We start from the raw sequence: 509,621 nt of genomic DNA on the forward strand, positions 1-509,621 counted from the left end.
GTGCCAGTATGCCCACTCACCAATGGCAGCTGTCAAAATGTAGCCTCCTTAAAGAAACGGAAGCCCTAGAATCATGTGTGGTGATTGCCGTTTATCCTCTTGTTGACAGCCTAGTTCATTTCCCAGAAGCACCTGCCGGTCTATCTCTGCTGTACCCTCCTGAGACAAAAACACAGGAAGCCGAGCCATAGATGACCCCTGGCATCCACTGCCTTCATGATTTCCTCTTGGGTTTCTTCTGTTTCGTTCACTTCCTTCATTCTGTGGCTTGCCTGGACAGTCGCCCTTTGACCCTTATAGCTAGTCCCTCCCCTTCTTCCTTATTGCCCCGAGTTATCTCCCTATTCTCATAACTGTAATCACTTCTTTCACATTCTCCTTCAGTGAAGGATGAGGAAATTGCAAGACAGTATGCACCTTTTATTAGGAGATTCAAGCTGCATCTTGCTGGATTACCCTCAAAAGTCCTAACCTATAAAGTCTGACAGATCACTGATGGGAGGACTTCTTTTTCTGTTTAGAATACTTTCTGATTCAACTTATTAGCTCAAGAAGAAAAGAAGCTAGCTATTTCTCACCCAGGAGTGGATGTGTGGTTGGCCTTGCCATGGTTTCCTGCCGTGTCTGGAACCTCAGGGTGCTGGTGGCTGTCGTGTGTGGGCTACTGACTGGCATCGTTTTGGGACTGGGCATCTGGAGGATTGTGGTCAGGATCCGTAGAGGTAATGTTGTCCTGCTATGTTTAACTCAGAGCAAGAGAAGGCATGGGGTCTCTGTCCCTGCCACCTGATGCACCAGTACTGGGACGTACCTTGTCCAGTCTGAGGCATCCCACCAAGGTGCTATTTATGGGATGTAAAAGACCAAGTCAGTTGAGCCTAGCAGATGGTTGAGTAGAAATGAATGCATGTGAGTGTGAATGGGCAGGGGGAAGAGTGACGTAATTGAGTTGGCCTCTTTCTCTTTTAACTCCCGACTGAATTGGAGCAGAGTAATAATTAAAACAATTGGTAACACACATTTAGGTCTGTTTGGCTAAATTCGGGAAAAGGGTAAATCGTTATGAAGGGGGACACACACATGCATCAAACACATACACACATGTGCATAGCACACACACAAACATGCACAGAATGGAATTTCATTTTAAGAGAGAAGTTTAAGAAGTTCAACACTAAGGTTTAAGTGAAATGATCTCAGGGTTTGCACACAAATACTTTCCAGATGTAGGAAACTAGTCAACAATTTAAAAACGATTTTTAAAATGACTTTCCTGATGATTCAACAAATATTTGCATATTTGTGTGCCACAGCTGGCCTGGGAGAGGAGGTGGTGTGTAAAACAGCGTTATAGAAAAGCCCGCTGGAACTCAGAACAGAACATTTCAGTGATCCTAATGCTGGATCCCTTGGGCTGTAGAGCGTCTCCATAAAGGAATTCGAAGTTGGATGTGCTACATACTCTTTTTCGTAAAAATCAGAGAAAGCTTCTAATGAAACAATAAATATAATGCCAATCAGGAAAGGCAGCAGGAGAGGCAGTATGCCCTCTGGGCAGGTAATTGGGGAGGACAGAAGGTTGGGGAGCTAGCAGGAGGTGGAGCATGGCTGCAAAGATTCGCTGTTGAAGACCGCCAGAGGGGTCTGACATATTTGCTGCTGAGGGAGGGGTAGCTGAGGATGGGTCTGTCCTCCCTCTACCCCACTGCCCTAACCAGTATTTACAGAATACTGTTTCAATAGTATTTAGAGAACTAGAGTGAGAAAATTTACCAGAACAAAAATAGTAAAATTTAAACTTGGAGCAAATGTGTTTTTGTTTGTTTAAGGTTGTAAAATGGTTTAATTCAGGTTAAAAAATTCTGAACTATGGATTTTACCCCATTAAGGCTGCCAGATTTGTAAGACCTCATTTAGAGGGCATACTTCACAAAGTTTTCCCTTCCTGCCTTCCTGCCTTCCTTCCTTCCCTCCCTCCCTCCCTTTTTTCCTTTATGTAAACGACATCTACTTTTAAAAGGAAATTTACGGTGACTTATAAAGGACACGTTTATAACAAAACCATTAAAAACAAGGACCAAAGTGCAAAAACAACATAAGAAAGAGCGCAGGGTGGGGTCACAAAACATGCACGTTCAAGGCTTAGGGGAGTTGCTTAAAATAAATAGAAAATATATTCCTGAACTCTCTGAGAGCTAAGATCCAAACGAAAGCATAGTAAGTAATAAAGATCCCATGTCTAACAGTAGAGGCATACAAGCTCCTCAAAAAGACAAACTTTTCTCTTTTTCTGAGTAGCATTTTTCAATTGGCTGTTTATGTAAGGGCTATCTCTTAGCTTTGGGGTAAGCCCAGTGGAAAAGGAGAGGATTATCACTATCATTTAAAGAAAAAGAGTGAAAGAATGGCACTGTTTGCTGTTACTATTTTGCCTTGTACATTCTGTTGACAGTGCGTTTGAGTTGGTAAATTGTTTCATTTCACTCCACTTCACTCTAATTCTTTTTATCCTATCCCATCCCATCCTATGTAATTGTTGAATGTTCTTGCTTTGGTCCCTTTACTCAGGTATAGATATAAATAGTTTTTATATTTATGTCATTTATTTATTTATTTTTGAGACGAAGTCTCACTCTGTCGCCCAGGCTGGAGTGCAGTGGCATGATCTTGGCTCACTGCAACCTTCGCCTCCCAGGTTCAGGCAATTCTCCTGCCTCAGCCTCCTGAGTAGCTGGGATTACAGGTGTGTATCACCACGCCCAGCTAATTTTTGTATTTTTAGTAGAGACGAGGTTTCACCATGTTGGTCAGGCTGGTCTTGAACTCCTGACCTTGTGATCCACCTGCCTCAGCCTCCCAAAGTGCTGGGATTACAGGCGTGAGCCACCGTGCCCGGCCACGTTTATTTTTTTTAAGGGCAAGAAAGGTCACACATATCTCTGAGAAACTGATGAAAGGTATAAATATCTTTGGAAAATAGACATAAACACACAAAATGTTGCATAAATTAATTTTATTGCATTCAAATTTTTTTTTGTCTATATTATAAATAGAACACATACATTAAATCTCTCACATTTATTTTTCTTGAAAAAATAATGGCCTCCTTGTGAAAAATAGAAACAAATTTCAAATTCTGCTGAGTAAATTTCAATAAGAAGTTTCTCTGATCTGGGAGTAACCACTGATGTACAACAATATTTATGCTATTTATACATTTAATTATTATAATACCTATAGTTTCAAAAATTCTTACCATGATCTAGGTACTGTGCTAAAAACGTAGAGCGAATCCCAGTTTTGTCAGAAGCCCAGCCTTTTCGCATTGGGCATTCTTCATAGGAAAACACAAGAAGGAGTATAACCTCTGGGCCCCTTCACTCTTGATGATCAAAGTAAAATGAGCACGCAATTAAGCTTTATTATATTTCTTTCCATCGACATTTTCCAACTGGTGCTAAGCCTGATATAATCATAGACAGATGTCCATGATCATAATGGTAGAAAATGTTTTCTTTAACTCCTCAAAATGGGAGTATCTTAATCTCAAAACACATGAACAGTGCCTTACTTGACCACATTCTACACCTCTCCCGGCTCGTAGGATTTCCTGCTGTTTGCCACCAGGACTGTTTTTTTATTTAACCCCACTTCTCTCCAGATATTCTAACCTTCATTCTCTGCCATGGGATACACCTGTTCCTCAGCCCTACAAGAGACTTACGAATGTTGAAATATTCCCAATCCCCAAGGTCTGACTTTATAGCATTGATAATTGTAGTTATTTTATTTTATTTTTTGAGTTGGAGTCTAGCTCTGTCCGCAGGCTGGAATGCGGTGGCCTGATCTCGACTCACTGCAACATCCGCCGCTTGGGTTCAAGCGATTCTACTACCTCAGCCTCCCGAGTAGTTGGGACTACAGGCGCTCGCCACCGCGCCCGACTGATTTTTGTATTTTTAGTAGAGACGGGGTTTCACTATGTTGGCCAGGCTAGTCTCGAACTATTGACGTCAAGTAGCCTCAGCCTCCCAAAGTGCTGGGATTATAGGCGTGAGCCACTGTGCCTGGCCTGATAATTCTTACACTGTGGAAAATATGGGTTGTTGTGAAAGGTCAATGAGAGTTTATTGTTTGTCAAAAGATGATCTGACCATAGATACCTGGCTTTAATTTCACTCAATTACAGTACTTCTTCCAGGGCCAAACTCAATAAATCTAATTCACGTGACTGTTCCTGGAGAATACTTGCATTTGGGTTAAAAAAAAAAAAAAAAAAAAAGAGTCCAGAGCAGTTTTCTGGAGGGAGAAGGTTGGGTTTTAGGCAGCTGTCGTGTTCTTTTGTGTTAATCCTGGTATTGTAAATGTCTCTTCTGCTCCTTACCCTGTTTCCCTTCTTGCTTCCTCACATAATCACCCCCTAAATTTAAAAAACAAGTCTATGAAAGGGAAGGGTTTTTGAAATAAATTTATTCCAATTTGGCTATGTAATTGATTGAGGGGCATGGATTATTTTAACATCAGAATCGGTGATGTTTAAACTGTTGATTCCATTTTAAAAGTCATTTTCTTAAACTAAGGGGCTAGAATCTTGGCTTAGTGGATTATTCCTGGATTTCCAGGTATTAAATATTTTTACCTGAAGTTTGGATATGTCCCCACCTGTGGTTCTTCGATGACACGCATATTGAAGATCTAACATGGAATATAGTGTTTAAAGTGAGTACTTGAGAATATAGGGGAAAATGTAACTGAGTAGAGGAAAGAAGACTCTGGAGCCGGACTGCTTGAATTTAGATCCAGTGACGCCACTCACTAGCTCTGCGCAAATTATTCATTTCTGAGTCTCAGTTTTCTAACCTATTATAGGCGTAATTGTAAACCCTATCTTATAGGGCTGATATGAGGCTTAAATGAGTCAATATATTAAAAAGTTTAAGATGATGTCTAGTACCTTGTAAGTACTCAATAACTGTTGGCTACTATCCTTTAGGTATTTTTAGATAATTCAGTGCAGAGCATAGTTTTCTCCACTCCCTGATTTATATCTTGAATAGACACCATTGACCTAGATTGGACCTTTGGATTGAGACTCAAATTAGCAATCCAAAAATTTACAATAGGTTTAATCATTAAGTTCAATTGACTAGCTCAAAACAGAAACAGAAACAGTTCTAAGAACTGCCACATCTTCCTGCATTCGCCTTTCAATACGTACGCTACACCACACCATCAGGGGAAATGTTTATGAAAATGTTTAGCCATGCGTATATTTTAAAGTATAATAAGAATTCAAAGTAGTATACTTCTTATCTCAAAGCATAATAAGAATTAACGAAGGAAAAAATATTTAACCAGTTTATTGAAATATTAACCAGGTAGTTAATACTGGACAAACTTTACCTTAAATAAAGATTATACTTTATGTATTTTATTGGTATAAATCTTTCAGGTTTTTTTCTTTACAGCCAGAATAAACTTTCCTAAACATTGTCCTCTCATTTAAGAGTTACCATTATCATCACCAAACTATTTCAGATTAGGACAAATGAAAGATGCCTGGATTTTGAAGCCCAAAAGGCAAAGCCAGGTACTACAAAGGATCTGCAGATGAAATTTCTTAGACGAAGGAAATATATTTTTATTTTCTTACTTATTAAAACCTAACTTTTCAAAACAGACTCTAATTTTGTCTAGTTTGGGAGAAAAATTAATATTTTCTATTTGGAATCTTTAGTCTTATTTTATGCTACTTTCCCAAGCAGCCTGTGTGTATGTTGTATATGTTTTATATTTAAACTTGCAAGATGTGTAGTAAAAGCATTGAAAAGCATTGAAAATATGGCTAATAGGCTAACAATTCTAGAAATGTTACTTTGTACAATTTAAAAGAATGTAGAAAAAGTTGTTATTATGCTGGTGTTACAAAAGAAAAATATTGCTGTTAGATATGTTCCAAAATACGGGGCCTCAAATAAAAGGAAGCTGATGCTGCCTGTCCCCATCAATGGGAAAGGCAGACACCGTGAGGAGGGAGCAGAGGCACTCAGTCAGTTACAAGGAGATCTGAGTCTGTTACCTGCTCTGCTACCAATTAATTAGTGATCTGGAACAAATCACTCAGCCTTTATGTAGAATGAGGGGGTTGGGTTGATGAATAACTAATGTCACTTTTTTCCAAGGCCATAATTCTAAAATGGTTATAGGATATGAACAAGCCACTTAATCTTTCTGAGTCTGACTTTCTTTATGTAAAAATACAGTCTTAAAGATAACAGTACTATTTTCGCTGTATTTCATGGGTAATTTAGGTATTTCAGAGGCTAGAGTCTTGAAGTGCATAGCACAAGGTGTTAACCATGTAATTTTGACAGAGGAGTTGCTAGTTCAGCTTAGACTAGATATCCTCAACCAAGATGCCAACGGCAAAGAAGCCAGTCAGCAAATGTTAGTTGGGTACCTGCTATTCAACGGCATTGTGCGAGGATTTGGAAATACAGATCAAGACCCTTGTTCTAAAAACTGGCAAATTATTTCTTAACTTTAAGAAGTGACTCTTGACTTACAGCAAAAGGGCAGAATGAGTAGACATGGACTAGATCTCCTTCTCGTTTACAAACACACAAGTTATAAATAAAATATGACAAAATTCATGTATGCAAGTAGGCTTTCGTTCTTGAAGAAAAGTCACAGGTGGCAGAAATAAAGAGTAAAGTCGATACTTATGAGGGTGAGCAGGCACCGCTGCAATTTCAATGCATTCATGGGGACAGGAGGCATGGTTTCTGTGCTGTGTGATGCAAGGGAGCTGGGCCTGAGCCACCAGCATAATCCCTAAACCTGAAGGAGTCGGATCAACCGAGAAAAGGAGATTGGAACAATTCTACTCACCAGTCCACATAAGCATTCACTAACACTATCATCTGTTCAGGGCCATGAGTAAGGAAGAAGAAGTCACTACCAGTAATGGAAACCCCAGGCTTTACACTCTAAATCAGTCCTACTGTACAGTACAGAAATCTCCAGTTAAAAATAATCCTAAAAAGCTGGGCATGGTGGCTCACACCTGTAATCCCAGCACTTTTTGGGAGGCTGAGGCGGGCAGATCACCTGAGGCTGGGAGTTAGAGACCAGTCTGACCAACATGAGGAAACCCCGTCTCTACTAAAAATACAGAATTATCCAGGTGTGGTGGCGCATGCCTGTAATTCCAGCTACTCGGGAAGCTGAGGCAGGAGAATTGCTTGAACCCAGGAGGTGGAGGTTGTGGTGAGCTGAGATTGCATCATTGCACTCCAGCCTTAGCAACAAGAGTGAAACTGTCTCAAAAAAAGAAAAGAAAAAAAAAACAATAATCCTAAAACTAGTTTAAGATTACTACTGATCGTACCCCAGGATCATAAAATAAGTAATCATGAAATTTTCCTGTAGAAATATTTTCACAAACAAGACCCATAAAAGTCTCACAGAAGAATAATAAATAAGATAAAGATGAGTTTACAGTCCAAAATTACATGTGAACCATGATGCTGGAGAGACGTCAGATGTGATCAAAAGGATGAACCCTCCCAGAATTGGATATAACAAAACAATCTGAAAGAGAATATAAAATACGTTTAACAAGATTAAACATTTAAAATATAGGAGAAAAACCAAAGAAAAATATAGTATTTTTAAAAAGAATAGGAGAATTTGAAAAAGAACCAAATAGTACCTTTAAAATGGAAAACACTACAATAATAAAAAAAAGTAATGAGTGATTTAAAAGCAGATTAGAAATCAGTAAGGTGTTGAGCATGGTGAATCGTGCCTGTAATCTCAGCATTTGGGGGCTGAGGCTGGAGTGTCACTTGAAGCCAAGAGTTTGAGACCAGCCTCGTCATCTCTGCAAAACACAAAATATTATGTAAAAAATAGCCAGGCATGGTGGCACCTGCCTGTAATCTCAGCTACTTGGGAGACTGAGGCAGAAGGATCTCTTGAGCACAGGAGATGGAGGCTACAGTGAGCTGGGATCACACCTCTGCACTCCAGCCTGGGTGACAGAGGGAGACTTTGTCTCTACAAAACAAACATACCAAAAAAGCACCCTCCTCAACCCTAATAATTACAGAGAAAACTAGGGAATGGAGAAGAAAACTAGGAAACTGTAATTCAGCATAGCAATACAAAGAGATGTTAACAGTAATGAGATTAAGAAACTTGATGTATAGAAGGCTGAAGCCCAGCTGGGTCTACCAGACATTTCAGAAGAGAGCAGAATATATGGGAGAGGTAACTCTTAAAGAAGTAATAGCTACAAAGTTTTCTCAGTTGAAGAATGACTTTTCAAGTAGGAAAAGCGAAAACAAACCACGTCATGGTAAAATTGCAGAACATCAGATAAAGAAAATTTAAAAGACGTTTATAGAAAAAAGACTCCCCCAAAATAAATAAAAATTGGAAAGTAGTATTTTCAAAGTGTTGTCAACCCAGAATTTCATACCTTATCAAAAAGCTAAAACTAAAATGCTTCTCAAAGAAATCAACAGTGAGGGAAAAATGAAAGCGTTTTCAGATAAACACTGGAGAATCTGTCACTCATAGACCCTGACTGAAAGAATTATTAAATCATATACATCAAAAAGCAAGAAACTGAATCCAGAAGGAAGAAATGCGACACAGACACACCTTGTTTTGTTGCACATCATAGATACCGTGTTTCTTTACAACTTGAAGCTTTGTGGCAACTCCGTGGCAGGCAGGTCTGTTGGTTCCATTTTTCCAACAGCATGGGCTCACGTCCCGTCTCTGTATCAGTCACATTTTGGTAATTCTTACAATACGTAAAACCTTTTCATTATTGGCATTTCTGTTATGGTGATCTGCGGTCCCGATCTTTGATGTTACTATTGCAATTATTTTTGGGTGCTGTGAACCATGCCCGTGTAAGATGGCAAACATAATCAAATGCTGTAAGTGTTCTGACTGCTCTATGGACCAGCAAATCCCTCAACTCTCATACTCCTCCCAGGCCTTCCTGTTCCCCAAGACACAACATCGTTGAAATTAGGCCAATTAATAATCCTGCAATGGCTTCTAAGTGTTCAAGTGAAAGGAAGAGTTGGGTGTCTCTCACTTGGAATCCAAAGCTAGAAATGATTAAGCTTAGTGAAGAAGGCATATGAAAGTTGAGAAAAGCAGAAAGCTAAGGTCTTGTGCCAGACAGTTAGCCAAATTGTGATTGCAAAGGAAAAGTTATTCAAGGAAATTAAAAATGCTACGCCAGTGAGCACACAAATGGTTAGAAATGGAAATCTTTTTGCTGATATGAAGAAAATTTGAGGGGTCTAGATGGAAGATCAAACCAGCCACAACATTCCCTTAAGCTAAAACCTAATCCAGAACAAGGCTCTAACTTGTTTCAATTCTATGGAGGCTGAGAGAGTTGAGAAAGCTACAGAAGGAAAGTTGGAATCTGGCAGAGATTGGTTTATGAAGTTTAGCGAAAGAAGCCGTCTCCATAACATAAAAGGGCAAAGGAAAGCAGCATGTGCTGATGTAGAAGTTGCAGCAAGTTATTCGGAAGATGTAGATATGATAAATGATGAAGATGGCTAAACTAAACAACACATTTTCAGGGTATAAAACAGCTGCCACTGGAAGAAGATGCCACCTAGGACTTTCACAACTAGAGAGGAGAAGTCAACATCTGGCTTCAAACTTCAAAGGACAAGCTCTCTTGTTAGCAGCTGATACTGCTGGTGACCTAAAGTTGAAGCCAGTGTTCATTCACCGGTGGTTTAGGGATAAAACTGTTCCACTTCATTGGGTATTAGATTCTCATAAGGAGAGTGCAACTTAGACACTTTGCGTGCACAGTTCATGTTAGGGTTTGTGCTCCTATGATAATGCTGCTGATCTGACAGGAGGCGAAGCTCAGAAGATAACACTCGCCCATAGCTCACCTCCTCCTGTGTGGCCTGGTTCCTAACAAACCATGGGCTGGTACCCGGGGTTGGGGACCCCTGTTCTAGAGTTTTATAGTTTTGCATTTTACATTAAATCTATGATTCATTTGAGATAATTTTTGTGAAAGATGTAAGTCTGTCTCTAGATTATTATTATTTTTTGCATATGGTTGTCCAGTCATTCCAGCAACATTTGTTGAGAAGACTATCCTTTCTCCATTGAATTTCCCTTCTTTGTTGAGCAGCAGTTGACTGTATTTGTGTGGGTTTATTTATGGAGTCTCTATCCTATTCTATTAATCTATTTGTCTATTCTAGTGGGGTGTGAAATGATATTTCTGTGGCTTTAATTTGCATTTCTCTGATGATTAAGATGCTGAGTTATTTTCATGTGTTTCCTGCCTAGTCACATACCTTCTTTTATTAAGTGTCTGTTCAAGTCTTTCGCCCACTTTAAAAAAAGTGTTCTGCTTGGATTCTTATTATTAATGTGTATTCTTTACAATTCACAAATTACAATTCTAATCTACAATTAGATTTACAACTCTAATTTACACTTTTGGATACAATTCTTTTGTCAGATATATGTAACACAAACATTTTCTGTGTCTTTCATTTTAATTGTCTTCTTCTTTTTATTTTTGAGATGGAGTCTTACTCTGTCACCCAGGCTGGAGTGCAGTGGCATGATCTCGGCTCACTGCAACCTCTGCCTCCCAGATTCAAGTGATCCTCTTCCCTCAGCCTCCTGAGTAGCTGGAAATACAGGCATGCACCACCGCACCCAGCTAATTTGTGTGTGTGTGTGTATATATAGATATTTGGTAGAGACAGGGTTTCACCATGATCGCCAGGCTGTTCTCGAACTCCTGATCTCAGGTAATCCACACTCTTGGTCTCCCAAAATGCTGGGATTACTGACAGGAGCCACCGTATCTGGCCTATTTTTATCTTCCAGCAGTGCCTTTGATGACAGCAGTTTTTAACTTGACTAACGCTAATTATCAAATTTTTTCTTTTACGCTTAGTGCTTTTGGGTCCTTTTTTACATATAAAAATATTTTTTGGCCCAAAGTTGCAAATTATTCTCCTATGTTTTCTTTGAGAAGCATTTTAGTTTTAGCTTTCTGATTTTAGGAATACAGTCCACCTCAGATTGAGTTTTGAGGGTGATTTGTTTATTCAGATTATCTAGCACCATTTGTTGAAAAAACTTTCCTTTCTCTATTGAATTGCCTTGGTACGTCTTTAAAAAGATAACAAACCATATGTTTTAATTATTTCTAACTTTTTGTTCTACTTCATTGATTCGTTTGTCTGTTTATGGTGATTCCATCCTGTCTTGATTGCTATGGCTTTATTGTAAGTCATATGCTCAGTAATGTGAGCCATCCAAATCTGTTCTTTTTTCCTATCTTTAAAAAAAACTTTTATTTTACTTTAAGTTGCAGGACACAAGTGCAGAAAGTGAGGTTTGTTACATAGGTATATGTGTGCCGTGGTGGTTTGCTGCACCTGTCAACCTGTCATCTAGGTTTTAAGACCCGCATGCATTAGCCATTTGTCCTAATGCTCTCCTTCCACTTTCCCCTACTCCCCAACAGGCCCCAGTGAGTGATGTTCCCCTTCCTGTGTCCATGCGTTCTCGTTCAACTGCCACTTATAAATGAGAACATGTGGTGTTTGGTTTTCTATTCCTGTGTTTGGTTGCTGAGTATGATGGCTTCCAACTTCACCTATGTCCCTGCAATGAACGTTATCTCATTCCTTTTTATGGCTGCATAGTATTCCTTGGTGTATATGCTCACATTTTCTTTATCCAGTCGATCATTTGTGGGCATTTGGGTTGGTTCCATGTCTTTGCTCTTGTAAATAGTGCTGCAATAAACATACATGTGCATGTGTCTTTATAGTAGAATGATTTATATTCCTTTGGATATATACCCAGTAATGGGATTGTTGGACCACATGGTATTTCCGGTTCTAGATCCTTGAGGAATTACCACACTGTCTTCTCGAATAGTTGAACTGATTTTCTTTCCCACAAACCAGTGTAAAAGTGTTCTTAATTCTCCACAGCTTTGCCAGCATCTGTTGTTTCTTGACTTTTTCATAATCACCATTCTGACTGACGTGAGATATCTCTTTGTAGTTTTGATTTGCATTTGCATCTCTCTAACGATAAGTGTGATGTTGAGCTTTTTTTCATCTGTTGGCTGCATAAACGTCTTTTCAGAATTGTCTGTTCATATCCTTTTCTCACTCTTTGATAGGGTCTTTTTTTTCTAATAAATTTGTTTAAGTTCCTTGTAGATTCTGTATATTAAACCTTTGCAATGAAGAGATTGCAAAAAATTTCTCCCATTCTGTAGGTTGCCTGTTCACGCTGATGATCGTTTCTTTTGCTGAGCACAAGCTCTTTAGTTTAATTCAATCTCATTTGTCAATCTTGGCTTCTGTTGCAATTGCTTTTGGCATTTTTGTCATGAAGTCTTTTCAATGGTATTGCCTACGTTTTCTTCTAGGGTTTTTATCATTTTGGGTTTTACATTTAAGTCTTTAATCTATCTTGAGTTAATTTTTGTATAAGGTGTAAGGAAGGGGTCTAGTTTCAGTTTTCTGCATATGGCTAGCCCCTTTTCACAGCACAATTTATTAAACAGGGAATCCTTTTCCTAATTCTTGATTTTGTCAGGGTTGTTGAAGATCAGATGGGTGTAGATGTGTGGTGTTATTTCTGAGGTTTCCATCTGTTACATTGGCTTATGTATCTGTTTTGGTACCAGTACCATGCTATTTTGATTATTATAGCCTTGTAGTATAGTTTGAAGTCAGGTAGCATGATGCCTTCAGCTTTGTTCTTTTTGCTTAGGATTGTCTTGGCTGTACAGGCTCTTTTTTGGTTCCATATGAAATTTTAAGTAGTTTCTTCTAAATCTGTGGAGAAAATCAATGGTAGTTGGATGGAAATAGCATTGAATCTATGAATTACTCTTGGCAGTATGACTATTTTCACGATATCGATTCTTCCTAACCATGAGGATGGAATATTTATACATTTGTTGGTGTCCTCTCTTATTTCCTTTAGCAGTGGTTTGGTTCTCCTTAATGAGCTCCTTCACATCCCTTGTTAGCTGTATTCCTAGGTATTTTATTCTCTTTGTAGAAATTGTGAATGGCAGTTCGTTCTTGATTTGGCTCTCTGCTTGTCTATTATTGGTGCATAGGAATGCTTATAATTTTTGTGTATTGATTTTGTATCCTGAGACTTTGCTGAAGTTGCTTATCAGTTTAAGGAGTTTTTGGGCTGAGACGATGGGTTTCTCTAAATATAGAATCATGTCATCTGCAAACAGAGGCAATTTGATTTCCTCTCTTCCTATTTGAATACCTTGTTTTCTTTCTCTTGCCTGATTGCCTTGGCCAGAACTTCCAATACTGTGTTTGAAGAGGGGTGGTGAGAGACGTCATCCTTGTCTTTTGCCAGTTTTCAAAGGAAATGTTTTCAGTTTTGCCCATTCATTGTGATATTAGCTGTGGGTTTGTCATAAATAGCTCTTACTATTTTGAGATATATTTCATCAATACCTAGTTTATTGACAGTTTTTAACATGAAGTGCTGTTGAATTTTGTCAAAGGCCTTTTCTGCATCTATTGAGATAATTGTGTGGTTTTTGTCATTGATTCTGTTTATGTGATGGATTATATCTATTGATTCGCTATGTTGAACCAGCCTTGCATCCTAGGGATGAAGCCAACTTGATTATGCTGGATAAGCTTTTTGATGTGCTATTGGATTAGATTTACCAGTATTTTATTGGGGATTTTCACATCGATGTTCATCAGGGATATTGGCCTGAAGTTTTATTTTGTGTGTGTGTGTCTCTGCTGGGTTTTGTTATCAGGATGATGCTGGCCTTATAAAATGAGTTAGGGAGGAATCCCCCTTTTTCAGTTGTTTAGAATTTTTTTTTTAAATTGCATTTTAGGTTTTGGGGTACATGTGAAAAACATGCAAGATTGTTGGATAGGTGCATAAGTGGTAGTGTGATTTGCTGCCTTCCTCCCCTTCACCTATATGTGGCATTTCTCCCCATGCTATCTCTCCCCAACTCCCCACCCCCTGCTGTCCCCCCGCACTCCCCCCCAACAGACCCCAGCGTATAGTGCTACCCTCCCTGTATCCATGTGTTCCCATTGCTCAACACCCATCTATGAGTGAGAACATGTGATGTTTGATTTTGTGTTCTTGTGTCAGTTTGCTGAGAATGATGGTTTCCAGGTTCATCCATGTGCCTACAAAGGATGCGAACTCATCGTTTTTGATGGCTGCATAATATTCCATGGTGTATATGTGCCACATTTTTCCTGTTCAGACTATCATCGATGGGCATTTGGGTTGGTTCCAAGTCTTTGCTATTGTAAACTGTGCTGCAATGAATATTTGTGTGCATGTGTCCTTATAGTAGAATGATTTATAATCCTTTGGGTATATACCCAGTAATGGGATTGCTGGGTCAAATGGAATTTCTATTTCTAGGTCCTTGAGGAATTGCCACACTGTCTTCCACAATGGTTGAACTAATTTACACTCCCACCAACGGTGTAAAAGTGTTCCTATTTCTCCAAATCCTCTCCAGCATCTGTTGTCTCCAGATTTTTTAATGATCGCCATTCTAACTGGCGTGAGATGGTATCTCAATGTAGTTTTGATTTGCATTTCTCTAATGACCAGTGATGATGAGCATTTTTTCATATGTTTGTTGGCCTCATGTATGTCTTCTTTTGTAAAGTATCTGTTCATATCCTTTGCCCATTTTTGAATGGGCTTGTTTGTTTTTTTCTTGTAAATCTGTTTTAGTTCATTGTAAATTCTGGATATCAGCCCTTTGTCAGATGGGTAGGCTGCAAAAATTTTTTCCCATTCTGTTGGTTGCCAATTCACTCTAATGACTGTTTCTTTCACTGTGCAGAAGCTGTGGAGTTTGATTAGGTCCCATTTGTCTATTTTGGCTTTTGTTGCCAATGCTTTTGGTGTTTTGGTCATGAAGTCCTTGCCTACGCCTATGTACTGAATGGTTTTGCCTAGGTTTTCTTCTAGGGTTTTTATGGTGTTAGGTCTTATGTTTAAGTCTTTAATCCATCTGGAGTTAATTTTAGTGTAAGGTATCAGGAAGGGGTCGAGTTTCTGCTTTCTGCACATGGCTAGCCAGTTTTCCCAACACCATTTATTAAACAGGGAATCCTTTCCCCATTGCTTGTTTTTATCAGGTTTGTCAAAGATCAGATGGTTGTAGATATGTTTTGTTGCCTTCGAGGCGTCCATTCTGTTCCATTGGTCTATATCTCTGTTTTGGTACTGGTACCATGCTGTTTTGATTACCATAGCCTTGTAGTATAGTTTCATGTCTGGTAGTGTGATGCCTCCCGCTTTGTTCTTTTTGCTTAGAATTGACTTGGCTATGCAGGCTCTCTTTTGGTTCCATATGGAGTTTAAGGTGGTTTTTTCCAGTTCTGTGAAAAAGGTCATTGGTAGCTTGATGGGAATAGCATTGAATCTGTAAATTACTTTGGGCAATATGGCCATTTTCATGACATTGATTCTTCCTAACCATGAACATGGAATGTTTCTCCATCTGTTTGTGTCCTCTCTTATTTCGTTGAGCTGTTGTTTGTAGTTCTCCTTGAAGAGGTCCTTTACGTTCCTTGTTAGTTGTATTCCTAGGTATTTTATTCTCTTTGTAGCAATTGTGAATGGCAGTTCGTTCTTGATTTGGCTCTCTTTAAGTCTGTTATTGGTGTATAGGAATGCTTGTGATTTTTGCACATTGATTTTGTATCCTGAGACTTTGCTGAAGTTGCTTAACAGTTTCAGGAGATTTTGGGCTGAGACGATGGGGTCTTTTGGATATACAATCATGTCGTCTGCAAATAGAGACAATTTTACTTCCTCCTTTCCTATTTGAATACACTTTATTTCTTTTTCTTGTCTGATTGCTCTGGCTAGAACTTCCAGTACTATATTGAATAGGAGTGATGAGAGAGGGCATCCTTGTCTAGTGCCAGATTTCAAAGGGAATGCTTCCAGTTTTTGCCCATTCAGTATGATATTGACTGTTGGTTTGTCATAAATAGCTTATATTATTTTGAGATACGTTCCGTCGATACCTAGTTTATTGAGTGTTTTTATCATAAAGGGCCGTTGAATTTTGTCAAAGGCCTTCTCTGTATCAATTGAGATAATCATGTGGTTTTTGTCTTTGGTTCTGTTTATGTGGTGAATTATGTTTGTAGACTTGTGTATGTTGAACCAGCCTTGCATCCCCGGGATGAATCCTACTTGATCATGGTGGATAAGCTTTTTGATGTGCTGTCGCAATCAGCTTGCCAGTATTTTATTGAAGATTTTTGCATCTATGTTCATCATGGATATTGGCCTGAAGTTTTCTTTTCTTACTGAATGTCTGCCTGGTTTTGGTATCAGGATGATGTTGGTCTCATAAAATGATTTGGGAAGGATTCCCTCTTTTTGGATTATTTGGAATAGTTTCAGAAGGAATGGTACCAGTTCCTCTTTGTATGTCTGGTAGAATTCGACTGTGAACCCATCTGGACCTGGGGTTTTTTTTGGGTGGTAGACTCTTAATTGCTGCCTCGACTTCAGACCTTGTTATTGGTCTATTCAGGGTTTCGACTTCTTCCTGGTTTAGGCTTGGGAGGAGGCAACTGTCCAGGAATTTATCCATTTCTTCCAGGTTTTCTAGTTTATGTTCATAGAGTTGTTTGTAATAATCTCTGATGATGGTTTGAATTTCTGTGGAATCTGTGGTGATATCCCCTTTATCGTTTTTTATTGCATCTATTTGGTTATTCTCTCTTTTCTTTTTTATTAATCTGGCTAGCGGTCTATTTTGTTGATCTTTTCAAAAAACCAGCTCCTGGATTTATTGATTTTTTGAAGGGTTTTTTGTGTCTCTATGTCCTTCAGTTCTGCTCTGATCTTAGTTATTTCTTGTCTTCTGCTAGGTTTTGAGTTTTTTTGATCTTGCTCCTCTAGCTCTTTCAAATTTGATGATAGGGTGTCAATTTTAGATCTCTTCTTACTTCTCATGTGGGCACCTATTGCTATATATTTTCCTCTAGAGACTGCTTTAAATGTGTCCCAGAGATTCTGATATGTTGTGTCTTCGTTCTCATTGGTTTCGAAGAACATCTTTATTTCTGTCTTCATTTCATTGTTTAGCCAGTCAACATTCAAGAGCCAGTTGTTCAGTTTCCATGAAGCTGTGCGGTTCTGGGTTGGTTTCTGAATTCTGAGTTCTAACCTGATTGCACTGTGGTCTGAGAGACTGTTTGTTATGGTTTCCGTTCTTTTGCATTTGCTGAGGAGTGATTTACTTCCAATTATGTGGTCAATTTTAGAGTAGGTGTGATGTGGTGCTGAGAAGAATGTATATTCTGTGGATTTGGGCTGGAGAGTTCTGCAAATGTCTATTAGGTTTGCTTGGTCCAGGTCTGAGTTCAAGTCCTGGATATCCTTGTTAATTTTCTGTCTCGTTGATCTGTCTAATTTTGACAATGGTGTGTTAAGGTCTCCCACTATTATTGTGTGGGAGTCTAAGTCTCTTTGTAAGTCCTTAAGAACTTACCTTATGTATCTTGGTGCTCTTGTATTGGGTGCATATATATTTAGGATCGTTAGCTCTTCTTGTTGCATTGATCATTTTACTATTATGTGATGTCCTTCTTTGTGTCTTTTGATCTTTGTTGCTTTAAAGTCTATTTTATCAGAGATGAGAATTGCAACTCCTGCTTTGTTTTGCTCTCCATTTGCTTGGTAAATCTTCCTCCATCCCTTTATTTTGAGCCTTTGTGTATCCTTGCATGTGAGATGGGTTTCCTGGATACAGCACACTGATGGGCTTTGACTTTTTATCCAATTTGCCAGTCTGTGTCTTTTGATTGGGGCATTTAGTCCATTTACATTTAGGGTTAATATTGTTATGTGTGAATTTGATCCTGTCATTTTGATGCTAGGTGGCTGTTTTGTCAATTAGTTGATGCAGATTCTTCATCGTGTTGATGCTCTTTACCTTTGGTATATTTTTGGAGTGGCTGGTACTGGTTGTTTCTTTCTATGTTGTTCCTTTCCAAGTGCCTCTTTCAGGAGCTCTTGTAAAGCAAGCCTGGTGGTGATGAAATCTCTGAGTACTTGCTTGTTCACAAAGGATTTTATTCTTCCTTCACTTATGAAGCTTAGTTTGGCTGGATATGAAATTCTGGGTTGAAAGTTCTTTTCTTGAAGGACGTTGAATATCGGCCCCCACTCTCTTCTGGCTTGTAGGCTTTCTGCTGAGAGATCTGCTGAGAGATCTGCTGTGAGTCTGATGTGCTTCCCTTTGTGGGTAACCCGACCTTTCTCTCTGGCTGCCCTTAGCATTTTCTCCTTCATTTCAACCCTGGTGAATCTGACGATTATGTGCCTTGGGGTTGCTCTTCTTGAGGAATATCTTTGTGGTGTTCTCTGTATTTCCTGGACTTGAATCTTGGCCTGCCTTGCTAGGTTGGGGAAGTTTTCCTGGATAATATCCTGAAGAGTATTTTCCAGCTTGGATGCATTCTCTTTGTCACATTCGGGTACACCTATGAAACGTAGATTAGGTCTTTTCACATAGTCCCATATTTCTTGTTGACTTTATTCATTCCTTTTTACCCTTTTTTCTCTAATCTTGCCTTCTTGTTTTTTTTCATTGAGTTGATCTTCGACCTCTGATATCCTTTCTTCTGCTTGGTCAATTCAGCTGTTGAAACTTGTGCATGCTTTGTAAAGTTCTCGTGTTGTGTTTTTCAGCTCCATCAATTCACTTATATTCTTCTCTAGGTTGTTCATTCTTGTTAGCATTTTGTCAAATCTTTTTTCAAGGTTCTTAGTTTCTTTGCATTGGGTTAGAACATGTTCTTTTAGTTCACAGAAGTTTCTTATTACCCACCTCCTGAAGCCTGATTCTGTCACTTCATCACACTCATTCTCCATCCAGCCTTGTTTCCTAGCTGGTGAGGGGTGTGATCCCTTGTAGGAGGAGAGGTGTTCTGGTGTTGGGTGTTTTCATCTTTTTTGCACTGGTTTCTTCCCATCTTTGTAGATTTATCCACCTGTCATCTTTGTAGCTGCTGACTTTCAGATTGGGGTTCTGAGTGGATGTCCAGTTTGTTGATGATGAAGTTATTTCTGTTTCTTAGTTTTCCTTCTAACAGTCTGGCCCCTCTGCTTTAGGACCACTGAGGTCCACTCCAGGCCCTGCTTGCCTGGGGATCACCTGCAGCAGCTGCAGAACAGTAAGGGTTACTACCAGTTTTTTCTGCTATCTTTGTCCCAGAAGGATACCCACCAAATGTCAGTCTGAGCTCTGCTTTATGAGGTGAGTCTTTGGATATATGGGGGTCAGGGAGCTGCTTAAGGAGACAGTCTGTCCTTTTTAGGAGCTCAAGTGCTGAGCTGTGATCTCTGTTGTTCATTCAGAGCTGCTGGGCAGGTACGTTTAAGTCTGCTGCAGCAGAACTCATAAACCCCTTTTTTTCCCAGGTGTTCTGTCCCGGGGAGTTAGGGCTTTATTTATGAGTTTTTGTTGTGCTGCTTCCTTTTTTTTCAGGGCTTCCCTGTCCAGCAAGGAGGCAGCCTAGTCACTATCTGCCTGCAGAGGCTTTGCTGAGCTGCTGTGGGCTCCGCCCAGCTGCCATGTGAACTTCCCTGCAGTCCTGTTTATATGGGTGTAGTTAGAACTGCCTCAGCAATGGCGGCCCATGTCTGTAATGGCGGACTCTCTCTGTAATGGTGGGTTGCCTCGGCAATGGCAGGCTGCCTCAGCAATGGCAGATTGCCTCCGTGGTGGTGGAGTGCCTCGGTAATGGCAGACACCTCTCCTCCACAGAGCTGGACCATCCCAGGTTCAGCTGTGCTTGCTGTGAATCTCTCTACCCAGAGCGTTTCCAATTGCATTTTTTTGTATTTTTTTTGTGTGTGGGGGTGGGACAAGCCGAGCCTGATCACCTGGCTCCCTGCCTCAGAACCTTTTTTTTTTAGTTGAACAGTTGACTCTCTCCTAGATGTTCCAGTCACCTGTTGAAAAGGCATCGGGATCTGTGTGATTTCCCATGCAGTGATCCACTGCACTGGCTAAAAAAGCGGTACTGAGATTCGTGGTGCTTTTTTGCCCAAGAATCTCCTGGCCTGGCTCCCTGTTTCAGTCCCCTTTTTTTAAATCAGATGAATGGGCAACTCTGCCTTCCTGGAGCTCCACTCGCCAGCTAAAAGGGCACCCAGAACAGTGTATTTTGTATGGAGAACCGCTGCACCGGGGTGCTGGCAAAACAGCCGTGCTGGCGAAAACAGCTGTGCTGGCGACCCGTGGGGCTCCTCCACCTGGGAATCTCCTGGTCTGTGGGCAATAAAAATCTGTCTGGAAATGTAGCGTCCACTCACCCTCTGCGCTTTCACTGGGAGCTGCAATCCTGAGCTGCTCTTAATCGGCCATCTTGGATCTTCTCCCGCTTGTTAATTTCTATAAAAAAGTCTTTCATTTATGGATTTTGACTGTATCAGTTTGGGGTGAATAGACACCTTAGCAACTTTGAGTCTTCCATACAAGGTATGTATCTCTATTTATTTAGATTTTTAAAAATTTATCTGAACAATGAGGTCTCGTTAAGTAAATTTTCTTATATTTATTTCCAAGAATTTTATAATTTTTTAAGTGAAAATGATTTTATACTTTTGTATTTCAATTGTTTGTTGCTACTGTCTTTATATCATACAGTCTTGCTAAATTCACTTATTAATTATAGTAAGTTTTTGGAGGTATCTTAGCATTTTTAATATATTTGATGTTATCATCTGCAACAAAGGATAGTTGTATTTTCTTCCTTCTTAACTTTGCACTTTCTTTTTTTTTTTTCCTGCATATTGCACTGGCTAGCATCTTCAGTACAACGTTGAATAGAAGTGGTTATAGCAATTATTTTGAACTCTGTTTTTGTCAGTCTTGGGGGAGAAAGCATTCAAATTACACTGTTAAGTATGATATTTGTGATAGGTTCTTCACAGGTGATTTTATCAGTTTGAAGAAGTTCTCTTTTATTTCTTGTTTGCTGAGAGTTTAAAAAAAGTCAGATGCTTTCGTCTCCTGATTGATTGAGATGATCATAAAGTTTTTCTTCTTTATGCTATCATATGATTAATTAAATTAATTGATTTTCTATTTATTACAAAGCTAACCTGGCATTCCTGAGATAAATTTCACTTGGTCATGGTGTAGTATTAGTTTGATTTATTGTGAGATTTGAGTTCCTGCTATTTTTAAAGGATTTCTTTTGGCATCTGTGTAAATGCGATTTATTGGCTCATAATTTTATTTTCTTGTAATGTCTTTGTCAGATTTTGGTATCAGGGTTACCCTGGCATTCTGAAATGATTTGGAAAGTTCCTTCCTTTCTCTATTTTCTAAAAGAGTTTGTATGAGATTTTTCCCTCCACCTAATGTACGAGTAAAACTATCTGGGCTGGTAGCTGGATGCTTTCAGGATTTTCTCCTTATGTGTGAGTTTCAGCAGTTTGACTATGATGTGTCTATGTGTGGTTTTTCTTGTATTTATTTTTCTTTTGATTTGCTGAGCCTCTTGAATCTATAAGCTGAAGTTCTTAATAAAATTTGGGAAATTTTGCCCATGATTTTTTCTGATACTTTATCTTCCCTATTCCTCCTCTTTTCCCCTTCTAGGACTCCAATTGCCTATATGTTAGACAATATGCTGATATTGTCTCATAGATCCTTGAAGCTCTGTTTTTTAAAATATCTTTTTTTTTTTTTTGCCCCAGATTTGACAGTAATTTCTACACAGACTTAGAACTTCTTTTCTATATGGCTTCTTATATTCTGGGATATCTACTTTCAATTTCTAGTTGTTCTTGTAGCCCCAAACAGTTTCCTGTCATATTTTAACACATTAAGACTGTGGCTTTCTGATCAAGTTTCAGCCACTTCTGTCATAGAGACTGGGTAGTGCCCTTAATGGAAAAACTATAGAAACTTAGAATACCTTTCAGTTTCTGCCTGTTTTTCATTGCTGTCCAATGCCTTCAAGTAGTTATCTTTTTTTTAACTTTTGTGCATGTATTAAAATTATTACCTAGAGGAGGGTTAATATGGTACAATCGATTTCATCATTATTAGAACTAGAACTCTGTCTCCTGTACTTATTTATCTATTATTTATTTGTTTTTTGAGATAGAGTCTTGTTGTGTCACCCAGGCTGGAGTGCAGTGGCATGATCTCAACTCACTGCAACCTCCACCTCCCAGGTTCAAGCAATTCTCTTGCCTCAGCCTCCCAAGTAACTGGGACTATGGGCAGGTGCCACCACACCAGGTGAATTTTTGTGTTTTTAGTAAAGATGGGGTTTCACCATATTGCTCAGGCTGGTCTCGAACTCTTGGCCTCAAGTGATCCACCTGCCTCAGCCTCCCAAAGTGTTGGGATTACAGCTGTGAGCTATTATGCCCAACCCTGTATTCTTAAACTTAGTTAATTTCACCATTCACTCTATTTTCCAATTTAGAGACCCCACTATCCCCAACTCAAAATAACTAGACATTAGATCCTAACAATTCTTTCTGAGGTAAGCTTCCTGAATCTAGTGCCACCCAACTTCCTTAGAGTCACCGTTTGAGTTCTGGTTCTCATTTAAATGGTCTTCCTTGCCCCTTAGCCTCAGTCATTTCCTATACTGTCTCAGATATCATCCAAAAAAATTCCTTATTATATTACTCCTTTGTTTTATGACCCCTCTAAGGTTCCTTCGAGATTAAATCTTCTTGGTTTAGTTTATACAGTCCCTCCCAATCCAATGTATATCCTGATGTTGTTCCATATAGAACTAATGCTAGATGTTAAACTCTCTGTGTTCCTTAGACACATCAGAACTTTCCGTGTTTTCGTAATTTTTGTACTTTGTATCCTGCCTATTTGGATCACCCATTTTCATCTGGCTTTTCAAGATGTAATTTTAAAGTCCATTCCACATACTATCTCTTCCCTGGTCTTCTTAGCTAGGTTACCTCTGTCCTCAATACTGTACTTATAAGTTTCCATGTTGACTCATCTATCTATTAATCTATCTATCTATCTTTCTATCTATCTATCTATCTATCATCTATTTATCTCTGTCTACTTACCATCTCTATAATTTCTGATTTCTCAGGGGATTCTAATCTCCTTGGTCAAAGCATTATGTCTTTCAACTGTATCTTTTTGGTATCCATAGCATCTAGTAAGCATTGTATATCTGGTGTAGATTCTCAGTGTATATTTTATTGATGACAATATTACAAAGAATATTTCTCAGCAATGATACTCAAAGCAGTGGTTTTACATATAGAAATTAAATGGCCACAGGCATGAAAGGAGAAATAAATCAGCCAGTTCATGACTATTCTTTTATTTATTGTTTCTTTAGGAACATCTATTCCCTCATCAGGCACCCCTACAGAGTTCTGCAGGAATGGTGGAACCTGGGAAAATGGCAGATGTATTTGCACAGAAGAGTGGAAAGGACTGAGATGTACAATGGGTAAATTACTTGGGATAATGCTAAGGTGTAAGGTTGACATCATGCTTGTGTTAATAAGAATAGCAATAAAGCTTCTAGAAGCTTCAGTGAATGATTATGGAAACAATGGACTTAATGATGATGGCTTTAAGATGTGTTTATCAGCTCAATAATAAAAGTTGAGTTTTCTTCTTGGTCAATTTATCAGTATATTCAATGCACCTTATCTGTTTCCTATTACATTTTTCTGCAAACTCACAGTTGTGTTTCGTTCTGGCTGCAGTGACTAATCCAGGGCAATGAATGATATGATTCTCTCAGATCCTTTCAATTGGTAATATGCCATATTACCCTATTTCAAATATCACTACTCTAATATATTTAACTTTTCTGAAATCAAGATGCATCTTCCTAAGTATATACTTTTATTAAATTTTTATCTTTTCTTCCTTTACCTTGAAGAGTTATTATTAAGTTAGTGGTTTGGTTTCAATCAATTGTGCCTCAGAATCAAAGTTCAAGGTCATTTTTAAATCTGAGGTGTGCTTTCCAACACTGTACACTTCATGCTGTCTGCGTAGAGTCCAGAGCCCTAGGTACCCACTGCTATCATTTACTGTACTCCTACCACTCACTGTGTCCCACAGACACCATGAATTTGGCCTTTTTGTTTTGCCCACATCCTCATGATGCCTTTGGCTGCTGTAGACTCTATATTTTTAGTTCTCAAGATTTCATCTAATCTGTTACAGTATCCTACCTCACATCCCATCTCTACCAGGTTTATATTGTGCACATTTTAACTGGAACCTGTGATCTAACATACTAGTCATTCTAATGTCAGTAACTTGACCAGATAGGAAAGTATAGAAGTTTCTCACAGGCCAGGGGGTTCTATTAGCCTTCTATTACCTTTCAAATTTCACTGCATAGATTCTGACCTTTGACTTTTATCTGGTTTCAATTTTTTAAAGTATGATTTATAATAAGATTTTTTTTCCTCTTGATTACAGCTAACTTTTGTGAAAATAGTACCTATATGGATTTTACTTTTGCCAGAATCCCAGTGGGCAGATATGGACCGTCTTTGGAAACATGCGACCAGAGTACTCCAAATGGTATGTGTTTTCCCAAACGTCTACTCTGTTTAGGCATAAGAATTACTATGCTGAGTCACACCTCTCATACCTCCAACTAGTGTTAGGTCCTTGAAGGGCAACAGGAAAGTTTTGTGGAAGGACTTGACTCCCTTTCATGATGCTAATGTTCAAAACTTAAGGTAGTATCTCATAAAACCTTACATTTCTCAGAAGTTTAATATGAATCAGTTGTTTGTGAATTTCTCCAAATCTTTCCTTAATTGGTTTATTTTTCTAGCTTTTGCTGTCTCCTAGAGTTCAATCAAACTGACATTTGCTCTTTTAGTTATAAATATATATATATATTTAAATTTGTCTAATCAGTAAAAGTTATAGACTTATGTCATATCTACTTTCAGATTTCATCTTTCCAGGTAGAGATGCATGGTTAAGTCTGTTTACAGTTGGTAATCCTTCACTTCCAGGTCACTTTAGTTATCCCTCTTGGAACATTCTCTAGCTTCATTCTGCTTTTCTTGAACATGACTACCTTACTTGTGTGGAGTCATTCTGAGAGTGAAGGAGTAAATAGCATTTTCTATTTCTAATATGGTCCCTGATAATATCAAAGATTTTGATGACTTATTTCAGTGTCACGTTGAGTAATATCTTCTGAGTGCAGGCTTTAGAAATTCATAAATTCTATCCTGATAACCAGAGCCTATTATGCCATATAATTTCCCCTAATGTTTTACCTGCTCCTTGTTTGTGTTGACTTGCATCTGAGCAATCTTCCAGCAGGTAATTCCCTGCTTCCTATGGAACTAGATATCTTAAGAATATAGCTAATTCTAGATCATCGACAACAATGTTAGATAAAACTACTGCCTGCAATGGCCCTGAAGAAAATGTGACATTTTATTTAGATATTTATTTTTGTGTATGTCAAGGGAACTCTGAAGCACTAAAAAAATTACATGAATTGCTCTTTTTGATATGCTTTTTATCTTATTATTATGAGAAATTATCCAGATCTGTATTTGATTTGTGGAGTTCAAATTGCTTCTGCCCATATATATTATTGTGTTAGTTGATTCTTGCATTGCTATAAAGAAATATCTGAAATACCGTATCAGTCATGCTTACTCAAGTATTCATGATCCTACTCTCTACATAAGTCCTCCTGAATTTTTTACTCAGAGCATAAAAGGGGCTTCAACCATGTTGATATTTACTATACTTACCATACTATACTATACTATACTGTACTATACTATACTGTATGCTATTGGTATCTATTGTTTTAATTTTACATGTTTTATATGTCCTAAATATTTCATAATGGTTTATAAAACAGATACAACTTACAAAACATAACTGTGCTACTGAATTAGGAAGAGTAAGAGTGTCAGTAACATACCCATGAAAAGGCATCACTCTTGTTTAATATATATGAATTCTGTGGGACAAGAGACTCAATGTCTTTTATTTGATAGTTAATTTTTCTTTTCTGAGCACCCATTATGAAAACATGTTTATTAATTTTTCTTTTCTGAGCACCTCAAATTTCAGATTAAGCCTATAATTGTACAGATTTAGTTTCTAACTGTTGGCAATTTTGCTTTTAGTTTTATATTAATAATTACTTCTAACTACTTATATACCAAATGAGCAAAATACTTCTCAAGATTTGGGGGATATTTACATTTTAGGTAACATTGAGGAAAAGATGGATTTGACGTGTGTCCACTTAAAAGTTATTTATAGCCTATAAATACGTTAGAGATTTTCATTATGTTATGCTGTAGAGGTGAAGTCGTATAAATTAAGAGTGACTCCAACTTTGCGGTTTACATGTTATTGAAGCAATCTCTAATTTCCGTGTTTCTAGTTGTTGTCCTGAGAAGGAGCTGCCCAAAGCTGGTCCTGAGGAAAAATCTATCTTTTGGTCAGCTGTCCCTCTAATTATGATTTTTTTCTATGGAAACTACTTAAGTATTAACTATAGGAAGGCAATGAGGTAGGGAGACTTGAATGGTAATCCTAAGAAATAAAGCAAATGACCCAGCAAATATTTATTGAGAGGCAACCTAACATCTAATACATACAAGAGAATATAATAGAACTCTTTGCCTTTCAGCTGTTATCCACATTTGCATAAAGCAGTCAAGATCAACATATAATTCAACATATACAGGAATTATTCATATTGTTTCTAGTCTCTCGGCCTAGTATTCTCTCATCATATCCGCTTCAAAGCTGTTATGTCCTTAATTGTTGAAAGGCAAATCTTACTTGAAGACATCGAAGGAAGGAAATAGTCAACTTGTCCTTTGAACTCTGGATTTAAAAATCAAGACAATAAGTGGTATCTGCCTAAAAATAATAGGCAATACGTTTTTAATAAATAACTTTTAATAAAAATTAATTATTGCCTTAAAATAATAGGCAATAATTTTAATAAATAGTATTTTTAATAAAAAATTTTCTTTTTATTAAAGCGGGCAATCCAAGGGCAGTCCGGCTGTGCAGTCTCTCTCTATACGGAGACATAGAATTACAAAATGCGACAATAGGAAATTGCAGCGCAACTCTGAAAGCCCTGGAAAAGGAGGTATGCCATATGACTCGCTGATGGGTAACTGCAAGAAGTTCTGATTCCATGCAAGTTTCTGTTCTTCGGATACTTGATGGTCAAATCAATGCTTTTAAAACTCTCAAATTAGAAATAACAAAAACTAGTAAATAAAGCCACTCTTATTTATTTATTTTTTTGAGACGGAGTTTCGCTTGTGTCACCCAGGCTGGAGTGCAATGGCACTATCTCGGCTCACTGCAACCTCAGCCTCCCAGGTTGAAGTGATCCTCCTTCCTCAGCCTCCTGAGTAGCTGGGATCACAGGCACACGCCACCATGCCAATTTTTGTATTTTTAGTAGAGACGGTTTCACCATGTTGGCCAGGCTGGTCTCGAACTCCTGACCACAAGTGATCCGCCCACCTTGGCCTCCCAAAGTGGTGGGATTACAGGTGTGAGCCACTGCACCCAGCCGCCACTCTCATTTTTAAAAGTTGACATATGTTTGTGAAAAATGACAGTTTGTTCAGCAAATTTCAGCAAACGATAATCAACAGTACATTTTAAATGGCTTCATCTTTGTAGACCAGTGAAGTCTTGACTGGGTATAGATCCCTGACATTGGAGACCAAAGGAAAGCCTTTAGATGTCGTAACTGGATCAGCATGAAGAGAAAGCAACTACAACCAGATCCTTTGAAACAGGAAACTCCAAACCTGATGCAGGTCTCAGGGTTGTATCTATGAGCAGGTGAAATGGAAGTACATCTAACTAGATATTTTTTCATGAAGATTAAATTATTTTGACAAAAGTTGTACCCAAATGCACATGCATGGAAGAGCTAACACTTGGGGACAAGCAAGGGGAGGAAAAGGAAAGCAAGCTTTACGTACAGCCTTTCACGTGCTGGGTATGTTGCTTATGTTACCACATTTAATCTTTATGAAACCTCTGTGAGTTGAATGTTAATCCCATATTACAAATAATTATAGCTAATAACATTTACTGATTGTTGAGCACCTACTGCATGCCAAATATTGTGGCAATTATTTAATATATTTATTAGTTTATCATGTTTAATTCTTATAACACCATAGACAGGTATTAATGTACCCATTTCATAGATAAGGAAAACGTGGTTCTGAGAGGTGAACCATTTTGCCTAGTAACTACAGCCAAAAAGTGATGGAGCTGTTCTTTATTTTAAAGTCCACATACTTTGGGAGGCCGAGGTGGGTGGATTACAAGGTCAAGAGATCGAGACCATCCTGGTCAACATGGTGAATCCCCGTCTCTACTAAAAATACAAAAATTAGCTGGGCATGGTGGTGCACGCCTGTAGTCCCAGCTACTTGGGAGGCTGAGGCAGGAGAATTGCTTGAACCCAGGAGGCGGAGGTTGTGTGAGCTGAGATTGCGCCATTGCACTGCAGCCTGGGTATTAAGAGTGAAACTCCATCTCAAAAACAATAAAAAAATAAAAATAAATAAAATAAAGTCCACATACCTTGGCTCCCTAATCACAGATGGGCAGGGTAGGGGTGGGGTGAGGATGGGAGTTGGAGAGTAGAGGTGGCTGCCAGCCACACAAGTTGTGCCAAACCATAGACTGAGGAAAGATGCTAAATTTGGAATCTGACAAACCAGTGTTTGGTTCTTAGCTCTGCCATTTCTAAGCTGTGTGAAACTTGATCGAGCTCCCTAATTTTTCTTGAAGGTGCATAACTCACAAAGTTGTTTTGCTTATTAAATGTAATAACACCTGTAAACATCTTAGCAGAGTGCCTAGCACATAGTGAGGGTCTGGCTATTGAATTGGAGTTATTTGTTTCTGTCTACTGATTGGATATTGTTTCTGATGCTTACCCAAGAGTGAATAGCCTGTAGCATTGGTATAATTTGTGAAATGATGCTGCCATCTAGTGAAAACCAAGCCCACCCCCTACACATACATGCACACATGTATGGACACCCAGCTTCACCAATGACAACATGGATTGGCACATTTTAGCCTCACAACATAAAGCCCTGGGGCTAACTGGTACCTAGAGAGGGTGTCACAATTAGTGCTTCCCAAACCACCTGTGCTGAAAAGCCAGTTAAAAAAATTTTGAACCCATTGCCCACCAATAATTTTGTGAAATACAATAAAAATGAATTACTAGAAAAATGAAATGAAAAAGATGTGTAAAATGCAAACCAAAATTTTAGAACTATTATACTGAACAGCATAAAATTGCTTTATATGTTTCTGACCAATTATTTTCGGTTTCTATACTTATCTCTCTGCGGCCTTTGTAGCACACAGCGGACAGCACTGGTCCGTGGATACACTCTAGTAGCTCCCATCTAGCTAAGGCAGCCCCTTATAGTTCATCGATCCTGTCAAATGGGAAAGAGTGGGGAAACCACTGGTCTGCATGTACTTTGTCCTTTAAGCAAGGAAATATGCAAATGTGGAAAACTGAGCGGACGTGATGCTCAGGAGATTGAGGCTCAGCTAAATTCCGGCTCATTTACCTGCAGTTGCTTACAAAGTGTTTGGACATAGTCGTGTAAAGCTAGGGGTTTTTTTTTCTGATTTTTTAAACAGGTAGGGAATGCGGAAGCACCACTTAATCGCATTTCTTCTGAAGTCCAGATATTAACATCGAATGCCAATAAATTAACTGCCGAGAACATCATTAGTGCTACACAAGTGGTTGGACAGATCTTCAACATATCCAGAAATGCTTCATCTGAGGTAAAACTCATAGAACTTTTTTTTTTTTTAAGAGGGGGTGTTGGGAAAGAAAGATGTCCTGAACTCCACTCCTTATTCCATGATATGGATTTGGGCATGGCTTAGGTTGCTTAAAGGCATTTTGCACAGCACTCCGTCTGAGAAATGCTCAAAGAAATAAAAAAGGGCCTCTTGTCCAAATATTTTCCTTTAGTATATTCAAAATGATCATTATTGTAGGTTTTTTTTTTTTTTTTTGAGACAGAGTCTTGTTCTGTCACCCGGGCTGGAGGGCAGTGGCACGAATGTCAGGTCACTACAACCTCTGCTTCTCGGGTTAAAGGGTTCAAGTGATTCTCAGGTGTCAGCCTCCCAAGCATCTGGGACTACAGGCACACACCACCACACCTGGCTATCATGTTAAGTCTTTTAGGAAGTCCTGGAATGCATAAGTCTACTGTACTTTACGAATATGTTTACCAACTACATTTGACCTCACCATCCCTAGTGTGTTTCAAGTAAATAGTGTTTCAAGAAGTTACTTTGCAACATGTGATTTTTAAACTGTGATCCATTTCTATTAAGCATATTTAAATTTTAGTCTTGGTTTTCTGAAAACGTTAAGCCTAGTTTACATTCCTGATATTTTAACCTGTTAAACCCTGGTACTTGAAAACAAGTATACTCAACATTTACTAATTGGTATAGCTGGACAGTGGTCAATCAGGGCTATAAACCACCAATATGGACTGACCCTGTGTACAAGTTGAGTATCAGCATGCCCTGAAAATAGCTACTCCTTCTCCCATTCCCTTTAAATGTCTTATTTCAGAAAAAAAAATTGAAAAGTATTTTTCCTACTGAAAAGTAGGTGGGATTCACGTCACAAGTTAATAAAAATGGAATTGAAAGAGGCAACATTGACCTCCAAATGTAGAATTAATGGAGGGATTAACTAATAGGCAGAAGGGCTCAACACTCCCAAAGAGGACAGTGAAATAGTAATCAAACGCCAAAAGATCATCACTCTGACACACTCCTGAGTTACTGATTGTGAGAAAACTAGAATTAATTTTACTAAGTTTAATAGTTACACTGTCTAACAGTTATACTAAGTATAACTTAGTTATAGTGTTGGGAGCTGTAATTTGTAACCACCAGAATACCACACCCTTCTTATTTTGTTTCTGCTTTTGTATCCAACCATTTGATTTTGCGTTCTTGGATTCTGTGAAAGATCTTGCTATGAGGTTGAATTCAGAGACTTAAACCTCCTAATTAACTACCTTAATGTATATTTTCACTTTGACTTATCTTGATTCTCTCTGTCATATTACGTGGATCAAAAAATAAACCTTTAATTTTGTAAAATGCCTGCCTCTATGTTATCATATCAGTGATGCCACTTGCTACTATAATGATTCATGATGATAATGGTGGTGACGATACTGTGTGATGTATGCTTCTCTGATGATCAGTATCTTCTTGGCAGGCAAAGAAAGTTGCTGTAGTAACAGTGAGTCAACTCCTAGATGCCAGTGAAGACGCTTTTCAAAGTGCTGTTGCTACTGCTAATGATGATCCCCTTACAACGTAAGCACAAATTCGATTTGGAAAGAAAACTTGACTAAAAGTGCTGTTTCCTTTTCTAGGATAAAGTATTAACAGAGACGTCTTTATTTCTCTCATGGAGGCAGTAACTGGCTGATTCCCCTGGAATGCAGACAACAGCCATGACTTTCCACTTGATCTTCAGTTACTAGATGGAGTGGTACATGTTACCTCCTGCATCCAGGGATGCTGGCTATGGCCTGGGAGATAGACAGTAACTGGGCTCGTTTAGACTAGAACTTGTTTTTCTCACCTTAGTTTGACATGGCCAAGGGGCAACTTACATGCATGGCAAGACCTCTTCTAACTTCTTCTCCAACACATAGAGCTGCAGAGAACAGCTCACTTTGCAGGACACACTGCCATCCCCCAAGCTGTACCTCACGTCTCTCTTTCCAAAACCCTGGTGTGTTTTGCTTATTTTCCTTAGCTTTTCCAATAATGTCTTCTTGACCTCTTCGTGGAGCTCCTGGTAGGGGTGCCCCATTTACTCAGCCCGCCCCGCTCAACCCCTCATGGGAGGGAATATGTAGATGAGCAAGTGTAGGAACCAGTCAGTTCCTTCCCCACTGGCCCCGCCCAGCCCCCCTCATGGGAGGGAATATGTAGATGAGCAAGCATGGGAACCAGTCAGTTGCTTCCCCACTGGCCCCGCCCAGCCCCTCATGGGAGGGAATATGTAGATGAACAAGCATGGGAACCAGTCAGTTCCTTCCCCACTGGCAGGAGCAAACTCTGTGCAGGTCCCGCAGCAGCGTCCAGGTGGGGTGCCTGCAGCCCCGAGGCCCCAGAGGGCGTGTTACGATGCTCTCTTATCTCCACCATCCACGGACAGCAGTGTGTTATCAGCCCAGAGGACTCTCTGCCTCATCACATGGGGTGGCTGCCCTCTGCCAGTGAGGCCAAAGGGCCAGTGTGACAGCCTTTTTGGGTCCCTGCACTTGCTGGGTCCTGAATTCTTGTCCAGTGCCCAAGAAGAATGAGGTCACGTGGACAAATTGAAGGATGCTGAATGCAGAGAATTTCATTAAACTCAAGTAAGCATACATGCTCATTGTAGGAACATAAGAAAATAGGTAGCTTCGCAAAATTTAAAAAATTATCTTACCTTTATTAGCCTGTTTGTATATATTCCAGGTTTTTTCCCTTTGTTTCTCTCTCTGTGTTTGTGTGTCTGTCTGTATGTATATGTATATTACATACTATATTGATTCATAACTTGCTTTTGTCAATACCTTACAAACATCTTCTTCATAAACGTCTTTTATATAAATATGTATGCATCTACATCATACTTTTAGATTACTACATTATATGAGTAAACTTTTATTGAAACAGTTCTTTGTTCTTCAGCTGGACATTCACATTCCTGGAAGTCTTTTAATGCTCTACGTAATCAGCATTCTGGTACATAATCTTTATTTACATGACTCATTATTTCCTCAGGAGAAATTCTCAGAAGTAGTTGTTAGTTTTCTAATGGTTACAACCAGTACCTACTTAGTATTGAAATTTGAAAGTAGAAAAAGCACAAAGGCACAAAACAGAGCATTCAAAAGAGTGTAATTCTGAGAGGTGGTGGTAGAGGCTGAATGAACAGTACTTTGTGACTTCGGATTTCAATAGGAGTCTGGGCCCTTCTCATATAGAATATAAATGTCTCTCATTTTTCTTTACATATGAGAAGGAAGTGCCCACGGGGTCCAGAGTTTAAGTTCAGTGAAGAGGAAGGCCAAGAGCCAGAGTGGGCTCCCTTCAGAGCTGAAAGGTTTGTGTTTGCAGAGTCTTGCTAGAGAGGAGGAACGGATGTTTTTGATGAGAAAGCTGAGAAAAGAGAAGTTGTGAGATTTGAACATCACAGGTCACAAAGCAGATAGGAACATTTTCCTAAAAGTCAATAATTGTGAATTTTACTGGCTTAATATATAAAGGAAAAAACAATTTTGTCTGATTTATATGCAATATCCAAATCGTTTTAAAGGAGGTAGTTAGAGGATACATAAAAATTTAAAGTGTAGGATACATTGAACTATAAAATGGTATGAGCACGCTCAATTCCTCCTTTTACCACTCTGAATTTCTAGTCCACCTATTTTCTAATGATGGTCTATCAGTTTATCCTCTACCATGTGATCTTTCTCATAAGCTATCGTTGACTCAGATCCTTTCTTCATTCACTTAGATAAGGCTCCGTCCTCTGCCTCTATCCCCAAAGTCAGGTCACCAACCCTTTAGGTTTCTTTTTTTTTTTTTTTTTTGAGACTGAGTTTCACTCTTGTTACCCAGGCTGGTTTCTCTTTTTTTTTTTTTTTGAGACTGAGTTTCGCTCTTGTTACCCAGGCTGGAGTGCAATGGCGCGATCTCAGCTCACCGCAACCTCCGCCTCCTGGGTTCAGGCAATTCTCCTGCCTCAGCCTCCCGAGTAGCTGGGATTACAGGCATGCGCCACCGTGCCCAGCTAATTTTTGTATTTTTAGTAGAGACGGGGTTTCACCATGTTGACCAGGATGGTCTCGATCTCTTGACCTCGTGATCCACCCGCCTCGGCCTCCCAAAGTGCTGGGATTACAGACGTGAGCCACCGCGCCCGGTTTAGGTTTCTTTAGGAGAATACTCCTGATGAACTGCCAACAGAGATCATCTCTCCACAACAAGGAAATTAATTGTTGCTCAGGACAATCCTTGGTTTCCAAACTCCATCTTCTGAACCTAGGCTGGGTGCAGGGTTCCCTGACAGGCGCCAGGCCTTAGTCATCCATTTCACTTCACTTCTTCCTTCTTTCTTTCCAGTTTTCTCTTGGTGTCTCTCAGTCTCTCAGCTACTGAATTCCCTTTCTATAGTATAGGGAGAAGTGGAGAGGGTGAGAATAAACAGGAGGAGAGTGACAGGAAAGAAGGACTCCGCCCCAGCTCCAGCCATCTCAAGTTGTCATAGGTCTCTAGTGTCCATTCTCTTTCTCTAAGTTGGGTAGAGGCAGAATGTCAAAGTGGGCAGAGCTCTGGAGGTGTAGCCAGGGTTTCTGCTGGTGAGGGCATCATAGTACAATCAATGAGGACTTCACCATTTTTTCTTCTTTTTTTTTTTTTTTTGGAGATGGAGTCTTACTCCGTCATTTAGGGTGGAGTACAGTGGCATGATCTCGGCTCACCACAACCTCCGCCAATCAGGTTCAAGAGATTCTCCTGTCTCAGACTCCCTGTAGCTGGGGTTACAGGCATGTGCCACCATGCCCAGCTAATTTTTGTATTTTTAGTAGAAACGGTTTTGCCATATTGACCAGGCCAGTCTCAAACTCCTGACCTCAGGTAATCCACCCTCCTTGGTCTCCCAGAGTGCTGGGATTACAGGCATGAGCCACTGCGACTGGCTGACCTCACCATTTTGGACACTGGTTCCAAAGTCTGATCTATAACCTTAGAACTTTGCTTTCATAGTGAAGGTCATAATTGCCCTGGTTTACCTGACTTTGAGAACCAAAATGCCTCCCTAGCACTGACCACCCTGTACGTTTACATTTCACTTTTCTTTTTGTATTTCTGTGTCCAGCTATCCTGGCACCCACTCAAATTATCTTGACCAAATAGAGATTTATTGTAAATAGGCATTAGGGGTCTCATGGGGGTCCCAAGAATTGGATCATAATATAGTGGGCCTTGTCCATCCAACATAATCAAAAAGGTCAGACTCTAGTTTAAAGAGAGTTCATTCCAGTGCAAAGTTTAAGGACAGCTGCCTAGGTAGCACAGATTCCAAAAAATGGAAGTCAGTGTTTTGAAGCATGTAAGTTTGGGATCATTTATATAAACAAAGTTCAGGGAAGTTTAACAGAATTTCAGCATCTTTCTATATAAGGCTTAATGCATGGTTATAATGATCTGATTAGCCGAGATGGTCTTTTTCTTTCGGGAAAGGTGTATTTAACATTCCACACTGAAGATGTCACAGTTACACTGAATACGTAACAATCATGAGCCATCTGGTCTGAGTTAGGTACAGGACAAAGGAGGCAGTTAATCTATAACATAGATCCGTCATTAGAAAGGGGAAAGGTCTGGTCTCCGGTCTCTCCTAGTCATTTATGAACAAGAACAATGAAGAAGAGAGTTAATCTATAATCTAAGAAGTAGAAGCTGCAAACATGCTTGAAGTGATTCAGTCTCCAGGGCTTAACTTCCTCCTGGACACAATAAATTTAGAGGGTCCTGAAATTTTACTTTCTTTTATTGCCATATGGACCGAGGAAGAACGACTGAGGATCCAAAGCAGCTTTGTAAGTCTTAGTAGAGGAGTTTATGGGCCTTTTCAACAGGAAGAATTAGCCTCTTAGTTTTAAATTGTATTTTTTCTTACAATGATATAATGACCTCTCTGCCTCCCTCTAAATGATGACTTTCCTGATATAACTACAGCACTAATTTAAAAAATCCTGTGTCCAAGAATCTGATGACTTATTTTAGTCCATCGTACCAGGTTGATGGCCACTTTCTATATTGGCTCCTCTGGGGCAGGTGCCCATCTGTAATCTCATCAGTTATGACAAGTGGAAGGAAAAATTATACAGAAGAAAAAATGAACTTAGAAGTAGCTGTGCTTGGAGCAACCTGGTAGTGGCAACGTGAAAACCACCTCTGGTCTATCCACCACGTCTTTCCTTTTAGCCTGCAGATGCCTGAGGAAGCAGCTCCTGGAATTCCCGCTTTTTCTCAGAGTGCTGACCTCTAAGTAGGTACTCAACAGTTACTGTTAGGTAGAATGATACTCTTTGCAGATTGGAGTTTCGTTAGGTATTCCTCCTGTTGAAAGCAGTTCTGGGATATGTATGAATTTCTAAAAATGGTTTTATAAAAGGAAAACTTTGAAACAGAGGATCTAATCTGAATGTTTCCATACGAATGATGATTACATTCTTTTTATAAAGCAATCCTCAATTCTTGTAAACTTTCTATTTATCTCATTTGGAGGTAGAAAAAAGATATTTTAGTGTCAGAAATAAAGATTTGGGATTTAGAACAACTACATTCTGATGAAATCCTTTCATTTCTGGAAAAACCAGACTGATTATTTTACATACAGAGGTTTTGTTTGGTCAAGTACAGAAATAATAGTTCAAATATTTCTATGAGAAACAAGAAAAGGCAAAGGTCTTATGACTTTTCTTTGGAGAGCATCAACTCGACAGGTCGCCCCCACTCCCTCCCACCTTCCACCTAATCTATCTTTCACCTTAGCCAAAGTAGAAAAGAACATTGTGTAAACCTTCAGGGTTTAGTTCATAGCTGAGGCAACGAGCTCAGAGCTCTGCTCTTCGGTGGCTCCATCTGAACAGTCACCTCAGGAATGAACAACTTTCAAAACATGCTTTGGATCCTAAGAGGTTTGAGTGAGATGAAGAAGATCAATAAGTGGAAATGGATTCTCACTACTGGAGAAACAATTAGAAGTGCATGCCTTGCCAATGGTGGGTGGCAAGACCATCCTTCTGTGTGAAAAGCATCATAATAAAGACTATTTCTTCTGGGAAATCTATCATTCTTGAATTCTACGTTTTTGCCATCTATGTTCAAGGTGGCCTTCAGTGAGGACTATCCCCCAGAATTTTTTTAAGTACATATAACACACCATGACTCTAGAGAAGTATATCCATTATCCATTGTCAATTGCCAGGCAATTGTCAATGTTGTCATGACCACACAATTCTATGCTCATGTTTTTCTGCTGTAGTGTAAGAGAGAACACATACCTTTGATTTTATGGCAATATCTTGAGTATTAAGTTGTGTTTTTTTATATGCAGGCTTATCGAGCAAATTGAGAATTATTCCTTGTCTTTGGGTGATCAGTCAGTGGTGGAACCCAACATCGCAATACAGTCAGCAAATTTCTCTGCAGAAAATATGCCTTCAAATGTTCAATTCTCTGTGCAGAAAGGTGAGCTGTTAATCTTGTGTGCTTGTAGCAGCAAAGAGCATTCTGCTACCGATGATGAATAACGCTCTGTGCACAATAATGTAGATTTTTACAATTCTATTCTTTCTCTTCTCATAGGAGCTAGTGGTTCCCTAGTTTCTGGTTCAACATTTATACAGACAAACGTGGATGGCCTTAATCCAGATGAAAACACTGAACTGCAGATTTTGCTTAACATGAAAGAAGGTAGGTTTCAAACTTTGTTACATTAAAAAAGAATGGACTGGAATTCATGGTACTAAGAACTTCTAATTTACTGAGGAAGGAATAATGTCTACTTAGTTTGATACTGAGTAATTTGCATTTGAGTATGCTTGAGCTCTGACATATTATGGTAATCTCAACTCTACTATTCTAAGTCATAATTTCTTTTTCTTTTCTCAAAAACCTTTTGGAAAGTAGCAGAATTGAAATGCCCAGGCCACGTACACAAATATGTTTTCCTGAAAAATCTTGCTAAGGTGGTTCTGTTGTACACTTGCACATTTAAAACACATTTAATCACAAGCTCTGACCATGTTTACTAGTGGCATGACACTCTCAGGCTCAGATTCATCCTGCAGACTTGACCCTGGAAAAGTCTATGTAATTGGCACAGTCATTATTTAGTAGTATCAGTTTTAGGTTACCACCTCTCTGTGGTGCTCACCGTGTGCCCACCATCATCCTGCATATAACCTTTCAGAAATTCTTACATGTAACTTGAAGTGGTTGTATTTTTCAAAGTCTAAAAAAAAAAAAATAAGTAAATACATACACTTACTTTTCATTTCTTCTCAAACAAAAAAACCCAATGCCAGAAAGTGTATGTGTTAGACAGAATAAATTTATAATAGCAACTAAAAAAGAAGAGAGTATTATTCGTGAATCTGGCGCTCTGGAGTTTTGCTGTCATTTGCTTTGGCCACATGCTTTGTGATGGTAGAAACTAAATCTAAGTCTTCTGTGTTCTTGTGCATTTTTTAAATTTAAAATACTTCATGCATACAGAAAAGTACAGTAAGTAATGTAAGCAGTACCTATGTACTTACCAGCAAAGAAAACTAATGTCAATTTTTGCTGTATTTGCTTCAGATCTCTAAAAAAGAGGGTGACGATGTTACAGTTGCACCTGAAGCCCTCTACCTTATCCGTTCCCATCCTCCCCCCCTTAGAAATCACATCTTTCTGAAGTTGTGTATCATTTTCATAGCTGTGTTTAAACTTTTGTTGCATACTTATGTATCCATAAACAAAATATGCTATTTGCGGAGATGTTTTTAAATATTTACATACATTTTATCGTGCTGTATAGAACTTATAAACAAAAACTTACCCTTTTTTGAAGGTGTATCTGTGGGTTATCAGACTTACTAACTTTTGTCTAACTGATAATATGAAACATATATTGTTACTTTCCTTTTGCAACTTGAAAGTTCAACGGTATGATATGGTTGCTTAGTTTTTCTATCCTTTGATTTGAGCGTCTTTCCGTGTGTTTATTAGACATTCAGATTTCCCACTCTGGGACTCACCATTTCAAACACTGATCATTTTTCCATGAGATAGTTTATCTTTTTCTTATTGGCCATTAGAAATTCTTTTTAAATTCTGAATATTAATTCTTTGTTGATTATGTAAATATCTTCACTCCAGACTCCAGTTATCTTTCTGATGTTTTTAGTCACACCAAAACTTTAATTTGTAGTGTAGCAATGTACCCAATGTGTCAGTCTTTTCTTGTATAATTGGTACGTTGTGTCTTTTTTATGATGATACTTCCCTATTCTGAAGTCATCATAATGGTCTCTTACTTAGTATTTGTATTTATATGTGTGTTTACAGTGCACTTAGAATTTATTTTTGTGTTTGGTAAAATGTAAAAATCTAATTTTTCATTTCATATAAATAATCAATATAGTCTAATGAATTAAAAACACTATTATAGAGACAGAGAACCAGTTGGATAGAAAGGGACACATTTTTTATATTAATTAAAAAAACTAGTCTCCAGGCCAGGCGCGGTGGCTCACACCTGTAATTCCAGCACTTTGGGAGGCCAAGGCGGGCAGATCACGAGGTCAGGAGATCAAGACCATTCTGGCCAACATGGTGAAATGCCGTCTCTACTAAAAATACAGAAATTCGCTGGGTGTGGTGGTGCGTGCCTATAGTCCCAGCTACTCAGGAGCCTGAGGCAGGAGAATCGATTAACATTGGGGGTGGATATGGCAGTGAGCCAAGATCGTGCCACTGCACACCAGCCTGGTGACAGAGCAAGACTCCATCTCAGAAAAAAACTAGTCTCCAAAAATATCTATTGTTTAATTACTTATTCTCTTAAAAGGCATCTCCAAATACATGGGGAGTTCAGAAAAATGCTATTATAGGGACAGATTTTAGTGTAACTATCCCAGGAATTGAAAATCAAGTAGGCAAAAATAATAAACTTGACCTTTATATATGCTGATGTGTATGTAATTTTGTTGTAGAAATAGAACAGATAATAAAATTTCTTTAAAAATATCCATGGAGTATGTTAAAAACTGACCATTTACTAGTCCACAGAGAAAAACTTATATATTTTGTGAAATAGAAGTCATATAGGACATAGTTCCTGACCACAATGCAATAAAACTAGAAGTGTACTTTAAAAGAAGAGCTAAAATTCTATCCAATTAGAAAAATTTTAAACATCATTATTTTACTTATTTATTTATTTTTTGAGACAGAGTTTTGCTCTTGTTGCCCAGGCTGGAGTGCAATGGCGCATTCTCGGCTCACTGCAACCTCTGCCTCCTGGGTTCAAGCAATTCTCCCATCTCAACCTCCCAACTAGCTGGGATTACAGGCATGTGCCACCACGTCCAGCTAATTTTTTGTATTTTTAGTAGAGACAGGGTTTCATCATGTTGGCCACGATGGTCTTGATCTCTTCACCTCATGATCCACCTGTCTCGGCCTCCCAAAGTGCTGGGATTACAGGCGTGAGCCACCGCGCCCGGCCTCTTAAACATCATTATTAGAGAGAAAGTTAAACTGCAGATTACAAATTATTTGAAAATTAATGGGAATGAAAACATCACATCCACCTATGGGACGTGGACAAAGAGGGATTTAAAAGAAAATGTATATCCTTTAAAAATTTATTATAAAATAAAATAAGTTGTTAAAAGTATGTAAGCATTGGCTAAGGAAGCATGAGAAATGAAAAATCAATTCCATGAAAAGATGAAACAAGCTTCCGACAAATTTGATCGAGGAAAAAATGAGTGAGAGAATATAAATAAAGAAACATCAAGGAGGTATATCTAAAAATATGGAGATTTTAAAAAAACATTTCAAGATAGTAGTAGATGTAATTTCTTCTAATGATCTGAGTATCTATAAAAATAATAATTTTCTAATAAATGATCAAGTTACTGTAGAAATGAAGAGGGGGTGAGCAACACTCTAATTAAAAAAAAATCTTCTGGCTGGGCGCTGTGGCTCATGCCTGTAATCCCAGAACTTTGGGAGACTGAGGTGGGTGGATCACCTGAGGTCAGAAGTTCAAAACCAGCTTGGCCAACATGATGAAACCCCTTCCATACAAAAAATTAGCTGGACATGCTGGTGGGCACCTATAATCCCAGCTACTAGGGAGGCTGAAGCAGGAGAATCACTTGAACCCAGGACGTGGAGGTTGCAGTGAGCTGAGATCGCGGCATTGAACTTCAGCCTGGGCAACAAGAGTGAAACTCCATCTCAAAAAAAAAAAAAATCTTCTATGGATTTGAATTTTACATCAAGCATGTAATTTTTTGATTTTGATTTTATTATTTTATTTTATTTTAGAGACTGGGTCTCACTCTGTCACCCAGGCTGGAGTGCAGTGGTACGATCACAGGTCACTGCAGCCTTGACCTCCCAGCCTCAAGCAATCCTCTCTTCTCATCCTCCTGAGTAGCTAGGATTACAGACACGTGCCACCATTACTGGCCATTTTTTTTTTTCAGTTTTTTTGTAGAGATGGGGTCTCCTACCTTGGGCTGGTCTCGAACTCCTGGGCTCAAGCAATCCTCCCGCTACAGCCTCCCAAAGTACTGGGATCATGGACATGAGCCATGCACCCAGCCTATTTTTTATTTTGAGACAAGGTCTCACTCTGTTGCCCAGGATGACATGCAGCAGCATGATCACAAATCACTGCAGCCTTAACCTCCCAAGATGAAGCAATCCTCCAGCCTCAGCCTCCTAAGTAGGTGGGACTATAGGTGTGACCTGCTAGTTTGTTTTTTTTTTTTAATTTAAAAAAGTTTTGGTAGAGACAGAATCTTGCTATGTTGCTCAGGCTGGTCTCAAACTCCTGGGCTCAAGTAATCCTCCTGCTTCAACCTCTTAAAGTGTTGGGATTATAGCCATGAGCCACTATGCCTCATCTCATTCTTTTATTTTTAAAGAAAGAATAAAAAGAAACCTCGCTGCATTTTTAGGGTTAACTTTTCATTTAGTGTACAGGAGAAACAATTTGGTGTGATGTCCATGTGGCGTGAACAGAAGTCAGCAACCCATCCCTTTCTCTCCAGGTGGAGGCTCCAGCACCAGCTGCAGAGGAGGACAATTTGGGGGCTGTGGGGTCTTGCATGTCTCCCTCTCAAATCACATGACCAAGTACTTTGGTTTCACACCACAGCGTTTTCCTTTTATCACTTGTGAAAGACAACAGAGTTTAGGAAATTAATTCAGTTAAAATGTAAACTGTTGATGCTTCAGCTGTTTTAAATATGCCAAGAGTTGTATAAAGCGTTAGGGGCAGTCCTGGTTCTCTTTTACTGCTGCCACCAATGGGCAGGGACAAAACCCTCTGCAGCAGCAAAGGTCTTTCAGGATCTTTGATGAACAGCTGATTACTTTTTCCATCGTCTAGAAGATGTTTCACGGTAGCCTGTTAGCCTTGGGAAAAGCCCATGATTGTCATGACAGCAGGGAACAATAGTTCAAGAGATGGTGAAGAGTGCCTACATCAAAAACTCCACAGAAAAAGTGACTTGAACTCCTTGCTCCGTGACTTAACATCACTGGTCCCCTTTGAACAGGAGACTGACCTCAAGGGCTGCTTCTCTGGGTTCAGCCATCCTGGGGTCCCAGCTTTGCTGTTTCCTGTCTCATATCTTATCAATGGGAGAGGCAACATGGGCTGGGGCTACCACACGTGGTGTTCACTTTCTCCGTCGCTCATGTATAAAGCAAGATGTTTACTTTATACGTGAGATCCTTGCAATACCTTTTTGAGGTGGATTAGGCAGAAATTCTGGTTCCTATGTAGAAGGTAAGGAAACTGAAGCTCCGAAACAAAAATTAATACGGGTGGAATGGCCCACCATAGGTTATATGTGTTAATTACATATTGCAATTAAGTAAAGTTTCAACCAGTAAACCATTTTTACTGTACTTTACTCAGATATTAAGCAGCCATGCACTTCTACAATAACATGAGATCTTGTGTTTTGTTTACCCTACAGTTCACGTATTGATTTTAACATCTTTTTCTCCCTATAGGGGGAAACTCCAAGGCATGTGGCTTTGTAGTGTATCAAAATGACAAGCTTTTCCAATCAAAAACTTTTATAGCTAAATCAAGTTTTAGTCAAAAAATTATCTCAAGCAAAACTGATGGAAATGAGCAAGATCAGAGTGCTTCTGTTGAAATGGCCTTTAGTCCAAAGGTGAGTTTTTCATTTCAGATGCAAGAAAAAATTGTCCTCATGCTTTCTGTCTTTCTGATGGTGGCAGCTAGACTGAATAGAGTAATACAGGGGAAGAAGAGATTAGGAGGAATGGGGGGTTTTCCATGAACAGAAATAATAAAAATTCAGACCACTCTTTTTTTTTTTTTTTGAGACGGAGTTTTGCTCTTGTTACCCAGGCTGGAGTGCAATGGCGCGATCTCGGCTCACCGCAACCTCCGCCTCCTGGGTTCAGGCAATCCTCCTGCCTCAGCCTCCTGAGTAGCTGGGATTACAGGCACGCACCACCACGCCCAGCTAATATTTTGTATTTTTTTTTAGTAGAGATGGGGTTTCACCATGTTGACCGGGATGGTCTCGATCTCTTGACCTCGTGATCCACCCGCCTCGGCCTCCCAAAGTGCTGGGATTACAGGCTTGAGCCACCGCGCCCAGCCCAGACCACTCTTGAATACCAAAAGCAGGGATATTTCCAGTAAAAGAAATCTACAGCAAAACTCTTTAAAAGATTCTTTGATGTATCCATTTTCTCCCAACCATATCTTTTGTCAAACTAACTAAACGCAAAGTTAACTAATTTACATTTTATGTCTTTTTTTCCCCTCTTTAATCTATAATGGATGTGCTAATGCTTAGTATATATTTAATTCATTTCTTAGACGACTGTCTTATACTACTTGATTTTAGCCCAATTAAGCATTTAGAAATAGTGATTGTAATTGTCTTATCAATTCACAGTACAACCGAGATGAATTTCAACTCAATTCCTATGCCTGTGTCTATTGGAATTTTGCAACAAAGGACTGGGACACATACGGCTGTCACAAAGAAATGGGCACTGATAGATTTCTGCACTGCCACTGCAACCATACTACTAATTTTGCTGTATTAATGGTAAGAATGTACTTAGTAATCTCTTTCCAGGCGAGAATCTTCCTCATACACAATTCTAGTATGTGCTCCTTGGAAATAACTTTGGGATTTAATTTACATAGATTCTCAGCTCAGATTAAATAGAAAAACAGGAAATAAAATAGTAGGACTAAAAAGTGAAGTGCTGGTAAAGGCAAGCAGAATAGAACTTTTTGTTACGTGTCTTAGGGTGGAGAGGTCAACATTATGTATTTGTTCCTGGGAAGGGAGCCCATGTGCAAAGGAAAAGCTGATGAACTCCATTCAACTAACTCACATGTTCTGAAGCATACAGTTATAGCCAGGGGTAAAGCTGTATAGCTGTGTGTCAGAGACAGGTTCAATACATACTTACCTATATGTGAATAGTTTAAATCAGTTACCCAAAGCTTTTCCCATTGAAATTGCTCAAGTTACTAAGTGTTTGCTAGAAGACATAAAAGAAAAAGCTCTTTAATTCCTTCAATTGGTCCCCTAGTTTCTCCATGTATTCCTTAATTCTTACCTCTAAAGCTATGCTGTGCAAGTAACTGATAATACTTAGCTCTGGTGTGCAGCTGCGCAAAGATCTTATGCTGACCTCTTGCAAGAAGAAGGGCTTCTGTATGATTTCTATTATTCCAGTGAAACAAAAATGTTAGTTTATATGCTTGATGGAATGTTTTTTATACGCAATGGAATGGGCAGTTATGGGATAGTGTTCTCCTTAGTAAGGGACTATTAATGCTATGAATCGCCCAAGGAGAAGCAGATGTTTTCATTCCCCAGTAGCTATAACGTAGCCATATTTAGGAAGCCAGTGGAGATTGGTAGAACATACTGGTATAGCTTGCATTATCAAAGCACAGAACCTTGCTTTTTAAAACTTTTTGAGATAACTGTAGTTTTCTCATTTTAATGTTAAAAGCTCTATTATTTTAATTGAGTTGGATTCTTTTCTAACTTGTATTACAGAGAGATCTGCTTTATCAATCAGGAGATATAGAAGAAAAGTTTAATTTTTTAATATCTTAAAGTCATAGAATCATTGAATAACTATGTAAAGCTCAGGCTGTTATACATGTCAAATGCCACGGATTACTTTATTATAGTTATATTTTCCCTTTTTTGAGGACAGGCTTTAGCTATTTCTTCTCACTAGTATCTGACTGCCTCAATCCCTACATACTACATTTGTAATTAGTTTTGGTTTGCAATATGTATTTTTGTAAGTGGCTGATGAAAATGGCATGTAAAGTAAGAACAAATTGGCTCTGAGTGAAGGGATTATTTTTAAAATCTGAAGACCTATGAATCTTATTTTTTTTGCATCTATTAGTACACTACACCCAAGAAATAATGTAAAATTTTTGTTTTATTATTTTTAAATGTGTATTTTGTTTTTATTTCTATTAAAGCAATACACAGTCATAGCATAAAGCATAAAAGTATATAATAAACAAAAATACACTGATATGGAAAAATGTTTGTGGAAAAGTAAACTGGCAATTTGAGCGTAATGCTATTATATTAACGAACCCCTGCATGTTCGTGTAAGAGACATAGATAGTATTTTTAAATTTTTAAACATATTTATTGATTTATAAGTCATATACTGTAAGATTCACCCATTTACACTGTATAATTCAGTAATTTAGTATATTCACAGAATTTTGCAGTGTTCCCCACAAGCTATGTTTAAAACATAATTGCCACCCCAAAAGGAAACCCCCATCAACCTTAGCAGTCATTCCTCACTGCTTCTGACCCTAGCTCTAGCAACCAAAATTTATTTTCTGTCTCTATAGATATGCCTATTTTGGACATTTCATATTAACAGAATTATGCAATAAGTGGTCCTTTGTGATTAGCTGCTTTCACTTAGCGTAATTGCTTTAAAGGTTCATCAGTGGTGTTGCATGTTTCACTGTATGAATATGCCATGTTTTGTTTATCCATTCATCTATTGATGAACGTTTGAGTTGTTTTCAATTTTGGGGTATTGTGAACAATTCTAATGTGAACATTCATGTACAGTGTGTGTGCATATGTTTTTAATTTTCTTTGGTATATAGCTAGGGGTGGAATTGCTGTGTAGCATGGTAACTCTAACTCCGTGTTTAACCTTTTGGGAAACTGCCTTCATGTTTTCCATAGTGACTGAACTATTTGACAGTCCCCCCAGTAATATATGAGGGCTTCAACTTCTCTACGTCTGAAAGTTTTATAGTTTTAGCACTTCCACTTAGATCTACTTAGGTCTATGGTCCATTTTAAGTAAATTTTCAGGTATGGTGGGAAGTAGGGGTCTAACTTCATTCTTTTGCATGTGACTCTCCAATTGTCCCAGTTCCATTTGTTGAGAAGACTATTCTTTCCTCATATTGAATGACCTTTGCACCTTAGAGAGACATAGATAGTATTTTTAAGCATGTAAGAAAAGATCACCTCTGGAAAAATGATAGGCTCTCAAGAGGTAGATATGGTGTGGGGTAGCTGGCAGTATATTATGCTTCTATATTCCTTTCGGATTTTACAAATAATTATACATTGCTTTTCTAATTTTAACAGTTTAAAAAATCAGAAAGTACAGATAAGCAAAATGAATTATACATATCCAACCCACCCTGCGACCACTATTACTACCTCACCAGATTTCTAAGAGTACATACTCACATGGTATATATTTTCGTATACATATGTACCCAAACACGTTGAGAACTATATAGATCTATTACACAAAAATAAGGCTTCCTTTAAAAAATTAACAGGGTATGAGCATCTTTCCATATCTATGAAAATATTTCTGCAACTTTATTTTTAGTGCATCAACTTAGAGTCCCGTTACACATAAAAGTAATGTCATGAATAAGTGAGGCAACTTTTGACAGTTTAGATCTCATTCAAACAACTTTGATTTCAGACATCAAGGAAAAGTGTAAATAGTTGACATGTAAACAACATGGGTTGGAACTCTATGGGTCCACTTAATATGTGGATTTTTTTTCAGTAAAAAATGTCTGCCCTCCATCTGGGCAGCTTCTGCATCCACAAGGAAATGTAGATGGAAAATAACACAGTATTTTCAGAGTGTAAAACTGGTATATGGAGGCCAGCTTTTCCCATCTGCAGGTTCCACAGGACCAGCTGCAGCACTTGAATATGCGTGGCTTTTGGCATCTGCAAGTTGTCCTGAAACCAATCCCCCTGCAAATACCAAGGCATGACTGTATATTTTTCCCTAACTGCATTAGATAGATAATTATTCTCAAGCCTGTACTTCAGGTAAACTGCTCAGTGATAAGGGGTTGATGTATTTCACTTTTAAATATATCAACAGCTTTACAAAAGAAAATACATCTGGTGACTATCTGGTTATTTTGACCCATGTAACTCTGTGATGTTGACTTTTGTTGATATTTCAGGGATGGTTATTTAAAAATGTGGGTCTTAACTTGTTTTTCAGACTTTCAAAAAGGATTATCAATATCCCAAATCACTTGACGTATTATCCAATGTTGGATGTGCACTGTCTATTACTGGTCTGGCTCTCACAATTATATTTCAGGTTGTTACCAGGTAAGACCAGAAGCAGGCTCTTTTCAGAAGGGAAGTTGCTATTCTGGTATAATTTACTCTGAGAATACTCATCAGAGTTACAGTGTCTTTGAGCTAGAGGGGAACTGATATTCAGTTCAATGTATTTATCTTACAGTGGAGGACACTCAGGCCTGGAAAGGCTAAGAAATACACACAAATAAATATGTAATTACAAATTGCCCAAGTGCCTTGAAAGAGAATTGTATACCACTTATTTACAAGTTTGTCATGGAAAATTAATGTGGTCCTGCAGCTCATTAATGCTATAATTCCTTAGTGTTGAATAGAACCGTGCCTATCAGTTTGTATTCATAAAGGGAAGAGACATTGCTAGACAGCAGTTTTTATAAAAATAATTTTAAAAATATATCAAGCTTTCAAATGGTGAACCATTTTTCAAAAACATTTAAAGTTTTCAAATGGTGAAAGGTTTTGAATCCCATAGTTAAAATAAAGTCTAATCTTAAATAATGATCTATAAACAAATACCTCTCTCCACCTCGACCCCTTCATTCAAGGTCCAATTTTATGTCCCATTCGTTATTTTTTGTCCCATGCTACATTTTTTTTAACCGCCTGCGTCTTTTAGAAGCTCGTTCATTTATTAATTTACTTATTTACCGTGTGTTTCCTCTGTCAACTTCACATTTCATGTTTATTTGGTCTTTCATGACACTGAATTTTTTTCAAGAATCCGGGCCAGATATTTTGAAAAATGTTCCACAATGAAGATTTGTCTGAAATTTTCCTCATGATGAGATGCAGGTTAATTATTTTTGGTGGGAATACTGCAATCGCGGAATTTTTTTTAGAGTGACACAAGAAGGCACATCAGTTTATCCCATTATTGTTGACTGTAAGTTTAATTCTTTGTTTAAAGTGATATCTGCCAGATTTCCACATTTTAAAGGTTCATTTTTTCCCTACGTAAATAATAGGTGACTTGTGGGGTGCCGCTTTGAGACTGCATGATATCCTGCTTCCCAAAAATCTTTTACTCAATTATCTTGTTATCCATTACTGATCCTTATTGGAACAAATTATTACATTAGTAGTTGAAAAATGGTGATTTTCTAGTATATCATTCTTTCTATATTTCTTTGCTATAATTTTTTGTAAAAAGCGTACTTCCCAATGTCGCCAGAGGGCGCCCCTTCACGTTGTTTTATCGTGTCTCAGTCTTTAATCACTTCCTTGTTTCAATCACAGCAAGATGATCACCTTTCACTTTCTCTGCCTCATTTCTCCAAAGAACCAGAATTGTTTTTGATTCTCATTTCTCCAAAGACTCAGAATTATTTTTGATTCCTTTTCTTCCCCTTTTCACATTAAATGAGTCTCTTGCCATTCATTTAAAAATTTTATAGTGAATGCTTATGATGTAAGGAGCTGAATACAAAACTATGAACAATCTCCTATCTCTCATGAAATATACATTGTCGATCGATGATGAGTCCCCAGTAAAAACATTCCTTGGACCTGGATGCCCAAATGCCCAATGATGATAGACTGGACAGGGAAAGTGTGGCACATATACCTCATGTAATATTATGCAGCCATCAAAAACGATGAGTTCGTGTCCTTTGTAGGGACATGGATGAACCTGGAAACCATCATTCTCAGCAAACTGACACAAGAACACAAAATCAAACACTGCATGTTCTCACTCATAGGCGGGTGTTGAACAATGAGAACACATGGACACAGGGAGGGGAGCATCACACACTGGGGTCTGTCAGAGGGAAATAGGGGAGGGACAGCGGAGGGTGGGGAGTTGGGGAGAGATAGCATGGGGAGAAATGCCAGATATAGGTGAAGGGGAGGAAGGCAGCAAATCACACTGCCACGTGTGTACCTATGCAACAATCTTGCATGTTCTTCACATGTACCCCAAAACCTAAAATGCAATTTTAAAAAAAGAAATATACATTGTTGGGGGGAGAAGGCAGACATTATAAAAATATATACACAGATGAATATATAGTTACATATTGTGGTAAGTGCCTTGAAGGAAAATTACATGCCATGTAACAACATGTTTGTCATGTAAAATTAAATGCCTCTTATATTATCTCATTCTTTCTATTTCTACCATCATCACAGTTGTACTGACAATTATTTGGTCCCATAGGGATGAGTCATAGCTGCTGCATAACCAGTTTCTTTGTTCAAACCTCACTCCTTTCATTTGTCATCAGATTTTTTTCCTCCTTTATCAGTTTGCTTTCTAGCACAATTATGCAACCATAGATGCCACTAAAATTCATCAGGAAACAAAAAGAAAAATAAAAGCCAGACCTGCAGGCTCACACCTGTAATTCCAGCACTTGGGGAGGCCAAGGCAGGAGGATTGTTTGAGCTCAGGAGTTTGAGAACAGCCTGGGCAATGCAGCAAGATCACATCTCAAAAAAACTTTTTAAAAAGAGAAAAAACAAAACAAAAATGAAGACAAAATTTTATTGATTTTAAAATCCTGATCTATAAAATTTTCTTTGTTCGTGGGCAGGTTCCCATGTAATAATAATGCATAGAATACAGACAGTCTCCTATTGACCATAGTTCAACTTATAATTTTTCAGCTTTAAGATGGTGTGAAAGTGACAGCATTCAGGAAGTTTCTTGATTTGTGATAGGATTATGTTCCAATAAACTGATTGTAAATTGAAAATATGGTAAGTTGAAATGGTATTCTGAGTTTTAAAGGTAAATTACATTGAAAAACTCAAGAGACTTTTTCTCTACATTTAAACATAAGTTCGTCTACTAATGTGCAGAATTTTCTATTACAAAATTTTTAAAAATCCATATAGGGCGTCTTCTACAGATGGCCTTCATATAAGCTTGCAAATCTAGAGTAGAACTTATTACCTAGTGCTCTATAAAAAACTGCCCCAAAACTCAGTGGATAGGAACAGTTATTATTTCTAATGATTTTGTGGCTTGTCTGGGCTCAGCTGGGAGATTTTTCCACTGGTCTTGCTGGAGTCTTGCAGTCAGATGGCGGCTGGGCCAGAGTCATCTGGAGGTTCACCTCAGATGCTGGGGCAGCTGGATCTTTCTGCCTCTCCATACAGTCTCAGAGAACTTGCATGCAGTTTTTTCAGCAAGGTGGCTGGGCTTTTTACATGGTGACTCAGAACTCCCAGGAGCACAAAAGGAAAAGCTGCCAGTGTTGTAGGACTTTCTCCTATATCACTGTTGTAGTTCAGCTAAAAGCTGGGTTCTTGTCATATGACCATGAAATATTAGGCTCGCAGACACTTTGAAGGGTGAGAAGGACAGGGTTTATTGGATGAAAAGGAAAAAAAAAGGGAAACAGGAACTCTCAGCAAAGTGCGAGTTCTGCTAGTAGGCTCCCCGCCCCTCACCCCAACACAGATGAATCCTGGGTTCTCACCCTGGAAGAGGAGAGGCCAGGCTCTTCCCCGCTGCAAAGGGCATGAACTTCCCACAGCTCCACCCGGTTCTCCCAGTGTGCAGGTCAGCTGGAGGTTCTCCCGGGACCCCTTTATACTTGAGTGTCTCACCAGGAGGGCCACGTTGTGACTTTTATGGTCCCCAGGCACTTATGCCTCTGTGGAACCTTTCATTTTATTAATGAAAGATTAAAAATAATATTTTATGATTCAATTGGTACAAAGATGCATATATTAATATTCTTTGAGAAGAATCCTCTTTTTTATTCTACGTCTAAAAGAAGTCAAAACATTACTATGGGTTGCAAACACTAAGGACTATTGTGTCTAAAGGATAAGTTGGCCTTGGCTGCCAGGCCTTTTGTTGCATCCTATCAGTTAAATCAAGGTACAGGCCAGGCCTCTGCGAAGGAACTACACAGGGCGTACCTACCAGGAAGTAGGTTCACTGGGAGCCGTCTTTGGAGGTTAGCTGTCACTTTTGATTAGAACACAGTTTCAAGAAAAGATACATCGACCTGTTTCCTTTAACTCATGACTTTGTGGAAATTATAAGAGGAGAGTATAATTTTCTGATGTAATTGAGAAGATGGATTTACCAGCTGTCCCCACTGGGCCATGAACTGAACCTACATTGGGCAGTAATAGTCTTTGTTCCCTAGAAATTTCACTAACGTTTGTTTTGTGCAGCTGTTTTGTTTCATTTAATTTTTTATATTTATTTGTTTTCAGGAAAGTCAGAAAAACCTCAGTAACCTGGGTGTTGGTCAGTCTGTGCATATCAATGTTGATTTTCAACCTCCTCTTTGTGTTTGGAATTGAAAACTCCAATAAGAACTTGAAGACAAGCGGTGACATCGAAAATATGGACTTTAACAATAATGTCATACCCAAGACAGACACCATTAACACCCCGAATCCCACGTGCACTGCGATTGCCGCCTTACTGCACTATTTCCTGTTAGTGACATTTACCTGGAATGCACTCAGCGCTGCACAGCTCTATTTCCTTCTAATAAGGACCATGAAGCCTCTTCCTCGGCATTTCATTCTTTTCATCTCATTAATTGGATGGGGTAGGTGTTTGTATCTCCCCTTTCTCAGGAATTTAATTTTGTGGAAATCATTTAATTTAAGCAAACACTTATTGAAGGTCTAATAGTCCAAGGCCTTGACGTAATTAAGAGGAGACAGAAAATATAGTGATTGCTAAGAATACTTTCTATCTAGTAGCTTATACTCCGGTGAAGGAGGCAGATGTGACCAAGGCAAGAATACGAGATACATCATAAACCAACGTAACTAACTTGAAATTGTTAATTTCCTTAAATATCTCTTTTTATTAATTTGATTTAAGATTTAGGCCACAAATAATTAACTTCCAGCTACTTTAAAGGAAATATTTCAAGAAAGACAATCAGAGTGACTCCTTAAGCATAAATATTTGAAAAATGTATTGGGTTCTAGCAATGGAAGACTTGTTTTAGGGATATCTAAATTTAAATTTCTTCAAGTGACAGAGAAACTATGCCACTAAAAGTGAAAATAGCGGTAAGAGTTACAAAGAAACTGGAAATAGGATTGATCTGTAGAGCCATCACTCAAAGGGAAAGGAGAACACTTGGAGAAAAATCATGTCCACTGTCGACCTGCATATGTAGGATCACTTTGTATTATGTCCATAGTGAAAACAACATATGTCCTGAAGAGGGTCAGATGTATAATTCATGTATGGCCTTTTATAATTAATCCAAGTCTGGATAAATTATTAATTCCATGCCTCTCTTTATCACATAGGAGCCCCAGCTATAGTAGTGGCTATAACAGTGGGAGTTGTTTATTCTCAGAATGCAAAGAATCCACAATGGGAATTAGAATACCGGCAAGAGGAAATGTGAGTTTATATTTTTTTAAATGTCCAATTGTTTGAACTAAGAGTGTAACTGTTCAGTGATATTGACTCCAAGTGTCACTATAATTTGCATTTCACTGTATAATTGTCATGTTTAGTGGTAGACATTTCAAATTCTCAAAGAACACATTATATTTTAAAAATGATGACTTGAAAATCTCTCATGATAAGTCCTTTTGTAAAGCAAGTAATCAATTTCTAAATTTATAAATGTGGACTTATGTCAAATTTGTCTTCTTTCATTAAATCTGAAAATCATGACATAATAGGTATGATCCTTAGGAACACTCTTTGAAAATGGGAATCACAATAATGTAATTCCTATTCTGGGGTTACTGCAAGGGATCAATCAGTGTAAAACATTCAGTGACGTGAAGAGGATGCTCTATACATCTCACTCATATAAACCAATTCTTTGTTGATATGATTATGATGAATATTTCATGATGATTCATCATATATAACAAATTCTTACTGTGACTCCAGTGTGAATAATTAACTGTTGTAACAGAAGCGTCTGACTGTTTGGCATTTGCTTTTTATGGGTGGGGGCAAAAAGAAAGTGGAACTGAACCGAGACTCAACTGTTTATACACATTTCTGCTACCAAACGGTAACTGCTCTTCAATTTATCTTCCCTTCTCATTTTACAAATCGAACTATTCTTATTTCCAAATTCCACCTGAAGTTCCAGACCAACACAAATGAAAGCAAAACTTCTGGAAATGGGCAAGGAGTCCAAGGGGAGGCTGTGGTGTCGGGGAACTCACCTCTTTCCCAGGACTGATGGTGCCCAGCTGTAGGCTGCGGAGCTGACTGCCTGGCCTTGTTTCGTGGTCCCAGACACTACTTTCTCTCTGTTTAATTATGATTAAATATCTTTTTAGGTTTTAAAATTTGAACCCCACAATTAGAAATATCTAATTAGAGATACCCAAGATGCAAATATCTCATGGGGGAGGTAATTCACTTCAAGTGCAATATTAATTGGTGTTAACCCAGGCACAGGGCTAGACTCACTCCTTTAAAAGTCTTCAGGAAAAAGAAGCCAACCGACTTACATTCATTCACACTGAGCTATAAATAATTAAGGGCAGCTCGTTTCCTGATTACAGCATTAGTTGTTGGGGAAGATACGAGGCAACTGATAATAAGAGAAGCTGGGGAGAGAGGAAAGGATGGGCGACATCAGCATCTGCCTCCTTCTGGACTTTCTCTCTCTGCTTCCACCCTACACACATGCCATCAAGGGCCACATTTCTTCAGGATGTATTGAGAACCAGGAGGGATTATTTGGTTTTCCTGTGTTATCCTCCTAGCAATTGCTTCTGAAGAGCCTGTGCACTCCCCCGTTGCTCCCAGTTCTGCCAATCATCCTGAAACCCCTGACCCACTTACTTGAGGTACTGCTGTCTCTGCATAGACCCAATTACAGGGTGAATGTAGGGCAGGTCACATTTCTCTTTAATTCTCTACCCCCAGTTCTTTGTACCACTACCACATAGGCCATTTGAGACATTCCCGAAGGGTTGAAGTTACCATGGGAAATTATAATTGGGAGGAAATTTTTCAGGTATTGCTTTTATGGTGAAGCTGTCTTTCTCCGTGTTCCATGGCAAACTTACCAAAGAGTTAAACACTTCATCTACATCCAATTATGATGCGCTCCAGACGTCAAGTCCATAGCATTTATCAGATCAACCTCCATCATCCTGAAGATAAACTTGGCACTGTTTTATTGATGGATGGACTTATTATTCTTCTGTTAGAGGCAAGAATGCCTTTTCATTTTTAAATTCATTATAGAGATTTGAACATCATTTCAGTATCCTCCTAGGTCATTCAGATTAGAAGTATGATTTCTAACAATTTAAATTAACACTATTCCCATGCAAAAAAATTTAGAAATTCTTTGGAATGTATAATAATGGTGTTTTACCTCCAAGGGAAAAAAAATAAAATTAATTGAATGCCAAATATGTGCCATAGCTTCTCACATCATTGTAATACCCAACAGCCTACCTGACACCTCCACTTCACTGTTTAATAGACATCTCCTCAGCTTCCCTCCCAAACCTGTTCATCTCATCTTCTTCCCAGTTAACAGTAATTCCACCTCTCTAGGCGCTCAGATTTTGGAGTCATCCTTAATTTCGCTGCATACCACATCCAACCCATCAATAAATTCCTTTGCTTTACTTTTAAATATATCAGGAATCAGACTATTTCTTAACATGCCCTCTGCTGGTCCCATATTATTGCAATAGACTCCTAGCTATTTGGTTGCTGCAAAAGTGATTGTAGTTTCTGCCATTATTTTTGCACCAACCTAATATTTGCTTCTTTTGCTTATACTGTTTTCTCATTACTGTACCTGGACTAATGCTTTTAAACTCAAGACAGATCATGTCATGTCTCTCCATCTTGCTTAGGATACAAGCAATCACCCACAAAGCTCCTACACAATTTGTATCTTTCCACTAACCTTATCCACTTACTGTGGTTGAGCCACACTAGACTCTTTGTTATTTCTTAAGCTGTCACCTCAGGGCCTTTGCACTTGCTGTGATTTTTGCATGGAACAACTTTCCCCATCTTCGACTTCAGGTCTTTGCTCAAATACAGCTCTTTTTCCATGAGGCTTTCCCTGAGCACTCTATTTAAAATGAAACACCCCTCCCCTCCACACGTACACACAGTAATTTCTACTCTCATGACCTGATTTACTTTTTCTCCGTGGCATTTGTCACCATCTGACGTATTATGTATTTTATTTACTTTATCTATTTCTCTGTACTAGACTGTAGCCTCACTAAAGAAGGGATTTTTGTTTTGTTCACTGCTGATACATTGGTGACTAAAACGGTATCTAGCACATAGTATGTACTGTGTGAATATTTATTAAATGAATTAATTAATCTTTGAAAAATGCCAGTCAGTAGGTGGTTACTATTATTCTCACCTGAGGAGAGAAAAAAACACCACGACACCACCACCAAAGAAAAAAACACTACGACACCACCACCAAAGAAAAAAAACACCACGACACCACCACCAAAGAAAAAAACACCACGACACCACCACCAAAGAAAACAAACACGACACCACCACCAAAGAAAACAAACACGACACCACCACCAAAGAAAAAAACACCACGACACCACCACCAAAGAAAAAAACACCACGACACCACCACCAAAGAAAAAAAAACGACACCACCACCAAAGAAAAAAACACCACGACACCACCACCAAAGAAAAAAACACCACGACACCACCACCAAAGAAAACAAACACGACACCACCACCAAAGAAAACAAACACGACACCACCACCAAAGAAAAAAACACCACGACACCACCACCAAAGAAAAAAACACCACGACACCACCACCAAAGAAAAAAAAACGACACCACCACCAAAGAAAAAAACACCACGACACCACCACCAAAGAAAAAAAACACCACGACACCACCACCAAAGAAAAACACCATGACACCACCACCAAAGGAAAAAAACACCACGACACCACCACCAAAGAAAAAAAAACCACGACACCACCACCAAAGAAAAAAACACCATGACACCACCACCAAAGAAAAAAAACACACCACCACCAAAGAAAAAAACACCACGACACCACCACCAAAGAAAAAAACACTACAACACCACCACCAAAGAAAAAAAAACACCACGACACCACCACCAAAGGAAAAAAACACCACGACACCACCACCAAAGAAAAAAAACACGACACCACCACCAAAGAAAAAAAAAACACGACACCACCACCAAAGAAAAAAACACCACGACACCACCACCAAAGGAAAAAACACCACGACACCACCACCAAAGAAAAAAACACCACGACACCACCACCAAAGAAAAAAAACACCACGACACCACCACCAAAGAAAAAAACACCACGACACCACCACCAAAGAAAAAAAACACCACGACACCACCACCAAAGAAGAAAAACACGACACCACCACCAAAGAAAAAAAAAACACGACACCACCACCAAAGAAAAAAACACCACGACACCACCACCAAAGGAAAAAACACCACGACACCACCACCAAAGAAAAAAACACCACGACACCACCACCAAAGAAAAAAACACCACGACACAACCACCAAAGAAAAAAAACACCACGACACCACCACCAAAGAAAAAAATCACGACACCACCACCAAAGAAAAAAAAAACACGACACCACCACCAAAGAAAAAAACACCACGACACCACCACCAAAGGAAAAAACACCACGACACCACCACCAAAGAAAAAAACACCACGACACCACCACCAAAGAAAAAAACACCATGACACCACCACCAAAGAAAAAAAACACCACGACACCACCACCAAAGGAAAAAAACACGACACCACCACCAAAGAAAAAAAAAACACGACACCACCACCAAAGAAAAAAACACCACGACACCACCACCAAAGGAAAAAAACACCACGACACCACCACCAAAGAAAAAAAACACCACGACACCACCACCAAAGAAAAAAACACCACAACACCACCACCAAAGAAAAAAACACCACGACACCACCACCAAAGAAAAAAACACCACGACACCACCACCAAAGAAAAAAAACACGACACCACCACCAAAGAAAAAAACACCACGACACCACCACCAAAGGAAAAAAACACGACACCACCACCAAAGAAAAAAACACCACGACACCACCACCAAAGAAAAAAAACACCACGCACCACCACCAAGGAAAAAAAACACCACGACACCACCACCAAAGAAAAAAAACACCACGACACCACCACCAAAGAAAAAAAACACCACGACACCACCACCAAAGAAAAAAAACACCACGACACCACCACCAAAGAAAAAAACACCACGACACCACCACCAAAGAAAAAGAACACGACACCACCACCAAAGAAAAAAACACCACGACACCACCACCAAAGAAAAAAAACACTACGACACCACCACCAAAGAAAAAAAACACGACACCACCACCAAAGAAAAAAACACCACGACACCACCACCAAAGGAAAAAACACCACGACACCACCACCAAAGAAAAAAAACACCACGACACCACCACCAAAGGAAAAAAACACCACGACACCACCACCAAAGAAAAAAAACACGACACCACCACCAAGGAAAAAAACCCCACAAAACAAAAGCAAAACAGGTGCAATGAAGTTAAATAACTTTTTCAAACTCTTTTTAAACGTTGATATTTTTAAAATGCCCATCAATAGGAGACAGTTTAAAGTTATGATATATTATTTCACTTTTCTAGTGGGTAGAATTCTTGAAAGTCATCTCAAGTGTATAAAGTGCCGAGGGATGCTAACTTTTAACAGATCTTTTAGTTGAGTTAATGTCAATAATGTTAATAGCACAACGAACCAGTATGTATACCTTTCTTAGTCTGCTGAAATAATTTTTTTTTCTCCACAGCTGCTGGCTGGCAATTCCAGAAAGCACAGATGTTATAAAAAGTCCATTGTTATGGTCATTCATCGTACCTGTAGCCATTATCCTCATCAGTAATGTTGTTATATTTATTATAATCTCAATCAAAGTGTTGTGGAAGAATAACCAGAACCTCACAAGGTAAGATTCCCAATGAATGGGAAGCTGCCAGGCAAGGCTCATCCAGCACTTAACATAGCTCCATAACGCATCTACAGTTCCAGGAGCTTTCAAACTCAGACAACGGCAGGGCTATGTGGCTTGCAGGAGAGATTTGCTCTTACACGTTGACTGAGAAAGTAGATCTTTTCGTGTTCTCACATCAGTATAGTCCACTCTCACTATCCCGGGTTTCCACATCCGTGGGTTCAACAAAGAGAGGATCAACTAAAAACAAAACCCAGACTGCAAGAAAAAAAATTTTTCTTAGCTTATCCTAAATATTCAAGAAATCATATTTGAATAATTAAAGAAATGAGAGGGTTATGAGGAAATGCTGGTACTTGCATTTTCATTTTATTAATATAATCCAGTACCTATTGGCTATATTTTACATGTATTGCTTGAATTACACAATAGCACGAAAATTTCTTATTTATTTTATTTTATTATTATTTTTTGAGACAGGGTCTTTGCCCTGTCACCTAGGCTGGAGTGCAGTGGCACAATCACAGCTCACTGCAGCCTCAATTTCCTGGACTCAAGCGATCCTCTCCCCTCAGCCTCCAGAGTAGCTTGAACTACAGACACACACCACCATGCCCAGATAATCTTTTTCTGTTTTTTGTAGACATGTAGTCTCTATCACAAAGAGGCTGGTCTCACACTCCTGGGCTCAAGTTACCCTCCCCAGTTGGCCTCCCAAAGTGCTAAGATTACAGGCATGAGCCACTATGCCTAGCCTTAAATGTTTTCAAATTAGAGTGCCAAACATACAGAAATTTGGGGAGTTCACTTAAAAATTGGAATTTCTCTGGAAAAAATTGGAATATCTGGCTACTCTAAGCTGACATTCCCTGCAGGGGGCATGTGCTTTCTGATTTACCAATTTGTATCTGTACTGCTGCTCTCCTTTCTAAAACCTTTCTGGCTCCCAAAAGCATTTTCATTGTCATCCCTGATATACGACAAGAGCATTCGGCTGGAGAGACAAAAAGCAGAAACTATTAAACACATATACTCTACCCCTCCCGACACCATCTCCACAGCATCAATTGATTGGAATACAGTGCTAATGAGACAAGAGCTCAGATTCAATTCTGTAAGAATTTACTCATATAGTAAGTAGACTTAATATAAGCAAGCCCATCTGTGAGCTTATAGTGAGCTTACAGACAGATCCACTTAGTATGACCAGATGAGTAAAAGCCACCATCTCTAGTGGGACTATATCTTTTTTTTTCTTTTAATGTTAACATTTTATTTAAACCAGTACAAGCACCATGCTTAACAAAAGACTGTCCAAAATAACCATGCAATATGAACTAGCAGAGACCGAAACTACAGCTTACCAAGCTGTGCCAGTTCTTGGTTTTGTTGAACGATGGCAAAGAACAATGTTTCAAGCCTCCTGAACGAGATTTTATTTGACCATCTAAATCAGTGGGAACTGCCCTGGCATGTTAATGATCTCAAATAATATTCAAGTAATTAATTTATATGAATTATACTCCAAAAAGCAAGAAATACATTACTGTATATGAGCACTGATTTGAAATGTCAAATGACATAATAAAAACCAAATTTCTCAAGAACGTTCAGCTTGCGACCACTGGTTTTAGGTAACCTAGAAGATTATTACATTCTCCAGAAATATAAAATAAGATTTGTCCAGAAATGTTTGAAACACATCCTCACAAAAGTTGTAATGGCTCAAACTTCATAGATTCCAGTATTGTCAGTCTGTTGAACAAATAGGGAAAGCAACCGTGGTAAGAATACTTGAATTGGCAGAATACAAGTTACTCTCTACTTCCGCCAAATATCAGCATTTAAGCTCTTATGAAAATATCTATTCATCACTAGTCCACATATGGATTAATGACATTGCTCAGGTTTTAAAAGTAGTCCAAACATCTTCTAAGTACGCCTTCCTTAATATCTGTATGGTTTGAGGGAAACAGCCAAATTTAATTTGGCAATAAACTCCTCTAACTGGAAATTTTTCGCTAAACTGTCAGACAAGGATACAGTTTATGGCTACAGTTGACTCCCAAAAATGGGAGATAAAAATGGAGGGAAAAGTGCTGACATGTATTTTGCCACACAGATTATTTAGGAATGACAGTAAAAAGTTTAGCAACATGCTCTTAAACAAGAGTGTGTTTAACTGCACTAGGCATTCAGTAAACTTTTAGAACTAGACAATTTGAACATTTATTTTAGATGTCAATTAAACAGCCAGTCAACTTTTTTCCTAATATAATTGCGTCAATACCAGAACAAAGTGATCACAATCCAAACTCAGACATTTTGGAATAGTAATCTGAGGAGTTTTCTTCATATGTATTTTTGTTGTCATGGAAACCACACTAAATAATACTGTGATTAGGCCGGGCGCGGTGGCTCACGCCTGTAATCCCAGCACTTTGGGAGGCTGAGGCGGGTGGATCACGAGGTCAAGAGATCGAGACCATCCTGGTCAACATGGTGAAACCCCGTCTCTACTAAAAATACAAAAATTAGCTGGGCACGGTGGCGCACGCCTGTAATCCCAGCTACTCAGGAGGCTGAGGCAGGAGAATTGCCTGAACCCAGGAGGCGGAGGTTGCGGTGAGCCGAGATCGCGCCATTGCACTCCAGCCTGGGTAACAAGAGCGAAACTCCGTCTCAAAATAAATAAATAAATAAGTAAATAAATAAATAAATAATAAAACTAAAACATTCAAGACAAAGTAAGAAACTTCATTAAAAAATACATTCTTGGCCGGTCGCGGTGGCTCACGCCTGTAATCCCAGCACTTTGGGAGGCCGAGGCGGGTGGATCACGAGGTCAAGAGATCGAGACCATCCTGGTCAACATGGTGAAACCCCGTCTCTACTAAAGATACAAAAAATTAGCTGGGCACGGTGGCGCGTGCCTGTAATCCCAGCTACTCAGGAGGCTGAGGCAGGAGAATTGCCTGAACCCAGGAGGCGGAGGTTGCGGTGAGCCGAGATCGCGCCATTGCACTCCAGCCTGGGTAACAAGAGCGAAACTCCGTCACAAAAAAAAAAAAAAAAAAAAAAAAAAATACATTCTTTTTTTTTTGCTTAGAACAGTGCCTGGCATATAGTAAATATGGTTGAAACATTTCCTATTATCATGACATTGCTTTGCTTTTCCTTTTTATTATTTTTTTTTCTTTTTTTTTTTTATTGCATTTTAGGTTTTGGGGTACATGTGAAAAACATGCAAGGTTGTTGCATAGGTGCATTCATGGCAGTGTGATTTGCTGCCTCCCTCCCCCTCACCCATATCTGACATTTCTCCCCATGCTATCCCTCCCCAACTCCCCACCCCTCGCTGTCCCTCCCACTCCCCCGCAACAGACCCCCGTACATTCTTTTTAAATGTGTTTTTTAAATACATTAAAAAAGGAATACCTCACACTCTTCTAAACCTTTACAGAAAAAAAAAATACATTCTTCCAGTACTAGTTTCTCTTATTGCTGCAAACCAGGTGAAACATTTCCTTCATTCAAAACATTAAAAACATTCTCCACTCACTTGGATTATATTTGCATTTCTACAGAATTATATGCATGTTACTGTCCAATATCAAAATACCTGTTCAAAGAATTCTTAACCTTCCTGGGTGAGTTTTCTCTCTCTCTCTGGAAATTGGAATAAAGAGTCTTTTCCCTCCAAGAATCATAACAAACACCGACTCTAGCACTTCCTCATCTCCAGCTAACTTTCTATTGCTTCCTGACTTCTAAATTAGTGAAGCCAAACAGTGTTGGGAACAGAAGATGTTCTATTCAATATCGTGAAAATTTCAACTATCTTTATTTCTCACAGAAACCTCAAAAACAAAATGCAAAGAACATATGAATGGAAAACATGCCAAAATTTAAATTTTTCTAGTTTTGAGATGATTACTTTTTTTATTATTATTATTATTTTTTTTAGACTGAGTCTTGCTCGAATTTGGCTTACTGCAACCTCCACCTCCTGGGTTCAAGTGATTCTCCTGCCTCAGTCTCCCGAGTAGCTGGGATTACAGGCGTGTGCCACCACGTCCGGCTAATTTTTGTATTTTTAGTAGAGACAGGGTTTCACCCTGCTGGTCAGGCTGTTCTCGAACTCCGGACCTCGTGATCCACCTGCCTCTGCCTCCCAAAGTGCTGGGATTACAGGCATGAGCCACTGCATGTGGCCCAGATATTCTTCATATAAGACACGCACCGAATTTCGTTAGTCTTTAGGGTTTTTAGACCTATTATCAAATTAAGGTTCAATGGTTACTTATATATTTGTTTTTACAAGTATGCCAAATACCAGAATCCTTGCTTTATGCCAAGAATACCATCATCTAACAAGAGTGGTTTAGTTAACTATTTAGGCGTCCAGTTCAGAATATGTTCTGACATTTAGGTTGTAAGATATGATTTCTACTGATGTGTTGACGTTATTAATATGGCCAAAGTTTTAAGATAAGTTTTTTCCTATGGCACAAAACTAATCACAAGTATACCCAACATTTTAATTCTCAGCTGCCATATATTCACCAATGCAAGTAGATAGTTTAAATTTTTAAAATATGAAGTTGATTTTATTACAATTTTCATCCACTTAAGAAATAAAAATTCCAATTCAAAGAAAAAGTTGGTTCTTGAAATTTGCCTGCTATAGTATTAAGGAGTTGTGTTTGCCTGAACTTTTAAACAAGTATCAGTGTATTCTTAAATAAAGCTTGCTAAATCAGATTTTCTCCAGAGTGACGTAAGTCTTAGCATCATTTTTATACCCGAGGCATAATATTCTTAAATGCACAGTGTGCATGGGCAGCTGAATATGCATTCTAAATAGGAGCGTAATAGTGACATTGATAAGTAAAAACCTAATGAGCTACATTATTTTTCTTCTTTTCTTTCGCTTAGCACAAAAAAAGTTTCATCCACAAAGAAGACTGTTAGCACGTTATCTGTTGCAGTTGTTTTTGGAATTACCTGGATTCTGGCATATCTGATGTTAGTTAATGACGATAACATCAGGATCGTCTTCAGCTACGTATTTTGCCTTTTCAACACTACCCAGGTATGGTGTGGATTAGTCTGAAAGTAGCTGTATGTGTAGTGGTGGAGATGTTATTACCTTGATCCATTGCTTAGTTACCTTTAAGAGAGTATTTTTTAACAAATCTAGTGTGTACATAGTAGGTGGGTGTATTTATGGAGTAAAAGAGGTATTTCAATCTTGGCAAAAATGTTTAATAATCACATCAGGGTAAATGGGGTACCATCACCTCAAGCATTTACCCTTTTTTGTGTGTTACAAACAATCCAGTTATACTCTTATTTAAAAATGGACAATTAAATTATTATTGACTATAATCACCCTTCTGTGCTGTCAAATACTAGATCCTATTCATTCTAACTATATTTTTGTACAGATACCCATTAACCATTCCCGCTTTCCCCTCCGCCCGCCCACCACCATTTCTAGCTTCTGGTAACAATCGTTCTACTCTCTATCTCCATGATTTCAATTTTTTAAGTTCTTTAGCTTCCACAAATAAGTGAGAATATGCGAAGATTGTCTTTCTGTGCCTGGTTTATTTCACTTAACATGATAACCTCCAGTTCCATCCATGTTATTACAAATGACAGCATCTCATTCTTTCTTGTGGCTGAATAGTACTCCATGGTGTATATGTACTGCATTATCTTTATCCATTTGTCTGTTGGTGGATACTTCATTTGCTTCCAAATCTTGAATATTATGAGTAGTGCTGTGAAAAACATGGGAGTGCAGATATCTCTTCGATATACTGATTTCATTTCTTTTGGATATATATCTAGCAGGGGGATTGCTGGATCATATGGTAGTTCAATTTTTAGTTTTTTGAGGAACTTTCACAACTGTTCTCTATAGTGGTTGTACTAATTTACACTCCCACTAAGTGTGCATGAGGGTTCTCTTTTCTTCACATCCTCACCAGCATTTGCTATTGCCTGCCTTTGGATAAAAGCCATTTTAATCTGGGCAAGATGATATCTCATAGTTTTGTTTGCATTTCATGACCAATGACATTGAGTACCTTTTCATTTACCTGTTTGCCATTTGTATGTCTTCTTTTGAGAACTGTCTATTCAGATCTTTTGCCCATTTTTAACTGGACTGTTGGATTTTTTTTCGTATAGAATTGTTTCAGCTTCCTGCATATTCTGGTAATTAATCAGATGGATAGTTTGCAAATATTTTCTCCCATTCTATGTGTTGTCTCTTCACTTTGTTGACTATTTCCTTTGCTATGCAGACGCTTTTTAACTTGATGTGATCCTTTTTGCCCATTTTTTCTTTGGCTGTCTGCACTGTGGGGTATTACTCCAGATATCTTAGCCCAGTCCAATGTCCTGGAGTTTTCTCCTGATGCTTGCTTTTAGTAGTTTCATAGCTTGAAATCTTAGATTTAAGTCTTAATCCATTTTGATTTGATTTTTGTATATGGTGAGAGATAAGGGTCTCATTTTCATTCTTGTGTATATGGGTATGCAGTTTTCCCAGCACCATTTATTGAAGAGACTGTCCTTTCCACAGTGTATGTTCTTGGCGTCTTTGTCAAAAATGAGTTCACTGTAGCTGTATGGTTTTGTTTCTGGGTTCTCTATTCTGTTTCATTGGTTGCCAGTACCATGCTATTTCCATTACTATAGCTCTGTAGTATAATTTGAAGTCAAGTAATGTGATTCCTCCCATTTTGTTCTTTTTGCTCAGGATTGTTTTGGCTATTCTAGGTCTTTAGTGGTTCCAATAAATTTTAGGATCACTTTTTCTTTTTCTGTGAAGAATGTCACTGGTATTTTGATAGGGATTGCATAGAATCTGTAGACTGATTAGAGTAGTGTGGACATTTTTGAAATACTGATTTTTCAATCCATGAACATGGATTTCCATTTTTTGTGTCCTCTTCAGTTTCTTGCATGCAGGTTTTATAGTTTTCATCGTAGAGATCTTTCACTTTTTTGGTTAAGCTAATTCTAAGGTATTGCATTTTATTCGTAGCTATTATAAATAGGATCACTTTCTTAATTTCTTTTTCAGATTGTTTGCTGTTGGCATATAGAAATGCTACTGACTTATATGTTAATTTTGTGTCCTGCAACTTTACTAAATTTATGAGTTCTAATAATTTTTTTTGTGGAGTCTTTAGTTTTTTCCAAATATAAGATCATACCATTGGCAAACAAGGATAATTTTATTTCTTCCTTTCCAATTTAGATGTCTTTTATTGCTTTCTCTTACCTAATTGCTCTGGCTAGGACTTTAGTACTGTGTTGAATAACAGTAGTGAAAGTGGGCATCCTTGTTGTGTTCCAGACCTTAGAGGAAAAGCTTTCAGTTTTTCCCCATTCAGCATGATACTAGCTGTGAGTCTGTCATGTCATACACAGCTTTTATTGTGTTGAAGTATGTTCCTTCTATCCTCAGTTTTTGAGTTTTTACCCTGAAGGGATGTTGATTTTTTTTAGCATCAATTGAAATGATCATGTGGGTTTTGTGTTTCATTTTGTTGATATAGTGTATCACATTGATTGATTTGCATATGTAGGACCATCGTTGCATTCCTGGGATAAATCCCACTTTGTCATGATGAATGACCTTTTTAATGTATTGCTGAATTTGGTTTTCTAGCATTTTGTTGAGGATTTTTGCATCAATGTTCATCAGTTATATTGTCCTGTGACTTCTTTCTTTCTTCCTTTTTGTCTTTCTTTGTTTATTCCTTTTTGTCTTTCTTTCGTCTTTCTTTCTCTCTGTTTCTTTCTTTCTTTCTTGTGTCTTATTCTGGTTTTGGCATCAGGGTAATACTGGCCTCAGAGAATGAGTTTTGAAGTATTCCCTCTGCCTCTATTTTTTGGAATAGTTTAAGTAGGATTGCTATTAGTTCTTCTTTAAATGTTTGGTAAAATTCAGCAGTAAAGCTGCAGGTCTTGGGCTTTTCTTAGCTAGGAAATTTTTATTACAGCTTCAATCTCATTATTTGTTACTGGTCTGTTCAGGTTTTGTATTTCTGCATGGCTCAATCTTGGTAGGTTGTTTGTGTTTGGAAATCTGTCCATTTCATTTAGGTCTTCCGATTTATTGGCGTAGAGTTGCTCATAGTAGCCACTAATGATCCTTTGAATTTCTGTAGTATCAGTTCCTATGTCTCCTTTTTCATATCTGATCTTATTTATTTGGGTCTTCTCTCCTTTTTTCTTAGTTAGTCTAACTAAAGTTTTGTCAATTTCGTTGATCTTTTAAAATATCAACTTTTTGTTTCATCGATCTTTTTTTTTCATTTCAGTTTCACTTACTTCTGTTCTGATCTTTATTATTTATATTCGTCTACTAATTTTGGTTTTGATTTGCTCTTGCTTTTCTAGTTCCTTAAGATGCAACATTAGGTTATTTGAAGGTTTTCTATTTTTTTGACGTGGGCAATTATTACTATAAATTTCCCTACTGCTTTCACTGTATCCCATGAGTTTTGGTATGTTGTGTTTCCATTTTCATTTGTTTCAAGACATTTTTTAACTTCTCCTTTAATTTCTTTCTCGACCCACTGGTAATTGAGGAGCATATTGTTTAATTTCTATGTGTTTGTATAGTTTCTAAAATACAGCTTGTTATTGATTGCTAGTTTTATTCCATTGTGGTCAGGGAAGATACCTGATATAATTTCAATTTTTTTTTGAATTTTTAAAGATTTGTTTTATGTTTTAACATATGGTCTGTCTTTGAGAATGATCTACATGCTGAGGAGAAGAATGTGTATTCTGCGGCCATTGGATGAAATGTTCTGTAATTATCTATGAGGTTCATTTAGTGTATAGTGCAGAGTAATTCCGATGTTTCTTTGTTGAATGTCTGTCTGGAAGATCTGTCCAGTGCTGAAAATAGGGTGTTGAAATCTCTAGCTATTGTCATATTAGTGTATATAATCTCTCATTAGCTCTAATAATATTTTATTTATATATCTGGGTGCTCCAGTATTGGGCATGTATATGTTTACAATTGTTATATCCTCTTGCTGAATTGACCCCTTTATATAAAAAATTAAAAAGTATAGTGACCTTTTTTCTTTTTTTTTTATAGTTGTCTTGAAACCTTTTTTTTTTTTTTTTAAGTATAGCTACTTCTGCTCTTTTTTGGTTTCTGTGGAATAATCTTTTTCCATCCATTTATTTTCAGTCTATGCGTGTCTTTGTAGATGATTTGTTTCTCTTGGCAACATATCACTGGGCCTTGTTTTTTTTTTCTTCATTCAGCCATTCTGTGTCTTTGATTGCAGAGTTTAGTCCATTTGTGTTATTGTGTTCTTACTGTGTTAGTGATCCATGAGGACTTACTTCTGCTATGTCGTTACTTGTCTTCTGGTCTCCTCTTCCTTCTTTTCTGTCTTCCTTTTAGTGAAGGTGGTTTTCTCTGGTGACATGTTTTAACTCCTTGTTTTTTATTTTTTGTGTATCTATTGTATGTTTTTTGATTTGAGGTTAACACAAGGCTCGCAAATAATATTTTATAATTTTATAAATTACAAATTATATTTTAAAATTATATAAAATATAATTGTATAATGTAACCCATTATTTTAAGCTGATGATAACACCGATTACATAAACAAACTAATGAACAAGGAAAGAGAAAACTAATAAAAACTCTACAACTTTTTGTTTTTCATATTTATATCTTATACTGTCCTGAAAAGTTGTTATAATTATTTTGATTGGTTCATCTTTTAATCTTTCTGTTCAAGATATAAGTAGTTTGCACACCACAATTATAGTATTACAATATTCTATTTTTTTCTGTGTACTTACTAATAACAGTACACTTTGTACGTTAAGATAATCTCTTATTGCTCATTAATACCCTTTTCTTTCAGATTAAAGAACTCCTTTTAGCATTTCTTGTAGGACAGGTCTAGTGTTGATGAAATCCCTCAGCTTTTGTTTGTCTGGGAAAATTTGTATTTCTCCTTCATGTTTGAAGGATATTTTCACCAGGTATGCTATTTTAGGCTAAAAGTTTTTCCTTCATCATTTTAATATGTCATGTCACTCTTGTGCTATAAGGTTTCCACGGAGAAGGCTGCTGCCAGACGAATCGAAGCTCCTTTGTATATGATTTATTTTCTCTGGCTGTTTTTAGGATACTTTCTTCATCCTTGACCTTTGGGAATTCTATTATTATATGTCTTGAAGTTGTATTACTGAGATTTGATCTTCTTGGTGTGCTATAACCTTCTTGTACTTGAGTACAACCTTTCTCTAGGTTTGGGAAGTTCTCTGTTATTATTTATTTGAATAAACTTTCTACACCGATCTCTCTACCTCCTTTTTCAGGCTAATAATTCTCAGATTTTTTCCTTTGGGGCTATTTTCTGGATCTCGTGGGCATGCATCATTAATTTTTATTCTTTTTTCTTCACTATCTGCCTTCTCTGCCAATTAAAATTCCACTTTACATCCAACCACCACTTTGGCTTTGAAGCTGCCACTTGATATTGACACTTTGTAGTGTAGCATGACTATTCTTTTTTATTTTGACAGAGTCTCGCTTTGTTGCTCAGGCTGGAGTGCAGTAGCGTGATCTCAGCTCACTGCAACCTCTGCCTCCCTGATTCAAGCAATTCTCCTGCCTCAGACTCTCTAGTAGCTGGGGCTACAGGCACGTGCCACCACACCTGGCTAATTTTTTAATTTTAGTAGAGACAAGGTTACACCTTGTTGGTCAGTCTGGTCTTGAACTCCTGACCTCAGATAATCCTCTCGCCTTGGCCTCCCAAAGTGCTGGGATTACAGGTGTGAGCCACTGCACCCGACCATAGTATGACTATTCTTATATGTCTCTATCTACTGATGAGGATCCTACTCTCTTAGTATAAACAGTACCATTGACTTCCAACCAGTTAGTTTTGATAACATCCAAAGGAGAGTAATCAGTCTGATACTAGCCCTAGTAACCAACACCTTACTGGCCCTATTACTAATAATAATCATATTTTGGCTCCTACAGCTTAATACTTCTATAGAAAAATCCAGCCCCTAAGAATGCAGTTTTGATCCATAGCCTCCACCCACCTCCCCTTTTGCATCAAATTCTTCCTAGTAGCCATCATATTCCTCCTCTTCAACTTAGAGATCGCTCTACTACTACCTCTACCATGAGCCCTTCAAACAAACAACCTGACACTAATAATTAGCACAGCCCTTATGCTAGTTACCATTTTAATTCTAGGCTCGACTTATGAATGAGGCCAAAAAGGATTAGACTGAGTCGAATGGGTAAATAGTTTAAGTCAAAATAAATGATTTCGACTCATTAGATTGTGATAGACCCTATTTACCAAATGTCCTCTATATCAATATTATATTATCATATATAACTGCTAGGGGTTTTAGTCTATTGATCCCACCTAATATCATCTCTACTATGATATTATGCCTCGAAGGCATAATACTGTCAATATGTATCATAAATACTCTTATAACGTTAAATATACATTTCATTCTAGCATCCCTCATACCCATCATCCTCCTAGTATTTGCTGCCTGTGAAGCCACAGTGGGCCTTGCCTCACTAGTTTCAATTTCCAGTACATATGGCCTACATTATGTACAAAATCTAAATTTACTTCAATGCTAAAAGTTATTATTCCAACAATTATACTGTTACCAATGACATGATTCTCTAAAAATTCTATAATCTTTATCAACATGGCTATCCACAGCCTACTCATCAGCTTCATCAGCCCACTGTTTTAAATAATTCAATGATAACCATCCAATTTCTCATTAATTTTCTCTTCTGACCCACTGATATCACCCTTTCTAATCTTAACAGCCTGACTACTGCAAGCCAATACCACCTGTCCAATGAATCACCCCCATGCAAAAAGCCCTGTGTATTTTCAGATAGGCTGTCTTTAAGCTAACTCATTCATTCTTCTGCTTGATTAATCCTGTTGTTAAGAGACTCTGATGCATTCTTCAGTATATGTCAGTTGCATTTTTCAGCTCCAGAATTTCTGCTTAATTCTTTTTAATTATTTCAATCTCTTTGTTATATTTATTTGATAGGATTCTGAATTTCTTCTCTGTGTTACCTTGAATTTTTGTTGTGCTTCCTCAAAATAGCTATTTTGAATTCCCAGTCTGAAAGGTCACATATCTCTGTCTCTCTGGGATTGGCCACTGGTGCCTTAATTTAATTTAATTAATTTTTTCGTAAGACCATGTTTTTCTGGATGGTCTTGATGCTTGGGTATGTTCATCAGTCTCTGGGCATTGAAGAGTTGGGTATTTACTGTAGTCTTTACAGTCTAGGCTGGTTTGTGCCTGTTCTTCTTCAGAAGGCTTTCTAGATATCTTAAGGGACTTGAGTGTTGTAATCTAAGTCTTTGGTCACTGCAGCCACGTCTGCTTTAGGGGATACCCCAAGTCCAGTAACCTTGTGGCTCTTTCAGACTCATAGAGGAATTGCCTTGGAGGTCTTGGGTAAGATCTGGGAGAATTCCATGTATTATGAGGCAGAGACTGATCTCTTTACCTATTTTCCTCCAAGCAAACAGAGTCTCTCTCTCTCTCTCTCTCTGTCTATGCTGAGCTGCCTGGAGCTAGCCAAGGGAAGGGGTGACACAAATACCCCTGTGGCCACCACCACTGGGACTGGACTGGGTTAGAACTATAGCCAGAACAGTGCTGGTTCTCCCCCAAGGCCTGTGGGGACCACTGTCTGGCTACCGCTTATGTTGCTCAAGGCTCAAGCGCTCTACAATCAGCCTGTGGCAAATCTAGCCAGGCTTGTGTCCTTCCCTTCAGGGCAATGAGATCCCCCTGGCCCCAGGTGGGTCCAGAGGTACCATCTGGGACCCAGGGCCAGTAGTTAGGAATCTTAGGAAACTACCTAAGGTTCTATTCTACTGCGGCTGAGCTGGCACTCAAACCACAAGACAAAGTCCTTCCCGCTCTCCCCATCCCCCAGCCTTTTCTCAAGCACAGGAGTCTCTTTCCATGGCCACCACTCAGGCCTGTGACAAACACTGCCTGGATACCACTGATGTTCACTTAAAGCCCAAGGACTCTTCAGTAAGTTTGTGGTGAATGCTGCCAGTTTCGAGTCTCTCTCTTTAAGGCAGTAGACTCCCCTCTGGCTCAGGGCAGGTCCAGAAATCCTGTCCAGGAGCCAAGGCCTGGATACAGGGACCCCAAGATCCTGCTTGGCGTTCTACGCCACTGAGGCCAAGCTAGCACCCAAGCTGATTTTTTGGTTATTATGAAGGTGTTTTTTCTTGGTGAGTAGCTGTTAAATTTGGAGTTCCCATGGGAGAATGATTGCTGGAGGCTTCTACTTGGTTATCTTGCTCCACCTCTCTCCTCCTTATAATTTTTAATTCAGTTTCGAGGCCGGGCGCGGTGGCTCACGCCTATATTCCCAGCACTTTGGGAGGCCGAGGCGGGTGGATCACGAGGTCAAGAGATCGAGACCATCCTGGTCAACGTGGTGAAACCCGTCTCTACTAAAAATACAAAAATTAGCTGGGCATGGTGGCTCGCTCCTGTAGTCCCAGCTACTCGGGAGGCTGAGGCAGGAGAATTGCCTGAACCCAGGAGGCAGAGGTTGCGGTGAGCCGAGATCGCGCCATTGCACTCCAGCCTGGGTAACAAGAGCAAAACTCCATCTAAAAAAAAAAAATACAGTTTCTGGGAGGTGAAAGAAAAGCTCTTTATGATTTACCTACTATGTACTTCCCTGAGCTGGGTATCAGATAATATAGTAACAATAGTGTTGGGCCACTTTAGTCCCTCTTCTCTGAGTAGGAGGGATTTTTGTCAAGTAGCTGGATTGGGACACATCTTTCCTTTTCTCCTATGGAAGGGTTTTTGGCAGCTCTTCACCGTGATTGATATAGACAGTGTTACAGTTATTGCTGAAGCTTAGACTTCTGTGGGATTGGCTGAAGATTTTCTTTCAGTTCTTTTAAATTTATTGAGTCTTGTTTTATGGCCCAACCTTTGGTCTATTTTGATGAATAAAACATTTACTCTGGAAAAAAATGTGTATTCTGTAGTTGTTAAATAAAATGTTCTAAAAAAGATTATGTCAAAGTGATTGCTAATGGCACACCCATTTTCTGTCTTTACCAATATTTTTGTCTGATTCTCTCAATTGCCAAAAAAGGGGTATTAAAATCTCCACCTATGATTGTAAATTTGTGTGTTTCCTTAATTCTGTCAATTTTTGCATCACATGTTTTGAGGTTCTACTATTAGATGCATATACATTTATGATTGTATATGCATCTAATAGATGAATTGATAATTTTATCATTTAGATAAAAAGGTTTCTTTTCCTCCAATAATACTTTATCTTATATCCAGCTTTATGCATATTGATTACCTGATATGTACGTTTTCATCCCTTTGCTCTCAATCTATTTGTGCCTTTATATTTTAAGTGTGTATCAGGTAAACAGAAAATACAAGTCTTACCTTTTCATCCATTCTGGCAATCTCTTTTAATTGAATGTTTATTCCATTTAGATCTAATGTATTTTTTGATATGGGTTAATTTGTATCTACCATTTTCCTATTTGTTTTCTGTGGCCATTCTATTTTTTATTCCTGTTTCTCCTTTTTTGCCTACTTTTTGATACATTTAATATTATGAGGATTCTAATTTTAATTTATATTTCAGTTTATTAAGCAATACTTCTTTGCATTTTGGGGTCAATTTAGGGATACACTATACATCCTTAACTTTTCATTGTCAACTCAGAGCTAATATTTTACTACTGTCTAGTAAAGTCTAAGAATCTTATAACAATGTAAGTCCTCTTACCATGCTCTCTTCTCTCATATTTTGCCTTTATGTATTACATATGCATACGTTACAAACCCTACTATGCAATGTTCTTATTTTTGCTTTAAACACACATATATTTTAAGGAAATTAAGAGAAAAGAATTTTTACATTCAGTCATACGACTATGATTTCTAGTTTCTTCATTCCTTACTGAAGATCTGAATTTCTGTTTGGTGCTGTTTCCCTTCATACTGGAGATAATCCTTTAGAAAGTTTTGTGATATACGTCTTCTGGTAACAAATGTTCTGATTTATTATTGTCTAAAATTGACTTTATTTTGCTTTCATTCTTGAAGTATGTTTTTACTGGTATAGAATTCTGAGTTGACAGTTTTTTTCCCCCTTTTAATATGAAGAAATAATTTTACAAACTGGCTTCATTTTGTAATGAGATAACCTCAGTTCTTCATATTATTGTTCTCCTGAATGTACTGTGTTATTTTCCTCTGGTTGCTTTAAGATTTTCTCTTTATCTTTGATGTTCAGTATTTTGACCATGATGTAACTAGGTTTTATTTTCTTTGCATTTATTCTGCCCGGGATTGTTGAGTTTCTAGAATCTGTTAATTTATGCCTTTTACCAAATTTGAGAAATTTTTCATGATAATGTTTTCAAGTAGTTTTTCTATTTGAAAAAAGGGATTCTGAGAATCTAATTACATACATGTTAGACCACTGACATTGTTCCACAGGTGCCTGAGCTCTGTTCATTTTCATCATTCTTTCTTTTTGCTGTTAATTAGACTGGATTACTCTAGTAATATATCTTAAAGGTCATTGACTTTTTCTTCAATTATCTTCAGTCTACTGTTGAGCTTATCCAGTAATTTCTATTTTAGATGCTATACTTTTTAATTAAAGAGTTATTATTTTTATAGTTTTTAATTCTTCTATTTCCTAACTTTTCACTTATTAAAAGTGTTGGGGCCCAGCCCTGACACAGACTGTGGGGGTTGCAAGGGATGGTGAAGACAAAGAAATGAGAAAAGACAAGTTAAGAGTGCATAAGGTGGGGACCAGGGGGCCAACGTGAGTATGGAGGCTGTGAAGGCCCCGAGCTCTGGAGACCCACACCATTTATTGGTGTACAACACAAAGCGAGAATGTGGTAGGGGTGTGGGGAGAGACAGCTAGAGTGGTTTGGCATTTCCTTCGAGGCATAAAGAATAAATTCTATTCTAGATTTAATCATTAAATAAGCTAGAGGGGTCATAGATAGGAGCCAGCAAATCTGGTTGCATTCTTGTGCTTCCAAGAGGTGTTCCTCCCTTGAGCATGGAGTCATGGTGTTCCATGATCTCTTTCTTTCTGTGCCAGATAAGCAGGTCATGCCACAACCTTCCTTCCAGCAAAAAGTGCCTTTTTCCTTACATACTTAAACATGTTATAATGGCACTTTAAAGTCTTTATCTGCTAAATCTAATATTTGGATCATTTCAGTAAATTTTCTTTGATTTTTCAATATGGGTCATGTTTTCCTTATTCTTCATATGTCTAGCAATTTTGATTGTTTCCTGGACGGTAAAAATAATACACTGTTATCAACTCTGCATGTTTTTATATTCGTACTCAGAAGGGCTTAGCAGACAATTAAGTTGGGTAGACTACTGTCTACTAAAAACTACTGGCTACTGAAAACTCTGTCTCCCCTTTGGCGAACAGCTTCAATCTCTGTTTAGTCTTTTTAACCTTAGTTGAGCTTAGAGTCTTCCCTATGTATATACAGTTCAAGAGTCAATAATTGATTTAAGCAGAGATTATAAACAGACTCTGAAGCTCCCCCTCTCTGCCTCCTCCAAGAATATCTTGGATATTCTTCCTTACTCTCTAGTGCTGTCATCTCCCTAAACCCTGTCCTCTAGTTTCTCAACTTCATAAGACCCCATATTTCAACTCCGGGTTTAGTCACCCTGACTGGGGCTGAACAGGGGCTGCTTTCAGGCTAAAATATATTAAAAACAAAATGAAACAAAACAGGAAGCCTACCTAGTATTGGTTCCTTTTTCCAAACATAAACTCCTCTTCCCATTTTAGACTGTTTTTATTGTCCTCCAGTGTCTTCTGGTCGACTTTTAAAAATATTGTATCCAGAATTTATAGTTGTTATTGTCAAGAGAGTTGATTTAATGGCCGGGCGCGGTGGCTCAAGCCTGTAATCCCAGCACTTTGGGAGGCCGAGGCGGGTGGATCACGAGGTCAAGAGATCGAGACCATCCTGGTCGACATGGTGAAACCCCGTCTCTACTAATACAAAAAATTAGCTGGGCACGGTGGCGCGTGCCTGTAATCCCAGCTACTCAGGAGGCTGAGGCAGGAGAATTGCCTGAACCCAGGAGGCGGAGGTTGCGGTGAGCCGAGATCGCGCCATTGCACTCCAGCCTGGGTATCAAGAGCGAAACTCCGTCTCAAAAAAAAAAAAAAAAAAAGAGAGAGTTGATTTAATAGCAGCAGAATTTTATGAAGTGTTTTGTGGCATAATTTTACATCAGACTGAAGATGCTTTTGTTCCTTGAGTCTTATCTCAAGGACATATTTAACCATAAACCTTTGAAAAATTCAGTTCACACTTTGTTTTAAAAATCTGAAAGTAAGTTATATATTTTTGCTTTTGAAAATAATTCTACAAAGGTAAACACTTGGATTCTGGTCACCTCCTGATTTTATCATCATAAAAATAGTGATGAAGATAAACCAAAATGGTGGATAAAAATAAATTTGTTTGACTTTGGAGAGGTTTTTTTTTTAACCTTTGTAGTTATGTATTATGTGTGATGAATGTCAAGACTTTAAAAACAAAGATGCATTATTGAAAGACTTTTTTTTTGAGATGGTCTCACTCTGTCACCCAGGCTGGAGTGCAATGGCATGATCTCAGTTCACAGCAACTTCCACCTCCTGGGTTCAAGCAATTCTCGTGCCTCAGCCTCCTGAGTACCTGGGATTACAGGCGTATGCAAGCATGCCTGGCTAATTTATGTATTTTCAGTAGAGACAGGGGTTTTTTTGTTTTTTGGTTTTTTTTTGAGATGGAGTCTTACTCTGACACCCAGGCTGGAGTGCAGTGGCACGATCTTGGCTCACTGCAACCTCTGCCTCCCGGGTTCAAGTGATTCTCCTGCCTCAGCCTCCTGAGTAGCTGGAATTATAGGTACCCACCACTATGCCCAGCTAATTTTTTGTATTTTTACTAGAGACAGGGTTTTACCGTGTTGGCCAGGCTGGTCTTCCTGACCTCGTGATCCACTTGCCTCAGCCTCCCAAAGTGCTGGGATTGCAGGTGTGAGTCACCACGCCCAGTGAGACAGGGTTTTACCATGTTGGCCAGGCTGGTCTCGAACTCCTGACCTCAGGATCCACTGGCCTCAGCCTCCCAAAGTGCTGGGATTACAGGCGTGAGCCACAGCACCGGACCTTGAAAGACATTTTGAAATCAGAATTTCTCTTTACATTCCTTACTCTGTGGCTCCTCCCATAGTGAACATTGCTCTTTACTCTGATGAAAGAGCAATGAAACTACTAAATGGACTTTACTCTCTTTAGTATGGAAGCATGTCTTCTCTAAGCTGGCAGAATTAATTATACTTCAGTAGAATGAAAATACTTCTCCCTTAAAGTACTCACACCCCACCAGGGTCATCTGTATGAACAAACGTAACCACTGAACAGACATTACCATTTCCCTGCCCAGGACAAGGAAAGGAGCCCCTTTCTGAAAGCTCACTGCTGAAACTCCAGACCATGAACCCTAAAGGCAAGAAAATAACTCAGAGAATCCACATGACTGTTAGAAGTTTTTGATAATTTTCAGTTTTGATATTTATTGAGATTATTTCCTAATGATGGCAGCGGCAGCCTATCTGAAGCGGCTGCTGCCGTGACTCCGGCTGCAAGCGGGTACAGGCACAATGTCCTCAGGTGCAGATGCTAAAGCAGGCAGTCCCCATAACCTGCCCAGAGAGCCCCCTGGGAGTCCACTGCCCTGGGAACACATCCCTGGTTGCTGCTGTGATGGGGCCGGGCCCAGCCACCCATCAGTGGGAGAACAGTGTAGTTGAACACGGGAGAGCAAGCAGAGAGGGGTCCCAAGGTGGAACTGGGCCCGGAGCGGTGCCACACCTGCACATGGAATGTGGGGCAAGGCCCAACATATAGAACTGGGGTCATGCTTCAGGGGTCTGGGGTGGGAAGTGGAAGCAGTGCCCATTTCAAGGACCCAGCCAGCTATGTGGCCACTATAGCCAGCCCACTGACAGCACCAAGTTCCTGTGCCTTGGGAACAGTCTCTGCTCTGGGTCACCCGAGGCTGTGTCCTCAGGATCTGTTCCACATCAAGGTGACCGCCGAGCCTGACATTCCCAATGGCTGGGCCCAGGGCCCATGATCTGCTCCTGGAGGTGGCCCCCTGGCAGGGCCATGAGCCAAGCAAAGGGAGCCCCAGGCTGCCCCTGAGTGCTGAGGCCACAGGAAGAACTCACAGTGATGTCACCCCGCCTTGGATGCTGGCCCAGGACCAGCGAGGACCTGGAGCTCCCACCCCAGGCTGTGAGGACGCCTGGCCAGGGCTGCACACTCCACTGAGCCAACAGGAACTTGGGACACGTGGGAGCCCCACCTCTTCTCAGCTGGCAGGGTGGGAACTCCCTGGGTGCAGCTGCAGCTGCCCTGTCGCAGCTGCTGACCAAGAAAGATCCCCTCTGCCTGGGTGCAATGAATAGATGCAGGAGGCAGGCGGGCTCTTGGGTGGAAGGCAGCGGGTCTCTGGTGAAGCTTACTTTAAAACCAGGAAGGGCCTGAAGCCTGGGGCCGAGCTGCCAGTCCCATGGACTGAAAGGGGAGCGTATGTTTTTCCCTGGGCCTGCCAATGGCCACCCATGGACCAATCAGTACGCACTTCCTCCCCTCTGAGGGCCATAAAAACCCCTGGACTCAGCCAGCCTCAAGGAGAGGACAGAGAGAGGATGGGATGACCTGCTGAGGTGAGGAGCTACCCTCTCTGCTGAGAGCTGAACGCTCATCGGAACACTCTGGCTAGGAGAGGAGCTACCCGCTGCAGGTGTCCTTTGAGCTATTCTATCACTTAGTAAAGCTTCTTTTCATCCTGCTCACCCTCCACTTGTCTGTGTACCTCATTCTTCCTGGATGCAGGACAAGAACTAGGGACCCACCAGAATGGCGGGGCTAAAAGAGGTGTAACACAAACAGGGCAGGGCTGAAGCATGCCCATGCTCTCCACATTGTGGTCAACAAGGAGAGAAGAGAGAAGAGCTGTGCCCTTCAGGGACCCCAGACCTAGGAGCTCCCTGAGCCAGGGTGGTGACACCCTCTTTAGGGCTCTGAGGTTCCTGGTGTCTCCAAGCTTCTGGTGTCACCGGGTTCCCTGGTGTTAGCCATAGAAGCTGCTTATGGTACACCTGGTCCAGCTACACTCTTGCAGGGAGATGGTGCTTGTGCCAGTGCCTGGAGCTGCCTGCCCCACTGCAGCTGGCACGCCTGGCTGTGCACAGTGGCCGGACCCCATGCTTGCTTACGCATACCTTGTCACTCCACACCTGGCTCGTCCTTGGCAGGTGTGGATTCAGGCCGGTAGTGTAAGCCAAGCACAGCCTGCCAGGCTGAGTGGGTGGAAAGAGCCCAGTGGGCCAGAGCTAAACTTGGGCAAAGGTGCCACTGGCCACAGAGATTTCTGGCTGGCAAAACAACACCCCAAGGATCTCATAACACTAACAATACTTTTAAGGTGCTTGTTATCTTTAGTTCTCAAATTAGTTTTTTAAAAAACCTCATTTACCTTTAATTTGTTCATCAAAAGCTGAAAGAGATGTGTAAAACTTCCTTTTACTGTTATTTTTCTTTTAATTTTTCTTATGACTGTTTTAGCAATTTGTATTTATACAATTCAATATGGTAGTACCATGTTCCTGGAAATTTATGGATATGCTATTTAATATATCTATGGAGCATTATACCTGTCACCAATATAACAAGTCACTCAATTCCAGTTTATCTTGTAATCTGATTTTCCATATATCGATGTAGCAAACTTCAAGTTTGTTTCTGTTTGCTTTTTTGACTTATTTCTTTTTAGACCATGCCTAGATTTGTTTGTTTTTGATAATTTTCTCAGAGTTTATCCATTTTATCTGTTTATTTATTCATTTAATTATTATTATACTTTAAGTTCTGAGATACATGTGCAGAACATGCAGGTTTGTTACACAGGTACACACGTGCCATGGTGGTTTGCTGCACCCATCAACCCATCATCTACATTAGGTATTTCTCCTAATGCTATCTCTCCCCTAGCCTCCCACCCCGCAACCAGGTCCTGGTGTGTGATATTCTCCTTTTTGTGTCCATGTGTTCTCATTGTTCAACTCTCACTTACGAGTGAGAACATGCACTGTTTGATTTTCCGTTCTTGTGTTAGTTTGCTGAGAATGATGGTTTCCAGCTTCATCCATGTCCCTGCAAAGGGCGTGAACTTATCCTTCTTTATGGCTGCATAGTATTCCATGATGTATATGTGCCACATTTTCTTTATCCAGTCTATCACTGATGAGCATCTGGGTTGGTTCCAAGCCTTTGCTATTGTGAACTGTGCCTCAATAAACATATGTGTGCATGTGTCTTTATACTAGAATGATTTGTAATTCTCTGGGTATATACTCAGTAATGGGATTGTTGGGCCAAATGGTATTTCTGGTTCTAGATCATTGAGGAATCACCACATTGTCTTCCACAGTGGTTGAACTAATTTTCATTCCTTCCAGCAGTGTAAAAGTGTTCTTATTTCTTTACATCCTCTCCAGCATCTGCTGTTTCCTGACTTTTTAATAATCACCATTCTGACTGGTGTGAGATGATATCTCTTTGTGGTTTTGATTTGCATTTCTCTAATTATCAGTGTGATGTTGAGCTTTGTTTCATGTGTTTTTTGGCTGCATAAATGTCTTTTGAGAAGTATCTGTTCATATCCTTCACCCACTTTTTGATGTTTTTTTTTTCTTGTAAATTTGTTTAAGTTCTTTGTAGATTCTGCATATTACCACTTTGTCAGATGGATAGATTGCCAAAATTTTCTCCCATTCTGTAGGTTGCCTGTTCACTCTGATGATAGTTTCTTTGCTGTGCAGAAGCTCTTTAGTTTAATTAGGTCCCATTTGTCAATTTTGGTTTTTGTTGCCATTGCTTTTGGTGTTTTAGTCACAAAGTCTTTGCTCATGCTTATGTCCTGAATGGTATTGCCTAGGTTTCCTTCTAGGGTGTTTATGATATTAGGTCTTACATTTAAGTCTTTAATCCGTCTTGAGTTAATTTTTGTATAAGGTGTAAGGAAGGGGTCCAGTGTTAGTTTTCTGCATATGGCTAGCCAATTTTCTCAACATCATTTATTAAGTAGGGAATCTTTTCTCCACTGCTTTTTTTTGGTCAGGTTTGTCAAAGATCAGATGGTTGTGGATGTGTGGTGTTATTTCTGAGGTCTCTGTTCTGTTCCATTAGTTTATATATCTGTTTTGGTACCAGTATCATGCTGTTTTGGTTACTGTAGCTTTGTACTATAGTTTGAAGTCAGGTAGCGAGGTGCCTCCAACTTTGTTCTTTTTATTTAGGATTGCCTTGGCTATACAGGATCTTTTTTGACTCCATATGAATAAGTAGTTTTTTTGTAATTCTGTGAAGAAAGTCAATGGTGGTTTGGTAGGAATAGCATTGAATCTATAAATTGTTTTGGGCAGTATGGCCATTTTCACAATACTGATTCCTCCTATCCATGAGCATGGAATGCTTTTCCATTTGTTTGTGTCCTCTCTTATTTCCTTGAGCAGAGGTATGTAGTTCTCCTTGAAGAGGTCCTTCACATTCCTTTTAAGTTATATTCCTAGGTATTTTATTCTCTTTGTAGTAATTGTGATTGGGAGTTCCCTCATGATTTGGCTCTCTGTTTGTCTATTATTGGTGTATAGGAATGCTTGTGATTATTGCACATTGATTTTGTATCCTAAGACTTTGCTGAAGTTGTTTATCAGCTTAAGTAGATTTTGGGCTGAGACAATGGAGTTTTCTAAATATACAGTCATGTCATCTGCAAACAGAGACAATTTGACGTCCTCTCTTCCTGTTTGAATACCTTTATGTCTTTCTCTTGCCTGATTGCCCTGGCCATAACTTCCGGTAATATATTGAGTAGGAGTGGAGACAGAGGGCATCCTTGTCTTGTGCCGGTTTTCAAAGGGAATGCTTCCAGCTTTTGCCCATTCAGTATGATATTGACTGTGGGTTTGTCATAGATAGCTTTTATTATTTTGTGATACATTCCATCAATACCTAGTTTACTGAGAGTTTTTAGCATGAAACAGTGTTTAATTTAACGAAGGATTTTTCTGCATCTATTAAGATGATCATGTTTTTGTCGTTGGTTCTGTTTATGTGATGGATTACATTTATTGATTTGCATATGTTGAACCAGCCTGGCATCCCAGGAATGAAGCTGACTTGATTGTGGGGGATAAGCTTTTTGAGGTGCTGCTTGATTTGGTGTGCCAGTATTTTATTGAGGATTTTTGCATCAGTATTCATCAGGGATATTGGCCTGAAATTTTCTTCTTTTGTTATGTCTCTGCCAGGTTTTGGTATCAGAATGATGCTGGCTTCATAAAATGAGTTAGGGAGGAGTCCCTCTTTTTATATTGCTTAGTATAGTTTCAGAAGGAATGGTACCAGCTCCACTTTGTACTTCTGGTAGAATTCAGCTATGAATCCATCTGGTCCTGGGCTTTTTTTGGTTGATAGGCTACTAATTACTGCCTCAATTTCAGAACTTCTTATTGGTCTATTTAGGGATTTGACTTTTTCCTGATTTAGTCTTGGGAGGGTGTATGTGTCTAGGAATTTATCCATTTCTTCTAGATTTTCTGGTTTATTTGCATAGAGGTGTTTATAGTATTCTCTAATGGTAGTTAGTATTTCTGTGGAATCAGTGGTGATACCCCATTTATAATTTTTATTGAGTCTATTTGATTCTTCTCTTTTCTTCTTTAATAGCCTCGCTAGCAACTATTAAATAGACTGGCTAGTGGTCTATCTATTTTGTTGATCTTTTCAGAAAACAAGCTTCTGGATTCATTGATTTTTTTTTTTTTTTTTGGTGGGCAAATCTCTTTTTAATTGCAAAAGATTTCATTTATAGCACATTCAATAATGAGCCAAGAGGAGAGTAGCTGACTTTGGAACGTATGAATATATAAAAATCCCTTGCAGTTCAGGTAGTCAAGATAATAAGTGCATATGAGGAAAACAACCTTCATTTTTCTGAAAATGTTTGCATTTTAAAAGGTGACTAGGCATACTTGGAAGTTCAAAGCAGTAGAATGTACCTTGCAGGGAAAGGAGGAGGAAAACCCTTTTCCGTATTGTTAGGCAAATGTGTATCAAATATATCCCAATTCCACTTGATAAAGTCAGTTGGATGACCTCCTTGAACCAGGCTAGGGCAGAACATTTAGTAAAAGCAGGCCCTGGGTAGGGATGTGAATCCAGGAGAGGAGCACCAGACCCCATGCAGCGCCAAACACACCTGTCCTACCCTCTAACACAGACGAGGCACATCGCCCCATGTCCCTGGACCCGGATACGCAAGAACAGTCATCAGATGGTTACTGCTCCCATGGCCTAGCACTTTCTAATAGTTTTAATTTAGGCCATGGAGAAAAATCCTTTATCAGCAAATGCAAACTTAAGTCATAAGGGATGCTATGGGGGAGGTTCTTGTAATACATATATAAGGACTTCTATTTACCTAAATAGAACAATGATTACACAGTTGACATTCCTGTTTTCGTAAGGTTTTGTTCCCTACACTGGAATGGCTTAAGAAAAAGTTGTCTATTTTTGGTTTTATTTTACACTTTCAAAATAGAGGGAACAAAGAGAAAAAAATGTGACTAACTGCCCAACTTTGGGGTCCAGCAGGTGCAAAAGCGAACTTCTCTGACTCTGGAGACGTCAGATTTGGGGGAAGTTTCAGTGCCTAGGGAAGGTTAGTGAAGCCCATTACACCCCGAATCCTACAGAAAGAATTCTACAGGTCATCTATCACAGTGTTCTAGTAAAGCATATGCTAAAAAGCGCAGGTTTCAACCTAGCATCTAAATTTTAAAAAGCGGCATTTCAGCAACAAGCTCAGAGAGCTCATCGCAAAAGTGAAATAACAGAACTATTGCTCAGATGTTGAAAAAGTCAAGCTGCTGCCCTCAGCTCCGCCCACTTGAAGGCTTAGGCAGACATGTAAGGTGGCGGCAGCTCCTTGGCAGCATCATCCACAGTGGCATCATCATACGGGGGTAGCAGCACCATGTTGTCATTGCTGGTAACCAGGACATCAGAGGACTCCCTGCCATTGATGTATGGGTAGCAGTTCCAAACACAGCTAATCAAGTAACCCTGAAAAGTCAAGGTAATGCTAATAAACAGAAGAATAATAAGGACAAAACAGATGTGATTCACTGAGTTGACATCATCTCTGTAGGGAAAAATTAGGAGGCAGTTGTCCTATGTATTCCTGAATGGAGTTTGGATAAACAAGCACAGTGATTGCAAGCAAGGTGTTCAGGGCAAAATCAAAGATCTGGTAACAGAAGAATGGGATGATCCAGGCTGCGTGTTGCTTGTATGCTGGTAAGTAGCCATAGCACATACCAGAATCATGAGAAGAGAAATCGCAATGGCAGTGCACATGTTGGCATCATCCATGAACTCAAAGTCAGGGCCCAGTTCAGAACTTGAGAAGTAATACTGATCTGGATCAGCTAAAGCATTCAATAAAATCAACAGTACCAGGCATTGATGATCAGGTACCAGGTGCCGTGCCAGTGCAGACAGGGCAGCACAGGCAGCAGCTGTTGGAGTAGGACCGTGTCCAGGGCACGACCATCTTCATCGCTGTGGGAGCAGTGGCGCCAGTGTGAGCCCAAGTTTTCAGGAGCTTTGACCGACTCGTCCAGGACCACTGCGACGCTGCTGCTGGCTCCTCGACTGTTCAGGCTCCCGGCCCACTCTCCCGTGGCCCGCAGGCCTCCCTCCTGGATCCTCCAGAGCTGCGAGAGGCTACTGCCCTGGACCCTGCTATCTGAAGGCAGTGGCAGCCTCATTGATTTTTTTAAGGGTCTTTCCTGTTTCTATCTCCTTCAGTTCTGCTCTGATCTTAGTTATTTCTCGTCTTCTGCTAGCTTTTGAATTTGTTTGCTCTTGCTTCTCTAGTTCTTTTAAGTGTGATGTTAGGGTGTCGATTTTAGATCTTTCCTGATTTCTCTTGCGGGCATTTAGTGCTATAAATGCCACTCGAAACACTGCTTTGGCTGTGTCCCAGAGATTCTGGTACATTGTGTCTTTATTCTCATTGGTTTCAAAGAACTTATTTATTTCTGCCTCAGTTTTGTTATGTACCCAGTAGTGATTCAGAAGCAGGTTGTTCAGTTTCCATGTAGTTGTGCAGTTTTGAGTGAGTTTCTGAATCCTGAGTTCTATCTTGATTGCACTGTGGTCTGAGAGACTGTTTGTTATGATTTCCGTTCTTTTGCATTTGCTGAGGAGTATTTTCCTTCCAATTATGTGGTCAATTTTAGAATCAGTGTGATATGGTGCTGAGAAGAATGCATGTTCTGTTGATTTGGGGTGGAGAGTTCTGGAAATGTCTATTAGGTCCACTTGGTCTGGATATGAGTTCAAGTCCTGAACATCCATGTTAATTTTCTGTCTTGTTGATCTGTCTAATATTGACAGTGGGGTGTTAAAGTCTCCCACTACTGTGTGGGAGTCTAAGTCTCTTTGTAGGTCTTTAAGAACTTGCTTTATGAATCTGGGTCCTCCTGTGTTGGGTGCATATACATTTAGGAGAGTTAGCTCTTCTTGTTGCATTGATCCTTTTACCATCATGTAATGCCCTTCTTTGTCTTTGCTTACCTTCGTTGGTTTAAAGTCTGTTTTATCAGAGACTAGGACTGTAATTCCTGCTTTTTTTTTTTTTTTGCTTTTAATTTGCTTGGTAAATCTTCCTTCATCCCTTTATTTTGAGACTATTTGTGTCTGTGCATGTGAGATGGGTCTCCTGAATACAGCACACTGATGGGTCTTGACTCTTTATCCAATTTGCCAGTCTGAGTCTTTTAATTGGGGTGTTTAGCTCATTTACATTTACGGTTAATATTGTTATGTGTGAATTTGATCCTGCCATTTTGATGCTAGCTGGTGGTTTTGCCCATTAATTCATGCAGTGTCTTCACAGTGTCAATGGTCTTTACAACTTGGTATGTTTTTGCAGTGTCTGGTACCGGTTTTTCCTTTCCATGTTTAGTGCTTCCTTCAGGAACTCTTGTAAGGCAGGCCTGGTGGTGACAAAATCTCTCAGCATTTGCTTGTCTGTAAAGGATTTTATTTCTCCTTCGCTTATGAAGCTTAGTTTGGCTGGATATGAAATTTTGGTTTGAAAATTCTTTTCTTTAAGAATGTTGAATATTGGCCCCCACTCTCTTCTGGCTTGTAGGGTTTCTGCAGAGAGATCCACTGTTAGTCTGATGGGTTTCCCTTTGTGGGTAACCCGACCTTTATATCTGGCTGCCCTTAGCATTTTTTTCCTTCATTTCAACCCTGGTGAATCTGACGATTATGTGCCTTGGGGTTGCTTTTCTTGAGGAGTATCTTTGTGGTGTTTTCTGCATTTCCTGAATTTGATTGTTGGCCTGTCTTGCTAGGTTAGGGAAGATCTCCTGGATAATATCCTGCAGAGTGTTTTCCAACTTGGTTCCATTCTCCCCATCACTTTCAGGTATACCAATCAAATGTAGGTTTGGTCTTTTCACATAGTCCCGTATTTCTTGGAGGCTTTGTTCATTTCTTTTCATCTTTTTTTTCCTAATCTTGTCTTCATCCTTTATTTCATTAAGTTCATCTTCAATCACTGATATCCTTTCTTCTGCTTGATTGATTTGGCTATTGATACTTGTGTATGCTTCATGAAGTTCTTGTGCTGTGTTTTTCAGCTCCATCAGGTCATTTATATTCTTCTCTAAACTGTTTTTTCTAGTTAGCAATTCCTCTAATCTTTTTTCAAGGCTCTTAGCTTTCTTGCTTTGGGTTAGAACATGCTCCTTTAGCTCAGAGGAGTTCATTATTTCCCAGCTTCTGAAGCTTACTTCTCTCAATTTGTCAAACTCATTTTCTGCCCAGTTTTCTTCCCTTGCAGGTGAGGAGTTGTAATCTTTTGGCGGAGAAGAGGTGCTCTGGTTTTTGGAATTTTCAGCCTTTTTCCACTGTTTTTTTCTCATCTTTCTGGATTTATTTTCCTTTGGTCTTTGATGTTGGTGACCTTTGGATGGGGTTTCTGTGTGGACATCCTTTTTGTTGATGTTGATGCTATTCCTTTCTGTTTGTTAGTTTTCTTTCTATCAGTCAGGCCCCTCTGCTGCAGGTCTGCTGGAGTTTCCTGGAGGTCCACTCCAGACCTTGTTTGCCTGTATCACAAGCAGAGGCTGCAGAACAGCAAAGATTGCTGCCTTTTCCTTCCTTTGGAAGCTTCCTCCCAGAGGGGAACCTGCCAGATGCTAGCTGGAGCTCTCCTGTATGAGGTGTCTGTTGACCCCTGCTAGGAGGTATCTCCCAGTCAGGAGGCATGGGGGTCAGGGACCCACTTGAGGAGGCAGTCTGTCCCTTAGCAGAACTTGAGCACTGTGCTGGGAGATCCACTGCTCTCTTCAGAGCCAGCAGGCAGGAACATTTAAGTCTGCTGAAGCTGTAGCCACAGCCACCTCTTCCCCCAGGTGCTCTGTCCCAGGGAGATGGGAGTTTGATCTATAAGCATTTGACTGTGGCTACTGCCTTTCTTTTAGAGATGTCCTGCCCAGAGAGGGGGAATCTAGAGAGGCAGTCTGGCTACACTGGCTTAGCTGAGCTGTGATGGTCTTCACCCAGTTCAAACTTCCCAGCATCCTGTTTACACTGTGAGGGGAAAACTGATTACTCAAGCTTCAGTAATGGCAGATAAGTGTCCCCCCTACCAAGCTCGAGTATTCCAGGTCGACTTCAGACTGATGTACTGGAAGCAAGAATTTCAAGCCAGTGGATCTTAGCTTGCTGGGCTCTGTAGGGGTGGATCCGCTGAGCTAGGCCACTTGGGTTCCTGACTTCAGCCCCATTTCCAGGGGAGTGAAGAGTTCTGTCTCTCTGGGGCTTAAGGTGCCACTGGGGCATGAAATAAAGCTCCTGCAACTATCTTGGTGTCTGCCCAAACGGCCACCCAGTTTTATGCTTAAAACCCTGGTGGCATAGGCACTGGAGGAATCTCTTGGTCTATGGGTTGTGAAGACCATGGGAAAAACACATTATCTAGGCTGGAGCACACAGTCCCTCACGGCACAGTCCCTCACAGCTTCTCTTGGCTAGGGGAGGGAGTTCCCCAACTCCTTGCACTTCCTGGGTGAGGCAACACCCCACCCTGCTTTGGCTTACCCTCTGTGGGCTGCATCCACTGTCTAACCAGTCCCAGTGAGATGAGCAGGGTACCTCAGTTGGAAATGTATAAATCACTTGCCTTCTGCGTTGATCTCACTGGGAGCTACAGACTGGAGCTGTTCCTATTCGCCCATCTTGCCTGGAAGCCTATTTGTTTATTCATTGAGACAAAGTCTCACTTTGTTACCCAGTCTGGAGTGCAGTGACACAATCATAGCTCACTGCAGCCTCAGTCTCTTGGACTCAGGTGATCCTCCCACCTCAACCTCCCAAGTAACTGGGACTACCTGCATGTGCTGTCATGCCTAATTGTTTTTCAAATGTTTTTATTTTTTGTAGAGATAGGGTCTCACTATGTTGTCCAGCTGGTCTTGAACTCCTGGGCTCAAGTGGTCATCCTGCCTCAGCTTCCCAAAGTGTTGGGAGTACAGGCCTGAGCCACTGTGCCTGGCCAGTTTTCCCATTTTATTACAAATGTTAAACTTTTGGCTATTTAAATACTAGCTATCAAAACTAATGTTTGTTTTTATTTTATCTTAGTTTTTTTCCCTGCATATCTACTACTACCTCCTTAGTTTTACATATTGTGTTATATAAATTATGTTTTTTAGTATAACTTCCTCTACTTGCAATATTTTCACTCTATTTAAAATTCTACTAATTATAATGTTTGTTTGTTGAATATTACTACAATTTATAAGAAACAGATTTCGATTTCCAGAGTAAAACAGTAGATACTGATTTCTCTCTTTTCGAGGTAATAATATTAACACAGTTTAACTGCTTCTTGTAATTTTGTTGGTACATTTTGAAATTTGATATGTTGTTAAGTTTTACTGTCTACATTATTTTCTTTTAAGAAATATTTATAATACTTAGATTATGTTTGATAATTATATTAACTGTATTTTCTTATCGTTAACTCTATGTTTGGATGTTTTTAATGTTTTGCCAGTCCTTTTATGTTGGAATGTCCTTTTATTTTGACTTCCTTGCTTTAAGGAATCTCTCATTAATGGTAGTAATTTTTGAGTAAATATTCAGTGCATAGTTGGTAAACATTAATGAGAACTTTTCTATTTGTTAATTTTTCTTTCGATACCATGACACACAAACTACAAATTAGCTGGGTATTTAATTCTTGGCAATGATTTTTTTTCACTGACATTCTATAGATGTATGGAAATTTTATGTTGTGAAAATAAAGTCTGAGAAGGGACCAAAATTATTACATTTTTCCCCATTGTTATGGCATCCCTTTTTAAAAATAAATTATTTTGAAATAATTTCAGACCTGTTGCAAATAGTATGGAGAATTCCTGTGTACCCTTTATCTAACTTTTCCAATGATCACATCTTATGTAACTTTAATACATTATTAAAGTGACATTGATACAATCTACATAGATTATTTGTTAATGGGCTTCATTTCTTCGTGGTGAAGACTTTCATTCTACCTTTATTAACTATCAACTAAATGAATACATATAGCTCATTATCAAATAAATGTGTTGTTTCATAAATGTATTTGTCCCCTCTTCTTTTTACACTCTAAAATTAACTTTTTATGCATACCATTATCTCCTCAACTAGAATATCAGTTCTCTGAGTGCAAGGAACTTGCTTGTAAATATCTTTCACAGTAGAAAGCATCTTTGTTCAATGTCAGGATGAGCTATAGTTCTCTATCTCATGAAGGAACTGCAATTTTGATGACTATCCCATTAAGTGGCTAAGAATGGTAACTACCATGTGAAGCTGGTGTCATGTTGGCTGTTTCTGGCTATGGTAAAATGTCATTGAGGAGGAAAGTCTTTGATACAAAATGGAAATTGTTAGGAAGGGCATTTGATCAGACTCTGTAGTGCAGTGTGGGGAGCTGCTTGGCTTTCTGAATTACTGCCACCATATTTGTTGCCTCTAAGAACTCATCCTCTATCCCAGGGAGCCCTCTCCAATGCGTTTTCGGACTAATTCCCTTAGATAATGGATGGGTGACTGCCACTAAATTTAAATGGATATAAGGTAGTTCTTTACTATTGTCAATATGAAATGGAAACTCCTAGAAGGTCAATAAATAGGGTAAGCCTAGTCTGACATTGCCAATCGATCCATGGGCTTGTTTCCCAGAGTGAACAGGAATTTAGGGAGGAATCTGAATGAAGGCATAGTCAAGGATAGTCACTTCTCCATACATAGGAGGGGCACATTATAAAAGAAAGGTTCATTACAAAATGTTAATGGTAAAAGGGTCGAAATTGTAAATGGTAAAATGATAAAATTACAACATGGTAAAATTGAGTGTGGCAAGGACATGGAGCTAAAAGTCAGGAAATTTAGGATGTTATCCAGCTTTACCACCGATTCCTATGATTATAGGAAAATCGCATAACCTCTGCAGGTGAGTTATGCAAAATATAAAATGGGGGGGGTGGCAATATGGATGTTAAAATTAACACAGTGTTTTGTAAAATGGGTCTGAATATTACTTACATCAGAACTTACATAGTGTGTCAAAATGCTGATTCCTGGGCCTCACCCCTTACCTACTTAGTCAGAATCTACAGGCATAGGAGCTGGGACTCTTCATTTTAAACAAGGACCTCAGGTGATGTCTATGTATACTAAAGTGTAGGAATAACTAGATTTGTTCACACATAAAACTCGTAGATTTAGAATGCTGTAATTCTAGTAAACATTTACTAAATGCTACAGATATTACTTAGGAGGCACAATTAGATCTTTGTGTTAGTGGTAATCAGTTTGACCCACACATTTTTTCTTTTCAAATACCATCTTTGGAATTTTAGGAAGCATAGAAATACTGGGAGTCCACTCAAACAGGTCCAACAGGATGGCGTTTTCTTGAATTATCCATGGTCTAGGGTCTTTTCCTAATTATGGTTCCACCAGAAATTTGATACAGTCTTAGTTTTGCCTTAGAATTTAAATTCTGGAAAAATCATATGAAACAGTGTACTCCACAAAAAAAGATGCTTTTCTAGAAACTGAATTTCTCACGTGCCCCAAATAAATTTCTCTCCCTTGAACAATCCGGATGACCAATGACCACTCCTGTCCTTCTGAAACCTGTGTCTCCAAGCAGGTTTGGCCAGAGAACAAGTCTGTCTGTTGCCAGCAGTTATTGATTTTATTAATCAAACTATCAGGGTCTTTCTGTAGTACTAGGAGTCTCCTAAAACAGTACTCACAGGATGTGATTCTAAAAATAAACTCTTACAGGGGTTGGGGCCCTATAGATGCCAGTGTGGGAGATACCCATGAATATTTATTTTTAAAAATAATTTCATTTTGAAATGATTTAATACAAAAATTTGAAAAAATAGTATAACTCCCACATATTCTTTGTCCCACTTTCCCAAACGATAATATATAACCATAGGATACTGTCAAAATCAAGAAAGTGACATTGGCACAATATTATCAACCTAACTACAGATGCTATTTAATCTGTCATTTCCACAAAGGATATTAATAAAGAATTAACAGAGGCATCTTACAAGCTATGATACACTTTGCAGTCACTTTCTATTACAGTTACAAGCAACAGGATAGGCAGCACCATATATTAGATAGAGGAGGGGTTTTGGAGCCAAAGATGTAAGAATTCAATGCCAGACTCCACTGCGTACTGGTTGGGTAATCTTGGACAAATTACTTAGTTTATCTGAACTTTAGTTTCTTTATCTGAAATATGGGGATGATAAGGCTTGTTGTATTGGGTTGATGTGAGGTTTACATGAGAATGACCAAATGATGAGGATTAAGTGAAAAGCAAGGGTCTGATACTAATATGACTTCAATAAATTGCAGTTTTTACTGAAAATATATAGAAAATATTATTCAGTGTTTTGTGGCTCAACTGATCATATATACATCTGGTCTTCGTATGTAAAGTATGGAAAACCAGTGACTAGAAGGGCTTTACATTTTTTTGTCCTTAAGTGCACAAATTTCTAGTTATGTTACTAAAGCTCCAAGAAATATAGAATCACAGAATGTTAGAACTGGAAATTGAAGATGATCAAACTTAGGAAATGAGCAAATTTACACAGCCAGCTAGTGGCAACCCGGGACCCGAACCCGGGTCTTCTGCATCTGCTCTTGTACTATTACATGTAGGGATCTGTATATGGGAAAGACTTTGCTTCAACCCTCTTAGATTAAAGAGTACGTGGGAGCTGCAGACTGGAAAATTCAAGTTGAGGAGGTGCCGTGCAGATGAGAAGCTTGGGTGGCAGAGTGAAATAAAATCTCTTCCTTGATACTGTATCTCAGCACTTACCCAACATTAACCTTTTGTCCTATCTGCAGGGATTGCAAATTTTTATCCTGTACACTGTTAGAACAAAAATCTTCCAGAGTGAAGCTTCCAAAGTGTTGATGTCATTATCATCTGCCGCGAGAATGAAGTCATTGCCTTCAATGACCAGGCCAAGGCTGCGTGTAAAGATGTATAATTTTCTCAGGTCATTGCCAACCCTACATGAACACTTTAGGCTACTGGAATCCTCTGTAAGTACTGAGGAAATCACAATCTCTGAAAGTGACCGAGCAAAGGAAAGCACCTAGGCTGTGAAACTTACCTGTTGTGGTCTTTTTAATCAATTCGTTTGAATTTTATCTGTTTCTCTCCTTTATTTCCCAGTCCTCCCAGAAAGTCTTCCTCAATATATTTTGCTCAAGATTAAGAATTAGATAAAAACTGTTGGTTATTATTATTAGGGATAATGGACTTGGTAGTTTTTGTATTTTTCAATAGATTCGTACTTGAATGAGGTGAAGAATTTCGAACAGCATTCAAGATTACCATTGTTTCTTATATCATTAAATCTTTGTGACACACTTTAACAAAAATGTAGAAACTGTAACAAATTCTTTTACAAGTAACTATAAAGGACATGAAGAGAAAAATTTACCTTCCAGAACAAAATGACTCCTGATGAACAGTGTGTGGGGATTTGCTTATATGTATTAAACTTTTGACTTTTGAATATTTTAAAGTTGTATGTGCTTGTACTTTTATTTCTAATGAAGAATTTGGCACATTAATTAAATTAATTAATTAAACCTTTGAAAACGGATAGTTTTTTCTGTTTAAAAAAATATATATGTTTTGTGACCAGGAGAATTGGCTCTGTAAGAAATGAGCAGCGAGACGGGTTAATTTGTTACTGAATGGGTATTTCCTTCCAGTTCTTAATATATCTGCCCTTTTATCGATGAAGTGACACTGAGACCCCAAAAATGAGAAGTTAGCCACAATCATCCCTTATGGCTTTTAAAAGATTTAACTGCTCGTGGAAGGTCAAACACTTGAATTACGAATGGCTTCCTCATAAAAAATGGCCTCCGTTTAGGTGGGGAGCATTCCCACTGGACTTATGATATAGAGTCTTTAAATTGCTGTTTTCTGTTTTGCCATAAATCAGACAGCTGCTGTCAGTGTACTGAATTAAGAGATTAACAAATGTCATGTCGGCTTGGCACTCTCTAAAGAATGTATATTTTTTAGAGAAATAGTTGCAAATGCCTGTTGGGTTCCTGGGCAAGCCAACAAGAGCCTGTATTTATAGGAGAACAGAAAAAAGTAAAGGGAAGAAAATAAAGAATAAAAGCAGATCCCAAAGCCAGTATTCTTAGTGGTGTCATAGGGCTGCACCTAAATAGTAGCTGGGCACAGGGAAAATGATAAGATGTGGTTGACTCAAAATTTGTATTCAGATGAAAATAAACCTTAAGTAAGGGCCACTTTAAATGTAAAAAAAAAAGAAAAAAGAAAAATCACAAAAGAGCCACATTTAGCCTGAGGGTAGGTGTACGTGTTTCCTTTGTAATTACAGTTGTTTTCTTTGCACGTTTTTCAGCATTTTTGGGGCATAGCAACTAAAATTCCATAAAATGTTGCTGAAATATCTGCACCGTAAATGTGCAAACGCCACATGCAATTGTGGAGACTAATTCAGGTGGACATGGATATTCTTGTATCTACCCTGAAATGAATCCTACCACTAGGAAATAATTCCTTTGATTTAAATCATTGTCTCATGCACCGGTCAGCAATTTTCAGTTTAATGATAGAAATCTAACTCAAGTTAAAGGTGAAAGGTAATTTAATGGATTGATTAATGTAAAGTCCGAGGACCGAGTTGGGAGGGTTACTATATATTTTAGTTTGCCTGGGCAAGTCCCAATTTGTGCCTGTTTTTCTGAGTTAAGCATTACCAGCAGCCCCTTTTACTTTCAAGTGTCCTGGTTTGAGTCAAGAAATACATGATAATGCTAACTTCAGGTCTAGTTAGAACAAGTGATACGGGAGGGGGCAGGGAAGTGCTGGGTAGAGAAGGACAGGGTCTCTGGTGAGGGCTTCACCCCCACACACCTAAGTGAGAACAGGCAATCCTGTTTTCATGCCCAAATATTGCATTTTTCAAGGCCACTCTGGGCCACCACACCCCGCATCCTGTGCCCATATAAACCCGAGACCTTATCGGACACACACGTAAGCAGCGGAACATTGAGAGGAACAGAGTGGTGGAGAGTGGTGGGGCAGCATGGCAGAGAAAAAGGGAAGTGTCTGAACGTTAAGCAAGGACAGCCAGACTCCAGGGGAAGATTACCTTCCCACTCCATTCCCCTCTTCCAGCTCCCCATCCACCTCACTGAGAGCCACCTCCACCACTCAGTAAAACCTTGCACTCCATCCTTCAAGCCTACGTGTGATCCGATTTTGCTGGTACATTGGGCAAGAACTCAGGATACAGAAAGCTGTCATACTGGCTCCCTGCCCTGGCGATAAGGCAGAGGGGCTTATTGATCTGATTAACACAAGTTGTCTGCAGAGGGCAAAGCTGAAAGAACACACTGTAACACACAACCACTTGAGCTTTGGGAGTGGCAGACACCCACCCATAGATGGTGCTGTGGGGTTGGGGCCCAAAAGCCTTCCCCACGACCACTGCACCTGCCTGTGTGCTTGTTCCCCCTAGGGGGCAGGAAGCCCAGGGAGCCACACCCGTCACAAGTGCTGTGACAGGGATAAGGGAACTCTCTCCTTTCACAGGGAATGCTAAGAATATGTCAGAATTCTTTTTCTCTGTTTCCTGGCTCTGTGTGCTTCTGTACTTGATGTCATTCTAAAATTGGGTTTAGGTGGCTGGAAATTGGCTATTGGCATCCCTAATCTTACAGCCTAACGATCTAACAGGAAGAGACCTTTTTTCTCTTAGTATCCACAAGTAAAAGCTCATGGAATTACTCTAATTCCAGTTATCATTCCAGCAGGAAAACAGAAAGCACATTAAGTATTTAAAATAAAATTTTAAAGCAGATAATTGGTTTTGTGGTGTTTAACAAACTCACAGACAAATGAGAGAATGCAGCAGGAAACATAGAGATTAGCAAAATGAGAAAGTAGATACCTCTCTTAGGTCAGAGAGATAAAGTAAGAAGAAATTCCATAGACAAGGCCTGCGGCTATGTCCACTGATGGATGAATGGATAAAAAAATTATGATACACACACACACACACACACACAGGATGGAGGACTATTCAGCTTTAAAAAAGAAGGAGGTACTGCTATTTGCAATAACATGGATTAACCTGAAGGGTATTATGCTAAGTGAAATAACTCAGACACAGAAAGAAATATACTACTTGATCTCCTTATATGTAGAATCGAAAAAGAAATCAAACTCATAGTAACAGAGAGTAGAATGGACTGGGAGTGGGAAGTCAGGGATGGAGAGATGCTGGTCAAATGGTACAAACATTCAGTTACAGGATAAATACATTCTGGAGATATAACGTACAGCATGATGACCATAGTTAATAACAGTGTATGATACACTTGAAATTTGCTGAGTAGAAAAAGCAATATTCACAAAGCGTATCTTTTACAAAACCAAAATTCATAATTCCCTAACTTTTCAGTATTGTCTGTTTTCCATAATCCACGCTCTTTGTCTGAACACATAAGAATTTTACATAACTAATGATAGCACCTGATTTGATTTTCACTTATTACCTAGTTATGCAGTCTTCTTAATGATTGTATCATTTGCTAATTTGTTTCCCTATTATTGTATATTTAGATCATTTTAATATTTAATATTGTAGTGATGCTGTGATGAATAAATTAGTACATGTATTTTTTCCTTTCTTTTTCATTATTCCTTAAGATAAATTCTCTTGACTCAGATAAATGTGCCAAATTCTCTTGACCAGATAAATTTAGGTTCCTAATGTATACTGGTATATTGTTTAGAAAACATTGCAAGAATGTATTATGTTATCAACATTTGGAGGACCATAAACTTTTTTTAATATAGTTGTTTATTTTGGCATTTTTGTTATTTGTATTTTTTTGCCCATTTTCAATTGAGCTACTGTAATTTTTTCTCACAAATGTGTATTTCTTATTTATTATAATCTCAGCCTTTTAACTATTACATTTGGTGAAAATATTTCTTCCAGTTTATTGTTTTCTTCTCTTTTTAGAATAATGAAATGATTACTCTGGATTTGATTGGAAATGTCCAAAAGAGCATTTAGCAATTTCTGAGTTTATGTGTCCTTACCCAGGCAGAATAATTTTTCATGTTAGATTAAGAAATATGTTAAGAACTATGCAGAAACTTGTAAAATGTAGAACAGTCGCATAAATGTACCAAGTGAGATCAAACGACTCATGTATGACACATGACATCTCTAACCCTTCTTTACATCAGAAACTGGGTGGGGCTCCATGACAAAGTTATTTTTTCCTTTCAAATGTTTTCTGTCTCTTTGTGTCCACTTGCCTTTTCTTAAAAAGAAAACACAAAATCTTGGAGAAGTTTGATTAGCAATTATTAATTAGAAAAAAATTTTAAAACCACAAAAAGGTTCAAAGTAATGTGTGTCATCTACATTATTTCATTTACATGTTACCTATTTTATAATGTGTACTTGAAAAAAAGATATAAAAGTTGCTAAAACACTGATTAAGAAGTCAGGAGTAAGGTAAAAAAAGAATAGGAATAAAAAGTATGACGCCAGGGATGAGAGTAATATCCAAGAATCATAATGTTGTAATTTTGCTAGGTGTCAGCCACAAATTAGACTGTAAGCTTCCTAACACTCAACATAAATATAGAAATATTATACGAGTCTAACTCTTAACAAGCAAACACACCACAATTTCTTGGCAAAAATACTATTATTTTAATAGTACGTGAAATTGGCCTTAAGTTTCTTTGAAAACGTCCATTTGCGTATATGACCAAATCAGAGGGCAAACTATGTTGAATGAAAGAGATCAAGATGAGATTGTTATGTCACATTTGTAAATTCAGTACATTCTCATACGTGCCTGCAAGTCTGCCAAGTGTACACACTGAAGAGGTCTGTATAATCAGTATTGCTCTGAAGTTAAGCAATGCTATGTACACATAAAGACACATGCTTAATGCACCACGGGAAACTTTAGTATCAAAAGTGCATCAGTGACGAGTGTTTTTTTGTTTTGTTTTTTGTCTAATAGTTGTGTTCCTTAATTTTGCCTGTGAAATTAGCTTTCATTTTGCTCGTTTGCTTTTTTCATTTTTAAATTAACTTTATTGATGTATGATTTACATACCATAAAATACACTCATTTTAAGTGACTAATTAGATGAGTTTTAACAAATTTATACCCCTGTGAAACCACTGTGCCGGACAAGATTAAACACGTTTCCATGACTGCATAACATTCCTTCATGCTTCTTCCCAGTTAAACCTGTCCCCCATTCCCAGCCCCAGGCAACCACGGATCTGCTTTCTATCACCAGATACACACAGTTCTGTCTCCTCCAGAATATCACACGAATCATACGGTATGTCCTCTTCTGAGTCTGGGTTCTCTCACTCAGGATATTTTTGAGATTCTTCTATACTGCTGTGTGTATCATGGTTAGTTTCTTTTTATTGCTGAGTAGTATTTAATTGTTTGGATATACCACAATTTGTTTATGCATTCACCATTTCATGGGCATTCTGTTGTTTCCAGGTTTTGACTATTATGAATTAAAGTGCTATGAGCATTGTTATACACATCTTTGTGTGGATATAGTTTTTTCTCTCTCTCTCGAGATATCTGGCCATGTGCAGTGGCTCACACCTGTAATCCCAGCAATTTGGGAGGGGAGGATTGCTTGAGTTCAGGAGTTTGAGAACAGCCTGGGCAACAAGGTGAAAACTCATCTCTGAATCTAGAAAAAATTTGAAAATAAGAAATGTGTAGTGAAATTGCTGGGTCATAGAGTAAGTGTGTATTTGCCTTTATAAGAAACCACCGAACAGTCTTCTAAAATGTTTGTATCACTTTATGTTCCCAACAGCAATATATGAAATTTTGGAGTGAATTTTTGAAATCCAGTTTGTGAATTATTTCAGAAACTGGAAATAGGTTATCTTTTTCGTAAGCCACTGATCATATTTCTAAAAAATTTCCATATATGTTAACTCTTTAACAAAAAGAAGAAGAAAAAGCAACAGAGTGGTATGACCTAATGCTGTTATCTTTTACAAAGTATTTCTCATAGAGCTATAGTTCAAGTCTTATCTGTATTTTTCTTGCAACCTTGCAAGTTGGTGCTTTTGTACACGTGGAAGTGTGACCTTTATAATTTGCTGAACTTTAATATAAGCTGCTATGAAGCCATGATACGACAACTGAGACTTTACGGACCTTTGTGATAAAGAAAAGAAAATATTTCTGGCCCAGTACTCAATAGGCAATAGCAGGGTAAAGAAGCATTCTGGACTGGGAGTTGTGATCTCAGCTATAAGTTATGTGACTTGTGGCAAGACATTTGCCCCTCTAGGCATCAGAACCTGAGGCTCTGTCTGTGTAAAGGAACTGGCAAGACTCCAAATTTCCTCCTGTCTCTAAAATTTTGTGACTCTAACTGCAGGCTGAGATTGTTCTTAAATTAACTGGAAATATTTTCCCATCTAAGTAACACATGAGTATATCTTCCTTAAACAACAAGAACGATAACAAAGAGCAACAAATTAGTGTTCCAGATAGAGCTGAAGTCCCCTTTGATCGCCACAACTGAACCCAAGCCCCTTTTGTCTTTTTCCTCTTCTCCCCAGAGTTAACCAGGGTAATGAGCTTGGTGCGTAAACTTTCAGATTCTAAGAAATATGTACATACATTATATGCTCATAGCAGCTCATAGTGTTCCGTACTTTCTTTTACAGAAATGGTATAAGGAACTGTGTCAGTGGTCCCTAAGACCACCCCCAGGTTTGATGAATCACTAGGCTCACTCATAAGACTCAGCAAAGACTCACATTCATAGCTATTGTTTATTACAAAGGGATATAAAGCAAAACCAGCAAAGGACAACGTTGCATGGGGAGAAGTGCAGAGGAAACCAGAGCAAGCTCCCAGGAGTTCTCTTCCAGTGCAGTCACATGGGATGCACTTAATTTCTCCAGCAACAAACTGACAACATGTGAAATATTGTCTACCAGGAAAGCTCATGAAAGATTCAGTAATCTGCGTTTTTATTGGGGCCTGGTCACATAAGCCCTCACTGCCTGGCTAAAAATTCTAGACTTCAAGAAAGCAGGTATTCTGCATAAATCACATTGTACAAACAGTTTTTAGACATAGTTCACTATTCTTATCAAATAATGGGATGAGAACACTCCTAAAATCCAATTTCCCAGACACCAGCCAAGGGCCAACCTTGCAAGTGGGCCTTTCTAGGGACAGCCATCTCAGGCTGCTATGTTAACTATTTTCTGCACACTAATGTAACTTTCTAAAAGTTGTTTTTTGCACTCATCAAAATGTTTTTGAGCTCTGACTGTACGCATGTGTACATTTCTTTTAATTGCTCTATAGTCTCTCACTTGAAAACAAACATTAATGGGTGTGTTCTTATGTACAAGCATTTCTCTGGTACACTGTGAATGAAATGGTTGTGTCATAAGGCATTTTAGATGTTGATACGAACTATTTAATGTCCCCACAACAAAGCATGAATACCTATTCTGCCACATACTTTTAAAAAAAGTGTTATGAAACTATTTTATTTTTCTCAGAAGAATGTGTGAAAAATTGTATCTCATTGTGGTTTTATTTTGCATTTTTTATTATAAGTGACTCTTTATTGAAATGGCTTTTTGAGAATGCTGTTTAATTATGCATTTATATGGAGGGACTAAAAGGAGGATGATTGGCATAAATGTTAGAGACGTGAGTGTCTCCAAGTACCCAGAGTTTGATTTTGCCTCTGACATGCATGATTCCTAGATTCTGGCAACCAGGTTTATCTTTCTTTCTTTTTTTTTTGAGACAGAGTCTCACTCTGTCACCCAGGCTGGAGTGCAGTGGTGTGAGCTCATAGCTCACTGAAGCCCTGACCTCCTTGGGCTTAAGGGATCCTCCTGCCTCAGCCTCCCAAGTAGCTGAGACTACAGGTACATGCCATCATGCCTATTTATTTTTATTTTTATTTTTAGTAGAGACAGGGTCTCACTGTATTGCCCAGGCTGGTCTCAAACTCTGGGTTCAAGTGATCATCCTGCCTTGACCTCCCAAAGTGCTGGGATTACAGGGATGAGCCACCTCACTGGGCCTAGGTTTCTTAAATGAGCCTAACAAAGCTACTCTTGATGAAATGAAAAGTTATACCTTCTTGCATATCTTATGGCATCTGTATGAGTCTACTAGGGCTACCATAATAAAACACCACAGACTGGGTGGCTTAAACATCAGAAATTAATTTTCTCATAGTTCTGGAGGCTGGAAATCAAAATGTTGGTAAGTTTGGTTTCTTCTGGGGACTCTCTCCTTGGCTTGCAGAAGACTGCTTTCTTGCTGTGTCTTCACACGGTCTCTCCTCTGTGTGCTCCCATCTCTGGTTTCTCTGTGTCCTACTCTCTTCTGATAAGGACATCAGTCATATTGGATTAGAGGCTCACCCCAACGTTAACCACTCTTTGAAGAACCCATCTCCAAATACAGTCACATTTTGAGGTACTGGAGATGGGGGTTCAATATATGAATTTTGGCAGGAGGATGCAATTCAGCTCACAATTGCATTTCTCTTTCAACTTGAACTCTAACAGGTAATTTAGCTGACAGGTAACTTAGCACTGTCTCCAGGGGATGGAAAAAAGGAAAAGTGAATGATTTCAAATTACTCAGAGACAAAATCCTACATGCCTAGGGAGCTAGGGACTTACCCATGACAGTTGCTCCTTTTTTTCTGGGAGCTTGCCCTGTACAACGGCAAGTTAACTTAGTTTTCATTATTTTATTCAATAAATATGTATTGAGTATTTACATCAGCCTCTAGGGATACAAAATCTAGGAATAACTACCTTTGAGAGTGGTTTCTCTAAAGAGGGGTTGGACAAAGAGCCCCAAGGTAAGGCAAAAACATTTTAGGGTTTTCATGCATGTGAAGCTGGTAGGACAGGTTGAAGTATTTTCCTTAGCTTGTACTAAGAATCACTCACTCCAAGGTACAAAGTAAGAAAATCGTCCCTTTCTCCTTCATTATCTCTGCATAGGGTGACAGCTTCCTATGTTCACACAAGCAAATCTTTATATATTTAACCAGTGGAGGTGAGGCTGAGCTGACCAGCTGGTCCCTGTTTGGGCCTCATGATTCCCCTTTTGTTTGGAGTTCTCTTATTTAGCTAACAGCTAACTGCTGCCACACAGAGCTGATTCTCAGCAAGGGACATAACTTCTCCTTTGACATTCTCATCCAAAGAGGAACATACAGCCTTTCCTTGGTTCCTCTGAGGGTATATGAGATGACTCAAATTTTCAAAATCATTTATACTCAGTAATAATGAAGAACATGATAAAACATTGACTTTATCTAACTTGCTAACAGGGCTCATAGTCTTTGTCTCATTTCTTGTCCAGTCCAAGAATCCTATTTTCATTCTTAGGATTTTTCCCCCTTTCCACGTGAGGAGTTTTAGCTACACAGACTTTCAGGGAGAAAGAGCAGGTGGTAGGTAAGTTGGTTGGTTGACTCTTTCTGTTAAAACCACAGTGTAAGTCTTCACTCTTCTTCAGATGAAACATGGAAAATAACCTCTGTACTGCAGAATCTCATGTCTCTCCTTGCTGTAGTCTGGGTCAAAGGTATTTCCCTACACTGCTTCTCCTTCCTTCACATATTCTCAACTTTCATATACTACCATTAAGCAGTATTCTCTTTCTCTTTTTTTCTTAGCAGTTCCTTGGTAGAAATAAATAGTATTTTCTAGTTCAAGACTATTCTCAGTGTTCATTTAAAACCAAATTCATCTAGCTGTAGAAAAGAAGGCCACTATGTATCTAAAGACATAGTAGAAGAGACCATGTTCTTGGTAAGTAGGTAACTGGTTCAATTTAGGTAATGGCTCTGTCACTAGTTATCACCTGTATTTATTTGGAGCCTAAGTACATAGATGTGCATCAGCTTTGACTTGAGAAATCACCACAACCCCACCTCTCAAGTTCCACAGTGGTAGCTGGGAACAAGTTTTAACATTAAACAAGACTTTACTGATGGCTAGGGGATGAAGTATAAGGGAATTACAACATAAAGAGCCTTAAGTTGCTTTCAGAGTCCATGAGCTCCAGCCTTTCCCCAAGGCCAGCTTATGAGTGCCTCTCTTCCTAGCTCACAGATGACCATAGTGTAACAGAGATCAGCTATTTCTCCTCAGCAGCAGGACTCTTGAGTGCCCCCTCACTGGAGATCCCCAACGGATATTCTTTTCACTTTATAACAGGCCAAGATTCATCTCCTTATCTCCTGCCTCAGGATCTGACCTCTTTTTAGGGAGAATAACAGTAGTATAATTCACTTCCTTCAGGGAATATTTTACTTTTGCCATATGGTTGTGGGTTTACCCCATCCCAAATCATCTTAATGACATGATAATACTATTATCTGACAGCAGTACATCTCCCCAAATCTGTATTATTCAATTAAAAAAAAATAAGCAATGAATAACATTCTTTGGAGAGCAATGAGGAGTTTTTTTTTTTTTTTTATTTCTTCTGTAGTATTCCACTCCCTTATCCCTGCAAACAATTGCTCAAAGGACAATACAACTGTTGGAAGAGAACAGTCTAAACTTAACATTATTTCACTCTCAAACAGAAGTTTCAGAGACTTACACCTGAAGCAGATCACACTATTTATATAGTACTAAAAGAACTTAAGTTCTCACTCTGAAACACCTGAACTTACTCCAGGTCCTTCAGGAGTATCTGGTGTTAAAGCAAACTACATATGGCCTGAGAAGGACTCCATACTTTTAATTTGAATCCTTGTGGATGAACTTCACCTAGCTTAATAGAAAAGATCGGAAAACTAACAGGAGTATTTGTCTATAACAATAACTGAGTCTTGGCCAATTCCAGCTGCCACACTTCAACCACTCATAGTTCAATCACTCATAGACTGCTAAGTGTTCAAATTGTGTTCAAATAAGGCAAACGCCAACTTGTAACCAATCCAGCTGTTTCTATACTTCACTGCTGATTTCTGTACCTCATTTCCCTTTTTTTGTCTATAAACCTTCTACCATGTGGCTGTGCTGGAGTCTGTGAATCTGCTCTGATTCTGAGGCTGCCCAATTCGTGAATCGTTCATTGCTCAATTAACTCCTTTAAATTTAATTCAGCTGAAGTTTTTCTTTTATAAACTGGTAAACAACTGGAGACCAGGTAGGGCCTAAATGCTTTACTTGTAGGCTTAGTCTTCACCTTAGAAGTGACAAGGATTCTCTGCTTAGCCAAACTTCGGGGTCCTGAGCCTTCTCCTAGGCCCATCTGTGCACCTCCTTATAAAACTCAGTTTTAGCAAAGAACCTTGTTAAGTCAGTGCAGTAAGAACCCCTCACCCTTGATCAGGTTCCTCATCCTCCACCACCCGCCAGGTGACGTCTGATTATCCTGGCTTATTTTCATCTAGAATCCTGTTGTGTTGGTTTAGGCGGAATCTCCCTTGCTTCTCTTAGTACCTTTTTCCATCCACTGGCGGACCTCCACCCCTTGGCTATAAATTCCCACTTGCTCAAACTGTATTTCTATTTGAACATGTAAGACAGAAGGGAAGAGTACATAGGGCACACTCAAATGCCTTATCTTCCAAAATTCACTTCAGGCATCTTTAGCCTTAATTTCCCAGCTTTTGTCCTTTAAACAGTTACAGATTTGTCTTGTCTCATAAACGCTGTCAGGCTTCCCTGCTCAATTGGAAACTCCTTGCTCACGAACTGACTCACCCCCATTCCTAGAACAGGGCTTGGCAAAGCGTAGGCTCCCAATAGCGAATGGATTTGTAGAAGAAAAGGTTTTTTTTTTTTAAGCTGTTACTACAATGGTCAACGACTACAACGACAAAAACCGCTTAAAATTGGACAGATGCCTACCGGCAACCGGCTCTTAAAAAGTCTAGAACAGTGCACTACGCCCCGCCCACTGGCGAGAGACGGAAATACACCCTTTTAAGAAAACCGGAAGTGCGTGGTCACAGTCTGCGCATGCGTGCATCGGTTCAGCTCACGCTTCCTATACCCAGTCATCCAGTGTGAAGGCGGGGACTCTCCGGCCGGACAAGGCAGCCGGGTCCCAGCCGGCTCTGCGCGTCACGCCGTCGCGCATGCGTCCTTGGTAGGTCCGCTCGCAGTGAGGCGGAGCGGAAGGACATATTTTTTTTCTTGCTCCCGCCTCTCTTCTTCCCCCACCTGCCACGTACAGAGCCGGAGTTCTTGCTAGGCTTGTTGGGTCGGTGCGGTTGGCCGGTGCCCGCGCGAGCCAGGGGGCGAGGTGCGGCAGTCGCGGAGGGCAACGGAGCGGGCCGTGACCACCGCCTCCCCGCGACGCCCCAGCCCTGTGGCCTCGCGTCGGCCCCGTCATTGGAGAGCGGCAGAGAGACGGCGGCCGCGGCCTCCGCAAGCCGGTACGACCGCTAGAAACTGGGGGTGCGGCCGCTGTCTCCGAGGAGGCCAGGAGACAAGGAGGCGGTGGGAGGCCCTCGCTCGAACCGCCCGGCGACTGGGGTCGGAGGCGCGCTGTGGAGGGGCTGGAGGGAGGAGGAGGAGGGAGGAGGGGGCCGGAGGGAGGACGGGCGGGGCCTCGCTTGGGGGGAGGGGAAGGGAGGTCGCAGAGGGGGAGGGGAGAGGGAGGCAGCCCCTGGCCGCGCTGGCAGGGAGGCGCACCCCGAGGGCTCCGGTAGGCGGGTGCGCCAGCTAATGCCTTGGTGCAGGTCCGCCTGGCTCCAGGGGTTTGGATTGAGAGGAGGGGGGCTTTGGGAGGTCTGGGGCGGCGGGCGCCCAGTCCCCGAAGGAACTCGGAAGGGTGAGAAGGGTGTGGAGTGGTGCCTGTGGGAATAAGTTGATTGGGGTCACTGAATCGGAGCGTCGTTCCTTGGCTAAGTCGGCGCTTAATCAAGCGCCAGCTGAAGGCCCAGCCTGGTTTTATAGTGATGATTTGCTTTACTGGACACTATAGTAAGTATTTTAGATGCACTATCTCATTTAATCATCGCAAGGGTCCCTCCACATTCAGATATTGTGATTTCCGTTTCGAATGTGGTAAAAGTGAGCCTTCGAGAACTTAAGACCACGTAGCCAGTAGTGGCGATCTTTACCGTCTTGGTACACTGCCTCTGAGGCAGGGTTTGAGGCGTCTTACATTGTTCGGAATAATTACAGGTTGACTTGGTTTACTGTTTGTTGAAGGAAACTGCTCCCTTCAGGAGGTGCCTAAGCCACAGCTTCTGAAATTAAGCAGGGTCTTACCCTTAGACTTAGTAGAGCCAGAAGTGTGGCCACTGAACCTAGATCATGGTTCAGGAGGCAGGCTTTTTATATGACCTTGGGCATGTCAGATTATTCCCAGTGCTGAGAAGAGTGTTCCCGTTGGAGGGTTATGTTATACAAGTTAGAGGCCAAGTCGTTTCTGGACTTAATAGCGGGAGGGGCAAGGACAAGATGGGGGAGGAGCTTGTAGGGCTCTTACTCGCAGTTCTAGAACTAATTGTTAATAGCAGTTTCTACTTTGGAAGAGAAAACGAGTACCAGAATTCTGTATATGAAGAAATGTTGGGATGGGATTTCCCCCTGAAGAGAAACTTTTGTTGCACACTTTTGTTTACTCTGGGGAGGTGACTGCACGAGCTAGCAACAGCTTTAGAAATGAAGCGTTGGTTCCTGGCCTCAAGGAGTTTATAATCAATGGGAAACACAAAAAGTGAATTTGCAGGCAAACATGACAGAAAGTATACATGACTCAAATGTTAAATCCATTGAAATCGGGCACCAACCTCCCTACCGCAGTCAGAAGGACATATCATCAGTTATATTCGAAGCTGGAATTTTTTTCTTAATTAGAAGTGTGTCTGATGGAAGTCACTTGTAGCTACATAAAGAAGATACGGTGTGAAGGTCTGACGCAAAACTGATCTATATTACAGCTTTCTTCTCCCGCTCCGTTTATCAGAACTTTATTATTCCTCATCTTCTGTGCAGGGAACAAAAATTCTTTAAATACTATAGGCACTTTTCTAGGCGCTGCTGGGAAAAGATAGTACTAGCTCACTGAAGCTAAGCACTGGTTCCTTTTACATTATTGCTGGTTTACACATCTTGTAGGAAGGAGAAGGTAACAAATACGTTGATTTATTGAAATGTCTTTGTTACTCTTAGGCTGCCAGAGCAAACAAGATAGAATATTTACCATTTGGTTTAGTAATTATACTTTAGAGCTTGGCACATAGTAGGTATTCAGTAAGTATTTCCTGAACTCAGAAGGCGTTGCAGAAGGCAAAGAGTTGGTTGTATGAAGATTTCTGTTAATCACTGTTTTCATGAGAAGTCCATTGTGAGAATTGGAAGATAAAAAGCTAATTGTATTCTTATTTTGCATTAAGATAAACATGGCATCCCTAGAGTGGAATGCAATCCATTCTATTCTGCATTGACTTTAGAGTGTTATATTTGGTTTTAATGACCCATTTCAATAAAGATTTATTAATATCTGTTCAGAGCATGGTGGTGGGGGGTCTAAAGATAATTTATTTAAGGACTAGTTAGATGAAATGACCTAGGGTATTTATATGAAGAATAGTAGGGCATTAATGTATAATATTCATGAAATTGGATTCATGAAAACGTTTTTCAAGTACTTGAAGGGTTGATATGTTGGAGGAGCACGTGAGTGCTTTCACATACCCCAAAAGAATAAAGAATAATTGCAGAGAAGTGTGGTGTTAATGAAACAACAGTCTTAGGAGGAGGAAACAGAAAGCTGCTATTAGCAAGGTGGGAAGTTGAAACTAGAATGTTGTAGAACACTTTAAAAAGTCTCAAGAGATCATTTTCTTGGGGCAGGAGGAGGAAGGAGTTGATGCTTAGAAAATGTTCAGCGATTAGAACATTCAGGAACATCTTCGCTTTGAGAAGAAGAAATATTAACCGATTATTTGATCATAAGTATATCCTCCGTTATTATCTAGCAACCATTTAACTTGCTAGAGACCTTCAACATTATTTTGAATTTAAAATTCCACAGTCATGGCCTGATTTGGTGGCTAACGCCTATAATCCCAGCACTTTGGGAGGCCGAGATGGGTGGATCACTTGAGGTCAAGAGTTGGCGAGCAGCCTGACCAACATGGTGAAACCCCATCTCTACTAAAAAATACAAAAATTAGCCGGGCATGGTGGCGCATCCCTGTAGTCCCAGCCACTCAGGAGGCTGAGGCATGGGAATCATTTGAACCCGGGAGGCAGAGGTTGCAGCTAGCCGATATTGCACCACTGCACTCCAATCTGGGTGACAGAGTGAGACTGCATCTCAAAAAAAAGTAAAAATACACAGTCAATACAGGATGGTCATACTGAATAAAATTAAAGATTAAAATAAAACCTAAGGGAAAATTCTGTAACAAGTTAGTATTTAGTGGCTGATTGTTTGATACTGTCTTATTTGATAAAGTATGCAGTCCAAATCACACCCACCCAGGTGGGAAAGTTATGGAGTATGCAGCACAGTAGTGGATGGTCTTTAAAAGTTCTGGTAGGTATTACTAATTTGTCTCCTCCAGTTCCTCCACATAGAGAGGAAATGAAAGAATGTACTCATGAGGTCTTTCTCAGAAAAACTTGAGGCTCTATTTGAGTTAACTCAAATAGGGTTAGCTTTTATTGTTGTAGGATAATAGAGTTTTGAAGCCAGTATTTATTTTACCCTTTATTTAACAGCTGTTGAATGACTACTGGTCTGCTAGGCACTCTTGTAGGCTCTGGGAATATGGAAAACTTCCTACCATCAAGTGGAAAAGACAATAAAAAGTTATAAATTTTTAATGTCTGATAGTGTTAAGTGCTTTGAAGAAAAGCAGGATAAGATAATGTTGGGGGGAGCCATTTTAAATTAGATGGTTAGGAAAGACCTCTCAAAAGTTAACATTTGATAACTATTCTGAATCATATGAGGGCTACCAGAAAGGTTCAAGACAAAGGGAAAACTTGAAGTGTGGGTGTAACGGGTGAGTGAAGAGGAGAGGTAGGAAATGAAGTTAAATACTTGGCCAGGGGCCGGAGGCCAGATGGTCTTATAGGTCTTGGTTTTTGAGATGGGAATGCATTGGGAAGTTTTGAACAGAATGGTACTAGGTTTTATTTAACAGGATTAACTCTGGTGTGCCGAGACTAGATTAAAAGTGGGCAAAGGTAAAAAGCAGGCGAACTGGTTAGGAGTCTTTTCCAGTGATTGAGGTAAGCAATAATGGTGGCTTGAATCAAGTTGATAGCAGTGAAGGTGCTGAAGTGGTTGGACTCCAGAGTTATTTTAAAGGTAGTGGCAACCATATTTTGTCGGTAGTTTGGATGTAAGGTTTGAGAAAAAGATCAACCAAGATTTTTTTTTGTCTTACACAACTCAGAGGAAGTGAGATCGGGGAGCCTATAGGAGAGGCATAGGTGGAAGATTAGGAATTTATTTTTACATAAAGAAAAATCTAAGTGGTAATGTCAGGTAAACAGTTAAACATGTAGATAAAATAATAGTAGACATAAAAGAAAAGCTTATTTTATTATCTCTACAGTAAAATAATGTTGCCTCCAGGCCATTTTAACATAAATACGGTAACATGGGCATAATGAATCTTCTGGAGGCCAGAGTTTCTTAGCGTCTAATAGTAACTCTCAACTTTTAAGAAATGTTGTGTTGTTTAATTATCAAAACCACTTTTATCAGTCTTTGTCTAGAGTTCTATATATAGAACATCCTGGAGTCCACCATGAACGGACAGTTGGATCTGAGTGGGAAGCTAATCATCAAAGCTCAACTTGGGGAGGATATTCGGCGAATTCCTATTCATAATGAAGATATTACTTATGATGAGTTAGTGCTAATGATGCAGCGAGTTTTCAGAGGAAAACTTCTGAGTAATGATGAAGTAACAATAAAGTATAAAGATGAAGGTAAGTGTTTTTAAAGCTATTTTTAAAAGTTTGTTTGTTTATTTATTTATAAAGAGACAGAGCCTCTCTGTTGCCCAGGCTGGAGTACAGTGGTGTGATCGTAGCTCAGTGTCACTTGAACTCCTGGGCTCAAGCAGTCCTCCTGCCTTGGCCTCCCAAAGTGCTGGGATTACGGGAATGAACTACAATGCCTGACTTTAAAGTCTTAAGTATTGTATGTGTTATTTTGCCCATTTTTATTGGACTCTTTTTTTTTTTTATCATTTGAAAATAGCTAAGTGGTTTATTAGAAGGGAATTTTAAGTGTTAGAACATTTTCACATTCATTTTTACAAGCATTGTTTTCTCCTTTTGTCCATATAATTCTGGTTTCTTTTAGCTTAAAAATTTTTTTTTCTATTCTTATTTTCCAAAGTGAAAGAAAGGTTGTAGTATGTATTGAATGAAAAAGGATTTCATGGTCAACTAAGTATGGGAAAGCTGGTTTAAACAAAGACAAAAGTGTTTCTTTTCTTTTTTCTTTTCTTTTTTTTTTTTAAAAGAGAGAAAGAGGGAGAGAGAACAGGAATCTTGCTCTATTATTGCCCAGGCTGGAATGCAATCTAAAAATAGGTGTTAAAAACCTCTTTTTTGATGTAAACAGAAAGGAATAAGGGAAGAAAATAATAAATGAGCAGCCAACCAATATTTCATTTAAACCTATGTATAATTAACCTATGTATAAACCTAAGTATAATTATTGGTATAAAAGAGGTTTTCAATATCCATTACTAAAATGCATTCTAGCCTGGGCAAGAAAGCAATACTCCCATTCTCTCTCTCTCTTTCTCTTCTTTTTTCCTCCTCTTCTTTATTCTTTTTCTTTCTTTCTTTCAAAAAAAAAAAGAAAAGTATTCTGTTGTAATGGAATTTATCATAATGCATATATATTTTCATTTTTCAGAAAAACATGATTGATGAGGCAGAGAAATAGCTCCTTGCCTCTTTGATGAAATTAGCAAGTTGAAAAATTATTGAAATGATTAGGGCAAAGTTTCCTAATTCTCTTGCTTTCTGTTTCATTTCCCAACATACCCCTGCAAAAAAAAAAACAACCTCTTTTTTGCCGATAATTGTGCTTAACAGCGGAGACAGGAAGGAATAAGAGAAGAAAATAACAAACAGCCAACCAATATTTCATTAAGTCTGTGAAATGCTATGCAAATGCTGAAGAGTGATTTACTTCCAATTATGTGGTCACTTTCAAAATAGCTGTAATGTGATACTGAGAAAAATGTATGTTCTATGGACCTGGGGTAAAGAATTCTATAAATATTCACTGAGTTTTCTTGTTCCAGGTCTGAGTTCAAATCATAGATGTCCCTGTTAATTTTCTATCTCGTTGATCCGTCAAATATTAACAATATGGTGTCAAGTCTCCCGCTATTATTGAGCGGGAGTCCAAGTCTCTTTCTGAGTCATTAAGAACTTGTCTTATGTATCTGGGTGCTCCTGTATTGGGTACATATATATTTATGATGATTGACTCCTGTTGTTGCATTGATCCTTTTACCATTATGTAATGTCCTTCTTTGTTTCTTTTAGTCTTTGTTACTGTTCAAGTCTATTTTGTGAGAGACAAAAGTTACAGCTCCTGGTTTTTTTTTTTTTTGTTTTTTGTTTTTCTCTCTGCATTTGATTGGTAAGTCTTCCACCAACCCTTTGTTTTGAGTCTTTGTGTGTCCTTGCTTATGCGATGGCTCTGGATACAGCGTACCGATGGGTTTTGACTTTTTATTCATTTTGCCTGTCTGTGTCTTTGATTGGGGCATTTAATCCATTTAAATTTAGGATTAATCTTGATATTTGTGAGTTTAATATTGTCATTTAATGCTAGCTGGCTATTTTGCCCATTAGTTGATGTAGATTCTTCATTATGGAGATACTCTTTACCTTTTAGTAAGTTTTTGGGATGACTGATACTGGTTGTTCCTTTCTGTGTATAGTGCTTCTTTCAGAAGCTCTTGTAAAGCAAGCCTGGTGGTGATGAAATCTCTGAGTGCTTGCTTGTTGGCGAAAAATTTTATTTTTCCTTCATTTATAAAGCTTAGTTTGGCTGGATATGAGATTCTGGTTGAAAATTCTTTTCTTTGAGGATATTGAATATTGACCCCCACTCTCTTCTAGTTTGTAGGGTTTCTGTTGAGAGATCTGCTGTGAGTCTGATAGGCTTCCCTTTATGGGTAACCTGACCTTTCTCTCTAGCTGCCCTTAGAATTTTCTCCTTTATTTCATCCCTGGTGAATCTAACAATTATGTGTCTTAGGGTTGCTGTACTTGAGGAATATCTTTGTAGTGTTCTCTGGATTAGCTGGAGTTGAGTATTGTCCTGCCTTACTAGGTTAGGAAAGTTTTCCTGAATAATAGCCTGAAGAATATTTTCCAGCTTGGATTCATTCTCTTCATGACATTCAGGCACACCTATCAAATGTAAATTAGGTCTTTTCACATAGTCCCATATTTCTTGGAGACTTTGCTCATTCCTTTTTACTCTTTCTTCTCTAATCTTGTCTTCTCGTTTCATTTCATTAAATTGGTCTTCGACCTCTGATATCCTTTCTTCTGCTTGATCAATTTGACTGTTAAAACTTGTGCATACTTCGTGGAGTTCTTGTATTCTTCAGTTCCATTAATTCACTTATATTCCTCTCTAAATTGTCTATTTTCGTTAGGATTTTGTCAAACCTTTTTTCAAGGTTCTTAGTTTCTTTACATTGGGCTAGGACATGTTCTTTTAATTCGCAGAAGTTTCTTATTATCCACTTTGTGAAGCCTGATTCTGTTACTGGAACACACTCGTTCTCCATCAGGCCTTGATCCCTTGTTGATGAGGAACTGTGATGCCCTGTAGAGGGAGAGGCATTCTGATTTTGGGTATTCTCAGCCTTTTTACGCTGGTTTCTTCCCATCATTGTGAATTTATCCACCTGTCGTCTTTGTAATTACCAACTTTCGAATTAGGTCTCTGAGTGGACGTCCAACTTATTGATTCCCAGCGTCGGAATCTGAGCAACCCATTGCGCCAGCTAAAACAGCAGTTTTAAGATTGATAGTGCTTTTCTGCCTGGGAATCTCCGGTCTGGCTTCCTTCTTGAGTCCCTTTTTCAATCAGCTAAATAGGCAACTCTGCCTTCCCGGAGCTCCAAACGTCGACCAAAAGGGGACCCAGTCCCGTTTACTCTGCACCAAGAACCGCCGCGCCGGCCACAAGAGTCGTGCTGGTGACCCGTGGGGCTCCTCCACTGGGAATCTCCTGGTCCATGAGCAACAAATATTCATCTAAAAGTGTGGCGTCCTCTCATTCTCTGTGCTTTCACTGGGAGCTACAATCCTGAGCTGCTAGTAATTAGCCATCTTGGATCTCTCTCCAAGTATTTCTTTATTGTAGGAATTTTCAGAGTATGTAATGTGCTTATATAAGTTTTCAAAAATTTGTAGTATGCAGTGTTCCCAGACTCATTTGTTGACAAAACTTTTTATGGAAATAGATTTTGCATGAAAAATATTTTAGCAAACTCACTGATTAGAATTATAGTACTAGACTGTGTTTCTGATTCTTTAACCTGCCTTCTTTGTTAACATCTCTGCTGAAATTTTCCCTTTAGGTGGTTACCAGTGGGGGGTGTGTGTGTATATATATAAAATACATATATACACATATGTACATATATACACACACACACACGTATTTTATTGCACTTTAGGTTCTCGGGTACATGTGCAGATCATGCAGGATTGTTGCATAGGTACACACATGGCAATGTGCTTTGCTGCCTCCTTTCCCCCGTCACCTATATCTGGCATTTCTCCCCATGTTATCCCTTGCCAACCTTCCTGCCCCCCTGCTGTCCCTCCCCTATTCCCTGCCACAGACTCCAGTGTGTGATTTTATATTGAACTTACTTGCAGTGTATTTCATCTTGACCTCACTATTTAGCGCTGCTATCCACACCATCCTTGTTACTTTCTTTTACCTCTTAACCTCTCTGACACTGCTTAACCTGATTTTCTTATCACTAATAATAATACAATACATATAATATCTATGTTAGTGTGGCTTAAAGTAATGCCAGCAGATATAATTAGAAATCTTACAATCTGAGTGGTTTAACAGTCGAGAAATCTTTCAGATACCCAGGCTGAAAGAAGCCGTTACCTTAAACGCATTGTTCGTAAGCTCACCGCAGGCATTGACATTGGCAGGCAGATGAGTGAAGACGGAGTATGAAGAATCATATGGGAGATTTTACTCACTAGGCCTGATGGTGTTGTATGTCATTTCTGCCCTTATCACATTGGTCAGTACCCAGTTACATGACTCTAAGAGGCAGATTGGTTGGGAAGTGTAGTCACTGGCTGAGCAGCCACTTTGCACAACTTATGCTGTGGAAGAGAAGAGTGAATCACTGGTGATAGTTAAATTGGCCGTCTAGCGATAGGTGTAATTCCCCTTTCTTTTTATGATGTGTAGTCTAAGCACCCAAAACAAATTTTTGAGAGTTGCCCATGTGAAACAATAAAGGAGAGCAATTTTTTTCCTGTTGTCTTCTGCTTATAATACATTGACTTTCACCTCTGTGACTTTGAAATGTGTGCCTTAATTTGATCAACCTTTTTTTTTTTTTTTTAAGACAGTATCTGACGCTGTTGCCTAGGTTAGAGTGCAGTGGCATGATTATACCTCACTGTAAACTCAAACTCCTGTCCCCTAGCAGTACTCCCAACCTGGCCTCCCAGAGGCATAAGCCACCATGCCTAGACTACAATTCAGATTTTTAACTTTTTTTTTTTTAAACAAAGTCCTAAGAGTGCTTTTTTTGTTGTTGTTAAATTTTGTTTTAATTGACAAATGATAGTTGTACATATTTATGGGGTACACAGTAATGTTTCAATACATATAATGGGATTAGATCAGGGTAATCAGCAAATCCATCGTCTCAAATATTTGTGTCTTTGACTTAGAAACATTCTGTATTCTCCTTCTAGCTATTTGAAATTATATAATATGTTATTGTTAATTGTAGTCATCCTATAGTTCTATAGAACACTGGAACTTACTCCTTCTATCTAGTTGTAATTTTGTGTCTTTTAATAAATCTCTCCCTATCTATGTTTTCCCCTAACCCTTCACAGCCTCTACTCTCCTCTGTTCTGCTTTTTGCTTGTATGAGATCAACTTTTTTTAGCTTCCACAAATGAGAGAGAGAGAGAGCATGTGGTATCTTTTTAACTTAATGTCTTCTAGTTCCATCCATGTTGCTGTGAATGACAGGACTTCATTCTTTTCTATGGCTGAATTGTATTCCATTGTGTATATATACCATATTTTCTTTAGCATTTCATCTGTTGTTAGACACTTAGGTTGATTCCATATCTTGGCTATTGTGAATAGTGCTGCAGTAAATATGTGAGTGCAGATGTCTCTTCAATATACTGGTTTCCTTTCCTTTAGTTAAATACCCAGTAGTGGCATTGCTGAATCATGTGATAGTTCTATTTATAGTTTTTTGAGGAACCTTCATGCTGTTCTCTGTAGTGGCTGTACTGTTTACATTCCTACCAACAGTGTATAAGAGTTCCCTTTTTCCTGCATTCTTGCCAACATTTGTTATTTGTCTTTTTGATAATAACCATCCTAACTGGGGTGGACTTCATTGTGGTCTTCATTTTCCTGATATGTGTGCATTTCCCTGATGATTTGTGATGCTGAGCGTTTTCTCATATATTTATTGGCCATTTCTATGTCATCTTTTGAGAAATGTCTGTTCAGATTATTTGCTGATTTTTAAATTGGATTATTTGTTTTCTAGCTGTTCAGATATTTGAGTTCTTTGTATATTCTGAATATTAATCCTCTGCCAGATGAGTATTTGTATTTCTTCCCATTCTGTAGGTTCTCTTTTCACTCTGTTGATTGTTTCCTTTGGTATGCAGAAAAATTTTCCAGTTTGATATAATCACATTGGTTTATTTTTGCTTATATTGACTATGATTTTGAGGTCTTATTCATGAAATCTTTTCCTGACCTATTAAAGAGGTTATCTTTTTCCTAACGGCTGTTCTCGGTGCTTTTGTCAAAAGTCAGTTGGCCATAGATAACATGGATTAATTTCCAGGTTCTCTATTCTGTTTTATTGTTCTATGTGTTCTGTTGATCTGTGTGTTCTCTTGGTCAATGGGTCTGTTTTTATGCCAGTTCTGTTGGTCTATAGGTGTGTTTTTATGCCAGTCCATGCTTACTATAGCTTCGTAGTGTATTTTGAGGTCAGGAAGTGTGATACCTTCAGCTTTGTTCTTTGCTGAGTATTGCTTTGACTGTCTGGGGTTGTTTGTAGTTCTATACAAGTGTTAGGATTTGTTTTCAAATTTCTGTGAAGAATTTTATTGGTATTTTGATAAGGATTGCATTGAACCTGTAAATTGCTTTAAGTAGTTTTGCCATTTTAACAGTATTAGTTCTTCAAATCTATAAGCATGGGATATCATAACACATGTATGCTCTTCAGTTTCTTTCACCAGGGTTTTTTTTTTTTGTAGAGGTTTTTCACCTTCTTGGTTAAAATTATTCCTAGATATTAAAAAAAAATTTTGTAGCTATGGTAAATGGGATTGCATTTCCTTGTATGTGTATAGAAACACTACTTTTTATTGTATTTATTTTGTATCCTGCCACTCTATTGAATTTGTTTACTGGTTCTAAGGGTTTTGGTAGAGTTGTTAGATTTTTGTGTATATGATTATGTCATCCGCAGAGACGGTTTGACGTCTTCCTTTCCAATTTGGATACCCTTTATTTTTTTCTCTTGCATAATTGCTCTGGCTAGTACTTCCTTGTCTTAAATTTTTTTTTTTTTTTTTACTTGATAGCAGGGTCTTGCTCTGTCTCCTAGCCTAGAGTGGAATGGCATGATCATGGCTCATTGAAGCCTTGAACTCCTGGGCTCAAGCAGTCCTTGCAACTCAGCCTCCTGTGTAGCTGAGACTACAGGCACATGCCACTGCACTTGGCTTCTTCTTATTGTTTGTCAAAATGGGGGTCTCATTGTGTTGCCCAGGCTGGTCTTGAACTCCTGAGCTCAAGTGATCCTCCTGCCTTGGCCTGCTAAAGTGCTGAGATAACAGGCATGAGCCACTGCGACTGGCCTTTAACTGCCTTTTTTTCATTTGAAGATGCTTTCTTCTTCTTACCTCAAACTGACCTCATTGATGGGCTTTCTCTTAACTACCTTGTTTTTGTTTAGGGTAGAGGTCAGCAAACTTTTTCTTTAATGGATCAGAGATAATAAATGTTGTAGCTTTGTGGGTCACGTAAGGCCTCTGTCTCATCTTTTTTTTTACAAAGTAAAAACCATTCTTCATTCACAGACCTATAACGACTAAGGGATTTTGTCCCTTGGTCACAGTTCGTGGACCCTTAGCTGGAGGTGTCCTCTTTACAATTTGTTTTCCACATTTAGTTATGACTTTGTATTTTGTGGTGGTTTTAAAGGTTTTTTTTTTTCATTTTTTGAGACAGTCTTGCTCTGTTGCTCAGGCTGGAGTGTAGTGGCGTGATCTTGCTCACTGCAACCTCCGCCTCCACGTTCAATCGATTCTCCTGCCTCAGCCTCCCAAGTAGGTGGAATTAATAGGCACAGGCCACCACACCTGGGTAATTTTTACATTTTTAGTAAGACAGGGTTTCTTCATGTTGACCAGGCTGGTCTCGAACTCCTGACCTCAGGTGATCCGCCTGCCTCACCCTCTCACCCTCCCAAAGTGCTAGAATTACAGGTGTGAACCACCGCCCCCGGCCAAAAAGTTTTTGATTGTTTAGATTTGTGTCCCTTAGATTCTGTTAGACACTATAGTGGAGGGATGGCTTAGGTAAAGTTCCCACCATCAGAGATACTCTGTTTCTGTTGTAGGATTCAGAAAAGATAAAAAGTTATAGGAAGTTTTCTTCTTTTACATACATACTTTATTTTCTTTTAAAAATGTGTTTATGAAGGTTGAACATTAAACAGGTATATTACAGAAAGTGCGTCAGGTTATAAGGAGCTAAAACAGTTATAAAATTCTCAGTTTCGTCGTCTTTGTCCAAAATAAATCCACCTAATTAGTGTTAAAATGGTGCAGCAGAGCATCCCTTGAAGTAGTCTTGTGGCCTCCCCAGGACAGAACTCCTTCCCACCCAGTTGTTTGTGAAGATACCCTGAAGAGGTCCCCGATGAACTCCTTGTCTCTGGCTGCTTTTCTCTTCTTGTCTTCTTTAGAGAACATGTTTTTCCTTTAGCCCTTTGAAAGCTTTTGACACATGTGGTTGGTATGCTAATTATAGTATTCTTTATCCCTGAGATCTGAGGGATTTCATAGTCTTAAATATGCACTGTGTTTTGTATTTATAAATATTTTTCTGGGGAGAGTTGGTTGTTTTCATCTTAATACCAAAATGGTCAGTGACCTGAAAGAACTTACTGTCTATCCAGTCACTAAAGCAGTTCTGCAACAGTAGTGTTTTACTGTATCTAGGGTTAAGATTTGAACTTTGGGAATCTTTTTTTATTTCTTTAACTTTTGGTAAAATATTTAAATTTTTTGGAATGAAAAGATTTCATTCTAAACCAACAATTTATGATACTGCTATCTATGAATCTCTTCCTAGTGACTAGTAAAAATTAAGGCACTTAATGCATTAACCTTAGCTACATTTTTTCATGTGGATATGTGTAAATATCTTGCCGTAAGAGTAATAAGCAAAATTGATTTAGTGTGTTTTTGAACAAATGCATTTTCACTAGACAAACCTTTAAAGTTTAAGGTTTTCGTGGGAGAGTCCAGCTATGTTCTACAATCTACATTTTGGATTTTTAATTTTATATGTGTCCCAGTTTACTGCTTATACAAATCTGAAACTTTTTTTTCTTAATTCCAGATGGAGATCTTATAACAATATTTGATAGTTCTGACCTTTCCTTTGCAATTCAGTGTAGTAGGATACTGAAACTGACATTATTTGGTGAGTAGTAAACTTTCTAATAAATTTACTATTCATTGTATTTTTATTAAAGATGGTTGGCTTTTTCCTTTTAAAGACTCATTTAAGCAATAACTTATTCAAATATTATTACATATATTTGCATTCAGGTAGTTGTTTTAGATTACTTGAAGCTTATGACTGTATGTTTTAAGAAAATGATGGAAGTTTAATTCAGTAAGAACAAAGTGTGTTAAGTACGTTATTTTTTTTGAAATCAGATATAACTTAGGTATCCCTATTGTATTATAGTTTTAATTTGGCTGTATTAGAATTTTTGAATTGTAATTATCTTCCTTCACATTACAGTATGTTGTTACTTATTCTCCGGGCTTAACCTGTAAGTCTGATATGTTAGACCAGTAGTCCCCAATCTTTTTGCACCAGAAACTGGTTTCACGGAAGACAGTTCTTCTATGGATGGGGGCGGGAGAAAGTTTTGGGATAAAACTGTTCCACCTCGCATGTGCAGTTCACAATAGAGTTCACACTCCTATGTGAATTTAATGCCACTGCTGAACTGACAGGAGGCAGAGCCCACCACTTACCTCCTACTGTGTGACCTGGTTGGGTTCCTAACAGGCCGCAGACCAGCACGGGGTTGGGGACCCTTGCTTTAGGTAGTATTTAGCCAACCTTAACATGGAAACCAGCCAAGGAAAATGCAGACCAGTGTCACTTATGAACAGCCTTAACATGAAAACCAGCCAAGGAAAATGCAGACCAGTGTCACTTATGAACAGCCTTAACATGAAAACCAACCAAGGAAAATGCAGACCAGTGTCAGTTATGAACATAGATACAAAACACTAAGTAATACTTACAAATCAAACTTGGCAGTGAATGTTAAAACACAGCATTGTCAAGGTTGCTCACCCAAGGAGTCTAAGATTGCTTTAAATTAGAAAATCAAATACTATTTTCCATGTAACAGATTAAAGGAGAAAAACTGAATCATCTCTGTAGATAAAAACCATTGACATTTCAATTAGGTCAAAAAGTCAGCAGACTACGAATGAAAGGGAATTCTTTTACCTTATATTGGGGCTTTTATTATATAGAATAACTTCTGTATGTCTAATATAAAAGGATTATAAATGTAACTAAAATACCAATTATAATTATAGACAACAAAAGATAGTGGGATAAATCAAATATGTAAGATTGTTTTGGATGAAACATAAAACTATTTAAAATCAAGTAGGGGAATGGGTTTTGAGGAAAGGTACTCTGGGAGATTTAATTATGTCAATGTTCTTTCATTCCTTAGTGGTTAGGAGCAAAGATGAAAAAAATATTAAGGTTTGGCTGGGTGTGGTAGCTCATGCCTGTAATCCCAGCACTTTGGGAGGCTGAGGTTGGCAGACCATAAGGTCAGGAGTTCGAGACCGGCCTGGCCAACACGGTGAAACCCCATCTATACCAAAAATACACACACACATACACAAAATTAGCTGGGCATAGTGGTATGTGCCTGTAATCTCAGCTACTCGGGAGGGTGAGGCAGGAGAATCGATGAACCTAGGAGGCAGGGTTTCACAACGCAGAGTACTAACCACTATACGATCACGGCCAGGAGGCAGGGTTTCAGTGAGCTCTGAGATTAGGCCACTGCATTCCAGCTTGGGCGACAGAGCAAGACTCCATCTCGGGGCGGGGTGGTGGGGGAAAATCTTAAGGTTTAACAAAGGTGGGTGTTTGGTAAGTTTATCTTGTGTACTTGAAATGATTTATTAAAGTCTTAAAATTATATTCGCACTAATGAAGATAAATTATTATGTGTATTAGGGTTCTCCAGAGGAATGGAGCCAATAAGATATATGGGAGTTTTTTAGGGAGAATTGCAAGGTGATTATAAGGCAAAGTCCCGTGATAGGTCATCTGTAAGCTGGGGAAAGAGAGAAGCTGAGGCTGTTAGTGGCGAAGTCCAAGTCCAAAAGCCTGAAAGCCAGGGAAGCTGATAGTGAAGCCTTAGTCTGTTGCCAAAGGCCTGAGAGTCCCCTGGGAAGCTGCTGGTACAAGTCCTAGAGTCCAAAGGCCAAAAAACCTGGAGTCTCTTGTCCAAGGCCAGGAGGAGTAGAAGCAAGCCCCTGGCATAGGAAGAAGAAAGAGCCAAAGACGCAGCAAGCAGACTTACCCCATCTTCTTCCCTCTGTTTTGTCAGAGTCGCACTGGTAGCTGATTGGATAGTGCCCACAACACTGAAGATGGGTCTTCCTTTCCTGGTTCACTGACTCAAATCTCAATATCCTCTGGCAACACTCTCACAGACACAACCCAAAACAGTACTTCACCAGTCATCTAGGCATTCCTCAATCCAATCAAGTTGATACCTAATATTAACTTAATTTAAACTTAGTTAATCTAAACTTTTAATTGAGTATAATTTGAAACATAGTGTTCTTAAACCCACTAAGTAGATAATAACAGATTATAGGCCATACTAGGAAAGTAAGTGCAAGGTTCTTAAAAGTTCTGGTGAGATGTATCAGTGTGCTCCAAAGATCACCAGGAACATACCCATAGTTAACAGATTTGGGTTTACTGAGTTACTGCAGCAAGGGAGAATGGATACCATGGAGAACAATAGGATGTCTTATGGGTATGTTAGAAAAGGATTTTTTTTGTAGGGCTTGGGTTTGTGTTAGCTGATTTTGGGTAAGGTTCGAGGAGGTAGAGCTTTGCTCTGCGTTGATTGCTTAGGAAGTGGAGATGATTCTGTGATTGAGTATCTTACCAGATCTTATCCAGAAGGTGAGAGGAATGAATCTTACTAAATCTTACCTGGAAGGTGGGAGGAGTGAATTGAGGCTGAAGCTGCAGTTGGTAAAGCAGTGGCAGTCATTGACCAGGATAGAAGGTTGTTTGGTCATTTTTCTGATGTGGTCAGTGTTCTTTGAGTTTTGACATGATTATGGACTCTTGATCTATCACAGATTATAATTTTGTGTAATGTTGGTGTTCTTTGAAATATTTTACGTTCAACAGGAGAACATCACGGTATACCTGTGAGTGCCAGGCCTAACTGTACCAGACCAGTTTCTGGCTGCTAGGAGCTGTTTTTCTCCTCAAATATTGGAGAAAAAAACAGTAATACTAAGTGAAAACCAGTAACTAATTGATGTAGGTAGGAAATTGTATTGAACTTCATAGGTATCCAGGGAGTATGAGTTACTGAAGAGTTTTCTTCTAAAAGCTTATAATTGGTGATTTGATGTTTGAAACATATTTAACAAAGAATCGCCCTGAACTTTTATCTTCACATAGATGTCCTTTTCTAATTAGGTACTTCAGGAGTTTGTACATTTGTATACTGGCAGTGCATAAAGTATTTTAGTTTAATTTTTGAACTCCTGTCTTGGTGTTTGCAATCAGAGCCTTGTGTCACTTTTTTATTTTTTCTTTTTAAAAATAACCTGAGTGGTGGCAATGTTTGTTGCTGAATGAAGGATTTCATTTTTTTTAGTCAACTGAAAGTCATTTGGATGAAATGAATAATAATTGAAGTAATGTTGCTTTCATTAAAAAAATCACAACCACTGATTACTGAGTAATCTCTAGCATTTTGTGGCTTATATTCTGCCTCTGAAAGTAGCTGCTTTGAAGGACAGTTGTGATGTTGATAAGTTCTGCATATATTTTAAAATGTATATTTATTTTTAAAAATTTTTTGAGACAAGGTCTTACTCTGTTTTCTAGGCTGGAGTGCAGGGGGGTGATAGCAGCCAACTGGACTTCCCCTCCCGGGATCCAGCAATCCTCCCACCTCAGCCTCCTGACTAGCTAGGACTACAGGCGTGTGCTGCCACACTTGGCTAATTTTTTTTTTTTTTTTGAGACGGAGTTTTGCTCTTGTTACCCAGGCTGGAGTACAATGGCGCGATCTCGGCTCATTGCAACCTCCGCCTCCTGGGTTTAGGCAATTCTCCTGCCTCAGCCTCCTGAGTAGCTGGGATTACAGGCACGCACCACCATGCCCAGCTAATTTTTTGTATTTTTTTTAGTAGAGACAGGGTTTAACCATGTTGACCAGGATGGTCTCGATCTCTTGACCTCGTGATCCACCCGCCTTGGCCTCCCAAAGTGCTGGGATTACAGGCTTGAGCCACCGCGCCCAGCCCCTTGGCTAATTTTTTAAGGTTTTTGTAGAGACGAAGTCTCACTGTATTGCTCAGGCTGGTCTTGAATTCCTGGGCTCAAACAGTCCTCCCACCTTGGCCTCCCAAAGTGCTGGGATTACAGGTGTGAGCCACTACGGCTGGCCCTGCATATATTTTTTTAGCGATTTCTTTTAAGGTCAACTATTTTAATTAGCTGTTTTTTTTTTTTCAAGACAAAATTATGCAAAGGGGATGACTGACATATCAGCAATGTTACATCTTTAAACATTTTATGTATAGAGTAAGGTGTTTTTGTATTATTTTAAGAATAGCATGAAATAAAATGAGGTTATGAACTTATATGACTTATTAAATTTAATAATTACTAAATTTAATATATTTTAATAATAGCATGAAATAAAATGAGCTTTTAAAGTTAAATGATTGTTATTAAATTTAATAAATTCTGTTAAAAAGTAGAGCTTTCTATTGGATTATTTATTTTATTATAGTTGGATTTACCTACTAAACGTTTTTCCCAGTAATGCCATAGGTCATAGGTCTGGCATCAAGAAAGACTGATGAATGCTTCTTTTTTCCAAAATAAGTTATTAGCCATAAAGAATTTCTTTTCTTTTTTTTTTCAAAAGTAACTTCAGTATCTTCTTTTTGTTTATTTTAAAGGAATTGTATATATTTTCCTTGTTGCATATTATTTATATACTTATTTATGAACTTCTCATTTTAAGCAAATAAATGCTTTTATTTCAGTTAATGGCCAACCAAGACCCCTTGAATCAAGTCAGGTGAAATACCTCCGTCGAGAACTGATAGAACTTCGAAATAAAGTGAATCGTTTATTGGATAGCTTGGAACCACCTGGAGAACCAGGGCCTTCCACCAATATTCCTGAAAATGGTAAACTCAGAATCCATTATATCCTGATTTATTGTTCTTATATTTTTTTGCAGGTTTTTAAAACCTGTTTTTAAGTCGGGAAGGATGGCACCCCCAATGTCTCTCTCTCTTTTGTTCCTTCCTCTGCTTCTCTACTAGTGTTTATGCCTGTGTTCCTAAACTTGCTGTTCATCAAGATTACTAGGAGGTTTCATTATACCAATTCCTGGATCTCATCATAGACCTACTGGAGTGTAGGGCCTGGAAATCCCATTTTTGAAGTGTTTTCTGGGTGATTCTTTTACAACTAGTCTTGGACTTTGAGGTTTATTACACAGGTCGGTTTTCAAATCCTTTTGACTCATGAACCCTTTTTAATATAATAGATAATTAATGAACCTTAGGAATTGAAAATCATTTCATGAGTTTTATGTAGTATTGGAAGTAGTTTCAACTAAAAAACACTTAGATTAGTATTGTACATTAAAAATGGTATATTGTAAAGTTGAAACATAATTTTTAATAATAATATTTAAAGAACTGATTTTTCCCCCATTTTACAAATGACATGTACAATTTGTGTTAAGATAAAGCAAGATGTGTCGACATTTGGAACGGACATAATTTTGGACCAAACGTGTTTTAAAATGTGGACTGAAATTTCAGTATGTGTTATGGCCTGAAAGTAGAGTTAAAAAACTGTTTTCTTTTTTTGTTTAAGACTCTTAGATGTTGCATTTAAAGAAAACTCTTTATTTATCTTTTACAAATTCTTTGTTTGCTTATAATTTTCATATGTTTAAAACTGTTCATATCGTGAAATAGTAATTTAAAAAATCTAATCTGGATGTCTGCATATAAAGGACTTAACACGAGATAATTTTTGTGGAAATGGCATGTATTCTATTTTTGGCCACTAAATAATTTGGGAGTTTTTGTTTTCTGTCTTTATTTTAGTTACAGTCTAAATAAAGATGCATTTTTCATCATTTCTCTCTTCCTAACTTCTAATAGTCATGTGGAATTATGTTAATGGTAGATGCTTAATAAGTATTTGGTGATTGATTAGTGATTTCTAGTTCCACTTCTGTTTCAGAACATAACGGAGATTTGCTGAAATACTATAATGATATTCTCTTGGTCACTTTATGATGAAACCTTTTATATTTCAGGTCAAAGAAGGTTTCCTATTTTGAACCCTACCTCTCCAAACAAAAAGTTCCAATTTTAGATCAAGAATCGATGAAGAATTTAGACCAGTTTTCCAGAAGAATTCCTAGATGCTGACACATTTGCATATAATTTCAGGGGATTTAACCATCTGCAGAATATTAAGAAATGTAGATGAGAATTTAACCAGTATAGCCAGTACTGTGCAGAAATGAGCTACAGTAGCCCACATTCTATTCAGAGGAATAGATTTATGAGGTTTTTGGTTTAGGTGAAACTCTTTCTTCACCTATTCTTGCTTCTGTATGTGCTTTTTCTTTATTCTTTGTTTCTATATTTATATATATGTTATTGTTAGCTTTTTACCTGTGTTAATGGAAAAGATGTTAAAATTAGTTTCTTTTCTGCATCTTGGAAATTATGCCACATGCTGTTTCCTTGTATGGCCACCTTATAGTCATTGTGTCCTGTCTGATGTATTTGATGATAAGATGATATAAGAATAATACAATCTGCATTTTTTTTAGAGATCTAATTTCTTGTTGTTTTTTTCTCATGCGCTTAGTAAGATAGCTTACCTCTTGGTCACCTGGCTTCTGTGAAAGTTCTTAAGCTTCTAAGCTCTTAAAACATATTCCAATTTAATAATCTGCTTCTGAAGAAAAAGAACATACATAAACTAAACCACCCCCCTGCTCCCCACATCAGAAACTGAAATCTAGTCCACAAAACAAAATTGCTAGTCAGCTATCAGTACTATTTAGAACCTGCGGCTTATCCTCAGCAAGAAACGTGGCCACCTGTGGTCTTCAGCTCTCATTACAGTGGTTCTTGGATGCTTGTTTTCCTCTATGAGGCACAGGATGTATAAACTACCTTAGATACAAGATTTACCTGTTGCGGTGTCGCCAGCCAACATTTAATGGAGCAAGTAGTAGGACATATTGTGTGTTTCCTAATGGTTTTAGTTTGTGATAAGTAAAAAGAGGCATTGGTAGTGAGATGTAAGGGAAACAGTCTGTAAGACTGGAATGGTATGCTCTTGGGATCAGAGGAAGGAAATTGGTAGGGAAGGTGGATAACTGGTAGACGTGTTTTAAAGGAGTACTTCTAGGAGTTTTCTTTTTCCAAAAATTTAGAAAATATGAGAGTAGCCTGGAATGGTATGTTAGGAATGAATGAGAGCTGGCAGCCAGTGTGTGCTGTGGATACCTAATATTCCATTTAGCACCTACATTTTTTTCAGAAGATAAATTTTGTATTGATTACAGGGGTGATGTAAGAACTGATGTTCAATTACTTATTGATAACAAAATTGGTAATCATTGTATCTTAATTGACTAAATGGTTAGCCGTCTTTTTGTTTACTTGTTCATGTTTTTTTTTGTTTTGTTTTGTTTTTGATGTCTTTTGTATCTTGGACTTGGATTCCTATTTGTAAAATGGTAGGTTATTGTTGAACTCCCTTTCTTTCACAAGACAGTTGTATAAATGCCTATGGAATATCTTAGTATCCTTAAAAAAGCATGATTTTAAATTTAACCTGCTCATAATATTTAACATTTTGTTTTTTCTGTTGTTGTTTTAAACATTTTATTATGGAAAAGTTGAAGTATATACAAAAGTAGACATTATAATGAATCCCATAAAGCCACATCCAATTTCAACAATTACCAGCTCATAGCATCGTATTATCTATACTACACACACTTCCACCGCTTATTTTTTTTTTTTTTTTTTTTTTTTTTTTGGTGAGACAGTCTTGTTCTGTTTCCCAGACAGGAGTACAGTGGTGAGATCTTAGCTCACTACAACCTTCGTCTCCCTGGTTCAAGTGATTCTCGTGCCTCAGCCTCCTGAGTAGCTGGGATTATAGGCATGCATCACCATGCCTGGCTAATTATTGTATTTTCAGTAGAGATGGGGTTTTGCCAGGCTGGTCTCGAACTCCTGGCCTCAAGTCTTCTACCCACCTTGGCCTCCCAAAGTGCTGGGATTACAGGCATGAGCTATTGGACCTGGCTCTCTTCCTATATTATTTTGATGTAGATCCCATATACATCATTTCATCTATAAGCATTTTAACAAGTATTTTAATAAATATTTTAAGGTAGCAAATTCAAAAACGTTTTTAATGTGGTATTTTTGGAAGTTTATGAATTAATTATGGTTGGCTTGATTTCCGTGTAATTTAATAGTGGACCTGTAGACGGTAGAAATAAAATGTAAAATTTGAGATTATAACCTTAGTTAAGTTTCTTATCTTTTTATAAAATGAAGCCTTACTTTCTATAACTCTTATTTCCAGAGTGCCCAGTGGGTATCTGATACTAGGATGTAGGTCATAGGGCTCCAAAAAAAAAAAAATGTCTATCAAGGAGCTTGTGTTTTTTTTCATCTAATATTTTTTATGAAAGGAGGTATATAGTTTTTTTGGAAAAGTTGATGTTCATCTTTTGTTTCTTTTTGCCCTTTCCTCCTGATTTTAGAAGTAAAAATATTAAAAAGTATAAAGAAGAAAGTGAAATGATCTATAATCCTGTGACATTCCAGACTATCATTATACACACACGTTATTAGGTCTTACTGAGTATAGATGAAAGGGAAACAAGTTTTTGTTTATTCCTCTATTCTTACAGATACTGTGGATGGTAGGGAAGAAAAGCCTGCTGCTGATTCTTCTGGAAAACAGTCTACTCAGGTTATGGCAGCAAGTATGTCAGCTTTTGATCCTTTAAAAAACCAAGATGAAATCAATAAAAATGTTATGTCAGCGTTTGGCTTAACAGATGATCAGGTTTCAGGTGAGTTAGTTTCTACCTCTTTTACATCCTTCATTTTCTTAATCTTTTCTTCCTTGCCTTTCCTTCTTTCTTAATTGAAGAATAACTTGGATATGGCGAAGTGCACGAATCTTAAGGGTTCTGGTCAACAGATTTTTACATATGTGTACACTTATATAAATCACTAAATTTACGTGTAGATGATTTCCAGCACAACAGAAAGCTTTCTTATGTCCTCTCCCCATCAATAGCACCCTCCCCCTTAAAGAATAACCACTGTTTGCTTTGAGTATATTTTTGAAAGTAAAATTTAGAAAGTTTTAAAAAATCTGAAATATTTTATAATTTGATTCATTGCAGTATTCAAATTATATTTGACTTATCTTAGGGAAATTCAAAATTAAATGTAGATTTTCTGGTTAAATTGTGTTAGTATAGATTTTTCCATAAATAAGTTTTTAACTTCAAAACAGTACCTATTTTGTTTTATTCTTTTAAACTTTTGTCATTTCTTCACTATTTTTTCCTGCTTTTTCTCTTTTTGGATTCTAATACGTACATTGGTGAGTTTGATACTATCTCATGGCTTTTTAAGGTTCATTCTTCTTCAGTCTTGTCTCTGTTCTTCAGGTTGGGTGATTGCTGTTGAACTCTCTTCAAAGTCGCTGTGATTTCTGATATGCTGTTGAACATTTCTGGTGAATTATTTAATTGTGCTTTTAGCTCTAGAATTTCCATTGAGTTGTTTTCATAGTTTCTGTTTTTCTGTTGAGATAACTTTATTTTACATTCATTAAAACTATATTTTCCTTTAATTATTTGAATGTATTTATGTTTGATTCTTTAAAAATATTTAGGATAGCTGCTTTAAAATGTTTGTCTGCAACATCCAGCACTTGGACCCATTTGGTATCATTTTCTATTGACTGGTTCCTCTCTGCCCCATGTATTTCCCAGCCCCAGTAGGGTCACATTTTCCTGTTTCTTTGCCTGTCTGATAGCGTTTGGTTGAAAACTAGACATTCTGGTTAATATGTTGTAGAGACTTAGGATTCTTTTTGTTATTTTGAGGATTTTCTGATATTGTTGCTCTAGCAGGGACTTGATTTGTGTGGACTTGCCAACATAACAAACAGAAAAGGGCTCTCTAAAAGAAAAAGATACTCGGGAATAGGGAATTGCATTGAGAATATGTGTGCCATAGTAAACTATGTGCATATTCAGTGAGATAAAGGCAGACAAAGGTTTTTAAAGGAAAAAATGAGAATACAAAATTGTTTTGAAATAATTATCGTTGGCTACAAAGATCATTAGCAAGAGTGATGTCAGTTTGAGGATGGACAGGCATTTCTGGGCAGATGTCCTCACAGAAGGTTTTTTTTTTTTTTTTTTTGTAAAGTTGTATAAGCTGTGGTTTTTGAACTCTTTTGTGATAGTTTTTGTAAGAACCCTCTCTTCATGGCCTTATCAGAGTTTTTATATTTTTTAATATTAATGACTTCATTTTGGTTTTGACAACTTGCACATACTCAAAACTACTCCTTTATCCCTATGGTGTATAGCAGCTGATACATCTGCTCAGTCCTTTCAGCTCTCTCTAGGTGCTGCTTTTTCTCTGAGCCTTGTTGAGATATCCTCCTCCGCCCTCCCAGCCCTATGGTCAGCTGGGGGTTTGGGCAGAGTATATATACCTAGATTTTGGGTCTTACCCTTTCATTGGCACCCTCACTTCAGGGATTTTCCTCCTAAATCTTCAGCTCCTTGTCCAGCCATGAGGCTGTTAACACTGTGGTTTTCTGCTATTGGAGCTGCAGAGGTCAGGGCTTTTAATTCTTATCCATTCTAATTTTATTGGGGTAAACTCTGGTTTCCGATTGACTTTCAGTTATTTCAAATAGTTTCTTCTATTTCGTTCAGGTTTTTAGTTGTTACCTGGAGGAGAGTTTATCTGACGGATTTACTTTGCCTTTATCAGTAGTTGGAAATACAGTATTCAGTCTATTCATTTTGTATTCCTTAGAGACTTTCATGGAATTACTTACTAAAGGTGTGTGAAAATCTGATGAGGTCAGACTTTTAAATTTTGATTTAATTGAATATTCCACACTAGAATAATATTAATATGATTCACATTATTTGAAGACCGTTTCTCTCATAGCTATGTTGAATTGTAGTAAGAAAAACAGTATGCATAGCTGGGATACTTGTGTAGTTTTCAGGTGTGATGTGGTAAAATGTGGCTTATTATAATAGCGAATGTGGCAATGGGAAGGAGGAATGAAGTATTACAAAGATGGAATGAACATTAACTAATAAATTACATGTACAGGAGGAAAGAGGAGTCAAACATACATATATATAGAGAGTCTAATAACGTATCTTTTGTAGGAAGAATGTGTGTATCTACATATATATAACTAAGTTAATGTAGGAAGAATGTGTGTATGTATTTATCAACATATATATAAATTTAAGTAAAGTGGTGGTAGATAGAAACCATCATCCATTTTATTCTGGTAATAAGTCTGTCTTGCATTACCACTATTATGTCCTAGTTTAGGTTCTTATTAATACTTGGATTGTCAGCTGTCAGCTGTGTGCCTAATACTGTGGTAAGTTCTGGGGATATACCAGAGCAGAAGATAGAGGTTTGCCCTTAGGAAAATTAGTCTGCTGATAATAGCAAGTACTTACATGGAACTTTCTGAGTAGTGGTCACTTTTATAAGCTTTTGCTGTATAATCCCTTTTTAAAGTCCTTGCTATAAGCTCTTGTTAACTCATAATCCTCACAATAACCTTATGAAGTAGGAATTAGTACATCCTTTTTGTACAGATGAGGAAACTGAGGCACAGAGATTATGTAACATGTCCAGAGTTACACAGCTTGTGAGTGACAGCACTAGGATTTGAACCTAGGTAGTCTGGCTGCAAAACCTATGCTTTTAACCACTCTTCTGCTTTGCCAAAGCAAAAAGAATTTAAAGGAATAAAACCTATCTGCATTGTCCTCAGAATATCTTTTTTGACTGTCATAGTATTGGAACTGTAATATATTCTCTCATTCATTTCTGTGTTCGTTGTTTTGGAAGAATTAAAAATTTGTGTAAATTCATGTGTAAATTTGAAGGCTAGGCCTTGTGAGGCAGGCAAAAAGAATCAAGAGTCAGGAGCCCAGCCAAAAGAGCTCAGAGTCTTAAGAGGGAAAATGGGGGCTGTTCAGAAATGCAAGATAGAAGTTAGTATGGGTTAATAAAAGTAAACTAGATTGAAGTTCACTACTGGAAAAAAGTATTCGTGAGTCAAGAAGGCTTACTAGAAGTGTGGAATTATAATTGGATTTTAAATAATGTTGTATTTAAATACGTAAATGTTACATTAAATATTTGAGGTGGTATAGTGGAAAGAATGGTGATAAATGAAATAAAGGTGAAAAAATATTAGATACATGATGGGAGTAGGGAGAAGGTTAGGGTTAGTTTAGCTGAAAAGGAGGCATGTGAGAAGAGAAATTGTGAGAAACAATGTTCGAACCCTTAATGCAAACTAGGGGGTTGAACTTAATTTATGGGCAGTGGAGACCCCTTGAAGAATGAAGTGATAATTTCGGTTGATGTGCAGAGTACATTGCTTGGAATGGGGGAGATATTGGCATTGCAGACATGAGTTTTGTTTTTTTGCAGGGAGAGGTTAAGACTCAGGAATATAGTACTCCACACTTTATAAGGAAGGATTTCCAGTCGTAGCTTTGGATTAAGAGACTGGAGCAAAGGAAAAAATACAATACATACATTTTAAAAAATGTAAAAAGCCTCATTCGTGGTTATATACTTATTCTATACTACTTTTAGTGTCTTTTAACCAAACTTATTCCTTGTGCTTGCTGGGAGAAGGCCTTATATTGGATACTAAACTGACTTTTTTTTTTTTTTTTAAAACTGTCCAGGGCCACCCAGTGCTCCTGCAGAAGATCGTTCAGGAACACCCGACAGCATTGCTTCCTCCTCCTCAGCAGCTCACCCACCAGGAGTTCAGCCACAGCAACCACCATATACAGGAGCTCAGACACAAGCAGGTCAGATTGAAGGTAAAATAGAGTTTAGAACACATGTGTGGGAAACTGCATGTGTAGAAGTGTTTATTGCAGCATTGTTATAAACACTCTATGTATTTAGTCATACCTTGAACACAGCTAGGAAAAGTTTGGATTTACCGACATGATTTGATGTTAAAAAACCAAATAGAATAATATGTTAGGTATGTTTCCATTTATTGGAAAGAAAGAAATCCCTAAAGTGTTTATATAAATATAGATACAGAGTGAAAGACCAGTCATTAGTCAGTGGTGACCCTTGGGGAGGATAGTGAAATTCAGACTGGTGATTTCACACTTTAGTTTGTGTTATACTTAGGTGCTGTTTTATCTCCCTCTTCTCTTCAGCATCTATGCATGCTTTTTCTAATTTAAAAAGATTTCTAAAATAGAGGTAAAGATAACTAGTTAGAGTGGGGTTTTTTTGGTAAGATTATAGACTTTTATAATTTTGTAAATATAGCAATATGTATTAATAGAAAAAAAGCAGTGTATTTTAAGTCATACTTTTTCTTCTCTAAATAATCTGTCTTTGGACGTGTAATTAGTCTCCCTGGGTTTTGATATTCTTTCACGTAAAATGTGAAAATTGGACCAACTCAGTGGTTTCAGAAGAATGTCTTTTGTCCTGAATGAAATATAACTTGAAAACTCTGTATTTAAAATACGGAATTGAAGGGCAACAGACTTGAGACAGTAGGCACTAAGGTGCTTCATTGAAACCCTTGGAGTTCTGCAGAATGTGACTAAGTACTTACCAATCTCTAGGGTGCCTTCCAGATACTGGAATGTGATTTCTATGAATTGCCTATGCATGTTAGGACCTTTAAAGCCACAATTCCACTTCAAAACAAACACCAGGTGGTGCTCTAATCATTTGTTTAATGGATCAGATAGTCGTATAATGTATTTTCACCACCAGAAGCAAGTGATTAAAGTTATCAATCACATTACAAAAAACAAAAACAAGCAAAACATAGCCTAAAATGAACTGACCACTTTGGAATAGAATCCTGTTATCCTGTGGTGATACTTTCAGAATTGCCTGGTTAGGTGTGGTGGCTCACACGTATAATGTGCCTATAATCCTACAAAATGCCTATAATCCCAACACTTTAGGGAGGCTGAGGCAGGAGGATCACTTGACCCAGGAGTTTGAGACTAGGTTGGGTAACATAGTGAGACCCTGCCCTACAAAATAAAAAAAAAGATTAAAAAAAAATTAGCTGGATGCTATGGCATGTGTCTATAGTTCCAGCTTCTTGGGAAGCTTAAGTGGGAGGATTGTTTGCATTGTTTGAATGAAGAGGTGGAGGCTGTAGTGAGCTGTGATCACTCCACTGCATTCCAGCGTGGGCAACAGAATGAGAACCTGTCTCAAAAACAAACAACCCCCGCCCCCCACAAAAAAAAATCCACAGAGTTGTCTGTTGGATGAGCAACAGTCATTATGGACTAGCAGATGACATTTTGCTGATGAATCAGTGGTTTGCAAAGAATTTCTTATTGCTTAAGGCTTTCCAAGTTTAGTTAGTCCTCCTCTGTACCAAAATGCTACTACCAAAACTAGAACAAACTAGAACTAAAGCAGGTGTGGGCTGAAATGGACAGAAGCAGAGTATAGGTATGATGAGAGTTTAATGCCCATATCAAGTGAACTATAGATTTGTTTTTAAATAAATCCCATTTTAAGCGGTGTATACTGTTATAGAATGACAGTTGGAAGGCTCCTTGTACCAAATAATGTTTGCTGTTTATATATAAAGAAATGGGAATTAAGGCTCTATTAGCAATATCTAAACATTCTATGAAGTGTTTGTTTTAATTGAGCATTTTCAAATAAGTAAAATTTTTAAAATGTGAAAGGATATCCAGTGAAAATTATCTCTCCCATCTCTGTCCCCAGCAACCAAGTTCCTTTTTCCAGAGATAGTAGATTAACACTGTTTATATGCATTTAATTCCTTTAGAGTAGTATTATATGCCTTGCTACAATTGTTAACTGTTAGCTTAATTAAAACATACAGTATGAAAATTGTACAGTTAATAAGTGACATCATTTAAACTCTTAATAACTGATCTAATTCTAGATTAGTGCTGTACAAAAGAATTAGAAGCCACATGTAATTTAAAATTTTATATTTAGCTGCATTAGAAAAATGTTTAAGAAAAGGTAAAATTAATTTTATTTAACTTAATATATCCAGTATAAGTTAATTATTTTGGTACGGTGTATTGGAAATCTGGGATGTGACACTGATTTGGAACACTTTAAACACAAACAACGTACCACAATACAGACAAGCCACATTTCAGGTGCTCAGTAGCCACATGTGACTAGTGACTATTTTAAGAGCACAGCTTTAGATAAATATATTTATTATTTATGGATTCCCAGCATGAATTACAGGCTACTTTAATAAATACATTTTGATATATAATGAGTCTTTGATGTTGCCAGTTATTTAGATCAATTTGCTCAATAATTTGAGCAGAATTACCAACATAAAATGTATTATAAGTTATTAACGTAGCAGTCTCTTATAATGTGTAATAGTCCAAATTAAAATGAAGAATTCTGAGTTGTTACTTAACTCCCATAAAAGGAACCTTGAAACTGTGAATTTTATTCTAAAGAAATGTAGTGTTAATATGTTGTTCAGTTAAAAGAATCAACAAGATACTGAGCATCATTAAAAAAACCAAAAGGGATAATGTTACCCTTCTTCATACAAAGCCAGTGCCTGTTATTGGAAAACTATGTGACATTGTCAAAAATGTAAGTGGTAAGGAGAAGAAGGCTAAAAATCTTCAGAGATCAGACTGCAGTTTGACAAAAAAAGAAAAATGAAAAAGCATATAATTAAAATCGGTAAAATCATATGCCAATATAATGAAAAGCTGAGTAGACTTTTTATATAAATGTTGAAACAGACATAGAATAATCAGCTCTTCAGGTAGTCTTCATGTGGCTTCAACACTTGCCAATATTTTGGCATTCTTTTTTTTATCATTTTCCCCACTGCACCCCTTTTAATTTGCTGGAGTCGTTTAAATCAAATTATAAACAGCTTATACTCAGCTATTTCAGTATGTATGTCTAACTGATAATCTTTTTAATATAACCACCATGCCGTTATTTAACAGTGATTCTTTTTTATTTTTAATTGAGACAGGGTCTCACTCTGTTGCCCAGGTTGGAGTGCACTGGTGTGATTACGGCTCACTGCAACCTCAGCAGTGATGCTTAATGTCAACATGTACTAGTCTATATTTGAATTTCCTGAATTGTTTCAAGATTAGTTTGTTACAATTGATTTGTTCAAATCAGGAGCCTAACAGGGTTCAAACTTTGCTTTTCATTAATGTGTCTTGAGTCCTTTTTTCTAATAGCTATCATCCCTTATCAAAATCAAATGTTCCCAAAATCAAAACTATGCATATTATTTATTACTATGAAACTATTATCCCAAAACATAGATGCTTAGACAACAAATGTTTATTATCTCATATAGTTTTAGACAGTCGATATTCGGGAATGGTTTAGTTGGGTGATTTTGGCTCAGGATCTCTCACTAGGTTGCATTTAAAAATGACTCTTGGGGTTATAGTCATCTGAAGCTTAACCAGAGCTGGAGGATTCAGTTCTTTACCATTTGGACATCATAAATGCTGTACATGTGCAGAAGCCATTGAGGGTCAAAGAGGCTGGCTATTCTCTGTAATAAATACATTCTATAAGTTTTACCATTACTCTTTGCTTCATCCTGTTTTCTTTTTCCCCTTAGATAATATTTTTTATAACTTTTATTATTTTTGAAAATACACATAAAATATAGCTTATATATAGTTGTGCACTGTATGACAATGTTTCAGTCAACAGTGGACTGCATATATGATGGTGGACTCATAAGATTATAATGGAGCTGAAAAATCTCTATTGCCTAGTGATGTGTAGTCATCATAGTTGTAGCACAAAGCATTACTTACGTGTCTGTGGTGATTCTGGTATAAACAGACTTACTGCCAGTCATATAAAAGTGTAGCTCACATAATTATGTATAGTGTCTAGTACTTGATGATAAATGACTCTGTTACTCGTTTGTGTATTTACTTTAGTATACTTTAAATCATTATTTTAGAGGGCACTCCTACTTATTTTAAAAAAAAAAAAGCTGTAGAACCAGGGTCAGATAGGTCCTTCAGAAGGTATTCCAGAAGAAGGCGTTATCATAGGAGAGGACAGCTCCATGATGTTCTTGACCCTGAAGATCTTCCAGTGGGACAGGTTATAGAGGTGAAAAACACTGATATTGATGATCCTGATGCTGGGTAGGCCTCAGCTGATGTGTATGTTTGTGTTCTAATTTCTTTCTAAAAGTTTAAAAAGCAAAAGAAAATTTAAAATTTTAAAAAATAGAAAAAAACAGAATACGGATATAAAGAATAAATATTTTTGTATAGTAGTACAATGTGTTTTAAGCTAAACTGTTAAAAAAGAGTTAAGTTTATAAGTAAAAAATTACAGTAAGCTAAGGTTAATTCATTATTGAAGAAATGGAATTTTAAAAAATAAATTTAATGTAGCCTAAGTGTATAGTGTTTGTAAATCTTCAGCAGTGTACAGTAATGTTCTAGGCTTCACATTTACTCAACACAAGTACCTCACTCTGAGCAACTTCTAATCCTACAAGCTCTAGTCATGGTAAGTGCCCTAGACAGGTGTACCATTTTTTATCTTTTTTTGCCATATTTTCACTGTACCTTTTTAATGTTTTGATATGTTTTAGATACACAAATAATTACCATGGTGTTAGTTGCCTAAGTATTCAGTACAGCAACATGCTGTACAGGTTTGTAGTCTGTTGTATCCCTACTAGCTATATAGTAGGCTATGATATCTAGGTTTGTGTAAGTATACTGTGTGATACTTGCACAGTGACACATTTTTCAGAACGTACTGTTGTCATTAAGCAATGCATGACTGTATTTTTTATTACTCAAAACATTGCTTACTATAAACAATCTGTGTACCTTGCTTTCTTCATATATCCTATAGATCTCTCAAGTATGTGAAGAAGTTCCTCCTTTTTCTTTTTTTAAACGATTAGACTTCTTAATTAATTTTCAGAATACTGTGACAGTCCCATTTGGACTTGAATGAGGTGGGTTTAAAGTAAGTACCGTAAATCCTCACTTAATATTGTTGATAGGTTCTTAGAAACTGTAATTTTAAGTGAGACGATGTATGAGGAGGAAATCAGTTCTATAGGCTAATTGATAAGAGTAAGTTGAGTTCCTACAGCATATTCCTGATCACAAAAATACCCCTGGACTTCTAGATAAAGACTAAAAACAAATGTGAGCTATAGATACATTTAAGAAAGATTAATAAAAACAAATAAGGTAATGATACATGCAGTTATTCCAGTTCAGGGCTGTGGGTGGCTGAAATCTATCCTGGCAGCTCAGTAGCAAAGTGGGGACCAACCCTGACAGGATGCTGTTCCATCACAGAGTGCACTTGAAACCACACACACAACCACAGTCACCAGACTGAGATCATTTAGACATGCTGATTAACCTAACATACACACTTTGGGATGTGGGAGGAAATTGGAGTACCCAGAGTAAACCCACACGGACTTGGGGAGAATGTGCAAACTCCACACGGAACCATAACCTAAGCCGGGAATATTTTTTTTTCTTACCAGTGTTTTAACGAAACAGTGTGGAACAAACGATGTTATTTGAGGATCTGCTATAAAAAGAATATTGTGTAGAGGTAGTAATAAACCTCTGAAATTTTTAACTCTAGTGATATTTTAAAAATCAATTTGTAGAAGTTTGTGAAAACATGCCAAAAAGAACAGCTTTAAGAAGAGTTGTACCCTATCAGTTTTTACTGAGGGGAATAACTACATTTTTGACCAGGAGTTTCTTACTCATTGATGATCACAGTCTACCACAGCTACTACATGGAGCCTTAATCTCAGCCTTTTTTGATGATGCCCAAGTTAATATTTATGTTATTTTGTTCATGGGATAATATATGCAAAACTACTTTGTAAACTAAAGCTTTGGAGTTATGCCTGGGATCCAGTGTTGGTTCTTAGCTCTTGATGGTTCTGTTCTTAGCTATCGACTGCAGGTAAGTTGCTTAATTTTTCTGTATCTGAGATAGGGAATACTAATTTGGTTGAACTTTTTTTTAATGTATATTGCCTGTTTGCTTATTTTTTTTTAATTGAGGAGTTAAACCTTTTAATTTTGAAGAATTAGAGTTCATTGTTATATGCTATACGTATTTATTCCCCTTGATCATATTTCTGATAAAGACAAAACAATAAATCTTTGTTTGAAAATCACATGTATGGGAACAGTTTGTGAGGATAGAAAAATAAAAAGTAAAAGAAAGAAAATAATAGGAAATAAGTGTCCAAAAGGTTTCTTCATAGGAACTGCGGTTGTTGACCCCAAATAGGACAGATAGGACTCCCATGTTCAAGAACACATCCCCAGTGTTAAAAAGGTCTGCCATTGTTAAATAGTGCAATGAAGAACCATGTAGGCTTAATTAGAGTCCACATTATTGGTTAAAGATGTTGGATATTCATAGAAAATCAAACTTGACAAATTCCAAAAGTGTCTTTCAGCTCTGGAACAAAAGATGTCATGTAGTTCCTTGCTACAAAAAAGTTCGTTCATATGGTAATAGAGGTCCAAACCTTTAGAGGGCAAATACAGTGCTTTAGGAAAGACTTAGATGATATTAATGGTATTTGTCCTTTTTTTCCATTTTTATTTGTTGATTTTCAGCTCACTTGGCTTTTAATGAACATTAGCATTACTTATCTGTTGGCAGCTGGGTTTGAAAACATTTGTTTTTCTAGACTTTATGAAATGGTAGCCACTGTTGTTACACTTAATGTTTGTTGCCAGTTAATTCTCTGCAGTTAATCCACAGCAGAGCAGTCACACTTCTTAAATGGTTCATTTTCTTCATAGACATTTAAAAGTGAACAAATACTTTCTTGTATATTGTTACACTGTTTAGATGGAGAAAGAATGTATATGTGCCTTAAAAATATTTCTCTTTGCTACATTAAATATGCCTTTTTTTTCGTGTGTTTGTGTGTGTGTGTGTGTGTGTGTGTGTGTGTGTGTGTGTGTGTGTGTGTTTTAGGTCAGATGTACCAACAGTACCAGCAACAGGCCGGTTATGGTGCGCAGCAGCCGCAGGCTCCACCTCAGCAGCCTCAACAGTATGGTATTCAGTATTCAGGTGAGCAGGTGTTGAAAGGGAGTTGGCTCATGGTTTTGTGCTTGTTTCTATACTCATTAAACTTTAAGCTCTTCTTGATTCCTTGATTTGTACTACATTGACATAATAGGTATTAAGTTTTTATTAGGGGAATTACATTAGCATCTATTATAAATCAACATTTCAGTTTTCTGGTGGGCAAATAAAACTTAAAGTAGATGATTCTGCAGTAACCTGTAGTATAAAAAGTTTTTAATACAAAGCTGTGTCTTACTAATATGATAAGTTTACCTCTTAGGCGACTTAGTGCAAGGTTCCCCCTCCCCTCCACTTCTGTGTAACACACAATTCTAGCGTACTCTTAGTACCTGTAGAAATACGACAGTTTATTCATACATGGAAAGGTGATCTTATTTAAAACCTTACTTAGGTTTTAAAATCTCTTGCAAGTATGTGAGAATACCAGAAACAGGCCATAAAATTGTATAAAATGTAATTCAGGCAATTAAGAACTTTGTTTAGTTGTTTTAAATAAGCATCCTGGGTATTTTGTTTCTATTTTACCATCTGTCCACTGAATATTATATGTATTTAACTATGATAAATCTTATTAATGTATCTTTGGCAATGATTCCAGTATTTTTTACATTTATGTCAGAGAGAGAGTTTGTTGTGTCCAACTCTTGTTTTACAGCCAAAGATTTAAATATAAGAATTTCAACTATAATTAAAAATAATTTATACAAGTTGAGTCTTGTCTAACTTCTATTTTATGGAGTTTTATGGTATCAACTAGAGCAGAGGTCAGCAAAGTATAGCCCACAGGCCAAATCTGGACTGTTGCCTGTTTTTTTTTGAACAAAGTTTTATTAGAACACTTATTTTTATGTTCTCTATTGCTACGTGGGCACTAGAATGGCAGAGTTGAGTAGTTGCAACAGAGACCATGTGGCCCACAAAGCCTAAAATATTTACTATCTGGCTCTTTACAGAAAAGTTTGCTGACTCCTGACCTAGATCATAACATTCTGTCGTTAATTTTATTTAGAATATATTGGCTGTAGAGTGACTTAACCTATAGCGACTTGTTTTTAATTGTATAAAATACATAGAACTTAAGTTTGGATTATATTGAGGAAGGTTATTTTTAGGATGCAGTTCTTTAAAAAAATCAGTGTTATAAATTATGTGATTTATAGAAAGAATAGCAGAACTGAAGAGATTTAGTTGTCATTTAATCTCAGGGGATTTCGGCCCTTACTATGCTTTAGAATCACTTGGGGGAGCTTTGTGTAGCTGGGCCCCATCCCCAGAGATTTTGAATTTCATTTGATTGGGTGTGGGACTCAGGCTTTTGCATTTTATAAGTGAGGCAACTAGGTTTCAAAGAGATTGTGACTTGTTAAAGCACATACAGCCATTCAGTGGAGGGAGCTGGGTCAGTTCAGTATTTCCCTTTATCATTCTGCATTCTCCCAACCTAGACCAGAGTTGGCAGACTTCTTCCTTAAAAGGTTAGATGTTCTATGTATTCAAAAAACCCCACATAATTTCCATATTTCCATTTTTTTGCTATTTCTGATGTTCTTCACCTAAGTTGTTATTTTGGAGGGATGGAAGGGAGACTATACACACGATAGAAGCATTGCCACATTATGTTCAAGAGACTGGTGGGCTGCTAATGAAATCTTCAGCCTGTAGGGTTATTCCCACCCTTAAGCAATAATTAGGGATCGGATTATGTCCAGGCCCAGTTAAAAAAAAAAGTTTAGATTTCAGTTGCCAGGATGAAAAGGGACTTTTCTTTTTCCTCGCAGTCTTAAAATGAATAGGCATTTTCAGTATAAAGCTGAATCAATCTGTTTCTTCAAAACTTTATAGTGAAAATTTAAGTTTTATGTAGAGGATAGGACAAATTGTATGACATTCAGAATTTTTTTATGAATTTAGTTCAGTATTTAGATGTTACCATGAGTTAAATGCATTAAAGATACATGATTTACTTATTAAGAACTAAGCTTGCTCTTAATAAATTTAGTCAGGGTCTTCACTCTGAGTAAAATTTAGTTTTTTCAAATTATCTTTGTATTTCTGATCCTACTAGTCTATTAACTTGAATTTGATTGAGAGATATGGAAATAGTCAACTAAGTACTCTGCTTGGAGACTGAGTGGTGGTAACACTGGACCCTCTTTGACACTGTTGTTGGTTTGCCAGTTTCCCTCTGACCTTTTCCAGTTTTGTTCATGGACTATGTCATAAAGGTTTCTTTCATGAGTAAATTTTGAACCCAGGTTCAAGGTGAGTTCAGAATATACTCAAATTCATTCAATCCTTTTTTTTTTTAATGCAGGGTTGTACATATTTTAATAATTTTCTTATGTATCTGGTATTTAATGCTGACAGGATTCCAGTCAATGGAGAGGTTTCATTGCAAGTAGCTGCAGGTGTGTTTCATGGTAGAGATAAAAGTTTTCAGTGAAGCAGACTTTCTTTGTAAAAAAAATTACATCCTAGTAAATAATAAACATAGATGTTGCTTTTTTGGGGTAATATGGTATACTTTTATGTGCTATGCTGTACTGCTAAGTCAAAATATTGTAAAGGCAAAAAGCATCAGATACCAAATCTAAAAGAAAGATTTTAAGGATTGTGAAAATGGTACTTTGTATTTATTCTTAAATGGCCTAGTTTTTATAGAGTGAGCAAAATTTAAAGCACCTAATTAGTACAATAAGATTTATAGTATTTCATATAAAAATGTTCATTCTCTGCAATGTGTTTTTATTTGATATTGTTAAGTAGGCCCCCCTGAAAACCTGGTTAATGACTATTTAGCTTTTCCATTTTTGGTCTTTCTAGAAAGTATAATCTTTCATTTATCATTTGAGCTTCTGGTCTAGGAATTATGCTATAGCAGGAATTTGCTCACAGGGATTATGTCTCAGAGGGTTTAAAAAATTGTAGAAAATGTCTCTTTGATAACTTCTTGGTCTTGAAATATTATGTGATGATGGAATCTACCACTCTGCTTGTTACATAAATATTTGTTAAATTTCTCACCATTTTTGGTCCATAACAGTAAGACTAATTCTCTGGAAAAGCTTTACTAAAAGATAAGATACATGTTATTTATTTTGCCTTTTCAGCAAGCTATAGTCAGCAGACTGGACCCCAACAACCTCAGCAATTCCAGGGATATGGCCAGCAACCAACTTCCCAGGCACCAGCTCCTGCCTTTTCTGGTCAGCCTCAACAACTGCCTGCTCAGCCGCCACAGCAGTACCAGGCGAGCAATTATCCTGCACAAACTTACACTGCCCAAACTTCTCAGCCTACTAGTTATACAGTGGCTCCTGCCTCTCAACCTGGAATAGCTCCAAGCCAACCTGGGGCCTATCAACCAAGACCAGGTTTTACTTCACTTCCTGGCAGTACCATGACCGCTCCTCCAAGCGGGCCTAATCCTTATGCACGTAACCGTCCTCCCTTTGGTCAGGGCTATACCCAACCTGGACCTGGTTATCGATAAGGAGGCTCATCTATACCAATTAAGTAGCTGCTAGCTATTGGCCTCCCAAAAGACTCCAATACTATTTTAATTTGTATTCAAGTTCAGAAATTTAAAAAGCAGAGCATTTTTTATGATATCATTGTTGCTGTTAATTGAAAGTATAATTTGCTGGACCACAAAGACCAAAATGAAAGTTTTTCTCCTCCCTGCTTAAAAATGTAGCAGCTTCTTACTTTGGAACACTACTCTTACGTGTATAAAGTGATTGATTGATTGACTTTCTAGCTTCCCTTGTCCAGAGGATATTAAAATGCTAGGGTGAGGTTTAGCCATCTTACTTGGCTTTTTACTATTAACATGATGTACTAAAAGTAGAGTCCTTTGAGAATACAACTAGATATTATATTTAAAATGTAACAACAAACAAACACTGATATTGATAGGTTAATAAAGATGATTGAATCCATTAGTGGTCTTGAAATTTAATTTAGTCATTAACGTGAAAAAGAACAATTATTTTTTAGAAATCCTTATTGGTGTTTGTTTGATCTTGACATATAAACATTTTAACTTACAGATTTCTATTCAGAGAAACAGTGCCATTTGATTTTCGTCCTTCTTTTGAAAAAAAAATGCATTTGGTAATCATTGGTTTAAAATAATAAACTTTATTACTTGATATGATGAAAGCTTAATTTAGGACATAAACAATAGATATAATGGGGGTTTGGTAGAGCCTGGATAACTTTGTGATTTTCCTTCTGCGATAAAAGGTATGGTTAACATACTGATGAACCATTCAGAAATAATAAAACTAAAAACTCATCTTAAAAAAAACTACATCTCTTTATTGCAGAATTTATACTTGTTTGAAAAATACAAAATGTAGCATTGAGAAGATTGAAGCATGTTGCAAGGTAAGCACAGGGAAAGGTCCTTTCAGAATGACGACAACAGTGCAGCAAGGATTCTCTTCCCTGCCTGAAGGAAAATACCTTTTTAATAGAAATGAGTCATATTTTCATTACAGACTGAATTAATTAAACAGTTAAAAAGACATTCTCCAATACATTCATTTATAGCGGTCTTACATATAAATACATAGTAAATATCCTGTAAAATGGTTGGAGAGCTCATCATGCATTACCTTTTTGTGCTCAGACTTCACATTCAGTCTCTACATACACCTTCATTAGAATCATAAAAACAATATGAAGACAATTGGGTAAAGGGATAGTTTGACAACGTATATTCAGATATCATAACATTTATGATGCGTAAAAGTGTACCTTTTGAAACAATTTTTAGCTATAATGAAATTTACTGATTTAGACTCCATTTTTAGCTGTAATGAAATTTGCCGATTCAATCTTTTCAATGATTTGCGGATGTTTAAAGGAAATGTATATTAGCATGAATGTGTAACTAAACTCCTCCAAAAAGCTATTCAGCTATTGCTTAAAAAATTGAAGTTTAAAAATAAATGTTGAATATTCGGACCTTTTTTCCCCAGATATATATGCTGAAGATAATTTGATCCAATAAGTTAAACTAAGTAGAGATTTATGGAATTAATTCATCAATAAAGCATACACATCAATAAAAGTAAATTTTTTTTTAAAAAGTATATAACTTTTTTGATGTTAATTGTTATAAAAGTATCTCAAAACATCATTACAACAGTGTGATAAATAATATACAAACGATCTCTTAAAATACCATGTATAGGGAGCCAGCTTCCCCAAAAATGTTATTCTGTTAACATCAATATCTTGCTTTCTTAAAATGACTTTGTAAAACCTGATAAATACTCTTAGCAATCTTTTCTAATAATAAACATCTAGTATTGCTATTAGATTGTAGAATTTTATACATAGTAAACAAAATAGCTTTAAATGAATGTGACTTAGTGTTTTCAATGATTTTGTTTGCCGTGATGAAACAGAAGGTAACTTTGTGCAGCATCTACCATTTTCCAGGAATTGTAGTCCCACATTCATACCACTGAACATAATTGATTTGGGTATGACCACCTATTTCTCCAAATTGGACAGGTTCCTGGCGAACTGCTCTGAAATAGCCTGAGAGAGAAAACAGTTTCATTTTAACAGCTGCTATGTTGTATTTTTGCCCTATATATTTTTGATAGATTGAAGGATGTGGAATAGCTGAAGGCTAATCTGAGTGAAGCAAAGTAATTTAGAAAACTGAGAGCAAGAAGCTCTGGTGTTTTGTCCTGAGGTGTCATCTTGGTTGGCTAAAACGGGCACCTGAAAAGTTGTTGACATTTGCCATGCCGAGTTAGGAGGGGATGGTTGGTAGTGACAGTTTCACTGCCCATTAACGTGTTCACAGAACTTAGTAGGTCATCTTTTATTGTCGGTATTTTTAAGTACCAGTGAACAAAATGTGTTACTGAAAAATTAATCAAATGTTTATTTAGAGAACCTCCTGGTGATTCCTAATAGGAACAATTAATTTACCCCCTTCTGCACTGCTTAGACAAGGATTAATTTTTAGTCTTATTCAGTGCTCATTACACAGCTTGGTGCTAATGGGTCTTTAGCAATTTACAGAGGTTATTCATTGTCCACAGAATTCTATTTTAATTATATTTATACAGTTATTTGCAAGGTATGTACTATTTTTTTTTCCATTTATAGTAGCAGTAGTTCAAAAAAATTGTTTTTTGAGGAGATAAAAATAATGGAAGTGTGTTCAGTATGACAAAACCCATAACATTAATGATTTAAGTTTGGGAAACTGCTTTTTTATATCTGTTTTTGCAAATTTAGATTTTCTTGAAGTAGGATGTATTTATATTATGTGTGTGTAATTTCTCTTGGCGCTAGGTTTCTAAGCTGAGACACTTAAAGTTCTCATTTTTTCCTAGCCAGATGTGTAGAGCAGTAGTACTATAGAATTCTTTTTAAATTGATTGGTTTCCTCAGCTTGATTTCTTTCTGGGTTAATCTGTAAAACTCTGTTGCTTATGAGGAGGATCAGAAAACATACCTTCTTTGATTGGTAACTGGTCAGAAGTGAGTTGCTGCCCGGTGCGTCCATCTAAAAATGAATCCACAAACTGGCAGTGATCTTCTCCATGGCCCCTCTGATCACCTATGTTATAAAATTTTCCTAAAGAACCAGAAGTGAAAAGGATGAAGTGTTACTTTCTTACTTTGATATGTGACAATTCTGAAATAATCTTCATTACTGTTTTGTACTTTCTCCCCTTATTCCCTGTTATCCTAGTTCCAACCAACATTGGTCTCTTGCCTTCCTGTATTCTTCCTCCCCTCCCCTTCTCAGAGATTAGTGATCTTTTAAAAATGCATGCCAGATGATGTTTATTCTCTCCATAAATTTCTCCAGGAGTCTCCCATTATACGCAGAATAAAATCCAAAGTCCTTACCTGATTTCAAAGGTCCACATGATTTCACACCTGCCTGCCCCTTCACTTACTAAGTCTGGGCCATGCTGGTGGAACTGGCCAGGGGTATTCTGCCTTAGGTCTTTGCACTTTCCCTTTCCTCTAAGACCTTTGTGTGGTTAGTTCCTTCTCAATTTTCTCCTTTGTTAGTGCTTTTTAGAGAGGCCTTCACCTTTTTCAAAATGTTCTTCAAAGTACCTGTATAAATTTTCACTTACTTATGTATTGTCTGTCTCTCCTTACTAAGGAGAGGTAAGCTATAGGAAAGCAGGAAATACCTTTTATGCTGCTCTGTGTTCAGCACTTAGAACAGGTGAATGACTGAAAAAATATCTACTTTTTTATGTTGGGGTCAGCCTATTTATTAAAAATTTTTACTCTGAATGTAGAAAATTATAACCTATTGGGTATGGAGCAAGGGGTTGTAGCTCTTACAGCACCTTGAAGATATTGTATTAATTCCATGATTATTGTTAGTCACTTCATTGTCAATAGGCTTTTTATCCTGGATGGTTGTAACAAAATGGAGCTTGATCATGGTTAGTGAATGTGCATTCCATTTTGCCACAATGGCACTGTTTTATAATTCCATTTTTATTACTTACCTTCTAAAAGCGTTCCTTAAATCCTTGTTTTCTAGGAATGATAACCATTTCAGTAACATTTTGCTCAGAGGAAAACTTGTGTTTACAGTACCATTAGTGCCTGGAACTCTTAAGAAAAGGCCAAATTGTACAATGCCGCAAAACATTCCCATAAGTCAAGGACTGAAAACAGAGCTGGGAGCCCCGCTTACCTGTGAGGGAGTCACTCAAGTAAATCTTGTATCTGAGAGAGTTGCACAGCTGCACTCCTACAAATTTCTTATACCATGTCCTTTTGACATATTGTTTGCCCTTACACTCTGAATAAGAGTCTGAATTAAAGGGTCTTTCAGTCCAGATGGCATCTCTTCCTGCTACATAAGGAAAACAGATGGTTTGAGTTTAGTATCTGACTCTTGGGTCAGATACTTTAAGGAATCAGTTTGCAAAATTTGTCAACTTGCTGATAACCTCTACCCCACCCCATGATAAATATTGGAGCCAAAAATATTAGAAGGATTTAAACAAGTAAAGTCAATAGATAGATCTGAGAGCAGGATGTTAAGGTGTTTAGATGCTGAATAGTTTCTGTAGAGCTAGATGTAGACAGTGTCCTTTAGGAGCAAATTTAGGTTTCTTTTTTGTAGCATGTTATAAAATTTAGACAACTGCTTTAATATGACTTGTTATTAAAATTGGAGATGAGGGTGTTATATCTTACCATTATTTTTTGAGACAGGATCTCACTCTGTTGCCCAGGCTGGATCATGGCTCACTGTAGCATTAACCTCCTGGGCTCAAGCAATCATCCCACCTCAGGCTCCCAAGTAGCTAGGACCATAGGTGTTGCACCATCATGCCTAGCTAATTGTTCATTTTTAGATTTTTTTTGTAGAGAGGGAGTCTCACTATGTTGCCTAGGCTGGTCTCCAACTCTTGGGCTCAAGCAGTTCTCCTGCCTCAGCCTCTCAGAGTGCTGGGATTACACTGGCTATCTTACTAAACAGTAATAAACCTGTGCATGAGTGAAAGCAAATTTCAGAATGTCCAACTTGTTTGCAGAACATCATGGGTCCTCAGTGTTGTACAATGTGTAGGCAAACATTCTTATCTGTTTGGTATTTTAAGAAGACTAAGTGGAAAAACGTGAAATCATGATTCACATTCTGCCAGGCCTGTTCAGTTGAATAAGTTTAGAAAAACATGTAGTTGTGTTCTCATTGAGACAGGTACTTACCAGAAACTGGCTCACTCACTCTTGGGTCCGCTGAGGAGAAATAAATACAAAAGTCAGACCTTACTAGATAAAACCCCAACGTTCCATGTGGCATGGTGAAGACTAGGGGTGCTTACAGTTGTTAAGAAATTTTATTTGCAAGATTGTACATTTTTACTAAGGATTGAATTTGAAAGTTTTGTTTTGGAAATTGTTCTTGATTTAATAATCTCCTGCTTTGTAGGTATTCAGTTGTATCTGTTACATGTAATTTGAGTAGTGAGGAACCTTTGACGCTGTTCCAGCCTTCACTTGAATTTCAAAAGCTGCTGCTTTTAAGTTTGATTAAAAAACTTCATAGTAAAAATCACCAAGATGCCATGAACTACAGTTGGTATAAAAATTATGCAAATATTAATGCTGCATGTGCAGATGTATCTCATTAAGGAATTGGAGCTTGTAAGGTCTAATTAGAAAATTTCACAGCTGTTACTAAACTATCATGGGGTTCCCTTTCTGGATGTACTCACTGATATTTTGATTCTAGGCATACAGGGGAGTATTCGTTCACTAGCTTTTTGAAAGAGTATAGCTTGATCATGCTTTTTAAATTAAACTGATGTGTCTTTAAGTGAGGAAAAACATACATGAAGGTTTAGAGAAACACCATCAATTTGCTTTTTCCTACAAATGGGTTTCTAAAAATTCGAGAAACAGAGTATATGTAGTGTTTGGCTGGGTTTCAAACAAGCTTCCTATGCAAAACCTTGCTCCACTGTGACCCTTTTACATCCTTTCTGGGAATTACTGTTGATGTAATTACCTGATTCAGTACTGAATGCCACTGTGTTGCTGACCGGGCCTTCGCCAAGTGGGTTTTTGGGTTTCACCTGGAATTCATAACTGTTTAGGGGGAAATAAAAAAATACTTGTAACATATTCCTGAGGGATAGCAGGCAACATTCCCCTTTTATATTGACATACCTCTTGATTCTATTTTGAAATTATGACAGTGAATGTTCCAGAAGTAGGTTGAGGAAAGAAAAATGATTTCTTAGTATTACTCTCTGAACAGCTTGTCTAATGTTTCATTAAGCGTTAAGTTAACAAAAAAGATGGTTGTCTTTAAAAATCTCCAAATTAGTACAAATTACTTGGCAGGTTGTTAATAGACATGCTGGAAAGTGGTATATGGTAAACAAAGGCAAATCCAAAAACAAGGAGCCTGTTTCTTAAAGATGTCTCAGCTACTTCCTGGGTCCAAGACGTTGCAAGATTCTGTTTTATTTTCTATTATCCCAACCCTGAGTATAACCCTGGACTTAGGCCACCTTCTTCACTGTGGGGCTTGAACTACTTATGTCAGAATCACATGATAGGGTGGCAGTGGTGAAAGTGAGTTAAACTGCAGATTTTCCTACTCTAGGCATGGAATCAATTTTTGAGGAGATTCAGGTTAGAATTTATAACTTCCCTAGGTAAGTCATGTGCCCACTGATGTTTGAGAACTACTATTCTATGCTATAGTCTATTTAACTGTATACTAAGCTATGGGAATAGATACACATAAGTGTTTCTTTGCAAGGACTTCCTAGTTGTATCTCTTGGAACTTGGGTCTTCTGTGGATCACAGGATGCTGTGGTCTCCAGAAAAGGTGCATGATAGTGTTGCCTTGTGGAGAGCAGGAACACAAACACAAGACATGTCCCTCGATACACCAGATTCATATTGGCCAGTCCCTAACCTTCAAACAAAACAAACCCCCAAATGAGCCTAGGTCCCCTGGAATTGTAAGTTCCTTTGATTGTATCCTTTAGAATTATTCATCATATTATTTAGCAGTTTTTATTCATAAAGTATGTAAACAAAGCAAATCCTTTAGCGAAATTGAAACAGTAAAGCAGTTTGCCTGAAATTAAGATTTCCTTTCAGCAGCAAGCAGACCTGGCCGTGAAAGAACTTTGAATTAAAAAATCAACCTGAGTCAGCTGATAATATTTTGAGAGTCTGAGATTTGTTTAAAGCTTTTGGGAGATAAATAATTTTTGTCTTTGAGAAGTTTGTAAGAATGCAGAATGTACAAAAGGTAGATATAAAAAAGTGAAAAACAAGGATGACAGCTGTCAGTTTAGTATAGCTGGTACTAAGTGAGCAAGAAAAAAAGACTCAGTTTCTTGATCACTGAGGTACTGCATTAACACACTGCTGGAATCTAGTCTAAGGCAACAGATTCTAGTGCTACAACGATGGCAGCCATTTTCTGAATGCTTACTATGTATAGGATGCATTAGTCATTCTGCATATATAAAGCAATACAACACATGCAAACCCTAATGAGATACATCTTGTCCTAATTTTCATTTGAGAACAGTGAGGCTCAAAACCCTTGTACTGTTACTGCTTTTGCTTTTCAAAGCTTTAAAACTTTGTGAAATCGAGAATAAAACTTACCTTCCTCATAGGGTTTTTAATGAGAGAACGCAAATGACAGCATTTTGTAAACTAGGCAATTGATAAAAGTTGTCATTTGCAATGAGAGACTGTTGATACAAAAACAACTTTGTCATTTACATAAATCACACATATATGGGGGCATTTTCACATGAAATATTTTCCAGAGATTAAATATTTGTTAAGAGGCTTAAAAACAAAAAGCCCATAGAAGTATAGTGAACTGAAAATGGAAAAAAAGAAATCGTAGGCATTTGGACTTTGATTCAGATGGGCAATGCATTCCACATTTGTTCCAGGCCATTGCCAACAGCGCTGTGCTTTGGCCAAGCCTGACTGATTGCTGGAATTGTCTCCGTGTCTTTTTATTTCACAGTTATGTACACTTAAGCTCCATTTTTAGCATAGCCACAAATGTAAGCTACTTTTTTAGGGTGTTTTTTTGTTTTTTTTTTTTTTTGGCCCGTATTTGTGGTATTTGACAAGTTTCAAAGAAATCATTTTGCACTAAATTTAACATGAAAACTGAAAGGCACATTTTTGTTTTGGTCTGATTAAACCCTATATAGCAAAAATTATTTGTGGTGGTAAATTTTTTTCTGAAGAAGCACATTTTGTCACAAGATGAATGACATCATAGGTCTAAGAGAAATGTCTCATTGTACATAGAAAATGAAATTTAAAATTTCAGGAAACAAAGTTCTTTGAAGTAAGAAACTTCAAATAGAAGTTTTGGAATATAAAGTTGAGGACATTTTACAAATACTAGAACAAAAAGTAAAAGAAAAAATGAGAGAAAAGAAAGTTGGAGGATTATTCTAGAAGATACAGTACTCAACTAGTAGGAATTCTAGAAGAGAGAACAGGAAAGGAGATAGAAAATTCTTCTAGAAATTGTGTAATAAATTTCCCAGTACTGAAAGATGAGTTTCTAGATTGAAAAGGCCTACTCTGCCCAGCAAAATGAAAAAGAAAAAGGACTAAAACACAGGAGTTAGAAAATTTCAGTGTACTGTGGTGATAAAGACAAGTCCTAAAAACAGGAGAAAATAATAGGTCCCATTCAATGGATCCAGAATCAGAACTGGAAGTTAGAAAACAATAGAACAATTCCTTCAAAAGTCTGATTTTACCCTAATAAGTCCAGCTAAACAGTAATACCAAAGTAAAACAAGTTTTAAAACATGTAAGGACTCAGAAATACTGCTTTCTATAACTTTTGCTCAAGATATATTAAGTGCTACAAAGTAATGGAGTAAACAAGGAAGAAGACTTGCGATGCAGGAATTAGGGGATTCAAAACATAGGCAAAAGATGATAGGAATTCCAAAAGAGATGTTGCCATTAAAAACACAACAACAAATAGAACAGAGAGATGACCTGGAGTATTTGACCATCCTGTGAAAAGGTCAGGCTAGACATAGAGATTTAATTAACAGAAGAAATAGGCAAAATGGTTAAGAAAAAAAACAAAAAAACTTTGCATCTGGGGAACCAAATTTACAAACAGGGAGGAGATGCTTTTGTGGTAACTGAATTTTAAAGTGATGTACATATATTTCTGATAAAAGTGAAAATTAAAGAACTCTAAGTCCTACCACATCAAAATAAATACCTAAATGGAGTGCAGTCCAGATGACAACTGCAGTCAAGCCTTTTGGCTGCATCTAGGACAAGCCAGGTAAATAAAGCCTCACAGAATGCCATGCCTGGTTCTACCTGGGTGGCATAAATCCCAACAAAAACCATCTTCCCCACACATCCCCATCAGGAGGCAGCATGATCCAGGGGCATTAAAAGCATGGGTTCTAGAACCGGAAAGATTCACAGCTTACTAATGTGTGACTTCAAGGTAACAATCTCTCTGAGCTTCAGTTTACTCATACATAAAAATGAGTACAATGCTATGTGTGAGGATACTATTAATTACAGTAATTACAGCTTCACAAGGGTATAAAAGTATCCGTGAAGATTAAATGAGAATGCATGTAAAAGCAAGGTGCCTGACATAGTAGTTATAAATATTGACTAGTATTATATTTATATCGAGGATTTTTTTAAAGATTTTATATTACTGGGGAATTTGACAGTCCTTATGGCCACATAAATTTGGTTTTTGCTTGTGAAGGTTATAAGAAGGGCATAGCCCATGGGTTATTGGAAAGATCAAAAATTTAACAGGTAAACCTTTCTGCATGCCATCAACATAGATCCATAGTCTAAGAAAAGAAATGTTATATTAAGATATGTTAATATATTAAGATATTATTATTGAGTCCAGAAAGCACTGCAAAGCATTACTTCAGAAGAGCGGCATAATAGGGGTTTGACACCAACAGTTTGAGAGCAGCTGTAAAAATCAGCGTGAGAACAACAAAAGAAATACATCAGTTCATTGAAAAGTGAAAAACTAGGGTTTCAAAAGTGTGATCTCTGGTTCATGAGCACAACTGTTAAGAGACAGAACCTCCAACCTGCAGGACTGTAGCCTCAGACTGATTTCTTCTGCAGTGGAAGTGGTGGGAATGTCCTCAAGGTAACCTTCAGATCTGGGTCGAGCAGACACTTGGCCTTCCCTATCCCCTTTCGATCCTTTCTATAACCTTTTCCTTCAATTTTTGCCTACAATTAAAACTGAAGTAAAGTTTTTATTATTTGATAAACTTCAGTTATATACTCCTTACTAGTTTAAAAAGTTGGTTTTCATTCTAACAAAAGTCTTACAAACCTCAAGCAAACTGCTTTTTATATGGAAAGTCCACCCTGTAGCTGCTTGTTGGTTTGAGTTGTTTAGCTGGCCGATTTTTACCCCCAGTGTAGTCTTGAAATATTTGATCTCCATTCAGGTGAGGATTTAGTCAGAGGGAGATAAATGGAAAAGTCAAATAAGAAAAAAATAAGAAGAGAGAGTAAAGGCTGCTCAACATGGGAAAGGAGAATCTAATCAGTTTGGGTAAGCTTAAGTCCAAGGACATTGAAGGATTATGGTAAGCATTTCTGGATACCTGCCACATGTAAAGTCATTGTACAGATCTGGGAACACAGATAAGGAGCAAGAGGGGAGAGCCAAGGGTGCACTTAGAAGTCAGAAAAGGCTAGGGTATCAGCAGTCGTGGGATCATAAACTAGCTGCCTATTATGCCATAAGGGGTGTTTTTTTGGTGTTCCCTTATTTCTGTGGGGACACAGAAATCCCAGAGTTGGGCTGCACTCTAATTCTGTAGTACTGTTAGCACTTTCTCCCACTCCCTCCCAAAATACCAAGGAATGCGAAGAAACAGTCATAAAAACTATATAGTGATATGAGAGGGAAGAATTTCTCTCTTTATAGACTAGTGGAGTCATGTACTTTTAAAGAGCTGTTCTTTTGCTCAATGAAAAGTTGCTAAACTGAGCACTTTCTTCTTCAACAAGGAATTGCTCTTCTGCTGCCCACACCTACCACAAACTAAATAAAATGGCTGACTCTTTGGCAGCTTATTTTACTCCTTTCTACAAGGCCCATAAGAAGAGATGTTGAAAAGTTAATACGGAACATACAGAGATTAGAATTTCGCAGAAACACTGTGAAAAGGATATAATGGCTATTCCACATGCCTGCATCATTCAACCAGTTGACAGTGTATAAGAAGTTGCTGCCTCTGTTCCAGCTAACCAGTGCCAACATTTTATTAAATCCACATAAACAACAGTCCCAAACGATCATTGCTGCCAGCTATAGGATACTTTGGTAGGTTTCACTCTTAGAGGAAGAATTACTCTTCAAAATCCTCCCAAGCCAGAGGTCAAGAAAAGTACTTGGGCAGATTAGGTGAATTTGATTTATCTTAATTACCAGACAGTACATTTTCCATAGGAAATTGTTAGACCACATGTAAGTCTGGCACACACCACGGATTCATCAATTTTTCAGTAAAGTAAGGAGAGAAGTGAACTCATTGGAAGAGAAGAGTAGGATTAAAGGGCTTTTTTAAAAGTGCAGTGATTGTGCCCATCCATTTGCCCAGCCAGTTCATTAGGAAGAACTCAGTCCCTCAATGGATTATCAAAGTGTGTGCTAAAAACAATTCATCTGAAAACAAATTGCAGACTGTAGACAGATTTAAAGGAAAAAAGTTTACTAGGACAATTCCACTTACGGAATTGACCTAGGTTTTAGTTTTATTTTCAGTTTCAGTTCTTTGACTGACTCCATGCATGGCTTTGAATATCACAGAATTATACCATTTTAGAGCTGGAGAAGACGTAAGAGATCAATAATCCACACTCGCTGTCCCTATAAGCAGTGGTGTAAGACTTACTAAGACATATCAGCTCCTCTAGTCACAGCACTAAAGCTAATCATAGTGGTCTTTTCAAAGTGATTTGCTCTAGATAGGAGAGGCTCTTAATATTTTTGTTTTAGTTTAACAACAGCCACACATTGCCTAAGGAGATAGAGGATTGGTGTTCTTGGGTAATTGTATGGCAGGATTTTTTTTTAAATGTTATTTTAGGTTCAGGTGTACATGTGCAAGTTTGTTATATAGGTAAACTTGTGTCACAGGTTCGTTGTATGGATTATTTTGTCACCCGGGTATAAAGCCTGGCACTCAATAATTGATTTGTCTGCTCCTTTCTCTTCTCTCACCCTCCAGTGAGTCTGTTTCTGTTCCCTTCTTTATGTCCATGTGTTCTCATTTGGCTCCCACTTAGAACACACAGTACTTGTTTGTTAGAAGAGAACTTCTAGGTTAGAAATAAATGGAAAGTATTAGAGAGGGCTAAGTGAGTAGTGATTCAGCTGGATACCAATATCTACATTTTATTTTAGGAGTAGGGGGTGAGAGAGGGATCCCCTAAAGAGATGAAATTTGCCTGTGTTAACAGATCTCTTTTGCATCATAACTAAAACAATCACATCACGCCACAAATGACACCCCCTTCCCTGTGTATATATGTAACCACAGCACACTGCAGCTGCTAGGCAGGCTGGGGAACTCCCCGTGCCACCCTTGGGAGCTGCACCCAGCACCCTAGAACAGCCATGCGGCTCTCTATTGACAAGAACATCTAATGCTAGGTGTGGAGCTAAACTACCATTAGCAAAACAGCGACTGGATGGTCCTTTACTTTGGACAATTATTTGAGCTTCTGCAGACTAGATAAAAACCTGCGCATGTCATAAAAACAGGCAGGAGAAGGTTGGTATACACTGTGAAAGGAAAAATAGAGGAATAGTCCACTGTCACTCTGTTTTAGGATTAGGATGTGATCATTCAGAATTTCTAATAAAAACACTCTATAGATCTCAAATCCCTGCCTTGTTTCTCCTGGGTTAAGTGTTCTAACATGAAACTCTACTGCAACATGTCTGTGTCTAAAGTTTAGCCAGTAATTATTATCTGAATTCAGATCTCATGTTTTTCAGTCAGGACAAGTGATGGAAAATGCTACTAAAATAAATGATTTACATGTATTTCCTAGGATTGGAACAGAGCTGTAATAATTATTTCAGACTATGATCCATCTTCCAGTTATTCAAACAGGGAATTCCAGAACCTCATGGGGGAATTTTAACAGCTATAATTCAAACTTTATCTATTTTAAAAATTCAATTTTACCATACATTTTGATTCAAGATTTCCCCCAAGCATTGAAATATGACTTGATTGATTGATTGACTGAGAGATGGAGTTTCACTCTTGTTGCCCAGGCTGGAGTGCAGTGGTACAATATTGGCTCACTGCAACCTCCGCCTCCCAGGTTCAAGTGATTCTCCTGCCTCAGCCTTCCAAGTAGCTGAGATTACAGGTGCCAGCCACCACGTTCAGCTAATTTTCTGTATTTTTAGTAGAGACGAGGTTTCACCATGTTGGCCATGCTGGTCTCGAACTCCTGACCTCAGGTGATCTACCTGCCTCGACCTCCCAAAGTGCTAGGATTACAGGTGTGAGCTACTGCACCCGGCCTAGAGTTATTTTTTACAGCTAATAAAAGCCACCTGGTGGCTACATCCTGTACGTATTTCCTCTTTATTTTATGGTGTCCTTTATTAGCATGGATCTTGGTTGGGTAGAAGAAATAAAATGGAAAGAAACCTTGACTTAACAACTCAAGGTAGTATGAAAAAGGCTTTTCATGCTGTGTGGACACTAACGACTTTCTCACTCTGGCTGTAGTCTTGCTGTCAGTAGTAAATTGGAGAATGACTTGTATTTCACCTAAATCGTGTGTATGGATTTGATTAGAAAGAAAAATACCGTTGTTCCTTTTCATTTCCTTGCTGGCTTACCCCTTCCATCTTATTCTTTATCAAGTTCTAGTCTCAGGTATTCTATGAAGCTTTTTTTCCTAGATCACAGAACTTCTGTCTCAATCCTACACTTACTTGGTATGCTGTTTTATGCTCCCCAGTTACTTAATGGGTATGTTAGTTTTGTTTCCCCAGATACTTTGAAGCTTCAGAAATCTGAAATTAATTGAAGTAATTTACCTCATGTTCCATAATTCATTATTTTTTTCTAATGGAGGTTTCAATACATTTTAATCTTTCCCAAACATTTTTGCTCATTGTTGAACAGACACGTGAATCTTTGACATGCCTGGTAAGAGAGAGATGAAATGCATTCACAGGCTCATCGGGGGCTAGAATCTATTGAACTCCTTGACCACCATAAAGTTTTATGTATTGAGGACTAAACACAGTGCTCATGAAAGCATCTTTACATCCATATGTGTTACATTTTTCCTTAAATGGAAAAATGTTCTTTACTTCAAACTACTATTTACAACTCCTAAGTCATGATCCATTAGTTAGGGACTACCAGTATCATCCTGGCTAAATCATTTATATGAAAATTAATGATTCTGATATCCTGTTGGATTTCACTGAACCATACTAAGTTCTTAAAATAATATTAATTAAGCCACACATAGACACACTGAATGGCCTGAAATTAGTGCTAGTGGTAAAATCGGCATGGAATCCTGATTTAGGAGGCCCTGAAATTGATTTAACATTGCTTTTTCCCAAAGATAGATTTAGACAGGGACTTGCCTGGGCTTTGCTAATCTTGAGGTAAGGATAGGTTTTAGGGGTCCTCCTAAGAAGGCCCAATGATGAAAGACAGGAGCAATAAGCAAGACATATATGATAAGGGTAGGATAAAGAGGGCCATGCTGTCTTTTTGTCTGAGGCAATCTCCGGAAACAGCTAGAATGAGTCCTAAAACAAGTATAACCAGAAGCTACATGTGAGCTCCATGACCTGTGATTACAGAATAAAATGAATCTTAGCCCTGGGGCACTTTTCTTTTCCCCACCTACTTCACCAGCTAAGTCAGATGCTCAAATGCCACTCTTGCCAAGACATTAACAAAAATTATTTTTTGTTAGATTTATTCCAGCAACTGTTGCTGAGTATGAATAGGCTCAAATATCAAAAGTGATTATTCCAACTAAAAGCCAAAAAGAAAACACAAATGAAATGTTGGAGCAAGTCAACCTCCCAATTACCACCTTTCAGGGTCTCCCCATTTCCTGATCTGGCTTATAAGTCCCTCTACACCCTGGCCTCCCACTCTGGTTCCTCTGTCTCCATCCACTTATCACTACTCAAGTTGACGAAAAAATAGCCCATTTTTCACTGCACACAACCATGCCATTTTGGGCCTCCATGTACTGACACGTGCTATTGTAACGCTCTCTTCCCCTACAGTCACCTGGCTAGCTCCTTCCTACTCATCCTTCAAGCCTCAGACCAGGTGTCACCTTCTTCAGGAAGATTTTCCTAATTTCTGCAGACATTTTGTAGTGCCTCCTGCCCTGGGATCCCATAGCACCCTGGGCATGCTTCCTTTAGAGTTCTCACTACTTCATGTAGAATATTCGACATAAGAATAGTTGTGTAGAATATTAACTGCCTCCCCTCCAGCCTTGAGTTCAAGGGCAGCCACCATGTTTATTCATGTGTGTAGCCACACTTAATGAATATTAGCTGAATGGAAATGCAAACCTTTTTCAAACAAATTGGGTTTAAAATGATACTGGAATAAATATATTCAACATTCAGGTCATGAACTAGTAGGTGCACTGTGAGAAGATCTGAGGAAAGTCCAATTCAGAAAAAAACCACGTCTAAATGTTCATTTCTAAATGAACATTGTACTTTATGAGTCATTTTTCATTAAGTGGAATAAAAAGAAAACTGAAGAGAAAAACCAAGTTTCATAAGCACAAATTCACCTATTAAAAAGTCCAAATTAAGTGACCTTTTCTTTTACTCATTCCTCACATATATTGTGGTAAAAACAGGCTTTCTCCCCCTCTCAATCTAAGGAAATACTGAAGAAACAGAACCAAGATGAAATGGGCTTTTACTATGCTTGTTTTGGCTAAAAATCGTTTAAGAAAATCAGCAGTTGTAAAATATATCTTACAATAGAGAACTTTAAAGAAAAACTCCATGCTTGTGAAAGAAGTATTCTTTTTGCAGTATCGGACCAGTTTATACACAGTGAACTGCCTGTGATGAATTAGATGGTGCTTCGTTTTCTACAAAAGATTAGAAGTCTTCCTACTGTCAGAGCCAAGATAGGCTCTCTTGAGTGTCACTATCAGTAGCCAATTCAATTCAATCAACTGATAACAATGTGAACATTATGAAAAAAAGAAAACTTGGAGCTTCCCTACTACGTTTCTAGAAATGTCTAAGACCCTTATTTTTCTTTCAATAATAAAATGATCTAATAAAATGTTGGATATATTACATTGAAAAAAAATCACAGAACTGTACAGCAATATGAACAATCTGGTATCAATGTGTAATAAATAGGGATACTTAGAAAAGTTATCATATAACAATGTTAAAGATACGTAACTCTCGTCACAGCTCTATTTCATTTTATCCATGATGAAAGGTCCCAAAGCAAAGCATTGCTGTGCCTGAGACTAGTCTGTAGTTATTTTAAGTCTTAACTTACTAAAACTTTCACCTATATTTTGGCACAAGACTTGCAGTCTCCTTTACAGCATAACATTTTAATTTTTTGGTCTTCAAATCTAGTTTATAGCGTACACAGTCCAGTTGTCACTGTTCCACAGACATTTTTCCTCTAATGTTTAGTTAATATCAAGATTTGTTATCAAAATTTTTTTAAAGATGCCATACTATTAACAAGATAATCTTGTCAGCTCCTTTAAACCCACCAATAATTCAAATATTTGCAAAACATGACTCCGAGGTATGCTGTGCTATATATAGAAAACCCAAGAATGCAGTGGAAGCTAGAGCCCCCCTCAAGACAGAGATGATATCATTTCTTTCCTTCGTCATGGTTATAACTTTTGCACTCTCAGAATTTACCTGGAATAGCACTGGTGGCTTACCTTGTGTTGGGTTTCAGATTTTCTACTGTGGAAAACGTCTGATTTGTAAGTTGAATGGACTTGTTGTTCCCATTGAACGACCCATTTTCTCTGGATATAACTTCATATTCTGTAAAGTGAAAAAAGCCAACAGATAATTGTCTTTATCTCTTGGCTGATTTAATTGCTCCTGAAGCTAATAGCATAAAAAAGTCACTCACATAAAGTGAGCAATTAAGACTGAAGTTCTAGAGACATACTGATCTTACACATTGGCAATTTCTATAGGGGGATGGTCAGCAGATGAAGGTTCCAGAAGCATTTGGGGATTTGCTCATTGACCGTTCTGCATTTCTTTTATCAGAGGCAATGGAAAGCCTAGTAACGGGTGAAGACCCACGCCATGACTGTGGTTGCTTTGGACACACAGCCTTTGATTTTGTTAGGTGAGTCAGACAGATAGTCCACCCACGCTGCAAAGCCCCATTTTGGAAAAGCACTGTATGAGGCATGGTGCCTGATTCTACGTGTTTTCTGCTCTACAGGGCTTGCACTGTAGTTGGGGTAAAGGCTACTGGATACATGATATTGCTGCAGAAAACTTCTTTGAGTTGAGTATCACAGCAGCAAATAAATGTTAACCAAATAATAAACTAGACTTTTCTATAGTTCACTATTTTGAACTACAGAAGTAGTGGGTGTTTGTACCCACTGCCTACATATGCTCGCTTATTTTCCTTGCATTAAAAAACAAAACAATGTCCTTAAAGTCTGCATAGAAGTCTGCCTAAATTTCACTTAAAGGCACATTTCTATAAACTTGCAGGGCTCATCAAAAGGGAAAGAAATTTAGAATAAGGGAATGCAATTTACACATTTGTTAATTAGTTTTCCCTGCTCTCATTTGAGACTTAGTTTAATGCATGTGATGAGATGATACAGAGGACTAAAAAGAAACAAACAAACAAAAACAAACAAAACCCTACTCAAAATCAGCTCCATTAATAAGAAGAAATACGCAGGTACTGGGCATCAGATAAGGTGAAAAGGCTGCCAAAGATCTAGCAAGTTATATTAGGGCTTTCTGCTGTGAGCGGAGCCCAACGGCATGAGATGACTATTGGAAATAAAATAAAAAACGAGAATAACCCAGGTAGACCCCAAATCATCAATTTATATTTGGGGAGGGTTTTTATTTATGTATTTATTTTTGAGATAGGGTCTCGGCTCACTGCAGCCCTCACCTCCCGGGGTCACACTAGCCTCCCACCTCAGCCTCCTGAGTAGTGCACCACCACACCCAGCTAATTTTTTTGTAGAGACAGGGATTTGCCATGTTGCCCAGGCTGGTCTTGAACTCCTGAGCTCAAGCGATCTGCCAGCCTCAGCTTCTCAAAGTGTTAGGATTACAGCCTTACTGTGTACAGGATTACTGTGCCCAGCCTTAGGAGGATTTGTAATCATATATTTTAAAAAAACCCAAGAGGAGGATGATTTTTTCTGAACAATTTTTTATGACCATTCTTCCAAAAATTAAAAATTAAACTGGAAGACAGGACCATGGTTTCTCGATACAATCAGTGCAGCCATTAAAGGACTGATGATTGTTATTTAGTACTGTCACCGAGACTTTCTGATTCCAAACTATCTCTCAGCTGGCTCTCCTAACAGAATGGAAAGAGAGATGGAAAGAAAGAGAATTCTGAATTAAAATCTGTCCATTTTGTATTTTTTCCTCAGCTGTGAAGGGATATTTGTTAGAAAAAGATGGAAGGACTTAAAATGCAAGTAAAACTGATTAAAAAAAAACCACATAGCTTAATGGAAACAGCAAATTAAGCCACTTACCTTGAACTTGAAATTTAGAATAAGGGAATGGGAAGATCTCAGTCTTCCCATCTGTACAATGTTAATAATATCTCCTTATAGTGCTGCTTGTGGGGATTAAACTAGGTGCAGATGGAAAGTGCCCAACAGTATTTTGCATGTATTTTGTTCAACGGGTGGTATCTATTATTATGCTGCTTCTATTATTATTTATCATCCTGGAGTTGTAGTTTGAAAATGTGACTACAAAAATTTTAAGACTTCAATAGGAAAGGTTCGTGTGCTGCTAAATCACCAAAAGAACAATTTATATGACAGTCCAGTTGGTTATGCACCAAAGCAACCACCTTCGAAAAGCACCTTTGGCTTGGGACATTTCTTATCAACTGTATGACATTCCTCTTAATATTAACCCTGCCTTTTAGTAGCTGAAACATCTATTGCCTGTCTTCTCTGATTTCCATTTGGCTCAAGTTTTAAAAGCTGATTTAATAATTTTTTTTTCTGGAAGATCAGAATTTTCAAAATGGACCTACAAGCTTCCTTCCTAATTAAAAAGACATTTAGAATTTCAGAATTCTAGCTTTTGAATATCCATTTGTTTTGTGCTTTATATCTTTCCCATTTTAATGAAAATGCTAATGTCTTTTCATAAATCCACCAACATTACAAAAATTGCTCCTACTGATAAACATTAATTTAACAATTTCTAGTTTATGCCGCATATTCAAATATCTTATTTAATTTTCTCCTCAGGATAAGTTGATAACAATGAGGATTATTATTATTACACCTAAGGAAACTAAGGCTCAAACAGGTTAATTCTATACACCAGTTGCATATCTAAAATAAAGCTCGTTTGGGATTAAAATCTATGTCAGCATCCTCTTGGACTATCAGACTATGTATGATGCTTATAACTAACAACTTGAAGTTGCCCAAGGATCCAGGCTATGGTCAAGTTTTTGGGTGTGCTTTTCTCTACTTCAGTATAGAAGGGACATGCAGAAGCAACTGAACTTGGATGTCTTCACTAGAGGTGAATATGTGCCCATCAACCCAGAGAAAGAAGCCAACTCAGCGGGAGGAATATAGTTCACTCGATTGTATCTCAGTCCCTTTTTGTAAAACCAGTTCAAGTGACAGGTGGCAGGAATTCACCTGCCATGCTATTTGCTATGTCCTCTACCTGATTTAGCTTGCTAGTCTTGTTTCTTCCTCCTCTGGTTTGACTATCCTTTTTGTTATGAAGAATCAAACTGTTGTATAACAAATTCAAAGAGTGTCTCAGGGTTTCCTATTTTTCACAATCATTTTTAGAGGAACTGGTGGGTGGTAACAGAATCAAAATAAGATGAGCAGTACACTAATCAGGAATAGAATTTTTGTTTTTATTTATCCTAAGTCAGTTGAAGTCACCTTTAGCCTGCTAGAAAGTTCTAGGTCAATTAGAAATTGGTTGGTGAAAGAAAAATTAGTTTAATATTAATCTGCGTAATGGCAACTCATGTTTTCTGTAATTTTCTTGGTGATGAAAGACTAGCTTCTTTATGGTGTGAAAAAGAGTTTTGAGAGGAAATAGAAAGAATGCAGCTTGAAGAGATCTACTAAATTAATAGGGAGCCCCTAACAAGGACAAAGGGGATCTTTTCTCATCCTATGACACTGTTGACAATAATGTGCCTTCAAGACAGCAAAACTGCTAGTCTGGCACTTCCCCAGAAATGCTTCACATGTCACCACTGACCCAGGGTACCCCACTCCCAGGGTATCCTGTTATCAAAGCTTCCCACCACCACAGTCCTCATGCCATGATCTTACCAGTGACAGTGTCATTTAGTGGCTTTTCCCAGTCCAAGATGACAAATGAGGGGCACCCTTCCACGGTGACCACAGTGAGGTTGGTGGGTGGGTTCTGTGGTGGGCTGGTGGCATTACCCTCTGTGGCCTCCTCTTTGGGGAACCGTTTGACGGAGTCAGTAATGGAGCAGGGACTGCTGTCAGGCTTTTGGATGTATCGCACATGAGGACCTATGAGAGAGAGGACCCTTGACATTTAACATTTTTGAAACTTGTGAAGAAGATGGAAGTGAGCTCATAAATACAATTAATTTGAGGACATTTAATCCCATATTATAAGCAGTTGGTTGAAAGCCATGATGTAGATGGTTCAAATTAGGAAAATTCAAAATCTTGCCTCTGAGACACATGATATAGGGTGGTGTTGGTTTACTTATTAAATAGGTTTAGCTTATGCTAATATCTGAAAGTAATTTGATCCCCCTAATCATGGTTTAAACTCATAATTTGTGGGGCACTGGGTCTTACCTCAGTAGTGGGAAATAATTAGCTCTATACTAAACACAGTTCTGGTCCCACCCAATAAATTTTTAAAACCAGACTCAAAAGAATCAAGTAACTTCAAGTATTTTATTGTATCCCAGAACAAAACTCAAGAATATTCTAGGAATTAAAAAAAAAATCCAGCACCTAACAGGTATAATTCATAGGAAAATATTACCTATAATAAGGAGGAAAAAAATCATTTGAAACCAATGTAGAACTTGCATAGATGTTAGAATAATCAGAGAATTATAGTTATTGCTATAATCCACATGTTCAAAAAGTTAGTAAAGACATGTATGATATTTAAAAAGACCCAAATCAAATTTCTAGAGATGAAAGCTATAAGATAGAAGATGCAAAATACATGGGACAGAATTAATACCTATAGGATACTGCAGAATAAATGATTAGTGAACTCGAAGACATAGCAATAAAAACTATCCAAAAAGCGGGAGAGAAGATACAGATGAAAAGCAATGAACATCACTGAGATGTAGGACAATTTCTGCTGGTCTCATGTACATGTAATTGGAGTACCTGAGGCAAAGAAGGGGTGGGCAGAAAAAATAAGAAATAATGATCCCAAATCTCCCAAATTTAAGACTTTTAAACCCATATTTCCAAAAAGCTCAAAGATACCTAGGAACAACAAAAATGTGGAAAACTCTATGCCGATCATAATCAAGTTTCCCAAAACTAGTGATAAAGAGAAGGTCCTTAAAGGAGGCAGACAAAAAAGGACATGTTATATACAGAACAACAAAGATAGGATTGTGGCAGATTTCTTACTAGACAGAATGCAAGTGAGAGGCATTGGAATAGCACCTTCAAATATTGAAATAAAAGACATTATTTAGAATTTAACAACTAGTGAAAATATCTTAAAAGCAAAACGCTTTTTCTAGACATACAAAATCTGTAAGAATTTATTTACCAGCAGACCCACACTAAAAGAAATATTAAAGGAAGTCTTTCAGATGGGAAGGAAATGATGCTGACAGAAATATGGAGCCACCAAAGGGATGAAAAGCACAGTGACAGTAAAGGCATAGGTAACATACACAATAGGTTTCTTATTTCTCTGTTTCAACATAAAAACACCTTACTGTAATGTATATAACACGTAAAAGTAAAATGCATGACAATAATAGTTCAAAGGCCAAGAGGGGAATAAAGCTGTGCTAGTGTGAGATTCTATGTGAAGTTGTACATTATCACTGGGATCAGACTGTGATAAATTAAAGATACATACTATAAACCCCAAAGCAACCATTAAAAAAGTAAAATAAAGTTACAACTAGTAAGACAACAAAAAAGATTAAATGAAATTGTAACATACTCAACCTAAAAGAAGACTGACAAGCAGGAAAAAAGGAACAGATACTACGTGGGTAAAATAGAAAGCAAATAGCAAGATGAAGATTTAAACTTAACCAGTGTCAGGAGCCATATTAAATGTAAGGTTCTACGTATCCACAATAAAATGCAGGCTGGGCATGGTGGCTCACGCCTGTAATCTCAGCACTTTGGGAGGCTGAGGCTGGTGGATCAATGGCGGTCAGGAGTTTGAGATCAGCCTGGCCAACATGGTGAAACCCTGTCTCTACTAAAAATACAAAAAGACAGGCTGGGCATGGTGTCAGGAACCTGTAGTCTCAACTGCTTGGGAGGCTGAGGCAGGAGAATCACTTGAACCCAGGAGGCGGAGGTTGCAGTGAGTCGAGATTGCACCACTTCACTCCAACCTTGGCAACTGAGTGAAATTCCAACCCGCCCCGACCACCGGGAAAAAAAAAAAAAAAAAAAAACTAATCTGAATAGCTCTATACCTATTAAAGAAAGTGAATTATATTAAAATTGATATACTTAGCTTCATTAAAATTAGAAGACACACACTGGGAAAAAATATTTTCAAAGGTTGTATCTAAAAACGTTCTTGTATCCAGAAAATACAGATTATCAAAATTCAACATTGAGTAAACAAGCAACTCCATTTTTTAAAATGGGCCAAAAAATTGGAAATAGCTACAAAGATATATAGATGGCAAATAAGCACGTAAGACATTCAATGTTATTCATCATTAGGTGGTTGCAAATTAAAACCATAATCAGATACCATTATACACCTATTTAAATGGCTAAAATAAAACAGATTGACCATACCAACTGTTGGTGAGGATTTGGAGGCACTAGAACTCTCATCTCTGCTGACAGAAAGGTAAAACAGTACAACTACCTTGGAAAACAGTCTCTTAAAATGTTACATACACATTCCTATGTCACTTAACCACCCCCCTCCTAGGTATTTGTCCAAAGGAGTGAAAGCATACATCTTTACAAAGACATGTACGTGAATGGTCATAACACCTTTATCAGTAATGTAAAAAAACAGCAATGCCACTAACAAGTTTACTAAAGAAACAAATTGTTGAATATCCATATAATACTAGTCAGCAATAAAAAGGAATGGACTATTGATGTACATGCAGCAACATAGATGAATCTCCAAATATTTATGCTGATAAAAGAAGCTTAACAACAAGAGTTCATACTGTATGTTTTCATTTATATGAAATGTCATAAAGCACATACTAATCTGTAGTATGGCAGGCCTGTTGTCACCTAAGAACTGGGGGTTGAGTGGGAGGAAAAAGAGAAAGGGATTGCAAAGACACATGATGAAACTTTTGGAAGTTATCTATGTGTTAATTATCTTGACTGTGATGATGGTCTCATGGGTGTATATGTATACATATATTAAAATTCATCAAATGTTACATTTCAGAAAAAAACTACAAATGCAAATACTGGGCTCTATATCATATTATATCTCTCCTACTGTGGCAGATCGTTGTTCACAACTATTCTTTATGTCCATAGGAGTATTCTTCCCCAATCCTTGATTTGAACTTGGCTATGTGACATTTTTTGACCAATGGATATTGATAAATGTGACGCAAAAAGGAGCTTTAAATGTGGTTTTGCATTTGGACACCCCTTTCTTGATTTTGCATTGTCATGAAAATGGCTTTTCCTGGGTCACTGTTGGTTATTCATCATCCTGGGCATCAGGGTAAACACATGTGGGGTGGACCTGAGTCCAGCCTACAAGAGGCCCAGCTGTACCTGCTGCTACAAGCAGAACCACTAAGCTAAACACATCCTAGATCAGCTGTCAGCCAGTTGATTTGCAGACATGAAAAATAAATCCTTAGTATTATAGGAAGCTACTAAGATTTGTGGTTTGTTACACAGTCATAACTGACTGATACACCTACCAAAAATAGCCTTGTCAAATGTGAGATTCACAGCCAATCATACTTACCTTTGAATCTGGGCTTCCCAAGAGGATCAGTTTCTCTTGTTGGGCTTGAGCTAAAGTCAGTTATATTTTCTGAGAATGGAAGATAATGAACAATTTTGGCAAAAGATAAAAAACTTCACAATACAAGGAAAAGTTGTAGATTAAAGATAATATTTCTTCTTGTAAATGGCTTGCATTTTGATTTTTTAAAATTATACATATTCATCCACAATATAAGGCCTTTAGCTGTGTCCCGCTGCGATGTGTTCTATAGTGTGAGTAATGAATTAAAATTTATAACCAAGTGGTTAATATGTACTGATAAATTAAGGTAAGTGTAGTTGGTAATGACATGATTTAGTAGTAGCATTAGGTAGTCTAGATCTTTATGAACCAAAGTTAGGCAATTTCTTCTATGTCTGCTAAGGGAAGGATAATACTCTATAAGGAAGTGTTGAAAATAAGTATAGTTTTAAAATTAAAAGAACCATATTAATCATAAAATTGAGTAAAATAGAAGACCCCGAACTGAGACTCCCCCATCCCCACCACCAATTAAAATCTTTTGCACCTCACAGCTAAGCATCCAGTGAGAACTGACTGCCATACGAACCTAGTTCTTCTTCGGAGGCAGGAACTGTTGGTTGCTTTATATCTGTCACTATTCTGTCCCAGGGAGTTCTGGTAGGTCTGACTGTCGACCTCAGGGGTGGTATAGTTACTGGGCCTGATGAAGTGATTCCTGTAATGTAGAGCCAAAGTAGTCAAGCTTTATAGGAACACTGCCAAACTTCCTATAAACATTTATTTATTCAGTTAATGTTTTCAAGCACTAACCATGTGGCTTGGCACTATAGGCCAGCCTTGGAGAGAAAACAAAACCTGATGCTTGATGGAGATAGACGTATGAGCCAAGTATATCAAAGCATTATAGATAATATGGAAAAAGTACTGGATAACATCACAGAAGGGGTGCGTAGGAAGACGGAGTGGTTATGTTTATGAGGAAAGACAAGAGTGTTGTCGGGTTGGAGGGGCAGAGAGATGCCTAAACAGGTAACTTGGGGTGCAGTAAGAGCTGAGAATGGAGGGGCAAGGAAGGGCAGATCACGAAAGCAGCTGAATACCATGGATTTGGATGCTATTTTTAGGGACTGAGGCAGTTGTGTAGGCGAGAGAAAGGAAGGTGAACAAGCGAAAGCAGTGGAACTGGGTGGAAGGGGTGAACATGAGAGCTGTCAGGGAGACTCAGTGGCAGGCACGGAAGATGGCTAGAGAAGAAGGAAAAAGATTCCCAGGGTTAACATCCATGATTCTGTCCCAGTGGCCAGTATGGTGCTACGCTGATTATTACATTCAACAGTGACTCCTCCACTCTTAAAACACTTAAAACTGGATCCATCCCAAGGTCCAGCAAGTCTGATGTTTAGAGAGTGGAAAGGAGACTAGATTGAATTCTATGTTCCACCTGGGAGGAGTCACTCCTGGGCAATAGAGAGTCAAGGGATACAAGCCTGGCCCAGGGACTATGGCCCAGCTTGGAATCACTGCTGAGTAGTCAGATGGGCCTCTGGCCTGGCCTCCAGGGATGCGTGTTCCTGACCCTAGTGGGTGTGGGCCAGAATAAGAGGGCAAGCGAAACCCAAGGGAAGTTGCAATGCAGTCCACAAGGGCTTTTCAGAGTTGGCAGAGTCAACGGGAAATGCTGGCGTAGCAAAGCCTGGGTAGATCTGGAGATTGAGGGCAAGTGGCAGATGCCATGTGGCAGTCCCAGACTCTGCTCACAGGCATATGTGGGAGAGCCTCAGAGGATTCAGGACATTGGGCTGGAATTCAAGATGCACTTTCTGTGATGCTAATCAGGCCAAATCTGTACCAGAGCCCTCAACTCCTGTCTGGCTCCTCAGTACAGCCACTTCCCTTGAGTTAGAGGTGAATAGTAGAGGGTGAGGGGTGGAGAGCAGGGACTAGGGTTCATCTCAGAGGTGAACTGTGTTTACAGTTCTTCAGGCTGGGTAGACTGACTGGAGAGAACAAGGGTTTATGTGGCAGGCGCCAAGGCCACCGAACCTTCTGAAGGCACTCAGCCTCACAGCATCACTCTAGAGGGCCCCCAAGTGGCACACTCAGGCATCAGCCTGATCTGCAAGCTGCTGGAGCTCCAGTCACAGCTGCCCCAGGTTACAATACAAGAAATGCCCCAGCTTACTAGGAAGCCTAGTCTCCCAGCAAGGCCATGTCACTGGACCTTAACTCAGAAAGGCCCCGGAGGCATGGATAGGAGGCTGCTTTCTCCTTCAGCACATGGGAAAATGGCCTAGAGTTCACTGTGCACAAGGGACATCCTATAAGCTCCATCACAATATCCTCCTTTCATCCTGTGAAAAGAGTGACATCCACTCCCTTTCACATCAGTCTTCATCAGTTTCGTCTTTCACAGCTGTTTTAACACTTGTATCCTGATTCCACCTACAAGATACTTAGGAAGTAGTGGTTTGGAGAGAGGGAGAAAAGATGAGGAACATGCTGCGATTTGCTGGCAGGTCCTGAGTGAAGAGCCCTGAATATGAGGTAAAGCTGCCCTCTGAACTGGGTCAATTTTTTCATTCATTTATTCACTTTGTTATTACTTATCAAATATTCTCTATGTGCTAAGCACTGGATGTGGTTCTGGGAATTCAGAGAGACTATACCAAGGATTTTGTCATCACAGAGCTCACAGTCTAGTAGCAGGAGAGAAGTATGCAAACAAACAGGTCTGAAACGATTTTCTCTTTGCTCTAACGGAGGTATATGTCAAGGACGAGAACAGAGAAACAGCAGCGCTAAGACTACCTTGGGAAGTTAGGGAAGGATTTTAAAGAAAAGAATGAAGTCTGAGTGTCCCAAGCCTGGGAGGGGGTCATTCTATAGGGAGGAGCAACGTGTGTGCCCAGGCATGGAGGTAAGAGGCAGCCTGCCTCCAAAACATATTCCTGTCTTGTCACACAGGCTAGGCCTTACAGTCACCCTGAATATTTTTGTCCCAAATCTTTCCCTGAGCACCATAACACCAGGACTGGCATGAGGGCTGTTCGATAGGAGAGCTTTCAGTGAGACATATAGGATTTTATTTCAGGAGACAGAATGATAAGTCAATGACAAGTCATCACATCTGTTATTCCTGGGGCCTTGGCAATGTACAGCATCTTGTCCAAAATAATCTATTTGTTGAAGGGTCTGAGTCAGCTTCAACCTAGGCTCCAAGCACTCAGACATCTAAGAAGCAAACTTGCCTAGATGCAGAGGGATGGTTTCCTTCTTTCAGTCCAAGAGTCAGGTTCTAAGTCCTGAAAGCTGTCATTTACAGTGTCTAGTCTTCGGGAGCAACACAAACGTGCCTGTTGCCAGCATGCCAAGAAGAGCGTAGGTTGGCTAGTAAAACTGAAATCATGGCAGGAGAAGGAAGGTACATGCCTAACGTACCTGAACTTCCCGGCTTTCCAGTGACATTATTTGGTGGTAAAGGTTTTCTTCGTGGGGGAGTAGGTCTGGGTGGCAAGGGTGGGCGGCGAGTCCCTAGGATTGTGGATCAGAGATTGCATTTTAGATAAAGCCATCACAAATATTCACCATCAAAAAAAAAACCCAGTGTTTTTAAAAATAAAAAATAATGTTTGATATTTAGCAGTTGGATGACAGGGAACAGATTCTATAGAAAAATGCACACAAATAATGTATTCTGATATTCCTTTAAATTAATGTTGGTAATGCACCCATGGACAACAAACACTTTAGCATATAGAAAACATGTCCTCGTTATACACGAATATACAGTTGGGCCCTTCATATCTTTGGGTTTCCCATCAGTTAATCCAAACAAGTGTGGTTGGAAAATTTTTTTAAAACCACAATAAAAATAACAATACTGTAATCCCAGCACTTTGGGAGGCCGAGGCGGGTGGATCACGAGGTCAAGAGATCGAGACCATCCTGGTCAACATGGTGAAACCCCGTCTCTACTAATACAAAAAATTAGCTGGGCACGGTGGCGCGTGCCTGTAATCCCAGCTACTCAGGAGGCTGAGGCAGGAGAATTGCCTGAACCCAGGAGGCGGAGATTGCAGTGAGCCGAGATCGCGCCATTGCGCTCCAGCCTGGGTATCAAGAGCGAAACTCCGTCTCAAAAAAAAAAAAAAAAAAAAAAAAAAAAAAAAAAAATAACAATACAACAACAGCAAAACACAAAATACAGTATAATAACAAGTATTTATATTCTATTAGGTATTATAAATAATCTAGGGATGATTTAAAGCATATGGAAAGATGTGCATGGGTTACATGCAAATCCTATATCATTTTATATAAGGGATTTTAGCAGCCTCAGATTTTAGTATCTAAGGAGTCCTGGAATCAATCCCCCATGGATACCAAAAGATGACTGTATATAGGTGTGTCTACGTTTTGAAAGGCTGTATACACATATAGAATTTAACATCTTTCAATTTCCATATAGACTTCACAGTAGCACTTCTGAACTTCATTATCCCCAGTTGCCTTTTATTTTAAGCCTGTAATTTCTTATGCCATTTTAGTTTTAAATTGTTAAAGCATAAAATTTCTCCTTTTGTGGGTGTTTTACCCCATTCTCAGCTCTATTATGTAATCATAACTAAACAAAAACCTTTAGAACGTCTCAAAGACTACATCAAGGTAATCCTGATGGCTGAAACAACAAATCTGTACCTGTGGGGAGCAGGCTCACTGTGACCAGTTGTGGGAATTGTGTGCCACGCAAAGACACTTGGCCTGTCAGGTGTAAGTAGGAGACGAAGTTTAGCACCTGCTCTGCTCACCCACTTACGAGTTCTCAAGTGAGGCTGCCAGCCCAGAGGAAGGGCATGGTTCTCTCATTGTCTGCCTAAAGGGTGGGGTAAACAGGCACCTTTTTCTAATTTGCAGAAAGGTTGGCAAGGTCAAAGATGCCTGGAGAAGTCCACCTTAACCCTCATTTTAAGCTTTGTGCCGTAGTTTAAAATTTTATGTCTTTTTGGCATAATATATGTTGGTTTAAAAATCTTCCAGAAAAATTGTCAATGAGGAAAATGCCTTGTTTGCTAATAAGAGAAAGACACTCTCTCTCTCTCTGTGTGTGTGTGTGTGTGTGTGTGTGTTCAGGGGTGTACTGGTGGTTGACATTAATAAAACCTTATTCAATGCAAAGGTATTCCGAGTCACCAGATCCATACTTTTGGCCTATTACATACAGCATACTCTTAAATCATGAACATAAGTCATCTCAGGCAAAAGTGTGTTGTAATAAATTACACAAGAGCAAAACTTTGTAAGTTCCTATTAATATTTAATTTGTGCACAGAGCACTTTTAATTCCTCAAAAGATAGTATTCCAAATGTTTTCCTGGCAATACCCATGCACTGTGTGCATGGTTCTGATAGTTTGGGGTATGTGTGGATGTTGCTGTTTTTGCCACAAGAAATGACACTGCAGTTACCATCCAAATTTCAGAGCTGAGCCATCATAAAAGTCAGCATCTTATTCCTTACCTGGCTTCTTAGTGGGGTAGGCAGAGTCCACTGATACATTTCTAACAGCATCTGATGGCTTGGGTGCTTGCTTCATCCCTATGAGCAGAGATAATGAAAGGGAATAATCAGATAGCAAAAATGTCCCATGGAAACTTGGTAGAGTTGTCAGTAATATTGTACATTTTTTGTAGAGCAGGGGCATTGGTGTTTTTATGCCAGAACATTTTAATAGGCTTCTACTATCTGGCTATAGAAAAATATCAAACTAGAGTTTAAATTTTATAGATATTTCTATAGATATATTTTATATAGATTTATATAAACAGTATATATATTTTTATATCTATAAAAAAAATATTAGATATATTTTTATATCTATATAAAAATATTTTATATACATCTATATAAAATATATTTTTATATATATCTAGTATATATCTAATAATATATTTTATATAGATCTATATAAAAATATATATTTTAATATAGACCTATATAAAAATATATAGAAAATATCTATCTCTATATAGAAATATATATTATAATATAGAAAATATCTATATATCTATAAAATATAGATATATAAAAATATTGATATATAAAATATATAGATATTTTTATAGATATTTTTCTATAACCAGATAGAAGCCCATTAAAATGAAATGCTAATTCTGCAGAGAAAACATCACAACTAATTTTGATACTCACTAGTTGTGATGTTTTCTCTGCAGAATTAGCATTTCATTGTAAATTGCAGTTTTGTCCAGATCTTCCATGAAACTCATCCTCGGTGCCTTCCTGGGTGGTATTCTTCACCAGGTGGAATTTCATTTATGGTAATTGGCCACCTTTTGTCAATATTCATCAGTACATTTTGTAGTTTAAAAAAGTTGTTTTTTCTTTCAATCTCTCTATGCCCATTAAAAAAAAAACCTTAGAATTCCAATGTGTTTGGATTTATACTTAATGAATTGACTTTAAAATTATTCCTGAAGTGGCATTATCTATCAGGCTGTTGAGGCCACAAATGATCTTTGGGGATTTGTAACTTAGCCCTGGGAAGGCCTATAACTCTAAATTACCGTTTGAAAGAAACTGATTTGAAAATCACTTTGTGTGACATTTTGTCTCCTAAGCCTCTCAATAATCTAGTGGTTATTACTAGCCATTTGCCTAAATACCCAAGCTTGGACTTTGGGTAGCAATCCCAGAGGGAACTAATTAGGTTTTTGTCCTATTTTTAAAAATACTCTTTTAGTATTATAAAATAATCTTTCTCGGTTTGGCTGACAGTCTTCATTATAAAAGAATACAAACAGACATTTTTAGAATTTCAACAATAAAAAATAATGTCCTGTCCTAAAAAAGAATTCAAGCCAATTTGAGGCTACAATTTACATATTAAAAAATAGGAATGAAATGTTTAAATTAATATACTAGTTAGTACATTAACAATGACAACAACCCTGTTTTGAGGACTCACTGTGTTCCAGAAGCTGTTTGGGGACATTATATACTCAATTTCATTTAATGTGTGGGCAGATAGATTAAATATATAACAGAAGGTTTGCCTCTCAAAAATAAGATGACATTTTCACATTCATTTATCAAATTCAGGAGATGAACCTAATATTGCAATCCCACACCCTCTGCAGCTTAAGAGATAAAATATGTAAAATCATGGAGAAATTACATACGGAATCATGAATTAAAGCTTGCTTATTTGTGGTAGGAAAAAAATGTTTCTGGGGGCAGTGACTTTTGTGACTAATTCCATAGGCAGGCCACAAGCAAATGGTTCATCAGTCTTCCTCCTGTGTCTCACTATCAGTGGTCGTGGGGTGAGGGATATGGCTCATTTGAGCGGTTACTCTGTGAATGGCATATGGAATTGAAGAATACCTGCATGTGTGTCACTGGGGTAACTTGGCTTGCTGAGGTTTGATTTACCACTATTTCTCCAGGGTAACAAAAAGTTTAATATACTCTAGAAGGCTAGTAGGCTGTTGTCTCGAGTAGATCCTCTTTACGGCCCTTTTCCAAAATCTTTCTGCCCTTGAAAAACAAAGTATTTTTGATCCAATACTGTGCAAGTGCCTTACTATTCATGACTTGATTTAATCACTTACAACCCTTTGTGTGTGAGATACGATCCACATCCCACAGATGAGAAAACCCAAGGCAAGGGGAGATTTAGCAACTTGCCCAAGGTCTCACTGCTAGGAAGCAGTAGGATTCAGGCCTACACGTGCCAGGACCCAAAGTCTATCTCTTCAGCACTAAGAGGCAAAGCACAGGGTCCTGTACAAAGAACACTTACTGTGTTCTTCTGATCATTTTCTTCCTGCCATTCCTCACAGTCACACTGAGTGAATATATTCCTAGAGTCCTCTACTCTGTCTCTTGGGTGACTTGAGCTGCCACCACTGTGTGAGGGCTCAATGGCCATAGCTGCCAAGCATGTGCCATTCAGCCATGCCACGGGTGAATGGGACTCAGAAAACAGTCCAAGGCTGACAGCAGTCACTGACCAGGCATATGCAAATCCACCAAGTCACAGAGGCTGGTAGGTTAGAAATCTAGGAGCTCTGAAGAGAATCCAAATTTTGCAGGGTGACATTATACATACGTAAGACCAAAGATAAAAATTCCCTTGCCCTCTTTTTTTTTAATCCAGGGAGAATATGGAAGAAAAGAGCCATTTTCTATGTAGGTGGAGACAGAGGCATATTCTTAGAACCTTTAAGATGTAAGTTTGCAAATCAGATAGAGAATCAGCTGTGAAACTAGACCTTCTCCAGCCTATATAAATGGAAGGAAGCCAATGGTGCCTGAAAGCACTGGGAAGGGCCATGCAAAAGGCAGCTGAGTGGCTCAGTGGGAAGATCTGGGGACAGGAGACTGAGCTCTTGTTCTGGACTTGCTCTCCTTCACCTAGCTGCAGTTTGGGCATTTCACCGGGGCCAGAACCAGAGACACTAGTGAACATCTCTTGCCCTGAGTCAGAAGAGAGCAAATAAAGGCCAAAGGTAGCAGAGAGGCAATGGGAAGAGAAAGGAGAAAATCAATGAGAGAAAGGAGAAAAATCAATGAAAGAAAGGAGAAAATCAGTAAGAGATACAGCAGAGAACAACTCCACCTGACTTCTTTTTCCCTCAGGCAGGATTAATCAACACATCTTCTAAAGGGCAGAGTCAGCTCTATAAGCACCAAGACTTGAGCCTCTGAATGAGCCCCCAGCTGCCATATGGGAGTCCTCCAAAAATCTCTGGATTTACATATTTCACCCTTCAGTAATTTATCATCCAAAATGAAGTAACAATCTGGGTATTTTTAACCATGGTAACAAAAACTTTGCAAACAGAGTAAATGGGAAATCAGTTCTTAAACGTACCAGTGACTTCATTCCCTGTGACCAAAAAGGGGTGATATTTCTGGATGATTGGTTTCTGCACCCTTGTCCCAAATCCTAACATCTGGCTAAAAAGCCGGGGCGGGGAGCCAGCAGGCTGGAAGATCTACTTACAGCCCAGAAAAACACATTCCTCAGCCTGAGGGGACTGGATTCTCGTGCAGCACACTCATGTGGGGGCAGTAAATTGTGGTTCCCTCATTAGGGTGTAGAGAACGGAGCCTAGGTTTCAGGTATTTAACAGTATCTGCCAAAGCATACATGCCAAGGTGGTTTCAGAATTACGCTTTGCCTGGTACCATGATGGGCTTTCAATAAATGTTGGTTGAATGAAAAAATAGCTGCACAGCTTCTCTCAGGGAGAAAGAGATTGTCTAGCACTGGGATTGGCAAACTTTTTCTGTACTTGCTTTCACAGCACAATGGCATAATTAAATATTTGTGAAAGAGACGGTATGGTCCACAGAGTTGAAAATATTTATCCTTTACAGAAACAGTCTGCCAACCCCACGCTAGACAATATTTTCACCTTTGAGGGCCATACTATCTCTGTCACAACAATTCAACTCTACCATTACAAGATATACGTACGTTTGTACACAGTACACATTGTATGTGAAACGTAGATGTATTCCAATAAAACTTTATTTACAGAAACAGGCAATGGGCCAGATTTGGCTTGTGGGGCTGTAGTTTGTACAATTCCTTGGCCTAGTGTATGCATGGCTTGTTGCATACCTGTAGGCAGGTCTCAAGGAGATTTTAATAGATAGGACACATCAGCTAAGCTGAGACACATCTCTGGAAAGCAGAATGCTAGAAAAATTACCCACTTTAGATCTCAGTCTCGACAGGCTACTTTCCAACCTTGGGGTAGAGCAATAACTATCTACACATACATGTGTAAAATACACATACATCAGGGAAAATATCTACAATGATGTTGTGAAATAAGAAATAAAACACTGGGTTCAAGATATTCCTGAAGGTTATGGAATCACAAGATTTTTATAGAGACCTCAACAATCAAAGGTCTACAGTCTTGAGGCCTCAGAATCTGTTTTTCTTTTTTTAAGTCTTCCCAGGGCACAACTTTAGTTGGTCTAAGACCATAAAGAACACGTCCTATAGGAACTACAAATTAAAACGACAATGAGATACCACCTTATTCCTGCAAGAATGGACATTATCAAAAAGTCAGAAAACAATAGATGATGGCGTGGATGTGGGAAAAAGGGATCACTTGTACATTGCTGGAGAATGTAAATTAGTACAACCTCTATGGAAGGCAGCTTGGGAGATTCCTTAAAGAACTAATAGTAGAACTACCGTTCGATTCAGCAATCCTACTACTGGATATCTACTTAAAGGAAAGTAAGTCATTACAGGAAAAAGACACATGCACATGTATGTTTATTGCAGCACAATTCACAATTGCAAAGATATGGAACCAACTTAAATGCCCACTGACTAATGAGTGGATAAAGGAAATATTTGGCATATATACACCATGGAATACTACCCAGTGATAAAAAAGGAACATGATAATGTCTTTTGCAGCAGTTTGGATGGATCTACAGGACATTATTCTAAGTGAAGTAATTCAGGAGTGGAAAACCAAAAATTGTATGTTCTCACTTGAAAGTGGGAGGTAAGCTGTAAGTACATAAAGGCATACAGAGTGATATAATGGACTTTAGAGACTCTGAGGGGGAGGGGGAGAGGAGGCTAGGGATAAAAATATATAACTTATTAGGTATAGTGTACACTATTCAGGTGATGAGGACACTAAAATCTTGAATTCACCACTATATAATTCAGCCATGTAACAAAAAAAACCATTCATGTTTGTCCATGTAACAAAAACCCAAAAGGTGTTGAAATAAAAATTTTTTTAAATACAATTAAAAAGAATATGTCCTATAGATTGCAAACACTTCCTTTATCTTTAACTAATATTTTAAAATGTGAAATATCTGAGTTAAAAACATTAGCAAGAAAAACTGTAGGAAAATATATGTGAGATGGATAATAAAGATAAATATTCAGAGTAAGATGTCAAAGCTGAACATGAAAGTAGTTAACACAAAAATGATGCATTAAAAGAGTCAGCAGAGGCTGAAAATGAGTGTGGATGGGACGGAATCGTTTCCGAGAAGAAAATAAACTTATGTGAACAGCTGCATTGCAATAAAGAAGTCTGATCAAAACTATGCAGAATCAAAGGAAGGTGGGCTCAGGTAAGTCCGAAACCTGGACAGGAGAGATTTTTAAACATTTTTTCCTCACCAATTTCTTTTTTCTTTTATATATTATATATATATATATATATATATATATATATATATATATATATATATATATATATAATTGCACCTTAGGTTCTGGGGTACATGTGTAAAACATGCAGGATTGTTGCACAGATACATACACGATATTTACTCCCATAGATCTGACTAGATAAGAGCTATGAATGACTTGAAAGCATTAATGACTGTAACCAGAATAACCACATGCGAATTGCTCTGATTAAATATTTCTTGTTTGAATTTCATATGTCAGATTGCTAACAGATGCAGTTATTCAAAAAATGTTTAATGGTACTTGTTAAATTATAAACTTAAAAACCAACTAATTACAGTTCAAGGACCAGTCTGTGTATAAAAAGTATTTTGCAATTAGGGGAAATAGCTATTTTTAGTGTTTTCACTCAATTTATAATTAATCAGGATTGTTTTAGGAAGATTATATATAGTCGCTAGTAGACTAGGTTTAGAAAAGTGAAAAAGTCTTCACTATTTTTAGAGACATTTGAAGTTTTGATTTGGAATGAGCTATAATTTTCAGTTATAGATTTACTAAGAACTTTAAAAACTGGTAAAAAGGAAATTAAAACATGACTTCAACAAAATCATGAAAATTGAGTAACGCTCATAGTTTTGACAGGATAAAAAGGGAATTCATTTGTGATTCTTACCTGTTCCCACTCCATTCCCACTGGGCATCCCACTGGGTTTGGGTCTAGTAGGTCTTGCAGTTGTCCTATTCAGAACTAAAATAAAGTGGGATATAAATAGTTCATTTTCTTATTGAAAGTTTGCAGCCAAGAGAAACAAAATTTCTCAGAGAATTGAAAGTCATTTAACTAGGCAATAAAAAAGATGATTTACCAAAAACTATTATTCAGAGTATAGAAACCACTTTCTTGTATAAAAATAATAGACTTGAATTTGAAAATAGAGACCTGAATTTGTACTCTGAGATGATCACTGGGCTTCAAATACTTGACTTGAAAAAGTTAGCTGGCAAAGGAATTTATAATCCAAAGTGGGAAATATCTCGCTTCATTTATAAGCATTAGCTATGTTCCAAAATGGAACTGAAGAAAGATCAGGACTACATATGCCTGATGAAAAACAAAATCTGAAGTGTATTTGTCAAGGCCTCCATTCATAAGTTGGAGTCTTTCCACATCCTTTCATGGGAATCTCTAGGTACAGAGGTTTCATTATACTAGTCCTTTCACAAAGTCCATTGTCAAACACAGAACTTGAAACCATTTCACTTTCTCTCCTGCTCGGGAGAAAATCATAGCCTTACCAAAGCCTTAAGAAGTGACCAATTTTATAATCCACTTAGAAAACTCTTTAAGGAAGAACACTAAGTGTATTGTGCTTATGCGAGAAGCTCTGGAGCCATACTGCTCATCTTTGATCCACTTTCTAGTTCGTCTGTTTCTCAGCTTCCTCAACTGTACCTCACAGGACACATGGCCAGTGCTCGGTCATTAGTAGCCATGATTGTTACTGCTTACTTTTTAGAAATGTTTAATATAACCAGTCTCACATTAAGCTCTTAACACCTACCATGACACGCAAGTCACAGGGAGATACACGTGGTTATGAAAGATTTCTGTGCCCAATTACCTTTAGAAGTTGGAAAATTATTTAAAAAATACATGGACTCTCCATAAATCAGAGAATATAAAATTTTTGTTCTAAAGATGCAGTCACCAAGAACATTCATTTGTAAGCAGGTTTCATCATTTGGAACTTTAAGACTCCTTAGAATCACAAAGAAAAATAAAATACCAGCGTTTGGTTCAACTTGTGTCTCAGCTTAAGAGTGATTTCCATGAACTAAACCCCTCCAAGTTAACTTTTTACTGAACAAGCTCCAGTGAGGGAGATTTTAGGACCTTTGGAAAATTTAGTAAATTTAACGTATTTTCCAATATATAATTGTAACTTTATTTTTGCTGTTTAGAACTTGTGATATTTTTATTCTCTGAAGGAATCAAGTAAAAATGTTCACCCAGAACAGGTTTTCCATGCTGAAAAGAGACCGTCTTTTATTAAGACAGAAAGAATATCTGAAAGTATTAAATAATATCATGTCATAACTAACTCTATGCTATCTCTATAACTGTCATGGAAAATCATCTAACACTATTTTAAAAATACGTTTATATCAGTAAAGTTTCATAGTGATCTCTGCATCTGATTATCCTTAAAATCCTAAGTCTAGTCTTATCACATTTCCGGATTCATCAGTACGTTTCCACTTATCCACATGGATCAGAGTCTCTCTGTATGTCTCTTATTGCAATGTAAGGCTGTGTAGTCCCCTTTGACATATTTGGCTGTTTCAATCCATTTCATATCTTCCCCGGCCTGCTGATTATTTAAGTCATCAGAGAAACAACTTACCAGGTCTGATGTGTGGCTTGTCAGATATTCTGGGCCTCACAGGAGTAGTATAAAATCTGTGTGGTGCTGAAAGAGAGGAACACTTTATATTTAATAAGCAACAGACCACAGCCTCCTGAATGGAGATTTAGCATCCTGGGGACCAACAACTCATACGCTTTGCATGAAGTAGAAAGAAGTTTCAGAAATTCCCACTATGCATTATAGACTTCATGCTAAAGGAGAACAAAACAAAAGAAAATATACACGACTGAAAATTAAAGATGCACATACAGGTAGTTCATTTGTAAGGTGTGTCAAGGATTAGTCATCATTTTGTCCTTATTCTTCAAGAGCATGCATTTTACCAGATGGTTGCTTAACATGATAAACACATAAGACATTCATCTGTCTGTCCATCTGTCCAGCCATCCATTCATCTAACCTCTGAGTAAAAAGTCATCGTGAAATATTATTTTCCTAAAGAAGTCAAACAATCTTAAAGGTAAAAAGAGAAATGAATGTTTAGGTAGGTAAAGAAGAAAGAATAGGAGAATGTGGTCTCTATCAAATGGTCTTTGCTCATGAACCTGAAATGAGTAAGTATTCATTCAGTGCCATCCAAAATGCTGTGGAAATGACAGAAAATGGCATCTGGTGCCCTGCCTATCAAAAGAGGGCAAGAAAGGAGCAAGAACTCAGACAAACCCTGGCACCACCCTTGTTACTCTCTGGCCCCGTCATCCAGGACCTGCACAGAAAGGGCTCCTAAGACTTGCCAAATGAGTAAGTGGCTGACCATCATATGCGGGCAAACTTGTGAGAGCCTGCTGAAATATTAACGTGTCCTAAGCTTTTAACATAGGCATTTATTCTGGAATTCATCCGTTCCACACTGCTCTCCTCTGTCCCCACTTCCCCATCAGATACTTCCTCCTGCCACCAGCTTTCTTGGTAACCTTTCTGGAAAACATTTTTCTTGCTAGCTATGGAAGTAGATTACATCGTTTTAATGATTTTTTGTTCACATATTCAGTGGATATTTATACAGCCATAAATCAGCAATGCCTTGCCTACCAAGGTAAAAAGTATGCCTGTGAAATAGGTTATAATGTAGCTCATTTATAAACTTCCAATGTAAAGACTGTGATGAGCAAAATTTTGCCATACTTCAAGCCGACAGCAGTGGACACATACTGAAATTCTCTGTACGTTTACTTTGGTAATAACCAGAGTGAACACAGGTACTGATGCTATAAAAATTAATTCTCACAGACCCTAAAGTGCCCGATGATTATTTGCAATTTTTTTCTTTCAAGTTTGAGATGGTGGGATTCTCTGTTAATTTAACCTATTTCAGCTTTCCATGGAAATCCCTCTGAATGTTAAGTTGCTTCTGCTTAAAAAGAAATAAGAATCATAGTTCTTGTCTCATTCTAGAATATATGTAAGTTTTAAAACTTTGGACAGGAAAGAGATTGAGAGTAGACCACAGAAATAATCAGTACTACATTATTTCAAAGCCACTGCATCTGAATTTTTGTTTTAGTTTTCTCCATAGTCTTCATTTAAATCTAGAATTTCTTTATAAAAGAGCTGAAATATAATTTGAATTCAGGTTATAAGTTACTCATATAGTTCATCACCAAACAATACATGGCCTTGAGAAAACCGCTGTAGGGTTTCAATTTTATTTTATTTTATTTTTATTTTTTATTTTATTTTTGAGACAGAGTCTCACTCTGTTGCCAGGTGCCAGGCTGGAGTGCAGTGGCATGAGCTCAGCTCACTGCAACCTCCGCCTCCTGGGTTCAGGCAATTCTCCTACCTCAGCCTCCTGAGTAGCTGGGACTACAGGCATGCGCCACCATGCCCAGCTAATTTTTTTTTTAGTAGAGGCGGGGTTTCACCATGTTGGCCAGGATGGTCTCGATCTCTTGACCTCGTGATCTACCTGCCTCAGCCTCCCAAAGTGCTGGGATTACAGGCGTGAGCCAGTGTGCCCGGCAAGGGTTTCAATTTTAAACATAGAAAAAGAGCTAAGGATATAAGAAAAAAGTCAACATATACAAACATGTTAAGACAATTTATATAATGATATGAGATCATGGATAGACTCCCAATAACCAGTGAAATTTATATTTAATACAATATTTTGAAGGAATTTGATTAAAATTCCATATATACTAGTAATGGTGACACAATATTAATATTCTCTTTAAGAAAAGGCCAAAAAAAAAAAAAAAAAAAAAAAGGAAAGAACAGGCCTATGATCTTGTTTTCATTCTGAAATCCTTAAATCTCTAAAAAGCTGAAATATTTCTCATTTGGCAACACAACCTGTGTGGAATGAGAGTATTTATCCTGCTTGCTGTAAATATTTATGTATTTTGTGGTAAAAACAGGTTGATGATGAGAACCCAGCTATCTTCTCTTTAAACCAGAAATTAAAGAGATATGCAAAAACATAAAATAATAAACATACAGAAATCAGGGTGGAATGGGGATGTATCACAACTGAACATCTGTTTATTGTTGAGGCTGGTCCTAGAGACGTGATAGGGCTGTCATTATATTATGCTTCAGACTTCTATGCATAATTATAAATAAACAGCAAATAAAAATTTCATGAATTGAATAAAAGTTTAAAACATGAAAGTTAAACCAAAAAAACAAGTAAAAAAGATTTAGAAAATTTAAAGGAACTGCGCTTTACCATAGAGAGTCTTTCTTCATCACGTTTACTTGGAATAAATATTGCCCCAGTGACACAATAGGTACTTTAAAATTAGATTTCTTTTATTATCGTTTCCTCTCATTATCAAACTTCTCCCACCAGCTTTCCCCCTCAAATTAGAACTCACAGTGGGCAGCATACACTTATTTGTCTTCTAACTCCCTAAATGTTTGCTTTCGTTTTTCTGTCTTACTTTTGGCTTTCTACCATCTGATAGAAGCAGAACGGGAAGGGGTCATTTAAAAAACAACAACGACAAAGTATTAGAAGTCCACAAGTGTTATAACCTACGTAGGATAACAGGATAGAAAAGTGTAAACAGGAAGAGCATTCTGAGTGCATCAAGATGAGACAGGGCTTTGTGTAGTGAGTTCACTCTCCCCAAAGTAGAAAATCACAGAGAAGAAATAAAAAATAGGAAATCACCTCCCTGGATGTTAGATATTATCTTAATTTTGAAAAGTGACTTTTCTTGTTAATAGCTTTTTTTCTTACCTACAATATTAATGTGTTTCATCAAATGGAGGAGATGGGAGATGGGAGAAAGTGAAAAAAAGAGAGAGGAGGAAGAGGAGATCCAGGAGGAAAAGGGAGTAGGAAGAGGAAGTTAACAGTTATTATTTATACGGAAAATGAGGCCAACGAAGGTCAACTGTAGGGAAAAAATGAGATCCTTCATTCTTAGTTATAAGCATCAAGTTGGTCAACAATACATTCAAAAAAGTAAGCTCCGATGAAAGAACTTGTCTTCCCTATATTCAACTTTTGTATTCGTATAAGTATTCAGATTTGGCTGATTTCTTTCACCTATAAAATGACAAAAAAAAATCAAGTAATCCACTGTGATGAGAAATGACATTCTGAAAAGAAAATTTCTTTCCTGATTAAAAGCGAATAAGGAAAAGTTATTCTCCAGAGGTGGGGAGAAGATTACCCGGAGTTGTCTTTGCCAGTTCTGTTGTTCGTGGAATCTTAGTTGTGAAGGGTTCTTGGGTGGATTGGTCTGTTTCTTCTGGAGAAAACACAGTAAGATGGCTTGTTTTAAATTATTATCATTATGAAGATGACCAAAAAACCCATGCTCTTTTCTGCCCCATGCAATAATAAAAGGATAAAATGCATTGAGAAATACACTCAGTAATCACAATAATCCAAAGTTAATGGTACATTTTAATAACTCTCGTTTGTGATATCTGCTTATGCTATTATTTTAATGACTGTCATAAGGATTTCCAAAAGCTTTTAGCTCAAGATCATTGTTTCATTACTCTAGTTGTGGCTATTCTTGGCTATGGCTCATGTATGAAAGTCTCCTAGTTGCCTTGATGTGTTTATCTCTTTCATGTTTCTTCCCTGCCCATAAATCTCACATGTTATTTTGATGAGCTGTAAAGAAAATATATCATATGAAAAGATGTATATTTATATCACGTAGAAACAAATATTCTATTTTTCTCATGTGAAAATCAGAGTGTATGTTTGACATACAAATATAATATAATCCTCCTGACAAAATAAAAAAATACATACAATACTTCCATTCCCATGTTACCTTAAAATCATACATCATACAGACACAGCGAATTACACTGTTCACTTTGCCCACACTAGATCCAAGGAAGTACTTGGTATAAATGATACACTGCTATCTTTTTGTTTTCTGTCCTTTTTTATTCTCTTGATTCTGCTCAAGAAATATACTTGGGATAACTGACAGGTAGTGGTTCTGACGTGAATAAACCAAGACATATTAAAAAAAATAGGGGGTAGAAGTTAAATAATCAGCATATCCAGTAGTGGCTTCTGAGAAGTACTTTTAACTTTTCCATCATGGGTGACATTGATTTTGCAGACATAAGCTAGACCAGATGAATATTTGATTAGGATATATTTGCTCACTCAATTTTAATATTTTCTTCTGAAAGGATTTTAAAATGTGATCAGTAACTTTATTTCAGTAGACACCCATGAAGGATGGATGATTAGAAAAGAAATGAAGAGAGGCAAATAGGGCCACTGATTTGAACAAAGACACGTGGGATGCGGTGTGGACAGGACAGAGGAGCCACGCCAGGAACTCTGGTTTTTTGGTTCATTTTCAGCCAAGAGACAGGCAAAGTGGAGTTTTCCACAGAGTGAATGCATTTGTGTTGAACTCCTTGAAAGTATGTTCAGCTCATCCCAATGGACCTTTTCAACTTACCCTGTTTCTCCAGGCAACTACCCACTCATCAGTTTAGTCCAACTGCCATTCCTTGCCCTGTGCCTCTTTCCCATCTGTCCGTAACTTGAAAGAACCATTTGGATCTTTGACTGGCCAACTCTCATTCCAACTTGAAGACCCGCTGTAGTGACCCTAATCTGAGAAGCCTTTCCTTATGTCTCCAGGTAGTTTGCTCGTTCAACATGCTGCTCATTTCTCTATCACACTCATTGTAATATAGTATAACGTTGACGTTAATCCTAGGCACTCTGGTGGCTAAGTGTGTAGATTCTAATCCTGGCTCTGACACCAGCTGTTTCACCTTGGCCAAATTTTTAAAACATTTATGCCTCAATTTTCTAGTCCGTAAAATGGGGCAAGTAATAGAACTAATTTCACAGAGTTACACGGTTTAAAGTTTAAAAAGGCATGTAGTGTGTCGGGTGGCACAGAGGCTGCAGTATTGTAACTAAGTCCTGTCTTCATATTAGACAGTGAACTCTCTAGGGTAAGGATTCCTCTTTCAAAGTTTCTTTCTAGAACTGCCTCACTTATCACTGCACTTAGCACCCAGTAAAGGCTTAGTAAGTACTAGATAACTAATTTTTCCTCCCAAATACAGTTTAAAATACAGAAAAAGCAACAAAAAAGAATAGCATTGATTTAGGAACAATTTTCTTTTTAGAATACTTAACATTTTTAAGTATTAAGAACCATTTAAATCTTAATAATGAATACTTACAATTTTTAAGTATTCTAAATCACACTTAATCACTAGAGCCAATTTAACACATCTTAAGATGTGTTAAAACATTCTCATCTTATATTGAAAGTCAGCATAAATATTAGAAGGACAAATACACAGTTAATGTAAAGGAATCAAGTAAAATGGATTTTTAAAATAACGTATTATTTAGAAACAATCTATGAACATAATATATTATGGCTACTTTAAGGGAAATTCCTAAAAGGCAGGCCCTCCTTGAACAAATATTAACACAAAATTTACCCAGAGTGGTCTGTGGTTCCTCTTGACTAGGACTCGGGGAAATCATGGGTATAAAAGGGATGCCTCGTGTCTCTAGAGGAGCTGCAAAAGGAAAAGGAAAAAGACCAAGGTTGTAAATTTTTAGATTCAAAGCCAGCACCAGACCAGATTGGTATTACATGAAATTCCTTCATTTGAAATAGAAAAAGGAAAGAAGAAAGTTAAGTGTGCACACAACTTTCAGAAAAATGACTGTGGAATATTAGAATAATGGTTCTCAACTGTTTTTTCACCAGGACACATACTACATGACATCCTATTCTTGAACCAATCTGTGAGAATGGCTGGTTGAGATGGGGTGTGGGTTAGACACAGTCCTGGACTATTGGCTGTAACTCTGTCCCTCTCTGCCCCATTCAAGAGAGCATACAGGATTACAAAATGAGTGAAAATATCATCATTGTTGGGATAATCTCCTTGAGTCTGCTTGAGCTCAGTTTAACAAATCACTGGTGATTTTCAGTATTTTGACCAATATTGATAGTTACTTGCAGTATCTTCAAACTTGCCACATGCTAGTACGTTACATTACAGCTGAGAACCACTATGCCAATGGAAATTGTTAAACAGGCACCATTAGTAAACACAGTGGACTCATTTTGAACATGGAGATAGATGAAATAAATGAAGATGGATACAACTCAGTAATGAGTTGTCTTAAGGTGGTCTTCAAATTACAACAGTGAAATAATTGTTTTTCTATTTTGGAAGAGTAATAATAATGAGAATGAAATGATGAAATGAATTGAGAAGTGATGTCTCAATGGGATCATTTGAGAAAGATCCACAATCTTGATGGTACCAAAGAAAACAGAGTTGGTCAATATGGGAAAACCATTACCTATTGCTGTCTTTGGTGGCTCAAATCTAAAGGTAACAGGTTGCAGAACTATGCCAAAAGCAAACCAAAGGAACATATTTATGAGAATTACTACCTGGCAGAGTCAAAAGAGTTTGTGTTTTTTTAGATGCATTGGCTTAATAATTTAAACATTCTCTAAGAATTATGATAAATAAGAGAAAATTCTGCATATTAGATGCCAATCAGAGAACTTAGTTTAAAACTTTAAAGTTCTCATTCGCTGTCACTTTGGGGAAAATTCTGAGTAGGCACCCACATTTTTTACTTAAAAGTACACCGATAGCTGTGATGTAGCTACTGCTACATTTTGAAAGGATATAAGAGCTGCCTTAGTTAACAATGATATTTACAATTTTAGCATGATCTACTCAATGAACCTATGTACTATTCCCTCATCTAACCATGAAAAAATATTTCAACCAGATGATTCAACTAAACCGAAGGATACATACATTTTATACCCATATTTTTTTCTCTGAATTTCTTCCATATCACAACAATTAAAAATATATTTACTTCAAAATATATTTTTTTGAAAAATATACTTCTTAACCAGAAGGAAGAAATAATTAATTTACCAGGTTCACTCTGAGAGACCTCAGGCTCTGGTTTCTGGGGAAGGAGCACATCTTTTGGAGCTGAAAGAAAAAGATTATAAAACACTGTGTACTCTAAATGTCCCAACTGGAGTGAGCTTAACCTACAGATATCGAAATCCCAGAAAGCAATGAATGAAGCAAAAGTATTTTTACAGTGGTTAACAACCAGAGTTGAGAAGATGCCTGTGATCTTCAAAATGGAAGAATGTTACCGTACAGGGAAGATTCTGGTGGCAGTAAAACAGAAATGAAGTCAGTCACAGTTCATTTTGAAGACTTCCTTGAGGAAGAAGAGATGGCTAACATAATAAAACAATGAGGTAGAGTGTCCTCAAGTGGTTTTCAAAATAGAAGTCAGTTTTTGCATGAAGTGGTTAGCTGCTGTTTGATATTCATGCTTAAAGTCCACTAACAGCAACAGAAAATATATATCTTAGACAAGGCACAAAAATGGCTACAAATTGAGGGAAACAATAAGAAAGGAAAAATCTTGAATATGTAAGAAGATGAAATCTCATTCTGAATGGCACTTACAGTTACTTGGGGGAGAAAATTAAGCAAAAGGAATCAGCCAGTCAATAGAAGATACCACATGTAAGGTTAATGGCATTGCTTGTTACATAGTAAATGACAACTGTTGCCATTTTTGTCTTCTTTAGTGACGCAGCTTCCAGTATATTAGGTGTCAAGCATGCTTCACATAAGCATATGACAGCAAAAGACAAAAATGTCAGCTGGTCAATAGGCCAACTCATATGCAGTCCCTGAAATCCAGGATCTTTTTTAGTGCTTATTTAATGCTATTTTAGCAAAATAAAACAGTAGATTGGAAACTTGGTATCACATTTCTCAGTGTGGAAAATAGTAGGGTGATCTGCCTATTGTTAGTACCAGATTTCTGTAACAAAATCTCATTCCGCAAATAAAGTCCTTCAACTCAGTTTCCCCACAAGGAGGCCCTACCCGGCCCTACTCTCTCAATGAAAGGTTTTCCTACCACATTACACCTTTCATACCTACCGGCATCTTTTTGTCAAGCAGTGTAATTTCTTTGTATCTTATATGATGGTGGGGAAAAAATTGTGATTCAGGCTAGAATCTTGCCTCAGAAGAAAGATGAAGGAAACTTTTTTTATCATGAGGTGACCAAGCACCACTTTACCATTAGTGTAGAAGCAGGTCATATACAATGAACAATCTATTTTTCTTGTTTTTGGGAATCATATCTAACTTGCATACCACATCTGCTCTTAGACTAGGCCGGTAAGTATCAGTGAAACTACAGTTGTGGAAACTGGTACACTGAACAGAAACTTAACTCAGAACCTCTATGAGCTAAAAGGTAACATGCAAGGATAGTTGAAAATATGGCTTATTTTCTTAAAAAAGGAAACTTTAAAAAGATTAGTGGTTGATAGGGTAGAGAAAACCCACCACAATAGTGAATACTTTGCCTTTGCATGTAGTTTCTTGGGAGATTCATTTAGTAAAATATGAGAAATTTCCAACCATAAATGAAATAACATGTTTATCTTGAGTCCGAAGGAGAAGGCACTTTGATTTAGCTCTGTGAAGGCCATGAACATCCAAAGCAGCCTTTAGTTTATAAATACCCTAGTTAGTTACAGGACTAGACCAAGCAAAAAGGACCTGGGATTAAGGAAAGGAGCAGCCGAGAAGAGATGGGGTGCTAATAAATCTACCATCCTGTAAATACATTATTCACTGCTGCTCTAGTTTACTGAGGAATTTAGGCTGGGGTAATGTGGATTCCAGCTGCTAAAATTGGCACTTTTCTTTTTAACCGTGAAGTGATGATTTAATAAACGGCCTTAGCAGACTTCCTAAAGCAGGTGAAATCAGTGGAAAGGAAAGAAATAGAAATATTTACAGGAAAGTAATATGAATCATTCTCCTACTTGGTCAACCACAGCTCCAAGAAATTCAAGTTATTTTTCTTTTTTCTTTTTTTCCTATGTGGCATTCCTCTGTATATCAAATTGAACTAGAGCAGGATCCCTACAACGTTTATCTTTCATGTCGGGAGAAATTCATCAATGAAAATAATGATGACAACTTCCTGAGAAGGCAGTTTTGATTTCTTTATAAGAATATTATTATTATTTTAGACTTTTATATTAACCAACTTATACCATTTGTGCTAACCAATCTTTTCGAATAAAGCGTGTCACTCCAAAGAAAAGTCCAACTAACACAAGACAAGTAGGAATGGCCAATATCTATCATAGACAAGTGTAAAGGCATGTGCATGAATCTTTAGATAAAGTCAGAAAATAATGTGTTTCCTTTTGATAAAGTTAGGATATGAATTCCGCAATAACGTCTACCCTAGCAATAGACTACAGAGAGACCGATTCTCTTAGCAAAGTAACACGTGTATGCTACATACCCTTTTCACCTCAAGACTCTCTATTCCTTTATTCTAACCTTGTACCACGAGGGCCGGTCTGAGAGGAAGCCCTGTCGAAAGCCACCTGCTGGCTTTCCCTGTTTCTTGGGCCACCCTCCCTTCCATCTCATTTGACACCCTTTACTTTCCATTATTTCTGTTTTTTTCTATGTTTCCATTTCTCCATGAGTTACTTCCCCTCTACCTATAAAACAGCTCAAATGCTCTCATATTTCCCCCAAAATATTATTCCCTTGACATGGCTTTACCTTCAAACAATCCCTCTCTCTTACTGTCATTCCTTTAATCAAAAAACTATACATTTGCCTCTGCTTCCTCAACTTTTAGATGTATCTTCTTCATCCACTGTGGTCCAGCCTCCACTTCCCACATTTCCTGCAACAATGCCTTAATCATATTCTTAGGTCCAGGAACTCTGAAGGCTGACTTGTCTCTTCATCTGTTCAACAACAAAACATAACTTGTACTGATCCAAGAGCTGTTTATCGGTTTTAGTTATCTTGCTTTGTCAGACTATTCATACTGCTCACTGAAGACACATTAACGTTTCTAATCAATGGTACATGTACTCATTTAAGTCTCTAAAATCTGGAAACTGCTAATTCTGAAGCACACAGCCCAAAGGTTTCCGAGTGGGATTCTGGACATACACGGTCAAGCTGGCAGCCTCTATGACCCCTCTCCATCATTGCCACTGCAACGCCATTGCCAACCTTCCCTCCTTAGGCCTTTTCCTGCCTCACCTCCCAATTCCTTTCCTGGTTCTCCCCTATCTTTTTTGACAACATCTGGAGGCTCTTTTTCCTCTGCCTACTCCTGAAATATAACTATCCTGCCTAAATATTTGATTTCCGGCTTCTGATTTTCTCCATCTATATTTCTCCTCGTTGATGTTATCCAGGATTTAAGAATGATTCACTTGTAAACAAGTGACTCCTAAATCTGTGCTCCAAATGCTGACTTCTATTTAGAAGTCCAGAAAGCATTTTCAACCATCAGTTAGAGTCTTCCCACTCAAAGTTCTGCTGGCTGTACAAGCCTAGCATGTACACGCCCATCTTTATTCCTCCCTCTGTGTCCCCTGTCTCAGTAAACCGCATTATTATGTGCCACCTGCCCAGTCCAGGAACAGCATTGTCACCCTTCTCTCCGTAACAGCATTCGGTCATTCTCTAGGTCTTTGTAGTTCCATAGCCAAAGGCATTTCAGCATTATTCCCCTAGTTTCCTTTCTACCACAATTACTTCAATTTCGCAGACTTACCTTTCTAGATCGTTGCAAATCTCCTAAGTGATTCCTTGCTACTAATCTCTTTTTTCCAGTTAATACTCCATTAAAAAAAAAAAGGCCATCTTTCTAAAATACAGATGTAATTATATCACTCCCATGATTACACAAAGAAACGTACACAAATTTAATGGCTTCTAATTGTCTAAAGAAAAAACATCTGAAGTGCTTAGCATAACCTAAAAGCCCTCAAACATATGAATCCATTTACATGAAGTCTCCATCTCTCAATAATCTCATCATATGGCCAGCAAGGTAGTCATTCTGAATCATGCTGTTTCTCAGCTATATGGAGCACTTCTTATACCTCTGAATCTCTGCTTCCTTAAAAATCATCAATAGCTACTTGTCTATTAAAATCTATCTTAAAGCTCTTTTTCTTGATAATACCTTCTCCAATTCATTCATTTATAATGTATTACTTTTCTCTTATTCCATTGTGTTTTGTTTATATTACTAGCCCATTAATTACTGAGATTTGTCTTTATAGTTATTATTCCTGTTTTCTCTACTGCACTGTGTTGGAATAATATCTAATTCTTTTTATCCTGATAGCACTAAGCATGAAACCAGGCAGATAAGTGGCAATCAATATTTGCTGAATTGAACATACATTAGTGCATTTTTTTTTTAAGAGCAAATCTGGAAAACATGGGCAATTCTCATGAACCAGCATTGAACTTTACTAAGCAGCATTTTTTTTTTTTTTTTTTTTTTGAGACAGAGTCTCGCTCTGTTGCCCAGGCTGGAGTGCAGTGGCATGATCTCGGCTCACTGCAACCTCTGCCTCCTGGGTTCAAGTGATTCTCTTGCCTCAGCCTCCTGAGTAGCTGGGATTACAGACACGCACCACCACACCTGGCTAATTTTTGTATTTTTAGTAGAGATGGGGCTTCACCATGTTGGTCAGACTGGTCTCGAACTCCAGACCTCATGATCTGTCCGCCTCTGCCTTCCAAAGTGCTGGGATTACAGGCATGAGCCACCACACCCAACCACTAAGCAGCATTTTAAAGACTTAAATGGGCCTCTCCCAAAAGTCTCTACTTCTTTTCCAGTTTCCTGTTGTAAAACAGTATTAAAAAATCTAGGCCAGGCATGGTGGCTCATACCTGCAATCCCAGATACTTGGGAGGCTGAGACAGGAGGATCACTTGAGCCCAGGACACTGAGGCTGCAGTGAGCTATGATTACATCACTGCATTCCAGGCAACAGAGTGAGATCCTGTCTCCAAAAAAAAAAAAAAAAAAAAAAAGAGAAAAATCTAAAGAAATAACTTATTAATCACATCAATGCACATCAATGGCATAGCATATATAATCTTAAAGAGATTTGGAGGCAAAGAGGAAAGCACTGAGTCGTTAAGACTTGAGAGAAAAGCGTACTGAGATCTGATATATCACCAGGGCAGATACGCAAACTGAAAAGCGTACTGAGATCTGATATATCACCAGGGCAAATGAGCAAACTGCTGACAACTCCTGATTTGAATTCTCACGTGTGAGAAGAAAGATAGCTTGCCTCTAGGAAAATTGATTTTAAAAACTATTTTAACAAAGAATAAAATTACACAGTATATCTTTAAGGGGAAAAATAAGCAGCTTTAGGAAAAAATGTCTAGAAGATGATAATGAAGCACTGTAGAATGGGAATGGTAACAGCATGCTCTTAAGGAAGCACTGTAGAATGGGAATGGTAACAGCATGCTCTTAAGGAAGCACTGTGGAATGGGAATGGTAACAGTCTGCTCCTAAGGAAGCACTGTAGAATGGGAATGGTAACGGCATGCTCTTAAGGAAGCACTGTAGAATGGGAATGGTAACAGTCTGCTCCTAAGGAAGCACTGTAGAATGGGAATGGTAACGGCATGCTCTTAAGGAAGCACTGTAGAATGGGAATGGTAACAGTCTGCTCCTAAGGAAGCACTGTAGAATGGGAATGGTAACGGCATGCTCTTAAGGAAGCACTGTAGAATGGGAATGGTAACAGTCTGCTCCTAAGGAAGCACTGTAGAATGGGAATGGTAACGGCATGCTCTTAAGGAAGCACTGTAGAATGGGAATGGTAACAGCATGCTCTTAAGGAAGCACTGTGGAATGGGAATGGTAACAGTCTGCTCCTAAGGAGGTAGCTCTCTACCCTGCTCTTCCCAACTCCTATTTTGACAAAAAGTATAAATGGAAATAACTGCTAACTATTGTTATATTGGCTTGCTCAATTCTAAATGTATTGTCTTCTAACACTATATCAGAAAAAAATACATCTTTTAGGTGAATATCCAATCAGGTTTCTCCCTAATATAAATCTGGTGATATTTTTAAAGTAGGTAATCCAAGCAAATGATTTCAATTTTTAAGAAATATTTAGAATTAAACACTTAATTATTCACCAAAAACTCCCCTCAAAACCAGTTTAACTGAAAACATAAAACAAACTACAGAAATTCCAAAGACTACAAATAAGAATTTTCCAAGGGGAAGAGACACACAGAATATTCATGAGGATTTGGATAGCTTGCTGATATCCAGATTTTCTCTCTGGTTTGCTCCTGATAACTGAAATCTATCCCAATGCCGGGTGGGGGGCGGGTGGGGGGTGGCGGGCAGAAGGATGACCGCAAAGCCAAGACAGCTCTTGGTGTAGAAAGGAACTCATAAGGAAGACAGAGTTCTGATGAGCCAGACCTCCTCCTGTTTAGACTCCAAGTTAAATGGTACCTATTTTCTAGCGAGGGAGTTCTTTGCTCTGAATTCTAAATCATTCTTTCAAGGTAGATGAGGAGAAAAGCCACTTTCATTTTGGTGTGGACATGGAGTATGGGCTCAATTTGTCCAGATTCCTCATTCAATGTAATAGATAATTCAACTGAATGGCTGGAAGGTTTTTTCTAAAGGCCTCACTGGATGAAGCTTGTGTTAGGCCCAGGAATCTACAGAATGGAAGTGCTGTACAGTGAATCTGAGACTGACTTCCTCTTCCATACAGGCCAAGAAGTCCAAGTTTATTACTTCTGATCTCTCTCAGAATAAATTTTGATATATCACAATAAAACATAACTCTGTCCTGACCTCAGCACTACGTTTTACATTTTTAGACTTTTTCAGAAGAGTTTATTTCTCTAGGACACTAATACGTATTAAAACACACGTCATTTACCCTGTTTTCTGAAATATAACGCACAGGACCTGGTAAACAAAGTATTTGGTTCATGAGGATGTGAATTTGAGTCTAGGTGAAATCTAAACACTGTTTGAATACCACAGTGGTAAGAGTCGCCTTATGATTATTCCTGGGGGTGTCATACTTCTGGGGCAATGGGGAACCCTGACCATAATGGCAGGGGCAGTACCGGGTTTAGGGGCAAAACCTTAACTCTGAGCACGTAGAGCTGGAGACGTGTCAGAAGAGCACCAAGAGAGGTCTTAGTTCTCCGGGAGGTAGTTCTCTACTCTGCTTATCCACATCCCATGTCGATAAAAAGTATAAGCAGGGATAGTTGTTAACTGTTTGAAACTTAGAATATAGTACGATAATGGAAAATTAGAGCAAGCTTCTTATTTACTATGCTGCATTTTAATAAGTACAAAGTACAGCTCAAAAAGATAAAGTTGCAGATAAAGTTTTCCTATTACTTCCTATCTCCTGTGCCTTAAAAATTTTTTATTGACCATGATTCCTGCCTGAGTGTCTTAACTTTTAGTATTTATTTTTCATCTTTTATAGTTCAACATTCAAGTTTTCATGCTTTCTTCTTTCCATTGCTTTTCTCCTTTGGTCTCAGATTTATATTCAAATCCAAGCTGAGAGCTTCTTCTCATATAGTTTTGTCTGTTGATTTTTAAAGTCCGATTTTAGTTTCCTATTATAATAACAAATTTAATATACTTGGTCTATTTAATAACTTGCTATATTCTTAAAACTTTGATATGTTTTTATCCCTATTCATTATTATTCACTAATCATTAGTTATTTTTCTGAGACTTTTAGTATGTTAATGTTTCAAACATATTGTTATTTAAAATTTCATGTTATTTGGGGGAATGTTGCCTTGGTGCCTTCATATATTTATCAGAATAAATTTTTATAGCTAAGTTTTAGTAATGAATTACAACATATTGACAATTATGCTAAATAAGGCAAATTTAAAATCATTAGCTGAATATGGAACATAAAATAATCTTATGCTTAACACATAAGGTGTGCCAAGGTATAGTGTAAACACCTATAAAACAAAGCATTACTCATATAGGAGTCAGACAGAAAACTAAACCTTAAGCTCTAGAAATAGGTCAGTTAGACTTCCAGATGATTTTACAACAGCGAAATCCGAGAAACTGCAAAATTTCAGATTACAAAGCATCAGAGTAAGATGATGACTTTTGTGGAATTTTCCTTCAAAATTGAAGGTTTAATGATAGGTAACATTTCTCTCAATTGATATTAGAGACCACACCTAAAACTATAGGGTTTTTTGTTCTCCTTGCAGAAAAACAAGAATGACAGTACCTGATGGCAGAGATTCTGAGGTGTGAGTGAAATATTTGTGGTGGGAATCCAGAGTCATTACCTGGGTCACTCATAATGTGATGGTGCTAAACATTTTCCTTTCCCTAGACCAGATCAATGGTAGCAAAGGTTCCTTTCCTGGTATCCTGGGTGGGTGTACTTTAGATATTTATTGTAGACAGGCCATGTATTGATGAAAATTTTAAATTAGATGATTGGCAGAAGGAAGCACATTCAGAAATAGTGGAAGGGACAGGAGTGTCGTCTCAGGCTGGGGAAGGAAAAGGAAGTAGGCAGGCTACTTTTTCCAAGACATGCCATTCACATCCATCTTATCTTCAATGACACAACATTAAGGGAAGCTCTGTGGAATAAGCTCTTCCGACGATGTACTTTTTTACCAAGTCCCAAAATAAATTTAAATATTTATTAGGTTATAGAGAAAGACTTGTTTTATAAGTGTTAAAGACTCAATCTGCTATCATAACTATTAATAAACAATTTGCTAGAATAATCCCACTAACCTCAAACTTTTCAAGCTAAAATGTAAAATATATATTTACCTGGTTGTGTTTGTGGGATTCTTGGGTGTGGTGATGTTTTTGGCTTAGGAGGAGCACGCGGTGTCTGCTTGGGAGCTAAAAGAAAGAATACAGGTTTGGAAATCTTGAGCCCTTCAAGAATGGCAGTACCTAAGCTCAAAGATGTTTACTGAGTGACTGACGACCTCAATACCCAACAATGAACGCTCTCAAAGATCTGCAAAGTATAGGAAGATAACTTTCTTGTATAACAGAAAACAAAAGTCACATTAAATGATATCTAAGATGTTCGGCTGGCACAATGAAGCTTGAGATTTCAGAAATATTGACATCAAATACCTTTTAAATAGTTTGAAGATAAATTTCATAATAACAAGAATTCATCCTTGTAAGTTCACATAATTTTATCAGAATACTTAGTTGTACTATTTTAAGTGCAAATACATGTTTTCTAAATAAAAACAAAAACAAAGTTAACATATTATGTTCCATATATTTTAATAGCAAGTGCCAAGGGTAACATTAATCATACTAAACAAAATGCAGTTTTAATTGCATATATAGGGGAAGAGAAATTGAACACCAAGGATATTTTCTATGGAGAGTTATTCCTTTGCTGGGCAAATCCTAAAGAAATTCTAGGACATTCAGTATAAAAATCAATTTTTTCTTCACCGAAAAAATGAAAAATCTATCCTGCTGAAGGAAAAGAATTATCAGATGCAAGCTGGCAGCTTGTGGAAATACCTCATTTGGTTGAACTAAAGTGTGTTTGGGATAAAAAAAAAAGTAAGGAGAAACATGGTCAGCGTCAGACACCTTAAGAAAAACTTGCTGAAAATCAGGGTTATTTGACACCAGAAGTTTCTGAAGGAGTCTGCAGAATCTTCTTCCCGATACTAAATGAAAAAATGCAAGGTATACAATGATTTCAGTGGAATCTTCTTTCCTGTAGAGAGATGAATACTGATAGATGTTGGAGATGACCTGGTTTAGAAGCCTGGAACTTAGGGGTTTAGAGCTCCCTTTGCTAATCACTGGGTACACAGTCTCAGGTTCTTCATCAAAAGTGACACCATTTTTAAGAAGCCTCCTGATCTTAAAATTCTGTGATTCTAGAGTTTCTCATAGTTCGTGATTTTCTGATTCTCAACTACCCTACTTGCTAAGGTCCTAACTGCTGTGCTACTTACTTTCCCCAGAAAATAAGAAAGACCATGTGAAGGTTAGGCATGTCATGAAGCAATTCCACAAAAAATGATACAGAATGAGATAAGAATCACTAATAGCACTAATTGCAAGTAGACATTCCAATAATATTAATTATAGTTATTAAGAACAAAATTTGGAAAAGTTTGCTATAACTGATAGAGTCCATTATTTTAGTCAATGTAGATTTTTTTTTTTTTTTTTTTTTGGTTAAAAAACTGTAGGGTTTATAGGCAACATTTAGTAGGATATTTAGCAGACAACCAGTAAACTTAATATCCACGTCTCCCCTGGAAGCAGAGCCATATAAAAATATTTAATGACAGTCAAAAAAGAAGTTTGGGCTTATTTACAACCTTCTGTTCCATTGAAACTATAGCTATTAAGAGAATTTTTTATAATTAAGAGGCACATTTAGATATTCATGTTGATTATTTTTCTTTCATTTCAAACTCTAATACTATGCAAACCTTTATGAGAAGCCAAATTAATTGGTTTGATTTCAGTTTTTCTTATTTGTATGCAGTGAAATGGCCAAAGCAGTGCAGAAAGGAGTGGAAAGAAGTCAGGTATCTGAAGAACTACAAGGTGACTGGCCAGTACATCCCCTTTCATGTGGATTGCACAGTCAAACCTGTTTCTAGAGGTTTCTTTTAATATCAAAAGCAAATTAGAAAGCTTAACATTACTTTTTACATGATCATAGAACTTGTAAAACTAACTAAGATGAATCAGAATTAAAATCAGAATATAAATGTTCTTCCCCAGAAGCATTCCTATTCCCTGAATTAAACACTTGCAGAGTAGCTGAGAGGTGTTTTCAACCATATGCTAAAGAACAACCCTGCCATTTGAGTAATTATCAATGATAGCGGGACATCAGACAGGTAGGATTACCCATCAAAGACTGTGGGCAGAGTGATAAAGTCAGGGCCTCTGATGGCTTGAGGTGACCATACTGACATTCTGCAAACACTCACCTCACATATGATATACAAAATAATGTATTTACCGGGTTCAGTCTGAGGCTCATCTGGGCTGGGTAGGATTACAGATTGAGAAGGCAGAGGAGACGTTTCTATGGTAATTGAAGGAAAGTACACTGGTTACTATAGCACTCGACAGACTTTGAGTACAGTTGACAGACCAGAGGGTAATAGATTTTTCAAAATAAAGAAAATTGCAAGTCTGCAGCAAAACAGCATTCCTACTCCTTTAGAATATATTTGGTTAAAAAAAAACAACTTCCAGATGCAGCTTATAAAGTACTTCTAAAACCCTCATTTCACAGGACTCTACCTCAACAATGCTAGAAAGATATATTCAATAGGAATCATGACGGGATAAAGGAATTTTTAAGGTATTATAGCATGAGTCAGTTAAGCAGCACTGAATTTCACTTAAAGAATGGAGAAAAAGCCACATGTGTAAATAAACGTGATGGGATGAGTGTTAACTGAAAGTATGATGCTAGGTCAGAAAGTATAAACGGATCATCACACCAAAGAAACATGATCTGAAACATTCAACACAAGGCCAAGCTGGCAGAATGTTCCATGTTAGGAAAAAAAGTCTTTTAGATTCAACGGTTCTGCTGACCAATGTAAAGAAAAAAGCAAAGTCTTGTTACACAATTGAATTGAAGGAAAGACATTTTTGGACAGTGGTTATGGATAGGAGCACCTTGAAAGAAAAGGAACTGCTATGGCAAAGAGTGATGGTGTAACATGAATTCACAATGAGAGAGACCCAGAGGTTCTCAGGCGGTGGCGGCAATGAGGACAGAAAGCACGTAGGGCTGGGCTACCGAGAATATTACCTAGTGTGGTCTCAGGTGGTTCAGACACGTATGTAATAGATTCCACAACTGTACCAAAACAAAGGAGAACAATTTTAGAAACTGTAAGATATTAAGCTGTAAAGCATTTTTTTGAATATCAAATTTTGTTAAGAACTTGCCTCGTAATTTTACTGATAGGACAATAGACAGAAAAAGAGAATTAGGAGAAAAATCCTATTCTGTAATGCGAACGCTCCAATTAATATGTTTTAACTGTCATTAACCGGGTTTCAAATGTTACTATGCCTTAACCTTTAGACTTAAACAGAGAGACAGGAATTTACTTCTGTATTCAGAGACAGTCAATCATCACTTTAAGAATTCAAGAATGTTGGAAGCTAGAGCTCTTCAAAATCTGTTTAATTGTAGGAATCAAGAACCACAGCTTGAACTTTCATATTCCATGGATGTAACGGATGTTAATTTAGAATGTGTGGAATAAATGAATCAAAGCGTAAAAACCTTTGCTACCTTCAGTCTTTGGCTCCTCTGGCCAGAGTGGTGCTTTGGCAGTGGGATATACATAGTCTGTTTTGGCTGGTGCTAGGGAAGAAATGGGAATTGCTGGTTAGTAATGGGCGGCCCAAAGCATACTGTAATAGAACCCTGCATGTAATTTGAAAATAGAACTGAGCTATCTTAAGCAGATTCATTCTTGAGAATAATTCATATTTAGGTAGATTTTGAAGATAACTCCAGTTTAGGAGGGCAGAAATGAAAGCAGGAAATGAAGGCAGTGTGCTACGTGGGAAACACACATACCCGCTACGTAATATATGGTGAAGTCAACAGCAATTCTACCTGGAACAAAGCAGATAATTCCCCTTCCTTTTTTTTTTTTTTTCATGTAAGAATTCCAGTAAGAAACACACATAGAATGAGTACTTGGAGAGCTAAAGCATGGATAAATCCTAAAAGTGATACGAAAATGAAAAATACGTTGTGCATATATGTACACATTTATATTGAAAGAGCAATCAGAATTAAAAGGTTAAAATTTTCATTTCAAGTGAGAATAAGGAAATTATGAAACTTACATAGCAATACAGCAGATATAAACACAATGTGCTGTGTACAACAACATTCAAGACCCACTGGATGAGGACAGACAAGCTGTGAGGGGCAGGTGGCTATGAAATGTCACAAAGCATGAGGACATCCAGAGATGACTTTTGCAATGAGATGAAAAAGCACATATGCTTGACTTCCCATTGGGGAATATTTTTACCTATAGTCTCCTTTGGTGACTCAGTGCTAAATGTAACCGATTCCAGGACATCAGAAACTAGTTAAAGAAAAACAGAAAATGATACAGTTGATCAAGGACAAGTTGTAAGTATTTACAAAAATGCTTTGCATCCAGTACGTGCTCAGTTAGTTAACTGTTAGGATAACAACGTTATTAACACTAAGGAAGTTCTCATAACTGAACTGAATTCACAACATTATAGCTACTGTAGATTACCATTAACAACCTACTTTGTACATTCAACATGAGTACCAAAATGTCATTTATCTAATTAAAAGACACTCAAAAGAGATGGAAAGAAATTACAATCCTATGCTAGAAAAGAAATAGGATCCAATGATTAATTTATTTATAATGAGACGGAGTCATGCTCTGTCACCCATGCTGGAGTGTAGTGGCATGGTCTGGGCTCACTGCAACCTCTGCCTCCCAGGTTCAAGTGATTCTCCTGCCTCAGGCTCTCAAGTAACTGGGACTACAGGCTTGTACTATTATGCTTGGCTAATTTTTGTATTTTTAGTAGAGACGGGGTTTCACCATGTTGGCCAGGCTAGTCTAGAACTCCTGACCTTGTGATCCATCCACCTTGGCCTCCCAAAGTGCTGGGATTATAAGTGTGAGCTACCACGTTGGGATTACAGAGATGAGCTACTATGCCCAGCCTGTTTACAAGTTTGAAGGGCAGTATGTTTTGAAGGGCTCACATTGTTTAAGAAGAAGTTTTACTATTTTGACTGAAGTGAGAAATTTCTCTTTCCTTGATGGTCACAGCTGAACTAGTGGCTCTTTTAGCACGAATTTAATTTACTATTAAAGAGAGTCACAAAAGTAACTGTCGAAAAACATAAGAATAAAGAATAAAATTAGTTCTTCTAAGTGGTTTTGTCAACCACTTAATCAGAGATGTGACTATTTTCTAGAATGATACAGAGCAAATGCAATGAAAGGTTTTTTTTTATACATTCAAGTAGCAATATTAATGTATTACTAATTTAACAATATGCAATCACAAAAAAGAGCACTGTGCAATATTTATAGAGTTATTAAATGTGTATTCCTTTTTCACTTTTTTAATCTTTGGAAATAGGATTACAGTATACCCAGACAGATAAATCAATCTATTTACCCGGTTGACTTTCTGTCATTTCTAGGCTTGGCGATGTCACTGGTTTCAAAATAAGAGTTTGCAGTTCAGTGGGAGCTGAAAGAAGAGGGTCTAAATTGTAAAAATAATTTTAAGTTATTTTATAGATTTTAGACAGAGGTAGCAATGAACTAAAAGACACAGGCCCTGGAAATCATGAGGTTATGGAGAGCCATGCAGAATGTGCCCTATTTAAAGCAGAAGTCCCCAAACTATAGCCCTTCCAAGTCTCGCCCTCTGCCTGGCTTGTGAGCCAATAATGGTTCTCACATTAAGTGTTGGGAAAAAATGAAAAGTGGTATTTCATGACATGTGAAAATGGTATGCAATTCAAATAAAGTTTTATTGGAACACAGCCATATCGTGAACTAAGACGGTTCCGGGCATATTTATGTATCAGCTTTGGTTGCCTTCAAGCTAAAACAGCACAATTGAGTAGTTGTAACAGAAACTGAATGGCCTACAAATTCTAAACTAGTTACTGTTTAAGTTTTCACAGAAAAAAAATTGCTGACTCCTGATTCAAAGTGTCCTTCTAAAAAAGCAGGAATCTGTTTGGAGAATTAAGTTCTCATGGACTACTGTATCTGAAATCTCAGTTCCCACAAGAGCTAAGAGCTGCCTATAGCTGATTTCATGATAGTGACATTAACAAAATGTTGAATCTCCTCTAGGAGCATTTTGTTCTGTATTTTCGTTTCGCCATCTCCTTAGCCACCCTTAACAAGTATTGACACCTGTTTTCTGTGCTGTTCCCACTCTTCCACCCTCTAATCCAAATCCTATAATTATTTCAAAGCCCAACTACTCTGTCAGCAGCCCACATTGTTCCTTGACTCATGTAAATATTTTCTATTTTACTACTCAATTAAACAAGCAGTTTGCATATGAGGAAATTGTGCTATATCTAGAAAACTGTATCTAAGAAAACCTTAGGTTTTCTTCACAATTACTTTGTGGTTTAAGAGGTAAACTACGTCTTTTCTTTTGCTTTCTACCTCTGCTCCTTATTCCACCCCACTAAACTGCTGATATGGTGCTGGGTACACAAAAAATGAGGAAGTGATTATTTTTTTTTTTTCTTTTTTTTGAGACAGAGTTTCGCTCTTGTTACCCAGGCTGGAGTGCAGTGGCGCGATCTCGGCTCACCGCAACCTCCGCCTCCTGGGTTCAGGCAATTCTCCTGCCTCAGCCTCCCGAGTAGCTGGGATTACAGGCACGCGCCACCATGCCCAGCTAATTTTTTGTATTTTTAGTAGAGACGGGGTTTCACCATGTTGACCAGGATGGTCTCGATCTCTTGACCTCGTGATCCACCCGCCTCGGCCTCCCAAAGTGCTGGGATTATAGGCGTGAGCCACCGCGCCCGGCCAGAAATGATTATTTTCTTAAGCAAAAGTAGCAGCACCAGTGAGAAAGAGAATGAATGAAATGGAATAAGAGAACTTTCTAAGATCCATCCTTTGTTAGATACAGTCCTTATGTAGGGTAAACCATGAATTTAGCCACTGCATAGATCTCCCTGAGCTATGAATCTAATGATGGGCCCTGTAATTGTCCAGCTGTTGACCACTCTAAGTGCGTTTTCTCTCAGAAGGCACAGAAATGGGAAGATGTTCAAGCTTATTGTCATTCCTGTGATTGAACTGTAATGGGCTAGAAGGACTCCTAAAACCTTCTAAAACCTAAACCATAGATTTTCCTTATTTCAAATGAGAGGCTTTAGGGAATTTAAGGTCTGAGAGATGGAATAACCCCGATTCATCCTCCTTCATGTTTCTGAAACTACAAGATGACGATCTTGGGTCGCTATGGTGTTTGTAGGTCTGGAAATCACCGAAAGCATTGTATTAGACCTATGTTTTCTATAACATATTTTCTTGAGTTTATTTTCTAAATTAAGAAATTACTACTTTGTTTCTGATCATCACTAAGTGTTCCTTTAGAGAACGAAATCACATATGAAGTGATGAAAGAAATAAATATTGAACATGCATAGACATTCAGAGGGATTCTGAGCAAAGATTAAGAGCCATTGCTAAACTGTGGTGAAGAAGAGTGGTCAAGCTCATCAATGACTGAGGAGTCTGGAACTTTCAGGGAAAAACTACTTTTTATGCTAATGTAACAGGGACACCATATTCCTTAAGATAGGAAAAGAATAATGAGAATAAGACAGAAATTTTACAGAAACTAAGTCACTCGAAGGGAGTTCATGTTACTTAATTGTTGTTACTTTACAGATCTAAAGAACAAACGGAAGAGTATTTAGATCTAGAAATACTAAATACCAATTTAGACCTCATATTTATCACTGAATCATATGTGCATTTTTAAAGAGAGTTTCCTGACAGATAGCTGTCCTTCACTGGGTCCAGGGACGTCTGTGAAAAACAATGGGTAACACTTGAATTAAGATCCCTGAGTATTTTACAATGAAGTGTAGAATGGAATAACAGCAGCATCGCAGGAAGCGGAAGCAACTCTGGCCATGACAGTGCTCAAATGGGGTTATAAACAGCAATAAAAAGTATTTAATGAGAGTCACAAAAATTGTTACCAAATGTTGTTCCTGGAGCATCAGAACTAAGAACAACAGGTTCAAAGCCTGTAACAGAAACTGACCAAAAGCAACAACATGAATACAAGAACGCTTAAACACATTTTTTTAAAGAACGCCTTCAAGTTTTCTTTTTCTTTTTCTTTTTTTTTTTTTTTGAGACAGTTTTGCTCCTATTGCCCAGGCTGGAGTGCAATGGCACGATCTTGGCTCACCGCAACCTCCGCCTCCCAGGCTGAAGTGATTCTCATGCCTCAGCCTCCTGAGTAACTGGGATTACAGGCATGTGCCACCAAGCCCAGCAAATGATACATAATTTTTTTTTAAACTTGGGAATTGATAGGAAGCATATAGTTGCTTTTGGAAGATTTGGCCACATTAGCCAGAACAATTCATCACAGAAGGCAGTTACAACCTTTGAAATCTGCTACAGTCTTGATATTATCCATGTGAGGTTTTCCTAGGTTTTCTAAATAGTATGGATATTTGTGTTGGAAATTTGTTTAGGCAATAGATATGAAACCATATAGAGAAATATATATGAAAGTAACTCATTGCCTTTCTTGGAAGTTGAAAAAAATGCCTGTTTATTTAATCAAGTCTATAACAAATGGATCACGTTTCAATGCAGATATAGCAATAAATGCTCATGAATAACCATGCCAATCTTGCTGTAAACACATCTTTAAGGAGAGACTAAGAACTTCATCCAAACCAAGTCATTTAGGAGATCAGGCACACAAGTATCCCCAAGTCATGTTCTCCTGGACAGCTCTGTACAAGCAGCAGCTGCTACCCATGTCAAATAATCTGATCCTTAGAGAACATGACGACTGTTACTTCCCATCACAGGCATTTCTTTGGGACTTCACTGGGACAGCCTGCTAGGGTTCAGGCTCCTCGGCTCCTTAAACCAAGGAATCATACATTTACCCGATTCGGTCTGAGGCACTTCAGGTGTAGTTTTAGGTCTGGGACGTGGACGACGTGTCCGTTGTGCTTTAGGAGCTGAAGGAAGAGACTCTGGATTACTCTAGTGCAGGTGGCTTTGGAGACAAAACTTAGGTTTTTAAAGGTATATCATATTTCCTTGAGATTTAAGTCCTATGTCTTTTAAGATTAAAATATTTTCTATTTTGTTAATTTTTTTTAACCACTGAAAAGTCTTGAGAGAGACAACTTACATATAAAATCAAGTCAAAAAGTGAAGAGACTCATACATCTTTAAGTTTAAAAACACTAGAGCCAAACTCTGGGTGATAGAGTCTTAGGCTCACACTAAACCTTCTGAGTATGCCAAAGAATCCATAATACCATAAGAACTGTTAGAGTTTAGTCAGCTTAGACAAGATATAGCCACCAGCAACTGTGTTTGAAATTTAGCTTTAGACGTGAATGCTGTTTAGTCAAAAGCACGTGACACAAATTCAAATAAGATTACATGGTAGACTCTGAGAATTAGGTCCATGCACAGCTTTTGAAAAAAATAGGTAACTTCTAAGGATCACTAATCCTCTCAAAAAGACGCAGTATAAAGTTGAAGGACAGCAGAGGATGACAAGATCGTCCTACAAAGCTGATGATAATGTGATTATGATCATGACAGAATGGATGTGAAGATAAGCAGGGAAAAATTATTCAGGAACATAGAATATCATTACCTAACGTTGTTTCTGGAACCTTGGTTCTAAAAGTGTCAGGTTCAAGGACTGTAGTAACAACTAGACAAAAATAATAAAATAAAGCAAGAGATTTAACATGAATATTAATTTCACAAGTCAATTTTTAAGCTTCAGAACCGAGAGAAAAGCAAGACTCGTTTTTTGCAGATTGGGCCAAACCATAGCTAGGTACCACTTAGTCTCTTAAGACAGACTTGCAAGACAGCATTGCACTCAGCTTAATTACTACATGGTCAGCAAGACATTCTCCTAGATGCTTATCCGATTCCTGCTACACATTAGTGAAAGACCGTTCGACGAGCTTTTTACATATTTGCAAAACATACGCTTTTCTAACTGTACTGAAAAGGGCATTTATCAGTCTACTCGCACTTCTGTAGAGGTTGAGATAAGTGTCTTATCTACTGTTTAAATAACTATGAGTACCATAAACAATTCATATGTATGAAAGCATAAAGAACACCATGTAATTAATAAACTATGCTTATCAAAATCTCAAAGTAGTCCCTGATTCCGTAAAAGTCAAGAAACTGTTAAACCTTAATAGAGATGAATCAAGAGTCAGTCCATCCTATTATGGAAGCCTGTCATTAACACTTTCAAGACTTCGTACATTTTACAATTTGACAATTTACTAAAAACATCATTCGTTGAAACAAAAAATATTGTATAGATCCTAATATAATAAAAGTCATATAAAATAATATGAGCAAAGAAACATTGTGCTTCCCTACATTTGATGAGGAATAAGCAGCATAAATAAGGGACAGCTAGAGATTCGTGTTTGAAATGCAGCTTGAAATGGTCAGTGCTGTTTAAACACATGTACATGATCGCATGACACAGCGTTGAACAGTTAAAAGCAGTTTGATGTCCTGATAGTGGTTCATGCACAGTTCTCTCAAATTCAACTGATAATTTAACATAGAGTCTAGAATGATTTCAAGACAAAGACTATAATGGAACGATGACAAAGGATGACAGAATGGTCTCATGACGCAGAAGAAACTGACTACATTAGCATGACAATGAGCAGGAAAAGCATTATATGAAGGACACACATTCTCATTACCCATGGTTTTTGGAGCTTCAGTTCTGAGAGTAACAGGTTCAAGATCTGTAGCAGGAACTAATTAAAAGTAATGAAATAAACACTTGTGAAAAGTCAGTATATCTTTCCAGTATAATATTGCTTCAATCAGTATATAGCAATTTTAAGAAATTTTCTGAAACTTGAACTTGTTATTTGAACATGTGACCATCTTATAGCCAGATAAACAATATTTTTAAGAGGCACGTAGTCACAGCCTACACAATCTGGCACACATCTCAATAAAGTCCACATAATATTCTCCTACATGTCTGAGTATCTAATTCCAACTATTGTAGAAGACTGCCCTAGAAGCTTGTTCAGACATCCTGCCAAATATATACTTATCTAACTGTTCTAGTAACTGTTGGCATTTTTGTGGAAGCTTTATTTTTAAATTATTGTACTTTAGATTCTGGGGTACACGTGCAGCTTTAATGGTGTGCCGAAATGAGCACGAATACAATCAATAGCCTGTTTGAGAGGACACACAGCAAAGAATAGAGCAAAGGTAATCACAGGCTGAGATTTCATGTGCCCTAAACAAATCAGGATAAGGGATAAGCACACAGAGCAGCTCCCTAGTCACAAAAATGCAGGACTAGGTGCGTTTTCTAGATGGGTGATGCTACTTGGGTCAGATGCAAATTCTGAGTCGTATCTTCAAGGCCTTTCTTCAGTTGCTCTTATAAACCCTTCCGAATGCAGCTGTCACCTCTACTCAGAAGCAGAATCCTGCATGTTTCATGAAACCTGTGCCCTCTGACTTGCCTCTACCCCTGTCTGATTCTTCATTTCTAAGATTTTAAGACCCAACTTCTTTCCAACTATTTATTCCTGTTCCTGTTCTTCATAACATTTTCTTTTTCTAAGCTCGTAGAGGTGTATAGCATCCCTCAAAACAAGTTCAATTTGCACAAATACACTCCCTTGCTTCAATCTTTGAATGTTTCACACTGGGTCAGGTGTCAACCTTGACTATACTATAGGGTAAGACGTTAAAAACAAACTTCCTCCTCCCGTGATATCCTCACCGTTGTTGATGCGGCTGCGGGAAGATACAAGGCACTAAAATTTTTTTCTAGAAATAAAAATGCCTGGTTCTGTTGAAGGCATTTTGTCTTTATGAGGACAAACGAAATAGGAAGTAGTAAATAAGATACACAGTAAGAGACAGATCTGTATGCAGAAAGCGCAAGGAGTTCACCTGCCACGCAGGTCTATCCCAACTGTGTTCTCCTTTGCTAACTCAACAGGGGGAGCAGCAGCGGATCATTCTGTGCCTTCACCCACATGGGGCTCACACAGGCCGTCAGTTCCATCACTGGCATCAGTTATAGATTCCCGAGAGCCGCTAGGATGAGCTACTTTAATCAGAAACCCAAATTTACCCGGTTTGGTTTGAGGAACCTCCGGACTTGGTGTGGTTTTAGGTTTGGGACGTGGACGACGAGTTCGTTGTGATGTTTTAGGAGCTGAAGAAAGAAAACCTTCCATTACTACAGAGTCCATAGTTCAGAAGCTATGAGTGGCATGACATACGGTCTGAGACTTCTTAACACTTAGTAGATTTTCTCATATTTCAAGAAATTTGTCTTCTTAACTTTTTAATTAGTAACATTCACTATTATTATAATAGTATGTCTCCTTTTACAAGTGAAGAAAGTTTATTGGAAGGAAATGTCATATCTAAAATGAAACTACTAATTTAAGAGGTGAAGAATAGTCAGTAAGGCTCTTCAAATAAAAGTTAAGAGTCACTGCTAAAATATAGTAGTGGTGGTCAGGTATAAGTTCCTTGACAGTCACTAAAAAAAGATCACATAATTAATGAAAATGTCAATCAGAGAGTATTACAGAGATGCCAGAAATAAATAAATCGAACTTTAGATTCATCAAGAAACGCTCTGGTATTGTGATAACGTTAGAATCAAGAAAAATGCATCTTAAAGTCACCTTTAAAAAAAATTTGTTAAAAAACACACTGGATGACAAAATAATTTCAGATGGTTACATACCCAGAAGATAGCCTGAGTTAGGTTCATGCACAGCTCTCTTAAAAACAAAGTACGATTTGTTTTAAGAGTCAGAATTTGCAATACTTTTAGGATGAAGAATGATGGAATGACAACAGAGAATGACGATGTGGTCTTAAAAAGCAGAAGACTCTGTGGCTCTGAAGATGGAATGGGTTTGACGATGAGAAGGAAGAACACTGAATGAGGATAGAATGTGCTATTTATTACCTTGCGTTGTCACCCAGGTCTCAGTTCTGAGTGTCACAGGTTTGAGCTCTGCAGTAGGAACTGACCAAAAGCATTAAAATTAACCAAGTGATTGTTTTAAATGAACATAAACTCAAAGCTTTTCTTCAAAAATGAGTCTATCTTACTAGTATAATACAGCTTATAAAATTATATAGCAACCTTGAAACACTGTTAAGCTAAAAAAGTAAACAGTTGATTTCATAAAGTTTGGCTATACCTAAATCAGGTATCTATTTCCTTATTCCTCATTTTCTGATTACCTAATAATCCACAGTGGACTATGTAGGTATTGCTAAGAATTCATCTTTGGAAAGAGACAGAGGCCTTAGCATGACAAATTGAGCTGGATATTCCTCCATTCTAAGCAAAGAAAGAACATGGCTTCATATGGAAAGAACGGCTTGTGGATGTCTACCACGTCAATCTCCACTGCTCCATCAGGGACCTAGGCATGGGTACACATGGTCCTAGTGCGATTCACAAGGGATTTGCCTGTCATCTCGAAGTTAAGACGTCTTTACATCAGGGGTCCAGTTAGACTGTCTCCTCTGGTTGGTCTCTACTTGCGTCTTTTCCTTCTGATTTTATTCTTCCTACCTTTCTACTCATCTATGAACCTTGGTGATTTCAAGGCTCCGTTTCTTCTTACTCTATATTTCTCTGCTCCAAATATTCGCATGCCTAGCACATCTTGTTGGGAGCACTCCAAAACCAGCCTTGTATTCGCACTGATACTGCCCCATGCCATCCTTTATTTACAAAGGAAAGGCTTCCGTTCTCAACCGTCTTACAGGTTTGAGGACCAAAATGCATCTCTGACATCTGATGCATACCCCAAATGTGCTAATACGATTGGGAGGATATCTAAGGCACTTCATATTTGTTGACTCGAGCTAAGTATGTCTCATTTTTCTAAAGAAGTTTCATTTTTAAGAGATAAATGGAAGTTAATAAAATGCCCGGTGCCAGAGAAGACTGCACACGGGAAGCATGAGACATTCAGCTGCTCCACGGACCTCCCAGCAGTGTTGCTCTTACAGCCACGCAGTGGGGACTGCTGCTGACCGTGAGTTGTGGCTTCCCTCTCATAGGGGCGTACTGGTTACTCCCAACCACTGGGATTACTCGAGACCCTGCTGGCTTAGGCTGCAGGGACTCTTTAAACCAGGAACACATGGTTTACCTGGTTTGGATTCAGGTGCTTCAGGACGCGGTGTGGCTTTTGTTCTGAGACGTGGACGACGTGTCCGTTGTGATGTTTTGGAAGCTGAAGGAAGAAGTTCTTGGGTTACTACAGAACTACATGATCTGATTCTGGAAGGTGTGCAAGGTAAAAACATGACTTTCTACAGCTTGATAGATATTTGCCTTTTGAGATTTTTGTCACATACACTCCTCCTTATATTTCATCACAGAAAGCTCCTTAAGACAAAAATCACTTTTTAATTCAAGAAATAAAGATTAGAAATTTGAATGGAAATCTCATAGGTAGCTTTCCTGGGCACCAAAAAAGTACTATTGCCAAATTTTAATGGATAATGAAGGACAGTTCTACTAAATCTGAGATTTACAACTTAAGCTTTCAATTTTTGGCACATATTCTGTAGAACTTTTAAAATCAGAACATATTATGACCTTATTAGAGACAAAATAATACATTTCTATGCAAATAGAAAAAAGGTTAGAAATTTAGATGCACAATGAGTCCTCTTGGCTCTATGAGAGTTAATAGCTTTATCTGTCCAGGTAGGAGTTAGAGACCCACTGATATGTTTGAAATACAGCTTTATCACAAACACTGCTTACAGGTCATATGGCAAATAAAATGTCCTCAAGTATGCATGACTGCTTCTCTTAAAAACAACAGTTAATTTAAGAGTCTTCATAATTTCAAGAAGAATATAATTGAATGGCCATCAAGAATGACAGTGTTGTCACATGACACAAATTGAAACTACATTTGTCAATAAGCAAAAGAAAACTTGTCGAAAACACAGTATGTCAACGTTACCTAATGTTGGGGCCTCAGGTCTAAGAGTGACAGGTTCTAGGACAGTGGCAGGAACTGAGCAAAACGACATGTAAATCAAAGAGATTTTTAAACATATGAGAAGTTAGAACACTCACATGCAAACACACTTTACTAGTCTGTGAATTCTTCCAGAGAAACAAAGAAAAAACTTCCTATCTGAGGGGAAGAGTGTGTGTGTTCATTGATGATACGGCCTAACTACAGGCACGATGAGTTTTAGCCTTAGCTTTTGAGCTGTCTTGAGTAGCTTAAAGAAATCAACATGAAATTCTATTAGGTTTTTAACTAATTAACTCTGAACAGCGTGATCACTCAGTTTGTAATAATCGGTAGAGCATCTGTCTGCCCTCAGCCCAGAATGAGTGGAAATCAAAGACTTTTGATGTCTCTGTATCAAATCTAAGCTTCTGAATTAGGTCCTCAAAAATCCTGCTTCATCTGGTTTGAAGTACCCTTCCAAATGCACCATCATCAACAAGTCCTATATGACCATCTAGAAGGAGTCCATCTAGACTGGACTGCCTTTCTAGCTGACCCAACACGTGTGGTCCTTCTGCCCTAGTTCATTCTTCCCTCCATTCCTCCAAATCCTCAGTGGGCCCAAGGTCCAAGTCCAGCCCACCTCGATCTTTTCCTTTGAGATAAAACATAAAGATCATCACATTATGTTTGTGTCAGCCAAACACATCTTCGACTCCACTCTGTCTGCAGTAAAATAACTCTCCTACAGCCGGCATATCACCTATGCTTGCCAACGTCCAATGCGGGAACGGGAATACGCAAGAAGCTTACAATTACGTTTACCTGAACTGAGCATGTTGGCTCTGCTAAAGAAGTTCTACCTTTAAGATGTGAATGGGATTTGACGGTAAGAAATATACTACCTATGTAGTTTCAAAGAAGAGTCTCACATAGAAATAATAAGATATGCTGGTACCAGTTGGGTCTCACCCCCACATTATTCTCCTTGAAAGCTGAGCAGAGGAGATGGTACTGATGATGCCTCGTGCCCTTGTGCTTAGGGAGAATAAGAGCCGTTGCCGCTCAGCACTGGCACTGCCTCGGTCCCCAGTGCGACAGGTTGTGAGGGATCACACATTTACCGGGTTTGGTCTCAGGTGCCTGAGGGCTCGGTGTAGTTTTAATTCTGGGACGTGGAGGCCGGGTTCTTTTTGATGTTTTGGTAGCTGAAGGAAGAAAAAGCCTTGGGTTACTCTAGGTCTTATGATTCTGAACACTGAGAAAAGGTTTTCCAAAACTTGTCAGATGTCCTATAGTTCCGGGAACTTTAGTTGTTTTTAGTTTTACTTTTTCATTCCTTTTATAATGATGTGTCCTTTTATTATTTATGGTACTTTTCAGGAAAATTCACGTATACAGTAGAATTGCTCACCCAAGGAATGAAGATTAGCAATTGTATTGAGAAATGGATAGAACTTCCTTGCTGGGGAAAAAATGATAGAGGCAGAGTACTCAATGAGAAGGGATAGGAAGTTAGGGTCACATTAAGGAAGAGGCTTATAATTTTTCAGACTTCAGTAATTCCCTAATTGTCAAATTAGTAATAAAACATATCATTACTTAAAGCACCAATAAAGAAAGAAACATACTGGGCAATTTTTTTTTAATCTAAAAACTCAGATGTGCGAAGGAGAGTAACAGCAGCTGTTATTGCTGATCAGCTTAGATATGAAATAGATCCCAGTTTGTTTTAAATTCAACGTTAACACAGAACTCTGTTAAATGATGCATGAGATGACATGACAATTTCCAATGTGCCACATGGCAGGTAAATGTTTTGAGTTAAGCTCATGCCTGGCTCTCATAAAAACAATAGGAAACTTGTTTTTAGGAGGCTTCAGGATTCTTCAGATGATAGAAATAGTTTGAATGGTCACAGGCAGTGATATTTGCTATTCTGCAGAGGAAGACATGCCATGTTACGGGTATGAGACTGAAAGGACCGTACAATGAGCAGCCAAGGCACTTGGCAAGCAGCCAGGTAATGGCAGGGTCGTTACCTAAGGTTGTTGCAGGGGTCTCGGTTCTAAAAGTAACAGGCTCGAGGTCTGTCACAGGAACTGAAGTAATAAGATAAACAAAAGAGACTGTAAAAAATGCGTGGGAGCTACAGTATTCACATCAAAACGTATCATGCTTGCGTAACCCTGCCTCTAGGATAATTAAACATCTCTGGATGAAGGGCGTTAGGACTGAATCAAATTTCCACTCCTCCCTCAACACACCAAATTCATATTCAAAGCCCTCATCCTCATCGTAAGACCTTTAAAAAGATAAGGAAGGTTAATGAGGTTATAAGGGTGGGATTCCACGTCAACAGGACTCATGGACTTATATGAGAGAGAGACATGAGCTGCACACACAGAGAAAAGGACACGTGAGGATATGGCGAGAAGGCGGCCATCTGCAAGACAAGGAGAGAGGCGTCGAGAGAAAGCACACTTGGAGACACATCGGTCTTCCACCTCATCTATGCTGCTCCGTAATGGCAGCCCTTTTTCAAATGGAAGTTTTCTTTTGTCTAGACTTGGCCAAACTATACCAATTATACCATCTCGTGAGATGGTCATCACCTTTGGTCTCTGTAATTTAGCACCAGGAGGCAAACAATTCCTCTAGTTATGGTGTTTATCTCAACATAATATGGAAGACTTTAGGATGTTTTAAGACATGTTCCTAGTACGTTTCTAATAATTCTCAAGAAGCATGTGAAGAACTGGTTTGCACTTTAGTGGATGCTGAATAAAGAGAAGATGTACTATATATGTTTATCAAATTATGGTTGCAGAAAAAATGATGAAATATCTAAACGGTCATCACACAAATCACTAAAAATGATTGGTGATCTTGCCGGGAACTCCATTTTAGAAAGAACTTTTCACTTCTGTGCAAACAAAGGCACTCAGAAGGACCGGGTAAGGGGTGGCCCCTCAGTCTGTGGCATCCGGTAAATCCCTGTCCATGCTCAGCAGAGGGGAAACATGATCTAGTGTGGAAAAAAGATTTTTGATGCTCATGAGAACAATGTCAGACTCAATGAGTAAGACATTCAAGTCCTCCTTCCACTTTCCACAGTGTCAGCCAAATGCAGAATCACCAACAAAAATGTTTTGGCTGACCCTAGGAGGAGGATCTCTGACTCCTCTGGTCACCTCTACATAGATCGAATTTTTTCATCTTTGTTCATTCTCGCCTTCCTATTTGTGCGAATTGTGATGTAACTTCAAGACCCAAACACTTTCCTGGCTCTGTTGAAACCCAATTTCATTTTTCACCTTAAGACCCTATAATGAGTCTAACATTTAACATTTATATTCCCAAGAAAAATCTTTAATTTGCAAAAACACCCTGGCTTATTCTCCTTCTCTAGGCTTTTCATGTGGGAAACGTTTTTGTGTTCAACTAGCCTGTGGACTGTCAGGTAAAACATGTCTCCTACCACACAAAGGGAAGGCCCTGCAGCTCTCTTCTAAACTGACTCCTTGTCAACCATGAGGGGGTAACAGCCCTCTGGACTCCCTCACTAAGGGGTATGTGGGTTTATTATTTCTATCAACGACAGGCTCCCAGGATCCTTAAACCAAAGACCCTATATCTATCTGGAACAGTGTCAAGAGCAGCCAGACATGGAGTGGGATTAAGATTGTGCTGTGAGTGGTATGTTCACTGGGAGGTTTTCGGAGGTAGGAAAAGGTAATCATTAGTTATTTTAGATCTTACGCTTCTGCACATTATAGGCTTAAAAAAATCTTCTTTAGCTTTTCTAAAGCTTGGTAGATTTTCCTGAGCTTCAGAAAATACATCTTTCTAATGCAAAAATTTTGCTCCTACTTTAATCTTCTTCTGTTATTTAAGATACTTCAATAACAAACTTGCAAATATGCAAATTTGACAGATTAAAGTTATTAATTCAGATATTTCGGATTAATATGTTTGTCACATTCTCCTAGAGTGCCCTGTCTGGATTAAAAAGGTTACAAATCATCCAAATTATGATGGAGACTAAGGGGAATTAGATATATACTATGGATGGGGTTTATTATTTAAACCTACTAGCCTTGATCACATTATCTGCTAGATAATTCACTAAAAATATTCCTCATACATTAAAAAAATGACACAAATAACAGGCAGATTACAAAGGTAGATGTTTGGGAATGGTCGTATATAAGATTTAAAAAAACCACAAAAATATAAACCAATAAAAAGGAAGATGTGTAAGGGATGTATAAAGAAAATTCTGTATTACAGCCTGGTTAGCACAGCTCAGGTGAGACCCTCCCGAGAATATGTGACATTTCCCTTAATAGAGAACTCTGATTAAAATGATACAAAAACAATTTTAAGTTACAGAGCAGGAAAAGATCTCAAACTAGATTCATACACAGCTCCCTTATGAGCAAGAGGCAACTTGTTTTATGTACGTTCAGCCGTCATAAAACAAAAAAAGTAACTGAATGGCAATATACAGTGGAATAAGCTCGATACTGAGCAGAAAGAGCACTTGCTCAAGATCAGAAAGTGGCATTACCGAATGTTGTCCCTGGAGCCTCTTGTATAGGAGAAACTGGTTCAAAGATTGTAGCAGGAACTGGTCAAAAATAATAAAGACGACATCAACAAAACATTAAAAATTTATAAAAACTCAGAACATTCAAAAAGAATTTACCAGGTCATGATATATTGGTCCAGAGCACAGAACAAACACAATCAGCCTCCTGAGCTGAGAGGAAATGGCACCTCTGTCCTTGGGTCTCTTAGGAGGAAGGGTCATTCACTTTGTATTCAGATAATTCAGGTAACAGTGGAGTACCCCGGGAGCTTTTCTCGTTCTTTGGTGATCTGAACCTAACTAATAGAGCATAATAGACCATACGCATTTTGCTGAAAACTCATCTTTGGAACGAGACCATGAGCTTTGTCCAACTTGAGTACTTCAGAGAGCAAGAGGGCTAGCACTCGGTCTGTGATATACAGCCGGGCAACGCCCAGAGAAGGCCTGACCGCACAGGGACGCGGAAGACTCCTACATAAAATCCAGACTCCTTACGCCAGTATTCAAGACCCCTTCTCACTCAGGTGCAGACACCTCAAAGCAATGTTCTGATCAACACCTGGAAGCCTGACACCCGCCAGCGTTCGGAGAAACTGTCTCTTCAGGCTGGATTCCATACACCTCCATTACTCTTCCCTCAGAATAATTTTCCCCTGAGAATTTTTCTGTTTTTAAGTGGTTGGAAAAAGAAGACGACGAAAATACTACAGGGACTATATGGCCGAGAAAGCCTAGAAAATTTACTATCTGGCTCTGTCTAGAAAACGTTTGCCAACTCCTGCCTTAGATCCTTATTTGTGACTTAAATGACTCTTACAGTTGCCGAGAAATAATCTCCCACTTGCATGAACATGTGCTCATTCTCTAGCTATTTCAGTTTATCGTACATTCAACATTGAAAGGATGAAGAGAACTGAATGAGAAGTAAATTAAATAGACGTTGAGAGGGAAGCATAAGGAATTTGGCTACCACATCATCTCCCCAGCCCTGTTCCTCACTGCCTGGTCTGATGTGGAATCAGCTGCTGACCCTGCTTTGCTGCTTCATTCTCTTTGGGTCCCACTGGGGTGGGCTGCTAGGACTCCTCAAGTATGACCTGCATATTTACCCAGATCGGTCTGAAGCTCTTCGGGACTCGGTGTGGTTTTAGGTTTGGGATGTGGACGGTGAGTTCGCTGAGGCACTTTGGGAGCTGAGGGAAGAAAACTTCAGGTTAATACAGCATATTTGGTTCCGGAAGCTGTGGATAAGATTACACTTGTTATAATTTCTTGAGTTCCAGGAAATTTTTCTTTTGCGTTTGAAATATTTGCCCCTATTTCAATAAGGTGTCTCTTTTTATCATGTAGTTTTTTTCTGAAGAACAAAAATCACATAGAAACATGAGTTTATCTATTGACGATATTTCAAGGAGCTTCGCACAGGGATTCCTGAATGAAAAACAAGTTCTAAAACCTTGCTGAGTTATGGCAGTGATGAGGGTAGGTATAAGATGATTTTATATTAGTGATGATGCTTATAAATTTACCAACCTTGGGCATATTTTACTCTTTACTTGGGAAACAAGAACACACATTTCACTCTTTACTGAAACAAGAACACATCATTACCCCAAATGGCAAAACAAAAAAACAAAATCATGTGTAGTAAAAACGTAGAAATTTAGATCTGCAAAAGAACTGTCAACACCGTCCTAATAGTGGTGCCGATTTACTCAGCCTAGATCAGGGACAGACACCTTCCCCTCCGCCCTCCAGTGATTAAATGTGAAACTCAGTAACAAAAGAATGTGGTTAAAATGTTATGTGGGAGCAAGATGTGGGGAATTCAAAGTCATTACATTGCAGATATATAAACTGACCCTAAGTTCATGCTTGGCTCTCTTACCAACAAGAAATTGTTTTCATACTCTTATATCTGTTAAGAAGTAATTGAATGACAGAGGATGACACAGAAGCCTTGTGACATGAGAGAAGCTGTGGTTATGATGGTGATGAATGGGTTGGAAATGAGCAGGAGAGGCAGATGCTGATGGACATAACGTGCCATTACCTACTGTTGTGCCTGGAGCCTCAGTTCTAAGAACTGGTTCGAGGATTGTGGCAGGAACTGATCAAAAGTAATAAAAGAAACCAAAGTGATTTTGTGAATGCACGAAATGTCAGAACATTCATCTTACCACTAAAAACATTTCCAAGGCTGCAAAACTAATTCTTAATGTCGTAACTCAAAAGAAAGTGGATGTATTTTTTTTCCTTTGAATATTTCTCCAAACCTTCATCAGGTACTCATTTGACTCAGAAGATGGTCAGCAACAGCCTTTGGACTTTGCTGAGCATCTCACTGAGGTCAACAGTAAGATCTTGTTGTTGGTTAACCATTTGATTCTAATGAACACTAGAAAATGTGACTAGTCACTTAGAAAAAGATATGGTAAAGACTAGAACTTTTGTGGAAGTCAAAAAACAAAACCCAACACAATAGAGCACTCATTATAAGCAGTAGTCAATAATGATAGCTAGAACAAACATTTAAGTTTCCAAGTAAACACAGTGTAGCAGACAGCCCCTATAGCGATCCCCGGAGATTTCTGCCTCTGGTGTTAACACCTTTGTGTCATGATGGGTGTCACTCCCTTGAATGGGTGCACGTGCTGGGAGTGTGTCTGCCATGCTAGCACAAGGGAGAGAGAGACAGGGAGGGAGAGAGGGAGGGCGAGAAGGAGAGGATGGATTATATAAAGGAGTTAACCCCAGGAGCAGGGAATTACTGCTGGTGGTGGGGGGGGGGGTTGCCTAGAGTCTGTGTACCACACACATTAACAGCCAAAAGGAAGCTGAGACTACACTCGTTAAGAGACTGAGTCTTTCGTAAATACAGCTGTACTTTAACATAAGTAGCTGAAGAACCAGCTCTCAGTTTTGGCACCATTGGGTTGGGTATCTTCAGTTCTAAGAACAGAAAAAGCATGATCCTGTGCAGAAATAGGAATCACTGAAGCCCCTTAGATCAAATTTTTTTTTTTTTTTTGAGACAGAGTCTCACTCTGTCACCAGGCTGGAGTGCAGTGGCGTGATCTCGGTTCACTGCAACCTCTGTCTCCCGGGTTCAAGCAATTCTCCTGCCTCAGCCTCCCGAGTAGCTGGGACTACAGGCGCACGCCACCACGCCCAGCTAATTTTTGTATTTTTAGTAGAGACGGGGTTTCATCATGTTGGCCAGGACGGTCTCGATCTCTTGACCTCGTGATCCGCCCGCCTCGGCCTCCCAAAGTGCTGGGATTACAGGCGAGAGCCACCACACCTAGCCCTTAGATCAAATTTAAGCTCTTGAGTAGACATCCCAGTCCCCTTTAATTCATCACTGAAGAGGAGAGTATCAGCGAGTTATCCTCTGTGAGTTATCCTGGTGAGTCAGTTTCAACACATTCCCTGCTTATCAGCCTCTGTTTCCTCATCCCTCTACTCATCCAATTTCTATACTGGTTTCTAATTATCCTGGACATTTTCCTCTCTGCCACGCTTCGAGGAAGTAGCATTTACACCATGGAAGAAATATTTGCATAAATGTGCTGCCTCTTATTAGTTTCCACCTGGTTATGCAAGAACAGCTTTTGTTTACAACTACAGTGCAAACTGATTGGGAAGGAAAACACCTTCCCACTTCTGATATATGGACTAATATGGCTTTGGGGAATTAGAAGGGACTTAATAAAAGTAGTTGATTTAAATGACTGTACTGGCTCAATACTGAGCAGCTTTAAGACAAGGAATGAAATAAAATAGCAAGAAGAGTAAATAATCACCAACAGAGAAGATCCCTATAGAGAAAGCAGGAGGTGCTAAGCTATTCATGTTCTCCTCACTAACCGGTAGCTTTACTCTTAAGAGATATATAGGGCATGATCCCGTGTATCACATGCACATAGAACTTACAGTCCTAATCGCGGTAGACTGCTTGGATTCTGTAAAACAGAAACTACGTATTTACCCAGTTTAGTCTGAGGTACTTCTGGATGGGGCGTGGTTTTAGGTTTGGGATGTGGACGACGGGCTCTTTTTGCTGTTGTTGGAGCTGAAGGAAGAAAATGCAGCATTAATACGGTGCTGATGGCTCATTCACTATGAATAGGATGACATAGCCACAAGATTTTAAATACTAGACCTACTAGCCTTTAAACCTACTAGCCTCGATCACGTTATCTGCTACATAATTCACTAAAATATTACTCATACATTAACAAAATAACACAAATGACAGGCAGATTAAAAAGGCAGATGTTTGGGAATGGTTGTACATAGAATAAAAAAAGACGAACAAAAATAGAAACCAAAAAAAGGAAAAAAATACAAAGGGAGATGTGTAAGGGATGTATAAAGAAACTTCTGTATTACAGCCTGGTCAGCATAGCTCAAGTCAGACCCTCGCTTGTCAAGAGTTTGAGTCCAGAGAACTTTGTCACTTTGGCTTGAAATTTCCTCCTTCAGTATCTTAATAGGTTTTCTTTGATAACTGAAAGTTCTCCAGAGACAAAAATTCTACATATAATTACATTTAAGAAACAAACATGAGAAACTAACATTATTTTCTTAAAAGTGTCCCGAATTCAAATCACCGCTTAACCCGACACTATTCACTTATAACTAGGCTTGGGCAAACTTTTTACTTGGTAATTTACTAGACTAAGTATTTAAATTCACTGAAACATCAATAAAGCAAAAAAAAAAAAAAATTATATAGAACTTGAGAAACAGAAAGATAAACAAAGAAACTTCAGGATATTATCATTTGATACCACGCTGGTGCTCTAAATAAGGAATACATGGGGAACTGTAGTTGGATCTTGGCTCTAACAGACAGTATGGTTCAGAGACTCAGACACGACACAATTTCAAGCTGGGCTATGGAGCAGAGAGCTGTCTTGAATTAGGTCTTTGCATATTTCTGTTAATAAGAAAGCTTCCTATATTTTAAGATGAATACTGTAATGAGACGACAGCAAAAGATGGTCCCATCACCTATATGGAACCATGGCTAAATCTGACAATGAGTAAGAAAAAGCACTTGCTGAAGGACATAGAGAGTCATTACCTGAAGAAGTCCCAGGAGTAATAGGTCCAAAGTCTGTAGCAAGAAATGATCAAAAGCAATTTTAAAAAGAAGTGTTAAAACACATGAGAAAAGCCATCATTCTCCCGAGAAGTGAACTTTACCATTATTAGCTCCACAGCCACAAAGCAAACACTGAAGTTCTCAAGTGAGGGTACATATTTGATTTTATGAAACAGATATAACCTTAGCATCTGCAATGTGCTTAGCTACCACTTTTTCTTATTTTTATATTATCTGATATTACAATAGAAAATAGAAAACCCTGCTTAGAAAAATCTTAGGACATCTGATAATGTTATGTTTAAAAATTATGAAAAATTAATGTGAAAGTATCATTAGTTGCACTGTCAATTGGAAAACAAAGCCTGAGTTCATGATAGATGCAGTTGGTCATACGTTTAAGCAGATACAGTGATGAATGACTAAAATAGACAATGCTCTTCTTTGTTGAGAGTGCACTTCGGAAAAAGCCCAAGACCTCTGTTCAAACAAAGGCACACAAAGAGCCAGATAGAGAGGGTCATTCAACCCATCAAACTTGTTAGCGCATCTCCGTTATCAGGATGGAAAAGGCCCGACCCTAGGATTGGAGAGCGTGCTGGAGCCAACTGGCTCAAATCCAGTCAGCGAAGCCAGGCATTTGAAGTGCTCTTTGTGGACCCATCAAAAGCAGCACTACCGTCCAACTGAAAGAACACTGCCTTTCTCACAATCAGGTGGCACTTGCAGTTCCTGTCCTTCCGCTGTCACCCTCGTATGACACATTCCTGCCTCTGTTTATGTGATTCCTGCCCAACCAATTCTACAGGCTCTACAAATTTCAAGGTCCACAAGATGAGCTCTTGCTCTGTTGCCTGGGCTGGAGTGCAAGGGCGCATTCATGGCTCACTGCAGTCTCAACTTCCTGGGCTCAAGTGATCCTCCCACCTCAGTCACCCAGGTAGTTGGGACTACAGGCACACGTGAGCATACCTGGCTAATTTTTCTTAAATGTTTTGTAGAAATGGAGTTCTCCCTAAAGATCCACATTACACTTATCAGCCCACAGATGTTTTACTTCTCTAAGAATTAACCATATGCCTAACAGTTGGTAAAATTTCATAAATATTTGCGTTTCCTCCCACTCCTGTGTATCTATTATGAAGAGTCTCACATAAGAGCAGCTTCTTTTAACTCAGGGAAGTCATTTGTTTTTTTCTAAAACATTCTTCACAGATGCAAACGTTCAAAATGTGTGACGGGTTGAACTAAATATGCTAACTAGACACCTGATCAGGTAAATTTTTTGCCGAGCTGAGGCTACAGAGAGAAAAATGTAATTGAGCGTCAGAAAAGCAAACAAAATACCCAGGCACCAAGGAGGTCCTCTCGGAAGCAGCATGAGGAAGTTGTAGGCATCGCCAGGGCACTGTGTTGTTAGCAGCTGCTTTCCATGACTTGGGCCTTCACCCCAAGGGTCAAATGGGTTATAAGGTGGCAGGTTAAACTGCCACCCCCATACCACATCCAGCAGGATGTCGCAGGGACAAGGAACCACATATTATTTACCTAGTTTGGTCTGCGGTGTCTCTGGGCGTGGGGTGGTTTTATGTTTGGGACGTGGACGACGTGTTCTTGCTCGTGGTGGTGTTTTTGGAGCTAAAGAAAGGAAACTGGTTATTGAGGTCTTATGACTCCAGAAACCAATGAGACGATTACACGTGACTCCAGGTTTTCTAAAGTTTTCTTAAGCCTTGAGAAATTTGTCTCTTTGGTTTGAAATTTTCTTCTGATCATCTACATGCAAAAAAAATATACATTTTTGGTCTACTCACAGGTCTTTTGAGACAGATGGAATATATGTAATTTTTAAAAATAAACTTCAGCTTTATGGTTAGTTGCTGATACAGGATTTTCGAAGAGGGCCCAGAACCAAGGGAAGTCAGACACAGGCACACAGACATCACATCAGAGAGGGACCCAGGCCCACCTGCTTTTGGGAGAGTGTACTTAGAAATCACTTGGCTCAGACATACATCCCATTAAAAATTATGAATGTAAGCACATCTCATTTTCTAAAATAGTTGGTAGGCAATAAAAATTCCCTGTGTATCTTAAAACAACAGAAAGTAAGATGCCCAGAGAATTATAATTGATATTCATCAGGCAGACATTCCTAATTGTATCTGAAATTCAGCTTCAACATAGAACACTTGAGCAGAATTGCAGGCTCTGTCAAGCATTAGTAAAGATGGATAATATGGGAAGAATGGGACACAGATGCTGTTCACTATGGCATATGGGCTTATAACCAAGTAACTTGTTTTAAGCATTTTCTTTTCTTTTTTTTTTTGAGATGGAGTTTTGCTCTTGTTACCCTGGCTGGAGTGCAATGGCGCAATCTCGGCTCACTGCAACCTCCGCCTCCTGGGTTCAAGGAATTCTCCTGCCTCAGCCTCCTGAGTAGCTGGGACTACAGGTGTGCACCACCACGCCCAGCTAATTTTTGTATTTTTAATTGAGACGGGGTTTCACCATGTTGACCAGGATGGTCTCGGTCTCTTGACCTCATGATCCACCCGCCTCGACCTCCCAAAGTGCCGGGATTACAGGCATGAGCCACCGCGCCCGGCCTAAGCATTTTCAATACATTCAAAATAAAGAATATGGTTCAATGACAAGAGGATGATGAGAAAATCTTATGAAAGAAAAAACCCTTGACCCAAACAGTGATGGAATAGACTAGACAATAAGCAGAAGAAAACTCATAAAGACATAAAAGGTCATTACCTAATGTTGCCAGTGGAGCCTCAGTTCTCACAGTTACAGGCTCAATGTCTGTGGTGAGGACTAACCGAAAGCAATACAATAAACCATGGAGATGAAGAAATACAGAAAAAGAAAATTATTTTGAAAATCAATCTTAACCCTTTACAGTTTAAAATGCATTTCTGAACTCTGGGAAAATAGTATTCGTTTTCCCATAACTACCCATACTATCATATCCATTTATCTCACAAAACAGCCATACCCTTTGCATCCCTGTAAGGCAATGAAAATATTTTCCTGTATTTCGCTGACTCCAATAACACAGAAAACCTGGCTGCAAGAAAATCTTAGTTGTACAATATGTAATTTTAAAGTACGCTAAAAAATTGTTCTAAAACCTTCTGTTGGTACTTGAAAAGTTTTCACCACAATTATTAATTTGTTTTGAGAGTGGTGATTGTGAGGAGAATTAGATAAATGTTTTGAAATGTCTCAATCAATTTACTTGAGATCCGTGAGAGGTGTGGAAAAGTCTTATACCTTTTATTTGTAATAAATGTGATATTCTTCTTGCTCTGCCTCCTGATTCATTTATTTCAAATGGCTAATTAGAAGATAATCGAGTAGAAAACAGATAATTAAGAAAAAGTTCTAAAAGGTAGTAATTCAACTTTTTGTCTAGATAAACAGGATTTCTGTATCTTGAAATGGATTATACATAGATATAAAATTAATAAAGAATTGTAACTCTCTGGTATTAGCATCTCCATTTACCTTTCACTAAACCCAGAAGGCTAAATGTAACACTCAAATATCTCATCCTCAAAAACTCTTTAAGCGTTTACAGAGAGACTGACTTTCCTTTATTGCTCAGGACGTCGTAGCACAAAGCTGGCTTAAGCCACCCCTGAGAGCATCTTCAGAACTAAAGGCATGTATAATAGAAGTACGGAGGAGGCCAGGACAACAGGATGACAACAACATTTATAATTGATTGCCTTCAAACAAAACAGGGAATCCTTATTTTGCTTGGAATTTTGCATTACAAGACAAAGTTAGCAACAGAAAGATCAATTTGCATACGAATAACGCGGAACAAGAAGAAAGGACTTTTGCAAGAAAGAAACAGTTATGTACATCATGAGCGCCTTATAAACACACTGAGGACAAACTCCAACCAGCTTTTTCATCTCTTCCCTCCCACATCCGTAAATTGCACACACACAGAAGCAGAGGTTTCAAATACGTTTCTGGTTCCAAAGATGGATATGGACAGAGTGCCTGTGGCTCCTGACAGCATCAAGTGCTGTAAGAATCTGAATGTCTCTGAAGGCGATCAAAGAAAGAGTAACATTTAGGTTACAAGCTGAGCAGCAGATGTAAGAATGCCTAATGATGTTAAAAAGGCTTCTGTTGAAAATAGTAAACAATTTTTTAAAATGCAAAAAAATGGTGAATGACAACTGTGCATACTGTAGCTAATGAAACAAGAGATGAGAGGGGCAAGCTCAGAGAAACAAGGGCCAAGGAGGAAGAACGCATCATTACCTATGGTCATCGAGGGGGCTTCGGTTTCAAATGGAACAGGCTCAGAGACTGCATCATAAAAACAAACAGATATAAGTAATAAAAGCAAGGAAGTGTAAACTTTTGGGTGCTCACTAGTGTTTAATTCAAAGGACACAGATATTCTAAGTTAATATAAACTGCCTTCTTGATAGGCTTATTTATTATCTGAGATGCTTCTTAGCAAATTAAAATTTTATACCAATTGGAATCTCAGGAGAAAATTTCAACTGCGAACAGTTGGAGGTGGAGAACTGTTATATAAACATCTTCTTATGGGGTTAGAAAATTACTAAGTTAATAGTTACAGTTTAAAATATTGGCCGGGTAGAGCGGCTCATGCCTGTAATCCCAGCACTTTGGGAGGCCGAGGTGGGAGAATCACCTGAGGTCAGGAGCTTGAGACCAGCCTGGCCAAGATGGTGAAACCCTGTCTCTAGTAAAAATACAAAAATTAGCCGGACATAGTGGTACACGCCTGTAGTTCCAGCTACTCAGGAGGCTCAGGCAGGAGAATCGCTTGAGCCCAGGAGGCAGAGGTTGCAGTGAGCTGAGATCACACCACTGCACTCCAGGCTGCGTGACAGAGTGAGACTTCTTCTCTAAATAAACAGAATAAAATAAAATGTCCACAGAGTATTTTAGAGGAAGCCAATCCCTGACTAGCAGGCCTTCTTCTCAGCTGTGCCTCTAAGTGAATAGCAGTGTCAGCCTTCTACGTGTAGTAACAGTGGTTACTAAAATCACTTTCAAAAATGTTTCACACACAGAAAACTCAGGCCTCTGTTCACTACAAACTCAGAAAATAGACCTAAAAATGCTTTAAAAAAATGGAATGCCAGTAAATCAGGTATAAAATTTACTAATTTTCTACATATTGACTTGTTCATTCAGTACTTAAAACATCAGTGTGGCTGCTTGGAAAAGATAATGAACAAAATTATGGTATTTGGGTTTCTATGATTTATATGATATGACAGATTGTAAACATTTTCAGCAATGCTTCCAGAGAAAATCCTGTTAAGCTAAAGCACTGGAAATTATGTTTACCGGATTTAGTTGGTGGCATGTCTGGTTCTGCTGTGGTCTGGGGTTTAGGAAGTAATTGTTTTGGTGGTTTTGAACCTGAAGAAAATTAGAGTGCCGGAATTAGTGTTACAGCGGAGCTGTGAATGTGAAGATTCATGTTACTTACACATTGTTTTCTTATTTATAGATCAAGGCATTGAAAGTAGCGATTACCAGGCTGAATTTGAGGTGCATCTGGTCTGTGTGTGGTTTTAGGACTCTCGGATGGTTTTGAGGCTAAAGAAAAAGGTATTAAAATTAGCAAAATGTGTCATGGCTGACACCGTGAAAATTAAGGACAAGTAGGCTGAACAAAGACACTATACAGATTCAATGAATCTATAAAAATTTCTTGGGTGTGGGAAGGGTGAAAAGGGTCTTCATTTTAACTACACACTGGCATAATTAGTTTTTCCTGAAAGGAAAAACGATCAGTAAATGTGTTTTTGGGCAAAAGTAATAAGAACTGTTATAAGCTGTTTTTCCTATATAACTAATATCAAAATAGACAAAGTACTATTTCTTTGATGGAAAGATCTTCTTCAGTATAAAAACAGCAAGGTAGAAGTCCAATTGCTTAGGAGGTGATCGGAAGTAATCCATAAACACTTAAAATTACGCATGAGAAAAATGATGTTACATGGCTGCCAATGTCTGGGATTTTCCAAAGTAAAGTCGTGATAGATTTTAAGAGTTAAACTATACTAAAATGATTATAATCAAACAGTATTAGTACTAAAAACAAGAAAAACAGCTTGGGACTTTTAATGCTCTCAAGTTCCAAAGACCATCACTAGTTTTACACTGGACTCTAGACCAAGAACAATCCCGGTGCCTCTAGTTACCCAAACCTACTCAAAAACATTTTTCAAAGAAACAGAAAAACTGGAGACGCCATTATTTCAAGCAGCTTTTTAAAAGGAAGAAAGTCTTAGAAGTTGAATCAGTAAAGCAATGAAATGCGAACCATGGTGCTGCAGTAAAATTTTGCCATCTGTTCAGCGCAGGATGAGCACAGAGGTCCCTGTCTGAGAGGGAGCTGATGGCTTTGTCAACCCCAGGACACATATGGGGAAGACAGAAGTCAGCAGAGAACCGGGAAGTTGTGTGCAAAACCACAGACCTTCCCTAGATGAGCACACTGGATCGTTTTAGAACTCTATCTTTAGGATCTTCAGACCCAGACAGGAAAGGTGAGGAAAAGCGTGGGATGAAATGGTGACGAGGTGGTGGAACTGCAGTCATGCCTGTAATGGAGAATGGGGAAGGCGAAAGCAACAACCCGTGAGAGCAGCCAGGGTGGGGGAGTAGAATTACCAATTGTGGGCACCAAGGATTCCGGCTGTATCGTGGCAGGTTCCAGAGCTGCAGAAGGAAACACCAAGGCATCGAGTATTTCAAGAAGTGGCATCTTGAGGAGGGAAACATTACGCCCCAAGCTGGGATACTCTGTCTAAATGAAGTCCTTTTTCTGCATGTGATTTTCCCTTTACTTTTCCCGTTGTCCTTTCTCCTTGGTGCTTCCCTGCACCTCACCTGCCATGAATGTACATGGTAAGATTTCCAGGTGCCTTACTTTAATAATCCACTTAATGGGCCAGCTTTCTGCTGTGTGTACCTAATAACTATGACTGAGAGCATAAACATATTATACAGTACATATATAAAAAAAAGGTACATATATAAAAATGCAGAGAGAGAGTACAGATGCTCAGTCATCAAAGTCAATTCCACCGGTTCCTAAAGCCCAGCTGCTCAAGTAGGTGACAGCTACTAAACCGGAAGCTGCCATATTCCACTTCCTACGTTAACTGGAACGCGAATATCACATTTACCCGGTTTGAACTTGGGCACATCTGGACTAGGTGTGGTTTTAGGGCGGGGACGTGGGCGGGGGCGACGACCTGGTCTTTTGGTCTTTCGTGGTGCTGAAGAAAGAAAATTGGCAAGTTAATACAAGAAGCGTGGATTTACAAACTGATGATAAATATTACATCCATCTTAGAAGCACAGTTAAGCCCTCCGATTTACTGTGGGCATGTGTCCATCTGCTTTGCAAGTTTCTATCATTATCTACCTAGTTAAATGAGGTCTTGAATAACTTTTGTCAAAGATTAATAAACTGTCCAACAGATCTGTTCTTCCATTTTGAGCTGGAAAATCTCAAAACTTTGTACAGCTTAGAGAAGACAGTCACTCAAAAATACTGAAGGCGTATGTTCAACAGGAACATGTGAAAGCTTGCCTTTATAAAGCCATTTGGGATAAAAATTAATATCTATTTAGCCTGAGATTCAAACACAGAAATTTTTCACTTAGCATTTAAAATATCCACAAATCAACAATACAGGCAGAAGGCTTTGAATTCAGTAATTATTTCAGGAAAGGCAACTTTTAAAAAATGAGATATAGTTGATAAACTGTATCTATGGGACTTAACTTTTTTCTGAAGAACAAAGCACTTACACACACAAATGAGCATTAATGTATTCATTCATTCATGTGAGCCTGTCAACACAGATACCAGCAGTCAGGAAAAGAGGAAATGAAGGTCATCCACTCAGTAACTCTATTACCTAATGTTGTTGTTGAAGGTTTCGTTCCCCGTGTTTCAGGTCCTAAGACAGTGTGAAAAAAATCAAGAATCAAGATCAAAGGAAAAATGATGACATGTATTTAAAACACGGAATACGCTTAATTTTTAATTACTAGGTTGAGCAAATGTAAATGGTGAAACTTTTATTCACATATGAAGTTTCTTTTCTACTTCAGTAGATTCCTGTGTTTTTGACAAAGTGAACAAAAAATGTAGCCAGTCAGTTAAGTCTGGAAAGAGAAATGGAACAAAAAGGCATGATTCTCATTTGGAATATGTGACTGTAATAACGCAACCAGCAGTTCATGTTATGAAGGAAAATATGGGTAATTGGCTAAGATGGCACCAGAACACATTTTTTTTTCTCTTTTGAAGAAAAAGAAGCTATAAAGATTGGGGTTGGTTTTTCTATTTCTATGAGTGGATTTCCTAGTGACACATCAGAGTATTTAAATCTGTAAAGATCATAGAGCTTTTCAAGAAAATCTGCAAAAGTTAGAGTTTTGAAAGCAAGGAAAACACCTCCAAAAGAGAACACATAAATATATCCTATGAAAGTCAGGGTCCTCCCCTGGCAATAAACAGGTTAGAACAAGCTCAGAACATATTCCTAAAATGTAACTGAGGGAAAATAAAGAATGTATCAAATTAAAATTAGTATTGCTTTCATGGGTGTCTCTGAAAGAGACACCTCTGCATAAATCAAGCACAGGCTGATAATATATCTTCGGGCAAAAATGGCTGGAAAAAGAACTGAAGGACAATTAAGACATATTGGGCTGGGCATGGTGGCTCATGCCTGTAATCCCAGCACTTTGGGAGGCCGAGGCGGGTGGATCACCTGAGGTCAGGAGTTGGAGACCAGCCTGGCCAATGTGGCGAAACCCTGTCTCTACTAAAAATACAAAAAATTAGCTGGGCGTGGTGGCTCAGGCCTATAATCTCAGCTACTTGGGAGGCTGAGACAGGAGAATTGCTTGAACCTGGGAGGTGGAGGTTGCGGTGAGCCGAGATCGCGCCACTGCACTCTAGCCTGGGCAACAAGAGTGAAACTTCATGTCAAAATAAAATAAAATAAAATAAAAAATAAAAAACCCAAAGCCGAACAAAGTTGAACATGGAGAGTGTTAAAGATAATTTGTTTTCACTCATTATAAAAAGCTTTATTACCTATTGTTGACTCTGATGGCAGTGGAGTCTGAGGTTCTGGGACTGCAATAAAAGCAAGTAATATCAAAAGCAATGCTGAAGAGGACCAGTTACGATAGAAGTTACACGTTCTTTAAACGGTGTTCTCTCCTGGGTGAATGACTAGGTTCTACTGGCTTATGCCAGTGAAGTTCAACCTTCCACATCCTCTCTACAGACCACAAGAATTGAGAATTCTCATTTTTGTTGTTGATTTCCAGCTGTTACCGTCACTTCCCGATATTCTGGTTTGCCTCTGGTGCTGAGGAAACGCTAACTTAGAGGGAGTTCTGGGTAGCCTCTCTGAGGCTGTTCAGAGCGTCCTGTCACCTGCCATTGCTTCTTGCAGGACAGCCAGGTTCACCCAAGGAAATAGAAAAGGCAACAGACTCTCCCCCTGGTACTGTGTCTGTGCTGTTAGTTTGCAACCATCTCCAGCTTGGCTGGACCTGGCGTTCTCTCACAAAACGATAGGAATTAAACTTATGGTTCAAAAGGGACCGCAAGTTCATATGACGCCCCCTGTAGTCACTAGTATCTATCGCTGCTAAACAAATTGGTTCACATATGAAAGTTAACTCATTTGAATGGTAAACCAGCGAGTCCAAAAGCAGTCTCAGATTTCATCAAATGTTAATTAAATAACATCTAAATATTCTGATAAACTTTCCAATGCTTATTGAGACCAGCAATCAGTAAATTAAACTTCATGCTGAATGTAGTCTGGTTACAATATTTTGGCTTTTAAAAAGATTAACCAATAAGTTTCTTAGCCTTCTATGAACAAAAAGAATTGCTGTTTAAGAAGAAGAAAATAAAAAAGGAATCGTTTATTTTTGAAATGGAAAGAAAAAATTAAGATTCTTGAACTTTTTTCTTATAGAAAGAAACTAATCAATATGGCATTCACAGACCATCTTAATAGAACTTAAATCATTCTTCTATTTATACGTTTCTATCATTAGACTTATCAGGAATTATCTCCAATGTTACTTAACAAGGGAGTTGTTTCTATGTACCAACTAACAACAATTGCTTCTATATAGCAACTAGTTTTTAGCAACTGAAAAATAGAATGCATGTAGAGAATTTTTATCTCTAAAAGCGATGCATAATAGCGTAAGGCGCTATTTAAAGGCGTTATCATCCATTAGCGTATCTGTGATCAAAACAGTTTTGTCTTGAGGCTGTTTTAAACAGTACAAATCAAGTGCAAAAGAATCAAGTTAAAAGTTATTTTTAAAAGCCCAGAATACTGATTTCTCAAGAACTCGTGCAGAGATAGATTGTAACAGATGAATGGCAAAGCAGGAGTGATGTGTCGGACTGAACTACCTATGACAAAGGAAAAATTCTGAGTGAGTGTGTGTGTGTGTGTGTGTGTGTGAGAGGAGGAGGAAGGGAAAGAAAGGGAGGGAGAGGATGTGTGTGTGTGAGAGAGAGGAAAGAACAAACAGTACATGTGGGAGAAGGAGAGAGGAGGAGAATATGTAAGAGAGAATGTGTGTGAGAAAGAAAGACTGTAGGTGTGTATGTGTAATAGAGTGTATGTATAGTCCAGGTTCTCAGTGCTCTAGGACAAGAAAATAAATATCAATACATGAAATATAATCAACGTGAAATAAGCATTCACGCCTGAAGATAGCAAACAAATCATTATTCTGAAACTTCAAGGTTGTGATTCATGTTTTTGATTCTACAAAGTTGCCCTCCACAAGTGTGATGAAGAACATAAGATCTGCTACTCATTGCATCTTTCTGACTGCACAAAAATTACAGAATGTCGCTTTTAAAATTATAAGGAAAAATCCGCCTTTTTGAGTTCCTGACCGAGTTTGAAACCAAATAGGCATAGAACTCACTCCATCAATTAAGCTTCGAAGTCAATTGCACATAAAAGTCTATGTTTAGTAAAAATGAGTATCTCTTCTGGCAAGACTCTCCTATTTGACAATCATAAGGAATTATGGGTAAAGGTACAAAATGTTCTATAACAAAGCTGAGTGGTCTGCACATGACTAAGCCACTCATCTCCACACAAAACAAAGACAAATTTGACTCACATGCGTGGGGAGGAATGAGAACAACTTACAATTCTATCCACCTTGGAAGACAGTTACATGAAACAAACACCTGTAACTGGGGCGCACTCCCTTATTTTCAGTCCATTAGAAGATTAAAGATTAAACCATGAAGGAAACAACTCCCATTGGATGAGGCAGACAAGTTAAGACATGGTAGGTGGCTGTGGTTTTTGAGAAATGCACTGAATTGTGTTTATAAAACAAGCCCAAATCAATGTGGATTTTTCCTCGTTGACTGAACCACCAAGCAAAGCCAAAGGAAAAGCAGCCTGTAATGGAAAGTGAAACAGAAAAATAGAAGAGTGTGAGGAGAGTGCCGAGAGGCCTCGAAAAGCTCTGGGTGGTTGATTTGCTCTTCTGAACCTTGGCTAGAAACAGACATCTTTAGGAGAGCTACAAAGGTGGTCTGCCCCAAATAAACAAAATAAAATGTAAGACTCCCAAGCGAAAGCAATGGTCTGCAGAGATCCAGTCGTCGTCCTGTGTTGCTATGGACCATTCAAGGTGCACTGGAGTTGGCACAGGTCTGGGTGTGGATTCGGAAGTCATTACACTGCCGTTAGAGGAAGAAGCGTGGATTTTCTTTGATGATTAGGTTTAGAAATCAAAGGAATGTAAACACATTAGCCTCCAAGTAATTCTTCCTATTTTAAAAGGAAATGTCAAATTAAGAAGTCTTTTTGCTCAAACACCTTAGAATGGTAAGAATATACCCTTCCTTCCTCATTTGTATTAATCAATTTCCTCTCAGAAATATTTTCTTAGAAACCACTGAAATGAACAATGTAACCTATCATATATAAACTGTAACCAACATTTGGAGCATTTTTTGATGTGTTTCAATTTTATGTTGTAATAACAGAAATAATTACTTTGGAGAGAAATGCTTAAATTTGGTGACTCAAACAAACAGTACTATTTCATGATCTGCTTGGTAATAGCCCTCTGATCAAAATACAGCCTAGTTTACTACTTTATCCCAACGCTCTCTAAGCATGGTTTTTAAATAAGTGTGTATTAAACCCTTCTCTCATACAGCTGTCAGAGTTATTTGATTTAAACCACTATTAAGGCTTTGAGTTTTACTAGCTATGCTTCTTCCTCTGAAAAACCTCTCTGAGTGGGAATTTTTCATTCCATTTCTCTGACTTAGAGACCTCATCAATGGTCACAGTGTCACCTACACTCCCTCTGCCTAATCCCCAATTTCCTTCAGTCTGCACCTATACCCAGAAATCTCACTGCTTCTTTACAGGGAGTAATGAGGATTCTTTCTTTGAGCAGTTACATTTTTCTTCCTTAGCCATTTCATTGCAAAAATAAATCATGCCCACTTTAGCAGAAAATCTCTTGCTTTAATAATCCTACTTTGTAAACATGCCATTAATGGAAATGCAAGTTCAAAATCCATTAAACGTTATAGTGAGAAATATTTTCCTTCTGTTGGTAAGGGTTTAACATTTAGATAACGATGACACTCAGTGGTGACCAGTTCCCTGTAGTCAATCTTATAAGTCAACATTTAAGACTGCTATATGAATTACAGATAGATAGAAAACTCCAAGATCATTCAATATATCCCACAATTTTTTTTTCTTTTTGAGTGGAGTGTTACTCTGTTGCCTAGGCTGGTGTACAATGGCGTGGTCTCGGCTCACTGCAACCTCCACCTTCCGGGTTCAAGCGATTCTCCTGCCTCAGTCTCCTGAGTAGCTGAGATTACAGGCACGCGCCACCACATCCAGCTAATTTTTGTATTTTTAATAGAGACGGGGTTTCACCATGTTGGCCAGGCTGGTCTTGAACTCCTGACCTCATGATTCACCCACCTCAGCTTTCCAAAGTGCTGGGATTACAGGCGTGAGCCACCGCTCCCAGCCACTCCACAATCTTTATGTCTTAAATAATATATATAGAATGATCCCTTCCTGTAAAAACAGTTTTTTTAAAAAAAAAGAAAATGCCACTAAAAATTCCTAAGAGGTAAACAGGTATCAGTGTTCAGAAATCAGCACCAATTTAGAAGTCTTGGATCGTTAGGAAAATACGGGTCTTTCTAGTCTTCTAGCCTGAGAACTGAGAAGCTCTAAAATAATGCAGAGTTCTTAGAAGACAGAAACACTTATCTTGTTTCCAGCTGAAAGGCTATTGTTTATGTGATTAGAATTCCAGTCAACACTGGTATTGGAAACTATTTTGCAGTACTAGACAGGGGAGTTCTCAATCATTCACTTCATTACATTTCTGTGTTTTCTCGGCGGTGATCGTGAATATGATAATCCACCACAGTGCTCAGAGCAATGCTGTGATATCACTGTGGCCGTTTATGATGAGATCATTTCATTGCATGTTTGCACTTTACATGGAAAAATGTAACAAATGTCAAAATACAAACCAGAAATTCTTGCTCCAAAGAATTGCATAAAACTTGACCCCACTTTTGGAATATTCAAACAAGTTTAGGTTAATTACCAGGTTTGGTGTGTGTCACTTCTGGGCTGAGAGGGATTTTAGGTTTCAAAGAAATAGACTGTGTTTTACTGGGAGCTGGAAAAATAAAAAAACAAAATAATAAATAAATCAATATTTAGCCATTTCAGTGTCTAAAACCACAGAAGTGAAGCCTAGAAATAAACTATACATTAAGTGGAATGAACCCAATGTCTTGGAAGATTTTGGAAATACTCCATTAAAAGAATATTTCATTATCCATTCACAGAGAAGTAGTTAATTTTCATCTTGTTTAGAAAAAAACATTTCAAGAATATATTTAACTAACAAATATAGCATTGCTACTAGTCACAATAATTATTCAAAGTAAAGATAGTTCTTTTAATCTATGATTTTTAAAAATCAGTCTAATTATTTTGCACCCTTATTTTATGTTTCTCAACCACATCTAAGTCTGAGCACCATGAAAAAAAAAAACCCCACCATGTTTTACAATTAATATTTACCAATGTATGTGCAGGTTTGTTACACAAGTAAACTTGTGCCATGGTGGTCTGCTGCACCTATCCACCACTCACCTAGGTATTAAGACCTGCTATATTTTTATCAGCCTTATAAACTAAAAAGGAAAAAAATCTAAAATCATCCAAACCAATAACTCATGCACATGTCTTTTGAAGATACGACAATAAACGTAAACTCCCTGCATATAATTTTAGGGTAGTGGAGTTTTTTCTTCTAATGTTTCCAAAATCTGTCACTTTGAGCCTGTCTACCTAAACACATTTTAATAAAAAATTACTCTCAAAAAGTATTCACCAATAGGTATAATGCTATGATCTGAAGCATAAAGTAATTCTACTAGCATTAAATTAAAAGTTGTTTTTCCAGATGAAGTCTGAAGTTGAACTTGAGAGTGTTATTAAAAAGAAAAAGAGCACTATATACAAGATTCAGCTTCAAATACAATGGCTGGATAGATGACAAGGAAGCAGCACTGGTTCAAAAGTTGGCTCAGAACGACATCTGAAGGCTGAGTTCAGATCTATGAACTGTGGGCCCGCTAGCCACAAGCACAACAGCTTTGGAGTTGGTATCCTCTATGAGATGGGCCCTACTGTTACAATGAGCCATTCTGACCATCTTAATAGCTAATAGACATTGTATAAAAGCTGGGGTGCTAGATTTTCCATCGCGACACGAAGCAACATGTCCACTGAGGACATATCATTATTACCCGGTGTTGTCCATGTAGATTCAGGGCTTTTAGAAATTTTAGGTGTAATTGTTCCAGCACTTGTGGTCCTTTCTGGTGATGGAAAGGAAAAAAAAAATTGAAATATCCTGGAGACCATAAAAAGATACCCTCTAAAGAGGAACTCAATGACCTGTTTAAAATCCTGCCATATTTAGTAGTCAAAGTATACAATGAGTAAAAGTTTTGAGGAAGAATTTTTAAACTGTCATAACAGTATACATCATACAAAATTACATTTATCTTATAATGGAGTAAGCAAAACCCAGTTGGTCAAACATGATTCTCAGTGTTATTGTTTGACGATGAAGAATTGACCTCCAGGTTAACAAGCATCTGTACCACCCAAACTCTGTGCTGTAATATATATGTTATTCCCTTCTCCTTTTCTTCTGTCTAAATCCTACATGTATTTTGAGGCCTGCATCTTCACCTCTTTCTTCAAGCATTGTGTAAATGATTGAAGCATTTACACAAATATTATAGTCTCAGAAATAAGTTACATAAACGTATGTTGTGCGGTCATCTTTATGTTATAACTTCTCAAGGTTACCATCTATTTGAAAACCAGAGTCACGTCCTCTCTAACTCAGCTATTGCCCTGGTGCAAAATTGAAAACAGAGTAGGTACCAAAAAAATAAGAACCATCACCCTAATGAATATTTTAGTAAACATTCACACACAAAAAATGAATTACATGTATCACCCTACATTGCTACGCGTATGACTTGTTTCTAGGTTTTTACCAAAATTCGCATGCAAAAATATAATTTTCAGTAAACCCCTTTTAGAGACATTTGAGTTTTGCTATTTTGCATCATTAATTATTCATCTTTAGTTAATCTCAAATTTTGTAAATAAACTAACTATAAAACATATCTTTTTTCCCCCCCCCCCCCTCGGAGACAGGGTCTTGCTGTTGCCCAGGCTTGAATGCAGTGGTGTCATTATAGCTCACTGCAGCCTCACATTCCTGGGCTCAAGCAGTCCACCACACGTGGCTAATTTTTTAAGCATTTTGCAGAGACAGAGTCTCACTATCTTGCTCAGGGTGGTCTTAAACTCCTGGCCTCTAGTGATCCTCTTGCCTTGGCCTCTCAAAGCGCTAGGGGTACAGGTGTGAGCCACCGCACCTGGCTCTCCTTCTTTCTATAAGAAGATGGACATTATCCATCTGCAATTACATATCATGCAAGGATAAAGAGACATTTACCGGGTTTGGTTCTTGGCGGTTTGGGCCTGGGGCGCCGTTTTGGTGTAGAAGGAATAGATGTAGTTTGCTGGGGAGCTGAAAGAAGATTTAATATATCTTTGATAAATGATATTTCTCGGGGGTCAATCAGGTTGTGCCTGTAAACTTGCAAACTTCAATACAAGAACTGCTTTATATCTCCTTATATCCATAGAACGCCCAGTACCTTGTTTTATATATAATAGGTGCTCAACAAACAAGGGGTGACTGGGACAAAAGGTATTACATTTCCATATGAGAACTGAAGATATACATTGTTCAATTATGTATCAGAAGTAAGCACCCTTGAGACATTTTAGAACACAAGGTACAATTAAAAACTCAAAAGGATGATGTTGAATAGCAGGAGACAAGCACAAATAATGGAAATTTGGAAATACTTAAAAAAAAAACCAAAAACCGGAGTCTCATTCTGTTGCCCAGGCTGGAGTGCATGGCACAATCTCGGCTCACTATAACTGTGGCTTCCCAAGTTCAAGCAATTGTGTCTCAGCCTCCTGAGCAGCTGGAACTACAGGCGTTCACTACCACACCTGGCTAATTTCTGTATTTTTACTAGAGACAGGGTTTCACCATGTTGGTCATGCTGGTCTCGAACTCCTGGCCTCATGTGATCTGTCCGCCTCGGCCTCCCAAAATGCTGGGATTACAGGCGTGAGCCACCACACCTGGCCCAGAACTTTAATTGTGTAGCTCTTTACTATCCCCACCAAGAGTTAATGAACTTTGCTATTGCAGTAATTTTGTTAGACTATGTAGGTTGCGTTACCTCTCTTTATCCTTCTTTCCTCATCATGTCCAGGACCGCAAAGCCTACTGGGTGCTCTCTAAACTTAGACTACTTTGGGTAAAATACTTTGATCAAATGGTATCTAAATGTGCTAAGTAGGAGGGAAGATATTTTGAAATAATTATAATTCTGCTGCTATTTTCCAGCCGGCAAAATTGAAAGAAGTGTTGGAAGGAAACAATTCCTCAAAATACAGACTTCAGGATTATGAAAATTCTCTGAGGATGATCAGAAGGCTAAGTATGACAGATAACTCAGTTCTTTGAATAATTTCGTGGTAGAGACTGAAGGGAAATATTTAGCAAAAAACAAACAAACAACAACAACAAAACCCAAAATTCTGAAATGGCCAACATGACTTTTGTATCCCATTACCTGTTTCTTCCATACATATAACTATACAAACGTCATTAGTTACCAGGTGTTGTAGGCTGCATTTCAGGACTGGTAAAGATTTCCAGATTTTGAGGACCAAACGGTGTTTCACTTGGAGCTGAAAGCACAAACACCCCATCCCGTCGAATAATCCCAGTTAAAATGAGGTATTTTAAGAATTTTAACAAGCTTTTAGATGGTATAAAGCACATGCCACAGGTACATGATTAAAGATGAAAAATGCATGTGGTCTTGAAAGCTAGTGAATAAAATTCTGATTTAAAGTAGGAAAGAGGCTGGAATGATGATGATCGTTCAGTAGCTGACTTCAGGCAGACTTGAAGCACGGAAGTAAAGTGACAGAGACCACACACGTGTGAGATGAGAGGGTGTAGGTGACGACGCCCATGCAGTTTTCAAAGCTTTCATAACTAAAAGTATAGGGAAAATATTATCTATTACAGTTCAAAGTAATCAAACGGAATGCCCAAATGGAACATGAAAGAGGACCATTTAAAATATGTAGACACGTATATTAAGAAATAACATAGACAAATGCTTAGATGTGATGGAATGAAATGGTCATTTAGAAGAAAGGCATTCACATGAATTTTTTTTTGACGGAAAATAAAGTATGATTTTTCTGTTAAAAACATTACCCAGTGTTGCCCTTGGCTGTTCAAGAGTTCTAGAAGTTTTAGGTGGGACAGAATCCAGAATACGGTCACTTGTTGCTGTTGGAATAAATGTCAACATTTATAAAAGCAGAAGGCCCCAGGAATAAAATACAAATTCAGGAGTAATGAATTATGCCTCCTATGAGGAAAAATGTCAATACTTGAGGGATTGCTGACCCACATTTTTAAACTAGTGATACTTGAGGAGTTGAAGGTGAGCTCACTTTAAAAAACATCCATACTTTAAATATTAGAAACCATGATTAAACAGTGTTTCATACATTCAACTGGTTTTCAATGGGCTTTTCTGGTTTCTTCCATTCTGTTTCATAATTGCTAACTGGACCCACTACTGACGTTCTATTTCATTGTTTTATTTTCTGCTCTTTAAAATTATACACTTTCATTTATCATGACACAAACAATATTACATATACAAAAAGGATCAGACATATATCTATACCTGGCAGAAACCAGTCTTACTCCCTTTGAATCTTCGACAGTACCCAGTTTAGTAGGTGTTTGATAAACATTTGCTAAAAGGAACTGGTGGACTGAGGTAACTTACTGTAGATGGGTCAGTAATTGAATGCCAAACATTAGACCCAGTGAGCTGCTGCGGTCAGATGAATTATGTGACTGTTCTGCAGCATGGTTTCTCACCTTAGCACGACTGACAATTAGGGTGGAAGACTGTGCTGTGGGAGGCCACTCCGTGTACTGCGTGGGTTTCACAGCACCCCAATCGCTACCCACTAGAAGCTAGTAGTCCTTCCCCAAGTTGTGACAACCAAAAATGTCTCAACATTAGCAAATGTCCTGGGGAAAGGAGTAAAAGTTACCCCCATTTAAGAACTACTGCTCTAGACAAAACCATCTAGAAACTCTAAGACCTTGTTATGATGATTCTGAACAATAGAGTGACGAGCTGTTACATTACTTTTCCTCAGTGGCAGTCAAATCTATCTGCATCTCCCTCATGTGACAGAGCTTATTTACCGAGAGATGTAAAGCACTAATCAGTCTACGGGAGGAGTGGGTAAAACATATCTCCCTGACACAGGTGGAAATTTCACCCATGCGGAGCTCCAGAGAGCACACTTTTCACTCTGCAAAAAACTAAGGGAAAAACCACCAAGTGTTGTTGGGACACCTGGGATCCAAAGACAGAACTGAGAGGCCGGGTATACCTGTATAGGACTCCAAAATCTCAGGCTCTTCTGGTGTCATAGGGCTTGAGAAAACGTCGTAAGTTGCTTTAAAAAAAAAAAAAAAAAAAGGAAGGCAAAACAAGAGAGATGTTAATTTTGGTTAATTTTGATTAATTTTGAAAGATTGCATGACGTGTTGTAATGCTGGCTGAAGGACAGTTTTATGTAGGTGCTGGCGCGTTTTGGCTCCAAGCTGCCGGCCTTGTCACTAACGTGTAAGCAATCACCGAGACTTTGGTCCTTTTTGCTCTGAACTGCAGGATTTCATATAGTGAGCCCTGACGCTGGCCTCCAGGGTGATGAGAACATAGTGCTATATATTTATAGTCATGGAGTGCCAGCTGTAAATCAAAGAGCTTCAAAGAGTACAACATAAATAAAGTCAGATGGCAGCTTGGGGAAAGAAATCTAAAGAAGGGAACAGCAGTCCCATTGAAGCGACTTGCCCGGCCTGCTGCTTAGTCTTCCTGCTTAGTAAAAGTTACTGCTATGAGATCTGATGTTTGGACAGCACTTCACAGTTTGCAGAGACTTTCTCACACACCAGCTTATTTAACCCTCTTAACATCCCTGAGAAATAGGTGAAGTAGGAAGTGGCCCCATTTTATAGATAATGGGAGGTTATCTTCATTTTCTAGATAATAAAGTTGAGGTTTACAGCATGAAGACATCTGCCAGTAGTCACACACCGAAATTGTCCCATCCAGTGAATTTTCCTCTCCTTCAGCAGGACCAGGAACAGCAGGGCTAAGACCAGGATTCTCTTTGGGCACCATCCCCTCCTGACATGTTACCTAGAGGCAGCTTTCTGTGTTTCTCCACGGAGCCGTAAGCCTTTGAATTTGTGTGGGTTTAAAGACAAATTTTCTATTCTATATAAAGGAAAGTAGAATGAGCTTAAACATAAAGATTGAATTATTTTAATATGGGGATAATTTTCATGTTCACGTAAGAGTTGAACCTGCAAGCAAATACAGCATCACAAAGTGTTCTCTTTTACGCACGAAGCGCTGTCACCATGGTCATGGGGGATACAGAGAACCCATGAATTATTATGAGGTAGACGCTGCTTTTCTTGCCCATTCAAAACAGCAGCACAAAAATAAAGAAGGGAGCTTACACGAAGACTTAGTCATCGGGGTTTCTTGTAATTCAATGGCAATTTAATGATTTTGAACCATTGCTGGTTGCGCCTATAAGGATAATATTAGACCATGTGACATCCTCTGAAAGTAGACAGCACGTTATATTGCACGGCACGCTGAATAGGCAGAAAATACATTGCAATGTGTGAAGGTGACTCTACTGCTTCACAAAATCCTCAAACATATCAAGAATATTTTGAGTTAAAAATATGCAGACATTCTGAGAATGCATCTATTATATTGTAATGTCAAGCTTTCTTTAGTCTTGCTGTAAATTTAAAAGGTCAGATAAGAATGACTAATTTTGTTTTAAAGATTAATCAAAAGTGCCAGGGCTGGGCGCAGTGGCTCACGCCTGTAATCCCAGCACTTTGGGAGGCCGAGGCGGGAGGTTCATGAGGTCAAGAGATCGAGACCATCCTGGCCAACATGGTGAAACCCGGTCTCTACTAAAAATGCAAAAAAATTAGCTGGGCGTGGTGGCGCGCGCCTGTAGTCCCAGCTACTCAGGAGGCTGAGGCAGGAGAATTGCTTGAACCAGGGAGGCGGAGGTTGCGGTGAGCCGAGGTCGCGCCATTGCACTCCAGCCTGGCGCCTGGTGACGGAGTGAGACTCTGGGGAAAAAAAAAAAAAAAAAAGGGCCAGGAATTTCTGATCTTAGGCTTGCTTTCAGCCAATTTCAGTCATGGATCTAGTAAGGTCAGCTCTATCTCCTACAAAATAAGAAAAACTTTGCCAACTTGTATTTAATCCTCTCACGCTAGATAAGAAACTATGAGTTAGTGGCTTTTTATTTCTATCGTTGCTTTTGAAAAATGTTGTAACTGTCTTTGTTATCCTAACTCCTAACTCTCCCTTCCATCTAGTGACATTGGACCAATTGTCCTACTCTATTCTGTATTTTCTTCCAAAGGATGACACTTACTCACTCTTTTTACTTATTTTTCATATTTACAATTTCTTTTTAATCTTTTTTTTTTTTTTTTTTTTGAGACGGAGTTTCGCTCTTGTTACCCAGGCTGGAGTGCAATGGCGCGATCTCGGCTCACCGCAACCTCTGCCTCCTGGGTTCAGGCAATTCTCCTGCCTCAGCCTCCTGAGTAGCTGGGATTACAGGCACGCGCCACCGTGCCCAGCTAATTTTTTGTATTAGTAGAGACGGGGTTTCACCATGTTGACCAGGATGGTCTCGACCTCTTGACCTCGTGATCCACCCTCCTCGGCCTCCCAAAGTGCTGGGATTACAGGCTTGAGCCACCGCGCCCGGCCTACAATTTCTTTTTAATCAGGAAGTTCCAAGCCAGGCATCCACCTTCCCTCGTTATTCCCGTAAGGCATTTCCTGGGAAAAGAAGCCCTTCTTCCATTATCCTCTGGCCACTGTGGCTCAAATCTCAAAGTTCCCAATTTTCAGAGTTCCCTTAACTTCCAAACATTTTATCAAATATACCTAAGACTAAAATAAGACATTTGCCAACAGACTTTGTTTTTAATCTATTTCTATAGTTTCTAAAAGTTGGAAAGAAAAAGAGTGCTAAAAAGCCACATACGCCACTCACTGTACGTTTTATGTTGTTTTGTCAGCTTTGAGCAGCATACCATACCTTGTTTCATTTTTGAATTAAACAAGATATTTTGATTCAGAAGTAAAGAGATTGCCTGGTTACAGTGGCTCATGCCTGTAATCCCAGCACTTGGGAGGCCGAGGCAGGTAAAAACACTTGAGGTCAGGAGTTCGAGATCGCTCTGGCCAGCATAGTGAAACCCCATCTCCACCAAAAAAATACAGAAATTAGCTGCTCATGGCTGTGGTCCCAGCTACTCGGGAGGCACGAGAATCTCTTGAACCTGGGAGGCAGAGGCTGCAGTGAGCCAAGATCGCACTGCTGCACTCCAGCCTTGGCGACAGCAATGCCATCTCAAAAAAAGAAAAGAAAAGAGATGTCATGGAAAGAGGACAGTGTTGAAATAGAGTTCTTCAAAAAGCTCCCTTAAAATCAACAGCTCTTGATTTCTTTATAAAACCCTCATATATACATGCCTATACCTGAGTAAAAATGAAATTTTAGGCCTGGTTTCCAAAAGCTACACTATCTATAAAATTGATAAGTAGCTAAGAGTTAAGGGTGAACCCTTCTGTATGGTAGCCTGTAAATTACCATACATTATTTCTTAGACGCAAACTTCTATCACTATGCTTATTGTAATGGGTGAAATGCTACCGCTATTTGACATTAAGCAGTATCTCTGATTTTGCAGTCACAGAACATACATGAGACCAAAAGTTGCAGGTTACATCTAATGCAACAAATAAAATAATCAACTGACAGGTTATAAAAGCCAAAATTAGTTTATTTCAAAAAAGTAATTAATCATGATAGATAAGTTTTACTTATAACTTTTACTTTCAGATTTTTCAGAGAAAAACTATGAAATAACTTGTGCTACCATTTGCTCTATACCTTCTTAAAACTACCTTGTTAAATTATGTTTTGCTGATAGTACATTTTAGTTTTACTTTGAAAACCTGACTAGACGCAAATTCCCCACTAAAAATGCCCTGATATTGCATGGAAACACGTGATGGCATACGGGCAAACTATTTCAAATGATCGAGACTGTATCTTATCCAAATTCTCTGAATATTAGTAACTATGTGAAAACGTCCTTTTTTTTTTTTTATTGCATTTTAGGTTTTGGGGTACATGTGAAAAACATGCAAAGTTGTTGCATAGGTGCATTCATGGCAGTGTGATTTGCTGCCTCCCTCCCCCTCACCCATATCTGGCATTTCTCCCCAAAAAACGTCCTTTTTAACATTAACTCTTAGAGAAAAGACCTCATTAATGGAGAAATCGTGTCTATCATGCTCTTATGCTCGTCAAGGCTTACTTAATCCAGAAGCTGGTACATGGTACATACTCAGTAGAATTAATGTGCAAGATGTCCATTATAAACAATAACAGTGAATTTGATGGTTTACTAAGAGTTTAACTTTCTGGCTTAGTTTAGAGAATAAAATAACATGTCCTTTAATTACGTTATGATGTGCAAGTGTGTGCACACAAATCTCTTCCTCTGCTACACAAATACCTGCCATATGCTTGTATAGACACACCCTATTAACCTGCCACATGCTTGTGTAGACACACCCTATCATAGGAGTGGAATTCTAAGTGAAGGAACAATGAGAAAATGCAGCAAGTAGCCAGAGGAGAAAAACAGTACCACACACAGAGTTCCCAGTGTCACTTAAACACATTGATATGCTGTCTTCAGTTGATGGAAAAACAAAATACCTTTATAGTTGGCCTTGAAATTTGTGAAAATATTGCCTTCGAGAAAATATTCATAAAAATGTTAATGAAATAAAATTAAAGGCTGAAGATATAAATCTCTTAAAAGCCACAGTGAATCTACAAACCATCTGCGATCCCTGAAATCTGCTTTCCTGCTCTCAAAGCATCACTGCTACTACCCAGTCCTACATGTTCTCCTCTTTTGAGGTCAGTCAAGTTGGGTGGACCAGATCTGTGCTCATCAACACCTTACAGGGCAGACAGATAAAAACTGAGCAGGTCCTCATATGTTTACTTCTTTTCAACCACTCTGAGCATGCCGCCTGCTGCCAAAACGTTCTAACCGATCTACTACTCCTTGGGCATGCTGATGGCTGCAGCTTTCAAGCCTCGAAATGATATATAGGGCACATTACCTGTCTAATTTACTCTAGCTCTACAAAGTCCCGTAAGAATTTAACACTAAAAATAATGAGTGATGACCTCCTAAAGGAAGCTCCCAAAGAAAAATCGAATGGAAAAACGGAAGCTGACCATGCTTGGTTCTCTCTGTCAAGGGAAGTCTCTGCCAGATAACTGTATATGGTTCAAGAGGAAATTCTGCCAGCAGCAGCAGCTTAGTAATAAGTAACAGTAAAGTTGGAGAAACGTCTGGTTTGTCTGGACACTTGGGAGAAGAACAGGCAGGATTTCCTAAGGATGAAAACAAACACTTCGAATGGATGGATTTGCAACCATTGTCTTTATTTGCTATTGAAACTCTCCTTAGTACTCAAAGATGGTCTTTCAAGGTTATGATTAAGTAAATTCAGGAGGCTTAACACTTATTGCATTATCAAGCCAGAAACAAAAAGCTCATTTCCACATAAGCCCCCAACCCATATTAAGTCTTTAGAAGTCATGCACATACCATCTGTGGGATGATAAATACATGGCATTTATGCTGCTTCTCCCTTCCCTGGTGCCCACAAAAAACACAGCAGGTTGACAGTGACACCATTTTGCTCATTGATCCCAAAAAGGACCTCAGACCCCAGATTATAGAGTGATTCTTGCTGCCACCATAACTGAAGAGACAGACTATGTGATATGATTTACCATCCCTACCATAAGGATAATAGGCCATTGGGCCTATTATCATTCAGAGATCCTGCCACCCCTTGGGAATAGCCTAATGATCTATGGGTCTTCATTTCACTTGTAAAAAAAGTTTGAGAATGGAAATGAAGACCCACAGATCATTTGGTATGATTATATATATATATATAAAATTGTATATAATTACATATATATATATAAACCTCTAAGCTCATATGTGTGTGTACACACATACACACACATATGAGCTTAGAGGTTTTTCTTCTCTCCTGCTCCTCTTGTATTAAATAATTTAAAAATATAATTGCTATTATTGATTGTATGTAGCAATTCAGGAAGTTGGGATAAACAGTATGATGTGAAGGGGTGGCAGTCAGTGCCAGATTTCATTGTATTAAGGAAATAAAAACAAGGCACCCCTTTATATATTGTGCATTATAGTAATTTATACATTATTTTAAAGACATAACCATCTGGTGAGAAATTTATACCTTATTTCCATTTTATAGATGGAACAAGTTGTTTAGTTATTTAACTGGTGGTTGAGTTGGTTATTAACCTAGCTCTGTCTCACCTTAGAGCTCACAGAGTTCTCATCACAATCACAACGAGAATAAGCTTCAGGGACTGGCTGGCCTCTCACAGATCATGTGATATTTCCTATATACCGTATCTGGAAGGCACATGGCCCCAGCAATAACATTCAATTTCCTCAGTTGTAAAAGTTGTTCTCAAATTTTCAAGCTACATGCCATTGCTTTACTTTTAACTCAGAGTGGTTTACTGAATAAAAGATTAGGAAAGAAATGAACGAAACAAATTTTTCCTCTTCTAACCCATTCAGAGTTAAGTTCCTCTTGTATTACTTTAAGATAAAAGAAAATAACTCTGACAGTTTCTAGGGACTTTGGAAGCCTCCATATGATGGTATATAATAGCCCCTTGAATCTCCTAGAAGAAAATTGCTATGCAAACACAAATTACTGTATTCCAGTGGAGAAATGGTCCAACAAGCATGTGTACGTACATGCACTTGCACAATTCATTTGATTGGAAGATATTGAGAACTTTTCTAGAGCTTCTCCTTAACAACACTGAGATTGCAGTTAACTGGCTACATTCCAATAAAACATAAAACCAATTTTATTGCATCATCAGAAAGACGGACTTTTCTGAAATATTGTCACAAGCAGTTAAGTATTCTAAAGGGTGGCCAACTTCCTTTCCATACAAAATTTATAAATAATTTTATATTCTGATACATAATTATAGAACATATTTTCTTGATTACCTTTATATGTTTTAAGAAAAGTTAGATTTGCCAAGGGAATCAAAATCAATCAATCCCACTTAAACATACTTTATAGAAGGTTTAATACAAAATGCAATTGCAAATAATGAAATCACAAAACGCAGCACTAATGAAAAATCAGGACAAATAGGCTGAAAGCAAGAAGAATATATTTGATGACTACACATCTCAGATTTCCTGGGATATTCCAAACTTCAAATATCCTGTCCCACGGTTGCCAAAAACTATGAAATGACCTAGGAATTTCAATATGCAGTGTGCAAGTTAGAATTTTCATAGAGTCGTTTATATCTAAGAATGGTTCAGAAATCTTTTTGAGCACACATGTTCTGATTTTATGATACAGAATATGTTGAAAACAAATCCAGAAAACAGTAAAGTAAAATAAACTTAACAAAAAGTATGATTAATTTAATGGTTGATGAAGAGAAAAGCAGCCCCTGGCATCCAGGCGTTGGTCTGGTACCCACAGGTAGGCTTGATGCTCTCCTGTTGAACACCAACAATTCTAAAGGACACCAATATCAGACAAGACAACTCTGTGATCATGACGGATCAAGACAAAAGGACCAGTCTATAATCACGTGGCACACAGACAAAAGCATGAACATCATCCAGAGCACACACGTGACCCTCCCCACCTTCTGGCTAATACGAGTAGACGTGGCTTCCCCACCAGTCACAGCTTTAGCTTCCCTCTGCTGGTCTTGCCTTTTAATTAAGAATTATGAAGACATTCAATCACAGAATGACTCCCATTTCTGACTGCATCCAATTCACAGCAAAGCTTTACTGCCTTGGACCCTTCTCTCAATCACTGAACACAAGACAAAATCTTACAGTAAGTTTTTTCTAACATCTTCTAAGAGATCCTCCAGTTTCTCATGGTCTGTGTTCTCCATTGTTGTAATAAGTAAATAAACGTAAATATGTTCAACTATAAGTGTGTTCTGTTGGTCTTTGGCTGAAAGGAATTGATATAGTAAATATAGATGCATCATACCCCAACAGAGAAAACAGAATGTGCTCGGTTGGCTATAATAATGTCATTAACATCAGCTAAAAATACTAGGTTGGTGTAAATGTAATTGCGGTTTTTGCCATTAAAAGTAATAGATGCCATTAAAAGTAATGTCAAAACCATTAGAAGTGATGGCAAAAACCGCAATTATGTTTGCACCAACCTATATAATGTTTCTTCAAAAGATTTAGCAACTAAAAATGGGATTCGCGGTTTTGTGAACCACCATTCAAACACTATCTCTACCTGTCTCTTTTCTCAGTTCTCAAAATAGTTGCTTTAGGAAGCTGTGTAACTGGAAAATAAAATACTTATTTTATGTGTTGAAACTTAATGGGAAATAGAACGTTAGTACACATAAATTTTCAGAAAATCAAAAGAAATAAAGGGTGAAATAACAGGACTACATAAATATGCCGCTCTTTAAATCACAGATAATATATTTGTTATTAAATTTTAACTTGAAATTTAACGTAAGTTAGGAAGATGCCACAGAACACCTACACTAGAAATGGAAGTCTTGCACATTAGCAGAAACAAGAGATAATTAACTACCCACTTTGAAAAATCAGTCTTGTATTGATTTGAGGCTTATGGTGCTATAACTGACCACACCTGATGATTCTTACCAGTACCATGTAAAAACATTACAGACTACATTGATAAGGTAGTGTTTCTCAAACTTTAACGTTCAATACAAAAGTTAGCCAGGCATGGTGGCGGGTGCCTGTAATCTCAGCTACTTGGAAGGCTGAGGCAGGAGAACTGCCTGAACCAGGGAGGCGGAGGTTGCAGTGAGCCAAGATTGCGCCATTGTGCCTGGGCAACATGAGTGAACTCCGTCTCAAAAACAAAAACAAAAACAAAACTTTAATGTGTATATTGCCCGGGCATCTTGTTGGAAAGCAGATCTTGGTTCAACGGGTCTAGAGGGGAGCCCAGGTCCTGCCTTTTCAACAAGTTGCCCGGGTGATGCAAACGCTGCTGGACTGAGGATCATGCTAAGTAGCAAAGACATAAAAATTAACTGTTATGAGGCAGGCTGGGAAGTGTCTAGGGCTAATGTTAACACGTGTAATCACCTACTGCACTGTTATTACAGCTCGTGACAAGTCTGAATTCTTTGTCTAGAGAGGGTTGGGAGTTCTCAGCTGGGAGTTCTCTGGCAACCTAAGGTTGCCCTGGCAGTAGCGAAGCAGCTGAACGGAGTCCGTTTCCTGCTGCATTAGCTGCTGCTCATACTCCATCAGGACAAAACCAGAGTATTCCTTTTTTGAATTAAAGGCAAAAGAAAACTCTCCTTTATTGGCATTTCTTATATCATCTACTTTTGTCTCATTGTAACTCTGCAACCTCCATGTCCCAACATATTCTCCCTACTCCCCAAATGCTTGGTTCAACTCAAGCCTTTATATATAATTCCTATGCCAGGCATTGACATCTCAAAAATGGTTTCCTTGAGGTTTTGGTTAGTTTGCTCTTAAATAATCATAGAAACCAAACACTAGATGTTGCTTAAGGAAATCCAAAAGGATCTCGTGTTTCCCATGTTATAACCCAAAAGCTAAAAGATGAAAGGGATCTAAAAGTTTATCTAGTCCCAAAAGCCCCAAAGGCAGTTGACTCAGGTGCTCTTGAGGGATGTGGGAGTCACGGTGCAGCAGATAAACCATCACATACACCCCGACGAGTTGTTGCTTCATAATCACAATGCAGCCACACCTGGGTGATGTCTAATGAAACAGAGGCTCAGTATGAAATTCAACCCAGAACCCAGATTTTAGACCCAGGTGACTTGGACTGCTAAAGGGGTTTTTGTACCCACTTTTGTTAACTGCATTCGAGTTTTAGAGTCAGTGGCTAGGGAAACCAAGACTTAGAACAGCTTGAGGCTTCTCTTGATAAGCTGACAACCATGACCAACTGTGGAATGTGTTCCCACATAAGGAAACGTGGGGCGACTATAATAAACATGTGCCCTTTATTTGATGTCATCTTCTGTCTTTGGCTGGTATCTGAGCCCATTACATATACTAGAGAAAGAGTAATTTCACCAAATCCATGAGGGCTCATGTTCATCCTTTCTCAAACCCAGTCCTGGCTGGGCTCTGGAGAACACCACAAAATCCTGCCGCATTTATGTTCATGACATGAAATGTCCAGCTTTATCATACACTATATGATGCGTACCCCAAATAAAGTCAGAACAACTAGAAGGTTCACAAAAATGAAAATACAAACAAACAAGACACAAAACTCATGGAAGTAATCACAACAGATGGTTTCTGAAGCCTTACTATTCTCATAGGCGGAATGCACTCTAGTTGCCTGCTAGGCATCAAATGATGTATGGAACTTTTTAATTGAGAAAAATACTGTTCTGTAAAAGAAACATATCTCAATACATTTTAGTGGTGAAACACAAGAATTGCACAAGAAGAAACCAATGCCTTCCAAAAGCAGAGAAAAGTAGCCGTCAAATGGTAACTGCGAGCGCAAGGCCTGGAACTCAGGTCTATTATTAACTACAAGGACCCGTGGTCTCTCCTATGTATCACGCTATACTTACAAATTTTAGAACTTAGTATACTATCTTCACATAGTAAGCTCTTAAATGTTTACTTAATTATTTTGCCAAAAAGAAGCAAATATTCCCTGCCAGGGAAATATGAACCTCATACCGTTAAATCAGACCCATGATGATGGTTTTTATTTTGGTACTGCTCTCGTGTCACTAAAGAGACCTCTATCAATGAGCCAATTCACAGTTCATGTTCTGGCCACATTTCTAAGATATTATAATATCCAGAAATTAGAACATGTGTCTTTAAAACATTCAAAACCATTTTGCTTTTGTAATGGGGAAAAATGAGATTCATCTCAGTATCAACAAATGTATTACAGGTTTTCCGTTTATTACAAAGCATACTGATAATTAAGGAACTTATAAAAATAAAAACAGTGTCACTCAATATTTTTGTTATAATCTATACTTTAAAAAAGGATTTAATTACCAGTTTGAGGCTGCAGCACTTTGGAATCGTCAGATGTTTTAGCTGTAGGCACAATCCATGGCTTTTCACTTGAAGCTATATTGAAAAGAAATGGAATTTGCTGAATTTTTTTTTTTAAGAGGAGAAAGGGACAGAAACAGGTTGCTGGTATGATTAAGTGGCTACTGGAAGCCCACAATTAAAAAAATCATATACCAATACAATAAAAAGTCATTCTATATCAGTAAGAAATGAGTATGTATTCATCCAGAGAATATTTGATTAGTGCTCAGAGAGAGACCAGAGTTGTCAGATTGTCAACATTTTTAATGACAAAAAAGCTAAGTGGGTTATGTGGAATTAAGACTGATGAGTTTTACCAAATTTGCAGAAAATCCAAACAATGAACTTATTTAAAAAAAATCAAATCAACCACTTGTTTGCCTAACTTAACTATCAGTTCATGAGGTTTGCAGAGATAACATGCAGTGAATGTGTCCTGCAGAATTACACAATCACCCACAGCCTTAATATTAAATTTAAGGTACGCTTATTACCCAAGGTGCCCCCAGGTTTCTCAAAAGGGAAGGGTGTTTTTGCCTCAGAAAATTCTGGAAGCCTTTTTGGAGCTGTAATGAAACACACAAGGAAAGTTATGGCCTGAGGTGCAAGTAACAGAAAAGATGCTTAAAATCTCAAGCTTGCAAAAACAAAAGCAAACACAAAAAGACAGATCATGTTAAGAGACCGTTAGTAGTATTTCTTACATCTGTGTTTCAATGTATAATAAAGTTTCTTTTTCAATTTTTTATAGTTAAATGACTAAATTTAAGCTACTGTATTTGGACTCTTCTTTCCACCCTTATTAAACCAGTTTCCCAATTTCTTCAGCTATGCTTAATGTGTGTTCTTGAAGGTATTTCATTTAAATTTAAATCAAGAAAACAAATCTGAACTAGAAAATGTCCATCTAAAAGCTTTTAAAAATAGAATTTTGGTAACTGTATGGCTTTATATGTAAGCTCCTCCCTTTTTCTTTTTGAAATGGAGTCTTGCTCTGTCACCCAGGCTGAAGTGCATGGTGCGATCTCAGCTCACTGCAGCCTCCACCTCCTGGGTTCAAACGATTCTCCTGCCTCAGCCTCCTGAATAGCTGGCATTACAGGCATGTGCCACCATGCCAGGCTAATTTTTGGATTTTTAGTAGAGATGGGGTTTCACCATGTTGGCCAGTGTGGTCTTGAACTCCTGACCTCAATCAATCCACCCGCCTCAACCTCCCAAAGTGCTGGGATTACAGGCATGAGCCACTGCACCCCGTCCTCATTTTATTTTCATAGTTCACTCAGAAAAACGCTAAGAATTCTGAGAAGCAGTCTGTGGAAATATCATAAAAATATCTTCTCTGTCAAGAGAGACAACAGAGTAAAAACATTTAGAAAAAAATACAGAAATTATAAATTTGGTGACATACTGATTGTGAATTAAGAGAATCAAACGTAATGTTAACATATGACCACTTGAAAGAAAAACAAGCCAACCCAAGGATTCGTCACAGGGAGGGCCTCTTCGGGATCCCAAACTGGAAGACTGCGTCACTTCTAAGGGACTGGGTGTAAATTAGCATAATTCATTCAAAGGACTTCTTTGAAGCATGCATACAATTTCCAAGGTAATAATAAAGCTGCGGTATTTATTAATTTTTACCTAGAGTGCTCAGTGGCAATTCAAACTGAGGTATTAGAATAGTTTGCAATGTTTCCGGGGTCCTTTTGCTGAGAACTACAATAAAAAAGAGTGCAGTTAGCAACTCCTGGATTTGCGATTTGAGGCTGTTGCTTAGCCACGATCATACACAGCAAGCTCTGTAACAGACTCTTGCACAAAGAGCAGCCAATCCCTTTAATTTCCATTAAAGGGATAATAATGACTTTCCCTGGAAAAGTTACATAGCTGTTAAAATGTGAAGGTATACATTCAAAGGGCTGTGGTGTGGCAGAGAAGGTCAACATCAAATTACAGAACAAAACACATGGTGCTCCTTTTCTTCAGGGGAAGAGAACAATATAGCAAGTGAGATTCTCTTAGGCCAAGAAGCAACAAACATGGGTGACATGAAATTCTTATGTAACAGCATGATACTTTCGAGGATTCTCCCTAAGTTTAGCACGCACAAGACTTCCCAAAGCTAATCTAAGCAGAAAGCACAGAGTCGAGACTTCCAGGTTTCCTTCACCCTCCCCCAAGATTTGGGGGTTAAAAGGCTGGTATTCTGTCTATATAACCCGGAGACTGGTTAAAAAGGTCGTGCAGTTAGCAGCTAGCACCCAGACTTGTCCAGAGGGTCAGTCACCAGGATCAGGCATGTGGTTAACTCTTCAGTGGAATCCATCCAAGAAATAGGAAGGTTAACCAGTGCCAGGAAGGAAAAGGAATCGGTGGGGAGGGAGAGAGAAATTAAGGCATCGGGTTTCTTTTCTGTGAGTCCTGGGAGTTATTCTGTTACATTTTTTTTTAAAGGAAGAAAAGTTCTCAGAATTACCCAGTGTTGTTTCTGAAACATCTAATGCACTAGGCATAGTGGGTTTAGCGGTTCTTGGAACTGTTTCGGGAGTCACTGAAAGGCAAAAAACACAACTTTACAAATTAAGATAAAGTGAAGCAACCAGAGACCAGGAGACACATTTTGTTGCCTTTTAGAATTCGTAACTGATATTTGTATAGCCCATGTCTTTTTGTGCTACTTATGTAAAGAGCTCCTTGGCTTGTCTCGAGTACCTGAGCTGACACGTCTCTCCACTCTTCCTTTCTGGGTTTGCTTTCTATCCAAAAAAGTACTCTGACCTGACTTTCATTGAAGCACTCATCAGCTTAATCATAATTTTAAATCTGCCTTTTTCTTTATCTCCAAGGCTTAGCACAACACCTGGGATACATTAACAGGCACGTAATAGTTTATTATTTTTTTAAACATTTCTTGAAGAATCTGAAAGATAATCAAGATAATAGTTTATCAAATCAATAAATGGGCAAATAAAAGGATGACTCTGGGCTAAAAGTGTTACTTAGAGCTATCGCATTATAAGACTTCTCTCTCATACTGTATTAAACATGCAAAGCTTGAAAATGAATTGAAATTATGACCAGAATTTAAATGCTCAGTCACAGGTTTGTCCCAAATGCTAGATGAAAGATAATGGGAGGCTCAAGCAAAGAGTTTTGGTGAAGAAAGAACTAAGATCACTGAGATCTGAAATGAATTGAGAGCCAGAAACCCCCAGCATGTTGCAGGGCAAGAACACAAAATAAACACAATAACCCTGAATAACAAGTTGTAGTGTTTTCCTAAGTGTTTCTCAGGTGGAAAACTCAGGAGGGTCTGGCAGAGAACTAAGAAATGTAGACTCTCCTGTGAGAAATTCTGCCAAGAGAAGAAAGTGGGTAGAACCTTTGAGGGAGAAAGGGATGTGGAGTCACCCACTGGATCATGCCTATGCTTTTCTGGATATTGATCATGCATACTGAAGTCAGAAACCATCTAGGAATTTCATCCAAATGGGTCATGTCACTCCAGCAGCTACCTCTGCTCCAACTCCCATGAAGGTGGGGATGAAAGGTCCATCTCTCTTCTTTAGAAAAGGACCATATTCATCTTGCTCTCTCAGGCATATTCCTACTTGAATGGATTTCTTGAAGTTATTTTACTGCCACAACAACTTTATCATCTCTGGACCAGTTACAAGTCCAAAAGTTTAGTAATCGGTACATATCATCAATATTGCAAGTTACAGGAATTTATGGACTAAAAAATTCACTTCAGATTAAAGCTACTTTGCTAAATATAGATTGTGGGAAATTCTTGCCAGATGTCTGTTTCATCAAGTCCTGGATAAGGTGGTACTACCCTGCTCAAAGATGAATGCTTCCCTCATGGACTGGACTTGAGTAGTTCATTCATAGAAGAAATGCTGAATGTTTGTTAATAACGGTGACAAACTACGGAGAAAACACTTACTGCATTAATTCTTTAAAGGATTGCTACCAAACTATTCTATGTTCTCTACACTAGCATTGCTAACGTCCCAGAGACATTCTAAACAATTTCAGGGTATTTTCATAGACATTAAGCTATGGATTTGTGAAGAATATATGGCATTTTGCTACAGTGACCACTTGTGAAAGTGTAGAAATGAAAAATGGCTATCATACAAAAAAGAAAAAGACTGAACCTGTGGTATGATGTTTTAATATAAAAATACGTCAGTGTTGAGCTAATAATTTTCATTTAGAGTAAAAAACACAGCTTCTATATTACATATCAATTATGTGATTCAACAGTTCATTTTGCATCTGTTGTTAAAGACATGAAACCTCCTACTGTTTTGCATTTATGATCAAAATGAATTTCCTACTGGCTCTTTTCTGAAAAAAACGGCTGCGGATTAGTATTTGAAAGAAAGCATTGTTTCTTCTCTCAAGGTCATCAACATAGCAATCTCATTACCTGTTGTGGGCCGTGCTGGGATTTTTTCAACCTCTGGTGTTTTAGATTCAGCAGGTAATGCCAAGGTTTCATTCTTAGCTAAAAAGTCAGAGAACAAACAATGTACCTCTCTTGCAGTGTCCAAAAATACCTCCCTCAATGCATAATCAAGTAGCAGACTAAAACTCTAATCTACTCACATCCCCTCCCCATCAGCCCGTCAACAACTTTATTGCCAACTCTAGCAGGAACTAATATAAGTCTTCAAAATTCTTTCTTATTATATCTAGATAATTTTTAAATATCTAAATTGGCAGAAGAAAAAAATCACAACCCAGTATTTGCATACATCTCGTCATTCTGATTGATAAACAGAATTTCTGGAAGGCATAGGCTGTATTGCAAATGCTTCCTGAAATTTTATATTCAAGTACTCCCAATTCAAAAAAAATTGATCTATAGAAATTTTTCATTATTATGCATGGTAAAAAATGTAATAAGTTATGACATTGAGATTTCAGAAAAACACAAATAACACATAGGAAACTAGGCTATTTGAAAATATTCGTGGCAAAAAATTAAACTGTAAATTTTATTTGAACCTCATATTAATGTAGATCCTCTCTTTTAATCTCTATAGGAATTCAGTACAAAGAACAAAATAATTTTCTTCCATTTCTCCTCTTTACACAACTATTTGAGAAACTTCCTTTTAAAATGTAGATGTTCTTTTTCAATAAATGTAACATTTCTAGGCCTGTGTTTCCAGTGACTGTGACAGTCCCCATTTGAAAGGGTATAATTAGGATTAACTCTATTCAGTTATTTTTCATGTTGAATCATAATATTGCCTGCTCACAATATTTTGAAACAGTCTAGTGGCATGAAAGAATTCATGTACCTTTGCGATACCCTGATCATGCCACCCTGAGCTGCTTATATAATCAGACAAGATTTTTCAGAGTCCTAAGTCTATATAGAACTTAGATTTCTCAACTTTGGCAGTATTGATATTTGAGGCTATACTGTCTTTGTATGGGTGGCTGGCCTGTATTCTGTAGGATGTTGAACAGTGTCTTAGCTTCTACCCACTGACTCCAGTAGTGCACTGACACACTTCTGGAATATTTTGTGCTCCGCAGATAGATTTGTGACAACCAAAAGTATCTCCAGACATCTTCAGATATTTCCTAAGGGACAAATTTTGCTCCCTGTTGAAAACTTTAATTTTCACACTCAAAATTCTTTGAACATGTATATTTTATAATCTGTAGTTCACTTTATTTTTGTAAAGACTGTTCTCTGTTAATGTGGGTTCAAAAATATTTATTTAACTCTGATGAGCTTAAAGACAATTAGAAAGTCATCTCTTTCATGATGTTTATAGAAGTAAATCCGTTTTCAGCCTCTACTTGATAAAGGCATACAAAGGATTTCTAGACAGCTAATTTTCAGGAGTGATTTAAAATGCTACCATTAAGTGTCATAAATGATAATTTACAACAAGTTGTGTGTTTCTGAAGTTGCAAAGCATGTTTGCACAACAAAATGTCTAATAGCATTGTTCAAATTAACTTAGCAGGTCATAGAAAGGAATTTGAAAAAAATAAACATATACAGAATGCTCAACCCCACATCCACAGAATATACATTTTTCTCAGCACCACATTGCACTTACTCTAAAATTGACCACATCATTGGAAGCAAATCACTCCTCAGCAAATGCAAAATAACGGAAATCATAACAGTCTATCAGACCGCGGCGCAATCAGACTAGAACTCAGGATTAAGAAACACACTCAAACCCGCACAAACACGTGGAAACTGAACAACTTGCTTCTGAGTGTCAACTGGATAAACAATGAAATGAAGGCAGAAATAAAGATGTTCTTCGAAACCAATCAGAATGAAGACACAACTTACCAGAATCTCTGGGACACCTTCAAAGCAGTGTCAAGAGGGAAATGTATAGCAGTAAATGCCCACATGAGAAACAAGGAAAGATCTAAAATTGACACCCATCATCAAAATTGAAAGAGCTAGAGGAGGAATATCCAAAAAACTCAACAGCTAGCAGAAGACAAGAAATAACTAAGATCAGAGCCAAACTGAAGGAGATAGACACAAAAAAACCCTTCAAAAAAATCAATAAATCCAGGAGCTGATTTTTTGAAAAGATCAACAAAATAGACAGACTACTAGCCAGACTAATAAAAAGAAAAGAGAGAAGAATCAAATAGATGCAATAAAAAAAGATAAAGGGGACATCACCACTGATCCCACAGAAATGCAAATTACCATCAGAGATTACTACAAACAGCTCTATGCACATAAACCAGTAAGGAAGAAATGGATAAATTCCTGGACACTTGTACTCTACCAAGACTAAACCAGGAGGAAGTTGAAACCCTGAATAGACCAATAACAAGGGCTGAAGTAGAGGCAGCAATCAACAGCCTACCAACCAAAAAAAGTCCAGGTCCACACAGGTTCACAGCCGATTTCTACAAGATGTATAAAGAGGAGCTGGTTCAATTCCTTCTAAAACTGTATCAAACAAAACAAAAGGAAGGAATCCTCTCTAACTCATTTTATGAGACCGACATCATCCCGATACCAAAACCAGGCAGAGACTCAACTAAAAAAGAAAACTTCAGGCCAATATCCATGATGAACATTGACACAAAAATCTTCAATAAAATACTGGCAAACTGATTGCAACAGCACATCAAAAAGCTTATCCATCACAATCAAGTAGGCTTCATCCCGGGGTTGCAAGGCTGGTTCAACATATGCAAATCGTAAACGTAATCCATCACATAAACAGAACCAAAGACAAAAACCACATGATTATCTCAATAGATGCAGAGAAGGCCTGCGACAAAATTCAACAGCTAAAAACTCTCAATAAACTAGGTATTGATGGAATGAATCAAAAAATGATAAAAGCCATTTATGACAAACCTACAGCCAATATCACACTAAACAGGCAAAAGCTAGAAGAATTCCCTTTGAAATTGGGCACTAGACAAGGATGCCCTCTCTCACCACTCCTCAACACTCAATATACTATTGGAAGTTCTAGCCACAGCAATCAGGCAAGAAAAAGAAATAAAGGGTATTCACTTAGGAAAGGAGGAAGTCAAACTGTCTCTATTTGCAGATGACAAGATTGTATATTTAGAAGACCCCATTGTCTCAGCCCAAAATCTTCTCAAACTGATAAGCAACTTCAGCAAAGTCTCAGCATACAAAATCAATGTGCAGAAATCACAAGCATTCCTATACACCAATAACAGACTTAAAGAGAGACAAATCAAGAACAAACTGCCATTCACGATTGCTACAAAGATAATAAAATACCTAGGAATACAGTTAACAAAGGATTTAAAGAACCTCTTCAAGGAGAACTACAAACCACTGCTCAAGGAAATAAGAGAGTACACAAACAGATGGAAAAACATTCCATGCTCAGGGTTAGGAAGAATTAATATCGTGAAAATAGCCATACTGCCCAAAGTAATCTATAGATTCAATGCTAACCTCATCAAGCTACCAATGGCCTCCTTCACAGAACTGGAAAAAAACACTTTAAACTTCATATGGAATCAGAAGAGAGCCCACATAGCCAAGACAATCCTAAGCAAAAAGAACAAAGCTGGAGGCATCAAACTGCTGGACTTCAAACTATACTACAAGACTACAGTAATCAAAACAGCATGGTACTGGTACCCAAACAGAGATACAGAGCAATGGAACAGAACAGAGGCCCCATAAACACCACCACACATCTACAACCATCTGATCTTTGACAAACCTCACAAAAACAAGCAATGGGGAAAGGACTCCATGTTTAATAAATGATGTTGGGAAAACTGGCTAGCAATGTGCAGAAAGCAGAAACTGGACCCCTTCCTGTCACCTTACACTAAAATTAACTCCAGACGGATTAAAGATGTAAACATAAAACCTAACACCATAAAAACACTAGAAGAAAACATAGGCAAAACCATCCAAGACATAGGCATAGGCAAGGACTTCATGACTAAAACACAAAAAGCAATGGTAACAAAAGCCAAAATAGACAAATGGGATCTAATTACAATTCAGAGCTTCTGTACAGCAAAAGAAACCATCATTAGAGCAAACCAGCAACCAACAGAATGGGAAAAAATTTTTACAATCTACCCATCTGACAAAGGGCTAATATCCAGAATCTACAAAGAACTAAAACAGATATACAAGAAAAAAACAAACAAGCCCATTCAAAAGTGGGTGAAGGATATGAACAGACACTTTTCAAAAGAAGTCATATATGAGGCCAACAAACATGAAAAAATGCTCATCATCACTGGTCATTAGAGAAATGCAAATCAAAACCACATTGAGATACCATCTCATGCCAGTTAGAATGGCAATCATTAAAAAATCTGGAGACAACAGATGCTAGAGAGGATGTGGAGAAACAGGAACACTTTTACACTGTTGGTGGGAGTGTAAATTCGTTCAACCATTGTGGATGACAGTGTGGCGATTTCTCAAGGATCTAGAAATAGAAATTCCATTTGGCCCAGCAATCCCATTACTGGATATATACACAAAGAAGTACAAATCATTCTACTATAAAGACACATGCACACTTATGTTCATTGCAGCCCTGTTTACAATAGCAAAGACCTGGAACCAACCCAAACGCCCATCAATGATAGACTGGACAGGAAAAATGTGGTACATATACACCATGTAACACTATGCAGCCACAAAAAACGACGAGTTCATGTCCTTTGTAGGGACTTGGATGAATCTGGAAGCCATCATTCTCAGCAAACTGACACTAGAACAGAAAACGAAACACTGCATGTTCTCACTCATAGGTGGGTGTTGAACAATGAGAACACGTGGACTCAGGGAGAGGAGCATCACTCACTGGGGGCAGTTGTGGGGGGGCAGAGGAGGGACAGCGGGGGGTCGGCGGGATAACATGGGGAGAAATGCTGGATATAGTATACACCTAAAGTAAAATTTAAAGAAAAATCTGGCATAATTTTATAAATTATATTTTTTAAATGTCTGAATTTTATCAATATTTTTTCCCTGACATCTTTTGTGTAGAACCATTTTGATTGTCAGCACAGAAAAAACACTCTGATCATGAATTATTCAAGCACTCTGTTCCTATTATCTTCAACATTCACCACAGGAAGGTTTTCTAAATGTAAAATCACAAGGTTTCCCTTCACTATCTCTTCTTTTTCAGTGTCCTCTTCTCCTTTCAAGGCTCCTTCCTGATTAATAATATCCCATGTTCTCAATGAGTCCCTGGCTGACCTAGGACCCTTCATTATTTATTTGTTTAAACGTCCAGATCTAGACTGAACTTTCACAGGCAATGCTCTCAATTTCTTTATTCAAAACATGTTCTTAGCTGGCAATCACATTAACCTAAAATCTGGCTGTTGATGAAAAAAGGCAAATTACCCCTTCCTAAGAGATATTTATATTCTTTATATATTACTAATTCCTTTTACAGGCATGTTGTCTGTCTCCCCTTCTCCTTCAAGAGGCAAGGTCTTACTCTGTTGCCCAGGCTGGAGTGCAGTGGCATGATAATAGCCCACTGCAACCTCAAACTGCTAGGCTCTAGTGAAACACTCCTCCTGCTTCTGCCTCCCTAGTAGTGGCTGGGTCTACAAAAGCATGTGCCACAGCACCTGGCTTATTACTATCATTATTTTGTAAAGATGGGATCTCACTAATTTGCCAGGCTAGTCTGGAATTCCTGGGCTCAAGTGATCCTCCAAGCCTCAGTCTCCCAAAGTGCTGGTATTACAAGTGGGAGCCACTGCACCAGGCCATACTGTATATCTATAAATGATGTTTTAGACATCAGAGAAATTAGTAGATGGGGAAAATATTTGAATGGGGAACTCTTGATGTATCAACCCTTGAGCACGCACCTGCACTATCTATGCACAACTGCAATCCTGACTATAGGAAAGTAAATGCAATCAGAACACAGCCTAAAACCCAGGAAATTCCTTTTCCTCTATTTCTTCTGTACCTTTGTCCATCACAGTTGTTTCCTTTAATTTTTGGCAGGCTAGGTCTTGGCTTTGGCAAACACTTTGTATGTCCCTTGGGGATGTGTGTGTGTAACATTTTTTTGTTTATACCTCTCATTATTCACACCATGTGTTCTTAGAACAAGCTATTATACTTCTTGATGTCCCATGATGAGCTCTGCTGGAATGAGGGTGTTGTTTTTAGGATTTACTACCTCAAAAAATATGGCTTTTCTGAACTGCAGTGATAATTAAGTTCAGGGAAGTTTATTTCTTCCTTTGTGTCATAAAGGACTGTTTATGCCCATGCTTTTTGCAAAAAGCAATGCTTCTGCACAGCAAAGGAAGCAATTAAAAAAATGAAAAGGCAGCCAATGGACTGAGAGAATGTATTTACAAACCATGTATCTGATAAAGGGTTAAGATCCAAAGTATATAAGGAGCTTACACAAAAGAGCAAAACAAAGTAATACAACCACCTCCAATCCCAAATAACCTAATTAAAACATGGACAAAGGACCTGAATAGACATTTCTCCAAAGAAGACATAAAAATGGCTAACAGGTATAGAAAAAAGGGCTCAATGTCACTAATCATCAGGGAAATGCAAAATCAAGACCACAATGAGGTATCACCTCACTTCTGTTAGGATGGATATTAAGCAAAATGATAAAAGATAGGTGTTGGCAAGGGTGTGCAGAAAAGGAAATTCTTGTTTGTTGTTGGGATGGAAATGTCCACTGGTACAGCTATTATAGAAAATGGGATGGAGGTTCTTCCAAAAATTAAACATAGAACTACCTTATGACCCAGCAATATCTCTTCTGGACATACATCCAAAGGAAATGAAATCAGCACCTCCTAGAGATACATGCAGTCCCACATTCACTGCAGCATCATTCACAACAACCAAGATATGGAAACAACTTCATGTCCATTGGTGAAAGAATAAAGAAATTACGGTACACACGCACTGGAGTATTTGAGGTCCTGCCACTTGCAATAACATGCAAACACCTGGAGGACATTGTACTAAACGAAATAAGCCAGGCACAGAAAGAAAAAGACTGCATGACTTCACTCATGTGGAATCTTTAAAAAAGTCAAATATATAGAGAATAAAACTGTTTATGAGGGATGCAATGGACAGTGGGAAATAGAGAAACATAGAACAAAGGGTAAAAAGTTGCAGATGCATAGGATGAATAACACTAGAAATCCGCAGTAGAAAACAGGAACTATAATATTGCATATTGGAATATTGTTAAGATTTTTGGTACTCCTACCACACACACACACACAAAGGGTAACTGTGCAAGAGGATGGATGTTAGTTTGCTTGACTATAGTAACTATTTTACTACATATGCATCTAAGAAAAGCTCATGTTGGATGCTTGAAGCATATATAAGAAAAAGTTTTAAAAAATTTTATATGTGGTTTTTTTTGAGAAACATGGTCTACTAAGTTGATACATTGGTTGGGTAGAATTTTCCCTCGATTTACTGGACATTTTCAAACACACTGGCTATCGATCTCTTCAGTGTGTGATAGGGGTTGGCTGTGTCCCCACCCAAATCTCATCTTGACTTCCCATGTGTTATGGGAGGGACCTGGTGGGAGGTGATTGAATCATAGGGGCAGGTCTTTCCCATGCTATTCTCGTGATAATGAATAAGACTCATGAGATCTGATGGCTTTAAAAATTGGAGTTTGCCTTCACATGCTCTCTCTCTCTTTGCTGCCAGCCGTGTAAGACATGACTTCGTCGTCCTTGCCTTCCATTATGAATGTGAGGCTTCCCCAGCCATGTGGAACTATAAGTCCAATTAAATCTCTTTCTTTGTAAATTGCCCAATCTCAGGTATGTCTTTACCAGCAGCGTGAAAATTGACTAATACAGTGTGTTAAAAATCCTCCATGTGTTAAATTTTCTGTGTTCTGTCTATTATTATTAGCATCATTACTTTAAGAGACCAGGTCTTATTCTGTTGCCCAGCTTGGAGTGCAGTGGTGCAATCAGAGCTCACCGAAACCTCAAACTCACGGGCTTATGCGATCCTCCTGCCTTAGCCTTCTGAGTAGTTAGGATTACAGGCATGTACCATCATGCCTGGCTGTTTTGTAAATGTTAATATTTTTTTAAAGATGGGGTCTCACTATATTGCTTACAGTAGTCTTGCACTGCTAGTCTCAAACAATTCCCTGGCTTCAGCTTCCAAAAGGGCTGGGGTTACAGGCACGAACTAACACATCTTGCCACATGTATTCAATTTAAGATAGGCATTTTCCTCAAAAGTCAAGTTAAAAAATATATTTACTAGTTTCATAGATTTAATTATTTGCATTTAATTCTTCCTTATTAAAATCATACTTAATTCTGGACTTTCAGTGAATCATATTAAGAAAAGCAAAAGTAAAAACAAATCACAAGACAAAAATCCACTTTAATTCCTTAAAGAGGGCAAAAATGCTAAATTGGTATGATGGTAGCATGTAGCACTGTTAAACATTTTTTAAGATTAGGAAATATCACTCGAGACTAAGCACTGAGGAACAGACTACGGCCTCTTCCAGTTAGAAACTGATCGTAGTGGTCTGAGAAACACCCCTGCTCATTTTCAGTCGCCTTCACAAACCCTGCTTTCTGTAGTTCTGATGGACACATTAGGGACCAAATCAATAAGAGACTGGTCAGCTCCTTTTTCCCCCTCCTTCCAAATTAGTCCTTGTCACGGAGTAAAGTATACAGTCTCTTGGCAGAGAACAGGAGAATGCAAGAGTCCTGAGCTTTAACTCTTCCAAACACAGGTTCACGGAGGGAACTTAATTTGGAAGCATCCTGGCAGCATCACACTTAACATGATGTAGGGTTGGGTCACAGGGTTTTATAGCTAAAGGGAGGTGATCAAGTCTGATGTACAAATTAAGAAAATGAAGTCCAGAGTCACTTATCTATTTATTTTCTGGGAAGTAACTCACTCTAGGACTACTAGATATGACTATTTTAAAGTAAAAATATAAGGATTGCACAAAATCACAAAGATATATTGGCAAATATTTTCACATCTTATTAAGATGTTGAACTGTAAGTTTTGGAAAATTTTCTAAAATTCTAAGTCTAGTCCCCAGATAAGTGCTTTTCTACTCACTGAACACCTTCCTCTTTCTTCTTCCAGGAGTTTCTCAAAATTAACACTTAAGGAGAATAGCTTGCTTTTTAAAATTCTTATAACTGGATTGCCTCAGATCACGCGAGCAAAAAAGGAAAAAAAAGTTAACTTACACTTTCAGGTAACACTATTTATGCAAAGTTAAGTGTCTGGATATTTGAAAAACACATGAAGAGATAGAGATAGCAATTTCCTTTCAGGGTTTTTTTTTTTTTTTTTTTTTTTTTTTGAGACGGAGTTTCGCTCGTTACCCAGGCTGGAGTGCAATGGCACGATCTCGGCTCACCGCAACCTCCGCCTCCTGGGTTCAGGCAATTCTCCTGCCTCAGCCTCCTGAGTAGCTGGGATTACAGGCACGTGCCACCATGCCCAGCTAATTTTTTGTATTTTTAGTAGAGACGGGGTTTCACCATGTTGACCAGGATGGTCTTGATCTCTTGACCTCGTGATCCACCCGCCTCGGCCTCCCAAAGTGCTGGGATTACAGACGTGAGCCACCGCGCCCGGCCCCCTTTCAGGGTTTTTTAAAAAAATAAGTAGCTTGACATTATGTGAACAAAACTTCTGGACATCTCCACATGGCCCTCCCTATTCCCCAAAGAAGAAAAGTGGAAACAAGAAAAAGACATCAAAATTTGGTAGCTCACTAGATTTGATATCTTTTTTCCCCCCAATAAATCTCCAGGATGGGGAGAGAAAGGGGGATGGGGAAATGAGTTATTGGTTTGTGGGATCCGCACTGTACCAGAAGCTACTTAATATCAAGAGCTCGTTCCCAGTGGATGCAGGCTCTTAGTAACAGAGAGATCGCAGCAAGCCCTGGCCTGACAGAGGGTCTGCCCACCTAGGACCCCAGCCTACTGTCATGTCTCATGGTATTTTACTGAATTAAAAAATACATGGGTCACATCTTATTTACCATTTCTTCTGTCTCTCTCTCAGTCAAAAAAGAGGAAATGCCAACTGAAGGGGACAGGTAAGGACCCCAGTAAGGGAGGAGAAAGTAAGTGCCTTGTCTGAGGTCCCAGTATGAGCAGGTACCATGCCTGGGTAACTCACCATCGTAGCCCCCAGCAACTTGTGGTTCTGACATATAGGAATGTACAGTATTTGTTGAATGAATGTTGCCAAACAGGGGCTTGGACCTCTGTTTCTTCATCCATACAATGTGCTGATTCAATCAGATATTAAACATTAAAGTTCATAGCCAGTGCCTAGCTCAGGGAATACATTCTGTATTCTTAAATCTTGTTCAGTTTCTACCACACTATTTCTTCCAAATTTATGAACAGCCCAAGACATTCTCTAGAGACATCGGAGGGGTAGTTCTCAAAGTGTGGTTCCTAGACCAGCAGCAGCAGTGTCACCTGGAAACCTGTCAGAAATGCAAATTCTCAGGCCCGTACTGGACCTACTGAATCAGTAGTTCTGGAAGTGGGGAGTGGGCAGCAGTCTTTCTGTTAACAAGCCCTCCAGGTGCTTCTGATGTTTGATCAAGCTTGAGAGTCTGCTAAGAGACAATTCAGAACCTAACTTGATAAGTAAATGCAACAACCAACTCAGCCCAGTGGCCGCCACAATGATCCCCTGGTCCCTTTTTAAGTGGATTTTTCTTTTTTTTCTTTTACTGTTATATTTTATGTTTTTGAAACACTGAACTCATAACCACTTCTTTCTAGAAATAGAAAGCATTATCAATCTCAAGTAAATAATAATTCTAATGGACCTGACCTTCACATCAATTCTCATTGAAAATATCTAGTCACCCCTTAATAGGATAGTAAGTATAATTTAGAACTACTTTATTAGAAAATTATACCTATATATTTATATTGAATAATTTTATAAATGTTCACTCTATTTCATACATATAAATATACCTTATATAAATTGTACACATAAAATAACTCTTTTCTTGTAGGATGCTATTTATATTGAATGCCTCCAACGCCTCCTTGCCTCTGCTTTTTTACTTTGGGATCCTCAAATAGCTCATTGGCAAGATTTTTTGGATCTCCTAAGAATATCAGTGCTAGTACTCAGTCATTGCAAAGTTGAGATACAAAACTTTTCTGCTTACCTAATTGTGTCTTGAGTGCATCTGAAATCTCAAACATTAGAGATGCAGGAAGTTTTACAGTAGTTTCATTAAGACCTGGAATAATTAGGTGGACTGCAAGGAAATAGATGTAAATAAGATAAGAAGAAGAAAGTGCATCATGACATAAAATAAAGCTCAGCACATCACACAGCGTAGCAGCTATCTTGCTTCAATTTTAACCCACACTTTAAAATGTTGGGAAAGATATGACCGTACATCCTACATGGAATATTTTTTGTATTTAGAACCAAACTACTAAAATCCTCTGACTTTTAATCCATAGACTCAAAAATTGTAAACTGGCTGCTTAAGATGTGTGGTGGACGAAGTTCATTTTCTGTAATAATGATTTATAAAAGAGCAGTTCACTCTGATAAAGACCCCCTCCTAATTGCAATCAGCTGTGTGGGGCACGTAGGACAGGTGCATCATTCCGACTGCACATGCGCTAGAGCTATGTCTTTAACACACCGTGGTAAAGATAGCACAGCTTGGTTCCTAGCTTGGAATGGACCTGAGCCAGCGTGCTGAACAATGAAAGGAAGTGAACCTGCATCAATTTAAAACTGCGTAAAAGCCCTATTCTCAAAAGACAGCCCAATTTGCTTAATCTACACATAGATTTCAAGATACACTCACCTAGTATCACTCCTCCCATGGGAGCTTTTTCTGGGGACTTGGTTGAAGCCTTGTGAGTAACATTCTGAATCACTGTTGAAATAAAAAAGACAGTGAGGGGGGAAATAGGAGGCAGTAAAAGCTAATAATGTGAAGCCATCTGCACTGGGAAAGTCTTGATCTAACTTTATTGATTAATGCAAAGCAACTCAGTGGGCCGGCTATGTAGCCAACGGAAGGACTGGGAGGCATACCTTACCTTAACACCTGTGCCGTTAAGTAATGAGAGGTATTATTCTATCATAAGGTGTTCCATTCTAATTACTAAAAAATTTTCATCCTAACTCTATTCCCTGAAGTCTTTCTTTCCTCCAAATCAATCAGTACTAGCACAAAAAGAGGTGGTGACCCACTAATAAAAATTCAGAAAACTTATTTTCTTAAAGCGAAGAATCGAGTAATATCAACACTGACTGACTCTGAGTTGAGAATACACTGAGGATGCTATGTTTTCTAAAAATGAAGAATATTTTTTAAGGGCCCTGTCTCTTCTACCAAGAACCTTTCTGAAAATAATAGACTTTAATAATTCGGAAAAGCAAATGCCAAAACAAAAACAATCAGATACTGAAGTGAAATGACATTATAATTCTGGAAACCTGGACATCTCGACTTTCCCTAAAGTGAACACTAAATCATTTCCATTAAGAAAATATCCCATCAATGGGTTTCTTCACGTATGACAACTTAATCCTAGGCAACGCTCCACATATTTAACTTGCTTTTAAAAATTTAATACTTGTGATGGTTTTTGTCCCTAGTCGTCTGACCAGTGTGACCAGCCCAAGGCTTGGCGTATTGGTAAAACAGCCAAAATTATCCATTAACTTCCAATTTACTAGACCATAATATTTTCTTCAAATTTTTTCTCAAAAAACTCAGTCAAAAAATTGAGAAAATATGTGTGCCATGCTTGATTACCTTAGCTAAAAGTATATTAAAGGGTGCTTTAAACACATTTCCAGAGCAGACAGATTACCTTGCTTGATGATCGTTATTGGGATTAGCTTCCTTGGGACATAGGCTGGCTGAAAAGAGAAGAAGAAAGTCAGCTTTTGAGTCAGCGTGAGTAACTTTTTATTCTTTAAAACATATCAGAGAACTGGAAGTAGCTCTTTGTCTTTAATGAAGTCTCCTGTGACACTGGGTTAACAGTTGCTGGTGGCCGGGTGCAGTGGCTCACACCTGTAATCCCAGCACTTTGGGAAGCCGAGTCGGGCGCATCACCCAAGTTCAAGACCAGCCTCTGGTCAACATGGTGAAACCTTGTCTCTACTAAAAATACAAAAAAATTAGCCGGGTGTGGTGGTGGGCACCTGTAATCCCAGCTACTTTGGAGGCTGAGGCAAGAGAATTGCTGGAATCCAGGAGGCAGAGGTTGAGTGAGCTGAGATCTTGCCATTGCACTCCAGCCTGGGTGACAACAGCGATACTTCATCTCAAACCAAACCAAACCAAAACACTTGCTGGTTAGATTGTTAGTACATCCACCTGCCTCTATTTTATTGGTTTCACTTATCAATATCCCAAGGTTTGACAGAAGCAATTTCTTCAGAACTCCCATTAGTTCACTTTACTTAGAAACTGCAATGGAAAGAAACAAAATCTTCTGTATTGAATATCAGTTTATTTTCATTCCATTTGAGATGACAGCCAAATTGTGTTTACAGTCCCTCTCAAAAAGATAATAAACTACCTGGATTTGTAAATCAGTCAAGATCAATTGCTGTAGTGTACCCAGTTGCTGCTGCTGCTACTACAGATACAACCACCACACGCTCCCAACACCAAGCACTTACTGCTCAGGAAAAAAGAGCAAGGACTCAGATCCAGACATTTCTTATTCCACAGCCTGTACTTTCAGCCATTCTGCACATGTTTATACACAAGGGACCTCAGAATCGGGAGGATCCCAGGGAACTCTGCTTCCTCTCTTCAGCCAAATTACCTCAGAAGTCCCACAGGAGGTTGTGATGTCATCAAGTAGCTTGAACTAGGGACGGGTGTAGACTTTAAAGCAGAGTTACTGCCAGACATAATCATGAGGCCGAGGATAAGACAGATGACAGGGACACAGAGCAGGTGAGGAGAAGGGCGGAAAATTATACACAGGACAACTAGAGTTGAGCTGAAAGGGTAAGACTGATGTCCACTTTTAGACACTTGGTTTACCTTGTATAGATGACACAGTCATGGCATATACTAGACCTGTTGATCATCAAGGATGTGCTGAATATGAGCTCTTACCAGGTAGGTATTTCCCTGATTACCAAATCCCTTACAGGGGCAAACACCTAGTTGTGAGGAAAATACGCTTTTTGATATACCACCATTTGAATAAGCGATATCTCCCTGGTAAAGAAGGGCCAATACACCAAGCTTACTGTTGGCTATTTTTCTTATCATATTAAGGCTCTTATGTTTAAAAAAAAAATCACAAAAAATAAAAGTTTACTATCCTCAGATTATTTTTTAAAAGGGGTGTCTGCACCCGCTGACTCAATGATTTCCTCCTTAGCAACCCGGCCTAAGGAATTAATCAAAGACAGTGTTTATTATTTAAAATAATTTGATTATCCAAAAGTACAGGTTTTATTAAATGATAGTTCAAAATTTTGATTTGTATTTAACAAAATGGAAAAACGCAGAATATAAGTACAAAGGATACAAATTTGCATCCACAGTATATCCCAATTTTATTTACAAAAATGTATAGAAAAAAGACCAGAGGGAAATAAATCACCGTTTTCTTAAAACAGTAGTTTATTTCTTATAAACCAACATTAATTTTGTGTACCTTTCTATATTTGCCAAATTTCTTATCAGGGCAAATTACATTTATAATCAGAAAAAGTTATTTTAATCAACGATCTGTTTAGCTACCACATATGCCTCTGTATTGCATCTTAGCTCATCCACTATCGATAACTAGGGACATCATGTAAATATAATTTAGACATGCTCTTTCCTGGCAACAGGAGGGAAATAGTAGGAAGATGGTATACTTTTCAGTGGGGGATAAAAAATACCAAACTCTCAGCTTTGAGGTTATACAGGTAGGATAAAAGCCCTTTTGGCTTTATCATAAAAAGTTAAATGTGAACACTTGGACAGAGATCCTTCGGAGAACGTTAGGCCCACGCTTAGTGCTCTGCACTCACTCCCCAGCCTACTGTAAGAGAAGCCCTACCAGCTCCCCACACCTGCACTGTCTAAGCTCTAATCCGCCCTGCTCCAGCAAAAGGGTTGCCAGCGTATAGCCTCTAACTCTTCTGAGAATTTGTATTTGTTCATGTTGAAACAACTTTTATTTTTTGCTATTTTAAAAGTAATTTCTTTCTTCATAATTGTATGTATTTCTGGGGTACCATGTAATGTTTTCATCTAAGTGCACAACGCGGGATGATTAAACCAAGCTAATTACCACAAACACCTCCTCACTTAACTGTCATTTTTTTTGCAGCGAAACATCTGAAATTTATCTTCAGCAATTTTGAACTATACATCAATAGTAACTATGGCAAGGCTGCTGTGCGATAGCACTCTAAAGCTTACTCCTCCTAACTGAAACTTCCTGTCCTTCGCCAGTATCTCCTCACCCCTCCGTGCCCCTCACCCCCGGTAACCACCATTCTACTCTCTGCTTCTGTGGGATTGACACTTCTGAGACTTCTAAATGATTGGCGTGGCAACCTTCGGCTACATGGGAGCTGCCTGGCAGGAGAGCCACATTATTTTTCTAGGTACCAATGATCATTTTTGTTCAGGCTGTGGCTGCAGCCATAGAGGCTTTTGAATGGCCTGTCCTCTATTCGCCCTACAAGTTCTGTCACTTAGCGCACGTTTTGCTGAATGTGAAGTTTTTCCAAGACACTTAACACGTTAAAGCAGAAATGCCTACATGTTGCTGTGTCGACTGAATCGCATTATACCAGTTTAATTTTCCTTGCTGTAATGATTTGTTTTGAACAAATAATTTTTTGACAAGGACAAATGGAAAATATTCTGCTCTTCGCATGAATGGAACAAAGTTTCTGTTCTGAGTGCTTACTCCAGTGCAGACCAGTGTTCAGTTAGAGTGACAAGAACACACGTACGGTATGTGCTGCCAAAAATTTAAAAATCACTTAGCTGCAGAATGCAATTGTTTTCTAGACCTGGAAATGTTCTCCTGCTTCATCCACAATCCAAAGATGTACCAAGAGAGCAAATAAGTGCATCTCTACAAGTAGGGTTTTTTTGTTTGTTTTTGGGACAGAATCTCACTCTGTATGCCAGGTTGGAGCGCAGTGGCGCGATCTCAGCTCACTGCAACATCCGCCTCCCGGGTTCAAGCGATTCTCCTGCCTCAGCCTCCTGAGTAGCTGGGACTACAGGTGTGCACCACCACACCCAGCTAATTTTTGTATTTTTAGTAGAGACGGGGTTTTACCATGTTGGCCAGGATGTTCTTGATCTCTTGACCTCATTATCTGCCCACCTCAGCCTCCCCAAGTGCTGGGATTACAGGTGTGCGCCACCATGCCTGGCCCAGGTGGGTTTTTAAAGGTTATCAGGAAAGCCCTGTGGCTCAACATGTCTCTGCCAATACCTCTACAATTTCCATTCAGAAATTCACAATGGGAATCCTCTCCTTACGTCTTATCACATAAAAGTGCAGGTAAAATTTAACCGGACTCACTGCAAAATAAACTGTGGTCATTTCCAAGATACAGTGTTTAATCAGTTACAATCCAATTTTAATAGAACTGTTTTACGTACAATGTTTCTAAAAAACATTTCCTTGCTGACCTTTCCTTACTTTTTCTAGGCTTGTTATTATGAACATCTATTAATATGTGTCAGAGTCACAGGTGTAGACAGTGTGGGGCCTGGAGATGGGAAGGGGGGCGTGAACGGCCCACAGCCTCCCACACCGTGTTGGCTCTTTTTTCTCTACAGCTTGCCGATTCCTCCATGCCTGCTGCAAACCTCCACCGCTTCTTCCTTCCATAGTTCTCATCTATCAATGTTTACTAAATGCCAAGAAGTGAGCATATTTCTCTGTTGCCCTAGAATAGATTTTTTTTTTCCTTCATTTCCAGATATCCTGTCCCTCAGAAACCCAGGTTGGGCTATGCCTTGTGCAGAAGTCTGGTTAAGATCATTTCCTTTTAGCAATTTTCTGGGACTCTGTGACCAAGGATGCAGTTGGTGACACTCAATGAGGAGAGACTACGTGAGGGTAAAGGGCGATGCCCCTGGGGACAAATGCAGCATGCTTTCTTGCCACGGCTAGGGAAAGCATTTACTTCTTTAGAAATACCCGCAGCAGCCGCAGCCACCACCACGGCACAGGACAAGGAACTTGAGTCTCACCCTGCGTTACACTAACCTCCTCCTGATTTTACATTGAAAATTAGCTACAACCAACTTAGTGATAACTAAGGATTTTTGTTTGTAGGTTTGTTCACTTGACATTTTTGTGGCATCAGATTATTATTATTGTAGATTTAATGTTATTTTCAGGCCCTGAGATAAAGAGGAGCTGTCCATCTGGGGAGTGGCTAAAAGGCTGGCTCAAAGTCAAATTTCAATGACCCAAGAATCAAACCACATGAGAACCTGGGCATATTAGATTCTGGTTTTAATTCATTTTTAGGATGTTCTAATGAAAGTTACAAAACATACTGATTCAATCTAATATCTGGCTAAAAGTGAATCTAATGTCCTACTTTCAAAAGACTTCACATTTCTGGTCAACTGAGGAGGAATTAGATACTTAGCTTTGATGATATATTAATAGTTTGCCAACACAGAAATTTTTCAAGTTTCTACATAAGTTAAGGATGCCTGATACATTCACTGTACACAGTAATAAAGTGTGGATGGGGACCATAAAGGTAATTTCTGTTCACATCAATCATTTGATAATTGTTACATTTTAACAATTGGTACCACTTCTCTTTTTGATAGTAACTGTGGACATCTTAAAATATGGGTGGATCTCTGATGGAAAATAAAAAAGATAAAAATAGATGTCATATTTTAGAAGAACACTGATTCTAGGAAGATTTGGATTGCATAATTAAATTTGCTTTTAAAAATCTGTTAATAAGTGCTACATACTTCAAATATTGATTTTGGTTAACTAGTTAAGTAACACGTTTTCTCAAAACATGGAAAATATATGAAAATATTAGCCACCAATCTTTATTTTTTAAAACAATAAAACCTAATAGTAAACTTCAGATTTTATCTCCACAAAAGAGTATCCTAGATCCTCAAAATGGAAAAAATAGTATAATCATCATGATAAATGTGTTTTTTGATTCCTCAGTTGTATGGATCTCAAGTGATTTACTTTATATTCTATGTAAAGTAACTGTTTTGTTTCTGCATATACCCTTTCTCTGACTTTTTCTGGAGGCATCGGTCGGAGCAACATTGAAAACATTTAACTATTGGTAGAACAAGGCACTAACCAATCAGAAGAGATCCCTGCCATACGCCCCTTGGCACGACCGCACCGCAGCTTTCCTGCCAGCAGAACACATATCTAGAGATGTGAATTACAATACACAGTGCAACCAGAAGGGTAGGATGGGGCTGCATTTACTATTTTTGACCCCAAAATTATTTATCTTTAAAATGGATGGCCTAAAGTTCAAGTTGGTTTTTCATTTCCATTTTGAATACCTCTTATTGGAAGGTGTTCAAGAATTTTTGCTGCTTCTAAGGTTTCAGGTGTAACCATGTTCATATGAATAAAACAAGTTTTCAGTGTGTCTTTTTGCTTAAAATCCTAAAAGCAAAACATGTGAAATTAATTTCAGATCTCTTCAAATGTTACCTTCAAAGATCAGTCTCAAAGGAGAGATGGGTATAGACTTCTTTGAACTAAAATATACCTGTAAAGTATCAAAGTACTTTTCAGAATCAATTCTATGTTGTGACATAAGATGGTCAAAGTTGTGCCATCCAGTTTTGTTACAACTACCCCATGTCCCAGAGCTACCTGAGAGCAGAGATGTAAGGTCATTTTTTTTTTTTTTTTTTTCTGTCCAGAAGGAAATAATAAAGCTTCTCAAAGAAGGCTTAAAATATCTTTTCAATGAATTTGGTTTTTCCTTTGGAAATAATGAAGAGTTTTAAACTCATCAGAGCTGGCTGGAGTCGGGGTACTCCACCTCACAGCTTGAAGTGATAAAATGCCTGGCTCTGTGTCATGGAGGCAGGAAGTTGCTTCCTAGCCCTTCCTATCATGGCTGCTTATGTTGAAGGAAAAAAAAAATTAAATTCCCGGAGAGTAAAACATCAGTCATCTTTCTCAATCTTGCTGAGTAACTCATCCTAAATGAAATATCTTGCCAAGACAAATACGAATTACTGGGATGTGATGCTGAAAAAAAGCGAATGAAAGAAATGATATCACAGAGTCACATGAAAGGTTAAGCATGATAGCCAAGAGGGTGGGGGACAATGCATGCTTCCTAGGAAACCATTCACAACAAGAATGAGCGCTGCTCTAGAAGAGGATGAAAGAGCAGCTCTATCCCACTGTTCTGTCTGTAAGGTACAGCACATCTACCTCTGCTATACAATGTCGACTGGATTTAAGGGACAAGGGTGAAGGGACCTCAGCGGGAGGCACCATTCAATACATAGTACTAAGCCGATTGGTTATTTTGGGGGGGAAATACATAGCCTAATCAATATAGAACCTTACGCTACACCATAGTAAAATAAAATTTACAGAATTATTATAAAATCAAACCACTCATAAAACTAAAAGAAAGGGGAGAAATATTTATCTCCTCTCTGGAGAGGGAGGGTCTCTCTACAATCTAATGCAATTGAAGAGTTTACAATGGAAAAGTCTAATAATTTGGTTAAGGAAATTTCATGAGTTGTCTACTTCAAAAATGTCTATGAACAAACTTAAGTGATAACAAATCTGAGAAAAATATTTCTAGATAGTATCATCAACAGGTCAATGTTTCTTTAATATACACAGTCTTAGACTATATAGTCTTAAAAGAACCCATGAAACAGCCAACAAAGAAGGAACTGCAACAGATCATCATTAAATGAAAAATACAACTGGCTAATAAACAAGGAAGTACTGCTTAATCAGCAATCAGAGAAATAAAAATCAAGACAACGATTACAAGCTATTACCTTAGCCGAAAATGTAGTGATGAAAATATACAAAGCTGACAATCAAGGTACTATAGCAACATAAACTGATAAATTGCTGGCAAGTTCATAAATTGGTACCACTTTCTGGAAAGGAATCTGACCATAGTATTAGGAAGGCTGCACTGTTCACAATAGCAAAGACTTGGAACCAACTCAAACTCTCATCAGTGATAGACTGGATATAGAAAATGTGGCACATCTACACCATGGAATACTCTGCAGCCAAAAAAAGGATGAGTTCATGTCCTTTGCAGGGACATGGATAAAGCTAGAAACCATCATTCTCAGCAAACCGACACAAGAACAGAAAACCAAACACCTCATGTTCTCACTCATAAGCGGGTGTTGAACAATGAGAACACATGGACACAGGGAGGGGAGCATCACACACTGAGGCCTGTGAGGGGGTGGGGACCTAGGGGAGGGATAACAGGGGGTGGGGAGATAGGGGAGGGATAATAGGATAAATGCCTAATGTAGATGATGGGGTGATGGATGCAGCAAACCACCATGGCACGTGTGTAACTATCTAACAAACCTGCACGTTCTGCACATGTACCCCAGAACTTAAAAGTATAGCAAAAAAGAAAAAGTTAAAACTCTAAACTGTTAATTCCTCTTCTAAGTATCTATTTTAAGGAAATGATCAGCATCATGAACAAAGCTTTATCTTAAGTATTCACTATAACATCACCCACAATTTTAAAACAATTAGAAATAACTTAAATTCCTACAAATTGGAAACTTAATAATCATGTATTTAGATGATACAGTACACATAAATTAAAATTATGTTTACGAAGACCATTTGATGGCATGAAATATGTTCATAACATTTTGACCAAGTAAAAACAGCGAGATGAAAAACTGCAAATATAGTATGATTTTAATTTGTAATGATAACATGCTTAGAAAACAAAAGATCTTCTAAAGTTTTACCATACTATAAAAGGTTTTATACGACCCTTATAGGTAGTTTTGTTATAGGTAACCTTGTTAATGCTTCTTTTCCCACTTAACATTCTAAATCTTTAAGTATTAGACAATCAGAAAAGCAGCAAAACCTAAAAACAAGAAACCAACCAAACAGACGAGAGAGAGAGAGAGAGAGAGAGAGAGAGAGAGAGAGAGAGAGAGAGAGAAATAACAGGACTAGGAATTTATCTGCAATCTCTTTTTTGTATTAATATTTGAAAACATCAAAATATTCTCATAATTATTATTTGATGATTTCACAATGAACACATTTTTCTGCCATTTCAAACCGCATAAACAACATTTGCCTTATGTGGATTTTTAGTCAATTCTATTTATCTAAGACTATTTTCTGTCATCAAACCCAATCTTCCTTTTTTTATTTTTTAATCCTAGTGAATTACATACTACTATTTTTTTTTTCCAGACTGGGGCACGTGATCCATGGGGGTATTCTGTGGACTATTTAATGATACATAAAAAGATATTCATCCACACACCTGAAGCACACATCTCAGAGAGCAAAATTCTACCCACAAATAACCTTTGCACGTTCATCTGACTGTAGGATATTTCCAATATCTAGGGACCAAAGCCAGCACCAAATTCCCTTCTTTTCACCAAAGTGCTGCTTCTATCTGCCCAATAACATAATGTCTTTTGTTACTTTCAATGTCAAAAGCTGCAATTATTTTGGCACTAAACTAATTACTGGGTATGAGATTTGAAATGTGAACATTTCTGTGGTGGCTCTAACAATGACTTACTGTCAATCCCAGATCGGGTGGTATATACTTGACATGATGCTTCCTGAGAATAGATTTTGAAAACTGGAAGGAAAGAGAGCATGAGAAACCAAGTGGCTGACGTGAGACAGAAAAGGATGTTTTTAGATTCATGGGGAAATGCCTGGTTCAGAAAACACAAATGTTGTCTGAGCTGAACAGAGGCTGGGCATTTTACAAAATCCAACTGATGGCTTCAGCATGGTGAAAAAGACTGGCTCTTCAAAGTAGGATAGGATAGAAAATAGAAAGGAAAGGTTTGAGCTGTAGCAATGTACCTAAAACATGTATCCATTTGCTCTTGAAACGTTATATTAAAAAGCAATCTACAGAAGCTAATATATGCATAACCTTGAAATACCCAGAATACTGAAATACTAGAATAAGCTATATTGAATCTCAGAATTTTAGAACTTCAAATCAGAGATGATTTGAAATCATGCTTTTATTTAGTTTTTGGAAAAAGAAACTGATCCCTAAGACTAAGTACTTTATCCAATGTTTCATAGGTAGTCAGTTAATCTAATTTCAGTATCTTATAATACAACTATTTCCTTAACGAGGCAGATATAATTTTTTAAAAACATTCTTGAAAATAAACTGTTACATACCACTGTGTGGTCTTGGTCATAGGTACTTTGGATTTTCCCATTTACTTTTTTACCTGATGAAACAAGAGGAAAATGACATTATTTCTATTCTTCTTGCTCCTAAGTCAACTCTAGCTAATCATTATAAAGACAATTACGACTTGTCCTCTAAGTTGGATGGAGAATTTTAATTGGTATCATTTCAAACAATGATTCCAATGAAGTTTTAATGAAGGGATGACTGGAAGAAAGCTGAAGGTTCCTGAAAGTCTTTATGAGAACGTCTCCTGGTCAGGCTTACCATTCTGAACATTGGTACGTGTTTTATTTTGTTTTGTTTTTTGGTTCAGTTGGTGTTTGCAGGTCAGGGATTGATTTTAAACTACTATAGTACAATAGCCGATGACATCAATGGAGGTATAATATTTATTACTCATTTTAAAAATCACCAATAACAAAAGATTATGAAATATCATTGTTCAATATGTCCTGAAGAGCTTAGGAATTAGCTTATTTCATATTATGCAATGAATGACATAATTCAAAATTAGGTAACTAAGAAAAAAGAAAAAATTACAAAAGTTTACTGAAACCAACATTTCTGGGTACTTACTTCCAACAACAGTTTTGTGATTGAAAATCTTGCTCCAAATTCCGCCTTCCACATTGTCTTTCACTCCAAATTCATAAACTGTGTTGGGCTTTAGATTTTCCACGATTGTTTCAGTGGCTGGACAGATTTGAAAAATCCACTTCTTTTCTTTATCCTTTTCTCGATAGCGAATTGTGTAGAATCTGTTGGATAACCAAAATGTAATGCTTTAAAATCACACGGGGATTCAGAATGTTATTTCAAGTTCCTTACTTGATCGCAGATTTCAACCAACTCGGAATACTATTTAGTATTGGCCTCTGTTCAGATTTTTAAAAAATTTGCCGAGAACATGAGAAAAATAAGCTCAATATGTAATTTCTCATTGCAATTGGGGTCTCTGCAGCAGCACAGTTTTGGTCTGATGGAATTCCAGAATTTTCATTCTATTTGCTGCTTTGCAAAGTCAGAAAACACTAGATATTCTTTTCCAATTATGCACAGAGTAGAACATAGGCGCCATTTTATAAATAATATGGTAGTTTCATAGTTGTACGGGTTTAAGATTTTTCATCCATGGAAGATATGTTAGAGGTAATATCATTCAATTTTGTAAAAAAGAACCTAAGACTAAGATGTAGCCAGTACCGCATTTTAAGGTTGAACTGTTTTTATCATAAACCAGAAGACCACTAGCCAAGTTAAGAGTACAATAAATATAGTTAAATAATGCCAATTCAATATCACTGTTACGCATTTTACTTAGGCCTTCATGATACTCATATTTACATAAATATACACATATGTATGTGTAAAATAATTCCCACCACTATTTTCTGAGCCTAGATTTTACATATATTATCTGGTTTGTCACGAAAACATCTTAAGTGGTAGAAATTATTAATCTCATTTTACAAAAGTGAAAACAGAGTTTCAGAACATTCACTTAACTTGCCCAGTATCACCCAGGTACTGACTTTTACCAGCGGCAGTGGCAGAATTGAAATACAAAGAAAGACTCCTCTGGCTCTACTTTAAACAGCCTCTGTAAGTGGGGCAGCAGATCAAGAAAGGGAATTTCATTACTACTGTATACAGTAATGAGAATGAAGAGGAAAACTATATGTATCAATGTAGATAGATTTTAGAAATAAAATATCAAATAAAGACAACAAATTGCAGATTGGTGCCTGTAGTTCCTATCATTTACATAAATGCTAAGACACATGAACTATGTTACCACGTATTATTCCTGGCACTGTAAAGGGATAACAAATACTGGAAGGATACAACGTTCATGATAGTGCTTTAACTCCCAGGGAGCAGGTGGAGAGAAAAATAGGATTAGAGGTAGGATCAGTAGGTCAACTTCATCTGCTTACCATTTTTAAATAACCACTAAGTTAATAGAATAAAATGGTGGTTGCCATGTTATGAGGATGGGCACACAGGCATTGGGTAAACTATTTTTGGGTCTTTCTCATATCTTAAATTTTTCCTCAAAAGTTTGGTTCCTTTCCTCCACTCCTCACATCAGCAAAATTAAATGGAGTAAGATTAAGGTTACTTGCTTTTATGTAAAACTTTTAAAAAAAAATCACAAATTTTGCTCATTCTGAAAACATTTATTGGGCATTCTCTCAGTGTGAAGCCCAAGAGTAACAAAACTGGCTACCTAATCTGTGGGGCTCAATGTGAAATGAACACGTAGACTCTGTTCAAAAGTTACCAAGAATCTTAAGACAGTGACAGCAGAGCATGAAACCAAATTCGAGCTCTTCTAAGCTGGGGATCTGGTGCATAGGGAGTATGCCCATGAAGTCAGCAGAGGGTAGACAGTTTAATAAGTAGAGAGAGATGAGATCCATTTGTACATTCAGCCTACTTTCTTACTAGGTACAAACCACTGAAAGGCTGTGATCATTCATTAGCTTGCTCCTTTCTAGTGCAGACTGTGCTCAGGACTCCATTCCCCCATTCCAAAGTAGCAGAAAACAGAATGAGCAAAGGAGGCTGTTCGAGCCAAAATGCTACTGGAAACAAATGCTATATTATAGAATTGTAATAGATTGTAATAGAAATCCTTTGTGCCCTGTGAGTCAAAATAGCAGTGATTTATGAAATGCATTTCTTGACAAGTATGCTGCATGAAATTTTTGTTGTTTTTTTCCCCGTCCTGGCTCTTACAGAACCTTACAGAAATGCTGAGAAGCTAAACTCAGACCAGATGGGCCAGCACAATTATGTATCTCTAGTAGATACATTTCTGAGGACTTAATTGCTTTCACGAGCCAGGGGCCCCACTGCTAACAGAACTACTGAAGGTTAGATTCAAGGCTTTGTAGTCAGCTTGATCTCACATAGCCTTCTTATGAATAAAATGAGACAGAAATGTTCTGTTCTTAAAAAACAAAACAAAACAAAAAAACCCAAACAAACCAAAAAAACCCCTAAACTTCACCATGTTTAAAAAATCCAGACTGCAAATCTTTTCCATTTTGATCATAAAGCATTAAAAATACCCTCTTACGCCAAGCTTTTCAGGAAAATAAAGGCTTAGGCATTTTGCCTTTCCTCTTGTAGATAGGTTTATCCTTTTCAACACTGTCTCAGTTGATAATTGCATATTACAGGCAAATTCCAATTTTATTTTATAGCACTATCATTTTTTTCAAGGAGGGAGCAAACTAGGCAATTAGCTATATTTAAAGTGAAGTAAATTTTCCTCGATTTTAAAACAAAATATAGGTCTTATGATAATAAACAGTGCTTTATAACCTAGTACATAGTATGTGCTCCATAAATATTCGTGGAATGAATATGTGGGTACTCAAAGGGTCATTTAGAAATCAGAATATCTCTAAATAACCCATTATTCAACTCCCAAGACATACTGATTTAAGCCATTAGGTCTACAATTATATTTTGTAACATTTAATTGCATAATGCACTATTCCTACAGAACCAGTGCAAACTGAAGCCAAATACATTTCTGCATTATACATTTGCACAGGGATTACGATTTTTATTTACTTATTTCAGTTTATCCATACAATAAACTCTGAGCAGAGAATGAATTACCATACAAGAAAAAGGGAGCCCAAGAAGTGTCTAAGCCCTGATAATCAGTGACAAAGCCAGGCAAATGCCACTTTCTGACTCCTAATCTAATGCCCTTTGTATTGTACTGGACCCAGCAACTGCGGTGCTAAGCAAAAGATATGGAGGACAGATAAAGTGACCCAAAAGCAAATCAGCATTTCACATTATTTAGGGCTTTTTAGTTTTTGTTTTCACGTGTATTTACCGTAACATAGTCACAGTTGTCTGAGGACATCCAAGATCACAGGTTATTTGCACCCTTTTCTGTGAATGACCAAAATTGAGCACAAGTGCACAGAGAAGCAACAAGTCTATTAAAAATACAAGTAGTAGTTTATGAATGTCATCAGACTAGACTTCTGCGAAGTCTGCCTCCAGCAATAACTGAATATCTGAAGTGGAATGGCTTGCCTGAAGTCGCGATTAGAACCTAAGTAAATGATATCAAAAGCAACGAGAAGAGTAGCAGCAGGCGGTATAATTTTGAGTGCTCACTGCACGCTAGACACTGTATTAACCATTCTACATGTGTCATCTTACTACATTTTGACAACCCTATGATATTACTTACCCCCTTTTGCAGATAAGAAAACCAAGATAAAAGCATTTAAGGAACCCAGGCAAGGCAATCAAGATGCTAAGAGAGCAGAGTTTTGAATTCAGGACAGCCAGTGTGACCAGAATTTGTATCTTCAATGTTCATGCTCTGATGCCATCCTGGAGACGCTCATTGTGGACTCCGGATGGGAGATGTTGCAAAGAAGCTTCAAGAGCTGAATCAACTGGCTAGATGATTTTTAAAGTCTCCTCTTAACATCCGACTTGCTCATTCACTTATGTTTGTTGAGAACTACTATTATAAAATACAGTGCTGGGTTCTGTGTGAGATGGAAGCAAGTGGGACTCTGCAGAGCTTCAAAAGTGAGCTTGCATTCTAATGAAGGAGGCAGCCATGCATGTGTGTGTGACTGAAGGAGGCAGAATGGAAAACACACAGCACAGAGGCGGGGCTGGGTGCCGCTCTCTCCAGCCTGAACCTAAGAAACGCACAGACTGCATTTTACATCTCGTTCCAGTGATGCGGTTTACATCAGGACGTACTATCCAGGCCTCGGGAAAGCAGAGTGGATTGGATTTACACCTCGCTTCATGAGCATGACTCAGATATGCTTTGAGGTATATTCCTTGAGCGATTCTACGACTTCTTCTCCTAGACAGTGGGGAGCCGGTGGCAATTCCTCAGTAGGTAAATAAAGTTGAACAGTAATGAAGGAAGCTGGAATTACCAGCTGTGGAAGAGTAAGTCACAGAGACATTGGAGGGAGGCATCCCAAGGTACGGTCCAGATGTGAGGTAACAAGGAAAGGAATCACACACACGTAAAAACTGGAACAGATAAAACTTAGAGTTCTAAGAAAGAATCAATGAAACCAGACTCCTTATGGGATATGGGTGCCAAGGAAAGTGAAAAAAAAGTTAAAACTGAGTTTTCAAAAGTGAAAATAAAGTGATGGGAAAAGTATTCTTTTAATAGTGTAAAAAGCATGAATTTAGGCCGGGCGTGGTGGCTCACGCCTGTAATCCCAGCACTTTGGGAGGCCGAGGTGGGTGGATCACGAGATCAAGAGATCGAGACCATCCTGGCCAACATGGTGAAACCGTCTCTACTAAAAATACAAAAATTAGCTGGGTGCAGTGGTGCGTGCCTGTAGTCCCAGCTACTCGGGAGGCTGAGGCAGGAGAATCACTTGAGCCAGGGAGGTGGAGGTTGCACGGAGCCGAGATCACGCCACTGCCCTCCAGCCTGGGCTACAGAGAGAGACTCTACCTCAAAAAAAAAAAAAAAAAAAAAAAGGTATGAAATTAGTCTGAGTGTGAGGTGCTAATCATTGTTACCCGGTTATTGTGATGAATTGGGACTATTATTTTTTCCTCAAACACCACAAAGACTTTAAATGTCAGATTTTTATTAACTATGCTAACTAGACAGAAAGGAAGCAGGCTCTCTGTGGCTCCAGAGAGAGGAGATCACTGGGGAAGCAAAGGTTTAGACGACACGGGAAGGATGGGATCATGAGCGCTGTCAGAGGTCAGAATTGTTTCTCGGAAAGAAGAGAAGAGAGGTAAAGCTAAATTTGGGATGAGGAAAGAGTGAGCTAATAAAGAATAGTCCAGATTTCCTCAGTACTGTGGAGGCTAGAATGGTTGGGGTAAAAAAAATAGCAGGGAATGTAGCCAGGATGCTGTTGCCTGAATCCAGGGTCAGGTGAGAAGTGCTTTGATTGGGAACATCAGCGCGAAACGGAGGAGACACAGACGCAGATATGGAGACGTCTCAAAAGCAAAAGGAATGTATCTTGGGGCCTTCAAAAACAGCAATAGATGAAAAATAGAAAACAAATGAAGTTTTAAATTAGAACAAATGGAACAACTTCATTCAGAAAGCAGTACATAGACCAGTGAGGTGATATTTCAAGAGAAGTCTGAGTTTAATCTTGTCACGTTGAGTTTGAGGTAATGGTGACACGTACAAGTGAGAATGTTGACATCTCACTGCTTATTTGATTCAGAATGTATTTACTTGAGGTCTGCTATGTTCCTGATGCTGCCCGGGGAACCAGGCAATAACGGCCGGGCAAGACACACATGGTCCCTGCCCTCACTGAGCTTCAGACTTACATGGCAAGACAGAATGTAACAAGGCACTGGAGTCGATCGGGTGCGAATTCAGATACTGAAAATTCTCACTTCTTACAAGCCCGGGGGTGGGAAAAGGCGAGAGCCTGCTCTGAACTGGCCTAAAAGGAGAGCCCTCATTCCACATTGAAAGTAAATCAACACAATATGGGAGTGCTGGAAAATGTGAAAATGATTTCTAAACTATTCACAAAGCTTTCATATGTTGGCAAAAGAGTCAGAATCAAAGCAGTCTTGAAAGCTTAACAAGTTGGAAACATGAGAAAGAAAACATAAGCTATTAATGGTGAAATGAATTTGGGTTAAAAACCTTTCACTCTTCATCAGGCCCATTTGAAAGCTTTCTTTCAAATCGAGGCTCTATTGAAGACAAATGTGTAAGTGTACACATCTCCATTCACTCTTCCATTCAAAGCCCATTAAGGATAAAAATTGTAAAGGAAGCATATCTGCTCTCCACTGTGAACTCAGAAAAGAATCTTAACCCATGCAGACACTATGCAAACAGGAATAGAAAATGTACCACAAAGGATAAAGTGACATTTCGTTGATACTTCCAAGCTAAAAACAAAACAAAAATGAGTTTTCTAACTGGAAACTTACTTCCTCAGGGGTTTGATATACCAAGTTCATAGTCAAAATATAAAAATGAATTTTACTAAATTATTTGCATTATTATCAATGAGGCTGCACAAACCAATGTAAATCAATTTTTTAAAAATCAGAGACTATACAGAGGGTGCCAAATATCAATGGATTAAAATGATACCAGTTGGTGTTCCTGTAGCAAGCCAAGAGCATTCAGATTGCAATGGTTTTGTAAAAGGATACTCCTGAGGACAACTTCAGCTGTATTAATCTTCCAGTTTTCAGGAAATAACCATCATTTTTGGCTATTAGGCTAACCTACTGGATTATGCTATGCTAACCTACTGGATTAGTCTAAATTCTAAAAAAATTCTGCTTGAGCATATGAGGGTAGATTTCTCCAAGTCTAGTCTGCTTCTAATTACACTAATTTATAGTTCTGGTAGATTTATTTGGATGCTTCTAATATGTACAGTATTTCTAGGCTTTTAAATTGGGACTATTATTTTCTTTCAAACACCACAAAGACTTTAATGTCAGATTTTTATTAACTATGCTAACTAGACAGAAAGGAAGCATGGAAAAATGAAATTTACAAGTAATCCAAATACTTCTTTTTAGTCATTACTGTTTAATTCTTCAACTCATGTCCTGATGGTGCCCTACTTTGATCAAGAATATCTTGCTTCTCCCACTCGATTCAGGTTTGAAAGTATGCAAGCATCTGGACATGTCATTATTGTATCTTTCAAAAGACTTTATTCAAAATGAAATTATTGATTTCAAATATTGTGATTTGATGTGCACGATTCCATCTATGTGATAAGAGTAGAGTCAGGGTGTGTGTGCAAGGGGGTGAGGGTGAGATCCATGTGTGGTCTGTATAGCTTGGGCCTTAGAGTCAATGGCCTGGGTTAAAGTCCTAGCTCCATTGGGTCATCTGTCCTAACTTTCACTATATTCATTATCTCTGTGTGCTGTCAAATCATGGCAACATCTGTCAATTAGAATCAATCATCAGATAAATTCTTTCACAGAAGAGTCAATAGGACAAAGTGAAATTGGAGGAGAGGCTTGAGGGTGGCGGGGGAAGAAATTACTCCGAATTATGCTATACAATTTTGCCAGGTCACTGAACCTATTGAAACAAGTAGTCCTACGCATTTATCAAGCAAGCTGAGTAACCCTTAAAATCAGGTTGCATTTTGCTGTAAGACGATCAAATTTCCTTTCTTCCCTCCTCCCTCTCTTCTTCCGTTTACTCTCCGTAACTTTATTTTTACGAGACAGTTTTTAAAAAGAGCAATCCATAAATGTTTATTTTCTCAGCATTAGTACCCTAGACCAATCCATTAGGAACTGGAATTATCACAAGAAGGCATGTTCTTTTGAGTTCATTTTCCAAACAAAGTAAGTCATGGGATTAATGATGGGTGAAATAAAAAATATTTCAGATTCTTTGAAACATTTAAAAATTATTTTTCAAAAAATTGGGTTTTAGAATTATCTTCCACATGTTTTTCCAAGTATTCATCCCTTGAGAACCATGGGCATCTGAAGGAAAATTTGATTTTTTTTTTTCTTGAGTCTAGATTTTCCAAAGTCAAATGAAAGGTACTTTTGAGAACTTAGAAGTCTTTTTAAAGTTCCTTCATTTTAGTTTCATTTGGACAAATAGAAATAAATAAAACACTACAAAAAATATACATATGGCCAAAAAACACATTAAGAAGTACTCAGTAGCCTTAGCGTAAGGGAAATGGACATCGAAACTGTAATGAAAAACTGCACCAGAATGGCCAAAATGAAAAATGCTGACAACACAAAATGCTGCTTAGAATATGGAGCAATCAGAGTTCTACATTGTTTGTGAGAACGTAGATGAAAAATTAGGCAAAAAATAGTCAAACATACATCTTCCTGTAACTCAGAAGTTACACTTCTATTTATTTACCTAAGAGAAATTAAAATGTCCACCAAAATCTTATGCAAAAATGTCTGATTCATAAAAATAAAAAAATCCTAATTCAGATGCTCATCTCATCCCAAGAGAATAAACTTTAGAATATTCACATAATAGACATTTACTCAGGGGTACAAAAAAGGAATAAAGTATTGATATCTGCAATGTCATGAATAAATCTCAATGCTAAGTGAAAGACAGTCAAACAACAAAACCCATACTAAATGACTATTTATGTGGAATTCTAGAATAGGCAAAACTAATCTATGGTGATAGAAATCAAATCAATGATTTACTTCTGGAGGAAAGTACTTTGTAGAGTGATAAAAATGTTCTATTTCTTTCTTTTTTTTTTTTTTTTTGAGACAGAGTCTTTGTCAACCAGGCTGGAGTGCAATGGCACAATCTCGGCTCACTGCAACCTCTGCCTCCTGGGTTCAAGTGATTCTCCAGCCTCAGGCTCCTGAGTAGCTGGGATTACAGACACACACCACCACGCCCAGCTAATTTTTGTATTTTTAGTAGACACGGGGTTTCACCATGTGGGCCAGGCTGGTCTCGAACTCCTGACTTCAGGTGATCTGCCCACCTCGGCCTCCCAAAGTGCTGGGATTATAAGTGTGAGCCACCGTGCCCAGCCTCTTTTTTTTGAGAAGCAGTCTAGCTCTGTTGCCTAGGCTGGAGTGCAGTGAAGCGATCTTGGCTCACTGCAACATTCACCTTTCAGGTTCAAGCGATTCTCCTCCCTTAGCCTCCTGAGTAGCTGGGACTACAGACATGAACCATCTTGCCCGGTGAATTTTTGTATTTTTAGTAGAGATGGGGTTTCACTATGTTGGCCAGGCTGATCTTGAACTCCTGACCTAGTGATCCACCCACCTCGGCCTCCCAAAGTGCTGGGATTACAGGCTTGAGCCACCGTGCCCGGCCCACTCATCCCACTTCTTAATAACAATTTGAGAACTGTACTGATGGGATGAGTATTTCCATACTCTTCCCATTTTCTTTCCCTTTGCTTTACCCATGCTCACACAAATCACTCCAACCTTCTTTGCTATTTTTTGTTTTTGCATAATTTTTTCCTTTGGAAGCAATTCTAGCTACCAGCTGTAACTCAAGCTGTCTGGAATCCAAGTTTGGCCTAGTGACAAGATTTGTCCCAATGTGTTCCTTAGGTAGGACCCCTGAGGACAGAGGCTAGAGTTCCACCCGGCCAAGATTCAAGCTAGGCTCACTGCCAGGATCTACCACCACAATTTCTTTTCACTTTAACTTCTACCTGTCGGTAGGGGCCCTGAGGCCAGAGGTTGTGGTTCAGTCTGGCCAAAATCCAAGCTTGGCCCAGCATCAGAATCCACTGCAACACTCCCCTGAAATTTTCATTTTAGATTTTACATACAACAATAACCAAGGGATTGTATATGTTGCTTGTTTCTCGTTATTTGCATTTCCTCATGCATTTATTCTGTAAGCAAAGTTCCTGGAAGTTTGGTCCATCATTTTCTTTTTTTTTGAGACACAGTCTCGCTCTGTCACCCAGGTTGGACTGCACAGTCTTGGCTCACTGTCCCATCATCTGAGTTTTTAATTACACTTATTATTGATACCACCCATTTGCTATTTGACTCTTACTTCCTTGTCTAATTTATGATTTTTGAGAAGAATTACATGTATGTGTTTTCTATTCAGGTAGATGATAACTTTCTCAACGGCAGGGCCCCTGACTTATATATCTTTGTTCCCCTCACACCTAGAACAGGTTGTACAGTTAACAGGTGTAAAGTCAATGCTAACAGTCCTGATACTTACACATTCTTCTAAAGCATGTACAGATGCTACTAAAAGCAAGTGCTAATATTACCTGTCATTGGGACAGTGACTTGGCAATGTCCAGTCGTGGTGTGGGTTGATGAGGAAACCCCAGGACAGGAAGACTGAGCTTGGTGTCAGGGTGCCAACCACCAGCTGGAGAGGTTTGCGAGAACGGGCTTTACCTGTGGAGGTAGAGTACAGGTTAATTCAGGAGACATTTGGTAAGTTGCCATGATTCGGGAAAAATGCATAAAGATGACCTGGCAAGATCATGAAAAATGTGAAACCATCAGTTCCTTTTCTATAATCCACATTATTACTAATTTTTGCCCATGAGTTTAAATGTGAATGAAACACCTTTTTCAGATTTGTGTGTATGCATGTGTGCATATGGTCTATATGCATATACACATAATGTGTATTGTAGATGTGTCCATATTAACAATATCCAGCTATACCTAGTTTATTTTCTTGTGGGTCAGGGAAGAATATGGTGCTCTTAGCTGTGATCAGTGAAATAAACATATATACACACTTCATTTATTTTATGGATAAAATAAAAGCATGTTTATTTTTTCCCTGGGACTGTGAAAGAGTATGAAATAACATCTAAGTAAACAAAAGAAATCCTATTATCTAGATTGTAGTTTGGAAGTGTAAAATCCCTTGTAATGTTATTGTAATAAGCATGTATTTTATAATGAGTACCTACATGGAAAATGCGAACACATTTTTTTAACAATGCTGGAAGAGGAGGAGAAACACAGGAAGCACAGTTGTTCTGACGGTGCCAGCTGGATCTAAGTAACACCAACAGTCATGTTCAGAAACCATTAAAGATGATGTTCAAGTACATAGGGGCAGGCACTTGCACTGTCAAAATTATCTGAAACTGCACACACAGGACAGCGAAAAACAGGAAGAACCTCAACCAGGAAAACCAGTGCTGGCTCATTAAAAACAATCAGAGTAAACAAAATAAAATCTGATAGAAGGCCTAATAAAACTATCTAGAGATGGAAAAGGCGGAGATCCAAGATGGCCACTTAGGAGGAACTCGGGAATGCAGCTCCGAGAGAAAGCACAGAGGGTGAGTGGACGCCGTATTTCCAGACTGATTTTTACTGCCCACAGACCAGGAGATTCACACGCAGAGAAGCCACACGGGTCGCCAGCGCCGCTGGCGCCGCTGGCTTGAACGGCGCAGCCGCTGGGCCGGCACCCTGAGGCAACGGCTCACTGTATAAAGTGAGAGAGTCTGAGTCCCCTATAAGCCAGCAAGGGGAGCTGAAACGGGGAGCCAGGCCAGCGCCACGAATCTCAGAGCCGCGGCTTTAGCCAACGCAGCGGCTCCGGAGGCAGATCAGATGAGACGGTGTCCCCTCTTACCCAGCAAGAAGACCTGAAACACAACTGAAACCGGGACGGTCCAGCTCTGTGGAGGAGGGGCGTTCTCCATAGGCACCCTGCTGTTCTGTACCAAGGCAATCCGCCACTACAGAGACTACGTCATTACAGGGGCGGGCCAACATAGCGGAAGCAGTTCTAACTACACCCAGAAGTTCACACGGAAGCTGGGTGGAGCCCACAGCAGCTTAGCGAAGCCTCTGCAACCTGAGTGTGACTAGGCTGCCACCTTGTGGGCAGGGAAAACAGCAACCGCACAGGGGAACATCATAAAACAGTAACTCCCTGGGACAGAACACCTCGGGGGAAGAGCAGGGGGTTTATGAGTTCTGCCACAGCAGACTTAAAATTACCAAAATCAGAAAGACAACAACTACAAAGTCAGCAGGTGGAAAAATCCACAAAGATGGGAAGAAACCAGTGCAAAAAGGATGAAAACACCCAAAACCAGAACACTTCTCCTCCTACAAGGGATCACAACTCCCCACCAGCAAGGGAACAAGACTGGACGGAGAATGAGTGTGATGAAATGACAGAATCAGCTTTCAGAAAGTGGATAATAAGAAACTTCCGTGAGCTAAAAGAACATGTTCTAACCCAATGCAAAGAAACTAAGAACCTTGAAAAAAGACTTGACGAAATGCTAACAAGAATGGACAACTTAGAGAGGAATATGAGCGAATTGATGGAGCTGAAAAACACAACACGAGAACTTCGTGAAGCATGCACAAGTTTCAACAGCCGAATTGACCAAGCAGAAGAAAGGATATCAGAGGTCGAAGATCAACTCAATGAAATAAAACGAGAAGGCAAGATTAGAGAAAACAGGGTAAAAAGGAATGAACAAAGTCAACAAGAAATATGGGACTATGTGAAAAGACCTAATCTACGTTTGATAGGTGTACCTGAATGTGACGAAGAGAATGCATCCAAGCTGGAAAATACTCTTCAGGATATTATCCAGGAAAACTTCCCCAACCTAACAAGGCAGGCCGAGATTCAAGTCCAGGAAATACAGAGAACACCACAAAGATACTCCTCTAGAAGAGCAACCCCAAGACACATAATCATCAGATTCACCAGGGTTGAAATGAAGGAGAAAATACTAAGGGCAGCCAGAGAGAAAGGTCGGGTTACCCACAAAGGGAAGCCCATCAGACTCACTGCAGATCTCTCAGCAGAAACCCTACAGGCCAGAAGAGAGTGGGGGCCGATATTCAACATCCTTAAGGAAAAAAACTTTCAACCCAGAATTTCGTATCCAGCCAAACTAAGCTTCATAAGTGAAGGAAAAATAAAATCCTTTGTGAACAAGCAAGAACTCAGAGAGTTCATCACCACCAGACCAGCTCTACAAGAGCTCCTGAAGGAGGCACTACACATAGAAAAGAACAACCAGTACCAGCCACTCCAAAAACACACGAAAAGGTAAAGAGCATCAACACAATGAAGAAGCTGCATCAACCAAAGGGCAAAACAGCCACCTAGCACCAAAATGACAGGATTGAATTCACACATAACAATATTAACCCTAAATGTAAACGGACTAAATGCCCCAATCAAAAGACACAGACTGGCAAATTGGATAAAAAACCAAAACCCATCAGTGTGCTGTATCCAGGAAACCCATCTCGCATGCAAGGATACACAAAGGCTCAAAATAAAGGGATGGAGGAAGATTTACCAAGCAAATGGAGAGCAAAAAAAAGCAGGAGTTGCAATTCTCATCTCTGATAAAATAGACTTTAAAGCAACAAAGATCAAAAGAGACAAAGAAGGACATTACATAATGGTAAAAGGATCAATACAGCAAGAAGAGCTAACGATCCTAAATATATATGCACCTAATACAGGAGCACCCAGATACATAAGGCAAGTTCTTAAAGACTTACAAAGAGACTTAGACTCCCACACAATAATAGTGGGAGACTTCAACACACCACTGTCAATATTAGACAGATCAACGAGACAGAAAATTAACAAGGATATCCAGGACTTGAACTCAGACCTGGAACAAGCAAACCTAATAGACATTTACAGAACTCTCCACCCCAAATCCACAGAATATACATTCTTCTCAGCACCACATCACACCTACTCTAAAATTGACCACATAATTGGAAGTAAATCACTCCTCAGCAAATGCAAAAGAACGGAAACCATAACAAACAGTCTCTCAGACCACAGTGCAATCAAGTTAGAACTCAGAATTCAGAAACCAACCCAGAACCGCACAGCCTCATGGAAAATGAACAACTTTCTCCTGAATGTTGACTGGATAAACAATGAAATGAAGGCAGAAATAAAGACGTTCTTCGAAACCAACGAGAATGAAGACACCACATACCAGAATCTCTGGGACACATTTAAAGCAGTCTCTAGAGGAAAATATATAGCAATAAGTGCCCACATGAGAAGAAAGGAGAGATCTAAAATTGACACCCTATCATCAAAATTGAAAGAGCTAGAGGAGCAAGATCAAAAAAACTCAAAACCTAGCAGAAGACAAGAAATAACTAAGATCAAAGCAGAATTGAAGGAGATAGAGACACGAAAAACCCTTCAAAAAATCAATAAATCCAGGAGCTGGTTTTTTGAAAAGATCAACAAAATAGACAGACCACTAGCCAGACTAATAAAAAAGAAAAGAGAGAATAACCAAATAGATGCAATAAAAAATGACAAAGGGGATATCACCACAGATTCCACAGAAATTCAAACCATCATCAGAGATTATTACAAACAACTCTATGCACATAAATTAGAAAACCTGGAGGAAATGGATAAATTCCTGGACAGCTGCCTCCTGCCAAGCCTAAACCAGGAAGAAGTCGAAACCCTGAATAGACCAATAACAAGGTCTGAAGTCGAGGCAGCAATTAAGAGCCTACCACCCAAAAAAAGCCCAGGCCCAGATGGGTTCACAGCCGAATTCTACCAGACATACAAAGAGGAACTGATACCATTCATACTGAAACTATTCCAAATAATCCAAAAAGAGGGAATCCTTCCCAAATCATTTTATGAGACCAACATCATCCTAATACCAAAACCTGGCAGAGACTCAACAAGAAAAGAAAACTACAGGCCAATTTCCATGATGAACATAGATGCAAAAATCTTCAATAAAATACTGGCAAGCCGATTACAACAGCACATCAAAAAGCTTATCCACCATGATCAAGTAGGATTCATCCCGGGGATGCAAGGCTGGTTCAATATACGCAAGTCTATAAATGTAATTCACCACATAAACAGAACCAAAGACAAAAACCACATGATTATCTCAATTGATGCAGAGAAGGCCTTCGACAAAATTCAACAGCCCTTTATGCTAAAAACCCTCAATAAACTAGGTATCGATGGAACGTATCTCAAAATAATAAAAGCTATTTACGACAAACCGACAGCCAATATCATACTGAACGGGCAAAAACTGGAAGCATTCCCTTTGAAATCTGGCACTAGACAAGGATGCCCTCTCTCACCACTCCTATTCAATATAGTACTGGAAGTTCTAGCCAGAGCAATCAGGCAAGAAAAAGAAATAAAGGGTATTCAATTAGGAAAGGAGGAAGTCAAATTGTCTCTATTTGCAGACGACATGATTGTATATCTAGAAGACCCCCTCATCTCAGCCCAAAAGCTCCTGAAACTGATAAGCAACTTCAGCAAAGTCTCAGGATACAAAATCAATGTGCAAAAATCACAAGCGTTCCTATACACCAATAACAGACTTAAAGAGAGCCAAATCAAGAACGAACTGCCATTCACAATCGCTACAAAGAGAATAAAATACCTAGGAATACAACTAACAAGGAATGTAAAGGACCTCTTCAAGGAGAACTACAAATCACTGCTCAACGAAATAAGAGAGGACACAAACAGATGGAGAAACATTCCATGTTCATGGTTAGGAAGAATTAATATCGTGAAAATGGCCATACTGCCCAAAGTAATATACAGATTCAATGCTATCCCCATCAAGCTACCAATGACCTTCTTCACAGAACTGGAAAAAACCACCTTAAACTTCATATGGAACCAAAAGAGAGCCCGCATAGCCAAGTCAATTCTAAGCAAAAAGAACAAAGCAGGAGGCATCACACTACCAGACATCAAACTCTACTACAAGGCTACAGTAATCAAAACAGCATGGTACTGGTACCAAAACAGAGATATAGACCAATGGAACAGAACAGAGGCATCGGAGGCAACACAACATATCTACAACCACCTGATCTTTGACAAACCTGATAAAAACAAGCAATGGGGAAAGGATTCCCTGTTCAATAAGTGGTGTTGGGAAAACTGGCTAGCCATATGCAGAAAGCAGAAAATGGACCCCTTCCTGACACCTTACACTAAAATTGACTCCAGATGGATTAAAGACTTAAACATAAGACCTAACACCATAAAAACACTAGAAGGAAACCTAGGCAAAACCATTCAGGACATAGGCGTAGGCAAGGACTTCATGACCAAAACACCAAAAGCATTGGCAACAAAAGCCAAAATAGACAAATGGGACCTAATCAAACTCCACAGCTTCTGCACAGCAAAAGAAACAGTCAATAGAGTGAATCGGCAACCAACAGAATGGGAAAAAATTTTTGCAGCCTACCCATCTGACAAAGGGCTGATATCCAGAATTTACAACGAGCTAAAAAAGATTTACAAGAAAAAAACAAACAAGCCCATTCAAAAGTGGGCGAAGGACATGAACAGATACTTTACAAAAGAAGACATACATGAGGCCAACAAGCATATGAAAAAATGCTCATCATCACTGGCCATTAGAGAAATGCAAATCAAAACTACATTGAGATACCATCTCACACCAGTTAGAATGGCAATCATTAAAAAATCTGGAGACAACAGATGCTGGAGAGGATGTGGAGAAATAGGAACACTTTTACACTGTTGGTGGGAGTGTAAATTAGTTCAACCATTGTGGAAAACAGTGTGGCGATTCCTCAAGGACCTAGAAATAGAAATTCCATTTGACCCAGCAATCCCATTACTGGGCATATATCCAAAGGATTATAAATCGTTCTACTATAAGGACACATGCACACGAATGTTCATAGCAGCACAGTTTACAATAGCAAAGACCTGGAACCAACCCAAATGCCCATCGATGATAGACTGGACAGGAAAAATGTGGCACATATACACCATGGAATATTATGCAGCCATTAAAAACGAGGAGTTCGCGTCCTTTGTAGGGACATGGATGAACCTGGAAACCATCATTCTCAGCAAACTGACACAAGAACACAAAATCAAACACCACATGTTCTCACTCATAGGCGGGTGTTGAACAAGGAGAACACATGGACACAGGGAGGGGAGCACTATACATGGGGGTCTGTTGGGGGGGAGTCGGGGGGGACAGCGGGGGGGTGGGGAATTGGGGAGGGATAGCATGGGGAGAAATGCCAGATATGGGTGAAGGGGAGGAAGGCAGCAAATCACACTGCCACGTATGCACCTAAGCAACAACCTTGCATGTTTTTCACATGTACCCCAAAACCTAAAATGCAATAAAAAAAAAAAAAAACTTATAATCAAAAAAAAAAAAAAAAAAAAAAAAAAAAAACTATCTAGAAAAGAAAACATATACGCTTTGTGTTGCTGTTGAACTCCCTCTCTTATTTCATGAGACTATGCATGTCGTATTTGTTCTAGAAAGAACCGTGCTATCTCATCAAGTGGGAGCCAACCGGCAAAATGGCTTGTGATCTCTCTTAAGGTAAGTAGGAGAGTGCCCCTTGCATGAGAGCCTAGTGGTGGTCATCTGAATCCAATGCTTTTGAACACTGTGCCAGGCTTGATCCTTCTGTTAAATTTGAGTTCTATAAGTTGTTATTCAAGCAGAAACCCTTCTTAGCACAGAGTACACCTAACCTAGTAGTAGCAAATTGCCTCATGGTAGGATAGTTGACTTTTTAAAGATATTTGAAATAATTTTCAAAGATAGTTGTCATTTACACGGTTGGAAACACAGGTTTATTCCTCTCTCTAACTTTTGCAGATCCAGCTGTAATTGTGCCCTGTATGATGGTGACCTAAATCATGATATATGAGCTCCAAGGAGGGCTGATTAGAAACTGGAGCGAAGGCAGGGAGCACTTATAGTTTGAACAAGCCCTGGGATGATTCTGATCTTCCCTTTTCAATTCCTGAGTTGATTTTTACTAATGTGATAAAATAATTGCAATCCCTTTGCAGATGAAATATAAGGCACAGAGAAGTGTCAAGATCGTCCAAAGTCACACTGAGAGCAAAGTCAAAACTCAAATCTCAAGTCTCCTCAAGCACAGTCTTATTTTTATGATATCACTGTCTTGGCTCTCAATGTATAAAGATGATGCCATTTAGAGATGAAAGACATATTTTTCATCTAAGGAACCTAAGGCTTGTATGACCGAGGGAACCTGATGGTCTCCCAATTATTTGCATGACCAAATAATTATTTCACTAAGGTTGACTCCTAATATAAAAATAAATAATTAACATTTATGTGGCAGATACAAACATAAAATGAATGGAAGCTAATCTATTAGTCATTACATTATTTCTAAATGCAGATAACAAAAACAAAAATTGTATCTGCTGTCCAAAAGGAAAGGTGGGGTATTGTATCCTGAGCAAGATGAGGCAATTTCCTGAGCTGCTCATAAAGTAAAAACTAATTTCTAAGGCTAGTGTCATCGAATCCTCAAAATAAAATGAAATTATCAAGTGCTATGGTGTAATCATTCTCTTGACTTTCCTTATACAATTTTATATATTTGTATTATGATATTTCTATCAAGAAACAAACAGTTCAATGAATATTCATCTGAAAACAGATCCCATGGAATCACATGCTTCTTGAGTTTGTGACTCAATGTTTTTGAAATACAATCTGAAATATTAAGAGTGTATCTATTTTCAAGTATGTAGAAAACTGTCTGGACAACTCTCACAAGTTGTAAGGAGCGACTGGAATTTCCCTTTTGCTTTGAGATGGTCTACGAGGCCAGGAAAAAGAATTTGTATTTTTCAAAATGCTTGGCCATTCAATGCTGGTCTTAAAAGAAGGAAAAGTCAACAGAAGAGGGGAGGGAATTGTGGCAACTGATTTCTGGCAACCAGGCTCAGGCCGATGCATTTACCAGACTGAATACAGGGCTGCAAACGGCCCCGTTGTTCAGAACAATTGAAAAGCTGAGTGTTCTCTCTCCCATTGTATTCCTCTAGAAAAATATAGCAAACAAACTAAAGAGATCCTTTTATTGCCTGTTATCTAGTGTACCATGAAAGGTGAACAGGCTTTGGAAATAATTACTCGGAGATCATTCCCATTAGAAAAACAAAAGCAAAATGCTGTGATCAACTCTATGTATAGTTAGGAAGGTGCAACATCAGCTGGAAAAAGTGTATTCACAGCTTCTTCCTTATGACAATGGTCAGCTATATTATTTGATCTGAGAAGTAGTTTTGGTAGTGAAATTAGACGACACAGAATTTTAATCTTTAGTTATGTAGAAAGTTTCTACTTACTTATTTATATACCCACTTTCCTGTTTCAAGTCTTCCTAGGCCTGGAAACATGGGTGTTGCTATTATTTTTATTTTATGAAAGAAGTCCTTCCTTTATTGAATTGAAGAGGTTTGGAAGGGAGAGGTAAGGAGTAAATAAAACCTACGTGCCGATCTATTTAGCACACATACACGAGTTATCCTTTTAAGATGTAAACAGTCTCCTTAAGAAAAGGTGAGACATAAAATTTTTCCTGTAACATCTGAAAGGCACAACTGAGCATGAGTTCACACACTGCAGAATAGAAACAGGCTAACCCCAATGAGCACTGACTACAGGCCAGGCACTGCCATTCGCTCATTTAATCCTCAACAACAACCCTGTAACGCAGCAGAATCCAGGAGCAGAGAGGTCCAATAACTCATGTAATTCCCTCCAGTTCGCCAGTGGTGGCACCGGGAGGAAATCCCAGCCAGGCTGTGTTTCTTCTCCACAGGGTAAACTGTTGATCCAGGGCTGACACCTCCTCTACATTCCTAAAGCTTCCCAAGGCATTTGGTCTCCACGGGTCGAAAAGAGATGAAAAGTCATGGCTCAAATAAAAGAAAAAAAAAATAAATGCAAAGGACTATACCTGAACATGACTTCTTTTGACTTGGAGGGGGAGCAGGTCGCACAACTATCAGATATTTCGGCTCTGCATCTGGAAACAATAACATTATTTATCAGAAAAACCCTTCAAGAACTGGCATTGGAGGCAGCACACCCATACCCTGACTCAGCATTCCCTGAGTCATCCTCCATAACCCGAGCTCCAGGGAGTGAGAGGACCCAGTAATCCAAAAAGTTAACACTTCCTGAGAAGTCTATTAAGTCCTTAAAACAAAAATTAAATCCAGATTTTCCAAACCAAATGGGCAAGGGTGAGGGAGAAGTCTTAAAAGAATTATGCTATACATAGATTTTAAACCCTGTTTTCATCAGTTCTTTTCTCTGCAAAGGTAAGATTATGTCCATTCTGTTAGTCTGTTCCTCACGGATGGCCAAGCCTGATGCTTCAACACCAGAAAAGGAAAAATTCTACTTGCACAGGACACCGTGGGTCTCACCTGTATGAGCTGAAATCAGTCACTTTTATGGGAACAGGAGTATTTATAATGTCCTTCCTAATTTGTATCCTGTTTATGTAATTTCTCAGCCTGTTTTCATAGCTGGTCATTTTTAATGAACAATTTTTAAAGAGCCACAATATATAAGTTGGTATAATTTTGATTTTAAATATATTTCAAGGAAATGTAAATAGGGAATCTCAAGATATTTAAGTTTTAAATAAAATTATATGAAAGCAATTGGCATATGCTAACTCAATGAGGATCTAATAAATTATCAAATGATTTTTTTAACATTGACGTTTGCAAGATGAATGATCAGTTACACATATGTAAATAATTTTTTCATATGACCAATATATTTTGGTCATATGAAATAGCATTTTATAAGCAGCTCTATTGGATTAATGGGTTGATGACTATTCTTTACCATGTTTCTCCACAACTTCCAACCCTGAAACTCATTCTGTAAGAAATTTCATTTGGATGCTGTGGTCAGCCAGAGTTCACCCCTTCTTACTCAGGCAGACTTGCTATCTTTGTTTCGTTTTCATTCTGGGTTCAAATGTCTCCCCTCCGTGAGTTTGGAGCAGAGGCCTTCTTGCCCAAGGCTTTGCAGAGCTGACCTCATTTTCAGACGGAGACAACCTGGCAATTCAACTTCTCTTAATAACTTCTGCCTTTGTGTTTTTCTGGACACCTTACACAACACTATTGGCTATAGCCTGCTGCAGTAATTACCGCCGAATACAGTAACCGAGTCAGCCTGATAAACTCACCCCAGAGCTTTGCCTGATTATTGTACGGTTGCCTCCCACCACCACGCAGATAAAGGAGCGTTCATTCTGTTCAAGTCTAGTGTGTTTGAAAGCACATCCTGCTTAGTGGGGCTCATGGAAGGAATGCTGGACCCAAATAAAATAAACAAGTTTCCTTGTAGGAATACAATAACCATTTCCTGATTTTCTTTGAGATATACAGCAATAAACTACCACGTACTGAGTGCTTTCTAAGTGCAGGATACTATATCCAGAACCTTATATCCATAACTTAATTACTCTTATGGCTATCCTACCTGGCACTACTATTATCACCTCAATTTGTAGACAAGATAACTGGGGAAGAGTTGACTTCATGGGCATATAGCATGTACAGTCACATGGGCCCATGCTCAGAAGGACCCCATGCTTCGTTTAAGGTCTTGCCGTAACCGTCTTGAAATTCTTAATACTTTTATCTTTGAACTTGTGTTTTGCAAGGGAAGGCCGATGGGACGACGGAGCGCGCACGTGAGTGGAGGAAACACGATCAACATGCACGTCTGCATTTCCTTGACTCCCCGTGCATTTATGGCATTGGACGTATCCATTATCACGTAACTCCAAAGGAACCATCACGTGTGGGAGTTCAGCAAGACTCAAAGGTAGAAAGAGGTAGATGTGTCACATTTACCATCAGGAAAGGGGTAAGGAGGGGGACACAGAGACCTGTGAGAGGCTGTACTTTCCATTCGAAACAGACCTTGCTTTAGATGCAGAAAGCAAGCAAGGGCATTTTAAGAAATACGAATGACCAAGAAAACCTATCATACTCTTACTTACTCATGTATTAGCCAACCACTTATGCTGAAAATGATAAAGGAGAAAAGAAAAAGATAGGGAAACCCATACTTCCTTTTCAATTCTTCCTCATTCAGAATTGGTAGAATGTGCACATATCAAGAAGTGAAATAAGCAGCTGAATTAGTTTTCTGCAGCATTTCCACTATTCTGGTTGGAACAAAATACATATGCATATATGTATAAAGTGTAAAATACAAACTGTGCAATCTCAGTAATTTCACTTACAAGTTAAATGCTCTTACATTTGCATTTAAATCTGGGATTGCACAATATAAAGATACAAAGTAGGCTTCATGCTAATAATTTTAAATTTAAATTTTTCTTTACTAAGACATCAAATCACATTGTGATAAAAGGAGAAACCACAAAAAGGAAAAAGCTTGATATTTTAGTACCTTTAAGATCCATTTTTTCATGTTCTTGAACTCGGGGCCCTGCAAATTATGTAACTATAGTAAGCAAGTCTACAAAATACTCTCAATAAATCTCAGAAATTCTCTTTAGAAAACAACCCCCCTAGTTTTCCTAAATTGTTCTCACTCTAGCAGAGTCTCTTAGAGAGAACCTTTTAGATTCTTCCTTGATATGGATTAATTATGCCTAATGCCTACATGTTCTTTTTAAAAAAAGACCTGAAACACTAGAGATATAACATATACAGAAGCCAAAGAGAGTGCCATGATCCAAGATGCGGTTATATGAGCAATTTAAAAATACCCTAGAAGAAAATCTAGGCAAAACCATTCAGGACATAGGCATAGGCAAGGACTTCATGACCAACACACCAAAAGCATTGGCAACAAAAGCCAAAATAGAGAAATGGGACCTAATCAAACTCCACAGCTTCTGCACGGCAAAAGACACAGTCATTAGAGTGAATCGGCAACCAACAGAATGGGGAAAAATTTTTGCAGCTTACCCGTCTGACAAAGGGCTAATATCCAGAATTTACAATGAACTAAAACAGATTTACAAGAAAAAAAACAAACAAGTCCATTCAAAAGTGGGTGAAGGATATGAGCAGATACTTTGCAAAAGAAGACATACATGAGGCCAACAAGCATATGAAAAAATGCTCATCATCACTGGTCATTAGAGAAATGCAAATCAAAACTACATTGAGATACCATCTCATGCCAGTTAGAATGGCGATCATTAAAAAATCTGGAGACAACAGATGCTGGAGAGGATGTGGAGAAATAGGAACACTTTTACACTGTTGGGAGTGCAAATTAGTTCAACCATTGTGGAAGACAGTGTGGCGATTCCTCAAGGACCTAGAAATAGAAATTCCATTTGACCCAGCAATCCCATTACTGGGTACATAGCCAAAGGATTATAAATCATTCTACTGTAAGGACACATGCACACGAATGTTCATTGCAGCACAGTTTACAATAGCAAAGACCTGGAACCAACCCAAATGCCCATCAATGATAGACTGGACAGGGAAAATGTGGCACATATACACCATGGAATATTATGCAGCCATCAAAAACGATGAGTTCGCGTCCTTTGCAGGGACATGGATGAAACTGGAAACCATCATTCTCAGCAAACTGACACAAGAACACAAAATCAAACACCGCATGTTCTCACTCATAGGTGGGTGTTGAACAATGGGAACACATAGACACAGGGAGGGGAGCACTATACACTGGGGTCTGTTGGGGGGAAATAGGGGAGGGACAGCCGGGGGTGGGGAGTTGGGGAGAGATAGCATGGGGAGAAATGCCACATACAGGTGAAGGGGAGGAAGGCAGCAAATCACACTGCCACGTGTGCACCTATGCAACGATCTTGCACATTCTTCACATGTACCCCAAAACCTAAAATGCAATAAAAAAAGGAAAAAATAAAAATAAAAAATAAAATAAATAAAAATACCTTTTGTTACGACCGCAGTCATTTTGCATAAAGCATAGGCTGTTACAGCCAATTACAAATTGGAACAAATGCCATTATCTGAATCCATGTGTTGGCTCCTACTGCTCATTAAATATTTCCAACATAGATGCATTTTTGGAGTCTTTGTGCTCTATTGGGGACACAGGTGTGGAAAAATAAAACTAAAGAATAGGGTTTCTATTTCTGTTCTGAACAAAAAAACTCTTTGTGGATTTATAGTAGCCTCGAAATATATACACTGTAGATTGAAATTCTGCCAATATGCATTACTTCATTTAGAAAGATACAGAATTAAAGTGTCAATTTAGGAGAAGTTGCACAGGATGCAGTTACCTTAACAAAGTTTCCATTCCTAATAGTTAACTCTATACAATGTTGCAGACTAATTAAATCTAATTTGCTTAATATTTTGAATGCCCCATGGTGGAGGACAGGCACAGTTTACTGCTTAAAGAAATCTACTATTGAAATATTTTGTTAAGTACTAATTTTTTTAGTAATACTCTCATCATTGCAGTTTGATAAATCCTTATTTTCACATTTTGAGTCTGCTCGCATTAGAGGAGGCTTGCATTGCAAGCCTTCCTGCTTCAGAATGTCATCAAAGGGAAGCTGAGTTCTGCCATGCAAAGTTTTTGCCATTAAAGTGTCTACAAAAGAAACAATAAATAAACCAAGATAATCCTAAAAGAAATTAGGTAAGGAGGTCTGATAAAGGCCCTTGTCATGTTTAACAATTTGTTTTTTTGTTGTTGTTGTCGTTGTTAAACAAAATTTCTGGACATAAGAGCACAGACTCTGGAAACATTAAATCCTATGCAGCTACATACTGTACTAGCCAAAGTACTTAACTTCTGTGTGCCTCAGTTTCCTTCAAAGTAGGAAAATCATACCTAGCCTCAAAAGCTTCTTAAAGATAATTAAAGCTGTAACAAAAGGTGAGCATGGTGGCTCAGGCTGCAATTACAGCACTTTGGGAGACCCAAGTAGGCGGATCGCTTGAGCTCAGGAGTTCGAGACTAGCCTGGGCAACATGGTGAAACCCCATCTCTACAAAAAATACACAAATTATCCATGCATTATAGTGGGGACCTGTAGTCCCACGCTGAGGAGGCTGAGGTAGGAGGATTGCTTGAGCACGGGAGGCAGAGGTTGCACTGAGCCGAGATTGCACCCCTGCACTTTAGCCTGGGTGACAGCGAGACCTTGTCTTAGGGAAAACAAAACAAAACAAAACAAAACAAACTTTAACAATGCCTAACACAAAAAGTATGGATTAAGTATTAGTAACAGTGATGACTTCTAGAAAGCAGAATTTGGGTTCTACAAAGTCTAAGAACATATTACAAAGGAGGAAAACGTTTAAAAAATCTTTACAGCAAGCATCACAGGCTCCAAAATGCAAGCATTTCGCACTAAACGTTACAAACCAAACTCATTCATAAATATCGATGAAAAAATCCTAAAAATATACTGACAGGACCTTAAACCAATCAGAATCTGGATCTGACAGCACATAATGCAATAATAAATTAACCAACTACAGTTTATCCTGGGAATGTAACGTAAAGAAAAAAAAAGGAAGCCTATTTCCACAGGTGCTGAAAAGTCAATTGACAAAAATGTAATACTAATTCTGAATAAATAAGAATTCAGTGGAGTACGTATAAAATATATCTTAAAACATCTAAATCAAATGTATAATCCTCCTTTACTATTGCTGGCACAGAGAATGATACTGGGTTAAAAAAAAAATACAACTATTGATAATGGAGTTGAGGGAGAAGTAGAAGAGAAGGAATCTCAACATGAGAAAATTTCGTAGTAATTTAACCTTTACTTTGTTTATATCTTACTTCTGATACGTTTTTTTAGAAGTAATAGATATCTTCCTCCTCAAAACCCACACCCTAATCTAACCAAAAAAAAAAAAAAAAAACACATAAAAAAATTAAGTTAAAGGATATTCTGCAAACACTGACCAGGACACCTCAAAACTGTGAAGGTCATAAAAAAAAAAAAAAAAAAAAAAAAAAGGATTTGAGAAGCTGACACTGTCTGCAGAAGCCTAAGGAAGCACAACTTCTAAATGTAATGTGGCATCCTGTATGGGATGGAAAACGAGACCGCAGGTAAAAACGAAGGAAATTAAACAAAGTATAGAATTTAGCTAATAATGTACCATTATTGAATTATTAGTTGTTACATACCATACTAATGTAAATATAAATGAGAGAAAAATTGGGCATAAAATATACAGGAATTCTCTGTACTATCTTCACAACTTTACATATTTTTTAATCTTTTGTCAAGAATTTTCTCTCTTTACAGGGTTTATGCCAGTTACATGCAAGGATCCTGTGTATCTCAAGAACCCTAAAGTGCGTAACATCAGATATCAGGAATCAATTCTATCACATTCCCACCAATAAACTTATTTTACAGGCTGGGCACAGTGGTTCACACCTGTAATCCCAGCACTTTGGGAGGCCAAGGAAGGTGGATCACAAGGTCAGGAGTTTGAGATCAGCCTGATCAACATGGTGAAACCCCATTCTACTAAAAATACAAAAAATTAGCTGGGTGTGGTGGTGCATGGCTATACCCCAACTATAAAGGAAGGTGAGGCCGGAGAACCACTTGAACCCAGAAGGTGGAGGCTGCAGTGAGCCAAGATCATGCCACTGCACTCCAGCCTGGGTGACACAGCGAGAGTCCGTCTCAAAAACAAAACAAAAACAAAATAAAAAACAAAAACAAAAAACAACAAAAAACACCACGACAAAACCTATTTTGCAGTAAGTGGTTGTATGTTGCCAATACCGACTCAAAGCAACCTCTGGATAGAAAAGTGTTTCAGGAGTGAGGTAAAGAATGACACTCCCCCTCTATACCAGTCAATGTCCAATAAGCAGATACTTATTTAAAATAACACTCAGTACATTTTACGTATGTTGAATAAAAGTGGTTCTGTGTGATTGTCACTTATATCTGGTCCCCAAATAGCTCATACAACAATATAACATTCAATTGAATGGAGTCAAACTGCTCAGAATGATTTTCTACCTAGCAGATGTAAGTATGGCTGGTTAAGGAATCTTCCCTTTGCAGAAATGTTACATTGGAATGGACAGTGGTGCTGTCGCAGGAGGACAAAGTATTCCGGGGCAGGTCTATCCTCAAACCAGTAGCAACGTTTTCATAAAAAGATGATTTACATATGTTCACTGCAGCACTGTTTACAACAGCAAAGACTTGCAACCAAGCCAAATGCCCATTGATGATAGACTGGACTAGGAAAATGTGGCACATATACACCATGGAATACTATTCAGCCATAAAAAATGATGACTTCATGTCCTTTGTAGGGACATGGGTGAATCTGGAAACCATCATTCTCAGCAAACTGACACGAGAACAGAAAATCAAACACCACATGTTCTCCCTTGTAGGTGGGTATTGAACAATGAGAACACATGCACACAGGAAGGGGAGTATCATACACTCAGGTCTATTGCGGGGACTAGGGGAGGGACAGCAGCGGGGAAGTAGGGAGGTTGGGGAGGGATAATATAGGGAGAAATGCCAGATATAGGTGAAGGAGGGATGGAGGCAGCAGACCACATTGCCATGTATGTACCTATGCAACAATCCTGCATGATCTACACATGTACCCCAGAAACTAAAGTGCAATAAAAAAAAAATATAAATATATATACATAAATATATATATAATATATAAATATATATATATATATATATATATATATATATAAACAAACCATAAAGATGATTTATACACAGTAAGGACATTGAGTGTGACAGACATTCTTATCTATGTATGTACGTATCAGTTCCAAGTCGCATTGGCCTACCCCAAACACACTGGATTACCAGGCTTGTACTGTGCTCAAAATTGTGGATTTGCCAAATTTCATGCAGAGGACTCTAAACTAGGGGAGAGATACAGTGTCATAATTAAGGCTGCCAGATTTAGGCAATACAAAAATAGGACAAATTTAAATTTTAGATACTATTTTGCAAATTTATTGCATGATATCCGGCATTTTATCTGGCAACTCTAGCCATAATGGACTTCTAAAAAATTATCACTTGAGAATTTTAATGACTTAGATAAAAACTAAATTCTCATATCAATTTCCTTCCACATTATGAAAATAAATTTTATTTCTTTTCTATTCTTGTTTTTTCAATTGTTTCTCTTTTTCAATACAGATGGGTCTCACTCTGCTGCCCAGGTTGGTCTCTAGCTCCTGGCCTCGATCAATTCTCCTGCCCTGTCATCTCTAAGTGCTGGAATTACAGGTGTGAGCCACTGGGTCCAGCCTCACCTTTCCAATTGTAAAGAATGAATCGGTGTAAGCCTTTCCCTCAACAACTTAGTAAAATATGAAAAAAAGATTTTAAAATAAAAGCATCTGATGTTCAAAAAAGCACTTTATAAAATAAACAAGACAAGACTTATCTATGGATTACTGCAAACAAGTGAACATAGTAAAAACAAACGAACTTATCTGTACTAGTGCGAGTGGCTCAACATAGTAAAAACAACAGAAATGTTTGGCTTTACCCATCAGCCAAATAAAAAAAAAAAAATCTCCTTTTAGGTTAAAAGGATCAAAATGGAGGAGATGGTTGGATATTCACCAAAACCCTTCATTATCTCAGTCTCTGTCAATTTCTGGGCTGCTCATTGTGGATCCTTTTTCTTGGTTGCTACTATCAGTATCTGTTTTAGATGGTTTGTCTTGCATCTCTAATGGCTGTGATCTCTTGAGCTGCTGTCTGTCATCTAAGGCTTTATGCTTAATTATCTGTGGTGTACCAGCTTCAGGAATGTCACTGTGTTCCACCGTTAAGATCAGATTGGCTACCACATCGAGGTGGTGGTTTTTGTTACAGCTACTTTTAGAAACATGTCTGTCTTTTAAAGACATAACACATGAAGAAATTCAGAATCTGGAAAAAAGGTCTGTACTGCTTGACAAGGAAAAATGTTCTCCTGAGGGTCTTTTTAGATGTTCTTCTCTCGTGCTGCCTGAGTCTGTGCTCCTCTCCTTTTTTCAATTTCTCATTTTAATCTGTGCTCCTCTCCTTTTTTCAATTTCTCATTTTAATCTGTTTAGTTTATCTCTTGCTCACTGTCTTCCACATTTTTTGCATATATTCTTTAATTCCTCTTGTAGTGAAGCATACATTTCATTTATCTTGTATACCTCCTTTAAGGATCCATCTTCTTCAAAAAATTTAGAGCTCTGTATTTTTACTGCTTGACCAAAACCAGTGCGCATATGGGAACCTGACACGGTTTTATAACCTAGTTGTTCAGAAATATCCAGATTGGCAACCACTAAAGGTACCCTGGGAAAAAGCCCTTTTTGAGGTTTATGTGAGGCATGTTTCAGTCAATGAGTAAAGCAGCTGTCTGTTATACTTGGTGTTAATAGCAGAAAAACAAGTTCTTGGTTTGAAAAATGCTCCTGCCTTCAAAGCAAGGTTGTGTTTTTCATGAGCAAAAAGAAATTGAACAAAAAAAAAAAGAAAAATGCTCCTGCGAGTGTTTGTGAAGCAGCTTCTCTCTAAACATCACGATTAGATCTGAATGATGATGGAGTTTGTACCAACCTACCACGTTCCTTTTGACATTTGATCGTATTTTCCTCAGTGCTTGCTCATTTACTCCACTTGAGGAATTAGAAAAGCTTAAAAAGGCATGGAATCTATTTCTGAATGTCAATTGTATAAACGACTTCATCATCATCCATTTGGGAATCAGTAATGCTATTCTTGGCTTCACCTTTTACTTCCCCAAGAAGAAAACCTTCCGTGTGTTAGACCGTGCTGGGGTGCTGTAAGACAAGCTGGCCAGCAAAAGCCTGAGAGCACCCGCTCTTACCCTCCGTGCTGCTGCCGCCTCAGGCTGCATGAGACCTCTCCTCACAACTACGACGTCACTAATATAAAACGCTTCTACAATAGTTCATGGAAAAGGAAATGATCTCTTATAAAAACAACAAATAACACAAAATGCATTCATCAGTGAGTCAAAGGAAGCATAAAAGCCTCAAGGGATGCGAGAGCAGCACCATTACTTAGCAACTTGCTTCTTAGTTTTATATAAAATAGCGGACTGATTTACAGTTATAGATGCTTTAGAATTTGATGAAATAAGGTAATTACTTTTATTGGAAGCCAGTGTGGCACATCATGAGACCCCTAAAAAGAAATCACCTACAGAATTTCAAAAAAAATTATGCCCATGGAAATCCCCATAGAAGAAATATTGTCGATTCTGATGTGCATCTGTAGGTGTCCACAAGCTGCATTCACTCGGACCAGGGTGAATACAATCTAAATTTAAGCATCCTCTAGCTGTTGACATGTGGTCAACAGCTCTGGTAATGCATCTCATCGACACTAACCCTGAGTAATGTCTGCCTGAAAAACACCCTTGAGAAATATTGCTGTCTTTGAAGCTCCAGCAGGGAGTTCACCTCACTCACTAGTTGCTCCTCAAAAAAGGAACTTCCTAAGTGTGGCTGTGGAGCTCACCAGCGCCCTGGGCTCTGTCGCTCTGCGGCTCCCTATCAGCTGCCTTTGCCCCCTGCTGTAGATGGGTTCCCTGGCCTGTTGGTAGGTAAAGGGGAGAAGAGAAAGCGGAACGCCACTGAAGAAGTCAGTCTAGGCAGAGCTGGGCAGTCCTGTGGGGAGCTGGAACGGAAAAGGAGAGTAGAATTCTGTTGTCTCCACACTTACTGAAAGGCTACCTAGCAGTAGTTCTAAGTTTCGGCAGGGGGACCAGCTTTGCGCCCCACCCACGCCACCCATTCTCCCATTCCCGTGACAAAGAACTGAGTAATAAAACCAAACTGACACCACAACAGCAAACTGGTTTCAGCAATGGGGTATAAACATGGCTCATAACTGAACTGTATCCACATCCACCCTGAAGACCATTGCTGGAAAATGGTAGGCTCCAATATTGTTGATGCAACAGATGCCATCACTCCACAGGACAGAATCGGTGACTACAGAAAACCCACCCATCCATGATGATTAAGTGACCCTGAAGTAACTACATATGAAAACGCCAGAACAGCAGCAACGGAACGTCCAGACCTACTCAAGAACGTCACTACTGTCCTTTCAGGAGGGAGGGTGTCACTTCTAGAAAAACACTGATGGGTATTTTCCTAGAAAATTGGGGAAATCCTGCTGTCTGCCTGGGCGTGTGCTAAGTTGTAGCTTTGCAAAATTTCATGGCGGCTTGAAGTCCAAATAGAATACAAAGTAGCAGAAGTAACGTCAGTGTTGTAGCAACTTTCCTAAGTTAATATAATACAATATAATCGACTAATATACAGTATCAGTAATTTTTAATACATCACTCAGTAGATTACTAGCACATTGCCCTTAAACATAAACAAGAATGTCTACAGAATTATGGAGCATCACAAAGTAATAGAAGTCCTCCACCTTTTAGAGTATTCCTAAGCCCCTGAAGAAAGACACGGTAGGTGGAGGATCCCTCTGGACTGGGCCAGGCTTTCAGTTCATGCTCTGTTTATTCATGTACCTCCAAACCTGGAAACTGCTCAATAAACATGTTCTGAAAGAATGAATCAATCTGTTCTTCTACCCCTTTAATGCCAGGGGATAGAATAAAGATGAATGAAGCCCAAGGCTTTGCAGGCAGAAAGGAAAAAAATAATAATTAGAGGGTTGAGAAATAGCACAATCGCACAAACAAAAATATTTTTTGAAAAACGAGTAATCAGACAATTAGTCTTTAATAAGTCCTATTTGTAGGACTGTTGTTTTTTTCCTTACAAAAAGGAAAAAAATGTTTTTTTTCCTATGTTTTCATGTGGTACAAAAAACTTTTTTCCTTCTTTGCCTGAGAAATAATTGGAGAACAAATTTTAAAGCAAATCCTACACTATTCAGTAATTGTTTCCATTAAACATTACAAGATCTGTTGAATAATGGACCCACACCCAGTTTGACAGAATACCCTGTTATGCCCCACGGCTTGGAGAATTCTGGTTTCTCTCAGTCTTTAAGACGCAGTCTGCGGGAACAGGCTGCTGGCCGGCTAACACTGAAGGTTAAACTCCTCACAGAAGTGCAGCCAGCCGTTCCACAGAGCAAGAATGCAAAAATGACTAAGAACAGCAGCCACTGCTAAGATTCCAGAAGGTTCACAGGCCTGCTCTGAAGGGAGCTTACAGCCTGTGTCGGTGCAGATGTCACAAGAGAGGTTGCTGAGGATTGTCTGGAATTGTTAACAGCAGTGAGAAGCAGCCCCTCACTGGCCCACTGTAGAGTGGGTGGAGTCTCTGTATATGAGATGGGAATGCTGCATGTGGGGAGGGGGGTGGGAGGAAGACAAGGTTAAAGGGAGAAAGAGGGAGTCTCTTTCCAGTAATGTACACTCTCAACGGCTCTGCCATACGTGGTCACCATTCACAGCTTTCTAAGGTTGTCTGGAAGAAATGATGCTGCACTTTTTCCAGACAGAGGGCCGTTTTAAAGACAATCCATTGAGGAAGACATTATTGGAGTTTTTCTCGGAGTTTTACTTTCATTCTGTGAGAGCTGGAGAGGCAACGCTGTTAAAAACATGCATTTCACTCAAGGCTGACTATATAATGTGCAGGGTCAGATGCACAAGAGTGCCATTGAAGGCACAACATACAACTTTTGCTTTCTTCCACCCTCTGTCTTGATCTGTCATGATGTTTATTTGCTGTTTAATATTGCACTTTGCAGGTGAGCGCAGACTGTCAGCCCACTCCCTTCCCCCTCCACTTACTATCTCCCCCCAGCAGCCGTCCCAGGATCAAGATCAAAGTGCTTTATGCCCTTATCCCCCAACCCACCCTCCAGGGGAGAAAAGTCAATCTCCCTTCCCCGTAGGTCTGCCAACCCAATTCGTGGACCCTCCCCGCCAAGGGATTACCACCTCTGCACTGGGACACACTGTGTACCTCATGCAGGTGCCACCAAATGCCCTACTTAATGCACAGTGGCACTGCCAAACTGCTGCCACCATGTGCTGCCACATGTTGTCACGGAGGCGTGCACACCCAAGTCCCTGCTGGAGGTGGAGGGCAGCTGAAGTCACTATGGGAAGTGGAAGGCAGCCAAGTAGCAGGGACACCAGGGCTGGAGGACGAGATAGTTGAGAAGTAAGCTAGGGGAGGGGCTGGGAGGCTGAGCACAAGAGCCCAGGCTTCAAGCCCTCCACACCTGCTCTGTCGTCCCATAGGACCTCACTTACAAAATAAAACAGGAAGATAAAATTCTTAAGAATCATGACAGTGACATCAGAGCACTGAACCTAGAATGCAAGGTCCTCTGAGTACACTGGTCATCTGATCATGAAGCCCGCCGTGACCCTTCCACTTCCAGTGCCCGCATACCGACCACAGCGCTGAGGTTCCAGGTCACCTCATTTCCTGTGGTCCTGGCATAGAGTTGGGAGCACCTCCTTCAACCCCTGTCCCAAACTAACCCTACTTCACTCGCATGCTCTGACAGATTCTCTCCCAACACCACAAATATTTAAAAACGATTTCCCTTACCCACTTGCCACATCCTTTCCTAGTGTAGCAGACCTGTTAGGCATTAAAATTGTTGGCTTTATTGCCGGTAGTTTTTTCCTTGCCTGTGTTTTATATGTGCACCCCGCAGAGCAGTCTAGTGTAGGGTGTTGTCTGTTAACTGGTTTAAGGCTTGGCAAGGGCTTGATTTTGAAGTAGAGACTGTACATTCGCACACACACATTTTCCAGTGAATTCAACTCTTAGTTCATGTTATCGCTACAGGAAGTGTGTCTGGATATTTTTCTTCCTCAGGACTTCGTTTGGATATTTCTTTCAAATTATAGAACCAGGTCACATTAGCTCTCAGAGTATCCAAAGTCAAAGCCTTCAAATCGGCAAAAGCTTTTTTTTTTTCTTCCTTTTTGAGTGTTGTCAGCTTTTCCATGTAGGGGTGAGGAGTCAGGAATAATTTACACAAGATGAGTTTTTAACATTGACTTCAAAAGTGCCAGAACACTTACAGGCCATGGAGAAAAGCACTTGGCATTATGGGCAGACCTGCCACTTGTACATTTCTTAACCCCTTGGGGACTGACTGTCTTCAGTGGCACAAAGAGCATGCTAATGGTACCTGCTTCATGGGGTTGCTGTAAGGATTTAATAACCCATTTCCATAAAGCTCTTAGCCCAGCACATTGTAAGTACTCAAAAATATTAAATCATCAGCTAACAGGTTGATAAGAACTACCACTCTAGCATTTGACTATGCGCCCAGCCCAGAGAACGAAACGCAGCAGTGGCAAACCCCCAACCCTTGATTTTGTCTCTCTTTTCTTGATGCAGAGCATCCCCAGTGGCAGAGAAAAGGCTGGGCTATTACGTTGGGATCAGATGGTGAAAAATCTGGGGACCACGCTAAGAATCCTAGGTTTTCTCCCATACGTAGCTTACATATAGGTTTTTCAACTAAACTGGGGTACTATTGAAAGTGAGCACAATCAGTTCTATCAGAACAGCAGCAGGTGTTAGCCATGGCGATGCCAGATGAAAGAGGGTATATAGTTACTTTACTACTAGGGCGGAGTCAACTTTTTACCCCAGGTGAATAATCTTTTTTCTCCTGGATATTTTTACTATAGACAACTAGGCAAGTAGTGGTAGGCCTACTATAGACAAGTAGAAAAAATAGGACTTTTATTTTGGCAGGGAGTCTTCCCCAGCAAACTCTGGGTAGCCAGTTATTACAGCTGTGAATAATTGATTCTGATTGTGGAGCCCACCAGGGAAGGGGAGACTCAGCTCTGGCCCTCAGGAGCTTACCATTTTGCTGGTGAGACATGACACAGAAGAAACACACAAGAAAAACGATCAGGGAACAACACAGAACAGAATACAACCTAATCTTGGCCTTCACAGCATAGCCCTTGGTATGACACACGTGCATCAGAGAGCACGGAGTGTCCACGGAATATAAAATATGTAAAAGGAAATAATGTGTGGGTAATCAGGAAAGTTGATGTGATTATGTTCCTTGGTTTTGAAATGTAAAAAAAAAAAAAAAAAAAAGAAAGAAAAAAATTCTAAAGTTTAAATGCTACCTTCTCTATCTATTCCAGATAACTCTTGAATATGCTTTTACTGGCAGCTGGCTTTCCACTTAAGACCGCTTCTCCAAAGCAAGGCTTTTGCAATGAATCTGGGACCATATTATCTTTTTGGCCCATGACAAAAAGGGCCATTAGCCATTCGGAAACATTCTTTTAGATATAATCGAGAATGATATTCTAAAAGTTAGATTTGATCTCAGTACACTGTTTAATACATTTGAAGAAACTGTGCTTTAAATTAAAATACTGTGAATCTTTAAACTGTATTTCCAAGAAAGGATACACTTGGTGACAGTTTACCATTTGATGAAGTCAAGCAGACCATGAAAACGTTGTAGTTGAATCCAGTAGGAAAAATAGGACTTTGAAAAGATGTTTTCTTTACCAAAACATGATGAAATGGTCATCTTTTATCAAACAATGGCTTTCTGGTATAAAGTTATGGTGAATTGTTTAAGAGATGGCATACATTTATTAAGAAATTGATACCCATTAGACAAATTTATTTAAAAATCCCCTTTGAAGCTTAAGTTCTGCTAAATTTTGTCCCTTGGAGGAAAAAAAAAAAAAAAATCAAATAATTCTGGGATTCCTTTTTTTAAAAAAAGAAAAATAAAATTGGACTCATCTTGAAGATTTAAAGCCAAATACTTCCCAAGTGGTAAATCTATTTCCAAAGAAATAACTAAGAATTAGATGACATCTTGAAAATAGTTTTAAAAGAGAAAAATCTATCTTAAATGGTACCCACGGCTGTTTCAGACTTTCTGGGCCTCTGCCTTTCCTCTCTCCCATTTATTCATCCATCCATCCATCCACATTTATTATGTTTCTGAAATCAGTGACAACACTGAGGGTAAAGAGAAATCTAAGGCTCCTGGAATCCTTAGCTCCTGGGAGTTTTCTACTCGGGTGAAGTGTAGAGGCAGACGAGACACACAGAAATAAAAACAAATAGCAATTGATTAACCTTAAGAACGATAAAAGCAAACGCTAAGTCTCCAGGATATTCATGGAGAGGGACTGACATGTCTGCGCTGGCCAGAACTGGCCTTGTGGACGGCAGATAAAGTAGGACTTGATGGATGGACAGCACATAACAAGCAGAGATGGTGGTGGAGGAAGGGAAGGGGAGAACAAGTTTTGAGAACAAAATGAGTGCTTACCTATTTCAGCCTTAATGAGGTAGCCATAATACATCTCCCCACCCACTTTAGAACTGTTTACAGGACATTACAGGAGCAACACATCAGGATCAAGTTCCCCAAGTTCTGAGAGGCAGCAGAACACAGTGACTCAGAGCTCAGACTTCCTGGCTGCAAATCCGGTACCTGCCACATGCTAGCTGAGTAGCCTGAGGAAGTTTAAAACTCTTAGAGCTTCGTCCTCCTCCTGGGTAAAAGAGAGCTAATAATACTGCTTAACCCTGCGTAACATCTTGCATCTGTGTTTTGGGACTGTCTGATATCCACTCCTGGCAGCTGTCTTGTTCCCTGCCTTCGAAGCCTCTTCTCGTCTCTCTAAGGACTCTGCCAGGAAGAGAGGGCTCAGCTGGCTTCAATGGCTGGCACTACATCATTTCCTCCTATTGGTTTATCCTGCTTCTTTTTTTTTATCAGTTATTTTTTCAGCTTCTTTATATTCACAATATAGTTCCCTATAAAGTTCCCTCAGTTATTTTCAACCTCTACTTCTGTTTTTCTCCAATGAATGCGTAACCACTCGTCTTGTGACAGTTATCCTTCCATGTAATAAACAGTAGCAATTTCCAGTATTTTAGATTTCATCCCACTTTCATAAAAATAGAGCATTCTTAAACATTTTTATCATAGAGAAATAGAAGGGGACAACTGAAATGCCAAGGGTTGCCATGATAAAAGAGGAAAAATTGTGCATTTCCTCTTGCCATTTATGCAAATATAAAAATTAGGGTAAACACTGTAAATGGTACTAATAATCTATAGAGATAGAAATTGCATTAAAATTTATAAGCATACAACTTATACCGATTCATATCTGGATCAACAATTGTAAATATACTTTTAAATTCTTGAAACTGTTTCACTGTGAAACAAAGAGAGAAACTTCAAAATAGGAAACTGATGGTTGAATTTTAGCCCAATGCACTGAGATACAATTGCCATCAGTTAATAAAAGTGTCATGCACTTATTTTTTTTATCTATTTAGTAGGACAGGTCAAAATTCTCGCTATCTTCTTGCTAAAAATTGCTTAATTCAAATAAGAGATTGAAAAAGTAAGGTGTAGAGATGACAGACTTCTTCAGGTATACATTTTTGGGGCAGTCACCATATTTTCCTTTGGAGGCACCAGCTCAGGAATTATACGAGGCACCTGACAACTCTCTTCACCAAAGACGCAAAATCTGTGTTCTAGGAAAGAGAGCGCTTCTCTGGGAGACACCTGTGTGTGTGCACCAGCGCTAGTGTGTCATCTTAGATTTTGCTTATTTTGTTTTTTAATCTTGTTTTGAGGGTTCACCCTCTCAAAAAAACATACTTGGGTATGATAAATGAGTATGGCTACTTTTCAGTGACTAACAGCTCTGCTGAAACAATCTACCTCTACAATTTTACTGACGCTCTCTCTCCACCCCCAAATATAAAACAAAACCACAAAACTGCCACGTAGACCAAGCTTTTTCAACCTAGGCACTAACTTCTTAGAGCTGGCCAGAACCTTAGTGGAGAGTTGACGCAACTGAGTCAAACAAAACTCAAAAGTGTTAGGTAACTTATCCAAGGCCACCCCGCTCGTTATAACAGCAACGGACAAAATTTATAAAACATGCCTACTCCGTGCTAGAATCTATATTAGCTTTTTAATATGATTTATCCATAGTCTTTACAACGCTTCCGAAAGATTATTCTCTATTTTATAAATGAGAAAAATAAAACTCAGATAATTTAAACTACTTACCCACAACCGTTCCACAATGACTTGTGTCGAATTTGAACCCAGGTCTGTCTGACTCAAAAGTATCATATCATGCTACCTCTCAGGTGAAGGCTTATCTTTCCCAGAACATGGATTTTAGTATTCTTGTCCAGAGCTTAGTTCAGTTTAGAGCATCTCCAGCGCATCAGCACTGCAACCTTCTCCTCACTAGAACTAGCTTGCTTGAAGGAGTTATAGACAAGAGAGTGACTCAGAGGCCCGTGCGGAGCGTGAGAAATGCGCTCCTTTAAGGAAGTGAGTGTGAGGGTTAGCAGCTGTGAGAACATGAGAGTTAAAACACTTGTCTCCATTACTGGCCTCCGTTATACTCCTCTAACACCTGGTTGGAAGACAAAATTTTCAGTCAGAATTTGTCATGCTGAAATTATATTTTTAAACTTAAGCCTTTTCTGCAGTAAGGATATTAAAATAACTCTTCGACGTGCACCAGATAACTGATGGACTGTGGGTCTTCCTGTCCAGGTGCCGCTGATTAAAGCGTTTTCAGCTGTCAACAGAACATCATTAAGTATGAGTCTTTAAAGGTCAACGCTTTATTGGAGATGAGCAAAATTACTAGCAGCTGATCATAAAAGAACGCCGCAAACACTTAAAATGTTAACCAGGAGTGAGAACATTCGTGCTGTGGGTCAAAAATAAAAAAGATATGGGAACCGAGAGGATCTATTAAATGTGAATCATGTTTTAGCACAACATTGCAGGGCTCGGGAGGCCATTAATATTTATTAATAGCCGCCTGGGAAACTTTTATTTTTCCTACTGCCCCCTGCGATAGAGTACAATCTTAGATCAATTTTTATAGAAATTTCATATAAATATTAATTTCCAAAATGGCAAAAGGAGGATTTTGTTTACTTTTGCGTGGAAAACCCGTGATCTGAAAACATCTCTGTCAATACTTAATAAATAGAAAGATAATAGGTAGGTATTAAAGGAAATGTAAAAATGGTTATAAATGATTACTTAGAGGGAGTCCTAGTCCACAGGTCACTAAATGTTAGCTTGAATATTTCTGAATAATCAACATCTTCTCATTTCAATGGTAAAATGAAAAATGGTGGTAAACACATTATTAAATGTGTCAGATAAGATGATACTTAATATTTGTTTTGAAACTGAGGGTAACTTACCGTGTTTGGGTATAGTTCCATGCAACTGAAAAACATACCACTACCTTATTACAAAAGAAAGTAAGAGCAGGAGCTGAAAGTGATGCTGTTTTTTTTCCATAAAGAAATAAAAATTCTTTGCTTTTTATAGCACTTTGCACTCAGGGGACTTTAATTCATCACTTTATAGTTATAAATACACCAAACCGCCCACAGCCTGTCTGTGAAAAATACACCTGCTACAGATGAGCAGAGCTGAGATTTATCACACAGTAAACTGATATCAGAAAGGGAACAGAATAGAGGTGCAAATCTTAAACAAACAGCTTGTAGCAGAGAGAATAATGCCCCCAACAAAGCTTGCTTACCTCCTAATCCCCAGAACCTGTGAAGATGTGAGGTTGCATGACAAGGGAGAATTGAGGTTGCAGACAGAATTACTGTTGCTAATCAGCTGATTTTAAAATAGGCAAAGTATTTTGGATTATCCAGGTGAGCTTACTACAATCACAAGGGTCCATAAAAGTAGAGAGGAAAGCCGGAAAGGAGGCCAGGGTGATGTGATGTGAGGTGATGTGATGTGATGTGATTTGATTGATGTGATGTGATGTGATGTCATGTCATGTCATGTGGGAGAAGGGTGTGACCCACTGTTGTTGACTTTGAGGAATGCAGTAGCCTCTAAAAGCTGGAAAAGACAGAAAAGCAGATTCTCCCCCCAGAGCCTCCAGAAAGGAATGCAGCTCTGCCCACACCTTGATTTTAGCTCAGTGAGACCCATGTTGGATTTCTGACCTAGAACTAAATTTGTAATGTTTGAAGCCACTGAATTTGTATCAATTTGTTTTAGCAGCATCAGGAACTAATTTATGGCTGCTTAATCAATTAGGAGCAACTAATGCAAACACAGCCATGGAAGACTATAAATAACCAATTTAAACAACCAAAAACTAACATTTAACTTGGAACGAAAGTTCATTTTTGAAGTAAGAAAAGCAGAAGCACACACATTCCTTGGCTTAAAGAAAAATGGAAAAGGAAATACATACGAGGAATGCTTTTTCATTTCCACTAGGCTACTAGAAGAGAAAGGGGATTAATAAAAAGAACATATTGATCTACAATATGAGGTAAGAGTTTTAAAAATACTAATGGAACAGCCTTCTAGGAGTTCTGGAATCTTTGTCCCTAGGTTCTTTGAGATGCACAGTGACCTATTTTATCTGCCTTAAATTACTTAAATAGCTACTTGCCTGATGATAGGACTTAGATTAAACAATCTCTCATGTCCTCCTCCAGCCTAAATACTCTCTACAGACTGAAGTCTGTTCAATTCTGTGGCACAAATATTTAGTGCCAATTTACTCAATGTAAATTATCTTGATACGAATAACCAAAGAATAAGACATAAGCTTGACTTTAAGTTTTCAGCACTATAGTTAACCAAAGTAAATAACCAAGCATATTCAAGCTAGACCAAAGGAATCATAAGGCATAGATAGGTGATACATTGATAAAAACCCATTAGATATATAAAAATCAATGCATTCTTATTGTCCCTAAAAAAAAGAAAAACAACAAACACTGATCATCTTTGGAAATAAGCAGGACATCAGCTTTTAACAGTGAAAATTTATCCTGCCTTTCTTATTGAAAATAATGGCAAAAGCCACAAAAACTTTTGCACCAACCTAATAAAACCAATATATATGGGAAATAAAAGAGCAGATGACAGAAATTTCTTCTTCATCATTAGCTAAAATAGGCAGAAAGAATAACAGAATGAGAAAATTGCTATTTTATAACTCCTGAATAAAATAATAGATATGGGCAATGATCATCAAAAGATGCTAAAAGCTAAAAGCATTAGGTAAAAATTTGATGGAGAATTTTATTGTGAGAGACCAGGCTGAGACCACCTAAACACATCAGTCTTAGAATTACTAAATGGGACAGGCAGCCATTATGCACCTCTTTTTGTAAGTCATTAGGAAATACATCATGCCACCTATAAAGTACCACATTTCTCCCTTCCCCCAAATTCAAAGGTAATATGGCCTCTAGATCTCATTACATCTTCATAGGAACCACAGGGGATAGAGGAGCCAGTTCGAAAAATACAGAATGGAAGCAACCAGTTCCATATTCTGCCACATAGAATATGGACATTCTCTGTAATAAATGACCCAATTTTTCTAGGAATCAATGACGTTTAAAAAGAGAAGGTAAGAGGATTGCTACAGAATAAAAAACACTTAAAGGGCATAATCAAATGTGTCATATATGCCTGTTTGGATCTTGATTCACACAAACCAACTCTAAAAAGACATTTTAAGATCACTAGAGAGATTTACATAGGGACTAGGGTATAAAATGATATTATGGCATTATTGTTAGAATGTAATAAGGGCATAGTGTTATTAAAAATATTTCTTATCTGTTAGAGATGCATACTGAAACATTGTTAGATAAAGAAATCTGATACCTGGTTATGCATTAAATAGTGGCTATGCAGCGAATATAGTATGTATGAAAAAATACACAGAACGAGCTTAGCAAAACAGTGCTACATATTCGAGGTGCATGCTGAGATATGAGGCTTCATTTTAATACTTTCCTTAGTTGTCTGAAATTTCCCATAATAAAAAAGCTTTAAAGAATGAACACAATAATACATAAATAAAAGTGTCCCTAGTCCATTTAATCGACTTTCATCATTGAAACAGTGAAAGGTTAAAATATTTGTGCAACAAACTTTCTGTAGTTTTCTGAACATTTTTTTTAATCAGTGATAATTTGACTATTACTTTAAGACTGAACACTTTTCACCTCATGGAAAAAGAGCTTACAACTACTAAATTTTCAATTTATATAACTAAAAAACTATCATAAATTAAATATTACTCCTAATGCTCAATGATAAAAAAGGGGTAACACAGCATCTGTTTCTATTTGTGTGGGGCAAACACACAGCGTCCAGTCACTTTTTATAGTGAAGAGTGAATAGAGTGGAGACTTCTTTGTGGTTTTCGTGGTCAAGATTAGTGTTATTACATTTGTGAGAAATGCTTGATTCTCAGGTTTTTGTTAACAAACTAGTAGGTTTGCTTTAAAGTGATTGTCTTATGTAAAATCTAGTCTAGACGCTTAATTAGCAATATTATTCTGTTGCCTGATTTTGAAGTCCAACCGAGTCTTCTCTATGAGAAACAAGAGGCTACAGGACAAAAAGATTCATCTTCAACATTCCCTCCAGATTATCAGAGCTGATATAAAGTACTTGAATTTATAGGGTAACGCTTCTGAAACTCACAGGAAAGCTGCTAAGCAATAATCTTAGACATGAAACAAAATATAAACCTCATATTAGACTATTCAGAAAGCCTTTAAAAGTATTAACAACAATAGAGGATCCTTTTCAAAATTATCTATTTATTTATTTATTTTTGAGACAGCGTCTCACTCCATTGCCCAAGCTGGAGTGCGGTGCTCCTATCACGGCTCACTGCAGCCTCAACCTCCATGGGCTCTAGAGATCCTCCCACTTTAGCCTCACAGGTAGCTGGGACTACGAGGCGTGAACCACCATGCCTAGCTTTGCATTTTTTGTAGAGAGGGGATTTCGTCATGTTGCCCAGGCTGGTCTAGAATTCCTCGGCTTGAGTGATCCACCCACCTCAGCCTCCCAAAGTACTGTGATTACAGATGTGAGCCACTGTGCCCAGCTTTAAAAAAAAAAAAAAATTCTTAAATGGTTTTATTTGCAAATAATTTTTCTGGAGAAGACTCAAAAGTGACCCACATCCTCAATTTACATTTTAACATGATTTAAAACATTTTTGAAGAAATATAAAATTGTATAATACATACAAAAACTTTAATCTTTTTCTTTGAGATACTCTAAGTTTTTGACAATATAACACATTTCCTTTTTTAAAAATGTAGCTTTTCATGAAAAGACACTCAAAACACTGGAGATGTAATCTATCAAAAGATAGTAAGATACAGCAGGAAGGAAAACTAGTCCACGTAAAATATGTTACAGAGATTTAATCCCAGACATTTCAGCTATTTTTTTCCTTATGAATTTTTAAGTTACATGACCAGGGACAGTGAAGATGACTATTTCTGGATGAAATAATTTTTTAATGTAAAGAATTATGCTGTGAGTTGCAACACTTACGAAGATGACTTGTAATGCTGCCATTTGATTAAGCTAAGGACGTAGAAGAAATAGTTCTGGACATGAAGATTTGTACGTCACGTTCCACCCACCACCTCTTCCCTCCTTTCCCTCCCAGCCCGATACCCAAACACCTTACCAACTATGGCCTCTGTGAATTTCCCCTCAGCGGGAAGGGGGAAGTACTGGTTTGGTGATACGTTGCTGCCGTACCCCAGGAGAAGACCTTCAAGCTTTACATTTGGACTTGGACGCAGGAACTTCAAGAAGATGGAGTCACTTGTGGTATTGATGTGGACCTTCAGGCTTGGCCTTTTACCTAGCGATGGGAATGAAAACATCGATGGCTGTTACTTTCCCTTTTTATCATCCTACCCAAATTCCCAGCGAGTGTGGGAGGCTAGAGCATTGTTCTTGGAAACCATGTTGTCTAGTTTGCTACTCAGTATCACAGCACACACACCCAAATGCCTTAAATGAAGCTTAACAACATAGAGCAGCCTAGAATAAAAAGTGTATCTTACAGTTCAGTACTTAGTAGTTTATCATTGGGCAGGTAGATGGGATTTGGACTATTTTGGCTATTCAAAGTTGGTCAGAACCTTTGCTTTATATACGCTGTCTGGGTCTGATGAAAGAACCTGAATTTTCTCTTTGGTAAAATTGAATTACTACAGCGCAAAAGCACCCAGTCTCCTCCGTGAGGATTTCCAGTGCCACACCCACAGGTCTTAGTCATAGACAGAGTTGGGAAGGGAGAGAAGAAAAAAAGGTTTTGTCTTAGGGGTAACTGAGATAGTAGAATAGGGAATGCTGGAAGGCAGAGAAGGGTTGAGGAGGAAAATGATTAGTTCCACTGGGAGTAAATCTGGAAGTACATGGAGATGTCCAGTAGTGAGTGGGATTTCTAAGTGTGATACTCAGGATGGGGGTGCAGACCCATCTGGGTGTCATTAACTTATAAGTGATCATTATATAAACTTTCCCAGAGAGACTGTCAAGGTTGAGAAAAGAGACCTTAATCAAATTCTCAAGACTTTTTTTTTAAGTGCTAAGGCAACAGAGGCAAATAATCACACTAACCAAAGGTCTTGACCCAGTGGTGAGGAAACACTGTCTTTCGCCTTTGGAGCCAGAAGGAACCGGGTTCAAACCCCACGTCTGTGACTCTGACAACCCACTGAAGATATTCCTGCCTTATCTTCCCTGTTTCTAAGTGATATACAACATTTACCTTCTCGCTGAGTTATTTACAAAGGTTAGCGTATTAGTCGTTGTTACACTGCTATAAAGAAATGTCTGAAACTGGGTAATTTATAAAGAAAAGAGGTTTAATTGGCTGAAGGTTTCTAAGCTTGTACAGGAAGCGTGGCAAGGGAGGCCGCAGCAAACTTTCATGGCAGAAGGCAAAAGGAAAGCAGGCACGTCTTACGTGGCCAGAGCAGGAGGACGGGAGAGAAGGGGAAGGTGCTACATACTTTTAAAGAACCAGGTCCTGTGATAACTCTATCACAAGGCAGCACTAGGGAGAGGGCGCTAAACCATTAGAAACCACTCTTGTGATCCAATCACTCCCACCAGGCTGACCTCCAACACTGGCGATTACAATTCAGCATGAGATTTGAGTGGGTACATAGAGCCCAACCGTAACAGTCAGTTAATGTAAATGGCACTACCTTAAAGCTGGCACATAGTAATTGCTCAACAAGTGATTAGTAATACAGGTCCACGATCCTTTGCCCATGATTCAGAAATCAAAAAACTTTGTAGTTTTTTTTTTCCTTTTTTTTTTCCTTTTTTTTTTGTAAATTTGTCTCAAACTCATCTGGCTACACATCCCAGTCAGAACCATCCTGAGGCTATTCAATCTTTCTTTCATCCACTAGGGTGACTATTCATGTGTTTCTTTGGAGAAATGTGTTCAGTTAAATGGTGTTGATCAAGACCCCGTTAAAGAAGTTGCGTAATATGTAGTCTTGGCATCCTAGCTCTTTTCTAACCCTCCTCTCCAAATTTCTGAATTCCAAAACATGTCTGGCCCCAGGGGTTTTAGATAAAGGATTGTGAACCTGAATTATGTTATTTCTTTATTCCTCAAAGATTTAATATTTAAAAAATATTTTGACTATTGGAAAGACTGCATTTACCAACTAAATAATTCACATTCTGTTTCTCATTAATCAAAGACTTAAATTGTACAAATACAAAGACTTACATTGTACAGAATACATCACTTTTGTACAGCATGTGCTCCCCAACATCATCACACTGAATTTATTCTACACCAGCCAAAATCAGCCTGCACAGCCTCAATATAACCACAGAAAATGATTCAATTAGGCCTTTGGAAAAAGAAAAATACCCTTTCTTGGATACCAGGTTGTGGGGATTATTCATACCTCAACGGCTAGGATTATAGCTTCCATGTATGTGCAGAGTACTTTTTACTTTCCAAGAACTTGATGAAATTTTTATAAACTTCTTGAACCTCAGACTGCTATTGTTACACTGTAGCAAAATTAATACCCAGAGATACTGAGCGGCCTATCCGAAATCTGAAAAGGGACCTTACAAATCATCTAGTACGATTCCTCCAAATGAGGAAATTGAGGCACCCAGCATATTAAAAGTAGGGTCAAAACTAGATCTTGGGTTATCACTGGGCCGCACTGCGCTGCTCTCCTCATTGAGAACTTAGTAATTGTCCAAAAGGGTAAGGAGTGGCCACACCACAGATCATGATGCTCAAGTTGGTGCCAACTGCTAGTGTTTTGTGTGAACTTTGCCAGGTTTTGATAAGATGATTTATACTTCAAATAAAACACAGATTTTGTCAAAGCCAATTTTTTCCCTTGTTAATAATTTGCCTAGATTAACTCTAGAGTTACTCCATCCTGCTCAATAAAATGGAACCAATGTAAATCAAACACATATTCTGCTACCCTAGAAGGCTATCAAGTCTCACAACGAATCCAAGCACAGCCAGCTTATTTCCAACACTTAGTTGGGAAGGAGCGTTTAACAAATCTCAGTGCACTTAGGTTGCATTCATATTTGGCAGGAGCCAAGAGTCACAGGATCATCATCACGTTAGACCTCTGCTCATGGATTTTGGTCTGACGAACCACATGATTTCTCCCCTGGGAAAGTGGAAAGGATGGCTACATCAAATGAGAACAAGGAAGGCTGTCCCGTTTTTCCAAACAAAGTGGAAGTAATCCACCTCCTGTGCACAGGATTTTTCTTGACTCCAGTCTCTCTCCCTTTTGCTAACAATGTATATCCACAAATACATCAACATCATGTAACTATTCTAATGAATTGGCATTTAGCTATTCTACTTTTTCTAAAATTCCAATTCGTACTACTCTCTTGAGCTAAACTTAAAATGCTCTGAAAAAGAAAAATACACACAGACAAATCTCATCTCAGTATAGCATCACAAACTTAAGTTTAAGTCCATTACCCGGGTTCTCTTTTTAGAGCTAGTAACTCAAATGTCTTCATTATCTTACCACACATTACTTCTTCTCTTATTACTTTCCAACACTGCTCATTTGTTTTTGACTTTTATAATCCTCTCACTTTCTGCAATGCCTATGAGGCTCTGGCCCTACACCTTTGCTCAGGTCGTCCACCCAGCGTGGATTCCCTCTGTCTTTGCTTTGCCTTCTCTACACGCCTTGACTCACTCACTTATTACCAAATTGACCCTTTCGGTGTAGCAAAAAGGTTAAGCAAGTTGTTTTTTTTCCCTTCAGTATAAGTAAGTTCAAATGTTTCTTTGAATGAATGTTTAGATGAGTATTAAATGACATTTACACTCTTGGACAATTTCTCCAATAATTTGGGTTATGTCTATGTATATTCTACACTAACGTTTAATCTTTGATAATACATTTGTTTTCAGTGTGAGTAATTCTGGTTTAATAGTTTGGAATACCAGACATATAATGACAGCTATCTTTCAACAGTTAGTATAAAGACCTCTGGTGGTGCTGTAAGGTAGAGATGGTAGACAATAATTCCACATGATACAAGCTTAACTAGTATAACATCTATAAGTAAAATGGTATATATATCACCAGAAGAGCTCAGGAATACAGAGAAATAAGACGAATAGAAGAACATTTTATTGCACCTTCTATGAGGAACAAAGCATATGTCAACAGGAGTGAGAAAAAATAAAAAAAGAATGTGAACATTTTGAGAAAGTAACACCAGTAGGCCTTAGACAAAAATAGCAAAGTAGAATCTTGTATCTACAGTGGTGGTTTCTAATCCTCTGTTTGCAACACCTTAGAGCATCTGTTAATATTTCAAAGAGTGTTATGAAATTCTTTATAAAAAAGTCTTTCTCTGTAATCCCAGCACTTTGGGAGGCCGAGGCGGGTGGATCACGAGGTCAAGAGATCGAGACCATCCTGGTCAACATGGTGAAACCCCGTCTCTACTAATACAAAAAATTAGCTGGGCACGGTGGCGTGTGCCTGTAATCCCAGCTACTCAGGAGGCTGAGGCAGGAGAATTGCCTGAACCCAGGAGGCGGAGATTGCGGTGAGCCGAGATCGCGCCATTGCGCTCCAGCCTGGGTATCAAGAGCGAAACTCCGTCTCAAAAAAAAAAAAAAAAAAAAAAAAAAAAAAAAAAGTCTTTCTCAGAAATGACAAAGGTGACATAACCACCGGCCCCAAAGAAATACAAAAAACCCTAAGGGACTATTACAAATACCTCTATGCACACAAACCTAGAAGAAACGGATAAATTCCTGGAACCATACAACCTCCCAAGATCGAACCAGGGAGAAATCGAAATCCAGAATAGATTAATGAGTTCCAAAATGGAATCAGTATCAAAAAGCCTACCAACCTGAAAAGGCTCTGAGCCAGAGAAATTCACAGCCAAATTCAACCTGTAAAGAAGAGCTGGTACCAATCCTACTGAAATTATTTCCAAAAAAATTGAGGAGGAGGGTCTCCTCCGTAACTCATTCTATGAGGCTAGCATCATTCTAAACCTGGGAGAGACAAAAGGAAAAATGAAAACTTCAGGTCAACATCCCTGATGAACATAGATGCAAAAATCCTCAACAAAATACTAGCAAATCAATACAGCTGCACATCAGAAAGCTAATTTGCCATGATCAAGTAGGCTTTATTTCTGAGATGTAAGGTTGGCTTAACATATGCAAATTAATAAATGTGATCCATCACCTAAACAGAACTAAAAACCAAAACGGCACGATCATCTCAATAGATGCAGAAAAGGCTTTTGATATAAAATTCAACATCCCTCTATGTCAAAAATCCTCAGCAAACTAGGCATTCAAGAAACATAGCTCAAAATAATAAGAGCCATCTATGACAAACCCACAGCCAACATCATGCTGAACATTCAAAAGCTAGAGGCATTTTCTCTGAGATCTGGCACAAGACAGGGATGCGTACTCTCACCATTCCTACTCAACATAGTACTGGAAGTCTTAGCCAGAGCAATCTGGAAAGAGAAAGAAATAAAAGACATACAAATAGGAAGAGAGGAAATCAAACTATTTCTCTGCAGATGATATAATTCTGTACCTAGAAAATCCTGTAGTCTCTGCCCAAAGGGTCCTAGAAATGATAAATAACTTCAGTAAACTTTCAGGATACAAAATCAATGTAAAAAAATTAGTAGCAATTTTATACATCAGTAATGTCCAAATGAAAGGCCAATTCAAGAATACAGTCCCACCCACAATAGCCACAAAAAGAATAAACTACCTAGGAATACAGCTAACCACAGAGGTAAAAGCTCTCTACAACAAGAATTACAAAACACTGCTGAAAGAAATCAGAAATGACACAAACAAATGGAAAACATTTCATGCTCATGGATAGGAAGAATCAATATTGGTAAAATGGCCATACTGCCCACAGCAATTTATAGATTTGATGTTCTTCCTGTCAAACTACCAATGATATTTTTTTCACAGAACTAGAAAAAACTATTCTAAAATTTATATGGAACCAAAAAAGAGCCCAAGTAGCCAAAGCAACTCTAAACAAAAAGAACAAAGGCTAAAAAGGCATCAAACTACCTGCCTTCAAACTATACTACAGGACCACAGTCACCAAAACAGCATGGTACTTGTAAAAAACAGACACATAGGCCAATGTAGTGGGTTAGAGAGCCCAGAAATAAGGCCACATACCTACAACTATCTGATTTTCAATAAAGCCAACAAAAACAAGCAACAGGGAAATGACTCCCTATTTAGTAAATGGTGCTGGGGTAACAGGTAGCCATATGCAGAAGACTGAAACTGGATCGCTTCCTTTCACCATAAGTATTTTTTCACCATAATAAATTTTCACCGTAATAAAAATTAACTCAACATGGATTAAGGACAAATGTAAAACTTAAAACTATAAAACCTCCAGAAGAAAATCTAGGACATATCACTCTGGACATAGGCCTTGGCAAAGATTTCATGACAAAGTGTCCCAAAGGAAAACAAAAATGGAGAAGTGGGACCTAATGAAACTAAAGAGCTTCTGTACAGCAAATGAAACTATGAAAAAAGTAAACTGACAGCCTGTAGAAAGGGAGAAAGTATTTGCAAACTACTCATCTGACAAAGGTCTAATATCCAGAATCTATAAGGATCTTGAACAAATCAACAAGCAGAAAAACAAAGAACCCCATTTTAAAAAATGGGCAAAGAACAGGAACAGACACCTCTCAAAAGAAGACATTCATGTGGCCAACAAGCATATGTAAAAGTTCCCAACGTCACTAATCATTACATAAATGCACATCAAAACCACTCTGAGACATCATCTCACACCATCAGAATGGCTATTATTAAAAAGTCGGAAGATAACAGATGCTGGTGAGGTTGTGGAGAAAAGGGTATGTTTACACACTGCTAGTGGGAATGTAAATTAGTTCAGCCATTGTGGAAAGCAGTTTGGAGATTTTTCAAAGAATTTTAAACAGAACTGTCATTCAACCCAGCAATCCCGTTACTGGGTATACACCCAAAAGAATATAAATCATTCTACCAAAAAGACACATAGCACTAACAGGGAGCTATTAGGGAACATAGCCCTCATACATGGTACTTAGTGAGACAAGCTAAACTGTTGTGGACATCCAGTTGCTGACATGAGGGAAAGGAATCATCACTATAATCCATTTAGTAGAAGAAATTCTTTCATATCTAATATTTCATAAGGTTATCTTACATTCTCCAAAATATTTCAGAATGTGGTTTAAATTGTTGATAACAAGTTGGTCAAGATGACAAAATTACTTCAAGAGAAAAGCTGCAAAATATGAAAGCACTCTCCTAAAAGTAAATAATACTTATTAGTGTAACATCAATTACCATCAGCTTTTATGTTTTCAATGTGGCAGACCCTAACAAAGAAATCAGGATTATTTTAAATAGCATGTCTGGACTTAAAACAGATCAGGTATGGTATTAGATGCTAAGTCAAAGAATACCTATACTACTGATATCAATAAAATAATAACATTGTTTTAGGATTAAACATATAACCCTATTCTTATCCATAGTGTGTTCTTCTTTTATTGCACAATTTTCACTTACAGTACCAACTTCTATACTTACTCAGCTACTTATTTCATTATACAAAATCAAATCCTCTAAGATATCAAAATAATAAAGCCAATTCCTATGAGTTGAAATATGGCATACGAAGCACAGATTTTAAAAACTGATAAATTGGACTAGGTCATACTTTTAAAGTTTTGAATTTTAAAAGAACTGACAAGGAAAAGAAAGGGCAAGTACCCATTGGAAGAAAATATTTGCAATACATATATATATTGAAGAATTTGTATTTATACACAGAAAATAATTCTATTCTATAAGAAGAAAAAAAAACTAGAAGGACACATGCACACGAATGTTCACTGCAGCACAGTTTACAATAGCAAAGACCTGGAACCAACCCAAATGCCCATCGATGATAGACTGGACAGGGAAAATGTGGTACATATACACCATGGAATATTATGCAGCCATCAAAAACAATGAGTTTGCGTCCTTTGTAGGGACATGGATGAACCTGGAAACCATCATTCTCAGCAAACTGACACAAGAACACAAAGTCAAACACCACATGTTCTCACTCATAGGTGGGTGTTGATCAATGAGAACACATGGACACAGGGAGGGGAGCACTACACACTGGGGTCTGTTGGGGGGAACTAGGGGAGGGACAGCGTGGGGTGGGGAGTTGGGGAGAGATAGCATGGGGAGAAATGCCACAAATAGGTGAAGGGGAGGAAGGCAGCAAATCACACTGCTACGTGTGCACCTATGCAACAATCTTGCATGTTCTTCACATGTACCCCAAAACCTAAAATGCAATAAAAAAAATTAATTAAAAAAAAAAAGAAAGAAAAACACGAAAAAAGTGGCAAAATATTTAAATAGATTCCTCGTGAAAGGAGATGTAGGATAGCTAAGAAGAACATAAAGGGATACTCAACATCTGGATGTGGCAGATGCTGTCTGTACGGGGTCAGACAGTAAACATTTTAAGCTTGTCAGGACAGATGTTCTGTACCACAACCATTCAACCCCGCCATTGCAGCACATAAGCAGCTATAGACTCATACAAACAAATGGACATGACTAAGTTCTAATAGTGTGATATTTATAAAAATCAGCGGCGGGCTGGATTTGGCCTGCAGGTCATAGTTTACCAACTTTTGGTTAATATCATGAGTCATTAGGGAAAGGCAAATTAAAACCACAGTGAAATATTACACGTAAGAATGGCTGAAATTAAAAAGACTGTCAATCCCAAGCGTCAGGCGAAATGTAGTACATCTGGAAGTCTCATGCATTTTGAGTGTAAATTCTAAATGATATAAGCACTTGGGAAAACTGCTTGCCAGTTAGCTAATAACCTATCCATTTCATTCCTAGGTATTTACTCAGGAGAAATAAAGACACAAGTCTGTGCAAAACCTTGTATGAGAATATTTAAAGCAGTGGCAAACTAGAAATAAACAAATGTCCATCAACAGTTGAACAGATAAATATTTATAGCTCATCCATATAATGAGATATAGCTCAGCAATAAAACAGAACAAATTACCTACATACACAACATAGTTGAACCTCTTGTCTGGCATGCCATTACGCTACTGTAGATTGGGCTATGACGTTCCTCATCTCCGTAACCTCCCTATACAGACTCTCCTGAGGGAAGGTCATTCAAGCATCTTACAGCACTGGCAGAATTAGTTTTAGTAGTGTCTAAAATTACTATTCACCACTCAACATATGGCACATACACAAAGTTAGCAAGACCTTTTCAGGAATTATTATGCTCCAAGAACTGACAATGCTGAGTTTCAAATGTAGTCTATGCTCTTCTTTGACAGGGGTTACAAGTAGAAAGCATTCCGATGCCTTTATGGTCACATCAGCTTACTAAGGAGCTGTCAAGATGTCACATCTCAAGTTTATGTATAAGGAGGGCAATTACTGTCAGAAGTTTCAAAAAATAATAGTAGATGACATAGATTGCATTAAATTAAACTTTAATGCTATGATATACAAACCACAATCTTAAAAAAGAAGAAGAGAAAGTCCTTTGTGGGAACATAGATGGAGCTGGAGGCCATTATCCTTGATAAACTAACATGAGAACAGAAAACCAAATACCACATGTTCTCACTTATAAGTGGGGGCTGAATGATGACTACATATGGATGCAAAGAGGGAACAACATGCACTGGGGCCTAGTTGAAGGAGAAGGGTGGGAGGAGGGAGAGGATCAGAAAAAGTAATCATCACGTACTAGGCTTAGTACCTGGGTGACAAATTAATCGGTACAACAAACCCCCGTGACACGAGTTTCCCTATATAACAAACCCGAACATGTACCCCTGAACCTAAAAGTCAAAAACACCAAATAAGCAAACATAGGGATTGGCAATAATTTAACATTTTCTTTAATTTTTAGGGAGTTGAAAAGGTATCACATAGCATAGGCTTTCTGTTCAAATGATTCTCTTTGTCCTGCCACCAAGATCCAAGGAAAGGTATTAGAAGGAAAAATGCATGGAGTTTCAGTAATTTTCCTGTGACAGTGAAGAGTCACTGTGAAGAGAGTGGTCAGAGGCAATTACACAAGTATCTTCAGTTGTTCCTGATCCTTATATAAAAATGTGTAGTCGTGTGTGTTAGTCCATAAAATGACTTTTTCTTATCAAAGACAAGCTGAAGATCAGTGATACTAGCGGGAATTTTCATAACAAAAAAGCATGGCAGCTTCAGCTAAATACTTTAAGGAGAATGAAAATTAAACGATATTATCAATTAAGTCATATTAGACAGTTTTAAAACTGCTTTCACCAGTGCTGAAAAGGCAAGATGCTTAAATGACCTCCCATCAGAAGGAGAGTCTATCTAAGGTGGTTGAAGAGATGCATAAAGTCATGGCCCCTTCTGCAGTGGCATGGTGGCATGAAAAAAACAAAGTAGGTAGAAGGAATTAAATTGCTTTGGTGGTGGGGTAATGGTGAACGTTGTGGGGGGGGTGCATGTGTGTGCACGTGCGTGTGCCTATGCATGCGTGTGTGTGTGCAGAACTGTAATACTGAAGAAACGCAGAATAATTGTTAGGCAAATCCTTTCTAAATTTTAAGTTCTTATACTCCAACTACCAATTCCTTATATCTCTTGATATCCTGGCTCTCTGGATCTCCACGCTGGAATCTCTTCTCAAAATCCAAGATTCTCCATCACTCTCTTCCCAACTCTTTGGGAATGGAGTTTCACTAGGTCCCAGTAGGGAATTCCCGAGCCCTTACGCAGAAGTTGTGGGCAGTGACCGTGTAGCTACTCTATAACATGTCTTCCAGAAAGAGGGATGGCGTTGACAGTTGTTCAGATTATGCAGTGCAAAACTCATTCAAACCATCTTTTTATCGTCTTTAGCTATTTTATCTTTATTTATCTTCATCATCTGTATTATGGCACCATTCAAACCATCTTTTATTTGTGACTGTATACATTAGCCATATTCACAAAGGTTATGCAAAAATAGTTGCTACTTACACAAATGAAAGGTTTGATGAGGGTAACCAACCTATCATTCTGACCTTTCCTCATAGGCCTCAAGCCACCCCACCCATCTTGCCCATCTTACTGCATGCCTTTCATTTTTATCTTCCCTGCCTCCTAATTCTGATGTTGCTGGTACTTAGGGCTACTAGTAGTAGGATGCTTGGTGTAGGCTAGATAGGAACTCAGCTACAAACACTTTGGACATTGTACTCCCTCATTTACAAATGAAATTACTTCACCATATATATGTGTGTATATCTATTATACACATACATATATATATATACACACATACACACACACACACACACACACACACACATATAATCCATATGATGAGCCAGGAATTTAAATAAGAATATAGAGTAAAAGAGATTCTGGGCTTTTAGGAAATATAAATTAATAGCACACAGATTTAGAGGTGGACAGAAGGCATCCCTATTTGTATTCTATAAACACAAATCAGAAAACAAGACAAAAATTCCAATTAAAATTATTAAATAAAGATTTGTATAAATCCAAAGAATAATTACCTTAAAAAACATGTACAGAATAAAAGTGGGGTAAAAGTGCATAAGCCACATAGATAGCTGCCCCAGTGCCAGGGAATGGAGGCTTTTTAAAAAAAAATCAAAACTTGACTTTACTTATGCATGATTATATGTTAGCAAGAAGCTCAAACGACAGCATTCCATGATCTGTGCTCCAGGGCAGGCAGAATGGCACGTTCCCTCTCCAGGATGCCTTGTTGTAAGTCTGCCAGCTGGAAGACATGCTGCCACATGCAACATGTGTTCTCAGAGTTCAGGAAATGCAAAGTCTCAGTTCACCTGGAGAGCTCCCTTCATAAAGCCACACCCAAACAATGCCCATAGATCCATAATTCTTCGGAGTCATTTAGTGAGCTTTTTATTAGGACGTTATGGTCACCAAATACCCAGAGGATGGTTACTTTTGAATTTAGAAAGAAATGTCACTTTACAAAAAGTCCAAGGGGGAAAACATTCTCTTCCTAATGGGCACTTTATGTCTGTGTGCCCAGCTGTTTGCACAAGTGAGTTCCAATTCAGCTAAAACCACCACAGTTTCCACCTTGGTCAGAATTCCCAGCGCTCTGATTCCTCAGGCCAGTACTTCACTGTCTGGTGAATTTGGGTGACTGAATGAGACAGACCGAACCTGCCAATGTTGACATTGCAGGACCATTTGGCAAGGTAATAGTTTTACCAAAGGACCAATAACGACATTACCTACATTGTAACCCAACCAACAGCCACGTAGGAAAATTACTTTCAAAGACTACCTTCTAAGTCAACAGTCTCTCATCCTTAAGAAGACACCTCATTCTGAGACATACACAGGTGTCAATTGTACACATCCCCTCAATCTGATCATGCTAAAATTACTCTTTAAAGTTTGAAGTGAGCTGGGTTTTCTTTGGAAGGGGAAGGTGGGAGAGGCAACCTCACACAATCGATGACATTATTTACGTATTTGCTGTAAGGGAAGTGGGACGGTGACATGGTTAACTTCAACTGACCAAAAAACTAAATAAAATTTATGTTTACCTTGGGGCAAATATATTTTTACTTATCTACTTTTAACTTTGTTCCATTCATTAACTACTAGGTAGTAGGCATTAGTGATACGAATTCAAATATGATATGTCTGATCGCAAAGACTGGGCATTCTAGTAAATTGGGTAGATGAGTAAGTCAGTTGTTTCAGTGCAGCATGATCAGTACAATTAGTAAAATGAGGCTACAGTTGAGGGATTCTGAACCTGAATGAAGGGGTGGAAGAAAGAATATATATAGAAAACATCCCTTGCTTAACTAGTCACGAAAATACTTTTTATCCCATGAGGATAGATACATCAAAAGCAGGTAGGGAAGAAGGGAGACTACAAGGTGTCAAAGTTTATTTTGTAATATTTTTTCTGTACCACTTTGGAAAAATGGTAGATTCTTAGTTACTACTGTTTTTTCATACATAGAAAAGAAACCCAGTAGGCTAAGGACGTTAACAAGACTCATTTCCCTGCTTTTTGTTCTTTGCTTATTTTCATGAAAATTCAGGGAGATGATTTGCTTACATTCTCTTGCTCTTTAAAGTAAGAAGTGCTTTAAAGGTATGAAGTGCTCTTGATGGAAGATGGGCTAGGCTGCATTCCAGGGCTCTGAAAGTGTGGTCTCCCGATTAGAGAATCAACATCATCTGGGAACTTGTGAGAACTGCAGTTTCACAGACCCCATCCCAGGCCTATTGAACCAGAAACTCTGGGGGCAGCAATCTGTGTTTTGACAAGCTTTATGAATATTCTGGTGCATATTCAAGTTGGAGAGCCATTACTTCTTTTTTTTTTTTTTTTTTTTTTTTTGAGACGGAGTTTCACTCTCGTCACCTAGGCTGGAGTGCAACAGAGTGATCCCGGCTCACGGCGACCTCCGCCTCCCTGGTTCAAACAATTCTCCTGCCTCAGCCTTCTGAGCAGTTGGGATTATGGGCATGTGCCACCACCCCCGGCTAAGTTTTTGTATTTTAAGTAGAGATGGGGTTTCTCCATGTTGGTCAGGCTGGTCTCGAACTGCTGACCTCAAGTGATCCGCCCGTCTCAGCCTCTCAAAGTGCTGGGATTACAGGCGTGATCCATTACTGTTTTCCCAAAAGGACTGATACTTCTTTTTCTTTTCTTCTCTTGATAACTCCAATTTGGGCACTTATTAAATTCCACTGACTGAATAGAGGTTAAGTTTAATCACAGTGATTCTTTACAGGGCAAGGCAGAAAATGCTATTTCTACCAATACTAAAATATCCTGAATGTACAAAATTACATATTTCCACTGTGAAACATTGCGCCAGGGAGCAAATTGAAGATACTCTTGAAAAAAATAAAAAATTTCCCATCTTGCCAAAACATTGTCAAAAAATCGCACAGCTTTCTTAAATAAATCTGCCTTTTTTTTTAAGTTTTGCAAATAAAAAACATGAGATGAAACTGGAACCAATGGTCTTATTCACCATCTTTGTTTAGATATTTGGCATCTTCATGAATTATCTGTAATTTATTTAGTTCATAAATACCCAGTACTGATGGTATATACTTGTTCATTTGGAGATTTCACAGCATTGAGAGTATTCCATAGACTAGAGGGAAATGGCTGAACTCTCCGGAGAATGTAGCCAAGTGGCCACAGATACTAAGGCTGAGTGGCCATGAGACATCAGGAGGCTCTAAGAAAGTCCATTTGCTCTCAGCTCCACAGTGGGCATCTCATATTAATAATATGTTGTGGAAGAAATGGGAGGGGTTCTGGCATCAACTTGGTCTTCAATTGTGTTTGACCTTAGGTCAGCTGTCCGCTGTAAGGCTCATTTTTCTCCTCTGTAAAATGTTTTGAGGAATCCCAAATTCGTTCTCAATCTAATATTCGAGAATATCTCTAACATCTCATCCAGAAAAAAATACTATTTTCCTATTAAAGTACAAGAAAATCCAAATAAATCAGAAAATAATTTAAGGAAACACTACGCTAATATTTATTTTTCATAGGACTCCCAAATTGCACTTCAAACATAAAAAAAGAGAACAAATATTTTCATGGGCATGTGGAGGAAATATATGTGATTGTTACATGTAATTTTTAATAGCTTTAGTGAGATATAATTTATACATCATAAAATTCTCCCATTATAAGTGCACAGTTCAATGATTTTAAGCTCAAACTCAAAGCAGTTGCTAAATTTATAGAATTTACTAAATCTATTATAATCCATTTTCAGAACATTTCTATTACTCTAAAACATTCCTTTTTACCCATTTATAGTAAATCTCTCTGTTCCCATCCTTAGCTCCAGGGAATCACTGGTCTACTTTCTGCTTTTCTGGTAATTAAATATAAATGGACTTGTATGACATGTTCTCTTCTGCACCTGGCTGCTTTTACTCAGCATAATTTTTATGAGATTCATCTATCCATGTTGTATCACTAGTTCAGTCCTTTAAATTGCTAAATAGAATTTTATCTTATGAATATATTACATTTTGTTTATTCAATCCAAATATTTGATGAATATTTGGATTGTTTCCAGTTGTAGCTATGAATAATGCTGCTATAAAATTTCATGTGCAAGTCTTTGTGTGGACATATGTTTTCATTTTTGGGAGGTAAATATGTAGGTGTAAAATTATTGGTTCATATGGTAAGTTTATGCATAATTTATTAAGAAACTCTCAAACTTTTCCAGTTACATATTAATTGTTAAGACTGTGAATATTTCTCTTGCTTGAGGACCACTCCAAATTGTGATCATCCAGAAAATGAGCTGTCTTGTTTTATCAATGTCACTAAATACACGTTTAATAATAAAATCAATTATTTTGAGCCCTGGGATTTCTATCTTTACTCATTAATGAAGATGAGATTGGCTGAGTGCGGTGGCTCATGCCTGTAATTCCAGCACTTTGGGAGGACAAGGTGGGCGGATCACCTGAGGTCTAGAGTTCAAGATCAGCCTGGGCAACATGGTGATACCCCGTCTCTACTAAGAATGCAAAAATTAGCCAAGTGTGGTGGCACGCGCCTGTAATCCCAGCTACTCAGGAGGCTGAGGCAGGAGAATCCCTTGAAACTGGAAGGCAGAGGCTGCAGTGAGCCAAGATTGTGTCACGCACTCCAGCCTGGGTGACAGAGAGAGACTCTATCTCAAAAATAAATAAATAAATAAATAAAAGATGGAATAATTTATTTTGTTATAAATAATTATTTAAAAATATAATTCCAAATTATCCAGAAAGCAAGAAATATGGTTTTTGCAAAACAATAAAACAATACAATGACCACTGACATTCTTAGAAATGAGTTTGAAGCAGAATAAATTACTGAGTTGTCTTTTCAATCTCCAGTCATTTCAGTTTTTTTTTTTTTGGTGGTGGTGGTGTTTTTTATTTTGAGATGGAGTTTCACTCTTGTCACCCACGCTGAAGCACAATGGTGCGATCTTGGCTCACCGCAACCTGCGCTTCCCTGGTTCAAGCGGTTCTCCAGTCTCAGCCTCCCGAGTAGCTGGGATTACAAGCATGAGCCACCACGTCTGGCTAATTTTTGAATTTTTAGTAGAAACAGGGTTTCTCCATGTTGGTCAGGCTAGTCTTGAACTCCTGACCTCAGGTGATCCACCCACCTTGGACTCCCAAAGTGCTGGGATTACAGGCATGAGCCATTGTGCCTGGCTCATTTCAGTTTTAAGAATAGTTTAGGCTATAGTAATTATGAGAAAATTTGTTTACCACAAAATTAATTAGTTCTGAAGACATTAACTTTATTATTATTTGTACTTAAAATGAAATTACGTGTACATTTTGACCTCATAATCAAATGCTTCAGTTGGGGTTTTCTATGAAAATAAATAGCTATCTATTCTGACTAGGGATTTAGTACTATTTTGATAATATTTGGCATTATTTCTTTTTCATAGTAATAATTAAAACATTTTGAATGTCTGAAATATTTTTCAACATTAATAAAATATTGAAATTTTGAATTACGCACATGCCTGATATATCTCATTACTAACATCTCTGATGGTTTGCTTCTAAGGTAGCATTTGAGCTTTATGAGGTGAGAAAAAGAAAGTCAAAGTGGCTCGATCTCATTGCCCACTGAGCTGACATTGCTAAAGTTTCCCCATCTTTATATAATGAATGTGACCCAGGCTTAAGACTAGGTGCTTAAAATAGAATTTTATAACATTTACCAAATGTTAGCAAAATCTAACGGAACGAATCCATTTGAAAAAAAGTCTTCCTGACTTTAAACTGCAGAAATAAGAAGGAAGGCTGTCTCATAACTTTTTCTTTACTGGACAATTCTTTCTTTCTGCCTTTTAAACCTAGGAGCTACAGTGCATTTCCCCAGTTCACTCAAAACTCTGAACTTGGAAGTGACGACATGTGATTGTCCTTTGAGTAGTCCAAATGCTGCCCATGGGGAATTATTCCCTAGACACTGCAAATATGAATATTGTAATCCCCACTGGTTACCCTCTTCCCCAGTGTGAAATGAATTAATTTAAATGGTAAGAAAGAGAGCCCAGGACACAGAATAAGGGACTGAAGGAAGCTGAAGTTGAGATAGTAAACCGTCAAGTAGGAAAATGAGAAAAAAAAGATCAAGAACGGAGGATAAGGCAATTTATTGGTAGCAGGAAACTGACCCAAGGGAACCCTAGAGGGAAAATCCAGTTGCAGGGCTCAGGTGCCCAAACCTTCAATAGCTCCATAACTGCTGTGACCTAAAGAGGTAACACATTTAATGGATGGATAGGAATTAGTCAGGGCAGGAACAGCATTCTCAGGCATAAGGAATAGCACGAACAAAGGTGCTGAGGGAGGAAGAAGATGATGGATTTAAGGATCCTAGTAGTGGGATATAGTGGGTTAAGGGGTATGCGGGGAGGCTATAGATGACAGGGGTCAGATCATGCAGGGGCCTTGTAGAAAACATTAAAGTATGTGTTAGAAGCAAAGCTACATTGTTTTCCTGACAAAGCTACACACAACCCAAACTTCTGAGAAATGAATAATGCAAAATTCAAATCTTAGATGATTAAAAATCTGTCCACATGGTAGAAATGTTGCCTCACAAGTTCTTAGCAACAAGCAGCTCAAATGCTCAGAACAAGATTTGATTTCAGTAGAAAAAGAAAAATGCTATTTTTAAAATGAAAAGTGCCAAGCATATTTTACAACTAGATTACAGTTTAAATGGAATCGATCCATATAGGTCCTTACTGCAAACAGAATGTGCTACTAAAATCAGTTGTTACTAATTCTGTTTTTAGCCAAAAGCTAGATGAAAACCAAGTAATTGCAGTTTAATTGCCATTATTGGCAGAGACAGCCTGAGAATCAAACTACTTAAAACTTACTGTATGAATACTTCTGTCTTTCCCAAACCACTCATTTCACTGTCCCTCCCAGGCTGGTAACGCATCTTCATCTCCCTTTCTTCTATCCCAGTAATAGTCCCTGCATTGACTTTTTAACTTAAAAAATTATACAAATAATACTGGTTGAGTATCCTTTATCCTAAATGTTTGGGATCAGACATTTTTCAAATTTCAGAATTTTTTAGGATTTTGTGATATTTGCATTATACCAGTTGAGCATCACAAATCCCAACATTCAAAATAAAAAATGCTCTATTGAGCATTTCCTTTGAGCATTTGGGATACTCGAATTGTACATATTTATTTTAATAAGAAATTTAAGAGAGTTGGAAAAGAGAATATTTTAAAAAATTATTCAACTAATATGCAGAGAAATTTTCTGTAAACATGTTTATGTGTTCTTCCAGATATTATTTCCTGGGAATAATATGTATTACAGTCTATAAAAATAAGCTTATACTCTAAGTGCTGTTCCATAACCTGCATTTTATACATATAAGTATTTATATCTTTATTTTTAATGACACTATTATCTTTCAATTAATTCACTGGGATTTTTCTCTGATAGTAGGTAAACTGACCCTGTATCATCTCAATAAGTTAGCAGAGTTTAACAATCATCTCAATAAATTCACAATTGAAATTATTTTATTTTTATTTGTTTATTTATTTTTGAGACAGATTTTCACTCTGTCACCCAGGCTAGAGTGCAATGGTGCGATCTTGGCTCACTGCAGCCTCTGCCTCACAGGCTCAAGCAATCCTTGTGCCTCAGCCTCCCAAGTAGTTGGGACTACAAGTGTACACCACCATGCATGACTTTTTTTTTTTTTTTTAGTAGGGATGGAGTTTTGTAATGTTGACCTGGCTGGCCTTGAACTCTTAGCCTCAAGGGATCTGCCCACCTTGGCCTCAAAAAATGCTGAGATTACAGGCACGAGACATCATGCCCAGCCCACAATTGAATTTATTTTGGTGAAATTTGGGATAAGGTATTGATCTTATAAAGTTGGAGCTCAGTTTTGTTGTTGTTGCTGTAATTGTTTTTGTAGAGATGGAGTCTCGCTCTGTCGCCCAGGCTGGAGTGCAGTGGTGCGATCTCGGCTCGCTGCAACCTTCGCCTCTTGGGCTCAAGCAATTTTCCTGCCTCAGCCTCCCAAGTAGCTGGGATTACAGGTGTACACCACCATGCCTGGCTAATTTCTTTTGTATTTTAGTAGAGATGGGGTTTCACCGTGTTGCCCAGGCCGGTCTTGAACTCGTGAGCTCAGGCAATCCACCCACCTCGGCCTCCCAAAGTCCTAGGATTACAGGCATGAGCCACTGCACCTGGCCTGAGGTCAGTTTTTTAAAATTACATTTGAGGTCTGTTATATTGAATCCACACGACAATTAGATAAGCTCATTGCATTGCTTGTGAGATTATAGCTAACATTTTTGGTTATGGGAGCACTGATATCTCCATGACCTTGAGATTCCTCATCTGATCCTATAAGGAGTGGTGGTGTTTTGAAGGAGGAGGACTGCATTGTGGAATGTAATGGGCCACGGGGTTTGGAGCTGGAAAATCTGTGTTCAAGTCCCAAATTAAACCTGCAATTGTCCTTTTGTTCAATTGTTATATGGATAATTCACTTGCTATACAAATGTCACTTTTTCCCCTGTAAAGTAGTATTAATCATAGAACCCTCTCAGAGTTGATGGGAAGATTAAGTGAACTAGATTGTGAAAAGCAGTTTCTGGTTTCTGAACTGTGCAGCTCAGTGATGGTTGTTTTTGATCTGACTATCCATGGTTTTTTTTTTTTTTTAAATTTCAGTGTACTTTGAATTTTTAACATTCCTTGTTTTTCAGCCAAAAATTAATTCTATATAAGCGTGATTTATATGCAGATTGTAAGCTATTTAAGGATACTGTCCCTAGCACAGTGCCTGGCAGAGAAAGGATATTCAATTAATATGTTGAATGAATGAACAAACAGACACAATAGTTTTTTAAAATGGAAAATACTGTGCTTGATAGGAACTAATACTTTAATAAGCAAATGAGTCTCTTCAAATAAACTGTACTGTGCTGGAGGATGTAGACTTGTAAGAGTTATTACTCGATGCACACAATGAATTCTACGTAGAGGAAGGAGCTGCATGCAGAGGCAATTCAGGGCAGCACTGACGAGCTAGAAATGAATGCGTCAGGAATGGTGTCACAGAATAAGCGGCATCTGATCTGTGAATGTCAAGAAGGACTTGTCTAGCAAACGAGAGGAAGGAAATTTCAGACTGAGGAAAAGTAAAGATGAAGGCTGAGGTGCTGATATCCGTGAAAATCCAGTCTACACGATATTATATAAGGTGTAAACTATCGACATCTCTTGCTGGTAAAACACTCTTTTCATCTACTCTCTTTTAAAAGTTAATATAAGGTTATAAATATCTAACGGCATTTCACATCATTTCCACAAGGAAATCTTTCTCCTGAGTAGAAAGTTATTTCTTGAACTACCGACCTCAGGTGATCCGCCCGCCTTGGCCTCCAAAGTGCTTGGATTACAGGCGTGAGCCACCACACCCGGCCCAAGTAGAAAGTTATTTCTAAAGGCTCTAGTCATCATATGCATGTACTTGATCGCTGTGGTATCCATCCTCGTCCAGGCATCTCATACTAGTCATTTATTGTGACATGACAATCTGTTTTATGGAGCCGAGACAATGTGGCCAGGGATCGTTACATCAATCCCAGCACACTAAATTCAACTGAGGATAAGATGCACCCAAAACCTCTCTAAAGAACAACGTGGACTAATTCTTAACATTCATCTGCCACACTAACTGTTCACAGGAGAGTGACAAAGTATCTGTTATTTCCCACACCAGCATTAGAAGAATTTCAACGTTTTAATGATTCTAAAAATGTCTGAGGTAAGTCTAGTCCAGACTGGAGAATCCCATGTTTCAGATATTTGTTTAAAGCTCTCATTTCCCATAACTTCTCTATAGCATTGCAGACCTCTGGCCACCCTAATGCATCTGCCCTCACACGTGTCTACAGGTGTGTGAGCACCCTTCACCCCCATTCCCAACACCTTGATTCTGCTCGGTGACACAATGATATCCTAATTCCCATTTTCCATGAAATCTCCATCTCTCTCCCTTACTTCTCTTCCTCCTCTGGCCCTCATAAATGGCAATTCACAAGGGTTCCATCTCTTGCTCCTTGGAGAACTCCTTTACAATCAAAGCTTCCATCATAACTTAGCTGCTAACTAGTAAGTAGCTTAGCCGATTCTGATATCTGAACCTCAATTTCTGAATATTCATGTGGCTCCAGTCCTATAGGCTTTGTGAGCCACTGACACTTTGATTGATGCGGCCAGGCTCCAACCATCATTATCTTCCTCAAAATCAGTTTACTTCTCTACCATCCATGATGTGTCACAGTCCTAGGCACCCAAGTCACACCTGAGGAGTCAGCTTTTATACACACCGTACTACAAAACCTGCTAAAACATGGAGAAGTCAAAGCGCAAGGATGTCTATGACTTTGCTTCATTACCATCCTGAGGGCTTGGAGCCCTGGTTCTCTTCTGAAAGGCTAAACTTCTAATTAAAAAGTCAATTTTTTTCTTTTTCCTTTTTTACTTTAAGTTCTCGGGTACATGTGCAGATTGTGCAGGATTGTTACAAAGGCACACACGTGCCATGGTGGTTTGCTGCCTCCATCCCCCCATCATCCACATTAGGTATTTCTCCTAATGTTATCCCTCCCCAATCCCCCTGCTATCCCTCCCCTAGCACCCCCTTCCCAGCAGGCCCTGGTGTATCATGTTCCAACAGACACTTTTCAAAAGAAGACATTTATGCAGCCAATAAACATATGAAAAAATGCTCATCATCAGTGGTCATTAGAGAAATGCAAATCAAAACCTCATTGAGATACCATCTCACGCCAGTTAGAATGGTGATCATTAAAAAATCTGGAGACAACAGATGCTGGAGAGGATGTGGAGAAACAGGAACACTTTTACACTGTTGGTGGGAGTGTAAATTAGTTCAACCATTGTGGAAGACAGTGTGGTGATTCCTCAAGGATCTAAAACTAGAAATACCATTTGACCCACAATCCCATTACTGGGTAGATACCCAAAGGATTATAAATCACTCAATTATAAAGACACATGCACACATGTTTATTTTGGCACTGTTTACAATAGCTGGTTTCTCTTTCATGCATTCTAGATGAAGTTTCTATACCATCTTTCCTTTTATTTCTGTAAAATTCCACCTAGCTCCACTGGGCTGTTTACTTGCTCTAGTTTATTCACTCTTTGACTCTCTCTTTCCATTTCCAGCTTCTAAAACTTCATCCTGTATCCTCTTGACGTTATCTTTGATTCTTTTCACTTTTCAAATATACTTCTCTCAAACCCTCGTAGAATGGCCTCATTCCTTTTTGGGTAAATGCATTTCTGGGCTCCAAACACTAGGCAATCTTGTCTCCTGTGCCTAAATAATATCCATAGGCGTGGCCTGAAAAAACCAGCCGGTCTTATCCATTTTTATAATTACCAACCTCATCACCTTTCCAATCCATCCTTCCCACTATTTCCAGGTTAATCACCGTACAATACTACTTTGTTAGGTTATCTCTTTCCTCTTTCCCTGCTGGACGAAAACAGAGCAGGTGACTCCTTAATGCTCACAGAATAAACGTCAGAATAAGGCTACGCCCATAAACGAAGAAAAAATAGACTGTTACAAAATAATGTCATAGGCTCAGGCTAAATAGTGTCTATGTGAAAATGAGTAAGATACTACGTGACACATCAGTAGTGAGGGACACCGATCTCCAAGAGTTAACTCTAACACACAATAAGAGCTATAAGCAAAAAAATTATGTTTTCAAAGGAAAACAGTATTTTTTTGAGGCATGTAAGAAGATAATGTTGGGAACACATCTCAGAGAAAGAAATACCATTTTTTTTTTTTTTGCCCTCAAAGAGATTACCAGACAGTTAGAGAAACTATTGCTATACAAAGCAAGGTTTTACATTTATTGAATTTAGAGGGAGTGGATATTATTCTCTAGGGAAAGGTTCATGGAGAAGGTGAGACTTCAACTTAGCTTTGAAAATAAGAGTCAAATAAAAGGCAGGACTTGAAAGAATGTTTCAGGTAAAAAATGGTCGTTGCAGAAGCCCATGTTGAACTGCAAACCCTGTCCAAAATTTAAAAAAGGAAATAGACCAGTTTGATTCAAAAGAAAAGACCATGTTCATAGGTACTTGAAAACTCAGAGGTGAGAGGAACTTAAAAGTAATTGTGTCTATTCTCCCAAATTAGAAAATAGACACAATTCTTGGGGCCAGAATGTAGATTAGCTCTTGGGGCCAGAATGTTGATTAACTCTTAGGATGAACTGATTTTCTTACTCCCAAACACCAGTTCATTTAACAAAGGTCCAGATACAGTGACCTCTAGGCACTCTATTTCTGGTGCTCATCAGAACATTTCCTCTCAAACACAGCATTTAGGAATAGACATGAGATATTTACCTTTTAATCGTTATTTATTTATTTATCTTTTAATTATTCAGAAATAATTCAGTGGTCACATGAAAGACTTATTGCTATTTTCTGTTGTGGTGTAATAAACCAAAACTTGGAATCAGCAATACAAACAGGAAGCATTCACTTCAGACCAGAAAGACAACAACTCCAGTTTTTTTTTTGTTTTTGTTTTTGTTTTTCTGGTAAATTATCAAAAGGACAAAGAAGGCTAGGAACCACGAAATCTTGGAATTACCCTTTGGATAGAATTTCACTGGCTATCAGTCATGAAATCCCTTCTAATCAATTTAAGGCTTATTTTCACTTACATGCTCTTCCTTCAGTACATTTATTTTTAAAACAGCTATGCCCTGGCAGCCTCTCCTCATTCCTTATCCTTTTCCTCTATCCTTTGCTATTATGATTATTTAAATAAATAAAGTAGCAATAAACTGACTATGTTAACAATGACAGGTACTTTACAATATAAGTCGCAGTCACGCCCTTCAAAAACATGTGGTGTGAAATCAACCTAGATTCAAACAGTTCCACAGACCTTTTCATCACACATGGATGATCTTGGTAGATAATCTGAGCGTGAAACTCTTATTTGAGCGGCAATGGATTCGTTCACCTGGATTATTACTAATGGGGTGGTGAACCCTTTTCCCCTACAATGCTGGGCCCCAACTAAAGCCCCAGATAAACTGTCACATAAATCCACAAGACATAAAGGCACACATGGAAAATGCCTATTAGAAGCTCTCATTAATATCAAGAAACAGCATGTTACCACCAAGCCCAGGGCAAAAGTAAATGTGTTTGTCATCCCTTTAATTTTTTAAATTTTGTCTTTTTTTTTTAATAGAATCATAAAGCTCAACTGGCAAGGGATTGAGCAGGAACAGTAAGACATGTCTCCTCTCATAAAATCAGCAAAGGCACTCTATCACCACACAGAGCAGTCAGCACATGTGTCACCAGGCAGAAGTGGAAGTTTTGATGTTGAGAATCTCAGCTGCATATTTCTAGCATGAGGGGCTTCCTGTCTGCTCATTAAAACAACAGATTGGATCCAAGAAAGGAACACAGTCCTGGCTCGGACGGAGCTCCAAGTACGATACTCCATGAGTGTCAGACCGGTGTCTCAACAGCATCATCAGAGCAGGGCAAGGCACAGGGCTGGGTGGACTTTTTAAAAAGTAACGATGAACTTTCCTGCCACGAATGACAGTGCTGATTCAGTTTCCCTTTACAACATGCTCATTGGAACTATTTCTTTTTTTGCCCTGTAAATGATATTGGATATTTTTGTGCATTTAGCGACTACTAAATACAGTGGCAACCATATTAGATGTTTGACTTACGTGTTTTTCTTCTTTGTAAGATTTTAAATTAGACGATTCTCTGCTTGTATCCTCCATTGTTTGGATAGTATTTTTTATATCTCCCATTTCACAGACATCTTCTAATTAGAATTCTACTATACAACAATAAGTAATAGTATTAACAATACTTCACATGTGGAACCTTTTGCATCTATCTGCAAATCTGTGAGGAAGGTCGATATTTCTTTTTCTTAAAATCATTATAAAAATCCAGTCACTCATTTATTTAACACATATTTATTGAGCACCTTGAATATGCAAAGCTCTCTTCTATAAGCTGGATCAAAACAAACAGTGAATAAAACAAACAAAAAGGCTTATTTTCATTGAGTTTACATTCTAGTGAGAAGAGATAAATAAAGAAATAATAAGTAAAACATACAGCATGTCCGGCCTGGCACGGTGGCTCATACCTGTAATCCCAGCATTTTGGGAGGCCAAGGTGAGCAGATCACCTGAGGTCAGGAGTTTGAGACCAGCCTGGCCAACATGGTGAAAGCTCGTCTCTACTAAAAATACAAAATGTAGTGAGGCATGGTGGCAGGTGCCTGTAATCCCAGCTACTCTGGAGGCTGAGGCAGGGAGAATCGCTAGAACCGAGGAGGTGGAGGTTGCAGTGAGCTGAGATTGTGCCACTGCAGTCCAGCCTGGGCAACAGAGCAAGACTCAGACTCTATCTCAAAAAAGAAAAACAACACACACACACACACACAACCAAAAACAAAACAAATGGCATGTCAAATGGTGGGGCAGCTGCCGCCGCTGAGGGATATAAACCATCTCCAGGCCAATTCCTTAAATTGTTGGTGCCAACCCTGCAACTCTATTCTTCCCCTCCTGCAGGGAAGCAGTTGACCAGATAGAGCCTGGGCCTTGAGTGGCTGCAGGAACAGAGGCCCTGGTAAACATGTGATTGAGCAAAAAGCATATGTTTGTATGTTTCTAAGCCTTTCAGATTTGGGGGTTTGTTACTGAGACATAATCACGTCTACCCTAATGAGTACAGAGGGTGATAAAAGTAAAGCAGGCAAACAGTGAGGAAGAGTCAGGTGGGAAGGGCACAATCTTTGATAGAGAGGGGAGGAGGCTTCCCTTTAGAATAAAGCCCCGAAGGAAGGCACACAGATCATGATGATAATGGACCATTCAGATATTTGGAGGAAGCACATTCTAGACTGCTGGAACACCAGGTGCAAAGACCCAGAGAGAGGAACATGCCTGGTTACTGTGGCTGTAGGAAGATGAGTGAGGAGAAAACGGGAAGAGGTGGAGCTAGAGGTAACTGGGCCAGATGGATAGGGCCTTAGAGGACATTGAGGGAGTCTGGCTTTTATTCTGTGATGGTAAGTTATTACAGGTTTTTGAGCAAAGAAATGATTGAAATCTGATTTATATTTTTACAGAATTACTTTGGGTGCCGTGTTGGGAATATTCTGAGAGCCGAAAACAGGGAGACTATTTAGGAAACTCTGGCAATAATCCAAGTAAGAGATGGTGGTAGTTTCAATCAAGGTGGGAGATCATTTGAATAAGAAAGATAGAGAAAAAGATTTCTGGATAAAACTTGAAAGCAGAGCTAAAAAATGTGTAGATGAATCAAAGGAGAAATTTATGAGGAGCTACAGATGTCTCCAGTTTTATTGTCCCAGTAATGGAAAGAGAGAGTTGTCTTTAGTTGATTTGGGAAGCACTGGAGGATAGGAAAATATGAGGTAGAGGCATTTAGAAGCTTGGTTTTGAACATGCTAAACTTGCATGTCTATTAGAAAACCAAACAGAGATATTAAGTAGGGAGCTGGATAAATGAATCTGAAGTTGAGGGGAGTGGTCAGGGCTAGAGATATAAATTCTGAACTTGTTGGTATTTAGATGGTATTTAAAGTCATAAGACTAGATGAGATCACCAAGGGAGGGACAGCTGATAGAAGAGATCCAGGAACTCAGTCCTGGGACACTCTAGTTTAAGAGACTGGTAAAATGAGAATGAATCAGAAAAGGAGAACTTAACAGCCATGTGTGTGGAAGGAGGAAAACCAGAACAACGATGAAATGTAAGCCCAGAGATGTTAAGCTGCTTGCCAAGGAGAATCAAACCTTAAATTTGACTCTGGTTCCTCCTGTTCGCAGCTCCGCTCCTGATGCAGGGAAATGGTGAGGTTCTTAGTGTAACTGCTTATTATTGTTTGTGGAATCTATTGTTAAAACAGTCCAGGTTAGTTGATTCATGGATTGATATATGATAAAGATAAAGCATCCGGTTTTAATCCTTGGAGATTCTTGATATTTAGAGCTGGAGTAAAATGATAAGTGACACTGAGAAGAAGTAAGTCATGAGGTAAGAGAAAAGACAATGGATTTTTGGAATCCATAAGGAAAAATACATGTATTTTATGAAGCAGAAAGTGGACACTATGAAATGCTGTTGACTAAGACAAGAACAGAGTTGGAACTCATCGCAAATGGACTGTATTCTGAATATAAGACAATGAGTTTGATTGTAAGTCTCACCTGCTGGTGAAGATAGGAAATAAACGTATTATTAAAAATAGTCAAAATTGAGAAATATGTGGCTGGTGCTAAAAACAGTAAGTTGAGTAAGAAATGAGAAGGAGAACAAAGAAGAGATAAAGTGAGTGAGGAGAGAAAAGGCAACGGTTGGAACAAATGTTTCCTTTGCTGTCTTGCTTCATTAGGGCAAATGTACGTTGAGGATATATTTAACCAGAGGGACAAGCAACGGTATTTTACCTCGGACTATTTTACCATATGATAAACATCCTGTAATGTATACATTGGGAAAACTAACAAAAGGAGCAAGGCAAACCTGCAGTTTTAAAACAGGAATATATTATGAAAGTGTCCTAAAACTTCTGTAAAACATTGAACCTATGGTTTCCACACAGGATGTAAACATTATTCCCACCTTTGCAACAAGCAAAAAAGAAAACAAACAAAAAGCCACCAAACAATCTTCAAATTTGTAATCTTTATAAAACTCATCAAAGAGCCAAAGTTTCAGGGAAACGTGAATCAACAGAGGCATATCTGAAGAGAGATGCCACTGGATGCTACGGAAGCTACTAAGATAAATTTGGTTAAAATTTTTAAAGAATTCCTAAAAGCCTGGAAATGTAGATTATCATTCGGATACAGAATCCCTGAGAACCAAGGACACAAAGGGAGTTTTCATCCACTTGTGGGCTCTTCACAGATCCTTTTATCTTCTGACGAAGCATAAGCCTAACCCCACAGAGGGGGAAACAAGCATCTTGCGGCTCTAGGGCACAGGTGAAGATCCACTGCAGCTGGAACAAGGGAACAGGAAAACATGCTCTGTTCGTAAGGGAGGGATGGGAATACCTTCTAGGCCAGATCATTAGAGACCTTCCACAGAGAGTGAGCTAAGACCCAGAACATGGTGCCTGCTTAAGAATAAGGCTGAATCAGAACAACAAAAAGACCCCTCCGTGTCCTATCAATAGGTTAATAAGCACTGAATAACAAGTAACAGTAGTCTATTGCCAGAGGAGCATGTAAAGGTGGGAGAAAAAGCCTTATTTGAGGTGTAGGCTCAAAGGGAAGATCCAAAGCCGAGCGTAGACTAGAACGGACATTTAAAAATGCTCTCTCGTAAATCAGTCTTGACTTTATAAGATAATGCTAGAGAAATGAAGCCTGTGGTGCACTTGGGTAACCATGGCAACAACACAATGCAAAGTCCGTTCAACTAATGATCCAGTTTCTCAACCTACCACACCAAAGGCCTAACAAAAGAAAATGAATGTGAATTTTCAGGCGTAAAAACTATCTCCCTCCGTGTCTACAGCCCTACATAATGTCTGCATATAACTACATAAATATCAGTTTTTAAAAATTATATTTGCAGAGAAGCCAAAGAAAAAAAGTTATAACACTCTGTCAAGAGACAAATCAATCAATATAACCAGATTTTGATATTGGATGTTATTAAACTGTCACATGGGGTATTTAAAATAACTATGATAAACATGTTTAAGGCTCTCATAGAAAAGGTAGACAGTATGTATGATCAGATGATAACTTCAAAAGAGATAAAAAAGGATAAGAAAGAATCAAAGTGAAATATCAGAAATGAAAAAATAGAGAAGTAAAGAATAAGGAATGAAGATATTTTAAAGTAGGGCATTCAAGAGGGGTAATAGGAACCAGTGCAATATGCATGTAATTGGAAACTCAGGAGTCAAGGGGAGAATTGAACAGAAGAAATGTTTGACGAGAGAAATAGTTGAAGAATTTTTAAAAATAAATGATGAGGCCGGGCACTGTGGCTCATGCCTGTAATCCCAGCACTTTGGGAGGCCGAGGCGGGTGGATCCCGAGGTCAAGAGATCAAGACCATCCTGGCCAACATGGTGAAACCCTGTCTCTACTAAAAATACAAAAATTAGCTGGACACGGTGGTGCGTGCCTGTAGTCCCAGCTACCTGGGAGGCTGAGGCAGGAGAATTGCTTGAACCCAGGAGGCAGAGGTTGCAGTGAGCCGAGACCGCGCCACTGCACTCCAGCCTGGCACCTGGTGACAGAGCGAGACTCTGTCTCAAAAAAAAAAAAAAATGATGAACACCAAATCACATATCCAAGAGTCTCAGAGAACATCAAACAAAATAAATACAAACAACAATAACAACAACAGCTAGACACATTGTCTTTAAACTGCTGGAAAGACAAACACTGGAAGATGACCAGGGCAAAAAGACATATTACAGACAGAAGAATAAAGTACGTTAAACAGGAAGATTCTCAAGATTATCTATGTAGGCTCAATCTAATCATGTCTCCTTAAAGGCAGAGAACTTTCCCTGGGTGCAAGTTGAAGATATGAGGCAGAAAGGAGGTCAGAGAGATTTAAAACATGGAAGAGACTCAACCCATGATTGTGGACTTTGAGGATAAAGGAAGGGAACCCCATGAAATGAAACATTGGTGGCTTCTAGAAGCTGAGAATGACATCCAGCCAACAGTCAGCAAGGAAACAGGGTCCTCATGTAATGATCAGGTGAAACTTACTTCTGCAAAGACCCTGAATGAGCCTGGAAGTGGATTCTCACCCTCTGCTCCTCACAATACCCCAGCCTCCAGATAAAAGCCCATGCCAGCTGACGCTTTTATTTCAGGTTTGTAAGACTTGGAGCAGAGAAACTAGTCAAGCCCACCCAGACTTTTGACCAATGGAGCTGTAAGATAATAAATTCGTGGGTTTTTTTTTTCTTTTCAGACAGAGTCTTGGTCTGTCACTCAGTCTGGAGTGCAGTGGCATGATCTTGGCTCACTGCAACCTCCACCTCCTGGGTTAAAGAATTTCTCCTTTCTCAGCCTCCTGAGGAGCTGGGATTATAGGTGTGCACCACCACGTCCAGATAATTTTTGTATTTTTAGTAGAGAAGGAGTTTCACCATATTGGTCAGGCTGGTAAACTGCTAAGTTGGTGGTAATTTGTATGGCCACAATAGAAACCTAATATAGTGTCTTTACATCAGACCACTCAAAGGCACACTTTATAAATAGCAAGTCACAGCAAACGCAGCCCTACTACCAACGAGGCTAAAGAAAGCGTTGGCTGGAGCCTGATTTCAGGAACTGAAATACTATCCCCAAATATACCTCACCCCAGCTGCTCATTATCATGCTTGAATTTCCAATTTGAAATCACAGAGTCAATTTTAGAGACACAAGCTACGTGTGTTAATAACAAACAGAAAATGAGCAAGAAATATTCTCTCCCAGGGCTTAGGTAGAAATCACACACACTTAGGGAGTGAAGGTTCACTGTTGAATGGGGTGAGGTTGACAGGAATAAACATATTCAAAAGACAGAAATGAAACGATGCCCCATTTCAAAAGAAACGGTAGCATGAGAGGGAGGGTCAGATAACATAATATGGGCAAAGGAGGAGAAAAATCCTAATTCATAATTAGAGCTACACCAAGCCATGAACCCAGATCCAGATATTATTACTGCTATTATGATGCAAAAAGTCACACGCTTGTGCAAAATTCCATGTTACAAAAATTGAACCATTAAGACATTCCTATGTAAGTCAGCCATAAAATTACCTTCAATAAATCTGTTCTACTTCCAAAGGATCCCAGTCTTTAACCACAGACTCTTCTTGGTTGTTAAACTACTTTCACCACAGTCGCTCTTAGACATCATTGAAAAATAGCCTTCGTGGATGTTTTTTACTTCCTTCTAAACTAGCAGCCTCTTCCATGGTACACGATTAGATTCCCTGGCCCATCACTGCAATGATATTCTTGCCAAACCTCCAAACATTTAGCTCACTTTTTTCCCGTCACATCCTTCTGAAAATGTCTCAACTGTGGGTAAGCCCAATAATCTGCCTTCATGACACCTGCCTCCAAGCGGCAAACTCTACTAAAGAACATCACGTAGTAGAGTAGATGGTGTAAGTATAAATCCATGGTCACTAATCCCAAGTGGATCCTCATTCCTCTTGCCAGGTCATTCGTGTCTCCTCCCATAACTTTGTCAAATTTTAGCCCTTTCCTCTGACTTCTGTTTCCTCACTTGGCAGACTGTCTCTTCAACAGAAAATTGAAGTCATTGGACAGAAACTCCCACAAATTCCCACTTTTAAACCTGTAAACCTGTCTACATCAGCACCCATCCAGCTCCTCTCTTGTTTTGCATAACAGCAATTCTCTGTCCCTTTATCTAACTACTCTGTCTATACTATACTTATTCATTCTCCTTTTTTCCTAGGGAAAATTGCACTATTCAATGAGTTTCTTTCAACCTGATCATTATCTTTGACAGTTAAAACACTCAAACACCACTTATCTTAAAAAACAAGAGTATATTAAAAAAAAAAAAAAGATACCGGATTGCAAAAAGACTTCATATGAAACAGAAGTAACAAATGATGAATGTTTATGCCGATTACATGTTGAAATATTATTTTGGACATATTGAGTTAAATAAAAGATATAACAAAAAAGCCAACAGTAACATAACGTTGTCCTCCTCCGACCTTACATTCTCTTCCAGCTCTTGCTCCCTCTTCTTTCCTTCAGAGCCAACCTTCTCAACGTTGTCTTTACTCACTGGTTCTCTTTCCTTCTCCCCTCAGTCCACTATGAAATACCTTCTGTGTCAATTACACAAATGAAACACTCTCTGTAAGCTCAGCGGTGACTTCACTAGATTCACTAGACACTCTTCCTTTTACTTAAAGATTAGCTTTCAGCATTGTTGAACACACCCTCCTTCTTCAGACGTTCTCCCACTTCTCTGACTGGTCATTCCTGTCTCTCTGTAAACTCAAACTCCTCTACCTAGTCATTAAATACCAGAGGACCCTGGGGCTCGTTCTGAAACGTTTTCACAGTGATTGCATTGATTTCAGTAACTTGAACTATCACTTACACACTGATGACTCCTAATTTGTAGCCCTACCACAGACCTCATCCCTGAGTTCTAGACTTTCACATATGAAACAGCCTACTCAGCACTATTCACTAGGAAGTCTCAAAGGTGCCTCAGACTCAATAAGTCTAACACTGAAGCCGTACTTTTTGGTCCTACATCTGACTCTTTTCTAGTACAGGAAATAACCATCACTCATGTAATTTGGTGAAAACTAACCACCGGTAATACTTATTCTGAGTCGGGTATTGTGTATATATGCTAACCCAGTTAATCTTCATTATAGCTATGATGTGGCGAGTTGTATCATCTCCACCTCCATTTCAAAGATGCGAAATGGAGGCATACGGTGGTTAAGCAACCAGCCCAGGAGCACACAGTTAGTAAGTGGCAGCGCTGGGATTTGAACAAAGGCAAAATTATGATTCATATTCTCGCCACTACATTTTTTAACGCTCGCTATATACGTAGGCTAGAAACCCAGGAGCCATCTTCGATGCTTTCTTCTTTTCTCCTCAAATATCTGATTGTCAAATCTGTATATTTTCACCTTCTTAATGTCTTACAAATGTATTCCTTTTTCACTTATCACCACTAATTTACCACTAGCAAGCATTAGTAGTTCAAGGCACCACCATCTCCTACTTTACTGTGATAGGCTCTACACTGGCAACCAGAGATCTTTTTAAAATATAATTCAGATCACATCACTCGTGCTTAGAACAGTTGAGCAGTTTTCATTGTTCCCAGATGGTGACTAACAATTTCAATGTAGTTGACCCTCCAATGTGTGAGTTAGTCCCTGTTTCTCTCTCCAGCTTCATCTCTCAGCCCTCGCTGCTTACCTGCTGTGCTCGTCTCACCAGCCAGCTGTTATGTCTACCCACTTTACCTGCTCCACCCACGGTAGGATACCCGCTCCACCCACGGTGGGATACCCGCTCCACCCACGGTGGGATACCCGCTCCACCCACGGTAGGATGTCTGCTCCACCCACGGTGGGATGTCTGCTCCACCCACGGTGGGATACCCGCTCCACCCACGGTAGGATACCTGCTCCATCCACGGTAGGATGTCTGCTCAGAGGTGGTTCTTCTCCCAGGGAGGCTCTGATTTCACTCCCATGAAGCCATTCACTAACTAACCCTGAAAGTCCTCAGTTGGCTAATACCTACTCATCCTTCAGACTTGACACAAGAGTTTCTTTCTTATAAAAGCCTCCTCTGACATCCCAGGCTCGAGTTGGATTCCCTGTTTTGAGTCTTCCTTCACAAAGAACATTCATCTTAGTTTGCATTATTCATTTAGTATACTTTTAATACAGGAGTTAAGAAGAAATCACTTAGGCAGAGAGTAAAGGTATGGGAGTCCTCAGCAAGACTTTTTTTGAAGATTTCTTTATTATTATTATTATACTTTAAGTGTTGGGGTACATGTGCAGAACGTACAGGTTTGTTACATAGGTATACACGTACCTTGGTGGTTTGCTGCATCCATACCCCCCATCACCTACATTAGGTATTTCTCCTAACGTTATCCCTCCCCCATCCCCCACCCCCTGCTATTCCTCCCTTAGCTCCCCCCAGCCCCCGACAGGCCCCAGTGTGTGATGTTCCCCTCCCTGTGTCCACGTGTTTTCATTGTTCAACACCCACTTATGAGTGAGAACATGCGGCGTTTGGTTTTCTGTTCCTGTGTCAGTCCACTGAGAATTCAGCCCCAAGTCATTTTCTAACAAAGTGCAACCTGCAAGGTGGGAGCTTGCATGGGTGAATGCTAGCAAGAACTAAGAACTAGACACATTAAAGACGGCAGCTGCATCTTCCCTTTCTTTGTCAGCCGCTTGTACAGTAAAGAACAGACAAGATGGCACAGATCAACCGGAAAGCCCATTCGCATGATAAGATTAGGGTTGGGGGACCAGCCTTCCTGGGGCGCTATGTAACCATCATACCTGATCAGACCAATCTGTGAGCCCTATGTAAATCAGGCCCACCTCCTCAAACTGGACTATAAAGTCCAGGGGATTCACGGGTCATTTGAGGCCAGCTGGTCCTCCCCGCTCAGAGACCCGTCTGTCTGTGGAGAGAGCTGTTGCTTTTTCTCTTCTCTTCTGCCTGTTAAACCTCTGCTCCTAAACTCCTTGCACGTGTCCTATGTTCAAAATTTCCTGGCACGCGACAATGAACTCCAGGGTATGTACCCCAGACAGCGTAGTCACTTAACAATTAGGTGATGAAAATCCTTTTGCCTTGTTAGAATGTAAGCCACCTGAAGGCACAATTGTCCATTTTTTCTCTACTTTAGTATTTCTAATGCATGGGTCCTGGCACACAGGAGGCACCCGACAGCTCAGAAATTTCAATTAACCAAATAGCATCCCAGCAAACTTCCACAAGTTGGTCCTAGGGGATAAAATTCTATAGACAAAAATTTCGGCATCGTCTTATCTCTAATTTCTGCACATTTCCCTCACGTTCTGGCTTCTGCCAGTCTCTGCCCTCACTGGTTGTGCCAGCCTCTCTTCTTTAAAGCTTCGATTGGTTAGCTGTCATGCTGGAAAAGATCTGAAGCGCTAGTTCCTGTTAAGGTGTAAAGACTCATCAAGAATGAAGAAGTTTCTTATCTCATGGTAAATTTTTATATTAATAAGGAAAACCAAACTGTGTTATTTAAGTTCTAATAGTATACGTGGAGTGATCAGAGATAACTCTGGAGCAGAGCCTTCTCACTGGTCATTTGCTGCTCCCTTTCCACACCCAACTCCCCTTCCACATATAAGCCAACTCTTTTCAGTAAGAGTTCAAACCCTGGACATCTGAACTAGCAGAATCATGAATCTAAGGTAAATCCACATGAGGGGCCATGACCCTAACTCATCTCCGGGGCCATCTTTCTCAAGTCCAATCTGCCTCAAGGACTAAAATAATTTAGAAACCTTATGGATGTTGTGACAAAATTCTGGGCCATTCAAACCATTAAATAATTCCAGTTTATTTAAATATCCGAGTTCATAAAAGAAAATCAACTCTATAGTTTTAGCAAAGGCCCTCCAGAATGGCCAATTATTGCTAGACCAAAGTCTATCCTATAAAAGTTATTACAACAATGATGTGAAAACACGGAAAGCCTTTACTCTGAATAAAAGAAACAAAAAATCTCAGAGGAAGTATTCAATTCACCATCAGAAGAAGGGGTTTTAGTGAGGAAAGGACTGAGTTTATACATCATTAATTTTTAAAAAGTTTATTGAGAAACTTTTGTGTGCCAGGCATTAATCTGGGTGCTCTGAAGAATGGAATTCTTGGGGATTGTAACAGATGTGTGTGAGTCAGTGTGTTAGTGTGTGGTGCTGTGTTGGTGGTGACCTTGAGGATCCTAACAGATGAGGTCAGCAGAGGCCAGATTGTGAAGTGACTTTGTCACAACGCCACCGCTGGGGATCAAACAAAATCCTTGTCCTCAGCCTGCTCAATTCATGCTTTAGATGACTTTTACAAATGATAAAATGTCCATTATTTGGACATTTGATCCAATAATGATCTTTCCATTATTGTAGAAAGATGTGAAAAGCATGAATGCTTTAAAGGAGGACTTCAACCAAGGATAAAGATGGGCCCCAACAGTTCATGAATCAGGCCCAGTTCTGTGACTAGCCCAAGTTTCCTCCTGATTTGATCCTAGGAGAGCCACATGAAAGCACGATCCACTTCATATGCCTGAGAATGCCTCTTTTCTCCAACCTGAAGTGGTCACATTGGATTCATAACACTAATTGTTTCCATAGTGCACAGCTGTTATGTTGAAAATAGAGAACCATGACTTCATGTGTGGACTATGAATGCAGGCAAGAGATCTGTTATCAATAAACCCAGTCTCTCTAATTTGATCATCTAGCTAACAGGGTAAGACCTTCATCCACCACCTTAACTTTTGCCAACATTTCTCTGCTGAAGTGAAGGAAGTGAGGCAATGCTATCTCTGAACTTCATACAGTAAAGGGCAAACTATGGCCCACGGGCCAAATCCAGTCCACCACCTGTTTTTGTAAAAACAGCAGAGTTGAGTATGACACATACCATACGGCTCACAAAGCCTAATGTACTTACTATCCAGTCTTTTACAGAAAAATTTTGCTGATCCCTGCTTGAAAGTAAAATAATTAAACAGCAAAATGTAAGCAGGTTCTCCATTGTCACAAGGGTGTATTACAAATGAGAAATTAAGGCGATTTGTAAAATACAGTTTCTTACTTCATTAAATATATGAACGATAGCAAAGATTAAGTTACAGGAATTTTTAAAATTTAAAGATTCAAAACACCTCCCCTGATCCATCACACATAAAAAAAGATTAATGTGAGAATGTTGTTGTTCTTCTTCTAGATGCAAAGTATTATGTGAGATGTCAGGCTTGATGGCTTTGTATTCATGATTATGTCCCCAGGAGACTACATGCTACATCTCTGTACCACACCCTTGTGACGAGCATAGAGTCCTACACAAAAGAACTCCACCTCGTTATATGTGCAATACATTTTAAAGCTCTAGAATTTGTAAGGCTTTTTTTTTCAAACTGAAGATTACTCAGATATGGGAGACTTACTTTGGCAGGCGCAGTTCTGTTTTTGATTAGCAGTGTAATCATGGTTAATTGACCTTAGGTTCCTAAAGCTCAATTTTCTCATCTGTGAAAGGAAAGGCTTGAACTATATACCCTCTGGGGTTTCTGTCTCTGAATTCTGACTAATAAAGGTAAATCTCATTGGCTTCCTATCAATTCCAAGTGACAGCTCAAGTTTTGCTGTATTAAAATTTTGTTAAACCAAATATTATTTAAGAGCCACGTGTAGTGGCTTTCACCTGTAATCCCAGCACTTTGGGAGGCTGAGGCAGGTGGACCACCTGAGGTCAGCAGTTCCAGACCAGCCTGGCCAACATGGTGAAATCTCATCACTATCAAAAATACAAAAATTAGCCAGGTGTAGGCTGGTGGGCACCTGTAATCTGAGCTACTCAGGAGGCTGAGACAGGAGAATCACTTGAACCTGAGAGGCGGAGGCTGCTGCAGTGAGTGTACCACTGCACTCCAGCCTGGGTGACAGAGCAAGACTTCATCTCAAAAAAAAAAAAGAAAAATATTATTTGAGATTGATGATGCTTCAGCCATGTTGGGCCTCTCAACCTTTGGAACATCAATATTACAAAGAACAATTTAACTTATGAATATGCAATAAAAATTATTCCAATTTTATGGTGATTTATCCATGTCTCTTTGCAATGTTCTGATTTCAATCAATTCAAAAACAGTTCAGTGAGACAGAATAATAACAGCCAGCTTGACCTTTAAGCTTTACTATATTAGTCCAAGAATAGAAATGTACCAATGAACATTTTATGAAAAGTAAAATTTTAATCTGCAAATAGTCAATAGTTTTCAGTTCAGCTTTGTCTTCATAAAAATATACATTCATTCCTGCTCACAAGGGGCACAGAAAAATAAAAAAATGAAAAACTGCATTCCTACGTGAAATGCCTGTAGTCATTCAGGTCAGTAGCCACACAGTGTTTTAAAACTTCACTGAAATGACTGAGATTAGGAGGGAGCCAACCATCAGATGGTTGAAACTGACATCAAAATGGGGCTATGTGACATTAGAGGACTCAGGCAAGGACTGCCATGGATGAGCCTGGGGAGTTCTAAGAGAACAATCTGGCCATATCTGCCCCATATTCTATATACGATGGAAGTTACTTTCAGTCTTTTATTCCATTACTATAATATACAGCTTTGAATCCCAAAATCCTATTAAGAAAAACAAATCCTGAACAATCCATTTCAGAAATTTCAAATATAATTTGCTGTCTTAAAAAAAAAAAAGTACAGATTCTTCTTTGAATGTAAGTTTCTCCTGCAGGCATGGGCCCTTTGGGATTTGCTGAGCTTTTTCAAACCTGTAGAAGGAGTAATCTATTCACCAATAAGGTCAGTGTTGCCTCATCTTACGCAGATCTAGTGTTTGACACAAAGGGCGGGGAGGCACAGACATGGTCTAAGTGATGCAAACCGTGAAGCAAGAAAGTCATAGACTTGAATCAGAACCAAGACTTCCACACATACAGCCTGCAGTGAGCCATAAGGCAATTCCCAAAGCGATCGTACATATGGAGTACAGCATTCCGAATTTTAGAGGTAGAGGAGAGTTTAGAGACTGTAGACCTAGCTCTTCATTTTAAAGCTGAGATAGCTGAGGCCAAGCGTGGTTAGATGACTTATGTAGGGCTCTAGAGCTATCCAGTGGCATTGCCAGAATTAGAACCCTGGACTCCTGCCCACCAATCCGGCCCCATGTCAGGCATCCCCTGATGCCTCACGCAAAGACAGCAAGGGCCAAGTACTAAAGGGATGGGCTCGCCCAATAAGTGTGGCCAGCAGCAGGTCCTTGACTCTGGATTTTATTATAAACTTGAAAAAATTCTCTCCATCAATTACAAATAATAAATGTTATATTTAGAACAGCATCTTATTCCAAAAGTGTGCATCTGAAAAGAAAGGGGGGCAAGAAAACCTATACTATCTTTAAATCTTGAGGCATAGCTCTGAACAGATGTAAAAGCCGATCTATGTCATCAAGAAGAAAAAGTCATGCTTTTTTGAAAAGGAAGAATGAATGTTGTTGGAATAGAGTCAGGGTGGAGTAGGAAGAGTCCACATCTAAGGGTGTTAACTCATTTTTTTGGTAAACCATTTGCCAAGAGCCAGAGGAAATCCCCAATAATCTTAGCAGAGTAAAGCCTTTTTTTTTTTTTTTTTTAATGTTAGGGGAAATTGCATTTTATACTTTTTTCCTGCTCATGTAAAATTAGTCTTATCGACAAGCTACACATATTCTGCAAAGGAAATCACTATTAAATGGCCTTCATTTACAAATTTCACATTACATAGAAGTTACAGTATTTCTTTCAATAGAATATTCCCATGGGGCTAATCTCATAGGAACAGGCCTAGCCTAACCTTGGTCATTCCTCTAAGGTCTTGCTGTAGCCTGAAATCTCCTATAATCACATGCCCGGATGGTCTGTTTGGGTCTATGCTATATTTTTTAAAAAGAAAGGGCACTCTTATCCATACACATTCTCTTAAAGGTCTTGAACTGTAATGAGCAATTAATAAGTATTTGTTGAATGAATGACTGGCTTTTGATTTGAAGCAGAAATTAGGCTTCCTTATTCCATAACAATGCTCAGTGGTAAAATCAGCAGCATCAATTTGACTTTGAAATATATTGATCTTTGTTTCTGCGAAAAATGGAGTACCCATTGGCCACCTGGGGAAGTAACTATAGTTCCTTCCAAAGGAAACACCGTAACAAGTATGACAAACGACATGACGCCCAACTCACAGGTATCCAGTTGCAGGGCAATGTGACACATAGAGACATATGGACCCAGACTGGGATTTAAGGTCTTATTCTTCCCCTTCTCAAATACATAAAACAATTCAAGCAATTTGTATTCATGTGCTTACTCTTGACCACTCTAGAGAGCCCTAGACTCTCAGATGGATAGACCTCACTTCTCTACTCATGGCTCTCAGGCTCGAGAAGCAGGAGAAAAGGCGGTCAAGTGGCAGCAGGGTTCCTGGCTTGTTACTTCCTCCTCACAGGGTAGCTCCCCCAGGAGAGCAGCTCTGCAGCTTATGCTGAAAGTTTTCTTCTGTATCTGCAGTGCCTGTTCTCCCTCTCCTCACAGAATTGGGGAGCTGGAAACATTCCAGTGCCTAAGAAGGAGGGGAGGGCCGTGAACTGCCACCTGACAGTAACTGCTACTCCATCTCAGTATAAAAATGAAATGACTGGGCAGTGGTCTTCACAGGGGCTCATTCACATGCTCCACGCCAAGTGTTGTTTTCTTTAAATCCTAATCAAAACTGAGTGACTCCAAGATGTCCATCAAACAAAGAATTCTTAAAGCTGCTTTCTTGACAGTTATAACTGCTTCAAGGAATTTTGGTGGCTGATGATATCATTTTCTGGATTAAACATACAGCCTTTAAATATACAGCCTCACCCCAGCATGCCTCACAAGTGTCAGGCAAACATTTGTATTTCACTTAAAACTTTCTGCAGTGAAGACATTGCTTGGTGCATTTTCCAGGACCCAGTTGACATTTAAAGAGAAGAGGTGGCCGGGCGCGGTGGCTCAAGCCTGTAATCCCAGCACTTTGGGAGGCCGAGGCGGGTGGATCACGAGGTCAAGAGATCGAGACCATCCTGGTCAACATGGTGAAACCCCGTCTCTACTAATACAAAAAATTAGCTGGGCACGGTGGCGCGTGCCTGTAATCCCAGCTACTCAGGAGGCTGAGGCAGGAGAATTGCCTGAACCCAGGAGGCGGAGATTGCGGTGAGCCGAAATCGCGCCATTGCGCTCCAGCCTGGGTATCAAGAGCGAAACTCCGTCTCAAAAAAAAAAAAAAAAAAAAAAAAAAAAGAGAAGAGGTAGGGCCAGGCGCGGTGGCTCACACCTATGATCCTAGCACTTTGGGAGGCCGAGGCTGGTGGATCACGAGGTCAAGAGATCGAGACCATCGTAGTCAACATGGTGAAACCCCGTCTCTACTAAAAATACAAAAACTTAGCTGGGCATGGTGGCGCGTGCCTGTAATCCCAGCTACTCGGGAGGCTGAGGCAGGAGAATTGCTTGAACCCAGGAGGCGGAGGTTGCAGTGAGCCGAGATCATGCCATTGCACCACAAGAGCGAAACTCCGGCTCAAAAAAAAAAAAAAAAAAAAGAGGTGACCACTTATCTGACATGACTTTTAAGAGACATAGACAGGATCTCATGCTTTAGGAAATTCTTCCATTGTAATGCTACCTGGTGGTTGAAATCTTCCCATTAGAGAAGACATGCTTAATTCTCTCACATTAAGTCTTTACATAAGCGTTGTTAGATAAAAAGCATGTGTCCCAAGAGAATAAGAATGGCAGATTATTTTCAAGAGTAGGCTAGCAGGAATGAGGCACTGACTAGGGATATTTTGACTAAGCTTGGTGATCGGATAGTCAGGAGCTGACATCATTACAAGGGAAGACAAGTTTTGAATGGGGCAAGATGAGTCTTTAGGTCTTAGGTACTCCAGGTCCAGGAAGGAGAACACAGGGTGGGCCCCAAAGGTAAAACGTGCTTCCACTTTTATGCTTACCACTTGTTCTAGAATTTTCCCCCTTACCTATCAAAAATGCCGGACATAGGATTATATCCCACAATAGAAATGAAAGCAGCTGGTAAGGACAGAGCTTTCTATGAGGTGGGTGTTTAATAGATGTTGATGGAAGTTGGATAGCATTCATCTGCTCATCAAGATGCCTTTTACTCTTTGTCCCAACAAAACCACAGCTTTTTAAAAGATCTGGATCAGGAACAAGGTCATTAAAAATATATTTTAAAAAAGGAAATTAAAACAAAAAGGAGGTGTGAGGATTCTTGCCAGTCAAATCAACATGCACTTTCTCAGTGGAGGAATCGCAGAAATGCGGGCTGAGAAGGGTGTGCCTTCCTAAGAAGGGGCGGGGAGAGGGGCAGCTGGGAATGGAATGTCATCCTTCCCTCAAGCACTGGATTCTCACGAACACATTTCTGCCACCTGGTTATCTCACCTCAATAGCTCCACGCATCAATGTATTTAGACCCTCTTTAACTTCATAAAGCTAGCATTGCCATTAAAACAACATCGGCATTATATTTTAGAAATAAAACTTCCACCATAGAAATTAAAGTGAGATTAATTATGTGAAAGTGTTTTTTAAATTAAAAAGCAAAATCAAATTTTTATGTGAAAAACCCTCTCTGTACTGAAAGGGATCTGTAAATAAACTGGTGCTAGCAAATATTTATAAAGTACCTTTAAGATGAGAAAATTAATCTCTGGGCCAAGAAGAGAAGTGATGCATGACCACTTAGCTTAGAAACGGCCCTACGGGCATCTGCAAATGTGCACAGAAACAGTCAGGTTCCAACAAGCCCTTACCCACTGTAAAGAAACAATGGAGTTATTATTTTTGCCACTCAAGGCTCTCATCAAGCTCTTATCTTCAAATGTTAATACATATTTTTAAAGATAAATAAACATTTCCGTTAGGCTCTTCAGTTTCTCTAATTTGCTCATGGTGTTTGAGGCCCAGTGAGCGAAATATTTAAGTATTGAGATTGATTTATTATTTCTTTTCCTGAATGTTTTGGATTTCTTAGCCCCTGACTGGAGTAAACCGCCCTGCTAAAACCAGCAATGATGGTACACATCAACATGCATGATTTATCCTACGGAACAGAAGCAGCAAAAACCAGCCAGGCTTCATCATGTGCAGATCCCATATTTGCAAATTTTTCTACTAATTAACTCTGTTTTTAATCTCAAAATTAATACACAAAGCACTCTCACACTTATTTGTGGACGTGCGAAGAATGGAGAAAAATCTGAGTCACCCAGTGTGCCCGTTCCCGGCTGAGGCTGAACAAGGTGATGCTCTGCCTTGGGTTTCAGCTGTCGGACTGTAAAAAGTATCCTTTCCACGGCTGACGTAGCATCACATCTTTCCCATGTTTGTGCTTTTTGTTAGTGACTTCATTGTTTAAGCATCCCCTAAGTGTAGTACTGAAGGGGTGTCTAGAGTTTCTGAGTCAGGAAGGCCGTGATGTGCTCTGTGGAGTAAAAATGTGAGTTAGATAAGCTTCATTCAGTCATGAGCTGTACTGCTTTTGGCCATGGATTCAATGTTAATGAATCAACAATGTATATGAAGTAAGGCATCTTTAAACAGAAGCACACATAAAACGAAGTCATGTACTGATCCACTGGGGAAAATGTTGTGACCAGAGGCTCACAGGACTCTGACTCCCTATCTCCCCATAGAAGAAATGGTTTGGCTAATTTGGTGTTTGCGGCAACTTTATAAAACATTAGTACTAGAAATACAAAAATCAACTGTATTATGGTCTGTGCTTTTTCAATGAGAAAACTGAGACCCATGGAGGTTAAATTTTTCTTCCAAGGTCACTCGTCCAGTTAGAAGCAGAGGAAAGGCTAAAATAGAGGTGTTTTGTTTCTAATCCCATGAGCATTGTTCTGCTCCATTCCTTCTTTCACCAACACCTTCATTGTGAATGAAGATAAGGGCTATAATTTCTGCATAACACAAGGTGCCCAGATTTAGCTGGCATTTTCCTCCCCAGAGCATTGTCTTCCAAAGCATTTAAAGCAGGCTTAAATTGATGCTCGAAGCCCCAAATGGCAAAAACTATATGACAGTTCAATTTAAGTTACAGAATTTTAATGTTTGAGTTACGATGACTCATGAATACAAGACGTAGTCAGAAAAGGAGAAAAGACTAAGCTTTTTTGAATGTTCCCTCTGTGCCAGGCAAATGTAGCCAATTTCCACATTTTATCTCATCTGATAAGAAATTAGTGTGAGTTTCAGCAAATTAATTTGCCTACTATTATACCTTTTAAACAAGATGTGGTTTCTAAGAAAATGGGTCATATATATATATTTTTATATATTTTATTGCATTTTAGGTTTTGGGGTACATGTGAAGAACATGCAAGATTGTTGCATAAGTACAGACATGGCAATATGGTTTGCTGCCTTCCTCCCCATCACCTATATCTGGTGTTTCTCCCCATGTTATCCCTCCCCAACTCCCAGCCCCCGGCTGTCCCTCCCCTAGTTCGCCCCACCAGACCTCAGTGTGTGATGCTTCCCTCCCTGTGTCCATGTGTTCTCATTGTTCAACACCCGCCTATGAGTGAGAACATGCAGTGTTTGATTTTCTCATCTTGTGTCAGCTTGCTGAGAACGATGGTTAGAAATATGCCTAACAAGTATGCCTAACAAATAGAGGTATGGACTCAAAACTTATCTGACTCTTTCCTATTAGCAGCTAAAAATAAAAACACAAAATTTAAAAAATCAACAATATCAAGTTCTGGTAAGCATTTGGAACAACTGAAATCTTCATACCTTGCTATTAAAAAAAAAGTTGTAGCCACTTAGGAAAAACAGTTTGACATTTCTTATAAATAATACAGTTAATACATGACGAAAAGCAAACTCACTCCTAGATATTTATCCGAGAGAAATAAAAAGATATGTTCACACAAAGACCTATAAGCAAATGCATATAGCAGTTTTATTCAAACTGGCCCCAAATAGAAACAACCCAAATGTTCATCCGTTGGTGAGTTAGCAAACTGCTGGATGGCCTTACAATGAAATGCTACTCAACCAGTAAAAGGAACTAACCACTGATACCTGCAACGACATGGATATGTTATGAAAGCGCTAAGTGAAAAGAGCCAGACAAAAAACGTTACATACTATACACTTCTATTCACAGAACATTCCGAAAAAGGCAAAACCATAGGGATGGAAATCAGATCAGTGGTTTCCAGAGACTGGGGGTGGGGAAGGGATTGACTACAAAGCACATGAAACGTTCTAGGGAGATGGAGAAGCTTTACGTCTTGATTAACACTGACAAAACATAAAAATTTACTGGATCCAACATTGCAATCAGACAAAGACACTAGAAAATGTACCTTTTAGGGGGCATTTAAACTCAGAAAAAATTTTTAAAGGTATTTGTTATTACTTATATTAAGCTATAACTACAGAATAATATTTACTAATTATCTGAAAGTAATGTCAAAACAAGTCACGGTTAGCTTTAGGGTGTGGCATGGAATAGCAGGTATCCCAAGAGAGGGACATTCTAAAACGTGAAACCTGCCCAAGATGCTGTTTGAGACGTTCTCTCTGAAGAGACAGCAGGCAAGTTGTTTATAGACAGTCTAGGCAAAAAACTCTCCTGTTTGATAAGACATTCGTTATTTTAATATATTAATCTGAAGGCTATTTAATAATTCTATATATTAATAATAGTAGAGGGAATTTTTTCAAGAGCATTTTTATTATTACCTTGTCTTAGAAAAGAGAGAAAGACACTGCAAAAGTCAAAAATGTTTACAAAAGCTTTTAATTATTAGAAGACGCCTCCTTGTATTGCCATACTGAAATTTAACTTTAGTAAACAAGGTAACAAAATCGAACCTCAAAAGGAACATGCCTCTACTTCTAGTAAGGGAGTCCTAGGAGTGAGTGTGTCACTTTAGAAGGGAGCCTCAGCTGTGATCTAGCTGCTTTGGAGGAGATGGGCTGGTAAGGATGAAGGGGTCCCCCTTTTCCAAGGACAGGATGGGAAATGGATTATACAATAGTTGGTCTCTAGTCACAGTTATGACTTTTCTAGTGGCATCCTCCCTGTTGGGATAATTCTTTCAGACCTGACTCAAATTTTTCAGTCCTTCACAAATAGCATCAGCTTCAAAAACCTGAATGTTTTGCTTATTTAATTAAGTGTGTGTATTGAGGGTGGATAACGGAGGGTTAGGAAATGACTGTTTTCACGACCAAAACGATCCCTCCCTGGCAGCTATGGGATGCTCTGGGAAGGTCAAGTCCAACGTGCCTTCAATCTGAGTGAAAGCAAGAGACCACAGGGGGCCTTGTGGTTCCCTGAATGATGATATATACTAGCAAAAAAAAAATAATAACCCAAAATATAAAAGGAAAAAACCCTCGGGATTCAGACTGGTATTTGGTCTGGCAAGAGCCACTAATCAGAAGAGTTCTTGTTCCCTGTGACCCGTATTATCTAAGCGACCCAGATCTTGACAGGTCAAGGGACTGGCCAACTGGATAGAAACTCCTTACCCAATTCTTATGTTTTGTTATGTGCTTTCTTAATAAGGTCTTAGCAACTGGTGATAAGGGTCTGTGATTTTTCCTCATACTCATTTTATAAACAACAGTATTTTTGAAGGGAGCAAATTTGTTCAGATTAAGGCAATAATGGCATCCATCAATGAAGTAAACTATAGGTAAAATACAGAGTGAAAATGTCTTTAATGTTCTGAGAGAGCCCTAGTTTATAAATATGCTGCCTGCTTCTTCAAAAATATATCCATATTTACCATGTATTCTGGTTTGGGGTTAGAAAAATTTTCTCACCCTCCACAGATGATGCATATAAAATACTCCCTCCATGAAGATTTTTCTTTTTTTAATAAAACACTTGTGGAAATGCCATAAAAATTTTGCAGAATGGCAGGGAAGGTCCTGTTCAAATCCTTCCCAATTCTCCTAAGAAAAATAAAACTATTTTCTGGAAAGGAATAAAGCCCAGTTCAGCTTTGTTCCCTCAGTTCAGCATTTATTACATTGTAGTAATCCTGTTTAGTTTGTGTACTCCTCTTGCTAGGATATAAATTTCACCAAGATAGTAACCATTTTTCTTCTTTATTTCTTTATTCTTTCTATTATAATGTTAGATGCCTAGAAAATGATTTTTTTTTTTTTTTTTTTTTTTTGAGACAGAGTCTCGCTCTGTCACCCAGGCTGAGGTGCAACGGCGCAATCTCAGCTCAGTGCAACCTCTGCCTCCCAGGCTCAAGTGATTCTCTTGCCTCAGCCTCCCAAGTAGCTGGGATTACAGGCATGCACCAATGTACCCAGCTAATATTTGTATTTTTTAGTAGAGATAGGGTTTCACCATGTTGATCAGGCTGATCTCAAACTCCTGACCTCAGATGATCTGCCCACTTCGGCCTTTCAAAGTGCTGGGATTACACGTGTGAGCCACTGCACCCAGCCAAAAGTGATTTTTTAATAAAAGATGAGAAATTTCACAGTGCCTACCCTGGAGATATAATTACATGAGAATGCCATGGCATAAGTTTCAAGATAAGATCTAAGCTAAGGCCAAGGAGATGAAAGCCTGGCCTAATCCAGGTTTGTCCCAGGAGGCCCATTTCTTCCTCAGGAGAATTCAGGTATGTGGGTCAGCTACAGGACGGATCTCAGATCTGGCTGTCTTTCAGCTATCTTGGGCACAGGTCGACTCTCCTAAATGATAGCAGGACCAGCACAGATCCACACCCCTGGCATAAGGCCAGTCCTGAGATGGCCTGTGGAATGAAAGACAAGGCCATCTATGAAGGCCTCAGGAGATGTGGTCCTTTAGCTGCTCTAAACTATCAAACATTTTCTATGAATTTTCTTTAAAGGGACAATTGTTCATGTATTTTTTCAATCACTCTTTATGATTTATGCTCAGTTTTTTTGTGGTCCTAGAAAAGGTAATTGATACCAAAATTCTCTTCCTGAATTTATCTCCAATTTTCTTTTGTCCATAGGCAAAACTACATTTCCAGAGCCATACGCCAACAGATAAGATTATTTACATTTCTCATTCTATTTTATTCCATTTAAATAGTCCTTTAAAAGTAAAAAGTCATGACATGTGCTCCCTACATTAATTATCTATTGCCATATAATAAATTAACCCAAAGCTTAGTGGCTTAAACAACAATAAGCATTCATCATCCACACAGTTTCTGTGGATCACGTACTTGGGAGCAGCTGAGCTGGGCAGTCCTGGCTCAGAATCTCTCTTGAGGTTGCAGTTAAGATGTTGGCCAAAATTGCCATCATCTGAAGGCTTGACTGGGGCTGGAAGATGAGCTGCCAAGATGGCTCACTCCTATGGCTGGCAAATTTATGCTGGATATAGGTAGGAATTCTAAGCACTTCACCATGTGGAGCTCTCCATGGGTCTGCTTGAGTGTTTCATGACACGTCAGCTGGTTTTCTCCAGACTGGGTGATCCAAAAAAATGAACAAGGTGTAAACTGCAATGTCCTTTATGATTTAGCTTCTGAAAGGTGCATATTTTCACTTCACTTCTTCAATATTTAATGAGCGCACAGCCCAGCCTTGATTCATTGTGCAAGGGGAGTATTTAAGAGCATGAATAACAGTAGGTGGGAATATTTGAGAGCCACCTTGGATACTACCATACTTAAATTTTTTGCACCACATCAAGAGAAATTACATAAAATAAACCATGTGCTCACATCTGAGTTACAAAGTATGAGATTTTTAATGGACCATCTCAAGGCCCTCTCTGCATAATCTATGCAGATAGTTGTAATTCTTCCAGCCTTTCACTTGACCCATCCTAATTCTTGCTTAGAAAAAGGCATCTGTCTAGACAGCTCTTAACTTTTATTGGCTCTTAGACTTCTTTAAGAAGCTCAATATCCAAAGACCAATACTCCTGAAAATGCACAGACCCAAAAGTGTACTACTCTACATGCAACGTCAAGGGTTTTATGGCTCCCCTGAGCTTAAGGAAAGAAACTCTAACCTGCAAGCTACACACACAATGTTTCCAGCTGGCTGCCAAGTGCAAATGTCATAGCTAATGCTCAACAATAGGCTGATTTCCAACACTAGCTGAAGGACTGGCTAACACTCTATCTAAGACAAAATGACAGAAAACATTCACACAAAGTATCAAATTCATCTTTAGTGTCACAATTGTGTTTTTCTTCATTGACCTAGTAAAGTAAACTGTCCATACTTTATAGTGAGTTTTCTTGAATCTGGGTTACACTTAACACATGCCTCTGGCTAATACTAGGCATTAACTTTAATATATATATACACAAGTGGAATGACTCCCACTAATAGCTCATAACGTCACCAAAACCTTTCAGCTGCAGTTTTAAACATTACTCACCACCAAACAAGGTTACGTTAAGCAAGTGCTGCCCAGGGCGCCAGATAGCTATGGTAAAAAATAGTTTCTAAGTGTAAAAGGCAGCCAGCAAGTTCGTCTCAAAAACTAGAGGGTCTCACTATATCAAGCTAATTTTTTTCTACAGACATGTATCATATACTCAACAACAGAAAGTACAGATCCTCCAAATTTCTAGAACTAAGTAAGTTAGCTAAGTTTATGTTATCCACTTTCCTCAAAGTGGATTTGGTACCGATTATATACAGAGATCAGCATTATTTCTCAATGCATGCTTAACCTCATCAGAATCATCAGCGTTAGTTGTTTAACAGGCAGATTACCAGAACAACTGAATCCGAATCTGATGTGAGTATAGTAAGTGTCAGGGGAGTGAAAGGTGGGGGTTAGGGGAGGCAGGACTCTGCATACTTAGCAGATCACTAAGTCAGTGGTTTCCAAAATGTGATCCCAGGACCAGCAGTGTTAATATCATCTGGGAACTTGTGAGAAATGCAAATTCTCTGAACCACCCCACCTCCGATCCACTGAATCAGAAACTCTGGGGATGGGGGCCCAGTGTTCTGAGTTTATCAAGCCCTCTAGGAGATTCTGACCTTGCTCAAACTGAAAGACCACTGCAATCAGTGATTCTTTGCTTCTCCATATACTGTGAGTGAGAGTCATTATCTCCAGGTTTGTTAAATAGACATATTTCAATAAAACAAAGTCAAGTCATAAGATTTATTTACATCTAATTACCTTCCACAACCAGAACTTATAGATGTAGGATGCAAGTATCATAAAGGAAAAAGGGCAGATGGGAGAGAGACTTTAGATTCAGAGCTGACAAACAGAGGTAAATGTTTCTTCCCATTTTTCAAAAGAAAGAATCACTCTCACAAAATAAGAAAGTCACTGGAAAGAGATATCCCTAAAAGGGTCTTCACTCTGCTAGTGCTTATCCTTTAATGCCTTTTAAACAATTTGATAATTCACAAGAAATTTATTTAGTGTTAACATCTGTGGTCCCTTTGTGGCCTATCAACCTCCAACCATGAAAAGGAATGCTTGAAATGGATGTTTCTGGGACACCACAGAAACCTTACAGATGACATCTGAGCATGGGTTATGACGACTTTGGAAAACACCACAGTAAATACTTGTCTTAATTTTCTGACATAAGTGAAAACAGATGCTTGGATTGAATGGCCGATTAAGAACAAGTGTTATATAATGTAATTCAGCTGATGAATTTATGGGATTATAAGACTCAATGCATGTTTCTTGTAAACAACTGAGAAAGGCACCTGAGAATATCTGAAAAGGAACTGACGTGTTTTTGAAAATTTGTGAAAATGGGATTTATTGCCAAGAACATGTGGAGAAGGAATTTTGACTGACTTGTACTAAGAAATAGTGTTAATTCTCTAAGTAATCCAGTAGTATTTCTTATTCTGGTAACTCAGTTGTAATATCAATATTTAAAATGTGAGTTGTTCACAAAACAGGATAATTTTAAAAATAATTTGTCTTGCTGAAAGACTGTCTATAAAGAGTTTTGCAACTAGATTGTCATACATTAGAACAAAACCCTAAACTATGGTACTCCCAATATATCAATCAATCAAAAATTTGTTGTGTGTCACACCAAATTTAGTCAGTTTGTAGGACTTTCATCTATTTCTTGTTTTTAATTTGTATCACAAGAAGAACCAGCACAATCCAACATGGCACACACATGTGCAAACACATATATGCCTGGATTTGAAAGCTCACTTGGATACACATTTTTTCTAGTATTCACTATTAATATGGGCTATGATTTAAAGGTCTAAAAGCCAATAGAACATATAAAGTTACAATAGCAGAGATGATGAGGGTCTTCCAACACAAGAATTAGCACTTGAGAAGACACAGAAGTGGGAAAGAATGGGGTTGTAAACAAAGAGTGAGAGGAAAATTCGGAAGTCATCCTCTGAGTAGAGCAAAGAAGACAGCCAGCTAGAGAAATGGAGGTCCAATGCCTGCAACTGTGATCTAGTTGCCAATTACAGGATCACCACTTCCTGGGTACACTTTACACAAAAACTCAGTGTCATTGAAATACTGGTTCCAAGTCAAATGAAGAAAAATATGGCATTTGAACTCAAGATCCAACTCAATGATCCACTGGAAAACAGCAGAATTCTCTGCAGGTTCTAAAAAATATCAAACTCCAACTACAATAGAACAAACATCCAGAATAAATTGAAAGCCAGCTTTACAAAAGAACACTATAATATCTGACTGCTATCGTGCATATGTTGTGGCCACCCTTCAAGGGACACAGTGACTTATGTTATATCCAAAGCCATTTAGGAATGCTATGATGTGAATATACAGTTATGGTTTGTCTAATCTGATATACACAGAGCTGATAAATGAATGTAAACTTGTGCTTTTTCAAGATTGCTGATGCCAAGATAAATGAACAGGAAGCAATAATATTTTTCAACCAAGTGGAATACTTTGCATGACATAGAAACAACACTTTTGCCTTGGAAAAAGAAAAGTGTGCATTGTCTTCCAAAGGATAATTCCTGCTGCATCCAAACAGATGAGGAGTCAGCTGTGAGGCAAGGACATAGGCCAAAGTGGTCAGCAGGAGTGGCTGAGGGTGGAAGCCAAGAGAAGCTCTGCGGACTCTCACAGTGTTGAGAGAAGGAAGCAAGAGGAGGGGCATGAGAAGGAGGCTGAACGTTTAGGAAAGAGAAGGATTAGGCACAAAAAGAGAGAGGGCGGAAAAAAAATCACTCCATCAAACCAATCCAGTATCTGCAGACTGACCAGACTGCAGCAGGCATCCAGGAGAAGGTCAAGTCAGGTGGAACTGTATCCCAAGGACAGGTGGAGAAGAAAAGGACCAAGGACCACAACTTGCACTTTCAGATGTTTCACCGTAAAAGACAAATATGCTCTGAGCAGGATCTTCCAGATTCCTTCAGGGAGAGCTGGATGTGGGGACAGGAGTAGGATGCTCATGGCAAGAATCCTGTTGAAAACACTCCCAGTGTCCCGGCTCCTGTCTGCAGATCCTGTTTCACTATGCAGATGCCATACCACAGGCTCAGACACTGTAGCCTTTAACACCCAGCAAGAGTGTTCTTTCTGCTCAGCACCAGTGTCCAGGCTGCTGGGATGACTAGATCTTTCCATCACTGCCAAGGCAAATGTAATAGTCCATTTTCACACTACCGTAAGGAAACACCCAAGGCTGGAAAGTTTATAAAGGAAAGAGGTTTAATTGACTCACACTTCTGCATGGCTGGGGAGGCCTCAGGAAACTTACAATCATGGCAGAAGGGGAAACAGGCACGTCTTACATGGCAGCAGGCAAGAGAGAGAACAGGTGAGGGTGCAGGAAAAGCTAGCATTTATAAAACCATCATCTCTCATGAGAACTCACTATCACAAGAACAGCATGGGGAAACCACCCCCATGTCCATTCCCCTCTCACCAAGTTCCACCCTCGACATATGGGGATTATGGGGATTACAGTTCAAGACAAGATTTGGGTGGGGACACGGAACCCCATAATATCAGCAGGTAGAGAGTTTTAAAAATGTACCGGGTCTTCACAAGTTTGTTTACTTTAATTAAGAAAGTTACTATAAAAAAATCCATCAATGCCACCCTAATATTACTTGTTAATGAAAGCTAAAACGAGGACTGATATTTTTATTATTTCACTTTTTTAGAGAAAAGAAAATCCTGATTGATGTTCAAAAAGGTGAAGCATTACATTGGTGCAAAAGTAATTGTGATTTTTGCCATTAAAAGCAATGGCAAAAGCTGCAATCACTTTTGCACCAACGTAATGACTTACTCAGGCTCCCATGTACTCCTGCACTTTATCCACTACCCCATGTTGCAGATTTTCAGTATTTATCTTTCCAGTTCATAACAAAGCTACACATTAGGTAAACCTGATATGGGAGAGCATGCCCAGCATCATTTTCCTTTTAATTCTTGTAAAAAGGAAAAGTTAGGGAAGAATTCTGTGACAGTAGGATCCTTGGGGAAGTTTGGAGAGGATGGGCCTGGAGAGAAATGGAAGGACTGTCTTCCAGGTCATCTGATACCTTACTCTAAACTAACTGGCCAGAATGTCTTAACTTCATCTGGGAAAGTGAAAGGAGAAGGAAATTGTCCTGCATCTCCTGCCGACATAGCTGGAACAGAACTGAATTCCAGAGCTCCCTGCCAGCATGACTTTGGCAGACACTCCAAGCCCCTCCTTAAATGACAGAATCCGCTGCTCTCAGAGAAGGAAGGCCTGTTAGGTCTTGCACACCCACACACGTGTGCAAAGTGGCCTCTCAGGAGGACCCTGGGAAAACCAGAATGTTTTCTTATCAGCTAACAGAATGGAAAAAAATCAAAGAATTGTATTTAATGAGAAAGGATATCTGAAACTCCACCTTGGCATCACATTGTAAGCAAAGTGCCCCTGTTCAAAGTCTTAGCAAGGTTTTATTCACCGCTACTCAGAGAAGAGGGAACTTTCATTACATTAGAGAAACAGTGGAACACATTTTAAAGACGTTTCAGATTATAAGACATGCTACATGCTGAAAAATTATCCTCAACATAAAGCACAAAAATGAGCTGGTATATGGTAATGTGCACAATTAAAGAAATCATTTTCAATATAATTTACATAACCTGTACTTTCTGAGTATGGAAACTCAATGCACATTTGCTTAACTCCTATATTTTGCACTGAAATCATGAGGTGCTTTGTTTTTCTTAACAGATTATATTTGAATTCATTTTTCTTCTTCTTATGCATATCACTCAAAGCCAGTACATAGCAACACAGTGGGATAGCTTAGCTCCTGCAAATTTTGCTGTGACATGAGGATAAAGAATTAGCACACCAACAGTTTCATATAAAAGAAAATGACTTTTGTGTGGCCAAGTATTTTTAAATAGAACCAATTTCAAACCCCCTAAATGCAGGAAATGTCTTATTCATCTTTGTAATCCTAATATGATGATTTAAAAATATTAATTGAACGACAGAATGAATCAATGTAAGTCCAGTCTTAAAAATCACAGTCACAGCTTCTCAGATCTGGCTTCTGAGAGTAGCACTTATGTTCTAACCCTAAAAACAAATGTTCATCTCAATTTAAAACATTAACTTGTTTTATATAGCTTCAGGAGGAAGTCTGAAATTTTTTTCAATGTTTTAAAATCCCGGAACAAAGCAGCATAAAAATAAAAATCACTTTTAAATTTACAGAAATCAAAACTTAAGTAGCAGAAAAATGTATTTGCAATTTTTAAATTTTACTCCGTACTATCAAGAAAGATTTATTTATCAAGCACTTACAAATACGAATTGTCAAAAACCTCTAAATCAGTAGCTCTTAACCTTGGCCACGTTAGAATTACCTGAGGAATTAAAAAAGCATCCCACCCTGGATCAATTTAAAATAAATTTGATGGGGAGGCAGAGCATTACTGATATTTTTGAAAACTTTATTATTCTCATATGCATCTAGGATTAAATATATTGGGCTATATGTTCTCACTCATAGGCGGGTGTTGAACAATGAGAACACATGGACACAGGGAGGGAAGCACTACACACTGGGGTCTGTCAGGGGGAAACAGAGGAGGGACAGTGGGCGGTGGGGAGTTGGGGAGAGATAGCATGGGGAGAAATGCCAGATATAGGTGATGGGGAGGAAGGCAGCAAATCACACTGCCATGTGTGTACCTATGCAACAATCTTGCATGTTCTTCACATGTACCCCAAAACCTAAAATGTAAAATAAATAAATAAATAAATATATATGGCTATAGTATATATTGGCATATACATTATAGTTTATATAGTCATAGTTAAACTTATTAAATGAAGAAAACATTGAATTGCTTTGTCATAGGTGAGATGTGAATTAGTCCTCAATTTTCTCTAAAATGGATTTCTAGTTTGACCAGAAGACGCTTGAAGTGAGTGAATTTGCCCTGGTTTTCTAATGGGTGGGCTTTCAAAGTATGATCCTTGACTGGAGAATGACAACAAGTCTTCAGTGAAAATGTCACATCTTCTAGCTCCTATTTTAGAATTCCACAAGAAGGAACATTAGCTGACTTCACAGCATGTGTACTGAGAGGGCCTTAAACCTTAGACCAGTTCTCAGCTTCCAACTGTTCATCAAAATCACTGGGAACATATGTCCTGTCTTTAGAAGACGAGGGAAACCTACAGTACGCTATAATAATCTCACTATGGAAGGTTCTTGGTGGGAAACCCGAGCTAACGTTCTAAGGTATAGAGTAAGTTCTGATGCAGTCTTGGTGTCTACAGAACTTAGCCAAAGTAGTCTGAGCCCTTGAAGCCAGCCTTTCCTGCCACGTGCCTCCTGGGCCTTTGGGAGCTTCCCAGCACGAGAGAAGACTGTAGGCTACAGAAGAGACCCACAGGGTATCTAGTGTTAAACATTCTATGAGATTCTGAGTATCATGTTTAGAGTATTTATTGTGTACAACCTAAATTTTGTTTCCTGAGGGCATATGGAAGAATTGTTTTATTAACACTCAGCAGGATCTGAAAGAAACTCATTTGGTTTTTCTGGTTGCTTCTATCACATCCACTGATAAAAGTGTATTTTCTTTCTCCACACACAAGTTTAATGAGACCTTACGGTAACTCCTCCATTTACTCTAAAAGCCACTCCACTCAAGTTTCAGGAAAGCACATTTTTATCAGGACTGTATCGTCAAGTTCATAGGTGTTAATTACTTAATGTGTTTATTTTTTTCTTATGTTTTTTCTTCTCCTTTAAGAGATGGTGGCAGGAATAAAAGCAGTGTTTCTACTCTGAGGGAATTCTGTGTGCCTCTCTACGTGATATCAACCACACTTGATGGACCACACAGGAAACCAGCAAAGGAATCTAGGCATTGACTGGGCTCTTGCATACGGAAAACAAGGTCTACATTGGGCAGTCAATATTTACTTGTGCACTCTTAAGATATTTATTTCAATTCTCAGAGATTTCTTATTTCAACCACCGAGAGAGACAAATTAGCAGTTTGCCGATGCTGGCATCTGCCACAAAATGCTTAATTCTGTAGGAAGTTGATGGAGTTTTAATGCTCAAACCAGTATATTCTCCGGCATTAGATTTCCCGTGCTCAGTTTCACCATATCACTTGCTAGCAGCCATTGAGCACTTTGTGGTGGATAGACTCTTACATAACCTAAGGTGTTCAATCAACTTGTGTGGTAAACCTGTGAATTGCTTCCAACCAATAGAATATGGTAGAAGTGATGGGTTGTCACTTCTGTGATTAGGGTACATAAGGTTGTGACCTCCATCTTGCCTGCAGACTCTTCTGGGCTTGTACATTTTGATGAAGCAAGTGGCCATAATAGAAAGGACTACGTGGCAAAGACCTGTGGCAACCTCGGGCCAATAGCCAGTGAGAAAGTGAGGCCCTTCGACCAATGATTCTCAAGGAATTGAATTCTGCTAACAATCATGTGAGCTCAGAAGTGAATCCTTCCTTATGCAAACCTTCAGATGAGACCTCACCTCTGGCCAATACCTTCACTGTGGCCTCGTGAGACATGTTGAAGGAGAGGAGAGTCTGTCCAACTAAACCAGGCTCAGACTCCTAACTTACAGTAACTGTGAAATTATACATGTGTGTTATTTTAAGCTGATAATTTTGTGGACATTTGTTATAAGAAAAAGATAACTAACTTACTCTTTTTATTTTTATTTTTTGAGACAGAGTCTTGCTCTGTTGCCCAGGTTGGAGTGCAGTGGCATGATCTCAGCTCACTGCAACCTCTGCCTCCTGGGTTCAAGCAATTCTCATGCCTTAGACTTCTGAGTAGCTGGGATTACAGGCAACTGCCACCACATCTGGCTAATTTTTGTATTTTTAGTGGAGATGGGGTTTCATCATGTTGACTAGGCTGGTCTTGAACTCTTGACCTCAAGTGAACTTCTTGGCTCGGCCTCCCAAAGTGCTGGGATTACAGTAATATACTCTTTAAGCTTAATTCTTACATGTGAAATTGATACAATAATAATATATATTTCATGTTTTTAAGCACTTTGCACTAAATACCATGCCTGATACATAGCAATATGATTGTCATCTTTTTAAATGTTATTTTAACAGAATATATGTATATCAATTATTATTTTTCTATATTTTGTTTAGCATGTTTCTTCTTTAGCTGATACTATTTATTTTTACTTTTTGAGGGTCATTTTAACAAATGTGTTTTTATTTGACTAGTAATCTCTCTAGATAATCTAGATAATCACATTAGATTATCCAATTTATTAATTTTATGTTTATTCTGAGATCACTTTTATTAATTCATCTATTTACCTTCAATATTCTGTTATTTTTTACCTACTTTTATAAATTGCAATCAGGGAACAGCAAAAGGAAGATTTTTCTGAGGGTGGTGATCCAGATGGAATGATTGGTCCCATCTCCTGAATGGGATTTCCTTCATTAAACACCTCACTTATATTTTTAAAAAGACTTCTCTAAACTCACATTAACTTACAAAACATTTTGACTGTCTTTGCTATAATATTGTATTGATGAATTCTTCTATTTTCAAGTGTTCTCCTGTACTCCCACTTTCTTGAAGAAGAGAGACAAGGGAAGATACTAAAAATTCTTAAGAGTATCTCATAGCCCAACATAGCAGTCTATAAAACTACACTAAACTAGTGAATGTATAATTAACACAAGAAAACTTTATCTTTTTAAGCCCTGGGTTCCAAAATTTAGCATCAGAACAAATTTGGTCAATCTTTACCTTTGTAATATAAGGTTCTTTTATAGGAGGGGCTGTATCTCATTCGGTTTACCTAGTAGATGCTTAATGATCTGTATTTGATGTGTTGACTATTGATCATTAAGGATTATTAATAATCAATTAAAGATTATTGTGGAAATTTTTTATGCAGCAACAGATAGCTAACATATTCTTTAAGCTTCTTCATCTGTGAAATGGAAATAATAATAATGTATATTTCACAAGTGTCAGGACAAAATAAGATAATTTACATAAACACAGCATTGTAAACCATTGACATGTAACATGATGCTTATTATCATACTTTTAAGAATTATGAAGGACTACTAATCTTTAATAATTGATAGACAAACACATCAATAAAACTATCAAGAAATTTTACAGCTATAAAAGATGCTAAAATAATTTCCTCCTTGGTGGTTTTTAAACTTTTTTTTAGCAGCAGAACCACTTTTTTTCTAATGTACTCTTTAATACAGTCCCAGAAATACATAAATATATGTTACTCAAATAAAAGCAGAACCACACCAAGTAAGCTTTGCACTTCTCACCAGTATCCTGTGTTCCATAACCTAAGATGGAAAGGATCCTCTGCAGCCTCCCATAAGCATCAACCACCCTTTGGAGAAATGGACTGAACTGTTGGAGTGACACATTCCTGTTTTGTCAAAGTGAGGTTGGAAGGACTCCATGGAGAGTGAGAGCCAGGCTCCAGGTGAGCAGCTGGAAAGTTGACAGAGCAAGATGTAAAATCTTCCTCTCCAAAGACAACATTTTATTTCCTCTTTGTAATCAATCATGAGGAGTCAGGCCAGATAGAGACAAGAAAAGCGCCGTTGCAGCTCGTGTGGATTTCTGTCTAGGCTTCCCTCTCAGTACTTTAGCACTCACTGCGCTTTGTCCCCTGGGGTTGCCTGGGCTCTGGCCCAGCAGCTACCTTTGTTGAGAAGGCCCCTCACCTCTCAGCCATCCTTCTCCTTGTCCCAACTTGTGTTTATACTCCAGAACTCTATATGGGTTTCTTATTCTCTCCTAATTCTTCATACTTCGTCTGGATTGGATCCTTCGTGTTCTCAAAATGCTTTGTGCTTCACCCATTGAAGGATGACCCCACTCAACTGTAATTATCCCCTTCCATACCACTATCTTATCTCCTCTACAAACTGGTCAGCTCCCTGAAGGCAGGTGCCAAGCTTTGTCCCTCCAGCCTCAGTGCTCTGTGTATACATCCAATATAATTTGCTACTTGAACAAATTAATGTATCTTTACATAGAGCAGGGAAGTAATATTGCATCAAAATTAAAGGTATAGTCTTTTGCCACTTTCTAGCTGTGTGACTGGGAGTAAATTAATACTCTGAGACACAATTTTATGTTCTGTAAAATGGGTATAATAGGTTTACCTGCTTCATAGGTACCACAGTTTGAATGTGTTCCCTCCAAAATTCAGGTGTTGCCAGTGCAATAGTATTAGGAGCTGAAGCCTTTAAGAGGCAATTAGGCCACAAGGACTTCCCTGTGAATGGGATTAGGTACCCTTAGAAAAAGGCTTATGGAGGAAGTTTATCCTTCTCTTGCCTTTCTGCCTTCTACAATTTGAGGATGCAGCAAGAAGGCCCTCACCAGATGCCAGCACCTTGATCTTGGACTTTTCAGCTTTCAGAACTGTGAGAAATAATTTCTGTTCTTTGCAAATTACCTAGTCTCAGGTATTTTGTCACAGAAGCACAAAACAGACAAAGACAATGGGGGAAGTTTCAAGAATTTAATTAGATTTTCCACACTAAAAACATGAAGCACTAAATTACCACACATAGGATATACTCAAAGAATGTTATATATGATAATAATAATGGTAATAGTTATCAATAGCTATGGCAGTTACTATTATGATTATCATCTGCTCTGTGTGTTTTGTTCCCAAAGTCAGAGATTTCTACTCTGTTAGGTAAGAATCCAAAGAAAAGAGCCAGCTGCCTCTTCCGTCTGCCATATCCCAAGAGTCACACCCAAGATCCCTGTGTCCTCTGGCCATCTGATTACACTTGCATCTTGGATGTTCCCCTGTGGTATTTCTCATACTTGCCTAAAAGTCACAGCCTTTGCCTTTGGGCTAATTACAATCTTGTGTATACTGGAGTTTCCACACAAAGGTATGTCAAGGCCCTGCTGTCCAATTATAAGATTTTGTTGGCTTCTTTCATTACATATTGTTCTCACTGGTTTTTATTTTAACCTGTTTGCCAGGAAAAGAAAAAAGTTCAACGGTGCCAAAATAAAGATTCTGAGAGGTAGCTGGAGCACAGGGGCTTCTAAAGGTATAAAACAATGTGAGAATTCTTCTCTTGTATGGTCTAATTCACCTCCTGAAAAACAAGCTTAACAGGATGTCACCTGGAGGGTCTATGACGTCTTATGAATCCCCATGGAAAAGCTGATCTTAAAGCAAAGGTGCAGCTTTCCACAGGGTAATGTTGTCCATATGGCAGACAATGGTCAGGCTAGAATGCAGTAGAAGCCTTCCCTTGTCGCCGTGTAGAACAATGCTGCAGTCCTTCATCCCATCTTTCTGCCAGGATCACACCCCTCACTTCCTACCTCACAAGAGATTTGTCTTACATTTTGAATACAAGATCATGTGGTATTTGGTGTGCATATTTTTCAACGTCGATCCCCTTTTCTATGACCGAATAAAGATTTATCGAAAATCCATTATGTCTCAGACTTATTACTAAAGGTTTTGCATCTCTTATCTCATTTAATCCTGAAACACTATGAGATAGTTATCATTAGTCCCATGTTCCAAATGGGAAAACTGAGGCTAACAAAAATAAACAATTTGCCAAAAGTATAGTCATTAAGTAGTGGGGAAGAGAAAATGTCCATTAATAATAGTCTCCAAGCCTTTAAAAAGTAAGCAAGAATCTTCTAATAACTTACTTTTTATAACAAAGTATGTGGCTAGGTATGCAAATAGGTATACTACATGTAACAACTGACTTCATATAAATAACCATATATGTATGCATATCATATGTACATAAAAATGTGGGTATGTTCTTAGGAAAAATTTAAAAATTAAGATAATGTTTAAGAAATTTACAAGAAACTGTTTTATTCAAGGGCTAGGTAGCATTCACATGTACATTGCAGGATGTCATTCCTAAGGTTGAGGTCAGGGGAGCCTGCCTATCTGGCAAGAAGCAGGTTAGAACATGGATTTTGAATGAGAAGTGAGGTATCAAGTCCTGGCTCCACATTAACATGAGAAAGTGACTAAATCTGCCATGCATTGGGGTATCTTCATTTGCAAAATAAATGGTTATGTTAGGTCAGTGGTTTCCAAATATTGGCCTGTGATAGATTTTTCATTAGTCTGTGGAAAATGAGAAAAATAACAATAGACTTACTTATGAAGGTAAATTTATTTATTTTATAAATCTGTTAAAATGGTTTACTTTTATAAACACTGGGCATTCTCCTGTTTCCTCTGAGCATCTCACATAGCAAAATTCAAGTATGCCTTCTATAACAGAACCCTGATATTAAAGTATTTGTGTATTTGTGTTGGTCCATAAATCCAAAGGTTTGGGAATCACTAGACTAAGTGATCATGAACGTCTTTTCTAGCTCCAAAATTCTAACCACTTCTTAAATCACAAATAGTATTTAACCAACTCTAAAGTAGAAGGAAGAATAAAGGTGAAAATTTTATTTATTTATTTATTTTTTTTTTAAACTCAGCATGTCCCTAATGTGTCCTGTGACAGACAGACCCCTGCTAAGATATTATAGATCTTCTATGGAAAAGGAGATTCTTAGTCAAATGAGTTTGAGAAACAATGGCTTTGAAAAGTTGGACAGGTTTTTTTTTTTTAAACTGAGAATATGCAAACTGCTAACACTTATTGTGATCCCACCAAAAAGACTCCCCAAGTTATTGACAGGAATCAGCTGCCCTCACCCCAAACCCTACCCATTGCAGGACAGACAGTGCACCTATGCCTTGAGCATAGTTTGAAAAAGGTGACTTCAGCTAAACGGTCCTCAACGGCTTTCACAATAAAGAAAAAACATAGCATTAAAAACAAAACTTGCCATTTCCTTTATAATTATTATAATTTGATGGTTTTTTCCTCCAAATTACCAAAAACTACAAATATTTTTTAAATTTACAAAAGAAATCCGAATGAAAACACTTCAGATTAGAGTGTAATAAACAACAAAAGCTTTGTGGCCATTTTTGACAGCTATGTTTTTTTTCTTTGCCATTATAAATAAAGAAAAATTGTGTCAAGAGCTTTGTGTCTAGTGATTGCAACATAATAATTAAAGCACTGGGATTTTGCAGAAGTTTGCAGTAACAAAGTTATGGCTAAATCAAACTATGTAAAAAATAAAAGCCACCTGTAGGTATTAAGCCTGAGAAAATCCCCAGATTCTACTCAAATGGTGTGCCACTGTTAAATATTCCATTCGTAAGAACAACTAACTCTGAATGCCTGTGGCTCATAATTGATTTCTTTAAATCACAGTTTTATTGTGATCAAGGAGCAAAACTCTTGGTAGAAAAAGATCTAAGAGTGTTTGTTTTTTATTTTTTTTTCATTGTTCAATCAGAGTTGAGAAGGTTTACTTAGTCTTTTCTATTGCTGTTCACATCATCATGTGAAATATCAACTAGCCAACTGTTTCAGCCTTCACAGGTTGGATTCAAGTTTCACTTTACCCACCAAGGGAAGAACAGTTTTCACTTGGGACAAGATCAGGCTGGAGCGAACTACCCAGAGAGAGGACCCAGGGATGATCTTTTGGATATTCTGACACCAACAACCTTCCTTTCTGACTTTAGACACACCGGGTTCTTTACAAGCCTGCAGCTCGACAATACCTCTGATGTTTCCATCATGACTGTACGGTAAATTCCAGCCTGTTTTTCATAATCCTGCTGACTACAGCAGTCTGCAACCATAAAAAGCCTTCACAGACCTAGAGTTGGCTTAGAAAACTGCCTCTGCAGAGGAACAAAAGTACATGCAACGTTTGTGTTCAGAGACAGGAGAGAGGCAGGAGCCTCTTGTTTTGATTCTGATGAGCTCAAAGGGTTGTTTTTAGGGTCTAAGTTTAGAAATTTTAATTTTCTTCTGATAACATTTGTAAACAAAATACCAACACTAAAATGAGAACAATTTAGCCAGGAAAAGGGGGAGTGTCCTGCCCAACAGATCAAGCCCTCTTCCAAACTCCACTGGAGGGATGTGTCTGCAAATTAGCACACAACCATACTTTGGATGTGTGGACTCCCTCAGCCTCCCAGTCAACAGGTATGTTTGAGGTTCATACCAAAGATTCAAGGTTTCAGAATTAGCTTTTCTTGAATCTTAAGCTAGTACTGATTCAGTCTCTGGGGAGGAGGATAAAAACACCAAACGACTCTTTTTAACAGACTATCATATCCATTCACATAACATGATTCAATACACAAGTACTATAGTTTGAAAGTATACAGTTCAAGCTCTGATGAACAGCTGCTCAATGTAATAAGTTGGTTTTCATTTTTGCAATCAAGAGCTGTAATTGAAAAGTAAGTAACAGGAAGGGAAAGTAAAAGTTGAAGCGACCCCTTCACACATTTGAGCTTTGACTGTCTGCAGAATAACTCTATTCCCCCCATTTGGTAAAGCAGATCATATTTAAAATCAACATTTAAAAATGACTATATCTTAATATTATTTTTAAAACATAAAACATCGGGCTACTTGCCTTTTGGCAATTTCTGTGCATTTCCCAGGACTAGTGTAATACTTCCACAGAGAAGTAGACACCCCAAGCTGGAGAGCATGTTGCATTTGCCACCTCGCACGGGGAATGATGCTGGTGGGTGCCTCGCAACCCTGGAGCTGCATTTAAGTGGACTGTTTCCCAGTGACAGAGGCGGGCGGCTGCACTTAGCTGTGCTATGGGCTTACTCACAGGGGGTGGAGACAAGATGACGTCACACCCTTTCCCACACACGCCAAAAAAAAAAAAAAAAAAAAAAAAAAGCACAACAGCAAAAACATATCATCACATTTCTTTCTTTCTGCTATATTATAACTGTGTCTTTTCCCTCTGTGATATAAAAATCGAAATTCTGGCAGATCTGTATTTATGAAAGAAGCATTTAGGCAGTTTTGAAATATTTGATGAACTATTTTACAGAATCCAGAAATGACATATTAAAAATTATTAAACTGTTAAAAATATAAAATAAAATCTTATTAAGAAGGAAACTGCTTTTAATTATCTAGTAAACCAACCCAAGTCTTTTAAATGGGAGTAAATTCATAAAAATATACTTTGAGCCATTCTGTAGTTCCTGTGTTAACCCAAAACATTTAAGATTAATAAGTCTTTGGCTACAAAGCTATACATTATGTATAATACATACGTGTATACACATATATTCTACAGATGTAGATGCAGAGACATACAGCATTATTGCTATTTGAGCCTCAACTATGGACTGAGTTCTGTAATAGAGTTTTTACCTACTTTGTTGTATTTTAATCTTCATAGTGCCTCTGCAAAAGATATGGTATTAACCCCATTTTACCATTAAGAAAAACTGAGGCACGAAGGTTAAGTATCCTGACAATGCTGGTATATTCTACTGGTTAACGATGGATGCCACTTACAAATGAAATGCCCTTGAGCAAACTTCATCTCTATATTATCAGTATTGATGACATTTAACTGCTTACTCCGACTGAATCAGTTTACACATGTTAAGACATTTATTCCTCAAAACAGTTTATGAGGCAGGCATTGCCATCATCCCCATGTTACAGATAAAGAAACTGAGCACAGAGAGGTCAAGAGAAAGCCCAGGGTCACAGTGCTGGCATTTTAAGCTATCCATTTAACTCTAGTGCTTCCACTTCTAATTACTAAATTTTAAATTCTAAAATAACGATGACAGTACCTATTTCATAAATTTGCAGCAGTGTTTTGAAAGTGGTTGCCATAATGCCTGACACACAGGAAGCATTTACTAAATGGCAGTCCCTGAAATCAAGAATAATGACAATGATAAGCCCCCAATTCAGTAGAACTATAATGCTAAACTGGGTGTATTTACCTCTGAAGTCCACATGTGTGTCCTTTCTCCCTACATCACATTGCCCAAAATATATAGCCATGAGGGTGGAGTGGTTGGGTTAATCAAATACTTTAAACACTGTTGGTATATTTATACTGACGCTTTAAAAAGAGCTTACCTCATTGGGGTGCTGTAGCTGAATCAAAAACAGTAAGAGAAAAATTAAACAACACCGGTCAAATGAAATTCTAGTTAGAAAACTTACAAAAGAAAAGAAAAGAAAAAGAAACATCAAAGAGACAGCCCCATCTTCCAAATAAAGCGTGCGAAGGCACCTTGTTAAAGTCATTTAGAGCTGGCCGGGTCTGAGCTCTCGCCGTAGGAATGCCTTGGCAGTGACTAGAGGGGGGACGGGGTTATTTAACAGGTCTTTTTCATCTTTGATTTTTTACTTGAATAGGCAGCTCCCTCCAACCCAGGTTAGGACATTCATCCAGCTGGCACCGCTCGTTCTGTTCCTATACGCCATTGCCATCACATTAAGCCAGTGAGGCCACTGTGTTAGTAGGAAATGACAGGTTTTCTGAGGGGAACAAACCCAGCAGAAACATTGAAAAGAAGGCTGGTTCTTCCAAACATTTATGAGGGGCTGGTGCAAGAGTGAGGTGATGAAATTCAGGAATTGGCCTCTGCTTGGCCAGCAGGCAAAGTCAAATCCACCTTAGCAATCGTTATTTTCTGTTCTGCTGAAAATAACTGACTGGAGGCTAACTAAACGAAGCACGATCTCTAATTACTGTATCAGAAAAAAAATGGTTGCATTATCTTAGCTAGTAGGACGCTGGAGCATTCAGTGAAGACGTCGAAAGCATTAGGGCTCTTCTCAGACTAGTGGGGAGGAACGCTGCAGAGAGGAACCTCTTTTTACTGCTCTCTTTAGCGCCTAGACTATAACACTGCGATAAGTAGATGATGAGTAAGTGTCAAATGAAACAGAATTCATCAATTCCTGCAAACAAAGCGTTAGTTTAGATCATACCAGAGAACACTTGAGTATGACCTACAATGTACAGTTGTTGGGAGACAGTTTTTCAAAGGTCACTCATGTTTCTGCTCATCTTATGAGTGGAGGCACTAGTTCCCTGTGTTCCAGACCATCTTGTAAAGAATATTTGCATATAAAATATCCTTGGAAGATAGAAATTTGTGTTCTGTCCCATGTAATAAAGCTAATATCTCCCTCTGGGGCAATGGGAATACATGATCACTTCCCTTGATAAAAGGTTTCAGTTCCCTAAGCTTGTCATTCCTCTTCTGTAAAATAACCCACGGCACGTGTAGGTATCACCTGTACCTCCTTGTGTTGTCCGGTGAGAACAGGGGCTCCTTGAACTAGTGCAAATGCTGATATCCAGGCGACTGCGATTGCTGTAATAAACCGTCTTTTCCTTTGTCTTTGACCCAGGTGTTTTGGGGTCTCCTGCCAGCCTCTATGAACTGCATGTTAGCTTGCACACAGGGCAAAAATCTCAGATCCTTCACAGTTCCTGAAAATAGTACCGGCCCACGTTAAAATACTTTATTAAATAATGCTTTAGTATAGTGCACTTGGTATAACACCTATTACAAGAAGAATCAGCCACGAAACCCCATATAGTACACAGTAAGAGTGTTGCCAGACATTGCTTACTAAACCATCTAGTACCTCTTAAAAAATAACAACCCTGGAGAGAACCTCTGACTGCTGTGTCAAGTATGAAAAGTTGGGGCTATTTTTCCTAAGCAACTGTATTTATTTTTTGACACTGTAACCAGGTTTCTCTTTCTGCGTTGACTGGTAGGAACTCAGAGCCAAATGCATCCCCCACCCATATTAAGTGCATAGGTGTTTCTGATGCGCATTTTTTGACATAATTCTTGGTATTATTTTTTGTCCCCACCCTTGTTTCTTATTTTACTTGGAGTCTTAATTTATGTGATTTTATAAGTTGTTTTGTTTCTGGAGCAAAGTGAGGTAAAACAAACAAACCCCACACACAGATGTTGTGTCAAAAAACACGTGTCAAAAGCTATAAAGTGGGAATCTGGGAACCTGTTTTCTTTACTTTTCTTTGCAGCAGCAGGCTCTGATAGAATTTTGGTACAATGATTGTATATTATCATTTTTAAGAAATACTTTCTCCTTGGGGAAGTCAGTGAAATCCATGAGACTAGAAGACATCTAGATCACTGCTCAAAATAAGTGTCATAGTTTGCAGTCATGCCATGTTTGATTTTTTAAGGACTCAACATTAATTTCATTATTTCAAATGGGACCACTATTAAAATACATCTCTCAAATCTTGGAAGTCAACTCAGTGCAGTCATTTCACCTATTCACCCACATTTTTAGTCTCTCCTCTATAAAGTATTATGCTAGGAGATTTTTTAAAGGCTTGTATGTATGCAATTTCTATTTGAAGGCATGCCGTGGTTTTTCTAAGGGATGCTAATAAAAATAATTTTAATATGATTCATTTGACATAAAAAACTCAGTGTTCCATGTTTTCATCCCAAATCTTATTTCTTTAATCACTTTTTGAACCAGACACATAATCCAACTGGACAAGTGTCCTGCTCCAGTGGAGGTCCATTTGGTCAGAGCATGAAGTTCTCCTTCACAATTCCTCTTACATCACCAAGAGGTGCTACCCCTTAAACACCCAAGTGATATTTGCAGGTCATTCTTCAGTTTGTCTAAGGCATCTTAACCTCTAAATTTTTGGCTTCATAACCTTGGGGTAATAAGCAGCTTGTACTTATAAAACAGTGTAAAGGATCTATTCATTAGAAAAAAGCTTATTTAAGACCTAAGTTGTATGTCTCTAAGCTGTTAAATGTGCCTTCCTTGTTTTGTCTAGATTCTGCTTTCTTCATGGAGGTGCTGAGTATCTAGCTGAACTCGTCCAGGTGAAGGGAATATTTTTTTACTTAAGCTTCAAACGATGTAAGAATTGATGGAGTCAAGAGCTGAGTGAGAAACGTAAGTCAGTAAACCAGAGAAGGGACTCTGAACAGGAGGATATGCCAGAGGAGGGTGCTGAAAGTTAGATTACCGCGTCAGGGAGTCTGAGAGCCTGGGGCGTGCGAGTGTGCAGCAGCATGTTGAACACGTAGGTGGCTGGCGGTCCTGGGAACTTACCTAGGACCACTCCAGTTCAACTCATGTGTATATCTTTGAGATATGGGAGGAAACCCGAGGACCCAGAGAAAACCCACGCAGACATGGACAGAGTGTGCAAGCTCCACATAGCGGCACCAGTTATGAAACAATTTTATGCCAGGAACCACTGTACATAATTTGGTGAGCTTTAACATTTGTTTTGGCTTATGTGTTCACCCAATACTCACTACAATCACAATAAATATGTCCCTCACTTCCAAGAGAATTCTTGTGCCCCTTTTCAATCTCACCCTCTTCCCTCTCCGTGCCTACCACACGATACCTCACAACCACTGATCTGCTTTCTAGTACAATGCATTACATTGCGTTTTCTAGAATTTCACATAAATGGAATCATGCAATATTGCTCTATTATTGACCAGATTCTTTCACTCGGCATGGTTATAATTAGATTCACTTATGGACATTTGGGCTCTTACAAATAAGGCTGCCATGAACATTTGTATATGTCTTTGGCTGGCTGGCTGGATTTTATATCTCCTGAATAAATATCCAATATTCCAGGGAGAGTGGACTACCTAATCAGATGCACGTTTAAATTTGTAAGAAACTGCCAAAATCATTGCCAAAGTGGCTGTGCAATTTTACATTCACACCTATAGTACATGGAAGTTCAAGTTCTCCGTCCTCGCCAACATTTACGTGTCAGACATTTTAATTTTTGACATTCTTATAGGTATGGGGTGCCAGATTTGGGGTTAATTTGCGTTTTCCTAATGGTAAATGATGATAAATACATTTTCATGTCTTATTTGCCATTTGCTTATTTTTATTTTTTAGTGAGTCGTCTGTTCAAAAGTCTTTTGTCCACTTTTGAAGGAGGAGGTTGTTTATTTCTTTATAATAGAGTTTTGTGAGTCCTTCACATACTCTGAACATAAGGTTGGTTTTTTTTATTAGATATATACTTTGCAAATATTTCCTCCCTATCATGGCTTGTTTTTTATTCCTTCAGAGGTGTCTTTTGAGGTGCAGAGTTCTTAATTCAGGTAAAGTCTGATTTGTCCTACTTTTTTGTTATAGATTATACTTTTGGTGTCATAGCTAAAAATCCTTTGCCAAATTCATGACATATTCTGAGTTTTACATTTAAACCTCTAAACCATCCTGAATTGATTTTTGCATACACTGCATGGTATGAATCCAAGTTCTTCTTTTCTATTTTTTTTTTTTTAACATGCAGACACCCAACTGGGCTAGTATCATTTCCTGAAAACACTGTCCTTTCCCCGCTTAATTACTTTTGTACCTTCATCAAAAATCAATTGTTCATATACATGTGGGGTTTTTTTCTGGAGTGTCTATTAAGTCCCATTCCTCTATTTGTCTGTCTAAATGCCAACAACCTACTGTCTTGAAAACTAAAGCTTTATAATAAGACTTAAGAGCAGATAATGCTTGCCTACCTATTCTCTCTCTCTCTCTCTCTCTCGCTCTCCCTTTTTTTTTTTTTTTTTTTTTGGAGAATTGATCTCAGCTCTGTCACCAAGGCTGGAGTGCAGTGGCATGATCATAGCTCACTGCATGCTTGACCTCCCAGGCACAAGTGATTCTCCCACCTCAGCCTCCTGAGAAGCTAGGACTACAGGCACACACCACCATACCCAGCTATTTTTTTTCAGTAGCAGTGGGGTCTCACTATGTTGCCACAGTTGGACTAGAACTCCTGAGCTTAAGTGATCCTCCTACCTTGGCCTCCCAAAGTGCTGGGATTATAGTCATGAACCACTGCACCTGACTGACTTTTGTATAGCCACAAAATTTTAGAATTAGCTCATCAATTTCTACCAAAAATGCTGGAATAAATTTTGACAGGAATTGAATTGAATCTGTAGATCAATCTGGGGAGAACTGGTATCTTAACAATTGAGTGTTAAAACATAAACTAGGTGTTTCTCTCCTTCATCTGCGTCTGCTTTAATTTCTCTCCGCATTTTTTTGTAGTTTTCCATGTACAGGCCTTGTAAACGTCCTGTCAAATTCCTCTCTTAGCATTACTTGTATTTTAATGCTATTGTAAATGGTATTTTTCTAATTTCAATGACCAAATTTTTACTGGAGGAACACAGAAATACAATTGATATTTGCGTATTGAGCTTATATCTGCAACCGTGTTAACCTCACTAATTACCTCTAGTAGTTTTTTCATACATTTCATGCAGATTTTCTGGATAGACAATCATGTCATCTTTAAATAAATACAGTTTTACCTTTTTCTTTCCAATTGGATGCTTTTTATTTATTTTTTCTTTATTGAATGGTCTAGAATTTCCAGTACAATATTGACTAGAAGTGGTGAGATCCCAGCACTTTGGGAGGGCGAGGCGGGTGGATCACGAGGTCAAGAGATCGAGACCATCCTGGTCAATATGGTGAAACCCCGTCTCTACTAAAAATACAAAAATTAGCTGGGCATGGTGGCGCGTGCCTGTAATCCCAGCTACTCAGGAGGCTGAGGCAGGAGAATTGCCTGAACCCAGGAGGCGGAGGTTGCGGTGAGTCGAGATTGCGCCACTGCACTCCAGTCTGGGTAACAAGAGCGAAACTCCATCTCAAAAAAAAAAAAAAAAAAAAAAAAAGAAGTGGTGAGAGCAGACATTCTTGTCTTGTGCCTGATCTTAGAAAGCATTCCAATTTTCACAATTAAGTTAATCTGATATTAGCTGTGAATTTTTTGCAGATGCTTTTTATAATTCAAAAGGTTCTTTTCTATTTCTAGATTACTGAGAATTTTTATCAGGAATGGATGTTAAATTTTTTCAAATATATCTTCTGCAATATTGAGATGATCATATGTTTCTTCTTTTTTAGTTCATTAATATAATGAAATACATTGATATTTGAATGATAAAATGTATATACTTGGGATAAACACTGCTTGGTCATAATTTATGATTCTTTTATATGTTGTTGTATTCAGCTTGCTAAAATTTTGTTTGGAATATTTGTGTCTATGTTCACACGCAATAGTGGTCTGTAGATTTTTGTGTGTGTGATGTCGATGTCAAGTTTTTAAAAAAAATTTTAATTTTTGTGGGTACATAGTAGATGTATCTATGGGATACAGGAGATATTTTGATGTGGCATCCATTGCATAATAATCAGGTAATGCAGTATTTATCACCTCAAGCATTTATTCTTTGTGCTACAATTTAATTATAGTTTTAGTTATTTTTAAATGTATAATTCTGTAATTATTGACTGTAGTCACCCTGTTGTGCTATCAAATATTATGTCTTATTTATTCTTTCTGACTACTTTTCGTATCCATAGCCACCCCCACTTCCCTCTCATCTATCACCAACAAGCCTTCCCAGCCTCGGGTAGCCATTGCTCTACTTGCTATCTTCATAAGATCAATTATTTTAATTTCTAGATCCCCAGAATAAGTGAGAACATGTGAAGTTTGTGTTTCTGTGCCTAGCTGATTTCGCTTAACATAATGACCTCCAATTACATCCACGTTGTTGTAAATGACAGAACGGCATTCTTTTTATTATACTTTAAGTTCTGCAGTACAGGTACAGATCGTGCAGGCAGAATCTCACTCTTTTCTGTGGATGAATGGTACTCCATTGTGTACATATGCCACATCTTCAGTATCCATTCATCTGTTCATGGGCACTTAGGTTGCTTCCAAACCTTGGTTATTGTGAATAGTGCTGCAGTAAACATGGGAGTGCAGGTATCTCCTTGATATACTGATTTCCCTTCTTCTGGGTATATACCTAGCAGTGGGATTGCTGGAGCATATGGTAGCTCTATGTTTAGTTTTGAGGACCCGCCAGACGGTTCTTCAGAGTGGTTGTATTAATTTACATTCTCACCAACAGTGTCTGTGGGTTACCTTTCCTCCACATCCTCACCAGCATTTGTTATTGCCTGTGTTTTGGATAAAAGCCATTTTCACTAAAGTGGGTTAATATCTCATTGCAATTTTGATTTGCATTTCTTTGATGATCAACAATGTTGAACACCTTTTCATACACGTTAGCCATTTGTATGTCTTCTTTTGAGAAATGTCTATTCAGATCTCTTGTCCATTTCTCAATCAGATTATTATTTTTTCCTATCGTTTTAGCTCCTTATATATTCTTCTGGTTATTAATCTCTTGTCAGATGGGTAGTTTGCAAATATTTTCTCTCACTCTGTGCATTGCCTCTTCACTTGGCTGGCTGCTTCCTTTGCTGTACACAAGCTTTTTAACTTGATGTGAGCCAATTTGTCAATTTTTGCTTTGGTTGGCTATGCTTTGGTGGGTAGTTTCATGGTTTGAAGTCTTAGATTTAAGTCTTTAATCAATTTTGATTTTGGCATATAGCAAGAGATAGGGGTCCGGTTTCAATCTTCTGCATATGGACATCCAGTTTTCCCAGCACCATTTATTGAAGAGATTGTTCTATTCCCAATGTATATGCTTGGCACCTTTGCTGAAAAGTTCATTTTAGATGTATGGACTTGTTTCCATGTTCTCTATTCTGATCCACTTGTTCATGTGTCTGTTTTTATGGCAGTGCCATGCTATTTTGGTTACTATAACTCTGTTGTATAATTTGAAGACAGGTAATGTGAATCCTCCAATATTGTTCTATTTGCTCAAGATAGGTTTGGCTACTTTGAGTCTTTTACAGTTCCATATATATTTTAGGATTGTTTTTTCTATTTCTGTGAAGATTGGTGTTTTGATATGGATTGCATTGAATCTGCAGATTGCTTTAGGTGAGATGGACATTTTAACAATATTGATTATTTTAATCCATGAATATGAAATATCTTTCCATTTTTTTGGTGTCCTCTGCAATATATTTCATCAGTACCTTATAGCTTTCATTGTAGAGATCTTTCATTTCTTTAGTTAATTCCTAAATATTTAATCTTATTTTTAGCTACTGTAAATTGGATTACATTCTGGATTTCTTTTACAGATTGTTTGCTGTTGGCGTATAGAAATGCTACTGACTTTCCTATGTTAATTTTGTATACTGCAACTTTACTGAATTTGTTTAGGGTTCTAATAGTGTATTAGTGGTGTCTTTAGATTTTTCCAAATATAGAATCATACCATTTACAAATCAGGATACTTTGACTTCTTCCATTCCAATTAAGATGCCCTTTATTTCTTTCTCTTGTCTGATGCTCTAGCCAGGATTTCCAGTACTATGTTGAATAACAGTGGTAAAGTGGACATCCTTGTCATTTTCCCAATCTTACAGGAAAGTTTTCAGTTTTTTTCCATTCAGTGTGAAAATAGCTGTGGATGTGTCATATATGGCTCTTATTATGTTGCAGTATATTCCTTCTACACCCAGTTTTTTGAGAGCTTTTATCATGAAAGGATGTTGAATTTAATCAAATGCTTTTTAGCATCAATTGAAATGATCATATGGTTTTTGTCCTTCATTCTGTCGACATGACATAACACATTATTGATTTATGTGTATTGAGCCATCCTTGCATCCCTGGGATAAATCTCACTTTGTCATGATGAATGATCTTTTTAATGTGTTGTTGAATTCTGTTAGCCAGTATTTTGTTGAAACTTTTTGCATCAATGTTCATCAGGGAAATTCACCTGTAGTTTTCTTTTTTTGATGTGTCTTTGGTTTTCATATATGTGTCTTTGCCTGGTTTTCATATCAGGGTAACACTGGCCTCATAGAATGAGTTTGGAAGTACTCCCTCTACCTATATTTTTCAGAATAATTTGAGTTGGATTAGTATTAGTTCTTTAAATGTTTGGTAAAATTCAGCAGTGAAGCCATTGGGTCCTCGGCTTCTCTTTGCTGGGAGACTTTTTTTTTTTAGACCAAGTCTCACTCTGTTGCGCAGGCTGGAGTGCAGTGGCATGATCTTGGCTCACTGCAACCTCAGCCTCCAGCTGGGACTACAGGCATCAGCCACCTTGGCTGGTTTTGTATATTTAGTAGAGACAGGGTTTCACCATGTTGGCCAGGCTGGTCTGGAACTCCTGACCTCAAGTGATCCACCCACCTTGGCCTCCCAAAGTGCTGGGATTACAGGAGTGAGTCACCACATCCAACCTGGGAGACATTTTATTAAGGCTTCAATCTCATTACTTGTTATTGTTCTGTCCAGGGTTTGGATTTCCTCATGGTTCAATATTGGTAGGTTGCATATGTCCAGGAATTTATCCATTTCTTCTAGATTTTCCAATTTGTTGGCATATAGTTGCTCATAGTGGCTACTCTTCTGTGTGATATAAGAATAGCTACTCCTGCTCTATACTGGTTTCCATTGGCATGAAATATCTTTTTCTATCCCTTTATTTTCAGTCTTTATAGGTGAAGTGTCTTTTTTGTAGGCAAAAGACCATTAGGTGGTTTTCATTCATTCAGCCATTCTATGTCTTTTCACTGGAGTGCTTAGTCCATTTATGTTCATCACTCCTGCCGTTTTGTTCCTTGTTTTCTGGTTTTTCTTGTGGTCTTCTCTTCCTTCTTTCCTGCCTTCCCATCTTCCTTTTTGTGAAGGTGGTATGTCTTAATTTCTTGCTTTTTATGCTTTGTGTGTCCATTGTATGCTTTTTAAGGTTATCATGAAGCTTGCAAATACTATTGTATAACCCATTATTTTAAACTGATGACAACTTCACACTGATCACATATACAAACAACAAACAAGTGAAAAGGAAGCTAATAAAAACTCTAACTTTGTCCCCTCATTTCTTAACATTTTATTGTTTCTCTGTGTTATATTGCACTGTCCACGTCTGTCTTGAAAAGTTGTTTTACTCATTATTTTTGATTGGTGCATCTTTTAGTCTGTCTGCTTGAAATAACAGTTTACACACCACAATTAAAGTGTCATAATACTGCGTGTCTGTCTGCGTACTTACTATCAGCAGGAGTTTTGTTATCTTCAGATGATCTCTTATTGATCATTAATGTCTTTTTCTTTCTGATTGAAAAACTCCCTTTAGCATTTCTTGTAGAACAGGTCTGTTGTTGACAAAATCCCTCAGCTTTTGTTTGTCTAGGAAAGTCTTTATCTGTCCTTCACGTTTGAAGGATATTTTTACTGGATATACTATTCTAAGGTAAATTGTTTTTCCTTCAGCAGTTTACATGTCATGCCACTCTTTCCTGGCCTGTAAGATTTTCACTGAAAAGTCTGCTGCCAGATATATTTGGGCTCCATTGTATCTTACTTTTTTTCTTTTCTCTTGCTGCTTTTAGGATCAATTCTTTATCCTTGATCTCTGATTATTAAATGCCTTGAGGTAGTCTTCTTTGGTTTAAATCTCCTGGTGCTCTATAACCTTCTTGTACTTCTTTCTCTAAGTTAGGGAAGTTCTCCGTTATCATCCCTTTGAATAAAGTTTGTACCCCTCTCTCTTTCTCTACCTCCTTTTACCAGACCAGTAACTCTTAGATTTGCCCCTTGAGGCTATTTTCTAGATCTATAGGTATGTGTCATTATCTTTTTTCTTTTGTCTTCTCTGACCATTTTCAAATATCCTGCCTTCAAGTTCACTAATTCTTTCTTCTGCTTGATAAATTCTGCTGGTGAGAGATTCTGATGCATCCTTCTGTATATCAGTTGCATTTCTCAACTCTAGAATTTCTGCTAGATTCTTTTGAATTACTTCAATCTTTTTGTTAAATTTTGATAGAAGTGTGAATTCTTTCTCTGTCTTATCTTGAATTTCTTTTAGCTTCTTCAAAAGAACTACTTTGAATTCTCTAAGAAGTCACGTATCTCTCTTTCTCCGGGATTTGGTCCCTGATGTCTTATTTAGTTTGTTTGGTGAGGTCATGTTTTCTTGGATAGTCTTGATGCTTGTGGATGTTAATTGGTGTCTGGACATTGAAAAGTCAGATATTTATGGTCACCTTTGCAGTCTGGGCTTGTTGGTACCCATCCTTCTTGGGAAGACTTTCCAGGTATTTGAAAGGACTTGAGTATTGTGATCTAAGCCATATCTGCATTAGGAGGCACCCAAGCCCAGTAGAACTGTAGTTCTTGCAGACTAGTCGAGAAATTTTCCTGATGGTCTGGGCAACATCTGGATGAATTTTCTGGATTACCAGGCAGGTATCTTATTTTACTTTCTCTCAAACAAATAATGGAGTCTCTCTCTCTCTCTCTCTGTCTCTCTCCCTCTCTCTCTGTGTTTGTGTGTGCGCGCTGAACTATGTGGAGCTGAGTGTGTCATGACACAAGCACCCCTGTGACTACCAGCACGAGGACTGCACTGGGTCAGACTTGAAGCCAGCACAAAACTGGGTCTCACCCAAAGTTTGCTATAACCACGACCTGACTCCTACCTATTTTCACTTAAGGCCTAGGCCTCTACAATCAGCAGGTGGTGAAGCCAGCCAGGCTGCGTCCTTCATTTCAGGACAGTGAGTTCCCCCAGGCTGGGCCAAAGATCCCATCCAGAAACCAGGAACTGGAGTCCATGGCCCACAACCACAGGCCCAGGGGCACTGTTGTCACGCTACCTCCCATGTCCACATAAGGCTCAAAGGCTCTTCTACCAGCTTGTGGTTAATGCTGTCAGGTCTAGAACTCACCCTTCAGGGCAGGGGGCTCCCCTCTGGCCCAGGGCAGGTCTTGAAATTACATCCAAGAGCCAAGGCCTGGAACTGGGGCCCCAAAGGCCTGCTTGATGCTTGACTCCACTGTGGCTGAGCTGGTACCTAAGGTGCAGAACAAAGTCCCCTTTACTTTTGCGTCTGCTTTCCTCAAGCATTAAAGGTCTCTCAACATAGCCACCGTAGCTGGGAATGTGTTGGGTCTTATCTGAAGTCAGCATGTCTTGGAGTCTCACCTAAGGCCCATAGCAAGTACTATCTGGGTGTTGTTGCTGGTTATTCAGGGACTAAGGGACCTTTAGTCAGCAGGTGATGAATCCTGCCAGAACTGGATGCTTCTCTTTAAGGCAGCAGATTGCTTTATGGCTCAGGTGTGTCTAGAAATGCCATCCAGGAACTAAAGCCTATAATGCAGGCTTCATAGCTCTGCCCAGTACCCTACCCTGCTGTGGCTGAGCTGGTATCCAACATTCAAGACAGCTTTCTTTACTCTTCCCTCTCCTCTCAAGTATAAGGAAGGAGTCACTTTTGTTGCTGCAAGCTGTGCTGCCTGGATTTGGGGGAGGGGTGCCACAACACTCCCTTAGCCATCTTGGCTGGTGTCTTACTAGGTCACATGCCCCCAAAGTTTACTGGCTCCCAGCTCAGCACAGCACAAGGACTTGACCGAGAGTTCCAGTCTTTGTGCCTAGACTGCCTTTCGAATTTGTTAAGGAACCCAGAGACCTTTAGCCCACAGGGTGAGGCTTGTCAAAATTCAAGTTCTGAATGCTAGGACGAGTAATTCTCCTCTGGCTAGGGCTGGTCTAAATGCTTCTTCCAGGGGCAGGCATTGAGTGGGTCCATCACAGCTTTGCTTTCTGCTGTGACAGGGCAGCACTGAGTTCAATGCAAAGTCCCCAAATCTCTGTGCTGTCCTTCCTCCAAGCACTCAGACTCCATCTCTGCCCCATGCAGCTGCTGCTGGAGGACTGGGGAGCAGTAGTATCAGCAGTTCGAGACTATCTTTTTTACCCTCTTCAGTGCCTCTTTCAGGGATATGAAGTTAAAACCAAATACTATGATTACTCATCTGATTTTTGGTGCTTTTGAAGGTTTTGTGTGTGTGTGTGTGTGTGTGTGTGTGTGTGTGTGTAGATAGTTACTAAATTCGGTGTCCTCTCGGGGTTAGGGGGCAGATGTTAGGAGGATAATTAGTAGAGGGTTCTATTCAGCCATCTTGCTTCACTCCTCTTTGTCAAATTTCTATATTAGGGCAATGCCACCCTCACAGAATGTGTTTGGAAGTATTAACTCCTTTCCGATATTCTAAAAGAGGCTGTGTGAAATCAGCACTATTTCTTTCTTAAAAGTTTGGTAGAATTTGCCTGTGAAGTCAGGTAGGCTTAAGAGGTTTCACTGGGTGAAGTTTTTGTTTTTGTTTTAACTAAAAATGTAATTCCTTTAACATACACTGAGATATGCATACTATTTCTTCATGAGTGAGGTTTATTAGTTTGTATCTTTCAAGGAATTTGACTATTTCATCAAGTGGTTGTATTGGTCCATTTTCATCCTGCTGATAAAGACATACCCAAGACTGGTCAATTTGCAAAAGAAAGTAGTTTAATGGAAGAGTTTCATGTGGCTGGGGAAGCCTCACAATCATGGCAGAAGGCAAGGAGGAGCAAGTCACATCTTACATGGATGACAGGAGGCAAAGAGAGAGAGAGCTTGTGCAGGGAAACTCTCATTTTTAAAACCATCAGGTCTTGTGAGACTTATTCACTATCAATGAGAACAGCATAGGAAAGACCCACCCCTGTGATTCAATTATCTCCCACCCAGTCCCTCCAACAACACATGTGAATACAAGATGAGATTTGGGTGGGAACTTAGAGCCAAACCATGTCATTCTGCATCTGGCCCCTCCCAAATCTCATGTTCTCAGATTTCAAAGCCAATCTTGTCTTCCCAACAGTCCCCCAAATTCTTAACTAATTTCAGCATTCACCCAAAGTCTACAGTCCAAATTCTCATGTGAGTCAAGGCAAGTCCCCTCTGTCTATGAGCCTGTAAAGTCTAAAGCAAGCTAATTACTTCCTAGATACAATAGGGATACAGGTATTAGGTAAATACAGCTGTTCCAAATGGGGAAAAAATTGGCCAAAACAAAGGGGCTACAGGGCCCATACAAGTCCAAAATTTAGCTGGGAAGTCAAATCTTAAAGCTTCAAAATGATCTCCTTTGACTCCATGTCTCACATCTGGGTCACACTGAAAAAAGAGGTAGGTTCTCATGGCTGTGGGCAGCTCTGCCTCTGTGGCTTTACAGGGTATCACCTCCTTCCCAGCTGCTTTCATGGGCTGGTGTTTAGGGTCTGTGGCTTTTTCAGGCACACAGTGCAAGCTGTCGGTGGATCTACCATTCTGGGATCTGGAGGACAGTGGCCCTCTTCTCACAGCTCCACTAGGCAGTGCCCCAGTAGGGACTCTGTGTGGGGATTCTGACCCCACATTTCCCTTCCTCACAGCCCTAGCAGAAGTTCTCCATGAGGGCCCTGCCCCTGCAGCAAACTTTTCTGGACATCCAGATATTTCCATACATCCTCTGAAATCTAGGTGGAGGTTCCCAAACCCAAATTCTTGACTTCTATGTACTCACAGTCTCAACACCACATGGAAGCCACAAGGCTTGGGGATTACATGGCATGAGGGGCTGCCGTGAAGACCTCTGACACGGTCCGGAGATATGTCCCCCCCGTCCTGGGTATTCATGTTGAACTCCCTGTTATTTATGCAAATTTCTGCAGCTGGCTGAATTTCTGCTGAGAAAATGGGTTTTTCTTTTCTATCACATAGGCTGTAAATTTTCTGAACTTTTATTCTCTGCTTTCCTTATAAAACCAAATGCCTTTAACAGCACCCAAGTCACCTCTTGAATGCTTTGCTGCTTAGAAATTTCTTCTGCCAGATGCTCTAAATCATCTCTCTCAAGTTCAAAGTTCCACAAATCTCTAGGCCAGGGGCAAAGTGCTACTAGCCTTTTTGCTAAAACATAACAAGAGTCACCTTTGCTCCAGTTCCAAACAAATCCTTATTTTCATCTGAGACCACCTCAGCCTGGACTTCATTGTCCATATCACTATCAGCACTTTTATCAAAGCCATTCAACAAGTCTATAGAAAATTCCAAACTTTCCCATATTTTCCTTTTTTTTTTTTGAGCCCTCCAAACTGTTCCAACCTCTGCCTGTTACCCTGTTACAACATTGCTTCCACATTTTTGGGTATTTTTTCAGGCAGTGCCCCATTTACTGGTACCAATTTACTGTATTAGTCCATTTTCACATTGCTGATAAAGACATACCCAAGACTTGGCAATTTAGAAAAGAAAGAAATTTAATGGACTTAGTGTTCCACATGGCTGGGCAAGACTCACAATCATGGTGGAAGGCAAGGAGAAGCCAGTCACACCTTACATGGATGGCAGCAGGCAAAGAGAGAGAGTGTTTGTGCAGGGAAACTCCTGTTTTTCAAACATCAGATCTCGTGAGACTTATTCACTATCACGAGAACAGTACAGAAAAGACCCACCCCCATGATTCAACTATCTCCCACCAGGTCCCTCCCACAACATGTGGGAATTCAGGATAAGATTTGGGTGAGGTAACAAAGCGAAACCATATCAGCGGTCAAATGTGTTGACATAAAGTGTTCATTTTTTAAAATGATTCCTTTAATATCTGTAGACTGCAGTGATGTCACCTCTCTCATTCCTGATATTAATTAGTGTCTCTTTTCTCCTGATTATACTGGCCTGAGGCTTATCAAATTTATTTACTTAAGCAAAAGGCAGCTTTGGTTTCATTGATTTTCTCAATTTTTCTATTTTCTACTACACTGATCTTTTCTACAATGTTTACTATTTTCTTTCTTTTACTTAATAATTTAGGTTTAAATTGCTCTTCTTATTTAAATTTCTTAAACTAGAAGCTGAGGGCATTGATTTGAGACTTTAAAAAAAAATCTAATACATATGATTAGTGTTATCACTTTCACTTTAAATACCTGATTAATAGGATCTAAAATTTAGAGATATTGTAGTTTTGTGTTCATTCAGTTCAAAATCTACATTCTCTTTTGCTTTCTTCTTTACTCATGGGTTATTCATAAGTATGTTAATTTTTTTCTGAATATTTGGGAGATTTTTCAGAGCTCTTTCTGTTATTAATATAAGTCCATCATGCTTGATTAATACACTTGAATCTCTTTATATTTAGTGAGACTTATTTTATGGTCCAGAATATGTTTTATCTTGATAAATATTTCTTGTACCCTTGAAAAGAATATATATTCTGCTCTTTTTGGGTGGGGTGCTCTAGAATTAGGATTTCTGTTAACTAGAGTCAAAAACGAATAGGAAAAGATTGGCCAGAATGGGATGATCAAAGCAGAATTTAGCAGCTGTCTTCTTAGGAAAATGATGACGATAATGATGACGGCAATTTAGGTAAATAACTGTTACTGTTTCCACTGTATAATGTCCAACACTGTATAAACACCATATATTCAACATCTCAATCCTCAAATAATTTAATGAGAGAGTCACTACATTTCTAACAGATAAAACACTGACATTCAATAAACGTAAGTAACTTCACTCAAGGTCAAACGGCTAAATCTGAATGTGATGTCGGGGCCCTGGCTCATAATGGTTTATGATGTACAAGTTGACTTTTGCTTTATATGTAACTGAAATGTAACTGAGCCTCCTTGGCTAGCTGTGCTCTCACCTAGTGTCTTCTATTGAATCGTCCCCTCCCTACCCTCAACTCTAAGTGCAAAAGCATTGATGACATGGACCGTATTGAAGGTTTCATACTGAGACAAGGGAGGAACCAGTCACGTAGCAACACATCCGAAATACCCGCTTTTAAAAGAAGATCTAAACACCATTTCCTCACAACAGTTTTCAAATATGTCTTTTCTCTCTTCTTTCTAAAGCTTTTCCTCCTTGTTTTTCCCAGAAGAGCTGGTCTTTCTCTCTTCAACATTTGCAAAACCCACTCCAAGAAAAAAAATTAGAAATGATTCATTAGTCTTCCAGCATTCCCTTGGTAGTGCTCAATTTTTAAATTGTTTCCCAAAGCATATATTTCACATTGCCTGATCCTCATTAACAAGCCTGTGAAAGTTTTCACATGGAAGTGGGGAAGGCATGACTCAGACAGTTTAAGAGACTTGCCCAAGGACACAGTTAGTCAATGGTGCAGCTCAAAACTTCAGTGTGTATCATCTCCTAAAAACTCAAAGCACAAAATTTCTTCCCTCATTCAATATCTTAGATCTGAAATTATATTTTAGAGAATTCTTTCGGCTTGCATATAAAATGCAAAGATTTCTTAGACGGGTAACACTGTGAGCTAATACATGACCAGTCATTATACCTTAAAGTTCATGAACATATTCAGGACAGACTAGAGGATGGAGCAAGAGAGGAATGGGAAGATGATGAAATGGTATATAGGAAGTTGAAACCTGGATTATCTTCAGGACTTGAGTGAAATCCAGGCCTGGGCTGATCCTGTAGTACATTAGAATCCACAGAGGGCCTTACTTTTCATGTTCTTCTCTTTTAGAATCCATCCATTCATCTAACAATTTATTTCTTTTGACTTGTTTTGAGTTCCTTGTTTTTTTCTCTAGCCTCAACTCTGAGAACCACAAGAACTTAGTGGAAAAAGAAATCACCTAAGCATGCCTGAATTATCTCTAATTCAAGACCATCTATAGACCAAGACTAACCTTTTGAAGTCCATCAGCTTGTTATGGTTCATGAAATCAGTTTCCCTGAGACCACGTGGCCTTGTTACCAAGCAGGATCTTATGCCTAGTAGAAGAAGAGAGTAGAATCCTCCAGAGAATTTTTTCTCAAGTGCTGTCTCAGGCAAATGATGACAAAATCTTTTCCCCCATTTCTCCATGCTAAAGTGAAAGAAAACAGCCTTCCTTGAAATTATGTGATTCACCAGAAACATCTGACATTAATTCCAGGAATGAGGCTTGAAATATGAAAATGTGTAGAAAGCAACAGGGAGGGTCTCACAGAGAATCCATGGGATGAGATGTGGCGACTCCTTGTTCAATGTATCATCAGCTATCACTTCCTGAACTGAAAATTGGTAGTCTTTGACTTATAAAATGTCCGTTCCCAGCACCAGTGTGCAGAGAGGACATTAAATCAGGTCAAAGAATGTCAATCACAATACGATGCTGATAGGGCTCTGAATTCTTTTCAGAAGACTGTCATTTTTCATTTCAAATGGCCAAGCCCTTCTGCCAAAACAGGATGCACCGCATCACCCAAAACCCTCAGGCCGGTCTGGTCATCAGCCTGACACCCGGAGCACCATAAGCTGGACTCTCACCATCTAGAGTCATCCAGTCCTGCCGCCCAGCTTGTCATTCCTGGGCAGATAAAAACAGAACTCTCAATAGCAATTAATTGTGTAGACTTGTATATTTCATTCATTTGATCAACATCTATGAAGAGCTCAAGGCTTGCTAGACCCTCTAAAGCATTGAGGCTCCAGAGAAGAGACCATTCCTTGCCCTAGATGAAGGCCTTTAGGACATAAAGAAGAGCAACCCAATGGTTACTAAATAGTGTGCTTAGAATTATGGATAGTGGTGAACACGAGAACATATGAAAACCCTCGAAGGTCTCTAACCCTACCTAATCCAGTGGGGAGAAGGGAAGGGTACAAGAAAATCTTTCTGAAGGTGCTAGTTTCTGATAACTCCTTAAATGGTAAGGAAGGTTACATAATGAAAGGGTAAGGAAGGTCTTAGCCTCTAACAAAATAAGAACAATGTCCGTTTGATTAATCAATAAATTGAAAGTAAAATGAAATGATGTAAAATTAAAAGCACAATGATGAAAGAATAGATTTTAATTCTATTTCAAAGTAAAAATTAAGTGTAATCATTTCCTATGGTTGCCATAAAAATTGTCACAGACTTAATGGCTTAATACAATACAAATTTGATATCTTACGGTTGGGTTCTGTGGTTTAGAAGTCTGACATGAGTCTCACTAGAATAAAATCGAGGTATGGGCTGGGGTGCATCTCTTTCTGGAGGCCCTAGGAGATGATCTGTTTCCTTGCCTTTTTTCAACTTCTAGAGCTCATTTTCTGGCCTTGACCTCTTTCTCCACCTCCAAAGTCAACCACATAGCATCTCTCTGAAACTGCTGCCATCTTCACACCTCCTTCTTTGACTTTTCTTCAGCTCCGTCTTCCATTTTTAAGGAACTTGTGATTACATTGGGCCTACTAACCAAGATTATCTCTCAGTTTTATGGTCAGTTAATCGGTAAGCTCAAATCCAACAGCAACCCTAATTCTCTTTTGCCATGTTACCTAACACTCAAGTTTGGGAAAATTAGGATGTGAACGTTTTTGTAAATTTTCCTGAAGAAGCAAAGTGTTTCCAAAATCACAATGACAAGATGGTTCAGAGAATCTAAGGTATATGTGAATGTTAAGTAGAAGTATTTGGCTGGGTGCAGTGGCTCACGCCTGTAATCCTACCACTTTGGGAGGCTAAGGTGGGTGGATCGTTTGAGGTCAGCTCAAGACCAGCCTGGCCAACATGGTGAAACCCTGCCTCTACTAAAAATACAAAAATTAGCCAGGCATGGTGGCAGGTGCCTGTAGTCCCACTACTTGGGAGGCTGAGACAGGAGAATCACTTGAACCTGGGAGGTGGAGGTTGCAGTGAGCTGAGATTGTACCATTGCACTCCGACCTAGATGACAGAATGAGATTCTGTCAAAAGAAAGAAAGAAGAAAGAAAGGGAGGGAGGGAAGGAGGGAGGGAGGGAGGAAGGAAGGAAGGAAGGAAGGAAGGAAAGAAGGAAGATAAATTTTCCTTAGATTGTTTTTATTCTCTTCTACTGCCTTCATGCACCGAAGGAAGGATGAGATATAAAAGTGTATGTATGTTTAGTGTGGAATCAGCCTGGTAATGACCATAAAAGGCATAATTGGGATCCGAGCAGAACACCTCACAGTGGAAAGCTCTGGCCTCCATCGCCTCAGTCTACTGAAAAACACTGGCATTTAGTTTAAGTCCTTGTTTAAATGTGAATTTACTTGGAAAGGAGAGTTTTTAGCTATTTTTAGTCAGTGTGAGTGGATTACAAATATTTCTTCATAATCCATTTTGAAAGGAGGGAGAAAAGATAAAGATGACATGTTGGAAGCCTGAGGGAGGACTGAGAATGGCACAGGGAAGAGAAGCACGAGGCGGCAAAGGGACACGCAGTCGACTGCCCCGCTGTGCTTGTAACTGGTCTTAGACATAGTTATGCCACAGACGTTTGCCAAATCAAGACTTGTGCATTTTAACATGGCCTCTCACCTTGGCGCTCAGGAAATTACAATCCAGCTGAAAAAAAAGAGAGCATTCCGGAGTATACAGCGCATGAACTAAAGTGTCTGTAGAAGATGTATTTTCCTTCTCTGTCCCCAAAGTGTGAAACCTGAGGCATCTTTAACTAAGAAGGATTGCGGAGCACATGACTCTTTGCTCATAAAAAATCTTGGAAGAAACTTGTGCTATACTTTTGGCTCCAAGTTGCAGATGAAGCAGGAAATGTTAAAATATTCTGGACTCCTACACAAAGGCTCTCAGTCTAAAACAGAATAAGAAACTCTTTTGGAAAAGATAGGGATTAACAGCTGTAGGTTTTAAATGTGTGCACTCTCCTTAACTGACTCTTGAAAACGTCCCCAAGGCTCTGTCTTTGGGAGATGGAAAGAGATGAAGCCTTAGGCAGGCTGATGAACAGATACAAAGATACTTATGTTTGTCAGGAGCAAAAAGGAATCTATGAGTCACACAGAAAAGAAGGATTAAATACATAAAAGAGTTTTTTGCTTTTCTAGCAACTTTTTTTTTCCCCTTAGTGCAACAAATACTATTTTTTCAGTGTAGAGATGAAGAGCATGTTTACATGTGCAAAATTAAGTGATTTTCCAATTTATACCCCTCCTTCTCTTTCATTAAGGTCAAAATGCCTTCTAGCAGATGAATTGCTACTCTTTCAGACAAAAATATCTAGAGAATGTAAGTGTATAAACCTGAATTTTATAATGTTTCTGTGCCATTAGAGGCAAGGGTAAACTTCTAGTAAGTTATAGTTGTATACTACTGAAAAATACGGTAGCTTAAAAGTGAAAGCTCTTACCTTGGTTTTCCTTAAATTTACCAAATTTACTGAACTTTATCCAAAGCATTACACTATCAGCAAACTGTGTGACAGATGGTGGGGAAAATAAATTTTAAAAAAGTCTCGCAATTCTTATCTGTCTTCTAGCTTACAGTACTTATTGTTTTTAGTGGAAGATACACAGCAGTGTGCTTTAGTGCATAAGCAAATGTACACCGAATACCAAACATGCGATGCATACCTAAAGGAGGCTATGTCTGCTGCTTCATGGGATTATCAAAATGTGGGCAATGAGGTTGGTGGGCACGATGTAAAGGGCCTGCCAAGAAGAAACGAACTACCGGATCCCTTATCCAGAATGATTGGGACCAGAGGCGTTTCAGATTTTTTGAATTTTGCAATATTTGTGTTATACCAATTGAGCATTCCAAATTCAAAAATCCTAAATTCAAAATGCTCCATCACACGAATGTTCATTGCAGCATTGTTTACAATCGCAAAGACTTAGAACCAACCCAAATGCCCATCAATGATAGACTGGACAGGGAAAATGTGGCACATATACACCATGGAATATTATGCAGCCATAAAAAATGATGAGTTTGTGTCCTTTGTAGGGACATGGATGAACCTGGAAGCCATCATTCTCAGCAAACTGACACAAGAACAGAAAATCAAATACCTCATGTTCTCACTCATAGGCAGGTGTTGAACAATGAGAACACATGGACACAGGGAGGGAAGCATCACATACTGAGGTCTGTCAGAGGGAACTGGGGTCTGTGGGAGGGACAGTGGGGGGTAGGGAGTTGGGGAGAGATAAAATGGGGAGAAATGCCAGATATAGGTGATGGGGAGGAAGGCAGCAAACCACATTGCCATGTATGTACCTATGCAACAATCCTGCATGTTCTTCACATGTACCCCAAAACCTAAAACGCAATAAATTATATATGTATTAAAAAATGCTCCAATAAGGATTTCTTTTCAGCACCTTGCTGGCACTCAAACTGTTGCAGATTTTGGAGCATTTTTAACTGCAGACTTGGAGATTGGGATGTTCAGCCTGTATTACACACGGAAGCAAGGCCAAGCTCAGCTCCCACTTTGCTAAAGTGGGAACCATGTACTCCAGAATCCTTCAGTTTTCAGTTTCCCCCACTTAGGGGTTTTCATAGATTTAAGTGAGAAAGAAAATAATATTTCTGGTGGTGGCTGATGGCTGGAGCGGCCACCTCTCCTGTGTAAACACCTTAAGAGCCACTGTGTCCAGATTTGGACTCTGGCCAATAAGAGGTAAATTTACCCGGACTAGCCATGAAGGAAGTACAGTTGTAGTAAATAAGGACTTGATTAAGGAAGTAGAGTTTGAATCGATTGTCAGCTTAAAGGCGGAGAACAAGATGCTTACTAAAAAGCATCATTAGATAATTTGCTACAGGGAAAAGTTCTATTTCACACAATGACTAGGTGAATGATTTTCACATCCCTCTCTCAGCACTGACAAGAAGTATACCACACACAAATTATATCAATTGTACTTGCTTTTTTAATGTCTGAATTCCTTCCCCCATTTTCCCTTTGTGGGCAGAAACACCTTTGTATCCCCACTGCCTACCATGGTCCCTAGAGAGATGAAGAGACTGTTGATTAATATTACTGGATATAATAATCATGAGAATTACTGAAATTAAGGGCAAAATGTAACAAAAGAAAATCTGACAGTGGAATTTGTCCACATTCCCAAGACCGTCTAGGGAAGAGAACCCTTGTTCAATGCAACTATTCCAGGTCTCTGAAAGGAACTCTCAAATACCTAATATATTAAAGAGGTTAAAATAAAGAAAGAAAAGAGCTATATAATAATTACAGCCTGGAAATGTCATGAACTTTTTTGGGAGCCAGGTCACAGTCAGAGTTGTCTACGCAGAGGGGACATAATCAGTTGTGCACGCTATTGCAAATGTATTACGTGAACATTGGACCTGCAGTTTCTTACCAATTCCAAACTCAATAGTTGGCCTATTCATTTGGCTATGTACCATTACTTGTTGAACACATCCCATGATGACAGTTAGCACCCTTGCCTACCTCTATATTCACTGTTAAGGAGGATCCTTGGTGGTTCTGTTTGCTAAGGCGATTTTCCCGGCAAGCAGGAAACAAGTGCTCTAAGATAAATGAGCTTGATTTTAAGGTCAGGTACATCTTTTATAATTTGTAAATTGACTACATGGCACTAATCAATCTTTCATAGATTTGGTCAGCGTTACATAAATTTTACAAGGATTTAATAATAACCACCAACCGAAACAGCATTGCTCAGGATGTGCCAGTCAAAATGCTGGCATGTGCGTCCTCTAACTGACATCCTTGCCTCTAGTCTTCTTCTCTCTAACCCCTTTTTCTCTCCGATGCAAGAGTGACCATCCTAAAACATAAACCTAAATGTACCACCACGTCCCACTCCACAAGACCCTTTAATGCCATTTAATCACCTTCGAAAGAAAGTCTAAACAACCCTAAGTGATCTTTCCCTTACTACCTCTTCATCTCAATCCCAGATACTCCCTCCCCTTTCTCTATGTTCAGACATTGAGAAATTTAGTCTCCAATTAGAACATGTGCTCTGTCTCCCCTATCACTGGAGATCAGCAATTCTCACAGGGAGCAACTTTGCCTCTCAAGGGACATTTGGTAATGTCTAGAGACATTTTTCGGTTATCACAACTCAGAAGATGCTACTAGCATCTAGTGGATAAAGGCCAAGATGCTGCTGAACATCTGCGACGCATAGGATTGTACACCTATCACATCAAAGAATGAACCCGCCCAAATGTTAATAGTGCTGTGGTTGACAAGTTCTGTTTTAGATAAATGAATGATAGCAACCTCTGTGCAGCAAATGTTAAGGAAAATCCCTTTAAACAGTTCCTCTAAGACTGAGTTGGCAAACTGTGACCTAGAGGTCAAATCTGGCTCATTGCCTGCTTTTGTAAATAAAATGGTACTGGAACATGGCTATGCCCACTTGCTTATGTATGGCCATTTGATCTATGGCTGCTTTTGCAGCAGAGATAAGCGGTTGCAAAAGAGACAGTCCGGCCCACAAACCCTAAAATATTTTCTATCTGGCTGTTCACAGAAAAGAGTTACCAACTCGGCTGTAAAATGCCCCTACTATTCCCCTGATCCTAAGATTTCAGAAATTGTATACAGTTATGACTTGTACATGAGAAAGAAAATAAATTTTCCCAACTGCCACCCTATTTCTGTTTTGGAACAGTAAACATAAATATAGAATAACTTAAAAGTTATTTTCTGGGTGTCCATTTAGTCTTCTGGGAAAAGCATTTCCTGGAAACAAATGCTGAGCTTTGCTGGCAAGATATCATTAAAGAGAGGAGTTCAGGGCTTGGCAGGAGCAGATGTGGGGAGGGGTGGGGTGGAGTAGTGTAAGAAAAACTTGGCAATCAGATCTTAGTTTTTCCTCTCTAGACGTCTCTCCACTCAACATATTCTGAACACAGCCTGGCATACTCTCTGAAGTAGACTCTGTCATGTCTCAGTTTCAGGCACTTGCTAAAATTTGCATCCAGAGATGGTAAGAGACAGTGAGGCAAATGGCTGTTAGGAGGAGAATAGCTAATGTCTCAGGAACTTGTTTTGTTGTTGAATCTTTCCCTAACATTAGTAGACTGCTAATAAAATGAGAGGCATACAGAGGCTGCAATAGAATACGTGGCACTGGAAATGTCCGCTAGGGTTTCCCCATATGGGTATTGTTGGCAAATGCAGCAGTTGAGCAATACAGATATACTTCAGATGCATGAAATACCAATTCTGTATATAAGTTCTTTTTTATATAATAACCCTCAATTAATTGTGATCACCATGAAGGAAACGGGTTCCTTATTACCACATGTGTACGTACCCTTGTGCACATACATACAACACTGTGCTTCTTACTTACTGAGATATTCATAGTTTGAGTGGCATCCCAGGAACTACAGGAAAGGGAGAGGAATTTCTGTGACTGCCCACACAGGATATGTTTTCCCTGGGGGTAGAACAGAGGAAGGAACTGCTCCTGTAATTGGACTATCTACCTATCAAGCAAATCAAAATAGGGATCTTCCCAGATATCTCTGAAAAAGTCAGGTGTGCAAGCAGCCAGAGAGCTAAGGATTGTGAAATAAAACAGAGGTTGTCCTGAGAGCAAATGCCAATATCAGAAATGTGATCTGTAAGGATACTGCAAAGACTTCAAAACCCCCAAACAACACCTTTGTGCAAATTATTTTTAAAAAGTGTTTTCTTGATAGGAGTAACTCTGAAAACAGGACATGAAGCCTTGGACCAGCAACAAGGCTGGGAAATCAAACTTAGAAGGCCAGCAATGCTAAAGGGGAGCTTTTCCTAGGGAAAAAAATACAACTTGAATAAAACTGTATCAAATAATAATAGGAAGCCTAAATATACTATACTGTGAAAGAAATTCAATCAGTAGTCTAAAATCTTCTCCAGAAAGAAAAAAAAAGATATTTTACAGACAAATTTTTTAAAGGCTAACAAAGGTAATTATTTAATTATATATGTTTAAAATCCTATACAATAAAACGACAGTAACCAAGTCAAAAAAAATCTGTATCAAAGGCCTGGCATGGTGGCTCACGCCTGTAATCCCAGCACTTTGGGAGGCCAAGATGCGCGGATCACAAGGTCAGGAGTTCAAGACCAGCTGATCAACATAGTGAAACCATGTCTCTACTAAAAATACAAAAATTAGCCAGGGGTGGTGGCACGCACCTGTAATCACAGCTACTCAGGAGGCTGAGGCAGGAGAATCGCTTGAACCCAGGAGGCAAATGTTGCAGTGAACTGAGATTGTGCTATTGCACTCCAGCCTGGGTGACAGAGCAAGACCACGTCTCAAAAAAAAACTGCATAAAAAATACAAAGTATGTGAAGTCTATAATAATCAAGTTAATATGCATAATCTATAACTCCTAAAATAGAGTAAAAAAGAAAGTTATAAACAAGAAATTTATATGAGATAAAATATAAATGACCAATTTTGTATAAAGAGATGTATATTTACCTTCTCTAATAGAAAAATGTAAACTAATATTAAATATTATTTGGGGTCTATCTGTACTCGTTTTCTTTTTTAAAAAATTTCAATAGCTTCAGGGGAACCTGTGGTTTTTGGTTACATGGATGAACAGTATGGTGGTGAAGTCAAGGATTTTTAGTGCACCCATCACCCAAATAGTGTACACTGTACCCAAGAGATAGTTTTGCATCTCTCACTGCCACTATTCTCCCCCTTTCTGGGTCTCCAGTATCCATTTTTACCAGTCTGTATTGCTTTATATACCCATAGCTTAGGTACTACTTACAAGTGAGAACATGCAGCATTTGGGTTTTGATTCCTGAGTTAATTCACTTAGAATAATGGCTTTCAGTTCCACCCAAATTGCAGCAAAAGACATTGTTTCATTCTTGTTTATGGCTGAGTAGTATTCCATGGTGTGTATGTGTATATATACCACATTTTCTTTATCCAGTCATTGGTTGTTAAGCACTTAGTTTGATTCCATATCTTTGCAATTGTGAGTTGTGTCATCATAAACATATGCATGCAGGTGTCTTTGTGATATAGTGACTTATCTTCCTTTGGGTAGATACTCAGTAATGGGATTGCTGGATGAAATAGTAGATCGACTTATCGACTTTTAGTTCTTTAAGAAATCTCCATACTGCTTTCCATAGAGGTTGTACTAATTTACATTCTCACCAGCAGTGTATAAGCATTTCCTTTTCATCACATCCACACAAATATCTATTGTTTTGACTTTTTAATAATGGCTATTCTGGCTTGGTTAAGGTGGTTATCTCATTGTGGTTTTAATTTGCATTTCCCTGATTAATAGTGACACTGAGCATTTTTCCTTATGTTTGTTGGCCATCCGTATATCTTCTTTCGAGGAATGTCTACTCACATCCTTTGCCCACTTTTTAATAGGATTATTTGTTTTTGTCTTGCTGATTTGAGTTCCTTGTAGATTTTGGATATTAGTCCTTTGTTGGATGCATAGTTTGCAAATATTTTCTACCATTCTTTGGGTTTTCTGTTTCCTCAAATGATTCTTTTGCTATACAGAACCTTTTTAGTTTAATTAGGTCCCATTTGTTTATTTTTGGTTTTGTTGCATTTGCTTTGAGGTCTTAGTCATAAATTATTTGCCTCCTTCTTGTCCAGAAGAGATTTTCCTCGGTTTTCTTCTAGAGTTTTTAAGGTGTCAGGTTTTAGATTTAAGTCCATCTTTAGTTAATTTTTGTATACGGTGAGAGATAGGGATCCAGTTTTATTCTTCTACACGTGGCTATCCAATTTGCCTGGGACCATTTATAGAACAGCATGTCCTTTCCCCAGTTTATGTTTTTGTATGCATTGTCAAAGATCAGGTGGTTCTGGAAACCATCATTCTCAGCAAACTGACACAAGAACACAAAATCAAACACCGCATGTTCTCACTCATAGACGGGTGTTGAACAATGGGAACACATGGACACAGGGAGGGGAGCACTATACACTGGGGTCTGTTGCGGGGGGGACAGCGGCGGGTGGGGAGTTGGGGAGAGATAGCATGGGGAGAAACGCCACATATAGGTGAAGGGGAGGAAGGCAGCAAATCACACTGCCACGTGTGCACCTATGCAACAATCTTGCATGTTTTTCACATGTACCCCAAAACCTAAAATGCAATTAAAAAAAAAAGAAGATCAGGTGGTTCTAAGTATTGGCTTTATTTCTAGATTCTCTATTGTGTTTATGTATTCTATGTATCTACTTTTATACCAGTACTATACTGTTTTGATTCCTATAGTCTTACAGCATAATTTGAAGTCACACAATGCCTTCAGATTTGTTCATTTTGCTCAGAACCGCTTTGGCTATTTGGGCTCTTTTTTGGTTCCCTATTACATTTAGAATTAATTTTTCTAATTCTATGAAAAATTATGTTGGTATTTTGATAGAAATTGCACTGAATATGTAGATTGCTTTGGGCAGTATGGTCCCTATCATGATATCAATTCTTTCAGTCAGCGAGCATGGGATGTATTTCCATTTGTTTGTGTCATCTGTAATTTCTTTCAGCAGTGTTTTGTAGTTCTCCTTGTAGAGATCTTTCACGTCCTTGGTTAAATATATTACTAGGGTTTGTGTGTCTGTGTTTGTGCAGCTATTATAAAAGGGTCTGAACTCTTGATTTGATTCTCATCTTGGTCATTGTTGGTGTATAGCAGATCTGCTGATTTGTGTACATTGATTTTGTAACTTGAAACTTTATTGAATTCATTTATCAGATCTAGAAATCACTTGAAGGAGTCTTTAGGGTTTTCCAGGTATTACATTATATTTTGAGCAAAGAGAGATAGTCTGACTTCCTCTTTTCCAATATGGATGCTCTTTATTTCTTTCTCTTGCCTGATTGCTCTGGCTAGGACTCACTATATTGGGTAAAAGTGGTAAAAGTGGGCATTTTTGTCTTGTTCCAGTTCTACGGGGGAAATGCTCTCAAGTTTCCCCTATTCAATATGATCTTAGCTGTGGGTTTGTCATATACAACTTTTATTATTTTGAGGAATGTTCCTTCTATGCCTACTTTGTTAAGGGTTTTATCATAAAGGGATGCTAGATTATACTGAATGCTTTTTCCGTGTCTATTAAGGTGATCTTATGGCTTTTGTTTTAAATTCTACTTATGAGATGAATCACATTTATTGACTTGCATTGAACTATCTCTGCATCCCTGGTATGCAACCCACTTGATCATGGTAAAAACTTTTTCGGTTGTGCATTTGGATTCAGTTTGCTAGTATTCTGTTGAAGATTTCTTTTCATCTATATTCATCAGGGGTATTGGTTTGTAGTTTTCTTCTGTGTTATGTTCTTTCCGGGCTTTGGTATCGGAGCGATGCTGGCTCTGTAGAGTGAGCAAGAAAGGATTACCTCCTTCTTTTGGAATAGTTACTGTAAAATTGGTACAGATTCTTTGTCTGGTAGAATTGGGCTGTGAATTCGTCTGGCCCTGGGTGGTAGTGTTGTTGGCAGTTTTTAAATTACTGACTTAGTCTTACTGGTTGTCATTATTCTGTTCAGGATTTCTGTTTCTTCCTGAATCAGGCTAGGAGGTTGTATATTTCCAGGATTTATCCAATTCTTTTAGGTTTCCTAGCATGTGTGCAGAGGTATTCATAGTAGTCTCAAATAATCTTGCACATTTCTCTGGCATCAGTTGTAATGTTTCCATTTTTATTTTTAATTGAATTTATTTGAATATTTTCTTTTCTTGGATAATCTAGCAGTCTATCAACTTCGTTTATCTTTTCAGAGAAGGAGATTTTTGCTTCATTGGTCTTTTGTATTATTATTATTATAGATAGGGTCTTGCTGTGTTGCACAGGCTGGACTGCAGTGGCTTAATTGTGTTTTACTGCAGCCTCAACCTCCTGGGCTTAAGGGATTCTCCCACCTCAGCCTCCCAAGTAGCTGGGACTACAGGTACACACCACCGTGTCGGGCTAATTTTTGTTTTGTTTTTTTTTTTTTTTTTTGTAGAAAAAGGTTTTACCATGTTGCTCGGGCTGGTTTTGAACTTCTGAGCTCAAGCAATCCTCTGGCTCTCAGTGAAATGCACTGAGGAATTCTCAGGGTGAAAGGAGAGAGCCCCCACAACTCTCCTTTTAGGCCAGCAGGAAGGCAGTTTGCCTCTCAGTTATACCTCTTACCCAGTCTTCCAGCTATTCAGATCAGACAGGCGCCTCTTTTCATCTGCATGGGTGCTGATATTCGATGCACAGAGGGACTGCAACTCTACTTCTCATGCAAGCCTAAACCTGGAGGGCATGTCTATGGGGATGCAGTCACCCTACAGTGTTCCACAAAGGCTGTCTACAGATGCGCCCATACCAAGCTCCTATGGGAGAAGCTGCAGCTGTGTCTGTAGTGGTTAGCAAGAGGGAGAAGTCACCTTCTCTAACACCCTTCACAAGCACCAGGGGCTGCTGACTGTTGAGACAGAGCTGCAGACTTTCCCCATGGAGCCTAGCACTGCACCTGTGTCTCTGCTGAAAGAAATTTCCCACAAGTGGAAATTTCAGGGACTCAATGCCTGTATTCTAGTTTCTTTTGTTCCATGGGGCGCACCTTTAATGTGGTGTTCCCTCTCTTCTCCTAGGAGTAGCAGTCCTTGGGAGTCAGACAACTGTGAATCCTGCTGCTCCTCTGGGTCTGGGCACCCAGTGGGGCTGCTATACTTCAAGCTGGTTCAGGGGAGTGTCTGCAAGGGATCCAGTGACATGTGACCTGTCTTCTTGTCTCCCAGCACCAGGTCTGATGAAAATGGGAAGACAGCAATATAGACTCTGATATTTCCTTCGTTATAAATAGCCTTAGTGTGTTGGCTTTCTCAAATGCCAGCTGTGGTAGTAATGTACTGGTCACATGAACAGACCCTTCTCATATACTCCCCACTGCTAACTAAATTAGCTCCAGCACCGGGTAGAATTAAGGGCCTCCCCTGTGGCTTGGATTGCCCAGCTCCCCAGTAGGAGAGCAGATCATAGCAGCAGTCTCTCCTCTTCTCATGGTCTGCAAAGTCACAGTCATAGGCTGCTGCCTTCCACTTCTTTCAAAGGGTCAGTGGTTTCTTTCAGTTTTTCTGTTAAGTTCCTATGTTGTTTATTAGAAAAAAGTTCAGTGTGACTCTTGATACACCATTTTGTCTTTCCAAGTAGGAAAGGCATGCTAACATTGCCTACGATATGTCATCTTGGAAAAAGAATTAAAAATTATTTATATGAAATATCCAAAGAAGAGATCATCCCAAACTGTTCTACAGAAGGGGAAAAGAGAAACTTCCCAATGCCTTCTTTAGACAAATATAACATTAATGCCCAAACCAGAAAAGGAGAGCTGAAAAAAGAAAATCATGGGCAAATTTCTCTCTAAAATACAGATACAATAATCCTAAAAATAATAATATTAGCGAGCCAAACCCAGCAGTTAAAAAACACGTATAACATTATAACTGAATTGAGTTTATCCCAGAAATTCAAGGGTGGTTTAATAGTCTATAAATATCTTTTATAATATTAACAAATTAATGGAGAAAAACCATATGATCTCAACTTCACGGGAAAAAAAAACACTTGAAAAATATTCAACACCAATTCAAAATGTGAGATTTCGTTTGTTTGTTTTTTCTTTATTGTGCTTTAGGTTCTGGGGTACATGCGCAGATCATGCAGGATTGTTGCATAGGTACACACATGGCAATGTGGTTTGCTGCCTCCATCCCCCCATCAACTATATCTGGCATTTCTCCCCATGTTATCCTTCCCCAACCTCCCCATTCCCCTGCTGCCCCTCCCCTGGCCCCCACAACAGACCTCAGTGTGTGATGCTTCCCTCCCTGTGTCCATGTGTTCTCATTGTTCAACACCCACCTATGAGTGAGAACATGCAGTGCTTAATTTTCTGTTCTTGTGTCAGTTTGCTGAGAATGATGGTTTCCAGATTCATCCATGTCCCTACAAAGGACACAAACTCATCATTTTTTATGGCTGCATAGTATTCCATGGTATATATGTGCCACATTTTCCTTGTCCAGTCTATCATCGATGGACATTTGGGTTGGTTCCAGGCCTTTGCTATTGTGAACAGTGCTGCAATGAACATACACGTGCGTATGTCTTTATAACAAAACGATTTATCATCCTTTGGGTGTATACCCAGTAATGGGATTGCTGGGTCAAATGGAATTTCTATTTCTAGATCCTTGAGGAATTGCCACACTGTCTTCCACAATGGCTGAACTAATTTACACTCCCACCAACAGTGTAAAAGTGTTCCTATTTCTCCACATCATCTCTAGCATCTGTTGTCTCCAGATTTTTTAATGATCACCATTCTAACTGGTGTGAGGTGGTATCTCAATGTGGTTTTGATTTGCATTTCTCTAATGACCAGTGATGATGAGCAGTTTTTCATATGTTTGTTGGCCTCATATATGTCTTCTTTTGTAAAGTGTCTGTCTGTTCATATCCTTTGCCCACTTTTTGATGGGCTTGTTTTTTTCTTGTAAATCTGTTTTAGTTCTTTGTAGATTCTGGATATTAGCCCTTTGTCAGATGGGTAGATTGCAAAAATTTTTTCCCATTCTGTTGGTTGCCGGTCCACTCTAATGAGTGTTTCTTTTGCTGTACAGAAGCTCTGAAATTTAATTAAGTCCCATTTGTCTATTTTGGCTTTTGTTGCCAATGCTTTTGGTGTTTTAGTCATGAAGTCCTTGCCTATGCCTATGTCCTAAATGGTTTTGCCTCGGTTTTCTTCTAGGGTTTTTATGGTGTTAGGTCTTATGTTTAAGTCTTTAATCCATCTGGAGTTAATTTTAGTGTAAGGTGTCAGGAAGGGGTCCAGTTTCTCCATTCTGCACATAGCTAGCCAGTTTTCCCAACACCATTTATTAGACAGGAATCCTTTCCCCATTGCTTATTTTTGTCCAGTTTGTCAAAGATCAGATGGTTGTGATGTGTGGCATTGCCTCTGAGGCCTCTGTTCTGTTCCATTGGTCTATATCTCTGTTTTGGTGCCAGTACCATGCTGTTTTGATTACTGTAGCCTTGTAGTAGAGTTTGATGTCCAGTAGTGTGATGCCTCCCGCTTTGTTCTTTTTGCTTAGAATTGACTTGGTTATGCGGGCTCTCTTTTGGTTCCATATGAAGTTTAAGGTGGTTTTTTCCAGTTCTGTGAAGAAGGTCATTGGTAGCTTGATGGGGATAGCATTGAATCTGTAAATTACTTTGGGCAGTATGGCCATTTTCACAATATTGATTCTTCCTAACCATGAGCATGGAATGTTTCTGCATCTGTTTGTGTCCTCTCTTATTTCCTTGAGCGGTGGTTTGTAGTTCTCCTTGAAGAGGTCCTTTACATCCTTTGTTAGTTGTATTCCTAGGTATTTTATTCTCTTTGTAGCAATTGTGAATGGGAGTTCACTCATGATTTAGCTCTCTGTTAGTCTGTTATTGGTGTATAGGAATGTTTGTGATTTCTGCACATTGATTTTGTATCCTGAGACTTTGCTGAAGTTGCTTATCAGTTTAAGGAGATTTTGGGCTGAGATGATAGGGTCTTCTAAATATACAATCATGTTGTCTGCAAATAGAGACAATTTGACTTCCTCCTTTCCTAATTGAATACCCTTTATTTCTTTTTCTTACCTAATTGTTCTGGTGATATCCCCTTTATCATTTTTTATTGTAACTATTTGATCCTTCTCCCTTTTCTTTTTTATTAATCTGGCTAGATGTCTATTTTGTTGATCTTTTCAAAAAAGCAGTTCCTGGATTTATTGATTTTTGGAAGGATTTTTTGTGTCTCTATCTCATTCAGTACTGCTCTGATCTTAGTTATTTCTTGTCTTCTGCTAGCTTTTGAATTTTTTTGATCTTGCTCCTCTAGCTCTTTCAATTTTGATGATAGGGTGTCAACTTTAGATCTTTCTTCATTTCTCATGTGGGCATTTATTGCTTTAAATTTCCCTCTAGACACTGCTTTAAATGTGTCCCAGAGATTCTGGTATGTTGTGTCTTCGTTCTTGTTGGTTTCAAAGAATATCTTTATTTCCAGTCGACAATGTTTGTTTTTAAGAATTTTTCTTAAAATGGGACAGAGTCCTGAGGCAGAAACAAAATTTGAAATGTTCCAATGTTGTGGAAAGGAAGGACCTATCCAATAAATGGTGCTGAGAAAACGGATTCTCTCTATGAAAAATAAAATGACATTGAACCTCTTACCTCATACTGTATTAGTGTATTCTCATGTTGCTAATAAAGGCATACCCAAGACTCGGTAATCTGTAAAGGAAAGAGGTTTAATGGACTTATGGTTCCACATGGCTGAGGAGGCCTCACAATCGTGGCACAAGGTAAAGGAAGAACAAAGACATGTCTTACGTGGTGGCAGGCAAGATGGTATCTCATTGTGGTTTTGAATTGAGTTTCTCTAATTGTCAATAATATTAAGCTTTTTTCATATGATCGTTGGTCCCATGTATGCCTTCTTTTAAAAATTGTTCATGTTCTTTGCCCACTTTTTAATGGGATTGGTTTTTTTTCTTATAAATTTGTTTAAGTTCCTTATAGATGCTGGATAGTAGATCTTTGCTGAATGCATAGCTTGCAAAATGTTTTTCCCATTCGGTAGGTTGTCTGTAGGACATTGGCATGGCCAAAGGCTTCATGATGAAAATGCCAAAAGCAAATGCAATGAAAGCCAAAATTGACAAATGGGATCTAATTAAATTAAAGAGCTTCTGCACAGGAAAAGAAACTCTCATCAGAGTGAACAAGCCACCTACAGAGAAAAGTTTTGCAATCTACCCCTCTGACAAAGATCTAATATCCTGAATCTACAAGAAACTTAAACAGATTTATAAGAAAAAAACAAATGGCCCTATCAACAAGTGGGAAAAGGATATGAACAAATGCTCCTCAATAGTTTTGGATTTTACATTTAAGTTTTAAATCCATCTTGAGTTAATTTTTGTTTATGGTATAATAAAGAGGTCCAGTTTTAATCTTCTGCTTGAAGATTAAATAATATATTATAGCTGTAATATAGCTTGAGTTTATAATTTAAAAAAATAGGAACAACCTAAATATTCAAAAAGAAATAGAAAAACGTTTGTATGATCTCACAAAGCAATATTATACAACAGTGAATACAAGTGAACTATAATTAAATGTAACAGCACAGAGGAATTGCTAAATTGAATGACCTAAGCAGATTGAAAAAGTCTATAGCATATCAAAAAAGTTCAAACTACAAAGTTCAGCAAAATATTTTATAGGGCTACATACATATGAAAACCATCCAGAAAAAAAAAAAGGATCTAAGACCTGAAACTATGAAACTACTAGAAGAAAACACTGAGGAAATGCTCCAGGACATTAATGCTCTAGGGCAAAACAATTTTTGAGTAAGACCTCAAAAGCACAGACAACAAAAGCCAAAATAGATAAATGAGATTACATGAAGCTAAAAAGCTTCTGCATGGCAAAGGAAACAATCATCAAATTGAATAGAAAACTCACAGAATAAGGACAAATATATATGCAAACTGTCCATCTGACAAGAGATTAATAGCCAGAATATGTAAGGAATTCAAACAACTCAATAGCAAAAAAACAAATAATCTGATCTGAATAGACATTTCTCAAAAAAAAAAAAAAAAAAAAAAACACACACATACAGGCCAGGTGCAGTGGCTTACACGTGTAATCCCAGCACTTTGGGTAGCCAAGGTGGGTAGACTGCTTGAGCTCAGGAGTTCAAGACCAGCCTGGGCAACATAGCAAAACCTGTCTCTGCAAAAATACAGAACTTAGGTGGGTGTGCTGGTGCACGCCTGTAGTCCCAGCCACTTGAGAGGCTGGGGTGGGAAGATCTCTTGAGGCTGGGAGGTCGAGGCTACAGTGAGCCATGATTGTGCCACCGCACTTCAGCCTGGGTGACGGAGCCAGATGCTGTCTTAAAAAAAATACAAATGGCCAACAAAATGCAAATCGAAACCACAATGGAATATCAATATCATCTCACCCGAGGTAAGATGGCATCCATCAGAAAGACAGGGAATACTGAATGCTGCCAAGGATGTGGAGAAAGGGGAACCTTCATTCACTGCTGGTGGGAATACAAATTAAGGCAGCCACTATGGAAAACTGTCTAGAAGTTTCTCAAAAAACTAAAAATAGAACTACCACATCAACGAGCCATCTCACTACTGGGTATACATCTAAAAGAAAGGAAATTAATATATGGAAGAGGTATCTGCCCACCCATGTTTACTGCAGCACTATTCACAAACAACAACAACAAACCCAGAATCAAACTTAGTGTCCAGCAGTGATGAATGGATAAATAAAATGTGGTATATACACACAATGCATTATCCATCCATAAAACAGGGTAAAAAATCCTGTCATTCTTAGCAACTTGGATGGTACTAGAGGTCATTATTTTAAGCAAAATGAGCCAGGCACGGAAAGACAAATATCACATCTTCTCACTCATGTGGGAGTTAAAAAATAATGAATCTCGTGAAGATAAAGAGTAGATTGGTAGTTGTGAAGGTCTGGGAAGGGAAGGGAGGGGAATGAAGAGAGATTAAATAATGGGTACAAATACATTTAGATAGAGAAAATAAGACGTAGCGTTCGTTAAATCTGGAGGATAACTATAGTTAACAGCAATCTATTGTATATTTCAAAATAGCTAGAAGAAAATAATGTGACTGTCCCCATATAAAGGAAAGATAACTGTTTAAGGTGGTAGATATCCCAATCTCTCTGATTCTATCATTACACCTTATACAAATGTATGAAACTATCATATGTACCCGTAAAACGTGTACATCTATTATATATCTATAAATAATTCAAAAATAACTTTTAGAAAAGAAGAATGGGAATGATAAACATGAACTTCAAGATAGTAATTCCCACTTATTGCAGGTGACGGGAGGAACAGAGGCAAAACATACATGCATATGCAACAGTATTGCTAATATTCTAGTTTTAAATTTGAAGTGGATTCATGAATGTTCATTATTCTTTTGCTTCAGAACTTGTATGAGGGGTTTCACAAAGAGAAAATGCATATTATGAAAAAGCATGCCTGAATTTCAGTTTTTTGTTTGCACCAAAGTAAACTCCTACTAACTCATTGTAACATGTCTGAACAGGGTCTGGTTTGAGGCAGTAAGAAGGATAAGACAAGAGTTTCAAAGAGAACTTGAATTCTGCTTGTCCTTGAAGCAAGAACAAATATCAAATTTATCGTGAAGAGGGGTGGAAAATGGTAAAATCACTGATCCTTTGTGAAAGTTTATGGGGACAATGCACCAAAGAAATCACCAGCTTGCAAATAGGTAATTCATTTTTAAAAGGGATGAGATGATGTTAAAGATGAACCTTACACTAGAAGACCATCTACATCAATTTTAATGAAAAAAATTAATCTTGTTTGTGCCTTAATTTAAAAAAATCTTTGAAAAGCACCCATTTTCTTCCATTAATAGTGTAATAAAAGACTGCATTGTCTTGGTTTAATTCCCAGGAACTTCAACTCTTCAGGGATGAGCTAAATGGCTAGTATGATTGTTTACAAAATTGTCTTGACTTTATGGAGTTTATGTGAGAAATAAAGTTTATATTTTTCATTTTTCTCTTTTCATTACATTTTCCACACACTTTTTCAGTATCTCCTCCTGTATATGTTAAATAGTTTTATGTAAAAAATGTTTTATAATAAACATTTTAATGCAAAAATTATTGATGTAGAGAAAGCTCAGAAAAGTCAGGAAACTTAAGCCTAACAGAAAACACCTGTGTTGATTCAAGGTTAATCAATTAAAGATGAAATTGGTTCCACCAATAATAGCAATCAGCCTTACCTAAAGTAATTAGCAAATACTTGCTCTGAGGATGAAGGGCTAATGAGGTTAGCTTGCTTCCTTGGACATTTACAAAAATTACTAATGGGACAGAAACAATGTGAATTTAGACTGCTACCTTGAGCCAATATGCCAGCCCTGACAGAAATGCAGATTCAATTCCTTGTAAGCAGGGTCTCCAGGTTGGGGAAAGGTGAGTCACCAAGTCACCTCAGCATAAATATCTCAAATCTCTTCTTCACTCAGATTCCCTGTTCATCAATAACTATTATGATTATAATTTGATTTTCTTTTTCCAAGTGATTTTTCCTACCCTGTTTCCTTAAGTGAGTAACAGAACTCAGAGACAAGTTTGATCTTTTTATTTATATATGCGTATCTGTGTGTGTGTGTTTAAATTACACACACAGTAGCAAAAGACTGTTCTGTATGATTCTGGCAGCATCAGGCAGCTGTCTCTAGACACCAACACTCCCAGCCCAGTACACTATACAAAGACCATTACTGAAACACATTCTACATAATGACTAAAGCATCTGTAGACAATCCCAGGCAATGGCTTTCAAAATTTCCCTGCAGCTGAGTACAGATAAAGAAGTAAATTTGGGCATCAAAATACATATTTGATTGAAAGGAAGAGATCCCAAGCAACTGCCACCTGCACATACATCTCTCTCCCATTGATACTGAGGCTGTTTTAGAATGAAAACGGAGTGAAGGCAATCTCTCCCCTCTGCTTTCCTATGGAAACAGAGACTTCCCATGGAAACAGAGACACTCCCTCTTTGGGGGAGTGGGAGGGGCTTCAGCTACCAGCTTCTCCCTAAATCTCATCAAGTTCTACACACTGCCATTGCTGCCCTTCTCACGACAATCACTCTGCTTGCACAGGATCAACTTCACCTTAGGACGGAATTGCCAAATCTGAATAATTATTCAACATTGTGGTCACTAATAGTCGATCCTAGAACACAGAAAGTTTTAAAAGTACACCAGATGAATCTACTTTATACTGCAACAATAGTGCTGCTCACTTACTTGGATAACTGAGGAGATAACTTTCATAATGTCCTAAAGATTGATATCCATGTTTTGTTTCACCCCCAATTAAATGTATGTAACTATTTGCAAAGGGGGAGAGAGTGAGAACATGAGCAAGATCAAATGGGCAAACAGACAGCAAAGAAAACATGTACCTCAGTCAAAATTTGGAATGATAGTATCCCTCATCCAGGTGGCAGGTTTTGTTGCTACTGAGAGAAGATACTAAAGCTCTCCTTTTCCACTGAAGAATCCCAAAGGCCTAGTATGATGATCTGGGAGCCTGGCCTTAGCTAGTAGCACCTGCCACATACTCAGAATTTTCTAGTCTTTTATTTTGCAGCTGATAAAGGTCCAATATCTATCAGCTATAAAGAATTAAACAAATCAAACAACAAACCCATTAAAGAGTGGGAAAAGGACACGAACAGATAGTTTTCAAAAGAAGACATACAGGGGGCTATCAAGCATGGAAAAAATGCTCTACATCACTGGTCATTAGAGAAATGTACATCGAAACCACAATGAGACACCATCTCACACCAGTCAGTATGGCTACTATTAAAAAGTCAAAAAATAACAGATGCTGGTGAGGTTGCAGAGAAAAGGGAATGTTTATATGCTGCTGGTGGGAATGTAAATTAGTTCAGCCACTGTGAAAAGCAGTTTGGTAATTTCTCAAAGAACTCAAAGCAGAATTAACATTCAACCCAACTATCCCATTATTGAGTATATACCCAAAGAAATATAAATTATTCTACCAAAAGGACACACATACATGTATGTTCATCACAACACTATTCACAATAGCAAAGACATGGAATAAACCTAAATGCTCATCAATGGTTGATTGGGAAAAAAATGTGCATGTAGTATTCCGTGGTGTCATGGAATACTACACAGCTATAAAATAATGATATCAGCCAGGCATGGTGGCTCACGCCTATAATCCCAGCACTTTGGGAGGCCAAAGCGGGCAGATCACCTGAGGTCTGGAGTTCAAGACCAGCCTGGCCAACATGGTGAAATCCCATCTCTACTAAAAATACAAAATTTGCTGGGCATAGTGGTGCATGGTGCATGCCTGTATTCCCAGCTATTCAGGAGGCTGAGGCAGGAGTATCACTTGAACCTGGGAGGAAGAGGTCGCAGTGAGCCGAGACTGATACTGTTTCTCTCAGAGCCAGAATTCACAGGTCCAGGTATCAAGGGGTGGAGATGGGAGAGGCACCATTTCCTATTTACTTATAGTAACCCACAAACAAAGTGTATGCTTCCTGTTCGTTAGACTTTAGGCTCTGTTGGCTTAGAGATCTTAGTCCCAGAGGTAAGAATGCTTCCACCAGGAGATACAACAATACTTCCATTGAACTAGAAGTTAGAACTGCCACTTTGTGCTCCTCACGCCTCTGAGTCAACAGCCAAGAAAGGAGTTATGATGTTGGCTGGGGTGATTGATCTTGACTACCAAGGGTAAATAGGACTACTACTCCTCAATAGAGGTAAAGAAAAGTCTGAAACACAGAAGATCCCTTAGGGCATCTTTTAGTATTATCATTCCCTGCGATTAAGGTCAATGGGAAACTGCAACTACTCAATCCAGGTAGGATTACAAATGACCCAGACTTCTTAGGAATGAATATTTGGATCACCCCACAGGTAAAGAGCCACAGTGAGCTAAGGTCCTTGCTGAAGGCAAAGAAAATACAGAATGGGTAATAGCAGAAGGTAGTTATAAATACCAGTTACAACCACATGACCGCTTACAGAAACGAGAATTGTAATTTCATAAGTATTTCCTCCTTATTTTGTTATGAATATATTTGGGTGTACATAGATATATGTTGAGCAAATATATTTGCTTATTTCCTTATCATGTAACATGATATGTATTAACTTTATATCACTATTTAACTATTGTTCATTTTACATCATAGTATTCAAGTTATAGGATATCAGAAGAGTAAATGTCACTGAAAGACTTTTCTGAGGAAGGGATTGATATATTTCTTCTTGTACACAGGATCCTTGTATCATTGTAGGTGGAATTATGGCCTTGGTATTTTTCTTTATTTGAAGGTTAGGTATGGTTTAAGGAGATTCATATGGGTGCCAATTTTACAAGAAGTAGATTGTAATGGTTAATTTTATATGTTAACTTGACTGGGCTAAGGGATACCCAGATTGCTGGCAAAACATTATTTCCAACTGTGTCTGTGAGGGTGCTTCTGGAAGAGATTAGCATTTGAATAGGTAAACCGAGTAAAGAAGATTGCTCTCACTAAGGTGGGTGGAGGTAATCCAATCTGTTGAAGGTCTAAATGGAGCATAAATGTGGAAGGAGGTGAATTTGCTTTTTTTCTTTGTTTGAACTGAGACATCCAAGTTCTCCTGCTTTTGGACATATATAATCCTGGTTCTCAGGCTTTCAGACTCCAATTGGCACTTAGATGACCAGCTCCCCTTTTTCTCAGGTTTTCTAGCTTTCCTGGTTCTGCACCGTGACAATGACAGACTGTGAGGCCTCTCAGCCTCTATAATCACATAGGTTAATTGCTATAATACATTTCCCCATATATATCTATATTATTGTGGGGCTTCTTGGCCCCCATAATCACATAAAGCAATTCCTATAATAAATCTCCTCTTCTATCTGTCTATCTATCTATCTATCATCTATCAATCAATCAATCATCTATCAGTTTTATTTCTCTAAAGAACCCTAACATCCCAGGGTAAGAAATCTACAGAGATGTAAAAAACTTTTCCCTATTAAAAAAAAAAAAAGCATCAGCTACTAACCAGCTAATACCTCAGCTACCAACCAGCTGGTACAGAGTTGAGTGGGTCCCTAAATCTTAGTAAGATCTAGGTTCAGTGAACTTGGAAAGAGAAAGTGAAGCTAAAAGCATGTCTACAGTTCGTTTGTATGAGCAATAACTATTGTTGACGTGGTATGATGATGCTGTAGTAATCAGAGACAATCTTGTTCACAGGCTTCCACCTGGATTTTCATATATTTCAATGGAAACAACCGAGCGTCAGCTGCTTGCATCACCTTCCTTTCTCCAGCAGTCTACTTTGGATCTTTCACTAACCCTTAGCAGCCCCCTCAGCCTTCTGAAAATCATGGATGAAACTCAAATCAAGCCATTTTGCCTTCAACTGCCAGTTTGATAAGGCAAGGACCTGGACATACTGCAAACTTATTTTTATAGTATTTATCCATAGAAGAATTGTAATTATCCCCACATTCATGGCAGTAACATCTGCTCATTACACCACTGTCCTTTTCCGACCATTATACTTATAATCCATCACTTCCTGAATGTGAAAGTAATAATCTATCCCAGAGGAAAGCAAGAATTATTATTGCCATTCTTTGTTTATTTAGACCAAGGAACTCAGCCAAACTCCAGTTTTTGCCTAAGGGTAAATCTTACGGGATTCATGAATATGGATCAAAAGTAGTATGTGGTGAAGACTCCAATGATCTCTAGTCTCCTGAAAGTAAAAGATGATTTGTTCCAAGTCAGTGACTACCTGGGACTTTCACATTCCCTTAAGTATTGTACAGCAAAAAGAGCACTGGATCGGGAGTTAGAGACCCAGGTTCTAATCCTGTCTCTGCTACTCCTCATGCCTCTTGCAGAAGTCATATAACCTCTCCAGACCTCATGTCTCCTTCTGAATTTTAATTTATACTCTAGCTAAGGTCTCTCCCAGCTGTGACCTTCCTTGAGTCCCTCCCTCTAGCAGCTCCATGCTTTCATTAACCAAAACTTAGAAAAGTACAAGATTCAACTCTGGAGACTTAAAGGCGATTGCAACCTCTGCCAAGTTGGGAATCACCTACAGCTGTTACTCTAGCCTTGAGCCTCTAGGGAGACAGTCAGAAAAGTTTCTTAATAAACAGGGCTAGCCCTTGGCTAAGCAGTCAGACAGGAGAAATTTGTGTTTTACACTCCTCCCAGTTTCTATTCCAGAGTACCCGTCATGCCAGGCCATTCTCTTATATACCACAGAACCAGCCTCTAGCAGTCAACTAAACGATAGGAAGTAGGTGGCCAATAAGCCTAAGGTAGGATTCCTTCCAAAAACTATGTTGGAACAGAAGATTCTTAGAGAATGAAAACGACCCAACAGTGTTCCCAGCATGTGCCTCTCCTTTAGTCTTCCCTTCCGCCCTTCCAGTTGCTGAAGTCCAATTCTTAAGTGCTGTCCTGGGTTCCTCTTTCTTTCATACCCTTCATGTGGTCCACCAGTAAATCCTGTCAGCTCTGCCACTGAAATAGATCGAAAATCCAACTATTCTCCATCACACACATTATTATTTTTCTAATCAAAGCCTTTGCATTTGAAGGGCAGTATATACAGGGAACTAAAGAATAAGCAAAGAGAACAAGCTTGGTTTAATGCAGAAGTCAGTAGACACTAGAATTTGTTTTCTGAGAAAGAATGCCATTTTTTTTAGAACAACTTAGCAGCCAGTACCGAGGGGAACATGCTTCTCAACTAGCTTCGGCAACAGCCTGCTAACCAGTCTTTCTGTTTCTGCCCATGTCCCCGAGAAGGCTCTCTTAGTCCCAGCAGGCTGTTCTACAATGGCTACCAGAGTAATCCAGTTACCAGGTAAATAAGATTATGGTCGAAACTCCCCCATGGCTTCCCATCTCTCTTGGATTCAAAGCCAAAATCTCATCCATTGTACACTTATCGCTGTGTACTGGCCCCACCACACCTCTGAGCTCACCTCCTCCCACTCACCTGCTCCCTGCTCCCCTGCACCAGCCCCTCATCATGCCTCAGATACACCAGGCCTGCAGCTGAGGACCTTCATGCTTACTGTCCTTGCTGCGTTCTCTGCTTGGAAACCCATCCCTCAGGAACCTGCGAGGCTTGCTCCCTTGTGGCGTTCAGTCCTCTGTCTCTTCCGGAGACTTTTGCAAACCACATTAAATAACAGTGCACTCCCCCCCCCAACCACACACACACACACACTCAAACACACCTTCTCTATCCCCCTATTGTTTTTTGTTGTTTCACTTACCACCACCTGATGTCACATATATTTGCTTATTCCAGGTTGAATATCCCTTATCTGAAAATCCAAAATGCTGCAAAATGTGAAATGTTTTGAGTACCAATATGATGCTCAAATAAAATACTCATTGGAGCAATTCAGATTTTGGATTTTCAGATTAGGGATGTCTAATCAGTGAGTATGATACAATTATCCCCAAATCACAAAAATCTGAAACTGGAAACACTTCTGGTCCCAAGCATTTCAGATAAGCAATAATCAACCTATATCTCATTCCCCTGTCCTTCCTCCCTCCACCGAGCAGGGCTGCCCCTTGTTATTTTGTTGGACTTTTGCTGCTGGGACAGCACAGTGCCTGACACGTTCTAAACACTCAGACACATATGACAATGAATGGACTGAGGGATGGATGAACTATTCTCTAATGCAGAGAAATACACGTTGGTCCTTCTTCCAACTTCTCCTCAGAACACATCTACTGACATATTCTAGAAAGGTCATAACCAAATGGCATCCAGCCCTGGCAGGACAGGCTCTGCTTCAATCCCTCCTTACAGTGAGGTGGATATTGCTAGCAGTTACCTACACAGGACATTTCCTCTTTTTTCTTGCTCTATGATTGGTTTTGCCCAGATGCATCAAGGCATGCTTAATTGATAAGTGCTATGGTCATACAATCTTATATTCAATCTAAGTCTATCAAAATAATTTCTAAGGAAAAGCTCTAAGAAGAGGTTTTAAAGTGTGAAAACTCTAATTTCAACTGTCTGGGGCCTCAAACCCCAGTTCAAAAACAACTGACTAGTTTACATTTACTGATAAAAAAGTGAAAAGAACTACAATTCATTAAGTCTCCACCAGCAACAAGCACTGTGCTCAGAGCCTGTCAAATGCTATCTCAGCTAATCTATGGTATCTCAATAAATCATCCATGATTTCAATCATATAAAAGAAGAAAATGATGCCTGGGGTGATTTTTAAAACTTAGCCAAAGATGTAGAATTGAGAATCTGATAGCTATCTGAATCCAAAATTCATTCTCCTTCTATACGAAAGACACGGCATTCACACCATTCAAGGGAAAAATCAGTCCTTTTTCCTTCTCATGCACAAGCCTATGACTAATATTATTTGGCTAAGGATTTTCTTGAGGGGTCAGAAGAGTTCTAAAGAGGTATTTTCCAGCACAAAATCCGCAGCCTCTGAAACTGAAATCATCTAACATGCACAGGGATTTGATCGGTTTTCAGGGGAATTACTTCCAGCTTAGGAAAACTCAAGCACAGAATAAAGACATATGTACATATTTATGTCCACATAACTTTAAAAACCATTGAGAACAATCATCCCAGACTAGTTTTCTGAAATGCTAATAAGAACTGGTTTCCAAATATTGAGTAGTATCTTGTAGCTTCTGGGAGTACAAACTGAACCTTCCTCCTTCCCTGTAGCTGTTCCAGAAGCCCAGTCTTTCATTCGGGCACTATTGAGGTGCGTTGGCCGGGTGCTGGGGATGTGGCAGGGAACAGCACGCACTCTGCTGCTGTTCCCATACTCATGGCCTGGTGTAGCAAAGCAGACAATTATGTGAATATTTAAATCCTTTTTTGTTAAATGCTATCAACAAGTGCAGAGTTAGACTATTACAGAACCTATAAACTCTGCCAAAGTGGTTATGACAGCCTTTCTTGAGAAAGTAATGTTTGAGCTGAGAGCTAATGAATGAAGAAACATGTCTTAGGTGGAGGGATTGGGAAGTGGTGGCTGAGAGTCAGTTTTTCGGGCAGAGAGAGCAGCTTGTAGCAAGGTCCTGAAGTGGGAAGGAGACTGATACATTTGAAGAACTAAAAGGGAGGCCATGTGTTTGGAAGCCGAATTTGAGAGGAGTGAGAAGGGGAGAAGACTGCCATGAGACGAAGCTTCCCAGATGGAAAGAGCTTGAGAGGGATTCTGGGATGGGCTCCAAGAGCTCTAAGAAGTAAGGAAATGTTTTAGGCAAGGGTGCTACATTCAGATTTGCATTTTGAAGGGTTCACCCTAGACATAGTATGGAGAGTGGTTTCATGTGATGGAAGCTAATTAAACATAGATGGAGGAGGTCAAGCTCATAAATACAGAGAAGGCAGTGAGAATGCAAAGGCCAGAAAAAAATAAGAATAGCAATGAATTTGTATAAAAGTCAGTGCATTTGAGATATGTCTACAAGGTAGAATCAATAGAACCTAGTGATGCATTGGCTATAAAACATGGGGAGGGTATAAAAAATGACTCCTAGGTTTCTAGCAGGTTGGCTGGATGGTGACACTGTACCCTGGGGAGGAAAACACAGCAGGAATACATTTGAGGATGGGGCATGGGAAGCATGAATTCATATTATGCTTTGACTCTAAGTTGCCCATGAGACATCCAGTGGGATGTTGAGTGAGCAGTTGGGTATGTGAGATCGCTCCGAGGAGCTATCTGGACTTGGGACTTAAATGGGGAAATAGATGCAACCACTTGGGAAAGGAACATTGAAGTATTAAGAGAATGGAGTCATGACAAGCTAAAATATTTAAAGGTCAGGTAGAAAAGGAATGAATTAACAAAGAGACATGTGGAATTTCGTCACGCGTTGTCTTGGTATTACAGCTCCCCTTGAAAATACCAGTGAAGTTGTTTACATGAACCCATTAAAGTGGGGCATACCCAGGAAGCCAGAGTAAGCAGTGTTTTCAACACTTTTCCTAATAGCAGAGACAGCCAAGACAGGTTTTTGTGAATCAGCCAAAACCAAAAATTGTTTATGTACCCACCCATAATGACACAAGGCATTGAGTTTGCTCGTCCCTTCCAAAAACAAATTTTTATGTTTTACTATTTCAATCCCAATTTTGACTTTTTATTCCTATTCTTTTTCTGTACTACTAGAAGTTTGCTTAATTGGCGTCATTTGTTTGGCAAAGTAATGAAGTCCCTTTATTGTATAGTCATCTCTTGTTATCCATGGGGGATTGCTTCCAGGACCCCACACAGATACCAAAGTCTGCAAACACACAAGTCCTTTACATAAAATGGTGTAATATTTGCATATAAACTATACACATTTCCCCCATACTTTAAGTAATCTCTAGATTACTTATATATAATGATAAATTACCAAACACAGTGCTTACGCATCACTTTGTGTGGATTCAACATAGCATTCAGTGTGTGGAAAATTCAAGCTTTGCTTTTTGGACCTTTGTGAAATTTTTTTCCCAAGTATTTCAATCCAGAGTTGGTTGCATCCATAGATGCAGAACTCACAGATATGGGGGGAAGACTGCAGTGTATTTTAAATAAAACATGATTCACTCTTCCTCCTTTCCTAGAAGGAAGTCCTATTCTAAATTTAGTGTTTATACTCCTGTTCTTAACACGTTTACCAAATATTTTCAAATCTATGAAGTTTTGCATGATTTTAATTTTATAAACGGCATCAAATCGTATTATCCTGCAACTTGTTTTTCTTGCTAAACACCATGTTTTTTATGTATACCAAAGTTGATACTGGCAACTCTAGTTGATTCATTTTAACTGCTACATAGTATTCCAGGGGGTGACTTTGCCACAATTTCTTCTCTTTTCTTGTTGAACATTCAGGTTGTTTCTTTTTTATTTATTTATTTTTTGCTATTACACACAGATATAATAATTATTTTTATACATTTCTTCTATGTACATTCGCTATGGTTTCTTTGAAGTATGAACCAGAAGTGTCAATTTACTGGCCCAAAGAGTATACACATATTTGACTTTACTAGTTATTATCGAGCTCCCCTCCAAAGAGTCACCAGCAATGTTTGAATTCCCATGGAATAAATGTACTGGGATGGGATGAGCACAGGATGCCAAGGGCACCACAGAGGATACAACCAGACTGAAGAGGGAGAAGGACCATAGAAGGATATTGCATCTGAGCTAGGATTTGAAAAATGAGTGAGAACACAGCAGAGAGAAAAGCGTCCTTGGTTTTAAACAAAGACAAAAGAGAACATGGCAAATTCAAAGAATGGAAGGCATTCCGAAATGCCAAGAAACAGATGTAAGGGGAGAGTAGAAAAAGTTTTACAATACTAAAATAAAGGGAAAGACTAGCTGTAGATTATAAAAGGCCTTGGCCAGGCACAGTGGCTCACGGCTGTAATCGCAGCACTTTGGGAGGCTGAGGCAGGTGGATCCCCTGAGGTCAGGAGTTCAAGACTCGCCTGGTCAACATAGTGAAACCCTGTCTCTACTAAAAATATAAAAATTAGCTGGGGATGGTGGTCCATGCCTGTAATCCCAACTACTTGGGAGGCTGAGGCAGGAGAATCACTTGAACCCAAGAGGCGGAGGTTGCAGTGAGCTGAGATGGTCCATGCCTGTAATCCCAACTACTCGGGAGGCTGAGGCAGGAGAATCACTTGAACCCAGGAGGCGGAGGTTGCAGTGAGCTGAGATTGTGCCATTGCACTCCTGGCTGAGCAACAAGAGTGAAACTCCATCTCAAAAAATAAAATAAAATAAAGAGGCCTTGTGCCTTGTGCCTTGTGCCATGTACAGGAATTTGGACTTGATCCTTCAGGTGATGGGAAGCACCCAAAGAATATTTATTATGCAGGAAGGTGGTAGTATTAGGATTTTTTCCTCAGTAAGATTCCGCCTGGGTCTTATGTGAATAGTGATTAAGAGTAGGCAAGAACAAAAGCAAGACTGTCAATTAGATTTTTGCAGGTTGGATGATCCAGGCTGGAAAGAATGGTCCTTTATCCTAATAGTTGTAGGCATAGTGAGGAAGAAATTAGGGAGGTTAAAAAAATGTTCCACAGAATGTGAGGGATAAATCAAGGGGGAACCTCGTGGTGCCAAGTAAATAGGGAATTAAGGAGGACGAGATTTGGGGGGTGTAGTCTGAGGGTGAGGAGAAAAGATGACAATTTCAGTTTTGTGTTTATTGAGTTTAAGCCCACGTGGAACAGCCAAGCGGAGAATGAGGGCTTGGAATTCAGGTGAGAGACCTGGGCTTGAGACAGATGTTTAAGAATTATCAACTTACAGACGGAAAGTAAAGTCATGGCATGGAAGGCAGTATTTAGAAAGAGTGGATGGAGGATTGTAAGATGAAAAAGGATGGGCAGAATCTTAGAAGCACCAGAAGAGAAAATGAATAAGGTGATAGAGCCTAAAAAAGAGACAGAGAGACTGGTGAAAAAACGTGAAAAAAATATGGCTGAAAAAATAGGATATAGGTGCGACCCAAGGAGCCAGAAGTTTTAAATGAAAAAGAGTATCTGGTGACAAATGGTCCAAATATCACTAACAAAATATCACCCAAAAGCATTCGTTGGACTTAGACACAATGTGATCACTGGTGATCTTGGAAAGGGCAAGTATTTCTGAAGTCACCATGAACTATCTCTAATTCAACAAGATATGGATATTTATAGAGTATTTCTACCACCACCACCAAAAAAAAAACTACGGTTCATTGTTTTCTTTAACTAAAGCAAGTCAATTTATCTTCTTAGGCTCCAATTTGTTCAGCTGAATGAGGAATAGGTCACAGTAGGTGAAAAATGGGCACTCCCAGAGCTCAGAAGTGATCATGCTATCTTCCCAAATATATTTTTATTTTGTTTATTTAATTTTTCATTTCTAGGATTTCTGTTTGTTTTTTACAGTATCCATCTCAGATTGTGAATCGATTTCTTGATTTCTTTGCATTGTTTATCTGTGTTCTATTATATCTCACTGAGTTTCTTTAATATTGTTATTTTGATTTTTTTCAGTCGTTTTATATATTTTCTTTCTGGTGGAACCTGTTGCTAGGGAATTATTGTGTTCCTCTGGAGATGTCATGTTTTCTTGCCTTTTCATGACTTTCTTTTGTCCTTCTGCTGCTATCTGTGCATCTGGTACAATAGTGGCTTTTTCTCATTTTATGGATTGACTTTATAGGAAAACACTTTTTCCTAAAGATGTATCTATAGTGCTGGTTGGGTGGGGTGCTTTGGCTTTGATTCTGGGTGAGTGCAGCAGCGTAGCCTCCATATAATTTCTTTGTCTGTATGCACAGTGGTGTATATGAGTTCCTCCTTGGCTTAGATATTGTTGTTAGTGAAGGCTATGGTGAGGCTTTGGTGGGAAAAGGATACCAAGTGGGCCAGTCCTTGGGTACCAGTAGTAATAGTGGTGGGCCAGGCATGCCAGTCCTTGGACCCTTGGGTGGCATACATGGGCACTGGTGGTAATGAAAGCCAATCTTTGGCCTCCAGGTGGCTTGCTCAGGTACCAGCAGTGGCAGTAATTGGCTAGGCAGGTCAGCAGGTCTCCAGGTTTCTGAGTGGCATATATAATGTCAGTGGTAGCTGTAGCCATGGCACGCCAACCCTCAGGCCCCTGTGTGTGGCACATATGCGTGCTGGCGGTGGTCGTGGCAAGCTGGATGTGCCTGTCGCCAAGCCAATGCACAGATTTTTTAAAAAAAAGAATCATTTGTACTCATCTGTTCAATATTTGTCATCTCTACCAATATTTTTTGATTTTATGTTATTTTTCATAATCAAAAGTTCAAGCTATTTTCTTAATTTTTTATCTCAAAACAAAATAATTATTAAACAATTTTTTGAGCACAGGAAATCTAGCACCTTTTTTCTTTATGATGTTTTGCCAAGATCTAAAATTACAAATTCTCTCTGTACTCTTTCCAATATTTTAAAATATTTTTGTTGACTTTTAAATATTTAAACAACTAAATTGAGTTGAAGTAAGCAGATCATAACTGGTAAAGCCACTACTATATATTTCTTAGGATGTACCACAAAAAGGCATTGATCTCAATGACACCATCCGTACAAGGGAAATGAAATACAATGCTTGCTGCCAATATGAACATGGAAAGGTCAGGTTTCCTTGACTCTGATTAAGGTCAAACAAGTGGGCTCAATTGAGTTAGGCATTAAAGAGCATATGTGGGTCAAATTTAGAACTCCCTTAAAGTTTGTGCTTAATTGAATTCAAATATTTGAATCTGTTTTTTTTTTTTTTTTTTTTTAAAGACACAATTGTTTTAAGAAAGACACCTTTAAAATGGGACATGAGACTTTTTGACTATGTCAGTGCCCTTTTCAAAAGAGCCCTAAAATTCTAAACAAAATTTGTCGAGTTAAGCAAGGTTGGACCAACTCTACTGGTATCCTCTATTGGGAGGGAATTTCATTTTTTCATTATTATACTTTAAGTTCTGGGGTACATGTGCAGATCGTGCAGGATTGTTGAGAGTGCAAGCCACCTTCAGACCTCATGGATACGTCTGTGGCTCTCCTTGTAACAAAGTGGAAATAAAGGAAGGAAGTAAACATAACTGATCAGAGAAGAAGAGAAGGCACGTTTGAGAAGAAAAAAGAGACATAAATTTATTGAATTTTTACTGTGTATCAAACATGGTTCAACGGCTTCACATGAAAGTCTCTTTTAACTCCTAAAACAACTCTATTTCAATGTCACTATTCCTTCATTACAGACAATACACTAGCTCAGGGAAGTAACTTGCTCAAGGTTGCATAACCTGTAAGAGGTGAAACCAGGGTTGTAATCCAGATCTACCTGGTTCAGAACCCAACTTATTCCCCGATTCTGGGAGCAAGGGGGCAAGGAGGCCAGGTCACAGAAGAATGTCAGAAAGACACCTGACTGTGGCATACCCATGTTCATAGCAGCATATTCACAAGGGCAAAAAGAAGGAAGCAACTCAAGAATCCATTGACAGATGAATGAATAAATAAAATGGGGTATATACATACAATTGAATATTATTTAGCCTTTACAAGGGACAATATGAATGAACCTTGAGGACATTATGCAAAGTGAAATAAGTCAGTCACAAATAGACAAATACTATATGATTCCACTTATATAAGATGCCTAGAGTAGTCAGAATCATAAACAGAAAGTAAAATGGTCCTGACCAGGGGCTGGGGAAAGGGGTAAATCGGGAGCTGTTTAATGAATATAGAGTTTCATGGCCTGGTGTGGTGGCTCACGTCTGTAATCCCAGCACTTTGAAAAGCTGAGGCAGGTGGCTCACCTGAGGTTAGGAGTTCAAAACCAGCCTGGGCAACATGGTGAAACTCCATCTCTACTAAATATGCAAAAATTAGCTGGGCGTGGTGGTGGACACCTGTAATCTCAGCTACTCGGGAGGCTGAGGTAGGAGAATCACTAGAACCCAGGAGGCAGAGGTTGCAGCAAGCAGAGATGGCACCATTGCACTCCAGCCTGGCTGACACAGTGAGACTTTGTCTCAAAAAAAAAAAAAAAAAAAAAAAAATATATATATATATATATATATGTTTAGTTTCAGTTTGGCAAGATGAAAAGACTTCTAGAGATTGATTGCACAAGAATGTGAATGTACTTAACACTACTGAATTGTACATTTAAAAACCATTGATAGTAATTTTATATTATGTATATTTTGCAACAATTTAAAAAAATGCCCATATGAGTTGAGTTGTCTCCCTCACCTTTACTAATTCCTTCACTTACTTTTCTACTCAGTGTTATGTTCTTTTGCAAGACAGGAATTAGGAACAATGAAATGAAGTTTCCACACAGACGTACAATCTGTTCAAAGAAAAAAAAATCCTAAAAACAAGAATATCCCTCCACTACACTAAACAGCCATTTATTTAAAGGACACACATTCTTTAACAGAATTCACGTAATCCTACATGATTTGTTTGCAGCTGATTTTTTAGCCAGGGCATCTTAGAGGTCGAGAGAGAGGTCACTATATTTAATAAACTCCCATAGCACTCTGTGCATATCAGGAACAATTCCAAGCATTTTCACAGGTGTAAGCTCAATTAGTCCTCACAACTCTAAGAAGTGCTATGATTATTATCTTCATTTCATAAGTGAGTGAATTAGGGCATCGAGAGGTTAAGTAACTTCCCAAGGTCACACAGCTAATAAATGGCAGAATCAAGCTATGAACAAAAGCAGTCTGGTTCCAGAGTTTATGCTATGTAGCTGGTCACTTGTGTTTTTGTGGATCTTCAAATACTATATACAATATATTAAAAAATAGGGATACAAGAAATTTTTTTGAAGTTTAAATTTCATTGTCTTCTTTCAAACTTGCTGGCATTGCTAAGTAACTTTATATATAGCCTCACATGGAGATAGGATTAAAAGTCCAAACGTGAGGCTCAAGCCAACTCGCCCTACCGCCCTCCCCACCATCCTCCTGCCAATAGATTCTGCTTCCATCTATCCCAGGTCTACCCTAAGTTCTGCTTCAAACCTAAGCTCCTTATTGCCCTTTGACTCCTGACTGGGCTCGCCTGGAAACTGTTCATACTTTTTCCTGACCTAGTTTCTCCCACTCGGAACACAGCTGTTGGATTTGGGTTCTGCCAATTGCCCTGATCCATCTGCGGGCCTCTGCATTCACAGGGTCTGAGCTGCCTGATTGTCCTCCTTTGTTTTGAAGCTCACCCACATCCTGCCTCACTTTCACAGCCTCTGGTCTCCTGTTTTGTTCTCTGCAGTTTACGTCCCATAGGCACGTGTTTCCTGACCCATTGTCTTTTTTCCGGCCCAACACCTTAAGGTTCTCAGCCCACACAGCATCATGGCAAGGGGTATTTTCCATCACATTCTGCTGTCTATGTCTTTATCTCCTGGCCTGAAACTTACCCAGCTGCTTCAAAAAGACAGGGGCCAGCTGTGTAATTTCTTTATGATTTTGAATTTGAAAAACCTGTTTGGGGCCAGGCATGGTGGCTCTATGCCTGTAATCCCAGCACTTTGAGAGGCCGAGGTGGGCAGATCACCTGAAGTCAGGAGTTCGAGACTAACCTGGTCAACATGGTGAAACTCCATCTTTATTAAAATACAAAAATTAGCCGGGTGTGGTGGCACGTGCCTGTAATCCCAGTTACTCAGGAGGCTGGGTCAGGAGAATTGCTTGAACCTGGGAGACGGAGGTTGTAGTGAGCTGAGAATGTGCCACTATACTCCAGCCTGGACGACAGAGTGAGACTTTGTCTCAAAATTTAAAAAAAATCTATTGGAGGCAGAAGAGGGTGTGTGATCAGGAAAACAACTGATCATAGTGACCATTTTGTCACCTGTAACCACAAATTACTAACAGCTCAAACAATGCAAGTCACATTTGTAGGATTTAAAGCAGGAGTGGGTGAGCTTTTCTGTAAAGGGCCAGGTAATAAATATTTTAGGCTTTGTGGGCTACAGAGTCTCTGCGCCAGCTACTAAACTCTGCCTTTGTTGGGTAAAAGCAGCCATAGATGAAAAAAAGCAATGGGTATGGCTTTTGCCAATAAAACTTTATTCACAGAAACAGACACTGGTCTAAACTTAGCCCAGAGGCCATAATTTGCCAGGCCCTCATCAAAGCAGTAAAACTGTTCAGCTTTAACATGGGTTTCCATGAAATCAGAGCCCCTCTTTACTGTTTCTTAGACCATACTTGATTAACTCGTCACTTCGCTAAAAATAAAATTCAAGTAATATAAGAAACAGGATCCCTCACATAATTTGGCATATCCCCTTAGGCAAAATAACACATCTAAGACATGACAACCATTCGCTTCCAAACACGGATAAACATCTGCGAGCACATACAGTGCTATAATCAGGTACTTTTATACTTCCACAAAGCACGCCCTTTTACAAAGTGTTTCGTGAAGGATCTCCAGACCATGTCTTGCCAAATATAGTTTTGAGATAGCAAAATAAACGTTGTGCAGGCATGTCAATAACTGAGTATGCGAGAAGCAGATCGTGCTGAGGCCTCAAGGAGCAGTGGTTTGCAAATACCTGCCCTGGTGAACATTTCCACAATTTGGGGCATTCTTGACTGTTCCACATTGTCCCCACAAGGCTCTGAGATGCTCATTCATTAACTCGCCTTTTTCATTTGTTTAACAAATGTTTTGGAGGGTCATCTTTGGGCCAGCTATATTGCTACACACTTGAAGTCCAATGGTAAAGCAAAGACAGAAAGATAAAAAAAAAAAAAAATCAGACAGGCAGACAGAAAAGAGAAAAAAGAAAAGGACCCGTTTCTGACATTCAAGAGCTTACGGTCCAGTGAATGGTGGCCAACAGAACTTCCCAGCATGGTGGAAATATTCTTTATTCTCTGCTGCCCAATATGATAGCCTCTAGTCACATGTGGCTCTTGAACACTTGAAATGTTTCTGGTGTGACCAAGCAACAGAACTTTTTATTCTATTTAATTAATTTAAAGTTCAATAGCTACATATAGCTAGTAGCTACTGTATTAGACAGTCCGGGTCTAGAGGGAGAAATACTTGAATCAAATCAATGTAACATTATACATGTGTTATGTGCTGTGAAGGATATTAAGAACCAAGTACTCTGAGAAGTAATAGGAATATTTGACCAGTTAAGTAAGTTCAGGAAACACTTCTCTATGGAAGTGGCAAGGGAGAAGGAATCGGAAAGAAGAGTAAGGCTCAGTTAGATGGACTGAGGTGTCACGGAAGGCAATCCAGGCATTACAAAGGGGCAATAATATTACGTAATATTAGTGTGGCTGAAGCAGAGGGTATTAGGGGAACAGGAGGCAGACCTTACATGGCATCACAGGCCTTGTAAGGGATTTTGGTATTTAGCCTAAGGACAGGATTTAAAGCAAACAGAAATGAAAGTTTGGGTGTGTTTGAGGTGACTGCATTTGCATTTTGAAATGCTCTCCCCGGTTGCAGTGTACAGAACACACTGAAAGATGGCCAGAGAAAGCAGAGGGAGAGTGAATCATCTATTGCAGTGGTCCAAATGGCCAGTGATGGTATATGGCTGGAATCCAGACAGATGTATGGGATATGTAGAAAGCAAAATTGACAAACCCTGGAAGAAAACTGGATGTGAGAAATAAGGAGAGAAAATCCAGCTTCAAGGATAACAGTCTAGCTTGCACATCCTCATGGATGGAGGTGTTGTTAACTAGTCAGAAAATACAGGGGAAGAGCAGGTTTGGGGTTGATTATGTTAGCTGAGTCTTCAGCATGTTAAGTGTGAGGTTCTCAGAGACGTCCGAAGGGTCTGCTGAATAGGCAGAAACGTAAAAGGGAAGCATGGGTTGAATAGACAGTGAAGAAATTTCTAGAATACAAATTGGTTGAACATTCATTAGTGAATATTATATTAGTACTTCCTTCCCTGTGATAATGTAAGGTATTCTTGGGAAGCTGCTACAAATGTTTGTTAATGCACTCAAAGTATTATGCGCAAATAGAATACACCCAAGGCAATGCAGTAATTACAACAGCAGTTTAAATGGGAGATCAGAAAGTATTCAGAGATGGAAAATACTGTTGAGGTTAATTGGTAAAATTTTCATAAGACTAAAACTTCCTAAAGAGATGGGGAACAGAGCATGATAAATGTACATACAGCAATGCTCAATGCAACTAGAGAGGAACAGGAGACATGGAAAGGGTTCAATTCAAGATGAGGTCTCAGAGAACTCAACTGAGTTGTGCTCTAGAAGAGAACAATGTAGCTCACATATAATAGACAGCAACGAATATACAGGGAATTGGGACGAGCGTTAGTGATCATTAACAGCGGTAGATGCTAATTTTAAAATTAATTTGTTTGGTTTCTGCTTATGAGTGATGTTTATATTTGAAGACAGATAGAATGAATATTTAAGGAGAAATGATCCCACAATACAATTGAAAATACAGATTGAAAAGTCACTCAAGTTTTTCATTCTATGCCCACACACTATTTACATCTTAGGAGCATGTAACGTCAAATTGGTGGGGAAAAAAAAGGGCTCATTAATTTTAAATAATCTGTTATCAGCTAGCCATATGCATGACTTGTTCATTTGTCTTCCCATCAGTCCATTAGCTGAAGATCAAATTCTTCCATTGAAAAGCCCTCCTGCATTACTTCTCGGTCTATAGGCTAAGATCAGGTGTAAATGTCCTCCAACTGAACTATAGATTAATGGAGGAATAAAATATAGAACATGGGTAGGATTACTCCGGTCAACAATTTTATAACTTGTCCTGAAATTCACAAAACTAAGAATACAAATCTCCATTTGTTCCCCAAATAGTAAGCAACTATACTGTCTGTAGTTGAAATTCTTGGAAATGTGTTCAGACATAAAAGGATCTGAGTCTAAATCAAATCAGAATTTAAACAAACATTCAAGTACTTCAAGCCAAGACATTGTACTTGTTCCTGCTACTTCCACTCACCCAGTCCCATTCCCATCCCTTCCTACCTGGAGGCAGCCACTAACAGGAATTTGACATGTCCCTTCTGGTCCAAGCTTTTATACTTTTGCTGTATTTATGAACATAAAAACAACATATACAATTGCGTTAGGCTTAATTTATGTAATTACTATTCTACAATATGAATTATTTTGAAGCTTGCTTTTTTTTCTTCCACCTTTGATTTGAAGATTTCTCCAGACCGATATGTATCACTTTGGTCTGTTTTAACTGCTGTTATTTTCCAACATAGGAATGAACCACATCTTAGGCATTTTACGATTGATTAATATCAGACTATTTCTACGTTTCACTATTACAAACCTGTAGCAATGAACAACTTTTACATATCTTCCCGTGTATATGAGCAAGAGGTTCCAGATCTACATCAACCTAGATCTTGATTAAGTGGTCTTAAACTGCTTAAACTGTGACTTTATTTGATATTGGCAAATGTCTCAACAGGTGACGGGAACCCTTGATACCCTTAGTGGTGGGTAAGATCTTTTTTATGCACATACTTGAAAATGCTTTGCAACTTTTTGATGTTTGCCAGTCAAATGGGAGTGAAATGGTACCTCATTTTAATTTTTTCCCTGGTTACTAGACAAACTTTTTTTTAATGTTTGTTTGCCTCTTCTTTGAACTGCTGGCTTAGATCTTTTATCTAGTTTTCTAGTAATCCGTCATTTTCTCCAGAGTCCTTTAGATACTATATATGTCAGAACATAAGATGGCCTCAAATATAAGGCTATCTCCCCGTGTTCTAAATGAGGAGATGCAAAACGTTTTGCATAACTTGAATATAAAAATAAACAATCAAATGATTGTGATGACACTTGATATTACTGTCATTTTCAAATGCACTTTTAAATCATGTATTTCATAATTATTTTATGAATATTGCTTCCCCCTCACTCATATTTCCTTAAATACTTTTATTCAATCTTTTAATGGGCACATCCGACATCATGGTGTCCTCATTATCTACTTTTTCATCATTTGCATTTTTTTTAGAGCAGTTCACCTTCATTTCTGTCCAGATAAATGTTGAATCTGTGCTTGATACACTTACACTGTTCCAAGCTACCGAGTACCATTTGCAATTCACGAGCTTCACAAGAAGATTGTGCAGTATATTGCTTTGCTTTTTGTGCCAGTTATCTTTCATTTGCCCACTGAGTTCCACTTTCCTTCCCTCTGCTTTCTGCCTTGGAACGCTGAAATAGGGACCTTATCACCAGATCCCTTGGGTCTAGCTTCCTTCTAGGGTCAGTCAGTGGGAGGCCCTAGCAGGAGATGAGGGGAGGTAGGAGAGTGAAGCCGGGATATTCATTTCTCCCATTCCCACTCTCAGAGGTCACCTCCACCTGGTTGCATCACTAGGCAGAAGGTCATTGCATCTCATGACTGTTTCGTCACTTCCAGAAACCTCAGGCCCCTCACCTGTCCTTGCAGACCTGTGAGTGGTCAGAGTCTGGAGCCTGCTGGCCCTGGGTTTCTGCAGTACTCCTTGCACTCCCCTGACAGCCCACCTACATCTTTATAATTAGTCTTTTGATTAATAAACCCTCTCTTTATTATCCTAATTTACCATGGGGAAACCGTTTCCAATATTTTAGCAATAATCTTTAGAAGGCTCATTCATCACAATGTCTAATCCTTGCAGCTTGAAGTCATGATAAGTAATCTATATTAACTTCTTTTTGTCCCTTCGTGTTTGGTGTTTTAGTGATTGCTGCTTTATCAACGCTAAGCTGGGCTTCTACAGACACACAAAAGTAACAGTGACCGGGTGGCTTTAGGCTCTACTCCTTGCAGAGACTTCTAAGCCTCTAGTGAGTCCTCTTTCTAAGTCACCATTTTTGAAGAAAACCTATCAACTTTTATTTCACTGTATGCAGTATTCTAGATCCGAATCCTCTGCTATTTGTGTTATAAATCTCTTCTTCCCATCTATCTCTTCACTTTCACATCTGTTTATAATGTCTTTTGCTGAAAAGTGTTTATTTCATTCTAGACAAATTTATATCTTTTATTTTTTGGCTTCTTTACAGCTTTTATCTTCTTTAAGTAATTCTTCCCTACCCAAAGTTAATAAAGATATTACTTATGTTTAATTCTAAATATTTTAAAGTTTCTTTTATATATGTTCTCATATGCAATATGACATAGCTATCTACTTTTGTATTTTTTCATATGGAGAGCCAATGGCATCCCCATTCTCTGAATAGTCTACCATTTCCCAATCACTTAAATGGCACCTCTGTCATAAGATTGTTCGTATATGTGCAGATCTTCTCTAGGTTCTCTGTTCTTCTCCAACGTATATCTCTACATCAAATCTACACCAAGTTTCTGTCAGTCCAGACATCTAGCAAGACAGATGCCCCCAGCTGTTTGCTCTTGAAATGTTCTTGATTTTTTTTTTACCCTGTACTGCAAAAATAGACAGTTTCTCCACAGAACAAACTATGAAGTATGTCTCAAAATTGGCCATTTATTCTTTCATTTGAATTTTATTATGTAACTGTCTCATTCCATAAAAAATCCTGCTGGAGTTTTAAGTGGGATTGTATTGGTTTTATCAATTAATTTGTGGAGAATAAGCATTTTGAAAATAGTGAGTCCTCTCCTACAGCAATGTGGTTCAACTCCCAATTCATTTACATTTTCTTTTTCTTTCTTTTTTTTTTTTTTTTTTTTGAGATGGAGTCGTATCTCTGCCACACAGGCAGGAGTGCAGTGGCACAATCTTGGCTCACTGCAACCTGTCTCCCTGGTTCAAGTGATTCTCCTGTCTCAGCCTCCTGAGTAGCTGGGATTACAGGCATGCACACCATGCCTGGTTAATTTTTGTATTTTTAGTAGAGACAGGGTTTCACCATGTTGCTCAGGCTGGTCTTGAACTCCCAACTTCAGATGATCTGCCCACCTTGGCCTCCCAAAGTGCTAGGATTACAGGCATGAGCCACCAAGCCCAGCCTATATTTTCTTTTAAATTTAAATATTTTCTTTATAAATTATCTTTTTACATTGTTTTGAAGCTTTACTGCTAGGTATTTTATGAGATTTTTAATGTGTCTTAACTGGTTATTCTTGGGTAGGAATTTTAATTTTAAAAACACAAAAACAAAAACTAGCTGCCATTTTGAACATTCAAACCTTCATAATTTGGATTGGATTTTCTATATATACACTCACTCACTTTTGTTATATGTAATATATGTTATATTACATATAACAAAAAACTACCTCTTTATTTTTAATCCTTATATGTCTTATTTTATTTATGAAACTGGAAGCAGTGACAGTGGATATCCTTGTGTTTTCACATGAATGGGAACGCCTCTAACATTTTTTCATTCATGTTCACACGATGACTTCCTTCAGATCATTGAAAGAATAAGGCTGCTTCTAATAATTTTTAGTTTTCTAAGACTTTATAACATGGATGAGTATTAATTCATCACAAAGGCTTTTTCTGTATCTATTAAAATATATCGATATATCCACATACTTTATGTATATATATAAATTTTGTATCCATAATTTTTGTATATTCACTTAATCTGTTAATATAGTACTTTATTTAAGTAAACTCTGAAATAGAGCTACTCCTACATTCTTGGAGAAACCCTAACATAAACTGCTGGATTAGTTTTATGCCATCACTTGATTTAGTATGTTTATATTTATCTTCATAACTAAGTTGGTCTATATTTTTGCCTGCATTGTCTTTTTCTAATTGGGGCACTGAATTAGTTTCCTATCGCTGCTACAACAAATAACCACAAATTTGGTGGCTTCAAAGAACACAAATTTCTTCTTATAGTTCTGAAGGTTAGAAGTCAAAAATGGGCCTCACTGGGCTAAAATGAAGGTGGCAACAAGGCTGCTTCCGTTTCTGAAGGCTCTAGGGAAAAGTTCATTTTCTTGCCTTTTTCGGCTTCTAGAGGCTATCTGCCTTCTTTGGCTTGTGGTCCTCTCCATTTTCAAAGCCATTGATGGCTGATAGAGTCTTTATTGTATCACACTATTCAGACCTTTTCTTCGGCCTCTCTTACCCACTTTTAAAGACCCTTGTCACTTCACTAGGCTCTCTTGGATAATCCAGGGTAATCTTATTTTAAGGTCAACTGATTAGGAACCTTAATTCCATCTGCTACTTGAATTGTCCTTTACCATGGAACATAACATATCCACAGATTCCAGTGAGGAGGACATACATATCTTGGGAGGCCATTATTCTGTCTACTACAAACATCTAGGATATGTTGGTATTTAAATTCACTGGGATAGCTTCTCTTTCTCTTTTCTGAGACAATTATTACAAGTTAGAAGTAATTTGCTCCTTAAAGTTTCAATAAAACTAACCTTTCTCCTCTCCCTGCCCAGTCTCCAGTTTTATTGAGGAACAATTGGCAAATAAAAATTGCATATATTTAAAATGCACAATGTGATTATTGATATATATGTAAATTGTGAAGTAATTACCACAATCAGGCTAATTAACATATCCTTCACTCGAACATACACGTGTGTGTTGAGGGGTTGGGAGTAAGAACACATAAGATCTACCCTCTCAGCAAATTGCAAGTATTCAATACATTATTATTAAGGCTAAACACTATGCTGTGCATTAGGTCTCTATAACTTATTCACCTTATAACTGAAAGTTTGTACTTTTTGACCAAAATTTCCCTATTTCTCTTACCCCCTAAACCCTGGGAACCACTATTCTACTCTGATACTATTAGTTTGACTGCTTTAGATTCCACATATGAGAGATCATGCAGTATTTGTCTTTCTGTGTCTGGTTTATTCCACTTAGCATAATGTCCTGTAGGTTTATCCATATAGTCACAAATGGCAGGATTTTCTTTTATCACATAGCTGAACAATATGTCATTGTGTATAGCATATTTTCTTTATTCATTCACCAATGGACACTTAGGTTGATTCTTTTGTTGTTGTTTTATTACACTTTAGGTTCTGGGGTACACATGCCGAATATGCAGGATTGTTGCATAGGTACATACATGGCAAGGTAGTTTGATGCCTTCATCCCCCCATCACCTATATCTGGTATTTCTCCTCTCATTATCCCTCCCCACTGCCCCCGCCGTTCTTTCCCTAGCCCCCCTGCAACTGACAGCAGTATGTGATGCTCCCCTCCCTGTGTCCACATGTTCTAATTGTTCAACCCCCACCTATGAGTGAGAACATGGGGTGTTTGGTTTTCTGGTCTTGTGTCAGTTTGCTGAGAATGGTGGTTTCCAGATTCATCCACGTCCCTATGAAGGACACGAACTCATCGTTTTTTATGGCTGCTTAGTATTCCACAGTGTACATGTGCCACATTTTGTTTATCCAATCTATCATTCATGGGCATTTGGGTTGGTTCCAGGTCTTTGCTATTGTAAACATAGCCACAATGAACATACGTGTGCATGTGTCTTTGTAATAGAACAATTTCTAATACCTTGGATATATAACCAGTAATGGGATTTCTGGGCCACATTGTATTCTATTTCTAGGTCCTTGAGGAATCACCACACTGTCTTCCACAATGGTTGAACTAATTTGCACTCCCACCAACAGTGTAAAAGTGTACCTGTTTCTCCACATCCTCTCCAGCATCTGTTGTCTCATTTTTTAATGATCACCATTCTAACTGGCATGAGATGGTATCTCAATGGTTTTGATTTGCATTTCTCTAGTGACCAGTGATGATGAGCATTTTTTCATATGTTTGTTGGCCTCATGTATGTCTTCTTTTGTAAAGTGTCTGTTCATGTCCTTTGCCCACTTTTGAATGGGTTTGTTTTTTTCTTGTTAATCTGTTTTAGTTCTTTGTAGATTCTGGATATTAGCCCTTTGTCAGATGGGTAGATTGCAAAAATTTTTTCCCATTCTGTTGGTTGCTGGTTCACTCTAATGATTGTTTCCTTTACTGTACAGAAGCTCTGGAGTTTAATTAGATCCCTTTGTCTATTTTGGCTTTTGTTGCCATTGCTTTTTGTGTTTTAGTCATGAAGTCCTTGCCTATGCCTAGGTCCTGGATGGTTTTGCCTAGGTTTTCTTCTAGGGTTTTTATGGCGTTAGGTCTTATGTTTAGATCTTTAGTCCATCTAGAGTTAATTTTAGTGTAAGGTGACAGGAAGGGATCCAGTTTCTGCGTTGTGCACATGGCTAGCCAGTTTTCCCAACACCATTTATTAAACAGGGAATCCTTTCCCCATTGCTTGTTTTTGTCAGGTTTGTCAAAGATCAGATGATTGTAGATGTGTAGCGTTGCCTCTGAGGCCTCTGTTCTGTTCCATTGGTCTATATCTCTGTTTTGGTACCAGTACCATGCTGTTTTGATTACTGTGGCCTTGTAGTATAGTTCAAAGTCAGGCAGCCTGATGCCTCCAGCTTTGTTCTTTTTGCTTAGGATTGTTTTGGCTATGTGGGCTCTCTTTTGATTCCATATGAAGTTTCAGGTGGTTTTTTCCAGTTCTGTGAAGGAGGCCATTGGTAGCTTGATGGGGATAGCGTTGAATCTATAGATTACTTTGGGTAGTATGGCCATTTTCACGATATTGATTCTTCCTAACCATGAACATGGAATGTTTCTCCATCTGTTTGTGTCCTCTCTTATTTTGTTGAGGAGTGGTTTGTAGTTCTCCTTGAAGAGGTCCTTTATGTTCCTTGAGAGTTGTATTCCTAGGTATTTTATTCTCTTGGTAGCAATTGTGAATGGGAGTTCACTTTTGATTTCACTCTCTGTTTTTTTGTTATTGGTGTATAGGAATGCTTGTGATTTCTGCACATTGATTTTGTATCCTGAGAATTTGCTGAAGTTGCTTATCAGTTTCAGGAGATTTTGGGCTGAGACGATGGGGTCTTCTAAATATACAATCATGTCGTCTGCAAATAGAGACAATTTGGCTTCCTCTTTTCCTAATTGAATATCCTTTATTTCTTTTTCTTTCCTGACTGCTCTGGCTAGAACTTCCAGTACTATATTGAATAGGAATGGTGAGAGAGGGCATCCTTGTCTAGTGCCAGATTTCAAAGGAAATGCTTCCAGTTTTTGCCCATTCAGTATGATATTGGCTGTGGGTTTGTTGTAAATACCTTTTATTATTTTGTGATATGTTCCACTGATACCGAGTTTATTGAGGGATTTTTGCATAAAGGGCTGTTGAATTTTGTTGAAGGTCTTCTCTGCATCTATTGAGATAATCGTGGTTTTTGTCTTTGGTTGTGTTTATGTGATGGATTACGTTTATAGACTTGCCTATGTTGAGCCAGCCTTGCATCCCCAGGATGAAGCCTACTTGATCATGATGAACAAACTTTTTGGTTTGCTGTTGCATTCTGTTTGCAGTACTTTATTGAAGATATTTATATCAATGTTCATCATGGACACTGGCCTCAAGTTTTTTTTGTTGTTGTTGTTGTTGAGTCTCTGCCCAGTTCTGGTATTAGGATGATGTTGGTCTCATAAAATGAGTTGGGGAGGATTCCCTCTCTTTGTATTGTTTGGAATAGTTTCAGAAGGAATGGTATCACCTCCTCTTTGTACATCTGGTAGCATTTGGCTGTAAACCCATCTGGACGTTGGCTTTTTTTAGTTGGTAGGCTATTAATTGCTGCCTCTACTTCAGCCCTTGTTATTGGTCTATTCAGGGTTTCAACTTCTTCCTGGTTTAGTCTTGGGAGAGTGTAAGTGTCCAGGAATTTATCCGTTTCTTCCAGGTTTACTGGTTTATGTGCATAGAGTTGTTTGTAGTAATCTCTGATGGTGGTTTGTATTTCTGTGGAATCGGTGATGATGTCCCCTTTATCATTTTTTATTGCATCTATTTGATTCTTCTCTCTTTTCTTCTTTATTAGCCTGGCTAGTTGTCTATCTATTTTGTTGATCTTTTCAAAAAACCAGCTCCTGGATTTGTTGATTTTTTGAAGGGTTTTTTGTGTCTCTGTGTCCTTCAGTTCTGCTCTGATCTTAGTTATTTCTTGTCTTCTGCTAGCTTTTGAGTTTTTTTGATCTTGCTCCTCTAACTCTTTCAATTTTGATGATAGCCTTCCTCCTCATGTGGGCATTTACTGCTATGAATTTCCCTCTAGATACTGCTTTAAATGTGTCCCAGAGATTCTGGTATGTTGTGTCTTCATTCTCGTTGGTTTCAAAGAACATGTTTATGTCTGCCTTTATTTCATTGTTTATCCGGTCTACATTCAGGAGCCAGTTGTTCATTTTACACAAAGTTGTGCAGTTTTGAATGAGTTTCTTAATCCTGAGTTCTAATTTGATTGCACTGTGGTCTGAAAGACTGTTTATTAATATAACCATAAAAAACAGTTCTTTTGGATTTGCTGAGGAGTGCCTTACTTCCAATTATGTGGTCAATTTTAGAGTAGGTGTGATGTGGTGCTGAGAAGAATGTATATTCTGTGGATTTGGGGTTGAGAGTTCTATAAACGTCTGTTAAGTATGCTTGGTCCAGATCTGCATTCAAGGCCTAGATTTTCTTGTTGATTTTCTATCTCGTTGATCTGTCTAATATTGACAGTGGAGTGTTAAAGTCTCCCACTATTATTGTGTGGGAGTCTAAGTTTCTTTGTAGGTTGTTAAGGACTTGCTTTATATATCTGAGTACTCCTGTATTGGGTGCATATATATTTAGAAGAGTTAGCTCTTCTTGTTGTATCGATCATTTTACCATTATGTAATGCCCTTCTTTGTCTCTTGTGATTTTTGTTGGTTTAAAGCTCGTTTTATCAGAGACTAGGATTGCCACCTCTGCTTTTTTTTGCTCTCCATTTGCTTGGTAAATCTTCTTCCATCCCTTTATTTTGAGTCTATGTGTGTCTTTGCCCATGAAATGGGTCTCCTGAATACAGCACACCAGTGGTTCTTGGCTTTTTATCCAACTTGCCAGTCTGTGTCTTTGGATTGGGGCATTTAGTCCATTTACATTTAATATTAATATTGTTATGTGTGAATTTGATCCTGCCATTTTATTACTGGTTGGTTGTTTTCCCCTTTGGTCGGCATAATTTCTTCATTGCATCATTGGTCTTTACCATTTGGTTCTTTTTTGCAGTGGCTGGTACTGGTTTTTCCTTTCTGTGTTTAGTGCTTCCTTCAGGAGCTCTTGTAGGGCAGGTCTGGTAGTGACAAATCTCTCAGCAATTGCTAGTCCGTAAAGGATTTTATTTATCCATCACTTATGAAGCTTAGTTTTGCTGGATATGAAATTCTGAGTTGAAAGTTCTTTTCTTTAAGGATGTTGAATATTGGCCCCCACTCTCTTTTGGCTTGTAGGGTTTCTGCCGAGAGATCCACTGTGAGTCTGATGTGCTTCCTTTTGTGGTGACCTGACCTTTCTCTCTGGCTGCCCATCTGATGATTATGTGCCTTCTGGAGGAAGGGGTTGCTCTTCTGGAGGAGTATCATTGTGCTGTTCTCTGTATTTCCTGTATTTGAATGTTGGCCTGCCTTGCTAGGTTGGGGAAGTTCTCCTGGGTAATATCCTGAAAAGTGTTTTCCAGCTTGGATTCATTCTCCTCGTCATCTTCTGGTACACCGATCAAGCATAGATTAGGTCTTTTCATGTAATCCCATATTTCTTGAAGGCTTTGTTCATTTCTTTTCACTCTTTGTTCTCTTTCCTTGCCTTCTTGTTTTGTTTCATTGAGTTGATTTTCAATCTCTGATATTCTTTCTTCTGCTTGATCTATTCAGCTATTGAAACGTGTGTATGCTTCATGAAGTTCTTGTGCTGTGTTTTTCAGCTCCATCAAGTCGTTTATGTTCTTCTCTAAACTGGTTATTCTAGTTAGCATTTTTTCTGACCTTTTTTCAAGGTTTTTAGTTTCTTTGCATTTGGTAGAACATGTTCCTTTAACTCAGAGAAGTTTGTTATTACCCACCTTCTGAAGCCTGCCTCTGTCAATTCATCAAATTCATTCTCCATCCAGCTTTGTTCCCTTGCTGGTGAGGAGTTGTGATCTTGTGGTTGGGGAGAGGCGTTCTGGTTTTTGATGATTTCATTCTTCTTGAGCTGGTTTCTTCCCATCTCCTTGGATTTATATAGTTTTGATCTCAGGTAGCTGCTTGGGGAAGCAGCCTTTCCTTTGCCTGCAGAGGTGCTGCTGGGCTGCCACAGATTCAGTGGAACTGCTGCATCTTTTATTTACTCAGGAAAATTAGGCCAGCTTCTGCAATGGTGGCTTCCCTTCCCCTCACCAAGCTCGATTGTTTCTGGTCACTCTCTAACTGATGTTCTGGGTGAGAAGCTCTGGAGTGAGAGTTTTTCAGCCTGCTTGGCTTTGTGCACGGGGTACCTGTCCTGCTGTATGGACTGTTTCCCTGTTTTCAGTTCCCTTCTTTCTGGGGGGTGAATGGCTCCATCCAACTGGCTTTCTGGCTTTCGTGTCAGCCAGTGCTTCTGCCTAGATCTATGCTGACAGCCCTGGCGCCAGCTGAAGTTGCTGTTCTGCCCTGCTCAGGCAGCTCACTGAGGCTTTTCGGCCTGGTGAATATCTCCTGTTCTGTGGGTTGTAGCGGGCTTAGGTGGAGCGCTATATCCAAACCGAAGTCCAAGAGTGGGAGATCCCCTGGTCCTCTGGTCAGTTGTACACAGCTCCTGGGTGAGGCAGTGCCCCACCTTGCCTCAACTTGCCATATCTGGTTTATACCCGCTGTCCAACCAGACCCACAAAATGAACCTGGTACCTCATTTGGAATACTGGAGACCACTCAGTTTCTGCGTCCCTCTCACTGGGAGCTGCTTTCTGGAGCTGCCTCTTATTCAGCCATCTTGGGATCCCGGAAACTAGGTTGACTCTTTATCCTGGCTATTGTGAAAAATGTAAACATGAAATTACAGATATCTCTTTGAGATCCTAATTTTAATTCCTTTAAATATATACCCAGAAGTGGGATTGCTGGATCATATGATAAAAAACTATTTTTAGTTTTTTGAGGAACCTCCATACTGTTTTCCATAATGGCTATACTAATTTATGATTCCATTAACAACGTGTAAGAGTTCCCTTTTCTCCACACTCTTGCCATCACTCGTTATCATTTGACTTTTTTGACAACAGCCATCCTAACAAGCATGAAGTGATATTTCATTGTGGTTTTGACTTGCATTTTCCTTATGATTAGTGATGTTGGGGATCTTTTCATATACCTTGTTGGTCATTTGTATGTCTTCTTTGGGAAAATATCTAAACAAGTCTTTCACCCATTTTTAATTTTTTTAGTGTTTTAATTTTTTAACTTTATTTTATTTTGGTTACATGAATAAGTTATTTAGTGGTGATTTCTGAGATTTTGGTGCACCCATAATCTGAGCAGTGTCCACTGTACCCAATGTGTAGTCTCTTATCCCTTACCACCCCCAACCCTTTTCCTCAAATCCCTAAAGCCCATTGTGTCATTCTTATGCCTTTGTGTCCTCTTAGCTTAGCTCCCACTTATGAGTAAGTACATATGATGCTTGGTTTTCCATTCCTGAATTACTTCACTTAGAATAATGGTCTCCAATTCCAACTAGATTGCTGCAAATGCCAATATTTATTCCTTTTTTATGGCTGAGTAGTATTTCATGGTGGATGTGTGTGTGTGTGTGTGTGTGTGTAATATATATATCACATTTTCTTTATCCACTCATTGATTGATGGGCATTTGGGCTGATTTCATGTTTTTTTTGTTTTTGTTTTTGAGATGGAGTCTTGCTCTATCATCCAGGCTGGAGTGCAGTGGTGCAATCTTGGCTCACTGTAACCTCTGCCTCCTGGGTTCAAGTGATTCTCCTGCCTCAGCCTCTCAAGTAGCTGGGACTACAGGTCCATGCCAACACACCTGGCTAATTTTTTGTATTTTTAGTAGAGATGGGGTTTCATCGTGTTAGCCAGAATGGTCTCGAGCTCCTGACATCATGATCCACCAGCCTTGGCTTCCCAAAGTGCTGGGATTACAGGTGTGAGCCAGGGCACCTAGCCTGCTTTCATGCTTTTGCAGTTGCAAATTGTGCTGCCATCGACATGTGTGTACAAGTATGTTTTTTGTATAATGACTTATTTTGCTCAGGATACTTAGTAGTGGGATTGCTGAATCAAATTGTGGATCTACTTTTTGTTCTTCAAGAAATCTCCACACCATTTTCCATAGTGGTTGTACTAGTTTATATTCCCACCAGCAGTGTAAAAGTGTTCCCTTTTCACCACATCCCCACCATCTATTATTTTTTGATTTTTTATTATGGTCATTTTTGCAGAAGTAAGGAGGTATTGCATTGTGGTTTTGATTTTCGTTTCCCTGATTGTTAGTGATGTTGAGCATTTTTTCATATGTTGTTCACCATTTGTATGTCTTCTTTTGAGAATATTCATGTCCTTAGCCCACTTTGTGATGGGATTTTTTTCTGATTTGTATGAGTTTCTTAAAGATTCCAGATATTAGTCCTTTGTTAGATGTATAAATTGTTTCTTTTGCTGTGCGAAGCTTTTTAGTTTAATTAAGTCCCATCTATTTACGTTTGTTTTTGTTGCATTTGCTTTTGGGTTCTTGGTCATGAATTCTTTGCCTAAGCCAATGTCTAGGAGGGTTTTTCCAATGTTATCTTCTAGAATTTTTATTGTTTCAGGTCTTAGATTTAAGTCTTTGATCCATCTTGAGTTGATTTTTGTATATGGTGAGAGATGAGGATCCAGTTACATTCTCCTACATGTGCCTTGCCATTATCCCAGCATCATTTGTGGAATAGGAGGTGCTTTCCCCACTTTATGTTTTTGCTTGCTTTGTTGAAGATCAGTTGGCTGTAGTATTTGCTGTTATTTCTGGGTTATCCATTCTGTTCCATTGGTCTAAGTGCCTATTTTTATATCAGTACCATGCTGTTTTGGTGACTATGGCCTTATAGTTTGAAGTTAGGTAATAACAATGGTATTTTGATGAAATTGCACTGAATTTGTAGATTGCTTTTGGCAGTATGGCCATTTTTCACAATATGGCTTCTAACCATCCATAAGCATGGTATGTGTTTCCATTTGTGTGGTCTATGATTTCTATAAGCAGTGTTTTGTAGTTTTCCTTGTAGATGTCTTTCACGTCCTTGGTTAGATATATTTCTAAGTTATTTTATTTTCTTTGTAGCTGTTGTACAAGGGGATGAATTCTTAATTTAATTCTCAGCTTGGTTGTTGGTGTATAGTACAGCTACTGATTTCTGTACATTAATTTTGTGGCTTGAAACTTTGAATTCATTTGCCAGCTCTAGGAGCATTTTGGATATGGGTTTTTAGAGTTTTCTAGGTATATGATTACATCATCAGCAAACAGCAACAGTTTGACTTCATTTTGCTAATTTGGATGCCCTTTCTTTCTTGCTGATTGCTCTAGCTACGATTTCCAGCACTATGCTGAATAGAAGTGGTAAAAGTAGGCATCCTTGTCTTGTTCTAGTTCTCAAGGGGAATTCTTTTAACATTTCCCCATTCAGTATTATGCTGCCTGTGGGTTTGTCATAGATGGCTCTTATTACATAAAGGTATGTTTCTTCTATGCCAGTTTTGCTGAGGGTTTTAACCACAAAACCATACTGAATTTTGTCAAATGCATTTTCTGCATCTATTGAGTTGATAATGTGACTTTTGTTTTTAATTCTGTTTATGTGGTGTATCACATTTATTGACTTACATACATTAAACCATCCCTGCATCTCTGGTATGAAACCCACTTGATCATGGTGGATTACCTTTCTGATATGCTGTTGGATTTGGTTAGCTAGTATTTTGTTGAGGATTAGTGCATATATGTTCATCAGGGATATTGGTCTGTAGTTTTCATTTTGCTATGTCCTTTCCTGGTTTTGGTATTAGGGTGATACTGGCATCATAGAATGATTTAGGGAGAATTTCCTCTTTCTCTATTTTGTGGAATAGTGTCAAAAGGACTGGTACCAGTTCTTTGAATGTCTGATCGAATTCAGCCGTGAATCCATCTGGTCCCAGACATTTTTTTTCTTGGCAATTTTTTTATTACCATTTCAGTCTCGCTGCTTGTTATTAGTTTGTTCAGAGTTTCTGTTTCTTCCTAGTTTAATCTAGGAGGGTTGTATGTTTCCAGGAATTTATCCATCTCCTCTAGGTTTCCTAGTTTATGTGTATAAAGGTGTTCATAGTAGCCTTGAATAATCTTTTGTATTTCTGTGGTATCAGTTGTAATGCCTCCTGTTGTGTTTTTAATTGAGCTTATTTGGATCTTCTCTCTTTTCTTGGTTAATCTTGCTAATGATCTATCAATTTTATTTATCTTTTCAAAGAACCAGCTTTCTGTTTATCTTTTGTATTGCTTTTGTTTCTATTTCGTTTCTATTTCTTTCCTTCTGCTGGGTTTGGGTTGGTTTGTTCTGGTTTCTCTAGCTCCTCAAGGTGTGACCTTAGACTGTCTATTTGTGCTCTTTCAGCTTTTTAATGTAGGCCTTTAGGGCTATGAACTTTCCTCTTAGCACCAGTTTTGCTGTATCCCTGAAGTTTTGATAGGTTGTGTTACTATTATCATTCAGTTCAAGGAATTTTTTAATTTCCATCTTGATTTCATTGTTGACCCAATGATCACTCAGGAGCAGATTATTTAATTTCAATGTATTTACACGGTTTTGAGGGTTCCTTTTGGAGTTGATTTCCAATTTTACTCCACTGTTGTCTGAGAAAGGACTTGATATAAATTCAACTTTTAAAAATTTTTTTGAGACTTGTTCTGTGGCTCATGATATGGTCTATCTTGGAGAATGTTCCCTGTGCTGATGAATAGAATGTATATTCTGCAGTTGTTGGGTAGAATGTTCTGTAAACATCTGTTAAGTCCACTTGTTCTACGGTATATTTTAAGTCCATTGTTTTGTTGTTGACTTTGCTTTGATGACCTGTCTAGTGCTGCCAGCAGAGTATTGAAGTCCCCCACTGCTATTGTGTTATCATCTACCTCATTTCTTAGGTCTAGCAGTGATTTTTTTATAAATTTGGGAGCTCCAGTGCATATACTAGGTGCATATATTTTCAGAACTGTGATATTTTCCTATTGGACTAGTCCTTTTATCATTATATAATGTCTCTCTTTGTCTTTTTTAGCTGCTGTTGCTTTAAAGTTTGTTTTGTCTGACGTAAGAATAGTTACTCCTTCTTGCTTTTGGCGTCCATTGGCATGGAATATATTTTCCACTCCTTTACCTTAACTTTATGTGAGTCCTTACGTGTTAGGTGAGTCTCTTGAAGACTGCAGCTACTTGATTGGTGAATTCTTACCCATTCTGCCATTCTGTATCTTTTAAGTGGTGCATTTAGGCCATTTACATTCAATGTTAGTATTGAGATGTCAGGTACAATTCTGTTCATCATGCTGTTTCCTGAATAAATTTGTGTGTGTGTGTGTGTCTTATAGGTCCTGTGTGATTTATGCTTTAAGGAGGTTCTATTTTTGTATATTTTGAAGATTTAGTTCAAGATTTAGAGCTCCTTTTAGCAGTTCTTGTAGTACTGGCTTTGTAGAAGTGAATTCTCTCACATTTGTTTGTCTGAAAAAGACTATATCTTTCCTTCATTTATGAAGCTTTGTTTTGCTGGCTACAAAATTCTTGTCTGATAATTGTTTTGTCTAAAGAGACTAAAGATAGGACCATAATCCCTTCTATTTTGCAAGGTTTCTGCTGAGAAATCTGCTGGTAATCTGATAGGTTTTTCTTTATAGGCTACCTGATGCTTTTCCTCATTGCTCTCAAGATTCTTTCCTTCACCTTCACTTTAGATAACTTGATGACTATATGCCTATGTGATGATCTTTTTGTGATTCATTTCCCAGGTGCTCTTTGAGCTTCTTGTATTTGGATGTCTAGATCTTTAGAAACGCCAGCAAAGTTTCCTTGATTATTCCCTTAAACATGTTTTCCAGAGTTACATTTCTATTTTTTCTCGGAAACACCAACTTTTCTTAGGTATGGTTTTTCAACACAATGCCAAACTTCTCAGAGGCTTTGTTCATTTTGTTTTGATTCTTTTTTCTTTGTCTTTGTCGGTTTCAGTTACTTTGAAAGCCTTGTCTTTGAGCGCTGAGGTACTTTCTTCTATTCGTTTGATTCTATTGCTGAGACTTTACGGTATATTTTGCCTTTCTATAAGTATGTTCTTCATTTCCAGAAGTTGTAATTGTCTTTTATTTATGTTATCTATTTCTCTGAAGATTTTTCTGTCCATATTATGTGACATTTAAAAAATTTATTTAAGTTGGTATTCATCTTTCTTTGCTGCCTATTTGAGTAGCTTAATAAACAGCCTCCTAAACATTTTTTCTGGCAATTCAGGGATTTATTCTTGTTTGGATCCATTGCTGGTGAGCCAGTGTGATATTTTGGGGTGTTAATCTTGTTTTGTCATATTGCCAGAGTTGTTTTTCTGGTTTCTTCTCATTTAGGTAGACTATGTCAGAGGGAAGATCTGGGACTCAAAGGCTGCTGTTCAGATTCTTTGGCCCATGGGGTGCTCCCTTGATGTGGTTCTCTTCCCCTTCCCTTAGGGATGGGGCTTCATGAGAGCCAGACTGTAGTGATTGTTATTCCATTCTGGACCTAGCCACCAGTGGAGCTACCTGGCTGTGGGCTGGTACTGGGGAGTGTCTGAAAAGAGTCCTATGATGTGATCCATCTTCAGGTCTCTCAGCCATGGATATCGGCACCTGCCTCAGCGGAGGGAGCAGGGGAATGAAGTGGACTCTATGATGTTCCTTGGTTGTATTTTTGTTTAGTTTACTGGTTTTGTATTGGTTGACCGCCAAGCCAGGAGATGGTGCTTTCAAGAGTGCATCTGCTGTAGTAGTACAGGGAGGCTACAACAAGCTTGCCCTAGGTCATCTGGATAAGTATTTGGGTTTCTCAGGTGGTAGGTGGGGCAATAGAGCTCCCAAAAGATTATGTCTTTTGTCCTTGTCTACCAGGGTAGGTAGAGAAAGACCATCAGTTTGGGGCAGGGTTAGGCATGTCTGAGCTCAGACTCTTCTTGAGCGGAGCTTGCTGTGGCTGCTGTTGGGGATGGGGCTGTGGTTCCCAAGCCAATAGAGTTAACTTCCAGGAGGATTATAGCTGCCTATGCTATGTCATGCAGGTCACCAGGGAAGTAGGGGAAAGCCAGCAATTATAGGCCTCTCCCAGCTCGCACACGGCATGAAAGGCCAGCTTCAGTCTGACCATGCCCTGCCCAACAGCTCTGAGTTTATTTCCAGGGAACAGGTGAGCAGGGCTGAGAACTTGCTCCAGGCTACAAGCTTTCCCACTGAGAAAGCAATCAGTGCTTTCTGGTTTCACGCCTGCCTGCCTGCCATGGTTTTGTGCTCGTATCTGCACTCCTGGTTCACCCCCTTTCCTGGGTTCTGTCCAGGAAACTTTGCATTCAGTTGAATTTGTTACAAAGTTCACCTGCAAGTTTCCTTCTTCTTGTGGTCTTTCCTCAATTTCACTGGCAGTCCTCCCCAAGGACCCTAGAAACAGACATGGCATCCCTGGAGACTGAGTGCCCACAGGGCTCTTCCCACTTCCTCCTCTATCCCTATATTTCACTCGGCTCTTTAAATTTATCTCAGTTCCAGGTAAGGTCACTTCCTTCTCCCGTGAGCTGGACCTTTAAGTTCTCCAGTGAGGATGTGTTTTTGGGGGTGGATGATCCCACTTTTGCACTTTCACACTTTGGGTACCCACAGTTCTTCGGCTGTCTCACAGAGCCTGCAGCAGCAATCCACTTCTTTCAAAGGGTCTATGGATTCTCTTTGCTTTTCTGGTATGTTCCTGCAGTTGTTCTTAGAAAAAAAACTTTACTATGTGAGTCTCCATACACTGCTCTGTCAATCCAAGTGCGAGCTGCAAGTTAGTCCTGCCTCCTTTCTGTCATTTTCTTCAAGACCACCTTTTACTCCATTTTTAATAAGGTATTTGCTTTTTGCTATTGAATTTTTTTTGTTCCTTGTGTATTTTAGATAATAGCATACCTATTGAACATATGGTTTGAAAATATTTGCTTCTATTCTTTTTAAATTGTTTTAAATTATTTATTTTTAATTATTTATGTACTTATTGTTTTATTTTATTTATATATATTTTATTGTGTTTTAGGTTTGGGGGTACATGTGAAGAACATGCAAGATTGTTGCATAGGTACATACATGACAATGTGGTTTGCTGCCTCTATCCCCATCACCTATATCTGGCATTTCTCCCCGTGTTATCCCTCCCCAACTCCCTACCCCTCACTGTCCCTCTCCTAGTCCCCACCAACAGACCTCAGTGTGTGATTCTGTCTCCCTGTGTCCATGTGTTCTCATTGTTCAACACCCACCTATGAATGAGAACATGCGGTATTTGATTTTCTGTTCTTGTGTCAGTTTGCTGAGAATATTGTTTTAGAGACAGGGTCTGACTCTGTTGTTTAGGCTGGAATGCAGTGTGTGAAGCTCCTGAGCTCAAGTGATCCTTCTGCCTCAGCCTCCCCAGTAGCTAGAACTACAGACATGTGCCATCACACTCAGCTAATTAAAAAAAATTTTTTGAGATGGAGTCTCATTGTATTGCCCAGGCTGGTTTCAAACTTGGCCTCAAGCAATCCTCTCCCCTTGGTCTCCCAAAGTTCTGGGATTACAGGCATGAGCCACCTTGGTCTCCCAAGGTGCTGGGATTACAGGCATGAGCCACTGCACTCGGCTTATTTGCTGCCATTCTGTAGGTTGCCTTTTTATTTTTTTGATTGTTTCTGTTGCTGTGCAAAAACTTTTTTAAAAATTCACCTTTTTTGTGTAATTATTTTTTTCAGAGATGTTGATACCTGAGTTAATGAATGAGTCTCCCCTCCTCAATAGTTTTCTAATGCCTACTATTAGTTTAGACCCAAACATTCCACTGGAGCCATGAAACCTCCCTCAACACATGGGGCGATTTATCCACTGATTTTTTTATTCCAAAACTAGACTGCTCTTTATTATTATCATCCTGTGAATTGGTAACTGCAGAGTAAAGTCTCTTTCTAGCTCTCATGCCAAGCCCTCGTCTTATGGACCATTTAGATTAGGTGCACCCTTTGGCCATTTAGTGTAGCTTTGTTCATCTCTCTCATTTTAGGGTGTTTTTCTTTAATTTTGTTAACAGGGAATTTCCATTTAATGTTCGAACTTTTTATTTAAAACTTACTTTTCTTTTAATTTTTACCAAATATTCTATGGTTAGGAGCTGGGGAAGGCACTTTTCCTTATTACCTAGTTTGTCAGATGTCAACCATCTCTAAAAGACGGCATTTGGAAAGATATCGTTGACTCATTTACTGATTCACTCAGCAAATTCTGTGTCAGGTGTGTTAATATTTTTTGTTCCCAGAAATGCAAAGATTTTTCTCTTGGTTTAAGATAACCAGTAGGCACATACATAAACATGTTAAAGATAAATTATGTCACATTTTCCTCAGATTTACAATAGAAACAAGAAAACAAAGAAGAGAAAGATTATTTCAATAGTCAAACTCTGATCTTGATCCCTCCTATAAACTGGTTTTGGAAAGAACACTAATTCACTTGGAATTGTTCACATTTCCCATAATTTGATGCAACAGCATTTCTCTTCAGGGTGATTCTCTGCAGCTGTAATGAATGCAGACTCTAAATCTGACTGCTTAGTGGAAATCAGAGTAAACAGATTGTATTTCATTTTATTATTTTTTGATCTGATCACATGAATAAAATACTGTTATTACTACTTTATATATATCTATATCCTAAAAGCTCCACATTTTAAAAGTGTTCAAAGATTCCACATTTAATTAGAGTTCAAAGTATTTTAGGAATATCATTTCCTTTTAAGCTTGGTAATTTTTTAACTGTGTAGAATAAATTAAAATGTTTCATTAACTGCCTTCAATGAAAATACATTAAAAAGGTTAAGCACAGTCATAAAACTATCTTCTTAGGACTTATATAAATCTATAATAGGTTCTCAAGTTATACCGGACAGCAACAAAGTAGAAATTTAAATCAAAGAGTAAAACCAGGCTTAGTACCACAGTCCTTCACAATCTTTAGACATCAACAGCTGCATATATCATTAACATATTGATAAGAATTTGATCAGTTTATTGTATTATTTATTAATACCGAAAGTCACGGAGGGTCCACCCTAACATCAACTCTGCTGTCATCTGGAAAAGGTAATAGACTAGCTAATAATGTAAAATCTGATCTGTGTTGCAATAAGTCTCTGTTAAACTAAAAGATGACGTATTGAAGCTAGATTGATTAAGATACCTTCGATTGAGCTCTCCCCACTTATAGTCTAGGGCAGCCTCTGCTGTTTAAATGATTGAAAAAAACTGATATCAGTGACTATATTAAGTGTTCAGAAGTTTGTATGAAAAGTTTCTGATCAAGCCCAGCTCCATGGGGTGCACTTATTTGCCGTAATATATGTCATGTTCTAGGCTTATAAGAGAAGCATTGAAGTTAAGAAGAATGAAGCCAAGGGTAACTAGCAATTGAGACTGAAACACAATTTGAAATCTACAATCCTCTTTCCAAATTTAGGGCTATTAATCTATTAACCCTACTTATTTCATCCAACTTTAATATCGGGTTCTTATAATTTTCTCACATCTAGTGTACATGTAAGAAGTTTTTTCTGAAGAACAACAGATGGAAGTAATCAAAGCTAAAATTCCCACCCCTTCTTCTCTTCTGCTGGCCCAATTTTTTCCAAGGGCACATCTGGGCCTGGGATGGGTCCTTTTTATAGTTTTCTCAAGAGCATGTGATTAAAACATTTCATGTGTTTAATTAAAGGCTTTTGTGTGCACTGTGTGCAGTGAGGACCTCATGTCTTTCCAAGATCACATATCTGAACTGTGACACCGTAAGCCATTAATATCTCAGTCTGAAATCAAGTTCACTAAATCTGAATGAATGGGTGGTTAGAGAAAAGGAGGAAGAGGAGGAGACGAATCGCTATAAATTAAGAATCTATTATAGAACAGGAGCATTGGCAGATCTATTCATGTCAATATACAAGCCTCTCCTCCTAGAACAGTCATCTTTTAGAATTGAATGAGCCTGAGGAAGCATCTAGTCCAAACTCCTCACCTGACAGATGAAACCAAAACACAAAGAAATGATGTGATACACCCTGGATTATACAGCTTAATATCAACTGACCTAGGACTAGGACATAAGGCTCCTAATTTGCTTCTAGGACTCTTCTTATTGTAGCCTTCAACACAAGACTGAAATTTTAAAGCCAATGTTAAAAAAAAAAAAAAAAAAGCAAATAAAACAGTGAACTAAAATAGGACTCTAACGTGGAAGCCCTCACCTCCCGAATGACTAGGATGGATCATTTGTATTGCAATAATTAGCCTTAGGAACCTTTCATGAGACTTTTCCTTCTTTGCACCGCTATACCCTAGTTCCCACTTGGCTCTATCCCTCATACCTCATCAAATTGGAAATATTATAAACCTGGATTAATGCATGAAATGCATGAATTTCCTAAAAGAATCTGATCCCTGAAATGGCATGAAAGTTACTAGTATTTAAATCCAATAAAATAAGAGTAAGAGTAAAAGTAATAACAGCTAATATTTAGGAACATTTTCTTTGTACCAAGAGCATACTGCTTGTATTCTCTTTTGTAGTTTGTTCTTACAATAACTATTTGAGCAGGGTGCTACCAGCATACCAATTTTACCACCGAGAAAGGTTTCAATGATCTTTCCATTAGTGGGTAGCTTGAAAGTATGGGTTGTTACCAGTATTGAAGCCAAAATGCCAGATATAAGTGACAGGGAGGAAGGCAGCAAACCACATTGCCAGGTATGTACCTATGCAACAATCTTTAATGTTCTTCACATGTACCCCAAAACCTAAAATGCAATAATTAATATATATATATACACACACACACATATATATATATACACACACACACACATATATATATATGAAATCTGCTCTTCCCTCATCCCACACTTGGCAGTCATTCCTCTACAATATAAGAATAACTTTTAAGACATTCTTCTTCCAAAACTCTCATTGAATATAACCCTTCATAATCCAAGGGAGCTGGGGCTTATGAAAACACACATATAAGGCATGTTCTTCTGATGTGAAGTCTTTAAAAGAGGCAGGTGAAATGAGGGAAGAGGCAAGGGAACCAGTGCCTTTGGGATTGTTACTGGTCAAGCACTACCCTTGTGAAAGAACTGCAGTTGTTCTCAAATGATTCAGGAAAAAAAAACTCCCTTCTGAGTCAGTAAATTTGGCTGAAAGACAAGAGAAAATCAAGCAGAATCATTCTAAACCAATGAATCATTGACCTTGGAAATCTGGCTAGTAGATGTCTAATAAAAACAATCCCTTTCTGTTTAAGGGATGAGATATTTACTCCATAACCTAATCAAAAGTACAGAGAACTTAGAGAAATTATATGTTTTTTTCTAACACAAAGCCTGGACAGATTTCTTCTTTTTCAAAGATAAGTACAGCAATATTAAGTAGCACAAAGAAAGGAAGTACTGCCTTAGGGATACACATACAATGATTAACCATAAGAAACGGAAGATATTTTTAGAAATTATCTACTTTGCATTTCTAACAAATTAAAACAGCCTTTTCTGAAACATAAGAGATGAGTTTAAAATAAAGTAGAATAAAGACTAAGATTAAAATCAAAAAGGAATTGATCAGTACAAGGAAAGACTACATTAAGTTAAGAGAGAAATTCTGTTCTCTGGTCATTACCAATTCTCTTGCCACAAACAATTACAAAAGCTGAATAAAAGATAAAGAAAAATGTTTGAATGCAAAAGTGAAGGGATCAAAGAGCAACTGAGGCTATCAGAAGCTGAAGGGCAATTCTCCCATAAAGAAGAGAGACAGGCTGATATGAACACACTTTTATGACTGTTTTCCTCAGGAGTGTTGGTGATGTAGACCACCGTTTCTACGCAGAAAGCGGTAAGCTGGCACTGACAGCAGCCTTACCAGGCTGGGGAGACACAGAACAAAGAAACCAGAATGGAAGAGGGAAAAGGGGATGCAGAAAGGATGCCCAAAATACTACAGCGATTTGCCCTTCAGGCATTTGCCAACGGCTAAGGTTTACTCATACCGATTGAGACTTGGAAAAAAACGAGGAAAAAGCCTCAGCTAAGACGCCAGAGAGCGAAGCCAGGATTTCAGCAGTCTGTCAGTCTATCAGAGACACAAGTTTGAATTCACAGCCTACGACAGTGGCGGAAACCTTAATAAAAAATTCCAGGCTTTCAGTTGAGACATAAAAGAGAACTTATTTATCTATCTATATATCTATATACATATACACATATATATCCCTATGTAGTTAAAATATTAACAGTTAAAATCCAATATACTAAAGATTCGTTAAGCAAAATAAAGTTCAGATTCCTATATGCCAAACTTATGAGTTATAGCTTTATAAAGCTGCTATTAGTAAAAGTATTGACCTTGAAGAACAAAAATAAGTGAATTAAGCATTAAATTATAAAATTACAACTAGATTAAAAGCAGAAATGTATAAAGACAAAGAGAAAAAAGGGAGAAAGCAATGAAATACAAAAAAAGTAGAATGGAAACAACTAAAGAATTAGTTCTTCTGATAAATCCTATTAAAAATAGTCTAGAATATAAACAATAGGATTTTTAAAATTGAAAAATCAGTAAATCAGTAATTAAAATCAGTAATTTTTTAAATTACTGATTCTAAAGTTTATTTGAGAATAAAGCCAGTAAGAAAAATGAATAAAATTTTGAACAAAGGAATAAAAAAGGATACTGACCCAGCCAAATATTAGAATACATTCTAAATCTCTAATCATCAAAATACTTCTCTGACAATAATAGTTTTAATATTATTATGTTATATATTATATGATATAGTATTATTATGTCACCTAAGAACAAAGATGCCAAAAAGAACATAGCGATTATGGTATATGAGAAATAAATTTCTGATTAAGACAGTAAAGATTTGGGGAAAACATCCAACCAGAATAGCTAGGTTTTGCTAAAGAAGCAAAAACCCCAAAACCTCAAAGTGTTTATTTTTGTTGTTTAGGCCACATGTCCTTCATATATTGGAAAAAAGGCTCTGTTGTTCAGAGATCCACAGCAGACAGAACAGCCACTGTTTTGAACATTACTGTTATGCCAAGGAAAAGAGAAAGAACTATAAAGGATCCTCCACTAGTATTTAAATACTCAACTTAGAAACGAAAGGCACTCATTTAAGCTCACAATACACTGGTTAGTACAAATGGAATTGGCAGATGATAAATCGATACAATCCATATTCGAACATTTTGATCCATTCTTTAGGCTATCTCAAGCAAATGATCAAAGATTTCCAAAGATCCTCATGTCAATGTTATTAAAACAGCAAAACCTTAGAAATAACCATTCCAATGGTCTTAGATACACAACATATATATTTAATGAGATAGTAGGAAATTATTAAAATATTTATAAAAAATTATTGTGATTTCTTGATCAAAAATACAGACATAGAAAAGACGAAACAGACCTATCCTAAAATGATAATTATGGCATTTATTTCTACATGGCAAGATTATGGTGTTATGCTATTTTCTTCTTTACGCTTTCTTTGAAATTTTCTATAAGTATATGGTCAGAAAAATATATGTTTAAAATAAATAAGTATTGATCTTCCTCACATTGTATAGGTACTTAAAAATAGTTATCACCATCATTCTCAGCAAACACACAAGAATAGAAAATCAAACACCGCATGTTCTCACTCATAGGTGGGTGTTGAACAATGAGAACACATGGACACAGGGAGGGGAGCATCACACACTGGGGTCTGTGGGGGGGAAATAAGGGGGCTGGGAGTTGGGAAGAGATAGCATGGGGAGAAATGCCACATATAGGTGATGAGGAGGAAGGCAGCAAATCACACTGCCATGTGTGCACCTATGCAACAATCTTGCATGTTCTTCACATGTACCCCAAAATCTAAAATGCAATTAAAAAAAAAATAGTTATCACTAAGAATCCGTGAAAGGATATTGGAGAAAATATGATTAAGTTATGTGGTATTTGCTTATACTTCTTATATAGGAGTTTCCCATCCTTTGTTTATTATCTGTTTGCTAATGCCTAAAGAGGGTGTCTCAGCTTCTAGGAACTGGAAGGGAAAGAAGAAACAAGCTTCTGCAAGAAGCTCAGAGAGAGAAATAAAGCTTTCACTTACAGATATTACTGCAAGTCCTTCCCAGTGCCTCTCACATTCCAACTATCATTTTTAAAGGTGTATACCGTAATCATCTGAGCATTTCATCCCAGACCACAATTCTCTCACCTGCACTAAAAATGCTAATAAGGTAACCAAACAAAAAAGAGGCGTCAAACAAAAAAGAAAAATTTTCAAGACATGTTTTTCAAAATCACAGTTACTCTACTAATGAGGCCTCTCCCACCTTTCACTGACATCCATTGGATCTGTGATATGTATACACTATTTCCCATTCAATATTTGTCCTAATTTAAGTACTAAGGGTTATTAAAATATTGTCTCTCCATTACTAAGTAACTTCTTAAAAATTCCATTTTATTTCAATTTCTCTATATGTTAGTTACTTCACTGGTAAAACTAAGATATGAGCAACCTCACAAGGTAACTGTAAAGGTTGAATGTGTTTGACTTCTAGTAATTCTGATCACCGCACCCACTAAAGATGAGACAAAATGTTTAAAAATTCTGCACGAATTCATTCCAGACCTAACAAGGCAATAAAAATTATAAGACCAAGATATGGAGAAGAAGAGAGAAAAAGAGATAAGCCACACATTTGGGACCTGTTTTCCATAAAGACTGATCCTGTATGGGATGGCTAAGAGGCTGAGTTAGGCAGAGCTTTTGATAGCTTCGAAGGGCCGGTGAACAAAAACTGGTGTCCAGGAAATGCCAAAAACAGGAAAAGTTGCCAGGCGCGGTGGCTTACGCCTGTAATCCCAGCACTTTGGGAGGCTGAGGCGGGTGGATCATGAGGTCAAGAGATCGAGAACATCCTGGTCAACATGGTGAAACCCCGTCTCTACTAAAAAAATACAAAAAAATTAGCTGGGCATGGTGGCGCATGCCTGTAATCCCAGCTACTCAGGAGGCTGAGGCAGGAGAATTGCCTGAACCCAGGAGGCGGAGGTTGCGGTGAGCCGAGATCGCGCCATTGCACTCCAGCCTGGGTAACAAGAGCGAAACTCCGTCTCAAAAAAAAAAAAAAAAAGAAGAAGAAGAAGAAGAATCTAGTGAGACCCTTTGAACTTTGGGTTGGGACACTAAATTCTACATGCAGAATATGTGAAACTACTCCGTGCGATGCTAAAATGGTAGATATACGTCATCATATACCTGTTCAAACCCATAGAATGTACAACACCAAGAGTGCACCCTAATGCAAACTACAGAGTATGGGTGATTATGATGTGAAAATGCAGGTTCATGACTTGTAACAAATAGTGAGGGGTATTGATAATGGAGGAGGCTATGCATATGTGAGGGCAGAAAGTACACGGCAAATCTGTACCCTTTCTTCTCAACTTCTCTGTGAACCTAAAACTGATCTAAGAAAGGTCATAAGAAACTATAGATGCAAAAGTTGTTTTTTTTTTTTTTGAGACGGAGTTTCGCTCTTGTTACCCAGGCTGGAGTGCAATGGCAGATGCAAAAGTTTTAAACAAAATGTTGCTAAGTGATACAGAAAGAAGAGACTGTATGTTAATAGAAGATAGAAAGAGGGTATTATAATTGAGCCTATAGAGTCAATAAAATTATAATTCCAACCCAACAGAATTTTGTGTATATGTGTAAATATATATTTACACATATACTGATTCTAAAATTCATATAAAAATACAAAGGGCTAAGAATAATCTAGATGCTCCTGAACAAAGTAGAAGAATTACTCTATCATATGAAGACGTAATGAATCTACATGGTTAAGATCAGGTAGAACCAAAAAAAGTCATGCAAATGGACAGGAATAGAGAGTTCCAAAAAAAGTGGTTCTGCAGAGCAGTGGTGGAAGCAGAGTATTTTTAACAAATTGTCCTGGGACAATTCAATATCCATATGGGAAACAATTTGAACCTGACTCATGCTATACCGTAAGCACACAAAATCAATCCCAGCTGGATTATAGCTCTAAATGTAAAAGACAAACTAATGAACTCCTAGCATTGCTCTGTTCAATACAGTAGCCACTAGCCATGCCTGACAGTTTAAATTAATTTAATTTAAATTAAATTTACAATTCAGTTTTTCAGTCACACCATCCACATTTCAACTGCTCAATAGCGCTTGGAAATAGTACCTAATGAACACAGATACAGAACATTTCTTTCACTATTGAAAGTTCCTGGTGCTGTTTATGATCTCAGTGTGGAAAGATTACTTAAACAGAACACATAAAAAGAACTATCCATAAAGAAAAAGATTAATCAATTGAACTATATTAAATATAAAAAGTTCTGTTCAGCAAAATACACCATTAAGAGCATGAAAAAGCAAGCTGCAGATGGAAGCAGATATTTTTAATACATGTAATTGACAAAGGGCTCATATGCAAAATATATACTAACTCATACAAATCAGTAAAGAAATAACTCAATGGTAAAATGTGCAAGAGATTGAACAGGCACTTTAAAAAAGGATATTCAAGTTATTTACTTTTTAGTAGCTAAGGAAATAAAATGTAAATTAAAATGAGTTACTACAATGTATCCACCAAGGCGGCTAAACTTAAGAATACTGAAAATATCAAATATTAGTGTGAAGAAGAATAATGGGAAGAGAATCTATGCATATATACATATCGCTGATGAGATTGGATATTGGAATAATCACAGTAGAAAATTATTTGGCCGTATCAGATAAAGTTGGTATTTATCTCCATATTCAACAACTAGCAATTTTACTCCTAATTATAAACCCAACAGAAATGCATACACATGTACATCAAAAATAGGAACAAAAATATTCACTAACAGCAGCATTATTTATAGTAGCCAAAAGTTGAAAGAACCCAAATGATCATTAATCAGTAGAATGCATAAATAAATTGTGGAATTTTCATTCAATAGAATAATACCTAGTACTGAAAATGACTCAAAACCACGTGGAGTCATTCCAAAATCAATGCTGATTAAAAGAACTATACACACAAAAAAGTAGGTAGTCTGGTTTTTTTTTCTTAGAACATTTTTTTAGACAGGCAAGACCAGAATATTGCAAGTCAAGATAACGGTTACCTTTGGGAAAAGAATAAAATATTTGGCCGGGCGCGATGGCTCACGCCTATGATCCCAGCACTTTGGGAGGCCGAGATGGGTGGATCACGAGGTCAAGAGATCGAGACCATCCTGGTCAACATGGTGAAACCCCGTCTCTACTAAAAATACAAAAATTAGCTGGGCACGGTGGTGCGTGCCTGTAATCCCAGCTACTCAGGAGGCTGAGGCAGGAGAATTGCTTGAACCCAGGAGGCAGAGGTTGCGGTGAGCCAAGATCGGGCCATTGCACTCCAGCCTGGGTAACAAGAGCGAAATTCCGTCTCAAAAAAAAAAAAAAAAAGAATAAAATATTTGAGAGGGCACATGAAACAGGCTTCTGGCATGGTGACTGTCTTCTACTTCTTGACTTCAATGTTTACATGGGTATGTGTTTTGTGTTGCAAATACATTAGTTTTGCATACTTTTGTGTATATGCATTACACTGCATAATTACATAATTACAAGGTTAAAAATGTTTGTTTTATTCTTTAAAATAAACATACAGAAGAGACATAATTTTAATAGAAATGTTCCTCTGAAATAGTCCACATTAGTGACTATCAAGCTTTTAAAATAAAATGAGAACACTCATAAATAGGAAGAATCAACATCATTTATGCATATTGAAGAAACTTTGGCATGACCTGATGCCTTCAGGTATTTATACGCCAGATCTCTTTATAAGTATTTCTTTATTCATTCCACTCTATTTGAGGGCCTATCATATGCCTAACACTTTATAGAGCCTTAGGAATACACAGTAGAGAATAGCACAGGGATACTCTCTACATTCGGAAAGCTTGCTGTCCATTAGGACAGACATTAAATAACACATGCAATCTGTAACTGAATTTAATGAAAGAATCAAGGTAGGATTAAATACTATGCTGCTTCTCACTGACTGATGACTCTATTTGATTATGATATTAACAACATTATAAAACACCTAGAGAAAGTCAACCAACTGTAGCACATTTCAGTCTGTCAAGTAGTTTTATGTAAGGCAGCTCTAAAAAATCCTGATGTCTAGGACACAAGCAAGAACGATAAGTCAGACTTTGGGGTGGTACCCCAGGCCTCAGTGTTATGACAGCTTCCCAGGTGATTCCAGTGTGCAGCCAAGGCTGAGAATCACTGATGTCAGGAAGTCAGACTTCGGGGAGGTACCCCAGGCCTCAGTGTTATGACAGCTTCCCAGGTGATTCCAGTGTGCAGCCAAGGCTGAGAATCACTGATGTCAGGGGGAGTTTACCTGCTTTTGATTTCTCTTGTATAAACTTATTAACTTATTTTTTATTAGATCAAATAACTAAAGGCCTTCTATTCATATGCTCGCTTAGTCACAGAAAATAGTTATGCCTCATCACCAAGTATAAAATTTCTGGGTGGGGACATAACCTGAACTAAGTAGCTGGACTATGAAACTGGCTATTTCTATGAGCAATCTCAAAAAAGAAAAAAGGAGGCAAGTTGTTTATTTAATACTTATTTTGGTTATTACTTAAGTCTACGCTTAAAAGTCCAATATCATTACATGTGAGGCTAAACAAGAGTCATGTGTATCTGAGTGCTGCATCAGTGAGGGTAACTGCCACACCTGCCTGTAGTCTCAGGTTAATGTTTCTACCTAAAGCAAAGTATTAAACTGATCCGCCACGATTCTTCTTACGTTGCAGGTTTTATCTAACATGTATATGCATAGGGACAAGCATCTGGATTCAAAGAACCACTCCAAACACTATAAACAGAATATTAAAAATATTATTATTACCAAATAGGCAAAAGAAAAATAACATAAGCAAAGACTAGAGGTTTTCCAAAGTGTTCCTCAGTTACTGTATTCTTTGATGATAAGGCCATCTCAGGCTGTGATGTTTGAAACTTGGACCATTGGCCTCTAAAACCAAGGGCAAGCCATCTGGCTTCAAGCACAATGAACTTCAATTATGGCACCATAGGGTTTTTTTCTTTCTTTTTCCCTTGTGGATAAAACTAAGTTTGCTATTTTGTTCTCAAGTTTCTAAGTTTTATTTTGCTTTCAGACTCTCCCCACAGCAGCAATTCTACGTTTATGTTCTGAACTCACAAGTAAATCCTACAAAAAATACTCCCTTATCCCATGTTAATCACTCAAAAATCAAACCAAAATAAAGAGTTCTTAGTAGCAAAGGATTTTCTGCAAAGCAGAAGATACACGAGGGAATTTCTCACAGCTCCATCCTACTTTATAATCAAGGTGTGATTTTACAGCATTTAGAAAGAAATAAACAAAAGATACATCATTCTGTGAAACCTTATTTTGTCACATTTCCAAGAGTCAAAAAAAACTACAGAACCACAAAAATTGACTCAACAAATCCTACAGCAACTCTTGTTTGTCAGGTCTCATGTTAGAACCAGAGGGTATAACACAGTATAAGAGAAGCAAGAAGCTGCCATCATGGACTGTAAAGCCATAAAGTAAATAAGAGAAATAGAAATGACTTTACATGTAAAGAGACGTTGTTAAGCAAACTTATTGCTCCAAATTCCATTGATTTTTACCCTGCTCCCGAGCTCCTACGTTATCACACAAGATCTCATTCTCCCTCTCCCCATTCTCCTTCCCTTCTGCTCTGTAGTTTAAAGCTCAACTTAATTTGTAATTCTTTAAACTCCATCCTGTTATCTTCTTTAGGGCCTGAGTGGGCTGAATGGGAGAAGGGTGTGTGATTCCCTTGTGTATTGGCGAGGTGGAAAAGAATGGAAACAAACTCTACCTGATTTAAGCAGGAAAAAAAGTGACATGAAAGGATATTGGAATTTCACATTCATTGGGAAGTTAAACGAGCAGGAACAAAGGAGAGCTCTGTAGCCATGATCACAGCCAGAGCTGCAGCACAGAGCCTTCAGGGGAAAACACACTGCCCTTACCCTGACACCTGCACCCAGCACTGAACCCACCACCAGGGGGCGCTCCTGCTGCTGCCCTCCAGGAACTCCTCCCTGTTTATGCCTCTGCAGCCTCTCTAACTCCAGATTGAAAAATTCCAGGCACTACATTAGATAGACCTAATTCCATTGGAGCTAGAAAAGCAATTTCTGAGAATTTTCTGTTTTTATGGTGGTAAGGAATCTTCTGTATCTACAGCTGGTGGACTCTGCTTCCCATCAAGACTTTTATGGCAGGGAATTTCCAAAATAGAGAAAAAGAGGTAAAATGCTAGAGAGTTTGTTTTTGTTTTTTTAAGGACAAACAAGCACTCTTTCATCAATTTCTCAGGTAATTTGTTCAGAAAATGTCTTGGGGGCATATTCTTCTCTCCTGATTCCCCTCTAAGGGAATTGGATTTTTATAGCCATCCCTAAGTAAATAGTCTATCTTATTTCACAAAGAAATCTAAACTTCCTTTATCCAAATGCCACTCTCTGGAAGTCCTCTACCTCACCCAAGGGTCAAAGGGTAGAATATTTTCCTGGGTAATTTTCCCCACACAACCCTATCCATTACAAAACGCCCCCCACTTCACACTCAACTTCCTGCATTATTTTGAAATCTAGCTCAGGGAAGAAGTACACTGGGTTTCATTACTGGGTGAGACACCATCATCTTCCTCTTTCCTTCCTTTACTGGTTCAAAAGCCATGTCTAGCATACTTTGAATTTTCCTTCTTTTTTCAGATCTCTGACCAATTTTCCCTTCCATGAGTAGAGTTTCTAAGTAGTCATGATGTTATGTGCAGATAGAGTCATCAAATCTATCTAAAGATTCGCCTAAAACAAGTCTAAGACTTTATAAAGTAAGCAGCAACGGTCTTGGTGAATCCCAAAAAACAGTTGATGTCTGAGATCTTCCCAGGTCTTCCAGGCCACCTGCTTTCCTCCCACATCTGGTACTGGTACTCCTCACCCCCAACCCCTTTTGCTCAATATCCTCCAGAAATAATCTGAAACTCAATAATACTAACATGTGAATGATTGACACTAAAAGAAATCCATCTTTGAGAACTCCTCAAGCACTTTAGGGCTTTTCTGAAAAGTATTTTCCCTCCAGCAGTGAAGATTCAAAACTCACCAAGGATCTCTGCATTTCTTTTTTCTGTTTGTCCACAAGTTACTTTATTTCTAATAAAAGGTCCAAGATAAGAATCTAACACCAATAAAAGATATTTTGAATAAAATCTATAATTACATTATTGCATGCTGAAATTTTGATTGACTTTTTCCCTCAGTCATGATTTTATTACAAACTTTCCCCAAAGAGTTATCAGTCCCTACGATTAAGAGTTACATACCAAGTTACTTTAACAAAAAATCCTAGAACAAAAGTCACTGCGATTTCTAACTAATTTAATCAGTTGGGTATATAATGCCCAATAACCTGATCCAATAACTCAACACAATAGCCTAATTAACAGTACAAGCTCAGCTGGGCACGGTGACGCATGCATGTAATCCCAGCACTTTAGGAGACCAAGGTAGGAGGATCGCTTGAGGTAAGGAGTTTGAGAACAGCCTGAGTAAAACAATGAGGCCCCATCTCTACAAAAATAATAATAATAATTACCTGCATGTGGTGGTGCACACTTGTAGCCCCAGCTACTTGGGAGGGTGAGACAGGAGGATTGCTTGAGCCCAGGTGATTGTAGCTGCAGTGAGCTTTGATCATATATCACTGCACTCTAGCCTGGGCAACAGATCTGAAAAAAACAAAATAAAATAAAAATTAAACAGTACAAGTTCATATTCATGTTAGAACTTATTCTGATAATGATATGCACTATCCTATCAAGAGAAATCCCACTGCTCTCGTTAAGACTATTTAGACAAAAATATAAAGCCATTTATAAGCCTCAGCCACTAAACTGTTATCAAAATGAGTCCACTATCGTAGAAAAACACAACCAAATTATTTATTTAACATTTCCTGTTATCTTATTTAATGAGTAAACTGTATGTTGATCTAGTAAGAACAGGGAGTGGAATGGGGCGTGTCATTTACTGACTCAGACATTTTTTATAGCTAGCAGGAAATTAGATGTCATTTACTCCGGAGGTCTCAGTTTGGCAGCCTGTGCTGCAATTGTGTTTTCTTTGTTCGGCAGTGTTTTGATTCAATCTGTTGCTAATATTAAACAGTAAACTTCACATAAAAATGTCCAGACTTTCAATTCTTTTTAAAGAATTAGAAAATCTAGCCTCATTTCTCATATTTATATGAGGTAACCATCTTCTTACATGTAAAATTCATCAGCTAATCCACTTTACTTATTTAAATTATCTGCATAACTTTTAATTTTGAGGAGTATTGACAGAATTTCCACCATCACTCCTCCATCCTGGTGCAAATAATCATTCTAAACATGATGTTAAAAAACCAACCAACCAACCACTATGAAAAGGAATCATTGTTCTTGATTTAATTAGGACTCAACACCAATTTGGATTAAAAAATAAAAGTTCTGTTCCATATTGCTTCTCAGTGTCACCAGGACATACTTTCATCCCAAAGCTCAGGACAATCACCTCTTTTAATTTAATATTGCAAGGTCAGAGAAGAAGAACAGGGCAGAGTAGGACAGAAAACTAATGACAAAATTGGATATAACTCTTAGATTTTTATTTGAAAGAAAAAAATGCCACTGCAATCTTTACAGTGGCATGTGCTTATTTTCATGGTGTATCAAACAAAAGCAATAATTAGTTTTCTGAAAAGAATAACATAGGTTGCTAGAAATTAACTCTGTGTGTTTACCTGAAATAGGCTGGTGGTTAAAATTGCATGTGTTAGTTGCTTTATTGTTAGAAAGCTCAAACTAAAGAGAATATAATTAAGTTGTCTGGCCTTTTAAATAGGAAATATATTAATTTTTCCACTTAGAATCATAAAGTAACTTTAAATTCCTAATAACCTGGTCTAATATGTAAAATTCAAATAACCAAGGGATTGCCAGAAAGCAGCCTGTTAGAGCTCAAAATAATCTAAGGAAAATAATCCCTTAGAATGTTTATCTAATAGCAAGTAACTTGTATAAAAGTTTATAAAACCTTAAATAATCTTCTTTCTAGAAATGTCTACATTTCTCTCCCATATTGTTTTAGCATCACAGATACACACACACACACACACACACACACACACACACACACACATTTAAGAGTATCACTCTAAAAAAGAATAAAGAAGCAATATTTTCTTCTCAAAATAAAAACGTCGGTAATAAAGATGGGTTATTAGGCGTAAACTGAATGTTGTATCGTAAGCCTCTATGAGAGCAGGCCCTGGTACATAATTTGTTGTAATTAATAACCAATAAATATATGCGCATGTGAATAAATGAATCCCCATGAAGAAAGTAAAAGCACATTAAGATCTCATTGACAGATCCCACTGGAGCAGTGATATAATGTTTATATTGTAGCTTATAACTACATTGTCAAGAGGTCTTAAAACTATTAATCATAAAAGACAAAATTATCAATTATTGATATAACAACATCAACTTTGGTTTTGCACTCTCAGTTAATTATGAGCATTATTATTATTACTGTAGTAGCTCTTTGTATCTACTATGGATCTTGTAGTGTGCCATTATGAAAAGCAGAATCATGTCCAACCCCCAAGATGTCCACACTCTAATGTGAAACCTGCATATATGTCACCCTACATGGCAAAAGGGACTTTGCAATGTGTCCAGAGGGGATAAATGCTGTGATCTCATGTGATGGAAGGGATGGAAGGGCCAAAAGAGTCTGGCTGGTTCCATCCAGCCCTTGTATAAGACTCAAATATTGCCTGTGAGGGCAGAGCCTTCACATCCTAATCCTAACAGCCCCCATCTCTTACTATGATTGAATTGGAAATTAAGATTCAACATGTGTTTTGGAGGAGACACAAACATTCAAACCATAGTACTGGGTGAGCCCAATATAATCACAAGTGTTCTTATTAGAAAAAGGCAGAGGGTCAGAGTCAGAAAAGACAATGTGACTATGGAAGCAGAGTTCAGAGTGATGTGGCCCTGAGCCAAGGAATGCAGGCAACCTCCAGAAACTGGAAAGGGTGAGGAAAGGAATTCTCCCCTAGAGCCTTCAGAAGGAACATGGCCCTGCAGACCTATTTTGGACTCTGACTTCCAGAACTAAAAAATAATACATTTTTGTTGTTTTAAGCTAACCAATCTTGTGATAATTTGTTATAGCAGCAACAGGAAACTAATACAGTTATGTACTGAGATATAGTTAAAAATTGATTGGACAGGAAAAATGTTAAGAGATAAATGGGGCATACTTAGCAACACTAAAATGAAGATACTAAAGAAGAACATGAACAGACACAATATAAGCAATAGGCTATAGGGAAATATCCAAGGTCATCTGGAGAATCCATGAGCAACTGGGAAGAAAGGTCTTCTTGCTTCTTGCCAGCTCATCCTTATCTTACCCAAGAAAAGTAAAACTATTTGTTGTTTCTGAAAGATCCACAGCTTTCTTTTTCTCTTTTCCTCTTTCTCTTATAAAAATCGCCCTTTTTAAATAGGTTACATCAATCCACTATTGGTTCCCTCATAAATAGAATGCTAATAAGTAATTACATGTTATTGAGTTATATTTCAAAAGTCTTTCATAAGTTCCAAGCAGAGTTAAAATAAAAACTACACTTTGAAATGTTGCAAAGAAAAGACTATAAAAGTCTTGGTTAAAATGACATTCATCTGACAAAAATTAGAATAAGCAACAAGAAAAAAAGTTAATGTATCACTGTCTCAGTTCTTGGTTCAAAACTGAGACCAATCATGGCAAAATGGAACAGAAAAGTAATCATATTAATGATATAAAATGCTAACCATGGAATAGATTAATTGAATATTTGATAAGCAGTAAATATACATACACAATAATTAAAAGGTTCCTCAAGGGACGATCCAAGATAGCCAAATAGGAACAGCTCTGGAGTGCATTATCCAGAGAGAATACAGAGGGTGAGTGCCCACCACATTTGCAAACTAGTTTTTACTGCCCACAGACCAAGAGATTCCTGGGTGGAAAAGCGTCATGAGTCTCCAGCACAGCTGTTTCAGCCGGCACAGCGGGTCTCCCCACAAAAACTCACACAAATCTGGGTGGCTGTTTCAACTGGCACCTGGAACGCCTAGGAGACAGAGTCACCCATTCAACTGAAAAAATAGGGGCTGAAACAGGGAGCCAGGTGATCTGGCTTGGCAGGTCCCACCCCGACAAAGACCAGCAATCTGAAACGCTCTGGACTGAGAGTTTCACAGCAAGCACAGCTGGGCTCAGGACGGTCCAGCTCTGTGGGGGAAAGGGCATCTACCATTACCGAAGCAGCCCACCACTACCAAGGCAGTTCGCCATTACTGAGGCAGTCCACCATTACCGAGGCAGTTCGCCATTACTGAGGCAGTCCACCATTACTGAGGCAGTTCACCATTACTGAGGCAGTCAGCCATTACTGAGGCAATCCGCCATTACTGAGGCAGTCCACCATTACAGAGAGAGTCAGCCATTACTGAGGCAGACCGCCATTACCGAGGCAGTTCTAACTATACCCCTATAAACATAACAGCAAGGAAGTTCACACAGCAGCTGGGCAGAGCCCACAGAAGCTCAGCAACGCCTCTGCTGGCAGACTGTGACTAGGCTACCTCCTTGCTAGGCAGGGCATCTCTGAAAAAAGGCAGCAGCATGTCAGGAACTTATAAATAAAGCCCCTCCTTCCCAGGACAGAGCACCTGGGAAAAAAAGGCAGTTGTGAGTTCTGCTGTAGCAGACTTAAAAATACCTGCCCAGCAGCTCTGAATGGGACAACAGAGCTCACAGCTCAACACTTGAGCTCCTATAAGGGACAGACTGTCTCCTCAAGCAGCTCCCCGACCCCTGTATATCCAAAGAGACACCTCATAAAGGAGAGCTCAGGCTGCTATCTGGTGGGTATCCTTCTGGGACAAAGATAACAGAAGAAGAAACTGGCAGCAACCCTTACTGTTATGCAGCCACTGAAGGTGATCCCCAGGCAAGCAGGGACTGGAGTGGACCTCCAGCAGTCCAATAGCAGAAGGGCCTGACTCTTAGAATGAAAACTAAAAAACAGAAAGAAATAACTTCATCATCAACAAAAAGGACGTCCACTCAGAGACTCCATCCAAAAGTCACCAACTACAAAGGCCACAGGTAGATAAATCCACAAAGATGTGAAGAAACCACCACAAAAGGGATGAAAACACCCAAAAGTGGCATGCCTCTCCTCCTCCAAGGGAACACAACTCCTCACCAGCAAGGGAACAAGGCTCGATGGAGAATGAGTCTGATGAATTGACAGACACAGGCTTCAGAAAGTGGGTAATAACAAACTTCTCTGAGCCAAAAGAACATGTTCTAAACCAATGCAAAGAAACTAAGAACCTTGAAAAAAGGTTTGACAAAATGCTAATGAGAATAAACAGCTTAGAGAAGAATACAAATGAATTGATGGAGCTGAAAAACACAACATGAGAACTTCGTGAAGCATACAGAAGTTTCAATAGCCGGATTGACCAAGCAGAAGAAAGGATATCAGAAATTGAAGATCAACTCAATAAAATAAAACTGGAAGGCAAGATTAGAGAAAAAAGAGTGAAAAGAAATTAACAAAGCATCCAAGAAATATGGGATTATGTGAAAAGACCTAATCTACGTTTGATAGGTGTAACTGAATGTGACAGAGAGAATGAATCCAAGCTGGAAAATGCTCTTCAGGATATTATCCAGGAAAACTTCCCCAATCTAGCAAGGCAGGCCAATATTCAAGTCCAGGAAATACAGAGAACACCACAAAGATATTCCTCAAGAAGAGCAACCCCAAGGCACATAATTGTCAGATTCACTAGAGTTGAAATGAAGGAAAAAATGCTAAGAGCAGCCAGAGAGAAAGGTCAGATTGCCCACAAATGGAAGCACATCAGACTCACAGCAGATCTCTCAGCAAAAACACTACAAGCCATAAGAGAGTGGGGGCCAATATTCAACATCCTTAAAGAAAAAAACTTTCAACCTAAAATTTCATATCCAGCCAAACTAAGCTTAAGTGAAGGAGAAATAAAATCCTTTACTAACAAGCAATTGCTCAGAGACTTCATCACCATCAGGCCTGCCTTACAAGATCTCCTGAAAGAAGCACTAAACAAGGAAAGGAACAACCAGTACCAGCCACTCAAAAATGTACCAAATGGTAAAGAGCATTGACACAATGAAGAAAAGGTATCAACTAACAGACAAATCATCCAGCTAGCATCCAAGTGGCAGGATCAAATTCACACATAACAATATTAACCTTAAATTTAAATGAGCTAAATGCCCCAATCAAAAGACACAGACTGGCAAATTGGATAAAAAGTCAAAAACCATCGGTGTGCTGTATCTGTATCCAGGAAACCCATCTCACATGCAAGGATACATATAGGCTGAAAATAAAAGGTTGGAAGAAGATTTACAAAGCAAATGGAGAGAAAAAAAAGCAGGAGTTGCACTCCTAGTCTCTGATAAAATGGACGTTAAACCAACACAGATCGAAAGAGACAAAGAAGGGCATTACATAATGGTAACGGGATCGATGCAACAAGAAGACCTAACGATCCTAAATATATACACACCCAATACAGGAGCACCCAGATACATAAAGCAAGATCTTAACGACCTACAAAGAGACTTAGACTCCCACACAATAATAATGGGAGACTTTAACACCCCACTGTCAAAATTAGACAGACCAAAGAGACAGAAAATTAACAAGAATATGAAGGACTTGAGCTCAGATCTGGAACAAGCAAACCTAATAGACATTTACAGAACTCTCCACCCCAAATCCACAGAATATACATTCTTCTCAGCACCACATCACACCTACTCTAAAATTGACCACATAAATGGAAGTAAATCACTCCTCAGCAAATGCAAAAGAATGGAAATCATAACAAACAGTCTCTCAGACCACAGTGCAATCAAATTAGAACTCAGAATTAAGAAACTAACTCAGAACCACATAACTTCATGGAAACTGAACAACTGGCTCTTGGATGTTGACTGAATAAACAATGAAATGAAGGCATAAATAAAGACGTCCTTTGAAACCAACGAGAACAAAGACACAAAATACCAGAATCTCTGGGACACATTTAAAGCAGTGTCTAGAGGAAAATTTATAGCAATAAATGGCGACATGAGAAGCAACGAAAGATCTAAAATCAACATCCTATCATCAAAACTGAAAAAGCTGGAAGAGTAAGATCAAGAAAACTCAAAATCTAGCGGAAGACAAGAAATAACTAAGATCAGAGCAGAACTGAAGGAGATAGAGACACAAAAAACTCTTCAAAAAATCAATAAATCCAGGAGTTGGTTTTTTGAAAAGATCAACAAAATAGACAGACCACTAGCCAGATAAATAAAAAAAGGAAAGAGAGAAGAATCAAATAGATGCAATATAAAATGATAAAGGGGACATCACCACCGATTCCACAGAAATACAAACTACCACCAGAGATTACTACAAACTCTATGCACACAAACCAGTAAATCTGGAAGAAATGAATAAATTCCTGGACACTTGCACCCTCCCAAGGCTAAACCAGGAAGAAGTCAAAACCCTGAATAAACCAATAACCAGTGCTGAAGTTGAGGCAGCAATTAATAGCCTACCAATCAAAAAAAGCCCAGGTGCAGATGGGTTCACAGCCAAATTCTACCAGACATACAAAGAGGAGCTGGTACCACTCCTTCTGAAACTATTCCAAACAATCCAAAAAGAGGGAATCCTCCCCAACTCATTTTATGAGACCAACATCATCCTGATACCAAAATCTGGCAGATACTCAATAAGAAAAGAAAACTTCAGGCAATATCCATGATGAACATAGATGCAAAAATCTTCAATAAAATACTGGAAAAATGATTGCAACAGCACATCAAAAAGCTTATCCATCACGATCAAGCAGGCTTCATCCCGAGGATGCAAGGCTGGTTCAACATACACAAGTCTATAAACATAATCCACCACATAAACAGAACCAAAGACAAAAGCCACATGATTATCTCAATAGATGCACAGAAGGCCTTTGACAAAATTCAACAGTGCTTTATGCTAAAAATTCTCAATAAACTAGGTATAGATGGAACATATCTCAAAATTATAAAAGCTATTTATGACAAACCCACAGCCAATATCGTACTGAATGGGTAAAAACTGGAAGCATTCCCTTTGAAATCTGGCACTAGACAAGGATATCCTCTGTCATCACTCCTATTCAATATAATACTGGAAGTTTTAGCAAGAGCAATCAGGCAAGAAAAAGAAATAAAGGGTATTCAATTAGGAAAAGAGGAAGTCGATTTGTCTCTATTTGCAGATGACATGATTGTATATTTAAAAGACACCATCATCTCAGCGGAAACTCTCCTTAAACTGATAAGCAACTTCAGCAAAGTATCAGGATAAAAAACCAATGTGCAGAAATCACAAGCATTCCTATACACCAATAACAGACTAACAGATAACCAAATCAGGAGTGAACTCCAATTCACCATTGCTACAAAGAGAATAAAATACCTAGGAATACAACTAACAGAAGATGTAAAAGACCTCTTCAAGGAGAACTACAAATCACTGCTCAAGGAAATAAGAGAAGACACAAACATGGAAAAACCTTCCATGATGATGGTTAGGAAGAATCAATATTGTGAAAATGGCCATACTGCCCAAAGTAATTTAAAGATTCAATGCTATCCCCATCAAGCTCCCTATGGCCCTCTTCACAGAACTGGAAAAAAACACCACAAACTTCATACGGAACCAAAAGAAAGCCCATATAGCCAAGTCAATTTTAAGCAAAAACAACAAAGCTGGAGGCATCACGCTACCTGACTTCAAACTATACTACAAGGCTACAGTAATGAAAACAGCATGGTACTGGTACCAAAACAGAGATATAGACCAATGGAACAGAAGAGAGGCCTCGGAGGCAATGCTACACATCTACAACCATCTGATCTTTGACAAACCAGACAAAAACAAACAATGGGGAAATAATTCCTTGTTTAATAAATCGTGTTTGGAAAACTGGCTAGCCATGTGCAAAAAGTAGAAACTGGACCCCTTCCTGACACCTTACATTAAAATGAACTCCAGATGGATTAAAGACTTAAACATAAAAACTAACACCCTAAAAACCCTAGAAGAAAACCTAGGCAAAACCATTCAGGACACAGGCATAGGCAAGGACTTCATGACTAAAACACCAAAAGCATTGGCAACAAAAGCCAAAATAGACAAATGGGATACAGTTAAACTCTAGAGCTTCTACACAGCAAAACAAATAATAATTAGAGTGAATCGGCAACCAACAGAATGGGAAAAAGCTTTTGCAATCTACCCATCTGACAAAGGGCTAATATCCAGAATCTACAAAGAACTAAAACAGATTTACAAGAAAAAACAAACAAACCCATTCAAAAGTGGGCGAAGGGTATGAACAGACACTTAACAAAGGAAGACATATCTGAGGCCAACAAACATATGAAAAAATGCTCATCATCACTGGTCTTTAGAGAAATGAAAATCAAAACCACATTGAGATACCATCTCACACCAGTTAGAATGGCAATCATAAAAAAAATCTGGAGACAACAGATGCTGGAAAGGATGTGGAGAAAAAGGAACACTTTTATACTGTTGGTGGGAGTGTAAATTAGTTCAACCATTGGGGAAGACAGTGTGGCGATTCCTCAAAGACCTAAAAATAGAAATTCCATTTGATCCAGCAATCCCATTACTGGGTAGAAACCCAAAGGATTATAAATTGTTCTATTATAAAGACACATGCACATGTATGTTCATTGTGGCACTGTTTACAATAGCAAAGACCTGGAACCAACCCAAATGCCCATCAATGATGGACTGGACAAGGAAAATGTGGCACATATACACTATGGAATACTATGTAGCCATAAAAAATGATGGGTTCATGCCCTTTGTAGGGACATGGATGAATCTGGAAACCATCATTCTCAGCAAACTGACACAAGAACACAAAATCAAGCACCGCATGTTCTCACTCATAGGCGGGTGTTGAACAATGAAAACACATGGACACAGGGAGGGGAACATCACACACTGGGGTCTGTTGGGGGGGACTAGGGGAGGCACAGCGGGGGGTAGGGAGTTTGGGAGGGATAACATGGGGAGAAATGCCAGACATGCGTGACGGGGATGGAGGCAGCAAACCACCGTGCCATGTATGTACCTATGCAACAATCCTGCATGTTTGCACATGTACCCCAGAACCTAAAGTGCAATTATATATATATTAAAGGTTCCTCAAAGAATTATAAATGAATTATGTTCTCTAAAACAAATGTAAAATTCTTTATTCTCTAAGGGCATTCAGTTTATGGATATAATAATTTTTAAAGATCACTCTAAGGATATTTGTGCTGTCAATGAAATTCATAATGGCATCATCACCTAAGCCGATGTCTTTAATGTTGGTATGTTTATTTGACTCCAGTTTTTATAGAAGCACACGACTTACAGCTACAAAAATGAGTGAAATCACATCTTTTGCAACCACATGGATGACACTAGAATCCATTAAGTGAAATAACTCAGAAACAGAAAGTCCAATACCACACGTTCTCACTTATAAGTGGAAGCTCGAAGATATGTATGCATGGACATAGAGAGCTGGAAGGGTAGGAGGCTGGGAGCCGAGGGAGGGATGAGGAATGACTTAATGGGGGTACAATGGACAGTATTCAGGTGATGGCTATATGAACAGCCCAGACTACACGATATATCCGTGTAACAAAACTGTACCTGTACCCTCTCAATCTGTAACATTTTTAAAAAGAGAAAAAAAAAATCCCCCACAATTTTCTCATATCTGGTTTTTGTCCCAGCAAAGTCAGTTTTCCTTCTTTTTTACTTTCCAGCAGAAACTGAGAGAAAGCCTAACTTATGTAAATCACCCAACTAGTTAATAGCAAAATCAAGTCTTCTGACTTTTAATCTGGAAATCTTTATATATTCTCACCATAGCCCCAAACTGTGCAAGACAGAACACCATGAAAAATACCACAAATTATCAACCTATATCCCCAATAAGAATTCAGGAACTGGAGGTCCAGGTTAAAGAGCTTCTCAGACCAGTGCTGACCAGCTAGTCTGTGGTTACCACTATGACTGACTCACTATACTTTGGAGAAGGAGGTGAGGCATATCCCTATTTTCATAAAGAACACATATAGATTTTCCTTGTAAAGTTGTATATATGTAAAATATAAAAGTAATCAAACCATCATTCTCAGCAAACTGACCCAAGAACGGAAAGCCAAACACCTACATGTTCTCACTCAGAGGTGGGTGTTGAACAATGAGAACACGTGGACTCAGGGAGGGGAGCATCACACACTGGGGGCAGTTGGGGGGATAGGGGAGAGACAGCAGGGGGGTGGGGAGGGTGGGGAGGGATAACATGGGGAGAAATGACAGATATAGTGTGCACCTGAAGTAAAATAAACAAAACAAAACAAAAAACTAAACAATGAAAAACAAAGTAATCCATTGCTGAAATCAGTACAGATGAGGATCTGATCTCTATACAAGAAAGCCAAGGGACAATTTTTAAATGAAAACTGCCCACAATTCAAACCAGCAATCTGTGCAGTTAACATCCCTTCTCACTTGGTATATTTACAGGACTACTCTCCTCACTTCCTACAAAAAAAAGTCCAAGAACTTATTTCCAGATTGCTTATTTTAAGTTAGTCAAATTTAAACAAAGATTAATCAGTCTCAATTGTTTTAAACTGTGCTACAGATTTTGCTTTCCCTTAAATGAAAATGTCTCATGGCTGTTGATGTGAGAATACAGAAATGTCACCAGGCTTTTCCCTTTGCTTCTGAGAATAAACAAGACAGTTGAGAAAATTTTGGGCTAATTAATTTATAGAAAATTATTTATATAAGCCTAGTAGTATAAATATGGAGAATCCTTCCAATATGCCATCATTTTTCTCAAATTATTTTATACCCATGTAACTCCATGTAGAAAGCTGCTAAGCTATAACACTGAAACGCTGCCAAGAGTGGTGTAACAGCTTCATGCACTCGAGCTCCGTGTCGTGACCCATGGGAAGTAGATGGGGCCATTCAGAGTCAATAGTGTGAGTCCACTTGGAGATTTAACAGTCCACAGGTTAACTAGAGGCTTCACAAGAGGTTTTGCTTCAATGTTTAGTATGAACCCAGTATATTGTCTTCAATTCGGTTATTGCATACCTATATCACCCTGAAACTTAGAACACTCTGCTATACTATTTGGAATATTTTCCTATTTATAAAATGTAAATATGACACTAGATTTGAATTAATTTGGTGCTTCGACTTTCTAGTTTAATTCTACTAATTTGAGATTCTATAATGTAGTCCTCACACACATTTTTTTATATCTCACAGGAACAAACATAACAAAGAAATCTTTGAGATATGAATGTATAGATTTTGATCAGCTATGATATTTAATATATTGCAAATAAGAAGAAATTTAACATTTTTTCTTATGGTCACAAAAGGCTATGTGTATAAGAAGGACCATGTGTCTACATGTATATTAGCATACTCTCAGAGTGTGCACAGACCCTTCAAGATAGCAAGAGCTCTCTTCTCACAGGAAACAGTCTCAATTATAACATTTTGCCCTCTATGCCTGGGCAAGACACTGTGCTAAGCAGTGAAGACAGAATAAGGAAGATAGAAGGTCTATTCTTCTGGCGCCCATTTAGGCTAGACAGCAAAATCAACAGCAAGATATAATGTAACTAATAGAATATGTAGTATACAAAGGAATTGGTCCTGGGAGGAAGGTTGAAAAGGGGTAAAGGAGACACCAGTGGTAGTTAGGTGGGGGTTGTTCACAAACTTCTGTAGGTCGCTGTAGAGATTCAAGATGTGTAACTCCCCTTACAAGACTATCTATTTAAAGAACAGGAGGATCATAGGCCAGAGTTACAAAGAGAGTAACCATAGCTGGGGGAAGGCACAAGGGAAGAGACAGATGCTGTCATTCCGGCCTACACAAATGCACATGGTATTCTCTCATTTTTTTCTAAATAAAAAACTTAACTCATAGAAACGCAATTGTGTCTTCAGAATCATCTACTTATACTGTGAATCAGTAGCCACATTCTATCTATTGCAACTGCATAAAAAATAAGTTACTAGGAGACCTAACTTTGGTCCGAGAAATCTGGGTCTCTTCTACCCCAACCCCACCAACCACTTCAGGCACACTACACACGTGCCTTAACTGTACTCATGGCCAGGCTAAGAATCTAAAGTCCCCGGACTTTGCTAGCATAACAGCCAAGCAACTTTTGGATAGAGGGAAGAAAGGAACACAAGATGGGAAGAACCTCCTTTTTTTTTTTTTTTTTGAGAGGGAATCTTGTTCTGTTGCCCAGGTTGGAGTGCAGTGGTGTGATCTCAGCTCACTGCAACCTCCGCCTCCCAGGTTCAAGTAATTCTCCTGTCTCAGTTTCCTGAGTGGCTGGGACTACAGGCACGTGCCATCATTCCCGGCTTACTTTTTTGTATTTTTAGTAGAGAGGAGTTTCACCATGTTGGGAGGGCTGGTCTCAAACTCCCAACCTCTAGTGATGCACCTGCTTTGGCCTCTGAAAGTGCTGTGATTACAGGTGTGAGCCACCATTCTCTGCCAGTAAGAACTTCTTTCCAAGGCTGTCAATCAAGGAGCTGAGGTTAGAAACGACATGAGCTTCAGGCTGCACTTTCTGTCTCCTAACTACTACTTTAGATTATCTCGGGGGAATTCACCTGTTTTAGGATACCTTGTTCTTCGAGAATAATGGATACCAGTACTAAAGCTCCCTTTCTCACTCATTCTTCCAATAGAAAAATAATCTTTTATATTTAAAGATTCTTTAATATGTCACAACAAGGATCGTTTTATGTTTAAGGTTTTTTTTCTAGAAGTTATTTTTAAGTGATGCTTACCATCATCATTATTGAAGTTCTTTTTTGCAATTTGTTTATAATCCTGTGCTGATCAAATGCTATGTGTTAGAAATGTGCTGGCTTGGAAGCCAGGTAGCAAACATGGAAATTGAGAAAGAGATTGGTGTCGGATTTTTTTACAGGTTCAGTAATGCAAAGGATCAATCAAGGTAGGGTACATTTTATGGGGAAAAATGATGCTGTAGTTAGTTGAGGATACGAAGCATGAAATTGAATAAGAAACTACTGAGGCAAAGTCCAGTAGTGAGAAGAGAAATATCCAGGGAATTAACTAGTAGTTAAGGAACAGAAGTGAGGCCACATTATTTTCCTGCGTGTTTTACATCCATTCTGTAGGGTTACAGTAAGGGCTGAGTGCTGAGTAAGATACCCCACATCTCATATGCACACACATAGAACCTGGCGCAAAGTAGATGCTCAATAAATATTAGTTGAACCTAAGTCTGATGAGCAGCGAGCAGTAGAAAAGTCATCGTGGGAAGTTGAGAGTGCAATTGTTATTTAACTACTAGCTGCGTTGGAAGAGTTCCAGATAAACAGAACAGTCCAAGGGGCAACTAGAGTAAATTATGTTTGTTTTTGTAATACACACACACTAAAAACCTTTCTGTGTTCATTATCGTTTTAAAACACTCTGGTTTTCCAAGTTATTTATGTCTGAATTTCCCTGTTAATAATATTGACCAAATAGAGCAAAACTTTTTAAAAAACAAAAGGCAAATTGAACAAAACATTTTAAAAGTAAAAGCCAATAGAATGTAGCAACATAATCCCATAACCAACATATGCAAATCAGTCTTACCAGTGCTAAAATCTGAATCAAGGGACCTTTAGACAAAATCGTCTCTACCGTTAATTAGCTGTGTTACCTTAAATATACTACTTAAGCAAGACCAGAGGTTTAACATATATAGAGCTAGCGAACGGCATTTCTAGTTATATTTCGATCATTTTTTAAAAATGCTTCAATATAATACATTTACAAATGTTTATTTGTTCCCTCATGGTTTGTATGTAGGGGAAGCAACATGGCTCAGAAGAAATAGTGCAAAATTCTGAGATGGAATAGACTTTAGACTTCTTAGCCCCAGAGTCAGCAGTCTTGTTGAGTCTGATCACTTTTGCATATGAACTTGCATATTAACTTTGTCAGGACCTATTTTACAAGGTTGTCATAAAATTTAAAATAAGCATACTGAAAAATACATCACACCAGCCGGGAAAGGTGGCTCACACCTGTAATCCCAGCACTTTGGTAGGCCAACAAGGGCAGATCACCTGAGGTCGGGAGTTTGAGACCAGTCTGACCAACATGGTAAAACCCCGTCTCTACTAAAAATAAAAATTAGCTGGGCGTGGTGGCACGTGCCTGTAATCCCAGCTACTCGGGAGGCTGAGGCAGGAGAATTGCTTGAACCTGGGAGGCAGAGGTTGCAGTGAGCTGAGATATTGTGCCATTGTACTCCAGCCTGGGTGACAAGAGTAAAACTCAGTCTCAAAAAAATAAAATAAAATCACACCAGGAACTCATTGATTGCTGGCAGGAATATAAACTGGTACAGCTACTTTGGAAGACAGTTTGGCACTTTCTTACGAAACTCAACCAACTGTTAACATACAATCCAGCAATCACACTCCTTGGTATTTTCCCAAATAAACTGAAAACGTATGCCCAAACAAAAGCCTGCATATCATTTTTTATATCAACTTCATTCACAATTTCCAAAATTTGCAAGCAACCAAGTTGTCCTTCAGTGGGTAAGTGGATAAACAAACCGTGACATCTAAACAATGCGACATGATTCAGCACTAAAAGGAAATAGCTATCATGCCACTAAGAAACACAGAGCAACCTTACAAGCCTATTATTCAGTAAGGGAAATCAAGCTGAAAAGGCTGCACGCTGTATGACCCCAACTCTATGACATTTCTGAAAAAGGCAAATCTCTGAAGACAGTAAAAAGATCAGTGGTTGCCAGAAGTCGTGAAGAGGAAGAGAGGAATAGATGGAGCATCATAAGGCAGCAGAACATTCTGTAGGATTCTACAATGGCAGATATATGTCGTTATACATTTGTCAAAGCCTGTAGTATATGCAACACCAAGAATGAACCCTAATATAAACTATGGACTTTGGATGATAACGACGTGTCCATGTAGGTTCGTCAACTGTCACACGTGTACCACTCTGGTGTAAGATGTTGATAGTGGAGAGGCTGTGTGGGGATGGGAGCAGGGGGGATCTCCATCCTCTGTACCTTCTGCTGAATTTTGCTGTGAAACTGAAACTTCTCTTTAAAAAACAAAGTCTATTTTTTAAAAAATGACACAAAAGAGTTTTTAAGTATTCTAACTCAAGCTCTTTTCAGAGGTGAACATAAAATCTTACAAAAATTGCATCCAACCAAACAATTACATTGATTGCAAAAGGCTATGGTTCTAGCTGCTTCGATTCACTTAAAATCAGTGAGATGGAGAGGAAAAGAAAAGCTGGATTCATCCAACTAAGTACTGAAATATTTTTGTTTTTAACATTAACCAATTCTTTGTAATTATCAGATAAGTCATCTAATGAAAATATTCGATGGCACTTAGAGAAGGAAGAGACAGAATAAGAAGCTTTATCCTTGATTAAGCTCTTTATTTTGTCAAATAACCACAAACATCCTTTTAAATAGCCATGACAAGATCCACCCCATTCTGGCAACTGCATTTGGAACTGTGCAGCTGTGCTATGATGCAGGTTATTGGAAATTCTCAAAACTGTGATCTTATAGCCTATGAAAAGTAAACTGAAGAGTTGGAGAAACTCCACTGATTTCCAGGATGAGCAAAAAGTACCTTGTATTTGCACATGGTGAATCATGTACATATTTCTTCTTCAGAAAAAAAAATCTCTCCAGTGTTGTTTTGAAATTTTATAAAGTCTCAGCTATGATTCTGCAGAACTTCCTGGTGTCATTAAGGAAGGAGGTTACAGGCCAGCATATCTTCAAATAGCTACACAGATGTTAGAACTTCATGGCCTTATAAAGAAGACAAGTGTGATTATAGAATCCTACATATCACATAATCATCTCTCTCAAGTCCCAGTTCTTAGCCAAGAGCAGGTACAATCGCTCTGTGGCCATCAGCATGTAACCAGATTACCTTCCAATCACACAAGTCACTCCAGCACAAGTCAGAAAATATGCAGGGGCAGATATACAGATGCTCAAAACTCAGCCTCAAAAGGAGATGTGAAAAATTACAAAATACTTACATTTTTGAAAACAAATGTCTTCTAACCATTTGAAGTCAATCAAGTCTCTACAGCTCATCTACTCGAGTAAAGAACAATAAGGCACCTGCGTCATTTTTGGATAGCTGTCATATGAGTCCTCTCTAATTTTTTTTGTTCCCTCCTCAAGAACCAAAATAGGTGTATATTATCTTCTTCACAAAACAAAAATAATCACTAGTACCTCTTTAATGAACGTTCGTCCGAGAAAACTGAGTCACTTTCTTAGTAGCGTTGTTTATTCCCAGCTAGGATTACAGAGGTAACAGGACTGGCTGAAGGTTAGTAGATTCCCGCTTGCATGATAGATACACTCAGGATCAGTAGATGGTTGTTTAAAGTAGAAGTTTGTTTTTATGGACTATTAAAAATCAGTTGGTACTTTAAACGTGTTAATGAAAACATATAAATATACATTTATTCACCAATCTTCAGATATAGGGCAAATTATCACAATATCACATTCAAATTTCCAGTTAGTCTCAGAGCAGGAGTGAACACAAAGTCCCTTGTCAAGCATGTCAAGGGCACTTTCTAGACTGCTGTGATCCCTCCTTCTAATCTGTCTCATCCACACCCACTTAGACAGCAAGCCTAGTGCTGTGTCCTTACCACCCCTCCCCAAGCCTTCACCTTAGCTTTCATAGAAATAACTCTCAAACACTGCATTGATTTATACAGTGTCTAATTATTTTATATAATTATAATAAACATATATTAGATTTACAATAAAAAATAACTGGAGTAAACAGATTTTTTTTTTTTTTTTGAGACAGAGTCTTTGCTCTTGTTGCCCAGTCTAGAGTGCAATAGTGCCATCTCGGCTCACCACAACCTCCACCTCCCGGGTTTAAGTGATTCTTCTGCCTCAGCCTCCCGAGTAGCTGGGATTACAGGCCCGTGCCAGCCACAACTCCTGGCTAATTTTTGTATTTTCAGTAGAGACAGGGTTTCTCTATGTTGGTCGGGCTGATCTCAAACTCCCAACCTCAGGCGATCCGCCCACCTCAGCCTCCCAAAGTGCTGGGGTTACAGGCATGAGCCACCTTGCCCAGCCCAGATTTTTGAAATACTTTAACTAGTGGTAGCAGAAGCACGTGGATATACTAAAAGTAGCCTACAGTTGTGTGAACTCCAGGTTTAGAGTTCTCTCAGTATTAGAAACAGGCTTTAAGAGGGAAAAGAAAACTTCAGCAAATCCAGAAAGATGGTAATTGAAGGTTAGCTAGGAGAGTTTCTACCAAGTTAATTGCAGCACTGGATCGTGCCCATGAGAGAAATAGACCTAAGGAATGCCTTTCCCAAACATAATTGCAAAACCACATCACCTGGGTATTTCCAAAATCATCTTAGTTCTGTGGGGCGGCAGGGGGTGGGGGGCAGTGGGGTGAGTGCTCAGAGATGTTTTTAAACCTTTTAACAATTTTATAATTTAAAAAGTGTATGTGAATATATTTTATGTCATCTAGAAAGCCACCTCAAAACTGAATCCTGCCTCTGAGAGTATTACTATTATATCACAGAATTTAATTTTGTATGTGATGCTAAGCATGACTGCTATTAGGTCAGTACCATCTAATACCAAACTAATTGTTTTGCATTGTATTTCTGTGAATTTATGTTTATCAGTAATAAAGACAATTTCCCTTTGCCAATATAATCTGTAGTTGAAAGGCCTGTCTTTCATTACAAAGAAAAAAAAAACCAGACCAGTTTAAGATATTAACATTGAAACCAATTTGATATAACAGCAACATGGTATAGTGGAGAAGTATACTAATTGTCACAAATTAATAAGAAATAGTACAAATATATACTTAATGTATAAATGTACCCACACAAAATGAAGGACAAATCATAGCTGTTTAAGAGTTTAACAGTTCAAAATTTCTAGTTAGAGATGAAGAGAATAAAGAAATCTGAGTTTCAGTCTTGTAATTTTTAAATGGGGTGCCCAGATTACACCCAGTTAAATCTGGATGACCTTAGTTTGAGAGCAGAATTAGTGTGTAAAGTATTACTATTTTTCAACACCAGCAAAAATAAAAAACTTCAGATATTTCTCTTCTATTGGAATTATATTAGATACTACTTTAATTTAGAATTCAGTAACAATACAGTGATAACCTTATCCTGAATAGACATAGAGCCTTTGAAGCTAAAGTCATAGCTCATTGAGAAGGCATTCTAGTATTGCTCACTGGCAGAGTTTCAGTTTAGGATAAAGTCTAATTATGCCAAGCTAGCAAGCAAACCCTCAAAAGCATTGATGATATACACAGCATACTTATATAAGCAGGCATTCTCTGAATTTGCAGAACTGAAGTTCAAATGCAGGACCAAAGTAAATATGTACATATAGCAAAATATAATTTAATTTCAACAAAAGTGTGCCTATTAAAATAGTTCATTTGAATTGTATCGGATTTGAAAATATTATTTGATTATTTATAAATCTGCTTTTCTTTTATAGCTACATAACAGCTACATCAGATGTGGTAGTGCATGCCTGTAGTCCCAGCTATCTGGGAGGCTGAGGCAGGAGGATGTGCTGGAGGTCAGGAGTTCGAGGATGCAGTGAGTTATAACCACTCCACTGCACTCCGGCATGGGTGACAGAGCCAGACCCTGTCTCTAACTACAACAACAAAAAAGTTACTTTTAAAATATTTAAACCATTACTACTTAAAGTAAGAAATAAGAAGAAAAATGATTAAGAAGAGAAGCTGGGCATAGAGGCTCATCCCCAGAATCCCAGCATACTTTGGGAGGCCAAGGCAGGAGGATGGCTTGAGGGCAAGAGTTTGAGGCCAGCCAGGGCTACATAGCAACACCCCCATTGATATGGTTTGGCTGTGTCCCCACCCCAATCTCAACTTGCATTGTATCTCCCAGAATTCCCATGGGTTGTGGGAGGGACCCAGGGGGAGGTAATTGAATCATGGGGCTGGTCTTTCCTGTGCTATTCTTGTGATAGTGAATGAGTCTCATGAGACCTGATGGGTTCATCAGAGGTTTCTGCTTTTGCTTCTTCCTAATTTTTCTCTTGCAGCTGCCATGTAAGAGTGCCTTTCCCTCCCACCATGATTCTGAGACCTCCCCGGCCATATGGAACTGTAAGTCCAATTAAACCTCTTTTTCTTTCTAGTCTCAGGTATGTCTTTAACAGCAGGGTGAAAACGGACTAATACATCCATCTTTACACATGCAAAAACATATTAGCTGTCTAGTGGCACATGTCTGTAGTCCCAGCTACTTGGGAGGTTGGGGCAAAAGGATCTCTTGAGCCCAGTAGTTCAAGGCTGCTGTGCATCATCATCCTTCCACTGTGCTTTAGCCTGGAGGACAGTGAGACCCCATCTCAAAAAAAATTAAAAATTTAACAAATTTAAAAACAGGAAAAAAAAAATAGCTGAATGTGGTGGTGGGTGCCTGTAGTCCCAGCTACTCAGGAGGCTGAGGCAGGAGAATCACTTGAACCTAGCAAGTTGAAGTTGCGGTGAGCCAAGATCGTGCCATTGCACTCCAGCCTCGGCAACAAGAGGGAAACTCCATCTCAAAACAAAAAAAAAGAAAGAAAAGTTTTGTACTTATTTAATGTCTATTATTGAACATTTCACTTAAAATAGTATAAAATACTTAGCTGTTTTTATATCAGAGAATAAAACTTGCTTTAAATATTAAAAATACAGCTACAGATGCAAGAGGTTGATGAATACACATGAATATAAAATATCTAAGTAACAGTAAGATAGTCTGGCAGCTCCCGTGTCTTCGGGAGGCTCCACCAGTCACTGAACATGCCTTAATTGGCACCACATGGTGTTCCAGGCTCACCTGTGCCTCCCTCTCTCAGGACTCTAATCAGGCACTTCTCCAAAGAAGGAACTGGGAAAGCAAGATCTATCTGTTCACCATGTATATGTCTTTGCTGCTGTGGTGCCACTGCTTATATGCTCTTCCAAGAGACAGAATTGATAAATGTGTTTTTAATAGATTATAAATTCATATTGATCAGTTCATACTAATATCTCCATTTCAAGCCCATTAACGCAACATTCTCCCTCACTTTTTCCATTCCATCTTCATTTTTCCTTTTTCCTATAGCGTGGACCCTCATTCCGAAAGCCAGTATTTGTACACATATGCTCTATCATATCACACACGGAAAAGTTTCAGAATTAACTAAGTTAATAGTTCAATTCTACAACTAACCTCAATACATAAAAGTAAAGTTCAAGATTTCTGTCCTGCCTGCACCTGTACCTTCCTGACAATTCAGGCCCAAAGCCACTCAAGGAGGCAGAAGCATCTGTATGTGATGGGGAGAGCCAGGAGGGTTCAGCGTGGGCAGTGGAAGCTCACCCAGGGTCCCTGAGACCCCTTCAGGCAATCTACAAGGTTAAAACTATTTTAAGAATAACACTAAGGTAACTTGCCTTCTGCACTTACATCATCTTGTAAGTATACTGTGGAGTCGACCAAAACCTTCAGGCCATCCTAACTGTGTGAGGCTGGGTTTTCTCCCACCAAAGTAATATAATGGGATGCTTGAATAGAATCTAGCTGCCTTCTATTAAACTAGACATCTGAGGTTTATAGAAACATAAAACAAGTCCACACTTCCCTCTAAATTATTTGTTTTGGGAAATAATTACTTTTCATAAAGATATTTCATTTATGTTAACATGCAATGGTTTATTACCACTACTTTCAATGAGTTAATTTTTATTTTAAAATTTTTAATAAATATTTTTAAAATTTAGAAGTTTTTTTCTTCTTTAAATGTGATTATAACAATTATTTTATACAGTTTATAAGTGCCATTTTGTTACATGGATATATTGCATAGTGGTAAACTCTGGGCTTTCAGCATAACCATCACCCAAATAATGTACATTTTACACATTAAGTAATTTCCCGTCTTCTAGACATCTCCAATGTCTATGATTCCACTACGTCCCTTTGCACACATTGGATAACTATAGGCAGAAGAATGAAACTGGACCCCCATCTCTCACCATATACAAAAATTAACTCAACATGGGTGAAAGACTTCAAGGTCAGACCTGAAACTATACAGATGCCAGAAGAAAATCTAGGAAACGCTTTTCTGGACATTGGCTTGGACAAATAATTCATGACTGAAACCTCAAAAGCAAATGTAACAAAAACTAAAATAGGCAAATTAGATTTAATCAAACTAAAAAGCTTCTGCACAGCAAAAGAAGTAATCAACAGAGTGGACGGCCAACCAGCAGAATGAGAGTTTTATTTTCTAATATGGTAAATATCAATAGATCTGACACACAAAAATTAAATTTATATAAAATTAGTAGTTAACACACATAAATTAAATTTATATAAAATCAGTAATTAACTCACATAAATTAAAGTTATTTGGAGTCCGCTATAATTTTTTTTTTTTTTGAGATGGAGTCTCCCTTTGCTGAAGTGCAGTGGTGCAATCTCGCCTCACTGCAACCTCCATCTCCCGGGCTCAAGTGATTCTCCTCCCTCAGTCTCCCTAGTAGCTGGGATTACAGGGGCCTGCCACCACACCTGGCCACTTTTTGTATTTTTAGCAGTGATGGGGTTTCACCATGTTGGCCAGGCTGGTCTCAAACTCCTGACCTCAAGTGATCGTCCTGCCTCGGCCTCCAAAAGTGCTGAGATTAAAAGTGCCAGAAGTCCTTCCTAATTTTTAAGAGTATAAAGAGTCTTGGAAGCTGGGGAAGTGAATTCAGAACTACTTCTTTAATACAATGGCAAATAAAGAAGGATGAGGAAGAACTGTCACAGATGAGAGATTTACATAATAACCAAACGTAATGAATGTGTCTAATTTTTAAAAATCAATTATAAAAAGATACTTTTAGCAAAGACTTGGAACCAACCCAAATGCCCATTGATGATAGACTGAACAGGGAAAATGTGGCACATATACACCATGGAATACTATGCAGCCATAAAAAAATGATGAGTTTGTGTCCTTTGTAGGGACACGGATGAATCTGGAAACCATCATTCTCAGCAAACTGACACAAGAACAGAAAATCAAACACCACATGTTCTCACTCATAGGTGGGTGTTGAACAATGAGAACACATGGACACAGGGAGGGGAGCATCACACTCTGGGGTCTGTTGGGGGAACTAGGGGAGGGACAGCGGGGGGTGGGGAGTTGAGGAGGGATAACATGGGGAGAAATGCCAGATATAGGTGATGGGGAGGAAAGCAGCAAACCACACTGCCATGTGTGTACCTATGCAACAATCCTGCATGTTCTTCACATGTACCCCAAAACCTAAAATGCAATAAAAAAACTTATGAGGTACCTTTATGATTTTTAAAAATATAAATTATAAAATTTTTTAAAAAGATATTTTTGAGATATCAGGAAAATGTAATTATGTACCAAGTACTATTAGATGTTATTAAGGGATTTAAATCTTTTAGATATGATAAAGGCACAGTAATTATGGGAGAAAACATCTGGTTTTGTCTGTTGTATATGCCTTCTGAAATAGTTACAGGTGAAATGAAATAATGACAAAATTTTCTTTAAATCACTTCAGAAGAAGAAAAGTAGATAAAACAAAATTGGCAACTCTTGACAATGTAAAATCTGAGTGATGGATATATGAGTTAATGATAATGTCTCTACATTTGTGTATTATTGAAATTTTCCAAAATAAACTTTACAAAAAAGAGAAAGAACAAAAACTTAGAAGATGCTTAGTTTAAGATTTCCAAGGTACATATTATATAGAGGTTCAAATTTCATTTTTAAATGATAAATGTCAATTTCTACTTTCTCCTGAAAGCCATGTTTAATTAAAAGGACATCAATAGGCCAAGCACAGTTTGAAATAATGTGAATTTCAATAGATGGTCATGCAATCCTTCTTCGACTTGACTTCAAAAATTTTCCCAGATTATTGTACAAATACTCATGACTGTGTGGAAAATCCCAAGAAACTCTGAAGTTACAGAATAAATTCAGCACTGGAATAGAGAGTGTGTAAACTAATTAGGGAGCTCCTAGTAATGAAAATAATTTAGAGCAAACTGGAAGTAAGCCCTTTTATTCTCAACCAAGTAAGATCAGTAATGTGTTTTCTTGACAAATCCCAGCACTTTGGGAGGCTGAGGCAGGTGGATCACGAGGTCAAGAGATTGAGACCATCCTGGCCAACATGGTGAAACCCTGTCTCTACTAAAAATACGAAAATTAGCTGGGTGTGGTGGCATGTGCCTGTAGTCCCATCTACTCAGGAGGCTGAGGCAGGAGAATTGCCTGAACCCAGGAGGCAGAGGTTGCAGTGAGCCAAGATCACACTACTGCACTCCAGCCTGGTGACAGAGCAAGACTCTGTCTCAATTTAAAAAAAAGAATCAGACAGGCACAAGACTTCACAACAGCAACAGTACATACTAAAACACCATGGTAAATTAAGCATATTAATGGCTCAAAATAAAGATCTCCCCGTATCCACCCTTGCCTTGTAACTGCAGTTTTCTCTTATCTGACTCTGAGCTCAACCATGTGACTTGCTTAGGCCAATGGGATGTTGTTAGCAACAGATACTAGAAAAGGTGCTTATGCACTTCCACTTTTTCTCTTATATCCCTGCCACATGGGAACATACCCAGGCTAGCCTGCTGGGAGAATAAGAGAACTACATGAGAGACAGCTGAGTCATTCCAGGCGCTGTCATCCTATACCATTCTACAACTAGCCAATTCTCAAACATATAATAATCCCATAAATGATAGGCAGAGTTGTATAGCCACTCTTAACTGACCAAAGAGTCATGAGTAGTCCAACTGAAACCAAAGGAACCATCCAGAAAACTCACAGAATTGGAAGCAATGGCTGGGTTTTTTGAAGCTACCATATTTAAGGTACTTTGTTGTACATCATTGTTGTGACAATAGGTAACAGATAGAAATGCAAAGGATCAATGCTCTCAAAATTTCGAGGGAGTTTTAAATCTAAAACTCAATACCCAGGCCAACTATCAATCAAGAGTGAGGCCAGAACAAGACATTTTGCAAATGTAAGAAATATGTTTCCACTCTCTTCTCACATACCCTTTTCTGTTTCCAAAAAAAATTACTTGAGAATGTTTTCCAGAAAAATAAGGGACAAAGCAACATAGAATGAGGTGCTGCATTTAGAAAACAGCGAATTCAATCCAGAGTGTTCCAGGATAAATCTGTGCGTAAACCCAAGGAGAAGGTCAAATGATTAAGGGCCACGGGTTCTGAGAAAGAGATGTCCGGAAAAAAAAGACTCACTGAAAGAGCAATATGACTGAGAGATTATAAAATAGAGAGAATGTGTTACAGTAATAGGATAGGAGGGCCATCAGTGAGAACGGCAAGTAAGGATATCTGAAATGACTATCCTCCCTAAAAGCAGTTACGAGTGCTGGGAAAACATTAGAATCAACTTTTTCAGAACTCTGAAAATGAATAAAAGGCTTGTAGCAATGCAGGAAACATTTATTCAAGGAAGGCAGTTAGATCTCAGTAATAGTAAGTTTTACGGCACCTTTAGTTGCTCTATTCCTATCCCCCACTCCTTAGCTCTGCAATAGCTTTGCAAACAACCCACAATCACAGTACAAAACAGCAGCCTGGAAGCCACATGAATGGATGGGGCCATTCATTCCCAGAGGATTGTCACTATTTGACCTGTCTGGGATTCCCTGGACGACCCTTCTCACAAAGATGCCTTTGTTTAACCTGACTCGGAGCTCATCCAATGTAACAACTGGGTATCTACGTGCAAAAAAATGTAATAAAGCTGGACATCTATCTCATTTAATATTTCAAACTTCACTTAAAACAAATTAAAGACCTAAAAGTAATAGTTAAAAGTCTAAAACTCTTAAGCGAGAATGTAAATATAATTTTGTGACCTTGCATTAGACAATAGTTACATCAATATTACACCAAAAACACAGGCAACAAAAGAAAAAGTAGAAAAATTGGCCTTCATCAGTATCTAAAATTTTGTGCTTGAAAAGACACTATGAAGAAGGTGAAGATAAAATCCACAGATCAGCAAAGAAATCATATCTGATAAAGGTCTAGTATCTGGAATATATAAAGAACTCTTAAGAACTCATCAATAAGAAGACAACCCATTTTTTTTCAAATTGGCAAACAATCTATATAGACATTTCTCCACAGAGGATATACAAATAGCCAACAAGCACATGAAGAGATATTCACAATTATTAATCACTAGAGAAATACAAATTAAAACCACAAGGACACACGCGAATATAGACTGTGGAGTAATAGAGATTAGGAGGGTGGGACGGAGGTGAGGGCTGAGAAACTACTTAATGGTGACAATGTACACTATTCAGTTGATGGTTACACAAAAAGCCCATACTTCAGCACTACACAATATATCCACGTAACAAAACTGCACTTGTACCTCTTAAATGTATACAAATTTTTAAAAATAAATAAGAAAACAATGAGACACCACTTCACACTCACTAAGATGACTATAAATTAAAAGAGCGACAATAACAAGTGTTGGCAGGAGATGGAGAATGGAACCCTTGTTGCTCTTGGGAATGTAAAATGATGCAGCCTCTTTAGCAGTTTGACAGTTTCTCAAAAGGATAAGCATCAAATTATCATATGATCCAGTAATTCCATTTTTAGGTCTATACCGCAGGGTAGCTAAATCCCCTGTGGCATTCCCAGACAATACTTAAAATAGGCTCATGGAAGTTGAAAGTTGATCCACAATTTTCCTATTTAAAACTGGCTCTCTCATAACAGAATAGAAAAAATTACTGCTTGTTATACTTTTAACTGTGGAATGCATGTAAAAAAATGTTCTGCCAACTCTAGTCTAAATCTTTCTCGTCCATTGTGTCCTGTTCCAAAAACATACCATTTGGGGAAAAAATACATGAAATCACAAAAAGCTTGAGGTCAATTTTTCCTCAAACTCAGTGATGTAATCTTTGAGAATTGCATCAGACAACATTACTAGATGAAGACAATATAGAAACATTTATGTTTTGCTTATTTTTATAAGAAACTTCATGCAGCATTATTAACCTTGGGTCTCCAGAAAAAAGGCATGCAATCCTTTTTTCTGGTCATGGAGTTGATATTAAAAGAATGCTGATTATGGGAGAGATCTAAAGTTACAATCTAAAGTTTGAAGGAAAGGAAAGTGGATTTGCAAATGAAACCAATGGGGCTTGTGCATAAATTACAAACATGCATCTCAGTGACAATATCAAAACCTCTATGGCTGCCTCATCAATGTAAGCTACACCAGTTTGAAACTCTGCCATGAACACCCTGTTCTGCTGCTGTCTCCTCTTTTCTGTCCGTAACAGCCACGTGTATTTAGAGATGCCTCCAGTGGTCACCATTTTCCTATTTCCAGCTCACTCCCAATCCTCCCAATTTGATTCTGTTTCATCATTTCATTCAAGTGATTCTGGCTAACATGAATGGACCCTCATGTTTCTAAAATGGATATATATTTTTCAGTGCTCTTCCTATATCTTGTCGTAGGCTACATTCAATTCCTTGAACCAGTCCCTGATTTTTAAACCACTTTTCTCCTGGTTTTCAAGGTACAGCACTCTTACTGTCTCACTTGTAAGAACATTCTCATTTCAATTGCCTCTCTGTTAGCCCAACACTATAAAGCCCTATACGCACCCAAACGTACAAGTATCTCCTAACTCTTAGATGACTGAGGCATCTCGAAATTGATCTCATTATATCTGCCTCTGAATATAATTTCCTTTATGTTTTCTATTTCAATGAATGGACCTACAATCTATCAAGGTATGCAAGCAAAAAAACTTGAAATTGTCTTTGATACCTCTTCCACGCCTCTCCTGTATTCAACTCATCATTGAAATTTTGCCATCTAAATGTCTCTTGAATCCATGCAACAACACTTGGTCCTCACCATCACCCATTAGTCAGGCTGCCATAATTTCTTGTTGTTGTTGAGACAATCTCCCTCTGTCACCCAGGCTGGAGTGCAATGGCGTGGTCTCGGCTCACTGCAACCTCTGCCTCCCAGGTTCAAGCAATTCTCCTGCCTTGGCCTCCCAAGTAGCTGGGATGACTGGTGACCACCATCACACCTGGCTAATTTTTGTATTTTTCAGTAGAGATGGGGTTTTACCATGTTGGCCATGCTGGTCTAAATCTCCTGACCTTCGGTGATCCACCCGCTTCGGTCTCACAAAGTGCTGGGATTACAGGCACGAGCCACCGCGCCCGGCAGTCAGGCTCCGTGATCTCTTACCTGAACTACTGCACTAATCTCCTAACATGGCTTTCTACATCCGCCTTGGACTCTTCAATCTAATCTCCCCATTGCAGCTAGAGTCATCTTTTACAAAGAATGCATTTCTTATTGCACACAACCCTAGTTCTTTCGAGCCCTTGCTTAAACTCCTTCCATGTCTTCCCATTGTTCTTAGATTACCATCAAAATTCTTCACATGGTCTAACAGGCCGTGCACAATCTGGTCCCTGCCTACCTCTCAGGCTCATTTCACAGAACCCTCCTCTCATTCTCTGAACTCTGATACACTGACATTCTAATTCTTCAAATGGGCAAGCTCCCCCCACCACCACCACAGTGACTTTGCACATGCTTTCCCCTCCTCAGCCCTGTTCACCTAGTTGCCCACTGATTCTTCAGGTTTTGTTCAGCCACTATCCTTAGAGGGAAGTCTTTCCTGGTTTCCTAGGCTAAGTTAGGTTTCTTTGTTATCTGCTTCTATAGACTGTTTGTTTCAGCGGACTTATCCCAGTTGGTTCAAATTCTATCGCATTCAATGATGTGGTTATTTTATAAATGCCCTTCTTGCACGTTAGTCTGAAGCTTCATGAGTCAGGAGCCACATCTTTTTTTTTTTTTTTTTTTAATTCTTGCTGTCCTATCTCAAGCTTCTAGAAAAGTTCCTAGCATATAGGATAATCAATAAATATTTGATAAGTGAATGCATGCATGAATAAATGGCAAATTTGCTTTAAAAATACCTAAACCCATAAAAACCCTAGAAGAAAACTTAGGCAATATCATTCAAGACATAGGCATGGGCAAAGATTTCATGAGGAAAACACCAAAAGCAATAGTAACAGAAGCCAAAATTGACAAATGGGATCTAATCAAACTAAAGAACTTCTGCAGTGCAAAAGAAACTATCATCAGAGTGAACAGGTAGCCTACAGAATGAGAGAAAATTTTTGCAATCTACCCATCTGACAAAGGGCTAATATCCAGAATCTACAAAGAACTTAAACAAATTTACAACAAAAAAACAACCCCATCAAAAAGTGGGTGAAGGATATAAACAGACACTTCTCAAAAGAAGACATTTATGCAGCCAACAAACATATGAAAAAAAGCTCATCACTGGTCATTGGAGAAATGCAAATCAAAACCACATTAAAATATCATCTCATGCCAGTTAGAATAGCGATCATTAAAAAGTCAGGAAACAACAGACGCTGGAGAGGATGTGGAGAAATAGAAATGCTTTTACACTGTGGGTGGGAGTGTAAATTAGTTCAACCATTGTGGAAGACAGAGTGGCGATTCCTCAAGGACCTAGAAATAGAAATTTCGTTTGACTCGGAAATCCCATTACTGGGTATATATCCAGAGGATTATAAATCATTCTACTATAAAGACATATGCACACATATGTTTATTGTGGCACTGTTTACAATATCAAAGACTTGAAACCAACCCAAATGCCCATCAATGATAGACTGGAAAAAGAAAATGTGGCACATATACACCATGGAATACTATGCAGCCATAAAAAAGGATGAGTTCATGTCCTTTGCAGGGACATGGATGACACCAGAAACCATCATTCTCAGCAAACTGACACAAGAACAGAAAACCAAACACTGCATGTTCTCACTCAAAAGTGGGAGTTGAACAATTAAAACACGTGGACACAGGGAAGGGAACATCATATCACACACCAGGGCCTGTCAGGGGGTGGAGGGCTAGGGGAAGGATAGCATTAGGAGAAATACCTAATGGAGATGATGGGGTGATGGATGCAGCAAACCACCATGGCACGTGTATACCTATGTAACAAACCTGCATGTTCTGCACATGTATCCCAGAACTTAAAGTATAATGAAAAAATAAAAATAAATTTAAAAAATAGTATATGGCTTATAGCCAATCCCTCATGCCAATTCAGACCTGATTTTCTCCCATTTTTAGCTTAGAGTGTGTTGTTTATTCTTATTCTTACACTTCTGCAAACGTGAAGATTGTTCAAAGTACTGAAATGCTATAGTGCCTATGAAGATATTAATTTCAGATCCACAGGGAATAGTAACAACATGAATGCAGAATTTTTCACACCAAATAAGTATTTTAGATAATACCAAATGGACTCCATAGCTAGATTCCGTAGCTAGACTAAAGGTGTGTTCAGATGACACTCAATAACATCTGGATCAACTGATCTTTATTCTGGCTCTGCCTCGTAGAATTCAGGAAAGAACTTGTGTCAGGCCCCTTTAGCCTGGGGCTGGAGGAGGGGAAGGGAATGGAGAAGGCTATATATAAAGAGTGAGGAGTCTGCTGAGACTTGCGTATACTTCATTCTAGCAATCAAATGTTGTGTAATTCCAAAACAGATGACCTATCTGTGGTCCAGATGCAGAGCCAGCAACATCAGCTGTGGGGCCCAGTTCAAAATGCAAATCCAAGGCCCTTCATTCAAAAAGCAGAAGAAAAAACTTTTCTCTGCCTTCTGCAGTCCCTTAATTGATCTGTCATGGTGGCTTTATTTGTACCATTATTATTTTGCTATTTAATGTTACCTTCCCTTGGACATAAAACAAACACTTACGGAGTGAGTGCAGATAACCCATACCTTGATCCCTGCCCTGTGACTTGTAAGGTACAGGTATCCAAAACTGACCTTCCCCATGCCTGGTCCTTCACAGCATATGGAGGACCACAGCAATCAATGAATGGGGCAGAGGAGCAGGTGGCTGAGAACCCAGTTTGAGGAGTCAGGGAGGCAGCAGGAGGCAGGACCACTTGCAAGCAAGGCTCCATGCTCCCATTGTGTGTTCTACTGTGCCATCAGACATTAGTTAGAAAGTGAAAATTCAATGATACAGTGTTAAGAATTTCAACATGTTGTCAGCAGAGCATTAAACCCTAGGTGCAGGGTCCCCTTCTGAGCGTGGACCCTATGCGACTGCACGTCACACACTTGTGAATCTGGCCTTGTGCAGATAAAAGCGCTTCCGGTGGACCACAATGAAGACGATATAACATATTTTTACACACTCAGACATCGCCATCTGCCACTATGTACTTACAGGTGTTTCCTGTCATGGAGAAGGTAGATTCGTGCACTCTTTGGAAAATCTTGCTTTCTGCTGAGCGGCCTAACTGTACTAAGTTCATTCTGTATCACTCGGATAAGTGCGTCTTGTGTCATATCTCCAAGTGTTGTCAGTGCCTGGTATTTTCTCAAAGCCAGTAGACAAGTATTAATCTAGAACATACGCTCTCTTAAAACAGGAATAAACATCTTCCTATCTCTAGTATAATCAACAGTACCTTGCATCAGTTGATGCTCAATAAATGCTTCTTGAGTTGAAATAATGAACTCCATACCCTCTTCTAATTACCCTATTCCTAAAATAAAAGTCAACTGTAAAAATGCATGAGGAATCTTTAAACTATCAGCCTATTTGGTATATGTACGTATGTGTACACATACAGACACACACATACAGAGTCTTAATTCCACACATTTCTTCTGAAGAGTTCAAAGTGGGTATCAGGACGAAGCCTACAAATAAGGAGATTGAAATTTCCACAAAGTTATCACTTTAACCAAAAGGAGGTCTTAGTTAAAGTGCAAAAACCAAAACAGGCCAGGCACAGTGGCTCACACCTGTAATCCCAACACTTTGGGAGGCAAGGCAGGCAGATCACCCGAGGTCGGGAGTTCAAGACCAGCCTCATTAACATGGAGAAACCCCATCTCTACTAACAACACAAAAATTAGCCAGTTGTGGCAGTGTGCACCTGTAGCCCCAGCTACTTGGAAAGCTGAGGCAGGAGAATTGCTTGAACCCAGAAGGCGGAAGTTATGGTGATCGCACCATTGCACTCCAGCCTGGGCAACAAGAGTGAAACTCCATCTCAAAAAGAAAAAAAAAAAACCAATATTTACAAAGAATATTTTAAAACATGGAGAAGAGCTTATGTTTAATTAAATTTAAAACTAAGAGGAAAAAATATAATATTGCAAATCTTCAAAATAAGAACATGTACTTATATACATAAAGTAAAAAGATTGGAAGGAATCATTATCCAACATTATTAGTATTTATCTCTTGGACTATAAGATTATGAGGGATTGCAGTTTTTAAAATTTATTTTGTGCATATATTAAAATTTTCTTCTAGTCTGAGCATATGCTG

General features: G+C 38.5%; 3 protein-coding genes and 2 pseudogenes across 17 annotated transcripts; 2 read left to right on the plus strand and 3 right to left on the minus strand.

Moving 5' to 3' along the window:
* The first annotated feature begins 388 nt into the window (after nucleotides 1–388).
* ADGRG7 (adhesion G protein-coupled receptor G7) lies at nucleotides 389–93,874 on the plus strand. Of its 3 annotated transcripts, XM_012476901.2 has the most exons (16): nucleotides 389–722; nucleotides 23,460–23,573; nucleotides 24,566–24,670; nucleotides 27,133–27,245; nucleotides 29,801–29,950; nucleotides 31,422–31,522; nucleotides 37,335–37,468; nucleotides 37,586–37,693; nucleotides 43,028–43,194; nucleotides 43,954–44,109; nucleotides 47,573–47,685; nucleotides 51,856–52,199; nucleotides 52,921–53,017; nucleotides 58,495–58,650; nucleotides 63,595–63,751; nucleotides 92,405–93,874. In XM_012476901.2, the coding sequence occupies exons 1-16, from the start codon at nucleotides 608–610 to the stop codon at nucleotides 92,660–92,662; spliced, it is 2,388 nt and encodes a 795-aa protein (XP_012332324.2). In that variant the 5' UTR covers nucleotides 389–607; the 3' UTR covers nucleotides 92,663–93,874. The 3 variants fall into 3 exon arrangements, with proteins under 3 accessions (XP_012332324.2, XP_064230626.1, XP_064230627.1); XM_064374556.1 differs by lacking the exon at nucleotides 389–722 and having other exon boundaries at nucleotides 23,491–23,573; XM_064374557.1 differs by lacking the exons at nucleotides 389–722; nucleotides 23,460–23,573; nucleotides 24,566–24,670; ... (1 more) ...; nucleotides 29,801–29,950; nucleotides 31,422–31,522 and adding an exon at nucleotides 35,266–35,811.
* LOC105734160 (lysosomal-associated transmembrane protein 4B-like) lies at nucleotides 83,840–84,622 on the minus strand (annotated as a pseudogene).
* Nucleotides 93,875–104,615: 10,741 nt separating the features above from the next.
* TFG (trafficking from ER to golgi regulator) lies at nucleotides 104,616–143,132 on the plus strand. Of its 5 annotated transcripts, none has more exons than XM_012476854.2 (8): nucleotides 104,616–104,761; nucleotides 109,352–109,578; nucleotides 118,532–118,615; nucleotides 123,505–123,651; nucleotides 127,440–127,604; nucleotides 131,529–131,669; nucleotides 138,862–138,960; nucleotides 142,089–143,132. In XM_012476854.2, exons 2-8 carry the CDS (start codon nucleotides 109,395–109,397, stop codon nucleotides 142,469–142,471), a joined length of 1,203 nt encoding a protein of 400 aa, XP_012332277.1. In that variant the 5' UTR covers nucleotides 104,616–104,761; nucleotides 109,352–109,394; the 3' UTR covers nucleotides 142,472–143,132. The 5 variants fall into 5 exon arrangements, with proteins under 5 accessions (XP_012332277.1, XP_012332286.1, XP_012332267.1 ...); XM_012476863.2 differs by lacking the exon at nucleotides 104,616–104,761 and adding an exon at nucleotides 104,791–105,050 and having other exon boundaries at nucleotides 131,529–131,657; XM_012476844.2 differs by lacking the exon at nucleotides 104,616–104,761 and adding an exon at nucleotides 104,792–105,050.
* On the minus strand, nucleotides 143,102–386,316 carry ABI3BP (ABI family member 3 binding protein). 9 transcript variants are annotated; one of them, XM_064374566.1, is made up of 67 exons: nucleotides 386,167–386,316; nucleotides 322,641–322,820; nucleotides 299,051–299,119; nucleotides 289,528–289,660; nucleotides 279,338–279,519; nucleotides 278,746–278,798; nucleotides 269,173–269,221; nucleotides 268,155–268,226; nucleotides 267,495–267,587; nucleotides 256,202–256,279; nucleotides 254,240–254,314; nucleotides 253,405–253,479; nucleotides 252,255–252,326; nucleotides 251,719–251,793; nucleotides 240,810–240,875; nucleotides 239,602–239,676; nucleotides 238,986–239,060; nucleotides 237,739–237,813; nucleotides 236,507–236,578; nucleotides 235,291–235,365; nucleotides 230,717–230,758; nucleotides 229,527–229,568; nucleotides 228,786–228,878; nucleotides 228,268–228,315; nucleotides 227,125–227,187; nucleotides 226,933–227,007; nucleotides 225,865–225,912; nucleotides 224,338–224,397; nucleotides 223,117–223,206; nucleotides 221,548–221,580; nucleotides 220,447–220,530; nucleotides 218,509–218,565; nucleotides 217,565–217,648; nucleotides 216,432–216,491; nucleotides 213,901–213,960; nucleotides 212,983–213,066; nucleotides 211,859–211,912; nucleotides 211,031–211,114; nucleotides 209,827–209,886; nucleotides 208,972–209,055; nucleotides 207,563–207,619; nucleotides 206,470–206,529; nucleotides 205,742–205,816; nucleotides 204,809–204,868; nucleotides 202,231–202,305; nucleotides 201,084–201,140; nucleotides 200,327–200,398; nucleotides 199,835–199,882; nucleotides 199,028–199,093; nucleotides 196,828–196,902; nucleotides 188,019–188,078; nucleotides 187,420–187,467; nucleotides 186,540–186,620; nucleotides 184,262–184,339; nucleotides 180,612–180,677; nucleotides 178,880–178,954; nucleotides 172,509–172,586; nucleotides 170,430–170,522; nucleotides 167,578–167,706; nucleotides 166,986–167,054; nucleotides 163,136–163,345; nucleotides 159,509–159,617; nucleotides 148,511–148,590; nucleotides 147,709–147,738; nucleotides 146,684–146,845; nucleotides 145,469–145,591; nucleotides 143,102–144,534 (listed from the first exon to the last, which is right to left on the minus strand). In XM_064374566.1, the coding sequence occupies exons 1-67, from the start codon at nucleotides 386,243–386,245 to the stop codon at nucleotides 144,419–144,421; spliced, it is 5,280 nt and encodes a 1,759-aa protein (XP_064230636.1). In that variant the 5' UTR covers nucleotides 386,246–386,316; the 3' UTR covers nucleotides 143,102–144,418. The 9 variants fall into 9 exon arrangements, with proteins under 9 accessions (XP_064230636.1, XP_064230628.1, XP_064230630.1 ...); XM_064374558.1 differs by lacking the exon at nucleotides 230,717–230,758; XM_064374560.1 differs by lacking the exons at nucleotides 213,901–213,960; nucleotides 230,717–230,758.
* Nucleotides 307,680–309,904, minus strand: LOC105734400 (BRCA1-A complex subunit Abraxas 1-like; annotated as a pseudogene).
* Nucleotides 386,317–509,621: the final 123,305 nt, after the last annotated feature.

This window comes from Aotus nancymaae, unplaced genomic scaffold, assembly GCF_030222135.1.
Source record: "Aotus nancymaae isolate 86718 unplaced genomic scaffold, 86718_ANA_hifiasm-v0.15.2.pri h1tg000011l, whole genome shotgun sequence".
In the NCBI taxonomy this organism is placed as follows: Eukaryota; Metazoa; Chordata; class Mammalia; order Primates; family Aotidae; genus Aotus; species Aotus nancymaae.

Coding starts and splice junctions, on each gene's coding strand:
- ADGRG7 (XM_012476901.2), top strand. CDS start 608: ATGGTTTCCTGCCGTGTCTGGAACCTCAGGGTGCTGGTGGCTGTCGTG. Junction 37,694..43,027: donor TTTGCTTAACATGAAAGAAG/GTAGGTTTCAAA, acceptor TTCTCCCTATAG/GGGGAAACTCCAAGGCATGT. Junction 53,018..58,494: donor GAATACCGGCAAGAGGAAAT/GTGAGTTTATAT, acceptor TTTTCTCCACAG/CTGCTGGCTGGCAATTCCAG.
- ABI3BP (XM_064374566.1), bottom strand. CDS start 386,245: ATGCTCTCCAGCTTGGGGTGTCTACTTCTCTGTGGAAGTATTACACTA. Junction 199,094..199,834: donor ACCACCTGAGACCACACTAG/GTAATATTCTCG, acceptor CAATTACCATAG/AAACGTCTCCTCTGCCTTCT. Junction 188,079..196,827: donor AATCCCACAAACACAACCAG/GTAAATATATAT, acceptor TTTTTCTTTCAG/CTCCAAAAGATGTGCTCCTT.
- TFG (XM_012476854.2), top strand. CDS start 109,395: ATGAACGGACAGTTGGATCTGAGTGGGAAGCTAATCATCAAAGCTCAA. Junction 131,670..138,861: donor ACAAGCAGGTCAGATTGAAG/GTAAAATAGAGT, acceptor TGTGTGTTTTAG/GTCAGATGTACCAACAGTAC. Junction 138,961..142,088: donor GTATGGTATTCAGTATTCAG/GTGAGCAGGTGT, acceptor TTGCCTTTTCAG/CAAGCTATAGTCAGCAGACT.